General features: G+C 47.3%; 4 protein-coding genes across 5 annotated transcripts; 1 reads left to right on the top strand and 3 right to left on the bottom strand.

Moving 5' to 3' along the window:
- The first annotated feature begins 109,264 nt into the window (after positions 1-109,264).
- NTF3 (neurotrophin 3) lies at positions 109,265-170,743 on the top strand. Of its 2 annotated transcripts, none has more exons than XM_012783113.2 (2): positions 109,265-109,496; positions 169,538-170,743. In XM_012783113.2, the coding sequence occupies exons 1-2, from the start codon at positions 109,479-109,481 to the stop codon at positions 170,330-170,332; spliced, it is 813 nt and encodes a 270-aa protein (XP_012638567.1). In that variant the 5' UTR covers positions 109,265-109,478; the 3' UTR covers positions 170,333-170,743. The 2 variants fall into 2 exon arrangements, with proteins under 2 accessions (XP_012638567.1, XP_075862968.1); XM_076006853.1 differs by lacking the exon at positions 109,265-109,496 and adding an exon at positions 110,470-110,565.
- A 57,740-nt stretch (positions 170,744-228,483) lies between these two features.
- On the bottom strand, positions 228,484-286,016 carry LOC142873424 (anoctamin-2). The gene is made up of 7 exons (XM_076007746.1): positions 285,920-286,016; positions 269,611-269,756; positions 245,283-245,435; positions 244,883-244,935; positions 241,334-241,515; positions 231,236-231,341; positions 228,484-229,326 (listed from the first exon to the last, which is right to left on the bottom strand). The coding sequence occupies exons 1-7, from the start codon at positions 285,997-285,999 to the stop codon at positions 229,057-229,059; spliced, it is 990 nt and encodes a 329-aa protein (XP_075863861.1). The 5' UTR covers positions 286,000-286,016; the 3' UTR covers positions 228,484-229,056.
- Positions 286,017-286,109: 93 nt separating this feature from the next.
- On the bottom strand, positions 286,110-470,463 carry LOC105881437 (anoctamin-2). The gene is made up of 14 exons (XM_076007860.1): positions 470,443-470,463; positions 468,662-468,731; positions 464,986-465,087; positions 464,278-464,333; positions 463,123-463,164; positions 456,378-456,442; positions 406,057-406,191; positions 401,657-401,817; positions 397,132-397,214; positions 390,882-390,992; positions 317,869-317,943; positions 304,827-305,022; positions 288,471-288,582; positions 286,110-286,235 (listed from the first exon to the last, which is right to left on the bottom strand). The coding sequence occupies exons 1-14, from the start codon at positions 470,461-470,463 to the stop codon at positions 286,148-286,150; spliced, it is 1,317 nt and encodes a 438-aa protein (XP_075863975.1). The 3' UTR covers positions 286,110-286,147.
- A 4,214-nt stretch (positions 470,464-474,677) lies between these two features.
- LOC142873452 (anoctamin-2-like) lies at positions 474,678-567,862 on the bottom strand. Its single transcript, XM_076007859.1, has 7 exons — positions 567,842-567,862; positions 566,977-567,441; positions 500,509-500,607; positions 480,850-481,001; positions 479,082-479,136; positions 476,604-476,831; positions 474,678-474,821 (listed from the first exon to the last, which is right to left on the bottom strand). Exons 1-7 carry the CDS (start codon positions 567,860-567,862, stop codon positions 474,678-474,680), a joined length of 1,164 nt encoding a protein of 387 aa, XP_075863974.1.
- Positions 567,863-576,716: the final 8,854 nt, after the last annotated feature.

Genomic DNA, 576,716 nt, shown 5'->3' with positions numbered 1-576,716 from the left:
TCTCACCTTGACTTTGTTGCTCTCGCTCTTCTTCCCTGCAGGGGCATTGCCTGTAGACAGATTGGAAAAGTGTGCCACTGCCAGAGTTTTCCTATTTTGGACTGTCTATCAACAACAAGAAATTATTATTTCATTCTCTCTCTTAGACAATGGGCTGCTCTGCCCAGCATGAAGTTTTGGTAACACAAAGTATGTAACTAGTAGTTCACACAGAGTACACAAAATACAATTTCCCTGGAATACACATCTGCTCTTCATTGGTGTACGCAAGCTCTATCCCAAGTAAGAACTGGGTTAAGGGAGAAAAGGATCCAACCATTGTGCACATTCACATAAAAGGTTTTGAGAAATCCTACTCTAAAGAAACCTATTCAACTTTGCTTAATCTGACAGCTCATAAACCTGGGTGATCACTTGTAACTATTTTATTTTTGCCTAACAGAGTGCTTACTCAACCTGGGCCATACTGCCTGCTTACTTGTGTCTGAAACTCCGTAGGAGCATTTTGGTCACAATGTCTGGAGGCTCTAGAGGCATTTAGAAGATGGGAACCAGGGATGCTAAACATCATGTGACATGAGGACCAGTCCTTCCACATAACGAAAAATTATCCCACCCAAAATGCCGGTAGTGCACTTGTTGGGTACACATTAATTTCCACTTTAAGAATTCTAATCTATGCCAACTCCCTCATTGAACAGATGGAGAAACAGGCCCAGATAGAGGAAGTGGCAGGTGTAAGTCTCACCGCTGTGTCCATGGTCCAAGTCAGGACTGGAACTGGCTGTCCTTTTCCTGTATTCCATGTTCGCCCTTAAGCACCAGGGTGTCTCTATTATGCTTATAACAGCACACTTGAGAAAAGAACAAAAACTAAGTTATTCAAGAGCATTAAAGAGAAACCTCCTTAGACCCTCGAGAGTACCCAAAGGCTTGTGGAAATATTGACTGATGAATGAATGAAAAAATGAAGCAATGCGGGAGGAAAAACTCAGAACTAGCTTTTACTTGGCAAAGTAAAAAAGCTTTTACTATATTATATGCCAGACCCTTTGCGCATACTGGCTCTTTTATTTCCCATAACAATTGTATAACATAAAGATTATTAACTCTATTTTTCAGATGAAGAAACTGAGTCTTGGAGAACCTAGATACGATTCTCAAGGACACAGACAGTGACCTTCTATTACTCATAGAAAGTAATGCAGCTGAGACTCAGCCTGGGTTTTGTCTGACTTCAGAGCCTGAGTACTGTCCTTCCGGCCACACTGCCTCCCAGCCTCCAGCCTGGGCGCTTGCTCTCAGAAATGGGGAGCACAATGAAGAAGAAAAGGGGAAAGGAGGACTTTTTTTAAAAAAATAAAACTATTTCTGTATTAGTTACATTCCTACTATTAAAAAATAACAGAAATCAATTCAAGTATGATTAAGCAAAGATGAGTATTTTTGGAAGAGTTCTGGAGCTTGTGAAACCTGCGTCTAACAATCCAGCTGCACAGCGTGCAAGGCCACAGAGGTGTGTGGACTCAGCCCCCAGGGCCGCGCTGCTGAGGCTGACTTGCCCCTAACCCCCAGGAGCCGTCTCTGGAGTCAACTCTTGAGAGAGAGAGTAGCTCTGATGCAGCTTCAATCAGATAGCCACCCCCGCTCCAACCAGCTGTGGCTGCAGGGCCACCATCACAGGGCAGCCGCACCGCTGCCCGTGGGCCACTTCGCGAACACAGTGAGGATCCTCAGTAGCTGCCCACGGTCAGTCCTTAATCACATTGTGAGGCAGCTGAAGTCTCTTTTGTACACTTCATATCTGTATCCCCCTCACAAGAGGGAAGTATATAGCAATAAATCCTTACACCAAAAAATTAAAAGGATTTCAAATGTACAACCTAACGATGCACCTCAAGGAACTAGAAAATCAAGAATTAGTAGAAGGAAAGAAAAAAGAAAGATCAGAGTGGAAATTATCAAAATAGAGACTATAAAAATACAAAATATCAATAAAACAAAAAGTTGGCTTTTTGAAAAGCTAAACAAAATCGACAAAACCATTAGCTAGACTCTAAAAAAAGAGAGAAGACTCACATAAATAAAAACAGAAACAAAAAAGGAGACTTTACAACTGATACCATAGAAATACAAAGGATCATTAGAGACTACTATGAACAGCTACACACTAACATTGGAAAACCTAGAGGAAACATAAATTCCTGGATATATACAATCTACTAAAATTGAACTAGGAAGGAATAGAAATGCTGAATAGACCAATAATGAGTAATGACATTGAAGCTGTAATGAAAAATCTCCCAACAAAGAAAAGCCCAGGCCTGGATGGCTTTGCTGCTGAACTTTACCAAACATTTAAAGAACTAATACCAATTCCCCTCAAACTATTCCAGAAAATTAAATGAGAGGGAATTCTTCCAAATTCATTTAATGAGGTCAGCATTACTCTGATATCAAAACCAGACAAGGACACAACAAACAAAGAACACTACAGACCAATATCCCTAATAACATTGATTTAAAAATCCTCAAAAAAATACTAGCAAATTGAATCTGACAGCATATCAAACAGATTATGCACCACGATCAAATGGCATTTATCCCAGGAATACAAGGATGGTTCAATATATTCAAATCAATATATGTGATACATACATCACATCAACAGAATGAAAGATGGTATACAAATGGCCAAAAAGAATATGAAAACATGCTCAATATAACTAATCATCAGGGAAATGCAAATCAAAACCACAATGAGATGGCATCTCACTTCAGCTAGAATGACTTTTATCAAAAATATAAACAATAACAAATGCTGGCAACGATGTGGAGAAAAGGGAACTCATGGACACTGTTGGTGTGGTGTAAGTTAGTACAACCATTATGGAAAACAATATGGAGATTCCTCAAAAACTAAAAATAGAACTAGCATATGATCCAGCAATGCCACTACTGGATATATATCTGGAGGAAAGGCAATCAGTATGGTGAAGGGCTGCCTGCACCCCATGCTTGTTGCAGCACTGTTCACAATAGCCAAGATATAGACTCAACCAAGGGTCCATGAACAGATAAATGGATAAAGAAAATGTGGTATATATACCCAATTGAATGCTATTCAGTCATAAAAAATAATGCAATCCCATCATTTGTGGCAACATGACTGAGCCTGGAGGACATTATGTTCAATGAAATAAGCCATGCACAAAAAGATTAGTACTGCACATTCTCATTCATATGTGGAAGCTAAATAAGCTGATCTCATAGAATTAGCAGTAGAATAGTGGTTACCAGAGGCTAGGGAAGGGAGGTGAGAAGGGGATAGGAAAAGGTTGGTTAATGGTTACAAAATTATAGCTGGGTAGAAGGAATAAGTTCTCATGTTCTAAAGCAGCAGACCCCAACCAACCTTTTTGCACCAGGGACCAGTTTCATGGAAGACAATTTTTTCACAGATGGCTGGAGGGTGGGGTGGAGCGCAGGCAGCAGTGAGCGATGGGGAGGGGCTGTAGATACAGATGAATCTTCCCTTGCTGGCCGCTCCTCCTGCTGTGCACCATCCCTCCCCCTCAGACCCCTGCAAAGTTTCATGAAAGACAATATTTTCCATGAATGGGGCATGGGCGGTGTAGGTCTGTGGACTGGCAGTGGTCCATGGCCCAGCGGTTGGGGACCACAGTTCTATAGCACTGTAGGGTGACTCTAGTTAGCAGCAATTTACTCTGTATTTTCAAATAGTTAGAATATTTTGAATGTTCCCAGCATTAAGAAATGATCATTGTTAAGGTGATGGATATGCTAATTGCCCTGATTTAATTATTACACTTTGTATACAAGTATTGAAATACACTGTAATCCATAAATATGCACAATTATTGTGTCAATAAGCATATACCTTTCCATTGCTTCAGTGTTTGACTTCTTCAAAACATTATCTACCATCTCTGTAACCTTTCCCTCACACCACTCTTCCCTTGGAAGAGAATTCTCCATACTCATTATAATACACATCTGACCAGTAAGGTTTATCCCTGCACTCCTCCAAGAGACTTTGCATTTTAATAAAAATAATGCAATGTCATCCAACAAATATTGATAGAGCCCACTTGCATGTGAGAAGCCCTAAGTCCCACCCTTCTTTAAAGGGGTTCAAAGATAGACAAGGCTCAGTTCTTGCCCTCTAGACACATATAATGTGCAGGCCTCAGTCAAATAAATGAGGCTATAACTATAAGAAGGGAAATTTGGGGAAAAGAAATGGCCTTGAAGAAAGAGCCCCTCAAATCACACCAAGAGGTGTCTGACTGTCTTACCTGTCAGATTGTCAGTAGGTTTCCCATGGGACAGAAAGTACAAGGCTCACGTTGCCACAACAAACTCAGTAGATCATCTTATGCCTAAGGGAAGGGATACGGCAGAGCAAGGACATCTGATCAGACCCTGGGAAACAAAGGAATGTCATCCAACAAAATAAATCTTCCAGCCAGTACCCCTTAAGAAAATATTCCCTCTGGAACCACTGGGTCCACGTCATGGAACATTCCATAGTAAAGGCCTTGCTGCCCGTGGGGTGCCTGCCAGCATACGTCTCGGTCATTCGGATCCCCGGGGCGGCAGAGAAAATGAGGGAGTAAATCTGCACTCTGATCAGACCTGCGACGATACCTGCAGTGGGGGCAGGAAGCAGTTTTCTGGGACTCGTGGTCTTGCCCTTCCATCACACAGGTGGCCCTAAGAAAATCATACATAGGCCTGGCTCCGTAGCTTCTTCCTGCACTGCGCCCAGATGTTGGCCCTCTTCCTCTTTCTTTCCTCCTACTAATGCTCACCACCATGAGCTTCCTCGGGGTACGTGCAGAAGCGCCCCATCCAGGTTGCTCTACTTACACAGGACCATAATCCAGGCACTTTGATTTTTTCTCATGCTCTCCATAAAAAAATGCATTGGAACTTTAATTTCCAATTAAAGTTGGAAATTAAAGTTTCCAACTCAACAAAAATGAGTTGTTTACCTCTGATGAAGTGGTTTACTATAAAATGTTTATGGCTGATGTTCACAACTCTTTTGGGATTTAAGTATTTTACAACGACATTTCTCAAGAAAATTTCTCAAGAAAACCACAACTTTAGCGGTGGTCACCATGACAGGAGGGAGGGAGATATTTGGAGGCAGAAGCTTTTCACTGGACATTGCAGAGCACACCACTGCCTACCTTGCTTCTGTGACAGGGGACTTCTGGATCCCGGGGTAGTGACTGGAGAAGTCTTGAAAGGGTCTGTGGCCTTGAAGGAGTCAAAAAGACTGAGCCAACTGGCCATGCTTTGTGCCATCTTAACAGTTAGTCAAGAAGACACAGCTGAGTTCCACACTTTTGATGACTCCAAGCAAATTTATTTCTGGATTCTCCCACCTACCCCTCTAATACATCTATAATTACCCTTTTCAAAATGCTTACAAGCTACTTTACAGTTTAATTGTGGTTGAAATTATGCTTTGTATGATTTTAACTCTGTTACATGTATTGAGACTTATTTTTATCGCCCAGAATATAATTTATTCTGGTGAATGTTCAATGTGCACTGAATCTGCATCCTGCTGTTGCTGCATAGAGTGTGCTGTAAATGTCAATTAGGCCAAGGTGGTTGAGAGTGTTATTTAAGTTTTCAATGGACTTTTTGTCTGCTTGTTCTACTAATTACTGAGAGAAGTGTTGCAATGTCTCACTATAATTTCTTATTTTTCTATTTCTCCTTTAAATTCTATCACTTTTTGCTTCATGTATTTTGAAATATTGTTTTTAGATACATTCACATTTAGGACTCTTATGATTTATTGAGGAATTGCTCATTTATTATTATTAAATTCTTTTGTCCTTCCTTGTATTCTTTTTTCTAAATTCTACTTTTATATTACTGTAGTCACTCTAGTTTTCTTATGATTGGTGTTTGCATGACATATATTTTTCATACTTTTATTTTAACTTATCTGTGTCTTTAAATTTAAATTGGGGTTCTTACAGAATGTATTTACATGAGTCTTGCTTTCTTTTCTAATATGACGATCTCTGCTTTTTAATTGGAGTGTTTATACCATTTATATTTAATGTATTTAATGTTAGGGTCTAAGTTGATCATCTTTCTGTTTCTTTTCTCTTTGTTGCATCTATTCTTTTTTTCCATTTCGCTCATTGTTTTGCTCTTTTAATTGAACATGTTTATGATTCTATTTCATATACAATATTGGCTTATTAACTTTACCTCTTTGTTTTAATTTTTAAGAGGTACTCTAGAGTTGACAATAACCTTCTTTAAACTATTAGAGCCCATCTTTAAAATATATACCATTACATATATAGTCTATGAACCTTTTCACAGTATACTTCAATTCTCCACCTCCCCTATCCATTTGTGCTCTTGTTGTCATTAATTTTATTTCTATATTATATACACAATAAATTATCAGTTTTTATTTAAAAGTCCATTTTCTTTTAAAGAATAAATCTATATTTTAATGTAAAATTTCTCAGTTTAAAATGTTAGCCACTGATTCAGAAAAATTAAAGATGAAGTGCAGGGCTCATTCTGTGCATGTCAACAGCCCGTGTCTGTGGTTATAGATATAATGTTAAAAATATTATTCTACAAATGGCTTATTTGACTCACTCATATAACCTGTAGATTTTTACACATCAGCACCATCTCGTTAGCTGTGGCATGGTGCTCCTTGGATAGCCATAGCATGGCTTGCTCAAGCTTTTCCATGCTGATGGGCATTTAAGTGTTTCCAGCCTTGTGCTATCATTATACAAATAGGTCTACAATGGCCATGCTCATTCCAGTCTTTCCACCATGTGTGTACATTTCTGTAGGGTAGATATTGGGTAATGAAATAGCAGGTCAGGAGTCAGATTATTTTAAATTTTAGTGGGTATAGTCAAATCAGTCTTCAAAGTGGTTCTAATTAGTTCCTTCTCTACCAATTAGGACTAAGGATATCTCTGGGCTGTTCAAGGGGCTTTTGAGGCTGGTGCCAAGACTGTCACAGCTTTCTACCTTAAAGTACTGCTGCAGCAATGTATGGAGCATTGAATATTTCCCATGGACAGATGAGAATTTCATTTTTAAAAAATCCTATAGCTACTATTGCTAAAAAATAAAAATGTCCATTTGCAGAAAAAATTATTCAGCTACCTTCTAAGATATACCATCAGAGTCTGAGACAGGGGAATGAATAAGTGACTTTTCAAGCATATCTTAGAATTTTTGTTTTGCAAAGATCCCAAAGAGTCTAATTTCACCTAAGTAATAATAATTTCTCTAATTCAGTTATTTTTGTAATTTTAAAAATATAATAAATAGGATATTCCCTCTAGGAACGACCTTAGATGTCATGTAATTCATCCTTCTCATTTTCCAAATTAAAGAAAAAAACCCCTGAAGCCCAGAGAGAAGTGACCTGCCTATCTAGTTCCTCCTAAACCATATGGAAATCCAGGTCTCCGGATCTCCAGTCCAGGGCTTTTTTCTGGAGGAAGGACTAGCCCAAAGATAGAACCTTTGAGTTGGAAACAGCTGTAGAAAGGACCTAGAAGTCATATTCATCTTAATATAGACTCCTAAACCATATAGAAATCATCTTGATAAAATATCTGATGTTTCTTACAGTTTGGGTTTAAGTGTTTTCTTTGAAAGACAGTTCATTAATTTGTGAGAAATATACACCATCATCAGGCAGTTTCGGTGATTAGAAAATATTCCTTTTACTGTGCCCAAATCTGCTTTCTTTTACTTTTTACCTCTTGAAATCTCCCACTTTTTGGAGCATAGATGAGTCAGATTCCAGGCTGTTCACCGTTTCAGCTTCTGCCCTCTGCACACTCTCCTATTTGTCACTGTCTCTCTTAGAATGTGGCTAGCAGAAGAGGACAAGGCAATCAGATCATCCAGCTGTGGGCCACCCTGCGCAGAGTGCAGTGGGGCCATCCTCTCCTTTGATCTGTGCTCTCTGCTTCTATTAATAGAGCCCCAACGTGTTGGGCTTTCTTGGCAGCTGCATTCCTGAGCTTATGGTCAATGGGAACATCAAGTCTTTTGTTTGTTTGTTTAATTGACGACTATAAAGCCAGGTCTCCTTCCTCTTCTGTTCATGTAATTGATTGTAGGAATTTATGTGTTAAAAGTGCATCTTTTAGCTTTTAGTTAAACATTCCTATGTTTTGAGAATGCGTGAATCCTCACTTTATTGCTTTCCTTCCTAATATACCTTACACAAATTTGATAAATAACCCTTCTATGCTTTATAGAAATCACAGAAGAAGAGACAAACAGGGTTTCTTGGCTAAGGGCACAAATGAGCTTTTCCGAGTTGATTATTACTGTGAATCCATAGGCAATACTCAAATACAATCCCATTTCTTTGGGTTTTTTGATCGTTTGTTTAACTATGGCTATCATGACAGGCTATTAAATGCCTTTCTGAAATGAAGACACTCTATATAGCTATGGCATCCTTCCAATTGACTGCCTGGTAACCATTTTAAAAGAGGGAAATGGGGTTAGTTCCACATGGCCAGTTCTCAGTGAACCCATACAGACTTTTAGTGATCATCTCTCTATAAATATTAACTTACAGATCTCCTGAAGGCAAATAGCTAGGGCACCCAATGCCAAAAATATAATGCCAAAGCCAGAGGAAAAAAATAACTTTTTTGGAAGCAGAAGGAACCAATGTTCTTCCAGAAACTTGCTGTTTAAGTCTCTGTTGATAGAGGGTGACACACAGAACTATGTTTAGGGGAGAGAAGATGGGCAGATTGTATAAGTCAAAGGCGTATGAAGGTCTTGAGCGCAGAGAGTTAGTGAAGTCTTTGTGAATGGTGCCGGCGCCATCCATTAGAGCCCAGGGCCTGCTGGGACGTGCACCAACTCTCCTGCCCAAAGCACCAAGCTCTCCCTCCCTCTCACTTGTCACCATTCCGCCTGCAGCTCTTGGAGTCAACTCTAGCCTTTTTAATAAGACGGTTTGGAAGAGAGACAAGCCTTTTCAGTCTGAGAGATAAAAATAAAAATGTCAGTGATCAGAATTTCCACATATGGTCTCAAATGATAGATGAAATTTAAAGCTGGCAATTGTCCTGAGCTGGAAGGACGTAAGCAACAAAGGCTGGAAGGAGGTTTAGGGTTTGGTTTGGTTCTTTGTTTTTCCCAAGTGATAATAGACTGTCCCAAAACACAGCAAGTTCTTTCCTTTTTAAGGGCAGCGAAGGTTGCCAGGACTTGCACATTCGCAGCCAACCTGCTCAGAGACATTTTGCATCTCCTCCCCCACCTCTGTGAATAGGTTTTCCCAAAATTCCAGGAGGGAGTCCTCTACAGACTGCCCATCTGTTCTCAGGCATGCAGGGAATCTGGGTAACAATTACATTTGGGAATCACCTGTTGGAGCTCCGGAAGATACCATACTTCTGTATCAAGCCCTTGGCGATTTCTTTTTCTACAAGATAGTTCTGCTTTGGGGTGTGGTTAGAGATTAGGAGGAAAGATTAGAAGAGGGAGGGAGAGATATGTATCTCAACTGAGATGGATCAAAGGCCAAGAAAGGTTGGCTTGTGCCCTGATACAGGCAAATAAACACATTTCCAAGGCCAAAGCTCTTGGGGACACTATGATCTATACTCATTATGACCTAAACTCTAGAGCTCTGAATGTAAATCCATGCAATCTAGATTTTGCTAGGATTGTACTTTACATTTGGACAAATTGTTTCAGCCTTGATTTATTCACCTGAAAAATGAAGAGGGTGACAATATGATCTCCAAAAAGACTTCCTGTTGGACAATTCCATTCTATATTTTAATATGAAGAATTTTGAGACTAAAATATAGTCTTGGCCAGTGGTTTTCAAACTTGAACGTGAATCAGAAACATCTAGAGAGTTTGTTTAAGCACTAATTTGGGGCCCCCACCACCAGTTTCTGACTCATTGGTGAATGGTGGGAATCTGCGTTTCAAACTGGTTCTTTGGTAATGCTGATGCTGCTACTCAGGGACCATACTTTAAGAACCTCCGGTCTAGACCACAAAACATTCAAACAAACTCCCACCAGGTTAACAGTCACGCTTGGGAAATACAAGTTGAGCATCCCTAATCCCAAAATCAGAAAACAGAAATACTCCAAACTCCGAAAATTTTGAGCACTGACATGGCACTACAAGTGGAAAATTCAACACCTTACCTCACATGACCAGTAGCAGTCAGAACCCGAGCACACGGTGCACCGTCCATTCAACCTCCCAAGGGAAAAAAGAGCCCCGAGGCCTGTTCGGCTGTGCTACACCTTTTCCACACACAACCAGATTCCCCTACACCAGCATACCCACAAAGGGTAATAAAATAAAAACTTTGTTTCATGCTCAAAATTATTAAATATGTTGTATAAAATCACTTTTATCCTGTGTGTATATGAATTATGTATATGTGTGTATATGAATTATCCTGTACCAGGATATATGAAATATCCTGTACCCTGAATCCTGTATCCCGTGTGTATGTGAATTATCTCATTATGCATAAGTAAATGTTCTAAAATCTGAAAACATCCAAAATCTGGAACACTTCTGGTCCCAACCATTTCAAATAAGGGATAATCAACCTGTGGTTATCCATAGGCCTGACTTAAGGACCTGTTTAGCAAGAGATGACTTCAGAGACCGCACCCAGACTCAAACGTGATCAATGAAGTGGGGGTGGGGGAATTGGAAAGAGGAGCCCTCAGGGTCGCAATCTGCATCCTGAAAGATGCTATTGGAATTTAAGAAAATCCCACAGATGCTAGCAGCAGTCGATAATGTCTATGACCCAGTCTTGGCCTTACATACACATTATTCCCAGGAAAACCTGGCAGAGAAAGACCATGAGCCCATAGAGGCCCAGCCCAGCAGCTGAGAAAACACCTCCCAGGACATGCCCTGTTAAGAACAGGTCAGTATCGTCTTCCCTCTCCACAGACGACAGCTCATGGTGTGCCTTTTCTTGTTAAAGGGCTTACACAGTCATGCCCTTAACTCCTTCAAACAGGCCATGACACAGGGCAGCTCCCAGGTCCACGTGGGAGCTGGGCGGGGAAGCACTTGCCTTTGTTGACCCAGCAAAGGCAGGACCTAGGAGCTGTATCGCCAGCAAGCAAAATGGGTGTATGTGGATGCTTGCAGAGGCTCTTTCTAGAGGCCTTGTGTAACCAGTAAATCGATGAGATTCAAGACACAGTCTGTGCTCCTGTTCCACTTAGTTCTGACCATGGCCTCAATAGCATTGCAGTGTAAGTTGCTGAGCTAACTGTGTCACAAGAAGTGTCAGTATGTCAGCAGGGGTCATAGGGCCCTTAGATTCTTGAATTGGGATTAACAGCTGGATCCCCCAAAGGAATTAGTAGTAGCCAGGAAGCACAAACCTTTAGAGAACTTGTACTTTCAGACCGCTCTGTCTCCTGGTTTCAATAGTATTAAGTCCAAGTTACTACACTCTAGGAAGAAAAATAAGATCAACCACAAAGTAGGGGGAGAAGAGTAAATTCTGGTTTGTTGAGAAAGATCTTAACAAGTATCTTCTGAGCAATCGTTATTTGCCAGGCACTGGGGATACACTGTTAAATAAGGCAGGTATAATCATTGCCCTGATGGAGCTTACAGAATAGAGAAGGAGATGTATTTTAAACAAGTCAGCCCACAAATCTATTAATTACATCTGTGATAAGTCACAGTTGAGAACGAGGAATCAGCAACAAAGGACATATTATCATTTTCAAAGCCAACTTGATTATGGGTTAGAGAAATAGAAATCATGGCTTCGGTCTTTATCTTGCATAATACATCATATGGGGCCTGGCCCAGTGCAGGATCCTAGGCAAGAAGCAGCACAGTGACCCAGTGTGGAGGGCTCGTATTCATTTTTAGAAATGGAAACAGTGGCAATCCTTCACTCCCTCTGCCCTAGACAGATCTATGTCAAAGCCTTGGCCCCATGACCTTTAGGGAGAATTTGAAGTAAGGTCAGAAAGGACCTTGGAGAGGTCAAAAGAGTTGGGAAAAGGAGTAAGGAAACTTAAGATAGCTCAAGAAGTTGAGTCAACTGACTTGCTCTTTCAAAATATGTTCCCTCATTAGAAGACAGTGGCTTCCCCGCTCCAGCTGAACACACGAATATGAGCAGAGGGCCCCGGTCTGTGAGGATGGGAGATTTCAAGAATTAAAACAACAACAACAATACACACACTTCTAATGTGTGGTTGTTTCTTGGGGACCTTAATTCAATTGGAAGGAAATGCTGAATCTTGAAGAAAGAGGGTAAGATTCATGCTTTGGGTATGGAGGGACCAGCACATGTCTAAAAACGTGACATAAGATTGAGCTGTCATATGGGAAGGGCACTGAGGAGCTCACCTGGCTGACTGACCAGCTCCGGGCCGGGCCACCCTGACATTCCAGGCAGGGAGATGACACCACCCTGCCACCCAATACGCTGGGAGGACTTCCAAGGGAGCAGTGGTTTTAGGACGTTCTCCACCCCAAATTAGCTGCTCAGCATGCCATGAAGGGAACCACAGGTTATTCCTTTGGTTTAGAGTTTTGCCTAAAGTGTGAGGGTCGCTGGCAGTTATGACATTCTGTTACAACAACAGCAGGAAGCGCTTTATTAGACCTTTTCCAATCAGAGCTAGTGGAGAGCAGAAGAGAAAGGCCACAGACCTTAGAAAATGTAAGAAAATGTACCGTGGGAAAGAGAAGAAGAAGCCTTGGCAGGCAGCACAGAGGAGCAGGCGCCTGGGGGAGAGAGAGGGTCAGCGGTGTGCTGTCTTAAAGCATTTGCTGACTTCCATGGTGTACATACTCTTACCATGGGGGTTGCAAGCTGCCAGTCTGAAGTCAACCAGCTCACACAATTCCTGGAAATTAGCAACTGGCTCATTTGCTTCTGGGTAAGTGCTGGCTCCAGCACACTGCTGGGGGCTCCACCAGTGGGCAGAGAGGTCCTGGAAGGGGATGGGAAGCCCCTACATACTGTAGGCCTGGCCCTCAGCGCTGCTCTGAGGTTCTCATAGGCTGTGCTGAAATTCTCCTGTGTGGAGGGCAGGTGTAGTGCGGCTGGGTGGCCCAGGTAAACACGGGTGGGACTGGAACCACCGGCAGGAGAACATTTGGTGGGCCCCTAATTAGACTGAGTCTCCCATCTGCCTTTTGTAACCATCACGTAGACAGACAATCCCAGCAACAATAGCATTAAAGAAATTATAAAATGATTACTGTTCACATCCCCAAAGCACGCATCTTAGCATGGGGACACCCATTCAAAAACAATGCCCTGGAATCACAGCGGGGAAAGTGACAATGCGGAGAAGGGAGGGTGAGGCCAGCTGTTCGCCTTTGTGGGGGAGGCAGGGACAGGCAGGGTTATTAAAAGCTCCATGACATACTTCGGCTTTGGCAGTGAGGTTATGTCTCAGCCTGTGGGATCACTCCCCTCGCAGCAGCTCGGGAAGACATCAGTGCCGGCCCGGTGGAGTTATTCGTGTCCGTGGGGCCTAATCCTGCTACATGTGTTCTCTCTTTGATAAGGCCCTGCCTTCTGTCTCCAAGAGTGACTTTTCAGGGTTCTCCAGCACCAGTGCAGAATTGTGGAGTGGGCAAATGCTGGGCTCTTTCTCCCCCTTCTCCCTTGCAAGAAGACATTTCTCCAGGCAACCTGAGGCCAGCACCCCCCATAGGGCCCAGGGCTCCCCACTCCAGACCCAGGTCCCCAGCCGTGGCACAGGACACCTCTGTCCTTCCAGCTAATGCTTTTGTGCTGTTTCCTGTAGCCTCATAGTTCTTTCTTTTCTAACTCCTCTGAGCCACTTCACATGAAGGGGTCTATGACTGCCTTTGACCTAAGGAGTCACCCTCTCCCAGTGTTTGTAGGTGTACAAAGCTCTGACACTAAGGAAGGATTGTAGTATGCTGGAACTTCTGCGCTCACAGTAGGTAAATGACAAGGTGGTCTGGGCAAGGTCTTTAGTGCTCCCTCAAAGCAGCCCTGCGAGTGGACGTGTGACCCACCCAGGTCAGGCCAGCCCTGATGTGGAGTGGCATCCGGTCGCTTATCAGCAGGTCCACATGGGTGCATCAGGCACAGGCTGTGCTGACTCCTTCAGTGGGGATGGAGCAAGGCCCCCAGAATGGTTCAGCTCTTCCATTGAGTCCAAAGACCAAGAAGAGACCGAGAGAGGCAGTAAGAGAGAGAGGGAATGTGTGTATGTGACTGCTGAATCATTTCCGGTGCCCGCGTCCCACTGCGCAGAATGCGCAGCAGGGTTTGCCCAGGACGTGAGCATCCCATGTGCCTCTGGCCTGTGACTTGTCTTTGCCAGAGGTTCTCCAACTGAGACACGCCTGTGATGCTGCAATTTTTTAAGGATACACAGACTCCTCCTAACCCACATACACAGGCCTACCACCTCCCCTCTGCTCAGCACAAGCCCCATTTCAAGACAGAACCTCTTGGGCAGGGCTGAGCAGGGAATGATATTCCAGAATGCTTGGTGTGATAATAATAATTACAATGCTTACTCTGCCCAGCTGCTGTGCACAGGCTTTATATACGTGTGATCTCATTTAAGCCCCGCAACTACCCACTCAGTTTCCATTACTATTATTTTGAGTTGGCAGATGAGGAAACTGAGAGTCAGGCTAAATAACTTTCCCAAGGGCACACAGCTCATAAGTGGCACAGAGAGGGTGGAACCCAGCATACTATGAATCTAAAACACTTGGTTTTCTCCTAACTCCATACTCGGGGAGCTAGTTTTACTTTTCCATCTCAGCTGAGCTGGGCCACCACCAGTGCTCCCAGGGACTCAGTCTATGTGGCCATAGGGATCTGCAACCAGATTCACAGTAGAACCAGATAGGTCCCAAATCCAAAAAAGAAATGAAAACCAGCAGATGATTTTGCTAGGCTTCATCTTAATAGATGTCCCCACATCTGGAGGCAGCTGCATTTGAAATATTTGGCTCCCCTCTCACCTAAAGTTTTATTTTCACAGGATATAAGAAGACCATCAACGCAGACATGATGGAGAATCTAAATCCTGCCTGAAGGGTTCTAAAGAGCTCTGAAGTCCTTTGGGCACAAATATTCTGGACAGTGGCTGCCCTCTCCATCACATACTTGGCATCTTCATGAAGGTGCCTCAGCAGATGCTAGCAGAAACAGGAGCACTTCACTCCTATTTTAATGTAAATCTTTATTCCCTTCCTGACTTCTTATTGACTATGCCTGATTTCTATTGGAGATTTGAACGCTTGGAACTGTAGATAGTTACCTACCAGACACACAGCATAGATGTGTACAACCATAACAAGAGAAGCAGTTTCTAGAGGGGGTTGGTTTTGTCTCTACCTTCTCTTCCAAGAGCCCACCCGCTGACTTCAACACTCAGCAAAGCCTTGGGATGAAGAGCTAAGAATGAAAGACATGTGGCTCAAGCAGAAGTCTAGAACCAGAAATGATGTTAATATTCCACCTGGCCCACTTAATAAATCCTTATGAAGAACCTGACACTCAGCACAGTGCACTGGGCTCTGGGTGAATGCTAAAACAAGCCGGACACAGTCCTTATCTTCCAGGAGCTACTGCCCTGTTGAAAAGACAAAAATTTTAAATCAAATGATATAAACATTGGCAATGCCAAGTAACTAAACTGATGCAAGGTCCATACAAGCATAATGAAAGTGCGTCAGGATTCCAAGAGTTCTAGTACTGGGAGGGATTTCACAGAGAGCAGGCCTGAGCAGGAGCCAGGGTAGAGGAAGTGCTGGCGCAGAGGAGCTTGCGGGCAAAAGCAACCGAGCTCATTTCCCCAGCCAGCCGAGCTGATTCCACGCCTTTTGGCTTACACTGTAGCCTCTCCTGAAATACCTGCCTCCTTCCTTCCTGTTTTCCTCTCTCTTCCAATCTTTCTGTCATTTGAGTTACTGAAACCTTTTCCATACTGCCTTACTTTAGCTCAAGTCCAAACTTGTTCTTGAAGCCTTTCTCAATAACCCCAGACTAGGCTGAATTTTCCACTCACTGTTTTCTTACAATAGGCAGATGTGTACCACACCTTGGGAAAATTAATTATATGCTGCCTTGTATTGTTTGCTAATGATTTTGTTCTATGTCCCTAATGATACTTTAAGCTTCTTATGGGCAGGGTTGTATATGGCATTTCTTGTGTATCCAGCATGTTGTTAGATGCGTAACAAATGCCCAGAGAACATCGGTCGAGTGTCTCACCACCTAGCGTCATTGGTCAGTTGGCCTCATTTGAAGTTCTGCAGGGGCAGAAGTTCAGATATTCGATAATCTAGGGAGTGGCTTTTATGCCCTTCCATAATTTGTCCTTCTTTAGTTAAAACAACTGACCTATACTTTTCATAAAACACTTGGAAATACTGTCCTTGGAAATACTGCTTTTCCTCTCATGGCTGTACTTCTCTTTGGATTCTCTTGTCTGTTCTTTAAGACCCTGGGATACCTTAAAACTTCAGTGTTTTTTCAGTGACTGTTGAATAGTTTAAAACAATGGATTGAATATGTCTTGGCCTCGATTTCCATATTTGTTAAGATCATGAGCCTAACTGTGGCTCTGTCCTTAGATTCTTTAGAATGGGAGGGCTGCTTCAAGTAAGAGAGACCACATCGATTTAGTGTAAGCAAAACAAGTGAGAGAACAAATTATCAAAATATGGGGTGTGCCCCGTGGAACTCAAGAACAGGAACGTAGCCAAGGCCAAGCAGACATTTCCACAAGTCACCCACTGTCATCTCCCTCTCTCTCCATCACTTCATCTTTTCTCACCTGCTTTGTTATTTCTGCCCACTCCCCTTCCCTGTCACTCGCTGAAACCTCTCGTTTGGCCCAGATGATCATTATATGACTCCGCACAGGATCTGAGGAGGCCGTGACATCCTAGGAAACAACTGTCCTAGAGCAGAGGGAGCCCGGGCTCACTGCTGGTGGCTCTGGGGTTAGACGTGCGGACGCTGACTTCCCAACAGAAGGTCTCAAAAGCAGAACTGGTGTCTGTTCTGCCCTGCTCCATTCTGCTGATGGAGCTCATGAAGAAAAGAGCACGTGGGTTTTCCGGATTGTAATAAGAATGTGAGTAACCTGCGAATATGGTTGCCAAGAAAACAGACGCAAACTCATACTAAATCATAACAATTTACTTTCCAGAGCAACAAAAGTGAAACTCCACTCTTTTCTGCTTGTAGTACCCAGAGAGGCAGGCAGTCTGGCGTGTGCTCAGAGAGTGCCCAGGGTGGCACAGAACTTCACGTCGTGCTACCCGAGCAGTTGCTAGAAGCGGAAGGGTCTGGCCTGGGGAAGGCTGGTGTCAGCGGTGCTGGAACCGGGTCTGCAGACTTCTGCCATGTAAAAGGTGTCATCAAAGCACCAAAGCATCCCAGCTAAGACTTGCAAGCAGATACACAGATATTCAGCCTAATATCTTGTAGACCTTTTAGGACTGGACGACTTATGTAGAGAATGGCCCATCATTTGTCACAACTATTGGGGGTGGATGGGAATGAGAGTGAAATCCAAGAGGTTAGGGCTTGAGACAGGCTGTGCTAGATGATTTCTAACAACTGACTACAACATTCAAGCAGGAAAGGAATCATTACTCCCATTTCATAGCTGAGGAAATCAAGGTCCTCGGTGATTAGGTGACCAGTCCAAGGGCACACAGGTGGCCAAATGCTGACCTGAGGGGTGGCTGGTGATTGCTGGCCGGGGGTGCCCTGTACACCAGAGCTCCTGGCTGCTTGCTAATCTTCTCCATGACGAGTATCTCCTCGCTGGATTCCAGAATAGTCTCTTAATCCCCAAAGCATTCGGCAGAGTGGAATCAGTGACTTCACTGAGGAGTCAGAGACCTAGATTCCCATTGCATAGCCTCCCTCTGTCACCCTGCCCCAGCCCTGGAGGAGCAGACAAAGAAACCAATCTCACCCTCAACCTGCAGCCGGAGAATGCCTGGCATCAGCTCCTGGCACTGGCCCACTGGCCCGGCGTGTGCCAGAGGGACTCAGCGCCAGCGTCCTGCCCGCTTGGCGGACAGGTGGTGGTGTGGAGAGAAAGGCTCCACCAAGGCCTGAACAGGCTGGCTTCAGACTTCTATCTGGCAGAAGGGCCTGCGGAAGCTCACGTTAGCCGTGGCTCTGAGGGCTGGTCTTGGTTTTAGAAACCATGTTTTTGAAATGCAACATGACAGAATACATGGGCATACATTCATTCACACTGAAGTAAGTGAGGCATTTGTTTTACGATGGATTTGTGGTCTGGTTCCTTAAATCGGCTGCTGTCCTCCTCATGTGTGTGCACGTGCACACGTGTTTTACCTGGGATGGCTTCTTTTGAAACAGCAGCTTTACTGAGATGGAATTCATACACCATAAAATGCACCTCTGTGAAGTGTACAACCCAGTGGGTTTTAGTGTCTTCACCGGGTCACAGAGCCATCACCACTGTCTAATTCCAGAACATCCTGACCACCTCAAAAGGAGGCCCTGGGCCCAGGCGCAGTCCCTCCCCCTCGGCCCGCCCAGCGCGGGCGCCGCACACCTGCTTTCTGTCCTGGAACCGCCTGGTCCGGTCATCTCGTGCAAGTGGAGTCCTGCACTGTGTGGTCTTCTGTGACAGACCTCCTTCACTCAGAATAACGTTTTCAAGATTAATTTGTGTTGTAGTATGTGTCAGTATTTCATTCCTTTTATAACCAAATAATATTCCATTTATGGATAGACTACATTTTGTTTATCCATTCGTCAGTTGATGGGCATTTGGGTTCTTTCTATTTTTTGGCTATTATGAATAATACTGCTACAAACATTTGCATACACATTTTTGTGTAAATACAGTTTTCATTTCTCTGTGTATTACCTAGGGGTGGGATTGACAGGCTATACGGCAACTCTATGTTTAACCTTTTGAGATACTGCCAAACTCAACTGTCTGCACCATTTGACAATCCTTCCAGCAATGCATGGGTGTTCCAGTTTCTCCACATCCTTGCCAGCACTTGCTATTTTCTATTTTTTTGATTATAGCGATCTTAGTGGTACGAAGTGGGAGTCTTTGTGCTTTCGATTCACATTTCCATAACGGCCAATGATGCTGAGCATCTTTTCATGTGCCATTGGCCATTTGCACATTTTCTCTGAAGAAACATCTAATCAAATCCTTTGCCAAATTTTTAATTGCACTGTCTGTCTCTTTATTCACCCTGTGCTGTTGAAATCAAACTCAGGTGACATCACCCTTTTCAGGAATGGGTCCACTGTGATGATAACACTAGTCTCTGATCCAATCACTGGGCACACAGTGGCCTGGAGATGGGGAAATGGACTGGAGTCGACTGTTCAAGAGACTCTTCAGTCCAAAGAGGCCATGAAAGAGGGTTTGTTTGCCTTAAGAGACACATAGGTAGTTGCGGAGAGGAAGCAGAGTAAGTCCAAGAGGAAAGGAAGACCAGGAACTGTGGCCCGTGAGTGGGATCGCTCAGGACCCCCTGGGCCTTCAGTGTGAACTCGGTGTTTCAGGCGAGCTCCTCACGTGCCACATTCCTGCCTGCAGGGCGGAGACTTGAGGAGGGGACAGCCCTCCACTCTGCTCCGCCTCTGCAAGGCCTTGCTGAGTGAGTCACATCACTTTCTCTTTGTGGGTCCCAGCTTCTTTATCAACAAGGTCACCTCCAGTGCCATGGACCTCTCTGCAGGGGCAAGAATATTTTCTCTCTCTGAGCTCCTAAAGCAGGGCAGCTGAGCAGCCTGCAAACTCCTCCTCTAGAGCTCTTGAAGAAAGCCAGGGGATTGGTCTTTCTGGCATGGCTAATCCTCAGCTAGCCCTGAAGACAGCCTCTGCAGGTCATGTTCTAGACTCAGGATGCTTCGAATGTGCATGTCCTGCAGCGGGTCCCCGGAAAGCCTGGTCTCTCCCCCGGGCAAATGTCCACACTAATGGGTTGCACATTTGTTTTAAAGTTTCCAGCATGCAAGCACATCCTGCTTCCCATTATATGCTGACCAACATGGAGCTGCACATGCCAGAAGGGGAAGAAGGGAACCAAAAAACAAAAACAAAAATAAATAACTTGACCACAGTAAACTGGCCTGAGATAAAAACAGTCCTCTCCCCAGCCAGTGTCATAGGTACAAGTAGAAAAGAAATCCATGGCTTGCAAATGAGTTCTCATCAGGTCTGCACATTCCTCCCAACCCTAAGCCCCATCCTGTGGGCATTAGTGGGGTATGTGTGTTTGAAGTGGGCGTATGGTGGGAAATCTTTCCTGTGGTTTTCCCTGCAATTACAGTATTAGAGAAGGAGATAGAATCCAAGGCTCAGGCATGTGCACTCCAGGCGGCCAGGCTGAAGGAGGGCAGCTCTGGAGCTGGAGAAGAGAAGGAAAGTCTGCCTAGAGCCACAAGTCGGTCTAAACATTGAAGTCATTGAAGGCCGTGCCTGCAGCTGCTCAGGCAGGGAACTGGGAGGGCATCTGCTCAGCTCCTGGGTCAAGACAAAGGCCAAGAGGAGCGTGAGGTCAGATCCTCAGGTGTGTGTGCATAGAGAACAGTGGGTTTGAAAACCAACACAGAAGGTTGTTTGTCAGTAGTGGTGGGCCAAACCAATACCTCCTTCTAAAGACAAAGGGTCTTTCATCCTGAGATAAACAGTCCTCCTAGAGAGGACTGGTAAAGCCTTTCTCTCTGGAGCCCTGGGGATAGAGGAGGAAGCAGGCTGGGGGAAGGTCTCAATGACGAGGGGGTTATAATGCCAGGGTGGGCGGTAGCAGAAGCTCCCAGTCCCAGACTCACTGTGTGGCCTTCTTCTTCCTGGTTCCTGATCTTTAAAAGAAGGAGGTAAATTTTAAAGGTTTCAAAGATCCCTGCCAGCAGTGCGATGCTAGTATTATTTTATGAAATCTATTATACAGGATTACTTCCGTTTCCCCTCACTTGTGGGACAGAGAGAAAGGAAAAATGTGAATGGCCAAGGGAGGGATTAAAGTTAAACCCAAGGAAGAACTTTCTAACATTTAGAGTCATGAATGACAAAGGCAGAGCTCTGGGAAAAGCTGTAGAATCCATTTCCCTGATATGTTCAATAATACAATCTACCTACCTCAGGTGGAACGTGTTTGAGCAGGCTGGGGGCAAGAGCCTCAGGTGCAGAGACATGGCCTTCATCTTTGGGCACACTCCTTCCTCCCCAGGCAGCCCCTCCATGGCTTTTTCTGCCTGCAACTGTCTCTCCCTTTCCCTTCAGACCAACTCAAATCAACTTCTAGCACCTTCCTTCCACCATGCCACTTTTTGCTAACGGTATTTCCACAACTACTTGTCCCTTTTAGCATCACATTCAAGTTCCTCCATCTCACTTCTAACTCCCCAAAATATGCCTCTGCTACTTACGCTCCTCCACTCCTGCAAACGCTTTTCACCAGAACTGATATGTCCAGGAAATATACCTGGAATCCTAGTCCTAGGCCATGCCTCGTTCTGCGGTTTTGTTCACTTTTGCACACGTTCTGCATGAGCTTCATCTCTAGGAATCCCATCTACCCTCTGAGGCTCCGTGGAACTGCTGCCTCCTCCCAGAAGCCGCCTCTGACCCATCCCGCCACTCCTGAACTCTCCCACGCACAGTTCATCACAGCTGAGCCTTAAAGGTTGGTGCGCTTAACTTAGCTTTTAATCTCTTCTTTACAAACTAAGTTGAAACCTGGCGTTAGGCACACAGTAGCCTTCAACGAAGGCTTGATGGGTTGGAATACACTCAGGCCATCGCTCTTCTGTGACTAGCCTTCAGGACTTACTGAGCTTGGGATGGGTCGTCAGAGCAGTTGCCTGGCCGGCTGGCTGCTCTGTATTTACCTGTCTGTATAATGCCTGGGTTTATAGTGATAATTCTGGATAGCTCCACCAAGAAAGGATCATGTATCGATCTCCTGATTGCTGGATGGGAGGATGCTAGTAAATGGAGGTCTCTCCTATGTAGGACAGTGTTTATTACAAGTAGGTCCGCGTTAGGAAAACAACCTGGGTATGGCTTGAGTTCAGCAGTCGAATTTCAAACCATTCTGGGTCATAAAAATTAATTCCAACTGCCTGACTGAAAAAGAAAGTTCTGATCCAAAGTATGGGTCTACTTTGTACCTCAGAGGGATCAAATCTTTCATCGCTCAAGCAGGCAGTGTCACCTATGTAAAGTGGAAGAACACTGGGCTGAACGTCAGAGGATCTGGATTCTGGTTAGCTTTGCCACTAGTTCATGAACTTGTTAGTTTTCTAGGAAAAACCACAACCCTCTCAGGGCCTTAGTTTCCATACATGTAAATAAGGAGTTTGCATAAGATGGTCACCAAAGTCCTATAAGCTGTGACATGATATGAATCCATGAAAGCTGTAAGAATTGTGCTGTCCATTTTTTTGACAAGAAATGTAGAGGAAAGAGCAATTTCATGTTATAGGAGTAAGATGGGGAGCCAGAGCAAAAGTCCCAGGTCCTGTCCACACATCCATTCAGCAAGTATTGATAAGCATCTACTATGTGGCAAGTTCTGTTCTAAGTACCAGGGACACAGTAAGCAGCAACAATGACAAAAAGATCTTCAGAACAGAGCTTTGATTCTAGTGGTGACAATGAATAAATCAAGCAATATGCACCTAATATGTCAACTAAAGGCGAGCTACCGCCTGTGGCTCACAGGCTACACACTGCACATGCCCAGGCGGTGCCTCCGCAGAGGCTGTGACCACGCTGGGTGGCGATGAGTGCTGCGAGGGAAAGGAAGCAGGTTGGGAGACGAGAGTATGCTAGAAAAATGCGACTAAAATCGGAGTGGAGTGGGCCCTATCACATGTACCTTAGGAAGTCCCTTTGTCACTTAGCCTCAGCTCTCACATGAACAGCAGTTTTGAGTGAGGAGCCATAACAGTCTCTGCCTTTGGTTTCGCCACAGGGAACTTTTGCTTTCCGTTTTATAAAATGCTGCGTTCACTTCTATAAGACATAGTTCAGGGTGAGAGTGGTGAGGCAGTTTAAAATGGGGAATGGCTCAACCAACAATAAATTAGTCAATACGTGGGTTACCAGGCCCTGGGGGAGAGATGAGAAGGCTGGGGCCCTTTCCCCAGGTAGGAAGACTAGGCACGCACAGAGATATTTTCAGTAAAAGTGGAATGTAATAAATGCCACAAGACCGGGGCTGCAAGAACATGCTGAAGGAATTGAGGAGAAGGAAATCACTGTGGTCTGAAGCAATTAGGAAATTCTCCAGCAAACCTGGGGCTTAAAGATGGGCAGGGTTTCGCCAAATAGAGTTTCCAAGATGAAAGGATGGGATGAGACAGACTGACGAGCAAGCCCACGGCAAGTGCAAGGGACTGGAGGAGGAGCAGGGAGTCACACGGTGTGAGGACGGGGGAGGGCGACTGCGGCCAGAATGCCCATCTAAGGAGTTTAGTGCTCCCATTAGGCCTGGGGAAGTTCCAGCCACAGTATTTAGAAGTTCTTCTTGGGCAAAGGTGGGATGCCACCCTCTCCTCCCTCACTGTCAACTCCAGTAGCCCCATTCGAGGGTTTGCTGTCAGCATCTCTCACAATAGCAGCAGCAGCAGCAGCAGCAGCAGTGCCTCACATTGCATAGCCCTCTGCGAACGGCGGAGTGCTGCACTTGAGTCTCCACAAAGGCAGGGGCCAATTTTTCTCCATTCAACTCCTTGAACTTGGCACAGTGCTGCCCACTATGGCAGATACTTAGTAAATTCTACTCAATTAATGATAAAATATGAGAGTGGATTAATAAAATGTGGCATATGTATACTATGGAGTTCTATTCAACCACAGAAAACAATGGTGATTTAGTACCTCTTGTATTATCCTGGATGGAGCTGGAGCCCATTCTACTACGTGAAGTATCCCAAGAATGGAGAAACAAGCACCACATGTACTCACCAGCAAATTGGTATTAACTGATCAATACTTAAGTGCACATATAGTAATAACATTCATCGGGTGTCGGGCAGGTGGGACAGGGGAGGAGGGGCTGGGTGTGGTGAGCACTGTCTGGACATGCTTGAAGCTCTGACTTGGGTGGGACAAAGGCAATATACGTGAACTAAACATTTGTACCCCTGGAATACACTGAAATAAAAAAAGAGAGAATCAATTGCATCTTCTTATTTGAGTTTCATAATAACCCTTTGGGGCAGGAAGGACAAATATTCTTATCCCAGTTTAACATATGAAAGAAGTAAAAACTATAATAGGCATATGGTTTGTCCACGTTTTCTGAAGAATTGTATCGTAGAGTTTGTATTAACAATTGCACTGAGCTGGGAACCAGAAGGCGAGGAACCCGTGAACTGAGAACTTCACTTTGTCATTGAACTTCTCTGGACCTTGGTTTTTCTCACCTGTTAAGCAGGCATAGAACCAAATTTCACTGATTCCAAGACATTCTTATCACATTTTAACGTATTTGTGTGCCATGCTTTAATTTGTAGCATTTTATAATAGATTTTGTGAAATGTGGCACTCCCTGCCCTCCCTGCCTGCTGAAATTCAACTGTGAAAGTGCTTTGTAAACTGGGAAGTGCTGTACAAATAAGCAAGGACTAGTAAAACAGAGGCTGGCACCGGCCTCCCTCCGCGCCTAGCCGCACAATTCTGACTGCTCCAGAACAGCCAGCCTCCAAGTGATTTCTGCCTCATCCCTGAGCAGGCCCTGAGAGAGGAGATTAAGAGGCATTAACCCAGCAAGCAAACGCTGGCATTTCTGAGACACCTGGTACAAATCTTTCCTATTGATTAAAGGAATTAGTGGTCTGAGAATCTATGAATAGACAAAAAGAAAGGAAATGCAATCCTTTTCCACAAGCCCAGACACAGACCAGACATTCACTGATTTCTTTTTTCCCTGTTTGCGCATACCTGTGGTTCCACGGGGCTGAATTCCCGGAAGGAGCCCCTTTGACACAGAGATCCTGCTCTAGCAGGCGACTCCCTCCCCAGCAGAACTCCCACTCGATGCAATTCCACATCTTCCTTCGACTGCACCAGCCACTACCAGGCAGACAATGCACAAGGAACTGATAAGAGCCGACAGACAATCGCTGCCCTGAGTCTGCTGTGTGCACATTGCAATCTACAGCCACTAAACTGCCTAACTGTCTGCATTCGGCCTCCACCACCGACATTTGTGAAAAACAAACAAAAAAGTATGAGCATTTGGAGAAGGGATGGAGAAGGATGAAATGAGTAACAGTGCTCAGACTAGAGTGAGGCAAGTTAGGTGCCTTGGGAGTAAAATTTAAAGAGGAACACATTATCACTGCAGAACACGTGAGTAGCTTTCTAATACTCCAGACTTTTCACTCATCCCTACTAAATCTTGGACAAATCTCTGAATATACCTGAGCTCTAATACCTCCAAACATAAGTGATAAGGCTGCCAATCAGTTTCATGTTAAATTATACAATGTTTTGCAGCACTTAGTTATACTACAACTAGGAGTTTATTTTTATAATTAAATTATATTGTGCTGTAAACAATGGATCTGAAGCTAAGGGAGTAACTTGGTTAAGCAGCTAGAGACTGGAAAGCAACAGGATGCTACTACCTAAAAATCAGTTATTGTAAAAATTTAGTTTTTGTTTTTATTCTTATTACTCATCTTGGTGCACAAAGCTTTAAAATAAAGATGACACTCTTGTCTTACTACCTTGGTCTTGGAATGATAGCAATGACAGTGTGAAAAGCTAACCAGGAATTGCATGTGTCCATCCTGAGGTCTATGGATTTAAGAAGTATGCTTCAGTTAAGTTAAGATGGACCTTTTGCTAACAGGAAAAGGGTGTCCTACCATGGGAAAGAAAAACAAAGGAGATGGTCTGCCATTACATCACAGTCAGTTGGGAAAGAGGAGGGACTGGTTTGAAAACAGTTATATTTGATGGGATGGTCAGTTGCCAGTGTCTGTAGATATCCAGATAGCAAAATTACAAGACCCACCATGACCTTTTGCAAACAAGGGGTGAGCTCTGGACTGGCAGAGTAAAGATCTCTGAAAATATGCACCTTCATAAAAGTAAGGAGAACACTTTAAAAATTGTAAAAATTCATTTTTTAAACTCTGTAAATTAGTCAAAGGCTTGCAACAACCCAAGGAGCATTTATTCAGGAATAATGGCTGAATCTCAGTAACAACAGTGAGATTTGTGGTGTTTATATTTGCCCTATTTTCTTCCCCCTGTCTCCAGCACTATGGTAGTCTTGAAAAACAACAGCTTCCCAGTCATAGGAGCTGTGAAAATCAGCAAGCTAGCAGCCAATGCTAAAAAACACAGTGATCTTGGAGCTGCTCCAAAAGCCCTGTCCTCACACAATGGCCACTATCTGAGCTGTCTGGCAGCTTCCTGAAAAAGCCCCATTCATAGGATTTGATTTTATTATATTTGACTCAGAGATAATAGCCCTATCCCCAGAGTGTTTGTTGAAAAAAAAATCAGTGGAAAAGGTTTAACATTGCAGCTGCTTGGGGTGGCAATATAAGGTGAGGCAAATAAGAAGTTTACAAAAAAACTTCAAATTCTGGAACATGAGATGTCCATAGGGGGCATTGAAAAACTTTGATATATTCCTAGGAATTTATCATTCATGCACACAACTGTGTGTATGCTCAGGAAAGACCTCAGAAGTCCTGATTTTTCACCTCTGGCTGACATGATGCTTCTGTTTAAGCAGGAAGTGAAAGCTAAGACAGAGTTGTAAAGTACCTACGCTCAGAATCCATACCCCAACATACAATGAAAGCTGGGAAATTTGTTGGTTAAAGGTATATTTAAGGATAACTATGACTAATTATTGGCTGACTACTCAGCCAGTAGGACACACAAAGATCTGGACTTTACAGAAATAGTCCAAGAGAGACACTAAGCAAACAAAACAACAAAAAAGAGAAAGAACAACATAATTTGGACAGGATGAGATTCTGATTTCCAAAGTTACCACATTCTATTATTTGAAATATCCAGTTTTCAACACAAATTATGAGACACTCAAAGAAACAAAAAAGTATGATTCATGTACAGGGAAAAAGTAGCCAATAGAAGTTATCCCAGAGGAAGCCCAGGTTGGACTAGTAAACAAAGGCTGTAAATCAGCTATTATGGGTATGTTTAAAGAACTAAGGGAAAACATGTCTAAAGAGCTAAAGCAAAGTATGAGAATAGTGTCTTACCCAATAGAGAATACCAATAAGAAATAGAAGATTTTTTTAAATACACACCACACATATACACACACATACACACAACTAAATAGATCCTGGAGTTGAAAAGTATAATAAGTGAAATAAAAAAAATCATTACAGGAGCTAAAGTGGAAGTTGGCAAAAGAAAGAATCCGTTAACTTGAATATAGGTCAATTGAGATTATCTGGTATAAAAAAATAGGAAAAAAGTGAAAAACAATTAACAAAACCTCAAAGACTTGGGGGACACCATCAACACACACAGTGGGTATACCAGAAGGAGATGAGAGAAAGAAAAGAGCAAGAATATTTAAGGGAATAAAAAATTTCCCAAATTTTATGAAAAAAATTAATCTATATACCTAAGAATCTCAAAGAGATCCATATCTATACCTGCCATACTCAAACCATTAAAAGACAAGTCAAAGAATCTTGAAAAAATTAATAGAAAAGTATCTTCTCATGTACAATAGATCCTCCGTAAGATTATGAGCTCATCAGAAGCCATGGGAGCCAGAAGGCAGTGATATATTCAAAATGTTGAAAGAAAATTATGTGAACGAATATTTCTATATCCAGCAAGAACAATCCTTCAAAAATGATGGAGCAACTAAAACAATCCCAGATAAACAAAAAAGAGTGAATTCATTGCTAGCAGATGCGCCATAAGAAATACTAAAGGAGTTGTTAATACTGAAATAAAAGAACATTAGAAAGTGACTAAGGTCCAGATAAAGATATAAAGAACATAAGTAAAGGTGGTTTTATAGGTAAATATAAGACAATGTATAAATGTATTTTTGTATACATTTGTAAAATACATGCAAAAAAACTTTTTTCTACCATCTGATTTTTTAAAACCATATAAAACAATAATTATAAATCTGTATTCATAGACACATACATACATACATAAAGATGTCATTGTGATACTAACAACATAAGGGGGAGGATGTAACTATAAAGGAAAATATGTTTTGTATATTATTAAAATTAAGATGACATTAATATATTCTATATTTTTATAAATTAATTGTAAATCCTCAGAGCAACTGCTAAGAAAATAACTCACAAATATATACTAAGTCTATACAACAAGGGGATTAAAATGGTACAATAGAAAATACTTAACACAAAAGAAAGCAATAATGGAGAAATAAAGAAGCAAAATTACACAAGACATATATAATACAAATAGCAAAATGACAGGTATAAACCGTACCTTAACAGTGATTATGTTGCATGTAAATACTCCTATCAAAAGAAAGAAGCTGGCAAAATGTATTTTTAAAAATATTCTCTAACAATATGTGTATATGTTGCTTACAGGGACACACTTTACATTCAAAGACACAAATATGTTAAAAGTAATAGGGTAGAAAAAGATATGCCAGACAATCAGTAAGCAAAACAGAATTAGAGTGGCTATACTTACATCACAAAAATAGACTTTAAGACAAAAATTTCTAGTAGAGGCAATGAAAGATATTTTATAATGATAGAATGGTCAATTTACCAGGAAGAAATAATAATTATAAACATATATACATCTAACAACAGAGCCCCAAAATGCATGGAACAAAATCTGTCAGAAATGAAGGGAGAAATTGGCAACTCAATGACAATAAGTACAAAGTTCAATACCCCACTTTCAGTAATGGATAGAGCAGCTAGGCAGAAAACAATGAAGGAAATATGACACTCAACAGTATAAACCAATCAATCTAAGAGGCAACTATAAAACACCCCACTAAAAATGGCATAATACACATTCTTCCAAAGTGCATATGAAACATTCTCCAGGATAAACCATACATTAGACCACAAAACAAGCCTCCATAATTTAAAAGTGTTCAGAAAAAGACAGAAATTTCAGAAAGTCACAAATATGTGGAAATTAAATAACACACTTTCAAATAACAAACGGGTTTCTTATAGACTGAATTCTGTCCCCAAAGTTTCATATGTTGCAGCTCCAACCCCCAATGTAACTGTATTTGAATAAATAGTCTTTAAGGAGGTAATTAAAATTAATTAAAGTCATTAAGGGTGGGACCCTAATCTTATAGAACTGGTATCTTTATAAAAGGAAAAGGAGACACCAGAAATCCCTTTTTCTCCATGTGAGCACAGAAGAAAGGCCATGTCTGCAAGCCAGAAAGAGATTCCTTCACCAGAAACCAACCCTGACAGCACCTTGATCTTGGACTTCTGGCTTCCATAACTATGAGAAAGTAAAATTCTGTTTTTCAAGCCACCCAATATATACTATTTTGTTGTGGCTGCCCTAGAAGACTAATAAAATGCCAAAAATTAAATACCAAGGACATTTAAAAATTAAAGTGAATGAAAAGAGAAACACAACATACCAAAATTTATGGAATGTAGCTACAGCAATGTTTATGGGACAATTTATAGCTGTAAATGCCTTCTTTAAAAAGAAGATTTTAAATCAATATCCTAATGTTCCACCTTAAAAAAATAGAAAAGGAAGAATGAATTAAGCAAAATAAGAAAAGGAAGGAAATAATAAAAATTAGAGAAGTGCATGAAATAGAAAATAGAAAAATAATAAAGAAAATAAACAAAATGAAAAAGATCCCAGATATCCAAAACAATCTTAAGCAAAAGGAATAAACATGGAGGCATCATGTTATCAGTTTTCAAATTATACTATGAGGTTATAGTAACCAAAACACCATTGTACTGGCATAAAAGTAGAAACATAGACCATGGAACAGAATAGAGAACCCAGATATAAAACCATCTATCTACAATCAACTGATCTTCAACAAAGCAGACAACAGTATACACTGGGGGAAACAAGTTCTATTCAATAAATAGTGCTGAGAAAAGTGGATAGCCACATGCAGAAGAACGAAAAAGGACCATTAGCTCTCAAAAATAAATTCAAGATGGATAAAAGACTTAAATGTAAGGCAGGAAACCATAAAAATTCTAGAAGAATATGTAAGCAAAGAATTCATGACTAAGACCCCAAAGGCAAATACAGCAACAAAAAAATAAATATTGGACTTTATTAAATTAAAAAGTTTCTGCACAACAAAGGAAATAAGCAACAGATTAAATAGACAACCTACACAACAGGAGAAAATATTTGCCAACTATATGTCTGATAAAGGGCTAATATCCAGAATCTACAAAAATTGTTTCTTTGGAAAGATTTTAAAAATTGACAAACTTTTAGCTAGACTTAACAAAATAAAAATGGAAAACAAAAAAAGCAAGGCAGAGAGGAGAGATCACTCAAATTACAAAAATTAGTAATATAAATGAAAGAATGGACATCACTTCCAACCTAACAGAAATAAAAAATACTATAATATTATCAACAGTATGACCCAAAATAAGATAATCTAGATGAAATGGACAAATTTCTAGAAAGACACAAACTACCAAAACTGACTCAAAAAGAAATAGAAAATCTGAATAGACCTACAACAAGTAAATATATTAATCATTTTTAAAATCCCATAAAAAAAAAAAAAAACCCAGGCCTAAATGGCTTTACTGGTGAATTTTAATAAACATTTAAAGGTAAATTAAAATCAATCCCTCACAAACTAAAAAAAATAGAGGATGAGAAAACAGTCCCTAATGTATCCTATGGGGCTAATATTATCCTGATACCAAATCCAGACAAAGACATCACACAAAAAAAGTAAAAGTTCCATTTCCTTTATTAATATAAGTGAAAAGAATCCTCAATAAAAAACAAGCAAATTGAATATAGCAATATATAAAAAAAAAAAACACCATGCACAATGACTAAATAACATTTATCCCAGGAATGCAAGGTTGGTTTAATGTGTGAAAAATCCATCAATGTAATATATAATATTAATCTATTAAAAGACAAAACCACATGATCATACCAAAGGATGCATAAAAAAGCATTTGGGCATATCTCACATTCTTTTATGATAAAACACTCAACAAATCTGGAATAAAGGGAACTTTCTTAACCTGATAAAGAGCTTTTACAAAAATCCCACAGCTAACATTATACTTAGTGAAAAAATATAAAATATTTTTCGTCATATTAGGAACAAGAGAAAGATTCTCATGTCACCACTTACATTCAGCATTGTAGTGGAGGTTCTGGTCAGAGAAGTTAGGCAATAATAATAAATATTAATAAAAATACATTTAGATTGGAAAAAGTAAAATTATCTCTATTTTCAGATCACACAATCTTGAATATAGAAAAAAGCACAAGGAATTCACATGAAACTATGATAACTACTAAATGAGTTCTGTAAGGTTTTAGGATACAAGATCAATATACAAAAATCAATTGGATTTCTACACATTGGCAATGAATAATTGAAAAATGAAATCAAGAAAACAATCCCACTTATAATAGCATCAAAAATGATAAAAGTAATTAGAAATATATTTAACAAAATATGTGTAAGACTAAGACTTGTTCACTAAAAACTATAAAACGCTGTTGAAAGAAATTAATGAAAACCTAAATAAATGAAAAGACATCCCATGTTCATGGATCAGAAAACTTGATGTTAAGATGGCAATATGGCCCAAATTACTCTATAGATTCAACCCAATCCAAGTAGAAATTCCATTTGCCTTTTTTTTTGCAGAAACTGTCAAACTTATTTCTAAAATATCTATAAAAATTCAAGGTACATTAAATAGCTAAAACAATCTTAAAAAGAATAAAGTTGGTGGACTTGCACCACCCAATTTCAATACTTACCTCAAAGCAGCAGTAATCAAGACAATATAATACTAGCATAAGGATAAACATATAAATCAACAGAATAGAATTGAGAGCCCAGAAATATACCTGTATGTCTATGGTAAATTTATCTTTAACAAAAGTGCCAAGACAATTCAATAGAGAAATAATAGTCTTTTCTACAAATGGTGCTGGGATAACCAGGTATCCACATGCAAATAATGAACTTGAGCCCCTTCCTTGTACCATACTCAATGTATACCATAGATATAAATGTAAGAGCTGAAGCATTAAAACTCTTGGAAGAAAACAGAAAAGTATATCTTCATGACCTTGAATTAGGCCTTGAATGGTTTCTTAGATATGACACCAAAAGCATAAGAATAACAACAACAAAAACAAAATTGGTCTTTATCAAGATTAAAAATTTTGTGCTTGAAAGGGCACCACCAAAAAAGTGAACAACCTACAAATTGAAAGAAAATCTTTACCAATCACCCATCTATAAAAGGACTTACACCCAGAATATAAAAGGAACTCTTGTAAATCAACAATAAAAGCATAAATAATTTTTTAAATGGGCAACAGCAAAAGATTTAAATAGATATTTCTCCAAAGAAGATACACAAATAGCCAAAAAGGGCATGGAAAGATGGTCAACGTCTTTAGCCATTAGGGAAATGCAACTCACCACACTAAGAGTCACACACTCTTGCATGGCTATAATAAAAAAGACATACGCTAACAATTGTTTGGTGAGGATGGAGAGAAACTAGAACCCTCATACATTTCTGGCAGAATTGTAGAATGGTGCATCCAGTTTTAAAAAGTGTTTGGCATATCTTCAAAATGTTAAATATAGTTACCATATGACTTAGAAATTCCACTCCTAGATATATACTCAAGAGAAATGAAAATGTATGTCCACACAAAAACTTATATACAAATGTTCATAGCAGTATTATTCACAATAGCCAAAAAGTAAAAACAATTTCAATGTCCATCAACTTAGTAAACAAAATATAGTGTATCCATATAGTGGAATGTTTTTCAGTACATTTATATTATGGTGATGATTTCTTTCATTAAACTTCACGAACCAACCTCTGCTAGCTCCAACCTCTGCCAGCCTCTGTAGTACTGGTACAATGATGCATAGAAGAAACTTGAAGGTATTATGCTAAGTGAAAGAAGCCAAACACAAAAGGCTAAACATTGTATGATTCTATGTATATGAAGAGTCCCAAGTAGGCAAATCCATAGAGATAGAAAGTGGATTATTGGTCACCAGGGTCTGGTGGGAGAGACTAGGGGAGGGTGACAGTTAATGAATACAGGCTTTATTTGGGGATGATGAAAATGTAATGAAATTAAAGAATAGTGATTGTTGCACAACTCTGTGAACACACCAAAAACCACTCAATTATACAAATTTACTCTTAAAGTACCTAAAGTATTTAGTGTACTTCGGTTCTATTTTAATAGAATGGTGTATCAAGGAGGACTCTTTTGGTTGCAAGTAACAGAAAATCCAATGTCAACTTGCTTCAGCAGTAAAAGGAAATGTATAGACTCATTTACCAAAGGGTATATCTCAAAGTGACTTATCCCAGAGGCTCAATATTGTCAGGTGTTGTTCTGCTCCTCACTGTGTTAACTTCAGCCTCAGATCATCCCAGGTTCAAATTTAGAGGAGAAATTTCCCTGCCTCTGTCAGAAATTCTAGCAAAAATCTCGTTCACTGTGATGGGGTCATACGTCCATCCCTGAACCAATCACTTTGGCTAAGGAAGGTCTATGTCATGTGTTTGACCCACGTAGCAGGGCAAGAGAATCACCAGAGATTTAGGAACTAAGAGAAGAAATTCAATAGTGTTACCAAATGGAGGAAAACACATGAAATTGATACCAAGGAGCCATACAACAACAAATATTCTCTATTAACAGTAAAAATTTGCCAAAGTAGGAAATCAGTCCAGGGGAAGCTTATAATCTTGGTACAGTGAGTGGTCCAAAATATAAACCTTCTCTCAATTTTAGTTATTTGTTCTTTGAATCCAAATCATATTTGAGTTATAATTCACATTCAACACTTTTACAGATTCCCGACCATCACAATGTCCTAATATCATGATAAAGTCAGTCATGCAAATGTTTTGGTTTTCTAGTGCAAATAAAAGTTATGTTTGCATAACTTAATTCAGTCACATCTCCAGGCTCCAATTCTAATTCTAATTCTCTTGTCATTTGTGTCACATCTGTGTTTACTTCTTTCACTGAAGTCTTGAACCCCCAAAATTATCCATGAGGGTTGAAATCAACTTCTTCCAGACTCCTGGTAATGCTGATATTTTTTTTTTACCTCCTCCCATGAATCACAAGTGTTCTTATAGCATCTAGAATGGTGGATCCTTTCTGGAAGGTTTTCAATTTACTTTGCCTAAATCCATCCAAGAAATCATTACCTGTGGCAGCTAAAGCCTTACAAAATGTACTTCATAAATAATAAGACTTGAGAGGTGAAATGACTCCTTGATTTATGGGTTGTAGAATGCACGTTGTGTTAGCAGGCATGAAAACTAACGAATCTCCTTGTATACCTTCATCATAGCTCCTGGGCGACCAGGTGCATTGTCAATGAGCAGAAATATTTTGAAAGGAATCTTTTTTTCTGAGCTGTCGGTCTCAACACTGGGTTTGAACGATTTGGTAAAGCATGCTGTAAACGGATGTGCTATCATCCAAGCTTTGTTGTTCCATTTATAGAGCACAGGCAGAGTAGATACATCGTCATTTTTAAGAGTCCTAGGACTTGGGGAATGGTAAATGAGTATTGATTCAACTTAAAATCACCAGTTGTATTAGCCCCCAACAAGAGAGTCAACTTGTCCTTTAAAGTTTTGAAACCAGGCACTGACTTCTCTTCTCTAGCATTAAATTCCTAGATGGCATCTTCTTCCAGTGCAAGGCTGTTTTGTCTACATTGAAAATCTGTTTTTTATTGTAGCCACCTTCCTCGATGGTCTTAGCTAGATCTTCTAGAAAACTTGCTGCAGCTTCTCCTACAGTACTGGCTGCTTCACCTTGCACTTTTATGTTATGGACATGACTTCTTTCCTTCAGCCTAATGAAACAACTTCTGTTAGCTTCCTTATTTCCTTTTTTTGGCAGATTCTTCGCCTCTCTCAGCCTTCATAGAATTGAATAGAATTAGGGCTTTGATCTGGATTAGGCTTTGGCATAAGGGAATACTGTAGCTGGTTTGATCTTCTATTTAGACCACTAAAACTTTCTCCATATCAGCAATAAGGCTGTTTCACTTTCTTCTCATTCATATGTCCACTGGAGTAACACTTTAAATTTTCTTCAAGAACTTTGCATTCATAACTTTTCCTTTTAGTGCAAGAGACCTAGCTTTCAGCCTATCTCAGCTTTCAACATGCCTTCCTCACTAAGCTTAATCATTTGTAGCTTTTGATTTAAAAGAAGAGCTATGTGACTGTTCCTTTTACTTGAATACTTAGAAGTCATTGTAGGATTACTACTTGGCCTACTTTCAATATTATTATGTCTCTGGGAATTGGGAGGCCTGAGGACAGGGAGAAGGATGGGAAACCCACTGGTCTGTGGAGCAGTAAGAACACACCCGAGATTTATTGATCAAGTTTGCCATCTTATAAGGGCATGGTGCATCATGCCCCAAAACAATCACAATAGTAATAGCAAAGATCAATGATCAAGATCACCATAACAGATATAATAATAACAAAGTTTGAAATATTGTGAGAATTACCAAAATGTGACATAGAGACATGAAATGAGCACAAGCTGTTGGGAAAATGGTGCCAACAGACTTGCTGGACATGGGGCTGCCAGAAACCTTCAATTTATAAAGCAATGCAATATCTGTGAAGTACAATAAAGTGAAGCACAATAAAACAAGGTATGCCTGTTTTCATTTTTTAAAATAGAAAGGTTAATCTTTCTCCACAATGTTTTATTAGCCCACCCTTGTGCAAATAGATTGAATGGTGGCCGCTAAAATGTTATGTGCACATTATAATACCTGGGCTCTGGGAATTTTACCTTAAAAGAAAAAAATGTCTTTGTAGATATAATTAAGTCAAAGACCTTGACATGAGACCATCCAGGGCTACCCAAGTGGGCCTAACCCAATGGCAAGTGTCCTTGTATAAGACATGTCAGGAGAAGGCGTGGAGGAGAGTGTCAGGGGAAGACAGAGGCAGAAGTGGGAGTGGTGTGGCCACAGTGAATGCCCACGGTCTGCAGAAAGGGGAAAAGGCAAGGGCTAGATTGTATCCTCCAATGTCCAGTGTGCATGCCACCCTGCTAACACCTTGATTTCATATTTTACATTCCGGAACTGTGAAATTATAAATTTCTGTTGTTTTAGACCACCAAGTTTATGGTCATTTGTCATGGCAGCCCTAGGAAACCAATACACTCTGATCTTGATACAGACAGCAGAGTTTGAGAGGATTGGGTCTATTTCACAAACTTTGATATTTTTAGACATTTGAATAGACCTCAAGAATGTTTTTAATCAGATATCATACAGGTGACTCTACAAGAGCAGGTAGATTAAAAATCCTGTTTCTTTACTCTTCTCATCTCTAAAACAAAATAAAGCACAATGGCAACTAAAAGGCTTTGGGGGAAAAACCTCCCAAACTTGGATTACTGTAAAGTCGAAGGAGGAAAATACACATTAATCTTTCAAGAAGTTTAAATGAGAAGAGAAGAAAGATTGGTAGATACAGAGTACTAAGGATCAAAAGGCAGTTTTATTTTATTTTTGCTTAGAGAATTGGCAGGAATCAAGCATGTTTTGGACTTGACCAAGGAGAATGAACCGTTAGAGAGGGGATGTAGTTACAGTTTGATTATCTGTCACCCAAAATGCTTGGGACCAGAAGTGTTTCAGATTCCAGATTTTTTTTTTATTTTGGAGTATTTGCATATACATAACGATATATATTGGGGATGAGAGCTAAGTCTAAAGACAAAATTTATTTATGTTTCATATATACCTTATACACATAGGTAATTTTATATTATACAATATTTTAAATAAGTTTGTGAAGCAAATTTTGTGTTAAGTTCGTATTTGTGGAATTTTTGTCTTTGGCATCATGTCAGCACTCAAAAAGTTTAGGATTTTGGAGCATTTTGGATTTGGGATTTTTGGATTAGGGATGCTCAACCTGCACGGGGGTTGGGGGGGACTGATACGGGCAGGTTAGTAAGGAGACTGGAGGGAGGGGTTACCGGCAGGGAGCCATAGACATTTTTAATCAAAAGATGGAGAGAGACTCTGAATGTGGAGAGACTTTAGAAAAAGGGTAAAAGGATGAAGACAATCACACCTAAGGAGATGTCTTATGTTTTTCTCTATTTCTTAGCATATTGCCTGAGGCTGAGGACTGAGGGGCGAATGAGATGCTTGGGGTTAATGAGGGCACTTTAACTTCACCAAGGATGATGTCAGTGGGAGCCCACCTGGGACAGGTACAGACTTGGAAGAACTTATCAGGCTGGGAGTCCAGCTGAGCCCGGGTGGGGCCCCTGACTGTTTGGTGGCGGCATTTTGGTTTGGGGATTGCATCCGGAAGGTGAAATAAGATCAGAAGAGGGATTTAGAGCACTGCCTTAGTTGGGCTCCCAGGTGTGTGCAGTAGAAAGATGTGGTGTTGACAAGGGGTGGTTCTCTTGCCCAGAGTTGGCAGCCAGTTGGGCTAGAGAAGGAATTGAAGTGCAGACGTCCCCCTGGGATTATAGGACAGGTGCAGTGAGGGTCAGTGCAGGTCGGAAGGTGACTGCTCAGAGTGAGAGGCAGGGCTAAAGGTCTCTGAATCTGCTAGGAAATCTGAATAAAGTCTGTAGTTTAGTTGATAGTATTTTCCTAAGGTCAGTTTTGATAAATGTAGCATTATTATACACGATGCTAATATTAGAAGAAGCTGCGTAAAGAATAGGCAAGAACTCTTTGCAACTCTGGTAAATCTAAAGTCATTTCATGATAAAAAGTTTAGAAATTCAAAAGCAACTGTCCCCAGCCTGGGCAACCACGCTCACTGAACATAAGAGGATAGGCGTCCTTGAGGAGCACGCTGTCCCGGCTGACACAGTCTGTCTCTCCAGCTCCAGTTCCGTTGCTGGGCTCGCACCATCTGGAAGAACAGAGCTGTTCTTCCCAGTACTCTCCCACGGCGGCCGCGCGACGCATCTGCATACTTGAATGATGGGCCAGTCCATTAAGACTTAAATATTGCCCAGTGTATATTAAATGTCTGGATATGACCAATAAACAAAAACAGCAGATTGATTTCTAAATTTCAATAGCATCTACAACCCCAGGATGAGAATCTGGTGTTTACATTCTTTTGCAGTTGGACGAACACATATTTTTATGTAAACATTTTAAATTTTTTTATAGAAAATATTAAACCAAACTAAAAACAATAGTCTTATAAATTCTTATTTTAAGATTTTGAGATAGAGCATCTGAGTTAGATTAAATTCCCTCTGGCTAGTTTTCCTTTCTGACAACCCTATTCTCAAATCTGTATATCAATAGTGTAGAATTTTAAAATTCAAAGAATCCTATATGCTAAGGCTTCAGGATAATTTTCTTTGCTCTAAAAAACACTCTTTGCTGACAATATGAGACAGAGTGGTTCCAGGCCATGACGGGACACTGGGTGTGGCCTGGGCATGCAAGGCTGAAGCGGACTGCAGACTGGAGCCACAGCTCTGCAGAGGGCCCAGGAAGTTTTACAACTGGGCGATAGGATGGCATGTTCTTTTGTTTTATTTTTCATAGCATAAATTTAAGGGCACAAGATCAGAGCTGGACTTCCAGGGTTGAAATCCTAGCCCTGCCATTTGGGAGCTGTGTGATCTTAAGTACTTAACATCTTTGTACCTCTTTTCCCTCTTTTGTCAAATGGGGATGATAATAGCACTAACCTCATGAGGTCGTTTGAAGGACTAACAAGTTAATATTCGTAAAGTCTTGTAACAGTGCCTTGCATTTCATGAGCACCATATTAAGTAAGGTTTTGTAAAACAATAGAATGGTTGACTTTATATCTTCAGAATCAACTTTAATCAGAAGACTTTATGCGTGATCTTAATTTGCTCATGGGTTTTTGTTTTGTGAGGTTTCTTAAATTTTTTTATTTGTTTTGTTTTGTTATTTTGTTAACCACACCAAACTCATAGAGAAAGGTCATGGTCAATATTCTTCTTTCCATTTTACAGATAATTTTTTTTTTAACTGCATGTACTGGCTGTAAGGACTTGCCCTGTAAAATTCAGTCAGTCTGTATCGCAACAGAGAAAAGAACCCAGAGACTCGACCCCCACCTGACACTGTAGCTGACCTGCTCCAGCACCCCTTCTTCCCAGCCAGGGTGCCCAGCCCACCCTTCGCTGGGGGTCTCCATTTGTCCTGAGGCCTGGCATTTTCAGAAGGTGCTGAAAGATGGCAAAAGAGCAATATCTCTGCAAGGCAGGATTCCGGTGGCCCCAGGTCAGAGGCTCTGGGGTACCACAGGGGAAAGGGCAGGGGAAAGCTCCGGGTTGTTCTAGGCGGGATCAGGGAGACTGTGCTCAGGCATCCCCCTTTGGGACCCTCACCTGCCACTAATTCCTGTTCCAGGTTCAAGCATGTGGATTCCACTAGTCACAAGACGATAAAACCTTGTGGTCTCAACCCATTACAGCTAAGGGAAGACAGGTTCAGTTCTTCTCCCAGCTCTCAGACCTATCTTCTCTGGTGCAGTCTCATAGTCAGTGTCAATAAAATAGGGAATCACACTGAAGGGAATGTGCTCCAAAGTCACTGGTGCAGTTTTTAGTCCCCTGCCTTGTGTGGGGAATTGGCAGTCGGCCCTTTCCCTTGGTTGACTGGCTGCTTTGTCCTGGGTACTGATTTTTGTGACAAAACTTAATCTTCTTGGCCAGGTATTACCCTATAAAGCAGGTATTACTTTATTGTACCTATTTTATAGACGAAGAAACTGAAATGCAGAGAATGTAGGCATATGCCCAAGGTTAAAGAGCTGGTATTTGGAAGAACAAAAGAAGAGCACTTAGCGCGCTTGCGGGGCCAGCCTCCTAAGGACTCCCTCTCCAGCTGATGGGGTCCCTGGGGCCAGTGTGCTTGTCTCCCCCAGGTGACCATCCTGGTCCACTCACACACCCATCCTTCACGACTGGGTGTTTAAGGCTTGCAACAACAAACTCAGGGAAGTATTTTCTTCTGGCAATTGCCCGGCAGTAAATGCCAGTGAGCAGGCAGGAGCTCAGTGTCAGCATCAACATCACAGATCCATGGAAAGAACTCCACTCCCGATTTTAAAACATATAGGTCTGTGGACACTAAATAACACGCTTAAGATTATGCTGGTAAGCTGTGCAGAGCTGGTCCGAGAGCCCAGGGCTGTCTGCTTCCTACTCTGGTGATTTCCGGTGACACCAGGTGCTGCTTACTCATGGTTCGGTATCTTCTGATGGGGCAAAGAAGTGAGCTTCAAGCAGCATTGCAGGAACTACAAACAAAAGTAAAAGTCTACCTCTCCTACGTCCAGAGTGCTGGGGGCTAGAATGAACGAGTGATTGAATGAAGAGTAGTGGACAAATGAATGAATCTGGATTCTAGGTTCTGGGACTCAGAATTGCTGCATCTCTGAGGACCCACCACAATGTGTGATCAGGGCCATTGAGTATCACTGATCAATTGCACACCCTCTGGATAATATAAGGACTGATTCTCAATGTGCCCCAAATGGACTCCAGCAAAGACCAATAATTTGGAGATCAGGAGGCCTGGGTTCTAGTCCCAGCCCTGCCACAATCTTCCTGAGCGATGTATCCCTTTATCACTGTAGCCCTGAGTTTCTTCAGCAGCAAGGTAAGTGGACTTGGCCAGGTGATTGCTTCCCCACCCTTGTAAGCCACCCACCTCTCCACAGTGTGGGAGACCTCAAGGTGCAAGGAGTATTGCAGAAGGAAACATCAAGGTGGGGAAGGGAACCTAGGACCTTGTCAGAAGTAAAGGTCAGCCAAGTCCTGCCTCCACTGGGCTCTCCCATTTTCACTTTCTCTGATATCATTCCACTTAAGGAGAGCCCATGACCAAAGCAGAGTTCTGCCATTACCTGCTCTATTCTTTGTTCTCAGCCTGGACCCCCTGGAGTTCAATGTCAGTTGCGCCCTAGGCTGGAAAGCGTAGGCTAAAATCCGGAAGTGGCTTTACTCAAAGCCAGATGCAGGGCAATGCAGTCAAAATAATTGAACACATGTATGAGCAGCTTTGCTGACAAACAAAATAAGATGCTGTCTCTCCTTCCAAGCAGCTGGAAAAATATGCAACAAGAAGCATACAAAATAGGTGGCTAAGGGTCCTTCCTGGGGTAGTTTGAAGACCTGGGAGGAGTTTTACAAGAAACAACCTGCCCAGCCCACAGGAGGGCCCCAGGGTTTGAGGCTTGTTCTGACAGACTGAGTGACCACAGCCAAGTCACTGTCACATTCTGAGCACTCCTCCCAGTAACCCCAGTGGGAGGCTGGGCACATTTTCCAAGATTATCGAAAGGCATTTCTGCGAAAGAAATGAAAAAAGAACTGGACAACTATGAGAAGTTTTCTAATGAGCAGGAAGAGAACACGGATGTCCACGCCCACCTGAGAGTGGCCGCCAGCTCCCCCCTCCCTCCCCTTGTCCATCCTGCACCAAGGCACCTGTGAGAGATTACCCAGAGGACCCAGCTTAGAGCCCAGAGAGATTCGGGCAGAATTGATGCAATTCTTGCAAACCTGTTCTCTGAAGCAGGGTAATTTGCATGAGCCTGAATAAATCCTTCCAGTGACAATGAGTAATTTTTATGGTTTTTCTGCAGTCATCTAACTAATTGAACATCTCACATTTTATACTTTTTCCTCCCCCATCAGTACAAGAATAGTGGTTAGCAATGACCTTGGCCTCTTTTCCCTCAGGACCCGTTCAAAGTGGTTAGAAGGAGGAAATATACCTGGCTGGGGTCTGTGCGGTGCATTTACCCTCTTCCCTCTGTCTCCTGCCTGTGGGGGACCAGCCAGTGGTGCTTCAGAGGTCCGTGTGCTCCGAAGGGATGCGGTGCTATTCGGAGCACGGTTAGCCCTTTCCCCTCTACCTCCACTTGCCCTTTTTACAATTTAATTCAGCAAATCCTGTCAGTGGGCTGGGTCTGAAGGATGAGACACGCACAGAACGGGGAGCAGAAGGGAAAGACAGCACACAAACAAATGGGCGCCCACCAGTGAGATGAAGGCATGCCTCAGCTAGACTGCGGACTCCGTGGGGACCCAAAGAGGGAAGTCCTTACCCTGTCAGTAGTCAGGGAGGTGACATTTGAGTTAAATCTTGAAACTTGAATAGGAATTCTCCAGGGAAGAGTTCCAAGGAAGTGCAGCAATATGGGCAAAGGTTTGCAGCAGCTCTGCACATTTGGAGAACCGCAGGTATTGCAAACCCTGATGCTGGCGTGCATCGGGGGTGGGGTGGGTGGGTGGGGTGGGTGCACAGCAAGGTTCCTGGAGGGCCTGCAGGCCACCTGGGAGGTTGAAACTTTGGCCTGAAGGCCATGGGAGAACTTCAAAGGTTTTTTCGGATGATGAAGCAACGTGGAATTTGGAAGACAGCTACCTGGAGTGTGGAACATGGCAAACCAGAGGCAGGGAGACCAATCACGGAGATGTTTCGCGGACAGAGGCATGACGGATGGACAAGAGGAACAAACCTAGAAGAAACACAAATGGGAGAATCCACAGAGCTTAGCGACTGGTTCGTCTGGGTGGTGAGTGTCCGGAGGTACGATGGTACCGATCATCAAGATAAAAGAATAAGGAGGCTTGGAGAGGGAGACAGTCAGCACAGTTTAAACATATGGAGTTGGAGATGCTCGCAAGACTTCTTGCTTAATAAAAAACTTTTCACTGATAATGCCAAATGTGTGCAAGGATGTGGAGCAACAGAAACTCTCATCCGTTGCTGGTGGGGAGGTAAAATGGTACAAACACTTCGGAAGACAGTTTGGCAGTTTCTCACAAAACTAAACATACTCTTGCTATATGATCAGCTTTACAGTCTTGGTGTTCACCCAAATGAGTTGAGAACTTATGTTCACGCAAAAAACATGAATATTTACGGCAGCTTTATTCATAATTGCCAAAACTTGGAAGACACCAAGATATCCTTAAGTATGTTGATAAATAAATAAACTGTGGTACATACAGATAATGGAATATTATTCGGCAATAAAAAGGCATGAACTATCAAGCCACGAAAAGACACAGGAACTTTTAAATGCATATTGCAAAGTGAAAGAATTTATTCTTTCACTACATACTGTATGCACACTTTACTTCTACTGTATGTACTTTCACTACATTCTTTCAGCTACATACTGTCTGATTCCAACTATATGACATTCTGGAAAAGGCAAGGCTATGGAGATAGTAAGAACATCAGTGGTTTCTGGGGCTTTGAGGGGAGGTAGGGAGAGATGAGTAGGCAGATCACAGGGGATTTTAGGGCAGTGAAACTATTCTGCATGATATCGCTGTAGATCAATGGCATTGTATTTAATGCATTTGTCAAAGCCCGTACATGAACAACACAAAGAGTGAACAGTAATGTGAACTATGGACTTTAGTTAATCATAATACCATATCAAATTGCCTTATCCATTGTAACAAATGTGCCACAGTAGTTTAGGTGTTAATAACTGGGGAAACTGGAGAAGTGTGTGTGTGGGGGGTACATGGGAACTCTGTACTTTCTCCTTATTTTTTCTATAAACTGAAAAAACTACTCAAAAAATAAAGTGTATGAGTTTTAAGGAACACTCAGAAATTGTCTTTGGCTTCCAGACATGGTTTCTGGCCCTATTAAGTTATAGCAGAGTGGAGGAGAGAAGAGTCACGCAGAGAGAATCAGCACGTGACAGCTGGAAAGGACTTTGTACCCATTGCTCCTGCTTAAAAATAGATGCCTTGAGTCCCAGAGAGAAAAGCGATTAGCCCAGTGTCACATAGCTCATTTTTAAAAATCCATCCGTCCAGTATGTATTGTGTTGGGGTTGGAAACAGATGGATGAGAAGCAGTGATCAACATCGAGGTGCTTATAGTCCAGTGGAGCAAACTATCAGTGACCAGAAAGTGCCAAAGCCATGTCATAACTGCTACAGTGGGGTGCACGGAGGGTGCAAGGAGAGGAAACGCAGCCCACTGGTCTCTGTGGTTAGCGTCCAGGCTGTGAGTGGGGCCCACGGCAATCTCTTCCCAAGGCCAGGTCAGACCGGCCTTTCCCCCTTTCTTCCTCCTCCTCTTGAGCATGAAGAGACAGGGCAGCACTTGCCAGGAGGCTTGTTGGCGAGCCAGACCGGTCACTCGGGAGCTCTGAAGATAACCAGGGCGGACTACTGGACCTCGGTTTTCTACTCGTCAAGCTGACGTTGAGGCGGTATTTCGATGTAGCAAATGAAAGCATCCCTGCCACGCGTTCACAGCAGGCCATGTGCTACCTGTAGCCACGAGGCTTTAGGTGGGTTTTCTCAAGGGTTTCCATAGCTTTCTTCTTCCCAGAGACAAGAATCTTCCACGAGACGCTGCAGCCTTTCCTGCTATGAAAGCGGATTTGCCCGCCTGCCGCTGGTCCAGCCTCACCTTCCGGCCGTGTCCACTTGGCGCAACGCCACCGAGGAGGCTGTGTCCTCTCTAAGCCCCACAGACACACTTCCATTTCAACTTGGGAGAGAAAGCCGTTCTGCCTACTTTTCTGCATGGCTTCAAAGCATCTCGAAAATCAGATATTTTATATCAAGTGACAGGCAACTACTAGAAATTTGAAACCTACTAAAAAAGTCCTTCTTTTGATGGAAAATCTCTTCCGTATGTTTGGAAACCAAGTTGCTGTCATATTAATTGAATACACTGAATACACACAAAACAAAACAATTTCTTAAGATCTTCCTTTTACCACCCTAGGTTCAAAAGTTTTGGATTCCAACATGTTTCTGACGAGGCCTTGACTGTTAGACCTGCTGTGTGCTCCCAGCTCAAGCTGGCTCAGCATTTCCAGCCAGCCGACCCAAGTCACGGACGCCCCTTTCCATTTCCAAGGCCTTCCACATGGTGCAGAGAACTACGGAGTCCCCAGGAGGGTGAGTGATTTGTGGCTAAGACTTAGAAATTAAGATGGTATCACAGGTGTGTGCCCACAGGTGTAGTGGGCAGATACCCAAACAGAAAGTCGGAATAACTGGATCTTTCTTGGCTGGTCAATTTTGTGACTCTGATAGATATAAAATACCTGATTTTCAAGATTCTTTTAAGTTTTTACCACTTGGTGCCATCTCTGTCCGCTGCTTGTATAATGAGGAGAGAAGGTTTTGTGTCCCATCGTCTGGAATAAAAGAGACCAAAGGAATTGAAATATTGGAGGGAAAAAATCCACAAACAACTTGTGTGCTTTTTTGGACACCAAACCAATGCCAATGACCCAAAAAGTGCTCAGCGGGGAGGGTACTCTTCTCCTCTGGCTCTCTCCACGGCCTGCACCGCAGACAAATGAGTCAGCGTTACACCGGTGAAAATTAAGATTTATCTTCATGAATAGTAAATATTTTGAAAATATACACCCATGAAAAATCAAGAAGCAATTCCACAGTGAAGTGAGTGGTGATGACTATGAATACTTCCCCCTTTGTTTCTAGCCTTCCCCACCATGGACCCTGTCCCCAGCCACACCGAGAGCACAAGTCTTTGTACGTGTTCTTCCAAGTGAGTGGCATGTCCATCCTCACCCACTCTCCTGACACATTCCTGTCATCCTTCTGGATTCAACTTAAAATCATCTCCTATGTGGAGCCTTCCTGATTACCATCATGAATTAGTGCCCCCTCTCCCTGGGCTTCTGGAATCCTCAATTCTCTATTTATGCGTCTACTATAGCACAAACCTGTGGTCATCCCCGCTGGATTGTGAGATCTTTAAAGGCAAGGACGGGATTATCCAGTGCTTTATCTGCAGGGCCTCGCGTGATGCCTGGCACTTAACAGTTCGCTAAGTATCAGAGTCAGACAGTGATGGGATTGCACCAACTTGTACTGACATTGGCACTGGCTTGCAAGAAATGATTGTTAGATTTCCAGGAATTTTGTCAGCTGATATTAAAAATTGCATTATGTACAATTAAACTTACAATTAAATAAATTATATTTAAAACAAAAGTTATAGGTACCCAAAACTCATCACTTCCTAATTGTATTACAACATTTTTCTATTATCGATGTACTTGTTTATGTCTGTCGTACCTGTGTGGTGGGAATGCTGTGTGAACATGCCACTGCATGTTCCTTTCCAAGCACACATTTAGTAACCTCACATTGGCAGCTTGCAATCAGCCATAGTTGGACTATTTATATCACAGAAATTGGCAAAGGCTATAAATCAGAGCTTGATTTATTGTTTTGTTGATTGTCTAGACTTAAAGTGACAAAAAAGTTAACGCATACTAAATTTAGAACATCTGTAATCACGACTATGTGAATAACACACGCACATGTGCATGCGTCCACACACGTATGTGCAAAAACCCCAAGCCCAGTTCAGCAAAGAAGCCTCTCCTGTCATTGACAAACAAGTGAAATTGTGACATATGTCTTTGTTGTTTCACTTTCATTTTATTCATTAAAGTATCAACCAACATGCATGTTAGAATAATATTTGTTTGTCAATTGCAATCATAGGTTGGCTACAGATACAAGAGTTTGGCAAACATGGATGAAAACATTCTGTGAAAATCAATTGGCTACATAGCACTTCCAATAAAGAATATTCGTATTTTATTCTTACTTGTAAGTTGTGCACCACGTATCTTGTGTGTCAGTAACATTTACAATAAACTAAGGTATGCATGCGAATGCACATATTTCCCTCCCCGGGGAGCTCACTGTTACAGATCTACCAGCACATCACAGGGTCAGAGCAGAGAGACAACAGAGAGGACTGGAGCGGTTGGGGACGGCTGCAGTTACACAGAGGGTGACCCTCGGCATGGGCCCTGAGGGTCAGAGAAGGAGACGCAGTGGAGGAAGCCGCACGATATTCCCATCGGAAAGAGCAGCACAGAAGCAGGAAGAGCTCGGTCAGCGCAGGAGCAGCGAGAAAGGAGCCTGGGCTGCTGGAACAGAGGTGGCTGTGGGAGCGGTGGGAGACCGAGCCGGACAGGCCGGGAGGAACTGAGCTCCGGAATTCGGTGCAAGTGAGGCGGAGAAGTGGGATTTGATTTAGCGGGCGATAGGGAGCCTCCTCTGATTCTTGAGGAGGGGAGTGATGAGAAGTGAGCAGTGATTTAGGAGGACTAATAGGGCCGTCGCGTTCAGGATAGATTGGAAGAGGGAGAGGCCAGCTCCAGTCCCCGCGGTAAGCAAACTGAGATTCGGAAGCGATTCAGAACCACAGGGATGAGGTAATGCGGCCTCTCCTCTGTCCCCTACCCACCGCCTGTCTTTTCCCGCCGCCAGGCTCAGCACGTCCCTCCCCCACGCCTCCCCTCCAGCAGCCCTTTTCTCTGGGGTCTGTGATTAATTCTCTCTTAAAGTATCTGGTGAGAGATCTAATGGGCATTTCATAAATTCTGTCATTATGAGAAGCCTAGTTTAAAAAGTTCCTTTTGTCTAGATCAATTATGAAATAATGAAATGTGACCTGAACCCAGGCCTGCATCTATTTTTTTTTCTCTGAGAAAGAGATTTAGCAATGATCAGAAAAGTCTAAGTATAAGGGAATTTGACTCCATAGCTACAGGAGCTGGAGAAGTAAGTAGCTAAATCAGCATTATCGAGTGTTCTTCAAAATTGATTGCATAAATTCGTTCTCCAGTCATTCTCAGTATTTGTGCGTCCTGCCCTCACATGCACATGCTCCTACATACACAAGAATCGGATGGCTGCTGTCATTTACAATCTTGCCAAGGATTCTGGTGACTTTTAGTGTTATTGCCTGGCACCCAAACCATGGTCTGCTTCAGGAATTATATTTGCCTTTGTATGTTTAAATGGTCCAACCCCATCCATCACATCATCTCAGGTGAGAACAACATCTGGCTTGTAATTCTACGGCCCCAGCACAGGGCCACATTTGAGCAAGCATTGATTTAATGGCCTTCGGGTCACGAGGTTGGGGTGGTGCAGGTGTTAGTAAGGCAAACATAGTTGCTTTGACTCGACTGTCTGCTATCTCAACGTTAGCCCACCCTGTGTGCTCTGGGACGTGGTCAGGCAGGTACAGAAAAGATGCTCTCAGTGCTGAAAAATAAAATAAATATACAAAGTGAGTAATGGCTTCATGACTGTTCCTTCAAAAATATGATCTATTACAAAAACAAAGTATGCCTGGATTTTTTTTTTTGTTCCTTACCGCATTTTCTCATCTTTCTAGAAGCTGCCAGAATAGACCCTTAAACACTTTCTTACACACACAGTGTTCTAGTCTGCCTTCAAAATGCCAGCCCTGCGAACATGTCTGCCCACGTTCCTCAGACGTCTCTAACTGTTGCTTTCCTCCTCGTTCCCTGCCGGCTCCATAATTTTTCTCCCTACCAAGGACAAAAATAAAAAGTCATAAATGCCAGAAATTTCTAGGGGCTAAGTCAGCTCCCTCTCATGGGTGACTTTTATGCTGGGCTCTGGCAGGCGTGTGACAGTCACTCACGTGGTATGTCTCAGGCATGCTGGTGCCCACACCTGGCCGGTGAAAATGTGTCCGTCGGTGGCAATGAGTGAGCCCTCCTCCTTTGCATGGAGTTACGCACTTGCGCGATGCAAAGGGTATACGATGTGTTTCCTGCTTTCACAGGGAAAGAAACTAATACGTGCAAAACTGAGAATACTTCAGTGCTAAATCGGGTGGCGCGGACCAGAGGAGACAGTGCAGTGCTGTTGACGAGCGCTAGATTCAGAGTCAGAAGTGAGGGTTCTTGCCATCCTCCCCGTGTCCCATGGCACACCGACCCGCAGATACTTTCTCAGCCATTTCCGTGTCTATCCAGTTCACTCCTGGGCCCATTCTAGGATTTCCTGAATTGGGTATTCAGTAAGATTCGACACTGCTATGGGGACAAAGATGCTGGACTTGCACTTCACACGTGAGGGAACACATGCTCTTCTGGGTTTACTGACTCACACCCCACCTATGAGGGTGCGCCTTTACTCTCCAGCGCGAGCAAGCTAAGTCCGCAGGACGCCGGCCCGCACAGGCCCCAGACCGAAGCGTGGGGCTTTGGCTGGGCTGTCATGTTGTGGGTTGAGTGGTTGGTTGGTTTGTTTTAATCTACTCTAAAGTCTTTGCTTCTTTTCATTTGTGATGCAAACACTTTTTGAAATATCCATCTCTCTGCAGTTCTTTAATTTTTAAGATTTTCATTAATGAATTTCTGGAGAACAAAGACTCCATGAGGTTAGAAAGTCAGTTTATTTCTTCTTCCTCAAGACCCAATCTATTTTCTCTTTAAAAAGAAGAGAGCTTACAATTTCTTTTAAATATCTTTTACAGTCTGTCATTGTCCAGTGCTGAGAAGTTGTCCTTTGTTATTCATTTATATTTTGCTTACTATAGATTGAGCTCATTTTCTCTTAATATATTTTTTAAAAATGATCTGTTCACCCATTCACATCCACTCAATAAACGCGTATGATGCCAGCTCCGTGCCAGTGCGGGGCCGCGCTTCTCTGCAGGCACAATGCCGCGTATAACCCAACAGACTATACTGCGTCCCTTCTGGAGTCCTGGTACCAGAGACAAAATGAAGAGGAGATGACAGGCCTCACCCTCCCCAAAGTAAGCACCATGATCGCAACTTAAAGGGAATGGCGGGGCGGCCCCTTCACTCCGTGTGTGTGTGTGTGTGTGTGTGTGTGTGTGTGTGTGTGTGTGTGTGGTTTGAGTGTACACGCATCGCAACGGCTCTGCCGCTAACTGGTAAATGGACACAACTGTAAGAAAGTAACGTTAACAGATTCCATCCACCAGGCTCCCACTTCTTGCCAAGGAATACGCCATGCACTCTGCAAACATCATTTAACCCTAGCAACAAAACCACGAGTTAGGCGCTGTCACTGTCCCCTCCTGACAGACGAGGCAGCCGGCGCTCAGGGAGGCGCAGAGGCAGGTGTGCCCATGCAGAGGCGCTGCGCCCTTCTGCCCGGTGCTCTCACCCTGCGTTTCTCTGCGTGACTGTGGCAGGCCTGATGCAGTGGCAGCCTCGGGGTATTTTAGGATGTGATTTTTCACATCTGATATTTAATGAGGTGGCACACACTTCCCACGGAGGCCTTTGACCCTCACCCCACGCAGAGGTCCCCTTTGCTCCCGCCATCCTGCAGACACTCTGCGTTAGTTGGAGGAGAACCCAGCGAGAGCCTGCCAATGAATCAGGACAACGCCACGCGCCGGCCTCGCCACGGCCAGGCCTGGTTTGAGTGTTAGGGGTAGCTTGTATCCCGAAAGTCTCGCTGCCTACCCCAACTGTGGTGGAGAGCGTTGTGAGTAGAAAAATCCATGGGTCTTGTTGTTGTTGCTGTTTGTTTGTTTGTTTGTTTTTCCTGCAGGAGGTATCTTAGCCACACCAAGAATGGCAAGATATGGCTCCTCTGCCTTAGGTTACAGTTCTCCCCAGGGCCATTTGTGAACTTCATAAAAGGAAATGTGGAGAAAAGAAACATGGTGAACCAAGAGAATTCCCTGACAGAGACATCTAGTCCTAAGACAGACCTTTAGAGAGGACGAGCAAATCGCAGGGCCAGGCTGCTGTGAGGGCCCAGACGGCATTCCACCCCCAGACAGCTGCCGGCTCCACGCGCTGAGGAGGGATTCCATGAACAACACGGGAAACCCACGGGCCAGAGATGGTCACCCTCGTGTCCACGCTGCTTCCCTGGGGCTGCCCACTCTGCACGGTTGGGCACTACCTACCCCACTGCAGCCACCACTGTGAGCGTCGGGGCTGGCGAGCCCCACACAGCGTCTCTGATCTGCTCCACACCGCAGTCCTGCAGGGCAAGTGCGACTGTCCCACAGTCAGAGAATAACTGAACCTCAGAGGGATGCGGGGTCTCTGGCAGGCCTGACAGGCTGTAGAGCCTTTGTTCTTTTGGTGGCTTCATGCTGTCTCCGGTGAGGTCTGCCTTACTTAGACCTGGGAAGATAAGCACACAAACACTAAAATTCTGCAAACATGTTCTACCGCTGTCAAACAGGGAAAGAGACAACCTCAAGCTAAAAACTTCAAAAGGTGGAGCTGACGGAGAGAAACCGAATTCTTGGCATTCCCTCACTTTTCAAACAGAGCTAGGGAACTGACAAAATAAGAAAAATCTTATTAGAACTTTTGAACTTAGGAGAAGTGGATGAACTGGGTATCATTATCTTTCCCTACCTCTAGCTGGCTGGGAGCAGACAGGGCTATGGGGGAGACAAGAGCGGAACAGGAAAAAAACAGCATAAGCTGATTTTCTCCATTAGGAAGTTAAATGCCTGGAATCTACTCTGAATCCAGGGGGATTTCCCCAGGATAGAATAATACCTACACCAGGAAGGGAGGGAATTTTGATGGGACAAGAAACAAAGTGGGCAAAGCCTGCAACAACTCCTGCTCATGCTTGGTGTTAGTGGTTTATCCAGACCTTCTAATTGTTCTGACCAAGTCAAAACTACCTGCTGGTGTCAGAAGAGTTATCAGGGCTAGAAAAGCCACTCACATCAAGCATGAGCAAGATGAAAAAAAAAAAAAATGGTGATCATGTGCAATTTACAAACACCACCAACCAAAAGAATGCAGAATTCAGAAGAAAATCTCAGCATGGAAGAAATGTAATCCAAGGAACAGAATCAAAGTTCTTGTGCTTCACACTATAGAAAAATTTGATAAGAGCTAGAACTAAATTTAAAAAAATAGCTGAAAGATCAGATGATAAAACAATAAAATGAGATGTTTGCCAATTCAAGGGAAAGTTTTGAGGTAGAAATAAATAGTACTACCATCAAACAAAAAATAAATAAATAAGAAACAAAAAATAAATAAATAATAAATTTCTCCCTTTCCTGAGGAAAGGAGAAATTTTAGCCAAAATCAAAGTACTAACATAGAGAAAAAGCTCAAAAGAATCCTAGCAAATACAGAAGAAAATACAAGGTTAGAAAATCAATTGGAATATAATAGGCAAAGGAGAGTGGAAAGGCAATTTAACATATGACTAATTCATATAATTGATTTTCCTGAGTAGAGAATTCAACAAAGAGGCTAGAAAAAGATTACATATATAATAGAGGAAAATGTCCCTAAAATGAAAGAAATGAATAGCTGATTGATTTGAAACTTTCATGGAACCTGGTGCAGTGCGTTAAGTATGGAAAATGGCCGTGGGTGCTGGGTGGAGTTTGTGAGAAGAGGCTGCGGCGTCAGGGGACCAGTGCGGCCCAGGCTGTGCCCCAGCGTCCCCCAAACTCACAGCCGTCTCCGCCTGAGGCTGCGTGTGCCGTGGGGCTGGCACAGCCGGGCTGGGGGACACGAAACACAGCTTAGACTTGACGCTGGGTCGGAGTGCAGAGGAGAAAGGAAAACACCAGCTCTGGCTCCCAAGACCCTCATAGATAGTGGAATCTCATCACTTCTTTCAGTTGCAAGTGACAGTAAAACCCACCCCAGATTGGCTTAAGTAAAAGCACAAATTTATTGGCTCGTGGAACTAAGTGCCAGGCGAGGTGTCGGCTCCGGGGACTCCAGCAATGTCTGTCTCTCCCGTCAGCCCCGCTTTCCCCTGCCCAGGCTCCACTCCCAGACACGTCTCCATCGGTGGACGGAGCTAAGAAGTTTGCCCGCCGGCAGCGCAGGCTGACATCCCCACCATTCTACGTCGGGCAGCGAGATAAGGTCTCTGCGCCCAGTGGGTATATCCAGAATTCTGGAATTGAGCCTTTCCGGATACAATTGGGTCATGTGCCCATGGCTAGAAGGGGTTAATGCTCAAACTAGCCAGGCCTGAGTCACAGCCTGAGGCTGACAGGGTCGGCCCTGCTGTGGGATACAATGCCGGAGTGGGGAGGGGTGTTGCCTAAAGAATATTGAGGCATTAAAAGAAGAAGAGGAAATCGATGTTGTGAAAGCAAAAATAATACAGGTCTGCTACATTGAAGAATAGGACACACACATACACTCACACTCCTGGTTACACGCTTTCTCATACCCGTAAAATTATAACATATAAAGAACTGCACATTAATATAATGCCAACCAGTGACCCAAGGCTTAAGAGAATGGGTAAGAAAGGAAGCATCTTTTAAGTGGAAAAGATTCTGACACCTAAGGTTTCCATATGCCGACCACCACCACTGCCATCATCTCTACTAATAGAACAAGTCAAACCTCCTTTGCCACTAACATGTTGCAACAGACACCATGCTAATAGAATGAACTAGAGGCAGTTTTCTCCCTTTAAAGGCTCACCGCATAAAATGAGCGGAGCATGGGCGATAGATATCGACAAGTGGAGAGGAGATATAATGGTGTGGTGCTACCGTGAGAATGGACACGCACAGGCTCCTAGAACACTGATCTATTGCCTGTGCAGGTGTCCATGTTGCACCTACTAAGTTCTGGGCAGCACTACGTGCCCTGAAGATACAGTCCCTGCCCTTAGGGAGCTAAAGGGCAATTTTTCCAAAACTACATCTAACAGAAGAGGAAACTGTAGCCCAGAAAGGAAACGTAACATAAGCAAACTCACAGCAGGATGAGGGGCACCTGAGTGTCTGCACTCTGGGGTTGTGAAATGAACCTGAACTCATGGGTCCGCAGACCTGGGTTCCAGACCTGGCTCTGTCAACAACGGGCTGTAAGAAGCCCGCCCACCTCCGCCGTCGCTAGAGCACACGCTTTATGGTTGCCTCCGTAGAGTGAGCCAGGTGAGCGGCGCGGCCTCTGCTGACGTCTGCTCTGTGAGCTGGGGAGCATTTCGCGGAGACGTTTCCCCCGACAGGTTTACGGCTGGTCTTGGCTCGGTGCCTTGAGAATACACATCATGTGATGGAACGAGAATGTCACCGTGTGAACGATCAATACACCACACGCATTCCCACCCCCACCCGGCACCACTCCACCCACACAATTTCCCTCCCGTTCAGCCCACCCCTCCCCACATCCCAAGACATCCAGACCATCTCATTAGGAAGTGACATCCAACAGGATTCATTGCTCGGATCAGAAGAGTGGCCAGGCCTGTCTGTTGCTTGCAGATACTTTTGTCTTTTGTGTGAAAAGCTTTGAGTTAGAAAACGAACAACAGCCATGCCTAAAGGGAAACCTTAGAGCATGTTTGAGTCCAGGCTACAAGACCACTAAGTGGCCATCAGAGCATCATGACAGCTCCTAGACCAAGGAGATCTCAGTTCTTGCCTGAAGAAGCTTAAAGCAGACTGGAAAGAGGCCTGCCCTGTGGATCCCATCCCGTGATTCACGCTGGGCTTTCCTCCCCTGGGGCTGGAGTGGGTTTTCCTAAGGAAATTGCACGGGGGCCTCCATTTCTAGAGCGCAAGGTAAAATGGGTGCCACTACGCCAAGTCCTAACCACGGCCCCAGGCAAGTGCTGGGAAGGAACGAAAAGGCTTGGTGAAGACCTCGAGAGTGCATCAGAGCACTTTCCTGCACCTCTGTAATAAAAGTGACATCACCTTATTCCCACCGACCTGCCCGTTCTCCTTGTACAGGACACAGGCGCTGATGTTTTGTACCCAGGTCATTTCCAAGGGATGGAGAGAAATATGGCTCCCAGAGAAGAAGGAAAAGACATAAAGAGGTAACGCACACTCACGCCTAGGAAGGAAAAAAATGCAACAATGTCCTGGGGGGGCCAGTGAAAACCAAGTTGGGGGCAAATATTGACAATGATGAAGCCGGGAGATGCCAAGGTCATGAAACCACCAACACTGTTCTGGATGAAGACTGTTCTTATGCCACATTCTCTTCCAACCAAGAAAACTGGGTATATGTCCTTCCTGACTCATCCTAAAAAAAAAAAAAAGCTGACATAAAGGCAGAGTGGTGTGAAAAAGACTCTGAATCAAGAGTTGAGAGGGGAGGGCTCAACTCGCAGCTGCCTCAACATCCTTACTTCCCCTGGGACCCTAGACAACTGACTTTATTTATTTCTCAGTAAGTTGATCTGAAGTTGGGGATAATAATACAACTGCTTATGTCTACTGTCCAAAGCAAATAAAATGATAGATTTGAGAGAATGCTTTGTTAATTACAAAAACTGCAGAAATTTCAGCCCTTGTTATTTCTGTCCATTTCTCATCTCTTTGCATCCTGCTGATATAACTATGTAGCTCTGGTCTGTCTTTCATTTAGATTGTAAGACTTTTGCGGGAGGGACTTGGGTTTACTTTTGTATAATTGGTGCTCAATTTTTGAATGAACAAGTGGAGGAGTGACGGGCTGTCACAGAGTCCTGTGGCCCACCTGCTGTGCCCCAGGACCTGGGAGCACTGGTCCATGTGTCTGTGTCAGCTCAGCCCCAAGGCACCAATTGGGCAGGGCCATGCCAGGATGCAGGCCAGCAGAGTGTCTTAGCCCTGACTGCCCACCTGTTCTGTGACTGAAGCCAGCACTAAACTTAGCCATGGTGACTCATGGACACAGGGCTGCCTGGGGCCTCACAGGTCATCCCAAGAACCCACCTGGCTGTAGCCGACATCTTCCTCCTTCCCTCCCTTTTCCCCCATCATCCTGGGCCAAGCCTGCAGGACAGTCCCTGGGATGCAGTGCAGAACGGCAGAGCTCACAGGGAGCAGCCTGCGTGGAGACTCTTCTTCCAATTCGTGCTGCTCACAGCAGACATTCTCACAAAAGTCATGGAGCAAGAGCTCTGTGGCTCCGGCAGGCAATCGCTTCTCATGGGAATGGAGGTGATGACTCAGTCGCAGGGAGACCAGGGGGAGGGGGTGCATCTGGGGCATGACAGAAGGGCTTAATCCGGTGTTTCCGGTCTGCATTCACTGCATCTCCTCGGTGCTCCTCTGCACCTGCCCAGGAACTGAACCGCCTCTCAGACACAGAGAGGCTGACTCCCACAGTCAGCAACCAGGGGGTCTGACTGCCTTTTCTTCTGGTTTAAGTTCTTGCTAAGTGAATTGAGGCTTCAGCACTTCACGCACTGAGGGGCAGCCCCATGGTCTGCCCTGGGTGCTAGCAATGAGGGATGCATCAGCAGCAGAGAGTCTTAAAGCAATAACAACATGGGTTTAAAGTTGGCCTTCATTTTAGTATCATTATGGGCTAAAAATCCTAAAAATGCTGGTGATAAAATGATCCTTCCCTTTGGGCTGGAGGGCTCCCCGGGCTTCTCACCCCACCTTGTCATGCCACTGAACCATGCTTTCCATTAATTCACTCTTTAACTAATGCATTCAGCTAGTCAGTTATTAAAACAACAAACATTTTGGGAGCATTTAACATAAGAAAGAATCGTGCTTCACGCTAGAGAAACAGGAATGGCCTGTTCTCTCTGGCCGCCCATGGCGGCTGGACCTCACTTCTCTGGGCTGCAGCCCCTCCCTCCCGCTCACTGCTTTGCCCTGAATTCCCCACGCTAGAATGACTCTGGGCTGTTGCAACTCATGTATCTCGAGGGTGGGGGAGAGTGTGAGAGAATTTACTCACAGAAGAGGAAAACCAAACTTTGGTATCTGTGACAACAGCATCTTGCTCATATCAGCCACACTCCTTCCAGGGGGCCCCACCAGGTGGCATAGCCCTCCTCCCTGCCCTCACCTCCTGGGCCCTGGACCCAACCCCCTCCTCTATGGCATGGCAGTGAACGCAAAAGCATAGTAATTTCTGCCTCTCTGGAAAACCTATGCTATACAATTCCATCGCTCATGGTCATTGCCTTTCCAGTCCAGGACACTATTAGAGCTTTATCCTCTTTTTTGTAACCAAAGATGCTATTAAAGAGTTTTTCTCAATAGCATCACAGTCTGCCTAGGCCTTCCCCAGACCTCTGCTGCAGGAATCTTGCTATGGCCAGAGAGTAAAAATTCTTAAAATTTATTTGTGCTATGAACCCTGATAGCAGTCTGGTGAAGTCTATGAACTCAGAAAGGTCTTTTTTAAGTGCATAAAATAAAAGAAATGAGATTAAAAAGGATAGCAGTTTTATTTAGATGCAGTTGTCAAAATAATAAAAAGTCAATTTGTGATACAATAATAATTGTGTTTTTTTATAACACATTAAATAACACACTCTACAGGCAGGTCTAATAATTACTGCAATTTTGAAGTACGGAAGAATGTAAAGTATACTTCCAGATACCTGCAAAATCTGTAATATACATAAAAATATCTTATTGATTAAAACGTCACAGTTAACTGCTAATTCCACCTTGGCTTTTTGCCTATTTCATACTTGAATGAAATGCTAAGTTTCAGTTAGAGTTTAGTGAAAACTAAGATGTTGTTTTTACTAACCCAAGCCCACTGATCCCCCGAATTATGTCAGAAAAGGTTATAAACTTCTACCCTGGAGCAGTGGGTACGAACATCAGCAGCTTTGAAGATGCCATTTTTAGTGGAAACTCCTCCACGAGTGACCACAAGGACAAACAAAGCTCCTAGGTGCACTGGCCAGCCTCTGTTTGCCCCCCAGACCCGCTGTCTGCCCGTCTCTTCCCTGCAGCTCCCCGACTCTCTTGCCACCAGCTTCCGATCGAGCTTAGGCAATGGAGGCCTTAGAGGAGAGAGCTTGGAGGATTCCTTACCCACCAGCCAGTCTCTGCAGGGTTAGGTGGGCTCGCTGGGCTCCAGTAGCACCATCCACCAGAATCAGCCCACAGATTTGGAGGTGCAGCTCCAGCTGTGACACCTAGTGACTCTGTGAACTGGATAGGCGGCTCCAACTCTAAGTCTCAAGTTCCTCATCTAGAAAATGGCTATGACAACCTCTGGCCCCCTTATTTGCAGGGCTGTTGTGAGGCTCAGTTTGGACAGTATAAATTCTGCACAAATACACACATTACTGTAAAGAAGTTCAACAAATGCAGGAGGCAAAGGCAAGGGAGAGTGCCAGCCCTTGTGCTGCACAGGGGCCAAGAGAGGCTCAGAGAGCGGGGAAGGACACAGCATATGTAGACCAGCCTTCCCACACCCACCTTGTCCCACGGAGCTGCAGATACAGTGGAGAAACTGAGCACAGTGACAGGCTGTCCTCCGTGCTGGCATTGGCAGCTGCTCCTGCAGAACGTGCCTGCCTGGCCATCTGAGAGCTGATGGGGAGACAGCTGAACCCACCACCTCTGAGAACTCATCCCGCAGCATTCTGGAAGGAGAAGCAATGCCAGACTCCTGGAGGAACCAAGGGAAGGCTACACCAGTTAGTCAGCCTTACCATTGACCAAGCAGTGGAGAGGGCACAAGAGTGATGGGAACAGAAGGACAATGTCTCTTGCTCAGGTCCAGGGGTCAGGGGCCCAGCCACCAAGCAGAAAGGAACTCAACCTATTGAAATAACTGCTTAGGTAAATTTCTGGGTTCACTGCATCCTCACTGCCATCCATTCTACAGTCCAGATTAATCTTCCCTAAAACCCCTCCCAGCAAGCCACTGAGCTGCCCAATGTGCCTCCTTCTGATGTCCCATCAGCAGATGTCTAGCTCAATCTCATCTCTTTTGCAGAAGGAGAAGCTGAGGTCTGGAGAAAGGACAAGATGTGTCCAAGCTAGTGTGGTCCTTTAACTATTTTTGCCTTACCCATCCAACATGAGCAACATATTCCAGGTAGGCCACCCTTTACCATCTCATTTGTAACACAGTGTTGTCATCCTGCAGGTCTTCCATTTTCATCCCCTTATAGAGTGGTGAGCTGAGTTAAAGTGCATCTCCCTGAGCAGACATTTTTACAATAGGAATAGAGGAAGCAGTAGCCATTGCCACCACTAGAAATGGTCTGTCCAGCCCCTTGGTGTCATGGAAGCGTCTCACCATATTTTGTGGATGGATGATATTAGGGAGGAATTCAAAATGACCCTTAGGGAAGAAAATGTCAAAAGAAGGAAAAAAATGCAGCTGACCAAAAACCATAGGAAATCATTTGGTAACAGCCAACAACAGGTGTAGGAACAAATATTTCCTTTCTGAGCCAAAGAAAACTTTTTACGGGGTATCCGGGTTTAATAACAATGGCGTGTTTCAGCATGATGGTGTTGGGGTTTTTTATTTTCTTAATGTTCTCCAGATGTTAGACACACACACGCACGCACACGCACACGCGCACACACGCGCACACACACACACAAACACACTTGCTTGGCTAACCAAAGCAATAGTTATGGTTCAGGGTCGAGCCTTGGACGCTAATGCGGGTCTGCAAGTCCACAGTAATTATGCAACAGCAGGGGGTTCTGAATGGTCAAGGTGTTGCTCTCTGTGAGCATCGGCTGCCATCATCACAGTTTACAGAGCCCGTTGCTCGCAATAGAAGAGGAGAAGAGTTTCTGTCATACAGAGAATTTGCCCCTAAGCTTGAGAAACCTCAAATCTAGAACAGCAGCCACCTAGCAGAGTGAAATGCTGGCTCTTATCTCCCCCAGAAAGAATTGACCCTTGTGCCCCGCGGTGGCCCACACCCATCAGTCTGGATGGCACATATTCCTCCCGCTTCCCTCGTTACAGTGGCGTGCACTCCCTTAGAGGAGACGCCAGTGCCACCCGTCTTTATCCCTCACGCTTAGTGCCATGCCTGATGTCATAGGTCCTTCACACATGCTGCTTGAATGAATGAATGAATGAATGAATGAATGAATAAGAATAAATCCCAGTTACTCCCTGGCTGATTATCTGATCAGAAGATTGTCTGGAACTATTTTCTTGCAGACCTCAATTTTCTAACAGTCTTTGGGATCATCATTTGTCTCCTTGTAGGGGAAATTATGAACCACGAAAAATTACACTCAGTCTACTCTCTCTGTTCACAGATCTTCCTGAGAGTTGTGAGGGGAAGGAAGTGCCCATGGGTATATCACCCACCCTACAGTTAGGAGATTGTTGGAGCTTTAGGTTTACAATTTGCCTCCTATCTTCCTCTGTTAGTAACAGACAATTGTGCGTTTTCCATTTGAACACTGCCTGTGACCAGATATTCACACAGGCTGGGAACTCATTTAGGTCAAAAATTCAGATAAATAGAATGATCACATAACCAGATTTTGCCTAGTCCTGTAAAACAAGAAGCAACATTCAGAAGAAAATCATTTGTTAATAATTAAGACCTTTTCTAAATCATCAAAGAAATTGTTAACCATTTTAATGTAATTATAATATTAAGAATTTTTATTTGCTCCTGTGGCTCCTTAACTAAACCATCTGTGTGTGCCTGATATGGCATATTAATAATTGTTCTGCAAATGATTATTGAAACAAACTGGGATAGATGGCAGTATTTAAACCTATTGATTGGTGGTTCTCATTTCGGCAAGCGTCAGAGTCCCCAGGAGGGCCTGTTAGAGCCCCAACTGCCAGCTCTCACTCCCAGGGCTCCTCATGCATTAAGCCCAAGTTGGGGCCCAAGATCTTGCATTTCTAACAAGTTCCCAGGGGACGTTGGAGCCGCTGGTTTGGTGACCATACTTTAAAAGCACTGCTATTGCCTCTTTCCTGTATGAAACGCTTTTCACCTTTGATTTCTTGGTAGAGACTGCTGCTGATTACCTATCTAACATCGATTTCCCCTTTTTGTTACTAACAGACTCTGATTTTATTCTGAGCAGCAATGCAAATACTACATTTACCAGCCTCATTGCTGCAAAATGCAACCGATTATCCAGATGCAGAAGTCCTTTGATAGGACTTATAAGAGAGTCCCTTAATACAGTGCAAAAAAATGACACACGTACTTTTGGTCTTTCCCCCTTTTTTCTATTTATTATAATGTGGACATGATGGTTGGGGCCCCAGCAGCCACCTTGGACAGTGAGGCCAACTGTGGAAAGGAAGCCACGTACACAAGGTCACAGAGCAGAAGCATGAACGAGCCCAGATCCTTCATGGCAGCACGAGCAGGCTTGCCAGCCCACAGACTGGTCACCTCCAATGTCTCCTATGTGACAGGAAAACAAATCCATACAATTTCAACCACTGTTACTTTGTGTTTCCATTTTATACAGAAAACCCAATCATATCTGATTTAGTTTCCAATAGATGATAGTGTTCGTTTTGTCCTCCAGCTTCTCAAATTACTCCTGAGTGGTCCTTCCCATCGTCCTCCTCTTCCTCTTCACTCTCCTCCTCCTTCCTTCCTTCTTCTCCTTTTGTTTCTCTTCTTTTTAACCTTCATTCTTTTTTCTGCCTTTTAAATCACAGCTTTTCCAAGGATCTGACCTCACTGATCTTCTTTATTCCCTACTCTGTTATCTCCTCTTCTTTTTCCAAACTTGCTCTCCACATCCCAGCAGCTTCAAAGCTCCAGCTATAGCCTCTATTCTGAGGGCTCCCGATTCCAAAACTGAATTTCTGATCTTCCCTACAAAATCAACTATTTTTCTTCCCCCCACCTCTTTCAATAGTTCACCTTAATTTCTACTTCACAACCTAAAAACCTCCCAGTTGACTTGAACTTTACCTTCTCCCTTGGCTTGATAAATGATCAATTACAAACTCCACAAATATCTGCAATTAATCACCCAGCCAAACTCGCCTCTCTGTCCCAGCTCCTATTCTTGCAGTGCAGGTCCTCATCATCTTCCTTTTGGGCCACTGCAATGGCCTTATCACTGTTCTTTCCGTCTCAGTGCCATCACTTCATGTGTCTGGCTGTGAGTGTGTGTGGGTGAAATCCCGCTCTGCTCACACTCCCCCCGTGTGGCCGTGGAATCCACTAAATGCGGCCACTGTCCGTTACTGACACAGCTCTCCTCCCAAAAATAGTTTCCTCTGCTCCCGTCATACGCTTCATCTGATCTACATTAGATTAGATGTACATCCTATCTACATGATTTACTACTTTTTAGTATTTAACCCATACTTCCCTGTTGCAAAGCTGTTTAATGCAGGCTCCTGGGCCAGTAACCCCTGTTGTCCCCCACTCCCTCATGCCTGAACCCTACCTATTCTTTAAGCCCAACAAAAATGCCATCTCTAGGCTCCACAAAGCCTATCATGAGCTCTTGAGCTGAGAGTTGCCTGTCCATCCTTTCAAATCTTACCTCATCGAATCTGTATAGTTGATGGAACTAGCTTTCCCCTTCCTACTGTGGTAATCAGGACACGCACTTGACCCTGGGAATTAGATCTGTCTTGTTCATCTTGTGTGTCCTTCAGAGTGCCAACCAACAGGCACTCAGTAAATATATGTTGAGTGAATAAGCAATATTTTTAGCTTTTGAGAGCATGAATAAATATATATGTTAAATGTTTGAGTGTTACTTATAAGCTATCCTCTCTTCACTTCCATACCCACCTTCCCACCTCCACTACTTTGGACAAAATCAGCAAAGAAAAGTGAGGAAAAGAAGATGTCAGTGAAACTAAGGCTTCTGTCTTCTTGAAAAGTAAGTGAAATGGTAAGGAAGAGGTTAAGTTTAAATTGAGCTTTGATGGATAAGAAGGAGAGGCTTGTGAACATTTTTTGTTGCAGGAAAGATATTTTTGCTCCTTCAAAAATATTAAGGATCTCTCTGAAAGGGGTCAAGGGTACCTTATTCCACTGGTATCAGACAATAGGGACTTTCTATTCGCAGCACATTTCAACTTATTCCATTGCAGCCGAACTGTCCTTCAGCGAAGCAACGTGCCCTGCTAAAATGATCAATGCCTTTGGAAGACTCTCATGAGGCTTTTTTGAGAGCAAAGCCTCTCTCGGTTCCACTGTACCTCTGAGGGGAGAAGTTAAGTGAAACGAATCCCATGCTGGGATTCATCAACATCACGTGCCGCACAGAGCGGGACATCGCGCCCTGCCCTCGGCTGTGTGGACGGATGGCTGCGTCCCCTGCCTGACACCTCCAGCCCGGAGACCACGCAGGTGGGGCCTGACTGTCCTCACAGAGGCACAGAGACAGCCAGACGTGGGGGAAGTGCACACTGCTTGCCGTCGGGGTTCTTGGACATCTACTGAGCCAGCAACGTGCTATCCATTTTATCAAGATGCGAGGAATGCACGCCTTTGGTCCCCTTCCCTTTGTTTTCTTACCTGAATATAACCTGCACAAAGGATCCTTCTTTTCTGTCCCACAGAGTGTGATGAAAATTAACAGAATTTTACTTACCTTTCTCCAGCTGGGTCACAGTCTGAGAGCAGATACTCATACCACCCAGCAATCCACGAAGAGGAGTGGCTCGTGCCCCTCAGAGGACAGGAGCACGGGCTGAGGGTTGTGTTGGGATATTCCCTTTTTCTTCTCCAGAAATATGCTCTCGCCTTCTTCCAGCTGAGTGTGCTCTGGATCCAGGGAAGCAGCTCCGTGCTGAAAGGGGCAGGGCGAGGCCCTCGGGGACTGGCGGGAAACAGAAATCAGGCATCAGCGCCCTGGCCTCACCACAGGGTCCTCTCGGCACCTCACAAGAGGTGAGGCCTCACTGCCCGTCTCCCCTTACCCTTCCTCTGACTTACTGCAGCTCTGCTCCTTTAAGACCTTCTCCCTCCCCCTGCCCAGGTGTGCCATCCTCCCACTAGAGTGAGGAAGCCCATCTCTCAGCCGTCCGTCCGTGTCGGAAGCATCCACTTAATCCCGGTGCCTTTTTCTAACAGCCCATCTCTGTCGCTTTGGTAAAAGGGAGGGACACGCCAGGGCCCTCAGCGCTGATCAGCTCCCAAGGGTGGGAGGGGTGGGTGGGGAGGGAGCGCTGGACTCCGCGTGGGGGCGCAGGAGGAGAAGCGAGAGCAAAGCGAGCTTTACTCTGGACTGAGTCTGTTTTTCCCTGGGAAGGATCCGAAACCAGCAGGTTGTACCATCACGAGGATCAATGTCGTTCTGAAGACACTTGTCTGGTCTTCATGAGAAATTTGTATTCCTTTTATTTTAATTTTTTTTTCTTGCAAGGTAATAATCCTCACCCTGTATTTTACTGTGCAGTTTCATCACTCGGCCGCACGGACAGTGCCTCGCCCAAATCTGCCTCCGGGCAGGGCAGGCAGGGAGAGGCATCCGAGCTGTGACTTCGTTTCCCTGATGTTACCGAGAGCCTCAGCACAGGCACATTTCTCTCTCCTCGGCTCTTGGTCCTGAGACACCGTGGTGGGTGCTTTCTCAGCTTTAGAGCGTGGAGAAGAGGCAGCCCGGCCAGGACAATGGGAACACTGGCTGCAAGTCCGCCCAAAGCCGAGGCCCTGGCTCTGCCACCAGCCAGCGTCACTGCTGGGCCACGTCTCTTGACCTCTCTGAGCCGCTGCTGTAACCAATGTGCCTCTGCTCCTTCAACACATATCAAGAGTGAGTGAAACCCAAGGACCATTCAGTTCCCAAGATTTTTCCCTGAGGCATCCTCTCCCAAACTCACCACTGCAGACTGGTCTCTGGGGCTGGACAGTCCTTTGTGGTGCCCAGAGGTCCACTGCCTTGGGGAACGCAGCTGAGCATCTACCTACCAGATGTCAGGGGCAACCTCCCCTCCAAGTTCCTGACAAAGTCTCCAGGTATTGCCAAACATCCCCTGGAGGACAACATCACCCCCAGGTGAGAACCGTCGTCCTAGGCTACCAAAAGGAAGACAGTGGAGCCGTCGTGAGGTGTCTGCAGCAGCACTGCGTGAAAACACTCGGCACCAGCAGTAGGAGGGTTAATAGAATTACGGTGCATTCGTCTGATGGCATATTCTGTAGTCATTAAAGATAAAAATGTGAAATTATATATAAACAAAACACCCCTATGAAATTGTATTCGATGTAAAAGCAGAAACATTAAATCAATGCAGCGGTGTAAAAATACTCTGGATTATAAAATAGGAGGATTGAGGAGAACCTTAAAATGTCACCTGGCCAGACAACCCACTTTCCCGATCCCTTTGGGGACGTCTTTACTAAGGGGGTGTATATCCCCTGCTGGAAAACCTTTGTGCCAGTGTCCCGTGCCACAAGAAATCACCCCAAACTTGGCAGCTTAAAACATCAGATACTGTTTTTCTTCATGGTCCTGGAGGCCAGAAGTCTCAGAGGTCACACTCCCACCGACGGCTTCAGGAGACAGTCCTTCCTTGGGTCTTCCAGCGCCTGGTGGCTCGTGGCAGTGCAACTGCACCTCTGCCCCCACCCCACGTGGCTTTCGTCCCTGCCTCTGTCTCAGATTTCTCCCTCCTTGTTCTTGCAAGGACAATAGTCATTGGAGCTAGAGCTCTCCCTAAACCCAGGGTGATTTTATGTCCTGATCCTGGACTTCATTAAGTCTGCCAACACCTTATTTCCAAATAAGGTCGTGTTCGCAGGTGCCGGGGGTTAGGATGTGGACATATCTTTTGGGTGGGAGGGAGCCCCAGTTCAATCCACAGCATTCACTATTGGTGACTGACTGATTTTCCGAGGCTGGTCTTCCACTCTTGGATAGCTATGAAGCAGAAAGTTCTTCTTCACGTTGTGTAATCACCTTCCATATGCATAATTATTAGACACCCTGAAGAAATGTAAGTAGGTTGCAGTGGTTGGGTGGTAAGACTGAAGGATTTTTCTTTAGACATACATTTTTTCCAACTAAAAATGAAAGCTTTATTTATCTTTCCTGCCAGGATCAAGTCACATAGTGTCTGAAATGGCTTTGTAAATTGTGGTCTACCAAAAAATACAGGGAATGGCACCGATGAGTTTACCTTTCTTTTTCAGGTGTTTATCTGTTCTGTGGGGATCACCTGGCAAGCCTCGCCTTAAGCCCACACTCGGAGCGTTAGCAGAAAAGGGTGATCAAAAACATTTATTGTTTGGAAGGAGATCATATTGGCTATTTTCAAAATATACTTAAATAATATTTGCTATTTTTAAAAAGTCATCTTAAAAAATCAAAGCTGGGGTGATTTTGCTTTTAATTATTATTATTATTGGAATAACACAACTTTCCACCAAACATTTTTCAGTGTATAAGGCTTCAAAGAGCCCTCTTCCCATCAGTGGGATGCAGTGATCAAAAGCTGTCTTTCCTAATGAACAAATCAATCAAGAGTCACCTCAGCTTCCCATCACATAAGGACCAGGAACTGTTTCCCTCTCCATTCATTCCCTCCCTTTGTCTATCTTTCTCTGTCTTTCTCCAGTCCTTATTCCCCTATCATTTTCTCTTTCACCCTCTTCTTCCCCTTCCTCCCCCCTCCCCTCCTCCCCTCTTCCCTCCCCTTCCCTGCTCCATTCCCCCCCTCCCCATTTCCCAGCAAGGACATGTCAGACATCTGGGCTGAGCACAGGAAAGCATCTTCTCAAAGTTCTGACGGGTGGGCTGGCTCAACACCTCGCCGGGCTGCTGCAGGGCCGCAGGAATACTCCCCAAATGCCCCTCCTGACATAACACACACTCACACTGAAGCGCCTCCTCGTCCACTCCCCCGGGCTCTCGGGGTACCTCCCACCCCGTGGCAGAGCGGAGAGCAGCACTGGAGCCTGGGGATCGGGCCCGCGAGTGTCGGTCACGTGTGTAAGACATCAGCCACCCTGGAGAGAGCCAGCGAGCCCTGAAGGTGGCCGGCCAGGCAGAGTCCGGCTTCAGCAGCTCAGTGTCCACAGCCATGGCACCAGCCGGCCAGGAACACCCGGGTGGGAGGGGGCTGCCCCCTTAGCTCTCTTAAAGCCAGTGACCCAAGTCTTCTTACTGGCCGAGGTTATTAAGACTTTCTTGTTCGCTTGCAGACACACGACTATAGCCATCTACTAAGGGTTTTTCAGCTAAGGGTCCCTTAGCACTGGGCACAGGGTCAAATCGTGGTGACAAGAAATTGATCTTGCCAGTCAGGGGAAAAGGTGCTACTGTGCTTTCAGAGTCTGCAGCCAGGAGCTGTTTCAGATGTTAAGGAAATAGTCCCCTTCTCTCGCTTGCCCCACAGCAGCTGACTGGGGACCCACAGGGTGCCGCTTCAGGTTTGGGGTCTCACCTTCCCAATACAGGACAAGCACCGCCCCTGCCTCCTCCTCCCCTTGGCAACAGACCGTGAGAGGACAGGAAGCTGTGAGAAGACCCAGGGCGGTGGTGGCAGAGCACCAGAAGACGCGTAGAGCTCCGTGAGTGAAGGGAGGGAGCGGGGCCCACGGTCCCCGGTTTCCAGACTCTTCTCGACACGCTCACTGAAGCTGAACGGTGGCCACCTACAAGAGGTGTGAACTCAGTCCCTGTGAATGTGACCTTCTCTAGAAAAGGGTCCTCACAGTATAAAAGGGTCAGGATCTGAGGGTGAGATCATCCTGGATTAGGATGGGCAGTGATTCCACTGACACGTTCTCATGAGCGAAGAGAGGAGCAGAGACGCGGAGAACGGTCACGTGAAGAAGGAGGCAGAGACTGGAGTTCTGCTGCCATGAGTCATGGAATTCCTGGAGCCACCAGAAGCCAGAAAAGACAATGAAGGATTACCCCACGGAGGCTTTAAAGGGAACCTTCATTTCAGACTTGGGGCCTCCAGAAATGTAAGAGAATAACCTTCTGTTGTTCGCAGCCACTGAGTCTGTGGTCATTCATTATGGAAGCCACCGGAAACCAATACACTCATTAAAAGCACATGGCATGTTGTTAGAGAAGTTTGGTGTGACTAAAACACCCAACATGTTGTCACAGAAAGACCCAGGTTTGGGAGTCAAACGGACCGGAATATCAGCTCTCCCACTTTTCAACAGAATGTTCTTGGCAGGTTGTATAGTCTCTCAGTCACAGTTCCTCACCCAAAGAAAAGCCCACTCTTTCCAGGGTGTTATGGAGGGCAGAGGAGTACGGCCCAGGGTCCAGTATACAGCAGGCACTGAAGAAATGCTGGCTTTATCCACCATTTCAACTCCCTCTTTTCTTCTCTTTGCTCAGAAAGCTCTCATGATTCTTCCTGGTGATCTATAAAATCACTTCCAAACTCCAAGATGAATGTTGAAGACCTTTCCATGTTGCCCACCACCCAGCCACCTTCCATTTGAATTGATTTCCATCAATTTCCCCCTAAGAACCTGTGCTCAAGGCACTTCCTTCTCCCTGAACATATCTCTCCCTAAATCCCTCCCCCTGCTCCTCCAGCCAGTTCCATCCCACCTCACACCCCTCCCTAGCTGCCTTCCCACACCACATCCTCAGTGTTTCTGTGTCAGGGCACTAGGATTGGGATGACAGGGAACACTGAACAGATCTGTTTCCCAAGTCCTCAACCCCATCGCTCCTCTGCATGGCCACCCTTCATACCCATTGACTTGCTTCTCCCCAGTGTGAACTTGCTCCTAACACCCTCCCTCCCCCCACATAGTCCATTCACACTCTGGTGTACGACAATGACAACAGTCTAAAATGTTGCCTCCCACAGAGGATTCAAAATCCTAAACCTAAATAATGAACCTCATCCATCATCAAACGTGGAGATGCGGGGTGTGAAGGGGAGAAGGAAGGCCTTTACAATCACACCCGGCTACCCCTGCCCTCTAGGTGTGCTCGCCTTTAGGAGCCTGAGCCTGCAGCCCCCACACCCACCCATGCATCCCAACCTTTGCTGCCTGGCCTATCTGCCTTCCTCTGAGATTTGGACACCACTGGGTCTTATCCTCCTGAATCCTTTTCTCTTACCCCACTCAGCCTTCTTCCTACTCCTTCTTCCTGCTACTTCATGTTCTAATTGCTCTCTGGGGTGGGGGCGGGGGGGGGGGAGGTCATCCGTCTTGCTCACTAGGTATTCAATTAGAGCCAACTCAGCACCCATCTTCCTCCCTCCACCCTCCTTCCCCAGATGTCACCCTTCAGGAAGCAATATATAACACCCTCTCCGACAGCAGTCTACTGGCCACCTGCCATTCCCACCCTGAGTCCCCATTAACTACGCCAAGGCGAAGGAATAAATAAATCTCTAAGGTGGAAAGAAAGAGGAGGAAGTGCTGGTTCAGAGCTAATGAAGGTCACCTCCCAGCCAGGCCTGCCTCTCCCCCTTCTATGAAATGGGGCCCAGGACTGGGAGGCAGCGTCCCACTCAGACACGGGTCCCGCCTGTGTCTGTTTGCCCATGCTCGTGCGCCCTGGGTCCATTCCTAGAGCACAGCATACTATCGTGGCCATGCTGTGGACTGCTTAGCTGGATTTGGTCTGCACACATGGTGACAGCTTAGGAGCAGAAAGGCACAGTGTCCTTGTTGAGATACACAACATCTACTCAGATGGTCGGTCAAACGACAGGCCGTGTTGACAAGGCACCATGAAGCCAGTGGGCCGCTGGACATTGGTAGGCGGGAAAGTGTTGCCATCATGTCAGGGATGGAAATCATCTTGCCAAGGTTGGAGATGATGGTGGAGCTAGATCTACTCATTCCTATTTGAATTTTCATTTATTGACAATATTTCTCAGAAAGGGGGACAAACACCCCTGGGAATGCCGGGATTTATGCCAGGAGATACATGAAACCATAGTGTAAATGAGACACTTCTTCCTGGATGGTCAATTTTACCTGAATATAAGTAATTTGAGATAATTTAGTATGAATATTAGTAATATTATTACATTATATGTTATGTAATATATTCATACACATACATATATTATGGAATGAAAATATTCACATTAGCTTTTATGATAAATCAGAGGACATCAAAGTAATTTTGTTTGTTGTTGGTTTTTTGAGACAGAGTCCCACTCTGTCACCTGAGCTAGAGTTCTGTAGTGTCAGCCTAGCTCACAGCAACCTCAAAAGCCTGGGCTCAAGCGAACCTTCTGCCTCAGCCTTCCAAGTAGCTAGCACTGCAAGCATGTGCCACCATGCTCAGCTAATTTTTTCTATTTTTAGGAGAGATGAGGTCTCACTCTTGCTCAGGCTGGTCTTGAACTCCTGAGCTCAAGTGATCCTCCTGCCTCGGCCTCCCAGAGTGCTAGGATTACAGGCATGAGCCACCGTGCCCGGTAGATATGGAAGTAATTTCTAGCTTGCTTTCTCTATAGCACTACTTCCCCAGGGGTACACTATCACCCTCCCCTACTTAGGGATGAGCTTTGACAAGTACATTTTGAGGTGCTCTGCCCACAGCATCCCTAGGTTGACCTGGTAAACTAAATCTAACCTCCAAAGGGCCCCCTTATTTAGGGATCATGAATGGGCATGTGCAACATGCATGTAGAATGTCCACCCAGAGCAGGCCTGGCCTAATTTTATTGTCCCTTAGCAACTATACTGAATATTCAAAATATTCACTAAGCCCATTTTGCTTATCACTTTGATTCATCGCCTTAAACTGGTCCCTGTCCCTAGTCCAAGCCACCATCATTTCTTACCTGAACAACTGCAATAGATGCCTAGCTTCCTTTTGCACTCTTGCTTCTCCCCAATCCATTTTCCATACATCAACAAGAGAGATCTTACTAAAATATAAATTGATAATTTAACCCCATTTGTGTAAGATAAAGCCAAATTTCTTAACACAGCCTCCAAAGCCCTCCCTGGCCTGACCTGGGCTGGCAGACCATGCTCAGCGCTCGTGGCTCGTTCTTCACTCACCAGGCTCCAGCCCAGCCGGTCTCGTGCCTGGAACATGCCAAGTGCCTTCTGACTCAAGGCTTCTGCACGGGCTGTTCCCCCTCGGTGGCGACTCAGCCCCAACACTCTTGCCATGCCTTCTCTTCATATTTCACAGCGCTGCTGAGATGCTACTTCTTTTAAAAATATTTTTTGGAAATTTTAGTAGCATTACTTCCAACTCACTGAGGAGAAATATAGTCTGTACTAGTTGTGACACCTAAATTATACACGAATTTTAGTAATGAAGACTTAAAAATATTTAGTTTACAAAAATAGCTCAAAAATAGTGGTTTCGCAACTTTGTTCCCTGGAGCCCGCCTTCTTCCGATGAGTCTTCCTGGGTCCCTGCATTTAAAGTGCTCGCCTCCTCCCAGTGCTTCCTGGCATGGCCTTCTCCGAGGGCGCCTACCGCAGTTCGGAGCTGGAGAGTTGTTGGCAGTCGTAGTAGCAGTTGCTGTTGCTGTCGCGTAGTTAATGCCCTTCTCCCCCTCTAGTTTATAAGCTCCTTGAAGACGAAGGCCATGTCTGTTTTTTTCAGCACTGAATAAGCAATGATTAGCCTGGAACCTGCCACCTAGAAGGTGCTCACTATTTTTTTGCTTTACGAATGAATGAATGCAAGAGTGAATGGACTGGCTATGCACATCTCGGGTTGCACGGGTTTGTTACTGAAGCAGCAGTTCCGATACCACTTCTACATCAAGCATAATTAACAGGGGAAGACGAGCAGTAAATGGATATTTTTCTTGTTTGACTGAGTTTTGTTGAGGTTGCCTGAACCCTCCTGTCAAACAGGAATTACCAGTTTTGAATTCAAATTTTAAGAAATAAGGAAATGTTGCATAGAAATCAAAATATTGAGCTATGGAATGAGCTTGATTGGAGTACCAGGCCTAGCTCTGTCACTTTCTATCTGTGCTATTCAAGCCTCAGTTTTCCTATACACAGAGCAGAAATAATAATAGTACAGAGTTATTCTGAGCATTAAATGGATAATATACTTAAACCACTTAGGCCAGTCTTTGTCCTTCAAGACACAGTCAGCTAAGGTGAAATATTCTTACTTTTTACTATTAGTATGGCTCAGAGGAGCACTTGGTTTTTCAACCACCTTGATAGAGACTGATAACTGCTGCCCAGGAGCTATGTTTCCTTCTTTCTTTTAATAATAGGACCAACACTACCACCCCCCAGAAACACACACAAAATTAGCTGGACACATTCCCACCCAGTTACAGAATATATTTCTCAGGATTTTGCAAACAGAAGGAGCCTATGACTTAAATTATTGCCAGTGGAATATAAAAAGTGACATGGGTAATTTCCATGTCACTTGGTTAAAGGCAATTGCTTGCCTTCACTTCCTTTTTGGAACAAAGACTTGGTCAAGACCCAGCTTCTATCACAGAGGACAGCACCCTAGGGAACAGCAGAGCCACAACACAGAAGAAACCCAGACCCCTGTAAGACCTTGAGAGGCAAAGCCACCCTGCTAGGCTGAGACACTCCCTCTGGGCTGTTAAGGGAGTAGAGAAAACACTTCTATCTTCTGTAAGAGACTATACTTTCAGGCTGCCTTGTTGTAGCAAATACATGACATGTATGGCCTTTGACTAGGAGTCTTAGGAGGAAAACTTAAGTATCTGTATTGAGACTCATAATTCTAGCACCCTCCTGAACTGAGGTTCCAAGGAATGTGTGGTGGAGGTATTGGTTATTCTCCTTGATGTCAGCCTTGGAGATGAAAGATGTCCATAAACTTCAACAGCCTCTCCTAAATCTGTCATCCAGACACCAGTCTGCACCCTATCATAGTGACTGCAAGCCCTTAGCCAAGTCACTCGAACTTCTGAGCCTCAATTTCCACATCTTTAAGAACAGGTGTTATATTACCAACCTCACAGATTCAGATTCATGAGCATCACGTCAGAGAACAGGAAACTGGAACGTCCCACACATCAAGGTCCACTGATGATGCCTTCCACGTCCTTCCCTGGCCCCAGTCCTCAGAGACCCTAAGGGAGTCCACCCTTACCATGTGCCCTGGCTGGGCCGAGGCAGTCCCTCTTTCTAGCTCTCAGTGTAGGGGATTATATGTGTTTTGCACACTTGCCACTCTCCTAATGAGCATGCCACCCTGGAGCACATCTTACTGTGAGCTTGGGAAGAGAGTCCTGGAACACGTAGGAGGCAGGGTAGATGTTTCCTGGGTAGGGCACCACAACAGGGAGAAGAGAGTCGTAGAAGAAACCTAGTCCCTGGATCAAGACTCATAAAACCTATAAGCCAGCCCCCCCCCCCCCCCCCGCCCTAACACTGAGCCATCCTGCGACCATGGACAGGGACTTGCTCTCTCCAAATCCCATTCTGGAAAGTGTCTGAGTTAGATCTCGTAATCTAGATGTTTCCTTTTTAGCTCTAAAAATCTGCGATTCTAGGTGCAGTGAAAAAATAGACACAAGGAAGTAAGGGTAAAGAAGATGGAGCAGAACTGCAATAGGTGGGGATTCATTCATTCATTTGCTCCTGTGTTCATTCTTCCTCTCTTTCTTTTAGCAAGATGCCCTTGAGCCCCTACTAAATGGGAGGCACCATAAGGCTGAGAGAGAAGGGACTGCCCCTCTTGTGGAGGCTGCAAGGGAGGACCGCTACCTGTTGACACCCAGTGAAGTGGACAGTTGTCCATTGTGGAGTTAATTCAGGCCAGTGTGGGAGCCAGACAGCAGAAAGAGAGCTGGATTCATCATCAGTCCCTTTCACTCAGCCTTATCTTTCCTTTTTTCATTTTTTCTTTTTCTTTTTTTAGGTTTTTTTTTTTTTTTGAAACAAGTTCTTTCTCTATTGCTGGAGCTAGAATGTAGTGGTGTGATCATAGCTCACTGCAACTTTGACCTCCTGGGCTCAAGCAATCCTCCTGCTTCAGCCTTCCAAGTAGCTAGGGCTACAGTAGCACACCACCACACCCAGATAGTTTTTTGTATTTTTTGTAGAGATGGGATCTCGCCATGTTGCTCAGGCTGGTCTTGAACTTCTGGCCTCAAGAAATCCTCCCACTATGCCTTCCAAAGTGTTAGGATTGCTGGCATGAGCCACCATGCCTACAGCGCTATCTTTCAATGTGACCCTGAAGCAGCAGTGGCTGAAATGGGAATAATAAGGAAAATCATCAATGTTTAAAAATAAATAATGAATACAAACCTCAGCATATTGGATTCCAAAGACCACAGAATTGCCATGCCAGAACCAAAATGATAAGGCAGTTACAAGCAGAAAATAGAGCTTGAGCTAGAAATCTGGGCTGTTGCCCATGATCTGTCACCAACCGCAGTATCTATGTAGCTCTGACCAAGGCACTTCCCAACTCCGAGTCTTAGTTTCCTGTTCTTTAAAGTCTGAGGTTGAACTGGATTGTGTCCAAGGCCTCTTTCAGGTCTGATGTCACATGAGCTGTCTCTGATGTGGCTCCATAAGGTGGTGTTCCCTTCCAATAAGAGCAAAATGAAAACTCGCCAAAGCCAAATGCAACACCTCTGTTTCCTTTGCATGGCTGATTAAATTAGTGAAAACCAAGCAGGCCCCCACCGGAGAGTCTAGGAAATAGCTGGATACTACTGAGATTGCCGAGGTTAGTGCACAGTTGCCTGGGCTAGGATACGCAGTCCTTCCGAGTTTCCTTTGGATTTTGATTAAGTGGAGAAGTTCAGCTATGTAGCGCACAGGCCTGAGTCTTCCCTTAACAGAAACTGCTTCACAACTAAGGGCTCTTCTGTCTTGGATGCAAGGGAGGAGTGTTTCTTCTTTGACTTATTTTTTTTTTATCTCCACAACAATTTTTTGTAATTATATAAGGCCAGGGAAGCAAATCTGAAAAACAACTTGAGGTTCAATTGACATTTATCAGGCACTCAAGGTGTCCTAAAAACCCCATAGAAGCATTGGCAATGCCCTTTGGATCACATTCCAGGGTGAGTGAGTATATGTGTGCCCTCATATACACATACATGTGCTCACACATGTGCACAGAGGACTTGAGGTGAGAAACCCTTCTCTGAAGTGCTCTTAGGTGAGATGAACATGATTAGTGGACCACAGGACAGGCACTAGAGACCCCAGCATCCTGACTTAATTTCCCCTTAGGTCCATGTAGAAGCAAGAAGAAGCTTCAAAACCAAAGGGGAGGGCATGATGCAAAGACAGAGGAATTTGGGTTAATTCATGTCTCAGGATTGAAACTGGGAAAACTCAGGGGTTTACAGTTCCTGGAAACTTAACACATCTGGCATAACATGATGAGTACTTCATAGGTATTTTTTTCCTTTTTATCCAAAATATGTGTATGCACATACATCCATTCACAGCCCTTTGAGAGCAGTGCAATTATCTCATTTCATAGATGTGGAAAAGAGAGCTTAGAGGTAATTTGCCCAAACTAGAAAATTAAAACCCTGATCTCACTGATTCTGAAGCCTGGGCTTTTCCACGAAATTAATGGTTCCCAGATAATTGTTCTACAACTAATGCTTGGGACACATATGAATTTGGAGGAAGCTTGGGAATCACTGTATTAGCCATGCAAAAAAATAACAGGGCTTTCTGGTCCCATGTAAGAAAATGACAAGAAATAAAGGTGGGCAATAATACCTATGCTATACCACATATGGCATGCTCTGACCTAGGAAAACTAAAATTGGGAGCCTAGCTGTTAGTTTTGCTTCTTCAGGCACTTATTTCTGAGAATAACAAATTTTGACTTTTCTATATTTCAAAGGAGATGTCAGAGTCTCCTTGAGAAAATCAAAACAAAGATGCTTTGTGAGTAAATATATGCTGAATAAATGAACCGCCATAAGTCACCCACCCTATGTTCATCCAGCAGCTGCACTGTCCAACTTGCTTCAGAAGACCGGCTGTCATCAACTCCAGAAGGCTTAGGAAGGAGAAGTGGGGGCACAGTCTTGCTCTCTTGAAGAACTGCACGCTAAGAAATCAGGAACCAGGATCTAAATGAGATATTGACGGAATGCAAAATGATCGGGTTGATCCATATTTAAATGTTGGAACTGCATAGATCCAGAAGAGCATATGTTTTCCAAAGTAGATGAGATGTTCCCTTTACCATGTAAAAGACAGAAGTCTAATCAGTCTTCTCTGCAAACTCTTACCAAGGTGGAAATTCTGCAGCAGGCTGTCTGTGGCTCAATGTGTCCAGCCGAGGCAACTCAAAATATAGGAAACACTTGTGGTGTATTCTGACAAAGCCCCTTCCCCTTAAAAGAATCTCTTCCCCACTGGCCTCTGGCAATACTTGGCATGCCACCATTCATTTCTTGAGCTGATATATTTTTTTCTGTAATAGAGGCAACTGACATGACAAGAACTGAGATGGCACAGTTCTGATAGGACTGACAAAAGATTAGCAGTCCAGAGCATGAGACTTTGTTTAAAGGCCAATGTGAATGAAGACACCCTGTCAGGAAAGTGAAAGTTTGACAGCGCATTGAGCTTGGTGAGCTATCAAAGAAAGATTATAGAATGGAGAATTATAGTGTGCATGTACGCATGTGTGCATGTGTGTGTGTGTCTGTGCATGTGTATGTGTGCAGGGGAAAAGACTATTTGAAAGAAGTTCCCCAGCCAGGCTGCCCAAAAGAGCTTGTATGAGGGTCAGTAATTGCTGCTGTCTTCCTTCGGTCTACTGCACCTCTATATTTCCTCTTTCCCCCACTGCATGTAGAACTTAACGAAAGTGTATTAGATAGATCTTAGAATCACTGAGCAAGCTAGTAAACTAGCCTTCCAAAACAGGCAGCTACAAATGATGACTGGGCAGCCAGAGCACAGAACAGCATTGGAAATCAAGAGACCTTGTTTTCATTTCACCTCTGCTCGTGGTAGGTGAGTGGCCTTAGTTCCTTTGCAATTCTACTGTTCAGTGTTTGACTCTCTAAGTTGCCGGGAGCACCTCAATTCGCTGTTTTCCCTCATGTCTTGCAGTTGCATGTCAAACCAGGTCAGCATGCTCATCAGCCACGGGCAGCAGCCAGTCAAGCAAGGATGAATACAGAAAGCTAGTTATGCTGTGTGTGTGTGTGTGTGTGTGTGTGTGTGTGTGTGTGTGTGTGTTTATGCATAGGATGAGGTAGGGAAGACAAGCTTACTTTTATTCTTTCATTCATTCAGTAAACAAGCTTTTGTAGAACCTATAAGGCATCATCAGACAATGAGCTAGATAGTTGTACCTTAAAACAACAACTGGAACTTGTTTTAAACAAAAGTATTAACAGTAGTTTTAGAGGAGCTTACAAGACTAAACAAGAGAACGCAGGATAAACATATAGGCAGAGCATTGCAATAGGCAGGGTGAAAGTTAATCCCAGAAGACGATCTGGAAATGTTGGAGTTGGAGGAAAAAGAGAGGATAAAGGTCATTCTGGGCATAATTTGGCCCCAACATCAATTTCTCCTCCAGTAGAAACTGGCTAAGGAAAAAGCAGAGTCCTCACTCTCCCCTTCGAAAGAGACTGGGTCTCTCCCCAAAGCACGATTATGCATGTGGACACTTCTTGCTATATTTACATGGGAAGAAAGCAAACAACTCACAGCCTCCCACTCTTTTCCTCGCTGCTCTCCATTTGTCTTGTTGCTGGCGTGTTGTTTCACGAGAGAGGAATGTCCTATTTTTAAGGAGTGGAAGGCAGTATGTGGGGTGGAGGTTATACTAATAAATTTTGACATGGAAAAAAGAAGCCTTCTCTAATTTCCTTATGATAAAGAAAAAACAAAGCCAAGAATCCTGAAACTCACTGTCATCCCAAAGTGACAGGAAAGCTTCGGAAGGGAAGAGAGGCCTTCGGAGGGTCGCTGAGCCAGGCCAGGGTAGCCAGCAGTGCCTTGAGTCACTGCCACTTTATTCGCACCCTATACTCCAGGAATTCCCTACATCTCCTAGGCAGCTGGATAACCCCTTTTCCCCAGAATGTGGTACCTGCAGCCACCTCCCCTTGGATCATGCCAATCTCAGATTCCCTGTGTCATTTGATACACATTTATTGATTATCTTCTATGTTCCAAGAAGCTCTGAGTACTAAAAATTTAAAGAATTCAAAGATGAATAAGAATATTTTCCCTCTTGCAAGTATATCAGTTTGCTGGGGCTGCCATAACAAAATGCCGTAGACTGGGTGGCTTAGACAGTACACATTTATTGCTCACAGTTCTGGAGGGTAGAAGTCAGAGATCAAGGGGTTGACAAGTTTGGTTTCTTCTGAGGCCTCTCGCTGGCCGCAGATAGCCACCTCTTGCTGTGTCCTCACGTGGCCTTTCTTTGCGGTGTGTGTATCCCTCATGTCTGAGTTCAAATTTCCGATTGGATTAGGGCTCATGCTAAGGGCCTCACTTGAACTTAATCACTTCTTTAAAGGCCCTTTCTCCAAATACAGTCACATTCTGAACTTCTAGGGGTTGGGATTTCAACAGATGAATTTAGGGGAGTTCTGGGGTGCACAATTCGGCCCGTAACAGCAAGGCAGCTCCCTAGACTCGTAATAAAACAGGCAGCTTGAGCCAACTCACACGAAAATAAAAGCCTCAGTTTTTGCAAAGCTCCAACAGATGGAATGCATCTTCTCAGTAGGCGCTTCGTGCAAGTTTGATGATTCGATCTCCTCTAAGGTGTGTGGGAAAATCCCCATGATTCTAGGCTGTGTTTCTTATTCCAGTGGAGATTTAATATGCAAAGAGAATTCCAGGCAGAGGGAACAGACGGTGCAAAAGCACAATCACAGAGAAGCCTAGTGAAAAAGCTGTGTGTGTAGGGTGTTGTCTCATGGGAGGGTTAGAGGGTTAAAGGCCAGGCATGTGTGCTAAGGATCCATATTTTATCCTATGGGCACAAAAGTAGCAAATGGACCTTTGTTGTTTTAGGCAGATTACTGTGAGTGGCAGTGTGAAGAATTAACCCGAGTGGGCAGAGACGCAGACAGGAATCCCACTTAGGAAGTGCCTGTGGTGGTTCAGGCCATTTTGGACAGTGAGGAAGCCACACGGTGGGGGTAGGGGCTGCCTTGCTGCAAAGGTGTGCGGTATCCCGAAAAGACTCTGGGCAATGTCCGTTTAATCCCTCAGAGCAGACAAGCGCCAATCAGGTCGTTTGGGGGAAGGTCATTGGCCAGAGAAGATAGAAAGAAGGTAAGGAACTTTTTCGCAAACGCCAGCACAATGTCATTGGTTTCCCTTGTGCTTGAACTAAAACCATCCTAAGAAGAAAGGAACGAGATCAGAGGCCCATAGAAGCTATCTGAGGAATCTCTGTGGTCAAGTTAGCAGTTGGATAATTAAAACACTTCTTGCAAAAGTGAGCTCTATAGCTCCTCTTTCTCATCACAGTATTCTTGAAAGAGAGCGGTGTGCCTTCTGCTAGCTGTCTGATGTGTCTGATTCTAAAACATCAAGGCCGAGCCCTGCAAATAGGTGCTGCGGACCGTCTGGAGGTGATTCAAAGTGAGTCTCACCCCGGATCAGAAGGGGCTTCTCTACCGCAAACAGCAAAAACCTGTCTCCTGTGGATGCCGGAGCAGAGAACCTGTTTCCAGAAAGCTGTATAATGTGAACTTTTTCTTATAGCTTTTTATTCCTCCACTCAGCACTTAACAAACACCTTGTCTGTGTCAAGCCTAATTAATGATGACACTGGTGGCACAAAGACGGATGTGACCCAGTCTAGCGAAGTCTCTAGCCACCTTCTAGGGACCGAGCCACACCTGAGTGCTTGCTGTTCTCAGGCAGAGGATGCCACATTGTATGTGGTATGAAGATCTACCAAGATCTCTGGGCCAAATATGTGGCCCATTGACCTGTACCGGTACCTGGAACTTCAGCTCAATCCCTGAAAATAAATAAGCACACACTCACAAAATATGAAAAGGCCCATCTGACACTCCATTCATCACTCAAATACCTATTAACTATTATGTAAAATTTGTTAGATTTGATTTTTTTAGGGTACAAATCACTTCTATTTATTTATTTAATTTGTTGGTGAGGTCACTTTTTTAAAATTTCAAAATATTATATTATTATATTTTAAAATTTCAACAAAGTTTTTGGTTTCGTGGGTCTCTTTTGTAATGCTTGAGTCAGGGCCATAAGTGTGCCCATCTCCCAGATAATGCTCATTGCACCCTAAGTAGGTTTTCACCCATCCCCTCCTCCGCCTCCCCGCGGCTAGATTTGAGTGCCGTCCATACAGAGTGAGTGACAAGAAGAGAGAAAGCAGAGTAAGGAAGTTAGAATCACTGACTGCCAGGCCTTATGTTGGGTATCTGACGTATTATCTAATTCTTGGAGGAAGGCATCACTGTCTCCATGGTGTGGGCCCAGACGCTGGGGCGACATGAGTGCTCAGCTTCACACAGGCAGCAAGGGGCAAGCCACTGCCATCCCAAAGCCCAGGTCCAGTTCTTCACGCCTTGGCACTCTGGCAAAAGTCCTGGGAGTACGTTTTATAAGGGAAGAAAGAGATGAGGGCAGAGCCCTGGCAGGACGTGAAGCAAGAGCCTGGACATCCGAGCGGGAGGCGATGCCCCCGCAGAACCCGCTCTGCCTGACCGGCCCCGTGGGGGCAGAGCGCGCCCCACCGTGTGTAAGCGCACACGTGTGTGCCCAAACTGCCGCGTGCGTAGGCTACGGGGTCGGCACCGAGGGCAGCTGTAGACGCACGTGTTTTGTATATTCACGTGCTACTACTTTAAAGGCGGACGCACATGTTAGGATTATTAAACACTCATTTAAAAGAACTACTGCATTTTCATCTTTCTGTCATCATGAACATTCTCAGTTAATGGATGTTGGAAGGCCAGCCACTGTTCAGGGTAGGGTGTGACGACGTCTTTGGTTTCTGGCATCAACCCAGGGAACTCACTGTGGAAAAGGCGATGGGTCAAAGGACTAGAGAAATTGTATGGCTGCCTGTGGTTAATACCCACCGAGCTCATTCAAAGGGCCACACGCTATGGTAAGAACTTTGCACCTTGTCTTACTTTAGCTTCACAGCAACTCTGTAAATAGGTAATATTGATCATCTTCGTTTTACAGATAAGAAAACCAAAGTTCAGAGAGATCAAGTGTCTAGCTCAAGGTCACACAGCTGTTTCTAAGCACTGTAATGTATTAAATGTGCTAAATGTTAGCTCATTTAATACTCATAATGCCTCTATGAGGTATGTACTATTACTGTCATCATTCTCTCCATTTTACAGACAAGAAAACAGAGCACGGAAAACCCTGAGGCCACACAGCTGGGAAGCCTGCGAGCTCTTATTGGCCGGGTGCTGGATTTGACCTACAGAGCCCAGTCCTTAACCCAATGGCCTCCCCCGCCCATTTGATCAGCCACGATTCTGCCCTTCTCCTTGACACTCCCCCACACCCCAGACACTGACTTCCTGCCAGAATCCAGCTTCATCCTTTGGGCACGAAAAGGACCCTCGAGCATATCCTCTGAGTAATAAAGCACCTTGCTTCCAAAGCTTTTTACAGCCGCTGCTAAAATGCTTTTAAAAGGAACTACTCAATAAATCGGGCAAATTTCAGTGGCGTTTATTTATCATTCTAATGGGTTGGTGCTCTGGATATAATCACGCACAAGATAAACTATCCAGTGGAGAGAAGAGGAAATTCCTTGCACTCAGAGCCAGAAGGCAGCAAGAAGAAATCTGCGCGAGTCTCACAGAGACCCTTTCATTGACTGAGAGGGACCGCAGGCCCTGAGGATCTCCGCCAACTGGACCTCACCCACCCCCAACATGTCTGACCAGCTCGGCTCCCTGGGATTAGCGTTCTCTAACTGCAGTCGCGAGTTCTTTCTGTGCAGCCTCGGTTGCATTTGCTTCTGAACAGAAACACCCCCGGCCCGGCGGCCTCGGTCCCTGTCCACGGGGCCTCTGCTGGCGCCCCCACGGCCGCTCACCGGCGGGTCAGGCCGCTGCACAGCCTGGCAGCGCCGCCCTTTGAATCTAAACGCAGGACTTAGAGTGTTTGTCTTTTTCTTTCATTTTTAATTTGGTATTGCTAGTTATTACCCAGCATTTCAAATCTCAGAATTCTTTTGTCTGCTACTAATATTTCTATCATTCATTATATGAATAAATGTTTTCCAGAATAGAGTCATCCACAAATTTGGAAAGCATGAACTCTTGTCTCCCTCCAAGTTGTTGATGAAAAGTGTGGAACACAGACAAGCTCTCTCTGTAGATGTGTCTTGGGACCTGACTACAGGTTGGTCTCAGCCCACTGAGACAGCCCAATTCCCTGGGGACCAGTCCAGCTTCTATGACATGTTTTCAGTGAACATTCCTAGATGCTAGAGACCATCAAATGTCAGTCTAAGAACTCAGAACCATTGATTTAATCATCTATTTTATAATATAGATACAAATTCATAGAATTTGTGTATTTTTCTCATTATGAATATTCTCAGAATATTTAATATTTTCTAGAATATTTAATTTTTTCTAGACTATAGATACAAATTAATAGAATTTGTATCTTCTCATTATGAATATTCTCAGAATATTTAATTTTTTCTAGAATATTCATTTTTTCTGGAATATCTAATAATATTCTAGGATATATAATAATTTTTAATATAAAACTCTAGAAAATTCGATTTAATTTATGGTGTCCCAAAGTCATATTTCTCTGTTGTTTTGAAAATAAAAACATTTGCTCATTTCTAGTATCTACTCCATTTTCCATGATATTTCGAGGGTCATAAACAATTGCCTAAGATCATAAATGCTATTCGGTTAATATGTGGTTTAGTGGAGCCAGGAGACCTGAATTTAGAGAGTGGCTGGGTGTCCTCTTGTCTCTTTGCCTATTCTTTGAGGCTGCACGTAGACAGATTTGGGATCTCTCTATTGTCCCATAGACACCCCCATGAAAACCTGCTCTTTATCTGTTTGTTGAGGAGAACAGAAAGCCCTAGATATGGCTCCAAGACCACAGGGTGAGGAATGGGAAAGATGTCTCCTGAGGTCAGCTGGCAACATTGTGTAGTCACGGCATGTCCCTGGCACATTCGTCATCTCTGAACCTGACACCCATTGGCAAGTTAAAAAGGATTGTAAAATTTTAGAACCTGAAGGAATTTAGAGATGACCTAGTACAGCCCCTCATCTTGCAGACAAAGAAGTGAATCTCACAGGGGGAAAGTGGCTTAATGAGGATCACATGGTGTATCCACAGTGTAGACAGGTTTGAAACTCCTGTCTTCTGACCCCTGGTCCCATGGTCTTGCCGTTTCCCAGGATTACTGTCCAAACCCCAAGGAGCGTATCAGAGGAAACAGTCATCGACAGTGCAACTGATTTGGGCTGAACGGTAACAAAATTTTAAACAATTTTGTTCAAGAGCTCTGATTCTGAAATAGAAGCAAACACGGCTCTTATAGATGCTGAGAATTGTCCTTATGCCCTCCTCCCTGCGGTCCCCGCCACCCACTCCAGCGCCTCGTAATGGTAATAACTGCAATTCATGAAGCACTTCCTTTGAAGCAGGTGCTGTTTCTAAGTACTATGTTAATTCTAATACTCACAATACCCTTAGGAAGCAGGTACTATTTTATCAGCGTCATCTCCATTTTAAAGATGCTGAAACCAAGGCACAGAAAAGTTCAGTAATCGTTCTAAAGTTGCGTAGCTGCTAATGGGATTTGAACTGGAAAGTTCATGGCTCCAGAATTTGTGTTCTTACCTATTTTATTAGGCAAAACTATCTCTTCTGCTCACATATGGCCCCAGGGATACATCACCCAGACTGTCCTCCCAGATAGGGGTGACTACCTCTTTCCAACAGAGTGTACCTTCCTTTCCTGGTCCAGCTGGTCTGTTAACTGACATGTGCCAATGGGCACATTGATATCATTTTCACAGGGGGCTACTGGAGACAATGTCTTCACATGAACTTGACAAACATTTTCAAGCACAGGCCCCATGAAGAACATATTAAAGATTTTCTCAAGAGAGTTAGCCTTGCCCTTCCCTCACATGATCATGCCATCTGCCTGGTGTGTGACGAATAACAACATCCTGTGCCCGGGACGCACAATGCCTTGACTTCGCTTCTTCCCTCTTAATCCCTCTACTGAAGCAATTAAATGCTAAGACAATGCGGAACCCATAACTTCGTGGTGCCTATATTCTAGGTACAATACCAAGGACCTCACACAGGTTATCCTCTTGACTCATCATAGCAATTTATTTAACAGATGAGGAAACATCAGCTCAGAGAAGCAATTACATGCTATTAAAGATCTTCCCCTGGTTCTCCAGCTAGAAGGTGGCTTTTATTTTTTTTTTTTTTTTTTTTTTTTTTTTGAGACAGAGTCTCACTTTGTTGTCCAGGCTAGAGTGAGTGCCGTGGCGTCAGCCTAGCTCACAGCAACCTCAAACTCCTGGGCTTGAGTGATCCTTCTGCCTCAGCCTCCCGAGTAGCTGGGACTACAGGCATGTGCCACCATGCCCGGCTAATTTTTTATATATATATCAGTTGGCCAATTAATTTCTTTCTATTTATAGTAGAGACGGGGTCTCACTCTTGCTCAGGCTGGTTTTGAACTCCTGACCTTGAGCAATCCGCCCGCCTCGGCCTCCCAAGAGCTAGGATTACAGGCGTGAGCCACAGCGCCCGGCCCAGAAGGTGGCTTTTAAAAAGTTGGGATGCAAAACCAGTTTGTTTGGTTCTGTAGCCCTTGCGTTGTTTCTTTTCTTTCTTTCTTTTTAAATTATCCTATGTTCTCACACATCTATTAGCCCATTTTAAAATAGAGGTCATCCAAGAGGGAATGCTGAAGGTATTTGGGGGGAGCAGGATACAGGTATATGTTAAATTCTCCACGCTTTATTGGAGGTGGACTGGAATGAAGGCTAGACTTGGACGCTGGAGACTTCTTACATCATTTGAAACTTCCCCTGTTACTTAGTACCTTGGCTTGTAAAATTAGAGGGATTGGACAAGATGCTTTCTAAAATGTGATATGACCCTAAGAGGGAAAAACGGTGAGGGGAAGGAAATAACTAAAATCAGGACAGACTCTCTTTGTCACAATTCTAACTGGACACCAAAAAGATGCAGAACAAATATGGGAAACGCAGAACATAAGTTACTACAAGTTCCATATTTCCCAAACTTCTGTATTCTGTGAACCACATAATGATTTTCCCAGATATGTGTATCTCTTGAACTATTACAGACTTATTAATAATATTCTTCCTAAAACTGATTGATTTGTTTTACTTAATTAAAGAAATGTTTTGTCTTTTTACAGATTATTTAAGTATAATTATCATGCAGAGAAGTTCTCCAATCATAAATAAATAGATAAATCTTCAAAAAGTATACATTCCTATGTAACCATCCTCCAAATCAAGAAATAAACACCAATACCCAAGAAGCCCTCATTCTATGCACTACTCTTTTCCTCAAAGGCAATCACTATCCTACTTTAAAAACCGTAGACTAGTGTGGCTTCTTTTAGAAATTTATTAAAAATGAAATTATATATGTGTATATGTATACATACACATACATCTTTAAAGAAACAGGGTGCAGCGTCTATGCACAAGCATGACTGTAGTGAGCTGCAGCCTCCAACTCCTGGCCTGAGGTGATCCCCCCCACTTCAGCCCCCTGAGTAGCTGGGACTACACCCATGGGCCACCATGCTCAGCTTTTTGAAATTAAATGGTATGTAATTTTTTGTGCCTGGCTTTTTTGTTTCAACATATTGGTAGTCATATTTATCTATGTTTTGTTGCATGCAACAATCATTCATTAATTTTCATTTGCTGTATTCCATTGTATGAATACACTATATTTTATTTATTCATTCTACACTTGAGGCATTCACTCTCTAAATAGATTACCAGGAGTTTTTTCGAAAGTTATGTATATACAATAATACTATCCATGAATGATAAGTTTATTTCTTCTTTTTCAACCAATTTATCTTATTTTATTATTTTTATTTTATTTCATTTTGTTTATTTTGACTTTTCATCCTTACTAAGATCTCCAGGTTAGCAGATGTCCTTATCTTATTCTCAAGACAAAAGCTTTCAATATTTTATTATTAAATATGATGTTTGCCATAAGTTTGTAGGGATGATAAGCGTGTGTGTTTCTAGATACCCTTTATCATATTTAGGAGTTTTCCTTCAATTTTTAATTTGCTAAGTGATCTAGTTTTATCATGAATGGGAGTTGAATTTTATCCAATTTCTGCATTTATTAAGATAATCATATTTTTTTTCTCTTTTGCTCTCTTTGTGTGCTAAATTGCACTGACTGATTTTTCCCATGTTAAACCAATTTAGTATTTCTGGGATAAACACAAATTGGACATTATTTTATGTTTTTATATATCCTGAATTTCATACACTAATATGTTAAGATTTTTGTGTATGTATTCCTAGGAGAAACTAGTCTGCAATTTTCTCTTCATGTAGTATCTTTGTCAGTTTTCAGCCTCATAAAGTAATTTGGAACATGTGCCCTCATTTTTTTTTCCTGACAGGCTGTGTGTAAGACTGATGCTATTTCTTCATTAAATACGTACAAGAATTCATTGGGAAAGCTATGTAGGCCAGGAAATTCATTTCAAGAAGGTTTTAATTACAGATTCAGTTTCTTTAAAAGACATAAGAATGTTCATAGTTTCTATTTCTTCTTGTGTCATTTTTGGGAATTCATGCTTTTTCTAGGAATTTGTGCACTTTATATAAATTTTGATATAATTTTATTCACAATGCCCTTTTAAATATCTTTATTTAAATTCTTTAGAATCTTAAATCTCCCTTTTTATTCCTGATGTTAATTTTTGCCTTCTATGTTTTTACTGATTAGCTTTGCTAACACAACTATATCTAATCTCAATTATATTAGTCATTTAGAAAGACATTTGAAAAAGCAATTTTAAACTTTGCTAATTCCTCTATAGTAGGTTTGTTTTCTCTTTCATTAATTTCCACTCTTATGCACATTGTTTTCTTACTTCTGTTTTCTTTGCATTCAGTAAGTTCTTCATTTGCTAACTTTTTGAGATGGTATTTAAATGATTCTTAGCTTTTATTCTTTTATTTTTTATGTGTGTATATGTCAAAGTGATACATATGTAGTGGAAATCATTCGATTTCCAAAACAACCATTCTGTTTTTTACTTCCAGTACAGTAGTCAATAAATTACATGAGCTATTAATCACAATATTTTAAAATGGTCTTTGTGTTAGATAATTTTGCCCAAGTGTAGGCTAATGTAAGCTCCCTGAGCATGTTTAAGGTAAGCTGGGCTATGCTGTGATCTTCTGTAGGTAAGGTGTATTAAAGCATTTTTGACTTAATGATATTTTCAACTCATGATGGGTTTATGGGACGTAACTCCAATATAAGTGGAGGAGAATATATTTTTATATATTATATATTTTTTCACTTCATATTAGCTATAAATCTTTTTTTATTTCATTCAAGGCTATGTATCTTTCTTTACTGATTTAGCTGTATCTCACAAATTTTGTTATATCACATTTTATTATCATTCAGTTTGAAATATTTTATTAACCTTGTAGTTTTCTAAATTATGAGTTACATAAAAAGTGTTTTACTTGATATCCAAACATTTGGACATTTTCTCAGTGTTTGTTATTGATTTCTTGGCTTGACTATGGTCAAAGAAAATACTCTTTATGATCTTAAAATATAGACCTTTTGAGACTTGTTTTATGAGCCAATATATGGTCAATTCTATTAATTGCCACTTGTGCATTTAAAAATAAGTGTTGGGTGCTATATTCGTCAGCTCAGGCTGCCATAAGAAAATACCACAGGCTGGTGGCTTAAACAACAGATATGTATTGTCTCACAGTTCTGAAGGCTGGAAATATGAAATCAGGGTGCCAGCATGGTCAGGTTCTGGTGAAAGCTCTTTTCCTGGTTTACAGATGGCTACCTTCTACTTATGTTCTCATACAGCAGAGACATAGAGAAGGAAAGCGCTCTAATGTCTCTTCTTATAAAGATACTAATCCCATCATGAGGGCCCCACCCTCATAACATCAACTAAACCTAGTGTCTTAGTCCATTTTCTGTTGCTATAACAGAATACCACAGACTGGGGAAATTTATAAAGAAAATTTGGAAGCTCAGAAGCCCAAGGGCATGAGCTGGCATGAGGTGAGGGTCATCCCATGGCAGAAGGGAAACACATGAGGAGCAAGCCAAACTCATCCTTTTACCAGGAACCTATTCCTGTGATAACTAATCCACTCCTGAGATAACAGCATCAATCCATTCATGAGGGAAGAGGCTCCATGACCTGATCTCCTCTTAAAGGCCCTACTTCCAAATACTGTTACAATGGCAGTTATATTTCAACATGAGTTGTGTCAGGGGCATTCAAACCATAGCACCTCATCACCTTTCAAAGGCCCCATCTCCAAATACTATCGTATTAGGGGTTAGGACTTTGACATATGAATTTGGGGGCACCTCAGTTCAGTCCACAACAGTTGTGATATTTTAAATATTTGTTACCAGTAAGTTCAACTTTATTTATCATGTTGTGCAAATCTTTCATAATATTATTGATTTTTTTTGTCTACTTGATCTATCAGTTACAGGAAACATATGCATTAAAATCTCCCATCATGATTTTAGATTTGTCTATTTCTTGTGTGTGTGTGTGTGCACATATGTGTGTATTATTATACTATATTTATATGTACATATAATATATACATGTTAATACATGCATGAATATTTAGATTTTAAGTATATTGAAACTCATTGTTATAAAATATCCCTCTTCATTTCTAGTAGTGAGCCTTGCCTTACTATCTATTTTATCTGATATTAGTACAGTTGCACTGGCTTTCTTTTGATTAATCTTTTTATGGTATGTATTTTACAGAACTCTTGCTTTCAACTTTTCTTTATGTAATTGCCATGTTGTATTTTGCAATCCAGTTAGTCTTCTTTAATTGAGTCCTGAGATCACCTCAGTTCATTATTTTCCTTCATTAATGTATAAATAACTAATATATTTGGGTTTAATTCTCTACTATATCACTAGTAATTTTGTATCTGTTTCATCTGCATCTTGGTCCTTTTTCTCTCTTTTCTGTCCCTCTTGGGAATTAATTTTTATTTTTCCTACCCCAACATTAACATCTTAAATAAACATTGTATAACTATTCATTTTGTGGCAATCATAGATACTGCAACATGCAACCTTGAATTAGTAAAGTCTAATACATGTTAATATTTATATCACTTTCCAAAGAATGCAAAACACCTTAGAATCCTTCATCCATTCACAACTTACTGCTTTTTGAGCTATTGTTATTCACTAATTTTATTCTACAAGATATTCTATGGTTTCATAAACTTAGTATTCATGCGCATTTGACACATATTAACCATTATGTTGCTTTCTGTTACTTTATTTTCCATTTCCATACTTTTATATGAAATCATTTCTTTTACATAGGAAAAACTCCCTTTAATATTTCCTTTAGTACGCATCTTAAAATTATACAGTATCTCAAATTTTAATAATCTGAAAATAACTTTCTTTCTGATTTTTTGAAGGATATTTTTACTGGATAAAGAGTTCAAAGTTGATAGTTACTTTCTTTTGTACTTTGAGGCTCTCTTGTCTTCTGACTTCCATAGTCTGTGTTAAAAAGTCTGGGTCACCTTGATAACTGACTCCTCCATGCAAATTACAATCAACAACAGAGAGAGTAATCCCATAGCTTAACACAGCGCTTTCCATCTCAAGTTACCATAGGGCAGTGGAGCCATACATACAAGTGCAATCCACCATGTAGGAACTTAAGCTGGGGGACCAAACTCACTCATCTCCATTGGCAAGAGGTGAAGACAATAGGTCAGAGGTAACCCAACTTGCTAAAATAACTCTAAGGCAATACAGAACCAGCACGCCTCTCCCCAGCACTGTCAAGAAACAACCCTTGGGGACTTGGAGATAGGGCCATAAACCAGTCCTAGCACCCCCAGTTCCCAACTAAGTAGGCTGATGAAAAAGAATTGCTAAAAGAATGCAAGAAACATGAAAGATCAGAAAGAAAAGTCACCCTCAAAAGAAATTATTAGATCCTCAACAACAGATACCAACTTAAACAAAATAATTAAAATGACAGAGGAAGAATTCTGAATATGGATTGTAAGAAAACTCAATGGAATTGAAAAGAAAACAGAAACCCAACACGAAGAAGCCACAGAAACAATACAGGAAATGAATGAAATATTCTCTAAAGAAATTGAAATATTATGAAAGAACCAAACAGAAATACTAGAAATGAAAGAGGCATTCAAGGAACTAAAAAGTACAGTGGAAAGCCTTAAGAATAGGATGGATTACACAGAGGAAAGACTCTCAGAGCTTGAAGATAATGCCTATGTGCTAAACAAATCAGACGAAAAAAAGAAACACAGAAGCAACAACTACATAACATGTGGGATTATGTAAATAAATGAAATATAAGAAGTATAGGCATCCCAGAGAGAGAAGAAGAAAATACACAAGGGCTGGAAAATCTATTCCTTGAAATATTGTAGGAAAATCTGCCTGGGCTGGCCAGAAATCTAGATATCCAGGTATAAGAAGAACACAGAACTCCTGGGAGAATCAATGTGAAAAGTCAATCACCACATCACACAGTTATTAGGCTGGCCAAAGTAAACATAAAAAAGGTAATCCTTCGAGCAGCAAGATGAACAGCAGATAACCTACAAATGAAAATGTATCAGACTAATTGCAGACTTCTCAGCTGAAACTTTGGAAGCCAGAAGAAACTGGGGACACATCCTCAATCTTCTAAAACAGAATAATGGCCAACCTAGAATTCTTTACCTGGCAAAACTAAGCTTCATCTATGAGGGAAAAATAAAAACTTTCCCAGACAAGCAATCGCTGATGGAATTTACAAAGACCAGAACCAGGAAGTACTCAGTCTGCATTATACACTGAATGGCACAATAGACACCCACCAAAGTCAAATCACTCAGGAGTTAAAGTCTAGAACCTGGATTCTATAATGGCACAAGAGGTAAAACAAAACAATAAGAATTTATCCAACAATAACAGAAATATACCCCAAATATCAATTCTCTCAACAAATGTGAATGGCTTGAATTGTCCACTGAAGAGACAAAGACTGGATGAGCAGATAAAAAATCAAAAACCAAATATCTGCTGTCTCCAGGAAACACATCTAACCCAGAAATATGCTTTCAGACTCAAGTTCAAGGGTTGGAAAACAAATTCCAAGCAAATGGAAGCCAAAAGAAAGTGGGGGTAGCTATTCTTATATCAGATAACATAAACTTTAAAATAGCAAAAGTAAAGAAAAACAATGATGGTCACTATATAATGGTGAAAGGAAAAATCCAACAAGAAAACTTAACAATTCTTAATATTTATGCACTGAATACAGGAGCACCCTGTTTGATCTAAATAACATGATAAACAGTAATGCCATAGTAGCTGGGATTTCAACACCCCACTGACTGAAATGGACAGATCCTCTGAGCAGAAAATAAGCAAAATAAACAAACAAACTAACAACAACAACAACAAAAAAAAAAACACAAGGACTTAAACAGATCTCTAGAACAATGGGTCTAACAGACATCTACAGAACATTCCACCCAAATTAAGCCAAATATACATTCCTGTTCTCAGCTCATGGAACTTTCTCTAAAATCAATCATATCCTAGACCACAAGTCAGATCTCAACAAATTTTTAAAAAATAGAAATTATACCATGTATCTTCCCAGATTACAGTGGAATAAAATTAGACATCAATTCCAACAGAAACTCTTACCATTTCACAAAGTCATGGAAATTAAACAATCTATCACTGAATGACTATTGAGTCAAGGAGGAGATTCAGATGGAAATCAAAATATTCTTTGAGTTAAATGATAACAGGGACATAAATTATCAAAATTTGTGGGATACAGCAAAAGCATTCCTGAGAGGAAAACTAATAGCATTAAATGCTCACATCCAAAAGACAGAAAGCTCACAAATCAACAAACTAATAAACCATCTCATAGAACTGGAAAAAGAAGAGCAAATTAATTCTAAACCTAGCAGAAGAAAAGAAATAACTAAGATCAGAGCATAACTAAATGAATTTGATAATTGATAATAAAAGAACTATACAGAAGATTAATAAAATTAAATTGTTTTTTCTATAAGATAAACAAAATTGACAGGCCTCTTGCTAGATTGATAAGAACTAAAAAGGAAAGGACTCTAATAAACTTAACTACAAATAAAAAAGGAGAGGTCACAATAGACATCATACAAATACAAAACATTATCTTTGAATACTATATAAGCCTATATGCCCCCAAACTACAAAACATGGAGAAATTGGAAAAATACTTAGAAACACACAATATTCCTAGGCCCAATCAGGAAGAAACAGAATTCCTGAACAGACCAATATCAAGCACAGAAATAGAAGGAGCAATTAAAAATCTTCCAACAAAAAAAAAAGTCCCAGACCAGATGGATTCACACCTGAATTTTACCAAATTTACAAAGAAGGACTCATACCTATACTGCAGAAATTATTCCACAATACTGTGAAGGATGGTATCCTCCCCAACTCATTCCACAAAGCCAATATCACCTTGGTACCAAAGCCAGGAAAGGACACAACAACAAAAAAAGAAAACTACGAATCAGTATCTTTCATGAATATAGATGCAAAAATTCTCAACAATATTTTAGCAAACTGAATCCAACAGCACATCAAATAAATAATTCATCATGATCAGGTAGGCTTTATCCCAAAGATGCAAGGTTGGTTCAACATAACTGAATCTATAAATGCAGTTCACAACATAAATAAAAGCAAGAACAAAGAAAGACCATATGATTCTCTCAAAACATGGAGAAAAATAATTCAACAAAATCCAGTACACTTTTATGATAAAAACTCTTAACAAAATAGGCATAGATGGGACATACCTTAAAATTATTAAAGCCAAATATGATAAACCCACAGCCAATACCATCCTGAATGGGGAAACATTGAAAGGCTCCCCACTTAGAACTAGAACCAGACAAGGTTGCCCACTATCTCTACTTCTATTCAACATAGTGCTGGAAGTCCTTGCAAGAACAATCAGACAAGAGAAAGGAATTAAGGGTGTCCAAATGGAGGCCGAAGAGGTAAAACCTATACTCTTTGGTGATGATATGATATTATATCTAGAAAATGCCAAGGATTCAACCAAGAGACTCCTGGAATCGATAAATGAATTCAGTAAAGTCTCAGGATATAAAATTAATGCACACAAATCAGTGGCATTCATATACACCAATAATAGTTAAGCCAAAAATCAAATCAAAGATGCAACTTTTCACAATAGTATCAAAGAAAATTAAATATTTAGGAATATATTTAACAAAGGAGGTGAGAGGCATATATAGGAAGAACAATGAAATACTGAGAAAGAAATTGTAGAAGATGTAAACAGATGGAAAGTCCTACCAAGCTCATGGAATGGCAGAATCAGTGTTGTTAAAATGTCCATACTATCTAAAATGATGTACAGAATGAATGCAATCCCTATCAAAGTACCATCATCATTCTTACAGATCTAGAAAAATAATTCTACGCTTCACCTGGAACCAGAGAACACATCGTATAGCCAAAGTAATCTTAAGCAAAAAGAACAAATTGGGAGGCATCAGTCTACCAGACTTCAAGCTATACTACAAGGCTATAGTAACCAAAATATCATGGTACTAGCACAAGAACAGAGATACAGACTTTTGAAACAGGACCAAGAACCCAGATATAAAACCATCCTCATATTGTGATCTAATCTTCCACAAAGCTGACAAAAATATACATTGGGGGAAAGAATCCCTATTCAATAAATGGTGCTGGGAAAACTGGATAACCACATGCAGAAGATTGAAACAGGATCCCCACCTCTCACCTCTTACAAAAAATCAACTCACAGTGGATAACAGACTTAAACCTAAGGCATGAAACCTTAAGAATTCTAGTAGAAAATGTTGGGAAAACTCTTGTGGACATTGGTCTAGGAAAAGAATTTATGAAGAAGACCCCCAAAGCAATCACAGCAGCAACAAAAATAAATAAACGGGACCTAATCAAATTAAAAAGCTTCTGCACAGGCAAGAAAATTATCGTTAGAGTGAATAGACAACCTACAGAATGGGAGAAAATATTTGCATGCTATACATGTGTTAAAGGGCTGATAACAAGAATCCATATAGAACTTAAGAAAATTAACAAGGAAAAATCAAACAACTCCATTAAAAATGACCAAAGACATGAAAAGAAACTTTTCGGAAGAAGACAGAATGATGGTGGCAAACATACAAAAAAGTTCTCAACATCTCTAACCATTAGGGAAATGCAAATCAAAACAACAATGAGATATCACTTAACTCCAATGAGAATGGCCTCTATCAAAAAGTCCCAAAACAACAAATCCTGGAGAGGATATGAAGAGATTGGAATACTCTTACACTGCTGGTGGGACTGCAAATTAGTACAACCCCTGTTGAAAGTATTTTGGAGATATCTCAAAGAGCTAAAAATAGAAATACCATTTGATCCCACTATGCAATCCCACTATGAGGCACCTACCCAAAGGAAAAAAAGATGTTCTAAAATAAAGACATCTGCACTTGAATGTTTATGGGAGCACAAGTCACAATTGCAAAGATCTGGAAACAACCCAAGTACTCATCAATACATGAGTGGATTAATAAAATGTAGTATATGTATACCATGGAATGGACTCAACTACAAAAAAGAAAATGTGAACTAGCACTTCTTATATTATTCTGGATAGAGCTTGAGCCCATCCTTCAAAGTGAGGTATCACAAGAATGGATAAACAAGCACCACACGTCCTTGCCATCAAATTGGTACTAATTGATCAACACTAAGGTGCTCACATGGTAGTAATATTCATTGGGTGCAGGTGGGAAAGGGGTAGTGGGGGTGGGTAAACTCACAACTAACTCACTCCACTGGAAGTTAAGTACACTGTATGGAGGAAGGGGCATGCTTGTAGTCCTGGCAAAGGCATTATATGTAACCAAAATGTTTGTACCCCCATAATATTCTGAAATTAAAAAGTCATTGATCAGTCTTGTTGCAATTGACAGCAACTTCTTTTGGTACTTTTATTTTTTCTTTTTGTCTATGTTTTCAGAAGATTGATTTTGATTCAGATTTAGTGTGGTTTTCTATTCATCTCATTCTAGATATGTTGAACTTCATCAATTTTTAAAAATTGTTGACATTGTCTCTTCAGATATCACTACTCACCATACTCTATTTTCTTTTTTTCTGGAACACCAATTATACATGTATTGGATCTTTTTTCTGTGTATCATGTATCTCATATTCTTTTATGAATTTTTTATTAAGTATTAGTTTTTCACTCTATGTTTCTGCATAGATACTTTTTTACTGACTTAAGTTCTGGCCATTAATCATCTGTCTCTTCAGTTGCATTTAACTTGCATTCTTCATCTTCATTGTAGGTTTTCAGTTCTAGGATTTACATTTCACTCTTTTAAATATATTCCTATGCTCTCATGAAATTCTTCATCTTGCTATGTATATTTTGAACATAATAATTGGAGTTATTTTAAATCAGTGTCTAATAACATCAATATATGATATCCTTGGGTTTTTTTCTATTTGATTTTTTTCTTTTGGTTCTTAATCATTTCAACACATTTCCTGGTAATTTATAATTGAATGATGGAGTTAATATATGGAGTGCTGTATAAATAATTTGAATCATGGTGTACTCTTTCTCCAGAAAGCATTTTCTTTTGCTCCTATCACAAAGTTAGGCTAAGGAAAAATCATCTTAATTCTACTTTGGATAAAGCTGATTGAAAACTGAGTGTTTTTTTCATTGCAAAAATGGTTCTATTTTTTGGTTCCCTCTTACTAGTAACAAGTAGCCTTTAAACAATCAAAATTGAGAGCCCTTCTCCCTAGTCAATTTTGAACTTAGTTTTTGTCTCTGGAGCCTGGAGAGAATACTAAAAAGTTCACCTTAGTTTGTTATCCTTTCAGCTGCCACTCACACCTCAGTATGTGCCTGAGAGAATAGAGCCGAAGGTGAGCCTCACCCCCCTGCCCTTCCCTTTCTCGTGGATCTCGCCCCTCATATTCATGCTGCCACAGTGGCTCTCCAATTACTTCAAAAATATCTTTTTCCTTTTTACTCAACATTTTATTATGGGAATTTTCAGATGCAAACAAGATTAAATTATGTTACAGTGAACAGCCAGATACTCACAGACCAGATTCTATAATTTAAATTTTATCATGATTTACTTATTATACCTCTCTCCTTCTTATTTTTGATGAATTTCAAAATACATTAAAGACATCAAGACGCTTCCCTTTAAATATTTCAGGCTGCATTTCATTAAGTAGAGTTCAATATTGTTTTACAAATATTTTTATCAGATAAATATGAACACAAAAATAATTGTACAAATCTCAGGTGAGCATAGGCGGGGTTTTGGCAAGTGTATATACAGTGTAATTCAAACCTCTGTCACTCCAATCCCCTGGGGCCCCTTGACAGTCATTTCTTACTCCCTCACCGCTACAGAGGCAACTGCTCTTAAAATTTTTTCACAGTAGATTAGGTTTGCCTGTTGTAAAAATACATAAAAGTGGAATCACATAAAATATATGATTTTGTTTAAATCTTCTTTAATTCAACATAATATTTTTGAAGTTCATCTATATGACTATGTGTACCCATAGATTTTTCTTATTTATTGCTAAGGAATGTTCTACTATATGAACATGCAACCACTTGTTTACTCATTCTTCTTTTGAGGGATACCTGAGATAGATATTTGTATCCTTTGCCCCATTCTTTTTTTTTTTTTTTTTTTTTTGAGACAGAGTCTTGCTTTGTTGCCTAGGCTAGAGTGAGTGCCATGGCGTCAGCCTAGCTCACAGCAACCTCAAACTCCTGGGCTCAAGCGATCCTTCTGTCTCAGCCTCCCAAGTAGCTGGGACTACAGGCATGAGCCACCATGCCCGGCTAATTTTTTCTATATATATTAGTTGGCCAATTAGTTTCTTTCTATTTATAGTAGAGACGGGTTCTCGCTCTTGCTCAGGCTGGTTTCGAACTCCCGACCTTGAGCGATCCGCCCGCCTCGGCCTCCCATCATTCTTGATCTTAAAGAGAATGTATTTAACATTATACTAGCAAATATGACAATTTTGGTATTTTGTAGATTCCCCATACCAGATTGTGGAAGTTCCCTTTGATTTCCTTTAGTTTGCTCTGTGTGTGTGTGTGTGTGTGTGTGTGTGTGTGTGTGTGTGTGTGTGTGTGCATATAACATAAAAAGGTGTTGAATACTGCTGAATGCTTTTTCTGAACCTATTGAAAAGATCCCATAATTTTTCTCCTTTATCCTATCCATAGGGTAAATTAAATTGATTGGTTTTCAGATGTTAATTGTCCTTGCATTGCTGGGATAAACCCTACTTGGTCCTAAAGAATATTATTTTTATATATTTCTAGATTCTATTTGTGAAATCTTTTTAAGAATTTTTGCATCTATATTTATATAAGATATTGGTCAGAATTTTTTATTTTATTTCTTTCATTCTTTTGGGGGGTATGGGAAATGTCAGGTTTTGGTATTTAGAGTACACTGGCCACACATAACATGGGCGGTATTTGAAGACTGATGATATTGCTTCCTTAAATTTTTGATAGAATTCATCAGTGAATCCATCTTTTTCTATTGTTTTATTAATGGGAAGGTTTTTGGTAAAAAAAATTCATTTTTCTATTGTATAAAAGCTATTCAGATTTTGTTTGATTATGTATAAGCTTTGATAAGTTCTGTTTTTCAAAGTTTGCCCATTTCATCTAAGTTGTCTAATTTATTGCATGGTATTTTTTATGACAGTCCAGTTTTCCTTTTAACACCTGTAGGATGTGAGTGACAACCCCACTTTCATTTCTGATATTGCTAATGTTTTTCTCTTTCATTTTTCTAGACCAAGCTCATTAGTAGACTATCAATATTGTTGATCTTTCCAAAGAACAAATTTTGATTCTGTTATTTTCTATTTCATTGATTTCTTCTCTTACCTTCATTATTTTCTTCTTTCTACTTGCTTTTGGTTTACTTTGCTCTATTCTTTCTAGATTTCTAAGGTGAAACCTTAGGTCACTGATTTTTAGCCTTGAAAGCTACAACTTTCCCTCTAAGCTCTGCTTTAGCTTGAACCCACAGATTTTGATATGTTGCATTTTTACCATAGATATTAGAATGTTTTCTAATTTCCCATGTGAATTCTTCTTTCACCTATGGAATACCTAAAAGTGTGTTGTTTAATTTCCAGTTACTTTAGGGTTTCCAGATCTCCTATTGTTACTAATTTCTAGCTTAACTTCATTTTAGTCAGAGAACATACTTTGTGTGATTTCATTCTTTACATTTATTGGGGCCTGTTTTACAGCCCAGCACATGGGGCAGTCTATCTTGGATGAAATACCATGTGACCTTGATAAGAATGTGTATTCTGCATTTATCAGGTGTTGTATTCTACAAATTAAGTCAAGGTGGTCGATAGTGTCATCTTTGTCCTTACTAGTATTTTGATTATTTTTTCCACTAACTTCCTAAATAAGGGTATTAAAATCTCAAGCTTGACTGGAAATTGTCTATTTCTCCTTCTATATCTGTAGGTTTTTGGTATTTCATGCGGTATGAACTGTGGCCTGCCCTCAAGCTAAAAACTATAAAAAAACAAAAACAAAATTACCTCCATACTCTTCTCTTCTTTGGAATGTCAATTTCCCTCCAGAATCTGCTTGTATTTGCTCCCTCTCTCATCCCCAGAGTATAGTTTATATCTGTAGGACAGGTGGTCTGGAAAAGCTTATTCAATCATACCATACTGTAGCCTTCAGATGGTTTTTAAAAATATTGTTTTCCAGCTTTCCTAGGTATTTTTGATGGAAGAATTAGTATATTACAAATTGGCCTGCATAACCAGAGTGAAAGTCCCCAATAAATGTATTCTTAAAGAAAGTTTTATATTTCCATAAATAGATTTGATACATTAAAACAAATTAAATACAACTATTACAATTGTATTTTAACAGTCTATTCATGTACCACCAAAAATAATTTTACATAATATCAGTGGTACAAATGTTACACTTTGGGAAAGTACATACTTTCCAAAGTGACCAGATTCAGATCACTGATATATGGTATCGCATGTTTGAAAGGAATATTGCCTGTTCTACCACCCATCCAAATCTGAGTCCTACACAACATTGTGTCATGGTGGTATCATGCCTGGGCTCACCCAGTAACAGAGCAACCCACTAGCTATGGAGGCGAATTCATAGTTTTGGAAACTGTGTGTCAGAACCATCACCTTTGTCTTGACTTGAAATCGGCACTTCTATAAATTCCACCCACAAACCTAGTTCTACTCTTTGGAGTCGTGTCTATTAGTCATGTTTTTCATTTACAGCAAAACCCTCTAGATATCTGGGTCTTTTCTACTTCTATTTATTAGATGCTCCTAGGCTCCAGAGATCCATATGCTAATGACAGATATTGGGATCAGTTCTTTATAAGGAGTTAGGAGGTTGATCAGAAAACTAAGAATTTACTCTAGGCTTTATTGATAGCTTTATTGCAAGAAAAAATAAAAGTTCTACGAAAGAAACATTTTCTTAGCAAAATAGATCCTTTTGCCATCTTTCATACAAAGGAAAGAAGATGAAAAAAGAAAAAATATGTGGGAGAAAAAGATTTATTCAGATGGAAATCTTATAAAGTCATCTATAATAGCATTATTGGAAAAGAGAGTTCATCTATATAATCCTCTCTCTTCAGAAAAGAACAACCCTATGTCATCAAAAGTAAGAAAGTGGCCATTTTACTTTTAAAGTTGTCAATTTTAACCTTATCTGTGAATTAACATTCTTTTCTAGTTCCTACTAAAACCTTGCCTTTTGCGTGTTAATTTTCTCTTGTTTGGCCAGTAGTTCACAGTGGGAACAAAATAAAGGAAATATTAAAATAAACTGAAATAAGTAAAAAAAGAGAGAGAGAGGAAATATTAATAGTAGGGAAAGATTGGAGGGCAACGAAACATTTCTAGAAGGAAAGCAGATGTGTCCAGCGCTTAGGGGCTGTGGGCAAAGCAGACAAAGGGCAGCACCCTGGAGTTAGGAGTGCGGGCTCTGTACCGTCACTGATGATTCTATCTGTGTGGCCTCTGGCAGGTCCCTTCATTTTCCTGGGTTTTAATGACTTCCTCTGTAAAATGGGGACTTGACTAGGGAAATCTCAGGCACCTTCCAACTCTGCAAGAACGCAAGTCATTTATTCATTGATTCTACGTGGCAACAGGTATGTTCTCTAATTTGAGCTATGGGGTGTGGGCCACTGTTCACACCGTGAATCTGCTGCCAGTTATTCTGCCATTCTCATCTTAAGCACATACCCTCTGCTAACCCTAGGCAAAATACGTGGGTTTTGGTTTATTAATCTCTGTGTCTAGGAGGCTATTTCCACCCGAGGCGCTGGTTCCTTCCTGTAGGGTATGACTGTATAACTGTTCATGGCAGCCTTGGATACAAGAGCGCCCACAAGCAGGCTAGACAATGCCACTTAGTGTCAGCTCATACCTCTTTTATTTGCTTTATTTTTAAGCTATCTATGCAGTCAGTTGGAGGAGATGAATACAGGTGGCAAAATAATCACTGTTATTCATAAAGTCAATTTTCTCTATTCACTCCAAAGGAGCTAATTTCTAACTTTTGGGTTCACTGTTGAAAACTTTTGGTGAAAGACCTTTTAGGTGGTGGGAGAAGGACCAGTGAAATTGTCTTACCTTTGTCTAGAGGCAGAGAGACAGACACAGAGGAGCAGTGAGATGCAAATCCCATGCTTGTGGATATTATCTTGGCAACAGCTCCAGACTTTAAAGCTCATTCACAGGCAGGTTTTAAATGCTGGCTTGCCTTCCGAGTCTGGGCTCTAAGTGACATTTAAGTCTATGTCTGTGCTAGAGGAAGAGACATTTGTATGAGTGGACATGTGTGCCTGGATGGGATTCAAATGAAACATATGTAAGAAAACCTCAATTGCCCATAATGTTCTAATCCAACATTCTATTCTTCTGAGTGGGCATTTAGGGAGCCATTACTTATTAGAGACTCAGGCTCAATGTTTTTCCTTCTTGATTAGAAGTCTTTTAATCTTTTGAGCAAAGCCAATGGCCTGCCCACTTGGACAAATTTCTTAGTAACTTGGCACTGAGCATCTAGCCTGCTGTGGGAGCTCTCATACCCAAGGCTGCCACAAAAAGTTCTACATGCTGTGCCCTCAGGAAGGAACCCGCTCCTCAGATGGGTGGGTGCTGAAATCAGTCCTTCTTCCATGTGCCAAGTCAGTGTCCTGGTATGAGCTACATTCATGCAGAAAGGGCTCCTTTTCCAGGGCACACAAAAGGCCACAGATAAACCTGACCCTACCCTACATACAGTCTCTATTTCCTTCCTTGTGTCATGCCGGGACAACCTGGGGTCCAGGAGAACAGGCTCTATGGATATTGCAACCCTCCTACTGCACTGGGCTAAGAGACAGAAGACTTGGCTCACGTCTGAGCTCCTCTGTGTGATCTTAGCTGACTTGACTGTCCCCTCCTAGGCCTGTTTCTTCATATCCATAAAGAAAAAACCACCACCCTCTCAAGCTTAGATGGTGCAGAGGTGATGGATAGTTGGGGTTCAAAGCCCTGTTTGTCACTTGTTCACTCTGTTTATATAACTCACCAAAGGTGAGTTATATAAACACTTCATGCCTCAATTTTCTTACTCTTTAAAGTAGAGATAATAATAGTACTCACCGTATACATCATTAGCCCTTACAAAAACCCTACAAGGTAAGAACTATTAATATTTCTGCTTTGCATATTTAAAACATTGAAGCCTGGGTTCAATTCAACCAGGTTTCTGTCTCCTACTCTAAGACCAGTGTGTGTATGTGTATGTGTGTGTATGCTTGTATAGATATAGATAGATATGTGTGTGTGCTGGTATGGATGACAGGGATATAGGTACAAGTATAGGTCTATGTAGATATATGTGTGTAGTAGGCTGATATATGTGTACTGATTTATATATATGTATGTATGTATGTCTATGTATGTATACACACATATATATACATATGTGCAGTACTTAAGACAATGCCTGGCATGTAATGCTAAGATTATTAAATACCTGATGCTCAGTGAGTACTCAGTAAATGTTACCTATTATTATTATCTGTAAAGAAAGTTTCTACTCTGTAGCATCCCCCGTGCTGAAAGTTTATGGTTACAAGAGATGAGATTCCAGTGCGTGCATGCTTTGCTGCCTGAGATTATTTGCATTCTGAACTGGGGCCTGCGGACAGCCTTCTCACAAGGTGGAAACAGAGGCAGAACTGTCAGTGGGTTGACTAGTAAATACAGCAAACCATCAGATGGGCTGGCTGCGCAGGTGTGTCTGTCTGTGTGTCTGGAGAGAGTAGTGGTACGGAAGCTTATCTTAACTGGAACTCAGATTTTCTGGCCCCCAAGAACTAGTACCTCTTTTTAGTGTTTTGTGGAAACTCTGGACACAGAGTGTTCGAAGTAGAAGACTCAATTGTTAATTCTTTTTCTTATTTTTCTGGACCACTGGAGTGGAGCAGGGAATATTTTAAAGAAGACATAGAGCAGAAGGACCTTCCTTGCCCCCCCCAGCCCACCCCACATACTTTGTACCTGACATGAGGGCAGGACGATGGATGAAGTGACATTTGCAGGGTCGCTGTAGCCTTGGATTCTGAGGAGGGGTGTGTAGGGCGTGAGTACTCCTATGGCATTTTCTCTTGTGCTGCTCTCATATGCATGGCTAGCCCGGACGGGCTCCTAATTAGAAAGAAGGAGACTTGGGTTCCCACCCTGCTTTGTCTTAAAACCTTGAGAGGGCTGCACCTTCAGACTGCTAAGCATTTACTTCCCAGACAGTCCTCGCCCCTTACTCCCAGTAAAGGTAGTAAATGGAAGGTATGGCCAGAAGGTTTTTCTAATCCCTAATGCCACTCCAAGTCCCCTAACAAAGGCAAATCCTCAAATGACTTCAATATCCAATGGAAGAAACTGTGTGATGGAAACAGGGCTCTATATTGACTGCCCTGGCAGTGATGGGTGGGAACACAGCAGCTGTGGGACCGGCAGGGGAACTGGCCATGCTTTGCATAGAGGAGTCACCTGGCTGTGTCTTGTAATCAGCTGGAGATTTCACTCACAGATGTCACTTTGGGGCCACTGAAAGGAGAGGGGAGCAGATAATACAGAACTTCCAATGGTATACAAATTAGTGTGCTCTTTTTTTTTTTATTTATATTGCCTGTCATAAAAGAAAATGACGTCAAGTCCCTTTACACACACTAAACCCAAGGAACTGAAAGGGTCAGCTCCTTGCCCTAGCTCACAAAGCAGTTAGGAGGCTGGCTCTCCACTCTCCACCTCCCAGCCTGCAGCCCAGAGATAGTTCTCTGGACTGCATTGCCTGTCAGAATTTCTGTCTTCTTAGAGCATAAATTTAAGCCTTAAGCTCCACCTACAACCTTCCTTTTTCCTCCTAAGCATTCAAGGTGCTCTTTAGAACCCAGACACTCCCCAAATGAAGGAAGCAATGGAAAGACCACTGGGTTGGGAGTTTGCAAACCAAACCTTGACTTCCACTGGTTCAGTCCTCAGGCACCAGCCTTCTACTGAGGCTAACAGACTCATTCCAAGGTTCTTAGGGCCTAGAGTGGTCAAAAGCATCTGTATATTTCGAAAAGTGCAAATTGACCCTGCTTTTCACCTTCATCTCAAAGTTTGGTGACATCCAAATACAACGGAGGACTCCAGAGTCAGCTGACTGGCGAGTGGACACAGCTCGGCAGATGACAGAAGGGTCGGATCCCTCTCAACATCTGTAAAACTGGATCTGAAAGAGGAAGTGCTGGCATATGTGATGAGAGGGGTAGCCTACAGAGTATTTTATTGTCCAGAGATGGAATTAATGGCAATGCCATATCTATGTCAAACCCAGGTAATAAAATTTTATGGGCTCCTCTCCATGAAATATTTTGTTTATGTCACATGGGTCTAATCTAATGATATTTTTTTTTCTTCAATTCCCCTTCCCCACCCTTTTCCCTGCCCTCTTTTTCTCCTGAGGCCTTTTCCCTTTGGAAATGCATTAGTTACCTAGGAAACCTTAATGCCATTTTTTTATGAGTAGAGTTTGGTGCAGCATAAAGTTAATTTATAGGGTGGTTAGGAATTCATGTCATGACTGGTGAAATAGGAGACTTTGTTATGATTTCTATATCCACCTGTGTGGTAGGAATACATGCCTTCCCTCTATCATTATAGGTAATTTGGTCAAACATAATTATGAATATGTATGCTGTTTCATAAAATGAGTTGATTCATTGTTGTTCAGTGTAATTCGTGATATTGTTCAATGTTAAGTCTTGGAACATAATTAGCAATAACAACAAACCAATAATATACCCGGCAATCTGTTAAGAATTGAAGGATATGGTGGAGTTTCCTTTTAAATGATGAAGTGGTTCTGCCTGAGAGGCAGGGAATGAATAAGAGGAGATTTTGAAATCCTTCAACTACGCCTTTCAAGCTCTTTGAGGTTCCCCTTAGGAAGCTTTATAAATTCTAAGTATACTCACTACCTCACTCTGCTAATTTCTTGCCATCTTTGTCCAAAAGGGAAAATATACGTTCATGAAATTTCATTAATGAAATGTGTATGGATGGTAAACAAGTAACAAACAGAGTCAAACTTCTATCTAAAGACTGGGCTCAGCCACCAGTCGGGTGGCCGTATTTTCGGTGTAAGGACTATGAGATTGGGAGTTGGAACTTACATTGTGCCAGACACTGGGCTGAGTGTTTTGAATTGTTTGGTCTTCATACTACTCCTATGAGATTGACATTGTTTTGACCAATTCCAGATGGATCTCGAAAAGTTAAAAAACCTGTCCAAAAACACATAGATAGTAGGTAGTGAAGACAGCATGGAACCCACCTTTGTCTGACTCCAAAATCCACTCTTTCAGTGAATTTTACTTTCTGATCTGTTACTATGTTGTTGTTTTTTTCTGTTACCCTGGGATTCTTCAATTATTAAATGCAGCATGGGGACACTGGCTGATAGAATTTGATCTCTGGTATCTCTGCTCTGTTTAGGGTGATTGATGCTGGCCCTTGGAGCAAAGCCATACTTTCTTAAGATGACAGAAATTTTAGGGAAGACCTATGCTTGCTGAATAAACATAGATAAGTCACTCACTTTATGTGGGCAACTGCACCCACTATGAAAGAAAAAAATACAGTCTCATACACAGACACCATGACGTTTGGGAAGAGTGGCTGTTTGGCATGATAGCCTGTGTGAGTGAGCCTGTTGACCATGCTATAGTTGGTATGTATGTAGGATATTGGGCAGCCAGGAATCTTCTGAGTGTCAGGGAGCCAAGGTAGCAGAAAGCTATCTTTCCTGACCCTTAGGTTCCCAGTCCCCATGCAAACACCTTTTTGTATTCACTTTAATTGTTTCAGAAAGAGCAGACTTCTTGGCTCCACCAGCTCTAGCAGCTGTGTGGGTGAGTGGGGGTGGGGATGGATAGGGTAGGGCAAAACCTCTCCACAGCAGCCTCCAGCAGCAAATGAAACCTGCAAATATTCTAGGATTGGCAAGGTGTCGAGTATATTTTAGTAATCTCAAAGGAGAGAAAAAGGAAAGCAAGGGAAGAGGGCAAACATTCAAGGCTAACTACATGATCATGGAGGAAAATAACTAAGCTTGTCTTTGCCACTTATGGTCATAGAAGAAAGGCTACTTGGAGGCCATTCGATCTAATTTTCTCATTTCCTGGGTCAACATGTCACAATGAATTAACCACATGCTGCAACTGCACAAGACCCCCTCCATCGCCACATGCTGAGCCCCCTCCCCACACACACACAGTCCACTGAACTCAAACAGAGTAGATAAATGCTGTTTTTCACAAGGTAAGGGCATAATTCCTTCGAACATTTCCGTTTTGTTTCTGTTCAGTGCTCCAACCACAGAGTGGTGCTATTGTAAAAGATAAAGGGTGAGCAGACGGCAAGCTCTGGAAATTTGCTTTAGGAGAAAATTTTAAAGGTGGCTTTCAAAAACAAGATCTGGTTCTTGCTTCCAGAAACCACTTTCAGGAGTCAGGGCCTTACACTCAGATGCAGCAGGAGGAAAAAGAAAGTTCAACAACCTAAAAATACAGTCAACAGATGGGCAGCCAAGGCGGTGACCACAGGTCAACTTGGAGAGGGGCAATTACCTAGCTCATCAGAAAGACCTCAATCCGGATGGGCTTCCTAACCCAGGCTCCCTGTGGGGCACGAACTCACCAGGTCACAGCCAAGTCCTGCTCTTTGTTTTAGCTATCCATACCACTATGAGTTTTTCTATAAAAAAGAAAAACCTCTATTTAGAAACATGGATTTACTTAGAAGTCACAATGTTCTGCAGTTCCAAAATGTCTCTACATTTTATATATAATAATCTTTTCTTCTGTCTTTTAAAAAATACGCCTTTCTTCTTCTTTTTTTCTTCCCCATCCTCCTCATTTAGCACCTTGCCACTCTCTTGAAAGTCAAAAGCAAGGTCTGGGGTCAGTCCATGGTCTTTTTGAGAGGGCAGAAGAGATAACGATTAGCTCTGAAGTCAAAAGAAAAACAGTAAAGGCAAAGGCAGGTGGCCTGCTCAAGGGAGAGTGTCTGAAAGAGGTCTTCCACCAAGAAAGGGGCTAAAGCTCTCCATCTGGGAAACCAAGCCTCTGAGGAAAGTGCACCTTTCACCTTCTTAGTCTCTCCCTCTTCCTCTCTCCTTCCCTCCCTCCCTCCCACTCCTCCCCCAAAGACACCGCACATATTTGGCAAGATTAAGGTGTCACCTCTCATATTACAAGGCCTGTTGATTGCACGCAAAGACCGACCCACCAGCTCAGAGCAACCCCCCACCCCCACCCCAGAGTTGGGAAACAATACAAACTCTCCCAGATCGCCTGTCTCTGTCCCGGCAAAGCGAGCAGGCCAGCCAGTGCAAGGCATCCTGCAGAACAAATCGGAGTCTTAAAATCACTGCTGCCTTTTCTTCTTCTTCTTCTTTTCTTCTGATTTTTCAAATTTAAGCTTGCCCCCCTCCCTTCCTCCCTCCAGACTGCCAGGGGACCTAGGAGCTGCAGGCGGATCAGCCCGCACATGCATTTAACCCGTTCCTCGCTGCAGCAGGAGCCAACCACCTTCTTCCCTGCAATCTTCGGGTTTCCAAGAGGACCTGGAGCTTGAGAGAAAAGCCCCCGGTGGATCTGAAACTGGGGCCTGAATCCCGCCTTTGACCACTGCGAGAAGAGAAGCCGGAGGGAGGGGGTGCAATTGCGGGGAGTGGGGGAGGGCAGGGAGGCGGGCCAGATGCGAGAGAGAAAACCAGAACCCTACAGAGCACGCCCAATCCAAACCTTCCTGGTGCTGTGTGGCCGGGCAGAGGGGAAAACTCGGCAGCCTAGTCTGGCCGGGAGAAGGACGTCGATATTTGGCACGAAGGGAGCCACTGAAGGAGGACCCTATCCTTCCGAGGGACCGTGGGAGGCGACGCCCCTGGGCCTCGTGGGCGCTGCTGGCCGTTTCGATGTGGCAACCCCCATCAGCCAGGATAATGATGAGGCAGGTACAACCTATCTGGTTCGCAGCCCCGGCCCGCGCCGCCCCGCCCCAGAGCTCTCTGCGTCCGTTTCGGCGTGAACTGTCCTAGTGCTTCTTAGTGCTTGACCGAATTCTCCAACAATTACAAGGCATTTGGATTTTTTGAACCTGAACCCTATCTGAAACATAGCGTGGGGTGCTTATTAGACACCTTGAACCACAAGGCAGGGCGGAAACGGGATATCACTCCCCTTCCCCAACGGCACGCGAGTCGAAAGGTCCCGCGTGAGGAGCTCAGGAGTGGCAGAGACGGCGGGGAAGCGAGGGGCTTGGGGACGAGGCCACCGCGCGCCGGGTCGGGGAGGAGCCGGGTCGGGGAGGAGCGCAGGAGAGGGGCAAGGGCTCAAAACTCCGTCCCTAGGCTCCTTGAGCCCTAAGTGATATTTTTTCCCCACGTTTCTCTATGTCAAATGGTCGAAAGCAGAATGCCTTAACAAGGTAAATTTAGAGAGAACGAGCTCGGAGCAAATGAGGTCTCAGGGGCAGCTAAAATTATCTACAAATACGATATTTTGCCCGCTCCCCGATCCTTTCCTCGAATGAATGCACCGCTGGGGACGTGAGCCTCTCTACTTTCGAGGCGCCCTGAAGAGGTGGCTTGTGGCTTGGCTTTTCTGCTTCCCGGGCTGTCCCTGCGTGCAGCCCGGTGGGGTGCTCGGTCGCAGGGCCCGACCCTAGTTTGGAAGGAAGGGGCTTGGGAGAAGTTGGAAGCTGGGTGGCTTGGAGGCTCTGCTCCATTCCCCTCTCCCCGCCAAGCACACGCGCGCAGCCGCCCCTCCCTTGGTCCCCCTGCCCCCCGCCCCCATACCTCTGTGCTGCGACCTCCCCAGACCGCCGGCACTGCGCCTGGGTGCCGGCCCGCCCGCGCCAGCGGCGAGCTCGCCGGGGAGCAATTGTCCCTGGGTGTGTGCGCGGTGTGGGGTGGGGGGAGGAGTGGCGGTGGGCTTGGTAGGGGGTGGGGAGAGATCTGGAGCTGAAAGGGTCTAAGGTTTGGAGGAGGAGTTTATGCTCCAGACCCGATCCGCCTGAGGACTGGGGAAAGAAAGGCCTTTCCGCTTTGTAAAGAAAATCTTAAAGAAAAAAGAAGAGCAAAAAGAAAAATTTCAAGAAGAACAAATAAGAAAGGCTGAAGACATTAATTAACATGTAAAAGGTTATGATACATTGAATAGTTGGTTTTTTCCTGGATCTCTAAAAGGGAAACCAAGGGGGGGGTTACTGAAGAATACTACTGATTTGGAAGTTTTTCTTTTCTTTCTTTCTTTTTTTTTTTTTTGAGAGGCCAGGAAAAAATGACCCCGTCCCCACAGTGGCCCCCAGAGCGCAGTCTGCGTCTGCGGGCTGGGGCGCGGGCCCGCGCGGCGCGGGGGCGGGCGGCGCGGCGCCGAAGGGGTTAAGGCGCTGAGCGCGGAGCCATCTGGCCGGGTTGGCTGGTTATAACCGCGCAGATTATGTTCACGGGACTCAGAGTGGAAGGCTCCGCTCCCTACCGAACAGCTCCGCGCACCGCCCGCGACACAGCCCCGCGCAACTACTTTCTTCCTTTTTCTTCCTTTCTTCCTCTCGTTTTTCCCCTGCTGGGTAGTGGCTGCAGCGGGGTGGGGGAGACTTTGAATGACCGAGCTCGCGTCCACCTTTCTCTTCATGTCGACGTCCCTGGAAACAGTCACACGGATGCCATGGTTACTTCTGCCACGGTAAGGGGAGACATTGGGCACGTTGGGTGGGCAGGTCCGGGGCTGGGGGGGCCACGTGGGGGGGATTTTTCAGTGGACCAGCGCGGTGGGGGCCCAACACCGCACTCCACCCCACCCCCATCACAACGCACTCACTTTCCCGGGCTCCTGCCTTTCCCAAAGTTTGCACTGGGATCTGCCCAGGCCGAGGCGCAACCTCAGCCAACCCCCTACACACATGCACACACACACGCGCGCGCGCGCGGACATCCCTCCCCACCTCCTCATCATCATCCCTCCGCTGCCCAAGAAAACCGCCCTCAATCTGGAAAAGTGATCAGGTTTTAAGGGACCTGGATTGGGGGTGCAGGGCGAAGTGGGGGGCGAAGGCTAGGGAAATGGGGACAACGGAAGGGCAGCAAAGGGACTCAACAGAATCACCCCCCTCATCCCCGTCCCACCCGTCTGCTCCTCGGAGAAGTCTCCCCGCGCGCATCCTGTAACAAAAGGGGGCAGCGGACAGACCCGGGACGGGGAAGAGGCGAGGGTGCCACCGCAGCTCCAGGCTAGCGTCCCGTACCCTGGCAGCCACCGCGCCTGGTTCCCCCCTCGCCCCAGCACTAGCCCAGCCAGGGCGTGTGCTGGGGGAGGGGACGCGGAGCTCAGGACCTGGACGGTCGCTTCCCAGTTTGGGGAGTTGGGACTCTCAGCCCCGCGCCATATACCTGCGTTGGAGTCCCCCAAAAGCTTTGTCAGAAATGACCCAGGGTTGTCTTGGCCAGGGCTCACCCGGTGTCTACCCCACCCTAGCTCTTTGCACAGATGTTGCACCCCGCGCGAGGCCCATACATCTGAGACTGCGCCAGAGAGCGGCGGGCACCGGGCCGGGCCGTCCCTGGGGATTTCCTCGCGGGTTTTCTGCGGCGGTTCTAGGAGCCTGAGCGGGGGTGTTGGAAGGCTAGGCCACCGGGGACCCGCGGAGTCGGTCAGAGTTGAAAGGACCCACGACGGACCGAACTGCGCCATTGCCCCAAAGCTCCACTCAGTGGTGGATGCTCCCGATGAAATTTGGGACGCTTGGGAGTGGAAGGTCGGGAAAGGAGGGGCGGGTGGCCGGGGGCTGCGGGGGGAGGTGGGGGAGGAGGACTCCGTCGCTCCCGCGGCGCGGCGGGCGGGCGCTTCTCCCCGGCGAGAGTTGGGCTGCTGTGTTCTCCGTGCGCGCCTCGGATGCGCCGCGCCGAGGCCCCTGCGCCCAGCCGTGCGGAGGCTGCGGACTACCGAGGACCCCTCTTTCTGGAATCCCGGCTCCGGTGGGATTCCAGGTGGGGAAACAGAACAGACCTCCTGGCCTCGACCTCTGGCGGCGGCGGCAGGTTCAGAGCCGGAGCGGAGGCTCGGACGGAGCGGGAGAGCCGGGGACACTGTGCGCCTGCGGACTTGTTTATGTGGGGGGCGGTGGGGGCGGGGGCTGGCGGGGGAGGGGAGCGTCGGACGGGTAGGTGTTTCTGCTGGAGTCGGATGTTTCTAACCCAGCCGATTACAGAATGTGCTGCGCGACGCCCTATTTTAATAAAGGGATACCCTCTCCCACCCCGCGGAAACGGCGAACGAGGAAAACATCCCAGCGCTCCGGTCTAAATGTCAGGGTGGGAGAAAGTTGTAGCAGAGAGGGGACTTTCCCGCGGATTCTGTTTTCACAGCGCTCAGAAATTCTGCGGCGTGCTCAGCCTCCCCGCTCCCGCCCTCGGTTCCTTCCTGAATGTGGCACAAAGAAAGTTGAGCGGTAGAATTCAGAGGATAAAACGCTACCGCCTCTGTCTTAGGCTCCGACACGCAGGCTTGGGTATGGCGCTGGGTTGGGAGAGGACGAGAAAGCAGGCTCCAGCGAACGGGTTGAAGGGAAGGAGGGAGTCTCGGGCGCTGGCCCTGGAGAGGGCGTGAGGTGTGTGTTGGTGAGGACTGACTGCATCGTGCGGCTGGCTTCAGAGGGTTTGGTTCAGTGTGAAGGGGTTTGCTTTCCTGTGGAGGGAGACTGTGACCCTTGCACCTAGGGCAGGAGGGGAGGCGTTTCCCAAGTCTCCGAGTGTGAGAGCAGGGGGTGGCTGAAGAGCAGGCGACCTCTCCTGCTTTGCCTGCCTGGGCGGCGTGCGATTCCGGGGAGGCCGTGGGATGGGCATCTGTGTGCACAGCGGGAGGCGAGAGCTTGTGGGAACATAGGTGTAGCTAATGCGAAATCTGTGCCTACGAAGGGTGTCAGAGCAGGAGGAGAGGTGCAGTGTGCTGAAGACAGATGGCTTGTGCATGCCTGCACAGACACACGGAGTGGGTGTGGTGTGGGGGGTGGCCGTGTGTGTGAGCGGAAGGTGGATGCGTGTGGAAGGTTGGGCGCCTGAGGATTACCAAGGGGATGTGTGCGTGGGGCAGGGAAAGATCATCTGAGGAGAGCTGAGTGTGAACTTTATGCGTGTGTGCTAGGAAACGTGGCTGCAATGGCATTGGGGCAAGTTGGGTGACAGAAAAGTGTGAGCTCAGACACTCTTTCTGGAGAGACAAGGTCATTTGCAGAGAAGGTTCTGGGTCAGGGTTTGCCTTTTCCCCTCGCTACCTCCCTGGAGAGGAGGGAACTGGAGAAGCTTAGAATGAAGGATGTACATTTAAGAGGAAAAGTCCTGTGTTGGCCCTGGGTGGGAATAGGAAGGGACGTGTGCATAAGATTGGAGTGAGTGCAGGAATCTGTTTTGCATGCTCAGCGGCAAGGATGCATGTTGTGTAATGTTGTATAATGGGTTTCTTATTTAATAGGGGAATTCACTATCACCAATTAATATTGATAATCAATTAAAATTAATGGAATATGTATTGGATTCTCAGCCCATTGCTTGGTACTGGGGCATGGCACACTGCCCTGAAAAAATTCCTTCTCAGGGCTCAGCTGACTGCTGCAGTTTTGCCAGGAATGGAGAGAGCTCAATGCTTGTTGAGGTTTCTTCAAGGTCCATAATTCAGTTTCTGGAGATGTTTATGGATCTTGGAGGCCAAAGGGAAGATGACTTGGAACATATCTGTGGCTTTGTAGAAAGAGGGCGTAAGGATAGGGCTGCGGTATACTTCCGTGTGTTAGGGAAGGAGCTGGAGGGTGACACTGTTCCTTGTAGGGGGTGTGGCTGGGAAGGGAGGATGCTGAGCTCCAAGTCGGAATGCAGGGCCCCATCCATCCAGGACTGAGTTTCCGAGAGTGCTGTGCCCCTGTCCTCGCGGGAGCCAGACTCACTAGGTCTAGTGAAGTGGTGATCAGGAGAGATGTGGGCCAGGAATGCTTTGATATTTTCTGGGCTGTGAGTGTAAAGCTAGAGAGAGAGAGAGAGAGAGAGAGAGAGAACACGCGCGCACTGAGGGTTGGAGTAAATTAACTGGAGGAAAACGAGGGGAGAGGACAGGAAGGGCGTGTATGTGGCTCTTGTGGGGGCTGCAGTGTGTTTTTGCAGGAATTCTGCGTGTCTGGGGAAGGGTAAAAATGGTCTTGGGCGTCAGACGTGTATCTGAAGTGAAAAGGGGAGTAGATAGAAGATGGGCCGTGGTCTTTGGGGAGTGAGGGAAAAAGGTGACGTTGATTGGGTTCACACCCTTAGGTAACGGGTCAGATCAGGGTGTGCCTTTGGGAAGCACAGATCCCCTGCCTGGACCAGGTGGCAGAGAACCTCATTTAGTCAGTGTCTGATCCTGGAATGCCAATTATTTGGGGAGACTTTGGACTTTATTTGACTCAGGATATTTTTAAATTCAAATTATAGCCATTCCATTTTAAGTTTCTACCTTATTTTTTTAGGGGAAATTCATCTATGCAAGAGACAGTTGACATAGGGCTTGACCCCTGCTCAGCAGGTGTGGTGGCAGATAGTCTGAGGGCAGCGTGGGGAAGTAGGAGGCTCCCGATTGGGGATGCCCTGATTCTAGCCCAGTGCTGTCACTTTGGAAAGTGTGACTTTGAGATAATTTTCTAGTCTCTCTACCTCTCCATTTCTCTGTTAAATCGCAGTGTCTGTAATGACTCAATGAGGAGGAATGTTTACTTCTCTTTCCCCCATCAAAACTTGGTGTGTTTCTTTGTACCAAGATGAAATCTAAGTGAACACAGGTGCTAGCATGACTATAGGTCATTGTGACAATGAGACTGGACCTGCTACTCTTTACAGTGCAAGTTGGTGACTGTCTGGATGCCCACCGTATCTTCACTGCTCACCTGCTGTGTAAACGAGACTTTCAGTAGCTGCCCTCAGTTTACTCATTTTTAAGGTGGAGGTAGCCACACCTAGATTATAGGTGATGGAAATCTGTAAGGTCTTTGAACTATGCAGAAGAAAGGAAATCTGAGAATCAATGTTATTAATTATCAGAGATGGACATTTTTCTAATTTTTTAGTATCTGTTCTACAGACCACAAAGCCAAAAAAATATGATTTTTGAGAACAGGGAAAATAGTAATCGTTCTTGGCATAGCCACCATTTGGATAAAACAGGAGCAAAGTCCAGCCATTCTCTGTTAGGGATATGTCTAGGTCTGTTTCTCGAGACCGTGAGCCCTTGTCAGACAGAAGCCTGCTGGGGAGAGGAGAGCTGGCTTCCGTCTGTGAGCTGCTGTGTGCTCGGGCAGCAACTTGGGCACGGCCACTTTCTCCAGAGATGCAGATGGAGGCACAGAGGGGCGAGGAAACCCACTGAAACCTCTGAGTCCTCCCAGAAGTCAGCACATGCTGTCAACTCCTGGCTCGGAGTCAGGATCCCATCCTTGAGTTCAGTGGCCATAAATAGTCAGGAGCTAAGCTATTTCCATGAGGCACTAAACCAATTCTGTTGCTTTTCTTGGCGAGATTGGGCCAATTAAGTTGATTGGAAGAGGTCACTGCTGATGGAGCTCACATTCCCCAGGCGGGACAGGCCGGCAGAGTTTAATTACATAACATTTCCCATCTCTGCAGTTCCACTCCCAGATGTATCAGATGGTCAGGCCTCTCCCCTTCCCCTCCATTCAGGACGCCTAATTGAGCAGGCGGCTTCTGCTGCACGCTCCTCCAGACCTTCTCCAGCACTCCCAGCCCGCTGGAGGGAATGCAGATCTGTGTGTTGGCTGGAAGTGAGAGAGGGGATTCCAGCCGACACGGAAGATCTTTGAAACCCACCACCCTGCTTCAAGCCTCACCAGCTGCTGTTTTACTCTTTAATGAAGCAGGCAGTTTCTGGAGTTGGGGATGTTGAACTAATGACCGTTGCTAGGGTTTTAGATTTAGTTTTATTTAAAATTGAGTTTGTTGGAAAAGGACCAAATCTTCTACTGGAGACAAGCCTAAGCCCCGGGTGGTGCTGCCGATAAGGTCCGTGGATGTACTTTGTGCATGGACAAGCATGTGTGCAGTGAGAGGAGACCATGGGATGTGTGTGTGTGTGCATGCTGGGGGCACGTGAGCACAGGAACTGCCCTGGGTGGACAAGGGGCGTCGGTAGAGCTTATGTTATGGGTGGCAGGTATCTGAGTACCTGGCTCAGATTGGATTGTCATCAGGTTGCCTCTTGCAGGTGGGCCAGCTCAAGGAAAAAATTGGGGGGAGTTACTTTCAAATCATTTGCGTTTGTGGGTGTGGGAGCTTTTAAGTACAAGGCCAGTATAGATGCTGTCTCCTCCTTGCCTGGGTGGATTTCTAGCAAGCCCAAGACTAGGCAAAGCCTTTTAGAGGACTCACTTTAGAAGCTGTGAGAGCACATATAGATGGCCCAACAACTTTTAAAGTATTTTTTGTTGTTGATAGTTTTTCATAGCTCAGCCTTTCATTTTATCTAAAATATCGAGGGACTGTGCATGACAGGGTGCATATGCCTGCACCCCCACGTGTCAGAAAGCATCTGATGTTCCTGTCCTCATCTGTGTCATTGTCCTTCTCAAACAGTATTAATTGGGAACCACTGAGGGCTGGCTGTGGCTCTGGGTGTCCTCACACGACAAAGCTCTGACTGTGGTTGGGTTGGAAAAGGCAGATTTTGAAGTGAAATTTGTGTGGTCTGTTGTGATTGCTCACTTTTTAGCAGCATCACCAGAGCAGACAGTTGCTGAGCCCCAAATGTTTTACAGATTTGTTAAGTTAGGGATTTTTTGAAAGAATTAAGATTCTCAAACTTTCAAGGCCAGAGTTGTGAGACTGAATGATAATTTACAAATCTCAAAAGACCCCAGGCCAAGGTAACCTTAAGCAGCATGAGGTGGCAGGCAGGTGGCCTGCTGCCTTGGAGGTGGGGACCAGGCTCAGTGACTGAGCTCTGTCGCTAATGAGCTGTTGTGTGTGACCCTGGGCATTCTCCACAGGTCCTGATCTTCTCATCTCTAAATAAAGGGCTTGAATTAGAAGACCTCAAAGTCCCATTCCAGTTCTGCTATCCTAGGATTCTATAGTGGCCCCATCCTCCTACCTAATCAGTGCGAATATGCCTCACTTGAAGTGTATTTTGGCACACCTGTCATGAGCTCCTGTTTTTATCTTTGGGGAATGGATGAGTCAAAGGCAGAAAGGCATGCAAAGAATTTGCCAGAGTGCTTCGTTTTGGCCAAGAACACTGTAGACTTTGACTTAGCCTGCACAGGGTGTGCAGAGCTGAAAGGAGTTGGGTTTGGCTTTTTGGTAGGCCTGGTGCTAATCATTCAGCTTCCACCTGAATATCTTCAGTGCCTAAGACAAGCTCCCTCTTTTAAGATGATAGATGATGATAATGATAGTTAATATTTGAGTTCTTACTGGATGCCAGGCAGCATTACAAATATTACATGGCATTATCTCAGTGCCCCAAATAACCCCATTTACATATGGGGTGTTAAGGTTAGTTGAGGTTACTGGAAGTGCTCATGGTCACACACTGGGTGTTGATGTTCTGACTTTTCAGCCTGAGGCCTGTGGCGTCCCTGGTCCATCACTTATTTGCCAGTCAGATTCTCTTTTCTGCGTATTGTGATGTCATCCACATGGGAGCTGGTTCCTTAGTGTCTTGCAAATTTGGTCACCCCACTGGGTAACCTGCTCCACTGGAAGGGTCCTTTTCATGTGTAAGACAAATGTTTAGGTTTGTTAGCCACCTGCTGGCAAGCATGTGTCTGATCTGTCTCAGCTTCCTTCTCCCTCCCCCTTTATATCCCATTCTGTTGACAAGGGAATCTGCCCTTACAGAATGCAGGTATTGATTTAAGCCACAATTGCCTGCTTGTAAACTCTATATAACATTGGAGCTGGACATCTGGTTTTGATCCACACGCCCACGAGAGGTGGTAGGTCTCAGCATTCCTGAGTTCTGGAATTGCACAAAATTGAAGTAAAAGAGAGTATGAATGGAGAACATGAGGTCTTTTCAGAATTTGGGAAATGTCTTTCCTTGATAGGCTAGGGAACTTGCACCACTCAGACTGGGGCCAAGGTTAAGGTTTATTTCTTGCTGGGAGGTTGGGGGTGGGGTTGCTGCTGGGACTGGGGTCCCGGGGCTGTGTTTGCTGCAGAGCAGAGCAGCTGTAGAGGCCCCTAGCCCCAGCACTTGCCTCTGCGCGCCATTCTCTGGGCAGTGCCAGAGTAAGAAAGCCCAGGGGTTCTCAGGACAAATGTTCCCCGCTTTGAAGGCTGTGACTCAAGGCTCTTGTTCTTTCTCCCTCCACTGGTTTCCCACATAAACATTTTTAAGGCAATTAAGGAGAGATGACTTGGTTCTCTTGCTTAAAGGCATTTCCAATATGCAAATAAATGTAGTACACTAACCTAATGCCTGTTTGTCGGAGGTCAAAAACATGTGTTTACTTGTTTAAAACAACTTTTTATGTGTGGTGGTGATACTTTTTTCCTTCATATAGAGGCTATAGCCTCTTTTTTTTAGGGATAGCCAGGTTCTTGCTATTTACGACCTTCTTTCCCTGTTTCTAGGTCTAAGTCCTCAGCATTTAAAAATATCCTCCGCCTCTGGCTCCATATTATCCCTCAGGGACTATGTTTCAAGTTCTCAGTCTGGGATTCATTCCATCCTGTGCCTAGTAGACCTGCTCCTGATGCTTCATAAGGTACTTCCACTGGGTTCAAGGGAAGATGCAGCTCTAACAATCACCCGATCTCCCAACAGGTGTGTCCCATAGTGGGGAACAGCCCCTGATACCCAGCTGGCCACCTTGAACCGCTTGCCACGTTCTTCCTGCAAAGGACCCAGACTAGCTGTGTGACTTTGAGCAAATCACTTTCCCTCCATTAGCCTGTCTTTCCTGTCCTGGAAAAGGAGGGGGTTGGACTCATTAGAGCTATGCTCCCAACCCCGGGGCTGTGGGCTGGTACTGGTCCCTGGCCTGTTAGGGACTAAGCTACAGAGCTCTGCCCCATCCTTGGAAAATTTTCCACCCATCCTTGGAAAAATTGTCTTCCATGAAACCGGTACCTGGAACCAAAAAGGTTGAGGACTGCTGCATTACAGGTCAGAAATACCCTAACAGAGGGACAGTTCAGATATTCCATGATTCAGCTGCTCCCAGCCTCACTGTGGCCCATGCTTGGGATTTCCAGGTGTCCCCTCTGGCCCGGAGGACTTACGTAGAGAAATGTGGGGGGGGTGGAGGAGGAAATTAAGTTATGTGATGCCAGATAAGTCATTGAACATATGGATGAGTGCATGTTTATAAAGCGCTGAAGAAGCAAGCTTGCCAGATTTGTGGCAGTTCTTGGATTGGAAGTTAGGAGTATAAGGAGAGGTTTATGTGGGATGAAATTGTCTGTGGGTAGCTGAATTCAGTAAGCTAAATCAGAGAGCTCTCAAACTATGAGCAGGGAGACCAAACTCCGCCTCTAACTCCTCCAGAGACTAACTGCAATTTTGGGAAGTCCCTGAACCACACCAGGTCTCACTTCCCTCATCTGTTAAATAAATAGGAGAGTTAAGGGCTACTGGCTTAGATGATCTATAAAGTTTTTCCCACCTTGTCATTAAATTGTGAGAATTGGGGGATAGCATAAAAATCTGGAAGAATGGATGGAGGGAGCGAGGGAGGGAGAAGGACATACCCTCAAATGGCTTCAATGTAGAGGGAAATGTTCCAATTGTGAAATGATATGAGTGGCAGAAATGTATGTCTATGCTTGAGTTGGAGATGACATTGGAGGATATATTCTGTGTGCATATTGTGTTTCAAATGCTCACTGCCCCACCATCACCAGTGATATTAAAATCATATTTTAGCTTAACCATTGCCTCCTCCGAGAAGCCTCCCTGCATTTTGGAAGCCTCCCTGGAACCCTAGAGGGCCTGGAGTTTCCTTCCCAGCCTCCCTGTGCTACACCACTTGGCAGCCTGTTTAAGTTGCATTCCTATCTTCTGCCTAGAATATGAGCCTCATGAAGAAAATGGTCTGTTGTTTTCACCTCTGTGTCCGCCACACCTTGAATGGTGCCTGCCACAGAAACATGTTGGGCGAATGAATGCATGGTGGTCGTAGGTGAGTTCAGATCGTGCAGCAGCCATAGGACAGTGCCAGGAACCGCGCCCAGAGAGGTGGAGTCTGAGACCTGGCCGAGGGTCCAGAGCCGTGTCTCTGTGTCTCCCGTTTGGCCTGTCCCGAGGCTGAGGTCACTAATGCCCACCAGGTCACCGCCTACCCACCAGGAAAGGCTGTTCTTGCTCTCTCATCCCCATGTCTTCACCTGCAAATTTGGTTCATCTGCACATTTGGGCTCTTGGTCATGGGAAATTGGGTGTCATTGCACATGGAATAGGGCAGCCCTTCTTTAGACACTCGTCTAGAGAGACAGTAGCTCAAAACACATGTGTAAAGATTATTCAGTAAGCGTCCTGTTGGTGCCCCTGTGCTAGACATGGAAGAGAATGTAGACGTGAATTACATGGCCCTGGCCACGGGGTCTGGAACCTGCTGAGGGAGGCAGACAGGTTACAGTCCCTGTGCTCCAGGGAGGAAAAGGTGAACAGGGAAGATGGATGCGGGGTTCCCACTTCAGGTGTTGTTTTTCATCTGGATGATGACAGAGAATCCTCTTGGTTCAGGAGCAGGCTGGGGGGGAGGTTGTACGGGTGTTGGCGCTTGGCGGATGAGTAGGTGTGCATGCTCACGGGCACCTTTCAGAAGTGCCCCTGCTGTGGCTGCAGCCGGTACAGGCAGGGGAGGAGTCCACCACAGACCCTTTAGCTCCGCTTCTCCCTCCTGCTCAGCGGCACAGTGTGCGTGTCTGTGACCACTTCTGACACAGGGACAGACTGCCATCTACTGTCCACTTCTGTCGTCTGAGTCCATCCTGCTCAGGGAGCTCCTTGGCATTTTTTTTTTTTTTTCACATCCTGCTTTTAATGGGTCCAGACACCAGAAGAAATAGACATCGGGTCCTTATTTAGTAATTTCTTTAGAATTTCGAAGAGAGCCTTAAAAAAATATAATGCATCTGTTGATGGTTTTCTCATCTGCTTACCAAAAGCGTTATTTTAAGAGGACCACCCTGCCACTAGTGAATCGTCTTAACCACTGTTCTGATATCATGTGGAATACCAAGAGGTAAAAGACAAGGGCTTACCTTCAGCAGCCTTGCAATCTAGTTGGAAGTAAAGGCTGGACTTGCAGTGAAACAGGCAGTAGAATGTGGCAGCGTGTATTTGGGAGGAGACAGATGGGTGGCAGGGACTGCAGCAGCTCTGGGAGTTTGGAGGAAGGAGGAGTCCTTGTAGGCTGCAGTATTAGAAAGACAACTGTGGGCAGCTTGACCAGGTCTACTCTTAGCAAGCCTAGTGCTTAAGAAGAGACCCCTGAGAGCTGAGTGATTTCATGGGACAGGTGTGAACTGGGGGTGTGGGGTCCTGCAGAGCTTGAGTTCTAGTCCTGCTTCTGTCGATGGATCTTGGCCTGTGACCCAGAGCCTCAGGCTCCTAATGCCCAAGTGAGATTATTGGTCTTTATGTGGTCTCGGGGCCCTCCCTGCCCTGGTCCTGACCAGGTACCAGCCGTGCACGCAGTGGGAGGTGGTTTCGTGGTTTCCAGCCTGTCAAGGAACAGCAGAGCCTCTTGGATCCTGTGCATGGAGGGCACTTGGGTGTGGCGCCCTCAGATGACAACCCCGCACATAGTGGGAGAGGAAGAATTTCCTCCAGGGGAATTTCAGGTGGTGTGCAAGTACACGAGGGTGGGGGGGACGTTCCATGCAGCCTCTGCGTGCTACTTCTCCCCAGAGCTTTCCTAGACTTTCCTTCCAAAAATATATCTGCATGATGCTTGAATCAAAGATAGCTCCCCCAAAAGAAATTGCATTAGTATGTTAGCATTGATCATAGCTCAAGTCTGATTTCTTCACACTAAAATTCATTCTACTATTATTTTTGTGGGTTTTTTAAAGTATCTGAGACTTTTTGATGGCTGTGGATTAAAATGGGGCAGAGGTTGTGGTCGTTTTCCATAACTTATTCTCCCTTTTTTTAAGCATTTAAATTATCACCAAGTAAATATTCAGTGTGTTTATTGCATGTTCATGTCTTTCCGCGTGTGCACGTGTGTGTGTGTGTGTGTGTGTGTGTGTGTGTGTGTGTGTGAGAGAGAGAGAGAGAGAACATGAGAGAGTGATACTTCAGACTGTGGTCTATTAGCGAGTCTAGGAAATCAAGTTGCATTCGGGTTGGGTTACTGGTTGAGAGACCTCAGCTCGTCACTGTAATCCTCTGACATTTCCCTTTTACTGTTTGGCTCTTGTATGAATCAGAAACACATCTTCCCAGTCTCCCCTTCAGTGTTTACATCTCCTTTTGGGGCAGCTGTATAAAGTTACTGTCTACAGCAAGTCCCCTGAGTTCCTCGGGGGACGGCCCCACAGAGGCCCAGTCAGGGATGGAGCCATGAGGGAAGGTCAGCTTTTAGACCAAGGGCACAAAATGTTAGGGGGTTGGAGAAGGATTCCAGTTGCCCGTCATGTGTGTTCCTGTGGCGTGCTGATGTCCGGGACTGTTGTCCACAGGGAGAGGGTGAGCAGGGACTACGTAGAGAGAAAGGGAAATTCTCCCCAAACCCACCGATGTTTAGGGACATAATCAGTTTCCAACAATAGACATGGAACCAAACAAGCCCAGGAAGTAAATGGGAAACTTCCTGATGGCTTGTGATGTGATCTGCAGTTTGGGATGAAAGCAGAAGGAGACGGGGAGCAGAGAGCTCCCGGTAGAGGAAGCCACATGGGAAGACGCCCCGAGGTGAGAAAAAGCAGGGACCTAAGGAACGGCATGAAGGAAGTCCAGGTAGGTGGCGCGCAGACAGCAGTGCGCAGGCGGCTGGGAGCCGACTCGTGGTCCCAGGGCAGAGGGGAGTTAAGGAAGACTCGGAGGGCACAGTCAGGCTTTTGTTTTTAGACAGGTAGCTCTGGCTATAATGTGGAAGGTGGCTCTTAATAGTGTTCAATGAGAGAAAGAAGACTGATAATTGGATCAGGGGAAGAATGAATGAATGAGTGAACAAACGAATGAGATGCAGAGGGAGAGTTGCAAACCTGGTTTGATCTCTAGTCACTTTGACCAGTGGTAGCTCCAGGGACGGTTATCCTAGCCTGGGAAGACAGCAGGCAATATGTTGATTAGAGAGGCGCTGGGTGTGTGCAAACAGGGATTAAACAGTAACTCTTCATGCTGAGAGTTTAGGGTGGTTGGTAGTAGAGAGATTCTCCTAACCTTTTTCCTTCTTCTATGCATTTCCATCCTAATTTGATTTCATTCAGGATCGAAAAAGAAGATGACTTTTGGAGTTACACCCCTGAACATTTTGAAGCCGTAGCTGTGACTTGCTCCGGAGGGGAGTGCTTGTGTTGCACACCTTTTCATAGGCTCCCAGTGGAATAGGGACAGACGCTGAGGTTTCCTGTGGCATTTGAAGGGGTGTCAGATTCCTGGGCTTCAGATCCACCCATAGATGATTTCTACAGATTAAAGTGTGTATCAATGTTTAGAGTTTCAAAGTCTCCTGAAAATGATCAATTTTCATAGAACCTCCTTCTGCCAGTAGTGGATCTATATAGAGAATTTCTTACAAGGTCACATTGCTTAGCATAAGTAAGAAAGGTGTGTGGCAGCAACCTAGACGGACACCTGACATCCCATCCAGCAGAGAGGCGGGAACACAAGAACTTTCCTTGGTAAGACCAAAGGGACCCTAAGGAGGGTCTCTCTGGCATCATCTCAGGTCTTTGCTCCCATGCGCTCACTATTGCAGTCTGACCTTCCACTTTGAGATCTTTTAACTTTGGCTGACAGTGGTTGCTCAGGAACTTATTCAGGCCAATTACATTTGAATGTCTAGGGTTGAGACAGAGGCATCTGTAGTTTTTAAAGCTCACCTGGTGATTTCAAAGTACAGCCAAGGTTGAAGACTGCCAGCAAACAGTGCTAACCTTCCCTGCCCCATCTCTGCCTCTCAGCAGCTTTGCCATGACAACTGTCCACTCTCACCCTCGGTGTACTTATGAGAATTTCTCACTTAGTTAGAGATGTTCAGCTAATTTGTACTGAGTCCTCGTACTCCCTACATATCTTGTGTTTGCCCCAGAAATTGGAGGCGAGAAGGACAGGTCCTCAGAAGATTCTGAAATGTCTACCATCTCTCATTTACCAGAGGGGGTATTGAGGTTGAATGGTGGGGAGCAGGGGAGAGAAAGGGGACTAGACCAGCATTCATGAGGCATTAACGATGTACAGGCACTTTTATGTGTCATCTCATTAGTTTCCCCAACAACCCTCACAGGCAGATATCATACCGGGCTGGAGTGCACAGTTTGTGTGATGCCATCAAATGCAAAATGGTTTGTGATCTCTCAATGATCAGATTTCCTACACTGGAAAATTCTCCCTGGGAATTTGCATACCAGCCAGATGCTCTTCTCTAGGGCTAGCTGTGGATCAAGCTGCTGATTTCTAGCACTAGTGGCTCCGTGGGAAAGGAAACACCTGTCCCCTGTCCATGTTGTGTGGGATCCGGCCCCAAACGCCAGTCTTGAGCTGGTCTTTCAAAGAGGCCCATGCTGAGGACGTGCTTTAACCAACATGCCTCTGTGTTGAGAATGTTGTCCTCTTCCTTGCCATTTTCCTGTTTGGAAACCAGGGCTTCTAGGAGGACTGGGGAGTAGAGGTTCAGGGAAGGAAGCTAAAAAAAAAAAAAAAAAAGACCTGAAAAAGTTAACTTTCCAGCCATATATTCCAAAATGGTAAAGTGGACCATATGGAATCATTGCAATCCCTGGGTTTCTCATTTACAACTCTTGCAAAAGATATTACCGTGTATGCTGTCCAGCCTGCAGGAGCCGGATGTCTAGCACCCATAGCTAAGTGCGTGCTTCTGTAAGAATTTTGGACTTCAGATTCTCTGGACTGCTAAGTGTAGTTCAGGAACTGTGATGTGGTGGGAGGACCCACGCTGACTGATGGGAGGACTGGATGGTGGTCCGAGAGATCGGGCCAGGTGGTGTGCAGCCATGACCTGCTGTGGTGGACAGGGAGGCGGGGACAGGCTCCTTCTGTACCAGGGACTACTAGGTGAACTGCACATCACAAACAAGAGACACGCCCTGCAAAGAGCAGTGGGAACAGAAAAACACAGGCCTAGCTCTGTGTGTATCATGTAGATGGAACTGAGGTCATTCTTGGCTATGTGTACCTGCCACCACCACCACCGCCCCCTACCCCAAACACACGGCAGCTACTTTCAGCAGTGGCTTAAAAAAAAAAAAAAAAGGATGGTAATTTTCAAGGAGTGGGGAGAGATATGACCAGAAGCATTTATTTATGGACTCTAGGCAATTTATTTTGTTTTCCAGAGTCTAATCTAGAACATCTTCATAAAGGACCATGAACTGAGTAAGAAGTTGCCTATAGTATTGAGGAATATTAGGTACAATATCTGTAAGAGGAGTTAAGAGTGGCCCTCCCATAATTCACCTATAGGATCATGCACAGGAATTTAAGAGAAAAATATGTTCTCCAGGCCGTGTCTGCCTTAGAGCTAAACGTCATTACAGTGAAATAGAGAGAGAAGAAACAGTTAAGCCTGAGGACCCAGATTCTGTGTTTCTGTCAATCATAGTCACAGCCTCTCAAAACCTCACTTTCCTCTTTTGTAAAGTGGGATGGTAAGCGTTACCTACTTGACGCCATTAGCGGGGGCTCAGATGAGAGCATGCATAGGGAAGTGCTTGGCAGCTGTAAATTACAAATATATGTGGTGGTTTAAGCTGAAACACCTTCTTGCGAATCGCACATCGCTGTGTTTGGGAGCTGGCTCTTCTCCAGGCCCGGCTGGGGTGATGTTCCCTGACAGGACATCCCAGTACTTAGGTGCTCCGGAGACACCCGGTATCTCTAGGAGCCTTCAGGTGGCACCGTAAGAAATGAGAAGAAACGTTACGGCCGTGGCTTGAGAGAATAACAACATGCTACTCTGCCTCGTTCTGATGACATCATCTGGGATGTGACACGCAGGGTCCCGCCATTTGTGTGGGTGTGGGCTGGGCAGTACAAATGGTGTCCAGGGGGTCGTGGTTTATGTCAGCATGGGCTGCCCCCCACTCCTGCGAAGCCGTCGGCTGGAGAGCTGTTCTTGCCGGGCCTGCTCACGCTCCCGTCCCTGTCTGTTTCGCAGAGCTTCCCTCCTGTGACGGAGCCTCTGGTGGCCTGTCTAATGGATGCGCTTCCCTGCTGCAGTGGCTCCTGCCTTTCTTGTTTACTTCATTTATGAAAGTCCCCTTCTCATTTTGCGGATAATTGTGGATACAGAACTTTAGGTCTTTGAGATTCTGAAACACTCACGTTCCTTTCTGTTGGCTCTTTTAGCTGCCTCCTTGGGTGGAAGTTTTACTGATGACGAGCTGAGCTTGCTGTTTCCTCTTGTGGTGCCCTGTCCTGGGACGGTGGTGCCTACTCCTACTGCCAGCTGACCTTCTGTGGCAAATTGTCCCACGTGCCTTGGCTGTGGCTTCTGTGCTTGGCCTCAGCTTTTTAAATGGCCGATGCCTTTCTGAATGTTCCCCTTTTTTGGGAAGGTGTTTCTCAGAGTTTCTGGCCAATGGAAGTTGCCTTTCTTCTTGTCAATCCTAGGCAGTTACGCATTTTAATGTATTTTCTGCTACATCGTTTCGGAAGTCAGGGCTGGAAGGATGCACTGACGGACGAGTGGCAGAGCGTGAGGGACGGAAAGAAGTGACGGGAGAACAGCGCCAAAGCCGGGGAGGGAGAAAGACCGTGGCTCCTATCACATGCCTGAGGCCACCAGCAAGAGCGACTTGCTTTACACTTCCTGAGAACTGTGTGTGCCGTTACCAGGAGCAGACGAGAGAGAAAAATAGTCAGAATGTTCAGTATGCTTCATTTATCTCATTTGAAAAGCGAGTTCTGTCCAGTGACCTAATGGGCATAAACTCTGTTTCTAAAAAAGTCACTGATGCAGCAGCGAACTTCCGAGTTCTTGGTATGGTAAGGTCTTGTGCTCATACTGGTGAGGGTACAAAAACGCATGCTTCCTCCCATCCAAGACCTCATAGAACACGCAGGCAAATGAGACTTCCCCAGCTCAGCGACACTCAGGGTGAACTGCTAGGCCATGGAATGTTGTACATGGAGGGCAGGATTTCCGAAAACTTCTGATGGGTGATTGAGGAGCACCTGGGTTGGACGAGAGACTTCTAGGGGTAAGAATGGCACTGACAGAGACACGGAGGTGGGAGAGAGCATGGAGTGTTCGGAGCTTGGCGAGTAGGCCTGGCAGGGAGAGAGTTTGTGCTGAGGAGCTAAGTCTCAGGGTAGCTGCCCCCACCTCTGCCAGGGCATTGTGGTTTTGAGGGAAAGGCTTGTTGCACCCCCTCATGAGTTTTCTCTGCTTTTTCTGGTTTTGGTTTGCATTACTTCCCCCTACGAGTGTTCTTTGAACTCTTCAGAAACTCGTCTTGGGGTCTTTTCATCTGTTCCTGGTTTGACACTGTGCTCCATCCATGGGGTCCTGCTTGGCAGGGTGTCGTGTGGGAGAGCCAGTCTTCCTGAAGCCTTTCTCTGAACTTAGCATTTGGTATGCGTTTTGCTGTTTTGCTGCCATTTCAGTGCCAGGAAAGAGAGGACTTACCTGGAGTGTAGGCAGGGTTTCAGAGGAAGCCCCAACACCACCGATCCCGAGTTTACAGGGCTCTGCCCATCTTGGCCTTGCAGGGCCGGGGAGAAGTGCTAACAAGCTGTCCTCTTTGGTGTCGAGGGCACACAAACCATTAGCTCCTCTGAGGTCAGCCAGCAGTAAGCTACTGGCTTGTGAAACACCAGGATGATCCATTTTGATTTAAGCCCTGCATTTAGTCAGTGAAACATTCTTACACACACCTCTGCAGGTGCGTACACATACAGACATGCACGTGTGTCTCTCTGTGCCCATTCCTACCCTCTGATGATTGCTTCCGCTCCAGGAGGCTGCAATCCAAGACTAATAAAATATGGCTTCTGGGAAGATTTTTCTTCTTCCTAGAGAGGGTTGTCTTTTTTTTCCCTTCTTCCCCTAGAGAAACATTGGTCGTTGGCCCAATCTTTGGGGCAAGGATCAGAAACACCCTTACATTCTGGGGGTTTGTCCATAAAGGCTGGGTGGGAATCTGCTTTGGGGTCTGTAGTTTGGTTCCACCAGGCTTTGGGAGAACTTTAACCGATCTCATGAATCTTAGATGGCCACAGAATGTGTGGACTTGGAGGAGCAATACATGGTCTTTTTTGTGAGCCTCGACAGGAGCACAGTTTGGTATCTAGCCCCCCTTAGAGAGACAGCAGAGGGGATTGTGGTGCAGCAGCGTGGAAGCAGGTGAACCCCAACCTCCATCCTTTTGTTAAATTTCATCTTGGAGTGGATATAGCAGGCCACATGCAGCCCGCCAAGGACATTTATCCGACCCGCTGGCTGTTTCTGCCTCTGCTGCCTGTCCTGCTTAGCAGCCGACTCGTCCCGGGCCCACAGTGCGCATGTGTGGAATGTGCGCCACTCTCTCCAACGGCCCTCCAACGGTCTAAGGGACAGCGAACTGGCCCCCTGTTTAAAAAATTTGAGGACCCCCGCTGTGTTACCTTTATCAAATGACAGGTGTGATCAGGGATTCCTCTAACTTCTTGTGGGGTTGGATAAAACCCAGAGTGAAGAGAATTTTGCCCTTTGTTTCATCCAGTAGGACACTCAGACCCTGCTACAATGTTGTCACCTCGATCTTTCCTCATCGCTTTGCCCTGGCAGTTCCTGGATGGTTACAGCCATTTCTTATAAGTTTTTCTGTATTGTCCCTCAAACAAGAAATAGGCTTGGGCCTTTTAATCTCAAAATAATGGTTATGGTTTAAAAGTTATTGAACAGGGCGCTGTGCTCAGGCCCCTCTCTGTGAGATCTCCTGAATCTTCACAATGCTCAGTTAAATAGCAATCTTATTATCCTGTCCCATTTTGCAGACAAGGCAACTGAGGCCTCCACGGATTTTTCTACATTGCATCTAGGTTTATCTGAGAAACTCTACTTTACTTGTTTTTCTGATATATGCTCCCTTCTCCCCATTACAATGTAAATCCTGTGAGGGCGGGGCTTTTTTGTATCCTTGCCTCTCTGCTGTGTCTCCAGCAACTGCAATGTGCATGTAGTAGCTGCTCAGTGAATATTTGTTAAAGAAACTAATAACCTGTCCAGGGTTAAATGGCTAGAAAGTGCTGGCACCAAGCTTAGAATGACTCTTCTCTCATTCCACAGTCCAGATTGTCTTAACCACCCTCTCACATTGCCGTCTTGACTATTTAGAAATAATTTCCCTTTTCCTCTTCTACCCTTCTCCAGTGCCTGTTGCCTTTGTGCTATGATTTGAAGCACAGCTGCAGTGAGCTACAAATACCCCTCTGCCTGGAGGCCTCACCCTGCTCTGCCTCCTAAATGTGGTCCTTAAGTCAGCAGGTATAGTTCTCTTGGTCTAATCAGAAGCGCAAAACATTTGCCTCTTTATTTCAAGATTTTTGGCTTTTTCTAGTTTAAGCTTAAAGCCAAAGAACTACAGTAGAACTGACTGGGGCTGCTTAAAGTTCCCTCTTTCTTACACCCATTCAGTAGGAGGTAGGAAAGATGACAGCCAAAGCTACAGGTCCTTCCCGCGGTAGTTACAACATACAGCATTGTTTCTGATTATGAAATAAATATGTCTTCTAATACGTGTCCAACATAAAGAGTTAGGAAAATGTTAAAATGAATAAAGAGCAAAACAGCAACCAGAAATCCCATCAATAGCCTTTGAAGTTCTTTCTGTGTGTGTGTGTGTGTGTGTGTGTGTGTGTGTGTTTGCATGTCTTTCTTTCGGTGTCTGCGTATATGTATTTCCTTTTTTTAATGAAAGGCTCATCATACTACATAAACAACTTTTACCTGGCATTTTCCCCTTACTATTGCATTATTTGTATTTCCCACAACTTTGAGTGTTCTTGTATGAGGTTGTTTTCACTGCCCACAGTTCTCATGCACCACGCTGTACCTGTCTTGGTACTGGGGCACATTTGCATTTTGGTCACAGTTTGTGTGCTCTAGTTTTCATTCTTTCACGTAAGTTTGTATACATCTATCCAGTTATTCTCCCAGAATAGATTTCTAGAAGTTGCCTTTCTGGGCTTAAAGATGTTAGCATTTTAAAGAAAGATGGGAGAAAGAGCAAGATCCTATCTCTACTAAAAAATAGAAAAAGAAAAAAATTAGCCAGTCAATTACAAATGGAAACAAACAAACAAAAAAAATTACCCAGGCACATGCCTGTAGTCCCAGCTACTTGGGAGGCTGAGGCAGGAGGATCACTTGAGCCCAGGAGTTTGAGGTTGCTGTGAGCTAGGCTGATGCCATGGCACTCCAGCCTGGGCAACAGAGTGAGACTCTGTCTCAAAAAAAAAAAAAAAGAAAGAAAGGCGGGGACTCTTGAAAGCTCTGATAGTTCTGAGTGGGGAGCCAGAGCGGGACCACCACAGGCAGCAGGATGACTCGCAGGGCAGCCACAGAACCCACGTGCTCCTGCACACCTGGGAGAACCCCTGGCAGCGGGCACCGAGGATTAGGAGAAGGACTGTCACCTCCTCTTACTCCATTAGCTTGGTCTGCTGGGCACATGTGCTTTCTTGATTCAGTTTTTGGATTGTTCTCCTGTTTTCTCTCTCCATTTCCTACCCTCCACTTTCGTCTAAGCGTACCTCTTACACAGCGCAGAGGAAAAGAACTTGGGGCAAGAGCTGGGCTGGCTTGACTGCACCACTGACTAGCCGGGTGACTACGATGCATTACACATGTGTCAGCCCCAATTTTCTCATCTGTAAAACGGGGATGTAACCACCTTGTGAGGATTAAATGATTGAATGCATGCTTAGAACAGTGCCTGGCACATGTGAAACATTTAATTAACAGTGGTTTCTTAAATTAATTTTTAAAGGAGCAAATTAATAACACCGAATATTATTAATGTCTATATTCATGTTGATTTGACTTCCAGAGCCTATTGCAGGTGTATGGAGCGTTATGATGTGTGTAACCTACTGACAAGACTTCTTCTTCGGTTCCTGATGCCAGCTCTCCCTTCCCTTCTGGCGTTCCCTGTCCTTCTCTCCCTTCTCTAGGAAGCTTGCCGTGCGACAGAGCGTGGGCTTTCTCTGGCTTCCAGATCTGCCCACGTGCGCACACTTCTCTCTTGGACTCTGTCAGTTTGTTTGTTCCCCGAAGGAAGAACTGGAGCCTGGTCGGCAGCTTTTCCAGTTGGCTTTATCCGTGTGCTGTGTTGTAAAACTGTTCTCTGTTACTTAGAACTCTCTTTGATCCATGTTTAGCTGTTTGTTCTCCCAACAGATGTTTGGGGCAGTTAGAGGATTTTCTCCTCCCATGTGCCCAGCCCCGTGCCCCTGCGCACTCCCCGCTTCTCAGGCTCTTCCTCCAGCTGGCCACAGACCGCCATCTGCCGCGAAGGCCTCCTGGCCCAGCCGCTGAGACTGGCCGAGGGCCTTGGTTGGGGGAGGAGGGAGGAAGGTGTTGGGGAACTGTGCAGGGTAGTCTGAGTTTCCTAGACACATTCCAGGAGCTCTTTTGATCCACGGTATACGTGATTTAGCTTGTACTCTGTGGCCCGTTAACAGAATCCCAACCATACATCGTGTCTTGCGGACAGCGGAGGGGGCGCCGGGGTACTGCCGGAGGCGTAGGAAGACCACCACGAGTGAGGGACTGTATGAGTTTCCTGGCGCTGCCGTAACAAACTACCACAAACGGCGTGGCTTCAAACAGCAGGACTTTATTCTCTCACAGTTCTGGAAGCCAGAAGTTCCAAATCAAGGTTGCGGGCAGGGCTGGCTCCATCTGAAGACCCAAGGAGGCAGCCACCCCGCACCTCTGCCCACCCTCTGCTCGCCTCTCTTTCTCGGCTGTAGCTTGTCCCTCAGTCTTCATCTTTCCATGGGATTCTCCCTGTGTCTCGTGTGGTCTTCCTCTGTACATGTCTGTGTACCAGTGTCCCTTTTTTGTGAGGACACCGGTCATATTAGATTAGGGCCCCCTTTAATGGCCTCATTTTAACTTTATTGCCTCTGTAAAGACCCTATTTCCAGATAAGGTCACATTCTCCAGTACTGGGGGGTTAGGACTTCAACATGCCATTTTGGGGGGCACAGTTCAACCCATAACAGGAAGGAAAAACGTTGAGGACCTGTAACTTCTCCACCCACCAGCAGAGTGCTGGGCGAGCGGCGTGGAAACATGCAGCCCGCTCTCTGCAGGTGAGGACCTGCGGGGCAGGACCTGTTCGCGGGGTCTCTGTCCACTGCAGCAACAGAGGCAGCCGCGGAGGAAGGTGTCCTGCCCGCCTTGGGTTGATTCAGCTTTTACATTCCCAGCATGTAATGCGCACCTCCACCTTTCTGCACTCGGGGGTCTGTGAGAGCACAGAGGTCGGCTGGTGAGAAATAGAGGAGGGGTGATGGAGGGTCTCAGAAGCAGAGGGTGGATGGTGAAGAGGTGGGGAAGGCACAGTGAGTGGAGCAGACTGGCGGCAGGTGCAGAAGGCAGCTCAGGAGGCATGGGTTCTCTTCCCGGTCCTGCCACGGGCTGTGTACCGTGGCTTGGGCATTTACCTTCTCTGGACCTCGCTTTCTCTGTTGGCAAGACTGGGAGGTACATGCATGCTCTCTAAGGGCCCATCCTGGCCAGAACAGATTCTCAACTGGAGCTTAATGTGTGGAGCAAATGGGAGCTCTGGCCTGGCCCCCTGCAGAGAGCACAGCCGCTCTTCCTGGGGAGACATCTTCCAGCGGGCCGCCCTGCGCAGGGTCACCCAGCACGCAGCCAGTGCCTGCCCAGCCCCCTCCTCCCCTCCCATGCCTAGTCCTCTCCATATGTAAGCGTGCCACTCCTTTTTGTGTCCCTATCGTTCTTTGATGGCACACATCTGTCATCTGTCGTCCTCGGCTCTGGGAGGCTGTGCCAGGCTTCTTGAACACAGCCACGGCCCCCGGCCCACTGCCTGGGGTCGGGACTGCAACTTAGCCAGGAGGCGCGAGGAAGATGCCTGCAAGTCAGGGCTGGGAGCAGGAGTGCCTGGGCCTGGCTTCCTCCCAGGCTTTAGGAGTGCCGCCCTGGCAGAGCACGAGGGTTTTGGCCACAGCCACCCACCCACCTGGTCTAAGCACCAAACATGCGCAGCCCCTGTGTTCAGAGAAGCCCCAAGCCCTGTCTGTGTCCCCAGCACAGCCTACGTGCACTGTTGGTGGTGAGAGCCCAAGGTTTGTGCCCTGCTTAGATGGGTGACGGGGCAAGCGGGAATGGGTGTGGCTCAGAGACGTTACTGTCTTTCTCAGGGCACTCAGCAGCGACCCAGGAGCAAGGCCCTGACCCAGAGATGCTGACTCTGTCCATCATTTGACTGAGCCCCTTTGTGAGGGACAGGGATGGTGACGGATGAGCAGGGAGGAGGGCCAGTGCTTAGCATCAGGCACTCCAGAGAGTCTGGAAAAGCAGGACAGACCCCAGCCGGCAGGGTCAAGATTGCCCACACCGCCTAGACAAACCTCAGGGCTGTGTGGCCAGGGCGTGGTGCGCTGCAGGGGGCAAGTGTTTGCTTATTGGCGACTTCGTCCTCCAAGAGTGCTGGGAATCCCGCAGTCAGTGGGGGGCTACCAGTGGTCGTCACAGGAATTGAGTTTTCCTTAGCAGGGACCCCGGTCATTTGGAATGGGACAGTTCTTAGTGGTGCAGGATGCACCCCAAGCTTTACACACCATTGCCATCATCCCCTCACCCCCTCTGGTCACTGTGACAAACACACACACCTCCACACATTTCCAAATGCCCTTTAGTAAGTAGGGCGGCACCAGCCCTTTTGAGAATCACGTAGAGTAGTGAGTGAAAACTGAACGGACGGTAGCCTGCTCTTGTGATTTCGTGGCATCCTTTAGCTTCCTCTTCTCACCCTAGAAATCGCTGGAGCTGGGTATGCTTTGGCCCCAGCTGGAACCTCGCCAGGCTGCCTGACCCTCCCCGGCTTCCCTGACCCTCTGCACCCAACCGCCTCAGGCAGGGCTAACACCGGCTCTTCAGAAAGCTCCGGGGCAGGAGGCAGAGGGGTCTGCATGGTGTTTGCATCCCTGGCTGTGAGCTGTGGGGCCACCCCACCCCACTCCGCCTTGGAGCGGTCACCCGGGTCGGAGCTCTGCGCAGCGTCTGGCTCCCGGTAGGCAGGTCCGTGGAGACTCCCGGCCAGCCGCGCCGTGCAGATGGGATGATGAGGACCAGATCCAGTTTCTGGGCTCCAATTTTTGCCAAGACTTTTACCAGGCTTCCTGGAACAGACAGGGAAACAGAGCAAGCTCCCTCAGGTCAAGTGATGGGGCCTGAGTTGACTGCAGTCCCTGATGACTGCTGAGCTGCTCCTGGCGGTGTGCAGAGCAGCCGAGCCCTCCCCGTCTCCGCCCCCTGCGCGTGGCTCCCGGCCGGCACTCTGTGCCTGGGTCTGCCCACCTGCACGAGGAAGAACATAACCAACTCGCCCCTTTTGCTGTGCAGGGGTAGAATGAGAACTAAGCGGCAACATGAAGGCTTTTGAATTCCAAAAATAATAGGAACTTTACAAATTCATGGCATTTTAGGATTTAAGGTAGGCGTGAAGTCTGACCTCATCTTATCATTGGCAGCAAGTCCTGTGAACTGGTGGCCGCTGATGTTCCTGTGTCCCTGCGTTCCAGCTCCTAGCTTGACTCTCCTGCTTTTCACAGCCGGACTTCTTCAACAGAGACGCCTTTTCCCCATTTCCCGTTCGGTGCTGAAACCCCCCGCAACCTGGCTTCTGCCACAGATGCACCAAGACCCTCCTCTGGCTTCATCTTGTTTGGCCTGTCCGTCATGTCTTCTTTCTTGAAATTCTCCCTTTCCTTGATACGATGCCACACTGTCCTGGGTGTTGTCATACCTCCGAGGCTGTCTGCCCCCCTTGTCTTAGCTGCCTTTCTGTCCACTGCTGTCCTGGGCTCTCCTTTCCCCACAGCCAGTGGGCTCTGGCCTCTGTGTGAGGCTGCCTGGCAGGTACCAGGTGTCCTCCAGGTACTGAACACTCTCTGTTCCAAGCGCAACAGGGCTCCTTCTGTGCCCCAGACCTGCCCTGCCTGCCGCGAATCATCTCCATTGTTTCGCATCTTAATCAGTGAGACCACCTGCCAATTCAGGGACTGTGGGGTCGCCCTCAGCACGTCTCGCCTCACCCCTCACTCCCCGTGATCATGCAGCCCCCACGTCCTCGTCACCTCTGAACCGTCTCTGCGGTTTGCCCAGGTCTCCTCACCTCCACTGCCGCTGCCCTGATCAAAACTCTGTTCATCTCTTGCCATTCTGCACACTTTGCAAAGGTCAGGGCGTCACTTCCACTCGAAATGTTATAATGGCTCTCCGGTGCCTCTGCGGGCCTCGTGCGTCCGGACTGTTCTTGTTCTTTCTCCCCCCTCCTTCCCTGTCTCCCTCCCTCTCCCTCATTCTTTACGTTCGGCCACTCCGGGTTTCGTGGCCACCGTTTCCCAGGCTGCACAGTGCACCTTCTCACCCCGTGGGCCGCAGCGCCGAGGTCTTTGTTCTCGCTGCCTAGGACGCCCTGTTTGGCCCCAGCGCGCTCCCTCTGGGAGCTTGTCCCTCGTCCTCTGGCTGACGCTGGGGCTCCTGCCACGTGCTCCGCAGCGTGCTGTGATCTCCCAGCGCCCAGCGCTTCTTACTGTAACCCCTCCTTCGACCTCACTAGACTCTAGGCTTCCCGAGGGCGGGACAGCTCCTCTTTCCCGCGGCCGCGTTCCCTGCACGCCTAACGCAGAGCCCGCCCTCAGCCCGAGTCAGTGAGTAGCTGTTGGATGAATGAATGAGTGAGAACGAAGGGCGTCTGCCCGGCGGAAACCTGGCGTGAGAGCAAAGATCCGAGCGAGGATTAAGGACAAGCCTTCCTCAGGGTGGCATGGAGAATCCTCAGAACAGGTGACTAACCCTCCTTCCGTTTGGCAAATGTTTACTCCAGGCCACACAGCCGGGCGAAAAGTTGAGTGAGGTTTAATCCTTTCCCACAGGAGCTCATTCTCTCTTTGAAGGCCCTTTAACTAAGCTCTGAAATGCTGCTGGCAGGTAAACGGGTCCTCACTTCTCTGTGACCAGCGTTGTAGGAAAGGGAGCACGCGCACGCATGCACACACACGCACACACGCATGTTGACAGACGTCCGAGCTCGCACCATGGACGTGCCCAGACCCTTCCTCAGTTTTACAAAGTGGTAACGCACTCTTCAGCTTGGATCCTTGAGGTGCCGTGGAAAATCCCTCTGGCCTGGGATCTGGGGAGGCAGGTTTGACTGCGGGTGAAGTCCGGGGCGCACCCTTTGCTGACGGGGTGTCCACAAGTCTCCGCGTCTCACTCGGGGAGCCCGCTGTGGTGCTCTCCTTCCTCCCGAAGTCAGCACCTGGTTTGGCTCGCTAGAAACGGCTCTTCCTGTGCTTAGAACTCATCTCCTCTTCCTCTTCTGGGTTCGTACAGGGGATGAAGTCAGAGGATGGAGGTCGACCACGCCCTTCCTCCTGGACCCCGATTAAATTTCTTGGAAACCATGTCACGTCTCCCCGGCCCATGGTATCACTATATCCAGAGACAGCAGATTTTTGCCGGTGGAGGAACATCTGAGAAGAGACCTTGGGAAGCTCAAGGCTCAGGGCCTGTCCCCAGGCCCCTCGGTGAAGGACACACCTCTCCTTCACTGTCAGAGATGCTGCAATTGCTCCCTGCTAGGGTGACACACTGCGCTGCCTCCTTCCTTTCACAAGCCAGCAAGACGCTGTTTCCTGGAGGTCCTATAAGCAATTTCATTTTCTCTTTTGCTGTTTCCTTATTTCAATTATCTTCAGGGAGGAGCACACATATTGGACCGGTGCCTGGCTGTGAAATTTCCTTTCCATTTCTTTACACCTACAGCTGCAATAAGAGGGAGAAGAGAGCGGAGCTTAGCCTGTGTCCCAGCCCTGGGTTATCCAGGTGATTTGGCTCTTGTTTCCCAGGAGGGCCTTGGAGGGCTGTGTTTCTTCAACTGCTTTCTGCTTCGGGCCTCTGGCCTCCGATCCTTCCTTCTCAGGCCTGTGAGCTCTGTGCACTGGGTTCATGCCTTTCAGTCTGACATGGAAAAACTATCCGACTGGCCTTTCCAGATGCTCATTCTGCTTCGCACTTTGTCCTGGAGGGCAGCTTATTATCCTCTTGCCTTTTCTTTTTTCCTGACCTCACCTCATCAACCTCTCACTGGGACCTCACAGAGGCAAAACTAGTCTAATTTTTAAAAAAAATTGGTAGCTTTTCATTTTTAGAAGAGTTGTAGGTTCACAGAAGAGTTGAGCAGAGAGTACAGAGTTGCCATATAACTCCTCCCGCCCGTCTCTTCCACTCTTGACATACTGCGTTAGTGCAGCACGTCGGTTACAGGTACTGAAGCAATACTGACAGATCGTCATTAACCGAAGTCTGCAGTTCATATGCAGGCTTGTTCTTGGTGTTGCACAGCTCTGTGGGTTTTGACAAAGGCATAATGACATGTACCAGCCACCACAGCATCATACAGAACAGAGTCAGCGCCTAAAATCCCTGTGCAGCATCTGTCCATGCGTCCTCCCTCCCCGGCCTTCACCCCTGGCAACCACTGACCCTTTTACTGCCTATAGTTGTGCCTTTTCCAGGGCATCGTATTAGTAGGAATCATACAGTATGTAGCCATTTCGGACTGCCCCCTTTCACTTAGCAGTATGCATTTTAAGTTGCTTCCATGGAAACTTTTTTCATTCTTTATCACTACAAGGCCAGTCATCTAAGGCTGCAGTCCCTAACCCCTGGCCAGCAGAGCTCTGCCATCCCCCACCTGCCCACCCCCCACCCCCTGTGTGTGGGAGGATTTTATTCCATGACACTCAGGAAGGGGGTGTGCAGAGCAGGAGGTGAGCTGCAACCATGAGTGAAGCTTCATCTGTATTTATAGAGTTTACAGCCGCTCCCCGTTGCTCACATCTCCCCCATCAGTGGAAAAATTGTCTTCCATGAAACCAGTCCCTGGTGCCAAAAAGGTTGGGGACCACTGATCTAAGGGATTTCTCTGTCTGTTCCTTTCCAGTTCAGCGTATTCCATCACTTGGCACAGAGTAGGTGCCCATTTAATGATCACTTCCTTTTACAACCTGAAACACCTTCCCAGCACCAAAGACGGGCTAGGTCAAGAGCAGAGCCCCCCACCCCAGATTCAACTTTGTTCTCCTTTTTTTCCACAATAATTGGATCAGAACCAGCAGCTCTGTAAGAGTGCATTTCTTTGCCTCTATACCAGGCCCCAGAGAGCATTTGATTCCTTGGCAGAGAGGTGCAGGCTTAATTAATTTTTCTCTTTCCTGCTTTGAACCTCTTGGAACACACACACGTACTCACATTCATGCACAATTGGGTGTGTAAGAATTTTAATGGCAGGTGGTGTTAGCAGTTCTTTTCCTCCTGATACAGACCGGCGTTTTTCCATCTGGACTTTCTAGCAGGACCTAAGAATATTGACTTTCTAACCATTTGGATCTGGGTGGAGTGAGCAGACTGGGAGTGGGGGAGAGGGTTCAAGGGGGAAATGTGCTTATGTATAAATCACATGTGAAGGGAGTTTTGAAGTCGTTATTGCTTCAGGATGTGTGAACTATAATTATTTTTTAAGGTCTTGATTTGCCCAATGAGCGTTTCCCAGGGTTGCTGCTCCAGGCATGACGTCTGTGCTGTCAGGGGGTCCCGCCTGGTCTGATACGCGTCTAATCGCTTTAAAGAGGGCCCAGGGTGGGATCTGGTTTCTCCAGGTTCTCAGCTGTGGTCAGTTCTGCGTGCAGCACGATGTCCAGATGACTTAGGTGACTGAGACAATGGAGTTAAAACGAAGAAGAGATATTTCCCCCTCTCTTTTCTGTGTATTATTACTGTTAAGTGGTTGGCTGCACGGGGCAGCTTGTTCTTTGTGCTCTCTTCACCTCCCTGCTCAAAAAAGGCAGCGCTCGCTCGTTTGCCTCGGCTCTACTTTCTGCCATCCCCCGCCCTCCCTCCCTGTCCTCACACACCCGACTGTCCTGGACTCCATTCTTCATGCTCCACCGGCGGCAGCCCTCGTCAGTAATGATCATCCCAGGGAATCGTTTTCAAGGGTCATATAAAGCATGCTCCCTCTGTGTTTTGAGGATGTTTTTTATCCCCGAAGGGGCTCTCTGGATAATGAGAAAGGTCAGATCGGGCAGCCTACAGGAAGAAGCCCTTAGAAGGGAAACCTGTGGCCCTAAGCCACGCTGATTCCAATACTTACAATTTGGGCTAGCTATTTAAAGAGAAATGTGAAGAACTTGGAAGACTTGGGAAAAGAAAATCGAGAACGTTGAACATGTCTGATGGGTGCGTGTATGGGGAAATTTTAAAGGGATGTGATGGAAAATTGGACTTGTGGTAAAACTTTGTAACTGGGCGAGCTATTCTTTCGTTTAAGCATGGCTCAGTGTAGGGTGATAAATATGTGCAGCACATGAGCTGCCATTCTCACTTCTTTGTCCATAGCAGACATCACTAATCAATTACAGCACTCTCTCCACTGTCACTCCTTTGCCCACAGCAGGCATCACTCACGGATCACAACACTCTTTCCCACTGAGCTTCAAAAGTTCTTTTAATCCTCAATACAGGCCTCTAGGTAGCCATATACCAGTCAGTTGCATTTGGAAGTTGCACTGAAACCCATTTGCCACCTCTGGTTTAATGGAAAGAACATTAAGCTTAGAGGTGGAATACCTGAATTCAAGTCACTGACCTACTACTTAGTAATAATTAATTTTATATAATAATGATCCTGTAACCAAGTTTCTTCCTGTATAATAAGACAATAACATTTGTCACAGAGGCCCAAGGTAAGGATTAAGCAAGATAATATATGACATCTAAGACAGCCTATGTGACAGTGCCTAGAACGGTGCCCGGCACATCGTAAGTACTCAACAAATGACAGCCGAGCATGAACTGATGCACGCGCGCATCATGCCACTCCCCGCCACATGTGGGACAACAGACACTGCTGCCTTCAGCCGCGCTGCTTTTCCCGTCCTCGCTCAAGGCAGATGGAGAACAGCTGGGCCTCTAATGCTACCTCACTTTAACTTCACATTCTTAAAACTCCTATTAAATCTCTCTTTCCTGAACTAATATAATGCTCCCTTGTTACCCTAGCAGGGCAGAGCTAACACCCACGTGTCATGACGTGATCGATGTTCCGTAAGTGCACGCTGCACACACAGCCGCATGCCAGCGCCAGGCCTTCCTGAGCACCCCGGGCTTCCAGGCCAGCTTCTCTGTGACCGAGCAGAGCCAGGGAAGAGATCTCTCTTGGTAGAGATCTCTGCACAACTCATTTTCAGAATGTTTCCCACTGGTGGAGACACAGAGAGGCGAGGTGATTCACAGACAGAGGGCAGGCTTCTTTGGAAGGGAGTTTGCTGCGGGTCGCCTCAGTCCAAGATCGGAAGACTGGAGCGTGGTCTGCAGGGCACCCGAGGATGCCTTCTCCAAGGCGACCCCAGGCTGCCTTTGGAGCCGGCCTCCAGACTGGGAAGGGGTTATTTTCAGTGCAGCAGCCTCAGGGAATATTCTTTGAGCAAATCAGATCCTTAAAATCATAAATTCACACATCCTGAGATAACAACTGCAAAATGACTTTCTCAAGTTATAGATACAGTGCTCTTTGAATCAACTCTCTTCCTTCTGTCCTACTGATCTGCTCTGAAAAGGGCAAGCTGCATAGACCTCTACCACGTGGCTCCACATTCTGAGTTTTGCCTTATTTATCCTTCAATTCAAATGTGGACACTTTATACCAAAGGTTAGCCAGGGCTATTATCTCCTTTCCCCTGGAATGAAAGAGGCAGGACCTAGACAGTTGCATCAGCTCAAGATTCAGGTTAATTAAACCAATGCATGTCGGTCACCGAAGTGTGTTTTAGACAATGCAGGGGATATTGATAGGTATAAACTCAGTCCCTGCCCTCACACAGCTTAGAAACTGTCATGAAGGATAAACAGATGCGCACGGGAGAAGGCAAAACAGAAGAGCTACAACAGGGATCATCAAAATGCCATGGGAGTTTGAAGGAGTCAGATCCCAGGAGGCTTTGTGCAGGAGGTGGCATTTGGGGGCAGTCTGGCAGCAGAGTTGCAGATGGATAGGCAGGAGGGTGGGGGGCGGGGCGGTAGGGTGACAGGCAGAAGGACCCACTAGAGTGAGGATGTGGAGACAAAGAGCCCTGAAGGATGCAAACTGTTATGAGGATGGCTTTATATAAGGAACATGGCCTAAGAGAAAGGACTGTTCTCGGTGCTGAGTTGGATTTTAGGGGCGGAAGTCTGGTACTCACCATCGCACACTGGTGCTGAAAAGGGTCCAGAGTGGTGACCTGGCAGGTCTGCCGAATGTGTGGATACCTGCATGGGTGGTTCAGTCTTCTCTCCATTCTTCCTCACTACTGGGGTGTCAGCTTGCTGTGTGCCTTAGTCCCGCCTCTGCTCTCTGTGGACCTCAGTTTTCATATCTGTAAAATCAGGAGATTGAATTATGATTTTGAGATAATAATGAGAAGGTGATAGGAGAATAATTTGGTTATTTATATGTATTAATCATGCCTCATTGAAATGGGGGGGGGACAGTGATATTCATTTCCACGTGAAAATAGGAGTCAGGGCCCATTCTGGGCTTGGCTGGGGCTGTGCTTTGCCTGATTTTCTGCACGGGCACAGGATTCTTTACCCCGGTGTAACTGCCTGGGAGGGGCACAGGCAGACAGCATGACTGCTCCTTCCCATTTGGGAGGCCCCAACAGACTCTCCACTGCAGGGCCACTGACTCAGACCTTCAGCCGGGTGCAGCAGATGCTTTTGGCAGGTGCAGCAGATGCTTTTTGCCATGCTGGGCATCGTGCTGGGCTGTGTGCGGCAGAGACCTGCCAACCGCAGGCCTGGCAAGCAGACATGGGAGGAGCCATGGCTTCCAGACCTGTGTTTGTTAGCGTCACTGTGGAAGGGTTTTCTTTAGCATACAGACAGCCCTTGGGTTCATGATGGTTCCACTTTCAAATTTTCGACTTTGCAATGGTGTGAAAGCGGTGTGCGTTCAGGATGCTCCTTGGCTTGTGACGGGATTACTTACGATAGGCCTGTCATAAGTTGAAGACAGTGTAAATGAAAAATGCACTTCTGATGTACGACATTCTCAACTGAGGTGGGTCCCGGTTGAGCATCTGTACAGATTCCTGAGCCCCATCCCCTGATGACGATGACCCGCCGAGCCCGGGCGGGACCTGAGAATCTGTGCTGTCGGCCACTGCAGCTGAGTGTGTCCAGGGAGCTGGGGTCTAGAGAAGGTTGTCTGTCGTCAGTGCTCGGAATGACCGTGTCCTCTCTACTTGCATGTATATGAATTCATTGTGAGTAAATTGCTGTTATGTGGACTTACTGGGCACCCCGTGTGCTTGTTACAGGTGTTTTCGTGCCAGGGTGGGGGGTGGAGATGAAGGACATAGCCGGGTTATGTCAGGGTCTTCACTCCGGAGCACCTGAGCAACTGAAGCCCCAGCAGGAAGGAAGGCTGTTCACATGTGAAATGAGGTCGTCGTTACCATCTTCAGTGTTCTCTTCAACATTCACTAAAGACTCACATTGCGCCACTTGGGACTGAAAAGAGCCCCTAAGGCAGACGGGTCAGGCGTGGAGACTGAGGCTCAGAGGCATAGTCCTGTGTCCGAGCTCACATCCTCAGCTCTCTGTTCAGGGCTGCTGCCAGCTCCTGCTGGGGGAAGGGTGTCCCTTCCGCTAGAGCGGTGGACTCTGGAGCTGGGAGAGGCCAGTGTGGGCTGGGCATGTCGGGGACAGCTTCATGGAGAGCTCTCACAAGGCGGGGAAGAACTCTGGCTGCAGCCTGTTGCCAGGAACGGAGCAGCCGACACAGCTCTGATCTGGAATGATTCCTGCTTTTATATCTGGATTCTAAGGAAGTGACACCATGACAACATGTGTTTATGTCGTTCCATCTGCACACATTCATGTGAGGCAGGGAGAAGGCAATTTATTCCCCAGAATTTTACCAGTGGGAAAATCGAGGTCAAAGGTGGGACCTTTCCTAAATGAAGGGAACTGCTATTTATTGAAGGCCTACTGTGTGCCAGGCAGTGTGCACACCAGGCATGTATCGTGAAACGCCTCGTTTATTCCTCATAACTGTAGCCTTGTTTAATAGTTGGGAGAGCTGAGGCTTACAGAGATTATGGCATTGACTCATGGTCAGACTGCTGGCTGGTGGCCACGCAAGGCTTCGAGCGTGCCTGACTTCCCAGCCCCCCGGTCTCCACCACGCCATGCTGCCGGGTTCACCTGCACCAGGTAGAACTGGCCCGTCCGAGTGCAGGCCAGAGACCACTCAGCTGCTCCATCAGGGCAGGTGCAGCAGGAGCTGCTCCAGCAAGAATGAGCGTTTATCTCACACCAGCGTCCATGCGTGTGCAGCAGAACCACGCACCAGGAGGAGCTACCCAAGAAACATTTTCAGAAGAAACTTTTCTTTTTAGTTCCCTGGTGAGGCTTCAGAGAGCTGACTGAGCTGACTGAATTGCTCAAGACCACCCAACTTGTTAGTGGCAGAGCTGGGGCTAAAAGGCAGGTCCCCAACTCTCAGTCAGCAGCATGCCCAACATGCCTCAGCCTCTCTGAGGACGTCCCAGCCACGGTGCAGGGGTATGTGGGTATCACGTGGCCCATGCCACAGTCTCCAGGCTGAGCTGCCTCCAGCCTGTCCCAGGCACAGCGGGCCCAGTGCTTTCAAATCTATCCTTTGGAGGCAAGCTCCTTGACCTTTCACTATCACGTTTGGGACGTTCTTCCTGAGTGGCTAGCCGGGTCTGTCCCGCTGTGCCCCGTGGTGAGGTGCAGCGTGGGGAGAGCAGCTCTTGGCCCTCGTGAGTGCTGTTCCCGGAGTATAAACTAAGCGGAGGTGGAGCGAGGGCCTGCCCTGTTCTGTGCAGTTGAGTTCTAAAACCAGCCTGCAAGGGTAATGCTGCAAGAATGTCCTGCCAGCCCCAGGGGTGTCTTTTACAACAAGTTCTTGTTCCCTCATAATTCTTCTGACAAATTCTCCTTTTGATCCAGACTTTCCTAGGCATCGTTTCATTCCAGAAGTGGCATGTGTGTGCACACACGCTGGAGGGGAGACGAGCAAAGGGGATTGGGGAGTCTGCTCAAATGTGGCGAAGGAATATATACATCCAGAAACTACTGCCTACTCACCGAAACACTATTTGCTTTTTTTGTTGTTTCTTTCCTGGGTAGAGTTTCCTGTTCAAACTTGAAAATGAAAATTCCTCCACTTCAAAATGAACAGACAAGAAATGCTGTAGGCTGGGTTTTCCCGGGGAGCCCGACAGCCATCTGCCCTGGGACTGAGCGTGCATAGAGCCTGAGCTCCCGGTGCTGGTTAGTGCAGTTCAGGTGAGGCATGGGGGAAGCGAGGGGCGGCAGGGACCTTCCGCCCCTAGAAATTCTCCTCCTCCATGTCCTTGAAGAGCAGGGGCTTGCCAAGCTCCCTTCTGGGGGCATTAGGAAGGAAATTGTAAGAGCTGGGCCTAGGATTTGCTTTCTGTGATCTTTATTAGACCTTTTCCTCTACCCTGCCCACATCTCGGTGACGGCAGTGACAGCATCACATTAAAGGCGAGTGATCCCCCGAATGTAGACGCCTCAGTGCTGGAGGAAGACGTCTTTCGCATGCGGGGTTTTCCTCCCCCTGTTTGACTTACCTGTTCTTAGGCATACTCCCTTGGAGTCTCCTGTTATTTAGTTGACCAACTGAGGGTTACAAAGTTGTTAATATAAATGTAGCATAAAATTTGAAAGAAGAAACAACGGGCAGAAACTCTGATTCACTGGGACGCAGAGCCCCCAGCCTGAGCCCCATCCTGGCTGTGTCCCCTTAATCAGCTCACTGTGGCTTTGGGGGCCATGGTTTCTTCAGCTGTAAGATGAAGGTTCAGGGTTTCTCTGAGTGCTAAAATCTTGCTGGTTTTAAATGCCACCGTCATTTCAAAGCACGTACCCGGGGAGGTTCCCCCAGGCACACACGACCTCGTGCTGGATCTGAGAGGCTGTGTCATTTGGTCAGATGGAGCTGCCTACAGCTGCTAGTGGCTGCGACCAGCTCAGAAGGGTGGAATCCAGTTTGCCGTTTTCTTCTCCGAGGGATTGGCCAAATGCCAGGTACTCCCACGTTGCCCGCCCCCGACCCCTCCTTGCACGCTGTGTGTGCATGGAGAGATTCTCTGCACGCACCCTGCTAGACCTGCCCGCTAATCGTGCGTCTTCCAAACCCACACAAGGTGATCGTCCGCCCTCGAATTCCGACAGTGAGGGATGAGGTATGTTCACGGACTGAATCGGAGGGAGTTTGTTTCCCAGCACAGCAGCAGGGACAGACAGGCTGCTTCTCCTTCCTCCCCGCCTCCCTAGACATCTCTGTCCCACCAGCGTCACCACGGGGGCTGCCCTGGAAATGGAGAGCGAGTACTTCTCATTCCCCTTCCCAAGCTCTGCCACAAAGGCCTGGGCCGTCCCACTCCTCACCTCCCTGCTGCGCTGGCCGCTCCGCCCCCCACATCTCTCCTCTGATGAGATTTCCTCTCTCAGGGAGTAGTTTGGTCCTGTTCAAATTCCCCTGGTCCTTTAAATCTGGTTCCAATCAACATAATCACAGTGTGTGCAGTGATATCCACTCTGCCTTGATTTGCTCGTGTAATTCACGCTGTGTCCTCCACTTCCCGGGCTGTTTTATATACACACACTCCAATGCAGATACGTGTGTATATATTACATACGATGCAGGCTTATTACAGATGGAAAGGGAGGCACATTTCCATCGTGGCTGCAATCACTTTTCATCTTTCTCCAAATCAGCATCTTAATGCATATCACTTCAACTGGACTTCTAGATGCCTAGGGGCTCTTTTTACTTTTTAAGAACAGCTGTCTAATTCTAGGTCAGAAACTAGCTACAGTTGGAGAGCAGACTTCTTTTATCTCCATCACAAACCTCATCCAAGTGATGGACTTGTGTCCGGGCAAGTGTGGGATTTGCCTTGCCACATGATACACAACTTGCCGGTTTGGCAGTGTTTTCTCTTCTGTCCTCATGCCTGTGCTGTGACAAGTCCTTCCTCTTATGTGGGAGGAAAGATATGAGGTGGCCCAGGGGAAGAAGCTCTGATGCATGAAGGCCATGGAGGTCGGTATGGATAGGAACTCAAAAAAGGCTGCTTCGTGATAGAACCACAGCATACGTAGCACACAGTGAGGTCTACCGGCCTGGCTCCCCTGCTGCCCGGGTCACGCTGGGACAAAGTGAAGCAGGTGCTACTCTGAGCATTAGAGAGCAAGTCCCCCAGCTAGGCGGGTCCTCACCTCAGAGGGGACGGTGGATACCACCCAGAACAGAGAAGCCAATGGACTTGCTGAATCCATCTTGTAAATCTGTAACAACAAATTCTGGCAAGTCATGGCTTTTAATTGCCAGAGCCGGGGACTTAGAAAGAAATGTTTTCTTGTGAATTCCAAATATTTAACTTTACTCATTAAAAGCCAAAGTCTGGAGGAGGCAGAGCATAATGACATAAGAGCTGTTTTCCCAAACAGTGGGCTAGAAGGGGGAGGCTTTGGAGGGGGTGACATCAGAACTTGGACATGCTCCGTGAAGGGGGAGCACCGGGGGTGGGGTGGCCCATGTAGAGTCCTGTGAGCAAGAACAAGAGCCACACTGGGAGGCAGCTTCAGAAGCCCAGGTCCCCGTGCTGGGGCCAGTGGACATTCCCTAGGGCATGGCGATTGTTGTGCAGTGCACAGCAGAATGAGGACATCCGCACACCTTCACTTACCTACAGGTCACGTATCAACGTAGGAGTTTATATGTAGTAAGTAACCCTAGAAGTAATCCTGACCAGTAAGGTAAGATAGAGAAACAGTGGCAAACCTTCCTCGAAGGTCACAGGTCTTGTGGAAGATGTCTCTCTCACATTTTAAAAGAACATAAAAATAATTTTTGAGCCATGCACTTTTTTCATATTTAACTTTTGATTTTGAGATCATTTTAGCTTCACGGTATCCATTTTTTTTTCTAATGACCCATGTCTTTTATTTAGTGAGATTCCCTACATTAAAACAAAGCAAAAGAAGGACAGAGACCCCCCACTTCCCCTTTGCACGATCACCTGTTCATGAGCTCGTTTTCAGAGAGACTTCTGGCGTGGAGGTTCTGATGAGGAGAAATGATAAAGTTGAGTGTCTTGCCCTTCTCTGCTGTGGGCACGGGACTCCTGACCTCCACTGTGGGCAGGAAGCCGGATTAGCTGCCACAGGCCCCAGGAGGGCGTGTCCATGCAGGTTTTGCAGCAGGAAAACAGCCCTCCCCACGAAGTTGCATTCCTGACTCCTCTGTCCTGACGTGGACACTGAGGCAGAGGTGGGGACATCTGTGTTCCTGGGGCATTCCGCTTGGAGTCCTCACTGTAACCTGAGTGAGCCGACTGTGTGGTTCCTGTTGCTAAATCCCCCCTGCCACCCTCTCTTCCCATGGTGACAGGGCAGGGCCATGCCCTCCTCTTCATTTCCTGTCCCTGAGTGCATGTGCCCCTGCCTTCTCCCAGGCCTCTGGGGGTCAGGGTGGCTCTGCGTGGCATCCAACACTGTCTCTCCTGTCCTCCGCCTCTGCCTTCCCAGCAGAGCTGTGGGACCAGAAGACAGAGACTGCCTCACCTGTGATGTCCGGACGCACGTGCCGAGCACGCCGCGCAGCCTGGCGCCTTCTCTACGTGAAACCCTGCTTGCACCGCCAGCGTGTGGCCCAGATGATTTCTGATCAAGTCTATCGTTTTGAAATGCAAAATGTATATCTCTCAACCACTGACAGTCACAGAAGCTGCACGTGTTGTCAGCACCCGCTTTGCGCTTCCTCCCTTCCCCACTCTTCTTCCTTTCGGCAATTCGAGTTTCCATTTATTTCCTTCCTTACTGTTGTTCTCTCTTCTCCCCTATCACTAGATCTCGCAATAAACATTCGACATAGTTTATTTGTCCATGTGATTTGTGTGGAGGAACATGGGCTCACTGACGTTTAGGTCTTTTCTGGCATGAGGAATTCCTCTGGCTTTTATGGACTGTTTCATGGGCTGTTCCTGTAGAGAGGCGGCCTTTGGAAACAGCGATCCCCTAAGCACTGGGACACCTGATTCATCTTTCCCTTTGTGTCATCAGCCAGTGAGTGACCTTAGAAGTGTCATTTGTCTCTTTAGGCCTCAGTTTCCTCAGTTCTGCCACACAGAGGCACTGTGAGTTTGGGACGCTGTAATGTACTCCTATATTGAAATGTATAAAGTAACATTAAATTGCCACCATTGCAGCAGGAAGACGCTGGGTGAGCAGCAGGGGACGCAGGTGTGCGGGGCGGGTAGGGACCCTGGTGCTCCCCAGGGCCTCCCCGCGGGCCAGCAGCGCTGGTGTGGGCTGTTGATCACGCGGTCCTCTCTGTGGCCCGGCTTTCGGGAGCTGTTTTACAGAGGCAGAGAGGGGTCTGGATGCGGGTCGTGGCGAACAGCGAGAACTTTACGTGAAGAGGTTTGGATAGAGGACAGGACGTCTGGACAGAGGCTCAACTTTGTTCACAGTGGACCGATTTCTGGACCTCTGGAATTCAGGGACAGCTTTCCTGGGGAGAAGGCTGTGCTTCCTGTGGGCAGTAAAGGTGGGCTTCAGGCATCCCAGAGCTTCTCTGTCGGGCTCAGTGATAAAGGGCTGGGGACAGACAGGAGAACCGACCCTCCCACACGCCGCGCCATCCCTGTGAGTTGGATGCAGAGATGTCTTAGGGACCAGAAAGGAAACAGGCCTGGTGGCCCTGAGACCTTTGTCTCCACACTGTCCATTTTTACCTGGCTTTGTTTTGATAAATGCGATGTTTGAGGTTCTGGTCAAGAAAGCACTACCTGGCAGGCAGTGTATTTGGCTAATGGCAAGGCTGCCTTCTCTATATACAGGCTCTGAGAAAGGTTTGGTCCCTTTAAACTTCGTTAGTGGGAAGAATTTGAAATTCCCACACTCAGGCCTTACCCTTCTGAAAAGATGAGAATCCAGGACCTGCTGGGTGACAAGGGTGGGGTCAGCGTGGGGAGGGGGGCATCGGGGGCCGCTTGGAGTGGAGGTGGACACTAGGAGAAAGGACAAGAGTCGGAGGTGGCAGTTCTAGGCCTGGCTCTGTCACCTACGGCCTGTTTGTCATTGGACACATTATTTAACCTTGAGACTCCATTTTCTTATGTTGGAAATGAAAATATTTATCATCATATTTCATTGGACTACTATCATGACAAACTCAAAAATGTACAGAACAGTGTGCGTGTCAGGAGTTATTAATGTGCCTCTCAGGACTGCCACTGCCACCACCACCCCCAGTGGTCCCCTACTCTCTGTCCCTACCCCTGGATCTCTTCTGCCACCCCAAGTTGGACCTGCCTGGGAGTGGGGAAGGGGTTGGTCTCCCTCGATGGCTTTTCTGCCACTGCTGGGCTTCTCTCTCTAGCGCCGTCTTTTCCCGCCCCCAGGCTCAGTCTTACTGGGAGGGTGATGCCAAGGGAGAAAGCTGTGGCAGAGGGAACGGCGGGCCAGGGACCGCTGGCTGCCAGGAGTTGGGCTTGGAGCCAGCCTCTGCCGTCCACGCCAGAGAACCAGTGACTGCAGATTCCTGGCTGATGCCTATGCTGACTATCCCCGGCGCAGTTATACGGTGAATTTCCTAAATGCAAAAAAAATTTCTCAAGCTTTAGTTTTCTTTGGGCCAGGAGAGCACTCTCTCAGAGTCTCGCTTGCAAGCTGTATGGATTCCTGGAAGGCTCCAGCAGTAGAATTCAAAAACGGCTCCTCGCCTGGTCTGAGTGGTCTTGCTAAAAACATCTGAGGGCCCTAGCCCTGAACTTAAGCCTCAGACTGATGCCCTCTCTTGTGTCACTGTGAGGGAACTAAGCCTTTTTGCACACTCAGCTCTTCCCAGATCCTCCTTTACCTCCCAGGGGGTAAATTCTGTCCAGTCCACACACACGATTGTGCCCTTGTGTTGTGCCGGGTGCTGTGTTAGACACTGGGGCTGAGGAACATGACCTGACCTCGGGAACCCAAAGGCCAGTAGTCACATCACAGCCGCACGCAGTCTGGGGCCTGGTGGGAGTCCCCTCTGCACTGCCTAGCCTTGGCCTTCGTAGCCTGACATAGGGGCATGTCGGCCCCGCCCCAGGCTTCACTAGTCCCCTTGGGTGTTGGTTCCCACTGTCTTTATTTGCAAGTTCTCCAGTCTTGTCCGCGTTCTCCTATCCCTAGGAATTTCCAATCTAATTCCAATCCTATGCCAGAGCTGTAGGGCCAGGAAGCATTGTTGGAGGAGTCATGGTTTAGCAGGTGCAGTGTGAGCGAGGGGAGACTTGGGTCCAGAGGAGCTTCTGGGGTCTGTGCAAGTCTCTGCCCATCTTAGGGCCGGGGTCCTGCTCGGGGCAGTGGGCTGGGGCTGCTGGACCTGAGATTTTTATTTTTCTCTTTGGCGCCTGAATCCTCCCTTTCGGTTGCCGTCGTGCAGTTCTGTGTGAGAGACTGCCCGTGTCACCTGTCCTCTTCAGCACACCCAGCGGCTCCTCCTACCTCTCACCCCACACAGGCACCCTCAACCTGGTCCCTTTCTGCCTCACTCTTGCCACCACATTGCGTTGATTTTGAATAAATATATTTAAAGGCTTCAGGTGTCCCTATCAAGGCCTTCAGAGAAGAGTGAGTATGAACTTCATGATCCAGAGTAAAGCGGGACACCCTTGAGAGTGAAGGGCCGGCTGGCTCACGGTGATCGCGCCAGGGCAAGAGTGTAGGTGGTCAGGCCTCTTAAGAGCCTCAGCCCTTTGATCCAGCAACTTTGTTTCTGGGACTCTTGTATTGAGCTAACAGCCAGGCAGCATTGTAGGTGCTAGGGGTCTCAAAACACAGCAGAGGAGAGCTTGCGGTTCAGGGCGGGAGACGGACAGATGAAAGGGCGACCTGCGGGAGCGGTGGGCGCTAGCGGAGTCCTCCTCAGGAGGGCGCTGTGCGAGCAGGGTCCCGTGGACAGCCAAGAGCCAGGCAGGCAGGGAGGGGACGGTCGTCCTGCCATAGGGAGTAGTCGGGGAGTTCTTGCGGAGGGGAGAGCTGGCGCACCTTGTGGGGGTCCGAGCTCCAGGGTGGCAGGTGTGTGCAGGGAGCGGGAGCTGGTGAGAGGGGGCCCGGGAGCCAGGCCACGACGGCCCTGTTCCACGCTGAGGAAGTGTAGCTTTATCTTGAAGATTACGGGGAAGAACAGAAGTTCCTTCAGCTGGAAAGTGACCCAGTTCCACTCTGCCGTGGACAAGAAATGGCATGGAGGCTGGGAGAGGCCAAAGGAGGGTCCCGGAAGCCGCGTGAGCGTCTGCCGAAGCCGTCGGGCGCGGGAGGCAGCGCGGCTGCAGAGGGAAGGGCGGACCGGGAGAGGTGGGGGCGTCCCCCTGGGACAGACGGCCGTTTGGTGTGGGGCAGGGCAGAGAGGACTGCGGCGTGACCTCTGGCGGGGCCCTTCACGAGAGAGAAGACGCGGAGGCCAGAGGAGGAGCAGGGTTGGGGGGAAGGTTGACCAACACTTTGGATACCTTGCCCTTGAGTTGCCTCTGAAGGTCAAGTGGAATGTCCCGTAGGCCGTGGGGTCCACGGGCTTGGAGTTAGGGTGGAGGTCTGTCCTGGAGATGGGCTGTGGGCGCTGCCCACGCATAGGCCTGGAGAGTGGCAGCGCGGTCACAGCCGCAGACGGGAAGAGGAAGGCGGAGTGCCGGGAAAGAATATAGGAGGAGGGCAAGGCGCCTGCAGGTGGAGGGACAAGGAAAACCGGGAGAGGTGCTGCCACAGCAGCTGGGGGAGGGTCAGCGTGTCCAGCGACTCAGAGAGGGTGAGGAAGGAAGGGCTGCGGCGCACCTGCCTGAGTTCGAAACCAGGAGCGTGGCGGTATTCTGAGGGCCTGTTCCTTCCGGGACCTGGTGCCGATGGTGCTGGAAGGAGAGCGCGCTGCCTCTTGGCGGGGTGACGGTGATGTATGCAGTGCTCTGCTCTGAGGGGGCTGGGCTCGGGTGGCTGTAATGAAGAGGACAACTCGTTGTATTTTTTGCCTGATATTGGCAACACCGGAACATCCTGTACTGAGGCAGGGAAACCCATAGGGGGTGGGTGAAGATACGACTGAGGATGCTAAGGAAATGGGGGGCCGTGGGGCCCAGAGCAGGGGTAGGGCCTGCTAGAGAGGGGGTGTGGCAAGGACGACTCTGCCCCTCCAAGGAAATTATGATTATAGACAGGGCGTCCTAGTTGCCTCAGGGAAGCTCCACTGTGTCATGATGACTGTTACCCCAAGAAAATTATGAGTAGCACCCCTTTTCGCTTTCAGAAAAGCACTGGTTTGAGTGATAAAGTATTTGGTCACCTTGACGGTATGCACTTAGTTAGGTTTGGAGGTAGGTTAGAAACTTGCGGGAGTTCCTACCCGAAGGACTGTTCTTTGTTGTTGTTGAATTTTCTGTGCAGTAGCAGGCAAGGTTTCTATATTCTGTTAGAAGAGGCTGGAGGAATGGAAGAAAGACCTGCATGGGAACAGCAACAAGTACTGCTCTACAGCAGGGCCGAGCCGAGCCTGAGCACAGAAATTCGCCTGGCAGCAAGCGGTGCGTGGCCACGTTTCCTCTCTCCGCAGCCTGGGTGTGGCGGGAGAAGAGACGCCTGGGTGGATCGGAGGCTGGGGCTGTGCTGCGCAGATGTGGCCAGTGCGTACGAGACCAGCTGAAGGGACGGAGCCTGAGAATAACCCACACCAGTAACAAGCCGTGTACACGGAGATATTTATTGCAGCATTATGTATGAGAGGATTAGAAATAATAATTGTCCAAAAAGGGGGTTGCGTCCAGTAAATTAGGGCACCTTGATATGAGGGAATATTATATAGACATCAAAAATTTTGTTTAGGTAGAGTTTTGGGATGATGGGAGACTGCCTAGATGGTAACATCAAGTTAAATAAGAAAGTTACAGAAAGATGTATATTAAGCAATCACAGCTACGTAATGCATAGAAAAACTTTGTACATGTTTAAAAATGGCTGAGCACAGATATTCCATAATGATACTTGTGGGAGTTGATAGATTATACATATTTTTGTATTTTTAAATTTTTCTTCAATATGTTTCACACTACTTTTATGATAAGGAAAAATAATCTCTCTAGGAAAATGTATTTAAGGAAAAAATTCTTTAAACATAAAAAGGAAGTTTGCAATCATAGTTTAATTTGGCCTCCTCAGAAAGCCATTGCAGGGAGTTTTGATTTTCTCAGTCCCAGGTGGGGAACATGAACAGCAAGGCCTGGTGTTTGAGACCACAGGTTTTGTTATCTGACACACCTGGGTTTGAATCCCAGTTCTGCTACTTATCTGGGCTGTAGTATGGCCATGGTGCGATCTCAGGCAAGCTGCTTCTCTTGGGCTTAGGTCCTTATTTAGGAAGTAGAATAATGCACATCCCCAGTCTCTTCTTTACAATTCCAAAACCCAAAGAGCTCTGAAAACCCACAGTCATTTCTTAAGGTGACACCAAATTTATTTGGCTGCAAAACCTGACCTCAATTGATGTAATCTTTATTTCATTTGAATGAATATTTACAGTTGTGCAGCAGAAATATTAACATGTTTAATCACGGGATGCTGCCCCCACCCCCAGAGAGGGTGTTAGGCAATATGCATTGTTCAGACATAAGATTGTGGACTGTAGGACCTGCCACTGAGGGTTATTGTAGAATCAAATTGAGCTGTGATTGCAGAGATCTCAGAACAGTTCTTGGGAGAGAGGAAGCACTCACTGGTGTCAGCTGCCATCACTATTATGCCAGAGCTTTCGCTGAGTGTGGAGTGCTTGATCCTGCCTGCCCCCCTTGCTCCTTTGCTCGTCAGGATGCTTGAGAAGACTGAAGTGTCATATACCATGGGAATTTAAGATGGCCTTGTTTAGGACACAGGATTGCAAAACAGGAACTTCTAGTAGGGAGATTCTCCCTCCTCTTTCCTTCTTCCAGATTTCTAGCCTTTTGGGGAATTAGCCATAGGGAATAATGCACATTAACAGGGCACCCAGATAATCAGAGTGAGTCTTACTCTCATGGGGAAGACTTTAGTCTCAAAGCATAACTTGGTATTGTAATATATTTACAGCACAGTAACTCCACATTTAAAGGTGTACTGTGCTTTAAACTAAAACTAGTCCGATATATAAATTTTTGTTTTGTTTTGTTTCAGCATATTATGGGGGTACAGATTTTAAGGTTTCAATAAATGCCCTTCCCCCCTTTCCCCCCACAAGTCTGAGTTTCCAGCATGACCATCCCCCAGGTGGTGCACATCTCACTCATTATGTATGTATATACCCGCCCCTCCCACCTGCCCAATACCCTATTACTGTAGTACCTATGTGTCCGCTTAGGTGCTGCTCAGTTAATACCAGTTTGCTGGTGAGTATATGTGGTGCTTGTTTTCCCATTCTTGGGATACTTCACTTAGTAGTATGGGTTCCAACTATAACCAGGAAAATATAAGATGTGCTATGTCACCGTTGTTTCTTAGAGCTGAATAGTACTCCATGGTATACATATACCACATTTTATTAATCCATTCTTGGATTGATGGGCACTTGGGCTGTTTCCACATCCCTGCAATTATGAATTGGGCTGCTATAAACATTCAAGTGCAGGTGTCTTTTTTGTAGAGTGTCATTGGATCTTTTGGGTAGATGCCCAGCAATGGCATTGCTGGATCAAATGGTAGATTCACTTGTATCGCTTTGTTAATTGAAGAATGGTTATTTACTGCTTTCCATAGGAATTCACACTAAGAATTTTTCATTTTGAATCCTCTCAGTATCTTTAAAATATAATTCAGTTCATCCAGCCCTCTCAGAAGCATATGTAGGGCACACACTGAGGTCCACCTCTGTGACCACAGTCATTACTTCTTCCTTTTCTTGGAAGAGTCCATATTTCATAGTCCTGTTAGTGTGGCATTAGCCGACTACATTATTAACTTCACCAAGAGGAGTTAAAACCTATTGTGTTATAGGATCAAAAGTTCCACATTCTGAACCAGTGCCAGTCTAGAAAGAATTCCTGGACCCTTCGGGATGACCACAGCTTGTAGTGACCCTCGCCTGCAGCCACATGACTCGCTTTGCCTTGGGTGCGTCACTCATGGCTCTTACAGACCTGTGGCCCAGGAGGCTTCCCTAGCAGGCAGCATTTGGACTTCACAACATCAACTTAAAATCACAGACCCTCAGGTCTAGAGGGAACTTGGTGAAGTTTCCTCTGTTAAATCCACTTAATCTGGAAACACACTACAACATTTTTAATAGGAAACCAAAATAGACCTCCCTGAGCTCAATGGCTCTAACATTTTGCACATTGTTCCAGTGGCAGGAGAGCTGGTTGTGGGTCAGAAAGGCCCTCTTAGGAGGACCCTACCTTTTCTACTTCGGTTCATCAAGTCCTTGTTGGCCCCTACTGTGTGTGCCCAGCACAGAGTCAGAGCACTTTTCTGCACCTTCATGGGTTCCAACTTATCCTCCGTGTTAATCTATTCATTAGCACCAAATCGCAGTGTTCCGCACCAAGCCTATCAGCATAATTGGAGCTTCTGAAGTCAGATTCCCCAATTGCATCAGTTCATTGTCTCATTAGCCCCTGTTGTGGCACCCAAACCCATTGTCAAGCATGTTTTCTATCATGATTGTTGTCATTTTCTTAATACAGGTATTGTTGAAAAGGATTGTTTTCAACACACTTTTGCTTAACTTGTTTGATCTCCAGAACACAATAAATCTACAGACTAAATAGAGCCATGATTGGGGGCAGGAGAGAGGTAGGGTAGAGAGGGTGAGGCCAGTGAGGCTTCCCTCTGGTTAGAATGAGAGAGAAGTGGGTGCAGAATTTGGGCCAATCACAGGCCCTGTCCTCCCTGGACAGGAGAGCATTTTTGCAGCCAGAGGTGGTCCAGCTTTGGAAATGATCCACTTTGTGTAAACTGGTGCATCACAGGTACTGTTAGAATAGAGCACAGTGTGGTCTGCATCTTGGAGATGCAGGGGCTCTCGTCTGAGCTCACAGCTGGATGGAAGACGCCACTTACGTGGGGGTTGCAGGTGCACGGTCTGCCCTGCTGGGCACCAGGGCTTTGGTAATGAGAAGTTATCTTTTAGGAATAGTGTTGGCTCAGGAGGTGGGAAGCAGAGATTCCAGATGTAGCTCTACCTGTAGCTGTGACAACTTTTAGCCCATCCCTCACCTGCTCTATGCTCTGGACTTCTGGCTTTAAAATAGCAGTATCCTTTTTTTTATAGTTTTCCTAACTCCATCTTTCCCCAAAAAGCTAGAGATAATGGGATATAAATTTTAAATGACAGTCCTTGGTACACACTAGGCGCTCAATCTGTCATCCTCCTTTCAAGAAAGTCGATGGTTTAGTCACATACATCCCAGACAGGTCTCCCCCGACTGAGACCTGTGTCTGTCTGGAAACCTTGACCCCCCCCCCCACCTCATGCTTGCCCCTCTTGCCCCCTGTCAGTCCAGGGGTTGCCTCGCTGCCTGTATCCGGGCGGCCTGCTCTTGATCCCTGGAGCGTCCCTGGGAGTCTCAAACCTTCAAGGACCCGTATGCTTTCAAAGAAGAGCAACCACAGGCCGTTCTCAGGCTCCCTGACCAATTCAAAGCCATCTTCAGCATGGCCAGTGCGGCCCCCGTGGAACTCTTGAAGCCCACCTCTGTCTTTTGGGAAACTCACAAAATCTGGCATGGGGTTGTGTCCTGCACGGTGTTTTCCAGCATCAAACTTAATCATCAAAAGATGTATCAGGAAGGCAGGGATGGGGGGCCTGGGGTGGGAGTTATGCCGGGAGGGCTGGAGTGTCTGTTTGCATTTGCAAAGGCAGCGTTGAACGTTGTGTTGGAAAAATCTCCTCGGCCTTTATTTACCACGATGGGTAGCCTGGGGAGGAGGGGGAGCTGGGTGGGAAAGGAAGACAATAGAATGCTGTGTTGCCTTCTGTGAAAGCATGTTCTAAGCAAATAACATGGCAAGCTCAGTCAGAGCCCTGCTCAGGCAGCCCTGGTGCTTAAGGGAGGGTCTCCCTGCAGCTGTTGGCGGTGGAGGGGGAGCAAAGGCAGGCTCGGGAACCTGTAGGAATCCCGCCTGGGAGCTGACCCAGCAGGGAGGGAGAGCAAAGCACCCTCCAACGGGGATCCAGTCCCCAGTCTGCGCTAGTGAACACAGGGCCCCAGAGGGGGTCAGAGGGGCTGTTCTGGGGAGAGGTGCTGTGGGGAGACCACAGAGGAGGTGACCAGAAAACTGAGTGCACAGCTTCATGCCGAGAGTGACCGACATCTGGAACGTGTTATCCGGAAGGGTTACAGGCTGGAGGAGCTCCTAGGGCTTTTCAGGGGGTGGGGTGGGGGAGGGGGAAGCCTTCAGAAACTCAAGGAGGTTTCTAAACAAAAGGAATTTGAGAAGGGTTGGAGAAATAATGAGAAATGCAAACTTGACCCAGAGTTTCTTTCTATCGCAAGGCTTCTTCCCTGCCTGTCCTTGCATGTTTCCAGTTCACGGGGACCCAGGAGGGCCCTGTGCTCTATCCAGTGCGCAGCACTGGCAGTGTGGTGGCCGGGAGCGGAGGACCCGAGAGCTCAAGGGGGTTGCAGGGAGCAGAGCCCTGCCTGGCTGTTGAGGCCTGAGGATAGGCAGGCCGCCAGGGGTAAGATGCTCTTAGGGTGACTGCCGGGTCCCCTCCCCTTACAGAACAGTAAACTGATGCCTGCCTGGGGGGTGGAAAAAGGACCTGCCCGAGAACTCAGGTGGGGAGCTGGGAGTAAGCCAGGCTCTGGACCCCTCCTGCTGCTTGGTTTCCTCCCCTTCTTAGAATCCTTCGTCCAACACCAGACATGCGCTTGCACGCGCACGCACATGCACACACAGATGTGCACACAGCACACGGACACACACCACATGCACAGGCAGACGTACACATGCCACATAGTCACACACACCATGCAGACATCCCACACACAGACACATAGACACAAACACAGATATACACACTGTACACTCACATGCACACACAGGCTTACACACATAGGCATGCATACCACACATGGACACACTCACAGATACACACCACACACATGCAGACATACACATACTGCACAGACACACACAGAGACACATATGCAAATATACACACCACACACACACATGCATATGCAGACATACACACACCACATAGACTCACATACCATATACATGTCACATATACACACACAAACACATATGGGTACACACAAACCACACGCACAGAGACACACTCACGTGCACAGACATACTACATTCATGCACCTGTGTACTGCAAGCATACACAGGTGCCCCCCACACACGCGCGCTTACACACGCACTGCCTGACCATTTCCCAGCAGCACAGGAATGGTTTGGGTCCCTCGTCATCCCGGCCTCTGGTGGCAGTGCTGCCAGCATTGCCCTGGCCACTCTCAGGACAGATGGCCTGTGCCATCCCAGCCTGTCCCATGGGCCCCTGCGGCACTGCCAGCAAGTGCTGTGCGCAGCCAGGAACTCTGCCCTCGTCTTCCCGTAGTACCTGGTCTGTGGCCACCTGCCACCTCTACAGCACCTGCCTGTTGGTTTCCCTGGCGGGCGGGAAGGAAACGTCAGTTAGTGCAGGGCTGTACCCCAGGGCGTGGTGGCCGGGTGGGGAAGTCTCTTACGTGGACTTGCCGGCCCTGGGGGCCATCCTCTTCCGGCCCTCCCGTGTTCCCACTGCCCAGGGCCTGTGGCTCAGCTGAAGGCCCCTGCTCATGAAGGACTCCCCCACACACACACACTCTCTCTCCCCTGCTTGCTCCCTGTCACACTCTCCTCCTTGCTCTGCCTCCCTCTCTGTCCCTCTCTCTCTTTTTCTTTCTGTCTCTTTCCTCACTCTCTCTGTCTCTCCCTCCCTCTCTCTCAGTCGCTCTCACACTCACCCACTCCCCCTAAAGTCTCAGTGAGCAGAGCTGCCTTTATCTCTCTGCGTGGCCGCTTTGCAGTTGGCGGGCGAGGGACCCTCCCGTGGCTCCCGACCGCGCCAGGGTGCGTCCGTGTCCCAGGGTCCCAGCCCACAGGGTGAGCCGTGCACCAGTGGTCACCCCGAGATCCCTTGTAAACTCCTCGCCCGGAACTCACTCGGGCCCTTCGGAGCAAATGCAGTGAAATGTCCTCACTGACTCTACAAGATGACACCGCCAATCCCCTGTAGGTTTCCAGCTGTGGCATTTATCTTTTGCTGTGTAGCCACCCCCCACCCCCCACCGATAGAAAACCGTAGCAGCTTAAGACAACCACTGTTTTATCGTTTCTCTTGATTGTGTGGGCCAAGGACTTGGGTAGACCTGGGCTGGGTGGTTCTTCTGGGCCAGGTGGCCTTGACAGGGGTCACTTGGGGGTATGCAGCTGGCAGAAGAGCTGGTCTGGGTCATCCAAGGCAGCTTCCCCCCAAGACCAGCGCCTTAACAGGGACCGCAGGAGCTGGACGTGGCTGGACCTGTCCAGGGGACCCCCCCCCCCGGCATGGTGGCTTCTGCATAAGCAGACGGCCCACTCGGCAGCCCAGGGACCCACGAACAAAGCCGAGGCCACATGCCTGTCGTGACCCAGCCTAGGAAGCAGCGTAGTGCTGCCTCCCCTGTACTGAACTGGTCACAGCAGTCACAAGCCCACCAAGATACGAAGGGAAAGGACACAGATACCAGACTGACGTGGGAGGAGTGTCAGAAACCAGCAGTCATGTGTTAAACTAGCCACATGCATGTGCACAGGATCCGGCCCCGGTGTGTCTTCTGGCGAGGCCTTCTGAAGAGTTCACCCACCTTTGCTGTCTGCCATGCCAGGAACGCCCCTGTGCTCAGGCATCGCTTCTCAGCTCCCAGGTGTGCCCTGAGGCCCCCTCTGTGGCTGCGCTACCCCCTCCGCCGCCGTGTCTGGAGAGACTGTGCAGCCGCTGTCTGTGCTCCGAGTCCCTGTGGTCCTCATGGCCGTTGGCTGGGACGGAGAGAAGCCCTTTGGAAACAGGTGCGTTTTTAAACATCGTGGCGAACACTGGTCTTGAGGACGTGGAGGAACAGGAGACCAAAGGGATGCAAAAGCCATCAGGTTGGAGGTGACATCATCCAGAGTGATGGCAGGTTTATGGATGGAAAGGAAATGCACCAATTCCCAATGCCCACGAGGAAGGTGGATGCCAACAGATGATGCTACACAAATACTTGTGAAAAGAAGGAGAAGGGAAGGATTCTACCTCCATGGGCTGCCTCTTGGGCTGAGTAGGGCTGCTAGGGCCCCAGCCCTCTCACATACAGTGTGAAACCCGTCATGTTGGTCAGGTTCACATGGGACCCCTGCACCTCCTCAAGGAAGCCCGCTGCCAGGTGCGGGCAGGCTTCCTTCCACGTGTCCTCAGATACACTGTTCTGTGTGGCTCCAGCAGAACGGCACAGGCTGGCCATCTGGGGAGCTGGGTTCTAGTTCTGCCTCTTCCACTGGTTGATTGTTTCATTTGGGGCAAGTCACTGACGCCCCTGTAACCTTCGCGTTGTACGAGAATCCTGGTAGAGTAGGATGCCTGTTCCTGGCACCATGGCTTCCAAGGGGCAGGAAGAAAGAGGGAGGACCAGAAAAGGAGCCTGATAATAAGGAGCACTTGGCCTGGAGAAGAAACGACCCAGGCTGGCACAGGGTGGCAGAAGTACAGGGTGTTCCAGCTGGAAAGAGCCTTGAAAGTCTTCAGCTTGAGAATTCTAAACCTAGGTCTGGGGGCGCTAGGTTGGGCTTTCTGGAGTCTGTGAACCACCTTGAAATATTTTGTAAATTTTTTCTTCTATGGGCACATGTGTATTTTTTAGCGGACGCATTCTTTAGCTCTGATCACATTCTAAAAGGTGCCAAGGATCCGAAAACAATGTAGTCCACCAGCGTCATGTTATGTAATTCTTAACCGGGGGCGATAGCTCTCCCTAGATGGTATTTACAAAAGTGTGTGTCTTTTTTTTTTGGTTGTCACCATTGATATTTAGCATGTGGGGGCCTGAGTTGAGTGGGGGGGGACAAAAGTGAACAATGATGAACCGCTCTGCCCGAAGTACCGGTAGCACCCCTGTGGAGAGACACGGCTAGGAAATGAGAACCCGCAGGGTGGGCAATGATTGCCCTGTAACCACAAAGCGAGTTAGTGGCAGACTTGGTTTTTATTAACAAATCAAAGCAGGAGATGTGCCCAGAGTCCACATGATTTTGTTTCTCCTCGTCAACCACAGATGTGCTGCAGTCTGTGAAAACCAAAGCATCAGAAATTTCTCCTACCTTCAAAAATCCAGCCAAGCTTTGAAATGAATCCCTGGGTCCATGGCTTTCTTGACCCTCAAATAAGGAAAGAGGAAAGGAATATTTTACATTTCGGGGAACTAAGCATAAATGAATGAGCCGCCAGCCCCATGTTGAATAGATATGTTTTTCAGCTACTGTGAATCCGCGAGTCCAGCCTTAGACTGGCAATGTCCTCTTTGTGTTGCAGGGGGCCTGTCTTGAATGTCGCTTTCTCTAAAAAAGCAAAGGAAGCATTAATATACCAGGATGGTGCCCGCTGCCTAGTTCACTGCAAGGAAGCGGCATGTGTCTTTAGAATGAATTGGGAGGTATTACGCAATATTAGCTAAAAGTTAGGCCGGCGGAGCCACGCAGACAGGGCTGTGCATCCCGGCTCCACCTCTCCATTGATGTGTGATCTTGGGCAACATTACTAATCCTTCTTAGCCTCAGTTTCCATAGCTGAAAAGTGGGGATAATAATCGTATCTGCAAGGATTAATTGAGATAATCCACATAAAGTGTTCCGCACAGCCTAGCATATGGTGAGGCTCAGTAAACGTTAGCTGTTATTACAAGCGATTATTATGACTTGTGTCCGTGATTAGAGACAGCTTTGGGTTCATAGCACTTGTGCCAAAATTGCTTTCAGGGGACATGCTCTGGGCTGGTTTTTAGTCTTGCCCAGCTGCCCAGGAAGAATCACTGGAGTGCCTGGGGTTGGAGTCATAAGGTTTATCAAGTGGCGGCCGCACACTCCGGTTTGGATGGAAGATTCGTTTTCTTCCCGTGTGCACATCCCAGCATCCCTCCGTGAGTGGGTGAGAAGAGACTCGGAAGCTCACCAGGCAGATGTTTCTTCTGCCTCAGTTTCCTAGTCTGTAAAAGTGTTCATGTGAAGGGTGGTGGCCACACCGAGCAGGGGAGAGAGACCCAGCAGAGTGAAAGACAGCCGCGGCCCTCAGAGTCTTCAGACGGTGCGCATTCCTGGAGAGGGGACCCAGACCCGAGGCCGCCAGACCGTTTGTCAGCACCTAGTGCTCCCGAAAGGAGGCTGGCTGTGTGGCAAGGGGCAGGCATGAGCAGCTGTGTTGGCGCAGGCCTGATCACTGAGCCTAGAGGAGAAAGCCTGCCGTCCGACCACGCTTCCTGCGACCACATCTTCTTGGGGCCAAACCAGGATGGTTTGGGTGGATCCCAGTCTTGCTGCTGCTGCTGCTATGGTTGATGCACAGAAAAAGGTTTGGGTGTTGCCAAGCCAGCTGTGGTCTTGGTTTGGAAGAAGCAACCGGAGTATAAATTGAATGAAATCATGCTTTGGGATTTCCCTCCGCTGCTAACACTCAGGACAGAGCCAACTTCTTTATTCTGCCATTTTGAGGCTCATGCTTGGCTGGGTAGACAAGGTAGATACTTTATCATCATCATTGTTGTCATCATTATTTATTATAATTATAAAAATTACTCAACAGCCCTGCCTTGTCTTGGTACTATTTACAGTTGTACAGCATTTTGCAGGCAGTGTGTACAATTGACACATAAACCCAACTCACGCATGAGACAGACAGGTTGACTGGAGGCAGTTAATCCGAGGCCAAAGCTATTCTTGGGTGCGAGCTGTCTCCAACTCTCTGTACCTGAAGCACTTTCCCTTGTGTGTTTTCACGCTTAGAAAATGGCACAAATGCAGAAACAGAAAATGATACCCAAACACAATGTTTTAGAACATTAAATGATACAATAATTTGAAAATAGCTCGAGGATAGCTCATCTTCATCGTGGGGGTTACGGTGTGTGTGTGCGTGTGTGTGTGTGTGTGTGTGTGTGTGTGTGTACAGGCCCACACATGCATGCCTGTGTGCACAGTAGTGGTTGAGTGTGAATGCCCTGAAACAAAACAAACAAAACTACGTTTACTAGACAATGCCATTATGGCCAGTAGCTGGATGGACGCAGATCTGCTCTGCATGTCCTCCCAGTATACGCTCTGGCCGTGAAGTGGGAGTTGCGGTATGCAAAGGGTGAAGTAAACCTGAGCTTCCCAGGGCCTGTGCCGGCATACCAAGCTCCTTTCAGATCTCTTTGCCAAGACGGCTAAGCCAGAGGGTTCCTTGCCCTGGGGAACAACTGTCCTACCTTCCTCCCTGGAGCTGCGGGTGCACATTGTTTTGACATGTGCCATACCTTCCATCTCTCACTGCCTCGGGGCCGGGGAGGGTGTGCTTTGCACAGTGTAAATTCCTCTCCCAACAGCTGTGCAGGGCCTCCGCACAGCTTTCCACCTCCATCTTGGTGCACTTAGCTTTCTTCTGGGTAAAGGCTCCTTTTCTGTTCAGGGGTCCTTATTCCTCACTTTCTGGCCTCTGGGAAGGACCAGTTTCAGCATTTCCCTTCCAAGGAATGTGAGGCAACCTTCTGAGGTTCTCAGTGTTATTTCATTTCATCCTAGAACATGCCTTCTCTGCTGGCTTTGTGCCTTATTTCCCCTGGGAAGCCACCATCCCCTGAGAATTGAGGACCTTGTCCTATTTCAGATCTTGGGCCAAGGACTGACTGCAAGTGTCAGTCGTCTCAGGACCCTGAGTTTTAAGTGTTAAGTTTTAACAAGAGGAGCCACAGAAGAATTTGAAGTTTTAAGCACCAGAACAGGGGGCCGCTTCCCTGCCTCTGCTCTCACCTGGCTTGAGGCTAGGCAGGTTGACACCTGGGCACAGTTCGGGGATTCGCAGAGGAGTTCTCCACCAGATACAGGGGCAGAGAGAGTGGCCCCCTCCCCTCTGGATCACCCATGCCGTCTGGTTTCCTGTGAGTTCAGAGCACACCACCGGCCTGCACTCTGATCTTGGCTCTGTTCCTTGCCCTGTATGGGCTCAGTTTGTGTCTTTTCTGCGGTTCCTGAGGCAGGGAGTGTCGTGGACGCCACCTCTCTGGAGGTGTGCTCAAGGCAAGTGAGGCGGACATCGCAGGGCTCGCAGGGAAGGTGCCGTGGAAGCCCGCGCGGCGTTGTTCCTGTGAGCTCATTTCTCATCTGTTCCTGTAGCAATTCCAAGTCGCCCCCTCCCACCATCCCTTTACAAGCGTTTCCCTCCCGTGTTGGTTTTGGATTTATCTTGCCCCCAGTGAGTTAGCCTACGTGTTTCCAGTTTGAGTCTGATCGTGCTCTTTCCAGATTGCCAGGCCCCATGGGTGCTCCAGCCTAATTGGTCTGTCCTCACTGGTGTCTGCAGCACCTTTCCTTTGAGCGTCATCTGTGCGTTTTAATTAATCTGCCATTTTTTCCTCTTTCCTGCTTCCAGATCATTAATAAAGAGATTAACCAAAACCAGACCAGTCCCCAGCGGAGGCTCCGCCAGGACAGGACCTCTCTCTCAGCTCCCAGCCTCGCCAGGGGTCGGAGCATCTTCTCGTGGCCCCATTGACTGATGTTGAGGCCTTGGGACCTGTGTTCAGAACAAAGCCAACGAGAATTAATTTTGCAGTTAAGATTTGGGGCACAGGCTTAGCCAGGCTTCTATGTATGGCCCTAGTTTAATATTTCCACCACATTCCTTTCCCTTTTGTCATTCTACTTTAAATCTATCACTCTCCCACCTCTCTCCCTCCGCGCTCCCTGAACAAGACATCACTGTTATCTGGCAGGATGTGGTCTTTTGAGCCCATAGCATTAGTCAGAGACCATGTCACAGCCGCAGAAATTCTCTGAAGAATCAGGCCCTTCTGGACACAGCTGGACAGTGTCCTCTTTAACCCCAGCCAGAAAAAACATTTGCTTCCAGAGGGTATGGCTGCACCAGAAATAATGAAATCTCTTCAATTTGCATGTTACAAATTTGGCAAATTAAAAACTACTTTTACCTTTGCTCTCATCGCTCTGAGGAAAGCTAAAACAGAACCTTTTTTTTTTTGAGACAGGGTCTTACTCTGTTGCCCAGGCTAGAGTGCAGTGGCATCGTCATAACTCATTGCAGCCTCTAACCCCTTGACTCAAGCCATCCTTCTGCCTCAGCCTCCCAAGTAGTTGGGACCGTAGGGGCACGCCACCACGCCTGGATAATTTTTCTAGTTTTTATAGAGATGGGGCCGTTGCCCAGACTGGTCTCAAACTCCTGACCTTGAGTGATCTTCCCACCTTGGCCTCCCAAAGTGCTAAGATTACAGGGGTGAGCCACTTTGTCCAGTGTAAAGCAGAACATTCCTGCCTTCTTTGTCAGTCACCAGATTTCCAGGGCTGGTCTGAAGCCCAGGTTGAGAGATGGCACGCGCGTGCTCTGTTCACCCAACAACAACCTCTGCAGGAACAGGCAGCCTGCAGAGGGACAGCTTTGGAGGCATCAGGCCCAGGAGGGACAGGGTAAATTGGCTTTTGTTGACTTTTATGGGGAATCCGGGCAGGAAAGAACAGAAGTGGTGGCCCCAAATCTCTGGAAACTCTGCTTAGACCTGAGGCTTCTTGGGGACATGCACAACCTGCTGATGGCAGCCGTCCTGTCTCCAGGCTTGGAACTTGAGCTTCCCCTGGAAGCAAAGTCTCTAGAACGTTTGAGAGCAGGCGCAGACAGAGAGGCAGCACAGTGTACTTACTAGTAACATGAACTCCAGAGCCAGACTCTGTGCAAATCCTAGCTCTGCTGCTTGTTAGCTAGTTATGGAACCTACCCTGTGCCTCAGTTTCCCCATCCAAAATGGCAAATCTAATAGTACCTTTCTCAGTGGAGTTGTTATCAGGATTAAAAATGCCAGTACTTAGCACATTGCATTTTTATTCTCGATGATCTCACTCTAACCAAGCTAAAATTTACTCCATAGCGTGCAGCAAGAGGGGTCTTTAGGTAAGCAGTCAGGACGCGGAGGTGCTCCTGTGTAGGGCAGCTGGTCCTGGGGAGGTGAATGGGACCCCAAAGGGTGCAGCCTGCCTGTTTGCGTGTAACAGGGCAGGCACAGGTTGTGCCACTCTCTGCCTGGCTTCCTCTCTGTTCCAGCCACTTCGCAAATACCCCCAAACCCTCTGTGTGTATTGTAAACTCAGCCAAAAAGGAGGAATCAGAAATTGCTCTCTTTTGAGTATTTTGAGGGCTGGTGAAACCTTGTAGGAATGTTGCTCCAGGGACTGAGAAAACACCATATGTGGGAAAGCATTTCTAAGTGAGGAAAATCGCACATGCACGTTGGTCAGGCTCTTGGAAAACTCCGAGCCGGGAAGCGGGCACTGGGGAGAGCAGGAAGGGGCTTTACTGGGGTCTTTAACAGGTCTTTTTCTAATCATAGCCCAGAGGAGCCTGGGGACCATGGCCGACTTCAGAGCCGGGGCCTGTATTTTCTTTGGGAAAAGAAAGCAGGGTTGACAGGCTTCCAAAGCCAGGCTTGGCAGAAGCCCCTGCAGGGTCTCGGCCAGCCAGCGGCGCCCTGCGTAGGTGCTGACCGCAGCTGGCTCGCCCAGCACACAGACACGGCACCTGCGCTGGGCATCAGGGATGTGTGAGTGAAAAGGTCACGGTCCCCTCGGCGTGGAGGAGACATGCTGACAGTGACGACACAGTGATTGCTTGAACAAGCTCTCTGCAGATGACAGTGACTCTAGAGAAAGAGCACAGAAGTCCCCAAACAGAAAAACTCACCGGTGGGCCTCGCCTGGGCCGCGCAGGCTCTGCCCTCCTGTCTCCACTCCACACTAGGGGACCAGTCCTTGGGGACCTCCCGCCCTGGAGAGGGGGTGGGGACCGAAAGCACCGATGACCAAAAAGAGACCAGAGATCAGACTCCATCTCTTCTCGCCCCCAGCACATTCAGAAATGCGCACTTTCTCGTGCTGTCTTTCTTAATTTTCCTGCTCTCTGGGCTTCCAGTTCACAATATTCTTTTCTCCTCCCACAACCGATGTGGCTGGTCTGAGCCCCAAGCACTGGGGAGCCGTGGAATCCGGGGAGAAGCCTTGTGGAGACCGTGCTGGGCAGACTGCTGGCCAGACGGGGAGAAGGCGGCTCCGGCGCGGCCTCGTGTGTGCGTCAGGAGCAGGCGCGGCGTCAGGAGCAGGCGCGGCGTCACCTGTTGTCGAGGAAGGTCCAGTTCACGTTCGGCTGACGTGGCTGGCGCTCCCCGTGTGCCAGTGCTGTGCTAAGTGCTTTCACGTGGACATCGTTGGCCACCCCTCTCAGTAACCTTGGTGACGCACAATCCCTGTGGTCCTCCTTGGGCCTAGACACCAAGTGTCCCCTCTCATTCTCTGCTGTTGTTTAGCAGCCTGGCCTGAGAAAGCTCATTTCACCACCACTCCAGGCCTCAGTTTCCTTGTCTGCAAAAAGAGGGAGGTTTCCTGGGGTCTTTCCTGCGTCAAATCTCTGTGTTTGGGGAAGTTCTGTTAGCTACGTTCTTGGGCTTGATCTCTGTCCAAAAAAATAAATGCAGATGATGGAAATGGAGTCCACAGTTCAGCCTTCATCCCAAGCTGTTTGGAAATGCTCGGCAGCCTGCAGATGACTTACCCACCACTTATCCCCAAGTGAGCGAGAACTGGGCAGCTGCTGGGAGGACAGCCCCGGATTGCGGGGGACGGAGCCCCGGGGCCTGGGGGAACGCCACAGAACAGTCTGCCTGTGAACCAGGCACTGTGGAATGGGTGCGATTCCAGCAGGAGGGGTCATGGAAGTGAGCAGGGGCAATGCTAGCACATGGGTCATAAAGCTATTCAGGCAGCAGTGAGCAGTGGATGAGGTTGGCACAGGTGTGGGACGGGGGGAAGGGAGGATGGGGAAGGGAGGTTAGGCTGGAGCACAAGGAACCCCTCTTGCTTCCCTGAGTGTCTCTCCTTCTTTAATCAGCAGTGTCAGTTTTCCTTGTCTATAAAATAATGGGAAAGGGAGTTGGATTAGACGGTCTCTTTATATATGGCTTTTCTACGTCTGATAGCCTTGGTTCCGTATTCAGGCCACCACCCACAAAGACTCTTCTCCCTCCTCCCCAATCCATCGGCACCACCCAGCGCCCTCCCTGTCCACTCACCCTGGTGACCGCCTCACTCATCCCTACATCAGCTCTTTCTCTACCTGGGACCTCCCCCTGCTAACTATGTTGGATTTACTTCCCTAGGAGCAGATATCTTGCGTATTCTTAGCTTACAGTGGCTGGGCTTTTGGGAGATTTAACAAATTGTTTTTTGATAGACTGTCAGTCCCAAATGATTTTATTGCAGCTGTATTCTTTTTTTAGAGGAGGGTGTGTAATTCTAGTTGCATGTATGCCATACTTTTTGTGGTGTTCGAGTTTCATTTTGTTGGGCCTGCAAGATGGAAGGAAACGTCCCTTATGTGCAGAGTGGGAGGGAGATTAGTTATCCTGTGGGAACCATTTTCCCCGGATAATACAACTCCTAGAGCAGTCTCCAGGGGTGAGCAGCAGGGCTAGGATGTCTCTCAGCTTTGACCTTGGAGGAGCCGGTTGTCCAGAGGAATGGTTCCCAGGGAGGGAAGACGGGCCTTATCACAGAGTCAGGACAGGAGCCAGGAGGAGGAAGTCGGAGCAAAGCGCCTGCAGTACTGTTGGCTTTGGGGACAAACGAGCCAGCAGTGCTTAGACGAGATGGGGAACAGGCTGAGCCTGAGTCTTGGGGCGAGTTGGCGCTGGCAGGCTCACGCGGGACCTGTAGGCAGGACTGCTTTTCTATTTCTAGTGTCGCCTTTGTTTACTTCCTCTCTGTTTTCCCCCTGGATTTAGTAAAGTCTTTCTGAAAATACCAAAGGTGAACCAAGGGAAGGGCTTTTATTTTCCGTGTTCAGACAGAACTTTCAAGAGGAAATGGCGTACCCCCGGGGGCCTGCGAGTTGGTAGTGATGGCAGCTAAGGAATGAATACCTCGCTGGGGGTGGGGGGCAGGATGTCTTGCTCGGTGCCTCTGCACCTGGAGAGGCTCCTTCCTGGCGCAGGGAGAGGCTGGGCTCCGCTGCAGGGAGGGAGCGGCTAGCAGTGAAGGTATCAGAGGATCAGCGCGAGATCCCACAGGGACTCCACGGAAGCCCTGTGTTGAGCCTCTGCCATGGCGACAGCGTGAGAGCGTAGATGGGTTAAAATGCCCTTCACACAAGGAGATAGTAGAATTAGAAATAAAACCACTGAAAGGATTATTTTGTAATGGAAACTGAAAAAATCCAAAGGAGGAAAAATGAATCAACAATGACTGTTGCTATTCAGGACAGCCCACCCAGTTCGAGGAGGCTCTTGCGGCATCTCCATCTTCTTGCAAGTAGCATTTCTGCAGGGCTGCGTTTTGTGAAGAGGGTCTCTGGGGACTGGTCAGACCTATGAGGCGTCCTGGTGATGCAGGCCATCAGAGAGCTCGGCAGGGCACCTGGAGGGCAGGAGAGCAGACTCCACCAGGGTGTCCTGGCCAGGATGAGCCCACCCCTGACACCAAAGTGTAGGGGCCGCTGCCCCATCCTCAGCCTCGGTGCGTTCCTTTGAGAGACCCCAGGGGCTGCACAGAGCTGTGTTTCGGGAGAGTTACAAGGCTGCTGCCGCCGACAGAGAAATGTAACTCCCCGTCTGTAACTCCCAGGTTACAGCCTTCCTAGTGCACCAGGGTAGAGCGAGCGAGGCCTTTCCAGGCCCGAGGGACGTTTCAAGAAGGGGGGCCGCCTTCCACGCACAGCCGACGGCTGCAGGAGGAAGCAGGCGCTGCAGTCTAGGAAGGACGCGGCGCTGGGGGCCTGGGGGGCTAGCGTCCCCTGGCGCGTCCCGGGGTGGGGAGAGCTGTCCGGAGAGGAGAGCTGCTGCCGACCTAGGGGCTGTGCCCTCTCGAGACACTTGCAGGGACCCCCAGGTGGCCGGTGCCAGAGTGGCGTGGACTCAGCTGCCGTGGCCTGCTATTAACACCTGTGTTTCCTTTTCAGCTCTTACAGGTGAACAAGGTGATGTCCATCTTGTTTTATGTGATATTTCTCACTTATCTCCGTGGCATCCAAGGTAACAACATGGATCAAAGGAGTTTGCCAAAAGACTCGCTCAATTCCCTGATCATCAAGCTGATCCAGGCAGATATCTTGAAAAACAAGCTCTCCAAGCAGGTGGTGGACGTTAAGGGAAGTTTCCAGAGCACCCTGCCGAAAGCAGAGGCCCCGCGGGAGCCGGAGCGGGGCGAGCGCGCCAAGTCGGAATTCCAGCCCGTGATCGCGATGGACACGGACCTGCTGCGACAGCAGAGACGCTACAGCTCGCCTCGGGTCCTGCTGAGTGACAGCACCCCTTTGGAGCCCCCTCCCTTGTACCTCATGGAGGATTACGTGGGCAACCCCGTGGCGGCGAACAGAACGTCACGGCGGAAACGGTACGCAGAGCATAAGAGTCACCGAGGGGAGTACTCGGTGTGTGACAGTGAGAGTCTGTGGGTGACAGACAAGTCGTCGGCCATCGACATTCGGGGACACCAGGTCACGGTGCTGGGGGAGATCAAAACCGGCAACTCTCCCGTCAAACAATATTTTTATGAGACGAGATGTAAAGAAGCCAGGCCAGTCAAAAACGGTTGCAGGGGCATCGATGACAAACACTGGAACTCTCAGTGCAAAACGTCCCAGACCTATGTCCGAGCACTGACTTCAGAAAACAACAAACTGGTGGGCTGGCGGTGGATACGGATAGACACCTCCTGCGTGTGTGCCTTGTCGAGAAAAATCGGAAGAACATGAATCAGCATCTCTCCCCGCATATAAATTATTACTTTAAATTATATGATATGCATGTAGCATATAAATGTTTATATTGTTTTTATATATTATAAGTTGACCTTTATTTATTAAACTTCAGCAACCCTACAGTATATAAGCTTTTTTCTCAATAAAATCGTGTGCTTGCCTCCCCTTGGGCCTCTCCCATCTGTTGAACCTTGTTTTGTGATCCGGCTCTCGGGAGCCGCTCTGTAAAATCTGTGTACACCAGTATTTTGCATTCAGTATTGTCAAGGCCATGGCTGTCGTTATAGTAAACTTGTTAAAATCAGATGATGTCAGAGTTGTGTATAAACACAGTTTTATCCCCCTTCTGGTATATTTAATGTTCCATGAATTAATTAAAAGAACTGTTATGGCCTCCGCTCAAAATGATACCCTGTAGCCTAGTTCTGGCCAGCAAGCCTGATCCCAGACACCCACTCGCCTTGCTCTGCTGTTAGTTCCGCAAATGAGAATTGAGACCGCTCCAATGTTATGGTCCTGGAACAGGAACAACGAACCTGGCAATTTTAGTTTTGGACATTTCTTTTCCGCACATTTGTTGTTTTGGGGTTTGGGGTTGTTTAAGGCTTGGGTTTTTTTTGTTTTTTGTTTTTCTTCCTTGGCTTTGGTTTTTGTTTTGCTTTCTTGTGAGCCGTTATCACCCTTTTAGGCGCCTAGAACATTTTTTCTGACTATTTGTAACAGAATAACGGTATGGCTACCCAAAAGCAACCTGAAATGGACTGAGACATCTCAACATAGAAGATACATCTACTCATGCAGACTCAACCTGTGACCACCCCCTCCTGGAGCAGCCTGAGGAGTTGGAAAGAGCTCGGGCTGTGGGGTCAGACCCAGGATCGAGTTCCAGCTCCTCCCCTGTACCCTTGTCCAGGTTTTGAGGGCTCTCTGAGCCTCGGTTTCCTGGGGTCAGAGCCAGGTGGGGATTCCTGCCCACCTCCGGGGGTCCTGTGGAGTCAGGGAACCGCTGCACACCGTCAATGAGCAGGCACTGGAGAATGCTCGTTCCTCCCCTCCCCTTCCTCGTCTTTCTAGGGTATTATGTTCCTCTGTGTCATTTGTTGGTTGGTCTGACACCTGAGATGTAAAAGGCCCAAATGGAAGGAACCTCTTTCTGAATCCCAGCAGGAATCCAGGACAAGCAGGGGGTCACCATGGTGATGGCCTCACCTGCCATGCCAGACAAGACTGAGGAGGACACTAGCGATGTCCCCAAGGAGCTTGCTGACGCCCTTTGCCCATTGGCGAGCAGCTCATCCTCTCGGGGCTGGGGTGTGAGGACGCCCATCTCCCATCTTGGAGGGGTGAGGTGTCCACTAGCCCAATACTGCCCTGAAACCGTGTCCTCTGCCCGACTTGGGTTTCCCTGCCTCATTTAAGGCCTGTGTGTGCTGTCTCTGTCTCTACGCCCTGAGATCTCCCTGCCACACACCCGCATAGAATATGTGTCCTTTATGTGACATGAACCTTTGAAACAGGCCCGGCAAATAGCAGCGGCCTAGGTTAAGAGCACCAGTACAGTGCACTTGATTCTGCACGCCTGCAACATGGGGCAGGAGATGAGGAACTGACCCGCGTCCACCCCGGGCAGGGCGCGTTCACACCCCGCCTCCATGAATGGTCCCAGGTCCTCTGAGGGGCCTCGTCATCTCTAGTGTACAGGGGAGGAAACTCCAACTGGTAGACTCGGCCTGCCCCGGGCATGGGCAGGCGAGTGGCAGAGTGAAGACTGGAATCCACGTTGGAATGACACAGTCTTGATCCCTCTTCACGAGGAGCCTCCTCTCCCTCTCCCTTCCGCGTGCCGCGTTGCATTTCAGAGCGGAAACTGCCATCCTAGAGTCGGGAAACAGTTCTCCAGGTGGGGACCTTTCGTAGCTATTGTTTCACTGAGCCTCCGTCAAGAACAGATAAACCAATGGTAAGACAGCGGGAGTCTTATGACTGGCCCAAACCTGGTTTTTGGGAGTGTGTCATTCCAGCATGACCTTCACCCCAAAACGCAGGCTGAGGGACGCTGCAGCTGGGAGTGTCTAGAGAGCTCAGTGTGGGCTGTTCAGCCAGCACTGCAGGAGCAAGACAAGTGGTCTGGGGACAAGGACCTAGAGAAAGAGTTTAACAGTGTATCTCAGAAGGTGGGAGACAAGCTGTTGAGGAATTGCCAGAGGCTGCATAACCCTCTGCCTATCTCAGGGCCTGGAGCTGAGGAGCCCTGTGGAACCTTCTAGAACTTCTGTTCTGAATGAGTAGAGGGCAGTGTGACTGACTGGGGAGGCAGATTCAGGTGACACAGGCCTCAGACCCCAGCCTTGCAAGACACTGACCCTAAACAGCAGAGCTGTGTCCTGGGCCCTGCCAGGAGTGCCGGGGTCTGCCGCACGTCCGAGCCGGCGAGCTGGAGCAGTGCTGCTGGGCCAGGGCAGCCTTGAGAAGGTGGACCGGGGCGTGGGACAGAAACATTCCTGCGAGGAGCTCTGGATACAGGCTGTCTGAAGGCTCAGCCGCTCTCGTTCTAGGTGGCAGGGTAATGCGACATGACCCGGGTCCGTTTCAGTAACTTTACGGGCATAAGAGGATGTTCAGGTGCTGCGAGAGTCAACACGTGAGGCTTTGGGCCCAGGACAGCACCTTCTCGAAGTGGATGGGAGGCCTGTTTCTGTGCAATGCACACACTTGCCAGTAGGACAGGCCGAAGATCAAACCCACCTCTGAGGTAGGAGGCTCCTGGGAAACCGCGCTCTCTGTGCCCCGTGGCATGTTGCAGTGCGGAAACCTGGCTGGGTAGGGGAAGGTGGGTTCCGGGCCAGCTGTTGCCAATAGCTGCATGACCTTGGATAACTCCCTCGTCCTAACTGGCTTTTGGAGTTTCTGTTGCAGAGAGGAGCACAGTCCGGATGGACAGTCCTCACTTCCGTAAGGACTGTGGCGGTGAGAAGCTGTCCCGGCCACTGGTGGGGCTTCTTTCTGCCTCTCATGAGTCTCAGAGTCTCCCCACCGACAGCCCGTGTGAACCTGAGCACGTCGATCCTCTGAGCCTTGTTGGCCTTCTGTCAAAATGGGGCTAGTGCCTGCTTGTGAGATTGGCGCTGTGACGCAATCACCTATTTCCCGCCACAGAAGAGGCTCCTGTGTTACGGGTGCTGGCGATGATGATGATGATGAACTTGTCAGGGGTTTACAGGAGCCCTCACCCTGGAGTTCTGGTAGGAATTTCCAAGCTCCATGGTGAAGGGTTGGTCCTAATTTAAAATGTGTTAATCACCTACCTCACCTTCCGGAGCATTTGCCCTTTTCCCTTCTGTGGGTCTCTTTGACGAAACCGCTGGCCCTGCACTGCCGACAGGCCTCCAACCCTTCCCAGTCGACACACCAGGGAAGATAGTTCTGACCCTTCCCAGCAGTGAAACTTAATATTTTGCTAGCAGTTCTGCCTACGTGCTTCTCTAAAGTGTGTATGTGTGTGTGTATATGTGTGTGTGTTGTTTGCTTCTTGCAAATTTATGGGACAGCTTTGTTCTTATGTTTTCTCTCTGTCTCTTTCTCTCCGGTGTTCAGCAATAATTTCTGTATGTCATGGTGATGTTTTAGGGTTTGGCATTTTTGAGCATTTTTCTGCCATTGTTCCCTTTCCATGTGTGTGAGTGCGTGTGTGTTTATGTGTACTTTATAGTTCATTTAGTCAATGTAAAACCCCTTCACTGAGGCTTGGAGAAACCATCTGCATTTATTTTATCACTTTGAACATGTGTTCAGGAATGAAGGCTGTGTAGTCAGTTTATGGCTACCTGGAGATTTGTCTGGCTTCACCAGGAAGATGCACCCCCTCTGGCTTCAAACTCTGATGGCCCTGGGTATGCGAAGCCACTGCCAGGCCGTCAGTTAGGCCCAGCTGTGCCGCGCCGAGCTCCAGCTCTGCTCAGCCACAGCACAGCTGTGCCCCAGCGAGGGTGCTCTGCCGCGTGGTCACAGCCGGCTGTCCACTACACCACCACCCCCCCACCAACCCTGGCCCCAGGGCCTCGCACGTGCTCTGTTCTGCAAACCGAGCAACAGCCGCAGTCACTAAAGACTGATTCAACTGGAACCTTCTCTGGTCTAACCTTGTTCCTCAAAGTCCCCACCCCCAAATCTAAGGAGACCCAAACTCCTTACCCATGCCTTTCTCAAGTTACAGTGGGCGAGTGGGCTTCTCAGAAAGCGCACTCACAGCAAGTGGAAGTACACCCGCTTCTGTGTTGGCTCAGCCCCCTGGGTTTGGTTTGGTTCCGATGGCGATCGGCCCAGCTGTACAGAGCAGAACCACAGAGCAGGTCAGAAGCACTCTGAAGGACCATGGATTTGTTTCCTTCCACCCCTGGCCTGCATTTCGTTCCAGGGTATGGAAGACCAATGAAACAAGCACAGATGTGCCTGAGACGGGGGCCAGCGTGGGGCGGAGCGAGGGGGAGGAGGGGGAGGAGCAGGAGGAGGAGGGGAAAGGTCCAAAACTATCAAAAACCTTTTCTGGGAGGAATTGGTTACCACCGATGAGTTGGGCTGGGTTGAATTGTTGCAGAGTTCAGTAATGACATTGCCAGTTAAATTGCAGAAGTCTCTGTGGCAAGAAGACATAAAAGTTTATTGGGAAATGGTGAAGCACACAGCCTAATGAGTTAGATGGCTTTTCGCATGAGATGTATGAATGGGTGGGCGTGCACGCGTGTGCGTGTGTGTGGCTGCTTTGATATCTGCACCAGGGATGCGTTGCATTTTTTTAAGGAAAGATAATGCTTACAAAAGAACGCTCCCGAACACAAGCTTACCCTTTAGGAGACTGAAGTGGGAGCCAGCTGGGGAGCATATGGAAAGTGCACATTCTTGGGGCTGGAAAACAGACTGATGGGGTGGAGGATTTATAGACAGAAAAGGCCTCAAGCAGCCTCCACCAGCCAAAACAGAAGGAGCTGGGGTCGTGGGCCTTCTGATTTGGTCGGAAAGCATTAGAAGCTGGGGCTGGGATTAGCAGCGGGGAGAGGAGATCAGACCAAATCAACCAATGGTTGATCAGACCAACATTATTATTAAATAGTAATAATGTTGTTTGCACACATATTCTCCATGGACTCTTATGGCAGCCCTTGTAGTTTTAACCTTTTTGTTCAGTGGGGGACGTTGGTTAAGAGAAGTAACTGGCCCAAGGTCACACAGCCGGTAAGGGAGAATACCTAGATAGAGACCCAACAGGTCTGCAGGGCTTGGACGCACGTGCTCTTAATGCTCTTAACTCTGTGAGCGAGATGGTGGTGGAGGGATGAGATGGTGGTGGAGAGGGTGAGATGGTGGTGGAGAGGACGAGATGGTGGTGGAGAGGGTGAGATGGTGGTGGAGAGGGTGAGATGGTGGTGGAGAGGGTGAGATGGTGGTGGAGAGGGTGAGATGGTGGTGGAGAGGGTGAGATGGTGGTGGAGAGGGTGAGATGGTGGTGGAGAGGGTGAGATGGTGGTGGAGAGGACGAGATGGTGGTGGAGAGGGTGAGATGGTGGTGGAGAGGGTGAGATGGTGGTGGAGAGGGTGAGATGGTGGTGGAGAGGGTGAGATGGTGGTGGAGAGGGTGAGATGGTGGTGGAGAGGACGAGATGGTGGTGGAGAGGGTGAGATGGTGGTGGAGAGGACGAGATGGTGGTGGAGAGGACGAGATGGTGGTGGAGAGGGTGAGATGGTGGTGGATAGGACGAGATGGTGGTGGAGAGGGTGAGATGGTGGTGGAGAGGGTGAGATGGTGGTGGAGAGGGTGAGATGGTGGTGGAGAGGGTGAGATGGTGGTGGAGAGGACGAGATGGTGGTGGAGAGGGTGAGATGGTGGTGGAGAGGGTGAGATGGTGGTGGATAGGACGAGATGGTGGTGGAGAGGGTGAGATGGTGGTGGAGAGGGTGAGATGGTGGTGGAGAGGGTGAGATGGTGGTGGAGAGGGTGAGATGGTGGTGGAGAGGACGAGATGGTGGTGGAGAGGGTGAGATGGTGGTGGAGAGGACGAGATGGTGGTGGAGAGGACGAGATGGTGGTGGAGAGGGTGAGATGGTGGTGGATAGGACGAGATGGTGGTGGAGAGGGTGAGATGGTGGTGGAGAGGGTGAGATGGTGGTGGAGAGGGTGAGATGGTGGTGGAGAGGGTGAGATGGTGGTGGAGAGGACGAGATGGTGGTGGAGAGGGTGAGATGGTGGTGGAGAGGGTGAGATGGTGGTGGATAGGACGAGATGGTGGTGGAGAGGGTGAGATGGTGGTGGAGAGGGTGAGATGGTGGTGGAGAGGGTGAGATGGTGGTGGAGAGGGTGAGATGGTGGTGGAGAGGGTGAGATGGTGGTGGAGAGGGTGAGATGGTGGTGGAGAGGGTGAGATGGTGGTGGAGAGGGTGAGATGGTGGTGGAGAGGGTGAGATGGTGGTGGAGAGGGTGAGATGGTGGTGGAGAGGGTGAGATGGTGGTGGAGAGGGTGAGATGGTGGTGGAGAGGACGAGATGGTGGTGGAGAGGGTGAGATGGTGGTGGAGAGGGTGAGATGGTGGTGGAGAGGACGAGATGGTGGTGGAGAGGGTGAGATGGTGGTGGAGAGGGTGAGATGGTGGTGGAGAGGGTGAGATGGTGGTGGAGAGGACGAGATGGTGGTGGAGAGGGTGAGATGGTGGTGGAGAGGGTGAGATGGTGGTGGAGAGGACGAGATGGTGGTGGAGAGGACGAGATGGTGGTGGAGAGGACGAGATGGTGGTGGAGAGGACGAGATGGTGGTGGAGAGGGTGAGATGGTGGTGGAGAGGGTGAGATGGTGGTGGAGAGGGTGAGATGGTGGTGGAGAGGGTGAGATGGTGGTGGAGAGGGTGAGATGGTGGTGGAGAGGGTGAGATGGTGGTGGAGAGGGTGAGATGGTGGTGGAGAGGGTGAGATGGTGGTGGAGAGGGTGAGATGGTGGTGGAGAGGGTGAGATGGTGGTGGAGAGGGTGAGATGGTGGTGGAGAGGGTGAGATGGTGGTGGAGAGGGTGAGATGGTGGTGGAGAGGGTGAGATGGTGGTGGAGAGGGTGAGATGGTGGTGGAGAGGACGAGATGGTGGTGGAGAGGACGAGATGGTGGTGGAGAGGGTGAGATGGTGGTGGAGAGGGCGAGATGGTGGTGGAGAGGGTGAGATGGTGGTGGAGAGGGTGAGATGGTGGTGGAGAGGACGAGATGGTGGTGGAGAGGACGAGATGGTGGTGGAGAGGACGAGATGGTGGTGGAGAGGGTGAGATGGTGGTGGAGAGGACGAGATGGTGGTGGAGAGGGTGAGATGGTGGTGGAGAGGACGAGATGGTGGTGGAGAGGGTGAGATGGTGGTGGAGAGGGTGAGATGGTGGTGGAGAGGGTGAGATGGTGGTGGAGAGGGTGAGATGGTGGTGGAGAGGACGAGATGGTGGTGGAGAGGACGCCAGGTGCTTCGGGGCCCTGACCGCTGGGTTGCAATGGGGGAGGGGGAGTGAGGAGGGCCGAGTGCCAAGTGGCACACAGGGAGAGACCATAGGGTCAGGGCAGCAGGGATGCCAGCAGTCCTTCTGAGGGAAATGCTAGCCTCATCAGCAACTGGGGGCTGCAGCAGAAATTGTCAGTAGGTTGGGGAAGAGGAGTGGACCTCCCACGCCACACCCTCCATCCCCCACCCAACAACTCAAGCATCACTATATTACGGGGAAGGCAGTTGTTGCTTCTGCTTGAAGGATAAATATCAGCACTTCTGTCATATCCCGTTGGGGCCTTTGCAAAGAAATAGAAGGCAGGAATTTCAGTTTGGACAAGATCGTTGAGATCCAGTAATCCATCCTCCCTTACAAGACAGAAATCAATTTTTATTTATTTGATACTTTAAAAAAAATTGTGGAATGCCTACTAGGTGTCAGGCACTCTGCTCAAGTTGTGGGCTGAGCACAAGAGGCGTCACCCCTGCCTGAGGAGCAGTGGGTACAAGGGATGGGACCTTAAGGTCTGCCCACTCCTTGACAATTTCCACAGCCTCTTGCTGATCACCTCCTCGCCAGATAGCTGGCTCTACTTTGAAACAGCTGTTACTATGGGATAGAAAGCCCCTGCCTAGTTAAAGCCAGATCCTCAGATAAGCAGCCATAACTAGGTTGTCAATAAAAGGGCTGCAGAACCACAGAAAGGGAGCAAGTAAATGCTGCCCGGGCAGTCAGGAAACACGTCCTTGAGGGAGTGACCTATTGATGCATGAGGAGGAGTTTGACGGGGAAGAAGGCCAGGAAGAATATTCTGGACAGGAGCAGCCTGCAAAAGTGCAGAATGAGGAAAGAGTCTAACATGTAGAGAACACTATAAGGTTTGGGGTAATGAGAGCTTTAGGACTGTGGAAAGCTGGAGAGAGAAGTCAGGACCAAATAATTCAAGGCCAGGTGGGAACGGATACGAAGTTTGGATTTGACTGTCTGGAAACTCCTAACTTTAGCTTGCAGCAGAGTCACCTGGAGGGCTTGTTCAAACCGATTGCTGGGCACAATCACCAGAGTTCCAGATTCGTTAGGTCTGGGATGCAGACAGAGAATTTGCATTTCTAAGTTCCCAGGTGATGCTGTCGCTGCTGCACACTTTGAGAATCACTGATTATTAACGAATGAGGCATTAACAAGGGTTTTTTCTGCATTTTTTAAAGAAGATAATTTTGGTGGCAGTGTAATTGATGGATGGGCTGAGGGCAGATTGATTAGAAGTAACACAAGTGGAGTCCTAGACTAAGGTGAAGGCAACAGGAATAGGGAGATGTATCAGGTTAGAGAAGCATTTTTAAGATGCAGTCCACAGTGGTAACTAATCAGATGTGGAAGGTGAGAGGAAGGCATGAGGAAGATGACCACTCCATTTTTCAAGGCATAATGGTTCTAAATCAAATTCAGGAAGACAGAAAGACAAGTAGAGCTGGAGGGGGGAACCACAGACAGTGGGTTTAAGGTGCACGCATGACATCATGGTAAGGATATCCAACAGTCAATTGATTACCAGGATAGGAGTATGCTTAAATGTACAAAAGAACAGCTCTTTTTATTTTGAAATGATCCAGTATAGATGAGCCTCTCCATTTACAAATGGCTCTAGCCTAAACTTCAGGGAAGCTAAAATCATAAGCTCATCAGCAGATCAGGGTGTGGGGGTCTGCTCCCCTTGCAGGGGTCTATGGTCCAGGCCTCTGCTTCAGAAGGGCTGTGTGCCCACCTAGGTCATCTTGGAAGCTGGACAAAAATGCTGCGGAGGAGGAAGTGAATATGCTGAAGGCCCAGGACATCTGCATCTTCAGGCAAGTGTCACTTGGAAGTTACCTTTGCACACCACCATCAGAGACATTTCAGTTGTATCAAAGTTAAAAGCCAGCTATTGCTGAGATCTGAGGGTTCTGGCAAAAATAGAACTGATTGTGTGTGGTTCTATTTTCTGGGCTGGGACTTTTCTCAGTTAACTGCTTGAAAGCCTCTTGGTCAATTAGGAAAATAAAAGATTCCTCTTTCTTAGGAAAATTCTGGAAGTAGGCAACACCTTTCTGCTGCAGGGCTTTCAGGCACGAGTTCCCTCTGCCTTGAACGCTCTTCCTTTAACCTGCCCTCATCTGATTCATACCTACTCGGCCCTCACATGTCAGTTTATAAGTCCCTGTTCCTCGGGGGACCTTTTCTGACACCTCCTCTTGAGTCATTTATGGTCAACCTTCCGCACCATTTGATATTCTCATAGGACACGGCATTTTATTTCATATCACATAATAGAACTGAAATTATAGCCGTATGATTATTTATGTAATTACTTGTTTGCTGTGTTGCCCCATCTGGCTACAATCTGCATGAGTCACTAAGTCAGAACTTTATCCCAAATGCTGATACAGCGCCCACGCCATCAGTAGCCACGCACTAATGTTAATATTTGTGTACAGACGAGTGAATGAATCCCCTTCGTGAACTGGGGTTACTACACGAAGAAGGATTTGGGTCACACCTCAGAGAGAATGGATTAGTGAAGAGGGCTGTGTTTCTCTTCAGTTATTTAGACATATCTCTGACGAGTCAGGGGACAAGAGGCTCAACAGGATAGAATCAAAATGCCTTTTCTAGTCCAAAGATTTGAGACTCCACTATTCCATTGGCAAAACATTGGAAAAAGGACTCGATTAGAAGAAAACTTTTAGATATGGTTAAGGGAAACAAAACACAAGGTCATGAACCAGGGCTATGCTTGCACTTCTTAGAGAATATCGTGTGCTGATTTAGCAGTCACCCATCCATCCACTGTGCCTTCATTCCGCCTATTTGTATTGAGACCTCCTACGTTCCAGCCCTCTTCCTATGTATTGATCAGTACAGCGACAAACTTGAGCAGGTGAGGCTCATGCTTCAATGGAGCTTGCCTTCTAGGAAGGCATAGCAGGAAAAAAAAAATAGAGAAACAAGCAAATATGTAGATTCAATAATTTCAAGTGGTAGTAACTGCCAAGAAGAAATACAAGACGGTAAAAGAGGGCCGGCGAGGAGCCGCTGGGGGAGGGTGGTGGTGTTGCATGCGGTATGTCTTCGTGGTTAAAATGCGTGCTGCTATGAAATTCCAGATATGAAATGTCAGTATGCCTACGGGAAGTCGAACACATTTTCGTGCACTCTTAGCAATTAATGGCACTAATTAAAGCAGAGGATCTTTAACCAAAAATCAAAAGCCAAGCTTTGGCAAGAGAAGTGCAAACAGGGCCCAATTCACAGATCACCTCTCTGTTCTTCAGTGCTGGGTGATGCTTTCTATCGGAGAATTTAGACACACATTCTCCCATCACAGAGGTGGACATTATACATAGTGCTGCTTCTGCCCCTTGGAGGGGCTTTTTACCCTGTCGAACCTGTTCTGTTCCAGAGGAACAAGATGCAGCCCCTGTCTCCTGCTGTCAGGGTGGGCCCTCTGGTCTCCCTCCAGATGCTGAGAGACCTAGGGTTAGGGGGGAGCAGGGGTGGCAGGACCACTCCCTCTGAATTCCTGTGCCTCTGGCTCCTGCTGGCAGCTCCCCAAACATGGGAGGTGGGGAGGTTGGCTCAACTCGGGCGTGGGTTTCTGCCTCGGACTCCCCAAAGGAACTTTCTTTTAATCTAAAGCATTCATCAAGAAAACTACCCTTGGGACTTTTCTTGGGACTGTAGTTGAGTCATTTGTACTCCGTAATCCTCCAGTTTCCTTCCTAATTCAATAAAAAGTATTGTGGGCACTAACCCAGCCTATCTTAAGAATGAGTGTTAGAGACGAGAGCTTCGAACTTGTACAGAAGGGGAGTCAAGCTGGGTGGGCTCTGAGAAGCTCCGAAAGGCCTTAGGACTACCAGGCCAGCCAGCTAGACTCCAGAGAGGCCACAGCCAAGGCCACAAGCCGATATGTAGGGCAGAGCTGGATGAGAACCACATCTTCTGTCCTACAGCTCAGAACACCCTCCATCAGTCCACACTGCCTTGCGAGGCACCTTCTTAGCCAAATTACAGGAGTGAGTGACATGAGGGCTTTAGACACCTGAACTGTACCAGCAGGAGCGCTTCTGCCCGTGCCCTGCAGACCTCTCCTGCACCCGCTCCACCAGCACGTGCCTCTGCAATGCCAGGGCTGCTCAGAGACCTGGATCACCCGTATGGAACCTTTACTCCTTGCTGCCAGACCCCCCCCCCAGAAGTCGTCCCTCTGGTTCGTATTGTGCTGCAGTGACCAAAGTCAAGCAGACCTAGGCTTGAGCCCTAATCCCACCACTCATAACCATGTGACCTGGAGCAAGTGCCCTGATTTCACTCATTCTCAAGTTTCCTATAAAATGGGAATAATGATAGCACCTACCTCCGGGGGTCCCTAGAACAGGTGCTATGGACACTAGTGGACAGCTGCGGGTGCGGTGGGGTCCTGGGGCCTCCTCTGGGTCTTCACTGAGTGTGGGATGCTCAGGAATTCCCAAGGACCCCAGGGGAAGGGCCAGGGCAACCTGGGTAGTGGGAGATCACCTCTGGGCTTGGGACAATTATTACTAACTGGCATAGCAATTGTTGGGTCTTTCAACAACTGGCCCAGTTGTATGGACACCTCCCAGCCTGACATCCAGTCTTACGATCACAGGGATGTTGTCAGGGTAGAAGACAAATGCATAAGGCACTTGGCCCGCTGCTTGGCATCCAGGAAGCACTCAGTAACTTGGGCCCTGCAGGAGGAAATGCAATGGCAGGTGGTCGCACCACACAGGCACACTCAATACCTTGTTGCTCCCAACACCTTCACATTTAGGAAGAGTTCCTTTTTCTTGCCTAAATCCTTCACACTCTAGCCCAAGTCAGTTCTTCTAGCGCTTGCGATTTTTAAGTCCTCACTAAATCTAGAAGCTTTCTTAAACCTTTGCAAAAATACCCTCTGCTCCCAAAGCTCAGCCCAGCCTGGCTGGGAAAGGAGGTGTGAAGCAGAGGGCTCCCGATTTCCAGGAGTTTCCTTTGCAGCATCTACCTTTTGTCCTCGGGCGCTCTGGCAGACAGTGGCTCCAGCAGGGCACAGGCCTGCCCCTGCCGCCGGGTGGGGCACAGCCCCCATTCTTATCTTTCAGCCCAGCTTCCCAGTGCAAGATGCACCACGGCCCCGCTCCGTGCCGGCCCCTGCTTAAGACTGGGTAAGCTGATTGCCACTGTATTCTTGTCATTTGCTGACTGCTCACACACCCCATGAGCCACCACGACAAGATAGCAAGTGCTGGGAGAGATGTAGCATAGGCAGGCAGGAGCCCAGTGTGCCCAGCGACACGGATGTGAATCCCAGGACCCTGGTCCCACCACACAATGTCACATGAGTCACATCCATTCCCTCCCCCCTCAGCAGGGCTCTGTGTCAGAACCACCCTCCCTCCCCTTGGGGATAGAGATTGAAGCCCAGTCTCTTGGAGAGCGGGACACAAAGAGTTGCAGTGCAGTGTGGTCCATGTTTCAACCGCTCCCATGAAGGCTTGCTGTTCGGGCACAGATAAGGAGTTCTTTGCTTCGCCTAAGGGGGCAGGGGAGGGGAAGGCTTCCTGGAGCAGATGACACCTGAAGGGAAACAAAAGAAGGACATTCCAGATCCTGCAAAGTGTACAAGGGGGGCGACAAATAGGTTTGTGTTGGTGGAAGTTGAAGAATGAGGACGGCAAGAGCCGGGACACAGGCTCATGTGCGTGTTAGAAAGCCTGCACTTCGTCCTGCAGGAGACGGGCAGCCTCTGAGAGGGGCAGGAGCTATGCAGGTGAATGGCCTTTAGCAAATAGGCCACCAGGGGCCCCTGGGCCTTGTCTGTTGAGAAGGGGTCCAAGCTGCACTTGCCGCTTGGCTGTGGCCATAGAGATCCAGGTCTGCCTGAAGCCAGATGAACAGATGTGGCCAGCCATGTGGCGGCCCCAGCATAGACCCTGGATTCCCTATTGCAGCCTGCTGGAGAATGCTCGTGTTCAACCAAGGTGGAGGGAAAGACCGGGACAGGCATCCCGCTGGGTTGGAAGCCAGGTTTGGAGAAGGTGGATGTAGGACACAGGACCTGGCAGGGCTGCTCCATCGCTCCTCCCCTCACCGGGTTTGACCCACTGCTCAGGACCACGCTGAGTATTCACAGGTCCCCGTACCCCAGTGGGAGTGGCTACTCCGGTCCCTGCCCTGTCTGGCCTCACACAGCTGGACGTGCAGGTGCTGGTCTTGATCCTGGGCTGAGAGGGCTGTCCGCATCGCTTCCTTGCCCTCTCGTCCTACCGTGCTTCCGCTTGAACTTCTGACGGGCCCCTGCTTCACGTCAGTGTGACTGTGCACCCCAGTGAGGGCGGCATCCTCAGCGTGGGTCTTGCAGCCTCTCCCAGCCTCCGAGACCCCTACTTCCCTTCTCGCCTCAAGACTGCTGTTCCCGAGGAGGCTGGGAGCCAGAGGGCACAGGGCCGGTGGCCTCAGGAGAACGAGGCGTCACGTGCCTCTCGCTGCCGACCAAGGGGACAGGTCTCGCCCCTCCTGCAGGAGCCCCAGCACAGCTGGTTCCTCCTCCCCAAGCTGGCTTTCCACGGGAGCCGAGCAGAGTACCCCCAGACAGATGCCAGGCGCCACCCAAACCCTTCTAGGAGTCGGTCCCTGTCGACATCCAAGTTCCCCGGCTGCGTGTTCGGGGTCGTTGACTGGGTAGCTCCAGCCTCTTTTCTCTCTCGAGCATTAAGCACAGCCCCACTGGTTTTCTCCCTATTTTTCACACTGTACGTGCACGTCCCCACTTCCAAGCCTCGGTGCAGCCACTCCCCACCCCCGTGCCCCTCGTTCCGACCACAGCCGTCATCGCACACTCTGACTCAGAAGTGATGCCAGGAAAAGGAGGTGGCACATCCATGAAATCTTGATTCTTGAATGTACAGATGAGGGTGAGTCAGTGACTTGCCCGTAGTCACAGCTGGTAAAGGAGAGAGCCGGCACTCCAATCCCCGCGCTCTGACTGCAGAGAGCAAGCCCCGGATGCCCTCATGAGCAATCCTTTCCTTTTGCTCTGGTGGGGAGAGAGAATTCTGGATGACACATCACCAGGCTCCCTGACCCCTGCCTGCAGGTCTCGGCGCACACTGGTCCTTCCTCCTGTAGCCCCTGTCCTTCACCATGTCCCCAGGGGAAACCTTCCAGGGCTTGCTCAGGCTGTGAACAGAGGCTGGATCAGTTCCTCTCCTCAGAACCAGCTAAACAATTTGCAGGGCCCAGTGCAACGTGCAAACACAAGGGCCCGTGTTCATAAATGATGGAGAATTTCAAAATGGTGACAGCAAACCATTAAACCCCAAGCACAGGGTCCTTCTACTCTCCAACCCTATGTGGCTGCCCAAGTCACACAGCCATGAAGTGGCTCTCCCTGGGGGTCCTCGCCTCCCCTCACCCCAGTGAGGCACTGCGAGGCACACAGCAGGACTTCAATAACGCTTGTTGCATTGGAGGGACTGCTTGTGTGCAAGACGTTATAAACTTCACAGTGGGTAATTTTATGAACAAGAAGGAGACCCTTGTGTTTAGGTCCAGATTTTGTGGTGCTTGAAACTTTGAAAAAAAAATATGGATCCGTCTTTTTTAAAAAATACAATATCAGGTACTGTTACGGGCTGAATTGTGTCCCTGCACAATGCGTGTGTAGAAGCCCCACCTCAGAATATATTTGGAGACAGGGTCTTTAAAGAGGTAATTAAGTGAAAATGAGGACCTTAGGGTGGGCTGCACTCTAATATGGGGTGTGTTTTTATAAGGAAGGAGCTTAGCACACAAACCCACACAGAAGGAGACAGTCTGAAGCCACAGGGAGAAGACGGCCATCAAGCCGAGGAGGGAGGCGACAGCAAGCAGATCCCCCTCACCGCCCTGGGGGAAGCCAGCCTGCCAAGCCCTTGCTCTCAGACGCTCGCTCGGCCCCAGAACTGGGAGACAGCGAACTCCTGTGATTTGAGCCAGCCAGTCTGTGGTGCTTTGTGAAGGCAGCCCTAGCAAACCAGTGCAAATACTTAAAGGGAAGAAATAAATTACCACCAATTACAAACATTAAAAACTGATAGAAATCACAAAAATTCAGAACATATAGAAAAATAGTATGATATTCCTAGTCGCATTAACTGCCTGGCATACTTCTGTAAAACTCTACTTCCCATATCGTTTAGGCTGTGTATTCTTCATATGTGACAAGCATTTGATATTATCTTCTGTAGAGAGAATAAAAAGGTAATTTATTCTTTATAAAAGATATAATAAAAGATAATTTATTACACATTCTCTTGTAATGTGATTGATCAAACTTAGTGTTTCTAATATTGAAAAGTTTGAGGTTCACAGTTTATCATTGGAAACGTTGTGCACATTTTCAGAATCGTCACAAAATGTAAGAAAACCTCTATGGAGTTTCTTTCATGGATCAGCTGACAAGCATAGGGACATTTCCATTGACTTCTAACGCAGTGATACATCTTGCGTGCTCTTTGAATTGGCATCCCTCATTAGCCACGGTTCATCATCAATGTCCCCACGTAGTATTACGTCATCTTTGTCGATATTAGGATTTTATGTTGAATCAGCAAAAGAAGGAAAATCAATTTTTCTTCCCAATGTGAACCTATAATTCATTCCTTTCCTTTAATTGAATTATATAACAATCCAAGAACCTATTTGTTACTTCTATTGGAAATGTATCATTTCTATTAGAAATTTATCTCTTCCTTTTTATGAATTAATATTTTTAGTGTGGTCTAGATTTTGGGGGGCTTACAATTTGTTTCTTGATATCAGGACAATTTTAGTCTTACTTTCACAAAATTGTCAAAACCTTATACCACGCGAAGTGCCTCCCAGCCTCTGGAAGCGCTGGGCCAAGTGAGGGCCTGAGGTTGGAGCTGCATTAGCTTTGTGGTTCCTCACGCTGGTCCAGGTTAGAGGTGGGGCACAGAAGAGCTGAACCAACACACACCTCCAGCCGAACACGCTACTTGCCCCAGCCAGGGACATCCACTTTTCAGATGCTTGGTCTCAGGCTGCAGCAAAGTTCTGTGAGGATCGGATGAAATTATGCACATTTTCTGTGCTTGTGTGGAGAGAGAGGGAGAAACAATTTCCTAAACCCAAGATGATGTTGGCTCTGGGTCACTGTCTGCTCTAGTCATCTGGTTTGCCAAAACAAGATGTTCTCTGACCTTGCTTTTGTTTGTGTTTTCCACAGTTGAGTCTTAAGGGGTTTGTTTTTTGTTATCGGTTCCCCACGGAGCCTCTGCATTCCCGCAGGGTGAGAGGGGGCTAGACGTGGGTGGGAGGAGTCCCACTGGGGCCCGGCAAGGCCTGCGGTGGCTAAGAGGGCAGACTCTGGAGCCAGGCAGCCGGGCTCTGACACTAACTCCACCCTGTGCTAGTCCTGCAACCTGGGACGCACCAAGTCCGCCATCCTTGCCTTTCCTTGCCTGTGAAATGGAGAACAGGAGCCTAACCACGCGGGGTAGCTGTGAGAACTGTGGGCGGCCGCTTCAGGCCCCAGGGCCAGCACCTGCTAGTGCGCACCACAGGAAAGTTAGCGTGTTCACGGCAGGCCTGATGCAGAGTCAGGGGAAATTGGTAGGGGGAGGGCTCTGTCCTTGTGCCAGGGTCTCCTCCTTTCCCCTTCCCTCAAGGCCTCATGGGAGCTGTGCCCCTGCTCCCCTGGCCTGGGGACAGCCTGTGTCTTGCCTCTTGTCTCCCATTGGAGAGGGGCTCTTCCCAGGGACACTCACGGCTCCAGCTCCTTCCCGGCTGCACGTAGGAGGTGGCTTTACCTGCCTCGCACTTATCCCGACAGACCCCGCCTGCAATTTCCAGGTCTTCCCTGCTAAATCCAGCCCAGGGTGTGCCAAATGTCAACCCCAAGAAGGGCAGGCAGGTCACACTGCTTCCTGTCAGTGTGTGATCTAGTGAACCTGGGCCATTCACTTCCTCCAAGAAGCCTCCCCACATTTTGCTTTCCTGCCTTGAACTCTGCCCAAACCCTGTGTCTCCTCTAACTCTGGCCTCAGCGTGTTCAGAAGCTGCTCCTACTACCATGTAGGGTGTGTTTCTGAAATTGTGCGTCAAAATCACATGTTCGGAAGCATAATTGTAGACTTATATGGCATAGGGGTGTATTTTCCCAGAGATCTAAAATAAAGTCATAAAATCATAATTATTAATATATCCACTTTTATGCACCATTCCTGCAATATACTGTCCATATTTTGAGCATATTTATTCATTTATCTCTGCTATACCTGAATATTTATTCACTTAACAGGCGTCGGTTGAGCACCTCCTAGGTAGCAGGCACCATTCCAGGTGTTTGGGGTGTGTCCTTCCCGGAGCGTGCAGTCTGACAGTGGAGGGAGATGGCACCGAAACAGTTTCCGTGATAAATAAATGTGTTGGATGGTGCTGGGCGTCGTGGGAGGAACAAAAGCAGCGCCGGGCGGAGAGGACGCAGAGTGCAGGTGGGGGTAGAGTGCGGGTTTCCATGTAAGACGGGAGGGTCAGGTAAAGCCGCACGGAGAGGCTGCGATCTGAGCAGCGACTTGAAAAGGAGGCGAGGGCGAGCGTGCTGAGCTGAGCGGTGTGGAAATCCGGGGAGGGGCTTTCAATCCGCTCAATTCCGGTGAGCGTCCGACTGCGCTTCTTCGGTCTTCCTGGGGCGTGGCTAAGGACGTGGGCCTGTCTCTATCTCCTTGGTGTTATGTTTACGAGTTCCGTGCTTTCTCCTCCGGCTTTCTACTCTTCTTAATAAAGCAATAAAGACAAAATTAAGTGCTAGGTATAAAATTATTGCAGAACCCCTGTGCTCCAGGCAAAGGGGGACTGCTGACACTGAACTGTTGACTGGCAGGCTGCGCCCCCACGTGGAAGCTTGCCTGGCTTGGCCCCTGGGCACGGACGTTCCAATCTGGCCCTTGGAAAGAAAAAGTCCAGGGTTAACAGGCTCAATGTCCAAATATGCACACGGTGCAGAAGGGACGCTTGCGAAGTCGAGGCTTCCGTGCTGAGTTGGTGAAGCTCCCAGGGGGAGGGGTGCAGGGCTGATGGGGATGTGGACCACACCCGCCTGCTTCCCTCCCTGGGCCATGGAAGACTTTCCTGACCTTGAACGAGGGGGTGGACAGTTCACCGAGGAAGCTGTGTGGGTGGGGCAGGGTGCTGGGTGCCCCGGAGGGTGCCCTGCCGGATGGCCCTCTGCACGAGCATGCACTTGTGCCGTCTTGGCAAAGGCCCTCCTGTGCACCGGGTGTGCATGTCCTTTTGCTCCACGACCACTTTCCGGGTGAGGACCCAGGCTGCGGTTCCAGAGGCTTAAGGACAGGCTGTGGGACATGTGGGCGTCTGGGCTGGCCAGCCTGGGAATCGGGGAGGGGGCGTCTGTGCAGAGAAGCCGGCCCACCCCGGTCATAAATGCCATACTCTTAGGGACACGCAGCAGTATTTTATTGTTTCATTGAAAACTGAGCCCCCCGTGCAGCTGTTCTGCCCATGAATTCCAGGGCAGGGACGGTATGGGCGGGAGAACGAGGGGAGGCCAGAGGGAGGTGGGGAGAGGCCCGCCTGTCAAGCCCGTGAGATCTTGTTACTGGGGTTTGGGGGAAATTGGATGCGGTTCCAGGGTTCAAATCTTCCTTGCCCCACACACCAGGGCGCGGCTCCACTTAAAGCGATGGAGCCACAGGGGCCCACGTGTTTATTCTCCTGTCAGCCCAGCAAATGCTTTCTGAGCCAATTCTGACAGAGTCTGTTTTCAGAAAGGAAATATTTGTACAAAGCTCCTCGTCTGGAGAGCAGAACCTGCTCTGTGTGAGAGGGGACAGGTTGGCCGTGCTGCAGGCAGGGCCTGCCCCTCTGGTGCCTTCGGGAGGCTCTTGCCCGGGCTGGTCTGTCCGCCTAGAATGTTTCTCCTTGGACTGCCACCGGGCCATGTCCCCCTGTCTTTCAGAATGCGTCTTTAAGGGTCACCTCCCCACAGACGCCTTCCCTGACCCCCAGCTCCCTGTCGCTGTCCCGCCGTATGCGATCCCTTCCCAGCAGTCTCTGCCTGACCGTGCGCGCTCGTCAAGGGGCCATCCCTCCCCTGAGAACGCAAGGCGCCCTGAGGGCCGGCACCGGGCCTGCCCTTCTGGCTGCACGGCTAGGGGCGCTTGGAAGAGCCACCAACACATAGTGCCGTTCAGTAAGTGTATTTCCTGTCGAATGCATAAATGGTGTTTAAGCCGCGGTTTGTACGTTTTCTGTGATGAAGCACTGGAGAAAATATACCCCGGTGGAGCAGAGGGGAGATTGGGGAGAATGATTTAAGTGAGTAAAGAAAAATAATGCCATTTTGTCTTTCCTCAAGGACAACTTACCTATGGACAAGTGGCTTGAGAGCGGGCTCCACCGTGGTTGCTGCCGGGCGTCCTGGACACACTGGGAGTCTCTCAACTTCCCTCACCTCGGTCTTTGATTCCTTTGTGAGCCACGTCCTCACCTCCTCCACTCCTGAAATCCTTTTCTCATTTCTAAAATGTTTTTCTACAACGTAATGACTTTGACTTTCTCCTTCACCTTTGGAAAGGGTTGTCATTTTACATTTTAAAAGTTGAAAAGACATACTTCCTGTCCCCCAAATGTCTCTAGTTTCTCCTGGTGCCAACAGCAGCTGTGCAACCTGGAGCAGGTCACTTCCCTTCTCTGGGCTCCTGTTTTCTGTACAAGGAGGCAACAGTGCTGCCTGCTGTCAAGGCCCCGCCAGCACTAGAAAGCTGTGAGCCTCTGTGCCCACTCCCAGGTGACATCCGCAAAGGGGGCTGCATTCCTGAGAATCACAGGAAGCAGAGGTCCTTCTTCTCAGTGCCAGGCCCCTGTCTGCTTGTCCCCTGGGACTGTCCCTCCCTGGAAATACCCACTACAATACACCATGAAGACCTTATGTGGCAAGAGAGGGAAAGCAGAGTGGTTTTGCAGAGCAGGCCAGCTACGAAAATGGCCTGTTTCTCCACTCCACCCTGCATCCTACCCTCTGCAGTTTGAGTTCACGCCCCTCTCACCAAGAGCTGGGGCCTCTCCCCCAACTCCTGAAATGTGGATTGGCTTTGTGGCTGCTTTGGCCAAAAGAATGTGCTAAAGCTGTTGATGTGTAAGCTTGGAGCCCAGGTTTCAAGAGGACTTACACAACCCTCTTTCCTTCCTGCACCCCCTATAACTGCCATGAAGGTATACCTAGGCTAGCCTGTGGGAGGATGGGACCCCTGGAACAGCACCCACCAGCCCAGCCAAGGCCATTTAGAGCCACAGACATATGAGTGAGCCCCAGCCAGGACCAGCCATGGTCAACCAAGCCTGGCTCAGACCAGCAGGAGTGTGCAGCTGACCCACACACCTGTGAGTAATAATAAATGATTTTTTGTTTGTTTGTTTCTTTTTTGAGACAGGGTCTCTTTGTCACTCCAGCTAGAGTACAGTGACTTCATCATAGCTCACGGCCACCTCAAACTCCTGGGCTCAAGCAATCCTGTCTCAGCCTCCTGAGTAGCTAGGACTACAGGTATACACGACCATGCCTGGCTAATTTTTTCTGGTTTTTGATAAAGATGCGGTCTCACTTTCATTCAGGTTGGTCTCAAACTCCCGATCTTAAGCAATCCTCCCACCTCAATCTCCCAGAGTGCTAGGATTACAGGCGTGAGCCACTGCACCCAACCAATACATTATTATTTTAGGGTGGCTGGTTATGCAGCAGTAGCTAATTGGCAATACACCATGACATCCCAACCCTCTCATACTCTGTCCTCTTGAACATCTTTGCACATGGTTGGCCCTTCCTGCCTTTGCACTGCCTGATTTATTTCTTAAAAATACAACCTCCCTCCTGTAAGCTCAGCCCTGTGTATAAAGGTGCACAGGCAATTTACACCTACATGATGGCATATTATATTTCAGGGTCTCTTAAAAACTGGATGGCATAAAGTACCAGCTACTCAGGCCAGCCATGGTATCAAAACTGTGGCCCAAAGACACAGTCTTGTGGATTGCAACACACACTGTACACATCATATAGACACACATATCCCATCTCCTGTCTCAGTGGCACAGTAGGTGAAGTAGAAATCTGATGCAAGGATGGTCCTTTTAGGGTTGGGAAGGGACCCCTGTGGGGGTGCAGACCTGGCAGAGTGCTTCAGCAGACCTGTGTGAGGTCACTGGAACTAAGCAGCAGAGGAAGCAGGAGCCCTAAGGCACACCCACACCTTACAGCTTTGCGGAGGATTGACCCTGTTTTCCTGTGCAAGCACTCCATTTCCCTCTAATAAATTAACATTTATTAGAAGTCTATTGTAAATCAGGCAGGCACTGGCTAAGCCCAGGAAATGACAAAGATAAATAATGAGTCCCTGCCCTGGAGGAACTTACTAGTTCATCATCCCAAAGGTGCAGAAAACTACTGGGACCACATGCCAATAAATCATTAGATTCGGATTTAGTTATTTCTTCTAAAAGTCTGGAGAAAAAGCCAGATTAACCAATTATCAACAATTAGAAAGGCTAATTAGGAAGATATTTGTATTACTTATTTATATTACTTTATATGTATGAGTGTATAGTTCTTCAAGTTTTACTCCAATTGCATTTCTCTGTGCAAATACTATTGCTATTCAAAGCCAAACTCTTGACTTCAGCCCTCTCCCCAACTCCATCCTTCCACAGTTTTACCCAGCTCTATAAATGATACCTTCACTCACCTAGTTTTACACTATACCTTATCTATGGCAAATCCAGTAACTCTAACCGCATAACATATACAGACCTTGACTAATTCTCACCACCTCCACCAACAACTAGGTGCAAGCGTCAGCTCCTCTCGTCTACACTTTTGCAGAATTCTCATCACTGTTCTTCCTGCTTCCATCCTTCTCCCCGCCTTCTGTTCTAACCAGCAGGCAGAAAAATCCTGCTCAAACACAAGTCAGATTAGGATAATCTTTGATTCAAAGCCCTGCCACTTACAATCCAGAGGCCCGGATGGCCTGGCCCAGATCATCTCTCTAACCGTGCTCACATAGCACAGGCAGTATTGCTTTTCCTTACATCCACCAGGCATTCCTACCTCAGGGCCTTTGCACTTGCCATTCCCTCTGCCTGTGATCCTCCTGACCCAGATCTCCTTACGGATCATTGTTCACGATATTCCAATCTTTGCTAACATTTCACCTCTTTAGATAGAACTTCTTTGGCCACCATACCTGCAATAGCCAGCATCACCATCACCCCATCCCCTCCCTGCAACACCCTTCACTCCCCCTTTGTCCTGCTAAAGTTTTCTTCCTAGCGCTCCCCACTTCCCTATATTATACTATACATTTGTTTATGCACTTACTGTTTGCTGTTATGAGCTCCCTAAATGCAGAAGCCTTGGCTGTCCTGTGTGCTAGCCTACGTCAAGCACTTTGAACGGTACCTTGCTCCTCCTATCTGTGTGATTAATGTTTGTGGAATGAATGCCTAAGTAGTCACCTTAATTCTCCCAATATTTGTCACTTTCTTATTCTGTAAAATAATCATTAAGTGAATGAGCAAGTCTATCGTATAGCTCAAACATTGTTTCTCTTGGAATTTAGAAAGTGTACATTGAATCCCATTGCTTCTCTTTGAAAAATACAATAATTTGACCTTGGACAAGTCACTTATCTTCTCTGAGCACTTCCTTTTCCTCCTTCAAAATAGCTAAAACCAGCCCTCCTCCCCTCCCAACCCAAGAGGTAGGCACTAAGGTTACTTTCATTTTACCAAGGAGGAAACAGAGCCTCCGAAAAGATAAGTCAATCCTTGCTGCCTCACCAAGAGGTGTGGCCTCGAGGACGTGAACTCTGCCCAGGAATTACGGAGAGCGAGAGTCCCCCTGCAGATCTCATTTGAAGCAAAATCCCAGCACTTGGTGTTCTCACCTCCTATGGCAGGGAGAAAAGTACCCTGTCCCCAGCCTGTCCTCTGCTCAGCCCACGCCTCCCCTGGCGGGACAGAGTGGACTTGCTTCTGTCTGGGAGCAGGCCCTGTGCGCGTGGCTCTCTGGTTTACTAGGAACACTTCCAGTCTTCGGGAGCCCCAAGGCCTGCACTCTCCAGCGCCTTCTTGTCAGGCGCAAATAAACAGTTGTTAATGCCTTCCTGCCTTGTGCGCTTGAGGTCATCACAACGAGCATCTCTGGGATTGGCACAGGCTGGGGTGCAGACACCCGAAGCCTCCAGGCTGACAGCTGCATGGAGTCATTTTCAATTAGAGAATGACTTAGAAAAGAAAAAAAAATAAAATCCAGCATCAAAGACTATCCCAGAGCCTGCTTGCCCAAGGCCTGAGGACTCCCAGGTGGAGCTAGGCCCTGTCACTCTTCCTCTTGCTGGGAAACAGCCCGCAGTGTGCCCAGCCAAGGGGGCAGTTTGTAGAATCCTGCCCTGGCGGAGGCTCTACTTCTAGACAGAAGAAAGCACAGGTGCCTCCATAGGCTAGCGGACTGCGGGAGAGGCTCGCTTTCTGCTGGTTCTCACACAGCACAGAGGAGCGGGCAAGAACTTTAGACTCTTGCAGAATTGGATTTGAGCACTGGTCTTGCTGCATGCTAGTGGTGCGATCTTAAGGCATGGGCACAAGGGCAGTGCAGTACCCCAGGACTAGGAACGACAGACACCTTTGCCCAGGGCTGGCACTAGCGTGAGACAAGCAAGGCTTTTGCCTTGGGTATGAATTTAAGGGAACACCAAAAAACACAGCAATCAGATAAAAACATACTTTAAGGAAATATTTTTTGAGTTAAAATTTATGTAAAAAAAATCCATGATGAACAAAATATCAAATTCTTAAATAAAAACAGGCTCTGACTACGCTATTCCAAGCCATATTGGAGCCTGAGGGAAAAGGAAAACCTGTACACACACACACACACACACACACACACACACACATATGTATTTGTGCATTTTCAATGGTTAATTTTCCCAGAACATTAAAGGAGTTTAAAAAATATCGAAAAGAAAGTATTACTATTTTAATACTTATTATTTTAAACTTACATATTTTATTTATATCAAAACCAAAATATAGAATAATTTTACTTTCCTTGCTTAAAATAGAAACAAACTCATCAATATTATTTGCAAATCTGCTTATTTGTTTATGTCATTTTCAGTTAAAAGAAATTCTATGTTTGAAATTTCTCTTAACCCAATGACTGTCTTAAATAATTAACTTCAGCTCATCAAAATTTCTTTTGCAGGACAACACTGCAATTGGTATTGTCAAAAAAAGAGAATTCTCAAGGATACTTCCAAATTTAAATAATAGTGCACTAAGCAAAATTCATGAATCTGAGAAGATCCAAACACTGATTTTATATTATAAATTATTGATATTGCATGTTAGTGAAAACTACTTCAGATTAAATTTCAACAGGACTTAAATCATCAGAATAGTTAAAAGCCAAGTTACTGGCTGCTTTTTGTCAATCAGATGTATTCATGGAAACCTTTCTACGGTTTTCTAACTTTTCTGCTGTTAAAAATTCAAAATTTGAAAATACTTTATTTAATTTCATATCTCTATTTCAAATGTGAACATAAGACATTAAAAATCTTAATTTCTACTTGACATAAACTGGTTTCACTGTAATTAGTACACTTAACCACGATTCATATACTTCCAGTTTCCTTTTTATTTCATTTATTTCCATATTTGGGAAGTACATGTCCACCTCATGCTAAACTTTTACATTCATCATATATTTTTAAAGTTATTTCCTCTCACTTGTAACACACAACTCTCACTTGAAAAAAGTTAAGCAAAGAAGTAGATTTTGAAAGTATGGTTGATGAATTTGCTTCCATTAAAGCAAAGAAAACAAAATTATAATAAATTCAGTTTGGAATAAAATAAACTATTTAAGCTTAAAACAGCAGTTCCTAACCTTTTTGGCACCAGGGACCAGTATCATGGAAGATAATTTTTTCCGTGAACAGGGGTTGATGGGGATAGTTTTAGGAGTGCTTAAGACATTACATTTGTTGTGCAAACCTCTCTGCTAATGATAATCTGCATTTGCAGCCGCTCCCCAGAGCTAGCATCACCACCTCAGCTCCACCTCAGACCGTCAGGCATTAGATTCTCATAAGGAAAAGGCAACCTAGATCTTGCACAGGCGCAGTTTCCAGTAGGATTCCGGCTCCTGTGAGAATCTTATGCCCCCTGATTTGACAGGAGGCGGAGCTTATGCCAGTGATGGGGAGTGGCTGTAAACACAGACGAAGCTTCGCTGGCTGGTGCGGCAATACTGGTCCGTGGCAGGGGTGGGGGTTGTGGGGACTGCAGGCGTAAAGTAATACCGTAAGTTTTGATACATCTACTTCCCAGGTGATCAATATTTTTTCAACTAATATTCTGGAAAAGAATAACCATTATACAAACATGTATACAGGCACACTCAGTTTTCCTGCTGCCTGAGGCTCCAATGTGGCCCTGCAGGACACTACTGTTCTCGCCCCCTGTTTTGAAAGGGGGGTGCTTACTGGAACTGCAGACTGGGGGGAGCATTAAGGGGCCAATTGGCAGGAGCTGGGACCTCTGCAGGGAGGGGAGGAGCCGGGGAAGCACCCTGGCCTCACCCTCATCCCTCCCTGCATCTTGTGCTGGTGGCTCACGGGCTAGACCCAACTGCAGGCCAGGGGGCATAGAAGCCCACTGCAGTGGCCTGAGTGGGTCAGCCTGGCAGCTCTGAGCAGGTGGAGAAGGGTGGAGAGTAGATCTGGAAGAGCAATTGGAAGCTCTAATATGCTCAGTCTCAGTGTACTGACTCAAAAATGGAAGAGAATAACCACCTTGTAAGGTTTTTGTATAAGGGAAAAATAGGGCAATGTATGTAAATTGCCTCAAATAGTTTGGCACCTCCCACATTGGAGCCAATATTACAACTGAAGTGCGGGAAGTAACTGCTGCTGGTATCAGAGGGAAAGCAAAGAACTTACTGACTGGGGAGCAAAGGAAGGGATGGGATGGGGTCCCAAGGCCACATGGGGCCACCTAGGCAGCCTGACCCCAGGTGGCCCAGCTCTACCTTCGGAGAAACAGCGGTGTGATGGAAGGCACTTCAACTCCTGGAGCCCGGGTTTCTTCATCTCATAGAAGGAGTCTGATAGTTAGAGAACGCATGCCTGTCTCGCAGGATTTTGAGGGCTAAGAGGAGATAATGCCTGTGAAAGTATTTTTAAAACTATGAGCATGTTAATTTTGTACTTGGGGTGGGAGGGCTGGTGCTTGTTTCATCTTCAAAACAGGAAACCACATAAAAGCTATGGGGACATATTTTCTTCTTTACTATGAAATCAGATGCAGAAAATATTTTCCTACTTTAGGATGCTGTGTGGCTTGTCCTTGTGTGACAGGCTATTAACGATACAGAAGTAAGGAATTAAGAGATCCTAATACCAAGTCTGTCCCTGTTTCACTGAAATACTTTAAATCCGTGTCCTCCCTTTGTCTCTCAACTTGGATTCAAAATACGGACTGTGACGCCTGGGAGAGTGCTTTAAGCCTTGCAGGAGATGAAGGTCGACACTACGGCAATTCAAGATTTTGTCAGCCGAAGTGACCTGTCTCAAGAGAAATCTGTACTCTGTGGCAGGCTCAGAAATGAAGAATGCAGCCACGTCTAAAAAGTTTCAAAAATGGAATGGCCCATGGAATTATTTTCCATAGCCTGCTCTCCTGGAGGCAAAATAGTTGGAAAGATCCCATGCTCGGATCCCATTGGCAGAGCCCAACACAAGGCCCCCTGGGCAGAGCCAGGGCAAGTGGAAACTGTATGGCTGCCCACAGTTTGCAGACGAACGATGACAGGACTTAGAAGCGCTGTGTGATCTCCAAGCCCAGTACCGGTGGCTGCAAGCACGCCTGTGCACAGAAATAATCTGGCAAACCGAGGACAAATGCTCTGCAGGGCAACGGAGACCGGATCGTGTGGCAGCAAGGGGAGCTGGGGGACCTCCCATGGGTCTGTCCAGTCCTGCCGTGCTTAGCCCTGGCCCTGAGCCAGACACCCCAACCTGCGGCCTCCACGCCTCACCTGATGGTGAGGGGACTGGGCGAGACGAGGGGTTCCATAGTCTGGGTGCTTGGGGAACGACCTGGCCACCTGCTAAACAGGCAGTTTCCTGGGCTTCTTACCCGGGAGATTCAGAGTCAGTGGTCATGGAGCACAACCTGGAATCTGCACATTTTATAAATACAGATGATTTTAGGGTGATCCTGATGAGCAGTTGTGCTTGGGCCCCACAAGCCCAAGTGGTCTCCAGGGTCCTGCCAGCCCTGGCACTGGTACCTTCTTACTCTGTGGGTGAAAACTCTGTAGGCAGCAGGTAGGAGCAGCATTTCAGTGGGAGGGTGGGGAGGGGATAGTTTCTCTGGTACAGGATGGTGCCGCTGGGGTAGGGGCAATGACTGAATTTTTTTCCTATTTACCTATTCCTTGAGTCCTGATTGGTATCTATTGCTGACACCATGTGAGATCGCTACACTGTCTTGACTGTTCCCATATTTCAAATATGATAATTTTTCACCTAACTCCAGTAAAATCCAACTTACATTGATCTAAATAGCTGGTGATAATATCGACACTCAAAATACCGTCTGCACCCTCCCAGTCTGCTGAGAATTTCACTGTGGCCTGAAAACAACGTGTAAAGTCCCGTGCCAGCTCTAGGTGCTTCCTCAGCTGCTGTCCCACAGACAAGCAGGCGTCCCCGAGAGCTGTGTCTTCACATGAGCAGTGGTCAGTCGGCCAAGGGGGACTGCAAGACTGAGGGGGCCCGGGGTGACAAAACAGAAGCCTGGACAAAGTAACAGCACAGCAGGAGGATGCAGAGGCCCAGGGCCCAGGTCTGGACGCTGGGAGCACAGTGCGGCCCCCTGGCCAGGTCAGAAGGCTGCACTGCAGCCCGGAAGCCAGGCCGGGACTGGTGGGGCAGGGAATGGCCTGCAGAAGCACCAGGTGTCAGCACCAGGCCTGAGGCACAGGTGAGTTGGGGTACGTCCTGGAGAGAGGCCGGAGCACAGGGCCTCCAGGCCGCAGGCAGTGCTCGGTGTCATTGCCCTAGGCTGGGGCTGGACACCAGGGTCTAGGAGCAGTGCGGCCCAGGCCCTAGGTCAGTGGCCTTCTCGAGGGAGCCCGGTAAAGGCAGCTCCCCTTGGCCAGTCCTCTGTGTGCCCAGTCCTGCTGCGCCCCCTTACCCTTCACAGCAGCACTCAGGAGTAAGGTGACGCCCATCTCGTGGGGGAAGAACTGAGGTTGGAGAGGTTCCAGGACAGGGTGGGTGGCAGAGCTGATGTTGAGGCCGGGTGGACGTGACTGCAGAGCCTATGCTCTGTGCAGGAGGCTAATCCAATGCCAGGGCGGGAGGCTGGGCAGAAACCAGGCCGCAGCCTGTGCCGAGCCTGGAGTTGATGGTGGGCAGTTGGTGAGGGCGACAGAGGCCCCCGGGGGTCTCCCCAGCCTCTCGGGCTCTGAGTGGTGTTGGTTATGCAGAAGCTGGGGTGATTGGGGTGAGGGGGCGGAGCTGACACTGGCTTGGCGCCCCAGGCTGGGTGGGAAGAGGAGGGAGGAGCGGGCAGGGGAGGGCAGGAGCAGTGAGGAGGGCAGGGCCACACGTGTGTCCAGCCGCCTGCTCTGCTGATGAGAAACTGCAGCCCAGGCCCCGCCTGAGACCCCGTCAGCCCACATTAGCGCAGTGTCTGCGGGGAAACATCTCGGTGAAGAAGAGCTTGGTCTGGTGGGACCTAGGAGTAAGGAGGCCGGAGCAGAGTGGTTGCTCTGCTGGGAGGGTGATGCTGGCAGAGCTGGTCATGACCTAACTGGATCTCTGGTCCTTTAGCTGCAAAGACAGAAGGAATGCAAACTCCTTAGGGGTCTCGTTTGGAGGAATCAGACAGAGCACACCTGTAAGAGCCCCTGGCTTGTGCTGGGGCTCCGGAAGCAGAGGGTACTATCTATCAGGTAATTGCTGATGGAGCTGAGACTCCCGCTGGCCAGGGCGAAAGGAGAGAAGGCACAGGGATGCCAGAGGGACGTTGATGATAGGTTGTCCCCAGCCCAGGGGAGCCATAAGCTACATCACAAAGGAGGCGTGCGGGGCTGCCCCACACCGAGCAAGAGGGGAGCAGAGCAAGGGCTTGCAGCCAGCTCTCGAGGGTGGGCTTGCAAGGCCCAGAGGACGGGGCCAGCCAGCTCTCGAGGGTGGGCTTGCAAGGCCCGGAGGACGGGGCTCACAGCGCTGCCTGGGCTATGGCTCCTTCCCACTGAGGGTTGGGATCCCCACCTGCCTAGGCTCCTTGGACAGCTTCCAGAATGCCAGACAGCCAGACGTGAGGTCATGTGTTTACCGTAGGAGCCGTGCAGCTGGGTGGAGATGAGGGCCGGGGGCAGGGGCTGGGCGCCCCAGCGTGCTCCAGAGGGGCCTGAGCGGAGGCCCGCAAGCACAGTGCGCATGCGCGCAGGGCCGGCCCTCTGGCTTCTGAATGAGCGTTGACTGTCGGTGCAGACACAGCTGACAGGTCCGACAAGCCCCGCCTGAGCACAAGGCTGCCCCGCACCTGGGCAACTGAAACTGCCCGGGAAGGGGCTCTGTGTGGGAAGGAGGACGTGGCCCCCACCCTAGACACAGCCACAGGACGCTCCTTTGTCCCGTGTGAGTGGTGGGAGAGCCGGCAAGACAGGATGTCAGCAGGGCCCAGCACCCCAGCTTCCTGCTGCTGACCGGGTGTTCGTGCTGTCTGAACACAGTCGGGGCATTTGCAGTTGAAGCCGCTCCCGAGTGGCACAGCCTTTGGAGCGTCTCTTTCGGCATCTCCCTGTGGCCCCGGGGGAACTCCTAGCATTGATGGAGAGAAGCTGTTTGGAGAAATCATTGCTCAAGCTGCTTAGCTGTTCCTCCCCCGGCCCAGTGGTCCGGAGGATTCTTGCTTGTGCTGAGCTGGACGGGTCAGAGGCCTGCACCGCAGGAGTTGCTAAAGCTCAAGGGAACAGGCAGTGCACATGGCACTCCTGAGGAAAAACGCCCCAGTGGGTCAGGCTCGGCGTATCCGAAAGAATGGCGAGGTGGACGCAGAAGATGTGCCACCAAACCTGCCTCCACAGCGCAGAGCTGTGCGGCCTTGGTCGGGCGCCCATGCACCAGAAAGGGCCATTGTGTGCTGCACAGGTGCAAACGGTCCCTCGCTGCGTGCGTTTTCCTAAGGCTCTGCCCGCCCCGTCCAGTCTGCCCGACAGCGAGTGAGAGAGCTGCGGCCACAAGGAGCGCCTGACTCAGGGCCAGCGCCTCTCACCACTGACAAACAGCAGAGCGGACATTGTCCTAGGGCACGCCACACACACACACCCCTCCGCCAAGGCACTGGGGGTGGGACGGCCTTGTCCCTTGAGAGCTATCAGTCTAGCAGGGGACACTAAATGCATACACAGGAAGTGGCCGTATTAGAAAGCAACACCTTTGAAAGTGCTAAGTGACACAGCCCAGACAGAAGGTGGAAACACTCAAAGCCCACACAGCTAGCACAGGGGCAGGCCGACCGAGCCAGAGCGCACGGCACTCGCCCCAGTGCTGACCCTGTGACCGTCGAGCTCCAAGGCCAGGCCTGTGCATGAGCCAGGAGATGCGAACAGCGCCTGGGGTCGGGGAGAAGCGTCTCTTACCCTGCTTGGGGCAAAGAGCAGGAAAGGCACCCCCGCGAGTTGCTGGGGTGGCAAAGGAAAAAGGAGGTTCCGGGTTGGTGACATTGCAGTCCCCGAGCAGTGAAACTGGGGACCATGCCATGGGAGGACGCAGCTGAACTTAGCACTAGGAGGTGGGATGGGGTCGGGCAGGGGCTTGGTGAGGAGGAGCGTGCTCCCCTGAAGCTCCGTGCGGGGGGCTGAGCTCTGCGTCAGCTCCGGCCTCTGTGGAGTCCGAGCCCCCACCAGGTAAAGGTCTAGGCTATGCCTGAGGTCTCACGTTCCAGGGGTTCAGGTAGCAAAGGAAGCCGTGGCCTCTGAGTTCTGGCCCCAGCAATCGGGCAGAAACCACGGGGCTGGCCCTTACAGGCAGGTGGCTGCTAGAGACTTGGCCTGCTGACCTTGAGGGTGGGGGAGTGGAACTTTAAGGATAGAAGTTAATCATATTCCTCAGATTGTGGCAAGCTGTGCTCGAGCTAAAGCTCTTATTGGTTTTATTTATTAATCTTTGTCTTCTTCATCCTGAACCCCCAGTCCTTTCCCCCATTCCCAGTATGTTTGGCATAGATCTTTGAATAGGATCGAGCTTTCTAAAATACGTTTCGATGCAGCGTATGTGTGCTTGTGTTTGTGTGTGTCTGTGTGTGTGATGTGTGTAAATGGCATCATGCTATGGGCTGTTTCTTCTTCTTTTTTAACTTAGCACCGTGTCTGTGAGACCTACCCATGCTGCGGTGAGCCTTGGCTTTGACAGCCGCTGCCTGGCGTTGCACGGTCCACTCAGCCGCTTCTGGCCTCCCGCGGCCCTGGGGCGTGCGCCGGGTCTGCATCCGGCTCCTCGTTCACGTCCCTGGTTCACGTCCCAGGCCTGGGGTTCAAAGCGTGCTCAGTTATACTCAACGCTCCCGGACTGACCTCCAGAACACCTACCTGCAGCCGTCTGAATTCTCTCAGCGGCGCCCGGAGCTTTCTGTTTCCCTCGTCCTTGCCAACGCCTTGGCAGTCTGAGAGGCGTCAAATTGTGGCTTCTGTGGTAGCTACCAGTAGGGGTTCCTTCCAATCCTCACTCCATCATTTAGCAGCCGTGTGACCACAGAGAAGCAGATAAACCACATCTCTGGCCCTCAGTTTTTGCATCTATGAAATGGAAATAGTAAGATACTTACCTTAGGGGGTTGTTATGAGGATTAAATAAATTAATGAAAAGCATGGTATTTGTAAGTGTTCAGTAATTACCAGTAATAGTACAGGTAGTACTAGCTGCTGCTACTACTGTTATTACCACTTTTAATGAGTTTACCCCTCTTACATACTTGTTAACAACTTAGGTTTTCCCTACCCAGAATTGCCTAGTCGTATTCTCTTCCCCTTATGCCACTGGTTCCATGTTTTTGTTGCTGATTTAAAAGTGTTTTGAACATTGTCGATACTAATCTCTTGCTTATTTTTTGTTGTTGAAAATACCTTGTCTTAGGCTGTAACTGATGTGTAAACATTGACAGTGGTTTCTTTTATTGAACAAATTTCTGATAAAGTCAAATCTATCTTTTCTTATTTCCTTGTTGTTTGTACTTTTGGAGTGTTATTTAGTAAATCTTTTTCCATACCACAGTGACAAATATATTATCTATTTCTATTATTAATGTTCTAATTTTACCTTTCATGTACAAGTAATCTATCAAAAATCAACTTTTTTATAATGTAAGTATACAATTTTATTTTATTCAGCATTATTCTTCTTCATGATTTGCTAGTGATTAATATGTGTGAATTTCAGAAATAAATATATAATATGAATATAATTAGTCTTTTTAGCACTCAATTCTATTGCATTGATCTCTATCACATTGCTTTTGTTACTTCACTACTATGGATTTGTTTTTATAATTTCCTATTTCATAAGATGACCTGTCCTAATGTGCTTTTCTTTTACAAAATTTAATTAGCTATAATTAGCTAAATGTGGATCTATTAATATATTCTTTGATATACATTTTGGCATAAATTTGTTATATTCCTCAAAAAATCCATATGAGATGTTAATTGAAATTGTAATCAATTTACAGATTACTTTGGGGAGAGCTGGATATCTTTACAATGTCAGCTTATCCATTCATGAACAAAATACATTTTTTCCTTTGTTTCAATTCTTTCGTATTTACTTTGAGTTTTTAACAGATCTACATGAAGATCTTACACATTGTTTATTTTAAAGCTAATTCTAGTTTGTATTGCTATTTTAATTGTCTCATTTATTTTTATGTATTTTGAATTGAGTTTTGTAGAAATACTGACATGTTTACTGACTTTTTATGAATTGACCTTGCATTTGTAAGTGTTTGTGAACACTGGCTAGTTCCAGCAGTTGGGCTGATGATGGTTTTGTTGGTTGGTTTCTCGGTGAGGATGATTCTATCATCTGCCAGTATTACATTTTTGTCTCTTCCCTTTTTGTCATTGTTTCTCACACTTTTCTCCTTTTCTTTGTTGCATTGGCCAGTGATCCCAGTGCTGCATTAAAACGCAGTGACAATGACGAGCATCCCCTGGGCTGAGGCTCAGCATTAGCAGATGTGTCTCAGGTTTCTCTCCTGAGAATAACGTTTGCTGTGGGGTTTGGGTACATATTCTTAATCAAGTAAAGAGATTTCTATTTCTAGTTTTCTGAGAATTATTACTATTTTTACCTTTATTCTACAAAAGGTGCTGAGATTTATTTAATGCTTTTTCTTCATCTATCAAGATAATCATATTATTTAGTTCTCCTTTCGTCTGTTAATTTTGTGGATTACTTTGAAAGAGTTTTTATATTGTTACTTTTTCCTGGAAATATTCACTTTGATCATGATGTATTTTTTAAATACACAGTTGGATTCAGTTAACAAATACTTTCTTTGGTGGAGAGTAGTCATATGTATGTTCAGAAATGAAATGAATCTTTTGAACTATCATTTGCTGACTTTGGAATCAAGTTTACCTCATAAAAAGTTGGGCAGCTTTCTCTCCTTTTTTCTCCTGGAACAACTTGCATGAGATAGATCATTCATACATTGTTTGAAGTTTAATAACACCCTCCTATAAAACTTTTTGACTTTCAGGCTTTGTTGAAACATGTGTGAATTTGAGGGAGCATTTACTTTTCAATTTTTAAAATAATGATTTATTTAATTTTTTCTTTGGAGAGTTTTGCTTTATTTATCAGAATTTTATTCACCATACCCAAGTTTTCAAATATTTTTCTATAATAGTCTATGATAATCTTTTTATTGTTTTCAAAACACTTTTATGTCTTCAGGGTTTTTTCATTCATTTTGTATTTTTTCATTTGTATCTTCTTTCCTTTTATTAAAATTTGAATGGCTTGCCAGAGACTTATCAGATGTATAACTATTTTCATTAAACCAACTTTTAGTTTTGTTACATTTTCTACTTTTCTTAGTTCTTTATTTGTTCTTGGCTGTCCTCATTTATATTTTCTCTTTTTTCTCAGTTCTTTGGGTGTACACAACTGCTCTTTTTCTAACTTCTTAAGTTGAAAGCTTAGCTCATTTGTTTTTGTTCTTTCTTGATTTGTGATAAATGTATTTAAAGCTCTAAATTTCTCTCAAAGAAGTAATTTAGTTGTGTTCCACAAATTTAATTTGTGATTTCCTTTTTAACTACAGGGTTATTCATTAGTATGCTTTTTAGTTTCCAGGCATATGGGATTTTTAAAAGCTATCTTTTTGTTACCAACTGCCAGTTTTATAGCGTTATGGTCAGAGATGTGTGGTGATGTTGGTTCTTTGGAATTTATTGAGGCTTCCTTTGTCACCCAAGTTAAATGTTGACTTTTATGAATGTTCCATGTGTTCTTTAAAAGAATATACATTCTATATTTATTAGGTGTGGAATATATGTGTATTAGTTCAAACTTATTAGTGTGTAATTCAAATCTACCCATTTTTTCTTTTCTTTTCTTTTTGTTGATTTAATTGATTAGTTTCATAGAGGAATGTGTTAAAATCAACGACCATAACAGATGATTTGTCTACTTATTCTAAAAGTTATTTCTCATTTTCTTTAATTTACAGATTTCAAGGCTTTATTATTGTGTGCATATGTTAGTGACCATTGCATTGTCTTTATCTGTTATTTATTTTATTGGTATATAGTATCTCTCTTAGTTCTTTTTGATGATGTTCACCTTAAAATCCATTTAGTCTAATAAAATTGACAGCTTTGCTATGTTTTGGGTATGCATTTGCTTGATATGTATTTTCCATACATTTATTTTTATATATTAAGTATACATAAAGATATTATATTTATAACATAATGTGGAGGATATAAAAATTGAGGGTTGAACTCTGATCTTTTTCTTTTGCCCGAATTCCTTTCTAAGGGGCCTGGTGAGTCACACTTATAAATGACAAAATCTCACTAAACAGGTTTGTTAACTTGATATAATGTTGTGTACTTCCCAACCTGACTCTGGTATAGCATCCTCTGAAAGATGGAAGAGTCCCTTATCTTAATTCAAGAGATCCTCCTGTCTGGACCTCACAGAGTACTTAGGCCCTTATCTTAGCATAAGCATTTCCTTTCTGGTCTTTTAGACAAAGCCTAACTCTTTCAGCCAATTGTCAGCTAAAGAATCCCTAAATCCACCTATGAGTATATGTCCCCACTTGGAGATGTCCTGCCTTTTTGGGCCAAACCTCTGTATGCCTTCCATATATTGGTTTATGACTTTACCTGTAATTCCCATCTCCCTGGAGTGTATAAAACCTAACTGTAACCCAGAAGGCTTCATGGGTATGGCTCAGGGCCATAGTCCTCAAATTTGGCTCAGAATGAACCTCTTTAAATTATTTTAGAGTTTAGATTTTCCATCCGCAAAATCAATAAAATATGCTCACAAAGCCCCTACGCAGCTGAAGCAGTAGAACATCAGCCCCTGTGTGCTACTCCCCATCCCATCACTCTCCCTCAGCCCCCAAAGGTCACCTGAATTTTCATCTATCATTGCTTCATTTTTCCTCGTGTTTTTCACATATTCATATATTCCTAAATAGTAAATCATTCAACTTTTTTATGCTTTTGAACTTCGCATGAATGAAAAAATATTTTATAAATCTTTCTGTGACTTGCATTTTTAATGTTGTTCAGCATCATTTTAATGGCTCTTCTACATTTCTGTGTATGACAGTGGTTCATTAACGTTCACTTCTGGACAGTACTTCACAACTGCAATATGATTTATATATATAATATATACATATAAAGTATGCATCACAATTTATCTATCTGTTTTCCTATTGCTTTCCAGTTCTTGTTTTCTTTTGCTATTTCAGCATTGCTGTCATGAGTATTCTTGTCTCTCTCTCTCCTAATGCACATGTCTAAGAGTTCTGTTACCTTGGTTTGGAATTTTGAACTAGGGTTCGGGCTCTAATTTCTGGGTATGCATTTCCTCAAAGCTATGTACATTTTCAGAAAACAGGTTGAGTATTCTTTATCTGAAATGCTTCAGACCAGAAGTGTTTTGGATTTCGAATTTTTTCAGTATTTGGAATGTTTGCATTATTACCAGTTTAACATCCCTAATCCTAAAATCTTCAGTCTGAAATGCTCTGCTGAGCATTTCCTGTGAGTATAATGTCAGTGCTCAAAAAGTAGCAGATTGAAGCTTTTTAGATTTCAGATATTTGATTAGAGATACTCAACCTGTAATATAAATATTATAATTTCTCACTCCATGTATTTTGACCTATCTTTCCTAAATTGTTTTTGTCTCTCTATGCTTCATTTTAGAAAATTTCTTCAAATCTATCTTCTGAATCACTAGTTTTCTCTTTAGCTGTCTACTTTGTTATTTCATCTACCCATTGAGTTTTAATTTTAATGATTATATTTTTCAGTTTCTAGAAGTACCATTTGATTCACTTTTAAAATATAGTTGGCTTCTTTTATAATCTTTGGTTTTGCTAATTTATTTTAAGTCTCATTTTTATTTCTTTAAGCATATAAAGTATGTTTTTTTTTACATTCTTTATATGATATTTCCAATATCCAAAGCATTTTCAGGTGTGAGTTTGATGGATTTTTTTCTGAGGTTGGAGATTAATACAGAGGGAAGCAGCAGTTTTCTGTGCAAGATCGTATCAAGGAAGTAGCATATTTCCATAGGTTCTAGTCGTGTTGAGGGGCCAATCCCAGGAACTAGGCTTGAGAAGAAGCTCTAAGGCCCTGAGCCAGGGCTTTCTGTCTTTTTCTCGTCCTTTATGATATCTACGCTGAAAAGCATAAAATTGGCAAGTCATTGATCTCTTAGGCCGCTGAGCCTTGGTCCTCTGATCCCCTGAGAAGAAATCATTCCTCTGAGCCTGAAAATGCTCCCCGATTTGCCTCTTTACTGAAGAACCCAGAATAAATGAAATTTGTACATTCTGGAATTAATTTCATTTACATTTGCAGAGTTACACGTGGAAGAAGTGTGTCATTTTCATGCTGGCTGTATCTTTCCAGTACCCTTACAACTGTGACAGAGAAATATCACATTCCCCACCTCTGTTAGCCAGGCAGCAGAAAGAATCAGGGCCGGGAGAAAAGGTGGAAGCTTTAGGAAGAACCGATTCTCAGTGGGAATTGTGCGTGAAGCTTGTTTATTACTGACCCGACATCGTTTCACCTTGATGCTGTTCAGTTATCCACCTTCAGAGGACTTGTTCTTCAGCAGAGACCATGATGGTTTCTTCGTTCTTACCAAGAGACACAAGAAAGAGCTTGCCTCTGTTCTTCCACTGGACATTGGCATCTCTGGATGAGATGGCTGGAGCTACTGCAGCCAACTTCTGACCATGAGAGGAATCAGCTTGAAGACGAAGCCAACCAGTGGAAGAGCACAAAGCAAGAAGAACCAAGGGCCGGGGAGCTGGGTCCTGACACACCAAGCTGGCTCTGCCTGTGACTCCTCACGTCAGAAAATGAATCCCCTATTGTTTAAAACTCTTGAGTCAGTATTGTCTGGAACTTGTAACCAAAACATCTGAAAAGATCCAGAGGTAGGAGGGAATCACAGAGCCAGAGAGCAGAAGAGAGCTAAGAGACTGTACAATTCCCTGTAGACTTTCCACACACGGAATCTGAGACGGTCTGTGACTATTTCCTGTCACCACCAGTAGTACTGGATTTGACCATGTTGGCTGTTTTGGCCACTGGAAGTCACTATAAGCCTTTGACCCATGCAAGCTGAAGTGATATATGCTGCCACCAAGTAGGAGCTTGAAGAACAAATGCACCGTTTCACAAATGCTTTCCTCCTCTTCCACAAGAAAGTGGCTATTCTGTCAACCTGGTCTATAAATGACGACCAATAGGAGACAGAGAGCCGCAGCCTTCTTGTCCTACGAAGGACATGCAACATGAATAGGAAATGAACCTTTATAAATGTAATATACCAAGATTTGGAAGAGAGTGGTTTGTTACTGTAGCAAAATCCAGTGAAAGCTAACTAATACATTAAAGTTAATTAATAAGTCAATAAATTATTTTTTCCTTGAGCTAGTTTGAATTAAACTCCTATCATTTGCAACTAAAAAGGTTACCCCTAATACACTGCCTTATATTGTTCCTTTTCGTTTGTTTACGTCTCGCAAAGCTCCCCCCAGAGTTTGGAGACATCGTCTTGCTCATCGCTGCATCCCACGGCCAGGGGGGTACGAGCCCGTTCCTGTGGGTGTCCCCGTTGCTGTTCTCTGCCTCTACAGCCACGCCATTCAGGATGGGCGCAGGGGAGAGATCTTTCTGGCCTTCAGTGGCTCCAAACTAGAGGTGTTCCTGGTCGTTTCCGAGCATTCTGCTCTGCCATCTTTGTCTCTTGTCACGACTGACCCAACCTGTCTGAAATGAATACACTGCAAAGGTGGCTTCTCAAGTGGCTTCCGACTGAGACATTCTGCCAGTGTGGCCAGAGAAGCAGGGGTGAGCAGGGACAACCTGGAGACAGAAGTCAGCAAAACTTCCTGGGCTCTTCTGAAGCTCCCATTTCTTTATATGAGGACCTAACAATTTACTAATTTTCCACTCGGCCTGCTGTATTCTGTTGTTTGAAGTGGAGTGAAGTTCTTGGGTCTAAAAACAAGCTCAGACTTTCTGTAACAGATGGGGAGAGATGGAAAGCTCAGGAGGAGATCAGTGTCAGTGTGGTCCTGGTGAGTGCACGGTGACGGCACTGGGGACCGGGCCCAGGGAGGACTACTCCACCGGCCTGGCCAGGCACCAGGAGAGGAGGTGGCTCAGGTGATGTCACTGCGGTCTGGGCACACTAGGGCAAAATAGGCAGCAGAGCTCTCCACCAGGCCTGCTGACGGCAAGCAACCTGCCCTTGTGGCAGGAAGAACGGATCAAAGTCTGACCTGGAGGAAAGTGTTCCTGAAGTTAGATTGCAGGTTTACTTCTGGAACACACACACCTGTGCGCGCTTACTGCACACACGCCATGCAGCATGCATGGGTCTCTTTGAGATGGTTTCGAGAACGGCTTTGAGCCACGGATCTCTCTGGCAGTCTGTTGAAGCCCATAGACCCCTCTTGGAATAATGTTTTTAAAATATGTAGAATATAATCAAACACATAAGATTAAAAATGAAACCAATGACATCAAAACACAGTTATCAAAATATGACAACAAGATATGATACAAGTTTCTTTAGAAATGCCTTAGATAACAAGATAATGCAATGCTTCTAAAAACTACCATCATATCAAAGTAGTAATCAGTATGAGTGATATTTTGTGACATCAGCAACAACTAGAATATGATATGAAGTATCTGTGAACTCCACCAGTGACAAAGTTACAAGTACCACAAAACATGATGTGATTTGTTGCCTATGTTCAAACTAGAAGGACATGCAATACTTTAGTTAGAGGTTAGTAAAAATAAAGATTTTATTTTCCCATCCAAGTTCTTGGGCCCCCTGAATTCTATCCTAAGATGCCTAGAGAGTCTTTGACTTTTGAATAAAAGTCTGGGTTTAGAGATAGTATTTAAAAAAGAGAAAGATGTAATATCTTCCTGGGGTCCCATCCTGCCCTATCAATTTCGACCTAAAAGACCCAGTTACACAGAGTTTGACTGGAGGAGGCAAGCTGTTACCTGCTTTGTTGTTCTGGCCCATTGTGCCAGGGAACCAGACCGGGCTTTGAATATGCATGATCTGGGTTAGCGCTTGTCACTTCTCCCAGAGCATCGCAGAAGGCCTGGTGGCACAGATGGGGCCTGCTCTGTGCCCTCCAACTCAGCAGGCCTGGGAGCCATCCCAGCAGGAGCAAAGCCACCAATCCCTGCCCCCACCCCATCTCCAGCCCCGCCTGCATCTACGTCCCCCACCTACGCTTGAGACCTTGGTGTGGATGTCCATCTGATGACCACCACAGCCCTGCAGGGAAGACAGAAGGTGCAGGGAGGAAGCCATTACTTACTAAGCACCTAGTGTGTGCTGGGCATCAGGACAGCACTTTGCCTACGCTGTCACCACACCCTGTGACATAGGTGACACTACACACGTTACACGTGAGAGCTCACAGGCCATGGTTAAGTATGTTGTGTAAGGTGGATCCCAGGTTGGTGGAGCCCAATTCGCCAACACAATGCCCAGATCCCCAAATTGAGAGCACACAAGCTCTTTGAAACAGCTGATTCCATCTTTGGGTAGCTCTGACTCTCCAGAAGTTCTTCTTTATTCTGAGCTTTGGCCTAGGAGAGGGATGGTTGGCACTAATTATTAGCTTTACTTGATGACAGAGTGCTCATTTATTCGTAGTTCACTCATTAATGTCATCAAGTGTCTATTAAGTGCAGGCATTGGAGATGCAGAAGAGAGAAAAACAAAGCCCTTTACCTCTTGAAATTTACACTAGTAGGGGAAGACATGGAACAGAAAATAAACTAGTGAAAATGTGGTGCGTCAGGTTGCAGATAGAGCTCTGCAGAGTGGTACTGATAAGGAAGGTGCTGGTGCTGGGGACGATCTCGCAGTCACGGTGGGCTTCTCTGGGGGAAGTGACATCTGAGCAGAGCGCCACAGGATGAAGAGGAGCCTCCCACACAGAGGGAACCAGAGCGAAGGCAGGGACGCTTGTCACTTGGCAGTAAGGAGGCCGCGGGGCAGGAGCAGAGAGAGCAAGAAGGAAACCGGCGTTCAGCCAGCGTGCTTCCGACAGACCTTCACGCGACTGGTAGGCAGCCACTCTCTGAGCACTCGAGTGCACCATCGCCACTCCCTGGCCACACGGCTCTCCATTCCTGCTGAGAGCTCCTCACGCCCAGCAACTACAGGGTGTGAGATCATGGAATTTATACTGGGTCTTCCATTTCGTTTCCTGGCATACAGCTCCTAGGATCTCCGAAATCATGTCTTTCTGTATGCTCATGAGTTAACTGGTGGCTGGGCGTCCCTGGGCAGCTCCAGGATGGGGGCTACTCACCTGGACCAAGGCAGGATTGGAGGCTCAGCCCCACCCCCAGTCCGGGAGGGGAGAGAAGCTGAAAGTTGAGCTGCTCACCAGTGTTGAACCAATCGTGCCTGTGTAACGAAGGCTCCATGAGAGGCCCAAGAAGACTGGGTTCAGAGAGCTTCCAGACAGCTGAGCGCGTGGGGTTCCTGGTGGTGCACCTGGGAAGGGCACCACAGCTCTGCACCCCTTCCCCCCATACCTCACCGTATGCACCTCTTCATCTGTGTCCTTTGTAATATCCTTGTAATAAGCTGGTCAACATAAGTAAGTGTTTCCCTAAGTTCTGTGAGCCACTCTAGCAAATTACTCAAGCCTAAAGAGACAATGCCTCAAGGGAACCCCATCTTGCATCTGGTCAGTCTAAAGTTCTAGGGGTTTGGACTGGAGACTGGTGTCTGGGGTGGGGGCAGTAGTGTGGGGTTGAGACCTCAGCCTGTGGGATCTGACGCTGTCACCAGGTGGATAGTGTGGGAATTGAATTGAACTAGGTGACACCCAGCTGGTGTCGCTGCAGAACTGATTGCTCGCTTGTCGTGTGGGGAAAAGCTCCTACACGTGTGCTCACAGGGGCCTGCGGTATTGGCTGTTGTGTGAGAGCAGAGGAAAAGCAGTCTGTGTTTGTCCCACACTCACGCGGGAGCAAGCCTGGCAGCGCTGGGGACCTTCAGGACCTTCCTCCAGCCCTATAGTGGGCACCGATCTCGAATCGGTCCACGATTTTGTGCTGTTTAACATTTCAAATATCACTCTACGTAGCAGATGAAGTCAGAGAGGGAGCTGGGATCCAGGGCAGGGGGTGAGGATGTTGCTCCTCCCTCTGAACAAGCAGGGAAGCCCCTCGGTAGCTTTGAACAGAAGCGCGCCACGGGGCTTCCACGTTGCAATGGGCGCTCTGGCTGCCAGGTGGAGAACGTGGGCGATGGTCTTTGAGGAAGCAAGGACCGCAGCAGGGCGGGGACCAGGCATCTGACGTCCTGCAGGGATGGCCACAGAAAGGTACGGAGTGATCAGATTCTGGACCTATTTTGAAAGTAGAGCTGACAGTATTTTGCTGGAGACACAAATGCAGAGAATAAAGAAAGAGGAGATAAGGATGATGCCAAAGTTTTGATCTGAGCTACTGGATGGACGGTGTGTCCTTCCACAGAGACAGGGAAGACTGGGGCTGGCCTTTGTGTGGCTGGCAACTGGAAGACAACGCCTGGCCTTTGGACTGAGTACGGCTCTGGAGGGTTGAGACAATGAAAGAGTTTAGAGCTCAGCAATTGCAAATCAGAGCTGCTACTTACCGGGATGGGAATCCTGCAGGAGGAATCTGGTTTGGGGCATGTTACATTTGAGATGAAATTAGATATTCACAGACTGTCCAGTAGGCAGGTAGACGCACACCTCTGGAGATTGTGTCTAAAACCCTGAAACTGGATGAGAAATAAAGGCGTGAGAGTAGGGAGAGAGGAGATTCAAGGAATAAGCTCCGGAGCAGCGTAGGGACAACTAGGAAAGGAGATGGCGAAGGAGCAGTCGGTGAGGACGGGAAGACTCAGGAGAGGGGTGCCATGGCAGCCAGAGGAAGAAAGTGAACCAAGGAGGGAGAAAAAAGTGCAACTGACCATGCCCGAGGCTGCTGGCTGTAACCAAGATGGAGACTGAGAACAACCCTTAGATGGAGCGGTGCTTTGGTAACCGTGACAACAGCTGCTAAGAAGAAGGTGTGGGGACAGGGCCTGATGGGTGAGAGTTCAAGAGGACATTGGAGAAAATTCTTCCCAGTGCAGACTGTTTAGGAGAACTTTACTCTAAAGGGGAGCAGATAAATGGGGCAATATTTGGAGGGAGATGTACTTTTTCTGTTTTTATTTTGATATGGGAGATGTTATAGCTCATCTGTGTGGCAGTGGGGATGGCCCAAGGGACAAGGGAAGCGGTGCTGCAGGAGGAGAGGCCGGCGCCCAGCTGGGAAGACAGGGTGGGGTCTGGGGAGGGTCCGGCGGCTCTAGGGTGGGGGCAGGGGAGGTGGAGGCCGTGCTCCAGTGGCTCCTGCTTTCTAGTGAAAAGGAGACTCAGGATGACGGAGCAGATGCTGAAGGTTTGAAGGAACAAGAGAGACAGTGAAATATTACCCAGGACAGTGGGAGCATGAACGGACCAGGGACACTCCGGGCAATCAGCACAGCCACCCTCTGCAGGACAGAGCCCGGGTCACCCCCGTCTGGGGAGCAGAAGTTCTAATTCTCTTCCTTTGGAGATGCTGGTCAGTTCTCCAGCAGGGGAGTGGAGGAGATAGCAGAGAGCTACCTACAGAACGTCGAAGGCTCCTGAATTTGCTGCTGGGATATCCGCCTTCTTCCGCCTTGGACATTGGCGCTCCCGTTCTGGGGCCTTTGGACTCAGATGGGGACTTATGTCATTGTAAGGACTTCAGTTTTGGACCGAATGACACCACCAGCTTTCCTAGGCCTCCAGATTACCGGCAGACGACTGTGGGGCTTCTTGGCCTCCAAGGTTGTGTGGGCCAATAAATCTCTCAATACATCCAAATGTCCTGTTGGTTCTGTTTTTCCGGAGAAGCTGCCTACTGCAGAAGGGCTCACAAAAGCAGGTGGCCCAGACTTTACTCAGTGCAGGGAGCTGGGCCTTCCTATCCCTCCCCCTCATCAACCCCAGCATCCCTAGAACTCTTCCCACAGGACGCTTCCAACCTGATTTCCTGGCTCCATGGACTGCTGCCAATGGGAGGAACACGAGGGCTGCAGCGAGGAACACGGGAAAGAAGAGGGTACGGAGGCAGGAAGGGCAGGGCCGTGGTGGAGCAGGGGAGAGGCCCGAAGGGCGCTGGGCTGTGGACCCCGGCCTTCGCACGGTGGGCCAGAGGCTGTTGCAGGGAACGTGAGAGTGTGGGCTTTGGAATCAGGTGCAGACAGCAAGAAAGACAGCCCCACCACTTAGAGCCCTCGGCAAGACACTGGACAGCCTTGATTTGTTCATCTGTAGAGTGAAAACCATAAAACCCACCTCATGCCTTTGTCATTAGGAATAAACGAAACCGTGTACAATTGACCCTTGAACAACACTGGCTTGAGCTGTACATGACTTTCCTTCCGCCTCCACCACCCCTGAGACAGCAAGACCCACCCCTCCTCTTCCTCCTCCTCCTAGCCTGCTCAGCACCAAGACGAGGACGAAGGCCTTTATGAAGACGCACTTCCACTCAGTGAACAGTACATATATTTTCTCTTCCTTGTGATTTTCTTAATAACATTTTCTTTTCTCTAGCTCTATGGTAAGACTACAGCATATAATGCACATAACATACAAAATACATGCTTATCAACTGCTTGCGTTATCAGTGAGGCTTCTGGCCAACCGCAGGCTATTGGCAGTTAAGTTTTGGGGGAGTCAAAAGTTGTACATGAGTTTTCAGCTGTGCAGGGGGGTCAGTCCCTCTATGCCACGCTGTTCAAGGGTCAACTGTTTATAAAAGTCATTGATGTCATGAGCTACCTGAGGCCTCACGAGCTGAGCCTGGAGTGTCTCTGTGACTCCCAGCGTGGCATCCAGGCCTGGGGTGACCTGCCTTCTCCTGGGTTAGCAGCCTTGGGGCCCCCTGCCGTCTGTCTCACTTATCCTCAGCTTTAAGAGCAACCTTTTCCTCTCTTACGTAAAGGCCCAGGAAAACATGTGGAGGGAAGGGGGCAGAGACTACTAGTTGCCTTTGCAAATCTGTTTTCCTCTTTCCCCCACCAATGGAACCCTGGCTTTCTTGGGAGATGGGGCAATATGCCCAGCAGAGAAAACTACTATTCCTGGTCTCCTTTGCAGACAGGGGTAGCCATGTCACTAAGCCCTGGACAATAATATGGAATCAGAAGTTACAGGGCAGGGCTTCCAGAAAGCTCCCAGGAGAAGGAGGCTCACTCAGCTGGCTGTCTCCTAAGTTACTTTCCCCTGGGATAAAGGGCAGGCTGGAGCAGAGGCCACCTGACAACCCTGATGTGGCCTTGAGGAGCAGACCCAGCACTGGCACCACCTCCTGACCCCTGCCAGGGAGCCCTGCGTTTGTGCCTGCCGCCCTCCAGCCATGCCCCCACAGCGAGCAGTACCCCGTCTACACCTCTTTGCATGTGCAGGACCCCGGAGTTTCCTGACTGCATGGCCCAAGCCCACGTCTAGGGCTGCGTGTTCCTCGCCCCCGGTCCGTCCTCCCGAGACGTGTGCATCTCCGGCGTGTGCACCCCTGAGCCCAGGGTGTGCCCGGGGACACGTGCATCTCCGGCGTGTGCACCCTTGAGGCCCAGGATATGCCCGGGAACTCAGCGCGGGAAGGCCTCCCTGAGGAAGTAATATCTGACCCCCAGTAAAGCGAAGGAATAAGCAAAGCTCCTCACGCAGGGCCCCTCGGTGGAGAGGCCGGCTATCTGAGGGGCTGCGCACCTGCCCCTCAGGGCTTCACCTTGGCTGTCAGCTCAGAACTGTCCCCTGACCTGCCCAGGCCAGCCCACACTGCAGACACGCTTCCCAGTGGCTGTGGAATTCCACTTCCTAACAACAATTTCGAATTGGCTCGATTCTGAATTCAAGTTCTAAATAACTACAGTAATGGGGTATTGGGCAGGGGGGAGGGGGGAGGGGGCGGGTATATACATACATAATGAGTGAGATGTGCACCATCTGGGGGATGGTCATGCTGGAAACTCAGACTTATGGGGGGAGTGGGGAAAGGGCATTTATTGAAACCTTAAAATCTGTACTCCCATAATATGCCAAAAAAAAAAAAAAAGTTCTAAATAACTAGTCCTTCGCCCCTTCTCAAATATTCTCACCCGTTCTCACCCTTACCAGTGCCCTAACGATACTGGCCTCGAGGCTGGGGCAGGTGGGTGTCGGAAGGCTGGTGTGTGTTGTCCGTCTCGTTGCCATTCTCTCTTACTCGGAATACGGTTTCCTTTCTGCTTGGACTCATCTGCTCCAGGCCCTGGGCTCGTTTGCCCCTTTGGTCTCTGGTGTACCAGTCTGGGACGAGCTCCATGTGGTTCCTGGCCTGGAGGCAGGAGGACAAATGAGATGACCTCTAGAGGAATCCACAAGTCACTGGAATTGTCAGTGTGTCTCTGAGCCATGTCACCACCAACCAGGCCTGAGTTTGGCACATTTCAGCATCTCTGGGTTTTTCTCTCGGCAGGAGGGAAAGAAGGGTTGAAAATGAATTAAGTGCAGGCAGGGGAAGCACTGTGAGTGCCGTCGTCCCGCCCCTGGGGAAGATTTATTGCAAGGAGGAGATAGCAGGTGTTCATTAAAGTGGGCTCCTTGGCACTGACAACCTTGATGTAGTGCTGGGAAAACATAAGTTGCCTTCAGTGCAGATGCATCTTAGCCACTTAGTTGCTTTTGGAAAAGACCCCGATTGGCTCAGAGTCAATTCGCCAGAGCACGATAAAGGCAGAGGATCTCCAGGGCTCAGAGGATGTGATCATAGAAGTCTGGCTGCGATTAATACATTTCTAGAGGAGCAGATTAGAAACGATAATTGCCGATTCCTTCGGGAAGGGACTGGGATTTGGGGAGGGAGGACGGGGAGGGAACACGAGGAACTGTACACACACAATTCTTTGTCTTTGCTATGGTCTTGTCAGGAAATCTGGAAGGTTCAAAATTTTTTGATAAGATTTCCACAGAGAAGCCAATTTGACAGACGCCAAAGGTTTTCCCATCTTGGATCTCATTTATGTTCTGGAATCAGAGCAAAGGTAGGCAGCTACCCTGCTTGTTTCCTTTGGAATGAACTCGGGCGCATTCCTCACGGGTTTGTTTATGTTGGCTGCCTGCAGGGACTTAAGAGCCTTGAGCCAAGAGGGGGCAACTGTCCAATGACTCGAAGCTACTGAAGGGGAGTTTTGGGATGGGGCGGGGTGGGGTGGGGTGGGTGGAGGGCAAGTGGCAATTGATGGGACTTCCAGGATTAGGCATCTAGGAATTGGTGGCTTTTGATGCAGAACTATTTTAACATCTTGCACTGGGTACAGCCTGGACACCTGTCGATTACAGAGTGCCCTGCGGTGACAAGCATCACTCCTTTATCTACTTGTAGGGTTGCAGGGAGGAGTGGGAGTGGGCTGGGATGCACCGGGCACTCTCTTGGAGAACTTGGGGGCAATGGCTATCTACAATCCAGCACTGGCTATCTACAACCCAGCACAGAACTGTTCCAGTATTTTAGTCTCTGGTAGGACCTCGCTGGTGTGCCAATCAGATGTCAGCTCTGGCTCTCTGTGGTGCAGCGATGAGGAGTCAGCACCAGGGTGAGGGAGGAGGCAGAGGGTGGCCAGTCGCCACTGCTTTCTGATGAGAGCCTCATCACCGGCCACCTCCGAATTATCCCAGCAGGCGCGCAGGCCCAAGATTCCTTTTCCCTCCCTCCCTCCATTCCCGCCCTCCTTTCTCGGAGCAGCCAACCTTTACTGAGCACCAAGTATGCGACTACTCAGGCTCTGCGTCAGGCTTTGGCTCCTAATGGCAACGGGCACCGGCCACTCCCTTCAGGGAAGTCGAGCAGCCGAGCGAGCCGTGTGCACCTTCGCACAGGTGAGGGCTCCGCTCCGGCGCTGCTGCCGGGCTTTGCGGGGAGAAGACTGAAGAGCTGGGGGTGGGGGAGAGGACTGCGGCCGAGTCTGTGAAATGCAGCATACAGGGAAGAGCCAGCAGGACGAGAAGGGAGGAGCTTGAGTGGGAACCAAAGGCCAGTGTCACACCAGGGCCACGGCCTGGCAGCAAACCAGCAATGAGCATTCCAGGTGCGGCTGAGGCACAGGGAGGCGCAGGCAAGGAACACGGCAGCAGGTGGGTCTGGCCACAGCAGAGGGCTTAGATAGTTAAATAATGGAAGACAGGGTGGGGGAGAAAACTGGTGGCAGGCTGGCACTGAGGAAGTAGCATGCCCTGTGAGACGGACGCCGGCTTCACTTCTGGCTCTCAAATGTATCAGCCGCCTGTGCTTGGGTGAGTTGGAGAATGTCTCAGAGCATGAGTTTTCATCCATAAACGGGGTTAATATTCAACTCATAGGTTGTTGCAAAGATTAGAAATAATGCCTGTGATGTGCCCGGTACGCAGGCAGTCCCCATGAATGGTTGTTACAGACATGCATGTCCCTCACTCTCTTCCACTCCACACCCCTCCCAACGCCATGCCCACAGCTCTCACAGAGCTTCCCTTGCAGCACGAAGGAAGTGATGGGGAAGGAGCTCGGGGAAGGCGCTGGTGAAGCCCCAAGCCTGGGCCGCGCGGGCACGACCGCGGCGGATCTGGAGTCTCCTCTGCAGTCTAAGGAGCGCCAGGGAAGGGCACGCCCACGCAGGGCCCAGGCTGCTGTAAGCTTGCAGGAGCCCTGGGTGTGAAACTGAGGGAAGGGCACAGATCTCGGCGGAGTGGGCACAGTGCAGGTGAGCAGGGGGCAGGTTAGGGCTGGGCTCTGCATGAAAGCACGGGCAGTGGGGGGCGGGGGGCCAGCAGCAGCCACAGCCAGGCTGGCGGGACGCCAGTCCTGCTCACACAACAGGGAGCAGGTCCTCGAGGGGTCCAGCTGGATACTCAGCGAGCAGCGCGGCCTCTGTTGTTCTAGTGAATTCAGGGTATTGATAATCCTGTTGGCAACGACCTGACATACTCTGTGTATGGTCTCTGAGCTCTCTCTCTTTCAGTTCATCCTGTTCACTCTAGTAGCAACTTCAAATCTCTTTTCAAAGTGGGTGATATATAAAGAAACAGTATCTTCTGTTTTTAAAAATCTCTTTACCAGTGAGATATGCTTTTACCTGACCCCTTGCTTCCCAAACCACATCCGACCTCCTTCATCTCCTACCAGCGAGGGGCAGAGAAATGCCTGCAGAACACTTTCCAAATATAAATGATCTGAATCGGTGTTGTCAATGTGCCTCGGATTCTTCCTGTCTTCCTTACTGGGAACAGACCTGAGACAGTGGCCCGTCAGTGAGAGATGGAAGACACTCTGTCAGAAACCCAAGTCGCTTTTTCTCCATTGCCTGTTCTCTGAAGGTCCTTTGGCATTTTCTGCCTAAGTAGCGCTGGAATGTAACGGCATCAGTGTACCTCTAACAACGGGCGGCATGTCTAGAATCCCCCTCGGATGCTCGCTGTGTCATGACACTAAGGAGAAATCAGCCCAAGAGCAGCAGAAGCGCCCATTTTCTTCCGAGAGGGTTTCGGTCTTGATGACGAAGCATTTCAATCCAGAAGTCCGCCCTCTCCCACAATGAGCTCCCTTCTCTTTGGTCAACATTCGTAAGGAGCCACTCAAGGACACCACAAAAACCATGAAAAATTAGTTTACATTAATGCATTTTCTGAAAATCATGGTCTAGTGACTGAAACTTATACTTGGGCATCACTTGATATGTTTTTAATGGAGTCAGTGCACTGTTTTCAAAAAACCACTACATACTTATTCAACGTCAGAGCAAGACATTTGTTTTAAAACCCAAGGCATGCTAACCAGAGTGGGGGGAAAGGCAGTAATTACTTAGTGGGTCCTGGGCAGTGGCACTGCATTTGAGGTCTTCCTCAATTGTTTACTCATCTGGAAACCCAGTCCCAGAGTGCAGTTTAGCCGACACAGCGATGTCAAGAGTACTAACCAGGCAGTGTCACGGCCTCTGCAGATATCGTTCCAGCTCACAAACACTCCATTTCCTGGCACACATGCCACCCTGCTGGGATGGACCCACCTGGACGTTAGGTTTATTCTCGGCCACAGTAAACCAATGGATCTTACACCACAGACATAAACTTCTTTTAGTTAGTGATGATCATGGCCATCTTCTCAGATGTGTGTGTTAATTACAACGTCACTCCCTGATATTGGTCTATAGCGCTGTGGCTTACCAAAAACTGAGAAGGGGGCAGGGAAGGGGTTTCCATGGTCCAGATGGGAAAAGCAGCCAGAGAAGTTACGGGGTTTGCCTCAAAGTGGAAAGCCGCGGACTAGAACCCAAGTTCAGCTCTATGGTGGAGCACGTTTTCCACCAGAGAACACTTCCTCATCACCAGAGGAAAGACTGTCCCCACACTTATCTACACAGAGACAGCCTTAGAAATGCACTTCTCCCTTTTTCCCAACAAGTGGTAGGGAGCACAGATTTGGAGAAAGGCAGAGTGAGATTCGACTCCGGCTCTGCCACTTACTCTCCTTGATCGTGAGCAGAAGCAGAGCTGCTCTGAGCCTCCGTTTCCTCACCTGTGTTAGAATCCTCCGCCCTCACCCCGCACACCGCCTCTGCCCAGTCAGATGGGAGGCTGTGGGCTTGGTGAGGGCTAGTGTAGGAGGTTTTCTTTTATGTACATGTGGGGAAAATACACGGCCCTGAATGCAGGGAGAGTGGGAGCTTCTACAGTTTGAGAGCGGCAACCACTTAGAATCATCCTGGTTTGGAGAGCTGCTCGCTGGGAGGGAACTAGACTAATTCTCCGGGGCACTCTGAGACCCAGGTGATCAGCCTCAGAGGGGCTGTCCTAGCATGGAAGGAGAGTCTAGACTGGAAAACCCTGCTCCATACAAAGACTGGGGGGTTCCTAGGGAAGACCCGGATTTGGTACCGTATGTGGTGAGGCCGAGAGCCCTCCAGGACCCAGCCCTTCTGGCACAGTGGGGTGATAATCTTGGAGCCTTGGGGGTCATGACTTTGCTGTGAAGAGAAATCTGCTCAGCGGGGGCATCGATGGGGAGAGGGCGAGGGCTCTAGCAGTGCCCCATGGAGCCTTTGCCAAAGGGGACTGAGTACTGTCCTGGTGTTTCTTGAGAAGGGGTCTCTAACAGCCTCCTTTGACTGAAATGAGCCCTGGGGAACCTGGACGACTCTAAGGCAGGAGGCCGCAACAGGAAACATAGATGACCTCGTGGTCTACCTTCGTTAAAAACTACGTGGGCGTGCAAGTGATTACCAGGGAAAGAGGGACGTGCAATCCAAGTCGATGGCGTGGCTCACACTGGGCAAGTGTAAAATGAGGAATAAAAACTCTTCACAGGAGCTTAGAAGACTGCACAAGGTGATAAACATAGTTCTGCGCACAGAAAGTGGCCCTAGTAAGCACTCCACAGTGGTGATGGCATTGCTGTCATTACCCCCGTCCACCGGCATTTCCCCAAGGGCCTCCGGGGGCTGGGGTCTGGACCCAGGAGGAAGCCCTTGCAACCGCGTCACTTGGACAGGTTGCTTAACCTCTCCCGCCCTCAGTGCAGTGACTGTAGCACAGGTTTACTAGTGGCAGGTAAATTGCAGAGAAGCTCGGTAGAGTTTCAGCTTCAAGGCCCGTTTCAGGTGTGCCCAGTGCTGTAAGGATGTGTGGATGGTGGGTGAGAACCAACTTTCAAGATAGATGGAAAAATCTTTTCAATTTTAGAGCTTATATAGGAGAAAAACTTTATAGAGGTTTCCCCAAATTTGATAATAACCTTAAGATTCACATGAAATTACCAATAATAATGAGTGGAGGAGCCGAAAGAAACTTTTCTAAGTTTATATTTTCTGTCAGAAATACAAAGCAAATGTTGCTCAAACTTGCTAAAGGAAAGACTGAATCACCCTCTTTTCTCCTTATTGAAAACACTGGTATGGAAAGGAATCAAAGTGCATGTAGCCAAAGATGTGGAGGGGAAAATACTAAAATATTATAAAAGGTGTGTGTCATTTAGTAAAAAATGAAGTTATCTGTGTTTTGTGATGGTTGTGATATTAACCTAAAATTCGAATTTTGTTAAGATGTCTATTTTCACACTACGTAAATATTCACCTTTATTTGATCATTGTGGCTGCTTTTTCTTATAGAGGGTTCCTAAAATTGCAGGAACTTCTGTTCCCACAAAACCAGGATCTGCCCACGTTAGAAATGCTGCCTACTTTTGACATAACGTACATGGAAAAGTGCTTACGTATGCTGCCCATGTACACAGAGAGGCGCTTCAGAGGGAAGTGGAGAAGGCAGATGAAATCTGGAAGGAGACCAGGGGTGCAGAGAAGACAGATAAAATCAAGGCGAGGAAAAAGGAATCAAAAGAGACAGGTGGATATAGCGAAGCCTGGAGTAGGCAGTTGAGAAAACCAAGTTTGCAACTGATAGGGCAGGATGAGAGAAGTTCCCCAGCTAGTAGGAAAGGGATGGGGAGGCCTTTGTCAGGGGCCTCATCTGTTTCCAGACGAGCAGCCTCACTCAGACCAAGCAGATGTGGTTCTTGATAGAACCTGACACATACTCTCTGAAGAATTAGACACGCAGGCCAACCAGAGCCCACCATGCCGGGAGAAAACTAGAAGCAGGTTAGGGCATGGGACCCATGTCAAGAGAATGCCTGTCCCGTTTAGGGCCCGCGGCTCTGCTCCCCTAATTGAGGAAGACACCTTGGCTCAGATACCTCGGTCCTTGGCTCCTCTCTCTGTTAAGCCGACGGGAAGGAGGGAAAGGTGGGCAATAAAACACAAGGAGTCCTGAACTCCTGTGCAGAGCTGTCTTTCAGAGTTCCCATCTGGCAGCTGAGCCTGAGGGTGGGCCCCGCTCCCTAGCGCCCCCTGCTGCAGCAGAGCAGATCCGATGCTGCCATGGGCCCCGGCTGGAGCGGAAATCGTGGGCAATGCTTGCCTTGGCCCATTTGGGTTAGGGTGTCTGGGACACAGATTCCCAGGCCTGGGCTGCAGAATATGAGTAGAATGGTGATGTGGAAGGTGAGACTGAGTCATGGGCTATGATCTGTACTCTTCACTTTCGCCAGGCTGTGGGGAAGTGGGGAACCCATAGAATTAATTGTACGTGTCACAACAGGAGAGGATGTTAGAGCTTAGCCAGCCCAGCCTCTTGATTGACTAGCCCAGGAATATGCCTTGAAAAACACACACTGCAGGGAAAGGTCAGAGCATCATGGACACAGGGTGTGCAGGGGAGCAGGGCTGTGGGTTAGGGGACCCATCACCTCTCTTCTAGGCAACCCGTGAAAGCTTCAGATGACTGAGGGCTTAGCTGCAGCTTGAATAATTCATTGGAGGTTGTGAGGGACTGATTCAAGGGGCGGGCGACGAGGAAAAGAGTATCGTGGTATCCTGGGAAGAGCACGCTCCTGAGGTACAGGGGAATGGGAAGAGGACATAAAATGTCTAGAGAGAAGATGGCGAGCTGCAGATTCAAAACTGGAGAACTGATCTAAAATTTCAGTGTTTTTCTGAAGTAACCAAAACAGTTGGACTGGACGTGCTGGAATCCAGCCCTGTACAGGAAGAACATTTTCAGAGATTAAAAAGAAGTGACTCTGCAGACTGAATGTGACTATCACATTTTAGGCACATTGAATAAATTTCAAAATTGTACATGCACCAATAGCAAGAGAAAAACAAAACCTTACAAATGAATATCGATCCGGCTTATTCCTGAGGCTCCTCCTCTGAAACCCTGGAGGAGCGCGGATGAATCCATGAATCGCCATAGCCAAGTGATTTGAAAGGAAGGACGGTGACCTGAGAATGGTAAGTCCAGCCAAGTGATCGTTCCGACATAGAGGCAGTTTTGGAAATGCATATGATCGGGGAATATACCAGCCAAATGCCCCGTGTCTTAGGTTAAGCTCCCTGGAAAGCAGGTTCAGAGCCAAGACCAGGAGGCTCGCTGGAGCGTGCTTGCTGAGGAAAGCGAACTGCGCAGGGGGAGAGGCTGAGCTGCGACAAGTCGCCATGGAGAACTCAGCCAGCCCCACGGGGAGTTCTGGGCTGCAGCAGCCCCTAGAGTTGCATTAGCCCAAATCGAGGCTGGGTGGCCTTAGCCCCCTGCAGGGACGGGTCACTGGATGTGGCTGCCCCGGAGCGTGCCACAGCTCCCTTCCACTCAGGGCAGGGACTCTGCTGTGACCATCAGCAGCTGGGGCAATGAGCCACCTAAATCCTGAAGGAACTCTGATGACACCTTTAGCACCACCTTGTTAGGTTTTCTTTTCTTTTTTTTTTAAATCTGAAAGTGTGCTCTGGCCGACTAAGGGATGAATATGACAGTATAAAAGGACTGAAGAGTTTTCCTAATTCATGTTTAACACCAAACCCTGCGTGTTTATATATTGCAAGGAAGACACGGGCAGAGATTGGTTCCTCAGTTTCCATATCTCCTTCTTGTCCTTGCTCCCGGAAATGCCTTCCACAGCGTAGTGGAATCTCCTACTACCATGTATGACCCTTCGGAAGGCCAACTGGTACGTCCCCTTTCTAGTTTCCTTAACGATGGCAAATCTGCTTACAAGGTTAGAATATTGTGCTGGAGGATCAGCAAAACAAATGATTTCTATTTCTCTTACGGAAAAGCAAAATTAGGTATAGCGAAATCACGGCCATCTTTTTGGGCAGGAATTCAGTGATGATTTGACAATTTTCTGCTTCTTTTAAGCCTTCTTGAGAATAGCGTAAATCCACTGTCTGCAGATTTATACGAGACTGTGCCCATCTGGAAGGTCTGGGAACCGGGCACGTGAGGGAAAGACTCACCTCTTATCTCACACCCTTCTTTATAACAAAGAGCACAGGAAGAAAGTACCCTCAAGATCATTCAGTTACCTCAACCATCAAGTCGATTCCATTATTTTCGTTCTTCGAAAGGGGAGGTGGATGGACCACTCGGCGGTGGGTGCTGTGTGCCCCAAGCTTCACGATAATTTCCGCCTCGGGCCTGTGGATGTTTTCCTCTCAGCTGAGAGCAAAAGAGAGTGTGTGCAGAGGGGTCGAGACTGTACGTGGAAATCAGTGGATAGCAAAAGACCGATTCTAAATTATCTCTTAGAGGTAAAATTTCAGGTCATTTAAACGTTTTTATTGACATTTTACCTTTTTGCATTTTCTAAATCTTCTTCCATGAGCACATACCATTTTTATAATTACACAAAATAAATGCTCTTACAGGTCAATGTGTGTGATTGTATATATACCATAAGAACACAAATAAACTCAAAACAAACCAACATATTAAACACTGTTATTTCCACACTAGAAATAGTCTTGTGTACTAGAATACCTCCCCGAGGGAGGGCAGTCTGTGGGACCATCTCCAGGCAGCCAGTGGCAGAACTGAATCCAACTGGAGGACACCCAGCTGGTGTCTGCTGCAGGATTGACTGGCTGTTGGTGCAGACAAGACCCACACGCTTCTTGGTGACCAGAGGTCACAAAGCCCTGTGAGTTGATTGTTGTGGTGTGAAAGCAGAGGGAAGACAGTATGTGCTTTCTACTCATGGTCAGATTAGACTTTCCTTCCTCATGCCGCCTAGACCGCACCAGGTAGCTCAGGCCGACCTGGTCCCGAGGGTGCACGCTTTGGCCACCACAAGCATGCACAGCCAGTTGGCAGGATGGGCGGGGGTGGGGCAAGATTAGAACAAAGCCAAAGGCCCATGTACATAATGGGAATGAAATGGAGCCTCCATCCCCACTACCGCCCACACTTACTTTGCTCTTTTTCTTTTTTCCATAGCACTGATCCCCTTCTAGCGCTGTGTAGTTTATTCCCACTGTTTACCTGTCTCTCGACCCACCCACAGAGCTAAGCATATCCCTAGTGCCTAGCAGAGAGCCTGGCACATCAGACGGGCTTGGTATATACTTCTGAATCTGTATTTATCGGGGTAAAAGGATTGATAAGATACATGAAGTGAGCAAAATTACAAGACAGCATATATAGCATAATTGTAATTAAAAAAACAAATGTGTGTGAGGGAACGAGAGTCCAGAAGATATAGTAGTTGTCAATGATGATTATAGACTTGGGGGTTGTGGGTTACTTTATTTTTTTCATTGTTATTTGGACTGTCTGAATCTTCCTTGGTGTATAAGTTTAACTTTTATGATCATGTAAAAATGTTTCTTTTAATTTAAAAGAGACAAAGAAGGGGCCAGGCGTGACTGTAATCCCGGAATTCTGGGAGGCTGAGGCAGGAGAATGGCTTGAGCCCAGGGATTGGAGGCTGCCATGAGCTATGATGGTGCCACTGCACTCCAGCTTGGGCAACAGAACAAGACTCTATCTCTAAGAAACAAACAAACAAAGAAAAAGACAAAGACAAAGAGGTGGGTTCCTGAACCAGCCATGGACAGCCAATGGGCTTGGGCGTGGGCATGGCTCAGTTGGTGCCAGGTGGTCCAGCTAGTGGAGGGGCAGTCCCTGACTCTGCAGCATCACTGCTTCCTGGAAACATCACCACCACCCACACTGGTAGAGTTCCTGGGGATGCCCTCCTTTCGATGGGCCTGGAATCTCCATGTCATGATGCTCTTCGGTGAAGTCTTCCTCCCACTGGTCACCTCACTCTCCCCAAATTAGGTGAAGCCTGTTGTGAGACAATGCGGCATTTTTATGCTGCTGTCGTTTGAATCTAGGCTTAAATGGTAAGTTCGCATATTAGGATGCGTTATAATTAAAATTGACCGTAGGATCATGTGCACATGAGCTGTCTAGAACACGGCTGCCTGCTGCTCTCACTAAGACCTGTGTCTGTGCCCTGTTATCCCACAAAAGAAGGGGCTGCTTTCCAGAGCAAGGCTTGGCAGTCAGTGCCCCACTGCTTGTGCCCAGGCAGAAACCCGAAACTATGGGGGACAGCAGCGGTGACCAGACCAGCACATACAGGCCCTCACACTACCAGGTGTGCTAAATGTCAGAACAAGGGCTCTCACTGCCCCTCTGGAGTGTGACTCCCCCTGCCCCACCTGCTTACAGCCTCCATTCAGGCATTAAGTTGGACTCTAGTCAGACTGACCTGCAAGGAACTGGTGACAGGTCTGGATGAAGTGACCATGCAACTGGCTTCTGGGCAGCAGGTGGGGTGGAGGTGTGTGAACAGCAATGATGAGTGATGCATGGCCTTTCCTTCCAACTATACATGAAAATCTGCTCACCATAAGCTCTGGGGAGGTGCTACCAATTGATCATTATTATTGCAAGATGTGACCTCTTCACCATCTTAGGCTTGTCATTAATCTGTATATAAAATGATAACGCTTCACCTCCTGTGTCCTCACACTTCCTGCCTACTTGTCCTACCTTATTTTTCTCCATCACACTTGTCACTATCTAAAACGCTACACATTCAGTAGCTCACTGTCCGTCCTCAGAGTGCAAGCTCCACAAGGCATGGACTTTGTCTACGTTGTCCTCTGCTCCATCTCCAGTCTGAGAACAATGGCTGGTGCACAGTAGGAGCTCGATAGATATTTGAAAGAGAATAAAGGAAAGAGAAAAACAGAAAAGGAAAGACAGAAGGAGGGAAGAGAGAGGGACAAGGCACCAAACACAAGAGATGCATGTTTATAAAGAATGTTTCCATTTATTTTATTATTTTAAATCCAAACTTGCATAAAATAATGGTTAACTGCATTTAGCTCCGAGCGTCCTTGTGATATGAACTGGAGACAAGCCCAGGTCTGGACCTTTGCTCCTCACCATCGGGTCCAGTGGCCGCAGCAATCAGCCCTGTAACGCAGTCTGCATCTGTGGAGGCTGTGACAACCCTGCTGCCAGTGACTCGGTCACCCCTGGTGTCAGCAGGAGGGGACGGGGATCCAGAGTGCACTCGTCTCACAGCCCGAGGTCGTGGGAAAAGAGCGGAGCACGGAGAGGGAACGGAGGCAGGCTCCTGGTGCCTGGGAGAGCACTCTGGGGCGGGAGAGCCCGGTGGGGTTCCAATCTCCCAAAGGGATTTAGCTTAAAAGAGGACCTACAGGAAACTTAAGCCGGTTTCAGAGCAGCAGCGTCAGTTCTCTTCCTTCCCACACTGTGCTGTCTCTGTCTGTCTGTCTGTCTGTCTGTCTGTCTGCTGTCGCACACACTCCCCTGCCACTGCAGCAGGCCGGGCAGACGGGCAGCACCCCGTGGGTAGGAAGCGGCGCTGCTCACACGTTGGTGTGCTGGGAGCCCGAGGACGCCGCGCTGCCCGGCTGGCTTCTGCCCGAGGGCGCCGAGCTGGGGGCGCGGCTCCTGGCGCGCTCGCCCACGCCCGGGCTCCTCGCGGCCAGCCCGTCGGTCAGCTTGAGCTTCTCGTGCTCCTCCTTGAGGAAGAAGTCCACCAACAGGCTCTTCTCTTTCTTGATCTGGTCGCTGATGTCCGTGGGGATGTCTGGGATCATCCAGTCCACGAGGACGCTCAGGAACATCACGAGGTTCTGCCGAAAGCAAGGGACAGTGAGGAGGGCTGGGCGGGGAGGCCTGGCCTGGTGGTGCTCGCCCCGGGGCAGAGCGCCTGTGTCAACTGTGGCTCTGCCACTTACGAGCCGGGTGACCTGGACCAGTGAGCATACCTGGACTTCAGCGTCCTCATCCACACAGCGTAGGAGGAACAGCGCCAGCCCCGCGAGGCTGTGAGTGGTCACAGCACGTAAACACCCGCGGCAGTGCCTGGCACCAAGCGAGGCTCCGGCAGTGCCGGCCTCCCTCCCGCAGGACTGCGGGGCCCCACCTCACAGTGTGCCCCGAGTCCTGTCTTGCTCCCCGGCCGCTAAGCCTCCAGCTCTCCCTGCTCCAGAGCCCCCTGGGAAGTGGCCATGAAGCCCAGTGTCCTCTCCTGGGCTGCCCCTGTGCCCTTGCTCCTCTCTTCCCTCCACCTGGCTCTCTGTGTGGCCTCTGGTCTTCGCGGTGACGTCTGGCCTCTGCCAAGCCCACCCGCAGCGCACATGCATGTGCACAGCTCTGGTTCACTGCGGCCACCGCAGCTCACCTGGCCTGGGGACCCCACGCCCGCTCGCCTCCATCAGTCCGGGCTTTGTGCACACTTGCAGCGGGCATCTTCCTTTCCAGCCGTGCCCCTTCCCAGTGCACACAGTAGCGACTCCCTTCTCCTGAGAGCTCTTTGAGGGGATGGCCATGTGACAAGGGTGCCTGGCACGGCCCAGTGAATGCAGCCGTTCTTAGAATCTGATTCTCATTCGTTCCCCCAAGCCACCCTGCTCCCGTCGCTGCCCTGCACACCCCACAATTGTCATATTCCTCTCCAGCCGCCAGTGACACGCCCAAGTGCCTTCTCCCCTCTGGGATCCTGAGGACAGTGACTGCTCCTGGGGACTCAGGGGAAGATTCAGGGACCAGCGGCTGCTTCCAGAGGCTGTGGCACCTCAGGGTGCTGCACCTGGGTGCTTGGGAGCTGCGTCATCGAGTCATGCACTCTGCCTCTGAGCCCACTCCTCATTGTGAGTGACAGGTGACACGGGAAGCGGGGCGGCTCGTGTGGGTGGGGCAGCAGGGGGTGCCTGCGGATCTCTCAAACATATCGCCCCATCTCTCCAGAGGAAGAATGGCTGTCTTCTCAGGTGAAAGACTAGCCGATGGGCTTCTGCACTTCCTGGGCAGGGGTCGGGGGCAGGATACTTTAGAGCCCCCCAGAGATCTGCCTTCAGGGAGTACAAAGGCCTGAGGGAGCCGGAGAGAAAAGGATCTGGGCTTATGCTCCGGGCCCTGCTTGGAGCCCAGCAGGGCCCAGAGTAGGAACTGGGGGCCCTGGAGCTCAGAGAATCTCAGCGACGCAATTGGAGCCGTGGCTATTGTCCGAGATAGGAATCGCAGGCTCGAGTTTGCTATTCATTCAGGGATGGCTCGATGGCTCTGGGGCCCTTCCCACCAGATGTCTCGGTGCTTACACAGTACCAACAAAGGAGGGAGCTGAGAGCGCAAGAAGAAAGGTTCAGAACTCGAGCCCTTTCTCCGCTGCAGAGACGAGACGGGGCTGTTTGTTGGCGTCGGGGCCGAGACTCTGGTTTCAATTGCTCTTCCCACTTTCCTTTCTTCATCTTAGGTTTGAAAGGGAATCTATCTCCACCGGCAACTTACTCCACATCTGTCTTGTAACCTTACTCTCTGTTTTATTCTCTTTCTGCAAACTCCATCCATTAAAGGAAGCCCTCCTGAGAGCCCGCCTGCTTTGCCGGGGAGGGAGCACTCACTTGTGCCTGCCACCCTGGAAGGCTGCGTGTGTCACAGAGCACCAGGGGAAGCTGGCGGTGGGGGCAGGCAGGGAGTCACGACTGTCACCACTCCTGCAGCCTGGATGCCAATGGGCTGTTCCCTACCTGGACAACTCACCTGGAAGATGATGACAAAAGCCAGACGGGCAGACAGCACAGACCAGTACTGTTTGGAAAACTCATATGGGTTCGGGGACCAAGGTGGCTCTCGATAGTCCTTAAACCTGCCCAAAGAGAAATGCAGCGTTCAGATTGGGAGGCGGTGGAAAGCAGGGTGGTAATTCTCTGGGTGAGACCTCCAGGGCTGGGGAGGCAGGAGAGCCCTTGGCTCTGACCTTGAAAATAATGGGAGGTGGGAGGAATCCATGGCCAAAGCTGCAGATGTCTGTGGAATAAAAGGACTAAACTCCCAAAAAGCCAACATCAGCCTAGAAACGTCTTTTTCCTATTCTCTACAACATCCTCCAAAGCTTCCTCTGCTGGCAGGATTCTATGGCCAGAGGAGCCCAGGGGTCATGATAGTAACCCAGGCTAGTGAGACCAGACCATGTTGGCTCCCCACCAGGCTGTGGGCCCTGCGAGTGCAGGGGAGACCCCCAGACACCTCCCACAGTGCTCTGCCGCCTGCAGGCTCTGTGAAGATTCAGGCAGCAGCTGGCAATTCTGAGCTTCTACTCTGGGCTTCAGGGCCGTGGCCACCAGAGGTGCTGGCCTTGCGGTGTGGCTGCATTCCTGCACCAAAGGAAGGCTGGTCCAGACCGAGCTGGACGCTGGTGAATTCGGGGTGGGAGAGTCAGTAATATTCATAGTCGGTCAGGGTTCTGTTTTGCTAACCATCGTCCTGATTTGTCCGCGTGATTTAAAAAACAAAAGGTCAATGCCTGCCATGACCTCCTGCCTATTTCTCAGACCCATGGAGAAGCCTTGGGTTTCCCTCATTCTTCTTGCCTTTTCACCCCATTTCAGAATGATTCATGTTAAAACTAGCTCATTTTCTCAGACTCACATTTTTCTAAGCCTAGAAAAATGACAAGGGCTGGTATCAGAACTATAACTCCTCATGGAACGGTTTTCTCTCTGGAATTCAACAAATCTTTGATGCTCAGTAAAAGCAAAATGAGTCGTGGGCTGCAGGAAGAGGTGAGTGGTGTCAGGCCACCAAGCAGCGTGTGCGGCTGCTGAGGAAGGCGGGGACCCACCCAGGGAGAAACTGGGAAGCTACTGTATACTGAACATGTAATATGCGTCAATCCCCTCCCTTCTGGAAGGTTTTGCATTTAGTTTTCACACCAACGTCTGCAAGCAAGCATCACCACCCCGAGTAACCCAGGAGGAGCCCGAGGCTCACGGCCGTAGGAGGCGGAGTCAAGGTGAGAAGGCGAGTCTGGCCTGTAACCCCAGAGCACCCCGTCAATAGCTGCAGTTTTGGGGGGACTCAGAGGTGGGTGCTCTTCGGTCCTCCCCCTGCTCTGAACGAACCAGCTTCCCTAGGAGCTCCATGTGAAAGCATGGTGGCTTCCAGTTGTCCAAGGAGAGATGGGAGAAGAGTAAAGAAAAAGAAGAAGAGGAGAAGAGATGCACACAGAAAGATAGACAAGGCACAGTGACAGTCAGTGACAGAAGGAGACAATCTGAGAAGTGGACACAAAGCATTCGGCTAGGTTTTGGCGACTTGCCAGGAGCTGCCCCTCCCCGCCCGACTCCCCCTCTCCCAGCAGCTGATCACAGCTGTCGCGAGCCCGTCTGACATCCGGATGAAAAGGCAGAGCTATCTGCAGCCCAGCAGAGCAGCGCGGGGGTCACCACACCCACCCGTGGCCGAGGACAGAAACGCGGCCAGCGGCGGGCTCTCCGTGCCGGGCAGAGAGGGACAGTGTGGCCAAACACATAGGGACGTCTTGGGGTGGGAAAAACCGAGACTCACCTATCCTCCTGCTGCCCCCAGAAAGGACCCTATGGCAGAAAGCAGGTTATCCCATTCCTCCCAAGACCGCCAGAGGAGGCTCACACACACACACACACACACACACACACACACACACACACACGCGTGCACACACAGACACGCACACGCTCTTCACCATGACATGCACAGACAGGCGCACGCGCACATGCTCCTCACCATGGGGAAATCCTTCCCCAGGTTCACCCCAATCCCTCCTGCCGCAGTGAAAGTGCATTTCTCTTATTCTCTAGCTCCGTCTAGGAAGGAACAGCTGCTCACCGACCTCGGCACGAAAGCCATTGCTCACCCTTCTTTTTTCCAGTCTGAAAAGAATCCATAAATAATCTAATTCTGGTTCCACCTCTGCTACTAACTCACCCCAGCCTTTGGAAATGTCACTTTGCCCTCCGTGAGTGTCCAAAACATGTTTTGAATCTAACAGGCACATCTATCTAGTAGGGGATCTGGGGAAAGATTAACACAGAGATCTGTCCAGAAAACTCCACTTGAAAATATGTCTACACAGACAGGCTAAGAGCAGCTCTGTTAGGAACTTAAGGGCGAGCTGAGCCATAGAAAAGAACAATGAGCAATTTAATGAATTATGCATCTGTTCACATTTCTCTTTCCAAAGCTAACTTTTAAAAACTATGACTTACAGTGAGAAATATATTTTGCATGGATGCACATATACATATATATTACTGAAATAAAGAGTACACAAAACATACTTATCCTTGCTGTGTGCAATGCACTGATATTTTTCTATTCTTTTCCATTCTTATCCTACCCCATCCTATTCTTTACAATGCTGATCATGACTCACTAAAGTGATTTTATAATTCACTAATGAACTGTAATTCACAGTTTGAAAAAAATTGATTCCGGTAAGCCTCTGCTACCAGGCAAATGATTAGTTGTTTACAATCTGACATAAGTTCAGATTTCATAATTGTTTTTCAACTTCACCCTAAGAAGTCAGGCTTGTCAAATGTTTTTGCTAAGTAGCTAAGACACTAATTAAAGAGATAAATTGCTTTAAGAATAGAAATGTTCACAAGAGAGTGGCAGATGGACTTAATCATTCCCACCACTGTGCTAACGTTGTGGTTTGTTCCTAAGCCCAGAGCTTAGCATTGATACAAGTTTGTGCGTGAGAGTCAGCAGGTGAGGGTTTGAATGCCACCTCCACCCCTGTAGTTCTTCCTCCTGCAAGTTACCTCAGGCTCTGATGCCCAATGTCCTCATCTACAAAACAGGCCTGAACTTCCCATCTCACAGAGTGGTTCTGAAGATGTGGCATCAACACAAAGTACTCAGCACACTAGCTGGGACATCAGAGGAACCCAATACATAGGAGCTATTCTTTCTCACTTTACTGAGGGTTACTTGTGAAATACACTCCTTCTGTTAAGAGGGCCAGAGCACATACACCACTGCTCCCAGTTCCTCCTGGCTTTCCAGGAGGATTTTTGAACACTCAAGCACTAAGTGCTCCAAGTTTTCCGTAATGCTGATGCAGATCAAAGAGTCAACGGATGATACAACTGCACGGGGCTTCTCTCGGGACCCACGTTCAGGTAACTAGCATGAGACTGCAAGCTGCAGGCTGGTGAGTGGAGGCCCTGCAACCTCGGCAGTAGAACTTCGGGTCCATTTCTGGGCTCCATACCAGACTTGCTCCCCTGGCTTGGGGAGTCCTGGACCCCCAAAGTCCCACTGAGTGGTCACAGTGCTGGGTGCACCCACACACCAGGGCAGCTTCCTGCATTTGCTGGCTGTGGCTCCCAGAGGAAAGCAGGGATTTAGCCTCAGGGATGCCATTTTAGGGGCATGCCTAGATGTCACCCTCACCCCTCTAGTCCTTCTTCATTTTCCTTGAGGCTTAACATTAGTTTTCAGAGTTCCCCTGTGTCTTCTAATAAAGAAAGACTTTCAGTAATGAGACAACCAGAATGTCAAAAAGCAAGTCTGCACTTTGAGGGGCTGTGCTGCTTACTAACTGCCCAGAGTAAGTTATTTCACATTTCTGAACCTCGGCATCCTGACCCATAAAGTGGAACTACCAAAACGTGTAGCCCAGGGCTCAGTGTATAAAATCCCTCAGCCAGGAATAGATGAATAGGTGTATTCGTGTGTGTGTGTGTGTGTGTGTGCACTGAATGTTAAAGGAAGACATAGAGAGACTTAAACAAGACGATACATGTGAATATGATTTCTGGAGGCTTCCACAGAAAATGAACACATGGTTTCCTCTGGGAGCGAATGGCTGGGGGTTGGGGCTGAGAGGAGAGACTTTTCTTTTCCTTTTATATTCACATGCAGCATGTGTCTATGAAATCACTGTTATAATAAAGAAGTTCATGATTTAAAATAAGAATATAATTAATGGCAATATTCAGTTAATCCAAATACATTTTTATACTAAGCTTTCAAACAAAATTACATAATTTCAAACAAAGTGTTAACTTGGAAAGACTCATATAACAAATGAAACTGGTATAAAAATCAACACTATATTTTAGCTTTAAAATTATATTAATATTTTATCTAGGTTGTTCTAACTTTGCAAAAAATCTCATTGACTGAATTGAATTTATATGTTACTTAAATAAGGTTCCCGTTAGCTCAGAATGTATTTCATTATTATAAAACAAACCCATGAAACAATACCTTAAAGTACAAGTTCATACTATGTTAACAAATAGACAAATGTCTAAAAAGATTCCCACATAAGTACCACATGTTCTGCAGGGAAGATGCCTAAGATTGGGCAGGGGTTGGGGTGGCGGAAGAACAGAGCTAGAGTGGTTACCTGGCATGTCTAAAATTTGTGTCAGAATAGACTAATATATTACATATGTCATTAAATATGTATGAATTTTTTTAAAAACAAAAAAGAATCTTTGAAGATTCTTTATTCTAAATCTCCCATTTTTACAGATAGGGAAACTAAGGTCTAGAGAGGGAAGAGAGAAACTCCTGGCTCAGATGTCCCCATCCTGTCCTCACTTTCAGGGTGACCAGTGCTGGTGACATCTGCCACAACTCATCACAATACAAAATCACTGTGGGCTAAAGCAACCCACTGAGCGATTGGTCATCAACTATCGGTAGTGGCTTTTTAATGAGCTTTGGTTATACAGTGAATCAGTTAGTAAATACATTTCTCAACTCCAAACAGTGGCACATAAAAAAATCTTTTTAAAATAGCCCTAGTAGAAATTAAGGTCATATTAATGTGGACACAATTACATACAATATTTTCACACCATCTGAGCTACTTAAAACTGCCTTCTCAAACTGGCCTTTCATAAAGGAGAGCAGTACCGGCGGCAATCAGGAACTAATGAGGACCATGCCAAGGCAGCAGTTGACAAAGATCAGACAAACGCCACCTGGAAAAGCCACTCTCCCTCTGGTTTCAGCAGGGAGAAGACAGGAGCAGCCACGGCTGCAAAGGAGCTCACCTCTTGAGACTCCTCCCAGGACTTGGATCTGGACGCGCTCAGGCCCTGCAGGGAAGCCTGGTGGGAGCCAGGCACAGTTGCTGCTCTGCATGCTGCACACCTCCGGCCAGACCCCGGTCACCGCGCCCAGGTGGGCTCCTCCAGCTCTGGGACCAGGCCTCTCCACTCCCTTCCAGCTGAGCCAGGAGGCCAAGCCCACGTCTGTCCTCCAGGACGCAGTGGCCCCTCGACCCCGTCAGATGGCCACTAATCATGCCGGCAGACTGACGTCACAGGACTGTTTATGCAGTGGCCCTGCCAGAGCAGTCAGATCGCTGAGGCAAACGGCACTCCAAAAATGCTGGGAACACATCTCAAATGGGCAGCCGGAGACTTGTCCTAACTTTTATTGCTATTTTTAAGATACCTCTATCCCTGGCCAGGCCGGGTTGGAGCGCGAGACCTCAGTTTTATTTGACCACATTTATCTCCAGCGGTCACTGGAAGCCAAGAATAAGAAGGTCATCGAGTTCCCAACACTATTTGCCAGAAAATCAGGGCAGACTTCATTTCCCACCACGGAAGCAGTTTTAAACACGGGCTCTGGGGCTAGCTGAAGAGTTATCTCTGTTTCTCACAATACTTGTCTATCACTGTCATTCCTCCCCCTTTTCCTCCTCCTGCTCCTCCCACCCCCCTCTCTCTCGTATCTCAAGTGTCTTAGCTCCTGGCTTAGAAAGACATCCACAGGCCTTATCCTTCACTTTCTAAATCTCCAGAGAACAGACCCAGACAAGTGACGCGGCATGAAGTGGCTAGGACCCACATAAGGTGGAGATTCCTATCAACGACTCTTATGGATGTAGCCCCCTAAGCAGACCCCTTTGGTGTATCTAGATCACAGGCAGACCCGCCTCTCCAACATCTGCCCACACTTCAGAGGAAGGCACGTCTTTGTTTTAAACATAACCCTCAGTGTAACCTAACAGTCTTCACACTGTTGTCAAAGCTTGGTGTCATCGCCGTCCTCCAAGAGCCCCTCAGTGGTACCCTGTTGCCCTAAGAGAGATCCCACATACCTCAGTAGACTGGATGCTCTCCTTGACCTGGCCTTCATTTCTCCTTCCAGGCTCTTCTCCATAGCCTATCCCGCTGGCCCCATCCTGCCTCCCTGGCTGCAGCGTTCTCCCAGGACCTCCATCATCACCTGACGCCCCTGCTTGCTGCCACCCTGCCCTCCACCCTCCCGACCTGCTTCCCAGCCATACCAGCATGGCCACATGAGTGAGGAGTTTTAACGAGCTGATCTCTATGGCCACTCTTGCATTACTCATCCTGCAGGCTTCGTCTCCCTTGAAACTTCCCTGAACATTATGTCCTGGTTAGCTAGGTGCAGGGACTCCCTTCTCAGGGCTCCGGTGGCAGTGACCTCTGTAAATTATTCAAGCTGTATTATAATTGCTTGTTTACTTACTCATCTGCTCCATTTAGGCCATTTAGAGTTCTGGGGGGAGGCACTGTGTCTTGTTCACTATTACATGGCCAATGCCAAACTTATAGTAGGGTCTCAAAAATATCTGCATAATGAGCCTATGATCCTCACAGGCACCGAGAGTGGGGAAACTGACAGATGCTCCAAAAGTCATTTCAGCTTGATCTTCAGATGATTTATTTTCTGCAGATACATTTTCTTGGCAGAAACATAGAATTAAAGTATACTTCCTACACCGGTACCCACTGATAATTCTGCCACTTAGTGGCAGAATGTTTTCTAAAATGGGCCAAAGGCAGTCATAATCCTATCTACGTATATAGAAACAGTGGGGGAGGCTGCCAGAGCCGTACAGCGGATGGAGATACAGTGAGGATGAAGGCAGTTACAAGAAAGCCCAATCAGATCCATGTGTACTCATGACCCTAGCGTCCTGGGCCACTGAGTGGTGCTCATTCACCCTGGTTTCTCACTAGGGCTGCCGGCAGTCATGCGGAGTTTGTAGACACAGTCCACATTGACCGAAGTAGAGTTGGGAGATGAACAAAGATTGGATTTGGGCAGACTCGATTAAACAAAAACTTGCCTACCTTTAGACCTACCTTTAGCTTGCGCTATGGGGGCCATTAAAGTCCCTTCTTGTTTAAGCCAGTTAAACCACTGACATATCTGGAAAGCGTATTCATAAGTGTTAGTGGAAGAGTGGATGGTCGGGGGAAGGGGCAAGATCAGACTCTTGGTGCTCGGTGATAGACAAGTACTTCTAGGTGACTAAGGACACAGGTGGCGAGAGCCTTGCTTCCCCACACAGCAAGTCACGTGGAGGTGGAGACCTGCATCCTCCCACAGATGTGGGCTGCAGCTCGGGGTCTGTCACTAGAAACCTCTATAATCTTAGAGAGCTCTTCCAATTTCTAAGCCTGTTTGCTTCTATGTAGAAAGAGATATTACAACAAGATGATTTCTATGATCCCAGGTATAAAAATGATTTTGTAATTTTCACTTTTCAGTGCCTGTTTGTTTAATGCAAACATGTCGACTGACTTCATGGACCCTCATAAAGCAGACCTAGATGCTACTGGAAAAGGCCTAGGGCAGGCCCAGACTCTCTGTACCATGGAACTACATCTTTCAGGTCTGCAGACCAAACTCCACACCATGGACAGTCTAACATGCCAGCCATACACTGAGCCCCTGGGCAGGGCGTGGTCTGGGAGCAAACCTGCCTGCGATATGACTTCAGTACAGGAGTCAAACTCCTGTAGCCCCAGATGTGGAAACCCTGCAACATCTAGTCTGATATAAGTCAATATCTATGGTAAATTTATTCATCCATTCTTGGGTCTGGTCCCTGGTTTTCCATCTTTCATTGGTTGGCTACAGTTGAACCCTGAAGTTATTGTTCCTGGAGCCAGAGTACCCTTCTATTTAAACCATAGGTTTAAAGGTTGTTTTGCTCCACCATCGGAGCTGGGAATCCCACTGAGCTCTCTCTCGTCAGTGGTCTCATAAGCAGCTGTCTCACGAATGGCTGAGCCGGGCACCAAGGTGTCCCCGGTGGGAGAGCAGGGCAGTCACACCCGGGTCGTCCCTGCTGTAAACACTACCGGAACACCGCCTCTTCCGTGGAGACCGCAGCGGCTTTCACGGCAGACATTACTGGGATGTTCCGAGAAAGCCCTGCGCTGGTCCCACGATACCTCCTTCTAGGTTTTGTTATTGCTGTCATTGTTCTGTTTTGTTAATATACGAGGTATGTGAGCTTTATTGGCAGTGCCATTTAATCAGGGTACAAAGGGTTAAATAAATGATTCCCCTCTGCTCTTCTTCTCTTTATTTGCCCTCTTGGGTGAATAGCAGCAGAGAGTTTTCCGTTTCTTGGCTTCAGTGACCCTGTGGTGACCTTCAGTCATGACGCTGAGTTGGGCCACTCTAGCATCCCAGTTTCCTGTGTCTAGGAGTTAGGTGAAAATTGTTTCTTGGATTTCCTAACACCATTTTAAATATGACGCGATTACAATTATTAATAAATTCATCATATTTACCATAAAATCAGAATCTCTTAGCCTTAGCATCTTCCCTCTCCCTGTCAGTGGGACCACAATTTCCCAGTCCTCTGACTTCAGTCCAAGCTTTGGAGACATTCTTACCTTGGCCTTTCCATGTCTATTGTCACCAACTTTCAACACATTACATGAAAAGGCTCATCTTCTCCCTTCCTCTTAGTTCCTTCCACCACCCTGGTCTATACCCAAAAGGCTCCTGTCTACATAATGCAGCGGCCCAGAGGCCTCCCTGACTATCCCAACTCTACCCATTCTTCCTTTCTGAGAGCAGATCAATTTTCCCAAACCTACCTTTTATCTTAGCATTCCCTGACACTAAACAGGCCAATATCTACCTACTGCACACATTAAAATTACTGTCAGATTTCAGGACTTCCCATTATGTACTGCCTCCTGTCTATTCAAATTCAACAACATTTTGGCCTGTACTACCCTCAGAGTTTCTGCACGTGTGGTATTTCCTGTACCAGTCCCCATTAGTGTCTTCCAAGCACACTCCTTGCTAACTACATTGCCAACATTCCGCCTTTGCCCCACCTATGACTTGCCCGTGCTGACCCCCATCTAGAATGCTCTCCCTGTCGTCCTCCAACTCCAGCAGCCCCTTAAGGAAGCCCAGCCTTTCCATTCTAGTCCCCAGCGGTCCCCCCTCCTCTGAACACCCACGGTACCCATATGATCACGGAATAATATGCTCTTTCCTATCTGTTCTGCTTCTTTCTTCCCAACCAGATCATAAACCCCTTGATGGTGAGGACAAGGCTGTACAGTTCTTTGTCTGTTCCTTAGTCTAACAAGAGGCACTCAACAAATACTTGTTGATTCACTGAAATTGATTTATAATGACGGGGGAGCAGGAGACAGAAGAAAAGGAGAATGGCGTACAGTCATGCGCCACTTAACAACAGGGCATGTTCTGAGAAATGCTTGCAGGCCCTTTTGTCATTGTGTGAGCATCACAGAATGCAGTTCCACACACCTACATGGCATAGCTTACTACACACCTAGGTATAAGGTCTAGCCTACTGCTCCTAGGCTACAAACTTGTACAGCATGTGACTGCCCTGAATACTGCGGGCAACTGGAACACCATGGTAAGATTTTGTGTTTCCAAACATAGAAAAAGTACAGTAGAAATACGGCGTAATCTCACAGGACCACTGTTGTATGAGTGGTTCATCATTGACGGAAATGTCGCTATGTGGCTCACGTAATTCTAGGTCATTCAGATAATTACAGGGATCTAGCCTGAAGGTTACTTTACCTGCAGAATTGAACTTCCTGGTCAAACTGTGAGTTCTCTGGCTGCGTTCCCTCCTTCAGCTGGCTGATGTTGAAAAAGGAGAGGGTGTGGTTGACAAAGCCATGCAGAGTCCCGTTGTGACTGTAGGAGTACTGGTACACGAGGCGGGGGATAAAGTCGGAGGTGATGGCGATGACAAAAGCCTGAGGGACATAACCACCAGCACTGAGAGTAGTCAGGACACACGGTGTCCAGAAGCCACAGGGTCCACTTGGCTGCAGGACTGTCCACTCTTGGGCCCTCAATCAGGAGGAGCTGCTCTGACTGACACAGGGGCACATGCAGCACTGTCAGGTCCCTGTCCCTGAGCCTGTGCTGCTGGGTTTTCTGGCTTTTCCTCCTTTTATACATATAAGTAAATCCAGACAGTGGCTGTCAAGAAATTGCAACCCCCGCAGCACAGAACACTAAGCCAGTTTGGACCGTTTGGTGTTGGAGGGATTAATCCACCTCTAGGACATTTGAATTGGCAATGGTGTTGGCCAAGCCCAAACAGAGCGCATGATTTCCTAAGAAAATTACCTGCCATGTTGAGTGTGCTTCTTAAGGGCAACGGACAAGGAAATTGAGTGGTCGTGTGCATCTGCCCCTGGGTGACACCAGAAAGCCAGCACTACCAAGAGGACAGTCCCACAGTTCTTTCAGTTTGACCATTATCTCTCAACACTGTTTAGCACATATGAAATGGGAGTTGTTCCTTTATCCATTTTACTTAAGACAGTGAGACACAGAGGGGAAGGGCATCGGTCCTGCTCGGCGGGGCGGCTCGCACCCCACACAGAGTCCGGAGTGCCTGAGTGCTCCATAAATGTCTCCAGAGCACACCAAATGGCAGATGAATGATTGTGTGTTTGAACATGGAGGAACTTTCTGCAAAGAAAATCTTAAATCTTTTTGGCAGGTGTTTATGCTGTATTCTGCACCCACAATTAAAGCCCTTTACAAAAATGTGGTTTAGATATTGTTTTCTAAACGTATATGTGAGTGTGGACGGCCATAACCATAACCGTATTTGAGAAGGAATAACACACTGACAACAATCACAGCTACAACTTACTGAGCACTGGTTATATGTCCTTTCATCATTCCACTTAATTCCCAGAATGCCCCTATTTGGTGGGTACTATTTTACAGATAAATAAATGGTATCTCCCATTTTACAGATAAATAAGCAAGCTTTAGAGAGGCCAGGGAAGTAACGCTTTGTGTCACTCTTTTCTGTAGATGGAAAGTGGTTAATGCTCAGAGCCTGTTTTCTAGTAGACAAAGCTCAGAGCAGCTGCTGATGTGTTTTCCAAACAGCACTTGATTTCTAAGCCTCAACGTGTGCACTTCCCGCATCAAAACATCCAGAATGCAGCGGCTGATTTCCTCCGCCTATCCTCACACCTCTCCAGCCATCTCCTGTGTTCTTAGTAGGAAATGAGGTTAGTGTCCAATCAGCATTTCTCTCCCGAGGGAAAGTGGGCTGTGGCTTTCTGGATGTGCCCGGAGGGGAACGATCCTGTCCTGGGAGGTGGGGCAGGAGGCCCTGCCAGGCCACCGTCCATCCTGAGCGCGACAGAAAAGCAAACGCTGGCTGGTGCCCGGCAGGATTTCCTCTGCGCTGTGGACATGTCTGGCAAGGCAGTTAAGGGGTCACAGCAGGTAGGACCCCTCTTCTTCCACGTCCTACCTTAAACTACGCAGTGCCACGGGGATAATTAAGACTTTGGCTCGACAACTTGGAGGGACCATAATTAGGACTTGTGGCCTGGGCAAGGCTCCAGGTATTGTTTAACTCAGGAGTAGGATAAGAAAGGAAAGAGATGAATAGATACGTGGCATTCTTTCCCCATTATTCTTGGCTCTGAGGAAAGATCTGATTTGACTGTTACGCTAAGGTATGCATTCTGATAGATAATTACCCTTCTTTCTCTCAGTGAAATTAAAAATAAAGTTGCCAGCTCTGGGGATAGCATGATGAGTTACCAGGCATGTGTGCACCAGGGGCTGTCTCAAAGTAAAACTCCAAATGGAAAAGGCTGGGGGTGACTGGGCTGGGCTCCTGCTCTGAAGACCTTGTCTCTCTGGAAGCACTTCCTCCAGAGCCAGGGTGTCAGGAAGCACTTCCTCCAGAGCCAGGGTGTCAGGAAGCACTTCCTACAGAGCCGGGGTGTCAGGAAGCACTTCCTCCAGAGCCAGGTGTCAGGAAGCACTTCCTACAGAGCTGGGGTGTCAGGAAGCACTTCCTACAGAGCTGGGATGTCAGGAAGCACTTCCTACAGAGCCGGGGTGTCAGGAAGCGCTTCCTACAGAGCTGGGTGTCAGGAAGCACTTCCTACAGAGCCGGGGTGTCAGGAAGCGCTTCCTACAGAGCTGGGTGTCAGGAAGCACTTACTACACTACAGAGCCGGTCTGTCAGGAAGCACTTCCTACAGAGCTGGGTGTCAGGAAGCACTTACTACACTACAGAGCTGGGTGTCAGGAAGCACTTCCTACAGAGCCGGGAAGTCAGGAAGCATTTCCTCCTGAGCCAGGGTGTCAGGAAGCACTTCCTACAGAGCCAGGGTGTCAGGAAGCACTTCCTCCAGAGCCAGGGTGTCAGGAAGCACTTCCTCCAGAGCCAGGGTGTCAGGAAGCACTTCCTCCAGAGCCAGGGTGTCAGGAAGCACTTCCTCCAGAGCCAGGGTGTCAGGAAGCACTTCCTACAGAGCCGGGGTGTCAGGAAGCACTTCCTCCAGAGCCAGGTGTCAGGAAGCACTTCCTACAGAGCTGGGGTGTCAGGAAGCACTTCCTACAGAGCTGGGATGTCAGGAAGCACTTCCTACAGAGCCGGGGTGTCAGGAAGCGCTTCCTACAGAGCTGGGTGTCAGGAAGCACTTCCTACAGAGCCGGGGTGTCAGGAAGCGCTTCCTACAGAGCTGGGTGTCAGGAAGCACTTACTACACTACAGAGCCGGGCTGTCAGGAAGCGCTTCCTACAGAGCTGGGTGTCAGGAAGCACTTACTACACTACAGAGCCGGGCTGTCAGGAAGCACTTCCTACAGAGCTGGGTGTCAGGAAGCACTTACTACACTACAGAGCCGGGCTGTCAGGAAGCACTTCCTACAGAGCTGGGTGTCAGGAAGCACTTCCTACAGAGCCGGGGTGTCAGGAAGCACTTCCTCCAGAGCCAGGTGTCAGGAAGCACTTCCTACAGAGCCGGGGTGTCAGGAAGCACTTCCTCCAGAGCCAGGGTGTCAGGAAGCACTTCCTACAGAGCCGGGGTGTCAGGAAGCACTTCCTCCAGAGCCAGGTGTCAGGAAGCACTTCCTACAGAGCTGGGGTGTCAGGAAGCACTTCCTACAGAGCTGGGTGTCAGGAAGCACTTCCTACAGAGCTGGGTGTCAGGAAGCACTTACTACACTACAGAGCTGGGTGTCAGGAAGCACTTCCTACAGAGCCGGGAAGTCAGGAAGCATTTCCTCCTGAGCCAGGGTGTCAGGAAGCACTTCCTACAGAGCCGGGTGTCAGGAGTTAAGCACTTACATTGCTGATAACAGAGAACTTGCCGATTCCAGACAGAATGTCAAACCAGATTCCTGTGAGACAGATAAAAGGGCGTCAGGGTCACTCCCGCTCTTGGCCCAGCGATGAGATGCTGCAGCTCCAGGGGACCTTTTGCAGGCAAGTTCCCCGGGGCTGCTGGCTGGGCTCCTCAGAACGGGCTTGTCTGGAGAGGCTGAGGTGCCCATTGTCTGGAAGCGTGGGGCAGGCTGAGGTGCCCCGCACCCCCCCCCCCAACGTGGCTCCGGAGACCTCCCCCCACTGAGGACGTGGCGGTGGGGAACTCAAGGGGTGACGAGGCAAGGGCTTTCCTGACATCGTGTGACAGTGGCTGAGGGTCAGAATGGTGGGGGGTATGGTGGCCTCCGAGTTGGGGACACACCGATGTCTTTGGTTCTCACGGCGTCGGGCCGCCGCAGCTCCGTGACAAACTTCTTGGCATCAAGCCGCACTTCGATGACATTGTTGAGGAGGGCAAAGACAGGTGCCAGCGGGAAGGAGGCCACGAAGAGGGTGACGAAACCGAACTGGATGACTGGGAGAGAGAAGGCAGGGGAGGCGTCAGCAGGCAACGGGGCTCACACCCCCGCCCTGCCACGCAGCCATACCGGCATTCTCAGTCCGCCTGCTCCTCGCGCCACACACACGCATTTCCCTCTCGGGACCCGCAGGCCTGCCGGTCACTGCCGTCCCTGGGAGCAAAGCTCTGGATGGGGCGTGGTGGAGACAGGAGAAAGGGAACGCCGTAACTATGGCCGTCCCCCTCCGCCTCCATTCGTGAACCCATCCACGTCACCCGGAGGTTGGCAGACCGCAGTAAAGGGCCAGAGAGTGAATGTTTTTGGATTTACAGGCCATATGGTCTTGTCACAACCACTCGACTCTGCCCTTGCAGAGGGAAGGCAGCCAGGGGCGGCACATAAACAAATGGGCACACTGAATTCCAGTAAAATCTTTATTTACAAAAGCAGTAAATAAAGCAGGTTGGCTTTGGCCCGCGGGCCATAGTCTGCCAACCCTTGATGTAACTTTAAAAACCACCTCCCAAATTTGTACTCTTCTCTGATGTCTACAGTCACTGCCTTTGTTTAGAAACTTTGTTCGCCCACCGCACATCTATCGCGAGCTGGCGCGGTGTCCGGCGCTGGCCAAGTGTCTGAGGAGACAAAGGTCTGGGCCTGCCTTCGAGGAGGCAGGTTTGGAGAAGGGGGTGAATGCAGACAGCGACGCGCAGCAGAACAAGGGACGTGCAGTGGCCTTGGGGACCCGCAGCGGGGAGAGCTCGAGTCTGTTCAAGGCAGGGACGGAGGGAAGTCCCCACACGGAACACCTGAGAGCGGTCTTGAAAGACCGGCCTGCCGATTCTGGGAAGACTGAATCAGAGATACCCCAAGCCCGGGGAGCAGCCTGCGCAAAGGTGTGCTGGCAGCCTGTGCCTCAGCAGCTGAATCAGTCGGCCCGCCAGATCACTGCAACAGCCTCCTGACTGGCTTCCTTGTCACCTGTCTGCCAGGCTGCTAGAGTCCAGCCAGCACACAGCCCCTGTAATCTGATCTTGTTACCTGCTTGCTCCTAAAATTTCCTATGGGCTCCCCTCGGTTCACTGAATAGGGTGCAAATCCCCAGCTTGCATACAGGCACTTCACACACTGCTGCCAACACACCTCAGCTCCCAACATCTGCCCCACAGGCATCATGCTCCTGCCTTCTCAGCCTTTGAACTGCTCATTCTCTTGATTTTCCTGCCACACTGAGTCCTCCCATTCATCTGCTCACAAGCACCCTCTCTCCAGCTGGAAACCTTCTACGCATCCCGACACCACCCAATGCCACCTCCTCGGTGAAGCCTGTGACCCCTCCTGTGAAGCACCCCCCCTCCCCCCGTGCTCAGGCCTCTGTGGCGGCATCGCTGTACACCGCTGAGCCGGACTTACTCACGCAGCTGTGTCCACTGGAAAGGCTAGGGTGCCGTCCACTCTGGGGGCTCAGTGCATATTTGCTGACGGAAACACAGTCCTGCGTCCCAAGAAATTCAGTCTAATAGGACTTCCCTACATGCTAATGGCAAGTTATTAAACTTCTCTGAGCCTCAGGTACTTCAACTGTAAATTGGGAAAAATAATAATACCCACCTAATAGGGTTTCCATAGGGGTAAATGATATTACATACACAATGTGCTTAGAACACATAGCAACTGTTCAATAAATGTGACCTATGATGTGTAATTTTATTCTAACTGGAATAAATGTCAACATGTACAGATGGATATTTATATGCTAAAACTATATAAACTTAAGGTTTAAACACCGATGGAGTCAGGAGACCCGACTTTCAGCTGTGGACATCACTAACTAGCTTTCGGACTGTGGCCAAGCCTGTCATTTCAATGGGCATCGCCGTCCTCACTGCCAAACTGAAGGAACTGGTTTAACTTCCCTCAGGTCTGATGTGCTGCAATGCTATGATCCTCATTCTCTTAGATAAGCTTTGAGATTGTAGGCTGTTCAAATAAACAAGGAAAATCCAGGACCCAAACTGAAAAAAAAATTATATTTTATGGAGGGTTAAGCCTTCTTTGCACTAGAAGTTTCAGGAAAGACAACAAGCACAGAACTTTACCTAGCCCAGCTGCTTGTAATTTGGCAGGTTGCTCGACCCCCAGTTGTGGGTCACTGCTCTTGCAGATACAACCCTGTCTACTACCATCGACCTCGATGCCCAGTAAGTTCTCAGCAGGGTCCAGGAGACTGGCAGGCACCAGTCAGCGCCAGGGCACTTGCACTTGGAAGGGACAGGTTTTCCAAGGTCGGGCCCTCAGAATGACGACCTGGTGAGCTGGCTGGCCAACAGGGACTGAGAAGCGGTGAAGAAATCTCAAGCAAGCTCTGGGAGCCAGTTCAAAATGCAGGGTCTATCGCATCTCTTAAATGAGGCTTTGCTGAGGAATTCACTTTGGAGTCAGGGGTAGGGGGAGAGCAGGGAGGTGGAAGGGGACAGAATTAACAAGGAAAGCAAAACAGATGTTAGACTAGTTTTCTAAAACCTGTAAAATGCATGTCTGTATTTAAGTATATATGTATGGATGTATCCTTATTTATGGAGTTCTAAGTCAGTCTTCTTGATTCTAATGGGCTCAGTTCAACAGGGCAAACGTTCTTATCATAAGCGACTTCCTCCAGCAGAACTGTGTAAACTCCACAAAGCCTCAGCAAGGGTTTGGCGAGGAGACTGATGGGGAGGAGGAAGGACAGTTTACTCGAGAATGATTGCAAATGTATACAGCATGCCCTCGCCACACTCACACAGGCAGTGCTTAGAAAGCCAACATCCTTCCAGCACGATAGGGAGAGTGGGACCCTCCACTTAGCACTCTTCTCTCTTCACGTGAACTCCAGAGACGGACATCACGCTGTCCTCGAGGGCTGTCCTGACCTTCCAGACACAGGCTCCGTTGTTCCTCTCTTCTCAACACGAACATCGTCCAGTGCTGGCTTCATGCTCTTTAGTAGCTCCTATTAGTTACCCCATAACAGAGTGTCTCATCTCACGTTAACTCCACGTGCTCAGCACTGGACCACCTCAACAGATCCCCTACCTGCACCATTACTCCAGGGCGTCCCGGCCGGGAACACCCCTCTCTGCAAGTGTCCCACAGCTGCAAGCGTTGCCTGCTCACACTGGGCACGCTGGGATTCAATCCAAAGAGGCGAAAACAAATAGGAAGCTTTGTTTTATCTTGGGGAGAAAAAATATAAAACCATACCCTCCAGCATGCAAATTCCAAACGCAAGACTTGCTCTGCTCAGTCAAAGGCCTAAAACATTGCATGGGATGGAAGTCCTTCTGGGTTCACCTCGAGGACACGGCGATACCAGCCTTCACCAACACCAAGATTTGTTTCTAAAAACAGCGAGCCTCCACTAGGATAAGGGTAATGCCGGAAATCCTCCGCGTGCTGCGTAATAGAAGCCAGCTTGGCCTGACCAAGAACAGATTAAACCTGGCCGAGCCAATTAGGAAGAAATCTTTCAGTTGATTTTCAACCAAATCTTTCCAAAGCCAGTTATAAAGTGCTCCAGAAATGCTGAGTTGGAAGCACAAAGAGTGGAAATACCCCTAGGTATAAACTCCGTTGCTTTTTCTCTTCTCGCACTGCGGCAGCCAGGGATCTTTAGAATAACCACCAGCCCGTGTTGCCTGGTGCTGGAGACAATTAAATCACCGGCGATTTCCTGGGCTTAGCTTAAAATAACAAGGAGAAGTGGGTTAAAGTAAACAAGACAACATCCTGCAAGGACATTTCAGGACAATCTGCTCAGAGAAGACAGACAGTATAATAGGTAGAGTAGGATAGACTGGCCAGGCTTGGTGGAAAAGATCTCAATGAAACACAGCTCTGATTTTTCATTCATTTATTTAAAATTCTTCAGTGAAAATATCCACCTTCCCACGAAAAAGTTCAGACATTTGGCCTGGCATTCAAGGCCCTTTGTGATCTTACTTTAACTTATATTTTCCAAACTCACTTCCTCCCTGCCCATGTTCTGTTCTCCAGGCAAATATTTAGCTGGTATGTTGGAAGTCAACTGTGCCTGCTTTCCAACCATTCCAAAACCATTTGGACTTCCCAAAACTCACCATGTTTGGTACACACCACTACTGTCTCTGATTTTCCTTCTCTTCCGGCCTGCTGAGTGCAGCTCTGTTCATCTTTCAGGCTCAACTCAACCTTCTCTGGGAAGACTCCTCCACCCTTGCTTCCCTCCCGCTCGCCCAGGTGGAATTAGGTGCCATGGGCTTCACTCCTGCTCCATAATGACTTGCACAGGCCCCTCTGTTCACCTGACCTGCCCCCAGATGGGGGCTCCTTGAGGCCAGGGACCACACCGGCCTCTCTTCTGAGTCCTCACCCACCATCTTTCGTGGTGCCTGTCACATTACAGATGCCTATACTTTCACCAGCTGTGAAACACATACACAAACGGCAAAAAACAGAAATGTGCGAGCTGAAAGCATCGTACTTGACGACAGTGAGAAGAGAGGGAGATGAAGTATTTGCATTTCCCGCCGTAATTGCTGTAACCTCCACAGAAGACTTTGAAGAAAGTTGGAGTAAAAGCAGTCAGTGAGGAGAGTCTAATCTAATGAAAATAATTATAATTTTTAAAAATTTTCTATTGTTTAATAAAAGCAACACAGTCTGCTTAAAGGGATTGAAAACTGAGGGCTTAAGAATTCCCTTTTGCTGGGCATGGTGGTGCACGCCTGTAGTCCCAGCTACTCGGGAGGCTGAGGCAGGAGGACCGCTTGAGCCCAGGAGTTGGATGCTGTAGTGTGCTAGGATCGTGCCTGTGGGTGGCCACTGCACTTCAGCCTGGGCAACATAGTGAGACCCTGTCTTTAAAATAATAATAATAATGATGATGATGATGATGATGATGATAATCCTCTTTTTTTGTGATCCACTAATGAGCAATGCAATGTTCTAATTGAGGGACACACTCATATGAGTTTGTCTTCTCATTCAGGAGGCAGTTACTGAAAGATTCAGCTAGAAACAGCCCATTAAAATAAACACTTATGCAAAAGCACAGCAGGGAAGGTCATCACTGTTTATTTCATCAGCCCATATTTCAAAGCTGTACCCAATGATCCCTTTCTCCTAAGGGTAAGGGAAGCCAACTATGTTCTGCACTGACAGCATCTGGTGTAAAAAGAATTGCAAGTGTTGATCGACCACGTAAATAGAAAGAGACAGTGAGGAGAGAAACCATGAGTTAGATCCTCAATATGGGCCTCTGTTGTTTAGGAAAATAGTGGAAGGCTTGACAGAAATATATGAGAATTCTCAATGTCCATCATTCACCATCCACCCACTCATTCATTCATTCAACAAGCATTTACTGAGCACATTCTATATACTGGGCACCATGGTCATTGCTACAAAACAAAGATGAGTAGATTACTGTAGCATCCTTCCAAGGGCTCAGAGTCTGCAGTGGGGAAGATGGACGTGTAGGCAAACCTGGAGTTACAGCAAGAAGGGCAGCATTGTCGGGAGTAACTCCCTCTCATCAGCAGGCCCTGGGGGCTTCAGAGAACTGCGATTACTCTACTTGAAGAACAAGTAAAGGAGGGATACGAAGGTTTGCTGGATGGTTGGTAGTTAAGATCCTCCCTGCAAATCCACTGATGGAAATTCACAAACAACTTAGGAAATAAAGACAATAAGTGGAATTCCCTTTCAATCTGCATGGAGTCACGTGGGGTTTACACAATGGATCGGGCTTGATTCAGAAACCTGGAGAAGTCATAACAGGAAGGGACAGGCTTAAAGTAACAGCGTAAGTATTAGGAGCTTATAGCGTGCAAAGCAATGCAACACTGGGACAGATCCATGGGGCACATTTGGTTCTGACTTTTCTTCATTCCTTTGTGCTTAAAGGAAACTCAGTGACCCCCTTTTGCCTAGCCCCACATCAAAAGCAGGGAGAACTGAGTTGGTGAGACCTCCCAAGTCACTTTCTAGAGAACAGACTGGTGAATTTCCAGAAAATGTTTACTGGAAGGACAAACGAATGGTCTGACCTTCTCACGACTGTTTGCTTTATCCACCTGCCAGACGGGAGTGTGAGGGACAGTGATTCGCTCATCCTCCCTCATACCCTCCACCCTCCCGTCCACTGCTGCCCTGTGCTGATCAGGGCATGCGTAGAGGGCCAGTGATTGGAAGGAAGTTTCCAAGCAACAAAGGAGTACTGAAGACCTTTGTTTGCTTTTTTTCTTTTCTGCTACTTCTTCCCAAATAGCTGTGCAAAAGTCGAAATGAAACAAAACGAAAATATGGTTGGGTTTATGAGATTTTAGAAAAAGGGAAACAAGGGCACAGAAAAGAGAGCAAAACAAATATGCAAAGTCTGGGGACCATAATATCCCTAGGTTTGAACAACAAAGTTCACTCTGAGCTTCCTGGTTGTTAGAGCAAGAAGAGAAATGGGAAAGCAGTACAGTTCTTTGCAGGTTTAGACTAAAATACTGCCTTCCCTCCCGCTTCCCCCTCCTTCCCTCCTCTCCTTCCTAGGCACCTTTCGCATGGCAGAAGCCTTCTGCACTACACAGGCAGGTGCGGTATCCAGATAGACTCTTCTTTTGTTCTTAAAGCTGCCTGCCCTAGTGCAGGCAATGCCAACAATATGTACCTCAGAAGTCAAAGGAAGGCAGTGACCTGGGAGTCACCCTACTTCCCAGAAATGCTGGAACAGGACCCTGCCTGGATGCTACCTCAACTGTGTTGACATGCCATTTGGAGAAGATGGCAGGAGGCTGATTATCAATTGGAATGACTCAGTTTGTATAAACACGATGGCTCAGGGAAAGGAATTTCCTGGTTCTTTGAGCCATTGGCTTATAGCGCACACACTTGGAGTTCTCTGTGGCAGAATATGTGGGCTTCAGTGCTGATGATTTTGCAGATATTCTAGAATATCTCATCATTTACATCTAGCCTCTGTTATAAGTTTCAAAATTACACAGTGTGGTCCTTACCTTCCATGAACCAAGAATATCAGAGTTTAAAGGAATCTTGGATGTCACTTAAGTCCTCCCTCCACCTAAAGCCTCAGTCCATTCTACTTTTTCTTTAATAAGTGGCCACTGTCACCTGATCATGGACAGGGTGGGGTACGTAGTAATCTCTGGAAACAGCAATCTCCATTGTTCTTGATCCTCTATCTCAGCTCTAAGCCACCAAGACTTTGGGGCAGTAATTACTGTGGCAGCAGTTAGCTGTCTAATACATGGGTATTTTACCTGAACTACCCGGATAATTTTATAAGTTCTTCAGTTTATATTGCCCTAGGAGACCTGCTCTTAAAGGGACAACATCCCCTAATGGCAAGCACTTCAGAGTAAGGAGTCTTCACACCTAAAGAGATGGGACGGGCTGTCCCAACTAAACCCATACAGCAAGGAGTCTGAGAGCTCTGAAGAAAGCAACTTCTGCAGAGTCCAACTGTCACTTTGTCTTCAAGGTCCTCACTATAGGATCACCTCATTCATTCTTCTTCCTTCTTCAGCAACTGAATGTTGAGCAACTACTATACGCCACACCCTGTGCTTAGGTGCTATGAATAAGACACGAATCTCTTACCCTCTAGAAGCTTCCATCACGATTTAGTGAACATCATGAACCTAGGCCATTGGTCTTCAGGTGGGAAAAACTGACAATGACATCATTTATTTATCTCGATAAAATGGTGGTTAAAGTTTTATCAAAAGATTCTTTTGGAACTTGTCCCTAAACTCCTCTTATAGGATTAAATTTGAGCTACACATTTCTGCCCAGCCCTGCTCTGCAAGAAAAGTCAAACTCTGCAAGTGTCCAGAGCATTTAAGCTTGCAGCTCTTAATGCAGCCGAAGAATTTCCTCTCCTTGGGCCCTGCAGAAAACCCCATGACTGGGCTGTGAGGGGCCTGTGGCAAAGGCGTTTTTAAGCCCCATTTTGGGGTCCGGGACAGTGATGATTAATGTCACAGCGGCGCGGCTCCGGGGCCAGCATTCTTTCCTCCCCTCAGAGATGGGGGAGCGGGAGACTGGCCTTGAAGTCCGTCTTAGTAAGCTCTCCAGGAAAGGGTTTGATATTGGAGATTCCCTCGAACACTCCCTGCCCCCCTTGCAGGTTTGTGCAGCTTAATCCCCCCTCTCAGGTTTCTCTTTGTCTGGAGCCAGCCCATCCCCACACTACCCCTGCCCAGAGGTGGCTGCCACCCGCCCTGCTCGCTGACTCCAGCCTCCCCAACTCCCAGCTGCCCCTTCACCTCGCAGCCCGCCCCCGGGCCTGCTGGCTCCAGCTCCACTTAGAACAGTGTGAACAGAATACACCTCTCCCTGCTGCCTCCCTGACTGATGGCCACCCTGCCACTGCAACTGACAGGCCCGGAGTGGGCCCAGTGCACTTCCTGTCTGCATGGGTGGTCCCAGGGCTCTTGGGAAGGAAGCTGACAGCTGAGAGCAGGGCCGGGATCACCATGTCAGGCACACCAGAGGCGGTGGGCAGCTTTGGTTTCACTGCTCTCTTTTTTGTTCAAAGTCCAAGATAAGGGCCCTCTGGAATTGGGGAGGCCTAGTCAGTTGGGAAGGAAGAAGGAAGCCTCACTCCACCCCATCCCTCCACTAAAGCCCAACTCCTATAGGCCCTGATGAAATTCTCTGATGGAATGATCTGGAAAGGGGCTCTAGCCTAAATTCCACTAATGAACCACTGGGGCAACTTTAGGCAACTCACGTCACCCCTGGGCCTCTTGGCTTCAAGGTGCATTGGTCAGCTGGTATGTATAGCCAGGAGGTCAGCAGGGAAAGGACCCTGCACCTGGTCCCATAGTCTGAAACTCTTTATTCTTGTCAAGACACTTAATGAAAAATGATGACGTGCATCGCTCACTTCCGTTTGTGCATGCTGAAATGTCCCTGCTCTCTCACTCAAAGAAAGATCTAGGAATCTGAGAAAGTGAGGGAGACACTGACTCTGTTTTATCTTATGTTTCTAAAACATTGGTAGCAGTAACTCATTAACACTTGTGACACATCGCACGATCGGTTCCACCCACAGCTCAGTGGGTGCATCGCTGCAGGGACAAACTCATTCTCTAGTTCTAATTCCCTGTAATGTCAAGGAAGAAATGAAGCCCAGAGAGAGGATATGATGTCATGCCCAAGGCCGTACTGCTAGGTAGATAAAGGTAGAGTTGGATTCGCACCCGAGTCTCAACTGACACCCTGGGAGCAGGGGAAGGGGAGATGCTGCTCACTCTGCCCTACAGCAGTCACCTAAAGATTTAGGTGGCAGATGTGAAGGGCTTTTATTTCAAAGACAAGGGTGCAGAGAAACCGGAAAGTAGTAGCATGGTGACTATCACCAAGTCTCAGTCATCCATGAGGACAGCAGAAACTATTGCCACCAAGAAGGCTTTGACATCTGCTGTGGACTTCAGACTTCTCTTCCACCAAGCGTTTCCCAGAGCTGCTATCTTCGAGCAGCACAGATGGGTTCATGTTATGCCTTCTCTTATTTCCCTGGCTCCTCGCTGGAAAGGAGCACATAGCAGGCCTGGAAGAGGGGTGGCCAGAGGAAGAAAGGGGTGGAGGGAGGGGACCTGGAAGGAGAAGGAGGAGGCAGAGAAAGGGAAACAAGGATAACCACCTCTCTTGATAATCCACGCACCGGATTATCAGCCCATAAATAAGTAAGAAGTGACCGCAGCCTTCCTAGAACGTGAGATTCCATCCGCCTAGATAAGAGAGAGCTGAAGACAGATGAACTGATGCCCCCGTTTATTCAGTAAGTCCTTCGCAAGTTCCTCCCACGTGTCTTTGGTGTCCACACTGTGGGGGGCGCTGGGCGAGGCCCCGCCATTGGAGGAACCTGCCTTCTGGAAATGAATGACCAAGAGGCAGCTCTGCCTTAGGAGACAGCGTGTCTGAAACCCTGTGAGGCGGGGGCTGGGTTCTGAGGAAGGAAGGACAGGAGACGGGCAGACAGAGCCTTACAAGAAAGGGCCTGTAATTAACTGCCCGCTCACCGACCGCGCTCGGGTCCGTGCTTTACCAGAAGGTGACGGGAGCGGAGGGGCTGGAGGAGCTGGCCGGTGAACCGTGAACCTGAAGGAGAGGAGCGGAGGGGCTGGAGGAGCTGGCCGGTGAACCGTGAACCTGAAGGAGAGGAGCGGAGGGGCTGGAGGAGCTGGCCGGTGAACCGTGAACCTGAAGGAGAGGAGCGGAGGAGCCAGGGCGGCGGCAAAAGACAGGGACGTGGGTGTGGCTGAACGCAGAGAGTGGGCGGCGTGGGGTTAAGTAAGCGAAAGGTTCTCCACGAGGCCTCCCTGGGGAGGGACGCCACCACGCCACACCTCAGAAAGAGTGACTCGCAGAGACACTGCGGTGCGAGTGGCTGTGCTGAGGGGGAAGCGGAAGCGGCTCGGGCGGCAGGCGGAGCCTGCGGGCAGGAGGGCCGCTCCCAGAGCGCCCAGGGACGGACACGACACTGCAGGCCGCCCGCCCCGTGGGGGCGCGGGGAGAGCAGGGGATGTGCGGTGACCTCGAGGCCCCTCAGCAGGGGCCCGGAGGACGTGGGCCGCGAGTGTGGCAGAGAACTCGGAAACAGTGACGGGAACTAAGCGCCCAGCCGGACGGCCTAGAAACGTTTCCTCCGAGGGGACGCTCTTCCCGGCCTCTCCCGCAGGCCTTCCCTGAGGCGGGAACCGGGACGAGCCCCCCACGTCCGGGCCGGAGGTTGCTCTGCCTCAGTGGGTGTCTCTGCGACCCAAGGGTGTTGGGTGAGTGGGCAGCTAATTCCCGGCTGACCGGAGGAGGGAAGGGCAGTTCTCCCCAGCACAGCCCCCGGGTCGCAGGGGCCCGCAAAGACCCAGCGCTCGGAAACACGCCGGGCGGGCCAGCCTGTTTCTAGGCCGCCGAGGCCCTTCCGGGTCTGTCTGCCCGTCTCTCTCCTCCGCCAGGCCCGGAAACCCTGGCGGGCACAGGCCGGGTCTGCGTGTGTGCCCAGTGCCTGGCGCCTCCCGACACTAGAGCGCCCCCCAGGGGCGGGTGGGGCGCTGCAGAGGGGAGGCCGCGGCGTGGGAGTTGCCCAGGGTGGAGAGAGCGTTCCACTCCGTCCTCTCCCACAAACGGCTTGTCCCGGAAGGGAGAGGAGCAAATTAGAAACAGAAGTGACTTTTCTTTGAGGGAAACCCTGGTAATAAACATGTTCACCTTGGTCTTGAGAGATGAAAATTGCTGCCTATAAAGAAAGGAGAGAGACCCGCATATGATGCGCCACAGAGAAGCGAGGCTCTCTTTCTCTGCCGCCGGAGGAAGGGAAGTCACAGAGCCGTCCATTCAAGAAATATGTCACTGAGCACTTACTAGGTTCCAGAAACTGTGCTGAGCAGTGTGGCTCATGAGGCATAAGTTCCTGTCCCCAAAGCACTGACCTGTTTGAAAGGGCTCAGGTACAAGGAGGAGAGCACCTGAGGATGGGCGGATCAGGAAGCGCTTCCAGGGGCAGCAGTGTCTGGCCGTGAAACCTGCCTGGGTAAGGCAGGCAGGCAGGCTGCACGGGCACAGTTGGACATGTGCGATGACCGGATCTGCACACGCCGGCTGTGACAGGACCCACAGCAAGAGCCAGCTCAGGGACGCCCTGGTTGGCTGCACTGGGGTGTGAGCTTTATCTTAAAAGAAGTCAGTAGCATTGACAGATTTTAAGTGGAAAAAAAAGAATATGCATTTTTAAAAAGCCATTCTAAAAAGCGAGAAGGAAAGAAGGGAGGAGTGTAAAGGAAGCAAGGCAACAAATCAGGATGCATTTGCAGTAACTCCAAGGAGAAAGGATGAGGGCTTAAATCGGAATCCAAAATTCTTAGTCGAGGCAAAGTCAGCGAGCTAAGGATCCATGAATAAAAAGGCTCAGGATCTCTGGGCACAGGGCTCTCCCCAGCCAGAGTGGACATAGAGTCAGAGGGAAGCCGTGGAGAGTAAGACAGGGTCTAAACCAATTCATGGATGTTCCTCCTGAACCCACGAGTTCAAACTTGCAATTTCACGAGAAAAGGCAGATGTGGCTACAAGGGCTTTGATGTCCGGCCTCTAAAGGGGACATTCCTGTGCATTTCCCTCAGCTCGTCAGTCTTTCAGGCCCTGGTGGACATTTCCAGAGAGCAGGACAGACTGCGGGTCCTTGGCCCTTAAAATAACTACCTGGCTTTTACTCCAAAAGAATGAATAAGGAAATATGCAATCACTGATGCACTTCCCTTCCTACTAGGGTTAATGGGGTATAAGCTCATGACTAAGAAAAATGAGATTTCCTCTAATAACTGTGTGAATGACAGAAGAAATTCATCTCATCACCCACAATCATAGCTAAAGGGCCTGGAAGTTTGGGTTGCATTTTAGAAGCTGGGTAAAGGCTCTAAGGGGGATAATTGAATTCCTGAGGCAGGAAGACAATAGGGTTATTTTTTGGATGACTAAAGGAACTAAAGCTTGTGGGTTTTAGATAAACAGATGACAAAAAGAACCCATTTAAAATTCCAAACTTGTCAAGTCGAGCCTCAAGGGCTTAGAGTTCTCTGAAAGGACAAACATCTTAGAGTGTTTATAGCTCAAGCTTCTGAATATGATTTTTAGAATTGTCTTAGAGTTTGATACCCTTATTCTCTCTCTCTCTCTTTTTAAAGACAAGGTCTCACTCTGTTACCCAGGCTGAAGTGCATGGTGTGATCACAGCTCACTGCAGCCTCCGGCCCCTGGACTCCAGTGATCCTCCCATCTTAGCCAGCCTCCCCCGAGTAGCTGGGACTACAGGTGCACACCACCATGCCTGGCAAATATTTTAAAATTTTTTTGTAGAGACTGGGTCTTGCTATGTTGCCTAGGCTAGTCTTGAACTCCTGGCCTCAAACAATCCTCCCACGTAGGCCCCCCAAAGAGCTGGCATGAGCCTCTGGGCCCAGCAGATATCCTCATTCGTTAAGTATGCCTGAACAGCCCTACACCCAGGGGTGGGAAGCATCTCCAGAGCTCACTGCATTCAGGGGCTCCAGACTGTTTTTAATCACAAAATATCTACATTTATGAGAAATTGGACTCTGGACAATAACAATGGTGGCTAATGTTCATGAAGAGTCTATGTGTGCAAGCACTGGTTTTTACCTACTGTATACTCATCACCCACTTCTCAGAACACTCCTGTGAGCTAGGTGTTATCGTCATCAAACCTACTTTTAAATGGAAACATTGGGCCTGGCTGACTTTGAGCACCAAGCCCAGAGTCCAGTGTGCAGCAGGGTTAGGACCGGACTCAGTGGTCTGACATCAGACCCACTCCTTAACCACACTTAGCCTATGTTGCTCAGGGAAGTTTGGTGGCGCTTATTCTGCAACCTAGTCTTTGACTGATTGTACCTGAGGAAAAAATACTCCCTTCAAAGGTGAGGAGGATAGTCCAGAGATAAAAGGAATGAAAGAAACCTAATCCAGAAAACATTGTCCTCACACTAAATAAAATAGAAAACAAAATAGTCATGTCTCTGAAATACGTCTCTAAGATTAAAAGTCTAGCAAAATGGCCTGAAGAACTCTGTGAGCAAGTTTCCGTGGAATCCAGCCTGGAAAACCCATGTGATCCTGGTTTCCCCTTGCAGACAAGACTGCATCAGTATCAGCTGAATTGTGGACTGAATCAATATCAATAGAAACCCGGATTGTTGAAGAACGGTCCTAGTCTCCAGACTTGTTCCTCCCTCTAGGTGCTTAATAAATGTTTGATGAATGAATGAAGATGTGAATGAGTCCACTGTGTTTCCTTAGCCTTATGATCTCCTTTCTGCACTTGCTGCCCATGTACCCAAGGGAAACAGAGTTCACATGGCCCAGGACTTTGCAACTGCTCCCAATGGCCTGATGAGAAATACAAACTCTTCTGGTCTCCAGGTTTCACCACTAACCCCAGGTCTATATCTGAACCCTCCCTACCCAAACACTACCATTTGCTTTTCTTTGTCAACAGTTACTCATGAGACTTTTTGTAATTGCTAGTCCTTTTCCTTGGAATGCTATTCCTTGCTCTTGTCACTGATACGTAGATCTTCAGAACCAGAAGGGACCTCGGGCTTTGTTAAGATAACCTCCTACCTAAAGCTGGAAATCTCAGGACATCCCTGATCCACCATCGACCAAGCTCGGCTTTGAAAATGACCCTTCATTTGCCTCATAAAGTTGTTATTACAAACTTATCTCTGCTAAGAAACTTTCCCTCATTAATTAATAGGTGCATCCATCCATTCATTCACTTATCCTTGTTCATCAGACACACTGAGTGCCTGTTATATGCCAGGAAATGTGCTAGACTCTGGAGGATATGAAAAGATGAATAAGCCATGGCCCCCACTCACTGCTCTTTAGACTCTAGTAGACGGGGTCTGCCGAGGAACAGATGTGTGAGCAATTTTCCCACAGTCCAGTAAGATGTCCCAGTGTGTGTACCAAACACATACTGTCTTCTGTCTTCTAGGACAGAAGAGCAAATACGTAATGATTCCTCCCAGCAGGAACTGGGGCTTGGCATGGGAAGACGTCACTAAGGATGAGTCTGGAATATTTGGGTCGACAAAGTAGAATTGTGTGGCTCAAGGGTGATAATTCTTTCACAACACATGACTTCAGGATACTGAATAATTTGTGCTCAGTAGAGGGTAGTGCAGGATACATTGCCCACAGCTGAGTGAATTGGTCTAATCCTTTCAATTAGCAATTTGGGAAAACGAATCAAGAGCCATGCAATAACCATACCTTAGTTCAACTAATCATACCTGTGCGACTCAAGCTTGATGAAATAATAATAAATGTGGAAAACATTATGTACACAAAGACAGTGTGTAATAGAGCACTAGAACCGGGGGAGATACTATGGCGCACTATTAGGATTATCATACTGCTATTCATTGTGAATATTGTGTGAGAACTTAGAAATAATTACTTAATGCTAAAGGAAAAAAGAAATAAGTGGGAGGGGCTACATGACAGCTGACTAGGAGCATCTGGTACTTGGCTCCTCCACAGAGAGCCAAGACAGTGAGGAGATAATCACACTTAAATAGATCATCTAACACAGAAAACTGGCATTCAACAGAGAAACAGCAGGAAACACCCCAGGCAAGGAAGGACGGGGAAGCTAGGATGCCTGCTCAGCCAGGATGAGGTGGGAGCCTGGAGTGGTGCCCCAGTGTGGGGAAGGGAAGTGCAAGTCACCTAGTGATCCACACTACTACTGTGGACTCCTGCAAGCCTAGTCTCAGGAGAGCCACCAGAGCCCTGCAGGCCCCCAGACTAACATCGGGAGCTGCCTGGAGACCACAGGATGTCACTGTTCCAGAGAGGAAGCTCACGCTGACTCCCTCCACCCCAGCCCTAAGCAGCTGCAGTGTGGTGCCATTTTGAGAGCCCAGCCCCCACCAGACTACATCCTGCCCTGGGGCCCAACAGCCCCTGCATCTCCACATCCCTGGAGTCCCACTGACATCCCTATAGCCACCTATAGCCACCACTGTGGTTGGCTACTGCCATCAGGGCTAACGTATGAGCCATTGGCAAAGCTGTCAGACACTTGTACATGCCCTGAAAACAAAGGCCTTGACTCATAGCTGCTGCCACTGTGGGCTACTGCTGCTGAGACCAACGCACAAGCAAAGCATGTGCTCCCTGGCCGCCTGCATGTGGAGGCTGCCACTGAAGGCAACATTGCCCTCCCCAGCAGTAGAACTGCAGCACAGCCACTGCCATCTCCACCTGAGCATTCCATGGGCATTCTAGGGACCATCCTGCCCCCACCTACCACAGCAAGCACGCACATGCACCATGGGAGGCTGGAGGACAGGTATGCCTGCCCCAGCTCTACGTGTCCCATTACTTAACCACTCTTCCCAGGGTCCTGAGGTTGGGCCCACCCACTCTGCTGCTACCATCACAGCTGAAACACACACATACACACACCACAGCTGCAGACCTGAGGACTTGCTCCTCAAACTCATTGCAGCCACTGCCAACATCGGTGTGGACCACTTGGGATCCTGAGGGTTGTCTGGTCACCACTACTGCCATCACCCCCATCACACTCACTGCTCAGAGTCCCAAGAACCTTCCTACCTTCCTGGCCCACTGCTGCCACTACCAGCACCAAAGCAAGCCACATGGAGGCCCAAGAATTGGCCCCTCGGACCCACTAACACCAGTGCCAATGTATGCCACCCTGGGGCCCAAGGATAGGCCCATCTGGCATCCTCAACCTCAGCAAAATTTCCCCACAGCTTCCACTAACAATTGCACCCTAAGGCACTGAGGAACTCACAAATAGTGGTGTCTGTGATTTCCCATCTTTTATAGCCAAAGAAATCAGAGACTACACTACTACATGCACCCAGAATCAAAGCCAAAGTGCCCTACTCAATCAACCCATAGATATATCTTCAGGAAAGTCTTCCCCTACAAAAGCAAATTCAAAATATTGGAAGAAGCGGTATTACACTGATGCTCAGATATCAATGTAAGGGCACAAGAAACATGAAAAAGCAAAGATATAGGACATGTCCAAAGGAACACAATGATTCTCCAGCAACAGATTCCAATAAAAGATATTTATGAAATACCAGAAAAATTATTCAAAGTAATGATATTAAAGAAGGTCAGTGGGATACAAGAGAATACAGGAAAACAATATAAAGAAATCAGAAAGACACTTCAGGACATAAATGAGAAATTTACCAAAGAAATAGATATCATTAAAAAGAACCAAACAGAAATTCTGGAACTGAAGAATTCATTCAATGAAATACAAAATACATTTGATAGTTTCAAAAATAGATCAAACAGAAGAAAGAATTTCAAAACTTGAAGACAGGTCTTCTGAAATAACCAGTCAGACAAAAACAAAGAATAAAGATTTAAAAGAATGAACAAAGCCTACATGACACATAGGACACTATAAAGTAACCAAGTATTTGAATTTTGGCAAAGAGAAAATGAAAGGAATAGAAAACCTATTTAACAAAATAATAGCTAACAACTTTCCAAGTCTAGTAAGAGATTTAGACATCCAGAAACAGGAACCTCAGAGATTCCAAAATAGATATAATTCAAAAATATCTTCTCCATGACATATTATAGTCAAACTGTTTAAAGTCAAAGGTGAAGAGAATTCTCAAAACAGCAAGAGAAAAGTATCTAGTCACTTGTAAGAGATCCCCCACCCCATAAGAATAACAGCAGATTTCTTAGAGGAAATTCTTTAAAAGCCAGGAGAAAATGGGATTATTCAAAGTGCTGACAAAAAAAAAAAAAATGTCATGCAAGGACATTATACCCAACATTATCCTTCATAAATTAAGGAGAAAAAAAATCTTTTTCACAAAAGCAAAAGCTGAGGGAATATATCACCCCTAGATGAGCCATGCAAGGAGTGTTTAAGGGAGACCTATAGCTGGAAGCTAAAAGGATGATACCTATCATCATGTTAACACACAAAAGAATAAAACCCACTGGTAGAACAAATATTCGCATAAGGAAGAAAAAGGACTAAAATGTTACTGCTACAGAAAACCACCAAACCACAATCATACACAATAAAAGAGAAAGAAAAGAAAAAAGAATACACAAAACAACTAGAAATCAGTTAATAAAATGACAGGAATAAGCCCTCACATATCATTAATAACTTTCAATGTCAACAGATTAAACTTTCAACTTAAAAAATATAGGCTTTCTGAATGAATAAAAAAACATTAACCAACTATATGCTGCCTACAAGAAACTCATGTCATCTGTAAAGACATGCAGGTTGAAAGTAAAGGGATGGAAAAAGATATTTCATGCTAACAGAAACCCAAAGGGAGAAAGAGTAGCTATACGTAGATAAAATAGGCTTTAATTTAAAAACAGTAAAAAGAGACAAAAAAAGGTTATTATATAATGATAATGAGATCAATTCAGCAAGAGAATATAAGAATTCTAAGCATATATGCACCACATATATATAGCACAAAATACACTGGAGCACCCACATATATATAGCAAATATTATTGGAGATATAGCAAATATTAAGAGAGATAGACTCCAGTACAATCATAGTTGGGAACATCAACAGCCCACTCTCAGCATTAGATAATTTAGACAGAAATCTGACAAAGAAATATTCCACTTAAACTGCACATTAGACCAAATGGACTTAACAGACATTTACAGAACATTTCATCTAACAGAATACATATTCTCAGAATACATATTCTCTCATCAGCACATGAAACATTCTCCAGGATAGACCATATGTTAGGGCACAAGCCAAGTCTCAACAAATTTTTAAAAATTGAAATCATATCAAGTATCTTTGCAGACCACAATGGGATAAAACTAGAAATCAATAAGAAGAGGAACTTTGGAAACTGTACAAACACATGGAAATTAAACAATGGGCTTCTTAATGATTACTAGGCCAAGGAAGAAATTAAGTAGGAAATTTTTAAAAATACTTAAAACAAATAAAAATTGAAAAACAACATACCAAAACCTATGGGATATAATAAAAGCAATGCTAGGAGAGAAGTTTATAGCAATAAACACCTACATCAAAAAATTAGAAAAATGTCAAATAAACAATCTATTAATGCACCTTAAGAAACTAGAAAAGTAAGAAGAAACCAAACCCCAAATTAGTAGAAAGAAAGAAATAATAAAGATCAGAGCATAACTAAACAAAATAGAGATTAAAAAATACAAAGGATCAACAAAACAAAAAGTTGGTTTTTTGAAGAGATAAATGAAATCAACAAACCACTATCTGTGGACTAACAAAATAAAAAATAAAGAAGACCCTAATAAACAAAATCAGAACAGAAAAAGGAGACATTACAACTGATACCACAGAAATACAAAAGATCATCAGAGACTACTATGAACAACTATACACTAACAAACTAGAAAACCTGGAGGACATGGATAAATTCCTATATACATACAATCTACCAAAATTGAATCAAGAAGAAATAGAAAACCTGAACAGGCCAAAAAAGAGTAATGAGATTGAATCATTAATAAAAAGTCTCTTGGCAAGAAAAAGTCCAGGACTGTATGGCTTCGCTGCTGAATTCTACCAAACTTTCAAAAAAGAATTAACATCAATTCTCTTCAAACTATTCCAAAATGTTGAAGAGGAGGCAATTATTCCTCATTCTACGAGGCCAGCCTTACCCTGATATCAAAACCATACAAGGATGCAACAAAAAAAGAAAACAATATACCTGATGAACTTAGGTATATACCAATATACCTGATGAACTTAGACACGGAAATCCTCAACAAAATACTAGCAAACTGAATCCAACAGCACATCAAAAGGATTATATGCCATAATCAAATAGGATTTATCCCAGGGATGTAAGGATAGTTCCACATAAACAAATCAATAAATGTGATATATCAAATTAACAGAATAAAGGACAAAAACCATATGATCATCTCAATATACACAGAAACAGCATTGATAAAATTCAACAACCCTTCATGATAAAAACTCTCGACAAATTAGGAATATAAGAAACATACTTCAGCTTAATAAAGGTTATACATGATAAATCAAAGCTAATATCATACTGAATGGGGAAAAGCTGAAAGCCTCTAAGAATTGGAATAAGACAAGTATACCCACTTTCACCACACCTATTCAACATAGTACTAGAAGTCCTAGCCAAAGCAATCAGGCAGGAGAAGGAAATCAGAGACATCCAAATTGGGAAAGAGAAAGTCAAATTGTCCTTCCTTGCTGACAATAATGATCTTATATTTATAAGATCTTATATATATATATATATATATATATATATATATATATATATAATCTTATCTAATTTAGAAAAATCTAAATACTCCACCAAAAATCTCCTAGATCTGATAAATTCAGTGAAGTTATAGGATACAAAATCAACATACAAAAATCAGTAGTGTTTTTATACACCAATGATAAACTAGCTGAGAAAGAAATCAAGAAGGCAATCCCATTTACAATAGCTACAAAAAAAAAAAAAAAAGTAGGGATTAACTTAACCAAGGAAATGAAAGACCTCTGCAAGGAAAACTATAAAACTGATGAAGAAACTATAAAACTTTCTTCTGATGAAAGAAATTGAAGAGGACACAAAAAAATGGAATAACATCCTATGCTCATGGATCACAAGAATTAATATTGTTAAAATGACCATCCTGCCCAAAGTAATCTGAAGATTCAATGCAATCCCAATCAAAATACCAATGTCACTTTTCATAGAAATAGAAAAAAATCCTAAAAGTCATATGGAACCAAAAAGCCAGAATAAATAACCAAAGTAATTCTCAGCAAAAAGGGCAAAGCTGGAGGCATCACACTACTTGACTTCAAAATATATTACAAGGCTATAGAAACCAAACGAGCATGATATTGGTATAAAAACAGACACATAGACCAATGGAACGGAGTAGAGAACCCAGAAATAAAGCCACATATTTACACCCAACTCAATTTTGACAGAAGCATTAGGAATATACATTAAGGAAAGGACACCCTGTTCAATAAATGGAGCTAGGAAAATTGGATATCCATATGCAGAAGAATGGACCCATGTCTCTCACCACAGATAAAAATCAACTCAAGATGGATGAATTAAACACTTTAATGTAAGACCTGAAACTATAAACATACTAGAAGAAAACCTAGGAAAAACTCTTCTGGACTTTCATCTAGTCAAAGATTTTATGGGTGAGGCCTCAAAAGTACAGGGAACAAAAACAAAAATAGACAAATGAGACTATATTAAACTAAAAGACTTCTACACGGCAAATGAAACAATCAACAGAGAGAAGAGATAACCTGTTGAATGAGAGTAGATATTCTCAAACTATTCATCTGACAAGGGACTAATATTCTGAATGTGTAAGGAACCCAAACAACTCAGCATTAAATAAAAACAATTCCATTAAAAGGCGGGCAAAGGACACAAATAACATTTCTCAAAAGAAGACAAACAAATGGCCAACAGTTATATGAAAAAAATGCTCAACATTACTAATCATCAGGAAAATGTAAACCAAAACCACAGAGAGATATCATCTTACCCCAGTTAGAATGGCAATTATCAAAAAGACAAAAAATAACAAATGCTGGTGAGGATACAGAGAAAAAGGAACTCCTATATACTGTTGGTGGGAATGTAAATTACTACAGCCATTATGGATAACAGTACAGATATTTCTCAAAAACCTACAAACAGAACTACCATGTGATCCAGCAATTCCACTACTTGGTATTTATCCAAAGGAAAAGAAATATATATATATCAGAGGAATACTTTCACTTGCATGTTTATTAAAGCACTAGTCACAATAGCAAAGGTATGAAATCAACCTAGTGTCCACCAATGGATGAATGAATGAAGAAAATGTGATACCTATACATAATGGAATACTATTTGGCCACAAAAAATAATGAAATCATGTCATTTTCAGCAAGATGGATGGAACTGGAGGTCATTATATTAAGTAAAATAAGTCAGGCATGGAAAGACAAATATCACATGTTCTCACATGTATGTTGGAGCTGAAAAAGTTGCTCCCATGGAGGTAGAGGGTAGAATGACAGATAATGGAGCTTGGGAAGGGTATGTGTGTGTGGGTGGGGGTGAAGAGAGGTTGGTTACTGGTCAGAAACATATAGTTAGATAGGAGGAATATGTTTTACTGTTCAATAGCAGTATAGGGTGACTATAGTTACCAATAACATATTGTATGTTTCAAAATAGCTAGAAGAGAGGACTTGAAATGTTCTCAACACATAGAAATGATAAGTACTACAGGTGACAGACACCCCAAATAAACTGACTTGATCATCAGTCTATGAAGTAACAAAATATGACATATAACCCATAAATAGGTAAAACTATTATGCATCAATTAAAAAAACAAAAAAGAGAAACATGATCACGACTTTATTTTTAAATTCATATACATAGAAAAGGGTCTAAGAAATAGCACCAAAATGATAAAGAAAGTAGAACTTGAATGAGAGAAGTTCTAGAAGGCAGATTCCCATCTTTTCTCTGTTTTCAAACTTTCTGGTATATGGTTATTTTATTCATTGTAAGTAGTTAGGTTTTTCATTTGTGTTTGGTTTTGTTTTTTATATTGCAGAGATCATCAAGTCTTCTAGTTCTTTATTTTTTTCCTCTTCTCATTACTTTGTAAGTTCTCAAGTTTAAACACATAGTGGATGTTATATTCAATGACACAGTGGCTAATAAAGTAGAGCATATTTCTCCATACTCTGCCTTCCTCCGGCCTCAGGACCATTAAGAGAAACAATACTTGACACTTAATATGTGCTTTTGTGTGCTAGATACTCTTGTAAGCACTTCAGAGATATCAATTCATTAATTGCTCACAAGAATTCCATGAGGTAGGTGTTATTGTCTTTTTTTTATAGCAAAGCAAATCAAGACACATAAAGATTAGCTTCTTATCCAAGGTTATCCAGTTAGTCAGTCACAGAGCTGGGATTTGAACCCAAGGAGTATGGCTCAAGAGTCTCTGCTCTTAGTCACTCAAAAGAGGGAGCTTTGAAAGAGCCAGCTAGCTGGACAGATAGGTTGGCAGGCATGTAAAACCCAGTGGTGGGGGGCACTGTGGTTGGAGGGTATAGGTAGAGAGACAGAGCTCACAGATTCCTAATGTAAGCCCCTGCCCAAAAGGAAGCCTCAATCCCTGGCAGCAATTTCTCTCTTTCTGAATGAGAGAATGGCAGATGTAGAATGGTATCTGAAATATGAGTGATCACCTCTGTGTAAATATCTGGTTCAGCGTTAGGGATTAGAAGTAGCACTTAGCTCAACATGAAAAGCATAAGTGAGCTGTGTGCTTCCATAAACTGTGTCTCAGTTTTTTCTTTGCCTATTGTTCCTAAAGCAGACATAATGTTTGCTTCTCCTAAGGTGAATTGATTTAGATTACAAAGCTCTGGCTTTGCCTAGAATTTTAGACACCCCAAGGCTAGAACAGAATTTTCATGGCCGTCTAATCTAGACCCTGCCCATTCTTCCACCCCTAACATGCATACACAAATTCTTATAACAAAATAGGATAAATATCCATTAGAAATAATGAGTGAAGGACCAGGTGCACAGAAAGGCATTGATACCCCCCTATTAAAAGTGACTAACCAAAGGGAGCAGGAGCCATTATGTAAACACAATGATGGGTATGATGATATTAAGTATTGAATTAAATATCAAGTGATTCTTTCACTTGATATTTAATTTGATTGATGTTTCTCAAAGATCTGTATCTTAAGTAAATGTTTAGAGGCTATATCTGGGCTCTTGATCTCTGGTATCCCATGCTTTTAATTCATTAGTTCCAAGTCTAGGAAAGAGGCTTCTCAACCATCCATCCCAATAGAAGTCAGGATTATTCTCAAGTAGCCAAGAATTCAAAGGCAGCTAGTCTAAGATACTTCTTATAATGGAAACTCAGACTTCTAAGGAACTTCTGAAATGACTGTGTTCTATCAGCCTGTACTGATATGCATTCCTGCCTTCAAGCCTTACTCAAAAGAATCAGAGGCTCTGCAACTAGAAATCTGCCTCTCACCCTCTATACAAAACATCTCCAACTTTTTTGCTGAAAAGCTGACATCTTATCCAGCCCTACTTGATCAGAGTGGGGGAGTCACCTATATTCTCCAGGTAAAAGATGTATATATCCTTGACTCAACGGTCATAGGACTACTTTACTCTTCTTTCATGGAAACTATTCTTAAATTTCATATTTCACCATTTCCCTTTCACCTTTGTCAATGATAGAAACCATGGGAAAAGACATGGGAGACCAAACTGATGAAAAGAGGAAACCCAAGGAGAAGAGGACATCATCCATCAAATTGGTGACAGAGCTACCTATGGTTCTCATTCCAGGGCTCCTTCTGCTCCACTTTTCTCAATTTTCGTGTGGTACAGAAGGGGACATTGAGTAGCCATGAAGCTCACAAAGGAGCCCTAGTCTTTTTCCCAATGTTCTCCCTGCCCCACCTCCCCACAGGCACCTTGTCTGCACCCACCACCAGGGTAAAGATCATGGGTTCTTACTCATTTCCATGTATTCTGGAGTCAGTCCAGTGTATGGTTCCAAGCTGTAGTCTAGGTCCCACTGCTCTGGATGTTTTGAATGGGCAGAGTCTGTTTCTCCAGGTTCTGTCTCATCTTTCAGCTTCCGAAATAGTTTCTTCAGCTTCCTAGAAAAGAAGTGAAGCAGGCATCAAAAATTTCTGAAGAACAGGGTTAGTTTTGCAGACAGAAAGGAGAAAAAAATAAAGTTTTGATACTAAAGCCATCTCTGATCCAAGAACAAGTAGAGAGACACTACGGATACTATTTTTCTCCCAAAGATAACCAAAGGAGGTCCTTTATCAAGATAATAAAAGATTCACCCCACAAAGGATCAGGTTTCTGTTGTTGGAGTATAGGAATGCTACTGATGTCTGTACATTGATTTTGTAACCTGAGACTTTGCTGAATTTGTTTATCAATTCCAGTGGTCTCATGGCAGAATCTTTGTCATTTTCTAGATATAAGGTCATATTGTCAGCAAAGAGTGATAGTTTGACCTCTTGTGCCCCCATTTGATGCCCTTGATTTCCTTGTCTTGTCTGATTGCTCTGGCTAGGACTTCCAGTACTATGTTGAATAGAAGTGGTAACAGAGGGAAATCTTGTCTGGTTCTAGATCTAAGTGGGAATTCTTTCAATTTTTCCCCATTCAGTATGACATTGGCTGTGGGTTTGTCAGATATGGTTTCTATAATTTTTAGGCAAGTCCCATCTATGCCTATTTTGTTAAGTGTTCTTATCATAAAAGGCTGCTGAATTTTGTTGAATGCTTTTTCTGAGTCTATCAAGGGGATAATATGGTCTTTGTTTTTGCTTCTATTTATGTGGTGAATTACATTTATAGATTTGTTGAACCATCTATAAATGTCGAACCATCCCTGCATCTCTGGAATGAAGCCCACTTGGTCATGATGGATTATTTTTTGATAAGTACCTGAATTCAGTTTGATAGGATTTTATTGAGAATTTTTGCATCTATATTCATAAGGGATATTGGTCTGTAGTTTTCTTTTTTTGTTGTGTCCTTTCCTGGTTTTGGTATCAGGGTGATGTTGGCTTCATAAAATGCATTGGGAGGATTCCTTCCTTCTCGATGTTGTGGAAAATTTCTGCAGAATAGGCACCAATTCTTCTTTGTAGGACTGGTAAAAGTTAGGTATGAAACCATCTGGTCTGGGACTTTTTTCTTTTAGGAAAGTTTTTTCTTGCTGCTTCAATTTCAGTACTTGATATTTGTCAGTTCAGGAATTCTATTTCTTCCTGATAGAGACTAGGGAGGCTGTGTGTTTCTAATAATTTGTCCATTTCCTCCACCTTTTCAAGTCAAACTGAGAACCAAGTCAAAGACTCAATACCCTTCACAATAGCAACAAAGAAAATAAAATAGCTAGGAATATAATTAAGGAAGTAAAAGACCTCTACAGGGAAAATTACAAAACATTGAGGAAGGAAATAGGAGAGGACATAAACAGGTGGAAAACCATACCATGCTCATGGGTTGGCAGAATCAACATTGTTAAAATGTCTGTGCTACTCAAAGTGATCTACAGATTCAATACAATCCCTAGAAATAATAATTCTACACTTCGTATGGAACCAGAGAAGACCTCATATAGCAAAATCAATCTTAAACAAAAAGAACAAATTGGGAGGCATCAATTTACCAGACTTCAAGCTATGCTATAAGGCTATAGTAACTAAAACAACGTGGTATTTGCACAAGAACAGAGATACAGACCAATGGAACAGAACTGAGAATCCAGATATAAAATCATCCTCATGTAGCCATCTAATCTTTGAAAAAGCAGACAAAAATATACACTGGTGAAAAGAATCGTTATTCAATAAATGGTGCTGGGAAAATTGGATAGCCACATGTAGAGAACTGAAACAGGATCTGTACCTATCACCTCTCACAAAAATCAACTCATGGCGGATAACAGACTTAAACCTAAGGCATGAAACTATAAGAATTCTAGAAGAAAATGTTGGAAAAACTCTCATAGACATTGGCCTAGGGAAAGAATTTACGAAGAAGACCACATAGGTAATCACAGCAAACAAATAAATAAATGGGACCTGATCAAATTTAAAAGCTTCTGCAGATCCAAGGAAACTATCATTAGAGCAAAAAGGCAACCTACAGATGGGAGAAAATATTCACTTGCTATACATCCACTATAGGGCTGATAACTAGAATCTATATAGAACTTAAGAAAATCAACAAGAAAAAAATCAAACAATCCTATCAAAAAGTGGGCACAGGATATGAACAAAAACTTTTGAAAAGAAGATAGACTAATGGTCAACAACATATGAAAAAATGCTCAACATCTCTAATTGTCAGGGAAATGGAAATAAAAACCACAATGAGATATCACCTAGCTCCAGTGAGAATGGCCTGTATCATAAAGTCCCAAAACAATAAATGTTGGCATGGATGTGGAGAGATAGAAACACTCATGCACTGCTGGTGAGACTGCAAACTAGTACAACCTCTACAGAAAGTAATATGGAGATATCTCAAAAAGCTACAAGTAGAACTACCATTTGACCCAGCAATTCCATTACTGGGCATCTACCCAAAGGAACAGAAGACATTCTATAAAAAAGACATCTGCACTAGAACGTTTATAGCAGCATAATTCGCAATTGCAAAGATGTGGAAACCTAAGTGCCCATCAATACATTATTGGATTAATAAAATGTGGTATATGTATATCATGGAGTTCTACTCAGCCACAAAAAACAATAGTGATCTAGTACCTCTTGTATCCTCTTGTATCTATCCTGGATAGAGCTGGAGCCCAGTCTACTAAGTGAAGTCTCACAAGAATGGAAAAACAAGCACCATATATACTCACCATCAAATTGGTATTAACTGATTTAATTGACCAACACCTAAGTACACATATATAGTAGTAACGTTCATCAAGTGTTTGGTAGGTGGGAGGGGGAGAAGAGGATGGGTATATTCACACCTAATGGGTTCAGTGTGCACCATCTGGGGGATGGACACACTTGAAGCTCTGCTTTGACTCAGGTGGGGCAAAGGCAATATATGTAATCTAAACATTTGTATCTCCGTACTATGCTGAAATAAAAAAAATTTTAAATATTTTTTAAAAAGGATCAGGTTTCTTTAAATCCAAAAAAACCCCATTAATTCTTCTTGCTGTTTGAAAAGCAACAACAGAGTTGACTTTTTCTGTCAAAGGCTGAGACGGAGCCAGGCTTATTGTCCAACAGGTGATCTATCCACCCTCTTCATGGAAAGCAAAGGGATGGGTGTCCGGAAAGTAGTAGAAAGATTCTCTTCTCCCGGGCCAAACATTCTTTGGGTCTCAATAACATCAATAGCATCATCTTGCCATTAAAGCCAAGCTAATCATTGCTCATCACTACTATGGACTGAATTGTGACTGTATTTGGAGATAGGACTTATAGGAATTAATTAAGATTAAATGAAATCAAAAGGGTAGAGTCCTATTCCAATAGGATTGGTGACCTTACAGCAAGAGGGAGAGGGAGAGGGAGAGGGAGAGGGAGAGGGAGAGGGAGAGGGAGAGGGAGAGGGAGAGGGAGAGGGAGAGGGAGAGGGAGAGGGAGAGGGAGAGGAGGAGACAAGGAGAGGGGGGAAAGAGGGAGAGACAGAGAAATATCTAACCACCAAATGAGGACACAGAGAGAAGGCAGCTACCTATAAGCCAGGAAAAGAGCCTTCGCCAGAAACTCAACTCTGTTAGACCTTGATCTAGAACTTTCCAGCCTCTAGAACTATGAAAAAATAAACTTCTATTGATAAAGTCACCCAATCTTTGGTATTTTGTTATGGGAGCTTGAGTAGACTAAGACAACTACAGTCAGGATTTTTTATCTAGAATAAGATGATAATGGTCCAAGTTCTCAAGGTTGATATCAGGATTAAGTGAATCAATGTTTATAAGGTCCTCAGCACAATATCTAGACATACTGAGCATTGAATCATTGAATGATAGGTATTATTATTTTTAATATTAAATGATAAAATATGCCTGAGGTGTAGTCTTTTCAAATTTCATTGATACACTATGTACAGAGAATGAAAATAGGTGAAGGAGCAAGGTGCCAATTTCACTAACCTATCTAAGAGAATGTTTCTAGGAGATAGTTGGGAGAAGTGACAGCAGAACAGTCAGAATCATAGACTTGAAGATAAGATTTTAAAGGGGATTTTGAAATCCATGTTTCATCCACATGCAGGAATCAATTCTCCTCCCTACAACATTCTTCACCCAAGACCATGCAACGCCTGGGTAAGAATTTCCAGAGGATCACCCTTGATATAATTGGCCAACTCATTCTATCATTTGAAAGTGTTTTTAACAGTTAGAAAAAATCTAATGGTTCAAAATAACACTGTGATCAGTGTCTGGTCTGATCATTTGCCATCAGGAGGATGTAGAATAGTGTAGTAGTTAAAAATCTAATCTTTGGTGTCAGGAAATGGTTATGTAAAACCAAGTTTTATAATTCACCAACTACATTTTCTGGGGCAAGTTATTAAAACTCTGTAAGATTTAGTTTTCTTATCTTTAAAATGAAGAAATAAATATTAACTTTATCATAGTATCCATTAAAAGAGATAATCTAACTAACATGCTTAATTTAGGGCTTGGTACATGCCAAGAGCTCAAGCATTCCCACTTAGACTTGGGAGCAGACAAGGTTGCCCACTATTTCCACTTCTATTCAACATAGTGCTGGAAATCCTTGCCAGAGCAATCAAACAAGATGGGGGAATGAAGGGTATCCAAAGGGCAGCAGAAGAGGTCAAATTTTCACTCTTCACTGATGATATGATATTATATCTAGAAAACTCTGAAGATCTTGCCAAGACACTCCTGGAATTGATAATGAATTTAGCAAAGTCTCATGATAAAAAATCAATGCACACAAATCAGTAGCTTTCATATATACCAATAACAGTCAAGACAAAATTCAAATAAAAGACACAACACCTTTCACAATAGCATCAAAGAAAATTAAATATTTAAGAATATATTTAACTAAGGAGGTGAGAGACCTATAGAGGGAGAACTATGAAACACTGAGAAAAGAAACTGCAGAGGATCTAATCACATGGAAAACCCCACCATGCTCATGGATTGGCAGAATCAATATTGTTAACATTTCTATGCTACCTAAAGTGACCTATAGAAGCAATTTAATCCCTATCAAAATACCGACATCATTTTTTGCAGATTTAGAAAAAATAACTCTATGCTTCATATGGAAGAACCCCAATAGCCTAAGCAACCTTAAGCAAAAAGAACAAATTGGGATGCATCGATCCACCAGCCTTCAAGCTATATTACAAGGTTATAACAAACAAAACAGCGTGGTGTTGGCACAAGAACAGAGATATAGACCATTGGAAGAGGACTGAGAACCCAGATATAAAACCATCCTCATATTGTCATCTGATCTTTGACAAGGCAGACAAAAATATATGCTGGAGTAAAGAATCCCTATTCATTAAATGGTACTGGGAAAATTGGATAGCCACAGCGGAAGAATGAAACTGGATCTGCACCTCTCACCACACACAAAAACTAACTCACAATGGATAAGAGATTTAAACCTAAAAGATGAAACCATAAGAATTCTAGAAAAAATGTTGGGAAAACTCATAGACATCAGCCAAGGCAAAGAATTTATGAAGAAGATCCCCAAAGCAATCACAGTAGCAACAAAAATAAATAAATGGGACCTGATCAAACTAAAAAGCTTCTTCACAGCCAAGGAAAGTATCATTAGAGTGAATAGACAACCTACATAATGGGAGAAAATATTTTGCATGCTAAACATGATAAAAGGCTGATAACTAGAATCTATATAGAACTTAGGAAAATGAGCAGAAAAAAAATCAAACAACCCCATTAAAAATTGGGCAAAGGACATGAAAAAAAACTTTTCAAAAGAAGACAGACTAATGGCCAATAAACATAACGAAAAAATGCTCAACATCTCCATCAGGAAAATATAAATCAAAACCACAATGAGATATCACGTAATTCCAGTGAGAATGGCCTTTATCCAAAAGTCCCAAAACAGCAAATGTTGGTGTGAATCCTGAGACATAGAAACACTCACACAGTTCTGGTGGGACTGCAAATTAATGCAACATCTATGGAAAGTAACATGGAGATACCTCAAAGAACTAAAAATAGAACTACCATTTGATCCAGCAATCCCACTACTGGGCATCTACCGAAAGGAAAAAAAGTCATTCTATAATAAAGACATCTGCACTTAAATGTTTATAGCAGCACAATTCACAATTGCAAAGATGTGGAAACAACCCAAGTGCCCATCAATACATGAGTGGATTAATAAAATGTGGTATATGTATACCATGGAGTACTACTCAGCCACAAAAACAATGGTGATTTAGCACCTCTTGTATTATCCTAGATGGAGCTAGAGCCCGTTCTTTGAAGTGAAGTATCATAAGAATGGAAAAACAAGCACCATGTGTACTCACCATCAAATTGGTACTAAATGATCGACACTTAGGTGCAAATATGGAAGTAATATTCACTGGGTACTGGGCAGGTGGGAAGGGGTGGGGAGGATAGGTAAATTCACAACTAAAGGATGCAGAGTGCACTGTCTGGGTGATAGACATGCTTGTAGCTCTGGTTTGGATGGTTCAAAGGCAATATATGCAACCAAAATGTTTGTACCCCCATAATATTCTGAAATTTTTTTAAAAAAAGCAAAAATACCCCAAAAAATAAATAAAAAGAATTCATTAAGGACATACAGAACTAATTATTATGTAATAAATTATTTTGTTTGACAGTTATACCAATGGTATATTTACAACGCTCTGTTCTATCCTGGCGGGTCAATTAGCTTTGTTGGGGTCTGAACAGCTATGAATTTTCTATTCTAATGGATAGTTCAATATGTGATTTCTGCAGAACTAATAGTGTAAAGGGATTCTTCAAATATCCAGGTGTTATTGCCCACTTGTAACAAATAAAACTTGTACCAAAGTAAAAAAAAAACCCAAAAAACAAAAAACTATGCTATTAAGAAATAGAGAAAAACTAGATGGAACCTAAAGATTCTGAAGCCAAATAGTGTGTTCCAGTTGAGGCCCTGCCTGTGAGTCAGCACAGAAGGAGAGGATGAAGGAAAAAAACAAAAGACAGAAAAGAACAGAAGGAAGGAAATAAGGGAGAGTGAAGAGGTCCAGACCCAGAAATCCAATTGAGACTTTTCCTCCAGCTACAGAAATCAGAAAACTTGGGAAAATCCTAAGTAAAGAACAATTAGTGGCTTTGATTATACATGAAAAATTGAACACAAGCATACATCACTATCCACTTCCAAAATGCCACTAAAATAACAGTGAATGAAAAACAAAATGTATAAATCCACAGGTTAATAAAAATAGTCATGAATATAGTGGTATGTGAGGCAGGATAATGAATATCTTGGAAGACGGACAGTGTATGGCAGAATTAGCAAAGCTGTGGCAGTTGAATAGCAAGTGTCCACAGTGAAAGGTGGCATTGAGAAGCAAGACAACTTACTCTGCAAAATCTCAGACAGGCTCAGGAGTTGGAGGCACCAGACATCCTAACAGGGGGTAGTGATCGGTCAAAGTTCTACTTAGGGAACAATAGACCCTAATGTCTTTGCGCCCACAATGCCCAAGTGACTAGCACTTTCCAATACCAACAGGAGCAGGAAGTTTATCCTGAAGAGAAAATGACTGAAGGAAATTCTAGGTCTGACATAAATTCAATAGAATGATAGAAGATAAAAATCAATAAATTCTCTCAGGAAAAAATTAGAACAAAAGACAAAAAAATGGACAATAGGAAAGAAAAGATAAAAAAATTGATCTAGGAACTCTAACATTTAATCAGAAAAGGAAGAAAGAGAAAATGGGGAGGAAGAAAATACAAAATAAATATAAGGAAACATCCCAGAGGTGAAGATCATGTATTTTCTGATTGGAAGAACCCACTCAGCATAGTGATGAAAAAAAGACCTCCATCAAAGCACACATCATGAGATTTCAGAACCCTAGGGATAATGAAAAGTATTCTAAGATCTGCACACATCTTCCAGGTCCAGAGGGACAAACATAGATCCTCCTCCACTCATTGAAAATCAAAAATATATTACAATTTTTAACATGAGCCCTTGATACTAGAAGACTCTGGGGAAATGTATTTAACCACTTCAGTATGAGCATTGACTACAGTTGATAGCCACAGATGAAGGTGCACAGCCGAGCATCAACTTTAGCCAACAGCCATGATATGACTTTTCTAATTTTTCATTTATCAAATAAAATTGTGAACATTTAAAAATAATGTAATAAGAATATATATGTATATGTTATCTATTCTGACTTACATTACAAGTAAAGCTGTCTGTAAAGTAAAACAAGCTTTCAGTGCTTTAAAGCCTTCCTTGTCACACAAGAGCAAAATGGATTCGTCATCAATGCACAGCACAGACTGTCGTGCAGACTATGAGTGCTGGCTGTGGGCAAGGTTTCGTGGCCGGTGAGTGCTGTACCGAAGTGGCTAACATCCAGAAGGCAAATAACTTTCAGCATGGGATTTTATACCCAGCCAAACTATAATGAAGTGCAAAGGCAGAATAAAGGCATTTTTTAAACACACAGTTTTTCAAAAAAAGTTAACATTGCATGCATCCCTTCTTACAAAGTTCCTTGAGGATGAATTTCACCAACCAAGGGTATAAAGCAAGGAAGAAAACAAACAGAATCCAGAAAACAGAGACTCCATCAGCAAAAGAAGGTATTGGGGCTAATTCAGATTGATAGCTCTATGGAAGTTTTAGTGAACAAACAGTTCTGATTTGAGCAGGAAAATGGAAGGTTCCTAGAAGATGGTCTCTAAGAAAAAAATAAATATAACTAATAAGACATCTGATGTGTTTGATTAGGAATTCTAGTTGGAAAAAGGGGCATTTAAATGAGTGTTGCCAATAATGTGATGAGTATTATGAAGGGAGAAGTTTAAGTGAGGATGAGAACATGAAATATAGAATCCTAACCTGGCTGAGACATGGAAGTCCTCCCTGAGGAAGAGATGTGTAAACCAGGACTAACCAGCAAAAGATGATAGAAGAAGAGTGAGAAAGATGGAGAGTGGTATGAGGAGTGAAAGTGTTATTCTAGACAGAGGGAATTATGTATGCAGCCATAGGCAAGTGTGAGAATGGCTCATAGAAAGCAGAGTTCAAAATGCCTGGCGCAGAGAGTACAAGACAGAAAGTGATGAAGGATAAGACTTGGAAGGTCATGTAAGCTCATGGCATTGAAGGCCTCGCACACCATTTTATGCAGTGGTTCAGGTGAGCTCACGGTAGCAGAGGCTAGGGTTATAGGAGATGTGAAGAGAAGTAGATATATTGGAGACGTGCTTAGGAGGTAGAATTAAAAAGATGGTGTGGGCTTGTCCATGAAAGGGGAAGGAGAATGAGGAATCAAGGATGATTCTCCTTGGTACTAGCACACTTTGCTCAGATAGGGTACACTACAAAAGAGGCAGTTTTGATGATGATAAGGAGGAGGAGGAAGAGGAGGAGGAGAAGAGGTTGTTCTGGGCACATTGAGATGGAGGAACCACGAGACAACCAAGCAGAGGTGTCTAGCAGGCCGTCGTGTGTATGTGCCCAGAGCCCTGCAAACAGCCTGGGCTGGGGAGGGCAGCTGAAGCCCCAGCCATGGACGTCAGCTGTGGATAGAGCAGAGCGGCAGGAGAAGCAACAGTGAGGAGATGCAGTAGAGCAGGAAGGGCCTTCAAAGGACAAGGAAGGGCAACTGCGAGGCTGTGTGGCAGAGAAGGCAAGGGCAGAAGCGGGACCTTGACTTTGTGTCAAGGACCGGCCAAGTGTGAGTAGGTCCAAAAAGATAAGGGAGAAAAATCCACAAATAGTTCTTATGAACTCATCATTCCCAGAAGTTTCCCCCTGGATATCTCAGTGACCATTAAAAAGATTAATAAAGAAAGTTCCTCCAGAGCGGAATCTAACAGGAACCCTGCAAGTTGTATAACATACAGATGGGCTTTTGGAAAATTTCAGATTATGATTCCAACCGTGTGATGCACTCACTCGTTAAAATAACTCCTTTGATGTTATCCCCTTGTTTTTTTCACTTGCTATTTTCCCGTCCCTTTTTAATGTCAAGTCTTAGAAACTGTCCGGAAGGCTCAGTGCTTTTCCTCGGCCTGAGCCTCTCGGGCTCACCCAGGACCGTGGTGATTGTCTGTCACACCTGGGCCTCCCTGCAGCAGGAGTCTGGCCCCTGGCAGTTCCCTACAGACCTTTAGCCTCGTTAAAGAAGGCAGACCTAGCCCTAAACGGGCCAAAGATGAGGAACACATCGACCTCTGAGCCGTGTGTTCCTTTTCCTGACACCTGACGAGTTTCAAATTTGTTCCTTAAACTTTCGCTTCGTGGCCAGATCCCACTGTATTTGGGTAGAACACAGACCTCCTGTGATGGCTTTGCAGAGAGACTGTTTTACATCTTGAAATCTTGAAATGTAACATTTATCACATTTACCAAAAGAAAGCAGAAAGTTTATGAAACCTTACTAGCTATGTCCAGGGGTATATTTAACAGCTATTCTGGGGTATGATCTGGTGCTTTTAAGCAAGGATAGGAACAGAGAGGGATTTTGGCATGGATGCATCTGTCTGTCTGCTGTCTGCTCTGTCCATCCCAAAGCATGCCCTGGAGACAATCTGGCACATGAGAAAGGTGGTAATCACCCTTTCAAAACAAAGTCCATCTCTCTGAACAAGAGGAGGCCCATTTCCAGTTGTTCTTCAATGTACACTGGAGCTGAATTTGAGACGGAATCAAAGTGAGGGTTTGGGTTGTCGTGTGGCACGTTGCAGGAGCACCGGGCAGTTGGATCCCAAGTCCACTTTGCACAAACACACATGGGAAAGGCCAGGTGTGGGGGGATGAGGGAAATTCCCAGCCACGGACGCAGATAATAAACAGCACGAGATCAGATTCTGCCACGCTGCGCATCACGCCTGAAGCTGTCTCAGAAGGACACGCCTATGAGCATATTCCGGGGCCTGTCATGTTTGAAACCAGCCGGCTCCTCTCTGGAAAGCATCTGTCACAACTGTGCCAGTCCCCGAGAGCGCAGGGCTCTGTGGGTGGGGAGCGTCCGAGGCCGGATCACGCAACCAAGTTTTATCTATTATCATGGCATTAGTCGCGGAGCTGCCTCTGGAGTGCAGATACCCCAGTTTTACTGCCTCCCTTTGTAGCATTTTGTTTTCCATCTCCAGGTCTCTGGGGAGCAAAGGCGGGCGGAGTTGCTGCCTGGGGGAGGTGCGTGGACTCAGCAGGGCTTTCACGGTGGCCCCACCTGGGGCAGAGGTAGAGGCAGCAGAGCACAGGACACTCCCGGAAGGTCTCCACCCTTGGCCCTACCTCTCATTGGAGCACCTGGGGAAAGAGTTATTTCCTTTTCTGCCCTCATTTCGTCCCCCTGGTCACAGTGGAGGAGAAAACCCCAGCCCGCCACTGGTGTGCCTTTGACAACCGAGGCCAGCTCGCCTTCCTTTCTCACAAAGAGGACGCAGATCTTAGGCTAAGAGCCCTGGGCAGGATACAATGTCACTGCTTGTTTTGTTCTGTTTTTGTTGTATTTCTTTTCACTATCATTTGCTAAGTATTGTAACTGATGGTGTTAGTTTTCCAATTTCAGAAATGTTAAGGATTTAAGTTAAAAAAGTGAACTAGTTCAGAGAAAACTAATATGCAAAGAGCTGTCTGGGTAGATATGTCGGGGAAATTTCAGAGTTGGTTCATGCATGACTGAAAATTGGGAAACAATTTCTTATTTAAGAAGCCTGCTGGACTGTAAGGTTCTTAAGGCCGTCGAAATTGTGTTATTTTTTCAATACACATACACACACACACACACACACACACACACACAGAATCTCATGAGAATGCTGTACCCTTAGGGAGAGAAAGAAATGATACCTGACTACCTGGCCTACTGATAAAGGTCAATTACATAGTCTTAAACATTAACAATTTTTCTTCGGAAGAATATTGGAAAATTGCTTTCAGAGGTAGAGGATGAACCAAAGATGATGAATCTTATAACTGTGCATCGTTATCATATAGTTTACCCCAAATATTCTTATCCAACACCATCACCTGCCTAACTTTCCAGACTTGCTTCTGTTTAGAAAAATCAAATATGACCTTTAAGATGAATACTTATCTCCCTTGGGGAAAGAATTCATTATAAGCTCTGAGGTATACAAGAGCTGTGCTGCGAACCAAAAGCCATTGAGCCAGGAACAGAAGAGAAAAATACCATTCCTGAGTTGGTCTCTCCGGGTCACTCCTTGGGATTGACACTTTCAGAGCCTTCCCCCTAAACATAAAAGCCGATGCCACATGGAAAAAATTGGTTTTTCCACGTTGGATGGAAATCTTTCTAGATCACACAGTGAGTATATTGTAAAGCTTAGGTTTGAAACCAGATCTGTTGGACCATCAACTCTCTGCCCTACAGGGATATGTTAAAGACCACTGGGTCTAATTTTTATAGTTTACATGACTCCTTCCTCACTGTAAGACTCAACTGTCATTTCTCTTTTGACTGTGAAAGAATTTTTTTTTCTTATTTTGCATTTCTCGCCTGTGTCATACATAAGACTAATGGAGGGATCTAATTTATTGAAGCCCACTCTAATTTATTGAGAGTGGGCTCCGAGTAGGGAGCAGAAGATTTAATAATCATAATCATAGTGATTTCATGCAGCCAAACTCAAAATAGAACTTTGGAGATGGAGGATCGTGGCATTTGGTAGAAGTTTTGCTCCATGGCCCTGAATCCAACTACATAATTATGTTGTCTGTGTCTTTTAGCAGAATAGAAACGGGAATGAGGAAACATCTTTTGAAACTGGAGTGACTTATATTTGGAATTGGCAGGGACCAGCTTCATTCGCTGGAGGAGAGGGTCATGGGGTGTCAGAGCTGAAAGGCACCTTAGAGATGATGTTAGTGCATCAGGTCCATCAAGCGATGAAGACAATAAGACTTAAAGAAGGGGCTTGTCCACAGGTCTATGAGTTACTCTGCAATTGCCATTGATTAAAGTGTGGCACAGTTTTAAACATACACGGTATTAAATGCACATCAATCATAAACAAGAAAATTTAGCCTTCAAAGCAAATAACCATGTGTTATTTTCATCTGTTATGGAGTGGATGAAGTTGGTGGGTGGGGAACATGCCAATGTGCTGCCCAAACATATGCCTGGGTTCTTGTTTCTCTTACACTCAATGAAAGGCTTCTGGGTCCAGATAGAATGGGCAAAGTGGTAGAGCAGATGTCCAGGGGCAAAAATATGGGCATCTCGTGCCCATTAGTTGTAAACAATTTTATCCCCAACAGAATCATAATGTTCTGGAAGGGCAGGTGTCTTCCCCAGATGTTTGAAGGGGATGAAGACTTGCCTTTGTAGCAGTTGAGGAGGGGCTGGCCTTGTGGCTTCAAAGGGGCCAGATGTGGCTTTGGCACCATCTGTACATTCTCCGGATGTTTGTCCATAATAAATGTGGTCCCTGCGATGGTAAGCTCCCAGAGAACAAGAACCATCAGCTTCCCTAGGTCTGCCTGACCACCAGTGAGTGGCCTGCAGTCCGGAGGCAGGAAGGTGGGGTGAGGCACCCGGACACCAATGCTCCCCCCAGTCCTGCTCCAAGAAAAGCGCTCACCCAGGTGCCCCCTGAGGTTGTGCCGGCACATGCGCAGAAACCCCCATGTGTTCTGCCTACAGGGCAGCCTGTGGGGAGGCCTCTCCGAGCACGGGGAGCACAGCGCTGCACGCAGCATTGAGAATCTCATTCCTTCAAGCAGCGCCCTCATTAAACAGGGTGTTCTTGCCAAGCAAGTTAAATTTTCCCCATCATAATTTTAGCTCTATAAATGTATTTCTGAGGAAAACTAAAGAACAGCTTTCTCTGGGGACCTTTTAGATGTTCCAACACCCCCTGGAAGTGGTGGCTCTGGTATAATTTTACATGGAAAAGGGGGTTGGACCATACAATTCTCTAATGGTTCCATTGAGCCCAAGGAACCTAAGACTCCACAATCCTTAAATAGATTTAGAGGGATTCTGGGCTCTTGCCCTTGCCATGTCCCAAGACCCTGCTCAGGGAACTGCCATCTCATTGAGCCTTAGCTCACCAACTATGGCACCACCTAGGTCTTGAGGTGTTTGTGATAAGACCAGAGTCAGTCTGTTTTGTGTAGAAAAACAAATATATGCACACACACACATACACACACACATATATATATACACATATTATATATATATATATACATATTAGGTATATATATATATACCTAAGAGAACTTGTTTCTTTAAAGAACACAATGGGGCCAGGCGAGGTGGCTCATGCCTGTAATCCTAGCACTCTGGGAGGCTGAGGAAGGTCAATTGCTCAAGGTCAGGAGTTCAAGACCAGCCTGAGCAAGAGCGAGACCCCGTCTCTACTATAAATAGAAAGAAATTACTTGGCCAACTAAAAATATATAGAGAAAAAATTAGCCGGGCATGGTGGTGATGCCTGTAATCCCAGCTACTCGGGAGGCTTAGGCAGGAGGATTGCTTGAGCCCAGGAGTTTGAGGTTGCTATGAGCTAGGCTGATGCCATGGCACTCTAACCTGGGCAACAGAGTGAGACTCTGTCTCAAAAAAATAAAAAATAAAAATAATGAACACAATGACAGACCATCTTATAACATATGCTGGTGACAGTCTTCTTTTAAGACACAGCCTGAAAGAAACTCCTCTGTTTCTGAAGCCTTCCTTGACTGCCTCCAAACTCCTGACCTTTACTTATTCTGAATTTGGATAGTTTTCGCCACAGTAGAGAGCACCCAGTTACATGCAGTCTATTTTGTGTCCCAAACTAAAAATCTAAGCTCTGAGCAGACACTGGCCATTTCATATATATCTTTCTTTGAATGCCTTACCCATAAGAACGACAAGGTAAAGGCCATGGTATTCCCTGCAAGTCCTCCTGCAGTGTAGACAGTGTTGTTCCTGGTTATGTAGCTTGGAGCCCGGCTCTCTGGCCCTTAAAGAATACTACTCTGTCAGCTGCTTTATTCTTAAATAAATTCCTTTACTGCTTAAACTAGCCAGAGTGAATCCCAATGGCTGCAACTAAGAGCCTTGGGCAAACATGAAGAAATACAGCTGGAAAGAAAGAGGTTAAATGAGTGTCTTTATTGGAGGACTTTTCAGAACCACCAATGTAATGTGCCTAGTAAATATCTCAGAAAGTGTGTCACAGAATCTTCGACTAACCTTATGAGGACTGTCTGATGATTACACCCAGGATGGCCAATCTTTAAAGTGGTTTGCAAAGACCCTGGGCCTGGAACAGATTGTCCGTTTCGTCCTCCTACAGAGAACGGACGAGGCCTATCCGAGTTACCCCGCGCACCTCTGTTCCCCAGCGCTCTGCTGCTGGGCTGGCTGAAAGCAGCCCCTGAAACTGAGCCTTTTTTAAAACCACAAAGCAATAGAAAGGAAAAGCAGAAGGTTACATTTTTCTTTGACCTGCAAGTTGATTTTAGCTTATCCTTTTCTTTAGGTCTGGTACCTGTGAGTCAGTGTTTATTTCACGGCTATCTCCATGCGAAGCCTGCCTGACTGAAAAGAGCCCTCTGAAATGTGCAGGGAGCCCTGGGGGCGGGGCGGGAGAATCCACAGGGGAGCGACCCCTTCCGTGTTTCACCGACTATTCATCCTGCCCCTCCTACGATTATATATTACACACTTTCTTTTCAGAGATCTTCCTAAATAATTCCATGATGTTTCAAACCTTCATATTCATCTATCCACCATAATGAAAGTCTCTTTTACTCATTCACTGGGAGGACAAATAGCATTAAAAATATTGCACACTCTGGGGTCCAAGAGATCTAACTCTTAGCTCTGTCATTTATTAGTTATGTGTATTCAAGCAAAGAATAAATCATCCTGAGCCCCAAATATCCCAAACGAGGTTAGCAAATAAGGCCAGTGGCAGGTGGAGGGGTTGCCCCATGGAGAAAGCTATTGGAAATAGAGGAATAAATAACCAAGCTACCTAAGAAGAGGTGAGGCCATGGAAATCCTGCTGCAAGTCTGGGCAAGCCCCTGGCAGGGAGGGGAGAGGCGAGGAGAGTCCGTTACTTACGGGACTCCAATCTCAAAGATGTTGTTCTGGATCAGCTGCTTCCCCAACATGATGATGCTGAGCTGGATGCAGAGCTCCATGAGGCAGCCCCCTGGAGCACACTGCGGGCAGGAGAAGATAAAAACGGGCCAGTTAGACTGAGTGGAGCTCGCAGAAGCAAGGGCATGCGTGCAGCCATGCTGTGACAGGGACAAGAGTGGGGCTGGGGCTGCACCTACAAACCACTAGTCAGGCGCGAAACCCAGTGGCTGTACTTGCCTCTTCCATGCGGTAACCATCGAACACATAGACATAGCTTCCAGGCCTGCCCACAAACCTGAAATCAGACAGTGTGGGAAGAGTTAGGGGGACAGAGCATGCAGGGCTGCCTGGGGACCCGTCTTCTGGGGGAAACAGCCGCTAGGAATGTCCTCCTTGAACCACTGGCCAGTGGGTGCTAGCTCACTCAGGAACAGGAGCTTGTGGGCTAGCAACCACCTATACCACCCATGGTTCCCTTCTTAACTCAGTCAAATTCCAGGGGATGGGGGTGAGCTGGGCAGGGGCTGAGGCTGGGCCTGGTGTGGGGCTGTGTGTGTGTGTGTATGTGTGTGTGTGTGTGTGTGTGTGTGTGTGTGAGATAACTTCTGATTTAAGCACAGTGAAGTCTAGATTATCTCTAAGTGTATTGTCTGTGCGCCTTCTTCCTCAATTCGTGTGAAGAACTGGGTTCTGGTTGCAGCTCCTTAGTGATGGCTTCTGATTCCCAGGAAAGGAAGGATGAGAAGGACTAAAGTTGTAAGTAGAGATTCCTGGGATCAGAAAACAAAAAATCCTGACTTTTTACTGCAAATATTCAAAGGAATGGAGGAGACCTGCATTATTCCTCTTCTAAATGGAGTCTATTTTATTAGGGGACAATAAGACCAAGCAGGTGGGCAAAGCAGAGAGGTAAAAGCCAACCATGGTGCCAGACAATCAGAAGAATCCTGCTCACATGCAACGGCATCCCCTCCACACCTGCTGAAACCCTACACGGCCACTTAAGCCTCAGCATTAATCTTTCCTTCTATGAGGTCTTCTTGCTGTTTCTGTTCATAATCGTTCCCCCAACACTTCCTTATACCTCTTATCGCAGCACTTACTGCACATTTAGTGCGCTGTTGCTAAGACTATGTCTTCCAATATTCTATGGTGCAGGTACGGGTCAGGATCTGCCCTCCTGTTTTGCCTAGACTATCACATGTATGTAATTTGCTGTTGCTATTAAGTTTAGATAGAACGTGTCAATGAAGTAGACATTCATTAACGTGGGCAGTCTCCCTGCTACTATAATTCTTGACAGCCAAGGGCAGAAGCATTCAGACGGGGTCAAAAGCACCCCTATAAGAAACTGCCAAATGTGAATGAGCCAGTTCTCTCTATCAATGCCTGCTTAATGAGCTTTTAGTTCTAGGAAGCATTCTTGATATCGTTGGTAGATGTCTATTGGGAAATCTCCTTGTAGGTAGCCAACCGGCCTGACCACAAAACACAATTTATAAGTGATTTTTACATCCAGAACTATTGTATAATGAAGAATTTTATTCGCCCCTGTTCATGGTTCCTGAGTGGAGCCTCTAAATCCTTGGACTTTCCAGAGTGACAGGAATGTCTTTGTTATCCAGGGCAGGCCCTAGGACTATACCTAAATTTATGCTAATGAGATTACTCAAGAAGGGGCAAGTCATGCCAGAAAGATCAACCACTTTGCTTGGGCTTCGAGCCATGTAATTGCAGCCTGACCTCAGGGCACTAGAGATTGAGTCCAGTTATAAAGCAAATGATCTAATCAATCATGCCTAAGCAATGGAACTCCAGTAAAAACTCTGGGCACTGCTGCATGAGTGTGCTCCCTGGGTGGTGACACACATGGATGTGCTGAGGACGTGGAAACTTCATGATCAAGACCCCCCCCCAAACCTTCACCTACATGCCATTTCTATTTGCTAGTTTAGATTTATACCCCTTTACTACTATACAACTTTAGTTGTAAGTGTAGCACATTTCAGAGTTCTGTGAGTTATTCTAGTGAATTATCAAACCTGGTGGGGTAGTAGGAACCCCAGAATTTATAGCCAGTGGGTCCACTGCCCACTGGGAATGGGAACCCCAGAGCATGCGACTAGTGTCTGAAGTGAGGGCAGTCTTGTGGAGAACTGTGCCCTTAACCCATTAACTCCTGGCAGTTAGCATCAGAATTGAACTGCAAGACCTAAGAGCCACTGGCTAGACATGAAATTCCCTCCCGCCTTATCCTCAAAGTTGGGAGACACCAATTCTCCTAAGATTCTCCCTTTAGGGTCCAGAACCAAATCCCTATAAAGTTTCCCTGGTTATCAGGATCTGAAGATGCTAATTCAAAGTTATACAGAGCTAACATTCCTGCTTCGTGAGCAGCCAGGTGGAAATGGGGTGGAGAATGGGACTAAGGGTGTGACAATGGGGACGGGCTGACCCTACTTGTCCTGACAGTGGAGGACTCGGTCTCAGTGACAAATTGCCTTTCCATGTGTGACACCATTATACTCACCTCCCCTTGAAAAAGGCCACATAGAAGATGGGGGAGTAGGCATTGACAAACTTTAGCAAGAAAGCTTTGAGTATCAAGCGCTCTTCAAAACTCTGTTCTGTTTTCGGAACCTCTGCAAGAGAAGAGCAAAGTTGATGAGACTGAGGTGAGATTTCTTACCTCTCCAGAGTTTTGACCTTGACCTGAAGTACTGTCTCTCATTTGACTCCTTCATAGTAGAAACCAAGAGATCCAATCTCTTGGCATATTAGAACTGAATTCTTCTGGGAAGCCCCAGGTGGTTTTCCAGGTAATGTGAGGCTACAGAAGGCAAAAGGCCCATGGGGTCACCACCTTTCTCCTTCCACCTGTCTCTTCTTGTCCACTCAAGCAGTGGTTTCACACTGTGCCCTGCAAAGAGGGGCCTGAGCAGGCAGAGCTTCGACAACTGCCCTTACTTCCTTCATCAAGGGGAACTCAGCTTCACCTAAATAATTTCCACTTCACAAGAGTTTGCTTGAACAAAGATCCCTAAATAAAAAGGCTTGTTAGCCAGTGAACTAGAATTAAGAGGGCACCATGGCACTGTTGCTCTTTCTCCCTTCCTTCATTTTCAGCAGGAAGGCATTCATCCACCCATCCTCTGGGGAGCTGAAACATCTGTCTGCTCACTCAAACGATGAAGGCCCATCAGATAAGGTCAGTGAAACAAGCACAGCCTGAGCCTAATGTCCCAGACTCACAGGCCACAGCCCCAGTGTGTTCCACCAGGTCCAAGCAGAAGAGTCAGCTGACATGCTTAGAAGGACCCTGAGACCCTCTGAGCAGGAGCCTCACAGGTCCCTTCAGAAGACTCGAGCCACAGGGGAAGCGCCAGGGTCAACTGTGCAGGAGGCGTGGGAGGGGCTCACAGACCTTGACAAGTGGCTTGATAACCAAGGTAAGAGGTTACGGGGTGCTCTTATTCCATTTGGGCTGCTATAATAAAATACCACAAACTGAGCAGCCCATAAAACCACAAGTTTCTTTATCACAATTCTGGAGGCTTAGGAGTCCACGACCAAGGTAGACTTGGTGTCTGGCGAGGGCCTGCTTTCTGGTTCCTGGATGGCATCTTCTCACGGTGTCCTCCATGGTGGAAGGGGCGGGGCATCCCCCTCGGGTCTCTTACAATCCCACTTACGAAAGCGCCGCCCTCTGACCTAACCAGCTCCCGAAGGCCCCACCTCCTAATAAACATCGCCTTGTGGGTTAGAATTTCAACATAGGAATTTTGGGGGACACGCACATGAGGCTCATGGCATAGAACCGCACTCTTCAGAAGCAGGAAAGCGCCGCCCCTGTGTCACATGGACTGAGAAGCACAGCCTGAGCGTGTGCTGAGCACAGGAGCACGATGCTGCGGCCGGCCGGCCGGGGAGCTCTGTGTCCAGATGAGGCCGGTGTGTGAAGCCGTCTGATGTATGTACACACAGCTTTTGTAGGACCACTGAGGAAATGGATATGAAAACCTGTTCTCTCCCCTAAAATGCACTTCCCTGACCCATCTCCTCAAGTGAAGACCCTTCACACCCTTCTCCAAGTCAAATCTCCTTCCTGAAGCTTTCCCAGATGCTTCAGCTGGCAGCAATTCTTTTCTGGTTTCTTCCATAGTAATTTATATCTCCCTGATGACCTACACCCACGCGCTTTGAAAATTAACAATAACAGTAGCTATCACTGATTGCCTATGTCCATCTGTTGGGATCCCTCTAAGTCAGGATTCCCCTAAGTAAGGATTTAGGAGTAAGTAGTTAACTTGGGAGGTGCCCCCAGGAAACTTGGGGGGAGCTGGGATGGTGACGCAGAGAAGTAGGGACCCAAGACGAATGTGCTCACGAGCAGGTTAGTGCTGCAGTCAGCCGGGGCTCCATCCCACTGGGTCCTCCTCAGGGACCATGCGACACACATCCCAGAGTCAGCACCCTGAGCGGGGAGCAAGCAGGAGCCCCTCATTGGCTGAAGGTCACTGTCAGGTCCACTCCCTGGCACTTGCAGCCTGCCCTGTGTACGGGCTGAGCCTGCTCCCACGGCCAGAGGACGCCCGCAGGCAGTGTGCTGCAGGAAGCCACTGGTGTGGGCAGGAACTATCTGAAGGTGACCGCCAGGCGGGCAAGGGGATGGGTGTGCAGCGCGAGAGCACCAGGTCCCACCTGCTCTACAGAGGCCACTGTGCACAGGCGTGCAGCTCTGTCATCTCACTGCAGCCTCGCTGCCCTGTGCAAGGAAAGTGTGATGTTTCACTTTATAGATGACAGGAACTGAGGCCCAGAGAGGTTACAGCCTTGCCCAAGATCGCATAGCAAGTAAGTAACAGAGGTATGATTTGAACCCTGATCTGCCTGCCTCTAGAGACAGTTTTGCTACACCGCACTTTGAGATCAGGGTGTTCGATCCATCATGGTTTGTGTCACACACACTCTTTCACCTCCTTACCCTCCACCCCCAACTTAACCCGATGCACCTACGAAATATTTTTCACTTTCAGTTCCCGTTCACTGGGCATTGGCCATGTGCCAGCCGCCACGGCAAGATGAATAAAGACTTCCCCTCTCCTCCAAGGAGCGCCACAGAGCACCTTCTCTCTGCAGAGCCTTTTGCTCACTGCTGAGTCTCCTCCAGACGGACCGTGAGCAGCAGACTGCCATCTCCTCTCTCACGGCAGGGGTCAAGGAGGAGGCGGCTGCATTGCCATGATCTAGTCTGCAGCTCAGCACGGCAAGCCCTTAATTCACTGTCAGCCCTAGAGCACAGCTTTGAGAACTAGGAGACACCACCACTCAGCGACGGCTCCTCCTCCTGGCGCTCCACCCGCCACCTCCCGCACGTGCAAAGACCACCCTTGTGGGGAGGACCAAAGCCCCTCGGCCTCCCCTGAGCCTTGGAGAGCCTCTAACGCGCCCCTGGCCTCTGGAGACGCAGGCTTGAAGATCGGCAAGACACAAAGTCCCTGTGTGGGGACTAGGGTGCCGGCCAAGCTCAGCGGGACAGAACCACAGTGGACAGGAGTACTTTGTTAGGCATCTTCAACTGCACGAGGCATTGCTCAGGAAACACTGCATCTGGTAAAAATGTTAAATAGATTTGATACATACATATGTAGACACATACAGATTTTAATATTAAAAATGAATCTAAAGCAAGGGTTATGGCAGGGAGAAGAATCCTGGAACCCAAGAGCAGACCCCCAAGAGCTTGGCCTGCGCAAGGCCTCCCAGGTGAGAAGGTGAGGCACGGGCTGGCCAGGCTCTGAAAGGCTCGCCCTCCTGCTGGAGACGGGCTAGCCGGGGCAAGCGGAGCGAGCTGGGAGCAGCGTCACGCCCTCAGCCTCTGCTGCGCGCTCCCTGCTCTCTCTGTCTCTCTCTCCTCACCTCCCGGGGAAGACGGCAAGGCCCCAGAGGATGGTGGCACTGCCAGAAGGAGGAAGCCAGACCCCTGATCGCCAGGTGGAACACTGTCCTCCAAACACCCGGCTGAATGCGCCAGGGACAAGAACTAAACGTTGCCGGTTTATCACATTTCTGCGGGACGCGTTTGCACAGCTAAGGTGCTTAAAGAGACCACTGTGGGAGGTGAAGGGGCCTCTGGGAGAGACAGGTCCCGAGATACCAGCCATGATATCCCTAAACGAAGACCCCGCCCTTGGGAAGTGGGGACAGTGTTTCAGAGAAGGCCCAGTGGCCACGGAGGATGGCAAGGCCTGCACACCTGCTGAGCCAGCGGTCACTTGTCGGTGGGGAGAAATGGATCAAAAGGCAGTGTTGAGTGGGACACTCTGACACTTTCTAGTAAAAAAATCACTGGGAATGGATTCGGACATCCTCTGATTAGCACATCCTCCAAAGCTGAGAGAGGCAGACAACATTTTGGAGGTCTAAGAAAGGCCTGCAAAAATTCAGAGAGGAACCTTCGAAGCTGAGTTGCCGTAGTAAAACAGTAGTCTTGGAGAACGGTAGCAGAGCGAGGGAGGGGCCTCCAACATAAACCCAGCAGCATCTGCAATGGCCCAAGCCCAGCAGAGGCTGCTAGGGAGACAGCCGCAGGCAGAAGTGCACCCGGACCCCCGGCCCTGGGAGGGGACTTGGGAGAGGGAAAGCAGAGAGACCCTATGCAGCTACTTCGCCAGTGCCACTGCCTGCCAGGGAATCTGGAGACAGCAGTGTAATTCCGTGGGAGATGAAACTGGAAAATTCTACCATTCTGCTGGGAGACAGTTTAGCAGCCCCATGAGATAAAAGACCCGGGCAGTCCCACACTGTTTCATCCCATAATCATTTGGATAATGACCTGTACTTACCATGTACACCAACACCGCTGCTTCCATTATTTCTCCTTTGGTTTATGCATGTTAGCAAACACTTTGTAAGATCTTGAAACTCTAAGCCCTTCCCCTCCCTGCTGCAAATCCTGCCCCGACACAGGGGCCAGCGCCTCCCTGTTTGACTTACACGCATCAGGTCCTCACGGGCTGAAGATTCCACAGCCCCTTCACTGTCCCAATTCTGTCTCCCTTTGACCATAGGAGACAATTGGAGGCCCAGGTGGAAATGTCTGCCATTGATTTCCAAGGTCACTTTCAATCTTAAGACCTCATAACTCTGAATCCTCATGTGGCTTTTAACCCTATCACCCCCCAACCCCTGCTCCCTCCCCAACCCCTCCATGCAGTTTGGATGGTTTTCTACAATGAGCAAGACTAGAGCAGGACTCCTGGACAGACTACAGTTGTTGCCAGATGTACTCTACCATGCAAATTTATTCAATGGATGGATGAGGGAATGAATGGCAGGAAAACAATTATTTGGAAGAGTGAAAAAATATCTGTCCTACACTAAAAATCCCCTGTCATATTGCACGGAGGACAAATCCTACGCAGGGAATTCTTGCTGAGCAGGATGACAGGTGAACCCACATGAGAGAGGAACAGCCCAAAGAGAGTTAACTCGAAACAAGAGCCGGGGTGCCGGCGCTGGATGCAGGACCAGGAAGGGGAGGGTCGGTGCGATGGGAGGGGAAGGGCAGAGGGAGACCATGCGAGCTGTGCCTGGTCTCATGCAAGTGACAGGGGAGGCAGAGAGCCCTGTGGGAACGGCCATTAACTGCTGCTGCTGCGTGGCTTGGAGTGTGGCGGCCTCCCTGCCTCTCACAGAATCTTTGGTAAAGACTCATTAAAAGTACCCTGGATTTGCCCTTGGGGGACGTGCTGGAAGACCTAGTCCTGCTTCAAGATGGGCACGGAGGCAGGGACTGCACCTGCCCACAGGGCGCTGCGGGGTCTGGGTACAGATAAGACAGACTGGGGAGGAGAGACAGATGCAGTGGCGGGGGTGGGGGAGAGGGCGACAAAGAAATAGGAAGAGAATGGGGAAGGAAGGAGGCAGAGGAAAAGTGAAGGAGGGAAGGAAAGAAGGAAGGAGAAGGAAAAAGGGAAAAACTGTTTAACAGAATTTAAAATTTTTTTTCCGATGGAAATTTGAGCCTCTTTCCAGCATGCCGGAGGCATCCAATTCAACAGCAACGTCACCGCATCCCATCTCTTTTAAATATTTTTGGGATAAGAAAATTAAAGCCAATGCCCCCTAAAAAACCAAGTAAACAGGTCTGAGGGTCTAAAAGTTTGAAAAACTTATCTTGTAATCATGTGTAGAAGGGGACTGGGATGAGGCATGGGCTGACACGTGTCTTCAATTTCCTTTTATAATCCCCTTTGAACTGTGTGCGCTCAGATCGCCCAGTCCCTACAGGAATTTGCTCCAAGGTCTCTGAATCTGGTCCTTTCAGATGTCTTTGCTCCAACTGGAAATGAGTGGCTCCCTTCCTCCATACTGATAAATCACAGGCCTGGCTATTATTTATTAGCTTTATTTCTAAAAACAGCCCGTGCCTGTGCTTTAGGGCCATGAGCCACCATAAATAATGGGCATTTCCAATAAACAACCCGGATCCACTTGATAGGCCACTAAATCAGCTGGGTGCCCAGCCCAGAGAAGCTCTGGCCATGCTGCGTGCCTGCGAGGCTGCTGGGGAGGGGTCTCAGGGAGCACCTGGCCATGGGGGGAGAGCACCTGGCGGGAGCACCTGGCGAGGGGGCGCCAAGCCTGGAGCTCGTTTGACGTCTGGGTCCCTTTCAACAGCCAACCCAGGGAGCCTTGCCTGCCCGTGACAGACTACGCGGCTGAGGAGACGGAACGAGCAGCCCCGTGGTCCACTTGGGAGCCCGCCGACCTGACACCTGCAGGTCAGGAAGGGCAGTCTGCATTTCAGGCCACTGGGCAGGACACCCTCACAAGACACAGGTCTCTGGAGAGCACACGGCCCAGCCTGTGCCTCATGCAGCTCCAGATAAGGTGCCTTTAGCCTCCCTCGCTCTGTGGGCGTAAGCCGGGAGAGTGAGGTGGAGAGAGCATGGGAAGGTGGACAGAGAACCCCTCCCCATCCTTCCTGTGCCCCTGACACCCCGCCTCCCCCAGGAAGCACCCCATGCTGATTCGAGGCCATCTGGAGGTTTCACCTGATCCCCACCCATGGGAGTAGATTCCCAGCAGAGGGCAGAGTCCATGTGGGGCCAGAAAGGACAGCCAGGGAGCAGAGCCCTTGCCACCTCCACCCCTTCCTTCTAAGTGTTAACCTCTGTGGCATCCTGTCATGAAAAAATACGAGTGCAAATGACGCAGCTGTAAACTGCCTTGGAAAATAATTAGTATGAAAGCCCAGCTTTGTCCCACGGGGCCAGCTTAGGGCTCAGAGTCCTGGGAGTTCCATCCTAATCATATGGAAGCCGCACGAGGATGCCAGCTGCAGAATCTGGATTTTGGAAAACCAGCTCCTCCCGACTGGTGTCCCCAACAGCCCAGCTGGCAAGTGCATAACGCTGGCAGCCAGACAGAATGAGGACATGCCCCAGTGGATGTCTCCACCAGTGCCAGCCCTGGCACCGCCTTGGGCAGAAGCCGGAAGCTGTGTGGCTGCGTCCAGGAGCAAAGATGCCTGCTCCTCCTCTTGCCTCTCCCCAAGGCAGATCAAGCCTTTGCAAATAGCAGTGTTTTCTGACAGCCCAACTGTCTGGTCTTCCCTCCATCTGTGCATGGGGAGGGCTGTGCAGGGACCGTCTGAGCCCCCAGTGAGGTGCTGTTGCCTTGGCTATGCCATGGGGCTATGCCATGGTGAAGGGAGCTGAGAGCACCTGAGCTGGAGACTTGGGATGGTGTGCGTGGCACACCCCTGTGCCCGGAGAGCTGCTTGGCATGGAGGGGTCTCTCCCTTAGAGTTAGGAAGGTAACTTGTCCCCAGACAAAGGAATAGGAGACCTACTATGCTGGCTAGCAGCCTAGCCCAATGTGACAATGTCCCTAGGGCATCTCCTTTTAAGGAAAAGGGGACCTAAACAGGAAGGGTGCACCTGTAGAGAGATGAGAGAGAGAACACACCAGGATGACACTCAAATTGAGGCGTGAGCATTTGGGTGGCTGTTTGAAAGAATGGGTGAAAGGAAACAGGTTTGGAGGGAAAATTAAGAGCTCACAGCCGGGCACACTGAGTGCTTGGGCTCCTGTGCTTCTGTGCTCTGAGTCACAGCCCAAGACAGGGGAGCATTATGTGAATCGAGACTTGGGGTGGAATCCCCTGGAGTCACCGAGAGTCACCTCCTTCCAAAGCGAGGTGAGACAGAGTCTCATCAGATCTGTTGTGTTTTGAAGGTGTGAGAAGACAAGCTCTCCGCTCCCAGGGTGGGTTTCCTGGGAGGGGAGGGTGCCCCGGCTCTGTGTGTTGGAGAGCATCCTGCGGATCCAAGTGGAGGTGCATCTACGTCCTGCAGGTAGGGGCCCTAATACTGCAGCTCCACCACGGAGCCCCTCGAAGAAGAGTGTCCTCCCCTGACAAGCTCGTGCTGTCCAGGCCTGCAGCAGGGAAGGGCCAGCTCGGCAGTGCTCTGGCTCTCTTGGGTGGGACGGGGCTGGTGTCCTACGACAGTGCGGTGTAGCAGGGAGACTCCAGGGCGTGAGGGGCTGGTCCTACCCCTGTTTCAGTGTGGAAGTTGGCCCCAACCCCGCTGCTACTCAGGACCGCCGCAGGAAACGGGACTGCCCTCAGCTGGCTCAAAGGAACCTAAGGAAGACCGCACTGACAGCAACACAGGGACAAGGAGAGCGAATGGCACATCTGAGGCCCACCAAGGACCCACGAGGAGGACTCACCCTGCAGGAGCTGTGGCTATGAAGGGCCGTGTTTGCCCAGACGGGGAACAGGGAAGGGACACCCCAAGCCCCCAGTCAGGCGGAGAAGGCGTCTGGGGAGAGGAGGTGCAACGGAGACTCCAACTCAACCCCCTCCTCACTCCCCTGACTGTGTAAGTCCCTGATCCTTAGAGAAGTCCGAGGGAAGGGGCACGGCACCCATGGGACTCCTTGCTGACGGCAGGGACGAGTGCTCCAGCGATTCAGTGGGGAGACGAAAGCGACGTGTTCGAGGCAATAGCTCCTGTTTGGAAGGCATTCTTACCAGTTACACGGAACTGTAAAAAGTACAATAGCAGTGTTCCTGACAATAGTGCGGTATAACCGGTAGGGACTCTCCACACTTGGGCTCTAACCTAATCACATCTCTTTATTAATAGTAACAGCCCCGCCATCCTCTCCTTCCCAGACGACATTCAGAATAATCTAAGCCAACAGCGGGGAGGGGCCTCCCACAGGGCGGAGTCGCTCTGCCCACACCCTTCCCAGGCCTGCACCGGGCAGCGGGGGCCACCCAGTGCGTCAGGGGCTGGGGGCGAGGCGAGGCGGGAGGGAACACACCCAGCAGACCCCACTCTCTGGCCGGATTTCAGCTCACCAGCGCTGTGGGCTCCCCCCAGGAAGGCGAAGGCCCGCCCCCCTCTGCAGCCCGTGCCTGGCCTGGCCTGGCCTGGCCGTGTGTCCGGGCTCTGGAGGCCCGTCCCTGAGCAGGCGGTGCTGCCCTGAGCAGACGCCCCAGCCCAGGGCACTGAGCCCAGCGAAGCCCACACTTTCACCCTGCACTCTAAACACACACTGTCCACATTTAGAAAATGAGCTCCATCTGTATACATCCCAAATGTTCTCCTTGAAAGAAAGTTTGGTAAAGATCCCCCTTTCCCATTCTTCCTGCCCTTCCCTCCTTAGCAGTGACACCGCCCTTGGCGGATGGCAGCCTGGAGTAGGTGTGGACCGAAGGCGTCCTGGTGGCATTTACATTTTTAAAAATTTCTTTCTTATTTTAAAACTTAATAAAGCATGCAGGACCCCGAAGCCTGAGAATCTTTGATGGCTGTGGGCCTGTGAAACAGGTGACTGTCCTCGGAGCCTGCTCCTCTGCGTCCGACCCGCTGGGCTGTCCCTGTCCCCAGAGACCCCCCCTTGTCATTCTCATGTCTGGCGCTCTGCATTCTAAACTTTCTGGAGCCTTGGGTATGTTTTGTTTTGCTTTCCCAACAAATTTAGACTTTCCTGGGGAACAAGGACGGGTCCATATTACAAGGCAGTAGAGCATCGGTCTCGGCAAGGACACAGGCCAGACTCACTTCTTCCCAGCTCTACGGCCATAGGCCTGTTATTTACCCCTCTGTGCCTCAGTCTCCTCATCTCTAAAATGGGCATGTTAAGATTACTTACCCGCTGGGGCTGTTTTGAGGATTACATACACTGACACATGTAAAGTGCTTAGATGTAAAGTGTGTGGCACAGGGTGAGCAGTGTGTGTGTGTGCACGCGTGTGTGGTATGGTATAGACTAAGCAGTGTGTGTGCACATGTGTGTGGTATGGCACAGGCTAAACAGTGTGTGTGCACGTGTGTATGACACAGAGTGAGCAGTGTGCATGCGTGTGCACATGTGTGTGGTGTGGTACAGGCTAAGCAGTGCGTGTGCTCGCATGTATGGCGCAGAGTGAGCAGTGCGTGTGTGTGCATGCGTGTGTGGTGTGGTACAGGCTAAGCAGTGCGTGTGCTCGCATGTATGGCACAGAGTGAGCAGTGTGTGTGTGCATGCGTGTGTGGTGTGGTACAGGCTAAGCAGTGCGTGTTCTCGAGTGTATAGCACAGAGTGAGCAGTGTGTGTGTGCATGCGTGTGTGGTATGGTACAGGCTAAGCAGTGCGTGTTCTCACATGTATGGCGCAGAGTGAGCAGTGTGTGTGTGTGCATGCGTGTGTGGTATGGTACAGGCTAAGCAGTGCGTGTGCTCGCATGTATGGCACAGAGTGAGCAGTGCGTGTGTGTGCATGCGTGTGTGGTATGGTACAGGCTAAGCAGTGCGTGTGCCCGCGTGTGTGGTGCAGGGCGAGCAGGCGTGCACGCACACACACTCACACCGTCTATTCTCTGTATGCCCTGGTCAGGTTTCCAAAGCTCTTCAGCCTTCTCCTAAGTAAAATGAAGGAAAAGACCAATTCCTAGAGTCACTGGGAAAACCACGTGGGAAAAGTATGCCACCCACGGCCTGGTACGTGGCGGGCACCCAGTAAAGCTCGGGCCCTTTTCCCCACCCCTCCGTCCTCGGCCTGTCCCACCGCAGGAGCATCGGGCAGGGACGCTCAGGAGCGAGCTGTCGGCCATGTCGAAGCAGCGTGCAAGCACAGCCGTTCTCACGAGCTTTGGGACTTTGCTTTGACTCAGAGAGGTTTCTCAGTACCTGCGAGGAGCCCGGCCGTGACTTGGAGAGCGCCCAGGTGAGGAGGAATGAAGTGCGCAGCTCCGCTCCCCCCCGGCACTCTGCACAGAGTGTTGAAAGGGAGGACAGGAAGGAAGAGGAGGAGGCAGAGCTGGCGCTGGAGAGCAGGCCCAACAAGGCAGGCCCATGGCATCTGATTACTCAGCCTGGAGGCCTGCGGTCAGGCCCACCTCCGACCAGAGGAATCCCCAAAGCCGGAGTACGGATGGGCCCCTTTCCAGGCCAAGCCTGGCCCACGTCTGTGTCAGTTATAAGAGCCTGCAGCTTTCAGCAGCACCAGGCATCCCACTCCCAGCGTGCGGGCTCAGGGCACGGCACGCGTCGAGGAGGAAGCACGCCTCGAGCAGGTCAGCTCAGTTCCCTGTCTCCTCTTCCCCGAGCTTCCCACCCGCCTCAGCCCTGTCCTGTTTGCTGGGTGTCAGGGTCCCAGTGACCTGCCCAGCTTTTGCTTCTTTCTCCCCCAGGACCTGGAACACACCCTGTAACCCCTCCTAGAATGAACAGATTGCTGGGGACTAAGACAGACCTCATCTCACCCGTTCACCGGGACCCTCACCCCTGTGACACACACCACAGTTACCGATGCTCGCTGCACCTGCTGCACACCTGCGTACTGGGCCTTGGCTGGCCAGGCCCCCCTCAGCCAAGGCTCCAAAGTTCCACCCACTTCCCTAGAAACCCCACCAGCCCAGGGCTCAGCCCGGTCCTGCTTCACCAGTGCCGTGTCGCTTCCAGATTCCAGCATGTCCTGCACCCACGCCCACTACTGTGACTGCTATGGCAGTCAGGGAGACAGTCGCTGTTTTTATCTGCTGCTGCTGAGCTGGTCACTCTCAAGGCACTTAACGAACGCTGCCTTTTGTCATAAATGTTTATAGTTAAGAATGGACTTCAGATAGGCCTGGCATCTAGGCCTAGTGAGGAAGACCTAGGAAATTGGTCTCCAATCACCCAGCCTTGCAGGGAACACTTGGGGACGTGTTGGGGTTATTAACACCAGCTGTTTGCACCTGGTGAGCCAAGCACATAGTCACAGCCCCCTCAACTATGGAGCGATCTGGGGCAGGAAGCCAGACGGGTATTAAACCCAGCGTGAGAATAGCGAAGGAAGCCCCTGAGCCTGGCAGACTTCTCATTCCGTTAGGTGGCTTTATCCATGCTTTGTGTCCCTGTGGAGGCCTGGCAGAGCCCCGAAACCATGCCTCTGCCATGGGTCTACTGGTGCCCTCCCACTCTGCAGGGCCATCTCTGCTAGTGTGGGCATTCTCTGCCATTAAGGATCTTCAAGTCTCTGATATCCTTCTTGCATTTTTAGTCACTATATGCTATCATGACAACTTTGCTTTTGCCTTATTTATCTCACTATTTCCTCAAATCCTTTTGTAGGCAGGCAGAGTTGAAAGAATGAACACGTAAATGCTCACTGTAGCCTCTTCTATGGCTTAAAGGATGTCTAGTCTATGCCCACTCCTTGAAACATTTGTTTTTGAATGCATGAATGGAGAGAGAGATGTATTTCACCAATACTTGCATCAACAAATATGTGCTAAGATCTACCACAGGCCAGGTGCTGTGTAGGAGATCAAAATAAATGAAAGACAGAGTCCCCGCTCTCAGGGGCCTTGCAGCCTGGCTGGACCTTTCCTGCTCCTGGAATGCCATGTGCTTCCACATATTTTCCAAGTTCTTCATAATCAGGCTGGTTCTGGCCAGCAAGCTGTGAGCAGAAGGGATAAACACACTTCCAGACCGAAGCATTTGATAGCCCCTATTGATCCTCAACTCCCTCTCCTCGACACAGTGTCCATGACGGCCTCTCTCAGTCTGTGTCCTTGAGCAACTGTGCGCAGCAGAGACCCTGCCTGGTCACACTAGATATGTGGCCTGAGCAAGAGCACACAGACACCTTTATGTTATGCAACCGAGACTTTAAGATGCATTGATTACATTGATTTGCAGAGCCCAGTCTATTCTAATATCGGGAGCACACACACATACAAGTGCCAGCGCTCAGATCCACAGCACATGACCAACACGCAATGAGCAGTATAGACAATATGCTCCCAGCTTACGCTTTGCCTGTAGCCTTTGCCTTTGCTGTCCCGTCTCCCTAGAGCTCCCCCTGCAGACCTTTGTGTGGCTGCTCTCTCCGGCCACTCACGTCTCAGCTGTAAGGTCATTGTCTCTGTAGGCCTTTCTGGATCCAAAGTGCACAGCCCCAAACCAGTCTCTATCCCATCACATCTGCCTCGTGCCCTCGCTCACTGTCCCTCTTTCCCTTACAACGAGAGCAGGGACCTTGTCGCTTGTTACTGCTGCATTCATGGAACTGTGCTTGGCACAGAGTGGGAAGTCCGTACCTAGCTGGTGTGTGACCCAGTGAATGAAGGATCTGTGCCGGATGAGTTCAGAAGTAAGAGGAAAATCTCTGAGAGCCGAGAGGCCAGAAAGGATCCGCAGAGGAGGCAGGGCGCAAGAGGGCTGCTGAGGGCCATGATGACAGTTACAGCAGCACGAGCAAGGCACAGGGTGGGGACACACGGGGCAGCCTGGGGTGACTGTGAGCTGAGGGGCCAGCTGCGGTGGAGGAGCACTGGGGGAAGAAGGTGGCTGAGAGTCTCGACGGCTAGTCTACGGCTGGCCCAGGGCAGAGGGGAGCTCCTGGGGGGGCTGGTGGGCGTCAGGCCTGCAAACCCGCTGCTGGAGAAAGGTTGGCTGGATGGGCATTTCCAACACAGAGGGCCCTAGAAAGTGGCTGAGGACAACAGCACAGCCTCAGGCTGTGGAAACAGCCCAGATGGGGGTGGGCACTGTGGAAAGGCCCCTGCTGCCCAGTGCCACCTGCCGGGGAGTGGCAGAGAGAAGGAGCCAGGTCTAGAACTCGGAGGTTCTCAAATGCAGCGGTGCTTCCAGCACCCACGAGCACTCTGTGAGCCCTGGGCAATACCCAGTCTGAGACACACGGGAGCGACAACCCAGGAGGAAGCCCGCGTGTGCTCCTGACGGAGACCCCAAACAACGTGTCAAGACAGACCATAAGGAACTTACTTCAAAGTAGCACAAAATACATCCACCTTTTACAGGTAGAATCTGAATGTGAATCTTCATAAAACGAGGATATAATACTTCCCTTGCTGGCCACACATAGTTTTTGTGAAGACAAGATGTGATTAAAAATTTTTTTCAGTTAAACAACACTTTATGAGTATCAATATCACAGGGAACAAAATGTACTTGCTAGAATGTTCTCTCCTTCCCAGGACACCAACTTTCTCCTGAGGCCTGGGCACGGTCTCCCCCGGAGTGGCGGGTTGCTTGGGTGAGGGGGCAGCTGCTAGAACAGCACATCACCCTGTTCCCAGCTCCCCCTGCGGAAACCGTTTCATGGCGCATTTTGTTCATGGCCTTGGCAGAGAGTTTAAGGCCCCGCCGTGCACGGGGGAAGCACTGGCTAAATATGAGTTTTTGATCGTGGGCCACTCTACTTATCTTCCATCCACACTATCTGAAGCTGCATGAAAAAAGTGAAATACAGTAAAATAAAGTAACATAAACGGGCAGCACGAATAAATTTCTGCATCATCACTGACTTCTGTTCCTCTTTTCCCTACTTGCTGCCTTCCTGCCCACACTCTCAGTAATGCCCTTCACACGAGGGTCTGTCCGCCTCTCCCCATTCCATGCGTCCTATTTCCCTGAGTAAGTCTGCAAGTGCGCAGCTCCCCTCCTGCCACACCCTTCACAAAACCCTCTGTGGTGTCAGGGAGGGGACATCCGTTTCCACTCCCGGTTCCTCCATCCCACCTCACGCATCTCTCCTCTTCGCTAAAAGAAGGGCAAGTAGCTTATCTCATGGGCCAGTCTGTAAAAGGACATGGCAACCCTCGCCCACTCCTTCCTCTGCCCTTCCTGGGGGAGCAGTGGCCGCAGCAGGCGGGTGGTCTGTGCCCGTCTGAGTCCCAAGGCCAACGCCGCCTGCAGGGCATGTCTGCTGGGCTCTCCTGCTAAGTCGCTTCCTCCAGTGTAGCCGTTTTCCACTTTGTAGCTGACATCTTGGCTTTTGCCCACTCTGCCTTTGTCTCATCGCTCAGCTGGCTCAGGAGGCAGGCCAGGAAGGTGGTTTCCCACCGCACTGTGCCCTGGGCCATGGAGCCGCCACCACGCCGGGCTCCTCTGGCATCTTGGACATGCTTCGTGCTTTCTTCCTCCCATATGCCCAGCTTCTGCTGCACTGCCATCTAAACTCACCAAAATTCTGCCCACTGATCACAGTGGTTCATGTGCCACTTCTCTGCGTGTCTTTTCTGCCCCCAAGGGGTCCAATGTCACCCATCAGTGCCATACTTCTCCTTTGGTGTCCTTTGCCAGGAAACTCTCCACCCTGCCCACTCCCTCCTCCCTCCACCGTGCCTGTCTACTGCCACTCGTCTCGGAGCTCTCCAAGTAGGTGGCACTACCTACTGCCACCAAAGCCGCCCCTGTGTCCCCAGAAGTGTTGGGTGCTCCTCCCAAGTGCTTCCATAGACTCGTGGATATCATTAAATACACTGGATTAACACTCTCAGCTCATTTTCCTCAAGAAGAATATGAAGAAATACAGACGACGCTTATGCGCGTGGCTAGGAGAGCAGAACTGTCTCTCTAATGGTGGGCCGCCCACGGACACGGAGCCAAAGGCACTCGAGTGCCCACCACGCACAGTGCCAGAGCAGAGGCCGCTCTGGGGAAAGGAACGGACAGTGTAAGTTTCTGGAGTTCTCCAGTTCTCATGGGAAGGCCCTGGCGAGGAGGTGGTCATCCTGCCAAGGGTCTGGCTGCTGATCCGTCAGGGAGGCAAAGGCACCACACACACCGTCAGTTCAGCTCCCACGTGAGAAGGGGACTGGGACTCCCAGTCCCTGGAGTCGTAGGGGGAGCTCCCTAAATTCAAAGGGCGAGGGGACGCATCCAGGCCACCCAGGATAAACACAGTGGGGACAGGGTCTCAGCTCTCAGCCCTCCCCCACCTACCAAGCGCGGCTGCTGAATGCCAGAATGTGGCGCTCAGACAACAGCAGGCTGTGGCTCAAATGACACGTCTGAATATTGAGGCCACTGCATTTTTCTCACTGGCTTGAGGCTTGGGAAGTCTGATATGCCTCTTTGAAGTCTGCTCAGTGCCTGGGGAATGTGTGGATTTTCTGGGGCCTCTGACAATACAGGGATAGATAAGACCCTCCTGGGCTCAAGTATCAAGGGGCTTTCTTCAACTCTCTAAAGGCTGCTGGGAAAATGAGGAGAGCTAAAGCCCTGCAATTTTCAACAGGAAGCGTTGAGTCTGCCTTGCCTCTAGATTAGGCTAAAAAGAATAGACCCATGGGCATCCCTAGGGGACGGTGCGTTCCTGTCACATGAGGCAATGGCATGGGTCAGAGGCTGTGGTGCACAGTGGCACAGGAAGGACCCCTGCCTCTGGGGGGGGGGCACGCTGGCAGGCCCCGCGGGTGCACAGGCCTTGCACGTCCTCATTCCTCCAGCTGAAACGCACTGCACAACGCACCCTGCTCCTGCCTCTTTTGTTCATTTTGGGCCATTATCACCAAAAACCTTGCGCACACCGAGCTGGCCATGTTTAAGGGGCCCTAGGACGACCACAGGAGTCCAGGGCACGGTACCGATTTTGGTGAGCCAGTTGGCCACGGCGCCGTAGATCTCATCCAGGATGAGGATGACCACGAGGTTGATGATGACCGCGGTTGCTGTCACCGTGACCCGGACGTTGGAGCGCGTGGCCTTGTTGAGAGACAGAGCAGCTGCGGTTGTGATCCGATACACAATCACCCCAAAGACGATCGAGAATGTCAGGGCAATCTGTTCAGGGAAAACAGAGAGAAGGACACGTCAGTGGGCAAATATAGAGCACCTACTATTTGCTCAGCCAACAGTACTATTTGCTATTATCAGATATTATTAATCTGAATTTTTTTGGTGGGCAAGAAGGAAACTGCAAATCCACCAAATGTAGGCAGAATTCCGAGTACGGGTACATTTTCTAGGGGATCGTGTCTTTAGTTTTCATCAGATTTCAAGCGGTTTAACACACACACACACACACACACACGGATGAGAACGCTGGACACTGGAGTGCACAACACACACGACATGACTTCTTTCACTAGAGAGCTTTCGATCCGCTATGGAGGTAAGATGAACTCCTTTCAAGCCACAGTAAAGAGTACCCGAGGAGGCGTTAAGTGCTAAGCGAGAAGAGTAACTGCGAGGGAACTGAGAGTGCAGAGGAGCAAGCCAGTCCCGGAGGTCGGGGAACAGTCTGGGGAGGAGGCGGGATTTAAACTGCACCTTCTGCGAGAGGACATGGGAGCCACCGAAGGTGTTGGAGCTGGGACGCGATGGGTGGAGGCTTGATGGGTGGAGGCAGAAAGGTTGTCCAAAGGAAAACATGGAAGTAAATCAGGAGCAAGATGTTCAGACCCTTAGTCCTCAGGGTGAACAAAACATCACTACAAGATTTCTCTACCAGGCGATTTTACATGGAGGACCCAGGCTTCTCATCTGGTGCAGAAATCTCCCGCTGCTGTGCTCCCAGAGACAGTTTACCGGCCACTTGACTTCTAGGGGTCCCCCATTTCCTCTGTCTAGATCCTAAGAATAACAAAGGACTCTCCTGGACCCAGCTCTGCCCCACGGCGCCACTCCTCCATGTCCCCACCTCCCCTCCGCTCCCCATCACAGCCACGGGACGGCCGTGCCCAGGAAGCACAAGGATGCTATGGGAAGACGGCGCGAGTGCGCCCAGAGAGCGCAGCGGGGGAGAGGCAACTGCTCAGAGCAAATTCCAGTTTGCTTCAGTCAAGTGAAGTTTTCTTTCTTAGGTCCCTCTCTGCAAAGGAGACTGTTTAGGTTCGATTTTCTCTAGGGGACAGGGGACAGGGGTGCTGGCTATGAAGGACTAAATGCAGAATATGAGGAGAGAAAAGGGCAGGTGGAAGGCTCTCCTGAACACGTGAACTGCAGTGAACCACACACTCCGGAGTGCAGGGAAGGAGGGGAGAGGGAAGGGGAGGAGAGGAGAAGGGTCGCAAGCAGTGTGAATGACACTCAGGTGGGCTGCCAATGGGTTGCAGATGTGTCTGGGTTTGGATGTCTTCAGACCTCCGCCGGGTGCGCCAGTGGCAGACTCAGCCCTTATCCCGCGTGCTTCAGAAGTGCCAGCACTTGCCCCATGGGCTGCGGTGTGACTGGGAAGGCAGGAAGGTGGCATTCTCTGGCTGGAGGGAGGGTATGTGGCGGGGGTGGGTGAAGGAGAGGTTAGATGGGAAAAGCACTCTGCGGGAGGCCCCTCTTCTGCTGCAGGGTGGAGGTGGGAGAGGCAGAAACACCAGCGTGCAGGACTAACGAGGGGCGGGCAGATGGCTACCATGTAAGTGGGAAACCTGGACATGACATCAGCCCCTCCAGCAATGTAGACATTTTCACTTCCCGTTCCTCTGGGATTGTCACCGCCAGACAGTAAGGGCCTGGAAAATGTGGTGTGAGATTCTTTTCCCCCAAAATCACTTTTGCAGTGAAGACCAGTGATGGAAGTATTGATGAGGTGGAGGGGGCAGGGCATTGGGGGGTGTTTGTGTGTGTGTGTGTGTGTGCACGTGTGTGTGTGTGTGCATGTGTGTGTTTAGCATTGGGGTTAGGGAAACAACTAGGGCAAAAAAAAAACAGTGGCAAAAATATCTTTTGAAAAATAAATAAATAAAATAAATAAAAACAAAAATATCTTTCGCTTCAAGGTCTTGGGGGAGGGGCACAGAAGAAGTTGGAAGAAGATCAACTTATGTCCTTCTCTAAGAGGCGCAGCTGCCAAACTGGGGAAGGAGGAGCACCCTTCCTTGCTACCCAAAGTGTGGTCCATAGACTGGTTGCATCAGCTGGAGCTTGATGGAAATGCAGGTTCCCACGCACAACTCCAGACCTCCCAGGTTCCTGTTCAAAGCCAGAAGCACTGCTCTCCTCACGTGAAGCGCTCCTTCCACCCTCCCTTCCTCGTCAGCCCACCCGGTATGCCCTGCTGTAGCCCTCGATTCTGGTCTTCATGGGCTTATATTCCCTGGTTCTGAGTTTCTAACCCACTCCGGAAATCGGGTTCTGAGCCTCTCCTTTGGTGCTTCCCACGGCATCTCAAAAGTCACCGAGCTTCCGAGCTGCAAGAGCCCGATAGAACCAACCCAACTGTGTGGTTATTTCGCAGACAAAGAAACAGGCATGGAAAAGTGAGGCGATTTGCTCCAGCCCGCAGGACTACACCCTTGTGGATTGCAACCTTCGTCTCTTGGATCATGGTAAGAATTAAAGAATTTTAGTATTTGGAAACCATCCACAGACAGACTTTGGTCTCATATATAAGGAAACTGAGGCCCACGAGGCAACAATCCGATTGGCCCAAGGTCTGGAGGGAGCATGGCAGAGCTGAGACGTTAATGGGGGTAACATCCACAGCAGCCGACCCACCCACGCCTTCTCCACGTCGTCATTCAACGTGTGTCTTCACCAGCACGAGTCCTTCTCTACAACCACTACGACATGCCTTTTATAGATGAGACTGAGTGATGATCCAGGGCGTGAAGCCTGCTCTGTGTTTCAATGTCTAGTCACATTCTGACATTAGAACCCTGGTCTTCTGGCACTGAATCCAGTACTATTTCCACCACCTGTGGCTGCATTATTGATTTCCTTATGAAGCTTGACAAATATCTTCTGGCCACTTACTATGCAAACCACCAAACCGGGTATATTCTACGTTTGTGATCAGTTCCCTCAGCTAGACCAAAGGGGGATTGGTCTTGTGCCACTGTCTATAACTCATGCCGCTTCATAGAGGTACTCAAGTGTGGGGCCCATTTGGCAAAGATTTGCTGGCCCACAGCTCCAGGGGCTCGAGCTGCCCTGCTCACAGTCACCTATCATAATTCCTGTTGCTTTTGGTGTTTTAATCCCATAACTTTACTTCTGGTGCATAAGCAGATTCAATGCAAGCAGGGCTACAGAGTCCAGAGTCCCATCTGACACTAGAAGAGAGACGGGAAGGAGAGGTGGCCTGTTCCCCACCCTCCACGACGTGCATGCTATGGCAGAGCTGAGACAAGCATGGCATGTGGACAACAAGGGTACGAGGAGCCTCGTCTCGGCTGGACGGAATCACAGGCCTTGGCTCACAAGCTTCTAACACGCTCTGAGCAGAGGGCAGGGAGGTTACTCAGGAAAAGCCTTTGGAGCAAAGAAAAAGGAGAAGGAAGCATTTTCCAGGAAAGGAAGGAGGAACAAGTAGAAATGTGCAAAGCAGAGTGATCGGGTGGGGACGTGATTGGGTGGGGCAGTGATCGGGTGGGGCAGGGATCGGGTGAGGCAGTGATCGGGTGAGGCAGTGATCGGGTGGGGCAGTGATCGGGTGGGGCAGTGATCGGGTGGGGCAGTGATCGGGTGGGGCAGAGATCGGGTGGGGCAGTGATCGGGTGGGGCAGTGATCGGGTGGGGCCGTGATCGGGTGGGGCAGTGATCGGGTGGGGCAGAGATCGGGTGGGGCAGTGATCGGGTGGGGCAGAGATCGGGTGAGGCAGTGATCGGGTGGGGCAGTGATCGGGTGGGGCAGTGATCGGGTGGGGCAGTGATCGGGTGGGGCAGTGATCGGGTGGGGCCGTGATCGGGTGGGGCAGTGATCGGGTGGGGCAGAGATCGGGTGGGGCAGTGATCGGGTGGGGCAGAGATCGGGTGAGGCAGTGATCGGGTGGGGCAGTGATCGGGTGGGGCAGTGATCGGGTGGGGCAGTGATCGGGTGGGGCAGTGATCGGGTGGGGCAGTGATCGGGTGAGGCAGTGATCGGGTGGGGCAGTGATCGGGTGGGGCAGTGATCGGGTGGGGCAGAGATCGGGTGGGGCAGAGATCGGGTGGGGCAGTGATCGGGTGGGGCAGAGATCGGGTGGGGCAGAGATCGGGTGAGGCAGTGATCGGGTGGGGCAGGGATCGGGTGAGGCAGTGATCGGGTGGGGCCGTGATCGGGTGGGGCAGTGATCGGGTGGGGCAGTGATCGGGTGGGGCAGTGATCGGGTGGGGCAGTGATCGGGTGAGGCCGTGATCGGGTGAGGCAGTGATCGGGTGGGGCCGTGATCGGGTGGGGCAGTGATCGGGTGGGGCAGAGATCGGGTGGGGCAGAGATCGGGTGGGGCAGTGATCGGGTGGGGCAGAGATCGGGTGAGGCAGTGATCGGGTGGGGCAGAGATCGGGTGAGGCAGTGATCGGGTGGGGCAGTGATCGGGTGGGGCAGAGATCGGGTGGGGCAGAGATCGGGTGGGGCAGTGATCGGGTGGGGCAGAGATCGGGTGAGGCAGTGATCGGGTGGGGCAGGGATCAGGTGGGGCAGTGATCGGGTGGGGCAGTGATCGGGTGAGGCAGTGATCGGGTGGGGCAGGGATCAGGTGGGGCAGTGATCGGGTGGGGCAGAGATCGGGTGAGGCAGTGATCGGGTGGGGCAGGGATCAGGTGGGGCAGTGATCGGGTGGGGCAGTGATCGGGTGGGGCAGGGATCGGGTGGGGCAGAGATCGGGTGGGGCAGGGATCGGGTGGGGCAGTGATCGGGTGGGGCAGTGATCGGGTGAGGCAGTGATCGGGTGGGGCAGTGATCGGGTGGGGCAGTGATCGGGTGGGGCAGTGATCGGGTGGGGCAGTGATCGGGTGGGGCAGTGATCGGGTGGGGCAGGGATCGGGTGGGGCAGTGATCGGGTGGGGCAGTGATCGGGTGGGGCAGTGATCGGGTGAGGCAGTGATCGGGTGGGGCAGTGATCGGGTGGGGCAGTGATCGGGTGGGGCAGTGATCGGGTGGGGCAGTGATCGGGTGGGGCAGTGATCGGGTGGGGCAGTGATCGGGTGGGGCAGTGATCGGGTGGGGCAGTGATCGGGTGGGGCAGTGATCGGGTGGGGCAGTGATCGGGTGAGGCAGTGATCGGGTGGGGCAGTGATCGGGTGGGGCAGTGATCGGGTGGGGCAGAGATCGGGTGGGGCAGTGATCGGGTGAGGCAGTGATCGGGTGGGGCAGAGATCGGGTGGGGCAGTGATCGGGTGGGGCAGTGATCGGGTGGGGCAGTGATCGGGTGAGGCAGTGATCGGGTGGGGCAGTGATCGGGTGGGGCAGTGATCGGGTGGGGCAGAGATCGGGTGGGGCAGTGATCGGGTGAGGCAGTGATCGGGTGGGGCAGGGATCGGGTGAGGCAGTGATCGGGTGGGGCAGTGATCGGGTGGGGCAGTGATCGGGTGGGGTAGTGATCGGGTGGGGCCGTGATCGGGTGAGGCAGTGATCGGGTGGGGCAGTGATCGGGTGAGGCAGTGATCGGGTGGGGCAGTGATCGGGTGGGGCAGTGATCGGGTGAGGCAGTGATCGGGTGGGGCAGTGATCGGGTGGGGCAGTGATCGGGTGGGGCAGTGATCGGGTGGGGCAGTGATCGGGTGGGGCAGTGATCGGGTGGGGCAGTGATCGGGTGAGGCAGTGATCGGGTGGGGCAGTGATCGGGTGGGGCAGTGATCGGGTGAGGCAGTGATCGGGTGGGGCAGAGATCGGGTGGGGCAGTGATCGGGTGGGGCAGTGATCGGGTGGGGCAGAGATCGGGTGGGGCAGTGATCGGGTGAGGCAGTGATCGGGTGGGGCAGTGATCGGGTGGGACAGTGATCGGGTGGGGCCGTGATCGGGTGGGGCAGTGATCGGGTGGGGCAGAGATCGGGTGGGGCAGAGATCGGGTGAGGCAGTGATCGGGTGGGGTAGTGATCGGGTGGGGCCGTGATCGGGTGAGGCAGTGATCGGGTGGGGCAGTGATCGGGTGGGGCAGTGATCGGGTGGGGCAGTGATCGGGTGGGGCAGGGATCGGGTGGGGCAGGGATCGGGTGGGGCAGGGATCGGGTGGGGCAGTGATCGGGTGGGGCAGAGATCGGGTGGGGCAGAGATCGGGTGGGGCAGTGATCGGGTGGGGCAGGGATCAGGTGGGGCTGTGATCTGGTAGGGTAGTGATCGGGTGGGGCTGTGATCGGGTGGGGCCGTGCCCAGCCTACGGCCTGGCACGCACTAGTAGTTTAAGTATAAAAATACACACACCACACACATACATACAGACACACTAAGGACTTCATCCTTGACATAATATGCTGTCGCTGGCATCCGCTTAATTCATTCACTCGTTCAGTCATTCACCAAACGTGCCTTGGTCACGTCCTTTGTGCCAGTCACAGTTCCAGGTGTCGGGGATATGGCAGTGAGAAAACTGCCTTCTGAAGCCGATCTTGCGGTGGGAAAAGACAGATAACACACTGCTAAAGAGGTCAATGCACGGCATCTCTGGTGTGATGCCAGAGATGACAAGTAAAGCAGAACAGGTGTAGGGGTCAGACGCAATTTCAATAGGCGGTCAGGAAAGAAACAGACAAGAAGGTGACCTTCGGCAAGGACCTGGGGGCACCTGGGGGAAGGCGCTTCGGGAGGAGGTGAGCAAGGGGAGTGGTGGGGCGGGAGTCGGCCGAGCAGGAGAGGAGCGTTGTCACGTAAGGATACGGGCTACTACGCCTCGGGAGCTAGGAAGCATGAGGGAGTTTTGAGCAGAGGAGTGATGAGATGTGATGTAGGATTTAAAAACCAACGAGCTGAAGATCTGCTGGCGGCAGTGTGCGAGCAGGGGGACCGTGAGGAGGCGAGATCCGGGCTGCGGGGCAGGGTTTCTGGCCGCCGGCTCCCAGCGCGCAAGCAGACGCCCGCCTCAGGCACCAGATGGAAGCTCAGGCACCTAGATCTACAGGAACCATGTCGCCTCCCCAAAGCCCCTCTCGTATAAACAGAAAGCAAGAGGGTTAATTCACAGAGGAAAGAGACTCGAGCTCAACACCTGGGTTGGAGAAGAGAGAGAAAATTCATCTTTGTCCACGCTCCCCTCTAACATGTTGGAGCAGATAAAATAACACTTTGTTCTCATCACCCCGTGAAAAATATCCCCAACTGGATAGGGGATATTAGTGGACTGGCATCCCTAACACCCTTCCCATGGCCACGGTCCTGGCATCTGCTGCCTCGGTTCAGTGGCAGGGGGTGGAGGAACGAATGACATGAGAGATGCAGTGGGTGTCTTTGGCTTACTCCAATTTCATGACAAAAAATTACTTTCTCAGAAGCACCACACTGAGCCCTTCATCTCATGCTCACTCTTGGTTCTAGGGTAACGCCAAGCAGCCCCTTGCCTTTAGAAGACAGGGCTTTTTTGAAAAGTGAAAAAAAAAAATGGGGAAAAGTTAGTATTAAATAGGGATTTTTAAAAAATCTAATAGGCAGAGAACCATATAATCTGTTGTCCAACCTGGAATCCTTGGAGAGGAAAAAAGAGGTGCTATTAAGCAATCTTCTCATCTCATGTAGAATGAGCCCTGTCCTTGCTGTGGCGAAGGTCCTGCTGAGGGGCTCCCTCCTGCTCTGGCCACACCCCCTGCGTGCCCTCCCCTGGCGGCTGCGAGCCGCTGAGCTGCTGCTGCCCGCTCCTCTGCACACTGGGGCCTTTTCCCTTGCTGTTCTCTCTGCCTGGAATGTTCCCCCTAGAATTCCAGTGTGGCTGGCTCCTTGCTAAAATATCATCTTCTTAATGAGGACTTTCCTGACCACCCTAGTGAACACATGCACTTTGTGTATTTTTTATTTTAGCGTGAACATATAGACAAATCCATTTTACACACAAACACACACACACACACACACAATTTAATGAACGAAGCAAGCACCAGTACAACCCAGACTAGCACCACCAGCAGCTCTGAATGCCCTTCTCCCTAGCACAACACAACCTCCCACCCTGCTCCTCCTTTGGATCCAACCACTGTGCTGAATTTTGTGCTAATCATTCCCTTGCTTATTTTTCCAGTTTTATCACTTAGGTATGCATCCTTAAACAATATAGTTTAGTTTTTCTGAACCTTATATGAGTAGAATTGAACTGTATATATTCTTTTGTCCTATTTTCTAACCTATGTTTTTGTTTATAGTTATTAGTTTGCTCATTTTCATGTCTATGTAGCATTTAACTGTATAAATGTGTCTCAATTCATTTATCTATTCTAGCAGTGCTGGGCATTTGGATTGTTTCCAGTTTGTGTTATTATAGACAGTGACACAGACATACTGATACATGTATTTTGTTGTGCATGCACATAAGTTTCTGCAGGGCATATACCCAGGAGTGGACTTTCTGGGCTGCATGCTATACATATTTTCAGTTCTAACTAGATAATGCCAAACTATGACCAAAGTGGTTTCTTTCCAATTTATACTCCAACCAGCATTGTATAAAAGTTTCTTCTAATGCATATCTTTTCCAACACTTGTTATGGACAGACTTTTTTTATTATAGGCTCTTGTTGGGTATATATGGCATTAATATTTCCTTGTGGTTTAAATTAAAATTCCCAGGATTACTAATGAGATTGGGTACTCTTGTATAGGTTTGTTAGCCATTTGGATTTCTTCTTTTGTGAAGTATCTGTTTAAGACTTTCCCCATTTTTTATTGAATTGCCTATCTTTTTCCATTGGTTTGTATTTCTTCCTATGTTTTGAGAATAATTCTTTGTGAGTTACAGTTGTTGCAAATGTATTCCCCCACTCTGATGACCTGCCTTCTCAGATTCTTTATCAGATCTTCCTATGAACTTAAAATCTTCATTTTAATATAGTCGAAATTACCAACGTTTTATTTATGGTTGTGCTTTTTGTATTTTGTTTAAGAAATTCTTCCCTACCCCAAGGTCATGAAAATATTTTTCCTATATATTTAAAAACTTCATTGTTTTACCTTTCACATTTTATCTTTAAAATATACCTAGAATTGATGTTTTTGAATGGTTAGAAGGTCCAGTTTTATTTTCTTCTGTATGGACACCCCACAGTTCCAGCGCATTTACTGAGAAATTCACCCTTTTCCCCACTTACACGCAATGCCACTTACGTTAATCTGATTGTTGCTTTTCTATTTTGTTCCATTGGTCTAATTATCCTTTCCCATAAGAATACCCACATGATCTTACTTATTATAGTTTTCTGATAAGTTTATGTTTGACAGAGCAACATATGCTTCCCTCAGGAATGTCTTGATGGCCGGGCACGGTGGCTCACGCCTGTAATCCTAGCTCTCTGGGAGGCCGAGGCGGGCGGATTGCTCAAGGTCAGGAGTTCAAAACCAGCCTGAGCAAGAGCGAGACCCCATCTCTACTCTAAATAGAAAGAAATTAATTGGCCAACTGATATATATATAAAAAATCAGCCGGGCATGGTGGCGCATGCCTGTAGTCCCAGCTACTTGGGAGGCTGAGGCAGGAGGATCGCTTGAGCCCAGGAGTTTGAGGTTGCTGTGAGCTAGGCTGACGCCACGGCACTCACTCTAGCCTGGACAACAAAGCGAGACTCTGTCTCAAAAAAAAAAAAAAAAAAAAAGAATGTCTTGAGTATTCTTAGCCTTTGTGTTTCCATATAAATTTTAAAATCAGCTTATCAACTGGGCAATATAAGACCTTAGAACATAATTGTTCCATTTATTGCCCACCTGACATATAGATTATTGTTGCACATATTTTAATTCTGTCTTTTTTTAACCTTATGATACATTATCATTATTATTTTCACAGTGAATGTTCACATAGGTTTTCCCCGCATATTTCCCACCTTAATAGCTCTTCATTCCTTCCTAAAACTATGGTCTTCCATATGGGATCATATCTGAGGTACATTCTTAGAATTTCCGCTAGTGAGAAATTCAATTGGTAGCAAACTCTTAGTTTTTGTTTGCCTGTAAATATCTTTATTTTATTCTCATTTCTACAGGGTATTTTTCTTGGGTATAGAATTTTGGGTTATAAACTGTTTTATTTTCAGCACATGAATATAGCATTTCACTATATTTTGATTTTCATTGTGCTATGAAGAATCAGTGGTCAGTCTCAGTGTCTCTCCATTGAAGATAAGTTGTCTTTTGATTTCTGGCTGCTTCTGAGATTTTTCTTGTGTCTTATATAGTCAATGATTTCACTGGGGTGAATCTAGAGGTAGATTTCTTTTTACTTTTTCTGCTTAGGTTTCATTGGGACTCTTCAGATTATGGACTGGTATTCTGCAGCAGATAGTGAAATCATCAGTCTTTATATTTCATTCATTACCTATTCTCTTTCTTGTTTTACTGATAGTCCAACTAAACACATGTTAAATCTTCTCACTCTATTTCCATATCTCTTAACCTCTCTTCTGAATTTCCTATATATTATCTTTTTGTGCTGCATTATGGGTAATTTCTTCTAGCTTGTATTACAGTTTGCAAATTCTCTTTTTAGCTGTGTCTAATTTGTTAAACCTACCCATGGTTACATATATATTTTTTCATTTCTAGCGGATTTTTTGGTTAGTTTTCAAATGTGCTAGGTAATTTTTAAAATAGTTTCTTATTCCTTAAGGTTTGTATTTTAACCTGAGACTAATATTTTCAACATTTTTAGTCTTTCTTGTCTATTCTTACTGGATCTTTCACATGGTGCTTTAACCCTTTGCAGTCGGATGTCGAGTGTGGATAATGTCGAGTGGATAATGAGAAAAAAGCAAGCGAGTGCAAAGGGTTAACTTCTTTAGTAATTGGTTGTATTCAATGGTGTTCTCTTCATTGCTCCTGAGAATATCTTTTGGGAGATCCTGGCATGAATATGCTTTCCTACAGAAGGAGCTTGTGTTTGCCTCTGGCAGGCAGCTGGGAGCACTACTGGTCTTGGCCAAGTTCACAGCCTGAGGCTCTCTGGTCCTCTCCCGTGGTGGCCCTCAAAGCTACAGTGGGGACTGCCCGTTGTCATTTCCTAGGGACGGGGCCTTGTTTCCCCTTTGTCTCTTTTCTGCTTAGAACCACAATAATTTTCTCTGAAGTCCTGTAATGGGGAAAGGTGAATAAAGTTCTGTTTCATCTTTTCTCTGACAGTATAAGAGTGCTGATTTAGTAATAGTTCTGACTTAATTTGGTGAAGACTTCCGGTTAGAAACCCCACTTTGAGCCAGCCCCAGTCCCTGATTTCACTCCTCCTTGCTCCCATGAAAACCACCAAAACCAAAGCTAAGTTTCCTGGATGAGAAAATGTCCTAAAGGTAAAGCAGCACCAGTACCCAGGTATTTGATTCCTTGGTTCCCGTTTTCCTTTAGATGTTAGCCTAATATTACTTACCATCCTGCCAGCCCTTTGAGAAGGTTGAAAACTATATTCATCCAATATTTTTTTGTTAATTTTGGCAAAATGGGATACTACAAATATCCTAACCTACCACTACTGGAGATAGAAGTCTATTTTACTTATTTATTTTCTTATTTGTTTATATATTTATTGTCTATAAATTTTTCGAGAAGGATTATTTTGTTTGTTTTCTGTAGTATGCTCATTGCCTAAGAATAGTGTCAAGTACATAGTTTCACTCATTAAATAGTTCTTGAATGAATGGAATAAACACTTAGACAATAATATGCATATTGTGAGATATTTTGAAGGGCTAAATTAAACTTTATATCATTACAGCTTAACAAACTGCAACTCACTATATAACCTTGAATAAATTCTACATGCCTTGCACTTGCACTTGTTCAGCAATGAGAAGAAAACAAATTTAGAATTCTAAGCTTTGGCAAAACACCCATCAGCTTTGCACGTCTTCTGCAAAAGGAAGAGTTGAATTAGATGGTGTCTAAGTTTCCTTCACCTTTTAATATTCTGAAACAAGGACATTATTCCTGTCCCCAGGGATAACAATGGCAATAATGATGGCAGTAGTAACTTTAGCTCAGGATCAGAGTTACTGCTGGCCAGTAGGTCCAGCAGATTATGATGATTTCTGTTCCAATTTTTGAAATAAATAATCCCTCTTCCATCCTGCCATTAATGCATAGTCCTGCTTAGATGTGCTCTGAGCTGTAAGTATACACTCTCCTTTATAAAAGAGGACTCCAATCTCACATACTGCAAGGAATATTTCCATAAAGTGAGACAGATGTGTTAGTGACCCTAATTCAGTCCTCTGATTTTCACCTTCCTTCCAGCTTCAGCTACTATGGTTTCAGCCATCCTGGCTCCCAAGAATGACCTGCTACCATCTTACTGATCTGACTCAAATACGAATCACAGGCTCTGCCTTCAGTTTTTCCTGATGCAGCTGAGACCATCTGGGTCTTACAAAAAGGCTCTACCAAACTTTAACGTAGAGCATAGGGAGACGAACACAGCAGCTACAGGGAAGCCACAGAATCAGACTTACAGAGCCAAGCTGGCTCTCTTCTGTGGCTTCCAGACTGTTCTGTTCCACAAACCATAAGACAGAGAGCCATTCCATGGCTCCAACAAGTGCCCCAACCCAGCAATCATCTTACCCCGATTCCTTCTCCAAGTTTTCGGTCGGTCTTCGGTTGGAAGGTACAACCCACTCCCTAGAAGTTCCAACTTCGCACGTGTGTGGTCAGTGCCTCGCTATTGGGTAGGGCCCTGCCCCTCTGTACAGGACTCTGGCTTCATCTTCCCCAGACTCTCATCATTCCCACAGCATCACAGAATAACATTCGCACAGCACTCACGCAACAGCATCTACATGCACAAGTCACAGGCAGGGGTCCCTCCAGGAAATTACCATGAACAAGATGGACGCAAAGTTCATCAAGTAGCCTGGGAAACGATCCCTCCATGTCAGTTTATCTTCGTCATCCTGGGGAGAAACAGGAAAGTAGAGACAGTCAGAAGGCACAAATAACAAATATTAATGTGCTCTCAATTTGCATAAATTTACAGATCATTGATCATCTGTCTTTCCACACAGATATTTTCCTAGTCACTGATGCCTTACCCTCCATATCAACAATGACTCTCCTACTTTTGTAAGTTGTGGATAAGCTGACACAACTTGGAAAAGCTTCAGTGAAAAGAGGACAAGATTTTATTTCCGCTTCACACTGGCCTGAAGTTCAAGTTCAACCACATGATGTTGCACATGTATCTTAACAATTCTGACTCTCTCTTTTTTCACCTGTAAAATGGGTATAGTAGTGACAGTAGTACAGTAGTGACATCCTGCAAAGGATGGACTTATTTGGTTTGTTTAATGAGAAACGTGAACACGGTAAAGCAAGGGACAAATGATAGATATAACCCCACCGCGACAGGACAGCATCCTACAAATAGAGCATCCTTTAAATGAAACATCAACTACTGACCTTAGATCCTAATAACTGTACAAATTACCCACCATTTTGTTCTTGAAAGAGCCTGTATGTGTTATCATTTATTTCCTCCAAAATGACTGTGTTCCTGACACCACTCAAACAGACATTTTGAGGCACGGGTTAAGCTGTCCCATTCAATCGGTTTGGCTGAGAACCCTATAGTTTTCCCTTGCAGTGAGTCCAGTCCACCCAGGCGCTGTCCTGGGACAACCACATCACCGACCACAGCCCCCCTTCAGCACATTCTGAGGAGGAGAGGCCAACAGGTATGAACAGTAAAAAGTTCTGCAACTACTTGCTGTGTACTGTTAGTCCAGGCACTTGATTTCTCTGAGCTGCCATTCTATAAAATTGGGATTGACACAGCTGTCCTGTTTACCACACAAGGCTCTTGGGAAGACCATCTGAAGTCGTATTTGTGAAGGTGCCAAGGAAGTGACAGAGCGCACTGTACCAGTAGGTAGGAGCCCCCAACACACACCCGCTCTTCTGCAAAGAGTCTGAGTCAGACTCAGCAAGTGAGTGCTCCAGGACCCGCACCCCATCTTCTCTTCCCTCCTCACCACTGGTATTTCAGGACACACCTGCTTTGGCTCTAGCAACAGTGCCATCTAGCCTTTGAAAGCTCGTACTGTAAGCAAAGGACGTTTTTGGCATAACAGACTAAAATGTTTCGTGCATCCACCGTGTGTTCACCTTGGTGCCAGGCACAGTGGGGAGACCGAGGAAAGTGGATCCCGAGGGGCTCACAGGTTAATGAAACACCCATGCACCGAAAGGTTTAAAAATCACTGTTAGTTTGGGAGCGAAGGTTACCCTGGGTGTGAGCCTATGGGAACCTGGAAAAAGGAGCAATTCTCGTTGCATGTTTTGAACTGAGCAGAGTTGAGCTGGATTAATGTTAATAAACAGTGGTAGAAATGAGTGCTATGGCTGAAGCCATTTTGTAATTAGCACTTTCATTTATAGATGATGCAAATAAGTGTTATACTCAGGGTTGTATAGACTTAGTGACACGATTAAGTTTCTGGACTTCTAGTCCGGCAGACGCACAGTGAGGACGCAGTAACCCAGGTTGTGACATTCTGAAAAAAATGGCAGCATATAAACCTCTTTCTAATAGGACTAGTACAGAACTATTCATATTCTTCTCAATTAGGCCAAACATCCAGAACTAGAATTTCTTTCATTTCCCTCCAGTATTCATTCCCAGTTTTACTCACACACTACTGTTTTCCTTTAGGATTTCTTTATGGCATTTTTCCTTAAGATGCTGACAAGGAAAACTGAGGATGGGCTGGCAGGTGACAACAGTCAGTCAGGGATCTGAAGAGAAACACGGGGGGATGGAAGGGGTTCTTGCTGAGGCCTCCCTAATTATGCTTAAGGTTTTGAGGACTAAGTCTCGGTTCAGGTCCACTCAACACACACGGTCTGAGCAGCTTCCCTGGGCCACCCTCTGTGCTAGATACCGAGGACTCGGTGAGGACTCGGTGAGGACAAGGCTCAGCCCTGCCCAGGGGGAGCTCAGACACCACCAAGGAAACGAGAAAAAGGACTTCAGAGCTAGACCTGATTAGGAAGGGGACATTACTCCTCGCCTAAAAAGCAACTGAATTGGATGTTCTCTCGAAATGACTATCTTAAAGAAAAAAAAATAATTTTAATGTAGATGTTCTAGTGTCTGTTGAAAAATCACCCTTTCTCATTTTACACTGATGAGCTCTTTTTTTTTCTGGAAGTTATAGCGTTCAACACACACACAGCTCTCATCCGCTCAGACACTGTGCAAACAGGAGAAGGCGAGAGAAACAAAGATTTCAGACTTCTTCCAGGCTCCCAGAGTCACTAGCAAGGACGACAGTGAGTACAGTAGTCTTTACTTATAATAATCTGGCTCTAATAATGGAAGTCACTTAGAACTCTCTACTCACTAGTACATTAAAGATGTGAAGATTTGTAGCAAAATATCGTTAACTTTAACACACTCTGCATAAAAGTCACACAACCAGCATATGAGACAGTAGAAAGAGAAGTTGACTCGGAACCGGAACATCTCAGTTCTGAACTGTTGGCTCTCTAGTCCTTATTAGGCGAGCCACCTTGGGAAATTCCCAGAACCTCAGTTTCCTTCTCTGTAAAATAATTACACTCCTTATTTGTAAAATATGTAACACAGTGATATCTCTCACTCCAAATTACCATGAATTTTGAACTAGCCCACCTAGGAGAGGCCAAGGGAGTACAGAGGGAAGTGCGAACTCTTAGCGCGTCCATCTTCCTTTCAAAATGAAGAGGACAGCGTCTTCCCCACCTCGGTGGCTGAGGCTTTGTGTGGGTCACATGAGTGCATGCACGTGAGGGAGCTCTGCAAACTGTAAGGCACCATACAGAAGATCTAATCAGCTTCATGATTATATCAAAGGCAAGAGATTATAAAGTGCTTAGCTAATGTCGTCATTGTTAAGACACGATCCTAGCTTTTGTCTGTGCCTGTTTCTTTGTCTCCGCTGTCTGTGTCTGTCCCCAGGCTATGGATCCCAAGTCTGAGTCTGCAAACAGCAAGTGGCACAGTGATATTCACACAACACCACGCAAGTGCCCTGTTGGCAAACCAAGCATTTGGAAATGAAATCTCTGAAAGGGCAATAGGTGAGAGTATTACTTAAAAAAATCACTTGGAGGCCGGGCGTGGTGGCTCACGCCTGTAATCCTAGCACTTTGGGAGGCCCAGGTGGGCGGATTGCTCAAGGTCAGGAGTTCGAAACTAGCCTGAGCGAGACCCCGTCTCTACCAAAAAAATAGAAATAAATTAATTGACCAACTAAAAATATATATACAAAAAATTAGCCGGGCATGGTGGCGCATGCCTGTAGTCCCAGCTACTCGGGAGGCTGAGGCAGTAGGATCGCTGAGCCCCGGAGATTGAGGTTGCTGTGAGCCAGGCTAATGCCACGGCACTCACTCTAGCCTGGGCAACAAAGTGAGACTCTGTCTCAAAAAAAAAAAAAAAAAAAATCACTTGGAGAGTAATTTTGAAAAGTGGCCATCATCCTTGAGTTGGTTAGCTTTCTATGTTTAATTAAGGTCTAATTTACATGTAGGAAAATTCACCTTTATTTGTGTGCAGTTCTATGAGTTTTGATGAACATATACATTCATATAACCACAACCAAGACAGAGAATAATCCCATCACTTCTCAATATTCCCCCATGTCCCTTCGTAGTCTTTCTCCTCCCCGGTCCCCAGAACCTGGCAAGATCTGGTTTATCTCCCTCTAGTTTTACCTTTTCCAACATGTCACGTAAGTGCATTCATACAGTATGCAGGCTTGTGGGTCTCACCTCCGCAACTCAGTGCTGTGCATTTGAGATTCATTCACTTTGTTGCATGTCTCAGTAGTTTGTTCCTTTTTCTTGCTGAGCAGTATTCCATTGTATGGATGCAGCACACTCCATTTATTCACTCACTAGTTGAGGGATGTTTGGATTGTTTCCAGTTTTTGACTATTCTGAATAAAGCTACCATAAGCATTTGTGCACTGGTTTTGATGTGAACATGGGTTTTCATTTCACTTAGATAAATACCAAGTAGTGGAATTGCTGGGTCATAAGGTAAGTATATGTCTAACTTTATGAGAAACCAGAAGGCTGTTTCGTTTCGCATTTCCATCAATAACATATGATAGTTCCTTCCTCTCTTTCTTTAAACAGATTTTCATCTTAGAATAATTTTAGAATTACAGAAAAAGCTTCATAGATAATTCAGAGAGTTCTATATGCCCTGCCTCCAGTTTCCCCTGTTATATTAGTATTATTACATTGTTCACAACCAATGGCCCAACGCTGTACATTATTATTAACTAACGTTCATCCTTCCTTTATAGTTCTTAGTTTTTACCTAATGTTCATTGTCTGTTCCAGGGTCCCCTCTAAGATACCACATTCTATTTACTCATCCCGTCCCTTCAGCTTCCTCCAGACTGTGACAGTCCCCGAGACTTTCCTGCTGATGACCTTGGCAGTCTCGAGGTGTGCCGGTCGAGCATTTTGTGGGACATCTCTCAGCATGGGCTTGTCTGAAGCTTTTCTCATGATGAGACTGAAGTTACGGGTGTGGGGGAGGAAGACCACAGAGGTAAGGGGCCATTTTCATCACATCCTATCAAGGTCACAGGCTATAATATGACCTATCACTGAAGATAAATGCCTTGGTCACCTGGTAGAGGTGGCATCTGCCAGATTTCTCTATTGTAAAGTTTTTCTTTTTCTTCTTTCCATACTTTACTCTCAGAAGGAGGTCACAATGCCACATGTAAGGGGCAGGGAGTTATACTCCAGCTCTGTGAGGGACAGCATATATATATTCGCCTAGGTTTTTAATCTAGATTTTTATACTGTGAATTTACTTAAAGCAGTGCTGTAAAGAAGAGATGTCCAAGGCTAAGCCAGTGCGGATTACAAAAGAATGAAGGTGGTAAATGCCAGTGATCAGTAAGCATCAGCCTGGGGTGGAACTGGGTTTGGGCTTCAAAGGAAGCAGGGTCTGGTCCTCTTTCTCTGGGGACGCCTCCAAAGGGAAGGAGGCCAAGCTTCGTCATCAGCTCTTGCGGTTTCATCATCATCATCTGCTTCACTGCTTCCAGATAATAACAAAAGGGTCAGGAGTAGGGTCAGGCTGGTTTCTATTAAAATGTTCGCACACTGACTCTATGTTCTTGCAAATATTTTGGGGGCAGTGTCTAAGAGAAGAAAAAAACAACGGAAAATTCTAAGTTCTGTATAATTATGGGTTGTATTGCTCCTGTTTCTGTATAGGAAACATTCACTGCACATCAAGCATGCACCAAGCATTGAGCTAGCACCAGGCACTAGGCATGTAGAGAAGGACAGATTTCATGCTTTGCCCGTAAGGAACGCTCTAACGAGCAGAAGAGACTGGGAAAGATGAACACACATGACAACATGATATGACACATGCAAAATGTCATAAAAACATAGAGGAGGGATTGACTACCAGCCCAGAGGAATAAGTTGGGGGGGGGGGTACTTAAAGATGAGGCATTTTATTTGTGGTTAAAGAATGATAAGAGTTTTCCAGGGATGAAAAAGAGGGAGGACAGTATTCCAGAGACAACATCATGTGCAAAAGCACTGAGATAGCACAATACATAGTGCGGTGAAATGGTTGTGTTACAAGAGGGTAGGATGTGTACATGGCAGCAGGGTTTCAGGTGAAGAAGAAGGCTAACTCGAATCCCCGACTAACTGGTGGCCTACAGTGCCTCTCCCTACGACATGAAGAGCCAACACCGGAACAGCAGGACGCTTTGAGCCGGCAGACAGCGGGGGATCGAGTGCTGGGCTGGCAGGCGGCTCAGAGAACAAACGATCCAGGCCTTCATGTTTCGGGTCAGTCCCGAGGGACGGGGAGAAGTGATGCTCCGTGGTTAGCCACCCGCTGAGTTTGAGAGAAGACCAGAGGGGACAGGACCTCTGAGCTTGCTGCTCAGCTGTCGGGAAGGCTGAGGCTGCTGACTCCTTCATAATGAATAGTTGCTTCTAGGTTTTTAATTCTAAATAATATTTAGAGGCCTTTAAAACACGAATCATGTTTAGCGCCATCATTGATTTATTCTGAGGGTCGTAAATATTGAAAGCAGCTGCTTACTTGCCTTCGGGCCCATGTGCTGTTAGAGGAGAGAATCCACGTGCTACCTATTACTCCAAGCCTGCGCCCTTCTGTCTGTAAAACCCTCTCCTTTGAGGGGCACACCATTCAGCCCACGGCCTGCTACGCCTCTTTGTGGTCCCTATCTGCATCGCCATCTTCCTAGCCAACCCCAATCTTGCTGCCGTCACAAGCAACTCAGACCCAGAAATCTACTTTCTCTTCAATGTCCTTACTGTCAACCCGCTTCACTTGGGCGGCCGCCCTGCACCAAACTCTAGGTGATGCTGTTACCCCGAACGCTTCACTTCCTACTCTTCCGCCACTCTCATCCTCGCATTTCCAGGCCCTTAACAGCTCCTTTCTTCCCAAGCAATCAGTTCTCTTCGGGTTGTGTCCTGCTCTACGCACAGATGCCTGGCCTGCCACTGCAGTCACACTCAGCATCTCACGCGTGCTTCTGTGCCGGAGTTCTCCCAATGGATCCACACCACAGCGCCTTGTGTTGGATCGGAACAGTCTTCCCACTTCTCTGTAAATGATAAGGGGCTCTGAGCACCGCTGGAAACATCACACAACTGCCGGGATCGGTGCCCCTGAGCACTCACAACCAGCACCCTCAGCTGCCTGGCACTGGCTGGCCATGCTGCTTCTTATTTTGCACCCGTGCTCCCACCAGCTGCTTCCGAGTTGCCCTTCTCTGCAAGCCCCACTCTGCTACCCCTTCCTCACACTCACTGTATTTACTGAGACAAAAAAAATCAAGATTATCATGTGAGAATCTCAGCTTCTCCCTTTGTCCTCGCGCACGCATTTTTATATCTCTCACTGAACTTCCTGTCTCGCTTGGAGGTTTGTCCCTCCCTCCTGCTGACCGCCACCTGCCCGCCTTTCCTCTGAGTCCCGTCCTCTCCTCAGGGACAGGCCGCTCTCCTTCATCCCACACCGGTGCTTGCAGACTTTAGCAGGCACCTACAAAATCGCCGGCAAAGACTTGTTACCCAAAGATTCTGATTCGGCCCCTTTCTTCGGGCCGTTACCATTCAGCCTACAAACACGGCAAACCGTACCAGAACCCCCTTCCCAGTGGCTTATGATGTGACTGACAATCAACTAAGTGTCTTACATCCCATTTCATTCTTAAAATACTCTTGGCAGTTGCAATGATTATCCCCATTATAGCAGAAGGTTCCAGAAGGTTGTGGAACTTGCTCACAAGCTGATAAGTTGCAGCTCTGGAATCCAAGGTGTCTGTGTCCAGCGCCCTGAACCCTGCAGCGTCTCATGTGACGCTGCCTGTGCAGAGCTCTGTCATGGACAAGTACATGGTGCAAGGAGGAGCCACAATGCAGGAAGGAAACCGTAAGAGATCAGCGCGACCAAAGCTTAGGGAAGGAAATTTTAAGAAGGGACACGAGTCTTCTTGTCGGGGATCAAGGAAGTTAAAAGCAGCAAAGTCCATTAGCATTTGCCGTTAAGATCATCTGTGAGCCATGCAAGGAAGTCTCAAGGCAATGGCGGTAGCAAAGCCAGACACCAGACAGTGGGTGGCAGGTGAGGGGAAAGGTCGCCGCAGTCTGCTTTCTTAAGAAGTCGGAGGCCACAAAGGTTGAAGCTGAGTTTAATACTAGCAATTTCCCTGTTATATGATTTTCTTGGCTAAAATCATGGCTTTATTGACCACTCCCCATTGAAGACTCTCAAATCCTTATCATCAGCCCAGACCTCTCTGCTAAGCTCCAAACTCACTGGTCCAACTATCTAGTGAACATCTTCAGTGGAATGCCTGTCCTAAGCACAAATGTCCCAGAAGGAAAAATCACCTTGTCCCTCACGCCTTCTTTCATACCCTGTCTCAGTGAACTGAACCACGACACTCTAGCAGCCGGAGCCCAAAGCGGAGGCATTCCCTCGGCCGTTTCCTTGCACACGCTCACCTTCAGTCAGCCCGAGTGCTGCGGGGCCCACCTCCTTGCACCTGCTCCCGTGTGGCCCCTCCCCGTCCCCTCGCAGGAGCCTGCACATCTCCAGCTCATCACCCTGCACTGTCACCGGGAGTGTCACGTCTGTGATCTTCACGGACTCCCAGCTCCAGTGGAGCAGAGGCCTTGTTCCACTCACATCCACACAGCGGTGTGGAGCATGGTGTCAGCTTTGTGTGAGGGCTCCACGAATATCTGTCCATGCAGTGTGTCTCCTGTCAGGTTAATGGGCCCAACTCTGCAAACAATCTTGGTAACGCTCACCAGCCTTACCTAGGCCCCTCTGTGTGCACGGAGGCAAGCAGGGCGCGGCCGAGACCCTGTTGGGATTCACTGAGGCCAGTGGTGGGGAGGAACAAAATGGCCAGTCCGTCTGCCTTGATGTCCTGGGACAGGCGATCCAACCACTGCAGCGGGTGGAGGTCTTTCCGGATCGGGAGGCGGCTGGAGCCAAACCCCTCTGGTCAGGGACAATGTCTGGGGAACTGGGTGGGTTTTGTGAGAGAAATCACGTGGAGATCTGCCTGTTTCCCAAAATGACCTTGGTAAGCCAAGGCTGGTTACATTGCATGGCAGATGGGAACTGGGCCGAGAAGAGGCCCCATGATGGCGCGGGACTGGGAGACCGACTCAGAGCGGGGAGGCGAGGTAGAGGAGGAAAAGCAAGTCCTGTCCCAGATTCCACTGCGTCTGAGAAAGGCTCAGACAGCAACGGCTTGCTCCAACGACCTGGAGAGGAACAACACAGGCTCCGGAAGTCGGGCAGTGGTGCTCCTGAGGGCCTGGCCTCCGTGGCGCGGCATGACTGGGCAAGGCTGGCCGGAGGAGACACGGACACGTGGAAGGCTTGAAGGAGGGTGAGTGGGGAGGGGAGGAAACGCGAAGCGAGAGGGGCAGTGTGAAGAAGTGCAAGATACCTTTCCATTTGAGGCTCCTTGAGACACCGTCAGAGACAAGAGCCAGGAAAACCCAGGTGCTCCCGTGCTCCGGGAGGAGGGTCAGGGTGACAGCCTGGTCTCACGTGGCCGCAGGGTTAGTGAGCTTTATGCATTTTGATGAGCCAGCCATCATGTGCGCCAATCGCCCTGGGTATGGGGGACACCTCAACACAATTTCAGGGGAGATTAACAATTCAGGCGGCCAATGTCACCAAGTCAGCCACACATGGGACGGCACACGCTAGGGGACAGAGACATGATCCACACCACCTTCTCTAAACAAATGAAAGCTATAAACTGATAGGATTTACGCCGTGGTCTCCCAGCTTGTGACTTCAGGCCACCTCAGCCCTGCACATATATGTTTGAGGGAAATGAAGGAGAAAGAGAAAGAGGAGGCTCAGGGCTGACCCAGCACATCTATGAAATGGGACCATAAAGTTACAGTTGAGAAAAAACATTCTTTGCTCATTTATCTTTGTCTCCTTTTCCTTGTCCCCTTCATTTTCTTCTTTGCTCGAGCTGGGCACCCCATCAGCCTGGAAGGGGGAGCCAGTGGTGCCCAGGAATACTGTGCCTGGGTTTGAGTTCCAGCTCACACGGTCAGTGGCCATGTGACCTCAAGCATGTCACCAACTTCTCTACACCTCCATTTCCTTGTCCACAAAAAAGGGATTGAACATTGCGCCAACAGTGCAAGATTGCTACTGTGAAGATGAAATGAGGCCATGCATGGAATGTGCGTAGAACTGAGCCTGACACACAGTTAGAGCCCAGTATTTGTTCCCTAATATCATCATCATCCTTGCTTCATCCATCAGGAACCCTGGTCCGACTAGGATGCATTAGGCGAAGGTCCCTGTCAAAGGGACAAAGAAACTCAAGTTCGATGTGGGCAATGCTTCCTCCAGCACAGACCCAGAGGATGCTCTTCCTGCTCCCAAGCCACGCACCATCCTGTGTGACCTCACCTGGTCCCACTCTCCCTCAGACACAGCCGCTCGGAGCTCTCTTTGCTGGGGGAGCCTTCGAGACTGCTTACAAAATAGCCCCTACTCTAGCAGGAGAGTGTCCCACAACTTCATCATATTCTCTCTCTCTCTCTCTCTCTGTCTCTCTCTCTCTCTCTGTCTCTCTCTCTCTCTCTCTCTCTCGTGTTTAGGTCTCCCTCCTAAAAGACCTCCTCCTGCAGGAAGCCTTCCTGGCCTGACCAGAGGAGTGAGGTAAACATCTCTCCCTTCACCTACGGTGAACCTCCCATGTCCCCTGCTGCCATGTCAGCAGAATGGCCTTGGCCCAGAGCTGCACACCACCTCTCTGGAGCTGAGCCTCTAGGTCCTGCCCCTCAGCCCTGTGACTGACCCTCAGAACCTTCCAGAGATAGAGGAAGACCTTTAGGACAGGGCCACAGGCCAGGAGGGGATCTTGGCCAAGGGGCATAAGGCAGTCACGTGGCACAGCACTGATGCCTAAAGCCCGGGACAGAATGCAGTGTAATTTGTGGCTAAAATGGAAAACATTCTTTTATTCCTCCCACTGCTCGGCTTTCCTAGCAGACACAAGAAAACACTCTGGCTCCCTCTGCCCTCCTGGGGTCCAGCCCGCTCACTCTGTCTGCCCCTCTGGCTCCCCAGAGAGCTGCTTCACCGTCTCTGTTTCTCAGCGGCTGCCTTGTCCCCCGGGTTCCAGCACTGGGCTGAGCTTCTGTCTGTCCAGCCCCCAGTGCCTGCCGTTCTACTGCGTGCCCTGCCTGGCTGGCACTGGGGGCAGCCCCTCGCCACTGGCTCTCTAAGGGAGGCCCTTCTACATCGTGGTAGGCGACATTCCTGCTGAGTGCGAGAGCCTGGGGCAGGCAGGTCCTCGCCCTTCTCCAGCCTCTTGTCTGTGAGAGGAGGCTGGGCTGACGCCACCAGCACCCGCCAGTCGTGCTGCAGAAGGTCTCTGGCTTAGGATGCTACGATTTTTCACTTTACGAAGGGTTTACCATGGTGCTAAATGCATTTTCAGAACTTACAATATTTTCAACTTACCATGAGTTTACTGGGACAGAAGCCCCTCAGGAGTCAAGGAACACCTATATATGTGTGAAGCCTTGATATATAAACTTATCTAGAACATCACACGAACACCGTAAGCCAAATGACTACGGACTTCGGATGCATCTAAACTCGTGTGCCCCAATGCTTAACATCATCTGTGCTGCAGCTCCTCTTGAACCTCGCTCCTTGCTCACCCCATTCCTGCCACACTGGCTTCTGTCCTGCTCCTTGCACACGCCAAGCCAGCTTCTGCATGAAGATCTTTGCATGACTCCCAGCCCCTGCCCCGGCACGCCCACAGCCCACGCTGCAGCTCTGTCGATTGCAGCCCCACCCCTCCAACGAGGATGTTGCCAGCCCCCCGGCCCAACCCTGGCCCTTGTCATGCTATCACACTTCTCACTCTACAGTGATCTTGTTTATTCATCTCCCATCTGTCTGCTTTGGGAAAAGTCAGTCTGTGAGGGCAGGGAGGCCCCAAGTCTCATCAACATGGATGCGTGCATAGGTCACCCTGGCCGTGGCCTCGTTGGCATGGAGGCGGCAGGGAGTGGGTATCAGTTGGGAAACAACAGCCTCACTCATTTTGGTAGTGCCCGGTGCCCGTAAGGTGGGGATTGGGTACTTAGTCACTGGGTGGGTCAGATCTAGTTTTACCCAGGAACGGCCCATGAAGCAACCTGGGGCCCTACCTTGGGTCACACCGGAGTGTCAACCTCTCACAGATGCGAGGGACACGCAAGGGGAATATGCGAAAGCTTCTTGGCAACCTCCTACCACCTTAAGCAAAGTAGTCAGTCGTGCGCCCCACAGACACGTGCTGATAAGGACAGCTTTCCCACGCGTGCTGCAGAGTCTCAGCCACGTGCCACACCTGCGAGATCTCACCTGCCCTCTGTCTGTGGGCGTGTGGGCTGTGAGCCACCCACGCTGACTGAGGGCCTCGGCCACCGAGCTCCCCTGGCCACCCCGTCAGCTCCTCCTGCTGCTGCTTGTCCCTCCAGGTCACCGTCGCGCTCAGCCTAATCCACAGGCCTCCTGCTCCCGTGGGTCCCTTTCCTGATGGAGAGCGGCTCTGCAGAGCGTTTATTCACAGACCGAAGCTCTTCCTGAAGTCCTCTCTTATTCTTGTTTTCTGCGGGCTCAATTCTCCTAGTTCCTATGACTAGTTTTCCTACTAAATAGATGTGCAAGGAAATCTCTGGGAGGCTCTGTTTTCTGGTCCAAACCCCCTCTGTATCTTGGCGATGCTCTATGGGGTGTCCCCGCCTCCTGGTGCCGGCGCGGGTGGGGAGCTGGAAGAGCTGCCGCCAGCCCTGGAGGAGAGAAGAGGAGAGCTGGGGCCCAGGCCCCAGAGAGGACAGGCCGCCGCCACCGTGAGGCTGGCACTGGACTCCGGGCCAGCGCCACTGGGTCCCACATCAGCCAGTCATCCGAGTCACAGAGGGGCTTTGGGAAACACACCAATTCCCAAACCTCCCCACATCCCCCAGCTCAGAATCTGGGCTGTGAAAGTTTGAAAACGCCCCACGAGCTGTGCTGAGGACCAGCCCGCACTGGGAAATGCCTTTCTCCAAGCCTCGCGCCCCTGCGTGTGTGCCCGGGGCCTGATTCCTGTGGCTTGCCCCCCATGAACAGATTCTCCGCGGAGCTCACAGGGTGGAAACAAGATGGAGACACTTCCCTCGTGCACAGAGTGTCCACGTGGGATCCGCCATGCCAGCGGCACTGCGGCCAAGGTGACGGCCACTGGCTCCCTCCACACTCCTCGCCCACTCTCGGGCTGGCCACAGGCTGCAGCAGACGCTCATTACACCCGTTTGGGGCGAGCGTCAGACCCACTGTCTCGGCAGCTCGTGGGGTACGAAGGATGAGGATGGAAGGCGGGAGCACTGCCTGGCCCATGGCCACCCGGGACCCAGTGGCCAAAGCCTGGTTTGACTTCCCAGCCATTGGCCCGACACGCTAGAGAGGACCCAGACCGACGCAGTCACCTCACATTTCCTGAATTTGCTGGGTCTTAGGATTCCCCGCTACATGCAAAGCACTTTAACAGGTGCCTTTAGAGCCTACATCCTAAGGGACCGTCACTGGCCTCTGTTCAAAAGCAGAGGTGGCAGGCTTCTCAGTGCAGAAAAAAATGACATTTTGAAATGTGTTGGTAATTTTTATTTAAAGATTGTGTGCTTTGAAATTGATTTCACATGTATAGGAATAAATAATGAGTGTTGCCAACGCCCATGTGTTCTGGTCAGAAAAGTAAAGGAACATTGTTCATTGTTTTGCTAACGACATCAATCAGTCCTGGCCTCAACCCACAGACAGAGTCTTCACTGTCATACCAGGCTCAGACCGCATACATCCAAAATAGTGTTTGTTTTTGACTAGGATTGCAGAAGAAACAATGTTCAGCAACTTGCAACAATAGTAAACTGGCAAAAAAAAAAAAGATTAGCCTTCACGGTGGTGTCTGGCAATGCTGAACTCCCCTGGCACACAATGTTTGCTGGTTTGGTTTCAGGTTTGGTAAACTAATAGAGAATGGTGGTTAGCTGCCCTTCTTCATTAAAAACAAGGGGTTACAACAAATGGGATGGGACCCCAACAAGGAAAGGTGGGTAAAACATGAGGAAGCACTTTCAAGATCTCCCCCAAACCTGGGACTCCCTTGAAGGGGGCAGTCCTCCACTAGGTTTCAGGAGAAGAAAATAATTTCGAAGGCTGGGCTCTGCGCTTCCTGTAGACACACCCAGGGCTACGACAGCACACCCTGCTCAGCACACAGCTCTGAGATGAGTACGTGAAATGACCCATTAAAAGGACCCCCACTTCCCACGTGGGCCGCAGGCGAGGTGAAACCGCGCCCCACACACGCCTGCCTGTTCTTTGGGCTTGGTGCTCTCTGTGACCAGGAGTCCGCTCTGTCCCGCAGGCGGAGGGCATCCTGGACAACCACGGGACAGAGCAGAGGTCTGGGCACTTGGCATGCCCAGCTTCAGCCAGACATGGGCCTTGCCTCAATAAGCCCTGGCACAGAGAGGAAAGTGGAGCCAAAGAGAGGAAGGAAAACCCACAAAAGGGAGGAAATGGAGGAGGAAGGGAGAAGACGTTCAATCCGTGGGTGACTGAGCAGGTGGAGTCTCTGCCCAGCAGCCTCCTTTCTCCTCGGGGCCCAGGACGAGGCTCTGCACACAGAGGACTGCTGAGTAGAGGAGTCTGTGCCGGTCCCGGGCGGACTGGGCAGACTCCGTGAATCCAACTCGGACCCACGGCAGCTTCTGCGTGTGACTACCCACCATCCCATGTGGCAAGCAAGGGAAGGACCTGGGACCCAAGCCCAGGAGTCCAAACCCTACCTGCAGTGCCCGACCACAGGGCCCAGAGCTCATCTCATCCTACTCCAGACACCAGCCTTGTTATCAGCCCCTCCGGTCCCCTAGTCAGTGCCGGGTTCAGAGGAGCTTTGACCCTTAAGAGGGGTTAAGACCCCTGATAGGCTGGTCAGGTCAGGCCTCTCAGACGCCACTGGTGTAGTCGCCCCACCTGCCCAGACACTGGAAAAGAGGCCCCGACAAGCCATTTGCAGTGATTTGACAAGCATCTACTGTGTTCCAGGGACTGTGCTGTGGCCTTTGTGCCCCCAGACTCTTAGTGTCATGAGAGAGACAGATGAGTAACAAAACAGTTATAGTGCGATGGAGTGCATGCCAGGACATTTTGGAAGCATGGTGGAAGAAGCCCAGACTTTTATGTCTTTGGAAAACATCCAAGAAAACTCATGCATGAGTATTTGCATGCCCTGTGCTCATGTGTGCACATGTATGTGTGTGCACGAATGCACACTCATGCTTGGTGGTCTGAGTGTACCCCAGAACAATGACTCTGCCTCCCTAAGGTCATGGTCCAAGACTGAGAGCTCCATCTGCCCACCCACGCATCCCTCTACCATGCATCCGTGCATCATTTATTACGTGCTTACTCGTAACGGGCACTTTCCAGGATGCTTGACATATCTGATCTCATTTATTCCTCACAATAGCTTTATGAGATGGGAATTATCAGTCTCATTGCATACATAAGGAAATTACGACCCAAGAAGGTTAGTTGCTTGACCACGGCTACACTAGTACGTTAGTAAATAGCTGAGCAGGGATTTTAAAACAGATCTGAATAATTCCAACCCTATGATTTTTTATCTTGTTTGCATTTCCTATACTGTGTTCTTCAGAAAACTGGATTTTCTAGGTATTAACAGACATTCCATACACATCAATCTCTTTCTCTTTTAAGAAATTTATTTACTTATTTTTAACTCTTTTTTTATTTTTTAATAATAAACTCATTCAGAAATGAAAAAGGAGAGGTCACTACAGACATCACAGAAAAACAAAACATTATCTTTGAATACTATAAAAATCTATACGCCCAACAACTACAAAATGGGGAGGAAATGGACAGATTCTTGGAAACACACAACCTCCCTAAGCTCAATCTGGAAGAAATAGAACTCCTGAATAGACCAATAACAAGTGCAGAAATTGGAGCAGCAATAAAAAATCTTCCAAAAAAAAAGTCCCAGACCAGAGGGGTTCACACCTGAATTTTACCAAACCTACAAAGAAGAACGCATACCTTTACTGCAGAAAATATTCCAAAGCATTGAGAAGGATGGTATCCTCCCCAACTCATTCTATGAAGCCAATATCACCTTGATACCAAAGCCAGGAAAGGACGCAACAAAGAAAGAAAACTACAGACCAATATTCCTCATGAATATAGATGCAAAAATCCTCAACAAAATCTTAGCAAACCAAATCCAACAGCACATCAAAAAAATAATTCACCAAGACCAGTGGGCTTCATCCAGAGATGCAAGGTTGGTTCAACATACACAAATCTATAAATGCAATTCACCACTTAAATAAAAGCAAGGACAAAGACCATATGATTCTCTCAATAGACGTAGAAAAAGCATTTGGCAATATTCAGCACACTTTTATGATAAAAATTCTTAACAAAATAGGCATAGATGGGACATTCTAAGAAACTCAATGTACCAATTCATAGTCCTATAAAGGCTCTGAGAAGTCCTGTAGTATTCTCAGTGTAATGCAGCCTTCACCGACTATCATGAAACGATGGCAAACTATCCAGTTCTGTGGCAGTTTGAGAAAAGTTGTTTTATCCCCTCATCTGACCTAAGCCCAGAACCAGGACTTTTGCCCCTCAGCAAGATTTTTCTTGCTTCATGCAATAATAAATGATTTGACTGTAAGCCAACCAGTAACCCGTCCCCTTGCATCTCAGGGAGGTTCTTCCAGGCCCTTCGCTTGTGCTCTTTCCCTGAACTGCAGCATGTCTCTGCGAAGCACTGCGGGTACAAGGCTATTAGACCTCTAACAAGTGACAACTTTGGTCGACAAGTTACAGCTTAAGAGGTGGCCGCTGCCCTCCCTTGCTCCCAGTGCTGGGACCTTCTCATTCTGTCCCACAGCTCTGCATCTTAAACTGCCACGGGCCCAGGGCAAGGACCCATACTCACAGGTATTCTAGTTTCATGCCACCGACCCCAGACTCTGCTGTTGGACCGCCAGGACAATGGCTGTGCTTTCTACACTCCGTCTCTGTGTCCCCAGCTTCTGCACCAGGGAGGACATCCATCTCTATTTGTTTCTCCCGCACTCTCACAGTTCTCTTCCTAAAAACAGAAACAGACTGGCGGAACCACCCAGAGATGAGTACCCCTGTGCCCAGAGAGTTTTGATTTGCTGCCCCAGAAAGAGACGTGGGCCCCGCCTCTCCCCACGTGCAGCCAGGCACCAGGAGGCCAGGATGACGGAGTGGTGGGCTCGCCTGGGAACTTCTCCACTCTGCAGCCACCCCCACCCAGGGAGCCAGCACATCATGTCCTTGTGCTCTGGGCCCTGACTCACTGCGTGGCTGGGGAGTGACACCAGGGAATCTGCAGCCTCAGCTGCTCCCGCCAGGCTCCTGCTCCATACCACAGGGTACAGAGCCACCTCCCTATGTCGCCAGTGGGGGATTTTTTCCCAATGAGCTCAAGTCATCTCAATGCTTAACTCCCAGAAGTGGCTGCAGTTAGCCTGCATAATATGCACAGGGCAAGCCCTCACTCAGTGAACAAAGTGCACAGCTTAATGCAAGAGCTCGCCCTCCCCTTGGCCTCATCCCCACCCGCCCATCTCTGGGCCCCGGGCAAGGAGCAGCAGGGCTCCCTGGGATCCCACCAGCCAGGTCAGAGTTTATGGGCAATGTGTTGCTTGCAGATTGTCTTCTGATGTAGAAATAGAACGGTGCAGGTTGAGGCTGAGGAAGAGAATGGAAACCTGTTCCCTGAAAAGAGTACAAAGCCTAGGCCGGGCGCGGTGGCTCACGCCTGTAATCCTAGCACTCTGGGAGGCCGAGGCGGGCGGATTGCTAGAGTTCAGGAGTTCGAAACCAGCCTGAGCAAGAGCGAGACCCCATCTCTACTAAAAATAGAAAGAAATTAATTAGCCAACTAATATATATAAAAAAAATTAGCCGGGCATGGTGGTGCATGCCTATAGTCCCAGCTACTCGGGAGGCTGAGGCAGCAGGATCGCTTGAGCCCAGGAGTTTGAGGTTGCTGTGAGCTAGGCTGATGCCACAGCACTCACTCTAGCCTGGGCATTAAAGCGAGACTCTGTCTCTAGAAAAAAAAAAAAAAAGCCTGGAAAAAAGTGACCAGGACAACAAATGCCTCACAGAGACAATGGGACTCCCTTTCTCTCCCTTTCCTGTGCCCTCATTCACCACGCACTGTCAATCAATACCAGTGGGAGGGAAGGGGAGAAGACAGAAGGGAAGGAACGAGAGCCTCAAATTCTGCAGTCTCCAAAGGGGGCAGCCTCACTGCCCTTCTTGAGTCTGGGGAGGACACCCTCAGGCAGGTGCCCCAGGGCATCTCGAGAGCTGGGCTCACTGTGGCCACCAGAAGCTCTCTCGAGATGGGGCTCCAGCCTGAGCTCTGCGATTCACCTGCTCTGCAACCTTTCACGAACCCAAAGGAAAACAAATTGTTTAAAGTCCTCGTTACTATGCCCACCTTACTTCTTCCCCAGGGTCTCCGGAAGCTGGCCAAGGATATATGTTTGCATGAAGACTCTTCAGTGGCTGTGTAGGGAAGAATTAACCTTAACCAAAGAGCAGCTCCCCAGTCGCTGGCCTCTGCTCTCGGCTACGGAGAAGTGATCTCCGGGCCACAGCATGTCCTGCCCGATGGGAGTGTCATTGTTCACCTGGGAGCTTTGGCCACTGGATAATCTACCAGCACTGTTTAGACGGGGGCCGTGAGCCACACGGTATCAGTTCAACCCTAAAAGGGCTGTTGATTAAAGGTCGACCACGTGGGGGTTATGTGACCGAGCTCCAGTGAGCGTTCCGGGCACCAAGGTGCAGGTGAGGTCCCCTGGCTGGCAAGACTCTGAGCTCACTGTCACACACTGATGCTGGGAAGCCAACGCCACCCTGACTCCACAGGGAGAGGACAACCGGAGCCTTGCACTTCTTCCCTTGGCCAAAGAAGGAACCTGTATCCCTTCCCCGTAACAAGCCATAACCTTGAGCATGACAGATTTCAGTGAATTCTCTGAGTCCTTCTAGCAAATCACTGGGACGCTGAACTTGCATTTGGTGTCAGAAGTGAGAGTGGTCTTCTGTGGACCAGGCCCCTTACTTCACAGCTGGCTACCTCTTCATAGCTGCCCTAAACTTTCACAGCATTAATACTAATTAATAGGTTAGTAGACGGCACTGCTGCTGGGGTAGCCATTCGTAATCTAGTCATCTGCTATATTGCCTTAATGAGGACTCCTAGTTCACGAAAAGATTACATAGCTATCCTTAAACCTAGTAGTTGGCTTTTAGGCTTTAGGGTTGTGTAAATGCAAGCACAAATTGCCACAGTGCTGGGGCCACAGCTTTTGGAAACAGCAATAATCCTTAACGGAGACAGCAGCTAGGGGTTAAGCAACGTCTCCCAGGCACCCTCAGCACTTGGTCCACGCGGGCCACCCTCATCACCTTCGGCTCTGTCAGGTTATTTGTGTGTCCTGGTGCTTGTGACTCTGAGCTGTCTGAGAGCAGCGAGCTCACTCATCTTCCACGTTCCGGTCATCAGAGCAGAAAGCAGCGCACTGAGTGTTGATGAGTTGAGCGGGATTCGCTGACCCCTCCCAGACATAAGCGGTTGTGTCCACGAATGCATGGTTGTTACAGCCCCATAAACAGGTTCTCTTTAAACTGTGAGCCCACATAAAATTTTACAAGTCTCCTGTTGCTCCCTGAGAAGATATCCAAAAGGAAAAATCAACACAGAGGCAGCAGAGCATAGAGCCAAGAGCACACGTGTGGGAATTGGGAGACATGGTCTGGGGATAGTCCCAAACTCTTAGTGGCTGCGTGATCGTAGACAAGTCGCTTGACCTCATCCGTGAGGCAGCGAGAAGTGCTCTGCCATCTGGCCACCCCACAGATGTGCCAGGAGGTCATAAACATGCGTCCACACACATGGCTTAAGCACGTGCCATGGTTAGCTGCTCTGGAGGGCACTGCCAGGCCACTGCCTCATCCACGGAGTCCTCATAGTGGACGTTGACAGGTGGTAATGGGGAGAGGCTCGGGGTGGGCCAACAAGGACACAAGACTGGCCGGGAGCTGATAATTATTGAAGTTTTAGTGAGAGAACATGAAGCTTCACTGTACTATTTTCCCTATTTTTGTGCACATTCAAATGTTCCATAAAGAAACACATATTTTGTATACCATGGAGTACTATTCAGCTCTAAGAAACAACGGTGATATAGCACATCTTATATTTTCCTGGTTAGAGCTGGAACCCATACTACTAAGTGAAGTATCCCAAGAATGGAAAAACAAGCACCAGATATATTCTCCAGCAAACTGGTATTAACTGAGTAGCACCTAAGTGGACACATAGGTACTACAGTAATAGGGTATTGGGCAGGGGGGAGGGGGGAGGGGGTGGGTATATACATACATAAGGAGTGAGATGTGCACCATCTGGGGGATGGTCATGCTGGAAACTCAGACTTGGGGGGGGGCATTTATTGAAACCTTAAAATCTGTTCCCCCATAATATGCCGAAATAAAAAAAAAAAGAAACACATATTTTAAACAATCTTTGTGGCAACTATGGGAGGTTGGTGGCCCCAGTCGCACTTTACCCATGGGAAACCGAGGTTTTCGTGGACTGTCAGAGGCAGAGCTGAGTCTAGAAGCCAGGTTCCCTCCCTCTGTGCACGTGCACTCCGCAGCTCCCCAGACTACGGCGAGCGGCGGGCACCCGCCCACCCGCCCACCCAGCACCGCAGCAAGGGGCTCTGCAAAGGCCTGGGCCCGTGTTCACAGGAGGAGGAGCACTGCGAGAACGTAAAGCGGTGAGGGGAAATAGCTCTCCACCTCCCTTTCCTGTGCCAGGGACCCCTTTCTATATACAGCACGATGAAAACTTCAAGAAATACAGCTTCCTCAGAATCACCATGATCAGCTGCAAACGCCTGCTGGGTCCCCAAAGCACGCAGCCGGCATTGCTAGAGGACACAAAAGTCTGTCTAACACACAGGGCTCCCCTCAGCAACTGCCTCAAACCCACTTGCGACAATAATTTTTACATTTACTAGCAACCTGTGCAAAGAGAGAGAAGGGTCATCACAACAGTCTTTGTCCTCAAAAGGAATTGCTCTACAGTAGAGAGAGGTTTTCCCATCTCTTCTACAGAGGAAGCAACTCAATGTGTGTGCATGTGTGTGCATGTGTGTGCGTGTGTGTGCATGTGTGTGTGTGTGTGTGTGTGTGTGTATGTGTGAGGTCAGAGGGGACGGATGGAGCTGAGCAAAGAGAGAGCCACACTTCTCTAAGGGCACCCTGGGGACATGCCCATCTGCAGCTCTGGGGCCAGCAGCAGCTTTATTTGTTTGAAAGTTCAACCCTGGGATGTATACAGTTTTCCCCAAATAACCCCTGCCATGGGAAAAATAAGAAAGTCCACGTGACCCCACAATACTCGAAAGCCTGGAGATACGTCCAGCCATCTTCTTTATTATGACATATTTTGCCAAAGCCTGTGTCCTGGAAGTCTCTCCCCGTCTATTAGGGTAAAGTCACCAAATGCATTGCGTTTTCTCTTCCCATGTGTTAACTTTTCCTTGAGCTCTGCAGCCACACATTGGTTGGCCAAACCAGAATACACCAGGGAGCTTGGAAAACATTGCCCAGGCCCTCTGCAACCTCAGAAATTCTCACTGCGGCCTGTGGCGTCATGTGCCACATCCACACACACTGTGTGTACAGCACTCCCGAGCGTCTCATCCTGGCTAGGGGATGGGAGACACATCCCCTCAAGTTTCATCCAGGTTTCTACCTTGACTTCTCTCCTAGTCTCTAAGCCACGCGTGGGTTCCCCACTGCACCAAATTCCTCACCGCACTTCCGAGCTAAACCCATGACCGTGCCCTCGCCCCTCCAATCCTGGGAAATGTAAAAATACATCAACTTTAAGGCACTGGAAACACAGTCAAACCCGAGCTCCATAACTGCGGCCCATTTACCAGGCGTGCCGTGCCGTCAGCGCGTTCGGGAGGGCGACTGTGCTCCTGGCAGCAGAGGCTTGCAGCGCTCTGCAGACGGGGCCTTCTGAACGCTCTTGGTTGGAAAAGCAAAGATCTTGGGTTGAAGAATCAAGTTTAAACGCTTCCTTAGGCTCCTTTTCTTTCAGGTTAAGAGTGAGGTGCACACACGTTTTCAGCAGTAAAGACGTAGAAAAAGCAGAAGAGACCCAATCCCTCAAAAACCTCTGCCCAGTAACCTGGCTCCGAGGAATAATCATCCACCTTGAGCAAGACTCTAGAAAGGAACAATTTAAAAATAGTTTGGGAACACTCAGAAAGAAAATTGATAATCAAAAAGAGCCAATGTTGGTATATTAGAACAGGTAATGATAACATAACTTCCTTTTTTCTGGAATTTCTACAAAGTATTATGCCTGGATTTCAGGAAGCCCTTTTTATGAATTTAATTTTTAAAAAGGCAACATGTTCCAATGGTTCAAAAAAACCCCAATATATCCATGGCGAGGAGTCTTCCACTTGCCTTTGCCCCACCTGCCCAGTTCTCACTCCTATCCCCCCTCTCCCCGTAGGTGACCACTATTATTAATTTCTTGAATAAGCTTATAGAATGTCTTTATGAATATGAAAGCAAATATAAATGTGTGTTCACATTTTTCTTATTTTCTCCCTTTTTTACACAAAAAGGGGCACACTACCCACTTTGTACAGCAAGGCTGTGCGGCGGCTCCTGCTAGCTCTGTGGACAGGGTGGGGATGGGAAGTAGACCACACCGTGCAATGGCAGGGACGTGGCCGGTCCAGTGCACAGCCAGAGGTGGACTCCAGTCCTGTTGACTTTGTGTCCTGGGTCCTTCCCACTGCATGGCCGCATCTCCTCGGTCAGTGTTTACCTCGCACCCCCCCCCCCCAAGGGAGTACTTACAAAGCACTGGGAGGCTTCTGGGAAGCAGTTTGTCTTGCTAAGGAGTTTGGAGCCTCTGCTGGCAATCTTACACATGGCGCTCATTTGCTTGGTAAACCTTTTCCTCATAGATCATGCAAAGGCAAACTTTGAGCCCTCTGTTCTTTAAATGACTAAATAACCTAATTGTATGAAAGCCCTGGCCCAGGGCTTGGCTCATAGTAGCTACTCCATGAAAAAAACATTAGTTGAATCTGAATGATCACTACATTCCAATTTAATGGCGCTTGGAGTACAGAGATTAATCATAAAGAGACAAGGAACTGGCCCACGTCAGAGTCAGCCCAGCGACGGTTTACTTTGGTAGCATAAGCCTTTTCCAAGCCAGTGGTCACTTGCTCCTCTCTGCCAGAGGAGCAAAAATAACAGCTTTCTTTGTACTCAGTGTTTGTCTGCAGATCACTCGGGTTCTAATGGTCACTTGCAGGCAATACTCAGCCCAGTCCCCCGACAAAGCCAACTAGAAGAACAGGAGTCAGTGGGGTGAGAGGCCCAGCTATGTTGGGGAAGGAATGCAAAGTCACTCCCCTCCCCGGGCTGCCTCTCCTGCTCCTCCTCCCTTTTCATCCCGGGGGCATGCTACCAACAGGGCACCTCTGGCCTGTGATCAGATGCATCTCAGGGAAGTCACATGTCCTAAGCTTTGCCTCTGGCACGTGCCAAAGGGGGTGATCCCATGGAGGAAAAACTGGTTTTTTAGCTAAGATTACAAAAGTGAAGGAGAACTCCCTGGGAATTTGTTGTTTTGGATGTAGACTATGACCACTCTCCAGTGTAGATAATTTTATAAGTTTGCAGTCACTAAAGAGCCAAGGAAAGAAGAGTAAAGTAAAATTTAGGATGTAAAGTAAAATTTACCATAGGATGGTAACCTCCAATGTTAATCTGCAAGGTATACATCCTTTCCAGGCCACCAGAGAGTCTCAACTCAAGTCCCCAAACAGTGAACTGGGCTCTCATCCTAATCCTTCCTTAGGGAGCCAACACAGTCATCACCTCCGCATAAACATGTCAATCCTCCCCACACAACCCTGGGAAATCTCTTGCAGCCAGCCAGAAGAGAAGGAACTAACAGCTTCTGGCACGCAGCACCGTCTCACATAAAGAAATGGCTGGCACGAGGCTCTTCCCAAGTCACGGCCTTCTGTTGGCTGCGGTGGCCACCTCTTCCTAGAAGCAGCTCTCCCCAGGAAAGGTACAGGGCTCTGCTGAGACAGGGAGCTGCCCCATCCACCAGTTCCAGCCCTGCCCCCCACACTTGAGGTGGGCCACCTGCAGTGTGGCTCTGGGCTCTCTCACCTGATTCTGGGTCATCCTTTCAATTCTCTAAGCCTTAGCTTTCTCCTCTGTAAGCCCCTGTCTCCTGGGGAATTTACGAAGAGTGAAGGAAATGATTCTTGCAAAATGCTTAGCAGGGTATCTGTAGGTTGTTAGTGCTGGATAGATATGACTTATTTGATCTTTGTCATTACGGCTCTTAGGCAGCCACAGCCTGGGAGAGGGAGGCAGTGCTCCCGCTCTATAACTAAGGACGTGAGGCTGAGCTGCCCAAGGCCACTCTGCTGTGCCAGAATGTGAGCTCCATGAGAATGTGTTAGTTGGATGAATGCATGGGCAGATGGATGAATAAAAGCAATTGAGAAGCTGGAATTTGAGCCTAGATCAGATGCTACCCTCTTCTTGCTACCTTCCCCCTCCCCCCGACACACACACATCTCCTATCTGTCCTTGTAAAACCAGCTTCTTCCAAAGGTGTTCTGCCAGCTGCAGCTCATTACACTCATCTTTTCCCATTGTGCTTCCATAACATGCAAAGTCTCCACCACACAATACAGAGCAATTATTAGGTCTTAAACTCTCTGAGGACAGAGACCACTCCTTAGCCACCGAACTTCCTAGTCTCAGCCTCAGTTTAGATCTGGCATGTAAGAAAAGCTCTCTGGTTGACTGCTTTCTCTGGAGAGAAGGAAAGCCAGCCATCAGCTCCTCTAGGCTCCCGTACCCCCACACCCTAGCCTTCCTTAGAGGAATGAGAAAGTGAACCGAACTTGACACCTGACGTTTTTCAGGGAGGAGCCACACTTGCCCTGGGCCATCCGGGTCTCTGCTCCTCACCAGGGACCAGACTTGTGGATCTTCCCAGTCACAGAATCAAGAGAGGACACAAGGGAAGTGGGGTGGCTAGCAAGAGTCACTAATGGCTGCTCCTGGAGTGGAAGATGGTCTCTGAGAACCAGAAACCTCAGTAAGAAATATGCCTTAAAAAGGCATCAAGCCTTAGAGAGAAGATCTTGTGGATGTATGAAGAGAAATGGAAAGCTCACTCAGTCATGGCTTAGCCAAGAGGCTGAGCTGGGCAGTTGTCTTGGAAAGAGAGGAGATGAACAAGAGAAGGATGCCACTCTCTTTGGTTTTAGAAGCACTGTGCCAAAAGGCAAGGTTAAGTGTGGCTCCCTGTTCACAATAATTACTAGGTGAAAAACTCAGGTCACAAAATGTACAGTACATCCCATTTTATTTACAACCACAGCCACGCATATGCACACAGATTAGAAGAAACTATACCAAAATGTTAACAGTGATCAAGTTAGAAATAATTATTCTTTGATTTTTCTAAGAAAACTTATCTGTCATTTCAATTTTTTCTGCAGTAAACAAGGATTTTTTTATATAGATAAAAATCTAGAAAATGGCAAGTTATTTTTAAATACCCCTTGTCCTAAGTTTTTGAAAATAGAAATGGTAAAAATGAAAGGTTTATCCCTCGACAAATGTACTGCAAAGATGATGCCAAATCGAGAAGAAGGAAAGATGGGAGCTGTAGGTACAAAGAAGAGGCAGGGGGATCTCAGGATCAAGGGGCAGATGAGGCAGGAAAGGGAAGAGGCCCCACAGTTCACTGAGGCAACAGCAGGATGGTGCTGGGAAGACGGAAAGAGCCGGGCAGGGAGGACTAACCGCTTCCATGCAGGAGTCAGACCTGCAGGAAACAACCACAAAATGCTCACCAGTATGCCCCCTGAGCAACAGGGAAGGCCAAAAAGATAAGGTGATCCTATCTCAAACGTCTGGAGATTCAAAAAGGTACAGAGGTGCTACTACCCAAAGTGATCCACAAAGTCATTGTAATCCCTATTAAAATACCAAGATCATTTTTTACAGATCTAGAAAAAATAATTCTGCACTTCATATGGAACCAGAAAAGATCCTGTATAGCTAAAGCCACCTTATGTGAAAAGAACAAATTGGGAGGCATCAATCTACCAGATTTTAAGCTTTACTACAAGGCTATAGTAACTGAAACATCATGGTATTAGCACAAGAACAGAGACATAGACCAATGGAACAGGATTGAGAATCTAGATATAAAACCATCCTCATATGGTTATTTGATCTTTGATAAAGCAGACAAAAACATACACTGGGGAAAAGAATCCTATTCAAAAAATGGTGCTGGGAAAATTGGATAGTCACATAGAAGACTGAAACAGGATTTGCACCTATCACCTCTCACCAAAATCAATTCATAGTGGATAACAGACTTAAACCTAAGGCATGAAACCATAGGAATACTAGAAGAAAATGTTGGAAAAACTCTTATAGACATTGGCCTAGGCAAAGAATTTATAAAGAAGACCCCAAAGGCAATCACAGCAACAATAAACATAAATAAATGGGACCTGATCAAATTAAAAAGCTTTTGCAGAGCCAAGAAAACTATCATGAGAGCAAACCGCCAACCTACAGAGTGGGAGAAAATATTTGCATGCTACACATCCGATAAAGGGATGATAACTAGAATCTATACAGAACTCAGAAAAACCAACAAGAAAAAAACCAAACAACCCAATTAAGAAGTGGGTAAAGGGCATGAACAGAAACTTTTGAAAAGAAAATTGACAGATGGCCAACAAACATATGAAAAATTGCTCAATATCTCTAATCATCAGTGAAATGTAAATCAAAACCACAATGAGTTCTCATTTAACTCTAGTGAGGCTGGCCTTTATCAAAAAGTCCCAAAACAATAAATGTTGGTATGGATGCAGAGAGAGAGGAACACTCCTACACTACTGGTGGGACTGCAAACTAGTACAACCTCTACGGAAAGTAATATGGAGACACCTCAAAGAACTAAACGTAGAACAACCATTTGGTTTAGCAATCCCACTATTAGGCATCTACACAAAGGAAAAAAATAATTCTATAATAAAGACATCTGCACTTGAATGTGCTTATAGCAGCACAATTCACAATTGCAAAGATGTGGAAACAATCCAAGTGCCCATCAATCCATGAGTGGATTAATAAAATATGGGATATGTATACCATGGAGTTCTACTCAGCCACAAAAACCAATGGTGAACTAGCACCTCTTGTATTATCCTAGATAGAGCTGCAGCCCATTCTACTAGGTGAAGTATCCCAAGAATGGAAACACAAGCGCCACATGTACTCACTATCAAATCAGCACTAATTGATCCACACATGTGTGCACATATGGAAGTAACATTCACTGGGGGGCGGGGAAGGGGAGGGAGGAGAGGATGGGTAAACTCACACCTAACAAGTGTGGTGCACACTGTCTGGAGGTTGGGCTCGCTTGTAGTTCTGTCTCAGGTGAGGAGGGCAAAGGCAATATATGTAACCTAAGCATTTGTACCCCCATAATACTCCAAAATTAAAAAAGAAGAAGGTGCTACAATCCACGTGGAGCTGATGTCCTCCTCTGAGGAATAGGAACGCTCACCCCTCCCCTTCTTTTCCCTCAGCAAGAGGCGACTCCGTAGGGACGGGACCCTCGTTAGGTGCCCCCGGGTGAGCTGGGGAGGTTCTTTATGCTGATCCCTCCTCTGTTGAACGGAGGCCATGAGAGTCCCAGCCCCCTTCCTCCCACCCCACACACCACCCGACACCCACACGCCCCCCTAGGGGCCCTGCCCTGGGGGCAGGGAGGGCTCGCCCTACCAAAGGCAATGAGCACCTGTGAGGATTCACACCTTTCAAAGGTGCTGCATTCCTGGGAAAGAGAAAAGGAGCACTTGTCCCAGCCCTTCTTCAATGGCAGGCAGGGCCTCTTCCCTGGCGCTCCCCACCCCAGCATGGCAGCCATGTCCCCAGACGGCTCCCGCTTCTCCCACAGTCCACACCTTCTTGGCGTCTTGGGAAGGGGTGAATGTTATGGAAAGTGGAGTGGCATTTCAGTGAGTGAGAGGTGAAAGCAAACCCACAGAGTGTGGACAAGATAAGCAGGAGGAAGATCAGAGAGGTGGGGGGAAACCCACCCCAGGGAAGGATTGAGAAGGTGCACACCCTGCTCCCCTCCCGTAAGCCATCTAACCCTTCGGGCCTGGGGGGACTTGGCTCCTTTCTGAGAAGCTCCACTTTTCAGTCCTGGCTCAAGGGTGGTGGCCCCTGCAAAACTGACACTGTTGGATTTTGACTCCTAGTTTCTGGGGGTGGCTTTGAAGATGTCGTGATGCTAATTTAGAAAGACTCAGTCTGGAAAGCAGGCTGCAGAGTTTGATCTCTACACCTCTACCCTCCACCAGATGTGACAGATCATTTATGCTCGGAATTCTGAAGGGCTGCCCAACCGGAGCTCTGGACTAGTGCCTGGGAGTTGGCTGCAGGCCTGCCCATGCTCCAGCCGAAATTCTCAGGGCACCAAGTGGGTGGCAGGGACAATCTCTGGGCTCTAGCTTAGGAAGCCAAATCATCAGCCCCCTCTCTGCCAGAGGAAAGACTGACATATGTGGGGCCACAGTTTCTATGTAAAATGACATACAAAGGCAAAGATTGGGGACTGAGTTTAAAATTCTCCAAAGGATTTACTGGAATCCATTTCTGAGTTGTACTTGACACCATCCTCTGTACTACATGGAATTAAACCGACTTGTAGTTGGGTGAATAAATATCCCTAAGGTATATTGATTAATGAAATAATGAAAGGAGATCCTTGCTAGGGTGCAAGTGCCTTTTGCCTGGTATGTGTGTGTGTGTGTGTGTGTGTATATATATATATATATATATAGAGAGAGAGAGAGAGAGAGAGAGAGAGAGAGAGATGGGGTCTTGCTCTGTTGCCCAGGCTGGAGGACAGTGGCATCATCACAGCTCACTGCAACCTCAAACTATTGAGCTCAAGAGATTCTCCCACCTCAACCTCCAGAGTAGTTAGGACTACAGGTTCATGCCATCATACCCAGCTAATTTTTTTAAAAAATTTGAAGAGATAGAGTCTCGCTATGATGCCCAGCAGGTCTCAAACTCCTAGCCTCAAGCAATCCTCCTACCTCATCCTCCCAAAGCACTGGGATTATAGGTGTGAGCCACCATGCCCAGCCCTGGTTAACATTTGTATTAGTGATTTGGATAAAGAAAAGGCAAGCTTAAAAATTTCAGATATCACTAGGTTTGAAAGAGTTGACAAAACACTGGTTGGCAATAGATAGGAATATCAATGAAGATCTCTGTTGCCCAGCAAGGCTGGCTGAAATTAACAAGGTGGGTTCAGATGGGATCACTGTGAGGACCCACAGCTAGGTTCAGAGAAGCACGTGAGTGGGCATAGCCCACACCAATGACAGCCCCTGTGAACAAGACTCAGGGGAGTCTATTGATTCTGAGCTCAGCATATGCCAAAAGTGTAATGTGGCCCCTAAAACTTAAGCATTGGCAGATGTGTAATATTTGGAACAAATAAAGTAAAAGACCACCTGCACCCATTTGTGGAGTTTTTAGTTTTGGAGTTTTTTATCCTTCTTATGAAGAGGGATACTGACTAAAAGGAAAGGGTGGCCAGAACAGGAGAGGATCTGAAAACACTATCAGGTAAGGAATGGGTGGAATAAATGGAGATGCGTTGGTAGAAACGGAAAACTCCAGTGAGGCAGGACCGCTGCCTTCACACATCCAAAGACCTGCCTTGTAGAGATGGCTCTGCCTCCTCTGTGTGGGCTCAGAGCACAGCACTGGGGCCCACTAGCGGAAATTGTGGGATCCCTGATAAAAGGAGGAATAAGCTTCTTTATAAAGTAGAGAATTCGCCATCCCTAGAAGCATTCAGACAGGTTAAATGAGCACTGACCAGTGATACGGTAGAAACATTATTGGAACCTAAATGTCTCTTCCAACCCTGACACTCTAAATTCAGGGCCATGAAAGGATAAAACAAAAGATCCCAGGGAATGATAAGAAGCAGACAGGGGAAGAGTGGTGGCTAGCCACCTGCCAGAGTTCTAGTCCTCAGTGGATTAATGGGAGGTGACTCACACTGCTCTTAGAGTATAGGAGGAAGACAAGGTTAATCTAGGCACTAGCCTCTGAAGGACAGTCATGCTCTGCAGGGAGGAGCAGAGGGCTTTTTGCCCCAGGGTCAAGGTGAGGCGAACCAGAACAAAGGAGGATGTGCATTACTTATCCAAGGCCCTAGTGACAGCAGTCTCCTTTCTTATCCCTGCCCTTGGTAGCTGCACAGAACCTGCACAAAGAGCTCTGCACCAGCACACCACCTTGTGCTCCACATGGGAAGTGATTGCTAAGCAGGGAAGAGACCTCAGGTAAACCCAGAATAACAGGCAGCAACCCAGAAAAAGGCCTGGACAGAGTCAGCCCGCCAGCCCTCTGCCGTCGAGGAAGTCGCTGCCCGGGTCTGGCCCGGGTGCTCTGTCTGTAAAGGGAGGGGAGGGCTGGTGATATGTAAGTGTGGCCCCTATCACTTTTGTATGAATTGTATGGATGTTGTAACTTTTGCTTCAGGGACACAAGGTCACTGGACAGAAGGGTGAGGGTGAGGCACAGTGCCCAAGGCATAGTCATTTCCCACCAGGATGAGGCCAAAGCAAGGTGTCCTCGGAGAAAAGGGCCTTCAGGACAGTTTTTGGAGTTGGAGCCAGGCAAGGAGCAGACCTGATGCTGGAGAAGCCCAACCCATCCGTTTCCCACTCACATCTTGGGATAATGCTGGAAGCACGAGTCCCGCTGAAAGTTAATGTGCAAATTCCCCACTGCTCTCTAAGTCACTTCCACCCGAGCGGAAACTGACTCTCCTCCTCTAACCTTTTCCTTCCATATTCCATCTCATGTCCTCTTCGTATCCCCTGGAGCCCACTGCCACTTACAGGCCCCGTGGTTATTTTCTGAGTCAACAGGCTATTTATTAAGCTCTTCCAAGAGATCCCCTTGACAGCCCTACTTTTCTCTCATTTCCCTGTTGGCCCAATAACCTATACTCCCTTTGACTAAGCCCCCAAGAAAGCAGAAGGGTCAGTCCTCAAAGGGTCCATCGTGGGCCCAGAGGATAAGAATAGACCAGGCTGGAAAACAGAGGCGTGGAAGGCATAATTGGAGAAAGTTATGGAAAAAGAGGTCCATTGCTTTACTTTACTTACTAGCTTATTTTAAAAATGGTACCAGTCCCTTCTTTTTAATCAAATTTCTTTTTATCCAAGGAAAAAGTGAAGAAACAGATGCATAGAGATACGTTTAGATCAATGGTTCTAGAATTCTTTATCCTAAGACCTGTGCCTCTTGCTCTAGACTTCTATCCCACAGTTTGGGACTGTTAAATTTTCCCAACTCCTGTATCCAACAAAAACAAAAAGTGAGCTGGGAATTGCGGTCTTTTGAGATTTTTAAGAGATAAATGAGTATTTCTGCTACATTGAATCATGGGCTTTTGGTTAGTTGTGAGCTATATTCTCTGATCTCTCTTTCTCTCTCACCACCCCTCCTGCCATCATCTCTGGAGATGTGAAAGGTCATGGTGACAAGGGGGGCTGGAAGACGGGAGGAATGTAAAAGGTCAGTGGTGACAAGAGGGGCTGGAGGCCTGCGCCGGATGGGTTGGAGGTGAAGAGAACCGTGCTATGGTAGCCATGGGCACAGGTAAGGCTCAGAGCGCCTGCAGTTCATACTGTTCAGTTCTGGTGTCCTGGCAACTTTGTCCTCAGCTCAGGTCACATCCTGCAAGTCAAGAAACTAGAAACACTGTGTTGGGCACTGGAAGAGCCCTGTGTTTGTAAAGGCAGCCAGACACAGGAGCAGGTGGCAGAGAAGGACTTGGCCACGTCTTTCCCCGTGTATTAGGGATTTACTGAGCTGCTACTTATGTCTACGTCCATGCCAGCTAACGTGGGACACAAAATGAGACTCTCGAGTTGATGTCATCTCCGAGCACCCAAAGAAGACACTCATTTGAGTGGAAGGGGTGAAGTTTGCCCTTATTTGGAGGCAGATGGAGGGACAAGAAGACACTGAGTTGTCCTTTCCCCACTCAGGAGGACGCAGAAAGGAATGTGACCTGCAGGCCCTGTGAGCCTGGGGCTGTGACCATGTCACGCTACCCCAAGGCCACATGCTCTGCCATGCTCATGACCCTGTGCACGGTCTCTACCTGTGCACCCTGAAGCCTGTCCCCATCCTGGACTGCGAGACACCCTGTCTGTCTCAGGCTCTGCGCCCTATTGTCATTATAAGCCTTCTCAGTCCTTCTCTCTACTTAACTCCACAATGAAAGACAGGAAACAGACCTCAGGCAAAATCCTAAATTATCTCATTTTGGAGAAAAACACGAAGAAACAGGAAAAATTCATGTCTCTCTCCCACCATCAAATGCATGGATGAACTGGCAGAGATCTTTTAGAGATTCAAAAATATTTATTTCTTTTTTGTTTGTTTTTTGTTTTTTTGAGACAGAGACTCACTTTGTCTCCTGGGCTAGAGTGCGGTGGCATCAGCCTAGCCCACAGCAACCTCAACTCCCGGGCTCAAGTGATCCTCCTGCCTCACCCTCCCCAGTAGCTGGGACTACAGGCATGCACCGCCATGCCCGGCTAATTTTTCTATTTTTAGTAGAGACGGGGTCTTGCTCTTGCTCAGGCTGGTCTTGAACTCCCGACCTCAAGCGATCCTCCCACCTCAGGCTCCCAGAGTGCTAGAAGTACAGGCATGAGCCACCGAGCCTGGCCGGGAGATTCAAAAATATTAAGGAAATGTGACAAACACCCTTGATATACAAACAGTCCCCATAGGATTTTAATCCAGATGCGGAGAAAGGGCCTAGACAAGTGAGTTTCAAAGCAGACAAATAACACATTTAAATAGGCAAGTCAGACATTGGAGGAGGCCGTAGATAGAGGCATCTCTGTGTCGCCCACATGTCCTAATCTTCAGTTCAGAAAATAGAATTGGCATAATTATACATCAAAGGGTCAGACAAGGGAACTTCAGGGGAGGGAAGAGGGCGGGCTCAGTGAGGGCAGGGAAGTCAGAGAGGGCTTCCCGAAGGAGGCATGACAAGACTCTGCGGACGGGGGCCGTGAGCACGTCAGCCTGCCCCGTGGTCTAGCTCTTCCAAGGCTCAGCCTCCTCTCCTCCTTCCATCCCTCTCTCCGGTCTGCTGCGTTTGGGCACTCTCTCTTGCCCTGCGTGGCACAGCGTCCCCAAATCCATAATTCACGACAGACGCGTGCAGGCCAGGAGGGAGCGGTGGCAGGATCGTACTCAGCGCCCTCCCCCAGCCCTCCATCACACGCAAGGTACGGCAGGCCCGGCACTTGCCCTGGGGCCCCCGCGGCAGGTGTCTCTGCCACACCTCCACCGGCTCTCGAGACCTGGCAGCAAGCAGCGCCGCCGGAAGTGCCAGCTGCTGCCGGTCTCCGGCAGGCTGGGTGGCTGTTCCTCAGAGGCATGGGGGCACCAGCCCAGCAAGTATTCGCCGAGTTCCTGCCATGGGCGAGACACAGGCCACCCAGTGACGAACCGGAGAATGTCTTCGCCGTGGAGAAGCTGACAGCGCAGCCGGGACTCAAATGAGTGACAAGAAGCCAGTGTGTGGAGCGGACGCGGCAGGGCTGCCCGTCCCCGGGCCCCAGGAGGACTGCTGCTCCTGGCGAAAGTGTGCCAGCTGCCTGCCTGCGACCGTCACTCCCCACAGAGCACAGCGTCTTCCCGACAACTCTGCTTGCCTTTGAGCCTCAGTCTGGCTCAGAAACATCACTTCTGGAAAAACCCATCCCGACCAACCATACTCCACCCTAAACCTCGACGTCCCTCTGAGCATGTAAGACACGGCAGGCCACGCCCACCGCAGATATTTTCGGTTTCCCGCGCTGACCGTTGCTCGCTGGAGAACGAGGCCCAGCGTGTTTACCTGTGTCGTCCTCCCTGGGGAGCCCCTCGGGGAGCTGGTGCCGAGCACGGCTTCAGAGCACAGGCTTGGAGTCAGGGGCCCTGGGCGTGAACTCCGGCTCTACTCTCCTCAGCCTAGGACATCCAGGCACGTTACCTGCCTTGGTGAGCTGCCATTTCCCCCTCTACTCGATCTATGTAACCCATCCACTGTCATTACCTACCACAGGCAAGAGATGCAGGTCTGAGCCAGGTGCACAGTAGGTTCTCAAGTCAGTGATCTGTAGGTGCCAGACATGGCAAACACTCACACGACCTGGCCACTTGCTGTGCCTACCTCCGCTTGGTTATGAGGACTAAGAAGCCCTGTCCACTCCTGGCGTGGCAGGTGGCAGGAGAGGCAAAGAAAGAGCTTGCAGAGCCACCTGGACAGGGTCTGGCCCTTGGGGTAGTCAGGCTTAAGGGGCTATTTTTGAACTTGGCCATGGGCAGAGGACTGGGGAAGAGCGGCAGTCAGGAAGCTGGGGGCTCACAGCATTGGGACAAGACTCTGAGTGTGGCCCCAAGGGTCTCTGGGGAAGGGCAAGGTCCAGCAACAGCCCAGCCCTCCAGGCAGGCGGGTCCTTTGCGTCACTCCCAGCTCCTCCCCCACCCACCTCACCTAACTGGGAAGGAGAAGAGAGGCTGAGGACTGGGCAGGAGTGGCCATGCAGCCTTTCCTCGCCAGCCCGGCTTCTGGAAATAGCTGCTCTGCCCACAGAGGAGCTGGCCGTGTCCCCCAGCCCTTCCACTGGAGCAGCACTCCCCTCAAGTGGCAGGAGAGATAATTCCATCGACTGGCTCCTTCCCCTCCGGAAAAGGGACAGCTTTAGCTCCAGGCAAGGGGGACTGCTGTACCTGACAAGCAGGTAGGCAGACTCCCGCAGATGGGCCCGCTGCCCCCCCTTGCAGAGCCTTCCCCACCTCCTGGCTGCACCCCCGAGAAATGACAAGCATGCTTGTGCTCTACAGCCTGGCGGCCACACCTGTTGACCCCACAAGACTGATGCCTACATCAGTCTTGTAGAAGACTGCGTCGTCTACATCTGTCTTAACCCCTTATCTCCTCGTGTGATACAAGAATTTCCAGAGCTCCCCTTATGTGGACTCTATATACAAAATTGCCATATTTCCCTTTTCCACCCCAGTATTTATGAAGCACTATGTGCTAGATTAACGGAGAGGCAAAGACAATCAGGCATGAGTCCCTCCCTCAAGAAGAAGAAACAGACTCACATCATTGAACGAACTGTAGCCAACTGTCATTAGTAATAAAATAGGAGGACTCTTAAGTATTATGGAAGCACAAAGAGGGAGCAACTAATAATCCCATCACTTATGTCCTGTCTAGAGACCTCTTAAGTGAAGGCTGGGGGCCTCTCCCTTACTCGGGCCCCTGGGAAGTTGGCATGTGGCACCAAAGCCTGGCAGAAGCGGCCACCAGAGGATGCCAACTGCTCTGACTCCCACAGGCTGAGTCACCAGCAGTGATGGGAACACAGTTTTCCTGAGGGTTGGTGATCCCAGTTCCATAAACACCCTTCAGTTCCTTCCTTACACAGACAATGGAAACACAATGAGCCCACCTTGTCACCCTGGCCTCACGTACGTGCACCACGTCCCGTTCAGTGTTTCTGGAAACTTGGGTGTTTGCAAAGATGTTCTCGACAGCAAAGGTGACAGATCCCAATGCGAGCAGAGGGAGCTCGGGGGACGTGAACGTGTGTGTGCACACACCCTCACACGATGGAGGGAGGCAAAGGTGATGGAGGACGAAGCAGAAAATGAGGAAGAAGAGGGAGCCCACCTGGGGAAAATCGAAAATCATTTCAAGCAACTCAGTGAAGCACTTGGTTCATCTTGGACTGAGAATATTTGAGAAACACTGTTTTAAGCAATCGAGTTAAGCTAGGTTACCAAATGATTCGACAAGGGTCTGTCTCCCCTATTAGAATTATGCACACTTCCTGCTCCACTCTCTCTAATTATTTGCCTTTCCACCAGACCCTCAGCTCCGTAAGGAGCTGCCCTGTTCACCACCTCGTCCTGTACCTCATAAGAAGGGCTGCTAAATAAATACAATGAACAACCTTCCGTTCTTTCACGTCATTGGACTCGGAACAGAAGGGAGTGAGCTTTAGTGCAGCTCGGCTCTGGGAAGACCTCCCTGCAGGGAGGATTCCTGAAACCCTGGATACACTTCCGCTGAAGCATGTGCAATTTCCTTGCTTAAGAAACTCTGTGGACAGAGTTGGCATCCTTCAATCTGGGCTGGTCAGCTGGGGTCCTACATGGGGGCCAGGGGACACCCAGTCCCCCTTGCATGTTATGGATGTTTTGGCCCTGGGCCAAATGCTAGCAGCATGCAAGGTGTCCTCTGCACGAGGCCCTGTTTTCCAAGGACTTGGAGTGCTGCACAAATACCCAACATCTGTGAATGTCCACAGTGCCTTTCTCCAAGGAATTCAGCACACTTACAGACATGATCTCATTCATCCTCTCATTCCCTCTGAGGCGGGGAGGGGACAAGCATGATTACCTCTGTTCAACACGTGGGGGAACAAGGCACAGAGACACAGAGAAACTTTCTTGAGGTTACACAGCAAATACAGGACAGCTGGAAAGGATACTAGGAGGTCTGGCCCAGTGCCCCACACTGGTTTCCTCTCCTGATCTTGTCTTGACATTGCACTGAGAATTAAAAGCATTAATAGAAGGGACATGTTATAAGGACTATTGTATTATCATCGTAAGTGTCCTGTAAAATCTGATAAGACCATTAAAAATGGTATTAATCACCACTCTAGGCTCTCTTCTTCCAGGTTCCTACTTCAATCATTTGGGCCTTGTGGGCTCACAGAACCGAAGAATGAAATGAAACCCAGGAACAACAACTGTGGGGTGGAAGATGCCAAAATTCTACCCAGAATCGGGCTGAGCAGTGGGGCTGGGGGTGGGGACTGCTCTGGAATGTTCTGTGCTCCCAGAAACCAGCAAAGGTGGGGAGTCTGCCCTGTGCTGGAGCCCGAGAGGCAAAGCCCGGCTGAGCGCTACAACAACACGTCACAAGGAGGACTCATCCCCCTTCTCCACTCTGATTGGAGCCCTCTTAGTTAATCCAGGCCCTTGGCTATGACCCTCACAAGGGATTTTCTTCCAGGCAATGCTTAAAGCCCAGTTGTCTCCACACAAAGGTTTGACTCCGGTACTCCCTAGGTAGGGAGGCTTAAAATATTGACTAATCCTCTCTGCATCTACTCAAATCCTTGACAACCTGGGTATGAACGGCTGAGACCCAAAAGGTGAACATCTCAATGAGCCATGCTGCTCTGCCTGCACGCGGTCTGAGGCGCGCACTGGTCATGCTGAGCCACACTGCCCATGCCCCTGCCCCTGCCCATGCCCATGCCCATGCCCCTGCCCCTGCCTATGCCCATGCCCCTGCCCCTGCCCCTGCCCATGCCCATGCCCATGCCATGCCCATGCCCCTGCCCCTGCCCCTGCCCATGCCCCTGCCATGCCCCTGCCCCTGCCCCTGCCCATGCCATGCCCATGCCCCTGCCCCTGCCCCTGCCCCTGCCCATGCCCCTGCCCCTGCCCCTGCCCCTGCCCCTGCCCATGCCCATGCCCCTGCCCCTGCCCATGCCCATGCCCATGCCCATGCCCCTGCCCATGCCCATGCCCATGCCGGGCGGGCGCTGCAGCCGTCCACCACAGCTCCGCCTCTCACGTGAGAAATGTTTTAGCTGCCTTGCTTCGGGAAAAGTTGTTTCCCAGTAGAAAACATAAAGAAGAGAAGATGGATGCAAAATAGGCCACGTCTAACGAGTATTTCTCGAGTGCTTACTATGTGGTCGATTCTGCAGCTACTCGAGCAGACTTCTGCTCCGGGAATCAACCGGCTGTCTGCCCTTACTGACCAAGTCACTCCTCAAGACAGGCGTCCTCAACAGGACTGACGGGGTTGACGGAGACACTGGCACACTGAGGGAAGGTGACACAGGTCTCAAAACCACTCTGAATGTAGTCCCCAAGTCAGCATCAAAACCCACGGCTTTGGGATTGCCCACCTCTGAGCCTCACTGTTTTCTCCCTCAGGATTTCCCTGAAGCGACATACTCTTAATAAAACAAAGCCAAATAGGAGTGCATGCTCGAAATTAGAAAATCCACACTTGCAACTGAGTTGGGATCTTCAGGAGGAAAACGAGGCACCCAAAGCCCTTGGCCAGCCCCACGTTAGCATAGCTTGGCTGGCTCTGTGGGTTCCTGAAAGGCTGCATCTTTGGCACAGAGAACGTCTCCACTCTGTGGCTGGTGCAGGCTGGGGCCCCAGCCAAGTCGCTCTGGGGCAAGAGTTCTACAGAGTGATTTTTCCAAGGTCTCCTCCCACTAAGCATCTCCAATATCACCCCATCCCATGGCATGGGTTGGCAGGAAATGTAGGCTGGGGTGCAGGTAGGGTGCACCTGTGACTCCTACCTTGGGAAAGAAGGTCCCTCGCTCTAAGTCTCAACTGATTCTTGGGCTCAGGAAGAATCACCTCCTTTCATTATACTTAGAACAAGTCACCCCATCCTGAGCATAAAAGTAAACACCAATGAAAATCAGAAACCTAAACAAAATCAGAAACCTAATGAAAATCAGAAAGCAGGCCTAAAATAATTTTTTAATTTCAGATAGTCAGCAGGCATTTATTGAACACCTAACTAAATACTATGCACTGCTCCAGTCTGGGAGCATATGACAATGACAAGTCTAACAGAGTCACCATTTTGTAGGAGATGTCTGAGAGAAGACAGTCAGCAAAGAAACATGCACACAAATAAGACCCCCTCAGATCCCGACAGGCAGAACACACGAGTCTGTGGGCAAGTCACACAGACCAAGGCAGGATGACACCACAGCTGGTTGGCAAAGATGCCTGAGAGGGACAGCCTGCGAGCAGACAGGAGCAGGAAGACAAAGGGAACACTGACAAAGAAGCTCCCAGAAGCAAGAACAGCAAGTCAAAGCCCCTTGGTGGATTTGAACCGGTACAGCTGAGGAACAGGAAGAAGAATGAACGCAGCTCAAGGTGGAGGATAAGATGAAGGCTGAGAAGAAAGAGAGAAGCGGGCCAGATCCTGGGGTCCTCACGGCTGCAGTAGAGGGCGTCTCTGGCGGGTTTTACATGGGTGCATTACATGGGCTGATTTCCACTCCAGAAAGCTCACCCCAGCCGACGTGTGGAGGTGAGACTACGGGGAACAAGGCCACCAGGCAGAGCAGCAGGCAGTTCTTGCCATAAGGAAGGCAAGGAGTGACAGGGATTTGGACCAGGTTTGCAGCAGTGGACAGAGTGAAAGGTGTTTAGATTAGGTATGTATTTTAGTCATAGAGGCAAATGTACTTATTGGAGATTAACTGTGGGGTATGGTGGCGGGGAGGGGGGAAGATCAAGGATGATTCCTGCATTTTTTGTCCTTCTTCTTTTCTTTCTTTTTGTTTTTGTTTTGTTTTGTTTTGTTTTGTTTTGTTTTTGAGACAGTCTTGCTTTGTTGCTCAGGCTAGAGTGAGTGCCGTGGCATCAGCCTAGCTCACAGCAACCTCAAACTCCTGGGCTCAAGCGATCCTCCTGCCTCAGCCTCCTGAGTAGCTGGGACTACAGGCATGCACCACCATGCCCGGCTAATTTTTTCTATATATATTAGTTGGCCAATTAATTTTTTTCTATTTATAGTAGAGACGGGGTCTCACTCTTGCTCAGGCTGGTTTCAAACTCCTGACCTCGAGCAATCCACCCACCGCAGCCTCCCAGAGTGCTAGGATTACAGGCGTGAGCCACCACGCCTGGCCTCTTCTTATTTTCTTCATGTAAAGTATTCAAGGAGGATATATGTTTAAGCTAGAGTCTTATAAGGTTAGGTAAGACGCTTAAGTTCTTTAGCCATTAACTTGTTAGTTGGTTGATGTCAAGAATGCTAAATTCACATGTGTGTACTCCTGAGTTTCTGTTGCAGCAAATTCCTGAGCTCACTTAAGCACCTCCCCTATGGCCATAGGCTCAAAGGTCCTACGTCCAGGCCAGGTTCAGGCTCAGATAACTGCTAGAGTCCAAGTCCAGATCCTGGCAGTGCTCAGAGTACGCAAGTGCAGGAAGCCGTGTTTCTGCTGTGCAGCTTTCCTGGGAAACCCTAGCATGGAGAGCCAGCCTGCTTTTTTAGTGAGGTGTAGTAGCCTTGGAGGTCTGGGGTGATGACAAGAGTCCATCCCCTGTGCCCCATTCCCAGGCCTGAGGTCATGATGCAGACAGTGTCAGGGACCAGCTCAGCCAGGCAAAGGAGAAGGCAGACTGAGAAAGAAAGAGACTGGAAACTGACATTTCTGAGCACCGAACACCCTGGCTACTAGCAACAATGGATGCTGTTAGTAACTCCCTCCTTCTTGAGGCACCTTCCTCATTTCATCCCCCTGGGACTTCACTTTTTCTTGGTTTTCTTCCTACCTCATTGGCCACTGGTTCTCAGCTACTTTGGCGGGTGCATCATCATCTCAGTCTCTAACCGTTAGGCCGGCCCAGGCTCCAGTTTTGGACACCTCTCTCCTCTATCTACCTTTACCCACTCGGTGAGCTCCAAGAGTCTCGTGGCTGAAAAATCATCTCAATGCTAGCCACTCTCCGGCGGGGACATTCCCTCGAACACATCCAAGTGTCTTCTCTTTATCGTTGCATGGATGTGTCAAAGCTGTCACAAATGTAACGTGGTCAAACTCGGCACTTGATTTCCTCACTCACCAATATTCTTTAATCGCTCATGACAAAAATCTCAGAGCCATCCTTGACTTCTTTCTTTCTCTCATGTCTCACACTCACTCCATCAGCAGTGCTGAGGATTCGCCTTAGAAATACAGCCACGATCTGAGAGTGCCTCACTGTTCCGTGGCTCCTACCCCAGCTCAGGGCACCGTTACCACTTTGGACCACGACAACAGCCTCCACTCGCTCCCATCTTCCTTCCCTGGGCCCCCAGAGTCTCGTCTCCACCAAGCAGCCAGGGTGAACATCAGAAATGTCAGTGGAATCACGTCGTCCTCTGCACAAAGCCTCCACTGACTCCTCATCTCTTTCCGGTAGATCCAGAGTCCTCGGAAGTTCCATGCCTGGCCCGGGCCCCCTTCCTCCCTCCTCTCCAGCCACTGCCCTCTCGGCTCTGCCTGCACTCCAGCTCTCTTCAGAGAAATTGGGATAATAATGCTAATCTGTCAAGGCCTGGTAAGAAGATTAAGTGAGTGGCCACTTGTACAGCCACCCTGAACGGTGGCTGGTGCACACTTAATTGCTACAGAAGTGTCTGTTGAATAGGTCCTCAAGCAGCTTTGCTGCTGCTGGCTGTGGACGACTTCTAACAGATTTTGTTTTATATCCATGATTCTCTGCCCCACTGCTCCCTAGAATACAAAAAAGTAACAGTCCCCATTAAATTCCTGTGTGAGAGAACACTCCAAACACCACTCCTGACTCACTATTGAATCAGCCTCAACAGGAATTAGGCCCTTTTAACTACGACTTTGAACAACATGCCAGATCAGGCAGGGTTATTTGACACTGACATGGAACTATGGAATTGCCAAGTTGAAAAGAATCTCAAGACCATTGGTCAGCATTCTTTTCAAGCACACATGGAACTTTTACAAAAAATAACACATTCCAGGTCACAAAAACAAATCTCAAAAGTACCCCCCCCAAATCAATATCATACATGCCACATTCTCTAAACAAAATGCAAGTAAATTAGAAATGGCTGATATACAAACCTCCCCACCTCCACATCAATGGAAATGTAAAACATACTTCCAAATAATTCACAGAATAAAGAACTCATAATAGAATATTTAAAATATGAGGACAGGGTTTTTTGATCACTAATGAATTCATGGAACCTAAAACAGTGCCTGGCATATAAATATATGTTGAATTAAGGAAAAAATAAGTAATTGAACATGCTAAATGATAAGAAGTTGATACGCTTTTATTAGAAAAGAAATGTCTGGAAATCAATGAATTAAACATCTGACAACAAAGAACAACAGAGTAATCCCAAAGAAGGAAGGAAGGAAGGAAGGAAGGAAGGAAGGAAGGAAGGAAGGAAGGAAGGAAGGAAGGAAGGAAGGAAGGAAGGAAGGAAGGAAGGAATAGAAGAGCCTAAATGAATGAAAATAGAAGACAAATAATAGAAAGGATAAATGAAACCAAAACCTGTTTTTACTGAAAAAGATAATAAAATAGGTAAAAATCTGACACATTGATCAGATTTTAAAAAAGAAAGAAGACACAAACAATACTGAAATCACAAAGGCAATATGATTGCAGATGTACCAAAAATTAGTAACTTTAAAAGACAATTCTGTGAAAAATTTCATACCAATAAATTAGAAATATGAAATGGACAATTTCCCAGGAAAATATAAGTTAACAATATGGAATCAATAAGAAAATGAAAAGTTGAATAGAACAAAACCACTGAAAAAAAATCTGAAATTAAATATCTACCCACAAAACCCAGCAGGTGGCCCACACATTTTTAAAATGAGTTTTGTCAAACTCTAAGGAAACAAATAATGCTGCCTTTCTGTAGTGTATTCCAGTGAACAGATGACAAAGGAGTGCCCCACGCTCACACAGTGTGGCTTGTACAATGTTGGCACCAAACCAGACAACAAAGAAAAACTCCAGGTCAAGCTCATTCATAAATGTAGATGCAACAATTCTAAATAAAATATAAGCAAACCAAATATAGCAATATATCAAATTAGGTACATGATGACCAAGCTGGTTCTTGGCAGGAATACATGTATAGCTTAAGATCGTCATTATGAAGCTCAGTACACTCAAAAGTTAAAGGAGAAAAGCCACGTGATTATTTAAATTTATGCAGAAAAATGATAATTTAATGTAATTTAAACTATGCTAGCAAAATAAGAACAGATAGAAACGTCCTTTAATCTGATAAATGGTATCAACAAAAACACTGCAACAAACATTCTATTTATTGGCAAAAACATTAAATGCATTCCATTTGAAAGCAGGAATAAAATAAAGATACCTACCACATACATTTTTATTCAACACTTTGTTAAAGACACTAACCATACACTAGGATAAGAAAAAGAAATAAAATATAAGAATTGGAAAGAAAAAAAACAGTACTGTTATTATTTACAGAAAATGTGACTGTCTACACAGAAAAGATAGGAGACACTTCCATTTCTGGCTATATGGCAAACTAGACGTGGAAAAAACCCCTTCTCAGTGCAGAAAACATATATATGCTTGTTAAATATATTAAACAACATTTTCTTTAAGGATGGCTGAACTGGTGGTGCCACAAAGAACTAATTCTCAATGTACCAATCGACCAGTTCTAAATGAATAGACAAGTAATAACAATCAAAATTATTAGAACTAGGAGAAATTAAAAATTCAATATTGAACTGTCATCATTAAATTCCAATTATTTTCCCATTTCTTTTTTGATTCATGAGTGTTTTAAAAGACATCTTTTTAATTTCAAACATATGATGGTAATTTTGGTAATCTTTAAAAACATATTTCTAAATTAATCACATTGTGGGCAGAGAATGTGATTTTTATAACGCAAATTCTGTGAAACATGTTCAGACCCGCTTCCTGGCTTGCTGTTTCGTCAATTTTCATAAATATTCCATCATAGGGGAGATTTCAGCACAAAACATTTAGTAATTAATCATGCAAGAAGACAAAAATTTAGCACATATATGGGAGATTTGAAAACGACAATTAACAAACTTGATCTAATAACCAAATCTACGTAACTGCTGCAGAATACCTATCAGGTCCACATTTTACAGGCAAATTCTATCAAAAAACCAAAACAATACCAATAGTCATCATAGGATATCATAATCATAAAGACAAGCCACAGACTAGGCAGAGGAAGATATGTGCAATGCATATGACTAACAACATGGACAGTATCCCTAATATATAAAGAACACCTATAAACCAATAGCCAAACAATCCAACAGAAAAATGAGGAAATAGGAGAACAAACAATTCACATGGACAATAAACATAGGAAAAGCTGCTCATTCTCACAAGTAACCCAGAAAATGCAAAATGAAGCCATCATACAGAAAACAATGAAATTGATTCCCACTGCATTCCATGCACAAAATAAAACACCAGGTAATTCCAACATTCATGCGAAAAAGTAATCCTTTAAATATTTCATAAAAAAAATAGAATAGCTTTGTGATTTTTGTGGGATAGAGAGGAATTTCTTTTTTTTTTTTTTTACTCTAGAATCTATGGTTTTAGGAATTTCTTAAATAAGACACAAAAAAGTACAAAGCAGAAAGAAAAAATATATTTGACTACATTTAAATTAACAACCATAATGATATATCATTTCATAAGCATCAATTGGCAACAATTAAAGTCTGCAATCAGCAAGAGCTGGTAGGGATGTAGAATAATAGGAATTTTCATACAGTGCTGGTGAGAGTATAAACTGGTTCAATCATTTTAGAGAACAACTTGATTATATCCTGTACTGATACACACAGTAAATAATTCCATTCCTAGAGAAACTCTAACATAAATGCTCCCAAACATATGTATAAGAGGATTCATAACTGCATTGTTGGTAATAGAAAATAAGGAATCAACCTCAATATCCTTAAATAGAAAACTGGATAAATAAATGATGGCATATTAATCTATGGAATATGATCATTCAGTTGAAATGAATGCACTAGAACTACATGCATCAAAATGGATATATCTAAAAAAACCAATGTTGATAAAAAGAGCAAGCCACTAAATAATACATATAGTATCATAGAATTTATATAAGGTTTACAAACCCACAAAAATATTATATAGTAGCTATGTGCATGTCAGCACAGTATAAGCACAAAAATACCGTGAATATAATAAACACAATGTTCAGAACAGTGGTAACATCTAATAAGGGAAGGAACAGGGCAAGAAAGCAAGGGCTACACATACTCCTTAATCATATTTGCAATGACATTTTTCTTGAAAAAAAAAGACCTGAAGCAAATAGAAAAAAAGTGCTTTATGGCAAAGCTATGACGTGGTTACATGTGTATTTATTAACTTGTTCTTTAGAATTTCCTGTATATATAAAATATTACCAACTTAAAAAAAATATATATATATATATATATAATCGATCTCCTCTAAACACCCCCCCCCTCCATGCAGAGAAATCCCTCATTTGATGTTTCTGGCAATATCCATTCATCTTTTTAACAAATAGTGATCGATCTATCTGATCACTTCCAGATTGGAGAGCCCATTACAATAAAAGATGACTCTTTCAGATAATCCAGGACCTGACTTGAAAAGGGTAGGTGCTATTTTTGGAGTTTTTCAGTCCTAGATACAAAAGAGCAAAAAGACTGGGGACAGGGATGGAGAAGAGGAACTCTTTAGCATATAATACATTTGCAGATTTGTAATTAAAATATCTCAGAGCATTAGCTACTTTCCAAAATGCTAAAGACCCCTCACGACTCCTGCATTATCAAGCTTGCCATAATCACGTTACAGCCTGTACCCAGCCCCGTCCAGGGTGTTCCTGGGACAACACCAGCCAATTACTCACAGCTCAGCAGGTCACTCATTCACGATGTGCCATGTGCCATGGTGACAGCAACTCGTGCTTTACTTTTATAATACCATGGTTTTTAAATGGGTGGGCATAAAAGAATGCTCTTTTTATAACAATCCTGTCATTGGAAGCTTCTGGTATTTACAAAGTCTGGGGGGTGGGGGTGGCAGGAAACAGCCTTTTACTGAACTTTGTGTTGCAGCCAATTCTGTTGGTGGGCAGATTTGACAGTTAAAAAAGTTCTTTCCCAAGGAATCTGACATCTGTCTTCCTGAAATTTCCACAATTTGGACCTGATTCTGCTCTTGGAAGCCCCCAAAGTGAACTTCTCTGCTAAGAGTAAGTGCATGCGGTGTGTGTGTGTGTGTGTGTGTGTGTGTGCATCTATCTACCTAACTATCCACAATACACACATCCTATACATACTTCTAATTATGCCTCATGTTTTCTGGGCTTTTAGGAAAAATGTTTTAATTTCTGAGTCTCCCAAGATTCAGATATTAAGGCATTATAGGCAAAGAAACCATAGATGATAACAAGAATTATTTGAAAAATACATAGACATAAAGAGGGTTGGTTTTAAAACTTACCTACTTAAAGTTATTAAAATTGATACATCAATTTTCTGTCACTTCTGGGGAAATTGTACCTTAGGGTGAGAAACGTAATTTCACTAACAGATTGTACATCATATGGTTTTCTACAGCTGGAATCCAACAAGGGTTCATTGAAAAAAATTATGACATTTTATTTTCTTAAGAGCCGATAATGTATGAAGACCGCTTAGTAGGCATGTAGGCTATATTTTACTGGGAATGGGGGTTCCATGATGATATGCCTTTTAGGAGGTACGCTCCGGGTGTGTGATTTGTGGGTAAGTTATCTTACGAACAATTATTCATTTAATAGACAGCAAATTAAACATTGGCTGATGTCTTCTGCTCATGGCAAGAGAGGAGAAAATAGAAGGGAAAAAATGGAAAGAGAAAGAGTGGAAAGAGGAGGGCAGAGAGAAAAGGGAGGAAGAGCAGGAATTCAACCATCTTAAACAAACAGCAAAGATGCAAGAGCCCCGGAGCTCTGTCCCTGGGATCACCAGCCAGGAACCGCAGTTTGGCTTCCCCTCTTCACCCACAGAAATCATGAGCCTGTCCGCACACAGAGACAGCCAGGCTGCGCCCTCGGCCAGACATACACATTGACAGGAGCTGGCCCTCCAGAGGGGTGTGCGATACAAGGTCACTTCTGGGCACCCCAACTCATGCACTATTAGATCTCCTTAATCCATGTCTAATGCTATATAAACAACCATGAACTCCTATGAGCCCTGACTCTATTGCTTTTGGCCATTCTGTGGCTTCCTAACTAGATATTAATGGAGTTCTCCAAAGTGTAGCATAATTGTTGATTTTTCCTCTTAAGCCCTGATGTTTTAGCTTGCCGAGTCCAGCCTGAGCAGAAAAGATCTGTGTTTAATTTATGACAATCTCTACTGTCCAGGCTCCAACTGCCCCAGACTGTTCCAGCTCCTTTCTTTCTACCCATTTAAGATCACGAGCTCCTATAGTTCCTTCCAAATGCCAAATGCTGCCAGGTCAATGAGGCTCACAAAGCTCTGTGGCTTGGGAAGGAGGAAGTGTCTTTGACCTTGCTTAAGGTTTCAATCTATTTCCAGATTGACATTGGGCCTTTTGGTGGGAGAAGCAGGATGCTGTGGAAAGAGTAGTGACCTGAGGGTCAGAGACGGTGCATTCCCTTCTGGCTGTGCCTGGCCAGTGATATGACCCTGGGAATATTCTCTAACCTAACTTCGTTCACAAAGGTATTTCATATACATTACTTTATTTACTCTTCATAAAATTCTACCAATTCTATGAATAGGACAAGTATAATCACTTGTGTCTCTGTTTAAAACCCTGAAGTAGCAGCTGCCCCTCTCACTCAGAATAAAATACAAAATTCTCATTCCCTGCCTCCTCTCTTTTGCTCTTTCTGTTCCTGTCACACTGGCCTTCTGACTGTTTCTGAAACACATCAAGAAGATTCCTTCCCCAGGACCTTTGCACTTACTGTTCTCTCTGCCTATATTTCTTTCCCCATATAGCCATACTATTTGCTTTCTTGCTTCATATCAGTGCCGGCTCAAACATGACCTTATCAGAGAGATCTTTCCTGTCCACCCTATTAACAACTGGGGTCTTTCCCTCCACCCCTTGCCCCATTTCTTATTGTCCCCTTTCTATGTAATCTTTCCTCAGAGCACCTATCACCCTCTGATATATAATATATTTATCTCTTTAGTTCTGTCTTTGACCTCCAATCACCAGAACACGAGCCCCTGGGGAACAGGCACTTTGCTTTTTGCTCACTGCTTTAATCCCACGGTCTAGAACGGCACCTGTTACATGGGAAACATTCAAGAAATCTTTGACATTTGAGTTAATGTTGTTATCTCCTAAGTTACAGGTGAGGAAGTAGAACTGCCAGGGCAAGGAGAGTCAGTGAGGTTAAGTAACTTGCCGGGGTCGTGGAGCTAGGAACTCATAGCCACGCTCACGCTTTTTACAGAAGCTGCAGGGCCGCAGTCCTTCTCCCAACTCCTGCACCCACCACCCAGGCAACCCCGGGAAAGCCAAGTATCTACTTGGATCTTGAATTTTATTTAACAATATAGCTTTTCAAATTTGCATAGCTTTACAATTTACATAATTCATTTAGGTCGCATCTCAGTTACTGCCACTCTGTGGGTGTCCGCGTGCCTTTATGCGATGAGAAGCTCAGCGCAGCCACGATGAGCCCTCGCGGAAGCGGCAGAAGCAACTCCTCTCCAGACCGAATGTGTTCCTAGCCTTTTCCCCCCAGAGGAAACAACTTTCGAGAACATCAACTCAATTACCCAAATTCCACGTATCTTCAGGGCTCATCTTTGAGCCGTTTCCAACACTTCCAGCCTTCCCAGCTTTCCCCTGGTCTCTCCTCCCTCTGAACAGATGGCAGACATGGAATTTACACCACTCTATTTGATGCTAGTAAACTGTCTTGTGTTCACTTTATTCTAAATGATACATCCTAAACGGTATTTGTTGACAGACAAGACATCCCAATTTTGTCCACTCTCATGTTTTCAATATTAAATGAATGCCAAATTTATGTCTCTGGCCCAGACTTCTCTTCTGAGCTCTGGACCCAATTGCATAAATGACTTCTCCATGTGAATGTATTATAAATGCCTCAATTCAACACATCCCATGGAACCCATGGTCTCTCCCCCAAGCTGCTTCCTTTCCGTCTTCCCCTTCTTAGTAAGTAAAGTCACTACGACCAGCTGTTCAAACTGGACACCTGCACATGGCTCCTTTCCCTGTCCTTAACCAAACTCAGGGAACACCTCCTAAGTGTCGAGCTGTATCTACTGCTACTTTCTTGTCCTGGAAGATACTGTCATCACCTGCCAAAGGACTCCCCACTGATGTCTCTGAACATGGTGTTCCACGCCTCCAACACTCTCCAGAGAGCATTTTAAAATGCAAATCTGATCATGTAGTGACCCAGTTTTGAAAATCCTTCAGTAACTTTCCATTGGATTTAAGAAAAGTATCAAATCGTTACATAGCCTACAAAGCTCTGCATGATCTGCCTCCTCCTTGGCCTTCAGCCTCATCTAGAGAACTCTCCCAACTCCACACGCATTCTCTCACCGCCGGGCTGCTGACTGCACTCCCTGCGCGGAGTGACAGGGAATATGTCCTGCCTATGTGCCAAGCCAGGCTCCACCACCTAACACCCTGCGACCTTACAGATATCACTTAATCAATTTCCTTATCTGCAAGATGGGGACAATAAAGGGACTCACCTTACAAGGCTGCAGGATTACAAGTGCTGCAAACAGAGCCCAGCACCCGGTGGGGCGCGCAGGCCACATCAGCTCCACATCGCTCTCATGGCCAACTTCTACTCTGCCTTCCAGTCTTGGTTAAACATAACTCATCAGCAAGGCCTTCCCCAACTCTTTAGACTACGCTAGTTTCTCCTGTTACATAGTCCCACACCATTTGTCTCACTGAATAAAATTACCATATACATAATTATGTCCTTAACATCAGTCTTTATAGTTACTGCCACTCTGTGGGTGTCCGCATGACTATGAGCTTCTTGTCCCGTAGACTATGCGCTTCATGAGGGCAGAGAACAAGTCTGTCGCTCACTTTTGCACCCACAGCTCCCTAGCACAGCGTCTGGCACATGACAGGTGCTCAGTAAATGCTTATTAAATAGATTGTTCAATAAAATATCACTTAGGAGCATTTGCATTTCCCCTTCAGCTTAGCTTTTCTGAAAGCCCCCACTTAGGTGCTGGACTTAGTACATGATGAACTAAATCTATGAAAGGTATTGCCCCCCACAAAGCTTGCTGGCTGCTCCCCAGTTTCCATTTTCCTCTCTCATGGTGTTAGAGCCCTGGCTTTAGCAGGGTCCTAGGTGTCCAGACTCTACTACCCCAGCCTCCACTTCTGTTAGGAGTGGCCAGTGCCTAAGTTCTGGGTCACGGGATGCAAGTGGAAGTTAGACGTGCAATTTCTGGATCATGCCTTTATGAGGAAGAAGGGTGCCCTGCCCTTCAATGTCCTCCCTTCTCCTCGGTGTATTTTTTTCCAAAATATTTTTAACTTCAACTCCTTCCAAGTATCTAAACCTCCTCACTACTACAACCATAAAGGGATCAGACACTGGGCTGGACTCAGGTTCCATTTAGCCCAGGGTCTGGCCCCCAGGCAGGGGCCTTCCAGGTGAGCCGTGCAGGACATGAAGCCCCCCCCCCCCCCGCACCCCCCACCACTAGGCTTGCTCCAGCTTTGACTCAGCATCCCTGGCCCTGCATTCATTCACAATCCGGCCAATCCCTCTGAGAATCTGCTTGTGTTTTCTGCAAGCAATACTTCGAGGCCAAAGGAGTGAATGCACTAGCATCCCTTCCATACCCTCCCCTCACCAGCCGTGTGAGCTGATGGTGAGAAATCCTGGGCAAGGCCAGACCTCAGTGGAGAGGTGGGGGTGCCTTTGGCTGTGCCAGAACTCATGCCCTAGCCCGGCTGTTCCGTGAGGACAGAGCATCTTGGGCCGTGGATGAAGCTGTATAAGGAGACGGATGAGGGTGGGGGGAGGGTCCCGGGACCCCAGAAAGTGATGGGAAATAGAAAAGTTATAAAATGAGAGTGAGAACGGAGCTAAAGGGCAGGGCCCTGAACACCCATCGACAGGAGAGGAGAAGTAACAGGCGGGGGCTGGAGAGTGAAGAAAGGTGCTAGGAAGGGACAGGGAGCCGACAGTGAGATGAGTGTAGTCACAAGGTTTCTCTGCAGACAGAAGGCTGCTGTGAAAGCCAGAGAGTGCAGAGACTGCACTTCCAGAAAGCCAGGCCGGTTGGAAAGAGGGGGCAGGACCTGGGGGCTGTACCGCTGCTCAGAGACACTACCGGTGCACTCACCCTACAAAGAGGACGAGCCTGACACCCGGTTTCTTCTCTGCCAGCGGTGCAGGGCAGAGGCGACCAGCATTAAGAATTAGTTTGCCCTCCCCTCACACCTTGGCCAAAATTCAATTTGACTTTATACATCATTCTACATAAATAGGCTCGTTAGTGCGGGTCAGGATGAGGGACCTCAGAGCGGAGGCAGAGGTTGAACAGGAGCTGGAAGTCTCTTGCCAAATTCTTTTCACATTTGCTATCTGTAACCAAAGGTTGAAACCCTCCGAACCATGTAAACTCGATGTTCCACAATACTGACATCCTCAAAGGACGGCTTTACTCCTGGCGTGTGGACGAGCGGATAGCACTGAGTAGGCCACGTTAACCGTTTGGAGCCTGACTGGTTCGTGGGAGTTCTGACTCTGCAGCAAATGCCAGCCACAAGGAGACAGAGGAAATCAAGGACACGGGATTCATGTCCTTATCAATTCTGTTTAAAGAAAAAAAATTAAACTGCAGCCCAGAGAATAAAAGCTGCAGGTGTCATAAATGTAAGGCACTTTAATTTACTGACCAGTTCCCCAAGACCTCTCCTAACTGAAAACCAGGCTCTCATTTGAAATATGGGGACTCCAGGCAGTGCCAGTACATGCTCAGAAATGTTAAACTGCTCCCTTTTGGCCATCTGGGAACTTTAGAAAAATGTGCACACCATCATCGTATATTAGACAGCACACATTAGAATGTGGATTTACTAGTTTGGGCTCTTCTCTATGATTAGTAATATTCCAAGGCCTTCCTTTAGCTATTCCTTGAAACCACTTAGCCTAAAAAATGTACTTCTGAACTGAACAAAACTGCAGAAGCAGGTTCCTAGACCAAATGGGCTTTATGGAGGTCATGGCGTCCAAACCCGGATTCCAAGCATGCCTTGGTATTGGGCCAAGCTAAAGATAAGGACCTACTGACAGCCCTTGGGTCATTATTTCTTACATTTAATGTAAATGTCATGCTGAAATGCAGCTAGGCCCTATAGCAGAAGCCAAAGATACCAGGTCCAACAGAAGCCCTCAGAGGGATTTCTTCTTGAGGGAAAAAGGTAGGACTATCGATGCTTTTAAACATCTATGGAAACCTTCTTCTTAACAGGAATATACAGGTTGCAATAGGGTACTGAGTTGAATTAGGGCCCCAAAATGACCTGTCCAAGTCCTAATCCCAGGAACCTGTGAATGTGACCTTACTTGGGAAAAAAGGTCTTTGCAACTATAACTAAGTTAAGGATCATGAGATCATGGCTTTAGGGTAGACCCTAAATGCAATGCCCAGTATCCTTTTATGAGGCAGAATAGAGAAGACACAGGCATAGGGGAGAAGGCCGCACGAAGACTGGGGCAGGACTGGAGTTCCGCTGCCACAAGCTCAGGATTGCCTGGAGCCCCAGAAGCGGAAGCAGCAAGGATAGATTCCCTCCTGCAGCCTTCAGAGACAGCACAGCCCGGATGACACCTTGACTTTGGACGCCTGGTGTCTGGAAGTGTGACAGCATACATTCCTGTTGCTTTAAGGCCCCCAGTTTGCATTAATTCCTTGCAGCAGCCCTAGGGAACGAGTGTAAGAGCCAACAGCTAAGCCTGCCTGAAGAGTGAGATATGGCCGCCCAGAAGAGAGGACATCAGCCCTAAGTTTTCTAGGACAAGAAGGAGTTTGCCGGATAGGAAGGGAGAAAGCAAATTCCAAGCAAATGGACTTGCATGTACAAAGCCACTGAGGCGTGGCACAGCAAGATACACTCAGAGGGCGGCAGGGAGTTTGGAAGCGTTTGGCTGACGCGGCTCATGTCATGGGTGGGAAGGGAAGTTGGAAGGTGGGTCACGTTCAGCCTGTGGGTAAAGCCAAGAGATTTGACAATGATCCCCCAAGCCCTGGGGAGCATTTGAGGCCTGCGAGCAAGGGGATACCACAGTCAGGTTTGCATCCTGGACGGACCCCTCCGATGGGGTGCGGAGAACGGGCTGGAAGGAGGCCTGCAGAGGCGCAGAGACTTCGGGTCCCTGGGTCCCTGGCACAGTCCAGGCGAGCAGAGACAGGGCCTGGACTCAGGGGGCGGGGAGGAAGGGACCCACGTGAGCGACGGTAAGTGGACAGACCCGACAGACGTGGGGTTCACCATGGGTGGGGGGTGACAGCACAGGAGCAATTCGGGCCTTTCAAAGGTGGTGTCACTTAACAAGGGTGAAGCACAAGCATTTCTTCTCATGTTACTTCTTTTACATATTTTTTTACCCCAAGCATGTAGATCAGAGATAAACTTTAGTGTTTTAAGGTCTCTCTGGATCTGAGAGTACTTTAAATATTTCCTTCCAGAAAGCGGAAGGTTAAGCGGTGGTTCCTGCTTGGGGAAATTCTGGCAGGCGGCTAAGGGCAACGCTAAATCCCTCTACCCTGGGTGCCAACGTCACCACGAGCACTGTGACGACACGTGACTAGCCACGAGGGCCAGTGCGGAGAGGGAAGGTTACGGCCCTCCCTGGGAGGAAGCTGGAGGATGACACATGGTGGGCTCTGGGGAACTGGGAACTGCTGGCTTGCTCATGGAACTGTTGTCACCAAGTCCCCACAGCGTGACTCAAATGGCAACCCATCCACCTTCCACATTTCAAGTCACCAAAGTCCTTTGCTGGATCCCAAACGAGGGAACTGGACAGAACCTTGAATCCTTCTTCCACCGTCCAGGATAACAGCCCAACACAGACCGGGGAAAGGGGTGTTCCCATCCCCACCCTTCCCCACAGGGCTCGGCTGGCCCAAAGACATCTCATTTTCTTGGTGACCCACCTCAAGCCGTCCCTTATCTGCCAGCTCCCCAGTTCTGCCAGAGAAAGGAGACAGAGGAGGGATGTTAAAACTGGAAGAAACAAAATCCAATATCAGGGTCTGGCCCGGAGCCTGTGACGCTGAGTAACCTCCCTGCTTCTCTTACGCCTGCCTATGTTCTCTTAGTGCTGCCAATTGTTTAAAGTCCTGGCCCATTCTTTCCACTCTCCCACAACGGGATGACCTGCCACTCTACCAGATCACTCCGGAGTGACTTTTGTTCGGCCTGTTTGACAAAGGCTCAAAGGACACAGAATCATTTTAGCCAAATTCACATGAGTCCCCAGTCTCTGCTTACGTGTCTCAGTCTCTGAGTGGAAAGGAAGGTCAAAAAGGAACCTCAGATGAAGACTCAGTCCCGTTCCTGTCGTCCAAATGTGGATTAAGCCAGGACAGAAAAGGCAGGGAGGCCAGCCCAGGGCCTCTGGCTGGAGCCAAGACCATGGCGGATCACAGGCCAAACCTGAGGACACCAGCCGAGCTCCAGCAGTAGCAGGCTTGGTGCTACTGCCACCTCTGTGTCCTGCCTGGGTCTCCAGACAGCTAGAAATAGCCTGGAACACTCCACTTATGGGATAAGGCTAAAAACCTTCAAGCATGGGGTTTAATATGGTGATCATTGTGACCCATGAGGGGTAGCAGTTCCTGCTGTTCCTGCTGCTCCTCTTCCTCCTACTCTTCTTCCTCTTTATTCTTCTCTCCCTTCTTCTTCCTCTTCCTCCTCTTCTTCTTTTTTAATGAGATCTACTTATTTTAACCCTGATTAAGAATTTACATTTTCAGAGTTTCAAAGGTGCCTAGTTCAGAATCACGGCATGAAATAGTTAAGAACCACTACCCTGAACGCTATGTGGCTGGGAAAGCAAGGACAGGGAAAAGCATAAACCGCACTCCACATTCAAAGGGCCCTAATATAACAGATTAGTTCTGGGGTGAATACTGCATTTTCACGACTCGGCAAAAGGGTGTGAGGCGCACCCTGAGCACTATGGGGAGATAAAGTGACTCTCTGCTATGGCAAGTTCACTGTCAAATGAAAAATGGTACTGAAGTAAAGAACATCATATGAAACCGTTTATCAAGCACTCTTCTGCGGATTAATAATGTTTTCCATAGGTCAACACTGTTTGTGTATACATGTTGTGAAGCTGAAAAAAAAATCGGCATCTGAACAACAAGAAAACTTTCCCTTTCTCAGAAGTCAGACTGACCCTACTTGCCCTCTAAATTGTTTCCAGAAGTTAAAGTTATCAAAAGGAGCTTCATACTTTTTTGGTTGATCATTTACCAACCGGGACACATTTCCTCTTGGAGCTAAAACCACAGCTCACAATTTGTCCCACCGACTCCCCTGCCAAAACCTGGCCCCAGTTCAACTGATGAGATACCTTCATTGGAGGAGAACTCACGATCTATGCATTGTCCCAGAATTATTTTTCCACATTAGCAATGGGATCGGAAGATGTGGGCAGTTCCAGGATTTAATGCAAGGGACCCACTCGTTCCCAGGATGAGAGAAATGGCTCCCTGGCCAGAACTGGGCCCCAATACCTAAGAGAATGACCCACCTATGCTGCGGAACATCTGCTGTCCCCTCGAAGCACGCAAGAAGAGCAAAGGCCTCCTGCTCTCTGAGAGGGGCACCTGTCGGTGGGAGAGCTCCAGGACACGAATTAAGTGACCTGACCCACCTTCACTCACAGTGAATGATTGAGCACTGGCAAAAGACACAATTACATGAAAGCCGCCTCTGTGTACCTGTGACGTGTCACGGGTCATATCTACGTGGTTCCTTCACTGAGGACAAGAGCATGTGCAGTGAGAAACCCAGTAGCTGAATAAAGACCTTGAGCTTCCAGGAATCTCTCCTACTGATATAATCCTCCTGAAATTGCCTAAAATCCAGGCAAAAATCATAGTCCAAGGGTGTTCATCACATGTTCAACTACGGGGCAAGGGCTAAGAAAACCACAAGATATCTGTATGATAAAATGTTATGCAATTATTGAAATAATGTTCATAAATGGTATTTAAGAAGATTGGGAACTTCTTATGTTCTAAGATTAAGTGAAAAAATCACAATATGAAATTAAGTATATAATATGATTTTTCAACAATGTGACAATTTACATTAAAAAGGGGCTTATAATGGTTTTTCTAGGACATGAAATAGAGATGATTTACTTTTCTTCTCTATGCTTTACTTCCGTTTTTAGCACATATTACTTTTATACTCTAAAAAAGTGGAAATTTTTTAGTTTGACTAAGCCATGGTTTTGGGGCTGGCAGTGGATACATGGAAGGAGGACATGCTGAGCCAGATGGCAGCCAGATTCCCAGGGTTATTGTGCTAGTCCTTAATCCTGACACTAAAGCGCCGCAGGTGGAAGAGTCTGCAGTGGTCCCCGGCTCCGTCCGTACTGCGGCCCAAACTCTCTGGTTGTGAGCATGCTCTTTCCTGACCCACCACGGCCCTTGGGCTGGCCACACCCCCCAAAATAATCCAACTGGCAAAGAGCACCCCGCAGTGCTGGGGGTTAATCCATTCGTGTTTACAGACAGGCGCTCAGAGTCTTGGACGGGAGTCGTCCCATGCTACGGAGTACAAGTATTCGGCTGAGTACATTTCCAGGGCAAATTTCCTGCCACAAATTCTCTAAACTCGATGCAGATGCCCAAATTCAGGATAAAATTTATGTAAGTTGGCTGGTAGATGGTGCACCATTATAATAAAAATGAATTGGATGTCAAATGCCTACAGGCAGCTGAACACCACCACGTCAGGCCTTCCTAGGGATCGGGAAGCTGTGTCCAGCAGGCCCAGAGGGGGACAAATGCCGGGCCACTGAGGGGCACGACTGCTTGGGCCTGGGAGGCAGCAATTCTTCCAAGCTTATGCATCTCTCCCACCATAGTCCATAGTCGCATAAATGGCCCAAAGGTACCACGGAAATCAGTATGGGCCCACTAGCCCCGGACCAAGAGCACACGAAATCATGATATAGAAAACCATGGAGGTGGCATTAGAATGCCAGGAAAGCGTGAGAAGTGTTTTCCAAGAAAAGCAGCAGCACCAGCTCCCCGATGAGGAAATGACTTTGGACACTCCCTGGATGAACACTGACTGGTGACTCGCACGGCCCCCGTGCAACGGCCCACGCCCAGTGCAGGCTGCGCCGCGGCCAGCTGCTGACAGTGGGAACCGCAGGCCTGAGGAGTTGGGCAGAGGCGTTGGGCACCGATCCGCCTGGGTGCTGGCTTTCCTTGCCCCGTCTCCCAGAGGTTGGAGGACAAGCCAGTGCTCATTTGTCAGAGGAAATGGAATGCCCAATTCACCCAGCAGATAGGGAACTGCATGTCAGAGGCAATGCAGCTGAAAGCCAAGATGACAGAAATAAGAAAGGTCCCAGTGGAGCTGGTTTTGGACGTTTTCTTTCAAAGAGGTTGGATTTAAACAGATTACAGATGTAAATGCCTAGTTAAATCACAGATAGCCTCTCTGCCTGCAGGGAGGCCCTACTCCAGTCCCCAGTCCCCTGCCTGCAGGGAGGCCCTACTCCAGTCCCCAGTCCCCTGCCTGCAGGGAGGCCCTACTCCAGTCCCCAGTCCCCTGCCTGCAGGGAGGCCCTACTCCAGTCCCCAGTCCCCTGCCTGCAGGGAGGCCCTACTCCAGTCCCCAGTCCCCTGCCTGCAGGGAGGCCCTACTCCAGTCCCCAGTCCCCTGCCTGCAGGGAGGCCCTACTCCAGTCCCCAGTCCCCTGCCTGCAGGGAGGCTCTACTCTAGTCCCCAGTCCCCTGCCTGCAGGGAGGCCCTACTCCAGTCCCCAGTCCCCTGCCTGCAGGGAGGCTCTACTCTAGTCCCCAGTCCCCTGCCTGCAGGGAGGCCCTACTCCAGTCCCCAGTCCCCTGCCTGCAGGGAGGCTCTACTCTAGTCCCCAGTCCCCTGCCTGCAGGGAGGCCCTACTCCAGTCCCCAGTCCCCTGCCTGCAGGGAGGCCCTACTCCAGTCCCCAGTCCCCTGCCTGCAGGGAGGCCCTACTCCAGTCCCCAGTCCCCTGCCTGCAGGGAGGCCCTACTCCAGTCCCCAGTCCCCTGCCTGCAGGGAGGCCCTACTCCAGTCCCCAGTCCCCTGCCTGCAGGGAGGCCCTACTCCAGTCCCCAGTCCCCTGCCTGCAGGGAGGCCCTACTCCAGTCCCCAGTCCCCTGCCTGCAGGGAGGCCCTACTCCAGTCCCCAGTCCCCTGCCTGCAGGGAGGCCCTACTCCAGTCCCCAGTCCCCTGCCTGCAGGGAGGCCCTACTCCAGTCCCCAGTCCCCTGCCTGCAGGGAGGCCCTACTCCAGTCCCCAGTCCCCTGCCTGCAGGGAGGCCCTACTCCAGTCCCCAGTCCCCTGCCTGCAGGGAGGCTCTACTCCAGTCCCCAGTCCCCTGCCTGCAGGGAGGCCCTACTCCAGTCGCCAGTCCCCTGCCTGCAGGGAGGCCCTACTCCAGTCCCCAGTCCCCTGCCTGCAGGGAGGCTCCACTCCAGTCCCCAGTCCCCTGCCTGCAGGGAGGCCCTACTCTAGTCCCCAGTCCCCTGCCTGCAGGGAGGCCCTACTCCAGTCCCCAGTCCCCTGCCTGCAGGGAGGCCCTACTCCAGTCCCCAGTCCCCTGCCTGCAGGGAGGCCCTACTCCAGTCCCCAGTCCCCTGCCTGCAGGGAGGCCCTACTTTAGTCCCCAGTCCCCTGCCTGCAGGGAGGCCCTACTCCAGTCCCCAGTCCCCTGCCTGCAGGGAGGCCCTACTCCAGTCCCCAGACCTGGAAGACTGCAAAGACACGTATGTAACTCACCACCTTCTGCTTCCCTCTCCCACAAAGGGAGCTACTTCCTCTTGCCTCATTCTCAGTGTGTATTTCACCTGGAACTCCAGATCTGGCCTGCTTGGCATAGCAGTCTGTAATTCTCACAGCAGGTGGTAGCCTAGAAACATGAAATTCCTTCCTTAATCTGACCTTGGACATTAAAAAGAAGGAAATATGGATTATGTGCTCTTGGGCATGTTATGGATTAAGTCAGCCACTAAACGGACCCAACTCTAAAGAGGTAACCCAGGGAACTGATGACCAACATCAGCCACTAACATGTGACTTTACACACAATTTGTCATGACCATCTCACCTGGGCTGCCCCATCTGAAAGAACTACATGGACATACTTCTCTCCAAAGGTTGGGAGAATAAATGAGGAAACCACTGAATGCATGGGGAATTCAGGTTTGGGGAGCAGAAGGTTAGCACAGATTCAGATCACTATTTCTTGTCATGTTGGCATTTGGGTTTATGGCATAAATAAAAAGTTGACATGTCTAAATGGCAATAACTTGAAAGAGAGAGAAATAACACAAACATGCCCCAGGTTCCGAAACATATTATTCAAAATGTAAGGAAATCTAGCTCACTGAATGAAACAGCAAAAACATCAAATTTCGGCAAGCCTAAGCAAGGGGAGACAGTCAAATGGTGGACGTGAGATGTGATGCTTCCTCAGAGACCCCAAACCATCAATGCAGGCAGCTGAGCAGAAGAGTACAAGGCACACACACAGCCCATAGGTACTGCAGGACAAAGGTGAACAAGGGTGTGGAGTATGTCTCCAGTCTGTCAACCATCCCTTCCAAAAATGTAGTCCACTCAAAGCCCGTAGAAATTCTTGGAGTCTGCTTAGGAGACGACAAACCCAACAGAGTCATGTAGTAGAAAGAGCAGAGGAGCTGGGGTGGAAGGCACGTGTTCACACTTGGCTTCCCCAGCTGCCTGCTGGTGCTGTCTCTGGGTGGCTTCACCATCTTTGTTTAGCTTGTCAGCCCTTCTGACACTTTCCTAGCTGGCTCTCCATCTTAAATTTCCTCTACTGAACTGGATTTCTGGTTTTCTAACTAGATCTCAGATCACTTCAGGACTCAGAAGACCCTGATGCCATCAGTGCCCATCCCAAATCCCCTCAAGCCTTACCAGGATAAGTTAGAGTCCAACTTCTAACTGCCAGATCTTCATTTCTTTGCCTGAAGGCTTTTATTGGTAGCCTGAGCCTTCTCTGCCCATGTGCCTATTCAAGGCAGACCAGAAGTGTGCACACACAAACACACACACACACACACACACACTCACTCTTGGAGCTGCCCCCAACACTGACCGATACACCAGCTCTCCCACTGGGTTCTTCGAATACACATGTCCCTCTGAAACCCACACGCTGGAGCTTAACCCCCAAGGTGGTGGCATTCAGAGGCAGGGCCTCATGAGTGCACCGGTGCTCTGACGAAGGAGACTGCAGGGAGCACCCTAGTGCCATTTGCCCCTGTGCCCTCCACCATGTGAGGGTGCAGCAACACGGTGCCATCTGGGAAGCAGAGAGCAGACTTTGCCAGACACCGAAGCTGCCAGTGCCTTGCTCTTGGACTTCCCAGCCTCCAAAGCTGTGAGAAAGAAATTCCTGTTGTTTAGAAATTACCCAGTCTAAGATATTTTGTTACACAGCAGAAACAGATGAACACACTAGCCCCTCAGGCAATAAAACTCTAACATGCATGATCTAGATCAGCTCCCAGAATTTCCCAGCACAACTAAGCTCCAGTTGTCCACAGCGAAAACCGGATGGACCAGCACCCTTTATGGGCTGCCTTCCCTTCTCTCTCTCACTTCCTCACTCCACAACGGGGGTTCCACCTCCCCAAAACATTTTTACTAGAGTCATTGGCTCAGGATCTGCATCTGGGAAAGTCTAAACTAAAGTAAGGACCCCCTTTCCTTTTCTTGCTAGTTCTTTATCCTTTATAAAAATTAAAGTAATACTTAGAAAGAACACAGGGTAGATGGCGGGCCATCCTCTGGGCAGTAAGTCCCTTCTCAGCAGCTACGGCGTGAGTGAGCAGGCCACGGTGGTGGGCAGAGAGGGAGGTTTCTGCACCCCCCAGCGTGGGCAGTGATTGTCACAGGGGCACGATCTTGAGGCCTCTGTTTCCCTGCCCACGAAAGGGCAATCCCATCAGTTTTCCTTGAAAGCTCCTTTTGACCATCATGTCAAAAGAATCGCAGGGAGCCCAAACACCTTTTGACCTCAGAGGAATGTTTGAAGCCAGCACTTTTGAGTTTCTGGCACATTAAGGGAGAAAGAGCAAAGGAACCTGAAGGGCATGTGTGTGCTTCCAGTGAATTCTAGGGAAGTGAAATAATGACCTTGGCCCAGACAGCAAAAGGCAAATTTAATTTACATGCTTCTGGCCATATATGGAAAAATCATTTAAACCGAAAAAAGAAAAGTCCAAACTGCAAGTCAATCGTGGCTAACATCACACACTCCAATGGTATGTGCTGGCCTCTCCTCGCAACTGCACCGTTCCAACATTTCCGATCATTGCACATATTTGGGCCTTGTGTTTTCCAAGACGCCATGCGGGTCTGGTCCAAACACCATCCTGAATCCGCTCGGCCCCTGCGCGGGCTGCAACTGCTGCCCTCCTCCCCCGCCGCGTTCGCCTCACAGGCTCCCTCCTCCTGCTGCGCCTCCATAACCCGGCCTCGGGCTCTCCTTATTTGTAACTTCTTTATTTAGCCCCAGGGCAGCAGAAATGTATACAGTGAGCAGAGGAGAAGGTCTTATTTTAGCCAGAACTCCTGACGCTGGGAACAGGCTGTCGGGTGAAGAGGGCCAGAGCCCCGCGTCTGACGGCCTGGGCCACCCGAGCAGTCTGCACTTGGGGTGAATAATTCACATGCTCCGTGCAGGGGATGTTTATGGACACATTCTATGCTTCTCTGGTACGCTTCTCCATGAAGCTCAAACCACCCTGGAGACTGTAAGTAAAGCAACGTCCTCTGGATTAGAAGTTGTGAAGTTTATTTTTAAATCCCAAAGACTTAAAAGGATGTTCATGATGAGAACCTCTCGGTGGCCTCCTACACGCGCACACACACGCACGTATACACACACGTGCAGAGGGATGGCGGCGAGAGAGAGGGAGAATATATACATACTGGGGCAGATGCACTCTAAGGCCCAAGAGAGAAGTCGGTGGGAGGCCCAAGAGCAAGTGTGGAAGAGGCCAGCCCACCTGGCACTTTCCTAGTCCACAGTTTGCCAAGGACTGTTGCCATCCCCAAATAAACCCTGCAATTTTGAAACTCACTGTCTTTCTAAGCTTTCTGCTCTCAGCTGTCTGCTTTACTCTTAAATCTCTAAAGAAAGTAGGAACTTCTTCCCACAGCCATTCTCAAACATGGTTCACAGGATCCTTAATGTCTCAGTGATTTTTATATAGTGCTCCTAGGTTAAAAGAAATACCTAGCAGTTCCATTTATTAACTAGTTAAGTCCAAATAATAAGCATTTATTTCCTACCAAATTAATAGCCATTGGGGAGAAGGATGTCTACATTAAAATAAACAACATTTTATTTCATTCTTAACCCGATTACTAATAGGATATATGCACCTGTTGGACACTCTCCAAGTTTTCCAAGCTTGCTATCAGACTGGACACCTCCACTCATGCCTCTGGTTGCACAATGACTTTGTGCAGTTCTTTCTGCTGCAGTCACTGCAAACGCAGCTTCTCTAAGATACGATGACAATGAAAAGCACACAGCACCATGTAACATTGGCACTGCTGAGGCACTGTCGTGTGGTGTCTGACAGATGCCAAGCATTACTGGGCTTCCCTAAGAAGCATGGTCTGGAAGTATATAAACCAAACTGGCAACTATGGCTATTTCTAGGAAGACAGAGGACACTGGGACCAGATGAGGTCCAGGGAGACTTTTATTTTATCTTATTGTCAGAATTGCTCTGCAGGAGAATGTTTTCATGTATAATTACAGACAAAAAAAATTGTAAGGCACCCATACACAAATACCTTGCCATGTAAGTGCAAAATTCTGTTCAGAAAGGGTCAGTCCCAAACTCCAACGAAGGGGACTTATTTACCGAAGTAGCCGACTGGGGCACTATGGGGACACCATGGATGAACGCTTCTCAACCCCTGAAATGCCTTTTGTTGACATTTGTTTTCAAGAACCTTCCTTTCTCATTTTACTACAGCAACTCTCTGGCGGTGGTCGCCAGCCTTTTCCAAACTAACCCCTCCTCCCGCCTGCCCAGAGCCCCACTGCCCACACCCCGCTCAGCCCCACGTGCCGCTGCGGCAGGGAAGGCAACTGTCCCTTGGCTAGTTTGGGGCCGTTGCTTGATGGCTGCCAGGCAAGGACGCTATCCCAGCCTTCCTCTCATCTAGTGGGGCCGTGACTGGATCCCACCAAAGAAGGAAAGGGAGGCAGAATCCAGGTCGAAATTTCAGTCCTTAACTGCTCCTAAGCACTCAAGCAGGACCCAACCCCAGATTCCCTCGCTACGTCCATTTCTCTGCTCCTTCGCTCACCCATTTGTCTGGCTGGAGTCCTGGGGTGTGGGGGAGTGGGGACCAGAGGTGAGACATGGAAGCCACTCTGTGAGAGACAACAGAGAGCGAGGAGCCAGAGCCAGGAACAATGAATACAAAATTTAAAATTAAAGTAAAATAAAATATAAAAATAAATAGCACACACAATTGTCAGGGGGCAGCCTTCAGTAACAATTCCACTTTATAAGACAGGTTTCAGCCAGGGAGCTACGCTTCCCCTGAAACACAGCGACCTGTTTTGTTGGCCTTATCCCCAAAGATGAGCAATTCACGGGGTGCAGGTACAAACGCCTCAGGACTACAGGGTGTCGGAGCTGAACCAACCCTACCTCAGACGGTCCTGGAACCCAGGGGCCCGCTTCCCGAATGCCCTCAGGGTTGGAGCGGAACCCAGCCCCCTTTCCTGCCAGGCATTCCTCAGTTCTTGCAGGAGTGTGGAGAGAACAAAGGCTCAGAGTGTCCCCAACAGTTCAGAACTGGCCCTGAGATAGGCAATAAGGATGCCTGGACCCTCGGGCACCAGCGCATAAAACGATTCCAGAAACAGAACAGGGCTGGAGTCTCCTCTCAGCTTCTCATTTACAGGAGAGCTCCGGTGAGCTGGGTCCCTTCCCGTGTCTCCCAGTGCCAACGAGAAACCTCCTGAACCCCTGAGAAGAGTCTCGAGAATGTACTTGGGTTCTTTATACTTTCGACCCTCAAATGGTTGTTAAGTCATTTAGTGCCTTCATGAAGGGGCCCACGGAACTTCACTCTGCTCCAGAGAACTTCCTGATAAAGCGCCCGCCCGGCTGGCGTGGAAAGCCTGGACCGCGTCCCCTGCGGCCCCGTGTGGGACGGGCCCCTCCGTCCGTCTCCGGGCCTCCCTTCTCCCTGCACCCAGATAATCCCCGGCCTCTTGTCGCTGCTGTCTTTGCAGTACGATCATGCATAATTTATTCCACATGTTTGTTTGTTGCGCCTGCCAGAGGCATCTGTCATAAATGTTTCAGAGCTTTATCTTTAGATGAGTTTTCTTTGGAAATAATTGTCCCCGGGGTGGTGCGCTGAACAGTAAATTAACACCCCTCCATCCACAGCCTCCCCAGCTCACGCTCCCTTCTGACTTCAGTGCTCCCCATAAAACGTTCATTAGACTCAGCCCGAGGCTGGAGCGCTGGGCCCGCACGGCCCGGCTGGAGCAATATGTTGTGGGTGACAACGAGGAAACTCCACGAGGAAACTCCCAGGACTGTGAAACAAATGCTATAGTTCTTTGAGTAACATGTTTTACAGGACAGGATTCCTTTAAGACCCACCTTTGTCACCACCCCACACCCTGCTTGCTTCCTTCTCCTCCCATCTTGCCACAAAAATATGTTTCCTCTTCAAAGCCTTCATTATCTGTCTCACCTGTGTCACTCTAAGGACGCCTCACATGTGCCCACTCTCTCTCTCTCTGTAACACACTCTCTCACTCACACACTCTCACTCACACACTCTCACTCACACACTCTCACACCCTCTCACACCCCTCACTCACACCCCCTCACTCACATTCTCTCACTCACATACTCTCACTCACACCCCTCACTCACTTCTCTCACTCACACACTCTCACTCACACTCTCTCACTCACACCCCTCACTCACATTCTCTCACTCACACACTCTCACACTCTCTCACACACTCTCACTCACACCCTCTCACACCCTCTCACACCCTCACTCACACCCCCTCACTCACATTCTCTCACTCACACTCTCTCACTCACACTCTCTCACTCACACCCCCTCACTCACTTCTCTCACTCACACACTCTCACTCACACTCTCTCACTCACACCCCCTCACACCCCTCACTCACACCCCCTCACTCACATTCTCTCACTCACACTCTCTCACTCACACTCTCACTCACACCCCCTCACTCACTTCTCTCACTCACACACTCTCACTCACACTCTCTCACTCACACCCCTCACTCACATTCTCTCACTCACACACTCTCACACTCTCTCACACACTCTCACTCACACCCTCTCACACCCTCTCACACCCTCACTCACACCCCCTCACTCACATTCTCTCACTCACACTCTCTCACTCACACCCCCTCACTCACTTCTCTCACTCACACACTCTCACTCACACTCTCTCACTCACACCCCCTCACTCACATTCTCTCACTCACACACTCTCACACTCTCTCACACACTCTCACTCACACTCTCTCACTCACACCCTCTCACTCACACCCTCTCACTCAGACTCTCACACACACCTTCTCACACCCTCTCACACACACCTTCTCACTTACACACTCTCACTCATACCCTCTCACACACACCCTCTCACTCACACACACACTCTCACTCACACCCCCTCACTCACATTCTCTCACTCATACTCTCTCACTCACACTCTCACACACACCTTCTCACTTACACACTCTCACACCGAACTCACACCTTCTAACACACACACTCTCACACACACCTTCTCACTCACACCCTCTCACACACACACACACTCACACACACTCACTCACACCCTCTTACACACACACATTCACACACTCTCACTCACCCTCTCACACACACTCTCACACACACCTTCTCACTCACACACTCTCACACACACACCCTCACTCACACCCTCTCACTCACACCCTCTCACACACACATTCTCACTCACACCCTCTCATACACACACACTCACACACACCTTTTCACTCACACCCTCACACACACACACACTCACACACACCCTCTCACACACCCTCTCACTCACACACTCTCAACAGTCCAAGAATGGTCTGAACAACTGACCATTCATGTATTCAGCCATTATGCCAGGGGTGAGCATTCTTGTGCTTTTTGCCAAATTTTTATCTGGATTCTCAACTAGATTCTCGCCTCTCAACTCTCCAAACCGAGGGGACCTGGCTAGCAAGTGTTCTGTGGCTAGTGGGTTCCAAAGTTACACTGACATATTGACTCCAATCCACTCTCGCCATTCCTCTCCTCTGCTCTCTGCTGCAGGGTCCTGACCCCTGAGAACTCTGTTCCCTGAATGAATCTTCAACTGACTTCTGGTCTGAGCTGGCCAATGGAGGTGTCAGTGGGGGCCTGGCAGGCAGGAGGGAGAGATTCAGGGCATTTCTCCCCCATCTTTCTATCTGCTTCAGAAGTGGCCGTGCCTCCTCCAGGGTTCCAGCTCCACTGGGTGGCCCTGACTCCTGGGCTCTGGTGAGGCTGCCTCCCTGCCATCCTCCCAGGCCTGAGAGTGGAACCCGCTTCCCGCTGTGTTAGTCTCGCATTGCCTCAACACCCGGTTTGCCTCAACACCCCTTCTTCTAACACCTCACATTATTTCCCTCTATTGAACTACACAGCGTGAGCTTGGTTCACTGACTAGGCTCTAGTACAAGGTTTACTGAAAGCAAATGAGGCATGAGCCGGAAGTGGAAGGAGCTGAGTGAGGAGTCAGAGGGACGAAACGCAAACACCAGCACCCCAGCACTCCACCCACCGCCTCTAGCACCCGCCATCTGCACTCAACTAAGAGCTTTATTGTCTTGTAGGAACAGAACACAACCTTGCCCTGGAGGGAAACTTGACAAAACTTCCAATTCTCTCCAGGACAGACTATTCGCCCCAAAATTCAAACTGACTCAGGAAAAAAAAAAATCCAGCCTATTCTTTTATTAAAAGTTCCAGATTCCAGATTCTTTCTTGGAAACAGAATATATATTTATGTTTATATTCCTGAATTCTCCCTACTTTCTATTGAACTTCTTGCTGTAAACTGAGCTAATTCTACCCACTGTTGTCCTCAGTGGAAACAGAGCATCACCCTACCGAAATCTACACAAAACCACTAACATGGGGTAGCAAGTTTGTCTATTACCAATGTTTCCAATGAACACCACAGTCCTTCTTGCCTTTAGTTTAGGAAAAAGAACGAAACATGACTTTTTAGGAGTGTTTGAGGATTTGTTGAAGGAAAACATTCGAGACACACAGGAGCGAGAGGTTAAGAATGTAGCTTTTAAGCAGACGGCCCGGCTCATATTCTGGGTCTGCCACATGTTAGCACTGAGTAAATTAATTCTCTCTCTAAACCTCCGTTTTCTCAGCTGTGAATTTAGGATTGTGGGACACGAGCTAACTGCCATTTTGGCCCCTGTACCTTGGTTTTTGTATATTACTTGCTTGCTTGCCACTTGGCCTGACTGGAGCCATGACAGGCTTCTGCAGAGTAAATTAAAAAAACAAACAAGACCCCAGGACCCCAGGGGAGAAGCTGCAAGGCGCTACCTGATAAGGTGCTGGGAAGTCCCTGGAACCTAGCCAACCGATCAGAATCCACGGCCAGCATGATCAGTGCATGAACAGCTTGTGTGGGGTATGTGGGTGCCGGTGAGCTCCGGATATCACTTGTAACCAGTAACCTGAGTTGCACAACAACTAAAAGTACCAAACCTGTGCTGAAACCTTGCCAGAGGTCCTTGTCCGTTGAGAGGCCCCTGCGTTGGTGCTGCTCTGGGACCTGGACCCTAGCTCAAGCTAGTCCCAATAAACTCCCTATTATAACCTAAGTTATTGCGTGACCGGCTCTCTGTTCTGGGGTCTCGGGATCCGGACGTAACAGGATCATAATGATTTTGAGACTTAAATGAAATAATTGAGCGCTCCACAAATGTTACTTAAACTTTTATCAGTGTTAATACTCCTCATACCCACACCCTTGAAAATCAATGTGTAGACATAAGAACCAAATTACTCCCATATATGATAAAGGACAGTCCAACATCCAAAGTGATGGGCTGATGATCAGCATCATCTCTGCACATCAGCAAAGAAAACCATCAACTCTGAGAACTGCAGAGGCTCTGTAATCCAACCCCATGTGACAGCTGAGGCGGAAGAGACCCAGAAAGGGGCTCAGCTACCTGGTGAAAGCAAGTGATTACTTTCTCAGGGCTCTGACCCCTAGCCTGCCAACCTTGGGGCCTTAGCACATTGCCTATCCCCGATGTGGACATATAGTTATCACCCCATTACAGTACAGAACGTTTTATTTCAGATCAGCATCGTGTTCATGTGATGTGAATTGTTCTCAGGGAGGCCTTATAGAGAGAGTTAAAAATAGGAAAAAAGCAATGTCCCATCATTCTTAACGGTGAAAGCTAACATTATACTCAATTGATGAAAAAGTACATTTTTCTCCTAAGATCAAAAACAAGACAAAGAAGTCCATTCTCACCACTTCTATTCAGCATTATACAGGAGATTCAAATCAGGGCAACTAAGGAGAGAGACAGCATCCAGATTGGAAAAGAAGAAGTAAAACTATATCATAGATGACATGATCTTGAAGATAGAAAATCCTAAGGAATCCATTGAAAACTATTAGAACCAATAAATGAGTTCAGAAAAGGGGTGGAATATAAGATCAATATGCAAAAATTCAATCATATTTCTACATACTAGCAATGAACAATCCAAAAATAAAATTTTAAAAGAATTACATTTGTAATAGCATCCAAAAGAATAAAATAATTTTTTTTAATTTTTATTGTTTGTTTGTTTTTTCTTTTTTATTTCAGCATATTATGAGGGTACGAATATTCAGGTTATGTATATTGCCCTTGCCCCACCCGAGTCAGAGCTTCAAGCATGTCCAATAATTTTAACGAAATATGTGTAAAATGTGTAAATGGAAAGCTATAAAACACTGCTGAAAAAAATAAAGAAGATCTAAATAAATGGAAAGATATCCCATGTTCACAGATTAAAAGACTTACTACCATTAAGATGGTAATACTTCCCAAATTAATCTACAAATTCAACCCAACCCTTATCAAAATCCCAGCTTGCTTTTATTGTAGAAATTGACAAGCTGGTCATAAAATTAATATGGAAATGCATCCCGATTTGTCAAAACAATTTTGAAAAAGAAAAGTATAAATTCAAAGGATTCATACTTCCCAATTTCAAAATTTACTGCACAGACACAGTAATCAAGACAGTGTGGTTCAGCATAAGAACAGACAAACAGATCAACAGAATAGAACTGATGTCCAGAAATAGACTCTTATATTTATGGTCAATTCATTTTTGATAAGGGTGTCAGGATAATCTTTTCAACAAATGGTGCTGGGACAAGTGAATGTCCACATATATAAAAATAAATTTGGACCCCCTTCCTTACATAACAAAGTTTAACTCTGAATGGCTCAGAGATCTAACTGTGTTAAAATTTTAAATAATTAGAAGAAAACCTAGAAGTAAATCTTAATGACATTGGATTAGGCAATGATTTCTTAGATATGACACAAAAGCAAAAAGGACAAGAGAAAACTAGATAAATTCAACGATTTCAAAATTTAAAACTTTTGTGCTTCAAATGATATCAATAAGGTGAAAAGACAATCTGCAGAATTGGAGAAGATATTTATAGGTCATATTATCTGATAAGAGATTAGTATCCAAAAAATATAAAGAACTCTTACAATCTGATAATAAAAAGCCAATTAACCCAATTTTTAAAGTGGGCAAATGATTTTAATAAACATTTTTTTCAAAGAAGACCTACAATTGGCTAATAAGCACATGAAAAGATGCTCAACATCATTAGCTTTTAGAAAAGTGCAAATGAAAACCACAGTGAAATGCCATCTCACACCACAGGATGGATAAAATGAAAAAGACAGATAATAAGTGTTGGTAAGGATGGATAGAATGTGAAATTATTCGGCCATTATGGAAAATAGTACAGGGAAGTTCTTTACATGTTAAACAGAGTTACCATGTGACCCAGCATTCTACACCCAAGAATAGTATATACCCAAAGAAACAAAAACATACAGCAAAAAAACCACACCTGTACACAAATTTTCACAGCAGCATTATTCATAATAGTCAAAAATTGGAGACTGCCCAAATGTACATAGACTGATACATGGATAAATAAAATGAGCAAGATCCTTAAAATAGAATATTACTTGGCAATAAAAAGTACGGCTATGTGCTACAACACAGATGAATCTTGAGAAGATGTTGCTAAGTGAAAGAAGCTAAAGACCACACGTTAGACACACGACTCCACTTACATGAAAGTCCACAACAGGCCAGTCTATAGAGACAGGAAGTGGCAACTACTGGGTACAGGATTTCTTTTAGAGATAATAAGAATGTTTTAAACTTAAATTGTGGGGAAAATTGCAGATATCTGTGAATACACAAAAAGCCACTGAATTATATACTTTAAATGGATGAAATTTAGAGTAGGAAATTAAATGTTTTAAATTAAATGTTTTAAAATTAAATTAAATTAAATGTTTTAAAAATAGTAAAAATGCTTTAAAAATAAATGAACTTGGTACCTCTAAAATTTAAAAATAAAATGGGCCTTGAGGATTACTGAGAGCCAGATTTAATTATCAGTTCCCCCACAACTAGCTCTGCGGTCTTAGGCAAATTCCTGTGCCACTCGGGGCTTCAATAAATGCTAACTTTTTATCATTCAACAGGAAGGAAAGTAAGGAGAGGTAGGGATGTGCAGCCTCAGGGTTACGGTGAAGGCAGATGCAAGGTGATCCTCTGGAGCGAAAGATGCACATCAAGACCACCAGCTAGACTTGGATTCTTAGTCTCTGTCTATTCCCCAGAAGAAGGTGCCTTTCCTAAATATCACACACACAATGGTGCCCCTGGAAACATGTTGGGCAGCGGGTGCTGACCACGACCCTCCCATCAGACAGCAACATGTGACCATCCTTATCTCCCACCTATGGCTAGATTTGCAGCAAGAACAGAAGTATTGACAATATTAATGGAACTGAGGGAACACAAGCAAGGATCCCGATGATCAAATCCTAGGCCATTTTCATCTTGCACTGCTCCTCGGGAGGGCCGTTTCTCCCTAGTGCTCGTAAGGCATTAGATGCTTTGAGCTTTGCATTCTCAACAGTGTAATGAAAATAGATGTTGAATGCTAAAACATAAACATATGTATCATTTATAATGCATTCAGATGTTTTTTAATTATTTGTGGTTCCCGAAAGTTATTTGACCTATCATGCATATATATCCAAGCAATCTTTATATTAGAACCACAGCCTCAATGTACGCAATTCCAGCTCCTTGGCATTCCCGTCTACAGAATTAAAATTAAATGAGTCAGTGGTCAATAAAAGTTACATGTGATTTCCATAAAATTATCCATTGTATATTGCTCTGGGGTGGAGAAAGAAGTTTGCATGGCATTGCTGAAGCTGACAGAACACAGAATTCTTGCTTTCTGATGAGGGTGGCAGCAATGATTAGTCTTTGCTAAGAATGAATGCATTATTTCCCTGAATAACTGGTGGTCTTGGACTTGCTCTTCGTCTAAAAAAAAAATTACTCACAGGGCCACCCTCTCTCTCTTCAGTTTAATTCCTATTTTCTTTAAGAAAAAAAAAAACAGTATTCTGAGCTCAAAAACACCACATTCTTCTGTTTTGATGCTTGCATAAATTTGCATGTTAACATGAATGGTTCCAACTTAAAGAATGTAAAATGAAATGAAATTTGAATTCAAATCCAAGATGGAGAAAAGATACATGTAAAAGCAACAGATTTTCAATCTTGTTGATTTTTTTTTCAGGAACCAGATTAGGAAAGACATAAACACACACACACACACACAGAGTCTTCTAGTTTCAAAGAGGGGTGGCACTCAGAACAGGTACCCCCGCAGAGCACCCCCCATACACACACGCTAGGAGTATGCATAGATCACAGCGAAAATTATGAAGCTCTGTTTTAATAACTGGATGCCGCCATCTAACTCAGAAACACGACTCAGAGGACATGCTCACTATCACGTTTCTACTTTTGGAGGCCCACCCAGATGAAATGAAATGTAAGGAGCATTGTGTGAGTAGCTCGAGCAGACAAAGGCATGAACGTGCCTCTGCCGGCCCCGAGAGCCACTTCTCACTCCACACTCTGATGTCCCCACTGCACCTGGAAGGCAGCACGGCACAGTGGTTAGGGTCAGTGCGCAGGCTGGGATGGACAGACCCACACTGGAATCCCAGATCCGCCACCATGCGTGGCAGTGTGACCCTTGGAAGATGACTTACTCTGTGGAAATAACTCTTCAGTGAGTTTTCCCTAGAGTAGTACCGGCCTCATAGATTTTTTTATGAGAATAAAATGAGACAATATAGCGCATTTCAAACAGTGTCTGCACGGAGCGAGCGCTCGATGAGCAAGGTCGCTGCGGGGTGGCTGGTGTGGCGGTGGTCACCGTCACCATGCAGTGTTTAGCTGGTGTCTCCGGAGCCACCAGGCCTGGAACTGTCAACGTGTCTTCCTTCCTCAACCTGCGGCCCATGCTGTGCACGCGGCACCACCCAGCAGAGACACACAGAGGGAGCCGCCGTGGGCGGGGCCGCTGCCGTGAGCTGCGACTGCAGGACAGGCAGAGATGTGGCGCTCTCCTCTGTCCCTGCGCACACAGCCCTCCTCGCGGCCACGTCTCCCCTCACTCAGGCGTCCAAACACACTGACAGCAGGGTCCCAACAAATAAAGGGAGGACGAGCAACGAGCACCCACATCTTACCTCGCCGTCACCCGCAGCCGCGCTTGTCTCCAATTTCTGGACAGCCGACCTGCTGCTCTCCTTGAGCATTTTCTCTCGGACTTTGCTTTCGTACTCTGGCCGGGAATGTTCCTAAACCAAAGCGCCAGAGACTGGTTAGTAAACGGGTGGGAGAGCAAGCTTGGCCTGCGTACACTGAAGTCGGGGTTCGGGACTGGACACTACGGTTGGGAACCGGCACACCACACGCGTCACAAGGAGTCGAGACATCGAGACGTAACATCCTAACGTAAGAACACAACGTGGGGGAGAGAAAAGGGAGACACGACACTTGTCATCACACTGAAGCCAAACCTTGGCACGCTCCTGGGGACAGCGCCGGTGTTGAGAAAGAAGAGAGGAAATGTTAATGGACAGCGGCACAGAAAGGAGCCACGTGCTTCGCATAGCAGTGTGACCCAAGGCAGAGGGACACATCTGGTCATCCCAACAGTCCTCATACCTCTAACTTTCAGTGAGCCAAATCTCAGCTGGAGAAACAGATGTGCCCCACAGCTGGGAGTTAGGGTGACGGCAAAACGCATTCCCCGCTCTGTCACTCTGTGAGCCACAATGGCGACCAACAAACATCAAAGTCAAAGGCAGCCATGGGGAATCTTAAACCTCACGCGCCTGGGCCTGTTTCCTGTGCAGCCTAGATGAGTAACTCATTGGCAAGCACACCAGTGCTCAGGAGACATCACTGGGCCAGTCGGCGGTAGGAGCCTGCCTGTGAGTCACCAGGCATGGGAAAGAACCCCTCACTAATCCGGGGGACCTTACAGCAATGCAGATGCTGGGGCCGGAGGAGGCGTGACTCACTTCAAAGAGAATTTAACTGTGTACACCTGGCTTCGCTGGCAGGCCTTCCCCTCAGCTTCCAGCTCAAGGACAAATACCTACAGGTGTGAGGACTTCATGTTCCTATGTCATTTACTGATCACTCCTAGGGAGGGATTCAGGTGGGGTTCACAGTGGGCTCTGCTGTTCAGAGAACAAACATTTTCTTGTCACTGCCCCATGTCAAGAGTTCAAAGGCCAACAAGCCAAGCTCCTGAACTGTCTCTGGCCTTCCCATGCCATGCCGTGACACGGGAGAGAACCATGCACCAAACGTGCACAACCAGTACAACAGCAGGAGATGCCAGCCATGTGTTGTGAAGGCCTTCCATCGTCACCCAGTCTCCGTGGGGACATAGCCCCACCTCTTCCAGGAGGCTTTCTCTGACTGTTCCAATGTACTTACCAGATGGAGTCTCCTTCCTCCCCCAACTCCTGCAGTTTTATATCTCATACCACACATGGTAGCTCTTGCCTATGTGTTTTTCTGTGACTATCTCCTCGCTGCTTTGCATGTGAGCGTCTCCTACCGCGACACAGCACTGGCTACCTGCTCCGCACCACCTGTGCCGCTCCCAGCGGCCGGCAGCACGCAGAGCTCACAGCAATCTCTAAATGCTGCGAAGGGCGTTTGACTCTATGTCTTACCTTCATTAGCTCTCCAACACACCATTTCCTGAGCTGTGCACCAAGAGATTTTCAGCTAAAAGAGGATTCCAGAGTCTAGAAGTTTGGAAAACACTGCACAATGTTTCACCTTCCTGAGGGCCACAATCAGCATCTTAAAAGCTCTGAGAAGTACCTCTGTGAGGCACTTGGTTAACTTCCTTCAGCCGGCCATCCCCCCCGACCCCCAGCAGCTTTTGCCTGGAGCAATTAATGCCCTGCAGGGATACTTGGAGAGCTGTGATTTCAAGTTCTCCTCCACTGCCCCTGAAAGTGGCTTGCTTTTCTTCTACATTGTTCCAGTAGAAATTTTTAATTTAAAACGGAACAGTATCTTTTGGTGAGCACAGGAATACGGGTTCTAGCCTCTTTGAGCCAGAGGAGCGTCTCCCTGTTCATGCCCCGCAAAGGGGCCGAGGAAGGGCCTCCTAACAGACTAGCAGGAGGTTCCCCACGGCCTCTGGCTTTCTCAGACAGGCTGCGACACACACAGAGGGGTTTGCTTGTGTCCCTCTAGGTGTGGCTGTGGCCCACTTGCCCCATGCTGGGCTCAGTTCAGATCCCCTCCTCTTTTCAGAACAAGCCCAGCTTTTTCGGCACACGGACGGGAGTCTGAAACTCACATCAGAGTCAGGCTGCTCTGCGCTTCGGCTGAAGCAAGTCTGACAAGGGTCTCCCTGTCTGCAGCCAGGTAGGCTGGCTGAGGTTACAGAATCCCTCCAAAAGTGGACAACTGAGCATCTGCCCAGAGCAGAATCTAGACCCCGAGAAGGCTGCCTTGACACCCCCAGCCATGGGCAGATCTGCACTGTTCCCCACGTTCTCCAAACACGACCCCCCTGGATGGGCGATCTGATGCCAAAGTGGCACAAACGCATGGCCCCTCTCACCAAGACCCTGGGAACTGTCTCCCTCCGGTCCGTCTCCCCAGGAGCAGGCAGAGAGGAAGAACCTAGGCCTGCTCAGGACCACCTTGGCTGATCCAAAGAGGTAAATCCAGAAATAGGTGCAACAAATGTCTTCCACCAAGAGCCGGCAAGCACCCGCTATGCTCTGAGCTCTTTTCTAAGCACTGAGGCCCCAAGAGGAGGAAGGCAACGGTGAGTGAACCAACCCGCAAGCAGGAAACTACCCGATGAGGATAAGAGCCATAGAAGAAATAAAGCGGGGTGGCTGCTTCAGACTGGGGAGTCAGGGAGGGCCAATGTGAAGACGGTAACACTTTCACAGGGACAGAAAAGTCAGGAAAGAGCAGACCACACGGAGACTGGGGAAAGGCACTCCGTGCAGCGGGAACAGCCAATGCAAGGACCGGAACGAAGTCGGGAAGAAGGAAGCAGTGGCTGGAAGGTTGTGCAGGGATAGACACAAGCTGAGGCCAGAGAGGCAGGCGGGGGACTGGTTTGCCATGTGGCGGGAAGCTGCTGAGGACATCCAAAGCTTGCCGTGCTGGGAGAGGGTGGGCGAGAGAGGGAGGGCAGGACACCTGTGTTCAAATAAGCCACCCCAGACTGTGACAGAAGCTAACTAGGCAAAGGCCCTTGAGCTGAAGGTCACCACACTTCAGAGAAAATGACCCTGGAGGTCTGGCCTCCCTGCTACAAGGACAGACAGGATCCAGCAGAATCCTTCAGTAAGCCCCTTGGTGGTGTCCACAGGGCCACCCGTAGGCAAGGGCCGCCCTGGCCCGGTGGGCTGGCTGTCGGGTTTGTGGCTCGCTTCTCCCTGCCCGCATAACATGCAGTCTCCAGCCTTCTCCTGCTTCCCCTGGCTCACAAGCTGGACTTGAGCCCCTGCGCATTCCACCCCTCCTGGGGAGGCCCACGTGTTGGAGTGTGTGTGAGCGGGCACCCTCCCTCCCCCAGCGGGCAAGTGTTTGCTAGTGAAGACCACAGTGAAGAACAACGTCTGGAGGTTACCGAACAGCTAGCTAGCCTGGCAAGCACTCCTGACACTGGGAGAAGGTGTCTGGTCAAACCAGAAAAAAACCTCCAACCATGGCCTGCACGGCCCCTGCCTCCCTCTTGCTCTTCATGTGAATTCGGGTTAAACTTGCTTCAATGCACAACACTTCGTGGCAGTCCCAGGACCCTTGTTCAAGTCACAGAGACCTTACTGTCCTGCCCCTCCATGTCTCCCATGGCCTAGCAGACGTGGATTAGCAGTAGGGACCCGCCCTGGCCGGCCCCACACTGTCCCTGCATCCTTGTCCCCGCTGCCTCCCAGACCCAGTCGCCTGCAGCCAACTTGGCTTTGCAGACATCTTGCTGCTTCTCACCCACAGCCGTGCCTTCCCAGGTCCAGACGTCTGTGGCTGTTTGCTCCTTGTGGGTGTCCCTTCTTCCCTTTGCTGCCCATTAAAAGTCAACCGCTCTTCAAAACCCTGCTTTTCTTTTTCAGTACTTCCCTTTCCTACATTAGCTAGAGGAATGTCTCCCACACACGCTCCGCGCTATTCTAAATACTAACGCCCAGGCGTCACCCTGCTGGATGCAACCTTTGGAGATCGAACACCATACCTGAGGTTGCTGCATGCTCCACACCAAACCCAGCACACGGTGTGTGCTTAATGACTGTGTCCAGAATGTGTGCCAGCCCAAGACAGAAATATGCTAAGAGAAAAGACACACTGTCCTCCCTCTCACTCGTGCCTGGCCCTGGGCCGTGCACATGTGGGCACAACAGCCGTGCCACGGAACCAGCCAGCCCGCAGCAACCTCGCACGAGATCCCAGCAGGCCTGTCTTCTGATGCCCGGGCTCGCGGTCTCGGCCAGGCCGCTCTCAGCCGGCACACGAGCCCCTCAAATCATGTACCTCCCAGGAAGTTACCACGGCTCATTGGGTGAAACAGATAAACAGGAAACCTGGCTACAGAAAGAAAAATGGATTATAACCTCACTCCTGCCAGGCGCTCGTTACAGAGATTTCAAGGGTATTGAGTTATAACTCATGCTTTTCTGTGTGAGAGAATGTGTTTACACTTCCTCTCGAACAGAGAGATTTGAGGGCGTCCTCGACCCTGCTCGGCAGACACACTTGGCTTATCTCTGGCCCCACAAAGGCTTGGATGCCAGGATGGCTCTTCTTCTCTTCTTCGGAGACATCCTAGCCCCTGCTTTCATCAGGAGAGTAGGAACTGCACCCCACCCACCTCCCCAACCACAACTCTCTCTCTCTCTCTCTCTCTCTCTCTCTCTCTCACACACACACACACACACACACACACACACACGAGATATATTTCAGCTGAAGCAAATAGGACCAACAGTACAAAGACATCCTAACTAGATCACCCACAGTCTAACTTCTATAGCTCTTTCTATTGGAAGCACCAGTTTAGACATTTTCCTCCAGGAAATACAATTATCTTTATTATCCTCTGTTGCTTTTGTTTCTAGATAATTTGAATCCTGTCTGAAGGCAGAATCCATATGTACATTCTCTTGCCATAGAATCCACGGTGCTGTTAGCCTCAGGGCACATGCGTGACGCCTAGGGCTGAAGCAGAGTGGGTGCACATCCCAGTGCATGGTACTAGGGCGGGGCGGGGTGGAGGGGGGCAGGGATGGGATGCAATCAAGTGAAGACCCACAGCAGGTGAGAAAAGCTCCATCGCCACCTCTCCTCCCAGCGCCTTTAGGCGGCTCAACCTGGATTGGCAGGTTCCATTCCATGCAGCTGCTCTGGGGTTCCTGCCACTCCTCAGCCACCTGCTCAAAGGTAAGTTGACTAACTAGAGCATTAAGGAGAAGAAATGATGGCACGCCACAGACATGGGGACACAAGGCTTGCAAACAAACTGGATTGGTGATTTCACTTCTTGCTCATAAAATGTCAGGGCCACAAAGCCAGAGGTCCTAAGCCCAGGGCAAAGCCCATCGGTCGCTGCAGGGGAGTCTGTGGCAGCCTGTGCTCGTGGGCACTCAGGCCACAGAAAGTGCCTCCCGTCACCCACGGCATCCCAGTGGCAGGCACTCCTATCTGACACCCACGCTCAGCCCGTGGTGGCAGGTGATGTCAGTAGGCCTTGAAGGCGCTAATGGTCAGAACAGCGGGGACTCTCTGAGCTTGAAGGAGGAAGAGGAGGGGAGGGGGGCTGAGCGCCGGGCGCTGCTGTTTAGAGAAGCAGGAGTTATGGTGGGAATAGATAACGTGAGTAACCGCCACACGCTGTCATACACGCACAGTCACGGAGACCGGGGTGCTGATTTGTTTACCCCCTTAGACAGCATCTGCACAGAAAGCTAGACCCTAGGAGGACCTACCCTGTCCCTCAGCGCGCCCTCCAGGTTCACGCGCAGTGTGCTGGCTTACACCGTAGAGGCCGCGTGGTTCTTTCGTTTTCCACAGGCACCAAAGGCAACAAGCACCTGGCGCCCCCGCCGTTTCCTGGCCCCATAGGCTGACAGAGGCATTCTGACACAGCCCGCTGTCTGGCTTCATGCTCTCAGGGATACCCTTGCCTCTTTCCCTTGCGTCTTGTGCCATCTCTTTTCCCAGAGCAGGGCACCGGGACGCCTGGCTACCCATAGACCCGACGCCTCCCAGCTCGAGGGAGGAAGGGGACACCTGGCCTCTCGGCCTCGGCGTGCATCAACCCCGGCTCGGCCCGCGCAGCCACGCAAAGCGAGCAGCGGCGGCAGACACGCGAGGCTCTCGCTCAGGATAGCCGTTCCCAGGGTCAAAGCAAAGCCAGGCCCCACGGAAATACGCAGCAGAACTCACTTCTTCCTCCTCTATGCCAGTCAGGTCCCAGAAGTAGCCCAGTCGCATCTGTAGTCTCTTCCAGTTCTCCAGAAACATAGTGGCTTAAAAAGAAAAAAAACTCGATTATTTTTGAAGGGTGGATTCCGAGTACCCTTTGAGTTCGCCAGTGCAGGCGGGAGAAACGTACAGATTTCAAATTTAAGAGCTCTCTTTAAAGCATTCGGCCCCTTTTTCCTACTTCTACCTGGAACAGCTTGAAAGACTCCACATCCCTGAGAGCCAAGAGATCCGTCAGCGACAAACACACACGCACGCTCCTTTCCCATCTCCAGGCTCTGAGGAAAGGGCGAACACGGGTCCCAAGAAATGAAGGAAGAGCGGAGGGATGAAGAAAGTGGAAGCGGAGGGGTCTGTGGTCTGGTGACCAGCCTCGCCTCGCCTGCGCACATCCCTTCCTCCCGCACCGCCGGCAGCACTCCACCTTCCTCCCACTTCTTTCTTTCTGTCCCCAGCACCACTTCCCTTTCTGGGCCCTGATCATCCCGTGCTGAGGTTTCACAGCAGTCCTGCCCGACCCCAGGCGCTCAGCCTTGCAACCCTCCTTTGCGCAGCGGACACGACAGTCTCTGTGAGGCAGCTTGCGCTGTCTGCCATCGCTCAGCGAGTATTTGCAGACTGGCCACCACGCCACACAGCCCTCGTCTGCCTGGGCCACCCACGGCCCCTTGAAGGGCAAGGCCAGCGTGCTCTAGGGACAAGCCCGGCCCCCTCCCCACCCACTACACCAGCGCTGGACTCCTGCCCCAGGGCCTGCCGATGGACCAGTCGGGTTCTCTCTTTAGGAGATTAAAGCTGAGCGACGCGAAGAGAAGAGGCGCGAGAGACCAGCAGCCCCTGAAAGGAGGAGGCTGCGGCATCTGACAGTTCTCAGCCCGCGCCCGGGGGCCAGGCCACACTTCACCCGCCACCCCCGGGAGCTTGCCTCTTCCTTTCTCACAACCAGTCTCTTGCTTTTGAGTGATGTGAGTGAATTTCTAATCCTGCAAAAGCACCAGCCCTGTCTAAGGTATCTGCCTTGTACGAAACACCCTCCCAGACCTCGTGGGGAGACGAGGCGAATCCGATCAGATTTTGCTCTCGGATTGTTCACAGCCTCGGAGGAGAGAAGGTGAATAACTGCACTACGAGACGTGAGGGGGCCGGGGCCTCGAGGGCCGCACGGTCGGCGGCTGTGGGCCTGCGGGAGAGGCGTGGGGCGCCGGCGGGGGCACTGCGCGAGTCCTGCAGAGCAGGGCCCGGGCGGCGCGGGCGGAGCAGGCAGAGGGGGACGGTGCCGCCCGCCTCTGGCCAGTGGATCTTTGTGCTCTACGATTATGTCCTCTACCTGCCAGGACCGTGTGTGTCTGGCCCGAACCACCTGCCAGTCTCGTCCCACGGTTTGCCAACACTCACACCTGCGTTGCTGCTGGGTCACCTCCTCACCGTCCTCTCCACCCCGCTGTGCAAACAGTCCCCTTCACCTACCTTACTATCCTCTAGTTTCCACCCTCGTCCCCTCCCGACCCGGCTCGAGTCCCCCTCTTCCAGAACGTCAGTCCCCACGGTGCCGCAGCCCCCTGCTGCCCTGTGGTCATGGCGCCTGGAAAGGGGAGAGATGTCACTCCCTGAGGCCGCCCTGCAGCTCCACCCCGCCCTGGCAAGAGCCACACCGCCCTTCGCCACACGCCGTGCCTGACCACTGGCTGGGCTCGCGTCTGCGCTGTGGAAACAGACTGCCAGCGCCTCCCGGGCTCTCGGCTGCCCATGCCTACTTTGGGCACAACACAGAACTGAGCACGGCAAACACCTACGCGCTGGTCGAATACCCAGTTATTAAAGTTCGATTTGCTTTACTTGCAGCTCCATTGTGGTGCACTGATCTGTGTGTTTTTCTCCGCGGGATTTGAGGCTGTGTTCACATGAGGGTACTCGGACCCCCAACACTGGCGTTGCCCTGGGGATGCCCTGAGACAAGGGCAGGTCCCTGCTCCTGCCATGCTCCCTCCCACCCCCAGGAGCCTGCACCCTGCAGGAACAGATGGAGGCAGAGGGGTAGCTGAGTCACAGGGGCAGGGAGGCCTTCACATGCGGGAGGAGCGACCGCCAGTTCCTGGGTGCGCATCTACGCCACGTGCTTTGTGCACACACCTCATTCTCTGTCGCTGTGCCGTGTGCCCAAGGTAGCATGGCGCCTTGGCAACGAGTATATGGCTTTAGTGCCTCATTTACTCGCTATGGGATCCCCAGCTGGTAAGGAGCTAAGACACACAGCTAGCACGGCCTGACCCTAAGTCGCTGTCCTTAACCTCTGCTCAGAAGCCCTGGCCCATTACTTCCCTTTTCAGCGGGGCTTTGCTCTCTCTCCCAACGTTCCCTGGAGTTTGAAGCCAGAACCGCAGGGGAGCGGGGTCTGAGACTCCGACAGACCCTGGTCCTGCTGACTGGGACCCTCCACGATCCCCTGGCTCTGTGGCCACCACGTCTACTGCCACCAACAGCCCGTCTCTCTCTGCATACAACCGCTTCTTCCCAGCCTCATTCCGGGCAGGCCTGGGCCTGGCCCACCCAGCACAACACCACTAATCATAATCATCATGGTAATGAGAGGCATTACTAGTATTTTTAATTGTAATTTGTAGGCAATCATGCCTAAGGGCTTTTGGCTGCTGTGACCAAGTACACAATCACACAAAATATAGCCAGACCATTTAAAAAACAAAACAAAACCCTACCCTGTGCCAGGAAGCTCTGGCACCATGACACCCTCCCATCTCGTAACGCTTTCCCTGCCCCGTGATGTGCGAGGAGAGGAGCAGGGGCAGGGCAGGGAGTGATCCGGGGCTCTCAGCGTGGCGGGAAGGTGTCTGCTCACTGTAGCTGCCGAGGGAAGAGAAGAGGTCGTTTTGGGGACTTGAAACTGGGAAGTACGACTGAAAGCAAAGTTTCTCTACACAAGGGATTTCGTGTCCCATGAAAGTTCTTGAAGGATCAAAGACCTGGAATTATTAAGCTTCACATACTCAATGGTGGTATTAATAATATCTGCAAGACAAATTATGAAAATAAGGGCTGTAATATATAAAAAATGAATATGGATTCTGAGTTCCAAATCAGCTCAGACGGATCTTGGGGTCATAACAAGACACTGGACAAGCAGACACAGAGCCGCCTATGACTTCTCAGGCAACAAGCCCCAACTTCAGCTCATCCTACTGACCCTTCCTGTGAATGATTCCGGAGCTCTATGGTTGCAAATCCCGTGTCCTCCTTCTCCTGCTCTGGCATTTGAGGTGCTGCCCACTGCCCCTGTGTCCCTGAAGAGCAGCTGCTCTCTCTAGCAGTAGAGAACAGAGGGTCCCATGGAAACTTTTCTTGGTGGACCAGTCATGCGGGAATTTTTCCAGTCCAGTTCTGTCTCTGCCCAAGTAGAAGACCACACAGTGCTGGAGGAAGGCTGTGTTCCAGTCCTCCTGGCACCACTGAGAACAGATCTCTCCCTCCTTCCTCCTTCTCCTCGTACTCTCGGGACTGTATCACTCAGAGTCCACCCTGGTCTGTCCCCAGGCTCAGTGGAGTCAGAGATAGACCCAGCAGCTCTGCAGCAGGGCTGTGGTCCTGCTCCACTGCAGTTCCAGGGGAAAGCGAAGGGCACATTTGGTGGTGAACAAAAAGCAGGTGGCTGGCTACTCAGGTGGGCTGTCACATGTTGACTCGGTCCCTAATATACATGGGTGTGTCTTCTTAGAAATGTTCAGTTGCCATGGGGTGGTCATTCCACCTTATTCCAGTTTGTGAGAATAGGAGAGAGACAGAGAGAGAGAGAGAGAGAGAGAGAGTGTGTGTGTGTGTGTGTGTGGTCAGATGCTACTACAGCATGGGGCAAATTTATTGTGCTGACATTACACTGATACTCTAGGGGCAAGGAAAGAGGAGGAAAATGAAGGAACTATCTGTTCTTTCCTTCACAGATCCCTTTGGTGGAAATATTGAAAACACTACTCTGGCTCTAAATAAAACCTCCACAGTCAGCACTCACGATGTCCTAAAAATATCAAGAGCACTGAACCTGGAGTCGGGAAACCAGACTTCAGCCCACTTTTACCACTAGCTGACTCTGTGACCACGGCAGTCTGTCTGCCACTCGGTTATACCACATGGCATAGAGGGTCTTACATAACTAAGTGAACGTATCTGGAAGTATCTTTTGGGTTTGCCAGGGGAGTTCAAAACATGCATTGGTTCAAATTTTGCATAAATGATACGCAAGACTAGTACAGGGTTAACACGACTATATCTAGGAGAAAACAGATAAAGCCATGAAGGACATTCCTATTTCTATTCACACATATGAGTAAAGAAGAGAAAGGTACTGTCCCTAACATACATCTTAGGATATAAAGAAAAAAATGCCAAAGTAAACTGAAGGGTATGAGCATTAGGGCTGAGTCACTGCCCCCACTTGAAGGCACCACCCCTACAAGCAAGCCTCAGGCTGACCACTTACCCCACAGAGCCATGAAGATGGAGAAGAAGACGGTGGCAGGGTTGTCAAACAGGTGGCTGGCCCGCGCGGTTCCACAGGCCGAGCTGAGGTTCCAGTAGTCGCAGGATTTGTCACACAGCGGACACATGGTGAAGGCGTTCTGCTGGTCACACATCTCTCTACTGCGACAGACAGAAGCTCCAGGTCAGACAGACCTGGAGCAGGGCCCAGTGCCAGCAAATCACCCCAAAACAGCTCCCATTTCCAAATCCATGCTTGGGTTTGCCAACTCCGCAAGGAAGGAATGTTTAAGAAGTTGGGATTGGATTCTCCACCTAGAGAGTGTGACTCTTACATTTTGTCCAAAACAAACAAACAAACAAAAAACGGATGGGCCCTCTTCTGAGGTATGGAGTTTCCTGTCACTACAAGTGTCCCAGAAAGTTGGTGACCATCTGTCAGAGATATTATGCATTGAATTGTGCCTTATGAAGTCCCTTCAAAATGTTCAAAGTCTGTGAGATTGGTGAGATGCAGCAACAGTTGTGAATAAGTCACCAGCCTGAAGTTGGATGTCATCATCCATCCTTCACTCACAGCCTGTCTTCCTAAACCCTACTGTCTGTCCCACAGGGGGTGGAACTGGCCACAGGGGCAGACAAACATGAGGGTCTGGCTGGGCCTGTCACCTCTGGAAGCAGCAGCCAGGTGAGGAAGCACAGATCTGGGTAGGAAGCCATTTTCTGGGAGCATCGGCTGTCTGGCCATGTGAAGAATGGAGATTAGTGAACTCAATCTCATAAGAATGGTTATAACCATAAAATGGCATACGGGGAATAAAAGCACAAGGTAAACTCTTCCAAGGTCTAGATTCTCCAACACTCGGAGAGAGAAGCCTGCACTAAATAGTCTCTCCTGGCCTGTACCCTAAGCTATTCCTAGCACGACACATTTCTATCTGGCAGACAGATACATACATGTGAAATTCCATTCATTCGCTAGGCGACTAGCTGGATCACAGGGACACTTGCAAATGAAAACCGAAGAATCGCCAGCCTGCCTGGCCTCCCCAACAACCTTTCATACCACATATGAAAATGGCAGGAAAATGCACAAACTCATCACTCTGGCACGTATTATTTCTCCAGGGAAATGGGTGGATGGCTACGCTCATGGTTCAGGGGGGACAGGATGGAGAACTCAAGAGTTCATGAAAATGCAGCATCTGCTGTTCTCACAGAGCAGAAGGGTGGGGACGCAGAGGTCCCGCACGGAAAACCACAGCCGGGTCTTCCACTGACAGGCAGTAGAGGGCGCTACACGGCACGGTTGACAGGCGGGGGCGCTTCCCCGGTGAGCCCCCTGGTGCCCTGTGCGCTGGAGCAAGTGCTCACGTGGAACCTGTGACATCAGAGGAAGGCACAGGTGTGTTTCTGTCAAGTCCTAGTCTCCAGCCTTCTGTTTGCAGTGAGCGACTAGGTCCCGCGCAGGGAGGGGCTTCTGTGTGAGGATGGGAACTCAGGTCTCTGAGGACAAGGCCCAGGTCCCCGCTGACTTGCGCTGAGCTCTCCATCGGCACACGTCAATGCAAATGACTCAGTCGCATAGAGAGTATTAAATAGTCACGTGTTAATCATACGGCCAGCTGTACTAGTTTCACCTGGGCATGCTCTTACTAGCAACTAGAGAGCACAGTTTGTGTCAAATCTTCTGGGTCATTCTGGATAAGTGTTCGCTCTGTAGTTGAGGAGGAATTGCTACTTTCAGAGAAGAGAGTACCCTCTTAGAAAATAGATTGACACAGAAAATTGTTTATCTGCATAAATTCTAGTAAAGAGCTGTGCTTTTCAGCCATGACTAAGAATGTAGGCAGGTGTCCCTCAGGGCTACCCTTCCACTCTGTGTGTTAGGGACCTCACTGCCTTCAGGATTTTTTAAAGCATGGACTAGGGAGAGAGATACTCCTAGTTGACTGAATTTTAGTTAAATCTAGTCAATGCTAAAAGGTCAGAAATGAGAAAAGTATGAGCAGCCAACTTGGTGCAAAGCACTTTGATACGTAAGTGCTGTATAAATGATTCGTCTTTAAATTAGAGTGCGGGCAGCTATCAGTCGCTTGTGCAAAAGGGCAGCCATTCTCTGTCACATGAATTCTCCTCAAATCTCTTAAATTTAAAGCCAGAATGTTTTTAATATATTAGGGTTTTTAACACAATTTGAACAGAATTCTGGAAGCATTCTGACCATGAATGACATTAAATGACTCTGTATTTCCTCTCGACAAGCTGACAGATGAGGGAAGCCCACCTAGAACTGAAATCACGACTGGGTTACTCTAGCTGCACAACCCACAGATTTCCAGTGGGAAGTAACTGTGGCTGTAGATCTAATGGCGCATTTCTTCAAGCTGTTGTTTTCTTGGGAAGGCATAAGAAGGTTGGTAAATGGCCTGACAATCAGCTGGACCGAGACCCCAAAGTGAACAGTGACCTTCAGCGTGAACCAGCGCTCACCCATCAGGCTAGGTGACACTGGGCTGTGCTAGCACAAAGGGAGACGGAACAAAGAGGCAATTAACCAGGAAATTCAGACAAAAGAGCTGCTTTGAAGGTCTCAGACCTAAAGCACCCATTTTTTTTTACAATGTGGTTTAGATTAATCAGTTTTTTTTAAATGTCTCAATCTTCTTTACCCGTGGAAGTAAGGGCTTCACAAATGAAACCAATCCCCTGGTAAACAGAGGACAGTTCTATAAATGTATCATGCACACATGCTCATATCTCATATATCAAAGTTAGTTGGAATAAAAGGCACCATTTAAAGTCCCCCATAATCAATATCAATGTTCCAGTTTTGCTATTATACTACAGTTAGACAAGGCTTAACCCCTGGAGGTAACGAGATGAAGGGTACACTGGGGCCCACTGTATTATCTTTGCAAATTCCTGAGAATCTATAAATTTTTCAAAACAAAAAGTTTTTTTTAAAGTGATAGTACATTTCAGGCTTGATGTCAAAATTAGTAATCTCTAAAGTAATCCCAGAAATAATGCAAATTTTTAATCACACTTAGGAGTGGATGAGAGACACAGGCTCTTACGGAGCATGAATTTGTTCAAAGTCAATACTGGGATTTAGGGAATATTCCTTTGTTGAGGAGGAGTGGTATTTTGTGAGTTTCCATCAGGCCCATAGAACTTGGACTTTTGATGAATATACAATTATGTTTAAAGAATAGTTCTTTTTTTAAAAATCTACATAAAATGTTTACTTTTTTCTATTGCTTACACCTTCCTGATTTGCGATACCCTATCCTGAGTATGAAAATACAACAACCAAAACTTCAATTTTGTAGCAGTCGATTTCAAACTGTTTTATCTCTGGTCTATAATTTGGAAGAATTTTATTCCATCAGATTCCAGTATGCAAATATATACACACCCTCCCCCTCACAGACACACTTACATAGCTGAAATAAAATCTCATGAAACAACACTTACCATCCTTCTTGTAACAAATACTAATATCTTTTTTCATCCTATCCTATTCAGTACTCTTACTTTATTTCATTTAAAAAATAACCCATTGACTTGATTCCATAACCCACCAATGGGTTGCTATCCACAGGCTGTAGAACACTGTACACCCTGACAGGCAATACGAAAACTGCAATAATAATTGCATCTTACATATGTACATCACTGCACACGTATAAGCGTGTGAGTGTGGAGTGTGCGTGCCTGTGTGTACATAGCTATCTCTGCAGCATGTGCAGGCCACGACATTTCCAGCTGTAGTGGTTGTTGCCATGTGTATTCCCACGTGAGGAAGCAAGCATAAGTTCTAATTCCTGACATAAACCAGCACCCTGATGCCCACTCACTGCTTGCCTATGCATGGTACCAGGTTTCCCAGTTTTGATCAAGCTGAAGCCAGATCTCCAGGGATCACAACTGGGAAGGGAAACCCAAGAGCCATGTTTGCTGAGAACATACCCAGGCAAGCCTAGGTGAAGCTACTGAGCTGTCAAAGAGGACATGAGCCCTCTGGAAGACTTCACTGCTTACAAGAAAAAGCAGAGACTTTGGAGCAGGAAGCAACAGAGTTCAATTCCCAGCCCTGACAATTAGCATTTTGGGAGGCTGAGGCAGGAGGATTGCATTGAGGCAAAGAAAGCATTTCTCTGGCATGAGTTTTTTCCACCTACCCACATCAGACCTTGGCCCCAATGCCATTCCCAGAATCTTCAGCTCCTAGATCTGTCTCCTAGATCTGGAGAAAAGTTATATACATCATAGGGAAAGAAAAGGATAGAGGATGAGGACTTTGGAAGGAAGCGTGTGAAATGTGCTTGCAACTGGGATGAAACTCCAAATTATTAACACATGGGAATTGAGGCTTTCTCTTAAAAACTGACTTACCTGGGAATATCTTCTTCAATTGTTGCACATCCATAAAGAAAAACGATCACCCCGATTACAGAAGATGGGATGAGGAATGATGTATATAATCCCAGCCAGGCAAAATACAGTCCGATTTTTTCTCCAAAATATTTCCTGGGAAAGAAAGAAAGAAAAGAAAATGAAACACATCAAAATTATATACTCTCCTTATTTCTGTTTGTTATATGCCTAAGGATGGGTCAGCATAGATATTCATTCTTCTTGTAATGAATGCAAAGGGATAGGAGTCACAAGGGGAAGGGGAGAGCCTTAGCCCAAGGAATCAGCAATGGGCCTTTTCTAAAATGAAGTGCATTCCATTGGCATCGCATATACACACCTGCCTCAGATACTCATGTGACAAAGATAGCTGCAAAAAGGAATCCAGCCCTAACAGCAAACTAAAAATATGTCATAAATTTTGGCATCTTTACCAAAAACAAACAACACATCATCACTTCGCAAGTGCCATAGTACTCAACCCACAGGAAAACATACTCTTTTGCAACTGGCTTATTTACACAAATCATGTATTTAGGCATGTATACTTAGATATGCAGACCTACATACATACACACACTCACTGAAAAATGGTTAGAAGAAATCCAATAAAATATTAGTAATGGCTTCTTGGAATAATGGGATTATGGGTGGTTTTTACTTCTTTATTTTTTAGACCACTTTATTGAGGTATGATTGACATACAAAGAGTTATGCATATTGAACATACACAACTTGATGAGTTTGGAGGTAAGTATACACCCATGAGATCATCACCACACTCAGGCCACAAACTTATCTATTACCTGCAAGTTTCCTTTTTCCCCCACCCCTGTTTGTTTAATTAAAAATTTTTTTCTCTTGTGTTAAGAGCAATTATCATAAGATCTATCCTCTTAGCAAATTTTTAACCATACAATATTATTAACTATTGGCTTTTCATTGTACAATAGATCTCCAGAGGTTATTCATCTTGCCTAACTGAAACTTTATAGCTTTTGATCAACATCTCCTCCTTTTTCCCTTTCTGTAGCCCCCTGGTAACCATTATTCTACCCATTGGTTCTAGAGTTTGACTATTTTAGATTCCTCACAGAGGTGGGATCATGCAGTATTTGTTTTCTGTATGTCTGGCTTATTTCACTTAGCATAATGTGCTAGGATCCAGCTACCTTGTCACAAATGTCAGGATTTCCTTCTTTTTTAAGGCTGAATAATATGCTATTGTATGTATATACCTCATTTTGTTTATCCATGCATGCATTGATGGACACATAGGGTGCTTCCACCCTTTGGCAATTGTGAATAATGTTGCTATGAATATGGGAGTGCCAATATTTCTTGGGAATCCTGACTTCAATTCCTTTAAATGTATATCCAAAAGTGGGATTGTTGGAGCAAATAATTTGTTGAGGAACCTCCATACTGTTTTCCATAGTGGCTGCACCAATGTACCTTCCCACCAGCAGTAAAGAAGGGATCCCTTTTCTCCACATTTTTGACAATACTTGTCATATTTTGTTTTTTCACAATAGCCATAAACAGGCGTGACATGATATCTCACTATGGTCTTGATTTGCACTTCCTTGATGATTAGCGATGCTAAACACCTTTTCACGTATCTGTTGGCCATATGTCTTCTCTGATAAAATATCTAATTAGGGCCTTTGCCCATTTTTTCAGTCGGGTTATATTTTCTGTGGGTTTTGTTTTTGTTTTGTTTTTGATTTGCTATTGAGTTGTAGGAGTTCCTTGTATTTTTTGGATATTAACTCCTTACTAAATATATAGCTTGAAAATATTTTCTCTCATTCTGTAGATTGCCTTTTCACTTTGTTGATTGTTTGCTGTGTAGAGCTTTTTGGTTTGATACAGATATATCTATTTTTGTTTTTGTTTCCTGTGTTTTTGGTGCCATATCCAAGAAATCATTGCCAAGTCCAATATCTAGAAGAGTTTTCCCTGTTTTCTTCTAAGAGTTCTATTGTTTCAGGTTTTACATGTAAGTCTTTAATCCATTTCAAGTGCTTTGTTTTGGTATGGTATAAGATAGGGGTCCAACCTCATCTTTTGCATGTGGTCATCCAGTTTTCTTAAAATCATTTATTGAATAGTAGGTAGTATGGACATTTTAACAATATTAATTCCTATGATTCATAAACATGATATATTCTTTCATTTGTTTGTATCCTCTTTAACTTATTTCATCAATGTTTTATAGTTTTCAGTGTGTAAATTTTATGTTCTTGGTTAAGTTTATTCTTAGGTACTTTACTCTTTTTTATTCTATTATAACTGGGATTACTTTCTTAATTTTCTTTTCAGATAGGTTAGTGCATAGAAATGTAACTGAATTTTGTACATTGGTTTTATATTCTGCAACTTTACTGAATTTATTAGTTCTAAAGTTTTTTGTAGATGTTTTAGGGTTTTATATAATGTATACAATGTCATGTCATCTGGAAACTGAGACAATTTTACTTCTTCTTTTCCAATTTGGATGCTTTTTATTTCTCTTTCTTTTCTAATTGCTCTGGCTAGTACAGCTATATCAAATAGGAGAGGTGAGAATGGGCATCTTGCCTCGTTCTAGATCTTAGAAAAACAACTTTTTTTTCACCATTAAATATGATGTTAACTATGAGTTTTTCATAAATGACTTTCACTGTGTTGAAGTAATGTCCTTCTATATCTAATTTGTTGAGAGCTTTTACAGTGAAACAATGCTGAATTTTGTCAAAATTTCTTTGTGTCTATTAAGATGTTCATGTAATTTTTATCTTCATTCTATTAATGCAGTGTATCATGTTGATTGTTTTGCATATGTTGAACCATCTTTGCATCCCAAGGATAAATCCTACTTGGTCGTGGTGTATGATTTTCTTAATGTGCTGTTGAATTTGATGTACTAGTATTTTGTTGAGAATTTTTGCATTTATGTTCATTAGGGATACTGTCTTATAGTTTTCTTTTCTTATAGTGCCTTTGGCTGGCTTTGGGATCAAAGTGGTATGGGCCTAGGAATGAGTTTGGAAGTTTTCCCTCTATCTAGTTTTTGGAGGAGTTTAAGAAGTATCAGTATTAATTCATCCTTGAATGTCTGGAAAAATTCACCCATAAAACCATCTGTTCCTGAGTTTTTCTTTATTGGGAGTATTTTTATTACCACTTTAGTTTCCATATTTGTTATTGGTCTGTTCAGGTTTTCTATTTCTTCTTGATTCAGTCTTGTTAGGTTGCATGTTTCCAGGCATTTATCCATTTCTTCTAGGTTATCCAATTTGTTGATGTATAATTGTTCATGATAATCTTTTAGAATCTTTTTATTTCTGTGGCATCATTTGCAAAGTCTCCTCTTTCATTTCTGATTTTATTTGAGTTTTCTGTTTTTAATTAGTCAGTCTAGGTAAGGTTTTATAAATTTTGTTTATCTTTTCAAAAAACAAACTCTTAGTTTCACTGTTTTTTATTGTTTTTTTCTATTCTCCTTTTTATTTATTTTGGCCCTAATCTTTATTATTTCCTTCCTTCTGCTAATTTTGGGCTTAGTTTTTTCTTCTCTTTGTAGTTTGTTGAGATATAAAGTTAGGTTGTTTATTTAAGATCTTTCTTCTTTTTTAATATAGGCATTTGTCACTATAAACTTCCTCTTACTATGGCTTTTACTGCATCTTATAAGTTTGATGTGTTCTGTTTTCGTTTTTGTTTGTCTTAAGATATTTTCTAATTTAATTTTTGATTTATTCTTTGACCTAGGTATAGTATTTTTGGTTGGCAGTTTTTTCTTTTAGTACTTTGAATACATAATCCCACTCTCTCCTGGCCTGTAAAATTTCTGCTAAGAAATCTTCTGGTAGTCTTATATGGGTCACTTTGTATATAACAAGTTGCTTTTCTCTTGCTGCTTTCAAAACTTTCCCATTTATTTTGGAGAATGTAATTTTAAGGTGGTGTTAACCCCTTTGGATTCAACTTATTTGGGTACCTTGAGACTTCATGAATCTGGACGTTCATTTCTCTATATATATTTGGGAAATTTTTAGCCATTGTGTCATTGATTACACTTGTTTTCTCTTTCTCTCTCTTTTCCTTTTGAATCTCCCATAATTCATATATTGGTTCACTTGATGGTGTTCCACAAGTCTCCTAGGCTTTCTCCACTCTTTCACTTTTCTTTTTTCTATCCCTTGGATAATTTCAAGTGACTTGTCTTTAACTGTAGTGATTCTTTCTTCTGATTGTCTGCTGTTGAATCTCTCTATTAAATGTTTCAGTTTAGTCATTGTATTCTTCAGTTCCAGGAGTTCAGTTTGGTTCTTTTTTACAATTTCTATTTTTTCATTGAACTTCTCATTTTGTTCACATATTATATTCCTGATTTTGTTTAGTTGTCTACCTATCTTCTCCTGTAGCTTATTGAGCCTGTTTAAGATGATTATCTTTAATTCTTCGTCAAGCAGATGTGGATCTCACTTTCTTCATGGTAAGTTACTAGAGCTTTATTATATTCCATTACATAGTGTCATGTTTGCTGATTCTTTGTGATCCTTATAGAATTGACTTGTTGTCTGTGCATTTGAGAGGTAGTCACCTCTTCCAGTTCTTACTGACTGGTTTCAGTAGGTAAAGACCTTCACCGGTCATGCTGGTCAAAGATTATATGTAGGTCAACTGCCAGGGTCTATAGGCACGCCAGTTGGCAGTGTCTGTGGGAAGACCTAAGCCAGAGTCTGAGGTGTATCTGCTGCCATCCTCCACAGATGGGCCTGCTGCAAGAATCTGGGGGTGATAGGTCTTTGGGAAGGTCTGCTGCCAGGGCCCATGAGTGAACTGGGCTTATTGTGCACAGATAGCCAGTGCTGCTGTTGGGACCCACATGCAGGAAGGGCTGCATTCAGATTCCATGGGTGGGCAGAGCTGCTGCTGGGTCTGTGGGAGAGTGGGTGAATCTGTCAACAGGTCCCCTGGTCTGTGTCAGTGGTCATGCCACTGGGAACACTAATGAGCAGGGATCTGTACATGGGCAGGGTTACTTCTGGACATGTGATTGAATAGGCAGAGCTGTCACTAGTCTTCAGGTGAGTGATGCTTCTTGCAAATCCATGGTTGCTGGGTCTGCTACTGGAGGACACTGCCTTTTAATGCAGCTTTTCTCCATCTGGGCTCCACTAGGTTTCTGCAACCTCTTATATGAAACCGAGAGCTCTCACAAGGCATATTTTGTATGTGGATGGTTATTAAATAGTGTTTCTATAGGAGAATGAGGACTGGGGACCTTTTATTTTACCATCTTGCTGACATCACTTTATTTTTCTTATTTCTATCTTTCTAAATTTTAAAATTCTCTACTTTGTTAATCAACTACATTTATAATAAACAGATTTTTTTTTAGAGACAGAGTCTCACTCGGATGCCCATGCTGGAGTGCAGTGGCATGATCATAGCTCATTTCAGCTCCTTGGCTCAAGTGATCCTCCTGACTCAGCTTCTTGAGTAGCTAGGCTTACAGGTAAAGTGATTTCTCTTAAAAAGATAATTCATAATTCATATCTTTTTATTCCAGTTTATAAAGTTAATAAATTACCACATTAAGCTTCACAAAAGCACTCCCCTTAGATAAATATTGATTATGGATGCCTGATGAGAAAAATACAGTTCACCAAGGAGTGACATATTTCATTTTTCAGAAATCTGTGACATAAAACACAGGAAGGAAATGAGAGTGCTGCACTGCACACCTTTTGTTGTTGTTGTTGTTGAAAGGTCTCACTCTATTGCCTGAGGTAGGGTACAGTGATGTCATCATAGCTCACTGCAACCTCAAACCCTTGGGCTCAAGCAATCCTCCTACCACAGCCTCTGAGTATCTGGGACTATAGGTGTGAGACACCATGCCCAACATTCCCACACTTTGATGAAAGGACTAGAGGGTAAGAAGAACAGTGAATAGAATCTATTCACTAATACAAAAGGTTATGCTTCCTAAGATGCAGACGATTGCAAGAGACTGTATCTTCCATCCTAACAACAAGGGAAACATGGATAATCTGTGAAATCATAACTTTTCTTGAGCCCATTGAAGAGCTGAATTTGTAAGATAACTAGATGAATTTTTTAAAAAATGACAAGCCCATGTAAGGAAAGATGGAATGCACGAACAGTTTTACATTTGACAGAGCACAGGAGACAGAGACAGTCACTACTACAAAGCTTCTGCACAGCCAAAGAAATAGTCATGAAAGTAAACAGACAACCTACAGAATGGGAGAAAATTTTTGCATCCTATACATCCAATAAGGGACTGATAACTAGAATATACTTAGAACTCACAAAAATCAGGAAGAAAAAATCAAATAACCCCATTAAAAAGTGGGCAAAGTGGCCGGGCGCGGTGGCTCACGCCTGTAATCCTAGCACTTTGGGAGGCCGAGGCGGGTGGATTGCTCAAGGTCAGGAGTTCGAAACCAGCCTGAGCGAGACCCCGTCTCTACCAAAAATAAAAATAAATTAATTGACCAACTAAAAATATATATACAAAAAATTAGCCGGGCATGGTGGCGCATGCCTGTAGTCCCAGCTACTCGGGAGGCTGAGGCAGTAGGATCGCTGAGCCCCGGAGATTGAGGTTGCTGTGAGCCAGGCTGACGCCACGGCACTCACTCTAGCCTGGGCAACAAAGTGAGACTCTGTCTCAAAAAAAAAAAAAAAAAAAAAAAAAAAAAAGTGGGCAAAGGACTTGAACATAAACTTTTCTAAAGAAGACAGAAAAATGGCCAACAAACATATGAAAAAATGCTCAACATCTCTAATCATCAGGGAAATGCAAATCAAAACTACAATGAGATATCACTTAACCCCAGTGAGAATGGCCTTTATCAAAAAATCTCCAAACAATAAATGCTGGCGTGGTTGCGGAGAGAGAGGAACACTCCTACACTGCTGGTGGGACTGCAAACTAGTTCAACCTCTGTGGAAAGCAATATGGAGATACCTTAAAGCGATACAAGTGAATCTACCATTTGATCCAGCAATCCCATTGCTGGGCATCTACCCAAATGATCCAATGACACTCTACAAAAAAGACACCTGCACTCGAATGTTTATAGCAGCACAATTCATAATTGCAAGGCTGTGGAAACAGCCCAGCCTTGGATTTTATTAGTCCAAGAATGGACTAATAAAATGTGGTATTGTATACCATGGAGTACTATTCAGCTCTAAGAAACAACAGTGATATAGCACATCTTATATTTTCCTGGTTAGAGCTGGAACCCATACTACTAAGTGAAGTATCCCAAGAATGGAAAAACAAGCACCAGATATATTCTCCAGCAAACTGGTATTAACTGAGTAGCACCTAAGTGGTCACATAGGTACTACAGTAATAGGGTATTGGGCAGGGGGGAGGGGGGAGGGGGGCGGGTATATACATACATAATGAGTGAGATGTGCACCATCTGGGGGATGGTCATGATGGAGACTCAGACTTGTGGGGGGAGGGGGGAAATGGGCATTTGTTGAAACCTTAAAATCTGTACCCCCATAATATGCTGAAATAAAAAAAAAAAGAGGAAATAGCTAAAATTTTTTAAATTCTGAAAGACTAAGGATAAGTCGATATGAGAGTAGAATAACTGAAAGCCCCAAACACAAGAGCAGTTTGCACTCATGTATAAGATCGTTTCAGTAGACCTCCACCTGGTACTTATAGGAAAATAACAGGCAAGATAGGAGACCAGAGAGAGTCCCCTTAGTGGTACACAGGCATGAAAGGCCACACACATCCCAGGATCATCCTTCATTCAAATAAAAAGCCTTAGACAACTGGGGGAAGGCACCTGGCTCTAGGACCTCGGCAAAGAGCCACTGCTTCTGAAATGAGAGGAGAGGTTGCATGTAGGGCCAATTGTTCTTAGTGGAAAAGTCAGAAACTCTGTTGAGTCCAGGATCCTGCAAAATTACAAATTAGAAGTCAGTTACCACTGAGGAAGGCAGCAAACTCTCTTCCACCCAAGAATCCCCAGAGGTAAAAGTCGGAGTTTGACTGTGAGGCGTGGAGGGGAGACACGACTGCCGAGAAAGCCTCATTTCTGAGGCTCTAGTGCACAGAACCTGCCTAAGACTGAGCATGGGCCGGAGAACCAAACCCCTCCCCTTCGTGCCCCCATCTTGAAGTTACCACTGAGTCACAAGAATCACCAGGCTGCTGCTGGGCTTGGGGAATGTAGAGAGACCCCTCTGTGGTACATTCATGCAAGAACTGCTAAAAGCTGAGGGTGGAAGGGAAACAAGGAGGAAAAACTGTCAGCACTCCAGGGCCCACGCAAAGCATAAAGTGACAGCATGCTCCCACCGCAGGAACTGGAAGTTCGTACTACACTGAAGGTAACTCCAGCAACAACAAAACCCAAACCCAGATGAACTCTGACTAGAGTGACTCAACTCCCCTCACTAAGGGCCTGATGGAAGAAGCATGCCTATTTCCAGGTATAAATACTATTTACCTCAGTTTCTACTATCCTTTAATGCCCAATGTCTGGCATTCAGTGAACAATTCTAAGATACAAATTAGATAAAATAAAATCCCATTGTCAATAAATAAGGCAATCAACAAACCTAGTGCAGACTTGAATGTCAGAATGAGCAAATAGGGACTTTTAAAAACTATAATTAACATGTTAAAGAAAAATCTACTACAAAAGAAGGACCAAACTAAAACTGAAAGAGAAAAAAAAAGTGAGAAAAAATATATAGCAATCAAGAGCTATGGAACAGTAGCAAAGGATCTATCACTATGTAATGGAGTCCCAGAAGGATAAAAGAGTATGGAAGAAACATTTAAATATACTGTGGCTAAGAATTTTCCAAAAGCAATGAAAAACAACAAAACACAGATCAAAGAAGCTCAGAGGCAGAATAGACACAAAAACAAACAAACAAAAAATCCTACATATCTAGACACATAATGATCAAATTTCTGAAAACCAAAGATAGAAATAGACAATCTTTAATTAAGCTGAGTGGGGAGGATATTAGATACAGAGGAACAGAGGTTTTGTAGAGGATTTATAGCCTATCTCTTGCTGGAAATTATGCAAGCCAGAAGATAATAAAGTGACATTAAAGTATGGAAAAAAATAAAAACTTGTTAACTCAGAATACTATATGTAAGGAAAATATCTTTTAAAAATGAAGTCAAAACAAAGATTATTTCAGGAAGTAAAAGCTGAGAGAATTCATGCCAGAAAATCTGCATTATAAGAAACGTTAAAGGAAGTTCTTTGGGCAAAAGGAATACGATCCCAGTAGAAACTTGAACCTACACTATGAAATAGAGAGTACCAAAAATAGTGCAAAAAAAAAAAAAAAAAAGACAAAAAATATGTTTCTTATTAATCCCTTTAAAAGATAACTCACTACCTAAAGAATGCTTTTTCAATAGGGGCAATATTACCCCAGGGAAGTTAAAATTAGTTCTTTGAAAACCAAAAAATCTTAGTTATTACAGTGACTTTTTAGCTTCCAAAGGGCCACAGTACAAAAACAGTTATATAGTATATCTATGATATTAAAATTTCATGGGAAAATAGGGTACAGTTAAGAAAAAGACTAAAAAATACCTGATGGAAGCAATAATTGAAAAAAGGTTGAGAAACACTAGTCTAAAAAAAATATAGAAACAATGTATCGCAGGATTTATATCACATATATAATGAAATAACAAAAGATAGGAGGGAGGAAATTAAAGTATACTGTTGTAAGTGTAAGGTTCTTAACCTAGATGTGAAGTGATGTATTATTTGAAAACAATATGTGATAAGTTAAAGATACCTTTTGTAATCACTAAAATAATTTTAAAATTGATATAACTAATAGGCCAATATTGGAGATAAAATGGAATAATAAAATATGCTTAATTTTTAAAAAAGCAGAAAAATAGGAACAAAGAACAGATGGGACAAATAGAAAACAAATAGTAAGACAATAGATTTAAAATACAAATACATTAGTTATGGCATTAAATGTAAATGGTCTAAATGTTCCAATTAAAAGGCAGAGTTTGTGAGATTGGAAAAGTAAAACCCAACCATATGCTTTGTATAAGAAACCCACTTTAAATATAAAGACATAAATATAATAAAAGTTAAAAATTGGTGAAATATATACCATGCAAACATGAATCAAATGAAAGCTGAGACAGACAAAGTAGACTTCAGAAAAAGAACATTATCCAGCATAAAGGAATATATTACAAAGTAGTCATTCATCAAGAAAACCTAATAATACTACATGTGTATATATATTTTCAAAATATGTATAATAAAAACTGATAGAACTGAGAGGACAAATAGACAAATCCTCAAGTACATATTAGAGATTAGATATGTCAAATTAGATACATTAGATTAGATACATATTTTCTCAATAATTGAGAAAATAAGTAGACATAAAATTAATAAGAATGTAGAAGGTACTATAAGCCAACTCACCCTAATTGACATTTATAGAACATTCCACCAAACAATAGCAGAAGGCACATTCTTTTCAATACACATTCACCACAGTAGACTATATTCTGAGCCCTAAAATAAATTTAACATATTTGAAAGGATTAAAATAATATTTTATTCCCTGACTACAAATAATTAAATCAGTGAAGGAAACCAGAATATGTTACCCCCAAAGACATAAATATTCTTAAACTAAAGGCAATTAAAAAGCAGCAAACAGAGGAAGAGCTCTTTCTATCCTCCTCCTTTTTCCATCTAAAGACAGGGTATAAATTCTTCTTTACTGGCAACAACTCCTATCATCTCAGATATGGCACCAAAGGAATCTACAAACAAAACTTACTCCATTAGTTTATACCCATATATTTACCTGCCCACAGTTTCCCACCTCTTGAAGCCTAAAACTGATTTCTTTCTCTTGTCATTTCTCTAAAATTTATTATTCTTTTTAGACGATGCTATATAAGCCAGAGTTCTAAGCCACTGTGTTATCTTTCACTGAGGTTTCTTATGTGTGATGTACAGTGCACATGTTAATAAAATGGCTTTTTTGATGTTAATCTCTCTTTTGTTATAGGAACCTGTTCCAACTACAAACTTATGTAGGTTGATAAGAAATTACATTTCCTCCCTAACCGTTTCTGGTGAGCTAGCCAGGAGATCCTTGGATACTCCACTTGCTCCAAAGGCTGCAGATGGGATCCTGGGAGAACGGGCAGATGCCAGCATAATAAAGGTAAGAATTCTGAGCAAAGCCAACTCTCCCAGATCTCTATCTGTAGTACCTGGTTGACAAAGGAAGGTAAAATTTGTCTTTGTTCCTTCCTTTATAAATTCATATTGGCAAAAAAAGATTTTTGTAATAATTAGTTCTTTGAATTTGTGACACCTATGAATTTGGTTTTGGGTGCCTACTGGTTATTGATCCTTAGCCTCCTAGAGAAGGTCTTTTTAAATCTTTTTCATTTATGTAGTTTGTCATAAAGAAGAGAACAATAGGACAGGACACAGCCATAAGTCCTATGAGTCTGTTTATGTTGGCCTCACAGTCTGGTGAGTTCACAGTTCGCACCAGACTGGCATCTGTGTAGACAAACTTTGCTGTGGGTTCACCATCAAAAAAAATCTAGATGATGTCCTCCTTCATCTTGTTTTATGTCCTGAGAGCTTGGCTTTGTGACTAGTGAGAATTCTCCCTCTGGTCTCTGTCAGCTGGGAGGTGGAGGGGCGTAAGTGTTGGCTGATGTCAGGCAGCCAGTAGAACAGACTGCAAACCTGAGACACAAGGTGACAAGCAGCATTCTCTCTGTCCCACCATGTCAGCTCTCAGGGAATTTTGTCTTAATTAGAGGTCCCTGTCCATAAGGACCTTTGTTGTCTCAATTTCTTTGCTTCATTAGTGTTAGAAAACTCATCCCAGAATCACCTTCCCAGTGTCAAGGATTAATGGGTTTGTGATTGAAGGTGTCCCACATTTCATGAAAGATCAGAAACATCATTTTCACAAACACTGGATGTGGCAATGAATGCTTTTGCTTTCTTAGGCTATGTTTGACAGAAACTTTAGATCTTGAGAAAGAATGCATCTCTTGCATCCTCTTTGGGACATAATTCTTGCATCTATGGTTAAACTATGTCTTAATCCATTTGCATTGCTCTACAGGAAATACCTGAGGCTGGGTACTTTATAAAGAAAAGAGATTGGCTTGGCTCCTGATTCTGCAGCCTGCACAAGAAGCACGGAGCTGGCATTTGCTACTGGTGAGGGCCCCAGGAAGCTTCCATTCACTGCAGAAGGCAAAGGGAGCCAGCACATCACGTGGCAAGAGAAGCAGCAAGAAAAAGGAGGAGGTCTCAGGAACATTCTCACAATCAGATCTTGCAGAAACTAATAGAGCAAGAACTTGCTCATTGCCATGAGGAGGACACCAACCCACTTATGAAGGGTATGCCCTCATTACCCAAACACCTCCCACCAGGCCCCACCTTGAACACTGGGGATACAATTTCACATGAGATTTGGAGGGAGAAAATATCCAAACTATATGAAATCATAAAAGGCTTATTGATTTTAAGCCACAAAAGGAATATTGGTCTAGAGTCACATTAAAGTGGGTGTACCTTCAAAGATTTGGACTTTTACTTCTAATAAACTTTTCTAGAGAGCTCTCATCATGAACAATTGTCCTAATTGTACCTATGAGAAGAGCAAACTGTAAAGAGGACACAGAATAGTGTAACAGCTAGCTTGAGGGATTCCTTAAAAAGATTAAAAAACAGAAATTAGACTGAGAACAAAAGTCAAGGTCCACAACCACTATAAATCCTACTTCTCTACCCACTTATATCCCCTTTATCTCCAACTCCCTGTCCCTGACCCTCCAGAAGATCCTGTGGATCTCTGGGCCCCCAGCTTAAACCCCTCTCCTCACAATCTGGTCTCATCCCCTCAAAAAATTCCATTAACTTCTAAAACTCCTCCAGCTTTCCCAGAAAATCCTTTAAACACTCAACTGCCTGCTTTAACTTCCCTGCAAGATTTACAAAAAGCACTCCAGCCTGATCTCCAGGCAAGGGATATACAGGTTATTTGTATAAATGTTGACAGCTAGGAAATAAATCTGACACAGGGAACTCACAGGCTGCATGGCTTTGCTCTACCTTACAACTCCTCTTACTTCCCTGGGGCTCTGAAATAAAACTTTGTCAGCTCCAGGCCTTCCCATATTTTTGGTCCTCCCCACAAAAAAATTGCTTAGACTGTCCTACTTAAGGGAAAAAACAACTTTAAAATGTTACACTAGATCTCTGGTAATAAGCAAATGTGTACCTAAAACTCCTTCTTGGAGAAAAACTACATCCTGTCTCAGTCCCTTGGAATTATAAATCTTACCATGTCTCTGAAATGTAAACATCCAAGGACTTAACTAAAACAACCTCTGCACCCATTCGAGATAGAGAAAAGTGAAAAAAAAAGAAGAGGATTTTTATTTTAAAACCAAACTGCTATAAAAACTTCTATACCTAAAATTTAGTTCATACTCTATATAAGATTACCTATCAAATAAAAAATCTAAAAGGTCTTCTCCACAAATATTGGTAAAAAGTTTGACCATCTGAACAGGTAATCTTAACTTGTCTTATTTGGAAAATTATGATTTGGATCCAACTGTCCTTTTATAAACTAGTCAGTTTCATACTGTACCTATATCATGTCTAATATTTTTAAATGAAAGATATGATTTGTGTGTGTCTCTCCATATTTTTATGCAGGTATACATGTATGTTCATATGTTATGCCTACTACACAATATAAAAGCTCTTTAAAAAGTTCTATTCAAATTGGCATGGAGATAAATGAGTGTGCATATAAATTAAATGCTCCTAAATATAGGAACTATAGAAATATAGGAACTAACAAAAATGTGTTTCAGGTTCACATGATTTGGGTAATCTTTGGTAAATAAGACTAGTTTAATATGGTTAATTTAATAAAAACAGCTTTACTTTCTGAGTTATCAGAAAGATAATAATAATACATATTTACAAACACTATGTTTTTAACTTTAGGTTCTTTTAATGCATGTGCTGCAAACATCGTCAAGGAAATAACTTGACATGATGGCTAGCTTTGTCTAATCTTCCATGAAATGTTCATGAGTAATCCCAGCATAATTGTTGAGAACAAGTAAATTAAATAGATGTCAGTGGAATAAAAGTTTATAAATGTATATTTTAAATAAGAATTGTGTTTTATAATATATTTACTTTAAAAATGGCCCAAATCTCTTTGATAACTACATCCTTAGAGTTTTGCTGAGTTAAACTAAATGATAGCTTTTCACTGAATATCTAGGTCACTTCCAAGTAAAGTAAAATACTGCAATATTAGCATAACAGAACATAAGGTTTAAGTTTACCTACTTTTGGCTTCTTATTGCAAAGGAATTAAAATATTTGGGTCCTTTGATACTTATATCCTGTTTGACATTCAAAAGTTGTTCTAAAAGAAGTATATGTTTCTAGAAATCATGAAATCTGTATTTATAAAATGTTATATAAAAGATAATTCAAAATTATTTACTTCCTAGGTTTTTACTAGAAACTATGTTTACTAGGAGTTTTAAAAAATCTAATTACAATATAAAATAATAAGGGAAGTAATTATATGCAAAATGTAAAAGGAAAGTAAGATATTATATCATATAAGAATGTGGGGGGGTTGCTGTTGTTAAGGAAAAGGATAATTTTGGCTAGTTTAGAGGTTATTTAAAGGTTGTTTCAGAATGAAGGAACAATATAGACAAAAATAAATATCAAAAGTTGGTAAGAGAAAGAGAGTGAGAGAAAATCTTTTGTGCTCAAACTGACTAAAAGTGAATGAATTTATTATAAGTGTTTTAAAAATGAGCCTTAATATCAAAAGTACACTGATGCAAAACTAGAATTTGATCTTCTCTTTAAAAATGACAAGATTTTCTTAGAGTATCAGTGAGAGATATTGAAAGATTTTTATTCACCTTTTAAATGAAACAAAGATTTGTGTCTTATCAAAATAATTTTTATGCTTCATGTTGTCATTTATTAGGTTTTTATTTTTAAAAACCGAGTTTTCTCAATATTGAAAAGCCTTAGGTTTTTTATGCAACTATGTAACTTTCTGCATTTTCCTTGAAATCTTTTAATTGTCACCCTGATTAAATGAATGATATAGTAACCTCTGCTCCTATTAATGGTTTTAAACCTGTGATATTTTGACAAAAACTTCCCAAAATCAAATTTCAAATTAAGTCTTTTTTGAACTTGAACTAACTTTGAAACATTCCAAAGGGTCCTAGAATATCTCAAAGGATCTATAGAAAAGAAATATTAAATTAGGTTTATTTAATATATTAAATTATATGGGAAGTATTGTCAAATAAGAAATTATGTTTAACCCTTTTGAATTAATGGGTATATTATTAATACATGATCCAAAAGTTTTATAGAATTTCTAAAAAGGTAATAGTGATCAGTCATAATTTTGGTTATTATGTTAAAATGTTTTGCCACAGAAACAACCAAACTTTCTTGAAAATTGTGTCTTATCTTTCTCTTATTAATATGTCTTTTTTTGCAGGGGTCTGTCTCAACTACAAATTCATGAGGGTTGAGAAGAAATTATTTTTCCCCCTGATGCTAGTAATCAATAGCAGAAAAAATCTGGAAAAATACCCAAATACTTGAAAATTAAACAACATCCTGCTAAATAACCTGTAGGTCAAAAAAGAACTCACAGAGGAAATTAGAAAATATTTTCAGCTGAGTAAAAATAAAAACACAGCATATCAAAATTTGTGAGATATCACTGAGGCCATGCATACGGAGAAATTTACAGCATTGAATACTTGTATTAAAGAAAATAAAGTTTCGGTTCAGTAATGTTAGCATGTATGTTAGGTAAGATGAATAATGAAGGAAAGAAATAATGAAGATAAGACCATAAATTGATGAAATTAAAAACAGAAAAACAATAGAGAAAAATCAGTGAAATTAAAAGCTTGTTATTTGAAAGTATCAATAAAACTGATCAAGAAAACAAAAGAGAAGACAGAAATGCTAATATTGGAAATGAAAGAAAGGATGCCACTACAGTTCTTATTTATTCATTACCATATGACAATATTAGTTATCTTTTCATGGGTGCTCATCTTACCTTCTCTGCCAGTCCACATTATCTATCTCTGGAAGAACAGAGAGGATGGAAGGAGGCAGGAGAGAGATAAGATGTAATAAACATAAGTTGCCCTAGTGCTTTCATCTCGATTGTCTTGTTCAATCTCACTTTTAAGTCTCACAATATCTTTTCCAGGTAAGAAAACTGAAGCTCCCTGGATAAACAGATTTGTTAAAAGTCACATGGCCAGTATACAGCAGAGCAAGAATTTTATCTCTTTTGATCTGACCCCTCCATGTGTGGTGCTCTTGTCAGTATCACAGCAGCAGCAAAAGTAACTGGCATTTACTGCAGGCTACTTGCCCAGCTCTAAGATTACAAATATTATCTTAATTTTTAGGCCTCACAACTCTGTGAGGTAGTATTTATTATCCTCATATTATAGACGAGGAAACTGGCATACGAAAAGATTAACCCAAGGTTGCACAGCTAGTAAGATGCAGAGATAAGATTCCAATTTGACTCCTGGTGGGGATTTAGAGAAGAAAAAGAAAAGGCTGGGCACTGGACATGCACCTGACAAACCTGCTAATTTGGACAAGGACCACGAGTAGCTTACCCGCCCATGACCAGCCCCCTACCACCTACCGTTCATCTGCTGTGCCCTGTTCTCAGGCTTTTTCTCTAGCTCTGTGTCTGTACCACTGTAGCCTCATCTGAGGCTTTCAGTTGTTCAGACAAAAGATTTCCCTAACAGCTCTCTCCACCCACACAATTCACAAAGTTTTTCTCCCACTGTTTCCTAAGCTTATGCTTAAGGAGCCATCAGATAAATGACACCCTGCTAGAGCACTTTGTCACCTCTTCTAGGAAAACCTTTGCATTCCAGCAAGAGCTTTACAGACAGGCAAGGCCTTCACTCCCTGAAGGAAGAGGTCAAATACTTTGAGGGCCTCTTCCAACTACCCACACAAACAGTTGGCTACCTGTCTACCCGCAGAAACGCTGTTGGCCAGAGAGGTGGATGGGGCCCTTAGCACAGTCCCTAGATACCTGAGAAAATGAAGCAGACAGGGAAGAAACCATTAACGTAAGAATGAATGAAACAAAGAAAGAAAAAGAATCAGTTATGGCATGTAAGGGGAACTGTAGCAGAGTTGGAAATTCTAATGCCCATGGAAGCCAGGCAGGCAACAAAATGATTGATTCGGGCTGGGCATAATCAGCCGTCGGTAGCACCTCTCCAGCAGAAAACCAGAACTCAAGTACACCTAGGGAGGACAGCAGCTACTCAGCTCCAGCAGCCCAGGGTGACATGTGGGAAAACAGGGCCAGTATTGCCAGACCCTACAATTTTCCAATAGTTGGAAATCTGTATTTTTCCTAATTTTTAAGCATTGGCAACTGATTTGATTGGAAAAAATTGTACAAGTCAAACAAAAAGACATTTGAGAACTGGATATTGACTACAGGATATTGGCTAGTACCTTCTGGGATAGAACAGAGATGACAGGACACGGGCTCTGGAGTGGGAGGAGTGGGGCATGACTCTTGCCTCTGCCGTTTCCTAACGTGGAGAACTCTCTCAACTCCTCTCAGCTTTATTTTTCCCATTTAAAGCTATGTTTATGTGAAAAATAAGCAAAGCATGTGAGGACACGGTGAGCAAGTAATAAATATTAACTGTTATTGATGATATTATTCTGAAAATTCATTAAAACACTAGCCCTGTGAGTAAAAAACAGGCTACATAATGGGAAAAGATATTTTCATACCTATATTCAAAAAAGGATTTGTGTCCAGAATACATAAAAAATTTCTACATATCAATAAGAGATAGGCAAATAACCTAATAGAAAAATGGGCAAAAGACTTGAATATTTACTTCATAAAAAAAAGGACAGCCAAGTGATCAATAAATATAAAAGGTGCTCAGTGACCTTAATTATCAGGGAAATGCAAACTCAACTGTAAAGCAATACCCATACACATCCATCAAAATGACAAAAATGAAAAAGATGGAAAATGCCAAGTGTTGGCCCAAATGTGGAGAAACCAGAACTCCCACATGGTGCTGGCAGGAGGTAGACAGGTGCAGGTGCTTTGGAAAAACTACTTGGCAATATCTACGAGAGCTGAGCATAGGTTTCCCCTATGCTCCAGCAACTCTAATGCATGTATGTACAAGAAAAGACACATACAAGAATGATCATACAGCACTATTTATAATAGCCCCAAACTGGAAGTTGCCCAAGTCTATAAGCAATAGAATGGATAAATGCATTTCCCAATGAAATATTATATAGCAATGACAATGGAAAAACTACAGCTATACACCATATGGGCAAATTCCACAAACATAATGTTGAAAAAAGAAGCCAGACATCAGAGAACATGGACTGTATTATCCCATTTATATTATTAAGCTTGGAAACAAGTAAAATAACTGCTGTGTTAGGAGTCTGGGTCGTGGCTAACTTCAGAGAGGTAGTGACCAGTGAGGACCTCTGAGGTCTGATCATGCTTTTCCTGCATCTAGGTATTGGCTGCACGGGGCTGTTCCATTTGCCAAAAGGCAGCAAGCTGAATATTTATGGTACACACATCTTTCTACATATCTATTATAATTTGATTTTCAAATGTTTTTAAAGAGCTGCCACAGATCCTGTGCTCTGTAGGCCAGCAAATTCCTCTGAGGTGTCTTGTCCGTCTCCCTGTCCTCCAGCCAGACTGCATCCAACCTGGCTCAAGCACACATGCTCTTTGGCTTCAGTCTGAGACTGACCCGAGAGGGGTGTTTTCACCTGAAGTCAGCACAGAAGGCCAGGCTAACAAAAGACAAGGCTTACAGGAATGAGGTGGCCAGCCCTGAAAAGCAAGGCCAGCATGTGGCAGGGCAGCCCTAGGCAGGGACGAGGGCCTAACGATGGCACACCTTTCTCAGGAGGCCAGCAGTAGAGCAGGAGATGCCTACCTATAGCGGCTGCCCGCAGGGCACGTTTCTGGGGACCCAGCCTTGCGGGCCGGGGAGGCAGCTTCTGCTCTCAATCCAGCCCGGCAGCGTGGCAGGCACAGCCCCTTCCTCCCTGCACTTGCAGAAAGATGTCAGGGCTTCACCGCCCCTCAGGAGACAGGTGGAAGCTGAATAGATTTGAGTGTTCCTAGCGGTGTTGTGGGCAGGTGCAGAGACGCTGGAGAGAAAGTTCACAGTGGCCGGTTCTCTGGACAACAGCCTGCAAACTGCCGGCAGAAGCGGCCAGGCTGGCAAGAGCATCTCCTTGGCGAAACTAAGAAACGGGGCAACGTGGTTTTTGCATCAGAATCACAAATGCCCGGTTCCTCTACACTCAGCCTCTGAGACAGTATCATCGGGCTGCAGTGCGTGAGGAGTCAGCGTTGGAAAGAAAGGGAGGAAATGAAACAATCACTCAGCATGTGCCAGTGCCACATGCCACGCCCTGGGCAAAGTGCTTTGTTTGCTCAGTCCCATTTAATGCTTCCCACACCTTGGGCAAGTTCAAAGTTTGTGTTTGCATTAGGTTGGCCTTAGATGTGCAAAACAGTTAAAGGTACCTTGGTCTTTTCAGTTTTTCAGAAACAATCTCCTTGGGATAAATATTTAGTCAATTCAAGCTCCTGTCATTGTGGGCTCCACCAGGTAGCATCTAGGTGCAGGGGCAAGCGAGATTTCACCCCTGTGGTGGAAGAGAGATGGAGTTTCCTTGTCTAGACCTTGGAGCCCATGCCTGGCTCTGCTGCTTGAAGGCTGAGCTGGGCTGCCTCCTCCTCGTCCTGCCCCAGCCCCTTCGGGCTGCAAGAACCTCAGGATCCTCCAGGCCCCACATGTGGGCTGGGGGCGGGGGACTACACCAGGTCCACCTGCCTGGACCTCTCCCTCAGCCTTCCTAATCCACTGCCTGGCACTCTGGGCCTCTCTGCTCTAAGCCTGCACTCCTGCAAACCGTGTGCACTGGGATTTAGCTAAGTGTTCCCACTCCCCTCACTTCCACTCCGGTGTGGTTTGACCCCAAGGGCCAGGATAATTGCCCTCAACTCCCACCCTTCTCTTCCTCTCCTTCCGACATTTTCCCTCATTGGAAAGGTTTATCCTCTCTGCCTGACTAGCGGGGACTTCCCAGGTCTGAGCCCCTTCACCCCACTCCTAGGGACTATTTGCCTTCCCTTTCTTACCCTGGGACAGAAAAAAATGATAGTGCCAATCAGTCTTTTTTCTCAAGACCCACCACCGAGGACTCCAGGACACCTGGCCCTCCTCTGCAGTGAGCACGGGCATGCCGAGAAGGACCCGGGGCCACACCTGGAGGGACCCAGGGCCATGCGCCTCAGAGCCCTCCCCTTCCAGCCACCGCCCAGCCCTCGCCTTCTGCTCATCAGCCTGGCAGTCGGGGCCTGAACCCGCTCCTGTGCCGCGGATCTCCCGACTGCTTGGGCGACAACAACAGCTGGACTCTCACCCCTCTGCCAAATCCGACAGCAGGAACCCGCTGCCTCCCCCTCGCTGGGCACGGGCCAGCAGTCACAGTAGCCAGCTTCTCGGATCAGCGCGGGCTACGGAGCTCTTAAGAACTAGGAATTCTTGAGAACTCGAAAGAGCTCTGAGACCTTGGTCCTCCCAGGAAGGCAGAGAGAGGGCCTCCTTCCAAAAAGAACATTTTGCTACTGTGGAGCCAGTTCAGACACTACAGTAAAGAAAGTGGGTAGGCTCGGGGCGGCAGGGCTTCGAGGATCGGGCTTAGCTCAAGTCCTGGCAGCGGGACACAGCACAGATGCCACCAAATGGGACGGGAACTGCTCAGAAGCTCCAGAGAGAAAAGAGCATGATTCAGAGTCAGGGAACCCTAGTCTACGGCACTTTTCTGCACCTCTTCTGTCAAGTGGCTCCCTGTCCCCAACCATGTCTTTATTTTAAGAAGGTTTCCAAATTAACAACCACTGTACGGAGCAAGGGAGGCTGCAGGGCCAGGCTGGCGAGGAGCATGGTGGGACAGGAACCCGCGACCAGCACTGGCTGGCCTGGCGTGACACCTCACAGGCCCTGCAAGCACAGATGTGCTCAGAGGGGCAGACAGGACCAAAGGCGAGGAGGGCCAGGGCCAGAGGAGCAAGACACAGAGTCCCGGCTCAGCCAGAGAGGGAGGTGCGAGCCACTCTTAGGTGAGTGAGGCACACGAGAGTTCAGAGCTAGGAACGCAAGGTAAAGCAAGGAAACAGGGCAGAAAGAAACCGAGTTCTCAGAAGCCAGAGCCTTGGCAGAATCCTCATCTGAGTCCAGAAGAAACTCTAAAGGCAAGTTCTGATGCTAGGTCTTCCTCCCCGCGCGTATGTTCCCTTCGGTGGAGCGTGGCCGTGCTACAGCCACACTCCCCACCCGGAAGGGCAGACAGATCTCAAACTCAGGTGAAACCACTCCATTCGGAGCACGCACTTCACGGCAGGTACTCGGCTGAACCTTGGGTGCGTCATCACACGTGATCCTCCCGAGAGGCCTCTAAGGGAGTGGCACGCAGTGTCCCTGTGCGGATGAGAGGCTTCCTTCTCCTGGGTACACACGGCCCCACATGAGGGCACACAGCTTGGAGAGTAGAATGTGACCTTGTGCCTACCTCCACCTTCCCTCAGCCAGCACGTATGGGTGAGGCCCAGAGCCCACCAGCCTGTGTGTCGGCCCTGGAAGTAGTGACCATGTGCCCATTTGATAGATGAGGGAATGGAAGTTGCACAGTTAAATGCCTTGGCCAAAGCTGATGACGCCGCAGGTTGCAGAGCCAGTCTTCAAACTCTAATCTGCTGAGGACAAAAGCTCCTGCTGTTGACTGCTCCACCGTCGCACAGACTCAGACGGGAGCTCACAGGCACGGCGGGACAGTCCCAGTGACACTCAAATAGTCAAGGAGCTTCATTTCCCAGTTATGTGATCTTCCCCACCCAGGTCATGGGATGGAACCACAGAAAAGCAAAGTATTTCATGTTCTTCCAGCGTGTTGATTTCCAAGCTCATGGCTCCACGAGCCTACTCAACGCTGCCCCACGGGCGGCTGCTGAGAGTCTCCAGGCTGACAAGTCCACAGAGGGGCTCCTGCTGTCTCCGCCACACGGAAACTGCTCCAACCCTGGTCTTCCCTATTTCAGGACACAGAACCACAGCCCGGGTGCTCAGGACGAAGCCATGGAAGTGATAGCCTTTGACTCTTTTTATCCAATTGCACTTCCAATGCCTCAGCAAATCCTGCAGGCTCGACTTTCCAAAACACCGAATCCAGCCACGCCTCACCGTCTCTACCACTAGCACCCGGCCCCACCAGGTTGCTGCAAAGGCCTGCCGGCTCTCCCTGCTTCCCACCTCGCCCCTGCAGTCTCTTCACCACACGTCCTCAGATTCGCTGTTCCTCTGCTCCAGATGATTTCCTGACTTTATGTCACACATGGAATAAAGCCCAAAGATTTTCTCATGACCTACCAGGTCCCATTTGATCTGGCCCCGTCTCTGGCTCGGCTCGAGTGGCATTGGGCCTCCTCCCTCCCTCCAGCACGCCCATCTGCTCCCACCTCGGGCCTTGGCCACAGTGTGCCCTCTGCCTGGAGCACCCTCCTGGGACCTCCCTCACGCCCTCAGTCTGCTCTGACGTCCCTCCTCAGACAGGCCTTCTGCTGTCACCCCGTCCCAGTGGCCTGACCTTTCACCCCGCCTTGTTTTTCCTTGTGACATTTCTCATTGCCTAACATGACTCTCTAGATGCATCTGTGTTTTGTGCATCTCCGCTGTTAGAATACGAGCTCCAGGAGAGCAGAGACCCCTCCGGGCCTGTTCACTGTCGTATCCTTAGTGCCCAGAATGTGCCCGGCACATAGCAGTGGCTTAGTCAGTGTGTGTTTAATAGACAATTAAATCCTCACAAAACCCCCATAAGGTGATTACTAGGCCTCTTCCTGCTTCTGTGCAGAGCAACCAAATGCCTTGTGTAAGGTCACGCAGCCGACAAGAGAAGAATTCAGACTCCAACTCAAAGCTGTCTAATTTCAACCGAGACTTACCCATGCACAACAGGTGTCTTTTAGGTAATAGTGTAAATGCGAATGTAGATTTGAGCCTCCCTGCTTAAAAAGTATTTTTTTTATTATACATTTTTATTGCTTTTTTTTCTGTTTTTTTTTTTTATTTCAGCATATTATGGGGGTAAAAATTTTAAGGTTTCAAAAAATGCCTTTTCCCTCCCTCGCCCCACAAGTCTGAGTTTCCAGTGTGACCATCCCCCAGATGGTGCACATCTCACTCATTATGTATGTATATACCCGCCCCCCTCCCCCTCCCACCTGCCCAATACCCTATTACTATAATACCTATGTGTCCACTTAGGTGCTGCTTAAAAAGTATTATCATTTATTTTCTACTTTAATAAAAAGCTGGAAGTTACCCCAAGAGAATTATCCACTGAATGGCTTATAAGACCCTGTGACCTCCAAAAGGGGATTCACATCAGAAAAGACAATGATGGTATCTGCTCCAATGTCTGTTTGTAAAAATGTAATAAATAAAATGATTAAACTTTTTATGTTTATTAATGAGTAGCATGAAAACTTCCAAGTACATGTCAAATGGTGATTGGAGACACATGCCCATGCTTGGCCAGTTCTGCAATCACTTATAGCCTTGTGGTTTGGGCCATTTTGTATTGTTTATATTCTCATTCTTAAATATTGTTTACCTTCTGCCCACAACAGATCTTTTAATGAAGATGAAAACATGAAGGGCACTGACAGTGAAATCCAGCATGTTAATGCAGAGTATAATTTGGTAAGAAAGAAATCAATAAATTTTGCCTCTAGATGACGTTCACACAGATCCATAAATTGCATACAACTGTTCAAAATTATTATATGACATATAAAGATATCCCTATTACCAAAATCAATGTTAAAAGGGAAGGGAGCTATTATATAACTTATATCCAATTGGCTTTTCATTTCGATATAATAGCTAGAGATTGTCCCCACCTGCCGAGTGTAATCTACAGAGACATCCTCGAATTAGTAGCCTAAACCTTGTCTTTTAGCTCATCATTTGGGAATGAACGATAAATATTAGATAATAAACCAGTTAAATGTTTAACTCAAAGGGCAAACATATCAAATTTCAGGTTATAAAAATTTGAGGCTGTAATACGATGATAAATTTTAATCTAAGTTTTTATATACATCATTACCCAAACCAAAGATGATATACTCTGCTATTTAAAAATGTATTTGTTGGAACATCTTGTTTTTTTCTTACATAATTTAATGTGACAGCATAAACAGCATGTGCCACACTTGTTAAAAAGGAAAAGGATAAACTCGTCTTTATGTATAGTGAGTAACATAAAAGATTGTATGTAGGGAACTTTATAGTACAATATCCCCTAATACATGTATCTAAATTCAAATATTTTCACTTACAATCGTTTGTCCACCATCTATCCCATAATATGGACTTAACAACCGTTTGCGAGGGAGTGCAGGAGATTCAGCACGTGCTGTTGTGAAGGTGGTTTGTGTGGGGCTGCAGACCCTTTCTCTGCCCTGCACTGGTCCCAGGAGCTGCCATCCATGGATGGCAAGAGCCAGGCTCCCTGGCTCCCTGGGATGGCCCGTGGGAGGCACAAGCAGACGTCAGACGGTAAGAGAATCAAGACAGGGTGGCACCGAGCTCCCCAGCTCTCTGGCTACGAAGCCCTGTTGGCAGTGAGCGGCACAGCGCCTGTCAGAGGCCCTCTCCCACCAGACAGCTCCAGCACAGCTCTCTGTGGGTCCCGCAGTCACTCCTGCCTCTCGCCCCTGCAGGCCCAGAGGCGCTAACCATCCCCCCTGTTGCTGGCCTCGCAACACTCACAAAAGATGCTTCCCCATCTCTTGCTGATTTCCAGTAGTCCTTAGCGACCCATTTGAATGTGTCCCCTCCTCCCTGCCAGGACTCTAAACAACACAAGGTTCAAAAGCCAATATAACGGGGAGTTAGAAGTTACTGGTCTGTTATGTCCTCTTATTTTACAGATCAGGAAACTTTGGCTAAGGGCAATTATAAGACTTGTCCAAAATCACCACCAATGACAAGGCAGAGCCACAGTTAGAAACCAGATCTTAGACTGCTAGAAATTTGAGGATTAATATATATTAAGTGCTGGAAACAGCACGTGGCACATAATAAATACTCAGAAATGTTAGTTATCACCATCATCATCACATCATCGTCATTGTTATTATCATGTGCTAATTCCTAATTCCGATGAGAAAAAAAAGGGGGGAAATGGTCTAAAAATATTCACACTCCTTCTAGTATAAAGATTCAGAAATTAATCCCATTTGGTAGATGAAGAAACCGAAGCCCAATAAGGTTCTGTCCGAGGCAGAGCCACTGCCCCACGGTCCGAATGAGAAAGAGGCACCAAGGCTCACAACTTGGCTAGTGAGCATGGGATGGGTTCAAGCCCCCTTACACCCATTTCATCTGGTGCCTTGTTCAGTGAACAACCTGCACAACTGTCACACAAAGGCTCTGGTTCAGGTCCCCCAGCAAGTTGGTGTCACTGTTAAATGAACATGACTTTATCTCATTAAACTGTTGCAAATATTCGCTGAGAAAGCACACGAAAAGTGCTTTAAAAACTCTACAGCAAGCCGGGCGCGGTGGCTCACGCCTGTAATCCTAGCACTTTGGGAGGCTGAGGCGGGCGGATTGCTCAAGGTCAGGAGTTCGAAACCAGCCTGAGCGAGACTCCGTCTCTACCAAAAATAGAAAGAAATTAATTGACCAACTAAAAATATATATATACAAAAAAATTAGCCGGGCATGGTAGCACATGCCTGTAGTCCCAGCTACTCGGGAGGCTGAGGCAGCAGGATAGCTGAGCCCAGGAGATTGAGGTTGCTGTGAGCCAGGCTAACGCCATGGTACTCACTCTAGCCTGGGGAACAAAGTGAGACTCTGCCTCAAAAAAAAAAAAAAAAACCTCTACAGCAGAAGACTCCAACATGAATTACTGCGGCCTCCTTACTCCACATTCTCCCCAGAAGAAAGCAGGCCGGAGACTAGAATGAGAAGAAGGTGAAGAACTGTTTTGACTTTGCTATTCCTTAATATATGAGGACGGCAGAATAAAAAAATAAACCTTTTTCCCCTTATGACAAAAAGTTGTTTTCGGTGTTCTGAAGGGGAAAGAAAGAAAGAACAGCGCTATGATGTGTAACCATCGTGCCAAGGAAAGAGTTATATTTTATGTGAAAAGGTGGTGGGAAACGCCTTGCTAAAGCACATCCTTTACTAAAAGCTCAGGGCAGTGTCCGTGTTGATGTTTTCACAGAACACCTGTGCCTTGCTGGAACCTCTAAGAGAGCTGAGTCAGAACCTGGCTCTCCCAAATACAGGAGGACACCCTTTGCCAAGACGTGGGCTGTGCCCGTCCTGAGCTTCGACGGCCCAGCTCCCTCCCCCAGGCTCTCCACATGAGATCTCAACTGAGCCCTGGTGTCTTTCTTTCAATTCAAGGTGCATTTCTCACCTTAAACATAACCCCTTCAGTTCTGCGTCTGGGCATCACACCTCTTCTTGAGGACTTTCCGTTTTCCAAATTTGCTCCCCCCTCCTCTACCAAACAAGGAAAGAAACAGAGCATTTGTTGAGCGCCTACACTTCTTGTTATACACAGAGAGTTTAATCCCCACCCCAGGAGTTAGAAATCATTCCCTCAATTTGTAGATAAGGAAAATAATTTTCAAAGAAGCTAAATCCTTGCCCAAGTTCACACATGCAGTGAGCTACACATCTGGATCTCCAACCCAGGCCTATTTTGAGAGTCTTTGATCTCTTCCACTGCCCTACTGTTTTGCCAATTCCAGACTTTTTCTTTCCACTGCTAACTTTGCCTGCCTTCTCTACCACTAGAATATCATTAATGGATAAGAGAATAGGAATCATTCTGTGCACACACACACCCCAGAGAAAAGGAAACCCTACAAAACAGCAATAATCTCCCGTGTCTCATCTGAACCCAGAAGGTCACACATGTCTACGAGTCACGTTGAAAAGTACAGAAGAATAAATATGAAACACTTCCACATTGTTTTTCTAAATATTAAGATGCATTATCCTGTGCACCATAAATCTTTTCTTGGGGAGTTTGTCAGAATAGTTTTCTCCTTCAAATCTCTCCACGGCGGCCTCATTTGCTCTGCACTGTGCACGTCCTCACCGCACCAGCCCTGCCCATCCAAGGCCTGGCCGGTCTTTGGTGCGCTGACGGGGCATGGCAGTGCCAAACAAAGGAGCCTGGGCTGACACTTTGGCATAAAAGCAGCTTTAAAAGCTTCTGACACTAGCTAAGCCCCGTCCTTGCCTGTCTCCAACCCTACCAGCCCTTCCTCAGACCACACGCCAGCAGTGGGAGCCCTGTTAATGAACAACTGTCACTTCCACTGCATCGTGCCACTGCTTCACTATTACTATCCACAATATTGAAAATCTGCACAGCACTTTACAGTTTATAAAGTACCTTCACACACCCTATCACACGCCATCTTCCCAGCCACTCTTTGGAAAGTAAGTGAAGGCCATAGATGTTCGACATCTGGCCCAAAGCCAAACCCCCAGCTGATGGGGGCACCTAGGACACCCATCATCCTTGGCCTCCTTAGCATCCTTGGCCTCCATGCCGAGCTCTTTCACCTCTGCCGCTCTCGCTATGTAGGGGGCTGTGTCCTGACTCCGTGGCCTGACTGCAGTTGTCTCAAGCGTTCATACGTCTTTTTCTCCCCACGGGCATTGTACGACATTCTGTCCTTTCCAAGCACTGGACAAATCCCTGCCGAAGGCGTGAACGGATGAATGTGTGGAGTGAGCACTTTCTGTGTGTCGAGTAATGGCAAGTGAAGGAAACCTTCCGCTGACTCACAAGAGAGACATTTGGGAATAAGAGCCATTCAGGGGCAGTGCCAGTTTTGTCACCAGGCTCCTGATTATCTGGTAGAATCAAAATGTGGGTAACTTTGCGCCCCCGTGACTTTCTCCCGGCATTTTTAACTTAAGGACTAGAGGATGAGAAGCTCCTTTGATTTTAGATACAATCTTGGTCCCACTGCCGCCTGCTCGTTGGTGTCCAAAAGTAGAATTTCAGCAGAACTTGAGGGCTAAGTCAAAGGTGATGTACTTTCCGATCCTTGGCCTGGCTCCGAGGGGTCCGGGGACAGACAATGCCATGCCTGGGGGGCCACTCACAGCCTGAGGAGAGGAGCTCCTGAACCCGGCAGCCCCCAAAGAACTCAGCTTCCTGATCTTAGGGAAGGTCAGGACTCCCTCATCCAAACCTCCCCAAAGTTCCTTCAGGACCCAAGACATACGGCACAGTGTGTGCAAATGCATGAAGAGTCAACATCTCTTCAAAGATATAGAAAAAGAGTTGAGGGGTAAGAAAAGTAATGGGCTTTAAAAAAATCAAGTGTGGCAACTGACAAGAGCTTGGAGGAAGTTTTTTAAAGCCACTTTTTGTAATAGTCAGGGAGTTCACAGGGGCCAACTAGCTGTAGCTGAGGCACCGGCATGAACCAGGAGTCCTCAGCACTGCAGGTGATAAAGAGAAATGGTCTTTAGATAACGTAGTGAGGCCACGGGGTGGCAATAATCAGCTGTGGCCCCACTGAGGCCCAGGGAACACTGAAGATTCAGTCATTTGTCCTGCACCTCTTGTTGAGGATACAGAGAAGAAGACAGGTCACTGGGGACAAAAGTGGCAACAAACAGGATAAAAGAAGACAGCAGTGTCCCCAGTGAACCTGACCCCTCAAAGGCTGGCGGGGGGCAGCGTGGCTGAGGGGATGACGAGGCCATTGCAGGCCCGTACAAGTGGCTCCTCAGACACCCAAAGGTTCCCTCCCCACGGTGCTGTCTGATCACTGCAGGGCAAATGGGTCGCCAACATATGGATTTGATTCCACCTCCCCACGCCCATCTTCCCCTCCTTATGCTGGAAAAACACATACAGATTTCAAAATGAAAAGGAAAAAAATAAAAACAAAAGAAGGGCCAGGGACCGGAATGTGCAGTATGGTTTAAGCGAGCTTGGAACTTGCTAGGAAAATCACTGTAGCTGGTCAACAGATCCAAATGGCAGTGGCACCCAGCCCCGCCATGAACGTTCACAGCCAGGAAAGTGAGTGCGAGTGGGTGGGGGCAGACGCCCGCTCTGCCCGGAGGGACTAAGAAGAAATGGCCCCCAAATGTCAAGCGCTGGACGGGTAAGGTGACTCATGTGTAAGGGTGACCCCGCCTTGTCCTCAGACTTTATCAAAGAGATGGTGTCCAGCTGTTTCCCATCTCCATTGGAAATGGAACAAAACGGCTTCCATTACGCAGAAGGGAATGCAATCTAGACATCAAAAGGAATGCCCGGTTGTAATACACTCTTACAATGAAGCACATTATTAAATAATTGCGTGCGTACACGCCAATCTATTCATGAATGTTTATTGAGTACCTACTCTAATAAGATTGGTATTAGGCATCAGACATCAATCTAGATAATTTTCAAATATTATTTCCAATCTTCATAACAGCATTATAAGTTGGCCATCATTAATCCTATTTTATGGATGAGGACTGAGAAACAGAGAAGTTTCATAAAGCTTGGAAATGGTGGAACTAGGATTCAACTCAAGTATGTCTAATTCCCATTGTTGTTTTCTTTAGTATTTTTATTTGAGCTAAATGCTAGAGGAGATTCTTTGTACCTCCCCGCAGAAACTGGCACATAAGTTTATATCTGAATGAATTAATGAATGAATAAGTACAGATGATGGGTCCTGCCACTAATGTTCTTTCACCATATTTCATCAATATTTAAAAATATTTTTATTTTTTTTAGAGATGGGGGTCTCACTCTTTTGTCCAGGCTGGAGTACAGTGGTGCAGTCATAGCTCACTGCAGCCTTGAACTCCTGGTCTCAAGCAAACTTCCGCTTCAGCCTTCCAAGTAGCTGGGACTACAGGTGCACACCACCACATCTGGCTATTTTGTGGGAGTGTGGGCAGAGATGGGAGCTGGCTATGTTGCCCAGTCTGGTCTCGAACTCCTAGCCTCACACAATCCATTCTCCTGGGCCTCCCAAAGTGTTGGGATTATAGGCGTGAGCCACTGTGTCGGGCCTCATCAATTTAAACATGCACTTTTCCTCACACTTTAGCATCTTTGAAATCAGAGTACAATTACAACAGATAGCATGGCATAATGTAATTGGCAACACTCTTTCTTTTTTGTAGTATTACATGAAACAAATGTGTATCGTACAACCAGCAGACTCTTAGAATCAATGAAACACGGCCATCTCAAACCAAGACCAGTTCACGAAAGTTCAATGGACAATATGGGCAGTGAATGTTAAGTGCCAAACAAGGTGCATGCCATATGAGATGAAACAAGAGGAAAAATATTTAGGGCCCAGAGCATCCCCAAAACAGTGGGATCAATTTTAAATTTAAAGCCTGCTGGAATTTTGATGAGGATGGGAAATGGTTATTTGAGGCATCTCTCTCAGAAGAGTAAAAGTTTCTTAAAGGTAAGAACCTTGTCTGACTTTATTTTTTGGTTCCCAAGTCCCCAGTTCTGCATTATTCAAGAGAGAATGGTGGCATCTCCCCTCTGAAAGTACTGAAAAGGAAAGCCCAATCCACCTGACATTCCTGGTGATTCCTGCCCAACGGCAGAGGGTTGAATCAGATAACCTCTGGACAATTCTTCCAGATCTTGGATTCTATACCTAAAATATGTAACCTGACCGGTTGCTAATCTGATTCATTATGAAAACTTAGTGTGCATTGACAGTATTCAGTCATGAGCTCACTCAATATGGAGATTTTTCTTTTTTTTTTTTTTTTACTTTGGTCAAGCTTCTTTCTTCTATTTCTACATTTATATTCACTTCTGCTCCTCTACCCCCAACACACACAAACACATGTCATTTAAAGGTAAATTAATCTTCCTTCTCTAATCTAAAATGCCTACTTTCCTCAGGAGTACTCCACGGTTTCGGGAAACAGGGATAAACAATTTTTAATAAGGAGTTCCTCAAATCCCTTTTCCTTCAAAATGCTCTCCAATAGATACAATAATCCAAAAAGAATTCCTGCATGCTGAAAGTAATGGGTGAAAATCTGATAAGGAACCGGATAGTCACACAGTCTCAAAGACTTTCCTCACAAATTATTTAATAATTACGAAGAAAAACCAGTAGCCTCACAGTGGAGGGATCTGGCAGACACCACCATAATCCCATGATCACAGCTAATGTCACCACAAAGAGGGACACACCAACAGTTGAACGTGAAATAAACGTGTATCTTGCAATCAGCAGATTCTTAGAATCAATGAAATAAAATCTTGCATCGTATTTGGTCATCTCGCACCCAGACCAGTTCTTCATGAAAGCGCAATGAACGTGTGGGCAGTGAGTGCGCCTGCCATTGGGCCGCATCAGAAAGGAGGTCACACGAGTCCCCTGTGTAAGGTTCCTGCACCGTCCGAACCCTCACCGCCATGAGGAAGCATCAGGTAAGTCTAAACTGAAAGACCTTCCGTAAAATGATCCTTTATTCTTCATAAACATTAACATCATGAGAGACAAAAAAAAGGATTCTAGGTTAAAGGAGACTACAAAGATGCACCAACTAAATGCAATATGTAATCCTAAATTGGATCTTGGACTGAAAAAAAAAAGTTTTAATACAGGACATTATTGGGGCAATTGAAATTTCAATATGGATTATAGAATCGATAATGATATTGCATCAATTTGTTAAATTTCCTGATTTTGAAAATCACACTGTAAGAAAAAAATACTTGTTTTTAGAAAATATATACTGAATTATTTAGAGGTAATAGGGTATGATGTCTGCTACATACTCTTAAATGGTTCAATAATAATAATATGCCCATTTTGTTATCATATACATCTATGCTTATGTTCCTAAAGATTCATATACATTTATATATAATATTCATAATATTCACATATAGTCATATGGTCAGAAGAGTAAATACGCCAAATGTGAACAACTGACGGATCTGAGTGCTGACAATAGAGAGCTCCTCTGTATTATTTTTGAGATATATCTGCAATTTTGAAATTACTTCAAATTAAAAAGTAAAAAAATAAAAATGAAAACAATTTCTCCTCATGTTGCAGAGGCATTAGACCCATGCCCTGGCTTCTAAGCAGCAATGTCTGTTTTCTTAGGCTCTAAAATCCTTTACAGAAGAAAACAGAAGAGCTTCCATTAGTATGTCCTAGATTTTAACACATTCAGTCCTCCTTTGATGTCAGTAGAGACTGCAAGCAAACAAAGTGATAGTTGGAAACAATTATCTGAGCATAAAACAATTAACGCGACAACCACAGACAGAGAGTTAGCAGCCGCCATGTACTTGGCTGCAGGAGGATCCTTCGCTTGTAAACACACCAACTGGGAAACTCCGCCAAACCCACCCTCTGCCCTCAGGAACTGAGAGTCTTAAATCAAAGTTAAAGGAAGGCTCTAAAAACAAGAATAAATTTGTCCCTGGAAACAGTTTTGGAAAGGGAAAAAGGAAAGCCTGATGCCTCTGTGAGATATTGGGATGGGTTGCAACGAGGCCAACGGGCGTCCTTCCCTGGACATCTATAAAAGGGGGGAAACCATCTAGGAAAATGTTACAGTGTGTAGAATTTTCTTTCAAATACTTCATCGTATAAAATGTGATCGTACTGTCTTGCTGAACTGAAGCTGTGGGGCAGGTGGCACTCAAGGAGGCCCGGGCCAGTGTTCAGAAAGGCCAGCTCAAAGGAGGCTGCTATCATCACTTCTGCCCTTGGTGATCACTATTAATGGCCAGAACCTGGTTAATTAGCATGCAGGGGTGTCAGAAATGGATTTTCATTGGTGAAAATAACAGCCCGTTGACGGGCATAATGAACGTAAGAAAAGGGCTCTCATCTGGTGAAATGAGGTATTTGGATAATATGGATTGGCCAGACATATTTCAGACATACTCCTCACCCTTGTTTATAAATACCCATGGAGGCCTGTGTCCTTTGTCCTCAGGAATGATGCCTTAGGACAACATCCAAAGTGGCTCTGTGTCTAGCTGAGTAAATGCGGCAAATGGGAACAACTGGTAAATCTGAGTGCTGACAATAAGGAGTTCTTGATATTATTTTTGAAATATATCTGTAAGTTTGAAATTAAAAGTAAAAAAATAAGTAAAAACAATTTCTCCTCATTTTACAGAGTCATTTGACCCATGCTTGGATTCTATTTTTCTGACACTAGTTAAGAGTGACAAAGTTCTGTCTCTAGAATTGAGGTGCAAGGAGATGGTCAGAGAACATAAAAGAACAGTAAGTTGGGGCATCCTGAACAGCTCATATGAACTGCTTCTGTTTTCATGCTTACTAATAAATGTTTAGTCATTAATTGTCATTTATTTCAAAACTTCTTCAGAGGCCACCATTGTCAGGCAGAAAAGAATTGTGCATGACTGAATTGGCTTAGGTCAGCTTGTAACAGAAGAATGAGGTGTGGTTGGTCCTGCATAAATGCAGGGCAGTAGCCAAGATGATCTTTGGATAGGTCACTAGGTTAATTATATCTAATTTGATTCCATTGTGGTCAGAGGATATATACTATATGATCTGAATTCTTTAAAAATCATTGGAATTTTTTTTATGGGCTAGAATATAATCTACCTCAGTAAGTGGTCCATACCACATGTGAAAATAGTGTGTTTGCTGCAGTCCGGGTGTAGTGTTCTATAAATATCAATAAGGACAAATTTGTTCATAATGTTTTTCAAGTATACAATATCCTAACTTATTGTCTATTTGTTCTATCAATTACCAAAAAGCTTGACATCACCAAATAAAATTGATTTGTATATTTCTTTTTGCTTTGTCAATTTTTGCTCAATTTATTTTGAAGCTCTATTATTAGGTAACACACATTTAGGATTGTTATGTCTTCTCAAAGAATTGAGCCCTTTATCAATATAAACATTATCCATATCTCTGATAATATTCTTATTCTGAACCCTACTTTGTCTGATATTAACATAGCCACTTCAGCTTTCTTGTAATTAGTGTTTACATGGTATAACTTATGTCATCCTTTTGCTTTCAACATATCTGTGCCTTTATAGTTAAAGTGGGTTTCTAGTAGACAGAATATAATTGGGTGTTGCATTTTTATTAAATCTGACAAGTTCTACCTCTTAATTTTAATGTTTAGGCTATTTATACTTAATGTAATTATCAATGTGGCTGGGTTTAAATCTACCATTTTGCTATTTCATTTTTTATTTGTTCAGAGTCACCGTAAACCTAACCTTGTTCTTTTAGGGATTATCTGCCTATTCTGTAATGACTGAAAACAGTTATTACATATATTTAAACTAGGTTTCTAGTTGTTTATAGCAGAAAAGTCCTCTACCTGTACTGTATCATGACCAGATGTGGAAATAGGGAATCTACATTTTTAAGGTTTCTCAGGTGATTCTGGTGTGTTACAAAAGTTGAGAACTCTTGATTTAACCCAAGGGTCACAAATTTAAGTGAAATAGTAGAATGTCAACCCCTGGACATAAGATAATAGGAAACTAAGATAATAATTCTCCAGGGAACTAGAGAACATGAGCTCTAACTGAAAATATTCACATTTAATGTTTTTACATCTTTTGAATCAAATTTTTAAAAATGTCTATTGGCTGAAATGTCCTCCCTGAGCTCACCAACTTATAACATCTGTGAATCGTCTCTAGTGCCAATCTAGTACTTAAAATGGGATGCCCAGAACTGAACACCATTCTTCATGGAGGTGGATGGCACAAGGGTGGCAACACCATAATAACCTACAATTTGTATTCCATGAGTTCCCTGCTTCAGTGTAAGACAAGTTGATGTTTCGGCCATACATTGGGCGCTCACATTCATTGGTGCTCAATTCACCACCACCCCCATCTCTCTTACACAAATGCCTGCCAAACCAGGTCTCTCCACCCCGTATTCTATTAACTGGCTTTACATTTACCACTATTTCATTTCAGCTTGTTGGTTTTGGCTCAGGGTTTCATCCTGTCAAGAACATTTTGAATCTTGATTCTGTTATCTTTCAAGGTAACTACTTTACCCAGATGTGCATCAATTGAAAATCTGATAAACCTGCCTCCCATTCTCAAGGGCCCAGAGCTAGTGACTAGATTTCAGGATACAGCCCCCTTAACTGACTGCTGGCCAATCCTTCTGCCTTCGTTCTTTATAATCTCCACCCCAGGGGAACAGGGAACAGAAGAAGATGAAATAGAAACAAGCAAGCATAGTTCTTAGAAAGTATCGTTGCAAAATTCCAGGAGGGTGGTGAATTTGTAGTCTGCACCTGTATGCTGTGAATACTTCTGCCCCATTTCCACAGGTAACAGGTCATGTTGAAAGTGAAGAAGACAGGGCCACCCTTGAGCAAGGCTACAAGCTCATAATTTCTCTTTGGCTTTTACCCAGAAGACCCAGCCCTGGCACTTAGCAGCTTGTGGCCTTGGGCTACAAGTTTTCTTTCTTGAGCCTCCATTTCCTCATCTGAGGTTTCCCTCTCACGAAGCTATAATTCTTTGCTCACTCTAGCACCCTTCTCCCACTAGAGGTCCAACCTATGCCCCTTCCACAAGGCCTTGCTTTGCAGTGGCTGTAACCTAATTCTGAGAAAAGTAACTAGGCGAAATTTTTCTATCCCTCAAATAACATCCTTAAAGTTTCATCTTACCAATTTCCTACTTAAAATCCTTCCACATCACTGTAGCTAATGACAAGGCTGGCATCATGATCTAACCCTGCCTACTCTTCCCGCCTCACCTCCCAACCCCACGCACACTCTGCGTTCTAGCCACACCCTACTTTTTCACCCCTTCATACCTTAATCCACGCTGTCCACCCCCATCTCCCACACCCAACTCATATCACTCATTATTCAAAACTCAGCCCAGCCATTGCCTCTTCCCGGAGGCTTCTTGATGGATGCAAAAGCCCCTCTTTTGTAACTCTGAGATGTACCCTGTCTCAGCATTTATCATGCATCTGCAGGTGTTAGCTGACTTACCTTTTTATTCAACTTGACTACAAGCTTTTTGAAGGCCAGGATTTTTTGTTACCATTATTGGAGCTATCTCCTGCCACAGTGTAGGTATGTAATGAATCACTGAGTAGACTGAATGATCAGTCAATTAATGAATGAGCCAGTCACACCACAGTGGTGGCCACCTATTTCCCCCACCGGAGGGGGCCAGGCCAGGCAAGCTGGAGCCCTCATTGCAGCATCCTATGCTTAGGCGCAACCCCTGGTGCTCTGCCTTAAGGCAGAAATATAAATGTCAGAGACTTCCCTGATGTGACTCCCCAGACCTTTCACTCAGCCCTCTACCCTCTTCCCAAATCCCCTTCCTAAGTAGGACAAATTAAATGGAAGGACTAGGAAATCTCTCCTTTCTCCCCTCACTGCTTCGCAACCAGGAAGCCACACTCTCAGATGTGCTGCCCAAGAGAGGTGCTCTGGCCCTTGGAATCCAAGAAGGCAGGGAAGCCTCTTGGGAAAACATCAGTTGGAAAAATCCATCGCCAGTCAGCCCTGTACCAGGCCTCTCCCCTGCTGAGTTTGCTCGTTGCTTGAAGTCTACAACTCACCAGTTGTTTATGTTCCTAACCCTGAGTTCAGGGGCATTTGCAATTTAATTTGAGCCATGGATAGACAGGGCTGTTCTCTGTTGGAGTTGCAATAGCGTAAACAATCTTCTGGGCTGAACTCTCCATGGCAGTCCCCAGCCCCACCCCTACCCTGGACCTATAAATACCTTCCATCACTTTCCAAGATCACCTCCAGCAGGCTCAAATGGTAGTAACTTCTCCCCAAGGCTGGACGATGTCGCCCGGAGTAAATGGAAACAGTGGCTCAGACGGCTTGGTAAGGAGAGAGGATGGGAGGAACAAGGGATAAAGGCTGGGGTTGTCGGAGGAGGGAGGAGGAGAAGGTTCAAAGGGACAAGAAAGAGGTTTGAGGGGGGACATACTCAGCTGTGAAGCCTGAGATAAACACTTCAGGCCCTGTGGGGTGCAGGCAGGGCTACCCAGGACAAGGAGGAACAAAACAAACACAAGCAAGCGTGGCCTCAGTCCTCCAGGATCACCCTCCCAGAGCCTGTCTGCTTCCATACCGCCACCCTTCCTGCCCAAAGCATCTTCACCTGCACAGAATTACCGAGACCCTGTCTAACCTGCCCAGACCCGGGGACTCTGAGGATGTCAGGCCCACGCTGGGGGAGGGGACTGGAAGGGACACAGGGGTGGGCAGGCTCCAGCTCATTCGCTGTGGGAAGCCCACTCTGCATCTCCTGCATCCTCCCTGCCACTGGTCCTGCTGCCCTCACCTCTCAGAGACAGAGAACCCCACATTACTTTCACCCACTGTCCACCTGTAGGTGAGATACCACTGGTTTATGTCACTGGATATGCAGATAAGAGCCCCAGTTACCATGAAGAACAAATCCTTGAAGATAGCCTCCCATGGCAACAAGGTGGAGGGGCCCTTCCAGTCCTCTTGCACATGCACACACATACACACACACACACACACTCCCCGTGCACCACCCCCACCTGACAACTCCAACCCATATGCAGCAGCAGTCCCCAGGCTGGGCCTCTGGGCCTTCCCAGAAAGTCCCTGGTCCTCACGCCAGGTCCCCCTGCATGCAGCTGCCATCCACCCTCCAGCCAGCAGCCCCTGGGATGCCACGCAGACTTTTCCACTCGTTGTCCAGAGCTTCTTAAGTGCCTCTGATATACACCATGTGTCCCAACAGGAAAACACACACTCATCAACTACAAAATGCTCCAGATGTGATCAAAGCCGGAGAGGCAAAAGAAAACAGAGATGGGGGTATTCAGGAAGGGGGAGGGGTTCGAGGAGAGGAAGAGAGAAATCCAAGGACATAGGGTGGGAGGTGCCCTGGTAGTGGTGATCCAAGGGATGAAGTCCAGAGCTGGGGTCCAGACTCCTGGGTTGCAATCCCTAGTTCAACTTGGCCTCCCCTTGAGGCCCTGGCCTTGTACCCACACCAGCTTCAGGACTGAGATTCTGTCTCTGCAGAACGTTAGAACATTTGCCGTGGAAGGGATGCTGCAGGTCACCTGGCCTCCCCATAGTCTGCAGGTGAGGAAGGTGGCGTGTAAGTCAACCTGCCTGGGGAGTAATTCACCACCTTGGAGCCTACAAAGGCTTCTTCCTCCCGGATCACCACCATCTGTACCAAATGTCAGCTGGTTACAGGGGCACAGAGTAGAGACCACTCATTTGGAACTCCCTCCTGAGTTCTGTGAGAGGACTTGAACATGAAGGATGAGTCCGGATGGCTCTTAAGACCCTCCCGGATCTAAATTCCTAAGCCCCGAGATCTGTGGCAACCCCAGCTTAAGGAACCAGGTCTGTTTTGCTCTAAAAGCTCCCAGAGACCTTTTGCCATCACACCTGAATGTCCAACCACACTCTCCACTCCCCCGACCCCCGGCAGCTGCAAGGCCTCTTCGCAGGAGCTGTGGGGGAGCCTCCCTGAGGCTGGAGCAAAGCAGCTGAGATGATGGGCCTTATCCCACACTGCCTGGGATGTGGGGCAAGGACTCACGTGTCCACTCTGTGCCGCAGTGTCCACATCTTGAAAGCAGAGACAATGATAGAGCCAAGTCTGCAAGTTACCGGGCCGACTCAGTTGGATCACGCACATGGGCATGGTGAGCCGGCCCCCAGCGGGGTGGGAGTGACACTGGCCCAGCAGGGAGCATCCCCACAGCACGACCCGCGGCTGGACAGGGAGAGAAGCTTCACACCCACCCTCACAGCCTGCGCCGGGGGCTAGGGAGGAGGGGGTGCTGAGGAAGAGGACGAAAGAGGCTCAGAGTCACAGTGTCCACACCGTCCCCAAGTCCTCTCCGAAAGACAGAGGACCTGTAGGGGGAGAAGTCGCTCTTCTCCCCATGCCTTCCAGCCCACCTCTCCATCCTGTCAGACACAGAAACACAATCCAGCTCCGTTTCAGTGCCCCAGCAGAAGAGCCCCCGATCCTTCAAAAGTAAAAGCAACCTGATCGTGTCGGCACCACCCACATGTTGCACCAAACGCTTCGATGGCATACCCTTTCCCCGCGGGTCCAGACCAAGCTTCTCACCCAGCCCACAGGCTCCTCCTCGCCCACCCCATCACCGCCCCCACTGCACAGTCCGGCGCCCGGCTCGCTCCGCCGGCACTGGGCCGACGGGGGGCTCCACTCCTACCGCTTACTGGCTCGCTGTGTGACCTGGGGACACTTGCCAACCTCTGTGCTTCAGTTTCCTCTTCAGTGAAACGCGGACAATGGTGTCTGTCTGGAAGGGCCGCGAGTTGGCGAATGGAAGGCCTCCGCAGAGCCTGCCACACGGCAGCGCCGTGCAGCTGTTAGCCGTCGTCAGTTTCCCTCGTCTGTGCCTGGCCCGTCTTTGCTTTGCCTCCCCCCCTAAATCTTAGTGTGGCCATCTCTCTCTCAGGGAGGTCTTCTCCAGCTAGGCAGGTTGCCTGCATCAGTATTCCCATCACAGCCCTGCTCTCTGCAGCAGCCCGTGCCGCCCTCCCGACTGGCCAGGCGTTGTCGTCTTCCTGCGACATCACAAGCTCCGTGCGGTCAGAGCCAGACGGACCACAGGTGCAGATTCGCCCGAGACAGTCCTAGTTTACACCTGTCGTCACAGTGTGGGACGTTGGATTGGTGTTCAGTATATATTAATGTTAACTTCCCTACACTTAAGAAAGAGGGCACCTGACTTCCTAGCGCTATGGATCCGTGCATGGCCACATGGCTGGCTTTGGCCGAAGGAATGCTGGCAAATGCGGCATCAGCAGCTGCCTTGAGGGGTTCTGCAGGTCTCACCCTCCAGAGGGGGCGTGGCCCAGGCAGCGGCCGACCCAAGCAGGATGTGCAGACCTGGCTGGCTGTCGGGCCATCAGGGACTTAACCTTCTAAATCCACAGGGACCAAACCCCAGCCAAGAGTGGCATACCCAAACGGGACATGGTCCCGCAGGCCTGGACAGAGGAACTAGACCGTGCTGGGCAGGGCACCCCACTGAAGAGAAGTGAAAAGGGCTGAGCCACAGCAAGAGAGACTGCCGCGAGGCACCTGCTGGGGTTTTCAGGACACCTTGGAATACGGCTGCTTTTCTACCCCCAGCGGGGCGGCTTGCCTCCCAGAGGGCCGAGGATGGGCAGAAGGGCAGCGCTTTGTCAGAACCGATCGCAGCTGCAACTCATGCACTGCCCTCCTCTGGACTAAATGCTCAAACGAACAGTTCAAAATTCGAGCCCTGCAGTCCCCTCTCTGTCTCTCTTGACTATTCAGTTGAACATGGATTCTACGAAGGAAACCAGGGAGGCCCAGGCAGCAACTCTGAGGCCTGAGCCCCAGGAGGGACCCCCGTCCCGCTGCAGGCTGAGCAACCCAGGCCGAGCTCCACAAACTCCTCACGTCTGAGCCGGCCACTTGCTGGGGCACACAGCGCTCCCTGGCAGTCACCCAGCTGCCAACGACACCTTGAATCCCTCGAGATAATCCCGAGAGGCAGCAGTCTCTCAGGCAGAGATCTTGAAGGGCTTGGTGTGTTTTTTCTTTCTTATGTTTGTGACTTCCAGACCCACAAAATGCTGTGGTTTTCCGTTTCTAAAACAGAGGCATGTGCCCATATGAAAAGCCTGGGCGTGCCAGGCTAATTAAATTTAGCTATCTTGTGGTGGTTGTTGTAACGTGTGTTCCGCGGATGTTATTCGATGTGTTAAGACGTTTTCTGTTTATGTTGGTTACATACCCATGTGGTGTGGGTGGAGAACATCACTCCAGGGAACATCATTAGCAGGAGTGGGGAGCTCAGGGGTTCCAGGGAGACACGTGGCCAAACAGTGGCTCACGGGATCAAACAGTTGGGCCGTGTCCATGGTAACCCATCCCAGGGCCAATCCCCTCACTGCTTGCAGGGGAAGAGAAGTCCCTGAGATCTACCTGAGACCTTGACTCCCACAGACAAAACTGCACCTGCCAAGAGGCTTTGTGGCGGAGATGCAACCACCAGGAAACTTCAGTAGGTCCACAGGGGCCGAGTGGTCCACAGGGGCCAGAGTTTCCCCAGGTGCAAGGGTGCATCAAGAACTGAACTTCCACGTGCCCACCCTCAGCTGTCTGGCCATGCATACAAGGAGTCCTGAGGCCCTTCTGGACCTCTGTCTCCCACCTGCCTGAATTCCAGAGGAGCCACTCAACAGCATCTCCTGCCATTCCCGCTGCCACCATCCCTGTATCTCACAGTCTTCCCTCGTGTCTCAGATGTCTCCTCCAACCCCTTCCCTCAGCCCTGAGCCTTCTTCTCAGCCCTCTGCGCTAGCCCACGCTTGAGTCCCTCCTTTCAACACCTCCTGACCAAGAATGCCTAAGTCCCAATCTTGTAAATTTCCCAACCATATTTTTCTCCTTCAAATCTCTACTTTCCACTTAAAACTCACTTGTCCCGTAAGTCTCATTTTTCCCTAATTAACCACACCAGAGCCAGTTACTAAGCCCTTCAAAACCTTTCACCACCTTGCCCAGCACTGCTCTGCACAGCTTTGAACATTAGTTCCCAGTTGTTGCTACTTGACAGCTCTGTGACCTACATCAGGCATTTTCTGTCGTGAGTACCTTGTCCCATCATTATACGTCAAGCTCCCTGATTTCCCTCTTCTTTGAGGCCACAAGACCAAACCCAGCACAAAGCTCTGCATCCAGTAGACCCTCGATGCACTGACTCGCATCCTATTTTAAGAAAAAGTCTTTGCTAGGCTGGGTTTCTTGTGACCTCCCCAAACAAACCATAAGGAAAAATGCAGCTCTTCCCAGTGAGAGCACCCGGTTGTGTCATCCTCACTCTGGTCCCATCTCTGAGGCCCCCGGAGCTTCAGAAACATCATTTCACCATCACTGGGAAACAAGAGGACATCTGCACTACAAAGGCAGACCCTCTGCAATCTCCCGCACGCAACGGAAGCCAGACTCCAGGTCGGGCGTGGAAGCATCTTACTTTGTGCTCAGTACTAACTTGCTTGGGTGTCTGGTTACTGAAGCTGCAACTGAGACAAAGCAGCCAATTAGAGTCAGGAACAGAAGCTACTCGGTTGACAAAAGCAAGAAGTGACAGCTGACAATCTGACAACATGGAAGGAGTCAAAAAAAAAAAACCATAAAAAAATAGAAATGAGAAATAAAAAGCGTGGCATTCTGGGGTTGCTGAACAGAGGCCCTGAGCGTGAGACACACGCCTGCTAAGAACAGAGAAGGGTGTTCATGAAGACGACCCCATCGTAAAACAGAGGTCAGCTGTGGTCGGCGCGCTGCGCTCACCAGCAGGCCGCCCCATGGCTTTCCCTAGGAGATGGGGGAGCGAAGGGATTGACACTAGATGGCTGGAAACCCAGCTGGCCTGGCAGGCTGAACGGAGCTCCGAGGCACCTTAGGGCTCAGGGTGCAATGGGGGAAAGTTTCTAGAGCCGGCCTGGGTTTGAATTCCAGATGGGCCGGCTCTGTGGCTTTGGGAAGCCCTTACCTCACTGCACTCAGTATCCTCACCTGTAAAACGGAGGTAATAATGGTCACCTTGCAGGGTGACTGTGGCATCGTGGTCACACATATAAAGTGCACGATTACAGCGCACTGATTTACAACAAAAACCGTAATCTTAATGAGTTTACAATAGTTGTTGAAACTCTTGAGCTAAAGAACCATATAAAATTCTGCCACTTTAATGAATATTATAATTTCCCCAGAGAGAGCAGATAAATAACAGCTTAACCCTCACAGTGACACTGCAGCAGGTAGCACAGGTGCTACTATCCCCATTCTACAGCTGAAGAGACTGAGGCTCAAAAGAGAATGTCCTCCCCAAATATTACACCAACTGGAAACAAAACTAGAGCCAAAACTGAGCTCTTTTCATGCCTAAACCTTGCGCCCGGCATAAGAAACGTCCCCAGGCAAGTACTTTGGGGACTGACGGACATGCCATGGTCACGCTGTCCATCTTTTAATTTCTGAAGCCCCCGCCTCACTCATTCTCCATTTTCTTCCTAGAGGAAGGAGCTCCTACTTGTGTGAGTCTATCTTCATGTGGCCACCTCTCCCGATCTTTGACCACGTGACTTTTCCTTCTGTGGAATATTTCCAGCCTGGCTGAATTCTCTTTAGGCGTGACGGCCTATGCTGGACACACCTGAGGCTTTGCTGTGATGCGGCAGATCCCCAGGGGAGTGAGCCTCGCTTGGTTTCTAAAATGTTTTCTGAGAGTTTCAAGGGTCTGCGGTGTTACAGCACATCACATGGATGTTTCCAGAAAACTACAGTCACACACACACACACACACACACACACCCGCCAAAACTCTCTGCCTGAGGCCTGGCGGACTCCCTGAGCCCACCATCACAGATGACTAGTCTGGGAGTCAGTTTCCCCCCAGAATGTCTTTCCACAGCCTCATCCATGTTTGCAAGTTCTCTGCATCGGTTTGCCCCTTCATTTCCCAGAGTAGCCAGCAGTCATCTCCGAGTGTGGAGATTTCACCTTGAACTTACACCTCTGGAGAGTGGGGCCACCCGTAATTCATCCCCACAGGCCGGCGCGGGCGTGGGCGTCCGACAGGCAGAGTAAGCACGGGCTCAGCTCCACCGGGGAGGTGTGTGGGCCGCCCCCTCTCAGCGCCCCGCCAGCCCCCAGCAGGGTGGCGGTGACATTGAGGCTGTCCGAGGAGCCCCCGTCACACGAGGAAGTGCAGAAAGGCGGGGGGGGGGGTGTTCGGGGTGGAGGAAATAAAGTTCGGGTGTATGGGAACTGTTAGGAACACAAGAGCTGTTCTCAAATACTTAAAGGGCTGACCCGCACCCGCACGACAGGGTACTCTCGCTCTGTGCAGCTCCAGGAAGGGGAACTAAAGCCAAAGCAGGGAAATGCATGGGGTTCTCCCTCTGGCTCCATGACCGCTAGAAGCGTCCAACAGAGAAACGAGCTGCCCCTGAGGTAAGGGGCTCCCTATCACCGGAAAAGTCGGCGCAGAGGCTGGGCATCTGCTAGGTGGGTGTGCGTGACAGTTCTTCCTCCCTTCCTTCCAGGGCACGGTCTGGTCTCCAAGCTTCTTCCCACCTTGTGATACCATGGTTTGTCCCAGGAGTCTGAATAGCTAAGAGTTTAGTGCACACAAGGCTAAGAGGGCTTGTCATATGTTTTCAGACCAACACCAGCTTTTCTCCCTCCCTGTGCAGCAGGACGTGACGCAGGGCTCAAGGAGCCAGCCAGCGCCTTCCTTCCCCAGCTCTGCCTGGGACTCTGGGTGGCCACAGGGAACAACGGGGAGTCCCTTGGTGCCTCGGGATCCACCATCTGTACCATGCGGCTGGTGCTGCAGGAAGGGAGATAAAAATGCGACCTAAAGCAGAGCCACCATCTGTGGAAGGCTGCTGTGAGGCTGCGGAGGCCACCCTCGGGAGGCAGAGACAGTCGTCGGCTGTGATCTTGAACTGGAGCAGAGAGCAGTGTACTGCAGCTCCTTTCCGACGGCCGGCCCCCGCACCAGCAGCCTGCCCTGCGAAGTGCACCTGGCGTAGAGTGGCAGTCGGCGGAGGACTGCGAGAAGGAGCCTGGGGCAGAGCCCTTCACAGCTAGACTGGATTGGCAGCCTGGTGTATAGAATGTGCCACATAATCCGGTTTCTCCCTCGCCTCAGCGGTTGCTGCCTGCTTGTCCCTCTCTGCTCTGCTCACACCCTCAGAGGAAAAAGAACAGTCTTCAGGCCCACAGGCATTATTTCTTTCCAGACTGCAAAACGTTTCCCTGCTAACCCCACCCCCCAAGTGCTCAGCCCTGTGCACATGCGGAGGTGCTGGCCCCGCTCTGCCCGCGTCTTAGTGTCCAGCGGACCCAGCCTGGCTTCCTCCCAAGCCTGGCTTCCCCGCTAGCTCACCGGCAGAGCAAGGGACACGGGCCAGGTGGGCAGAAAATCCCCAGAGATGACGGCCCGCTCCCAGTCAACAGGGAGGAAGGACTCAGGTTTGGGTCTGTGTGATTAATATCAGGCTGAACAATAAATGCATACCCTGGGCAGTCCACGCCGGTGATTAAATACACATTCTTTAACCTCAGTCCTTCAGAAAGCAACATTTCTGATTCAAGTGTCACCTCCTCCAGGAAGTCTTTCCTGATTCTGCTAGTAGCAATTACTCTTCACCTGTTGTCCCATACCATTATGTCTGTGTGTCATTACAGTCCTGAAAGCCCTCGCTGCATCCTGTCTTGCCCACATCTGTCTCCCTAGGTAACTGCTAGATCCTGAAGGCCATAAACTCCGCCTCATCAGCGCTGCCTTTCCCCTGTCGCTAAGCAAAGAGACTCACTCATCATAAGCCTTGGTAAATGTTTACTGCGTTGAGCTTAATTGCCTTTCTAAGCCCCAAGGAAAGATCAAGGAGGAGGCAGCAAGCCTAAGGAAATAATTAATCAAGAGTTGATAAACATTTTTCTCTCTCCATTCCCTCCCCCAAGCCAGCTGCGGCCGGACCTTCCCAAGCCTGGCCTGCGGAGAAGCAGCCTACGAAAGAGTGTGGCCTCCTCCTCTCCCTCCTGGAGCAAGGAGGGTGGAAGAGGGGCCTAGAAACCGCGAGAGACGAGTCCAATCACACTGCCTGCTGGTGGCAGTTGTCCTGGGGGACACGGCAAGCACGATGACCTGTGCCTTGCAGTGGGAGGAGGGAGACTCGTTCCTGGGACGCTGGGGTTCTGGGCAGGCTCCCCGCAGGTGGGGCTGGAGAGGGCTGGGATTGTTGATGGTCCGGGTGTGAAGCAAGGTGGGGACACAGTACCACCCAAAGCTCTTGACATGGTGCCCCATGGAGATTACTCTCAGATCCTTGTGGAAGCTGCTCTGTATCTCAAGGCTTCAAGCTGGGACATTTCTTGGGTTTTGTTGTTATTATTATTGTTGTTGCCCGTGCTGGAGTGCAGTGGTCTGATCAAAGCTCACTGCAACCTCCAACTCCTGAGCTTAAGCGATCCTCTTGCCTCAGCCTCCTGAGTAGCTGGGACTATAGGTGAATACCACCATGCCTGGATATTTTTTCTATTTTTTTTGTAGAGATGTGGTCTCACTTTTGCTCAGGCTGATCTCAAACTCCTAGGCTCAAGCGATCCTCCTGCCTTGGCCTTCCAAAGTGCTAGGATTATAGGTGTGAGCCACCGTGCCTGACCCAAGCTGGGAGATTTTTAAGAGAACTCCAGAGCTGCCACATGGATGAGCTTTCATGCCTGGGGCCTGATTTTCAGTTCAGGAAGCCCCACTGGTGAAGCGAGCATCACTGAAAGACAGGAATGAGCAAGGACCAACCCCTCTCTGTACTGCAGTCTTGGTGTGGTATAGCGAATGTTCCCAACCCCCTTGGGGTAACCCCCTTGGGATAATGCATGGGACTTCTAGAACCCTCTGTTTCTCATGCTGTCACAAGCAGACAGTGGCAAATGCTTTAAAAAAAGTGTTTTGGACATCAGTTTCAGCACAGTATAGTCAGGAGCTAAACTCAGAAGGTGCTTAAAGCCCATCATTTTGTCTCACCTACAGCAAAACTTCCGCGCTAAGAAAATCAGCCTAGGGGAAGATATTAATTGTAGTGAAAAGACAAGTCATGGCCCCAAGTAGTATTGGATCAGACCGGTACCAATCCAAAAAGCCCCAGGTCCTCCAGCTCCCTCAGAAAATAAAGGCAGTTTCCTCCCGGGTCCGTGCGGCATTGCCCAGCGCAGAGCAGGTGGACCCTCCCTGGCTGTGGGGGCCCTTGCGGCTCCCTCAGGGGGCAGAGCAATTTCGCCCCAGTTCAGGCATCATCTCCCATTTTGTTAGTCACAGACCAGGGCACGAGTGCTGCTGGCTGGAAGTTCCCAGAGAAATCTGGGTTCGGTTGTTCTCGTTTACCTGGGTTCCTGTGGGTGCCTCCCTAGGGAACTGTCAAGGCAGCTATTACACACACGCAGGCACACACATGCACGCACACACGCATGCACGTACACGCACACACACAGGCAGCTCAGGCCTGCAGGGCCCAGGGTTTCCAGAGCACAGGTGGGATCAGGGTGGAGAGCGTGGCTGGGAGAGACCGTGACCGTGAGCAGTGTCACAGTGCAGCCTGCTGGGCAGGGATGACGGTGCAGCGGTGGAGGCAGGGGCAAGGGCTGCAGGGAAGGGCATCCTGCCTCCCCGCTCTCAACCTTCAATGTCCAGGAAGGGAGCCTCAAACCCCAAGACGCAAATTAGGCTTGCAGGCCTGCCGACTGGGAAGGACAGCTAGTCCCTGCGTTTCAACACGGACAGATCTCCCGCCACACTGAGCTGTCAACTGATCATACAGGGTTTCAGAGTGTTCCAAACGACTGGCGTGGGGAACGCAGAGGAGGAACAAAGGCTCCGTGCTAAAAGCAAGGAACTGTGCGCCCAGGGAAATGCCTTGGCCGTGCCTTTGCGTGAATTATCACATTCAACTCGCATCAGGACACCCCTGCTCCCGCTGTCCCTCAACCCCAACCACGCGTGTGCACCTTCTCCACAAGGCACACAGAGGGCACCCTGCACGTTAGTAAGTGGTCACGGGAACAACTGTCACAACGGGGGTGGCCGTGGCTCAGGGCAGGGAGCACAGGCAGGGCTCTGTGGGTCAAAAGCCCCTACTCGAGGTGACGGGAGGGAGGTAGGGGACATGGCAGAAGGGAGAAATGGCACTAGAGGGGCAGGCCCAAGCCTTGGAGTCGGACTAGGGTGTGGGAAGGAAGAGAGGGGGTCCCAAGGCTGTGTGAGGATGAAGAGGAGGAAGGAGAGGCCTTTGACAGAACCAGAGAAAGCAAGCCAGGGCCATCTGGTGGGGGTGAGATGAGGAGTTTGGTGCGGAGCTTGCTGAGTGTGGGTAGCTTCCCCAACGTGCTGCACCCCAGAACTCTCTTTTCCAGCCCTCCCAGCACCTTTGCGTGGCTTCTCTGTCTCTGTCCACCCATCTCTGCCCCTAGTTCCCCCTGGCCTGGCCCCACATGCCTTATCTGTCCAGCAGCTCCTGAGGTTGGAGAGTTCCTGGTTCCTGACGGCCCTGGGCAGACAACAGCAGCCACTTGCCCCAGTGCCTCACCCAGGCACGCACTGTCCCATTGGGTCCCACGTGTCTTCCCATCCCCCCAGCCAGGGTCTGAGGGATGCCTGAGGCTCAGCGCGCCAGGCAGGGGCTGCGGGAGCGCCCGAGTCATTCCATCTGCCCGAGCTGTGCACGGCTCCGCTGGAGCGCACCGTGCCCGTCTAGACAGATCCACGCTCTCCATCCTCAGGAACTGCCAGGCCCCAGAGCAGGGCTGCGCTCCAAAGGCAATTCTTCCCCTGCAGGTGAGGCTGCTTTGGTGGCCAAAGCCAAGTGCATATTGGAGCCATTTCCCACTTAGCTGGCGGTCAGTCGCCTGAAGTCTCTGGAGAAAGGAGATAGGGCTCTCTGGTAGGCAGAGTTTTTATATTTTCATCATACTTTTAAAAAACAAACGGGTAGTTGGAGAAAACAGGCGACAGAGTGGGTGGCCACTTGAGACCAGAGAGAAAGATCAAAGCCCACCAAGAAAGGAGTGAGAAGCCTTGGTGTGGCCTAGGGCACAGTCTAGGTGGCCCAAGCTGCATGAAAGGCAGCCAGGGGACAGGAGATGCCGGGCAAGGGTGCCACAGTCGCAGGTACCTCATACCCCCGCTCCCCCACCCACTGAGCACCCCAGTTAACAGTCTTCAGCTGTAACACCTGCTTTCAAGAGACATTCAACCAAGCCCTAGTTCCCCAGGAGGGCCACCGCATCTCTATGTAGGAGGTGAGCCTGCCCGAACTCTGGTCTCCACGCTGCATTCTGTTTCCAAGAAGAAGCTGGAATTCCTCCCTCTAGACTCAATTGTTCTGGCTGCTGCCCCTCTCACGATCCCAACCCAGGGCGGCCAGCCAGGAGCACTCTCTGTTCTCAGGCTGAGTGTCTCGTTAGGAGAGCCACACATGATTGCAGGGCAGGGAGTCCATCAGGTCGGGCTTAGGGCCTCCTCCTACAGGCTCCAGCCCCCCATCTTTGGTAATGAGCATGTTCTACCAAATGACCTCCCAGGTCCCTTAGCTCAGCCTCCCAGTTTAGGATGACCAGCACCCACAGGACCAAAGAGGGAATGGGGCTTGTCCAGAGAAACAGCAGCACTCAGTGGCCAGGCCCGGACCCGGGACCCCATCTCCAGACACTCAGCCTGAGCTGCCCCACTTCACAGCACTGGCACACAACGCTCCCGCCAGGAGGCTGGGCGCTGAGAGTCTGGTTCCCGGAGCCCTCGACCCACTGGAGACTAGTGAGGCCCACCGCATTCTAGTGTGGTCTTTCAAAGGACTTTTCACTGATGTTCTACAGAAGCTGGGGGGATTTCCAAGGTGCTAGGCAACAGGACATCATTCTGGGGGTGGCACCACAGGGAGGAATTCCAGGACCCAGGCTCCCTTCCCTTCTAATTTGGAAAAGCCATAGAAAACCAACATTCCCTGTTGGGCCAGCCAGTGTATTGCCCATGCGATCTGCCAGATTGTCCCTTCCCTTGGTCAACACTGTGGCCACCTGGGCTTAACCCCAGAATCAGCTTCAGCCAGGTCCTTCCTTAGGACAAGATTAGGGAAAAGAATAAGAGAGACAGATCCTCCCTTCCCTCTTCCCAAAGATCAGTTAGGGAACAAAAACACAGTGCTGAAAACCTCAGGATGCAGTCATGGTAAAACAATCTACGTGGGCTTTTTCCCCGTCCCCAGCTGCCTCCCCACCCACGAGACACGGAGCAGGGGCTCACACAAGCTAGAAAGGATGGTCCCTCTGCTTAACAATAGACTGCCAGTGGTCAAAAAGGCCAATGCCATAGCGTTCAGGTTTGCATCTCTGGGACCCTACCAAAAGTCCCCTTCCACATCTTACCTGATGAGGTCAATAGGTTGAAACTTGTAAAATACTCCATACCGTGCCCATTCCTGATACAGCAGCTAAACAAGAAGAATGAGAAAACAGGTTAGGGGCAGAGATGGGAAACTGTTCACCTTATTTTGTGCATCCCAGCAAGTCAAAACGTTACCGCCAAAGCCCAGATTCTAGGAAATTGTCATGAGACATCCACAGGGGGATGTCCAAAGGCAGGATGCTATAGAAACTGGCTTCTCCTTCCCCAAACAGAGGGGACCTTTATGCCAGGCCAAGGCAACTCTGTGCCTGCTAAGCATAACCCTCCTTCTTTATTCCCTTGTCTTGCCTAGTCCAGCAAAACGGGCCCTGGCACTCATCGTTCACTCATTTGACAAGTATTTATGAAGCATCTCCTATGTGCCAGCACTGTCCCCACACTGGACACAGCCTAAACCAAAGTCACTGCTTATACTCTGGTGTGGGGAGACACATAAACACATAAACATACAAGATCACTTACAAATGCCATGAAGAAAAGTAAACCGAGGCAAGGGAGTAGAATGCGAAGGAGGGAAGCGGGGTATCGCTAGTTTAGATAGGATGACCAGGGAAGGCCTCTCTGAGGAGAGGACATTTGAGCTGAGACCTGGAGGAAGTGGGGAAGTATCCAGACTAAAGGACCCTCTTCTTGTGCAAAGGCCCTGACGCAAGTGCACAAGGCACATCCTGGGAAGAAGAGGGAAGCAGTGCAGCTGGTGCAGAGTGGAGGGCAATAGGATGGCCAGATCACTCGGGCCACGTGAAAATCTTTGAACTTTAAAGGAAGCCAAAGTCCTCTGCACTAATGGAAAGAGTTTCTGCAGGGAGATTTGCAGCAGAGGGCAGAACGATCTGACTTAGGTTGTAGAAGGCTCATGCTGGCTGCTGTGCAGAGAACAGACCAAGGCTGAGCAGAGGCCGAGGGAAGCTACTGGAATGGTCCGGCAAGGGATGATGGCAGCTTGAACCATGGGGCAGTGTGAGACCTAGTGAGAAGAGGCTGATTCTGCTTAGATTTTAAAGGTGGAGCCATAAGATTTACTGTTAGATTGGATGTGGGGTGATAAAAAATGAGAACTTGGCCTGAACCATTGAGTGATGGTGATAGCTTTTACTGCAAGAGGAGAGTCTGTGGGAAGAGCAGGTTAGGAGGGGCCAAGAGCTCACTTTGGGATGCACCGATGTGAGACGCTCTCTAGGCATTCCTGGCGCATGCTGAGTGAGAGCGGCTGGAAATAAAAATCTGGAGTTCATAAGAGAGTTCAGTAAATTTGGGGGTTACTAAAGAAGAGATGATTTGTAAAATTATTAAATAGTTGGTGTTGTCACCAAGGAAGAGAGATTAGGTCCAGAAGAGGCCTGGGGGGTGGGGGGGCGGGGCCCTGGGCGCTCCACCCTGCAGAGGCCGAGGGGACGCTGATGAGCCGGCAGCGAGCACGGAGCGAGCAGCTGGTGAGCGAAGGAGAACCGGGAGTGCGGGTGTCCTGGAGGCCCAGGGAAGAAAGGGTTTCGAAGAAAGGAAAGGAACAAGCTGCGTCAAACCCTGCTGAGGGCCGGGTCACATGAGAGTGCGGTGAATTCAGTGACTTGGAGCTCACTGATCACCTTGGCAAGAGTGGCTCCAGGGAAGGAAGGGGCGATGGAAAGCCCGAGTGGAGCATGTGCGAGAGGCTGGGGGAGGAAGTGATGCCACAGGGGACATTTCTGCAGCAACGTTGGCGGAACGGCCATGGCCAGCAAGCTCTGCTGACCATCGACCCGTAAATAAAGTGATTCAGTAATGGGCCATCCTCAGACCTCCTCTATTAATAGAGGTCCACGCTGAATAGATAAATAGATACCGGCACTTAATCAAATTCAACGTCAAGAATGAACAGGCCTATGATACAGCTGCTACTTTATCATGTTCTTTCTGCTCCTGATGCATCACACGGAACATGCAAGGAAACCTGTCCAGGTGAACCTACTCTGACAGGTATTGTGGACAGCCATTTGGACGTTAGCCCCACAGAAAGCAGTCCTGCTCACCTAAGAATTCTTAAAGACAAAATATGAAAAGTGAAAGGAGAGCTGGCATTCCTACTTGATGGCGATAGGTTTTTATTGTCATAGTTATCTCCCGGCAACTGCAAAACAGAAACAGAAATTACACAGGCCCTGGAGGGGCAAACTGCACCGCAGTTACTACCATTTGCAGAGGAAGAAGCCCAGATACAAAAACAGGTTTCATGGTGCAGGAAGGGCAGAGGAAGATCTGGATTCGTGAGCACTGATGCTCTTCATTCCAGGCTGGTGGCCCCTAACCTGACCTCGTTGTCAGTACCTCTCCTCTGACTCATCCTGGGTGCTTCTTCTGCCCTGACTCTTGGCTCCCTCCCCTGGGCGCAGGCCCTGGGCTCTTCCAGCACTCAGTTGTCACAGTGGCATCATTCAGGGCCCACAGGGAGACCGGTTTGCGTCAGGGATATAGTCAGGGACCCCCTCGAGGGCTATGGTACGTCACTGTTTGCCTCATAGGCTCTGACCTCCAAAGCAAATTGTTCCCCAAAACCCGAGCCTGAGAATACCTATCTGCCACTGCTCTGGAAGGAGAAACATAAATGTTCAGAGAAGATAGTACAGCCCAGTCAGTTGCAGCTCAAGCTGACAGCCAGCCCCAGAAGCCTAAGCCCTGGCTGGATCCCAGACCTGCTGGAAGAGACATCCACAGAGTCCCTTTCTCAATGCAGTCTCCTCTAAGCACAAGCTACACCCATGGCTTGTGGATATAGAGAAAGAGGAGCCATGAAAGTTGTCTGAGCTTGGTACAGGACAGAAGGAAACAGGAGATGATGATTAGGCAGCCCCTGAGCCAGACAGCTGGAGCTACAGAGCACAGTGCCAGAGGGCAACGCAGCAGGTACGCCTGGATGGCCAGGCCAGCTCACACACCTTCCATCACTGGCAGGGGAGGCAGAGAGGGAGCTGGAGAGTGCTGTAGGTCCTTCCTGATCTCTGAGAAAGTTTAATCACACATAGTTAAGACCAAGTGGATCATGCTACACTCCATGTCCCAGCATCCCAGAACGGACCAGCACCCAGGGTGGAGGGAGGCATGCCCTGGAGTCTCTGTCCCATGACAATTAACACGGTGCAACAAGCAGGAGGATCACCCTCAATAACTCATAATTGTCCCTTTAAATTTGCAGAGTCTAGAACCTTCTAACACAGCTCTTAGCAAATCCACTTCCTCCTCAGAGATACACCATGTCCTCTCCTCACCAGGTGGTCAAACCAGCAAATAAACTAGGGTGGGGCTGCAGTTCCAAGAAGGACATGTCTTATTCCAGAGGTGCTGGATGTAATTCCAGGCACGTCTGTCTGACCCCAAGCCTTAACAGCGGGAAACAACAACCCCCAGGACTCAGAGCACACAAGCAGCAAGTTCAGCTCCCTGGGGATCACATTCAACAGTGGGTCATCGACTGAAGTATTTCATAAGACTATAAAGCAACTCAAGGATTAAAACCCTTTGCAACAACCCTTTGCAATGCCAGAGAACAGCAAGGTGTTTGCGGCCCTTTCTGAGGCTACAAGCTCCTCACACAGCAGCTAGACCTGTGACAGGCAAGAAGATGCTGTGGCCACCTGGCCACAGCCGGAGGCATTCATGAGACAGGGTGGGACTGAGTGGAGGAGACCTGGTTTCTGTTCCCAGGTCCTACGCAGACTTATTTGATCATTTGGCAAGTAATTTCAACTCTCTAGGTCTCAATTTCTCCATGCAGTAACATGAAAGTTGGGCAGCATGGCAAAACTAATGCTCAAGTGAAACCAAGAAGAAAAGCACTGTTCTTGTCAGGAAGTCAGGTTTTTAAATGCACGACTGACTCTCTGCACACCCTTTCGAATGGGTCACTTTACTGTCCACTGGAAAAGACAGCCACCTGCAAATGCTGGAAAATCCAGGACTATGGGTTTTAAAAATGCTAAAGAAAATCACATTCCAGTGTCGTGCCTTGGGTTCTCCCCTGTAAGTGGGTGAAGACGCCATGGGGAGCCAGCAGAAACCAGGCAGCCCTCGGAACATGGTAACAGTCACTTCCCCGAGAACCTCTGGGAAAGTAGGCAGCTCCTGGAAGCCAGGACCGACCCATCTACCCCCAGGCTGCTCCCTCTCCCCACCGCCCTGACTTCTAGGAGGGCAGGAAACCCTGCTCTCCAGAGGGAGGAAGCCTCTGCCTAATTACCTTCAGGAGTGGAGAGACACAGAGACTTCCAGCCCCCACCGACCTCAGGCTGAGTCATCGAGGCTGCACCACAGCACCAGGGCAAGCTGCAGGGGAATGAGGCGGGCATCCTCCAGGGCTTCTGCGCTTGCCTGGAGTCTGCCTGAAATGAGCCTGGACCTCGAGAATATCATGGAAGCAGCCACAAATTGCAAGGAAGTGTAAAGCAGAGCATCCGGGCGGTGGCAGGCTTGGCAGCTCGGGATACTATTGCAAGTCATCCCAGAAGGCCTCCAGAGAGGCCAACCCATACTGCTGTTCCCAAGCCTTCTCCCTGTCCTCCAGCTCCAAATGCAGGGAGTCTTCCCTTGCATTTAATCAGAATCCTCCCTGCAGCCATCTCAAAGAACACTTGGCGGTTATAATGTAATGGAAACAAATAAATGTGCTGTGCACGTTCAAAGGTCCTTGCTCTTTCTTCTTTAGGATACATTGCAGCCACCACCCACATGCCACTGAAGCTATAGAACAAATCCAGCTGGTGGCGAGAATTCCTCTGGCTGCACAGAAGAAGCTGTGTCAACACAGCTGAAGAGCACTGGCTGGGATTTGGACACCAGGGTTTTAGTCCTGACTTCACAGTCACTCATGGACATTGAAACTCGTCTCCTGTCCTTGCTGGCTACCGGTTTCCCAACTCGGATGGACAGTAAAGGGCTTGTGTCCTCCCTGGTGGCTTCTCTCACACCCCATCATGGCAAGGCTCACTTCCCCAAGCAAGACCTTGGCAGAGGACACCAGGTGAGGACACCAGGACTGGCCAGTAAACCCAAGGAAGAGCCACAAGAAAGGTCCTCTTGTCTTTCAAAGACTTGCTTGCCTTTGTGGAACACCCTCTGACATTCACTCTGGGAGCTACCCCCAAGATGCAGCTCTGTCCTGGCTGGTGTCTCCCCGCCTCCCAGCCTCGGCCTGTCTACCAGCTGGCGTGTGCACTGACACCAGCCTATCGACCAAAGCAACACATTTTCCAGTGGGAAAACGTTTTGTTAAAAGGTGTTATTGTTGTTCAGAATAACTTAATACCTTTCAAAAGACAAATACATATATATTTTAGATAGTCTGTAATTTACTTCTTCCATTAGTGCAGATCACAGAAGGCTGACTGATTTCTCACATGAGTCGCTGTGTGTTCCTGCTCTGGGCAATATTCCTAGACAGGCTGGGGTCACCCCCACCCAGCCGGAGCTTTCTTAGGCAGGCAGCGGATGGCGATCACCATTTAAAGGGGAGGAACAAGAAATTAGAAGAATGGGAGGACAGAAAATGGTTGGGTGAGAGAGGTGAAACGCGGGGAGAACTGCTTCCTCCTTTTCCTTTAAATCTGATGCGGGACTTTTCAGGAAATTAAACACCGAGACTATTAGCATCAGATAGAAAACAGATGAGGTTAAGACATCACAATACTACAGTAGATTCCCTGGGCAGGCAGAGAGGGGACATGTGTAAGCAATCACAGCAGTATTTCTGGAAAAGACCTTTTATGTTTTTAATACTTAACACTTCATAACAGGGACTAATAGGCAGGATAAAAAGAAGGCAGCTCACAAGGCAACTTGGGGGATGAATGATTTTCCAGACAACAGAGCTGGGGGAGGGAAACGTCTTGAGCTTCAGTTCCTCCTCCCTCCCACCCTCGCCCACCCTCCTCTGCTCATTAGAGGGCTGGGAGAAGCCGGGTGGGAGGATGGCATGGGAGGTCATGGTCTGTCCCCAGGACAGAGGCGGTGGCAGGAGAGGGGCACGGCCATGATCCCAGAGCATCAGCAGACAAGACAGACAGATCTGGCGGAGGGCTGGGAGGCTGCACAGCCAGGAGCTGGGACTGGCACTGAGGGATCTTCCAATGGCACCTTCTCCTTCCCCTGACTGCAACCTCTAATTCCCAGCTTTTTGGGACATGTAGCACACGTTTCCCGTCTCTGATTTGGGAGCAGTACACGCCACCTGCCTGCCTAGGGGAAAAGAAGAATAACTAAAGGTGATTCCTGGTGGTGCAGAGCATCAAACATTTTAAGCAGGATTTTTGAGAGCCAAGGGCATCCCAAGCCCCACCTGTGTTTAACTGTGGCTGCGTGACCCTGGGCAAGGTGCTCTGTGCCTCAGGTTCTGCATCTGTCGGTTAAGGAACGTGGGTGACCAGTGTTTCTCAGTTGGAACGCTCTCATTGGAGGGTGGGGTGGGACTTGTGTGGGCCTGCTGCATAGACAGTGAACATGGTTGGGACAGTCAGCATGCCGGTCCCCCAGGCGCTAAGCGCCAGTAGCAACCACAGGCACAGTCACTGTGCTGACCAGAAGCGGTCCCCACATTTCCAAATGCCTGGGGGTGGTGAAGAGGATTATGGAAAAACTGCTGAAAAATAGAGAAGCGAGTAAATAGAACATCTAGCACACTCCAGCCGGTTCCACACGCTCCGCACCCAGCACACTCGCCGAGGCGCCAGGCGGGCTTACCTTTCTGTCGTTCATGTCGTCCCCTGGACTGTCATATTCTCCCTGTGGGACGAAAGGGATGCTGGGTAAAGCCAATGGAATTACCAAGAACAGATGTCAAATGAGAAAGGATTTTTATTTTCTAGTGTCATCCCTTTCTTTCATTCCCATTCAAGGAAGGCCAACAGCATGGCGCAGTTAGGGGCCGATACGCCACTTTCTAGGGCATCGACACTTGCCACACGAAGGTGCCCCTTCACACGCTTCAGAGGTCGCGGTGTCTCCTTGCGGCCGGCGTGGTGGCACAGCTCGGGCCTGTGACGGGCAGCACACCCCGTGGGAATCACGCCGTGCCGGCCACGCGCACCCTTGTGCAGAACTGGCAGGACTTGTGGCGCAGGTGCCACACAAACGTGGCAGGAAGGAGAAGCGTTCCTGCCAGAGTCCCGTGTGGCACCGCAGCGTGACACACGCTCAAGATGTGACCCCCTCAGATAAGCAGTGAGGCCGTGGAGGCACCTGGTTCAAAGACCAGTTAGGTTCTTCACAAATTGTCCCGAAGAATATTTTTGCATAGTGTCATGGATGTTCCTAACGTTACTTCCAGTCATTCAAAAAACTTTAATTATTGATCATTCTGTTTTCTTTACTTAACCAAACAATTGTATAAGGAATTTTGAGAGATTTCCTTTAAAAATGTTAAAATAAAAAAAATACTCATCTCACACTAATATGTACCTGCATGTTAAGGAGGAATTTCACATCTGCACGGAACTATCATGGTCAAAATCTCTCTCTCAGCCAGCGGAAGGTGTGAAGGTTGTATATTACCCAGGCCTTTGAGCTTCCTCCACCACCTGCCACCCCCAAATCTGCTTCCTCATCACCTGCATGCTGCATCCATACGGTCGCACTTTCCCCAGAAACAAAGGCGGGGGGGTGGGGAGAGCTCAAGTATTAACAAAACCCAGGTCATGTTGCCATCTGGGGAAATCACTGGAGGGACATTTTGAGATGATTGGCAAAAATCGACCTGGGGATTATTGTCAGCAAGGAGTGGTGTTTTAATGTCAGGAGTCACTTCCATCTTGCCCGGCACGTTTTCACCCACTGCACTGACACTGAAAACCATGGTTTGCAACTTACACAGAGCTCGCCAGAGAAAACGGTACTTACATCGTGCAGAGGGTAGGCGGCCTCATAGACATTGTTTGCTATCAGAGAGTTAATGCCTGCAGAAGAAAGAAGATGAAAATGGTGACTCTGGAGCAGGGGTTTTTCAATTTAACTCTTGGTTCTTGATAGACATTAAACCCTCACCCACCTCCCAGCTGAGATCACTGCATCCTCTTCTATATCCTTCCAGGCTAGAACTTTTTGTCAAGCTATATTTCTCAGTATAAGAATAATACTTTTCCACTTCCCGAATGCAAAGTTATATTTTAATATCAGATATGCCCTCCCAAACTTCACGTCCCACCTGGCTTCAAAGGTCCAGGTCTCTCCAGTCCAATAACCCCCCACTGCCACCCCCACCATGGCCACAACTGTCACTTGAGAATCTCTGTGTTCAGTGACAGCATAGGGATGGGCATATGGATGATTTTAATTATGATCAATAAAAGTATGGCCAACAAAAGGGTCCCACCACAGTGTATCTGAACTCACTTCCAGCACCGTCCTGCGCCTTCCCAAGGCAGTGCTGACGGCCTGTCTGTCCCTGCGCAGCCCGGCTGGAGCGCAGCAGCTCGGAGAGGTAGGCAGGACAACAGGACCACAGCTCCCAAATGTGGTCTGGGGAGCCCTGGGAGTCCCCATGACCTCTCCATGGGGTTCATGGGGTCAGCGCTATTTTTACAATATAAGACACTGCTGGCTTTTCACTCTTCTCCCACGAGTGCGCAGCGGGCTCTGCGGCGTGCGCGGCATCGTCCCTGGCGCCATGGCACCTGCGCATGCGCATCCTGGCGCGCACAGTGCCGCAGCCTGCCGGTCAGCGAGAGCCTGCACCTGTGCGCAGTGAGTTCCGCAGGTAGAACATGGCTAGAAGCACACCAAGTAAATAGAAAAGGAAGATGAGGGCTGAAAAGAGAAAGAAGAATGCCCCAAGGAAGCTCAGCAGACTTAAAAGTAGTCTTAGAGTGCACAGCGCTATTTAATGAAAGATGTTCTAGAGATGCCACCAGTGGTGATTCCCAAATATCACCAAGAGAAAGCTCAGTGTGTGGCGAGTGATGAAAAAGATGACATGAAAACGGACACTGCTATTAGGAGAAACAAAAAGAGTCTTCTAGACTGGCATGGGCAGTGCCCAGTATGGATGACCCAGAGGCAAAGGGAGACGCAAAGCCAGGGCAGCGACAGCCGCGCAGGGTTGGCCTGGCAGACTGCAAACCCAGAAAACGCCAGAGGGAACAGGTGCTTGATGAGAATGTGAACCTTCATTTCAGCACCCACCAAATGAAAACTATTTGTTTTCATATTTTAACTTGGACTTTTTTCTTCGATTCAAACCCAACATAATTCCTCAAGTGTGCTTTGGCACTGTGAATAGAATGTTCTCTTTGTTCTCTTTGCTGTGTCAAAGCCACACTGATACTTTTTTGGATGCTGTCCACTGTCCAGGCACTATCAGGCACCAAAATGCTGTCAGGTATCAATGAGGTTGTGATCGCTTATCCTTACGACACCAGAGTCCTTGGCAACCAGAGTCAGTAAAGATAAAACAAATGATACAATGTCATATCAAACGTGAGAGGACTCAGATTTAAAGAAAGCTACTACGTCATTGTGTCATTTAAAAATATCATGATAGTGGATCTTATAAACAGTACTTATTTGGAGTTTTGATTTTGCATAATTCAGAATAAGAGATGTTCTGTATGTAAAAAAAATATTTCTCAGCTTTTACCCTTTCATACATTATAGATCAATTTAGTCACCTAAACAAAAGCCCCTTGGGTACTCCCAATTATTTTTAAAAGTGTTAAAGTACCCTGAGACCAAAAAGTTTAAAAATTATACAAGGGATTTATTTTTTAATTCCAGCAGTGTATGGCACTACTTACATGTAGCAGACCCTGCTAAACAAATGTTAAATGAACAAATGCCTCTGTGCCCCCTAACTTCAGGATACTCACAACAGAGAACCTTCTGCCCAGCATAAAGTCATTGTTATTTACTTGTTTCGTTCTTGGTTTTATTCAGAGACTATAAAGTGGTCTGTTCTGTTCTGTCTGCGTCGGATGGTCTGTCCTGGGTCGCTGGCTTCCAGATGGGAGGGATTATATCTCCCAACTCTTAGTACCAAGGATCCTGCCATATGAGGATCCACATTTAATCACAGAGAGGGAGGAGGCGGGGGCAGTTTCTGGTACACAATGATTTCCCTTGTCTCGCACTTACTTTCTGCCCCAAACCATTCTTTCCAGAGAGACTGTAGACAGTAGTCAGATGAGGAGATAATTGGTTTTGGAGGGAAAGATGTACGATGTCCAAATGCTAAGAAATCTGCATTTGCATGGCTCTGAATAAACGCCGAGGTTGGATAACAAATCTAGACAACATTTACTCATTAAAATTCATGGTTTTCCACCTCCCGTTCCTCCCCAGTGCCCCACCCACATGCTCAGAGACCGCAGAGGATCCCAAACAATCCTCCCCCTCCATCAGCCTCCTCTTCCTCAGACCTCGCCCCATCCGCTGCAGTTCTGGGACGCAGGATGCCAGAAAGCCCTCTCCCTGGGCGCCACGTGGGTGCGAGGCCCCCAGTGGGCTGTGGGGGGCGCTCGGTGAAGTGGACACTCTTCCAGTGAGTTGAAAGCGGAGTGTTTTGGTGCTGCTCTGTCACCAAACGGCCAGTCCCTTCCTGATTTTGAGTTTCCTCCTTGGCATGCACATAGCACATGAGAAATAACTTTGGGGGTTGAGAGGAGCCGAGGGTGGGTAAAGGGAGTGCAGATGGGGGCTTGCCCGGGAGGTTCTATGAGCTGCAGATTTGTCTTACTCACAAGACTACAATTTCACTCTGAGCATCATTAATCAATTCAAGAGCCATAACCACAGCAATGTGAAGCCACCCTACAATAATCAGCAAGAGGCGTCCCAAGTCGGAAGGGGGTTTGGGGGTTAGTTCAAAGCAACAAAAGCGCTGTCGACACGGATGGAGGCTGAAGCATGGCAGGCGGGTAGGGCCCGGCTAGACTGCACCCCAGGAATCACCACACCCAGTCCCTGCTCTCACAGCCCATAGTTGCCACGGCAGCTGCATATACCCTGAAGACAGTCCCCAAAGCACCTTGAAAAAGTCAAACAGGTGTTTCACCTACTTAGCTCTTCTGCTAATTCTCAGCTTGGCTTTGCACAGTAGCTGAGTGTCTAGAAGCATTAAACCAACAACCCAAACTCCTGGTCCTGGCTGCCAGATCTTCAGAAAGATCTCAAATTATTGGGGCTGTAAAGCTATGCATCCTCTCCCCACCTCAAATAAAGCCTCCTGCGTGTGCACAACCTGCCGCACTTCTAGGATGGCGCTTGCTCATTGTTTTCTGTTCCCCAGGGGCCTGTCCGGTACTCCGGTTGGTCCGAGTGACGCCTCTCACTTGTGTCTCCCACTTAGTCGTGGCTGGGAACACAAAGGGATAATAGTCCTGGAGTCCCCGGCCCTGTGGCTACAGTTCCCTCAGTTTCTCTTCTTGTTAATCACAGGCACTCCCCTCCCTCCTACTCCCTGGGCACCCTATGCTGGTGAAGACATTTACACCCTGGTTGATTAGTCTGCCTCCTAGACAGGAGGCCCAGGCACAAGGTCCTCTGCCTTGGAGCAAAGATTCAGAAATGAAATCTGAGTCATCCCGATTCAGATATCCAGAGCCTTCAAATGCTGTAATTGAGTGTTTCTCTGTCGCCAGTGGCTCTCTCTTACTTTTCAGATGGTGGCTCGGGAGGGATCCGCAGTGGCTGGGGGAGGAGGAGAGAGTGCAGGAGAGGAGGAACGGGGGAGGCAGCTGCAACGGGACTACTCTTCCACAACTGTGCCGACAACGGGGACCGTGTTGGCCTCTTGGTTCACCCACAGACTTCAGAAACCAAGATTCTACCCCCAAACAAGCATGGAAATCAGTTTGAAAGAAGAAGAAAATAATCAAACGTTTTTTAAAGAGTCCCTGCTTTGAAAATTGAAATTCTGATTTTTTTCTTTCTTTTCAGCAAAAATGGGCTAATTGGTTCCATCATGCACCATCCATCTGGCCATAATGGCAAAGCTTTCTTCTTTGGGTTTACAACTATATTCTTTCCTCTCTGCTCTAGACCCAGGGAGAGAGACCCAACCTTTTGTCCTATTACTCCTGGAATGTGGGCCAGGGAGGAAGAGAAAGCACCAAGGACGTTTTCCTTTCCCCGTTGCCCTAAAGAGAAGCAGTGTCTCAATCCGATGGCGTATAGCCCCGAGCAGCCCTCACTGACTCCGGTCTCCATGCCCATCTCTCCTTCAAATCACCAGGGACTTCCTGTTGCTTAGAACAATAAGCCCCAATGGGAAAGGCTCGTGCTTCCTCACTGCCCAGCAAGGACCACACCTCTGTGCAGCCTGACGCAACCAGGCCTAGCAGCGTGGTCCCTCTGGGTCCCTAGGGGACAGGACAGGGGTCAGGGCCAAGAAACATGACCAGGGCAGGCTCAGACTCCGGCACTGGTGCCTGAAAACACACACGCGTCATACAAAGCCTGAGGCCTAGCACTGGGCTTCAGAGATATCCCTGGTTTCCTGGACACAAAGAAACAACCAGAAACAACCCAAGCATGAGAGTTTATGGTCTGCCTCCCAAAGAGAGCCTCATTAAATCTGCAAGTACTGCCGGGTGACAGGGACGACAGCGCTATTCCCTCCAGGGCAAACTCAAAGGAAACTTTTATCAACTGGGACAGGTACTTAGAGGAATGGTGCTATGCTCCTAAAAACCCATTTGGTTTTGATTCCCCCCAGAACAGGGCCCAGTCCGCCCGGCATTGCGCTTTCATCCTTGCACTCCAGCCGGACGTAAATCTAAAACAGAGCCCCCAGACGGTGCATTTAACAGAGACTATATTTACCCATCACCAAATTGTCTTGACGTGTGCTTAATTACTTAAATGCCTTTAATCCCAAGCCTTTTCTTCTAACAAAATATAAACCAGTTCAGCTGGATGAATGATAAACCAGATGTTTACAACACACAACATGGTCTGGCTTCGGTCAAAATAATTAAGACGTCGTCTCCTGAGTGGGGAGGGGAGATGCCCAAAGCATACATTTGTTTAAATGCTCTGACACCAAAATGGCCATGACAATGTCGCTCCATCAATCTGTAATTTTCTGTCCCTGAAACAGCAATAATAACTTCCATATGAAGGGGCAAGAAAGGTGTTTGTCCTCCTCTAGTATGGTCAAGGAGGCTTGAGTTTCTTTCCACAGTGAAGTGCACTTTAAATCACTCGGGCGGAGTGAACTTCCAGGGCCCTGACGGCTGACCTTAGGAAACATGACATGATTAGGAGGCAACACGGCTGAACCAAGTTTACGGTCACTCACAGGCTTGCACCACCATGCACAACCCAAACTCGAGAGTATTTTCAGTCTCTGAACATTGTGGACAGTAGTTCCTAGTCCCCTACGTCCAGGGGTAAATGGGAGGAAACAGCTGAGTTGTCCCTCCTGAAGTTTACAGAAGAATCCTAAAAAGTTAGAAGTTAGACCGTCACCAAATGCCAGTCCACCTGCACTTTTTCAAGGTCAGATCTTCTTGCTTTGTCTTTTTATACTAATTTTAAATACCCTCAAAAGAAGGAGGGAGAGAGGGAGAAAAGGAAGGAGGGAGGGAGGCAAGGAGGGAGGAAGGAAGGAAAAGCTACTGGCTAGGCATTAAAAGGGACTGAATGCTGAATGTCCATATAACAATGTTAGAAAAATAACAAAAATTCGGCCTTTCACAGATAGACATGGTTATCCTTGGGTACTTCGAAACACCAGTGGGCAAACCCCCAGGGGCAGGGCACTCTGCACTACTCTTTACCTTTCCAAGTGTAAGTAGATGGAAAGGCCCACCCTGTCTTTATTTTTATCACAATCTTTTTCTGTAGCTCACTTCAGAGTTGCTAAGAATGACTTGGGTAGCTTGTTAGAAATGCAGATCCAGGACCCTGTCCCTGCAGAGTCTGATCCAGCACATCCGGCGTGGGAGCCAGGCAAGCGCACCAGGTGATTCTGGGGCCAACAGAGGACAACCACACCTGAGCAGAGTTGCCCGTGGTCATGAGCAAAGGATTGATTTAGGGACACAAACTTCTTCCGACCATCCTCACCAAGTGCTCTGCATCCTCCATGCTGTCGTCTTCCTGTTCACTGCGACTGTCCACTCCCATACTCTCTGAGGTCCACGGACGTCCTGCAGCCCCAGTCCAGGCCATAGCCCTGGTACCTGCTCTCTGAGAACCTTAGGAAAGCTCATCCCCTTCCTGGGCCTCGTTGGCTCATATGGAAAGGAAACCACGTGGCTCCTTTGAGTCACAGAGTCTGGGAAACGTTAGAGCTGGAAAGGATCTTCAGGAGCATTTAGAGGCCCCATTTGTTTTATGGGGGGAGAAACAGGCCCAGAGAGGGAGCACGACTTGACCCAGGTTTTACAACGTGTTCATCCCAGAGCTGCAACTGGCACCCCCGTCTCCAGCCTCACCAGGTGTTGCCTATCCTCCATCTTCCCCTTCCAGATGTGCTCTCTACCCTCCTCTTCGGACACGAACAGGCTCCCGTGCTCTCAGCCTCCCCCACATCCAGCAATATTTAGACCCCTGGCCTCCAGCCTAAACGGTCACTTGCACGAGGCTACTTCCTCCACCCAATTCTGTCCTCCCGTGTTCCAGCGGCCTCTCCCTGTCCTTGCAGGTCTCGGATGGGAAGAGCTCTACTCTTGTCAACTCCAGGTCACTACACCACCCGGCAGCCCCCAGCTCCCTGCCGACCCCTTTGTGAACAATCTGTCTCTGTTTATAAGCCTGCCTTGAATTGCCCTAATTTGAGTGTGCCATTTGCTCCTGCCTGCTAGGACCCTAACTGACCCTCTGGAATTGCTGCCATCATGTCTTCTGTGTTCCCTGCTTCCCTTGCATGTACCTGTCTTCCTAGACAGACACGCAGCTCACTCCCTCTTCTCAACTGTGACCTCAGCAGGAGGCCTTTTCTGACTGCCCTACTACTAGCCTCTCCTTGCTATACTTTTTTCCTTCTGACACTTATCCCTACCTGACACACTCTCCATTTTACTTATTTCTTGGTTTATTTTCTGCCTTTTGTCACTAGGACATAAGCCCCGTGTTACGGGGCAGGGATTTGTGTTGGTTTGATTCCCTGCTCTATTCCCCAGTTCTAGAATGTGAACCGCACATGGTAGGTGCTCAGGAAATAGTTGTTGAATGAATGAATGGCTGTTACATTGGGAAGAGCTCAGCTTCGACCTCTCTGGGAAACCTTTCCCAACAACTTCATCCATTTATGAATTGATTGATTTAAAAGCAATGAAAAAGAGCCACAAAACCTAGGTTATAAATCTGGTTATAAATGGAAAGTTCTCACTGTGGGCGTGTCAGTTCATCTCTCTGCTGTGAAATCCGTGACTACATGTTGAAGCTACTTTGAATTCTAGTGCAAAGGATCAAATGAGATAATGTGTATGAAAGCATTTTGAAAAGCATACAACTATAGACATGCAAAGGGTCCTTATTGTTTGGGTCACAGTAACACCTTATTTGTAGAGGGACCTCTTGTCTGGTAATCTCAGCTCTCACAACAGAAAACTTGAAAGAGAGAAAAAATATCTAGACCACCAGAACCCGCGACCTGCTAAAGTAGACCTCGTAACAGCCGCTCCTCAATGCACCGCGCCTCATCCACGGCAGAACCCTCGGACCCGCCTTCAATGCATCGTCTCGCTCTCCTCACCCAGAACTCCAGCGAGCTTGTTTTCCTGTCTCCCAAACTGCAGAGCAAAACTGAAAGAGTGAAACTCAGGGAGGGAGGTTACCAGGGTCAAAAACTCAAGGAATCAGAGCGGCACGGGGAAAGCAATCCTAATAATATTTTGACAATCCTTGAGAGAACATGAAAAACCTTGTGTTCGTAATAATGAGCTTGAGACATCCAGAAAAAAATTTACACATACATCTACATGGAGAGCATAGGTAGATACGTTCTATATAAGCAAGCAGGGGACTGTGTGATAGAGTTTAGAAAGATACCTACACAAAAAGCAGTGGCTGCAGACGGCCAGAGCCACCCCACTGACCGTATTCCCCTTTCACTTTGGGTCAAAGTTAAATTTGCAGCTCAACTGTGGAAACTAGAGGACCGTCTGGTTTGGATATTTGTATTCTATTTTTCCCTCCTCGTTTTGACATTCTATTTTAATTTTTGTTTTTCCTGGTTCTTATTTTTTTAATTTATTATTTATATTACACTGTTTTATTGTTTTTCTTGTAAGCCACCTCAGAAGTTTTGTAGAGCAAGGCAGGAATACAAATAAATCAATACATACCACTTGTACGTAGGTTAATGTTTTTGCAAAAGTAGGCATTCAATAAAAATGTATTGTCTACAAAGAAAAAGTGATAATACTAGATAAACAGGCATATTTCTAGACTGCTATTATCTGTATTATCTTTCCAATTTTCTAATTTTCGAATTGGGTGCAATGAGAAAGGGAACAAAGCTTTCTAAGTTGGTCACAAAAGTCATGACCACATAGAATAGGTGGTTCTTAGGGTTATGAAGGATCAATGAAAAGACCTGTAACTCTACGTATGATCCTGTCCTCCCTTTTTCTCCTCTTTTTAGGAAGCAGCGATCCTCTGGGGGAACCTCAGCCAATTCTAGCCATTTGCACTCCCCTCCGCCCCTTATAAATCCAGGGAAAGGGCAATAAAATCTAAATTTACCCAGTGGCTCCAAGGTCTGCATTATCTGGAGGCCTCGCAGAGTTAGCACATTCCTGTTTCTTTTTGATCTTCCAAATAAGATGGGTGCGTTGGCCAAAGAGCTTAAGGGGTAACTGATTTTCATGGGCTGACGTGAAACCACGAGAAAACTGGCCTTTGGGGTTCTCCTCTGCGGAGAAGCCGAGAAGTGCAGCTACGTGTCCCTTGCTACAAAGCTAGAAAGTCCCCAGCAGCTACAACGCATGTCACGGACGCCCAGAGTCAGGTACTCACTGGCGAGGCTGCGGGGCCAACAGAGTTTAAAGGCTCAGCCTAACCCTGCTTCTAGTTGGTAGCGTCCCGAAGGTAGTGGAAATAGGATTGGATCAGAGTAGCCACGTTCTGGACCCAGTCCTGACACTTCCGAGTCAATATGTGACCCTGCACAAGTCGCTTGCTCTCTTTATAACTGGATATGGTCATCCCTGACATACCTAAAGTCCCTGGGGGCTATGAAATGAGTATTAGATAATTTATATCAACACTTACAAGTGTTCGTGGACATGAATTGCCCCTCCTCTGCGTTCCCACTGCACTAGGGGAGGGGAGGGGAGGGGAGGGGAGGGGAGGGGAGGGGAGGGGAGGGGAGGGGAGGGGAGGGGATCTACTCTGCTATAGTAGAGCACCCACGCATCACCTCAAATCATCTTTCACAGGCCTGTCTGCCTGGCTAAACTAAGACCCCTCAAGGGTAGAAATTAGGCTCAATTCATCTTGCCGTCCCTCAGTTTCCCTAACAGCATTTGACACACAGCAGGCACTCAATATATGTTTTTTGAAGTCAAAAAGGAAAGAAAAATTTCTGAACTGTTCAACAACAAAATCCCAGTGATATTTGACTTCGAGACATCACCAAAAAAAAAAAAAAAAAAATCCTCAGATCCTCACAGGGAAAAACCTTTTGATGAAAAAACAAAAATCAAAACAACACAAAACCTTCACTGTTAAAGCAACCTGGAGATTGTCCCCCAAAATAAACTTTAGTTTTTAAGGACATGCCACTTTACAAAACAAACTAATAGCTGCCTACTTAATCTTTACAAAAACTCTGCAAGATAGATATTATTATCCCCATTTTACATGAAAGGAAAGTGAGATGCAGAGACGTGAAGCCATTTGTCACAGACACTCGTGGTCAGGACCTCACTGGCAACTGCCGTGGGCGAGCAGCCTGGGCATTTCTACAGTATTCTCTGAACCAATCCCCTGGGTAGAACGTGCAGGGCAGGCAGCTGGGTGCACTGGGGCATCAAACACGATGCGGCCCCGCATGGAGAGGACTCCCTGTCTTGGGAGCCTAAGCCTTGGGCACAGGTAGTAGGCAATGACGACACTGAGTTTGACAGGAGCTCCAAGGAGAGGGAGTCAAGGGAGAACCGGGGGGACAGTGACGTTTGATCTGGGGATGGCACACGTGAGACGGGGGAAGGATCCAGGCAGGGCATGTGGGCAAAGGGAACGGTGTGAGCAAAAACGGAGAGGACGGCGGTCACAGGCACAGGAAAAGCAGTCGGAGAGCATGAGAGAGGAGAGAGAAGTGGACACACTGATGCTGAGGTCCTGGTGCACATCTAAGTGGTGGCGTCCGTCCAGCAGTTGGGGACGCTGGGCTGGAATCGAGAATATCGGGAATGAAAACAGACGGTTGCCAGTCGTCTGTACGGAGGGATGGAGAGCACGAAGGCCCAGGGGACTGGGAGAAGATAACCCCCAAACTGTGGAAGAAGGAAGAAGAGTCGCAGGGAAGGTGGTCCAGGACCTGGAAACGGAGGACAGCCATCTAGCAGAGCGACAGCACCTCCCTGATGTCAGCCGCCAGGAGACAGAGAGTCAGGAAGGAGGGCGGGAAGGATGTAGAAGTGAAGGAAGAGGAACACCGAGGAAAGGGCTGCTGAAATGTGGGAAGTAAGAAGTCACTCGTGACACTGGAGGGAGCAATTCTGGTCAAAGTGGGGAGAGTGTGAGACAGCGAAAATCAGATTAATGGAATTGAGAAGTGGGGTGGGCAAGAAGTGAGGATAAACTCAAGAAATTTGATGAAGGCTCGGAGAAAATAAAAACACATACTAAAATCTCCTGACTCCTTGGAGAGGGCTGCGTCTGCGGGGCGGACTGAGCTGGGGCGAGACGCCCTGGCCTGTCCGTGCCCCGCAGGCCCACGCTCCAGACAAGAAACACAGCACGGACGATTCGGGCTTTGAAACTTGGAGTGTTCACTCTGGGAGGCCGAGGCGGGCGGATTGCTCGAGGTCAGGAGTTCAAAACCAGCCTGAGCAAGAGCGAGACCCCATCTCTCCTATAAATAGGAAGAAATTAATTGGCCAACTAATATATATAGAAAAAATTAGCCAGGCATGGTGGCGCATGCCTGTAGTCCCAGCTACTTGGGAGGCTGAGGCAGGAGGATCTCTTGAGCCCAGGAATGTGAGGTTGCTGTGAGCTAAGCTGACACCAGGCACTCACTCTAGCCTAGACAACAAAGCGAGACTCTGTCTCAGAAAAAGAACAAACACTTGGAGTGTTGTCTGGAACTTTGCGGCAAGATGAGCACATCAAAGCAAAGGTAAGCGTAGCCGGTGCCCCGGGAGGGCTGGGCACTACCCTACCAGACCGCCCTGCCACGCGGCCTGCCCCGACTGTGCCCTCGCTGGGAGGCGCCCGTGAGCCCCCCAATCAGTGCCAGTTCCTCTCGAGTATCCACGACTGTCGCCGTCCCCTTCGTTATTATTCCTCGGCCTGGCTGCCTCCCCGTCCACTAGACTTGACTCGACACCTCTCTGGACTCTTTTCAACTCAAACTGCCGCAGGAGCCAGAGACCTGGCGTCACGGAGTGTGCTCTGAAGGTGGCTCTCCCAAAGGCTTCAAAAGCCGCTTTGCGATGGCAGCACCTCGGGAACGAGAGTCCGACCCAGCAGAGCGGACCCTGTGCCGAGAGGGGCTCGTGGCCTGCGCTTGGACACATTTCTCCAAGCAGCAGCCTCGCGGGGTTCTGAGCACAGCGCCTGCTCTCACCTCCGCCACACGCGTGTCTTCTACGCAGTGCGCCAGTGTCCGGCCTGCCCGCCTCGCTCCGCAAACTGCCACGGGCCGAGCCCCTGCTTGAAAGACAGTGACCCTCCTACTGAAGAAAGAAACCACAAGGCAAAGAGATTCGGCCAGAGATGGTGATAAGAGCTGAACTTAAGAGAGGTACATTCAGACGCTAACATCGCTTGCTGTGTGGCCTTAGACAAGTCATCCACCCTCTCTGGGGGTCCGTTTCTTCACGTGGGAGGATGGACTAAAGGAAGTCTAACATGCTTTTCTTCTTAAAAAAAAAAGATAATAAAACCTTGCACGTTTTCAGTGATTATTAAAAACTACTGGAGATGGTGAAAAAGAGCAGCGGCAGAATTGCCAGGACAAAGTGGACGGTTCAGGGAAAGGAGAGGGAAGACCAGAGACCTGGGGGAGGGTTGGGAGCAGTGACAGCAGCCGGGAACCAGCCCCAGCCCACCGAGAAACGGAGCGTCCGCTGCTCCTGGAGGCTGAGCCAGTTTCCCAGCCTCCTGGGTGGGGGACGCTCATTCGTTTCCTTCTTTGCTGCCACCACGGAGCTGTTGACAGGGCGGCTCTGCCCCCCCCACCGCCTTGTCAGCCCTCGGCCATGCCGGGAAGGGGAAGGGTCCTTACCCATCGTGTTGTTGGCCCGGGAGCAGGCTGTGCGCTTCAGGATCTCGTGCACCTGAAAGGGGGAGACGGCAGAGCTGAGAGGGCTTGGGCAGGCGCCGGGCGGGGGTCAGCAGCGTTTGAGAGAGGGGATGCCAAGCACGCGCCACGCCAAGCACACGGAGCGCATGTCAACCCCGCTCAGACTGGAGGGCTTTGAGGAAACAAAGGACCTGACCCCCTCACACACATCCCGCCCCCTCGCCCCACCCTACAGAAATGAACAACGGCTCCGAACTGCCGTGGCTGCAGGAGGTAGGATGCAGGCGGCCAGCCTGGGCGGCCATCTTGAGGGCCAGGAGGAAGCGCCAGGTCTGGCCGGCAGGGGCGGAGTGCCTGCCTCCCTCCCATGTCGGGGATGTCAGGGAGGACGGGGTTCTCCCTGGCGGGGCCTGGGGCACGTGAGGGGGTGTGCCTCCTCCACCAGCTGCAGCACGTGCTGACCAGGACAGCAGGGGTGGCGGGGGTGACAGCACAGGCTGTGGGGTCAGACCTGGGGGCCTTGAGCAAGCTCCAGGCCTGCCACTGCCCTGCGACAGACCCGGTGCACACAGCTGCATGGAGGGGCCAATAAGACAGTGCACGGGACAGTGCTTTGTCAACAGGAAAAGGGCTACTGATACGCTGGTCATCGGTGTTGTTATTCCTCTGGTGTTTTCCTTTTCCCGAGTCCTCTTCATGCCTCCCTAACCAGAGCATGCCACACGCTTCCTCCGAGACTGTCTCAGAGCACCGCATGCAGGGCCGCCTGCCCGTGGCTTCTCATGCCTCAGGTCCCTGGGCTGCGGGGCTGGCAGGGGACCCTGTCTCTCTCATGGGGGAGAGGGGGCTCCCCGTGGAAAAATCAGGGACCTGAGTGGGTCAGTGTGAACCCACTGGCTAGCTGGTGACCTCCTAGTGGGGCCCAAGCCTGTGCCAGGCTATGCAGACACGCCCAGCAACAAAGTCTGCTTCGGGACCAACAGCTGTGCTGCGCAGACGCCAACAAAGTGGGCACAGGCATCTGCAGGTGTGGGTGAGGTCTTCCGACAAAAGTCCAGAGCAGAGTAGACCCCAGGACAAAACTCAAGGCTCTTTTTCCCCGCTTCTCACAGTGTGGGGTGGACTGAGGAAATGGAAGGAGGGGAAGGAAGAAGCTTCCAGAAGGAGAGATGAATGCTAGAAGATGTTACTCCTTGACTATTTATACTCCCCTATTCCAACCACAGACCTAGAGAGAGTGGTAAATAAATAACTTCCAGCAGAATGGGGCCCAAGAGTGTTTAATTCTGCTCATAATACAGTGCAGTAATTCGACAGCAATAATAATTAGGAACAGCATTTATATGGCATTGTATTATTTTACAAGCACTTTGCAATTATCGGGTAATCTCTAAAACACCCTATAACTCCCCCACAGTTGTGGGACCCAAGCCACAGTGAGATTTAATTAGCTTGTAATAGCAGCAACCAAGAAAATGAGAAGTTTACGCCTTTTTCCATAGGGGGAAAAATCATATGCCCGTTTTAAACCTTCCTAAAGCAGGCTAAGGGACCTGAGACGTGTTCTTGCCCCTCCTGCAAGCAAGAGTTAAGGCCATGTTTTCAGGTGCTCTGCAGCTCAGGCTGGGGCCACAGGGACACAGGCCATAGAGAGATTTTTATTAGAATCCATCACCCCACACAATTCAACACTTGGCATAAAAGGCAAAACAACCGTAGAAGAAGGGCTATGGTCGTGAATGCTGGCCTTCTATTGAACGGGCCGCTGATTTTATTCTTGGACAAACTGGCTAACTCCAGCATACGCTGTGAGACAAATTCACATGACCCCTTGTCATCGGGGTTGAAAGAAAGAAAAACGCCTAGAAACACATGGTCCTGCAATCAGAAGGACAGGTTCTCATCCTTGTTCTGACACCAACAATCTATGTGATTGTTTTTCAATGTGTTGCTCCTCAGAACTTCAGTTTCCTCACCTGTAAACCAAAGGCTCACCTAACTAGTTTAAAGTCCCCACCAGCTCCGACATTCCCTGTTTTTGTGGTTCTAAAGACTTCAGTGGAGAGCCCATACAGAGAAGACGCTGCTCTGGTGTTGTAAGCAGGGCAGTTGTTTGCTATTTCTTTTGCTACTGGGATGGGGACACTCTTGGGTACTCCTCTCAGTTGCTAGGCAACTCCAAGCACATAGTGATGTAAGGTTGCAGGCAGGGTACGAGAAGGCCCCGCCATCTAGGTACCCAGCCTCCCTCCCAGCCCCTGTCTTAATGCAGCACGTTACTCACAATGCGGCTTCGGGTGGCATTGTCAAAGAAGGTGTCCTTGTCCTGGATGTTGTACCTGCAGACACCAAGAAAGCAGACAGTAAACTCACGGCAGTACCCCAGCCCTGAGACCACTGCCGCCCAGGCCGCGGCCCGCCTTCAGAGAGCAGCATGGCAAGGTGTGAGGGGCGGGCGCTCACTAACAGCGCTTGCGCTCTTTGTGACCCGGTCATGCTGAAAACTCTTCACAGAAACTTATCCCTAAGATAAAATTCAACAGAAGAAAAAAGTGACATAAACGTAAGTGTTCACTACAAAGTTATTTATGCTAAAAATTATGGACATGAGGTCCAATTTCAAAATTGATAGACTAGACTATCATGTAGACATTAAAAAATCACAATTATGAAAATTTTGTATAAGGCAAAGATTACCATGAAAGAAAACTAGTATAAGTTTTCAAATCAAAAATATATCATAGACAAAGACAGTAAAAAATACAAAAAAAAAAAAAAAAAAGAGGATAGTTTCAGGGTCTTGGGATTATAATTCTTTTTGTTTTCCAAAATTTTATTTAATGTTATCACTGTCTTCTCATCCATCAGATACCAAGCTTCTAATTGCACCAGGATGCACAGATGGAGACACACTCCAGCTCCCCGGGAGTCCTAGTTCCCGAGCGGGGGGTGTCCAGGTAACTGATGCAGAGTGGAACGTGGCCACGGGCAGACCACTGCCGTGAAAGCTCAGGGCGTGAGAGCATGCTTCTGGCAGGGAAGCACAGAATGCTCTGCGGAAGGAAGGTGTCGCAGAGCTGGTGCTGAAGGACAGCACGGTGCAATGAGTGGGGACACCTGGGAGGTGGCCGTGCAGACGCCAGCGGGCCATGATCGAAGGCCCAGGCAGGGGCGCAAGGAAGCAGCACGGGCTGCAGAGGAGCAGCAGCCACAGGCCAACTTGCCAGGCCCTGCTCAGCCACACAGGGCTGCGCGGCCTTGGACAGACCTGGACCTGGCTTCCCTCTGCCTCACGAAGGGGAGGGTGGGGACCAGTGATGGGAGGGGTGCGTGCGTGCGCCATTACTCTCTAACCTGGCAAGCACGGGCCGAGGTGCTCTCCAGTGAACGGCAGAAACGCTGCCCCGCGACATCCACTCCTGGAAAGGGGTGCTCCTCCTGTCTCCTCTGCTTTCCTACTCCTCCAATCTCTCCAGCTCAGCTGTCTCCTAGCAGTCGTCACGGTTACTGCCTTTCTCATTAGCTCCTAGAGTGGGACTAAGCTCGGCTGCTGCATCTGCCACTTCCTGGTGTGGCCGCCCTTCCTGGGCTGGGGCTGGGGCAGGTCTCCTCACAGTCAGTGGCTGCGTGAGTAGGCAGCTGGGGTGCAGATACCCACACCTCGCCGCCATCTCTCTGGCTTGTCACACCCTGCTGAGGCCCTACCAGACAGGGAAATGGGCAGATTTGCCCACAGAAGACAAACAGGTGTCTGACCACTTTCTCACAGAGTCCCAAAGTTTATAGTTGGCTCCTCCTGGTCACGGAAAATGGCCTAATGGCAGGTTCCCCCACTGGACAAATACCCAGGGCTACAGGGGGTCATCTCACTTGGGCGGGGTTCGCAGAGCAGGGCCAGGGCCTGCTTCACCACAACAGCACACTTCCCCTCCCTCCCAGCATCCGGCACTCATCGCGTGAGCCCAGGGCTGGGGCACAGAACGGAAGAGACGGTGCTCAACTTTCCTTCCCATCCCCTTTCACAGCCCTGACCCAGCAGCGTCCATACTCACAGGTACATCTTCTCCCTAGAGAAAGGGTACGAGAGGTTCTTCATCCTGTTGTTGCTATGCTCTGGAACTCTGGGCTGCAGAGGCGAGCTCAGCTTCTGCAGAACCGCGTTGAACTTCTTCGCAATGCTGCCTCCCGCTTTGATCTCGTACATCTAGGACAGGGAAAGCCACAGGTCCGACAAGGGGGCCACATGCAGCCCTCAGAGAGGAATGGCTTCACGGCAGCGCTGCACAGGGCATGCAGCCCTGGAGGAGAGGGGAGGAGACTTGGAGAAACAAGGCGGCCCATCCCTCGCCCCCAGTGCTGTCACAAGGACGTGGGCTCTGAAGCCCCTCTCGATTATTTGTGTGCATGGAGGCGACCAGTGTAGAGAAACAAGTGTGGAATTTGAACTTTCGATATGACTTGGTTACATAGTCTTAAGAGAAGCTGCAGGCCTACTATGTGACAGCCACCACACTAGGTGCTTGGCACAAATCCGCTAGGTAGGTGATATTATTCCCTTATTGTGATGAGGAAATTAAGGCTCAGATAAGTGAGATGAACCAACAAAGGCCACACAGGTATTAACTGATGACAGAGCTTAGATTTAACGCATGTCAACCTAACCCAAAGTCTATACTCCACCACTATAGCATGCTTCTATGTGATCACCTGGTATCACTTTCTTTGTGTGTGTCTCTTAGGAAATATCTGTGTTTAAATGAGTTTGCTTTCAAAGCACTAAACACTCAATGAGTACCTGCCCTGAGTAAGGCATAGATTTACTACCAACATAATTGTTAATATTTATAGTATGTATAACTTTTAACAAAGCACAGCGTGTTTTTGCATGCATTATAGTTTTTTGTCTTTCTAATTTACAAACATTGTCATTGAGACATGGAGTTTGAACTTCTCATGGCAAAGTTGTCATAAATTGATGATGTCCACAAATTTTTATTCAAATTATTTTAAGAAGTAGCATCTCTCTTCCGACCCCCCTTGAATCTGGGTGGGTTCAGTGGCCACTTGGCCAATAGAATACAGTGGAAGTGACATTCTGCCAGCTCCATCCTTTAGGAAGATGGGCAGCTTCAGCCTTGGTCTGCCTTGGTCCCTTGAAGCCCCGAGCCACGCTGTGCAAAGCCTGCGCAGGAGTCCTGGGAGTACTCAGGGAAAGACACCTGGCTGCCCCCAGCCTGCCAGCTGCCTGGCCACACAGCAGGCATGCACCTGAAGCCTCTGGGACCCTCCTGTCCAGCCCACCCCCAAGCTAAACACCAAGTGTCCCCAGTCGTGGAGCAGAATTGTCATCCATTCCAGTTCTGCTTAAGTTCCTGACCAAAAAATCATGAGATATAATACAATGACTTGTTTCAAGCTAGTAAGTTTGGGCTAATTTGTCATGCTGTATTAGATAAGCAGAACAAGAGCCAATGTCCAGGTCTCTGACTTGAAAGTCTCTTCTGCTCTATCATGATAGCCTCGCGTTGCTTAAATCCAGGGGAGCAGTCACACAGGTATGATTATGTGTCTTAATACTTGACACTCCGGCTGGTCCAAAGGTAGTGAGTTATCCCACTTGATTGTTCACAGTCAGTTACAGATTGAACCCCTTGCTCTACTACTTTCTCCCCTTCTCACTACTGCACTTGACTAGTCTTTAAAGAAAACTCAAATACTTGCAATACTCATTAAGATGGAGTGAGAAATTCCACAAAAGATACACAAAGTGCTGTGAGGGTTCAAAGAAAGAGGCAGCACTTCCAATAGAGAAATCAGACAAATGTTTCATGTAGGGAGTAGCATTTCAGTTGGATTTGACAGAAGGGCAATCTTTTTTGTTATCATTTTGTTCTTTAATAAAGTAAGGATAAGTAGGGGCAGAGGAGACTCCCCCCAATCTAACAACTGAAATATAGCCACAGTTTATTTATTCCTCTAGTAGGTACTTTTCTTGGGCATTTTAATTTCAATTACAAAATTAACACAATTCAGGTAAACAACCAAAACCATAAAAGCATATTTGTCAGATGTTAAAAGTTTCCTGTCACTTCTAAGCCAATCTCACCCTCCTCTCCAAAGAAAACCTCTTTTAATAGTTTGGCGTATATTTTATCCCAACTCTTTATACATTTAGAATTGGATCCCTTTCTAAACAACGGTGCTCATACTTTACATGTTGCTCTACAATTTTCTTTTTTCATTTAATAATATATCATAGATATTTTCCCAGGTGAGTTCATATAGAGCTACCTTAATGGATGCATAGTCTTACACAGTAGATGTGAATGCTAATTTGTTTAGCCATCTCCCCAGTGATGGGCGTTTATTTCATTTTCTGTGGATGCTTTATTTTGTTTTGATCACATTTCTATTAACATCACCTTATAAGTAATTTTGATGAATAAGGCAGAGATATGGGCAAAGAAATTCCAGGCAAACAAAAAAGCAGAAAAGTTCAAGCAGGGTTCAAGGAGGGTTAAACAGGCCGGTGTGTTAGGAGCAAGGGGTTCTAATGGGGAATGGTGACAGGGTGGCAGAGGGGCAAACAGAGACCAGTGCTTGGAGACCCTGCTGCACAAAGCAATGGGAGTCAGCAAAGGGTGTGAACAATGACAAGACCAGAGCTGCGAAATCGAGAAGGTATTGAGTGAGGCTGTGTAAGAATAGCAAGTCTACTTTCTGAAACAAGGGGATTGTTACTTTCTAGTGGCATACACCAGTTGTGAAGCGTCTCCTACGTGCTAGCTCTCGATGTATGTTAGTGGTAACCTTAAAGATATGCTGCAAAGCCAAAAGAGTTAAGTTTTTCAGCCAAGATCACACAGTGTAGACAAGCTAATAATTGATGGGATGTTTTAACCCACGGTAAAGCCTGTCTTTTTGACTGCTTTACTCTACTGCCTCATCTGCTAAAATAGGAGTTATTGTGGGAGAAAACAGTATGCAGCTTCCGACACTATCTCTTTTGTCATGAAGGCCTTGACCATTCTGCCATTCAGTCTGTCATTGCAAGGCAAAGAGCTCACCCCTCAGGCAACTTTGGATCTGGAGGGACGGGGACAGAAAGGAGACACCCTCACACTGTCACAGCACACCCCTTATGGGCCATTCGGGGCATGTTCTGAGCAGAACGTGCCATGCCCTAAGACTGCAGTGTTGATTCTACCCAAAGCCATGTATCTTTAAACGGTGTGTGCAGGAAAATTAAAGTTTCAGAGCAGGAGGGAAGCTGATGGGCTCCACCTTCCAGATGCCTTTGAAAGCAGATTTGGACTGACCAAGGCTATTCCTTCTCTGTCTACTCCTCTCCACGTCCACCTCTGGTATCCCTAGCCTAAGAAACCTTCATTAGGTTACAACAACAACTGGTCTATAACTGGTCTCCTCACATCCCCTCTCGCTAAGGGTTACCAGATTTAACAAACAAACATACAGAAGGTCAAGTTAAATATGAATTTTAGATAAACAGTGAGTCATTTTTAGTATAAGTAGATCCCATGCAATATTTGGGGCCTACTTATATTAAAAAACCATGCAATTAAAACAATTGTTAGCATAAGTAAGTTCCATCCTGTATCCAAAAAAGTATTCATTGTTTATCTGAAATTCCAATGTAACTGGCATCCTGCACTCTGTCTGGCAGCCTTACCCCGGCCCACCGCCTGTTCCGTGTCCGCTGGAGCCAGAGTGAGTCTTCTGAAGCAGAAATCTGGTCATGTTTCCTCCCTGTTCAAAAGCCTTCAACGGTCACCCATTGCTCTTAGGATAAAGACCAAAATTCTCAATGCAGCCCACGGGGCCCCACAGAAGTCCCCACATTCACCTTGTCCACGGTCCCCGGCTCAGTGCACGCATCGGCTGGCCCCGTTTTCAGTTATTCTAACTCGCTGAGCCTCTGCACTCCTGCCCCTCCCTCGGGCCTCACCACCTCTGCTCACACTGAGTTCTCACTCTACTGTCGCCTCCTGGGAAAACCCTTTCTTGCTTCCAAACAAGGTCAAGTCCCACCTTTGCAGTATTTCAGGGGTCCAAACTCCTCCCCTTCATAGCGCTTATCACAGTTGTAATTTTACATTTCCCTGAGTGATTTTTGATGGATGTCCAGCTATCCACCAAACCATAACCTCCATGAGGGCAGGGACTGTCCAAAATGTTCCCTGTCTTTGAATGGCTGGGTGATAAATCTCTGGAGAGCCAGCATTGGCGACAGCAGTTGCTGCCACTGGAGGAGCCCAGGCTGGGTTTGTAGAAATAAAACAGTCTGGGGAATGAAGCCAGAAGCCTAAGGCCTCTGGCTGGCTAAGCGGCTTCCCTGCCTGTCCCCACCGAGTGCAAAGGCACTCAGGGGCCCAGCTGCGGCAGAGGCTAGGAATGCCTGCGGCTGGCTGGTGGGGTCACAGCCCCGTGGCTGTCTCAGTCTAGCTGAGAGCCTCCTGGCAGTGCCGCAGCCTCATCATGGCCATGGCTATGGTAGGGCTCACTTAGAAAAGTGGGCTACGGGAGTGGGCCCCGTGCTACGTTTTCAGCATGGCCAGGACTGGAACTGGGATACAGGTTGACCATTTCTTGTCAGCAGATGCTCCAGCTCCAAGTCTCTGGAAGTAATGTCGTCGCACCTGCCTTCAGGACAGTGGCAAGGGTGTGGGAGGCCACAGCCCCGCCAGAGAACTCACGGTAACATCTACTCCACAGCCCCGAACAAGACCCTGCACAAATGTTCCCAGGCTGAGCCACCACTGCAGACTTGCACGGGACAGAGGTTTCCCAGACTGCACGGCCTCTCTGCGGCACGGAGCAGGCACATATAAAACATGTGTGGCTATCCCCACAGTACTGTACCACGCACACTGGGCTTGAGGGCAAGGGACCTGCTTCCTACGCCCACGCCTTTCCACGTGTCACCTGTTCCTGGGACTTCCTCCCTCCTTTGTCGCCTGCATAACTCCTGCCTCTCCTCACTACAAGGCTCAACTTCCTGTCATGCGTCCTTAGTACCCTGTGAATGAAAACCAGCATCACAGAACGTGTCAGGGCTCGCTTGTCTGGGTTTACATATCTGTCTCTAGTTCTTGGTTTGCTTGTCTGGCTCCCCAACAGACTGTGGACTTCTGGACAGCAGAGACCCACCCTGTGTGCCTGGCATGCAGTAGGGACAGGACAGCGTCTGCTGGGGGAATGACCTGAGTCCTGGTCCTTGTGACACTCACTAGATGTGCGGCTTTGGACAAGCCGCTCTCTCCCTCTCAGTTTCTTCATGTCTGAGAAGCCAGGGAACCTCAACTTCCTGCCACAATGGAGTAACTGAGAGCGATTTACCCTCCCGCCTGAAACGCCCAGAAGACATATGTGACACTGGACACAGGGCAGCAAAGGGCAGCGAGCCCTGAGGGAGGAGACAGGCGAGGCGAGCCCTGTGCTGCTCCAGCTCGCTGCCCTGAGAGAGGAAGGGAGACAGGTGGGGGCCAGAAAACTCCCTGAGTCGAGGAGATGGAGCTGTAAGTCTGGGGAGACCGAGGCAGCTAGCGTCCACAGGACAGACTGCCTGAGAGGGGAGAGCTGCATGGAGAGCCCAGGGGTCTGCAGAAGGCCCCCTTGGCAGCACGGTTGTGGGGAAGCTGCCCAAGGCTGGAGGAAGGGCTGGGAATAGCACCTGCGTCCACCAGGAAAATCCCCTATGCACGGAGTGCTGGGTAGAGTTCTCAGATCGACTCGGTAGTGGCGGATAATTAGCCGTAGACTGGGCCCCGCTCCAGACCCACTTAACAAATCATAAAAGCAAGACCTGAACCAAGTGGCTTTTAAAGTATTGCCCAAGTCTAACATTCTATGGCTTTAAACATTTGAGGAAAAAGAAACATTCCTCCATGGCACAAGCATTTCTAGGCACCTCCTGGATGCAGGTCCTGAGCGTGGTGGGCCTGCGGCAAGTGCTGGAGAGGAGCAGGACGACAAGGGCTCCTTCCACGTGCAGATGCTTTGCGGTGCAGCCCGCGCTGCCTACGGATTCACTGGGCAGGGCCGCGAGAACTCTGCAAGGCGTGCCTGCCTGGTGGGCTTAGCATCTCTATTTTACAGATGAGAAACTAAGGCTCAGAGGGGCAGGGACTGGCCAGAGTCGGTGGTAAAATCGTGCCTGGAACCAGGTTTCCCAGCTGCCCCATCCAGGGCTGTTTCTGCCAACCTAACGTCCCTGGCGGCCCAGGCTCTGCTCGTGCCTTCAGCGGGGCCCAAGAAAGGCACCTGACCGTCTTTATTATTATTAATACAACCAGCAGTGGCATCGTTATTACTGTTATTCTTGGACATCAGAGAACTTGAACATCCTCAGAAACGGCGAGACACATGTTCGCCAGCTGTTCCCCATTATGCCCTCCCCGGGTACATGATACGCCTTTCATGTGCTTAAAATCATAAATAATTTTTAAAGTATGTTGCTCTTATTTTTTATTCCAGGGCTCAAACGTGGTTCTCATAAAAGCTCGCTCTGGCCTCGCTGACACAGTATAAGGGGGTTACTGAGATTCCTTCTTTTCTTCCTTCTTTCTTCCTCCTTGTCTCCCTCACCCTCTCCCCTCCAGAGGGGCACAGCAGTGTGGTCTGAGGGCTGATGCGTTTCCTTTCTGCATTAAAACCGTGTGCTTTCCCAGGCCACAGGGAACAGGCTGCATGTCTTGGACAGTGTACAAGCCACTGTCTCCATTTTACAGATAAAGAAACCGAGGCAGGGAAAGTTTTGCTAACATGCCCAACATCACACAAACATTAGGAGATCCAATGACCCCAAAAGTCAAGGAAAAGGTGTAATAGTATAAAACAGAAACAGTATGACTCGATGATCTGTGAGTCGCTCTATCTGCAGAGGCCGAGAGCCTCTCCCAGCCACGGGCAGGAAGAACACAGACCAGGCACAAAGAGCGTGCCCCAGCTGACCACGTGTTGACAGAAATTAATCAGATCATCTGCCTCATTTCAATATTTGCGCTTTCCTCTGCTCCTCCTGCGGTCTCAGGATCATGGAGGTTCGACAGTCACTGTGCGCAGCATCGCCCTCATCTCGAGAGGCAAGGCAGGGCTGAAGACGGCCATCTCTCCTTTCCACTCGGCCTTCACGGGAGGCCCAGACACCCAGAGAAGTCGAGCAGTGTGGCAGGGACGCGCAAGACACTGGCTGGACAAGGATGGAAGTCTCCGGAGCTGAAGAAGCGAGGAGCAAGAGAGGCCAAAGATGCTGAGGGATCCGTGCCCTGTCCCCAGCTGTGCTGAGCGGCACATGCACGTGCTGAGCCTGGACCCAGGGGCTCCACGCTGCTGCCCATAGCACATTTACCCACCAAAATGCAAACAACGGCAAGAGCTGCTAAGATGAGCTGCACCCTGGAGCCCAGAGGGAGACGCCTGGGTGCACACCAGGAAAAGGGCTGGCCGTCCCTTTGTCCCCACCTGCGCCTGCAGGCAGGTTCCCCTCAGCAGCAAAGCTGAATGTGGATGGTGATGTACTTACAAAATGCACGTTCTCTATTGTCTAACTCTGTATTTGTTTATGGCTTTTAATTCTGTCGTCACTATGTCCTCTACACGTGAAAGATGCTTGCTGACTTTTAGGACTGGTGATTACATCCACAGTTTTAAAATCACATGGCCCACGAGGCTGTGGGGGGCCTCCTGCCTCAGCTGTCTGCCCGTTCTCCGTGCTGCACCCACACCGGCTCCCCCAGGCCGGTCTTCCTACCTCGGTGCCTGAGGACATGTCCTCCCATCTTCCCGGAAGGTTCTCACCTGCCCCCCCACCTGGCAAACCCCTACCCAGCACTCCAGCCTCAGCTCAATGGCGCCTCCCCTCCCCTGCCCCCAGCTAAATGAGGCTCCTCTGGTTGGGTCTCTCCTCATACACACACCCCCGCTTTCCTTCCGCGGGTGCCTCCCAACTCGTACCTAGCCACGTGACGTCTGAAGCCTCCCCTCACCAAAGCTACGTGGGGCCCAGGGCCAGTGGCAGTGACCACCGTATCACCACGCTCAGCAGAGTCTCTGGTGCATAATGACGTTCAGTGAATATTCACTGGATGGAGGAATGGATGGATGGAGGGAGGGTGGGAGGGAGGGAGGGAGGGATGCAGGGATGAATGGAGGGAAGGAAGGAGGGAGGGAGGGGTGGATGGATGGAGGGATGGATGGATGGATGGATGCAGGGATGGATGGATGGATGGATGGATGGAGGGATGGATGGATGGACGGATGGAAAATGTAGCCTTCCAAAGGGCTCGGACCTCTTATACACAACCTAGCCATATCCAGGTACAACTGGACGCTTATGTTATTTGGTCACGGGAAGTGGCTACTGGGGACTCAGATCAGGGCAGCCACTAATGGCGCATGCACCACAACACTGCCCTACCCTTGCAGACATCCCTCGGGGACCACGCGGCCCTCCCTGTGGCCCTGGAGGCAGCCTCTGAGCCTGCCTCACACCCTGCTCCAGCAAGCCCCACCACGGGTGGATCTGGCCTGTGTGGCTCAAGCCCTCGCTCGTCACCAGCATCTATTCGTGCGTGCTCTGTACCGAGCACTGTTCCGGGTGCTGCTGACGTAGCAGAGCAAAATCTCTGCCCCCCTGAAGCTTCCAGTGTAGCAAGGACACAGGCTCCAAACAAAGAAACAACCTGGTGCCAGGCAGTGCTAAGTTTGGGGAAGGAAAGACAGATGCAGGGGTGGAGAGTGGGGCGGGGGAGCTCACTTCACACCGGATGGTCCGGGAGGCCTGACCGAGGGTGGAGCGAGGGAGTGAGTTCTCGGGGTCTCTGGAGAGGGTCTCCGGGCAGAGGGAACGGCGAGCACAAAGGCGCTGGGAGAGAAGCAGGCCGGCGCGTGCTGGGGCAGCTGGGAGCCCGCGCGGCTGTAGCAGAGTGGGCAGGGGCGCAGGAAATGAACTTCTGCACTGGACAGCAGGCATTGCATTCCTGGTCCCTGGCCGAGCAGTAGCCCTTTCACACCCAGGGCAGGACTCCCATAACCCCCTCAGCCTCAACCCTGCCCACCCCTGGAACAGATCTAGCCACCGGCCCCACTGTGGCTCTGCACCCAGTTCCCAGTCTCCCAGTCTCGGGGCTCTTCTCGGTGGCGTGCTGGTGCACATTTCACCACCCCCTGAGGGCGGGGATGGCGTAGGGGTGGGGGCTGCTGATCTGTAAAGTTTGCTGGCTTCCTGGTATAAATGCTCCCACCATAGCCAATTCCAAGCTACCAGTGGTGCACTGACCAGCTTGCCAAATTCCCGAAGACCTAGCGACCAGCTCTCAGGAGCCGTCATGAGCCAGCGCATCACGAAGGAGCTCTCGCTGGGTGAGAGTCCTGCCCGCAGGCTCGACTGCCGGGATCTGGCTGCCCCTGACAGCTTCTCCGCCTCTCCCCACGCCGCCCCCTCTCCCACAGCTACAGGGGCAGCCGGCCCCACTGGGCTGCTGCTCTCAGGTCACCTACTGGGGGAGTGACTGCACGTCCCAGTTGCTTAGGACAGTCCTGGTTTGCTACTCTTGTCCTGGCCTAATTACCACTAACGGCTCTTCCACTCTCACAAGTGCCCCACTCAGGTTCCTCACCGGAGCCACAGCACGTAGGTACCTCCACTTTGTTTTCTAATGTATTATGATGAGAAACATTACAGAAAACAAAAGGAATAAAAAGGCAAAGCATTCTACACTCTTTCCAGCTTATTTCAATAGCAATCCATGCAGTCAAAGAGCATGCACCAAAAAGCCCATAAAGATATCAAATATTATACAAACCCTACCCTCTCCGCTGCGCCTCTATTAAAAACAAATGTTTGAGAACAGGCAGTGACAACAAGAGGAAGTCCCCACCTACAGCCAGTCAACCCTATGTAAACAGCAACAGTTCTAGCTCATTTAAAAGTTATGGACGATAATAATAAAAATAATCTGTCCAGAAAGTCATCGTGAAGGCTGAGTAAACAGGGCCCCTTCCCCCGTGACCAAGGGTCTACGAGTTCTCCATCCTCAACACAACTCACGGAGTTTCTCCTGCCTTTTACTTTCTGGATTTACCGAACTATCGAAATAGTTCCAAAGAGTAAAAATCGCCACCTGACGAAGGAAGAGCTAGACGGGGTGAGGAGGGAATTTTGCATGTACTATTCGCAGCTGAGGGGCTCTGCCAAGGATCACGAGCAAAGGGAGACCCAGGGGCTGGAGAACAAGAATTACTGGGCATCAATGGGCCAATCCACCTAGTATTTAGTGAGTATTTAACTGATATTTAAGGAACATCATGCTAGTATTTTCAGGGAATACGTAAGAAACATGAACTACAGTTCCTGCTTTCAGGTGACTTACGGTACATCTAGAGACACAAGAGGAAGGCACCGCAGGTAAGATAAGGACTAGCTGTAGGTTGACTCAGGGTCCCTGCAGGGTGGGATCCTTTCAGGCTAAAGAAATAAAGGAGGGTCCACGAGGGAAGTGCGATTTGGGCTGGGATTCAAAGGATGGGTAGAATTTGTTTATTCAGGGAAGAGTGGGGAGATCATTCCAGGACCAGGGACAAACATTTAAAGCCAATGGCAAGGCTCCAGCCCGCAGAAGGAGGAGTACAGGGTTCTACATGAGGGGGCTCCACGCAGGCCCCGCAGAGAGGCGCGGTTTGGAGAAGAGCAGTGCAGCCCAGAGGGGACTCAGACAAAACCCAGCGCGCCGCGGGCTCAGGGGTGCAGCCAAGCCCCAGATGCGGGGCAGACACCGTGGGCTGAGGGCACTGCCCATTCACAGCACAGGTGAAGAGGTAGCAGGTGTGGTACATTTTTACTCCTAGATATCTGCACACAATCAGAGTGTGAATGACCCCAAACGGTATCTGTCCTCAGGCCCCTCAGCTAACATCAAGAACAGGAGGAAAAAATAACAAATCCACAAATTCCCATTTGGTTTACCAGGACCACAGCCTTTCAGAGCTATGACAGAGAATTTAGGGTCCACCCTCTTCCTTCACAGGTGAGAGAGCTGTCACACCCAGGAATGTCAAGTAACTCACTGAGCTAGTCCAGAACAATGGGAAAATGAAAACTCAAACCTGTTGCCTCCCGGAGCCCATGATGACTCAATCTGGTATATTCTGTACAAAGTCAGTTTCCCAGGATACTCAGAGATGTTCAGTGAAAAAAGGGGTGTACAAAACTGAACCATTCTTTTTAAATGCAAAGCTCCTCAGAACTTTTAATTGGTCAGATAAATTGTAACAATTAGTGTCTCTTCAGTGGGTTCGGCCATGGAAACTTTTTTTCTTTTCTTTAATAAAACCAAAGACTGTCATTCTACAGGATACACTCTGAGAAGTGCCCTCCACGCCATTCCCTGCCTCAGTTCCACTTTCGGGTTTTTGAGAACAGAGAGCGGGTGGGAGCCTGGCTGTGCGGTCAGGCTGGCGTGGGGTCCCTGGATTGGCACCTTCAAGACGTGTGACCTTGGACAGGTTGATTAAACCTCTCTTAGCTTCAGTTTCCTCATCTATAAAATGAGGCTAAAGCTCGTACCTCCCTCATATGGTTGTTGTGAGGATAAAAAGAAAATAATCGGCGTAAGACTCTTAGCAAACTGCTTAGCACATAGGAAGCATTAACTATATTAAAGCTCAATTAATTTAATCATCTCTTTATCAACTTATACCTCTGGCTACAAGTCTTTTGATTTTAAGATATTTCGTTCTGATTGGCATTGTCCAGAGTGGTTTTATGAACCTTTTCTTTCAAAGTCTAATGTAAGAATTATAAAATGTGGACAAGCTTTAAAGCACGCTAATAGCCTTCTTTGCAGATCCCTCTTACCAAGGCAAAAGAAGCTTTTACTTAATCAAACCAGTGCTTTTCTTTGGAATTGGAAGTATAAATGGGAAGATAATTGTTGAATTGAATAAGCAGATCTTCTTGACATTAGCTACACTGGATTTCCTTCACCATTCAAGCCAAGGGGAACCTCTCCCAGACCCTCCTATGTCACCAAAGCAGGAATGGATGTGAAGAAGTAGTCGTGGACATGCCAAGGTCAGGCAGGGAGATCCATGCCCAGACACTCCTCCGTGCAACCTCAAAGCTCAATGGCTGGGCCAGGCGCGGTGGATCATGCCTGTAATTCTAGCACTCTGGGAGGCGGAGGCAGGAGGATCGTTTGAGCTCAGGAGTTCAAGACCAGCCTTCGCCGAGAGCGAGACCTCATCTCTACTAAAAATAGAAAACTTAGCTGGGTGTTATGGTGCGCACCTGTCGTACCAGCTGCTTGGGAGGCTGAGGCAGGAGAAACCCTCGAGCCCAGGTGTTTGAGGTTGCTGTGAGCTACGAAGAGGCTACTGCACTCTAGCCTGAGCAACAGGATGAGATCCTGTCTCAAAAAAACAAAGAACAAAAGCCTCAGTGGTAATGAATGAACAAAGCTACTCCAAGCCATCTTAGAAGCTGCAAAGTGGATTCTCACAATGCAGAGCAAGCCAACCAGCCTACCAGAGACCCAGGTCTTGAATCATCTGTTCACAGCTTCCTGCCTGGAGGAAGAGTGGTAGTTTTCTAAGGCTGCATGACAAATTATCACAAAGAAAGTGGCTTGAAACAACAGAAATTTATTGCCTCACAGTTGTGAAGGCCACAAGTCTGAAATCGAGGTGCCAGTGGGGACACACTGCCTCGGAAAGCTCTGGGGAAATCCTGCCTTGCCTACTCCAGCTTCCCACGGCCCCAGGCACTCCTCGGCTTGGGGCTGTATAACTCCAGTCTCTGCCTCCTCCTCCTCCTCTGTGTCTCTATGTCTCAAATCTTTTCCTGACTCTCTCTTATAAGGACACTTGTCATTGGATTTAGGGTCTATCCTAAATCCAGGATAATCTCATCTTGAGATTGTTAACTAATTACATCTGCAAAGACCTTTTTTCCAAATAAACTCATAGTCACAGGTCTCAGGGATAGGACGTGGACACATCTTTTTTAATGCAACTACTCATACCATTACAAAGAGGATTACTGACTTCAAAAACACAAGCCTTGTGATGGTTCGCTTTATGTGTCAATGTGACTGGGCCATGGGGAGTACCAAGATATTTGGTCAAACATTATTCTGGGTGGATCTGTGAGAGTGTTTGAGGATGAGATTAACATTTGAATCAGTAAACTGAGTAAAGCGGATTGCCCTCCCTAATGTGGGTGGGCCTCATCTAATCAGTCGAAGGCCTGAATAGAACAAAAAGGCTGTCCCTCCCCTGATCAAGAGGGAACTCCCTCGGCCTGACTGCTTGAGCTACTGGGACTTCGGTCTTTTCCTGCCTTCAGACTAGAACGGAAACATCAGTTCTGCTTCGTTCTAGAGGCTGCTGGCTTTCAGACTAGAACTTACACTGTTGGCGCGCCTGGTTTTCAGGACTTTGAAGTTGGACTGGAACTACACTATCAGTTCCCATGGGTCTCCAGCTCAAGGACTGCAGATCTTGGGACGTCTTAGCCCCATAAATGCATAAACCAATTCCTTATAGTCTCTCTCTTTCTGTTTCTCTCTACCACCTCTCTCCCTCTCTCCTCTCTCCCCACCCACTCCTGTGTGTGTGCATGTGTGTGCATGTGTGTGCATATGTGTGCCTGTGTGTGCATGTGTGTCCGTGTGTGTACATCTGTGTGCTTGTGTGTGCATGTGTATTCATGTGCGTGCATGTGTGTGTGTGCATGTATGTGTGCATGTGTGTGTGTCCTGGCCAAGCAGACTCCCTGAGGCAGGGTGGGTACCATGAGCCGGGATAGTTTTTCCTGTGAAGTTTGTGCAAAAGCCATGGCTACCAACTCAGAATCTCTAGAGGGGCAGTAACAGGTATCTGAGAACAATTTCAAATCATTTACAAAGTTTAATGAAATAAGTATTTTTCTCTCAAAGAGTCATTCAAGGTAATTAAAATGTCAAGTTTATTTGCTTTTTAACTGGAATTATTAATATATTCAGCTCAGTGTGGAAACAATCATTTTTTTCACACTGACCAGAAAATTCTTACTGGCAGTTATATATGTTTCTGTTAATGAAAAAAAGAAGATAAATTATTCTTTAATATATGCAGTTTAGTAGTCATAAATATTTCAAAACATGGGTTTCATGGGAAAGGAGTAAGGTAATAATTGCATTTCTGCTCTGTCCATCATCCTTGAATCAAGTTAGCTCATCAGAAATTTGAAGACATGACTTTGTAGTAAACCCTCCCTAAACCACAGTTTAACATTACATACCTAGTTTCTATCCAGAGCCTGTTTAAGCAAAAACATTCTAATGCCTTATGTGAGCTCATTACTGAAAACATAATCCCTTACATTGTTCATGTTCTTTACAGAACAATTATGCTTAGCAACAGGAAAGAGCGCCTCCTCTGACAAAATAGATGCCGATTTCTATAGATAATGTGAACCACAGATCTTTCTGCCTTGGCTACCAGGAAGCTCAAAATGAAATTTTGTCTCACTTACATGGATCACTTTTATTTTGAATTTCTACTATCATTATTTCCTCTGTACTTTCCTACTCCCCCCCCATTAATGTGATTCTTTTTTTATTTGTCTTTTTTTAAAATGATCCATTTCTATCCATTCTTTCGGGTGTAGCCCATCTCAAGTCCCATTTTGGGAAACAGACTAAGATATGAATCAAATAACCCCATGGGTTCATGGGGGCAGAGCCAACAGCAGGACTCTAGCTCTCCACTTGTGACACCTGCCGTCGCGCCCTTGAATCGGGTGCCTTCAAGCTGTCCGTCCTGCACAGACGGGCCCGAGCAGTCTTCCTGCTGGCTTTCCCGGTGGCTGCACCGCAGACCCCGCACAGAGACATCCTGTTAAAGGACGCCCCAAGGACCCATGCTCAAGGAAACAGAAATCCCCCAGCACACAATCCAAAGGCCATCTGTTCCTTCCTCTCCACAGACCCCGAGTCTGGACTTCTGGCTGCCTTAGCAGAGTTATGGGACGGGGCCCATTTCCCCCAGCGCTGCAGACGCTGGCTGCGAAGGGACAGGAAAGGGAAGAGCAGGAAGGGACAGCCCCAGTGTGGCGCCGACTGCTGCCCTACATGCATGGCTGTGAACAGCAGCAGCAACAGCAGTAGCAGTGGTTGTAGTGTATCGCATGGGCCTCTTTGCAAGGCATCCTACATACCTCATCGCCACTCCTTACAAGAGCCCCCGGCAACATGTCTTGCTCCTGCTTTGGAGATATGTGGAGCTCTGAGCCTGCTTTCCTAAAAAGGTATGACTTGATGGAAGTTAACAGTGTCGACTTGCATGCAAAGGACTCATAAGCTGAAGTCCTTACAGACTCCTAAAGACAGCAAACGAGACCCCTGCAGTATCAGTCATTCTATTAAATATAGCTACAAAAGCTCTGAAAATTTGGACAAGAATGACTTTTACCCATCCTAAGCATGTCACTTCTTGCCAATCTAAAGGGCTTTGGATGGATTGACATGATTTCATTGACAAGAAAGTCCTCCCTATAGCCTCAGATAGCAACTCCTCAACCACTCCCAGCTTGGTCACGGGAAGTAAGTGGCTGCAAGGGGTGTGGAAAAGGCTGTTCATTCACACATACCAAAGAGTAAATGAGAAACAAACACTGATGTCAACCCCAGTCTAGAAGAGCCACCTTGGTAACGAGCCGACGTGAGAAAGCACCTGCCCCCAAACACCCAAGTCAACCCTCTCGGGCTGCTGGGGCCAAAGGCCAGGCCTCCCCACCCTCTCCTGTGCACGGATGTTGAGTGTCCCTCACAAAATGCTGGCTCTTCTGTTGTTGTTTCTGGAAAACAAATGCTTCCTTCCAAGATTCCTCTTCCCAGTTAATATCTGTGCTCAGGACTCCTAGTCCCCGGACGCATTACGATGGATTTGTCCAGGTTTGAGATCTCGATTTCGTGATTTCCTCCCCATCTTCCTGGTCTCCCCGGACCCTGCTGAGTTATGATCCAAGCCTCCACTGGCCTGAAGGACACTTAACTGATCCCACGCCATGTGTCCTTCTTCCTCCACGCTCTCCCGCCACAGGATGTGGCTCTCTGCAAATGTGGTTTTTTTCGTATTTTAGTCACTTCCCAAATCCATTTAAAAAGAGAGAAATGCCACCAAGCCTGACACTAGCCCTCCACAGACTGCCTGCATTGTCCTTCGCTCTGCACACTGCTCTCTCACCCGCAGCCCTGCCCCCAGGATCAGAGTGGCAGACTAATTTTTACAAACACATGCATCCTACACAGCATGCCAAATTATACCCGCCTCGCCTGCGTGCAACACCTGGGAGAGGTCAGCCACGAGCCACTGCATTCTCTGAATATAGGGAGGACACAGGGCTGAAGCCACAGAAAGATGCCAGGACAGTCCACCTGAGTGGAGTCTGGGAACCAGAAACTTCGGGAAGAAAGTTCTTCCTGTTGTATTTGCAGACTTGTAGGATCAGTCACATGGCTTTGTCTCCCCCGACTTCCTAATCCCCGATGCTGACACACACAATCCACGCTGCGCTAACCAGTCAGCACCCAGCCACTGCTATGGTGTCTGGGGATGTGCACTGCTCTGGTCCTGGCCGGGACTGCCAGCTCCCTGAGGGCGTGGGCTGTCTGTGCACCCTCCGTGTCTCTCCCGAGTCCTTCCTGCAGTGGAGCTCCATCCGTGCGGGCTGCCGATTTAGCCAGGAAGTTGATTGGGGGACCAAGAATTGAGACCACACGTAAAAATATTTAAATTCTTAACCACAACACTGGTTAGGAATTGGATTCTTACAACAGCCCTCTATCAAAAATGGGCAGGTATCATTATGCCCATATCATAGATGAGGAAACTGAGGCTCTGAAAGATGGAGTGACATCCCAAATCACACAGCAAGTGCAGAACCAAGGCTACAAGGCTGTGCTGCTGAGGATTCGTCCAGTAGTTCTACTGCCCTGTGCGGCCCACGTGGAAAGGGAGGAAACCAGAGCCGGCTGCTTTAGGGCATGCCCTCGCCCTGGTGGGCGCACCTGCTAACGCGAGTGCAGGTGTACCTCAGCTACAGATGGTGAGTTCCAAAGAGCTAATGGCCAGGGACACTGCACCTCTGAGGGCACATATGTCATTATGCAAAATTATGCTGTAAATTTATGAGTCTGTGAAAAAAGCAGAGACCAGAGGGAGCAGAGGCAGAGGATGAGTCTGGGAATGAGGAGGGGAAGGTGGCAGAGAAATGAGAGATGGAGGCGTGGCAGGGTGTGCAAAGGACAGACAGGGAAGCTCGCACAAGGCACCGGGAGAGAGAAGAGAAGGAAAAGCCTGGGAGAGAAAGGAGAAAGGGAAGCAGAGCACAGAAGATTGGCAGGTGAGGGAGGGTGGAAGGAAGACACACAGGTTTCTCACTAAAAGGACCATCCCTCGGGACTGAAACACCAGCGTGGGCATTAGAGTTTTGCTCACCTCCTTCCCAAGGATCAGCAGCAAAGATTAAAACATAGAAAACAAGATACAAATAGAATGAGGTTACAAGAATGTTGGATACTCAGATAACCCAGAGAGAAAAGAGAAGAAAGTGTTGGAGTGAGAAGGAGCACAGAGGAAAGAGAGGGAAAGGGTTGGCCAGGTCAGGACCCCACCAGTAGAAGCTGAAGCCTCCACCCAAAACTGAGACTTGGGCCCTGTTGCCAGGAGACCTGGAGAACATCAGCAGGGGACGAGGAGGGCCTGCACCTGAGGGTGGCAGTACCAAGCATGTGAGGACTACAGTAGTAGACAGGACACAGCGGCACAACTGAACGGGGAAGATCACAGTGTGGGCCCTGTGAAACCAGGGGCTTCAGGCATGGGCTCCCCCAAAGCCACCTTTCATTGGTAAAGCATCTGTAAGTAATATTTTTTTTTTTTTTTTTTTTTTTTTTTTTTGGAGACAGAGTCTCGCTTTGTTGCCCATGCTAGAGTGAGTGCCGTGGCGTCAGCCTAGCTCACAGCAACCTCAAACTCCTGGGCTCGAGTGATCCTTCTGCCTCAGCCTCCCGGGTAGCTGGGACTACAGGCATGTGCCACCATGCCCGGCTAATTTTTTCTATATATATCAGTTGGCCAATTAATTTCTTTCTATTTATAGTAGAGACGGGGTCTCGCTCTTGCTCAGGCTGGTTTTGAACTCCTGACCTTGAGCAATCCGCCCGCCTCGGCCTCCCAAGAGCTAGGATTACAGGCGTGAGCCACAGCGCCCGGCCTGTAAGTAATATTTATATCTGTGTTTGTTCGTTGTTCAATAAGGCTTTGTCCACCTGCCATAGAGTTACTGTCCATCTTAATATTAATAAATCTGCGAGAACAGAGCCCATAGACTCTATTCTTCTTGAGTGAGGGAGTCATGATGGCACCACTCACATGCTGGTATCTGAGGAGTGATTTTTGATAGGTCTGTTGGTAGTGAAGATGGTGTCAGCACAGCCAGCAACATAAGCCAAAACGGTCTTGCTGACTGTGGCGATGCTACCGCCAGCGGGTGTGGTGATGAGAAGACAGGAGAAGACAGCTGATAACAGTGGTAGCACAGAAGGCAAGGGATACGGGGTAATGGTGGGGAGGGCGGAAATTATGATAAGGTACTTGCAATGATCAAGATTGATCTCTGAAAAGGTAGGTCACTGCTTGCACAACTACACCATGGATGTGTGTGTGCTCATGTATGGGGGAGAGAGAGAGAGAGACACAGGCAGAGACAGAGAGAGAGACAGAGAGAGAGAGATCACCCACAGATAACCCATGTTTAAACTAGAATACTGTCTGCCCCAGGACCCTCCCTACAAGACATCTCAGATGGTCAAAGTCAATAACCACTCCTTTCCCCTAAAATACCTAATAAGGATGGGGAATCTGTGAGCACATGCCTCTTTTTTATTTGGAGCTACTTGCTAGATTTTATTATGCAAAGAGACATGTCACCTAGGAATTCCCTAGGTAGATTTTTAAATTATATAGAGACTATCTTGAATGAAAACTGCCTCAATATCATCTAAACTGTGTGGTTATCAACTCAGATGTGCATCAGAACTTCCCCGGGATCTTTTTTTTTTTCACAACACGGTTGTAGAATCTCATTTCATAGCAACCAATCCAATCAAAATCCCAGAGGTGGGAAACTAGCATGAACATTTTGAAAATACTTCCCAGATTATTTTAACCAACTCACATGATTAAAACCTTCTATTTTACAGAAGAGATCAGTGAACCCCACCATGGCACAATATTTAGTGGTGGAATAGGTATCTTCATAGGAAGTTTGGTCTATTTTCCCCATAAGCAACTGACGCAATCGGCATAGCTTACTGCCAGCTCACATTGTTATATTCATTCTAAAGAAATGCCTGGCAATATTAGGACCTCAAGAAGAGGGAGAAAGGGGGTGTAACAGAAAAATGAAGATACCAGATGGACTCTGCTTGGGTTCTCAGGGAGCACAATTCAGGTGGTGCTCAGAGGAGGAAGGCTCTCTCTCCCCGCCCACTCCAGCTCTTCCCTGCCCCACCCACATCATGGGTCCCTGGGGAGGCCAGTGTGATTTCAATCCCGTGGAACCCACATCCCACCTGGCCCTATTCCCAAACTGTTTGCATGCATCCAGCCCTCAGGAGGCCCAGAACCCAGGAGAAACATGCTCATACTTTCTTGGTGGGAACTTTGATCTTCAAGAATTCTGCCTCTCGGGCCAGCACCTGCCATGGGGCATGTATCCGGACGAAGATGGAGCCCTGGCTTTTATTCTGCAAGGCACAAAGAAAGAAAAAATGGAAACACTTGTGAGGACATAGCTTAAATTCCTGGCTCCCCAGCTCTCCCAGACTAGAAGCCTGGACCTTCAGTTTCCGGATTTTGTTCTCTTTAAACTTCACCAGGGACCAGGCCACTGCCACTCATAGCCAGTTCATTACCTCTCTTCCAGAAATGCCCTCACCAAAAACCGTAGGGCAGTTGTTCCCAAAGTGTGGTCCCTTAGAAGTTTGGTATGGCTTCACAGAAAAAAAAAAAAGAGTTAAAATAATTTTGTTCACAGATTTCAAATGTAATCACTATGATGCTCACAGAAATCCTATTACATTCAATCACAGTTGGTCAGCGTTCTTCTGCTAGCATGCCATGAGTAGCCTGCAACTTGTGTCCATTCACATGTTTTCATCATTTATTGTTCAAGTTTGCATTCTACTACTGTGCTGTGTTATAGACCCCCATCACAAAAGTGGCGCACCTAAGCCTAAAAGTAATGACATAATAGTGCAAACAATACAACACAAAATAATATCATAAACATAAATCATGAACGGGGCTCCAGTGTGAATATAGAACATGAATCTATGTCCCAGGACAAGTGACTGTGTTGCATGTTGATTTCACCCAAAAATGAAAAGTAATCATGAGTATTTGAAAATTAGCTTTTATCAACTCAGCGACTCATTTGGCCCTGGTGACCATTATAAATATTTGTCAGATTATGAAAGGGAGCCAGCCTCATCTCCAAATAAAAGCTCCCTTTTTTTTTTTGTCAGAGCAAGCACACACAGGGAAGAAAAACACTTTCTGATATTAATTTAATTGATTTAATTAATTCAATTTGATTTTTCATTGAAAAATGAAAGAGGACCAAAACGAAGTAGGAAAAACTGATGAAAGTCCCACTATTGCCAAGACACTTCTAAAACTACCTGCAAAATTAATCACAACCATTGTGTTTAAACCTCTTCACTGTGTTCAAAAAGAAAGTGGGACAAGCTGATAGCACAATACTTCATCAAATATTCCCTCTCATTTGGTTCCGTGTTGAAGACACCAGTGAAAACCATCAACTCACAGCCTGGCCAGGGAGCCGGCAGAGAAATGGATGGCAAGTGGAGAACATTTTCCCCACTGAAGGTGCTCACATGTGTCTTTGAAATGATGAATTTTGAAAAGATATTTTATGGTGCTCACAATGCAAATGAAGACTATTTCTATGATTTTTCAATGGCAGCTTTACAATATCTTCAGTAATTCACACGTCCAGAACCTAACCCCACTTTGGGGATGAAAGCTCATGATTTTTAAGGTGGAAGAAGGAAGAATAAACCAGGATTTCATAAGAATATTGAACTGGGGTACAAAAGGCTTGGATAGGCTAGAGTTTTCAAATACCTAAAAATAATAAAAATAACCACAATGCATATCTATTGAATGTGTATTATGTGCCAGAACTGAGCTAGGTAGTCACATGCTCACACAATATTCACAACTGCGCTTTAAGGTGGGTTCTATCTGTCTCTATTCTACAATCGAGGAAACTAAGGCAGGGGAAATTTAAATGATTTTTCCCAAAGTTACACAGAGTGTGATAAAAACCGTTTTCAAATCCAGACAGTTTTTGTTCCACCTGATAGCTTTCCCGTCTCGTGGGAGACAGATGTGACCTGTCACTGGGCATAGTTAAGAACCACAGGGCTTAACAGAACACAAAAGACATGTTTTTTAGGCTAAAATCAAGTCCCAGGGTCAATAAGGAATCTATGTGGCAGCCCTAAGGTGCGACACTCAACCTTCCATCTTCCCAGTGCGGCACGGTTCTGGTAAAACACTGCAAGTGGCCTTCGGTGGGAAACCGGGGGCCCAATTTCCACACCCACCTTTGGCTGCAATATCCAGGACTACCAGACAGGGTCATCGATCACTTGCTGCTGCTGTTACTGTAATTTAAGCTTTTCCAATTTAGTGAAAATGAAGGGTAAGGAAAGAAACCATCTGTGGAAGCTGGCCTGCGAGCCCGGGTCTCCCCACTGCCCGGAAATGACGTTTCTGGTGAAAGATGGCGCACGGTATCATCCCCCTCACTAAGATGAGGTCGTGACTGTTACCAATGTTAACATGTCATCCTTTGTGTGTGTTTTTCAATCGCGATGGATGTCTTTTTAACTTTCTCTAGAGTTGGTGGCTCGAGTGTGTACCAAATGTCAGTTAAGTGGGTGCAGATGTTCTAAGTTTGAGGAAGGGTTGGAGGGCAAAGGTCAAATTCCAAGGCCTCGGTGGCAGACTGCTAGCTGTCCCCTGACAGCCATTCTCATGCTCTTCATTTTTAACTAGGCACATGGCCATCCAGAATCAAGACCACATCTCCTTTGCAGTGAGGCATTTCCACAGTGGGAATTTCTGGCCAATGTCCCAGTGTCTGGTAACCTTCTCCAAACACAGCAAGCAGGTGTCCTTTGTCCCTTCGTTTTCTTCCGTCTCCCTAATCTGCTGCCTGGAACATGGATACAAGCATTTTAGACCTTGAGGTCAAAGTCCAAACCAGAAACAGCCATGAGTCCACACAGAAGCTGGGACTGACTGTGGGATGTCATAGCAGCCCTAGGCTGCCTCTTGGATTTTTATGAGAAAGATAAAATTCTACCTTGTGTAACTATTGTGATTTTAGAGGCTCCATCAATTGCAGCCTACCTTATACTAACTAATGCAAAATTGTTTCCCAATACGGGGACATTAATTTTTTCCAGCAAAGCATGCTGCTTCTCCATTTCCTCCTCAAATGGAACTTGTTTTGAATGAAAATAAAAGCAGGAATGCAGTTTTGTGGTAGTAACATCAAGCCATCATGTTCCTTTCATCCCAGGCAATACTGTTACCTTCTCATAAAAAGAAAAACGTATCAGCTTATGTGAAATATTAGCTGGTGTGACTAGTTATGTCTCCCAAAGAAAAAAGAAATCGTTGACAAGCCCTGAGCAAACCATTACCAAATGCAGAAGCTCTTTTTACTAAACTAGGAATCTAATGTTGGAGGTTAACATGTATCGAGTTTAACATGTACTGAGGGCTAGGATTACAGGCAGGTGCAGTGGCTCACTTTGGGAGGCAGAGGTGGAAGGATGGCTTGGGGCCAGGAGTTTGAGACCAGCCTGAGCAACATAACAAGACCCTTTACAAAAAATAGAAAAATTATCCAGTAGGAGTGGCGTATGCATGTAGTCTCAGCTACTAGGGAGGCTAAAGCAGGAGGATCACTTGAGCTCAGGAGTTCAAGGTTACAGTGAGCTATGACAATGCCACTACACTCCAGCCCAGGCAAGAGAGCAAAAACTTATTAAAAAAAAAAAAAAATTTCCTTTTCCTCTATTTCCATTCGGCATCCATTCAGCCCTGCATTTGTATTTGGATTATTTCAGGCATAGTAACAGAATGGAAAAGAGCTTGGGCCTTCCCAGTCAAAAAATTTAAGATTTGAATCCTGAGTTATTTATTATGAGTACTGCTGCAATAGAAACGGGGATGCAGGTGTCCCTTTTGATATGGTTTGGATGTTTGGTGTCTCCAAATCTCATGTTGAAATTTGATCCCCGGTGTTGGAGGGGAGTTCTGGTGGGAAACGTTTGGGTCCTGGAAGCAGATCCCTCAGGAACGGCGTGGTGTCCTCCCCACCAGAGTGAGTGAGTTCTCCTTTACTAGTTCATTGAGAGCTGGTTTTTAAAGGCGCTGAGTACCACCTCCTCTCTCTCTATTCCTTCTCTCACCATGTACCACACCTGCTCTTCCTCTGCTATCCACCTCGACTGGAAGCTTCCTGAAACCCCCACAGAAGTGGATGCTGGCACCATGTTTCTTGTACAGTCTACACAACCATGAGTCAAATAAAACTCTTTTCTTTATAAATTACCTAGCCTCAGGTATTTCCTTTACAGCAATGTAAAACAGACTAATACACCTTTGATATGCTGATTTCCTTTCCTTTGGATAAATACTCAGTAGTGGGATTGCTGAATCATATGGTAGTTCTATTTTTAGTTTTTTAAGAACCTCCATTGTGTTTTCCAAAGTGGCTGTACTAGTTTATCATATATTCCCACCAACAGTGTACAAGAGTTCCTTTTTCCCTGCATCCTCATCAGCATGTTATTTTTTGTCTTTTTGATAATCATCATTCTAACCAGGGTAAGATGATATCTCACTGCAGTTTTGATCTGTATGTTTCTGATGATTAGCAATTTGAGCATTTTTTCATGTACCTGTTGGCCATTTGTATGTCTTCTTTTGAGAAATGTCTATTCAGATCCTGTGCCTACTTTTTAACTGGATTATTTGGATTTTTGCTGTTGAAGAGTCAACCTAAATGTCCACCAACAGATGAATGGACAAAGAAAGTACAGTCTACATACACAATGGAATAGTACTCAGCCATAAACAAAGAATGAAATCCTGTCATTCACAGCAACATGGATAAGCCTGGAAGACATGATGTTCAGTGAAATAAGCCAGGGACAGAAAGATCAGTACTACATGTTCTCCATGTTCTCACTCATATGTGAAAGCTGAAAAGAATCTGAGCTCATGGAAGTAGAGAGTAGGATTGTGGATATCAGAGGCCAGGAAGAATGGGAGGAAGGGTGGGGAGAGGCTGTTAACTGATACACACTCACAGCTAGAATGGGTTCTGGTTTCTGCAGCAATCTAGGGTGAATAAGGTTAACTACAATTTAGTGCATATTTTCGAACAGCTAAAAAGAGGATTTTGAAAGTTCACAACACAGAGTAATGATACACAGTTAAGGTGCTGGATATGCTAATTACCCTGATTGGATCATTGCACATTGTATACACATATCAAAATATCACACTGTATCCCATAAATATGTACATTATCTGTCAACTAAAAATAAATGGGAAAAACATTAATGACAGCATCTGATAATAGCAAAATACTGAAAACAACCAAAATAGATTATGGAATATGATTAGAACAGGGAAAAATTATCTAGTTGTATAAATTGCCTCATAGTTTAGAGAGTCAAATAGAATCAGACTGCCACAGTGCCAGTCAACACCCCGTGCTGACAGCTCAAGGCAGAGCTGGCTTAGGGGTACAGGGGGATTTCAGAAGAGTGAATGGATTTGGCCGCACGACTCTGGAGCTGGAGAGACTGTGACCTCCAAGCACTCCTGTCTTTCTCCAGTAACCACTGAAGGCCTGGCGCCCAGGAGGCTGAGTCCCCTGGGTGTGGACATACAGCTCAGTAGTAGCAGAGCCAGGAATGGAACCCAGCTCTCCTGGCACCAGGGTCCGTCCCACACCCCCCACGAGGGACACCGCACTTCCCTGGGACTGCCAGCCCATCCCCAGCAACCCTGCAACCCCTCCCTCCACAGGAGAGTCGGTAAGTGGGGGATGGAGGAACGGGGCAGGGGCAGGGGTCTCTCCAGTGCTTCAGCCACTGCTGCCCGAGGCCCTCTGCAGGGACCGAAGGCCACACACTGGGTCAAATTATCCTTGTTGTTTATGTCTCCTTGTTCTTGTTATTGTGATCCAAAGATTGCATGTGGCTTCGCAAGGCCACGTCCTCCCTCTAGAGAGACAAGAAGGAATGGGAGGCAGTCCCGGCCAAACCGCAGAAACCGATACTTCTCAAGCCTCCTCCCCAAAGTCCTGCCAGGCCACCTCAGCGCGACCCGGAGGCCCGAGCGTGCTCTGGTCCCGGGCCCTGCTGTGAGCCGAGAACATCAGCTGCAGCACACCGTGGCCGGGAGTGGGGCTGCGAGGGAGGGCGGGGAGAGGAACGTGCAGGCGGTGGAGGGGCAGGGGACAGACTTCCTTAGACTCCCTGAAGATACCACCAGCCTTGGTCATCTCGCATCACCAAGGCCAAAGGCATGTGGTCCCACAGTGAGGGTGAGAGAGGGCCCTGGGGAGCCCACACTCTCAGACCATCATGGTTGATACCCACACGGCTGGAGGAGATCGTCCAGGGCATGCGGAGATGGTGGCCAGGGCAGCCATTGTCACAGACTAAGGAGTGTGGCGAGTACCCTTGAGACAGAGGGCTTTGGAAATGAGAGCAGGGGTTCTTCTGAGACCGGCCTCCCGACTGCTCCGTCTGAGGAACCCAGGGTCTCCCTGTGTCGTCATTAAGATCAGAGCCTCAAGTTCACTTTGGCTTTCGGGAACTTCCAACCCATGGTCAGGGAGCAGGCTCTGCCCGCCCACCCCCCCAGACACTGTGACTTGGAGCACAGGGAGGAACTTCCTGAGTAGAGAAGAAAGATGGAAACTTGCTCTCCTAGGAGCCCTGGATGAGAGCAAGGGAACCTCCTCTCCAGCCCTGTCCTCTGCAGCCGAGGGGAGGATGGCCAATGGTCAGCAGAGGCAGAGGGCAGGACCAGTGCCCAGTGAGCCTGTCCCAGAGACCCGCAGCGTGGCCCTTCTCATGGAGGCTTCACCTAAGCCCCAACCAAAGGCTGGGGACGACCCAGCCAGGCTGCTATGGAAATGAACACTCAACCACTCTTGTCATATTTCCAGGTGCCAACTCGGGCAGGCACCCAAAGAGATGACCTCCGGACCCATCAGCACAGTCGCTGATCTGTGTATGGTGCGTCTCTGCACTCCAGACAGGGCCCGGGGACCACTGCCCAAAGCCAGGGGAAGGTGAAGCAGTGAGAGGAACCCAGGCAGACGCCCCAACACACCAAAGGTGAGAGAATTTCCTCCCTGTCCGATCTCTGAGCTGCAGAGGCCCCCAAGAGCAGCACAGCAGCGTCAAAGGACCGGCACGTGGAGAGTCAGCAACAGAGCGCCACTAAGTCTTCCCTCAGCTTCATGCTGCTGCAAAAACCCCACAACTGGAAGAAATAAGGACTAATCTTCACCATGTAGGACAGGTCATGGGAGGCCGTGGGTACCAGGGTCTCAGGACCTGGCCTGGGGCACCATTCCTGACAAGCCACCGAAGCTCTCTGAGACTAGGACGCAATGCTGAAATAACTGTAATAATAATAATACCACTTGGAGGAGAGAAAGACAGACTTTACAGAAGGGCCCAGGGAAATGTTTGGGGCTGTAGACGTGTTCATTACCTTGGTTACGGTGATGGCTTCACAGGTGCATGCATATGTCAGAACTCAACAGACTAGGGACTTTAAATACATGCAGTTTATTATACATCAACCATACCACAATAAAGCTGGGGGAAAAGATATGCAAAAAAGTAAAACAATGCCACACTTTCTTGTAACACTTTTTGTTTTCAAAAATATCATTATTTTTCATTAAAATGTGTTATTTAGTTAAATTTTTTTACTTAACAATATGTTGTATATTATTAGTTTTAATCAATAATTCAAAAATTGATAATAATTCCATAGTATCTCAGAATCAAATCGTAAACTATCCAGTATATACAAAAGGATTTTTTTTTAGAGACATGGTCACATTCTGTCACCCAGACTAGAGTGCAGTAGTGTCATCATAGCTCACTCCAGCCTCGAATTCCTAGGCTCAAGCAATCCTCCTGCTTCAACCTCCTAAGTAGCTAGACTATAAGTTTGTGCCACCACACCTGGCTAATTTTTACATTTTTTTGTAGAGACAGGGTCTTGCTATGTTGCCCAGGTTGGTCTGGAACTCCTGGCCTCAAGTGATCCCCCAACCTCAACCTCCCAAAGTGCTGAGATTATAGGCATAAGCCACCATGCCTGGCTGGAAGGGATTTTTTTTTTAAGAGCAAATTCAGGGGCAGCCACTTTCAAATTTCCACCTTGGTACTCACAGTGCAGGGCATGCCCATGCCCTGTGGACCACAGATCACATGCCTTCCCCTCCCGAAGCATGGAATCCCACCATGTTTCTCGGATACCACATGCGGGAAACCATAGCTGAGTCCAGGAGGCAGTAGCCCCTGGCATGTAACTGAACAACACCAAGTGAGGTTGAAAAGAACGTTTATTTTAGGAGTTTGCAATGCTGAAAGTTAACAGGCCATAAGTAGCCAGAGATAAAATTTCTACCAAAACAGAAGATGAAAATCCATAAGCTCTGAAGATGTTGACAGAAAAGACAGAGCCTCTCCCAAAACTAAGGAAGGCCAGTGGGCGGACACCGGCGTTTCAGACACACAGGACCAGCCCAAGCAGAAGAGACAAGATCATATATGAGTCCAGGCACCGTGGCTCACGCCTTTAATCCCAGCACTTTGGGAGGCTGAGGCCAGGAGTTAAAGACCAGCCTGAGCAAGAGCGAGACCTCGTCTCTAGTAAAAATAGAAAGAAATTAATTGGCCAACTAAATATATATAGAAAAAATTAGCCAGGCATGGTGGTGCATTCCTGTAGTCCCAGCTACTCAGGAGGCTGAGGCAGGAGGATTGCTTGCGCCCATGAGTTTGAGGCTGCTGTGAGCTATGATGACACCACTGCACTCCATCCCTGGTGACAGAGCAAGACCCTGTCTCAAAAACTAAGTAAATAAATAAATACACAAATAAAATTTTTAGAAGATCATAGATGAAGCAGAGGAAAGACCAGAGGAAAGTGCTGCCCTTTCCTATGTCACTGTAGGACTATCTGGACGGCCGCTGTCCTCCAAGCAGAACCGGATGCTGCAGGATCCTAACTCTCAGCAATGCATGAGGGAGCTTCCCACTCGCCCCTGCCAGGACGCTGAGCATTGCCATGCCCAAGGAACCAAAGGCAGATGGAGAGTGGTGGGCAAAGGGCCCCTAGTTGGTGGCTGGTAGATACTCAGACCACAGATGATCACTAGGTTCCGGCTGGCTTGGGACAGCTCCAGTTTATTTCTCCTGTCTCATCATCCTATCTAGGTGAGCACTTTGGCACTCTCAAAAATGTCCCAGAATAGATGATGGATCACCCTATGGATCAGCAAGGAGTACCACAAGATTCAACAGCCACCAAACCTCTGGGCAGGAACACCTGGTGTCTCTTTCCTGGCCTTCATTTCTTTGGTCCATGTGAAAATGCCCCACTCAGAAAGAAGCATTTCCAGGTATTGAAAAGCCCATCATATTACCTGTAAAAGTATTCCTATCTCTAATGTCCCTCCTAACTCAACACTTACATAATTCTTTGATTTTGCTGCTTTTAAACCCTCATGTTATCAGTAATTAACTCCCCCATGCAAAAGATGGGCCCCTGCCTTCCCTTAGCAGTGAGGTTGCTTCTCCCTAGAGGAATACCTCCACTATTTTCCTGTGGTTCAATCATCCCAACACATCTCAATCCAATAAGCATTTATTGGGCAACAATTGTGTGCTCGGCAATGTGCTCAGAGTTAAGGGCATACAAAAGAAATGTAAGCAGGTCTGGTGCTTATAAGACACCGTATTATCGCACCGTTTTCAGAGACCGGATAAATGAAATCTAATGTGCAAGACAGATGGATAACATCACGACTGGGGTGATTAATGCCCAAAGGAACAGGACAGCTAATGAATGGTCATTTGTCTGTTGTCTCCCCTTTCACCTATCAATAGTTGCCAGATTTCGCTCTGAGAAACACCCCTCCTGAATCTCAGCCATATGTTTTTAGTAGAATTGATCCAACCACCAACTCCAGGGACAGGCCCAATTGGCTGGAGCCAATCGCACATCCATCCCCCTGGCCACAGGATTGGCTCCAGAATCTGCCTGTGCTGTGATCAAAGCCAATGGGATGTGAGGAAACGCTGGCTGGGTTTCCGGGGAAAGCAGCTGTCTCTTCCCGTCGGATGCTGGGAAGGGCAGTGGCATCGCTCCACTCTGTAAAGGGAAGGCCTCGTGCGAGCAAGGGGTCACTGGGGAAGTAGAGGATGAAGGTTGAGCAGGAGATAGGAAGTTGGTTGTCCCTGGGACACGCGTGAGCTGCTGGTGGAGCCTCACCAGACCTGCTGTAGGCGGTCCGATTACACAGGCTCAGCAGTGCCCCTTGTTGCAGGCCAGCGCGAGGCGGGGTTGCTGGCAATGCAGCCACGAGCTCCCACCGACATAGGAACCACAGGAGAGGGGGGGCTGGGCTGGAGGGGCCACAGAGGACGTCACGGAGGAGAGGGAGCCTGGGCTCTGCTTTGAACACTGCAGGCTGGGACGGGCACGTGCACAAAGGCTGTGGGTGGTGCAGAAGAGAAGCGGTAGGATGGCAAAGGTGCCAGGAGGCGGAGACCAGCCTGCCTGAAGCAGAGTGGGCGCTGGGAGCCGGAGGGCTGCGAGGCCGCCTGTGCTGGCCAAGCGCCCATGAGCCTCATGACAGGGACCTTGATGGATCAACCCTGGGCTCTCGCCTGGATTCATCACATGTTCAACAAGATAAAGAAGGACGAGGGAGGCCCAGGCAACGAGCTCCTCAGGGAGCGGCCTCCTCCTTTCCCAGTGGAGCTCCAGTTGGGAACTTCTTCCCATTCATTCCCTAGTGAGACCAAAAAATGCGACAGATGGCAGGACACCTGCCCTGGGGTTGGGCTGCTGTGGCCTCCCATGTGCCTCAGACTCGGGCTGCGACCCGCTCCTGGCCAGAGGAGGCAGGTGTCGACGGACAAGGCTCGGCCTTCCCTCCCGGGGCATTAGTCCTAACAGAGATCTTACTCAGGGAGGCAGGGCAGGCTTAGAACATGTGCAAAGAAGCCATAAAACCCTCCACAGGCTTGGCTGATAAGCTGTCTTCAGTTAAAAATCCCTGTCTTCAAACCAAATATTGCAAGGGGCCCCTGGCTGTGCGTTGGCAGACCACAGCTCCCCGCCCGCTCAGACTCCCTGGGCCGAGAGGCCTCTGTGGCACCTGGTGCACACCCCAGGAGCTGGGCCGTCCCCCCTAGAAATGGGTGGGGCTTTTCACTGTCACAATGATGCGGGAACGCCACTTACATTCAGTGGATGGACGGCGGGATGCCAAACATGCTTTGATGTACTAGAAAGTCACAAACCAGAAAAAATTATCCCTCCTGAAATCTATAGCACTGGACTGAGACTCGCTGCCCTAGAGCTCAGGGAGCTGAAGTCAGAAACCCCTGCCCTGGCCTGCAGATCCGCCAGGCCTGGGGTAGAAGCCGGTATCAGTAATTATCACAAAAGTCCCTGCCCCTGCCCCTGCCAGACTTGGACTTGAGAGATATTGAGGCGGAGCTTAAAGACATTAGTTTATGAATAAAGGCTACCGAATTAGCCAATATCTAAATCTTGGATCTGATATTGATGAACTAATCAGGCACACTCAGAAAAAGACCTATCACTATGACTTTTTTAAAAAAATGGTTTTGATCACTCTGTGGGCTTCCAAAAATATCCAGACCAGCCCAAATGCCACGAGTGCTATGGAAATCGTCCATCGGCCTAGGTGGTCTGGAGGCTGGCAATGCAGTGGGTGGAGTCCCCGAGACGCAGGGCGCGTTAAAGAAATGCTCAGAGAGACCCAGCTGGAAAGCCCAGCTCTGCCCCTTCCTCCCCGCGTGACCTCAGACATGCAATAAATTTCTCCAAGACACATAGAAAAATAACAATCCGGAAGCAATAGTGACCTCACAGAGTGCTTGTGAAAATCAGGAATAACACCAGAAAGGCCCCCAGCACGATGTCTGGCATATAACCGTGCTCAATTCTAACAATCAGATTCTGCAGATGGTGTCTCCGGCCAGAGGAATTTGAATTGAGGGGCTTATGCAATCCAGTTTCCAGCATCCTCCCTTTTTTCCCAGAAAAAGCTGGCTCCTGGGCATTTCCTCCCCGCATGAGGCAAGAGCCCAGTTTGGAACGCGTCCCCTCTGCTCGGCCAGACAGGCTTTCCCACAGCCATGACCCTGCGCACACGCCGCCCTGGAGCTGGCCCGCCCGAGACCGCCGGTCTGGACGAGGAAAGGTCGTCAGCTGTGCTAATTAACTCTGCAGATGATAACAAACTGGGCGGCGCCGCAAACAGCACCAGAGAGGACGGAGAAATAAACGAGAAGGGACCTGGGGAGTTTAGAAAATATGGGACAGGAAATCACAAAATGAGATTCGATGCAGAAGAATGCAAGTAACTCCGACAGGGGGGAATAATCAGGAACATCGACACTGGAGGGGAGGGGGAGGGGGGAGGCTGGGAGATGAGGGCTCAGAGCGGGTGGACGACAGGTGGCAAAGGAGAGAACGGGTGCAGGAGGGCGCGGGAAGCAGGCGTCCCGAGGCCTGGGGGGCAGACCCGTCCAGCAGGGCCTTTCCCGTTCTCCCAGGCCCCTCCCAAAGGCCGTCCTCCACGACGGCACCAGCCCTAGGCGCCTTCTCCCAGGAGCCCGGCGGGACCCCACCCCAAGCTCTACCAGTCTCCCCCCTGTCACTCATCGGTGGCGCCCACTGTGCCGAGCTGGGCCATGGGCCTCCTTCCAGGCCTGACTCTCATCTCCAACCACACTCCCAGCTCCAGGGGACGAAGACCCAGCCCTGTAGCTCACCCTGTTCCTCCCAGCGTCCAACACAGCACGAAGCCCGGGGTAGGTCTTCCATAAAAGGGAGAGTTGACGTTGTCTCCGAACATGACAAAGAGAAGAATCTCTGTCCAAGCCCTGAGGCCTGCCTGTCATTATCTCTGGGCCCCGGATTCTGGCACAATGCCCAGGGCGTAGTGCCCTGAGTCAAAGACATGCATTTCACCCTTTTCAGGCCAGAACACAAACCAGGTAACTCAGGGTCCAGGGCAGGAGAAGGGGAACAACAAATGGGCGGAGAACGATGAGGCAGGTGCAGCCCTCATGTGGTGGTGACTCTTCCGGTGTAGCCACGACGCAGACGGTGGCTTCTCCAAGACTACAGTGGCCTCCCTCAGACTTTCAGCTGAAAACTTCATAGTCAATATTAACAATCAGGAGGATGAGGCGTGACTAACTCCTTCTGAGGAAACGTGGGTAAGGTTCACTGGCCTTAGGCAGAATCCAAGTGCTGCCTCGGGCCACCGTCACAGCAAGCTCTTCTGAGGCAAGGCGGGAGCCCTCCTGCATCCGAGAATGTCACGCCTCACGGAACTTGTGTGCCTTCGGGGACGAAGAGGGCAAATACCAAAGACTCGCTCTGAAGCTCAGCCTATGGTGGCACCAGGGACAGCAAGGAGGGAAAGTAAAACCAAAGGTGAGGAATAACCCGCCATGTGGGAGCCTGGGTGGAGGTGTCGTCAGAGGGCCTCTGTGCACTGCAGCTTCGTTCTGTCTCGAGGCAGCAGGCCTCTGCCCTGTTCTGAGGGGTCCCCGGAGAAAGCAAGCCCAGGGCGTTTCCTCCTCCTCTCGACCCACCGACTCCAGCCACTCGCTACCACCCCAGGGCACTGGGGCAGACAGGCCAGGTCCTGGTGCCAGCTCCACCTGCTTCTCACCTGTGGCACCTTAGGAATGTCACGGCTGAGCCTCCCTGGCGCCTGCTTTCTGCTACCTATAGAATGAAGGGCTGAACCCTGAAGGTCCCCTCCCACTGGAAGATTTCCTGACTTCATGCAGGGCAGGAATTTCCCTGCACCTTAGCCTGCACTGGCCTCTCATCCCTGCTACTGCAAACGCGCTCTGAGGGGCTGCAGAGCCCCAGCCTCCTGGGCGGACCCAGGAGTGAGGTACAGCGGAGTCACAGCGACGTTCACCATCGAGACAGAGCCGCATCTCTTCTTGTCTTCTTTCGCCCGGGGTTCCTTCCTCTTATCACATTCTACCACTTGAAAGGATCAGAGGTCCTCCTCAGGGAGAAGCGGCTCCCCGCTGAATGAGAAACGCAGCATATACCAGCTGCCAAATACCAGTATTTACTGAAGCCCGGTACTTGTTATCCTAACCAACGTGGCCACATGCTGGGCTTCAGGTCACGCGCTGCACAAAGGTGCTACGTAAAGGGGGCGCCAACCACAGAGAAGACATCTTATACCTATGAGTATGTTCACTTTGACAGTTTTCTGACAGATGGCAGGCAGTAAAGTGTCTTGATCTAACAAAATCAGCATATTAAGACAATTTTCAAAAAATGGATGCTATTCTTGAGGAAGAACGACCTTTCTCTAATTGGCACGAAGGCACCATGTGGTTTTATGTTGGCCCCAATCTCTGCCCTGGATCCTGACCCGCAGGAAAACCCGAGAGAGACGAGAAGAGCACACAGTGTCCTTTCTACTGCCCCCAAACAAAATCCATAGTCAAGAATATAATCTGAAAAAGTCATCTACATAGGTTGTGAATGACAAGTAGGCTCAAGCAGAACCCCTCCTGAGGATATTTATTTTTTAAAGAACAAATACAATAATTATTTCTTAAAGACTGGGTCCTCGGCTTGCTCATCACTAAATCCCAAGTACCTGGGCGCCTGGCGCAGTGCCTGGAGTAGGGTCAGCACTCGACACAGCTTGCTGGAGCAAACAGAGCCAATGCAGGCATTTTGGAAGCCTTCTGGTGGGCAGTGCAGCAATCTACGTCCCCTAACTCATAGCCCGGGACGGGGTGGGGCACCTAGGCCTGAAGTCCACATGCGGCCTTCTAGGTCCTTAAGTGCAGCCTTTTAATGCAATCCACATTTTACAGAACAAATCCTTTTATTTTTATTAATACATTTTTGTTTGTCTTTTATATTTTTATTTTATTTTTAAAATGAACATATTTAAAATACCAAAGAATAAAATGAGTTTCAATGAAATAATCCTCCCAAAACAACTAGAACATTAGTAAGCCATAAGGACTAAACTGACGGCTGCTACACTCATGATTTAGTTCTGACTTCCCCCGCCTGACTGGTGCCACTGCTGTCCGAGGTTGGAGAGCTTATGGGGTCGAGTACACCTGTCTGTTATCAGCCTTTGACGACGGCGCACTGTGTTCCTGTTTGAAGTGGAACTTGTGAATAGTTGCACAGCTCAACAGTATTTTTGAATTCTGTCTGCTTAACAGTCCATCATGTCAAAGAAGACCAAGAGAATGCTGAAGGAAGAAAACAGATTTTTTAATGAGGATTGGGAATTGAAATATTATCTTGTTTCTGCTAAATAGAAGATGACTCACTTGCTTTGTGATACTGCAATACCAACATTAAAGAAATTAATGCTCATCAGCATTATAACACTCATAAAGACCACAAATATTTTAAATTGGAGAGGCATGAAAGGTTGTATTGCAGAAATTATAAGATAAAAAGCAAAAGCAAAGACAATTCTTTCAAGCAGCAATAAGACCTAGAAATAATACCACTGAAGCAACTTATAAAGTAGCTTATATACTAGGGGGGAAAAGAAAGCCATTCAGTGATGTAGAACTTGTGTAAGAATCATCGTAGAAGTTGTAGGATGCTTAGACCCCGATAACGTTTCAAAGTACAAACAACTGCCTCTTTCAAGGAGAACCATAACTGATCAGCACCATGAATTAGCCTTCAACTTACTGGAATAACTTCAAGCAATACTTCAAAAGGAAAATACATATTATTCAGTTTCTCTGGATGAATCAACTGATACTACTAACTCAACACAGGTTTTATATTTCATTTGGGTCATAACAGAAGATTTTCTTTGCTATGAAGAGTCACTTGCTTTGGACACTCTTGGGAACAGAACACAGGGAATAGATATCTTCAGCAACTTTCAAGATAAATGTCATGAAGTTGGACTGAATTTGGTAAACTTAGTGAGTATGTATACAGATGGTGCACCTTCCATGACAGAAAAACATGAAGAGTTTATTGTACAGATTTTAAAAAAGTATTAACAGACCTAGATGCTCTCATTTCTTTTCATTGTATCTTGCATCAGCAAAATCTCTGCGCTAAAGCTACTATTTTTTTTTTTTTGAGACAGAGTCTCGCTTTGTTGCCCAGGCTAGAGTGAGTGCCGTGGCATCAGCCTAGCTCACAGCAACCTCAAACTCCTGGCTCAAGCAATCCTGCTGCCTCAGCCTCCCAAGTAGCTGGGACTACAGGCATTCGCCACCATGCCCGGCTAATTTTTTGTATATATATTAGTTGGCCAATTAATTTCTTTCTATTTATAGTAGAGACGGGGTCTCACTCTTGCTCAGGCTGGTTTCGAACTCCTGACCTCGAGCAATCCGCCCGCCTCAGCCTCCCAGAGAGCTAGGATTACAGGCGTGAGCCACCGCGCCCGGCCTAAAGCTACTATTTTAAATGACACTTTGCAACAATTTATAATTATTGTTAACTATAGTTGTGCAAATGCAACACCGCAAGGTTTCTCCGGGTTCATAACATGCTAAGTTGAAAGATGAGGTATTCATTGTGGATTTGCTGTATCATTGTAAAGTGTGTTGGCTATCACAGGGACATGTGCTAGCCAAAATTTTATCTCTGCAAGAACAGATAAATTTTATGAAGAACAGAATCAGCAATATGAATTATTGAAAGAAGATTTCAATAGGAATACAGCGTTTCTGTGTGGCATCACATCAAATCAAAACTACTTGAATATTTCTTTGCAAGGTACAACTAAGTCTGTATATGATAGGTAGCAAAAAAAAAGCATTTCTAAAAATGCCATCTATTTTCAAAACAGTTCTTCAAAAGGAAATTCAGAGAAACATTTTGCCTAGTTAGCAAAGGTCATTGATGAGCAGGATGATAATCCGAGTCATTTGAGGAATACGCAGCTGTTATAAACCTATTAATTGGAGAATACAATGAAGGTTCACTGACTTTGAGAATCATGACATCTTGCTCAAATTAGCATTTCAGCCTCACCTAGTTGATATCAACAAGGCACCTAAAGAACTACAGCTGGAATTGATTGAGCTCTCAGTAGATGACATTTTAAAGTCATTGTCTGATGCTAAGAAAGACCCAACTGAAATATGGAAAAATGCAGTGGATTAGCCACACCTTCAGCAACATGCCCCCAAAATGCTTTCTTGCTTTCCAACCATTCATTGCTGCAAATCTACATTCTCCTACCTAACCCCAAACAAGATGTCCTTAAGGTCACAAATGACTGATACTCATCTAGAGGATCAACTGAAACTTGTACCTCCACGCTGCCACCAAATGTTCAAATGCTTTCCAACAAAAAGCAGACACAGCAAAGTCAATGGAAGATTAATTAACTTTAAAATTAACAAATAGTTTTCGATTTTTGAAACTATTAAGTACATAGCAGTTGGATTTTTACAAAATAATGAACACTTTTAAGAATAACTAATTGAAGTTTCTTGAATGCAGCCTTATTTGATTACAGCTAAATTAATGAGCCTTCCAACAGGAAACAGTTCCCTGCCCTGCCCGGGAGGAGACCCACTGTGGTCTTGGTTGAAAAGTCCAACTCATCCTACTTAGAATCCTTCACAGGCCTTCCCACAGGACACACCCAGGAAAGCTGCATGGATGTTTCTAGACCAGGGATAGCTGGAAATGCGCAATCTCCTAAGCCCTTCGTATTCATCCTACAACCAACAGAATCAGAGAAGCCATTCAGAAACTAGTCCCAGGATGTTGGCCAGGGTTACTGTTTACTGGAGCCAGGTGATGAGACAGGAGCAAGACACATGTTCCACCATCCTATTCCTCCTCCTCGCGGCCCGCTGCTCTCCACAGGACACCCCCACCTGCCTCGAGCCTCACTCTGCTGGGTCTGTGTCCTGGGCAGTCCCTCCTCTGGACTTACCTGGCATCCCCCCACATCCTTCCCAGATAAGGAATTTCCTGGGATGTCAAGGAGCTCACTGTCCAACCCCAATTCCCTCACTTGGGAGCCACCAAATGGTTGTTTTTCTCGATCTGTGACGAGGCAATCCTTTTGAGGCATTAGAGACTGATGAAGATCTGACCCCACCCAGCTGTACTGTGACAGTGGCTTCAAAGGCTATACCCCAAACCAGTGACCCATGGCAGATATCAGGGTCCACTAGGAGGCAGCTGGGGGAAGGACAAAGGTCCAAGGGACTTTCTGAAGAGCCTCAAATCATGCCACATAAATGATAGTTGCACAACTTTGTGAATATACTAAAAACCACTGGATTGTGCATTTTAGAAGGGTGGATTTAATAGTATTACAAATTACATCTTTTAAAAAAAAATGTTACATGGACCTCCATTTCTGCCCACACAGAGGGCCACCCCTGTTAGGGCTGTGAGCAGGCTTCCTAAATAGTCCTTTTCCTAGAAGAAAGATGTGTCCACAATCTTGGCCACTGTGTAATGACAAGAAACAGGCTCTGGGACCTGTTAGCCCAGCAAGTTTCTATCTGTGTCGCCTTGGCCATTACTTAACTGCTCTAAGCTGTGGTCCACAGATGGGGACAACAACACCCTCCACGGGACCACCATGAGGATTCTCCATGCACAGGTGTGGGGACCACCATCCACCAGCAGGCGGTGGCAGGTGTACACGGACGCTAGTCTCCTGCACTCATAGGGGACTGTTTGCATTGGGGGCTTTATTTCTTCAGCATTTAGTAACCTGGCTACACAGTACTCCACCCTAATTTGCAAGGCTATTTAAATAACTAATTTCCATATTGCTGTACATAATACCAGATAAAGGGGATGAGGTTAGGTTGGGGGGCAGGGGGGACTCAGGCATTTATAGGCTCTGCCAGGGTCAGAACTATGTTATATTTGCCTGAAAGTACTTAAGACAGCTTTATCGCCCCCCCTCTCTCCCTCCCTCTCTCTCTTTCTGTCTCTCCACCTGGTGTCCCCAGGCCCTTGAACTTCGGCCTTATGTTGTTCTCTGGCTCTTTCACCAGGCAGACTAAGCCACTGACTCAGGACAACTTGTGAGTTGCTGTACAGATGACAAATGAATCTGGGACTCTGTGGGCAAACACTGTCCAACTCACTTCGCACCATATGCCCCACTGCATTCCATGACCTGTCCATGTCCCCGGTTTGTCCCTGCCTTGCTAGAGGAATTTGGGCTGGGGCCCGTCCAGCAGGCTGGGGGAAGCCAAGGAGAGTCTGCTAGAAGCTTGAAGGCGGCTGGGAGAAGCATGTCCCGGAGCTTAGGGCTGGGCTGGGCTGGGGCGTCCTCTCTGGCTGCTCTTCCAGCTGTTCCGTCAACACTCCGGAACAAATGAGGTGTTTCTGTCAATCAGGGAAGATGCATGGCATCCCGACTGAATCCTCCCGTGCTAATGGGCCTGCTTGGGAGACATTCAGCATTGAAAGAAGCTTTGTTCTGGGGTGGTGAAGCATTTTGCAGGAAAGCCTCAGCAGGTGGCCATAAAGTATGTGACAAACTGCATGGGGGAGCCGCAAAGCCCCTCCAGGCTAGTGGCAGCCTCACAGCCCTCCAGAGGGGCCTCTCAGCCTGCGACACCAGCCAGAGCTGTAAGCAGTAACATGAGGTGCCCCCACCCAACCAAGGGAGGCCCACAGAGGCCCAGCGCTCCCGTCTGCATGCGTGTGACCGGCCACAGGTCTCAGAGCTCAGTGCGTTCACACGCATCCTTGGCGCCCCGGGTATGAACAAGGAGGACTCACAGAGACGACCACAGACCCCGCGCTCCAGCAGGTTGTGGCTGGGGACCACAGGAGAGGCTGAAGGCTGCAGAAAATTGGCAACAGAGGGGGTGCTGGGGGTGGGGCTCGAGGTTCCCAGCCCTCTCCCCTAAGGAGCTAGGCCTCAGGGTCAGTGTCCCAGGGCTCAGCTCACAACCAGTGAAGGCGCCCTGGGTTGGGGTAGGACGGGACTTAGGCCTGGCCTGCCCAATTGGTTAGCTGGTGAGCTTGGATAAGTGCCCTCCCTTCCTTTCCCTTCTCCTCACTTACCGTCTGGGGACCTTTCCAACTCCAGAGTGCTTCTTCCATGGTTTATATTCAATCATCTTTGTCACCCCATCCTGGCCTCAAATCCACACCATCCCCTGTGTTGTCACAGCCTCCTACCCTTGCCTGACCCCCGGCCTGGGGCCCCCCTCTATGTGTCCCTGACGGTGCCCTTGTGGCCCCCACGTGCTCCAGGCCCTCGTGCCTTCCAACATCCTCCCTCCCAGGCAGAAAGCTCACAACCGCCTCCAGAGCTCTCCCCAGCCACGCCCTCCAGTTCACCTCTCTCCAAGTTCTGTGCATGAAGAATCTTGCAGATATCAAAATCCAGAAAGCCCCGGAAGATAGGGTCCATGTCTTCTATATGTGGAACTCTTACCTGACCTATTATTGAGGACAGGGTCAGCAAACTTCTTCTGTAAAACTGCAGACAGTAACTATTTTAGGTTTTGCATGCCATGTGGTTTCTGTCATATCTACTCAACTGTGACACTGAATCACAAAAGCAGTCATAGACAACGCATAAGTAAATGTGTGTAGCCGAATTCCAGTGAAATTTTATTTATAAAAGTAGGTGGTGGGCAGGATTTGGCCCACAGGCCACAGTTTGCCGGCTCTTGACCAAGGACAGGCCTTACTAATAGACACACCTACACCCGGCCCTTCTCTCGTCACTGTGACTGTCCACACGTCTGTCTGCTGCACTGCACTGTGAGCTTCTGACTCTGCCTTTTAAGGCTTGAACCCCACCGTCTATAACAGTCTGCCTTATACAGAATAGGTGTCCACTACATGCTTATCCTATGAATGCTCTGATCTGAGGGTACGTGTTTCATATTTTGCAATGTACGGAGATCACCACTAGGACAGACCATGAGGTACCAAGAGGCAGACCAGCCCAGACAGGAGGGCGGCCCTGGGCTGAGACCCAGCCACATAAGTTTGGGCCGTACCTGCCAGAAATTGTGGGGGAAGCAAGCTGGCCTGCTGGCCTCAGCACTGCTCTTGGAGAGAACTCCATTCTGCTACATCAAAGAGCACATCTCCTGATCAAAAGTTTGGACCAGACACTCTACCTCCTGGCTCCCTTCCCCTGTCCCCTCCCACACTAACTATCCTCACTGACAGCCCTCCAGGGACCGGGAGCAACCATAGAAGGGAGCCGTGGGAGCTTCCAGACCCTTCCGTCTGAACCTGTAGCAATGCCTGGTGTCTACGGCTAACACGCTCGCGATGCTGCGCAGGCATCGGAGACCGACCAAACGCACCAGGCCGTACAGCTCTCTCGATGCTCTTGTGGTTAAGTGCAACAACCTTCATTCCACAGAGGAGCGGACTGAGCTCAGAGAGGCTGCGCCTTGCTCAAAATCACTGCAGTGAGCAGCACAACATGGCCACTATGAAAAGCTGATGTGACCAAGGCCACATCTAGAATGACAGAAAGGAAGAGACCCCTGGTGCTTTCAAGAGGTCAGACAAATCAGGTGAGGAAGGAAAGGAACTCAAGGCCACACGCGATGAAAAATGAATGAAGGAACTTGAGTCATTTGACTTGTCAGAGAGAAGCCCGGGGCGGGGTGCGGGTGAAGAATGATGACATCTGGCTTCCGGCAGCCTCTGCAGACCAGGGTCAGACGCCATCCGTGCGGTGCCCAGGGGCAGGCCGGGCCGGCTAAGGGGAAGCGAGTGACTCCCTCAGTCCACTGTTCTGGCCATGGCCCAATCACCGTTTGGAATATGTCCCCAAATATGACCAGGTCCTTAGCGCATTATTTTAGTCACGTCACCTGCCTTTTTGGAGAAAGACAGTAAATAGACATCCCCTCATCAATTCCCATAGACATCAAATGTTTACTGTAGTGAGGGGAATAGTGTGGCCCCCCACAAAACATTCATGTCCACCAGAACTCAACGTTTTTGAGCCTCAATTTCTTCAGTAGAAAATGAGGAGTATTCTACTTACCTAACAGTGTCCTTGTAAGAATTAGAAAGAGAACACGTGAAACGCAATCTGGTCAGTGCAGAGCCTCACATTTAACAGACAGAGAGACAGTCAGAATGCGACTTTATTTGCGTGAGATTTTGCAGAAATAATTAGTTAAGGTGAGGACATCCTGGATTAGGGTGGGCCTAAATCCAACGGCTGGTGCCCTTATCCGTGGAGATAAGGGCACGCAGAGACACACAGAGAAGGAGGCGATGGAAAGGCAGAGGCAGAGATGGGGGGGTGCAGCTACAGGCCAAGGAACGCCAAAGAGGGTGGCAGCCCTGAGCAGCGAGGACACAGCTGTGGGACAGCCTCCCTCAGAGCCTCCTCTGACGCCAAGCACACTGATGCTCTGAGTTTGCACTTCTGATCTCCAGAGCTGGGAGAGAATAAGTTTTGATTGTTTTAAGCCAACAAGTTTGAGGTAGTTTGTCTTGCAGCCGTAGGAAACTAATGTATTAATAGAAACTCAGAAATAGTATTGGACTGAGCATTCCAAAAAGAGGCACAGTAATGTGGTGGTTAAGAAAATGTAACACGGGCCGGGCGGGTGGCTCACGCCTGTAATCCTAGCACTCTGGGAGGCCGAGGCAGGTGGATCACTCAAGGTCAGGAGTTCAAGACCAGCCTGAGCAAGAGCGAGACCCCGTCTCTACTAAAAATAGAAAGAAATTAATTGGCCAACTAAATATATATAGAAAAAATTAGCCGAGCATGGTGGCGCATGCCTGTAGTCCCAGCTGCTCAGGAGGCTGAGGCAGCAGGATTGCTTGAGCCCAGGAGTTTGAGGTTGCTGTGAGCTAGGCTGACGCCACGGCACTAGCCTGGGCAACAGAGTGAGAGGAAAGGAAAAGGAAAGGGAAAGGGAAAGGGAAAGGGAAAGGGAAAGGGAAAGGGAAAGGGAGAAAGAAAGAAAGAAAGAGAGAGAGAGAGAGAGAGAGAGAGAGAGAGAAAAGAAAAGAAAAGAAAAGAAAAGAAAAGAAAAGAAAAGAAAATGTAATATGAAAGAGACTGCATGGGTTCAAATCTCCAGCCAATCATTCACCAACTGAGTGACTTTAAGCAAGTTATTTAACTTTCCTGTGCCTCAGTTTCCCCTTATGCAAAATAATAGGAGTATCTACCTCCTACGATTGCTATTTGAAGTGTTAATACATGTAAACCACTGAGAACAGTGTGTGTATCAGGGAAGGTACGACTAGGCCACAGCCATTTATGTTCAGGAGCCAGACAGAAGAGCCTGCAGTACATGGGATAAGTGCAGGTTAAATAAGAGCATTTGAGAGTCACTATAGGGAGACTGTAACTTAGGCCATAAAAATGGGTGAAATTGCTCAGAAAGAGTGCGTGCGACAATGAGTAAAGAAAGGGAAAAGGGAGAGAAGAAAGTTGAAGACAGAACTCCGAGAACACTGATCTTTCAGTGGTAGAGAAGGAAGGAAAAAATGCAAAAGGAAATAAGGAGGCCACAGAAGCAGAGGACATCCAGGGAAGAATCACGGTTTCCTGAAAACCCAAGGAAAAGAAAACGCCAAGCAGGAAGAAGTAGTCAACCGTGTCAAATTCAATAGAAAAAAATCACATAAAACAAGGGTTGAAATGGTCTTCTATTCTCAACGAACAGAAATGCCACAGGAAATTAAATAATAGGGAGCAGATGAGCATGGTTCCTAGAATTAAGTAGGTATTTGGCACATGATGGGTGGATACACGGACGGACGGATGGACGGAAGCACATCCCTGTTGACCAGCCCAACTGGACCGCTGTCTGAGTCACGAATTGGATTCGTGATGGTTCTAACCAGAGCCAGAGAGACAGACAAAAGCGACCTCAGGGTATCCCTTCCAAATTTAAGTTATGTAGTATTTTACATATATCTACAGAAAAAAAGAAATGTGCAGTCCACAGAAAAGAAAAAAAACCTTTATTCTACCAAGAAGGGTCTTCCAAAGGTCATTCCACCTATCCCCCTGCCTCTGGCTGAATGTCAAGCACAATTTCTAGTGCTCACCCTCCAATCTAAAGACGCCCACATATGCACGCACGCAGATCAGACTTTCCAGAAAGAAGGGAGGAGTACGTGTGTCTACTCTACCACCTCTCGCCTCCTGGCGGGGGCAACGGAAAAACTCGTCATCCGCACAGCTGCCGCCTGGAGCCGGCGGCACAGCCCCACAGCCAAGTCTCTGTGGAATGCATCAGCTCAAACTCAGTGATCAATAATAAAATCAACAGCCTTCTCAAAGCCAAAGGGGTTGGAATTCAGAAGGGGCAATCCTGTCACTTCTCCCGGGCCATGCAGCACATTCATTTTTGTGGGATTTGCAGCTTTAACCAGTTCTCCGGATGCAGGCACAGCTTTGCAGCAGTCAAGCCTTTTGACTGGGGAAGGACGGGGCCAGGTGCGTGACGATATAACCATCGAAGGGGCGCGTGGCCCTCTAGGCGCCCCACTCCCGCCAGCTCTGCCAGGAGAAACCCAAACCCGTATGAGGGTTCACCAACAGCTCAGCTGGAAGAACAATCCTTTGTTAAACAAACAATGTGTCTGGAACACTTTGGGTCTCGTTGTTCCATTCCAGGCTGGAGACTGAAGCTGTAGAAATAAATTAGCGATTTCAATAATGCTCATCCTGGACTGCTCCTACCGGCAAATAAAACCTCCCTGGCAGGGGCTAGAAGACAGGATTAACTCCTTCAGGCCATGGCTGTACAGGAGGGGTGGGGTGGGTGGCTAGGAAAGGCAGAGGAAGAGAATTCGAAATGGAAATACTGAAAGAGAAAGACATGCTGAGTGGCGCTGATATAAACACGGAGTTATTTTCCTCCATGGTTTTAAGAATCGGAAGGAAAGGAAGACGCAAAACGTCTCTAGGCTCATACGGAGATTTTGTCTGACCTGTCTCGAGTCAGCCACTGAAGCCCATTGCCTTTCCTACCGTCTAGAGAAGCTGCGCCTTCCTCTGGCAGGTGCTCCCAGGGCCCGGGCGCACGGGAAGGGGAGGGTGCGGGACATTAGGCTTGTGGTCTTCACGCCACAAATGGGAAACTCAAGTGTGGAGTGGTTTTCTGCAATGAGACTGCACTCCTCCCGACTTGAGAGGCTTCTACTCTGCTCTCTCTTCTCCACCTCTTGGGGAAGGAATTTTGAGAGTCGTGGAACTTCACGGCACCTTCAAAGAGAAAGGCTGGGACCTGCACTCCTCCTCACGCAGGCATGGGGAGGGACGGTGCCAGCATCAGGCCCTGGCCTGCTGGCTCCACAAAGGACATTCACAGCTTGGTCAGACATCAGAGGGACTAGTGGCCAAAGGACTAGAGTCAGGTGACGAGTCTTCTTTTCTGAGGTTTGGAGGAAACATCAAAGATGGGAGAGGCGTTAGCTGGGTGGTCCGAGAGAGCAATCGGGGTGGTGGGGGGAGCGGGACGGAGGAAAGGACACAGCCAGGTCGCCCATATGCCGCAAACAGAGCTGTCTTTGTTTTCCTGATGCAAAGGCCACGGCAGCAGACCAAGGCCCCAAGAGAAACGGCGGAGACCTGGTCAAACTGGGGCCAGGAGGCAGAGCCTGGACCAGCCTGAGTCCTTGGGTCCACAGAGCGCCGCCCAGGGAGACGTGTTGGGCAGGGGGAACAGAGGAAGAGGAGGCCAGCGGGCAACCCTGAGTAGAATGAGGTTAGGAACTGGACGGGGAAACAGGAGAGCCAAGAAGACTGCAGTATGGACAGAGACGCTCCTTGCGGCTTTCCTGCTAGGTTTCCTACGGCTTTCCTGCTAGGCCCCTGTCGCTAGGGAATGCTCACCACCCACCACGTGTCCCATTGGAAACGCCCTGATGCCACTAACACGCACAGCTTGTGTCAGCCCGGAGTCTCATTAGTGGCTCCGTTTCCCCATCCAGGCTCCCTGTCAGTCCCCTCCTAGGGTGCGGAACACTGAGCGCAATGAAATAGCTAAGCCTCAAGTGCAGGGCTTGTAGCCACCCCAGCAGAACTGGGGCTCACCCAAGTAGAAGTCACACATGCCCCAGGGTAGGGCCACCTACTGTATTGCCGAACCAGACCTGGAGGGGCCTTCTGCCCCAAAGCTCACTCATGAATATACAAGCACTCGGTGTGAACACTCATGGAAATGCCACTGAGCTGTTTGTCTAACATGCATCCTGATAACTTCCTCCTGCTCAGTCATTTATGTCATTGATTGGAAATAGCACAAACACGGGTGGGCCATGCACATGTATGTGTTTGATGTCTGCTTGGCTGTCTGGGCCTCTGGACGCTCTGCACAACTCTCTGTGAGCATGGGGAGGCAGGTCCCGCGGGGCAGCAGCGTGCGGAGGGGCCTAGGCTGGGGACCTGAGCATGGCCCTGCTCCTCTGCTGCTGGGACCGGGGCTTGGCAAGACACACCGCCTCCCTAGACCTCAGTTTTTCCATCTATGAAATGAGAAGTTTGGATGACATGACTGCTCTCCTAGGGCATTCTAGCTCTGATATTTTCCAGTTTCCTTTCATGAACTTTAAACAGTGCTGTGTATTTATAATTAATCCTTATAGTAGTTAACATTTATTGCTTGAGCACTGGGTAGCAGATACTTCTCTAATTCCTTTCTGTGCATTATCTAGCTTAATCCCAACACCAGCCCTGTTAGGCATCTATTATTATAAAGTCTCCATTTTACCGACACAGAAACCAAGGCACAAAAAAGTCAGACGTGTAGTAAGCAATGGAGATGGAAACCTATGGAAAGGCACTCTCCCTCCAGACCCTGCGCACTTCACTATGACATTATATGCCCCTCTGGCAGTAAACAAAGGGAAAGTCATTTAGAATCTGGGCCCCTCACCAGTCAAGGTGAAAGGCAAAACTAGGTAATAGCCACTGTGGGCAGTGATTCTAGCTGCTGCCACAAGGACATTGTAAAATTCATGAGAGACGAGGATGAAATTACTAGCCTGTGTTTGGAGCACAAGGGCAGTCTCGGTTGCAGAGGCGTCATCCTACCCCCGTCCACCTGATCAGCCTGGCATGCAGGCTGATGTGAATGCCAAGTGCAGATTTGAAAGCCTGCCCCTTCGCCCCTGCCTCCCCAACTCCTTACCCCTGCTATACCTGAAAATAGCTCTTAATGAAAAGCAATCATTTCATGATGGCAAGGTGGCACCAGGGCCCAGGGGCCATCTTTGTGCTGGCCCAGGACAGCCCGCACTTTCTGCACCGTTCTAGAGGTGGTGAGCAGGTGATGGCAATGAAAGCACCAAGAAACCCTCCCTGGTGCCCAGGCGAAGCTGTCCAGCCTGCCCTGGGAAGATGGTTCCACTTGCCTAATAGTGTGCGTTGGAAGGAAACAACAAACACTGAGGTCCCTCTTTCCAACCCATGACCTAAGACAACACGCTGGACCTACAGATCAGTCAAGATCACCTGGACAGAAAACGGTCCAAACAAAAGTGAAAGGAAGCCAGCAGGCAAACCCACAAGCCTACTCTCTTCCCCCCGGTGAGGACGGGCACACACAGACCCAGGGCAGGGCTGCCAAGAGAGCAGAGGCACGCTGCGGCACGCACGGCCTTCCCACCCACCATCAGCAGAACCACATTCAAAAATCTGGTTCCGATTTGCACAGCCATCCATTCCTGACTCTACCAGAAAGCACTACATTTTTGCTCTACTATTTCATCTCCCTCTGGTCCAGCCGGCTCTGGCCTCATGTCAGATTAATATTCCTATTCTGTGGAAGCCAGACGAAATTTCCTTTGGTGGGGTTGACCTCTCCAGTTGGCCACGGCTGCCTGGAAGCTTACAAAGCCTGTGGTGGCCACCACCCCTTCCCCACCCCTGGGGTCCGGAAGTATAAACACTCAGGGTGGCCCCTGACTCATGTAGAAAGTTATTAGGAAGGAGTGAGGCTTTACAAGGTGTCAGAGCTTTCACCAAGCTTTCGGGTTGGGTGAGCTGATCTCAGGTTTTGCAGAAAGAGAGCAATTGAATGAAAAATACACCAAAGACACAGCCCAGGATATGTCTGATGTTCATGTTTACTGACTAATGACCAAGTCTGGGCAAAGGAAGGTGGCTGTAAGAATAAAAGCAGGTGATAATAATAGTAACTAATATTCAATGAGCAACTTGCCGTATGTTAAGCACTGTGTGAAGGGCTCTTAATGCATTATCTCATTTACTTCTCTCAACAACCTTGGCAAGTAGACACTATTCTTTTTCACACTTTACAAACAAAAAATGTACCTAAGAAAGGTTTGGTGACTTGCCCAGAGTATTAGTAAGTGGCAGAGCCAAGATTAGAACCCAGGCAGTCTAAATCCAGAGTTCAAGCCCTTAACCACCGTGCAACATTACCAGCCCTGAGTTCTTTAGAACACTCCTTAGAACCACACAGTCCTTAATGAGCTATGGTGGGGATGATTCTGAGGGCTGTCCATGGCTAATGAGGACTCCTGAGCCTTATATTCCTATCTACCTGGATTACAGACCCTGACCGTGAATCAACACATACTCAATAAAGGGGACATTAGTCTTCAGTAAAGGGGAGTTAGCCTTCTAACTCCATCTAAAGTCAAAGAAAATACTCCCTCATCTGTCTTTCTAGAAATCTCCACCTCTACTTCTCTCCATGAGCAGAAGCAACCAGAACTAACTGCATATTGTATTATCGCCAATGTTCAGGAGGTGTCTGAATGGGCCAAGTTCCTGGCCTGAAACTCAGGACCTGTGTTTTAGGAGAAGAGGCCCTGGACAGACACTCTCTGAGGCCCTTCCTAGGAAGCAAATCTAAGCTGTCATGACCCTACCAAGCAAGTTTAAAGGAAGAGAGGAAAAGTAGAGATTCAAATCGATATTTGCACACTCATGTTCATAGCAGCATTACTCACAACAGCCAAAAACTGGAAGCAAAGCAAGTGCCCATCGATGGATGGATGGGAATAAAAAGTGGTCTCTATAAACAACAGAATACTACTTGGCCTTAAAGGAAACCCTGTCATTTGTGACAACATAGATGAACCTAGAGGACATTATGCTAAGTGAAATAAACCAGTCACGGAAGGGCAAACACTGCATGATTTACTTACATGAAAGATTTATAAGAGTCAAACTCATAGAAGCAGAGAATACAAGTGGGTGCCAGGGGCTGAGGGCTGGAGGAAATGGCAAGTTGTTGTTCAAAAGGCATAAAGTTTTGGTTATGGTAGATAAGTTCTAGAGATCTGCTGCACGACATGGTGCTTATAGTTAACAATACTATGTTGTGCACATCAACATTTGTCAAGAAGATGGATCTCATGTTACGTGTTCTTACCACAAAAACAAACTTAAAAAAGTAAAACACAAAGAGACACAAGGAAACTTAGGGAGATGTTGGATATGTCTGTCATCTTGGCCGTGGCGATGGTATCGCAGATGTTTGCATATGTCCAAACTCATCAAACTGCACACATCGAATTCATATGTTTCTTTGTATATCAATTCTACCTCAATAAAGCTGTTTTTTAAACAAAAAAGAAATTCTGTTGCATGCTACAACATGAATTAAATTTAAAGACATCATGCTAAATGAAATAAAAGGACAAACATTGTATGATTCCACTTATATGAGGTTCCTAAAGTAGTCGAATTCATAGAGCCAGACAGTGGAATGGTGGTTTCCAGGGTCTGGGGCGGGGGCACCAGTGTGTAACGGGGACAGAGCTTCAGTTGAGGAAGACAAAGAGGTTCTGGAGACGGACGGTGGTGCTGGTGCACGACAATGTCAATGTATTTAATGCCACAGAACTGTACATTTTAAAATGGCTAAAATGGTAAATTTATGTCATGTCTATTTAATCACGATAAAAAGAAACACTTATAGTAAATATTATTTCTCTTGAATGTAATCATAATTAAAACTTAGGCTTGGATTTAAAAAAAAAAAAAAAGGCAGAGAGGAATAATAAATCAATAAAAATCCAAGGTGGAAAGGAGCCAAATTCACTAGCTTCAAACCTCAATGAAATATAATGATAAATTCACCGAAATATGGGGAAGTGAAAGTTAAATCTTCCGATATTAAATTATTGAATTAAGCACCCCCATCTGACACAGCAGCAGCCTCAGTAAAGATGCATGGTTTGAGATCTCTCAGGAAGGGGCCCCGAGCCAGCCGTGAGGACGCAGGGCTCCCGCGGGGGTTGCCCCCAGGGCCGCCTCATGCCCCGCTCTGCAGCGGAGCTGCGCCCACAGCGCCCAGGCAAATGAGGACCCACGACCCCGGGAGGCTCAGCCAGCCACACCGCTGGGTCGCAGTCTGTTCACAGTTTGTTCTCTCTTCAGTCATTTTCTTAGCCATTCAACTAATGGGTTTTTTGTTTGTTTTTTGTTTTTTTTGTTTTGAGATAGGGTCTCACTCTGTCACTAGGGCTAGACTGCAGTGGCATCATCACAGCTCACTGCAGCCTCAAACTCCTGGGCTCAAGCAATCCCAAGTAGCTCAGCCTCCCGAGTAGCTAGGACTACAGGTAGCACCACCATGCCCAGCTGATTTTTCTATTTTTAGTAGAGACGAGGTTTCGCTCTTGCTCAGGCTGGTCTCAAACTCCTGAGCTCAAGCAATCCTCCTGGTTTCAGCCTCCCAGAGTGCCAGGATTACAGGCGTGAGCCACCACGCACAGCCAGTCATTCAACTAATGTGTTTTGACACCAGTTGCTTTGGGGAACTGTGTGAGGCTCTGGAAATAAAGGAGGAATAGACAGAAGGATGGAAACTGTTTACAGGCACTGTCTTCTGTAAGTCCCCCAGCTCTGTGGGGTCGGTACTCCTGATATGTCCTTTGTTGTTATCATTTTAATGAACACACAAAGTCTTATGAAATAGATAAGGAAACCTTTGGATGGCTATGCAGGGATTTGAATTGAGGTTTGTCTGCCCACAAAGCAGGCGTGCTCAGCTGCCATCCTGCGTTGCTCCCACAGAGCAGCAGTGCAGAGGGGCAGAGATTAATTCCACGTGATCCCTACTCTTACAGAGCTCACCGGCTGCTGTAAAAGAGTTGGACAAATAAGCAAACACATTACAAAAAGACACTTGCTAAAATAATGGTCAGCGCAGTGAGTGCCCAGGAGCCCAGGTGGGAGAAATCAGGACAGCCACAAAGATGGAACTCACAAACAATAAATGCTTTATGGGTGTTTCTTCCTTCCTCCAGCTGTGGGGCTCTTGGGGGCCAGGGCCAGGCCTCCTGTGCCACAGAGACTGGTACGTGCTGGCCACCAGATAAGCCATCAACCCAGGAATGACAAAGTGTGGTTCCCAGAGAGAGGGCAAATGAAACCTGTTAGGTCAGTGTCTGCCTGAGAGGTAAATCCCTTCCTAAAAGAGGTACTAACTTTTACTTAGCGAAGTGACCCTTCCAAGGCTTTTTACCACCTCCCAATGGCCTGGAAGACTCACAGCAGTTGTGTGAACACTGCAGCCCGTGGGGCTCAGGAAGGGCAGACGATCAGGGACATGTGTCTGAGGACAAGCAAGAGCAGGTAACAGATGGAAAATAGAACTCATCAGGGCTTCTCTGGTTTGTGGCCCCCGGGGCTTAAAATTCCACTCCTTTTTTTTTTTTCTTTTTGGCCCAGACTTGCATCTTGGGGAAAGCATTTCTGCCCAGAAGTGATAATTCCCACCAGTATTGAGTCCTTGGCAGCACGGAAAATCTCCCCCCAGAGTCTGGGGAAGGTGGTGAGGCCTCTTGTGGCTACAAAGCTCATTCCTCTACTGTGAAAGCCACTCCAAGACTCAATGCCAACCCACAGACCAAGGCAAAACGTGCCTTCAAACTGTCACCTGGACAGCTTTGGACGCTGGACCAAGACCCTGTCTTAAGTGCCCTGGGACCCCGTCAGAGGAGGCCCTTCCATCACAGCTCAGGGCAGACGCGCACGCGTTGGAATATGTCAAGAGACTGCTTTGTCTTTATAAATACGCTAATCCAAAGTTACTCATTCTAAAGCAACTCTATCTTCTAGGGTTATCCTAAAGGCACACATCAAAATGTGAGATGTAAAGAAGTCAACGCAGCAATTACTTGCCAAGCCCTGTGTTAGGGACTTGGGGATTGGTGTGGAAAAAAGATGCAATCCCCATCCTCAAGGTAGAGACCAACAAGCAGTTTCGTTACAGTGCAATTCCGCGTGGCCCAGCTTAAAGGTCTGCATAGGAAACAGGGACATCCCTGAGGAGGCAGGAGGCGGAGAACTGACAAATGTACAGCATGTGAACTGGCAACAACAATTCACAGTTGCTGCTGGGTAAATATCTTGCATGGCCTCACACCAAACCCGACTCACGCCCCTTCTCCCAGTGGCTGCCTTCCTCTCCAGCACGGCAGAATATCCACTATTCACTCACAGCTTGGTCAGCTGCTGTCGCCCTCTGGCAGAGACACAGAAAACATTGTTTGCCTTTCCCATGTTTCACAAGCCACAGCTCACCCAGAACTTGGACCTTCCTCACTCTTCTGGAAGTGTTTGCCTTTTTACTTGCATTTGGGCCTCATCATATTTCCCTTTTCCTACTTTTGGGGTATGTCCATTTGTAATCCTGATAGGCTGTGCAGAGCTCACACATTTCTCTTCAAACATCTTCTCTTTCTATGCCACCTCAAGTTGACATTCTTACCCTGCAGCACCCCCAGCTTAGACTCAAGCAGTCAAAAACCCAGACATGAACATCAGCAGGGACAGAGAGAGCCCCAGGAGAAGCCCTTTATATCTGGCTTTAGAAATAAGAAAGGAGTTGGTTAACATTCAGAGAGATTAAAAGAAAGCCCTTATTTTTTTTCTTTTCTCCATTCTTTTGCATCCTTGCCCACAGGTCCCTAAAATCCTGAGGGATGGCGACCTTCCTCTGTGCTCCCAAAGGGTAGAGCATACCTCTTGCTTTATTTCTCCCTGTGTGTCCTCCCACCACTTGCCCTCGGAAACAGGTGCAGTAATAGGAAGTATGTGGCAGAGAGGGTAAGTAGAGTCCAAAGTTTCTGGATAGAGGATGGCAAAGCAGGTCCCAGGGAACTGGAGGATACTGGGAAGATCATGGAGAAGGAAGAACTCGGCAAAGTGGCCCAATAATCTGTTCATGAACTCCATGACTTACCCCTAAAGTGTACATGCATGAATCTGACCCTAAATAGCATGCTATGTATTTTAAGGACTGAACTATGTAACCTGCCACTCACCATGTCCCAAACTGGCCATTTGGTAGTATCTGCAGGACAGACACAAATAGCACAGGCTTTGGAAATGAAACTAATATTGAAACTATAGCCCGCAGAATCGTGGTCAGAACTTGCAACTTGAACTCAACCACATCAACTGCCTGCTAAAGTACAAATAGGATTTAAACAAGATGCAGGCTCTCACACTATAAAAATGTCCAGGATGCTATTTAGAATTACTGAGCATATAAAGAACCACAAAATTTCTTATGGGAAATGACAATCAACAGATGCCAATGCCAAGATGACAAAGATATTAGAATTATCTGAAAAATACTTTAAAGCAGCTATTATAAAAATGCCCCAAGGAAAGACAAACACTCTTAAAATAAATACAAAGACAGAAATTTCAGCCAAAAAAACCCCACAAAAAACAAAACATAAAAAGGAACCACATGGAAATTTTAGAATTGAAAAATACAACAACTGAAATAAAAAGCTCTTTGGATGGACTCAATAACAGAATAGACACAACAGACAAAAGAGTCAGAGTACTTGAAAAAATCAATAGAAATTATCTAATCTGAATAATACAGTGAAAAAGAGATTGAAAGGAATTAAAATAACCTCAGAGACTTATAAGTCCATACCCAAAACATCTAACATTCATATCTCTGAAGCTTCAGAAGGACAGAAGAATGAGTACAGTGCAGTAAAATAATTTGCAAATATAAAAGTTATAAACTTCCCAAATATGGTGAGAGATACAAACCATAAACAGATTCATGAAATTCAACAAACCCCAAACAGGATAAACCCAAAGAAATTCATACCTAGACACATCATAACCAAATTGTTGAAAACTAAAGACAAACAAAAAAAAAAATCTTGAAAGTCACTAGAGCTAAAAACAATGCATTACTTATAGGGAAATGATTTGAATAACCACAGATTTATAATCAGGAACCATGGAAACCAAAAGGTAGTGGAATAACATTTTGAAAATGGTAAAAGAAAAGAATGGTCAACCAAAAATTCTACATCCTGTGAAAATATCATTCTGGAATGGAATTAAAATAAAAAATTCTCAAAGGAAGGAAAACTAAAATAACTTTTTGCCAACAGACTTGCTCTAAAAGACTTACAAAAGCAATGCTTCAGACAGAAGGAAAAGGTGACAAAAGGAAACTTAGAGCACCAGGAATAAAGGGAAAACCACAAAAATGGTAAATATCTAAGCAAATGAAACATAATATGCACACTTTTTGATTTCTTTAAAATATATTTGATAGTTGAAAGCAAAAATTATAACATGTCCTGATAGAGTTGTCAATGTGTGTAACTGTATGCATAAGACAAAAACAAGACAAGTGGGAAGGGTAAAGGGACTTCTAAGATGGTAAGGTTTCTATACTCCACTCAAAGTGATAAAATATTTACTCTAAGTAGACTGTGGAAAAAAATAAGTATATTTATTGTAATCCCTAGGGCAATAACTAATAAAACCATACAGAGAGATATATTCATAAACCAGTTCTCCAGGTGATTCTGATAATGCTCAAATTTTAGAACCAGTGTACTACATGAAATAAGAACTTTAAATCTAATTGAAATCCTGAGAAGCATTGACTTATGACACTAAAACTCCAGCTGTAATAAGTACAGTAGATAATTTTGGCCTAGAAAGTGTCTAAAGTGATTATGATAAGAGTCAGGGGGAATCACAGGGCCTAAGCAATGAGTAGGTAAGTAGATCTGCTCCTCATGACCATAGCAGAGGGAAATGGCAGCACCTTCATTTCTCTTTTCCTTCCCTGGACTAGCAATCAAGGCTGTGGATTGGACTTGCACCTCTGGGTTTCTGAGGATCACTAATGTTTTTTGTGAAGGGACTTTGATGAAAGTGCAATAAACCCATTGAGGGTTTATTGCATAGGTCTGATCACTAGATGTTGTGGAATGAATTTACTTGGTATTTCTGTGCCTTCATTTCTCCCTACTTTTAAGCCCCACCATTCTAGATGGTCAGAATGAAGATGAAAACAGTAACACTAAAGATGATAGTTGCTTAATAGAAACATATGTGGGATGGGTGACTAACACTTTATAGGGATATTATCTGTCTCTAAAGACAACAAAGAAATTTACAGAAATAATTTAGGTAATTCTCTTAATTTCCTTGTGAAGGAGATAAAGAATTCCTTCTATTAATGATTATCGGCAACTGAATCTCAAAAAAATTAAATTCCTTAACCAGGAAAGACCCTGAATAGCCAAAGTAACCTTAAGCAAAAAGAATAAATCAGGAAGCATCAATTTATCAGGCTTCAGGCTATACTGCAAGGCTACAGAAACCAAAACAGCATGGTACTGGCACAAGAACAGAGACATAGACCAATGGACCAGAACAAAGAACCCAGATATAAAACCATTCTGACATTGCCATCTGATCTTTGACAAAATAGACAAAAACATACACTAGGGAAAAGAATCCCGATTGAATAAACAATGCTGGGAAAATTGTACAGCCACATGTAGAAGATTGAAACAAGATCCACACCTCCCACCACTCACAAAACTTAATTCACAATGAATAACAGGGCATGAGACTATAAGAATTCTAGAAGAAGAGGTTGGAAAACTCTTATAGATATTGGCCTAGACAAAGAATTTATGAAGAAGACCTCAAAGGCAATCACAGCAAATAAAAATAAACAAATGAGACCTGATTAAGTTTAAAAAGCTACTGCATAGCCAAGGAAACAATCAATAGAGTGAATAGATAGCCCACATAATGGGAGAAATTGTTTGCATGCTATACATCTGATAAAGGAATAATAACCAGAATCTACAAAGAACTCAAGCAAATCAACAAGAAAACATCAAACAACCCCATTTAAAAGTGGACAAAGACATGAACAGAAGCTTTTCAAAAGAAGATAAACTAATGGCCAATAAACATGAAACAATGTTCAACATCTCCAAACATCAGGGAAATGCAAATCAAAACCACAATGAGATATCACCTAACTCCAGTGAGAATGGCTTTTATCAAAAAGACTCAAAACAACAGATGCTGGCATGGATGTAGAGAGAAAGGAACACTTGTACACTGCTGGTGGGACTGCAACTAGTTCAACCTCTATGGAAAGTAATATGGAGATACCTCAAAGAACTAAAAGTAGAGCTTCCATTTGATCCAGCAATCCCACTACTGAGCATCTGCCCAAAGGAAAAAAAAGACATTCTATAATAAGACATATACACTTGAATGTTTATAGCAGCACAATTCACAATTGCAAAGATGTGGAAACAACCCAAGTGCCCATCAATAAATGAGTGGATTAATAAAATGTGGTCTATGTATACCATGAAGTACTACTCAGTCATAAAAAAAAATGATTAACTAATACCTTTTGTAACAACCTGATGGAACTGAAACCATCCTTTTAAGTGAAGCATCACAAGAATGGAAAAACAAACACCACATGTACTCACTACTAAATTGGAACTAATAGATCAACACTCATGTGAACATGCAGTAGTAAAATTCAGTGGAAATCAACCAGGTGAGAGGGGAGCAGAAGATGGGTAAATTCACATCTAAAGGTACAATGCACACTATCTGGGTGATAGACACACTTATAACTTTGGCTCAAACTGCACAAAAACAATTCATGAAACCCAAACATTTATGTCCCCATAATATTCTGAAATTTAAAAAAGTAAAATAAAATAAATTGAAACAACAACAAAAAAATGTAATTCCTTGTCTGAAGCCCTAACTGGTTGGGATTGAGTGCATAGAGAAGACGTAGAAAGGTGAAAAAAAAAAAAAAAAAAAAACAAAAACAAACAGAAAACTCTGGATTAAAAAGGTAATTCAACAAAAATGTTGAAAATAACATAAATCACCTTGAAAGTGACTGTAAAATGATAAAAGAAAGCCTAGCAATGAGCTTTGAAGAGTCCAACCTTTAAAAATCAGATGGAGTAGAACAACCCAGCCAAGAAGACTTAGAGGAAGCGACCAGAGAAGTAAGAGGGAAATCTGGACAGTTCAGCATCGGGGAAGACAGTGGTTCAACAGGAAGGAAAGGTCACCTGTGCTGAATGTTGCTAAAAGGCCAAGAAAGCTGAGAACCAAACAAATTCTGTTCAGCTTAGCGCCTACCGGCAGGCCTTGCTCACCTGCACAAGAGCATCTGGGGCACAGTGGTCAAGTAGAGGCAGGCGGGAGTAGGGTAAGTGGGAACAATAAGTAGAAATAACTTTTGAAAAAGTCTATGATATATATTACCTATTATAAAATGCAAGAATTAACGTAATAGGGTATTAGCACAAGGAGAGTCAAACAGACCAAGGGACTAAAATCGAGTCCAGAAGCACACTCACACACTTTATTTATGACACAGGTATCACTGCAGAGCAATGAAGAAGAATGACCCCTCAATAAATGGTGTTGGCCTAAGTGGACATATAGGAGTAACATTTATCGGGTGTTGGGAGGGTGGGAGGGGGAGGAGAGGATGGGTATATACAATGAAACGAGTAAGATGTGCAACATTTGGGGGATGGACACACTTGAAGCTCTTACTCGAGGGGGGAGGGGGACATGGGCAATATATGTAACCTTAACACTTATAGCCCCATAATACACTAAAATAAAAATAAATTAATTTAAAAATAAAATAAATAAATAAACTGTATTGGGTTAATTACATAGCCAAGTGGGGGAAAATTAATCTTGACTTATACTTCATGCCACATACACACCCTCTAAAAAATCAATTCTATATCGATTGCAGGTTTAAATGTGAAAAGTTAACCAATAAAGTTTCTGGAAGATAACATGAAAGACTATATTTAGTAGATATGTGATGATTTTTTAAATATGACCCAAAAACACTAATCATAAAGAAAAAGATTGATAAATTGAGCTATAATAAAATTAAGAACCTCTACTCATCCAAAGACACAAAGAGGGAAAAAAACACAGAGTGGAAAGATATTGCAAACATATATTCAGCAAAACACTTGTACCAAGAACATATAAAGAACTCCTTCAAATAAATAAAGACAACACATTTTTTAAAATGGTTAAAAGGCTCAAACAGGCACTTCACAAATGAGGATATCCAAATGGCTGAAAAAAAGCATATGAAAAAGTTTCCATTTCATTAGTCATTAGAGAATGCAAATTAAAACCACACTGAGATAGCACTACACATGTCCCAGAATGGCTAAAATTAATAGGACTGACAATACTAAGTGTTAACAGGATGTGGGGGAAATAGAACTCTCATACACTAACTACAAACAGGGAATATAAATAGCAGCAAACACACTGGAAACTGTTCAGTAGCGTCTGCAAAGCTGAACATATACTTACCATATAACCCAGCAATTCCACTCCTATGTAGATATATAATCTTCAGAAATACATTCACCAAAAGATATGTAAAAGAATAGCCATAGCAACACTATTCATAATAGCCTAAAAGAGGAAACAACCCTAATGTCCAAAAACAGTAGAATGGGTAAGTAAAATGTGGTTTGTTCAAATAATTAAATAATATATAGTAATGAATAAACCACTACTGCCCACAACAATATAGATGAATATCATACTCTTAATGTTGAAAAAAAGAAGCCCAACACCAAATATATACTGCATGATTCCACTTATACTAAGTTCAAAGATAGGCAAAATTCATCTATGATGCTAGAATTCAGGATGGTCAAGACCTTACAGGACTGAGAGAAGGCCCCAGGGAGGCTTCTGGAAGCCGAGAAATGTTCTATTTCTTCGTCTGGATGGCAGTCACACAAGCATGTCCGCTTAGTGATAACTCACCAAGTTGTACACTTACAGCTTATGGGCTTTTCTAATATATGCTATACTTCAGTAAAAAGCTTTTTTGTTTTGTTTTGTTTTTAAGCCTAGCTACAAACGAGAGAAAAGTGAGCAGGCCATAGCTGGAGGAGGTAATAGGGTTTGGGAAGAGGGGATTCTAAAGAAGAAAGTTGAGCCTGTAAAACTGAGTGGCAGCCCGAGAGGCTCGGGAGAGACGCCCCCTGCTGTCCGCCTGCGCTGGGCCCCGCAGCCCCGCCCAACACGCTGGCCACGCAGGGAAAGTGAATAGAAAACTCGCTCACTGAAACGATCCCCTCCCGACGATGCTTGCAGCTTAGAGGGTGGGCAAATGTCTCTTTAATAGTTATTGCTAATCACACCGCAGAGGACTCAAGACTTCATCTCATTAAGAATTCTAACAACTCAGCCAAATAGCCAAATTGCATGATTTCCATCTTCAAAGGGGAAACAGACACACTTAGTGGGTTAGCAGCTGTCTCCAATTCACGCGGCCCCACAGAGAGACCACAGGTCCTGAGGGCCTTGGTCAGGTAAGTCCCTGCCACACAGCACTAGGGCGGCAGCGGAGCGTGATGGAAAGTGCGTGGTTCTAAAGTGGAGCCCCCGCTTAAGTCTCCGAAAGTCTCCGCTTCTGTGAAATGGCAATCATAATTAACAATAACTGCTACTTCACAACAATTTTGTTAAGAAAATATATGTCTGCATCTACTCAGGTGACCAACAATATATGTCTGCCCCCTCTCTGCTCCCCTTCCCCTGGGGAAGTAGAAGGGTCTTAGAAGAGTGAAACAGATCTACCTTGCAAAGAGCTCTCTCTGCAAACCAGGGATGCAAAGGTCCCTCAGATTCCAAAGGAGTGTTCGCAGGACCATGCAGTCTCCTAGCACGGCACGGATTTCGCCAGTCTCTAGGATATCTAATCCCTTTTCCTTTGCACAGTGGTCGTTCCAATCATTCACACGGGTTTCTATGTTTCTACACAGTTTGGGGGTATGCACTTTTCCCAGATCAGGGAGGCAGGGTGGAGGTGGGAGGGGCACAGCAGCACAAGAGTTTGTGTTTGTGTTTCAAGCTGCAGCTGTTTATTCCCCCTGATGAATTTTAAAATCATCCAAATTCATCAGCATCTTCTGAGGAACCCTCCTAGCCAGCAACATATTTGATACTCAGAGCTGCAGGGGGTAGGAAGGAAGGGAGCTGGGAAAGGGAACAGGATAGGTGAAGTCAGTGTTGAAGCCAGTTTCCCTGCCACACAGGTCCCGAAGTTCTCTCAGTAGCAGCAGCCGGTTCACCCCTCATCACATCCCTGGGTTGCAATGTGATCATGGCCAGCCAGACCCTTGGGGGAATGGCAAGGTACCAGTACACCCAACTTTCCCTGCCAGCTGTGGTCCATGGGAAAGATGAGGAAAAATACAGGCGAGCAGAGACTTATTGCCCTGAAGACAGGGCTGTTTGGATCAGGCATCCGTTTCTGAGCTCCTCCTAATCATGAGAGATTTGGCTTTCCATACCTGATCCCAGCACCCATCCAGAGGGCAGAGGACAATTTAAAAGGCTTTTGTGAATTTGAGTAAGTAACTAAACTTCCATGGGCCTCCATCTGTAAAATGAGACGTGGATTAAAGGCTCTCAAAGGTCCCTTCCAACTCTGACTTTCTGAGTCATCAAGGGCTTACAATAAAATAAAATGGAAAAAAAAAGCTAAAATAAACTCTTCCTTTAAAAATAATGGGGGAGCATTCACTCTACCTCTGCATTAGTCTGTGGCCACTGCCATGCCGGCAGATAGGGCCTGGACAGGAAATGGCCAAGCACACACCGTCGCCCCAACCCCCTCATCTGGCGCTCGGTCACTTCATCTGCCGAGTATTTAATTAGAACTGGTGATGGCTGTTTGGAAAGAGCCAAGGCCAAGAGGGCAGGAAGGCGTCTCCTTGTTCCCGGCTCAGGAGACTCAGAGAAAGCCCAACAGCTGGGACAGGTCTCAGTCTAGGTCATTCCCCTGCCGCCAGCACTTTGATGGCTTTTGTGTTCATCAGTTCAGACGTTCTCCTGGGGAAGGCCTTGACTCAGATGGGGTGGGGCCCTCTCAACAGGGTAACAGGCTCTCCCCATCCCACTCCTGACATGGTTTGCTGTCTGAAGGCTGGAAATACACGATTCCAGGCCAACAAGGCTGCAGCAGTGGCTGCAAGAGGGAGCTGGAGATGTTAGCAAACCCAGGCAGGAAGTAACAACAAGCAGATTCAACCTGGAAAAATGTGGCCTTTGCATCTGGGGATAAATAATCAGAAACACAAATACTCAGGTGGGAGGGAGATGGCTGGAACAGGAAGCAGCCAGACAGCATTTGGACAGGAGCTTGCAATGTGATCTAGTGACAGAGAAATTGCTGGGGGATTCATGAGCTGGACGCAGGGAGGTGATACCCCAGCAAGAACAAGGAAGGAGCAGGGGCGAGGCCAAGCAGCTGTTCTTTGCCTCCCTGGAGCCCAGGACTAAGTGGACCAAGGGTTTGAGATGGTAGCAAGAGAGGTTTGGGTCAGACGCGAGCAAACGTAGGGAGATGTTATCTGAGGGGATGGAGAAGCCCCTGGAAAGATGATTGAAGGGCTGGGACAGGAGCAGCTTGCTCCAGAGCTGGAGGCATAGACTAGATGACACACATCTCGTGCACAGGAGTGTCTGATGCTGCAGAACACGGGAGCTGGCGAGCTGACCTGCTTGGTACATGCCACAGGATACAGGAGGTGGAGGAACACAAAGCAGCCGAAATCACTGAAATTTAAAACCTGGGGAAAGTCACATGACCTGTCCTGAGTTGGAGACAAAGCTGGGGAAAGAGCTCCGATGTGCAGCCAGCCAGACTCCTTCCTCCTCAGGCCCACGAGGAAGATATTTTCCAATCCTCCCATTGCTCCACTGCCTAGGGCATAGGAGCCTCACAGTGAGCCACCTGGGACAAGTCCCCACGTACGTTAGCCCAGCGGGGCCAATCAAGTGCATGCCATCGGACTTGTTCCTTTGCCAACATATGGCTGCTCTGCAGGGATTTTGGTTAGACTGTAAGAAGAACTTCCCTCCTGAGTTTTGAGATACTGCACAGGTGAGCCAAAGAGGCAGTTTATATTCTGTCTTCCTACAGTGGTTTTATAGGCTAGAGTGTGCTTAGCGTTGTATAAAGAGGAAATACCCTCTTTAACTGAAGCACAGTGAGAAAGTTACAGGTGCAGCCTCACTGCAAACACACTTGATATTTGAAAGTCTAGTTTTAAAAAGTAGACCAATTAAGTTGGTAAGTCACTTTTTAAAAGAGCTCACTGTGGCAAGCTACATTAATACACTTAAATTTGATGTGAATCTTAAGACCAGCGTTCAGTACAGCAAGCTAGACCACTAGCTCAGATCAGGCCACAAAGGTGGCTGAGCTATTCACAGGCCCGGGAAACAAAGGTTTCTGTGATTCCAGCAGAGTCTTCCTGGGGACCATCCAGCCTCTTGGTGAGGTACCAGATATGGAGTCTTAGCTCTTGAGAGAGTTTCCAGAGGCTCTAGAAAGAAGAAAGGACAAAAGCTGCTGTCTTTCTGAGGGGGATGCGCTACAGCATCTAGGCAATCAAGCAGTGTTGGAGTCTCGCCCTGGCCCATAAAGCCAGGCCAGAAGAGGAGTGGGGAAAAAATAGGATGGGAGATCACAGGTCTCCCAGCAGCCAGAAAAAGAAAGTGTGTGAGGGATCTTTGGATCTGAGATTAGGGAACTGGAATGGCAACCAATCCTGAGCCTCTGACACATGTCAGGCACTGCACTGGGCACTTTACAGTGTACCATTTAGTCATTTGTTTCTTTGTCAGTGATTAAGCACCCACAACATGCCAGTCTTCTGTAAAACAATTCAACCAGATTATTTTTAAACTGGGGAGATATGAGATATCATATGATTTGTCCATTGTTATATATCCCTTAGTGGCTGAGCTGGGATTCAGATTCAAGCCAGCATTCAAATGGGTGCTTTACACCCTAACTTTCTCCTTCATACAACCTTCCCAGCCCTGCCACTCTTAGTTCCAATCATTGACAGCATGTATAAACATGTATAGACATGTATATATATGTATGCAGACAGCAAGGTCTGTGCAATTTGCAATTACCCAAACCTGTAGAAGTGAGTGGCAGCAGAGATAAGCCACAGCCCTTTGGTCCTGGAGGGAATTGCACCTGCATTTAGAGGAGGAAGATTCCATCATATCTGTGTAATTCAGCTTAGCTTAGGCTAAGATTAACGACTGAATTGGCTCCCATTTCCTGAGCATCCCAGCAGCAGGAGGGAATGACCTGGAATGCAAGAGCCTGTGAGCAAATGAAGCACTCATCTTCCACACCTAGCCTCCCATATAGTGAACCGGTACAATGACATGGGCCATCTTGCATGGCCCAAGAATATCTGGCCTTCTGTTTCCTTCAGTAAACTCTGACCTCCCCAAATGTCCCGACTACCCAATCATCCTCCTCCTTCACCCCAGACCAGCATAGACCTCTGCATTTGAGGGGTGTTCCATCACAAATGCTGCCTGGTTGATGCGGCATTAGTCTCTAAGTTAAGTGCCTTATGAAAGATGGAGGAAAGGAAGGGAAGACTCCCATCTGGGCCATGGTCCTTGAAAAAGGAAAGAGCCAATATGGCGTGGTTTCCAGAGCCCTGCTCCACTGCTGGTGCCCAGAGATCACCATCAGCCTGGAGCTTTGATGTCTATGAAAGTGTACCTGCACAAAGCAGAATTCTACTGACGGGTCTGAATAAAAGCCCTGAGAGTGAATCTGAAGGAGGGAGAAGGAAGCCACAGAAGAGGAAGGTTGAGCCTGCTCAGAACAAAGGCCTCCTGGGCCCACCATGTCCTCTCCTGATGCCCATGGGCAGGACACACAACTGTGGAGCATCCAACACTGCTCCCAGGTGGAGCTGACATTCCATACTCCTCTCTGTGTAAGAGCACCCAGTGCTCCCTCAGTTCTTGCAGTGTCATCCCCAGCCCCACCCTCCTGGGAACCTTTGCTGCCTCTTTCCTCTGCCTGTTGGCTCCATATCCATACAGCTGTCTCGGGAGTAGTCCTGAGCAGACTGACTCTCTCCAAACCCAGCCCATGGGTAATTAAAAGGTATCTGCAGGGATCCAGCCATTCCCCAACCCACAACCTCCTACCTAGGCCAATAGGAGGGAAGACAGGGTCAGCAGAACAGAAAACAGTGAAGCCAGAAGCACCTTGATACCAAAGCTAGGAAAGGACACAACAAAAAAAGAAAACTACAGACCAATATTTTATGAATATTTTATGAACACTTTATGAATGTAGATGCAAAAATCCTCAATAAAATACTAGCAAACCGAATTCATTAACACATCAAAAAATAATGCACCAGGACCAAGTGGGCTTCATCCCAGGGATGCAAGGATGGTTCAACATACACAAATCAATATATATGATTCACCACACAAACGAAAGCAAAAACAAAGACCATCTGATGATCTCAATAGATGGAGAAAAAGCATTTGACAAAATCCAGCACCCTCAACAAACTAGGCATAGAAGGAACATATCTCAGAATTATAAAAGCCATAGATGACAAACCCTCAACTAACATCACACTGAAAAGTTGAAAACATTTCCCCTAAGAGTTGGAACAAGACAAGGATGCCCACTGTCACCACTTCTATTCAACATAGTACTGGAAAACCTAGCCAGGGTAAGCAGTCAAGAGAAGAATATTAAGGGTATCCAAACTGGAAAAGAGGAGGTCAAACTATTACTCTTCACTGACAATATGATCTTGTATCTAGAAAAACCCAAAGATTCCACCAAGAGTCTCCTAGAATTAATAAATAAATTTAGCAAAGTCTCAAGATACAAAATCAATGTACATAAATCAGTAGCATTTCTATATACTACTAACAGTCAAGAGTCAAATCAAAGATTCAATACCATTCACAATAGCTACAAAGAAAATAAAATATAGGAATATACTTAATCAAGGAGGTAAAAGATCTCTACAAGGAGAACTACAAAACTCTGAGGAAGGAAATTACAGATTATACAAACAAATGGAAAAACATATCATGCTCATGGATAGATAGAATCAACATTGTTAAAATGTCCATACTACCCAAAGCAATTTACAAATTCAACACAATCCCATCAAGTTACCAAAGTCATACTTCAGAGATCTAGAAAAAATAATTCTACACTTCGTTTGGGACCAGAAAAGAGCCTCAACAGCCAAAGCAATCTTAAGCAAAAAGAACAAATATGGAGGCATCATATTACCAGACTTCAAACTGTACTACGAGGCTATAGTAACCAAAACAACATGGTACTGTACAAAAATAGAGATAGATCAATGGAACAGAACAGAGAACCCAGATATAAAACCATCTATCTACAACCAGCTAATCTTTGACAAAGAAGACAACAACATACACTGGGGTAAAGAAGCCCTATTCAATAAATGTTGCCAAGAAAATTGGATAATCACATGCACAAGAATGAAGCAGGATCCCTATCTCTCACCACTCACAGAAATTAATTCAAGATGGATAAGAGATTTAGATCTATGGCATAAAACCATAAGAATCCTAGAGGAAAATACAGGAAAAACTCTTCTAGATATTGGCCTAGGCAAAGAATTTATGAAAAAACCCAAAAGACAATCATGGCAACAATGAAAATTAATAAATGGGATTTGATTAAACTAAAAAAGCTTCTGCACAGCTAAGGAAATAATCAACAGAACAACTAGACAACTTACGAAATGGGAGAAAGTATTCGCAAGCTACATATCCAATAAAGGGCTAGTAACCAGAATTTACAAAGAACTCAAGCAAATCAGCAAGAAAAAAAACAAACAACCCTATTAAAAACTAGGCAAAAGACATGAACAGATGCATCTCAAAAGAAGAAAGACAAATGGCCAAGAAACATATTAAAAAATGTTCAACATCATAATGGAAATGAAAATGAAAACCATAATGAGATATCACCTTACCCTAGTCAGAATGGCTTTTATTAAAAAGTGCAAAAACAATAGATGCTGGTGTGATACAGAGAGAAAGGAATGCTTATACACTGTTGATGGGACTGCAAATTAGTATAGCATCTGTAGAAAACAGTATGGAGATTCCTCAAAGAACTAAAAGAAGACCTTACCATTCAACCCAGCAATTCCACTACTGGGTATTTACCCAAAGGAAAAGAAGGCATTTTATCAAAAAGAGCCCTGCACTCAAATGTTTATTGCAGCACTATTCACAATTGCAAATTTGTGGAATCAATCCAAATGTCCATTAATTCATGAGTGGATTAATAAAATGTGGTATATGTATACCATGGAGTACTGTTCAGCCATAAGAAATGAATTAATACATTTTGCAACAATCTAGATGGAACTCGAGACCATTCTCCTGTCCTGAGAATGGAAAAACAAACACCACATGTAGTCACTATTAAATTGGATCTAACTGACTAGTACACAAATGCAGAGAGGGAAGTAAAACTCAGTGGGAAGCAATCGGGGGTGGGGGTGAGAGAAGGGAAGGAGGACAAACCTACCTAATGGGTACTATGAACATTATTGGGATGATGGGCACACCTATAGCCAGGACTCAAGTATTATAAAAACAATCCATGTAACCTAAAACATTTGTACCCCCTTAATATTTTGGGGGAAAAAGAAGTAAGTAGAGAATACTCCCAAGTTCAGAGGCTCTCTTCTTCTCTCCCAAAGCTTCCCAAGGGCTGACCATCAGAATGGTGGGAGCTTGGACTGCCCCTCCCCCATCCCAAGCTCCCACAGCAGGACCCTCACCCCTGAGAGGTGAGACATTGCAGCAACTAAGCGCTCAGCTGGGCCGGAATCCCTCACTGGCACTGGCTGCTCGACCAAGTTACGTAACCTCAGTTTTCTTATCTGAAAAATGGGGCAGCAATAGTACTTTGTGGGGTTGTTATAAAGGTTACATGAGTGACTTTATGAACCTAGCACAGTAGAAGCATCTGTTACTACTAACAACTTCAAAAGCAGCAGTACAGTGATCAGAGAGGGAAGGGGCTCAGATTCCTGAGGGCCCAGCTGCAGGAGGGAGAGACCTGGCACTCCTGGCAACCCTGGAAAGGAGGTTCTGGGGGCTGGGAGGACATAGGGTCCCACTGCTGGAGAGGCCCTCAGGACAAGTCATGTCCCGTGGACAGTTCCTGACATTCTGTCTCTGGGAAATTATGTCTGCATCTTTTTCCTGAAGGATTTTTTAATGACATCATAGAGACTAACTGACACGAACACGGACATCGCCAGGTTCGTGGAACAGTAATCATTATGGCCTGAGGAACTTGCCAACGGCACAGAGATAGCGGGTGCTGAAGGAAAGAAGAGAGGGAGAAAACTACAGAGGAAGGAAGGGTGGAAAGACAGAAAGAAGAAAAGACACTAACAACTCCCGAGCCCAAGCTCTTTCCCCAGCAGGTCACCAAATCCCCACAACACTGGCCCAGAGGGCAGCCGTTCAGGGCTGGGGTTTACCCCACACGTCTCCTGACCACTGCCCTCCTCCTCTCTCCCTCCCTCTCCCTCCCCACTCCCTCCTCTTTCTCCCTCCAACCCTCCTTCCCTCCTCTGCTTCTATATTTAGACAATAATTACACAAATTAACACAACAGAAAACAGCATCATTAATTTCTAGCTGGATACTTTGGCGACAGCAGGTCTGAGGCGGGGGCCTGCTCACTCTTTGCGAGGGGAAAGCTTGGGTAGCATCAGAGAGGCTAAAGATATATTGCTGTCAAACAGAGAGCTCATCTTTGCAGGATAATTGAAAAGGGACTAACTTTCCCATTATTTAAAAGTGGGGGAAAAGTGCTCTCCTCAGCACTCCGCTCAGGGTGGGTGGCTCTGAGCAGGCAGCAGGTTGCCATGGTGTTTTCATCCCTGTTTGAGGAGAGAGATGGAGAAGAGATGGGAGTATCGAAGGCAAAGCACTCTGGGAGGAGAAGGAGGGACTGGCGAGGACCTGGGTGGAGAGAGGGAGGGATGACAGAGACTCCAGGCCGCTGTAAGATGGGGCAGGGCTTGGAGGAGACGAGAGAGATCTCCCCCCCTTCAGGAAGCCTTCCTTGCCAACCCCAGCTCTTGGGCATCTCTCCCTTAAGACACATCCCTGCTCTTGAAGCCTTCAATTTGTCCAGGACACACATGGCTCTAGGGGCATGCCAAGTGTTTCGGTAATGTTGCTCAAGTACAGAATGGGGGCATTAGATTACAGTCATATACAACATAGCATCAAATAACATCTTTTAAATAATGAGAAAGTTAGTCCCTTTTCAATTATCCTGCAAAGATGAACTCTCTGTTTGAGACCAATATATCTTTAGTCTCTCTGATGCTTCCTAAGCTTTCCCCTCGCAAAGAGTGAGCAGGCCCCAGCCTCAGACCTGCTGTCGCCAAAGTATCCAGCCAGAAACTAATGATGTCTTTTTGTTTCTGTTGTGTTTATTTTTGTAATTATTATCTATTTCTTGGCCAATGACATTAATTCTTCATTTATAATGATACAATATATTCTTTTAAAATAAATTTAAATTTCAAAAGCAAGCCAATTAACAAAAATATTCAGCAAATAATGATCCAGATAGTAAGTGGCTATGCCTAAAATTATGAAACTAGTAAGCAGAGGCATTCAAAATCATGATCATGGCATTCAAATAATGAAATCTGTGAAACTTTTTGCTTAGGAAACAAAGAAACAATCAGCATATGTGAATTGTTAACTCTCTGTTCCTGTTTCTCTAATTCCCTAACGAGACAGTAATCTCCCTGCACCTGCCCGCTCTGGGGATGCTCTCATTAGGCAGTTTCATTCATTTAGAAAATGGGAAGGAAATTCAACTCAGCCCAGAGGATGGGCAAAAGAAGGAAAATTTAAGCACAAAAGAACCACCTTCAGCTTATTTTTTAACAGTCTACTATTCATGAAGTATTTCACCCGTGGAGGGTGTGGGCTACAGATCGCAGATGAGAACATAGACCCAGCACGGCTAAAAGTCTTGCAGAGACGCACATCAGTGAGCCCGGCCCTTTAACCTCGGCATCCAAAGCTCTTCCTAGTACGTCATGCTGCTGGGGAAGGCCAGGTGAGCAAGGGCAGACGACAGCCACCACAATAACCACTGATGCTCGGTGTTCAGCAAGCAGAGCTGGGGTGCCCAGACCCTGCTCGCAGGCCCGGCCTGAGTTGGTCCGAAGGCGTCCTCACCAACCCCACAGCGCACGGTGTGCAGGGAGCCAGCTGTGAAGCCACACCAACTCCAAGGGCCCCGGCTTCTTTTCTGAATGAAGCCTTTGGGGGTCCCTGCGTCTGCACAGAGCGGCATAGCCACCAAATTCCGCTCCTCGGACCTCCTGTTCCGGAAAAGGTGCTGCGACCCGCAGGCCCTCTCTGCAGCCTGAGACACCTCAACCCTGCAACGGCCTGCAGATGAGCGAAGTGTAAGCTCCCCAGGCTGGAAGGGCCCAGAAAGAAGGGAGAAACACAGTTTTGGCTAAAATAGCCTCAGCCAGAAATACTCCATCTCTCAACACCTGAGAATAATTGATGCCTGAGTGGAAACTCAACAAGGCAGTTACAAGCATACCAGCGGTCCCCTAGTCCAGGCCAAGACTACAACCCCCCAGACACCTCTCCCTCGTGCCGGCCACGGGGGAGAGGTATGCAGCAGGTGAAGCTCGCGAACCAGCGATGCTCATGGAAGGCGCATGTGCTGGGAGACATTAGCATGGACCCAGGGTTCTCTAGGAGACAAATGGCAATTTCTATGAATATTGCTGGAGTGACAAGCCCTCTGATGTTAGCTGAGCTCCTGGGCAAGCCAAGAGGGATGAGGGAGGTGGCATCTCCAAACTGCACCTGTCCTGTTCAGTAGACACAGCTAACAGCCCACCAACTGGCCTTCCTTTTACTGCCATCCCAACGGCCGGTTCGTTCTTCCTTATAATCATGGTGCGCAGAACAGGGAAGGCTGGGAATACGCTGAGGGTGCCATTGCTTTTGTTGGTTCTGGATGTAAAAAAGAGCATTATCTTCTCTGGAGAAAGGCTATCACCCTACACAGACTCGCCAATCCACTCACCCCTTTGTCCGCCCAGAACAAGAGTCGGCCTTCTGAGGAGAAGATAGTGCATTCGCGGAATGGCAGAGCAGGAAGGGGCCCTGGACACACGCAGGAGCTGTTAGAATGCCCACAGGTCACGGTGCTCTTTGAAAACTCTTTACAAAGGTCATCAGAATACCAACATGCTCTATTTAAACTGGGATCAGTCTAGTAAAAGAACCCATAAGGACAATATGCAGCAGAAAACCACAACCCAAACTAAGTTGAGAAATTAAACATGATTGGCCAATTCCACGTGTGTCCATTAATATTGTTTCGCTTCTCATGCACTCCTTTTGCCCTCTACAAGTATGTACTGGCAGACAAGGAGTATTAGCTTCCAAAGGTCTAATGAAAAGATATGTAAGAGCATTTGTAAATCGAGAAAATTATCTTTACTCGTGTAATTTTTTTAGTCAATTGGGAAAACATTATCAACTTTTAATTTTAGTATAGACTACCCCAGCCCAAGTCACGGGAAGCCAGTACTATCACATACACACGTGGAGAATCCTCGAATTTATGCCCAATCTCCTCCTCTTCCAGATGGAAAGTCAAGATCCAGAAAGAAGCCAGTTGGTAGCAGAACAGGACCTAGAACCAGGTCTTCTGCTGCTCAGCTCACTTCCTTCCTGCGTTCAGGCACTCTGTGGACTTAAACCACATGCTTCCAACGCACAGTGAGCCATGCATGCCTGGGCAGCAGCTAGAGCAGCAGCACTAGGAGCTCAGTGGTGCCCCTGCCCCGCAGAAGCCCTGCAGCAGGGCCCCTCAGGGGCCCTCTCCCAGCAGGTCAGTCCCCAGAGGGCCGCTGGTGGGTGTCCCCATCTGGTCTCCCTTCTCACAGCAGCCAAGCAGGAATGATACCCTCTGCCTGTGGTTTCTCCTAAGTTTGGGGAGATGGTATGTTCAAGGGTTTATACTCATTTTGGGGCTATGGAACCCTATGACAGTCAGAAGAAATCTATGGATCCCTTCTCAGAATGTTTTTAAAGTATAAAATAATTATACATGGCAACAAGGAGACTAAATGTATAGAAATAGAGTTGTCAAAATATTTAGACATAACTTTGTGATATAGTAATATAACTTGTTTCTTTATCAACACATGAAATGACAAGACCTAACAGCACATTTTAAAACTGGCATAATTTCAAAGTGGAAATGAGTGTATATGCTTTTGGAGATTTGTACACCAATGACACATATGTCATTTCTATTGTTGACAGTCACAGGAACTCATAGTAATGTAGGTTTTTGCCTATACCCTTAATTGAAGTAAATGCTAAATTTCAGTTAAGTGTTGGTGGAAAATAAAGATGTCATTTTCTATCACCCAAGTTTATAGAGTCTATCCCTGAATTCTATTCACAAGACCCCCAAGATTTTGGAACCCCTGACTTTCACAAGGCCCTAGGCGTCGTCAGATATAAGCATCCTAAGAAGCCGAGCAGGTGCAGTGGAAAGGTCCTGTCCACAGTGAAGGGATAGTTCAGGCTGAAATGGCCCCAGGGACCACCCTCACCATCCAGCAAGCACCAGATACAACCACTGTGCACATCTTCACACCTCTAAGGCCCAAAGACGTCATCGACCACATACAACACCTGCTTCAGCTAAACTTCTCAAACTTGCACAGTCTGCACTAGCATCTCAGCTTGCTGAGGGTGAGTCCTTCCTGGAGACGGGATAAGGGTAGGAAATGCAGCCCACTCACCTCTGCCGGGGCCCCAGCTTCTGGGGCAGGGAGGGGGAAAGTGACTTAGCCAAGAGCTTCAATGCAGAGTTAAGATTTCCCAGCCCATCAGACCACCAGTCACTCTCCCAGGACTCCTCTCACCTCTGTTACTACAGTTCTACTCCTCAGTGTGAGATTCCCCCAGCTCAGGTCTGCCTGCACTTGGGAGCAAGGCCATGTCTTTCTCACCTCTGCACCATGAGCTCCCAGCCCCAACAGGTGCCAGGTAGCTGTCTGCTAAATGAGAAGAAGAAGAGAGAGGCCAGAGACTGAGCCTGGCAGGTCCCCCCAGCAGCTGCTTCCCTCTCGGGCATCTTCACAGCAGCCTCAGACTGACAAAGACCTTGAACTTATCCAATGACAAAAGGAGGACCTTCCTCCTCAGTGTGTGTCTCGGAGCCGAAACATCTAGCAATGCCACGAAGAGGGACGATTAGCAGGATAGAGACCAACAATTCCCCGACTCTCTCTTCACTGAATACAGAGATGGATGTAAATGGCACAAATGGCAGGAGGAAGCAGGGGTGATACTCAAGGTATTTAACAGCCAGCACAGCACACTGTTAAGTTAGAACAGGCAAGCACAGCCACGAATGCCCGGCACAGTCACACCAAGAATGCTATCGGATGTCAGCCTCATGGGAAGAGAATACACTTAGCCAGAGGGAAGTTCGACTCCCTTGGCTTACCTGTTTGCATAGACTCTGTAACGTCAACATTTAGTCTGATTATGGCACTAACCTGCCGTGTGACCTTGTGCGAGTCACATCGTCTCTCTGGGGACTTCCGTTCCCACTCTCTGATGGAATTCAAAGAAATGATTTCAAGCCCTTACAACTCTAATCCTATGATCCCATTTGTCACACATCGCCCATGGCACCTGGTAACAAAGAAAGCCAGCAAAGCACACAGCAGCCAAGGAGAGCACAGGCCAGAAGCCCTTAACAAGGACAACTGTGTGTGACAGTCACTGATGCATGCCCTCCGGCACTGCAGGTGCGTAATGACAAATCAAGTCCCAGGAACCTCCTTCTAGCCCCTTTGGAGGAATCCTAGAGACCACCAGAGACACCGTGTGGATAGATAGAAGACACCAGACATAAACGACTTGAAAAAGAGCCACACCTGGCTCCCCTCCACTCTGTGGAAACCCATGCCCTGCTTCCCTGGGCCGCTGCCCCGTCTGGCTCCATGTTCAATTTCTGGACAGTGTCATCTCGTGGCTGGGAGAGCGCCTAGGCCAAAAGCCACCCTGGGGGTCCCATTAAGACTCCTAGTTTCAAAGCCCAGCCCTGCTGCCCCCCAGCTTGACGAGGCGCTCTGTGTTTCCTGGCCTGTGAGAGGGGCATCGGCTGCTCCAGCCACCTTGGTGGGGTTGCTAACCTGAGCGTCAGGCAAGAACACTGAATGTTCATTTTTTCCTCATAAAATCTTTGGAAAAGGAAATAGACATTTACCAGTGTGGAGCTGACCTCCCCCGGCTGGTGGGCACCCCCCACCCCCCTCCGTGCCTCTGCTCTCCTCAGCCAGGCGGTCCCAGGGGTAGGGGCTGCAGGGCGTCTGTGTCGTGTTCCCTGAAGATCCCTCAGGCCCGAAAGAGAGGCGGGTGAGAAGCCCAGGGCTCCAGCTTGCTGCTTCGGGGTGGGGCTGGTGGGGCAGGATCGCGCCCAACGCCAGGTGGAAATCATCGTGTCTCCCCCAGCCATTAGTGCGAGTCAACAGCAGTGTGACAGCTCCCACACTCAGGAGAGCACAGCGGCCACCACCGAGACGCAGCGTGGACTGGGGTGTCATTAAAACTCACACTCGGGGACAGGGAAATCAAGATGGCGGACGAGAAACACTGCCAGACAGAGTGTCTCTGCAGAAAAGACAGATTCTAGCAGCAATTAGAAGAAAGCAAGAAGATGAGCATACATGGGATGAGGGTCGGAAGGAGGGGTACCTGAGACCACAGGGGACTCCACGGGAGGAGGTTGTGGAGAAGAACTGGAAGCAGAGACCTCCAGAGCAGCCTGGAGACCAGCAGCAAGGGTGGGTGAAACGGTTAACTTTCCCCCCACTCGCATCCCGGACTGCTGGGGGCTCCCAAGCTGGTGAAGAGACCTACGGACACCAGCCCAGAGACGGCCACCGCCAGTGAGCGGTAAGCCTGTAGCGGACGAGCCACCAGGCTCCCAACTCCCGAGGGGCACTTCCCTGTGCACAGACCCGAGCCGTGCTGCAGGCGCCATATTGCCTTCTTCTCCCCTCCCCCAACCCTATCCACGGCTGCCGAGAGAGACAATATAGCCACCAGCAGGAGGCACCCTTTGGGGGCCCTACAGCCGACTGAGAGGAACTCAGACTGTGAGCTCCCTACCCACCAGCCCTCCCAGGTGCTGCTGGCACGGTGATCCCAGGAGAACGGGGCAGACCCTGAGGCTGAGAGACATAAACCCAGCTTGGGCTCCCCGTGGGCGAATTCAGATTGGCACTGCTCTCCCTGGTGGAGATATAGTTTGAACTCTGGGATCCAGAGGTCAGACCTGCAGACCAGATCCCGTGCACCGAGGTCTCGCATTGCCCAGGGCACAGAAGGGATATCCGTGAACAGCCTACTGAGGTGTGTGTGCCTTCAGGGGCAGATCAGCGTCCTAGAGGGCAACCCTCCTCCCAAAGGGAGGCCGTGCGCCCAGCCCAGGTGGCCGTTCCTGCACAGGGAACCTCCCGGCCGGCATCACAGACCGGGGAGGCCTGGTGGCGTGAGGTCTGGCCTGCTGGCAGAGGCCCAGGAGTAGCTGCGGAGTTGGAGAGGGTGGAAAGAGGCAAGGCCTGCCCCAGACGGCGGGTCTCAGACAGCCCCACCCCCACACCCAGACTCTCTGACTGAGCGGGGCCATTCCAGTCCCTCCCTGGCAACTTTTCCTGGAAGCAGAGAACAGAACTTTGACCCCTGCTAATGACATTGGTGGTGCCTGAGGGCAGGCTTACCCAACCCAGCTCTGCACAGACTCACTCCAGACCAGCCCTCACTGAGGGGGAGAAAAGGACACACCTGGAAGTCCCAGGGCCCCACCGACCACCTGAGGCACTAGAGTGCCTCTCTAGAGGAACAACAGCTGGTTACAGGACACAAAAACAACAGCGTAGCCTGTTCCTCCTGGCAAGCGCCACCTACTGACAGGGACGGCATCCTGCACACACTTTTCACGGCACCTAATAACTCATCATACAGGGAGTGGTCGAATCTCACCCACAGACACCACCTACCGGCTCAGAAACTAAACAAGGCGTGTGAACACCCAAACAAAAACCTAAAGGAAAGAAGCAACAACTGATCGACATGAGAAGAAATCAGTGAAGTAACTCCAGAAATATGAAGAACCAAACGGAAACCTCATCCCCAAAGAGGAGCACCAGCCCCTTAGAAACGGACACCAACCAAAATCAAGCAACAAAAATGACAGAAGAGGAATTTTGAATGTGGATCATAAGAAAATTCAATGACCTGCAAGAACAACTCGATAACCAACACAAAGAAACCACAAAAAGCCTCCAGGACCTAGAACAAAAATTCACTAAAGGAATCAATACAATGAAGACAAGTTTAACTGAACTCCTAGAAATGAAGAATCAATTCAGGGAACTACAAAATACAGTGGAAAGCCTCAAGAACAGGGTAGATCAAACAAAAGAAAGAATCTCAGAGATTGAAGATAACACCTTCCAATTAAATAAATCAGTCACAGAGATAGAGCAGAGAAATAAGAGAAAAGAGCAAAGCCTACAAGAGATGTGGGATTATGTGAAGAAACCTAATGTGAGGGTCATAGGGTTACCATAAGGGGGAGAAGAAAACACTCAAGGATTGGACAAGCTATTTGAAGATATAATAGAGGAAAATTTCCCAGGGCTTGCTAAAAATCTTAATATACAAGTTCAAGAAGCTCAGAGGACCCCTGGGAGATTCAATGCAAACAGGAAGACGTCACGACATGCAGTCATCAGACTGACCAAAATATCAACTAAAGGGGCCCTTCTAAGAGCTGTAAGACTAAAGAAGCAAGTAACATACAAGGGAAAGCCAATTCAAATAACACCAGACTTCTCTACTGAGACTTTACAAGCAAGGAAAGACTGGGACCCCATTCTCACTCTTCTGAAACAAAACGATGCCCAGCCTAGAATCTTATTCCCTGCAAAACTAAGTTTTGTATATGAAGGAGAAATCAAGACATTCTCAGAAAAGCAAAGACTGAGGGAATTCACCAAGACAAGATCAGCCCTTCAAGAAGTACTCAAAACACTGTTACCCATGGATCAGCACAATAAACACTCACGAATGTAAATCTACTCAAAGCTAAAGATCAAAGCCCAAGCTGGAACCCATACTACTAAGTGAAGTATCCCAAGAATGGAAAAACAAGCACCAGATATATTCTCCAGCAAACTGGTATTAACTGAGTAGCACCTAAGTGGACACATAGGTACTACAGTAATAGGGTATTGGGCAGGTGGGAGGGGGGCGGGTATATACATACATAATGAGTGAGATGTGCACCATCTAGGGGATGGTCATGATGGAGACTCAGACTTTTGGGGGGAGGGGGGGAAATGGGCATTTATTGAAACCTTAAAATCTGTAGCCCCATAATATGCCGAAATAAAAAAAAAAAAAAAAAAGATCAAAGCCCAGATACTACAATGGCTCAAAAGAGAAAACAAGGCAACAAAGTTCAACCCAACATAATGAACAGAAATCTGCCCCACCTATGAGTTATCTCAATAAATGTGAATGGCTTGAACTCCCCACTCAAGAGACATAGGCTGGCCGAATGGATAAAAAAACACAAGCCAAGTATCTGCTGCCCTCAGGAAACACATATAACCTTCAAGGATGCAATTAGACTAAAGGTAAAGGGGTGGAGAACAATATTTCAAGCAAATGGAAGCCAAAAGAAAGCTAGCGTGGCAGTGCTGATTACAGATAACTTAGTTTTAAATCAACAAAAGTAATAAAAGACAAAGAAGTCACTATATAATAGTGAAGGGTACAGTTCAACAAGAAGACATAACAATTCTAAATATATATGCACCCATCCTTGGTGCACCCAGATTCATAAATCAAACTCTACTGGATCTAAACAAATGGATAAACAACAACACCATAATAGTTGGAGACTTTAACACCCCACTGACAGCACAGGACAGATCCTCCAAACAGCAAATCAACAAAGAAATAATGGACTCAAACAGAACCCTAGAAAAAAGGGCCTGACTGACATTTATAGGACATTCTATCCCAAAACCACTGAATATACGTTCTTCCCATAAGCTCATGGGTCATTCTCTAAGATTGACCATATCCTAGGACAAAAAGCATGTCTCAAACAATTTTAAAAGATAGAAATTATACCATGTATCTTTTCAGGCCACAATGGAATAAAGGTAGAAATTGATCCTAACAGGAGTTCTCATTTCTACACAAAGTCATGGAAACTAAACAACCTTCTGCTGAATGATCACTTCATAAACGAGGAAATCAAGATGGAAATCAAAAGATTCTTTGAACTAAATGACAAAGGTGACACAGGTTACCAAAACCTGTGGGACACAGCTAAAGCAGTCCTGAGAGCAAAGTTTATTTCCATAAATGCCTATATCCAAAAGTAGAAAAGATCACAAATAGACAACCTAATGAATCATCTCAAAGAGCTGGAAAAAGAAGAACAGACCAACCGCAAAACCAGCAGAAGAGAAATCATTAAGATGAAATCAGAACTAAACGAAATTGACAACAGGGAAACTACACAGAAGATTAATAAAACAAAAAGTTGGTTCTTTGAAAAAATAAAATTGACACACCATTGACTAGACTAATGCAAAGCAGAAAAGAAAAATCTCTAATAAGCTCCATCAGGAACAATAAAAGAGAAATTACAACTGATGCCACAGAGACACAAGATATAATTTATGGATACTACAAAAACCTCTATGCACACAAACTGGAAAATGTGGAGGAAATGGACAATTCTTAGAAACACACAGTCTCCCTAGGCTCAACCAGGAAAAAATAGAATTCCTGAACAGACCAGTATCAAGTACTGAAATTGAAACAGCAATAAAAAACCTTCCAAAAAAGAAAAGTCCTGGACCAGATGGTTTCACACCCGAATTTTACCACACCTACGAAGAAGAACTGGTGTCCATCCTGCAGAAATTATTCCACAACATCGAGAAGCATGGAATTCTCCCCAATGCATTTTATGAAGCGAACATAACCCTGATACCAAAACCAGGAAAGGATGCAACAAAAAAAGAAAACTACAGACCAATATCCCTTATGAATATAGATGCAAAAATTCTCAACAAAATCCTAGCCAATCAAATCCAGGTGCTTGTCAAGAAAATAATTCATCACAACCAAGTGGGCTTCATCCCAGGGATGCAGGGATGGTACAACATATACAAATCTATAAATGTAATTCACCATATAAACAGAAGCAAAAACAAAGACCATATGATCCTCTCAATAGACACAGAGAAAGCATCTGACAAAATTCAACACCCTTTTATGATAAGAACGCTCAACAAAATAGGCATAGACGGGGCTTACGTAAAAATGATACAAGCCATATATGACATACCCACAGCCAACATCATACTGAATGGGGAAAAATTGAAAGCATTCCCTCTTAGAATGGGAACAAGACAGGGTTGCCCACTATCTCCACTTCTGTTCAACATAGTTCTGGAAGTCCTCGCTACAGCAATCAGACAAGAGAGCAGAATTAAGGGCATCCAAATGGGAGCAGAAGAGATCAAACTCTCACTCTTTGCTGATGACATGATATTATACCTAGAAAACCCTAAGGATTCATCCATGAGACTCCTTGATCTGATAAATGAATTTGGTAAAGTCTCAGGATACAAAATCAATACACAGAAATCAGAGGGATTCATATACGCCAACAACAGTAAAAGTGAGAACCAAATCAAAGACTCAATTCCCTTCAAAATAGCAACAAAGAAGATAAAGTACCTTGGACTATACTTAACTAAGGAGGTAAAAGACCTCTACAAGGATAACTATGAAACAATGAAGAAGGAAATAGCAGAGGACATAAACAGATGGAAGAATATACCATGCTCATGGGTCGGCAGAATCAACATTGTTAAAATGTCTATACTACCCAAAGTGACCTACAGAGTCAACACAATCCCTATCAAAATACCATCATCATTTTTCACAGATATAGAAAAAATAATTTTACACTTCGTATGGAACCAGAGAAGGCTCCATATAGCAAAATCAATCCTAAGCGATAAAAACAAAATGGAGGTATGAATTTACCAGACTTCAAACTATACTACAAGGCTATAGTAAATAAAACATCTTAGTATTGGCACAAGAACAGGGACATTGACCAGTGGAACAGAACAGAGAACCCAGATATAAAACCATCCTCATACAGCCAATTAATCTTCAACAAAGCAGACAAAAACATACACTGGGGAAAAGAATCCTTATTCAATAAATGGTGCTGGGAAAACTGGATAGCCACATGTAGAAGACTGAAACAGGACCCACACCTTTCACCTCTAACAAAAATCAACTCACGCTGGGTAACAGACTTGAATCTTAACTGTGAAACTATTAGAATTCTAGAAGAAAATGTTGGAAATACTCTTCTAGACATTGGCCTAGGCAAAGAATTTATGAAGAAGACCCCAAAGGCAATCACAACAGTAACAAAAATAAATAAATGGGACCTGATCAAATTAAAAAGCTTCTGCACAGCCAAAGAAACTGTCAAGAGTGCTCTCTTGACAGTGCTTTCTTGACAGACAACTCACAGAATGGGAGAAAATTTTTGCAAGCTACACATCTGATAAAGGGTTGATAACTAGAATCTATTTAGCACTCAGGAAAATCAGCAAGAAAAAAATCAAACAACCCTATCAAAAAATGGGCAAAGGACATGAACAGAAACTTTTCGAAAGAATACAGAATAATGGCCAACAAACATGAAAAAATGCTCAACATCTCTAATCATCAGGGAAATGCAAATCAAAACCACAATGAGATATCACTTAACTCCAGTGAGAATGGCCTTTATCAAAAAGTCCCCAAACAACAAATGCTGTCTTGGATGCAGAGAGAAAGGAACACTCCTACACTGCTGGTGGGACTGCAAACTAGTTCAACTTCTGTGGAAAGCAATATGGAGATACCTCAAAGCAATACAAGTAGACCTACCATTTGATCCAGCAATTCCACTACTGGGCATCTACCCAAAAGATCAAAAGTCACTTTATGAAAAAGACACCTACACTCGAATGTTCATAGCAGCACAATTCACAATCTCAAAACTGTGGAAACAACCCAAGTGCCCATCAATATATGAGTGCATCAATAAAATGTGGTATATGTAAGCCATGGAATACTACTCAGCTTTAAGAAACAATGGTGATATAGCGCCTCTTGTATATTCCTGGATACAGCTGGAACCCATTCTATTAAGTGAAGTATCTCAAGAATGGAAAAAACAGCACCACATGTACTCACCAGGAAATTAGTATTAACAGATCAACACCTAAGTGGACATATAGGAGTAACATCTATCGGGTGTCGCGAGGGTGGGAGGGGGGAGTAGGGGATGGATATATACAACCACAACGAGCAAGATGTGCAACATTTGGGGGATGGACATGCTTGAAGCTCTTACTCAAGGGGGGAGGGGGGCATGGACAATATATGTAACCTTAACACATGTACTCCCATAGTACGCTAAAATTTAAAAAAATTAAAATTTAAAAAAAAAAAAAAAACCTCACACTTGCATCTCCCTGCATTCACTGCAGTCCTTCCTAAAAACACAAACCTCATCCCACTCCTGAGGGGTAAACAGATTCATTTTATGATGGAGTCAACAAGGCCCTGGGGACCCCCATCCTACAGAAACCACCACTACGCTCCCCTGCGCCCAACAGCCTGCGTCTGCAGATGCCCGAGGCTGAGCAATGGGCAGGAAGACCTCCAGGGAACACCGTCACCCTAGAAGACAAAGCAGCAGGGTTTTCCTAAGGATTCTAAGGCCTAGTTTTCCCAGTAAAGCAAGATTTGAGAGTTATAAGAGGAGAAGCTGGTGCCACACAAGTTCTGTAAGGGTAAGAGGGAAAGAGCGGCAAGGCTGCGTGCTCACTCTGCGAGGCACCGCAGCGACACCACGTTCCAGGAAATGGTCTCCCAGGGCTGGCCTGGCGCTCCAGGGGCCAGAGCAGCCCCTGAGAGCAAACAGCCCAAAGTCTGGTGGGCTCACTGCTCTGACACCACATACTCCTTCTGGAAAGGGAGGATAAGATACTCCTCAAATGAGCCCCTTGGGATAGACCACTCCTGGCCCTTGCTGAGGACTCTGTGAATTCTGGGAGGGAGGAAGGTGCTAGGAAGTGCTTGACAGTTCTCCCTGGGATGACAAAGACTCCAGAAGAACAGGAGCTTAGATGAGGTTCAAATCCCAGCCGGGTCCCTTAGTAGCAACATTACCCTGGCCAAGTCACTTAGCCTCTCTGAGCCCGTCTCCTTAGAGACAGGACTTGCGGGCTGTGCATGAAGACTGAACAAGCGGGCACGGGTACAGGCAGGACCACCTGTAAGGCGCACTCAGAGGCACTCAGTAAAGCCCACTTCCTTCCTTAAAAGTAATCAAACTGTGAAGAAGAGGACTTTCTAAAAGCCGCCCCTACCCCCTCCAGAGGCCCTGGAGGACAGATGGTCCTGTCGGCTGTTTCGTCAACCGTAGAAAAGTCCTCCTGAAAAGCAGGGGAAAGGCAGAGGGTGACTGAGTCGAGAAACAGTGGCCACTGTCTTTGGGAGACCGAGGAGACATTCTGATTTCCTTAGCCCTCTCGACTACATGGACCCTATTGGGAGCCCATGATGTCACCCACCCAAGATGTCCACTGGCCTGGTCCTTTGACTCAGAGCAGAATTCTAGTTGAGGTCCAGATATCCAGGCGGTGCCAGGGACATCCTACGGCTTGGGGGGAGGTGGTCTCCTCTCTGCAGAGAGAGAAGGATTTTGGTCATTCCTGAATTTCCCATCTGACACCAAGTCAGAGAGGAGAGCTCTGCCTCATGAACAAGGCTATGGGCCTCCAGCTGGCACGTTGTCCCTTTCATGCCGGTCTCTGCCAACAACAGCCCGCAGACCCGCTGGAGACGCCAGGCCTTGCCGAATAAAGCCAGCTTCTGCCGTCAGGTCCCAGGTGCCCTGCTCCCAGGAAAGCTGGCCCGAGCAAGGGCACCCGGCCTCCCAGTAAATGCCTCTCCTCCACTCCCAGCCTCAAAGATCTGGCTGTCCACAAAGATGAAGTCTGGGGCCATGTGTGCTGCAATTTCGGGGCCTCCAGGGTGGGAAAGGCACTGCACTGTGCCTGGCTCTGGGCAACCCCTCCCCCAGGCGCCCCTGGTGACACCGGCGCATCTGAGGCTCTGCTATTGCCCTGCTGCCTCTTTGGGTCAAGGCAGAGGTTTGGGGGGAGGGGGGAGGAGATGGGCAGGTGGGGCCTGCCCAGAGCTGTGTCAGGAGGCCTGCTCAGCTCACGCACTCTACGCCCCCTCAGCAATGGAGGAAACGAACTCTGAAGTTCAGAGCTAGATCAGCCTCCAGAACTGCTGAAATCAGCCTCCCATGCGGAAGTGATCCCATCTCCAAGCTGGCAGCCCTCACTGACGTGAACTGATGGCGAAGGCACAGGTGTCTCTGTCACCTGTCAGCCTCCCTGGGGATGCCGTTCAATGCGATTCTAATCAAACACCAAACCTAAGAAAACATCCAGGCAAACGATGGCATAGTTGTCTGAGAATATACTGGATTGTCTTTAAAAAATGAACATGAGCAGGGTCAATACATGGAAATATGCATACAAAATGAGAAAACGAAACACCAAATGGAAGGTATGCATCAATTATGCTGTCTAAAGCATGCCCAGATATCAGCAAGAGTCAGAACTAAATTCTATGATATTCAACCACTTAGGGTTTGGTGGATGCAAAGTTCTTTTGATCTGTAAGGCTAAATGAATAATTTTTAATGGATCTCTGATAGCCTTAAAGTCAAAGTAAAATCAGCATGAAAGACAGCCCAGCCAAGAAGGGTGGGGCCAGCTGAGCAGGTGGGGCTGCTGCACCTGCTCCCAAATGCTGCCAGGTGCCGTCAAGCGGGGCCCCTCTCGTGTGAGGCCTCTGTTCCAAGCTGCCGCTCACCAAGGCTGAGCATGCTGACATGGAAGAGTTGTTCACAGCCTCACAGGCTCCAGCTGACGGATCTCCAAACAGTGTGTAGCACCAACACGGCACGGGCCGGGGAGGAGAGACCAAGAAGATCACAGGATGCTGGTCCTGAAGGAGGTGACCATTCTTCCTCAACCCTGTTTGGGATGGCACACAGTTGGAGGCAACCTAAGTGACCGAGGGCGTGACCAGGTACACTGCGGTGGCTGCAACTGCTCATCCATTGGAAATCATGGGTTAGACGCACATGCAGAATGTGAATGTTCTGGAAAATATAGTGCTGATAGGAAAAAGTCAGAAAAAGAGTGGGCTACAGAGGTGCTTTTCATGCAAATTGAAAATGCATACATTTCGGACAAACTGTCACCACCAAGAGGAGGCCAAGGAGACATGACAACTAAATGTAATGTGGTCCCCTGGATGGGATCCCGGGACAGGAAAAGGGCAGTTGGTAAAAACTAAGGAAATCTTCATAAATAGTACAGATTTTAGTTAATAATGAATCAATATTGATTCATAAATTATAACAAGTGTACCACATTAATGTAAGATGTTAATAATAAAGGAAATTGAATATAAAGTATATGGGAACTCTCTGTACTATCTTTCAAGTTTTCTGTCAATCTAAAACTGTTCTAAATAATAAAGTCTATTTTTAAAATTAAAAATAAATTGCATACAACAAACAACGCTATGTGTTTGCCAGAACCATGATGCCGTGGACTGCCTGCCTGTGAAGACGCAGGCCGTGCTGAGGCAAGGGGGTATTTCAAAAAACAGCAGGAGGTTCCTTGCACACACCAGTGCAAATAATGCAGCACAGCTGAGAAGTACAGTAAACCCAACCCTTCCTATGTGTGAGGTCCCAGCACTATTTGTAACCATTATTTTGGAGAAGAGAGAGACAACACTGCGGAACACCAGGTCACAATGGCTGCATGAGTGGTGGGAGTTCTGATGACAGAGGGGCTGGAGGGAGCTGCAGAGGCTTCATGAAGGAGAAGAGTTATGTGAGCCTTGGAGCCAGGGGTGGGGGCTGGGAGGGAAGCGATTTGGGCGGTCACACAACAGGGACAACAGTCCAGGACATAGTCCATACCCCTGTCTAACACCGATCAGTCCCAAGAGCTATCTCTGTGCCCTCTCAATTCCCAGCCAAAGCTGGAAATATCCAGCAAAAAACAAAATGAAACACAGTGGAGGGCAGCAAAGGTGGACAGTGACGTTAGCAGGAGTAGTAGGCGTGGCCAGGATGGGTACATTTTAATTTCAGATCAACAGTGAATAATTTCTTAGTGTAAATATTGCATGGGACATACTTATGCTAAAAAATTATTTAGTGTTAATCTGAAACTCAAATTTAAGTAGGTAAGCTGCATTTTAGTTTGCTAAACCTGGCAACTCTAAATAATAATAATAGTATAATAATAACACTTACTGTCACCGTTCTAGGTACTTAACTGAGTTATCTTGTTTCATCTTCATAACCACCCAGTGAAGAATGTCCTGTTATTCCCTTTTTACAATCAAGGAAACTTGGACTCAAAAGGACCAAGTAACCCGCCCGAGGCTGTGAGGCTAGAGGAAGTCAGGCCTGGGATGTGAACATATGTCCTTGGCCTTCAGAGTCCACCCTCTTGAGCATGGATATAGCGCTTCCCAACCGAGCAGCTGAGCAAAGCCCTGGCCTCCGCTTCCTGAGACCCAGCGGCAGACAGGGTGCAGACTGTAGCTCCCACAGTGGAAGCACCACAGGCTCCTGCTATGGCCCTCAGAACGCACCACTACCTTGGAAAGACCTTCTCAGCAGGCCCCAGTTGGAGCCACCAAGTGAGTTTTGGGTTTCAAAAAACGCAAATCAGCACTCCTACAGCAAGTGAGCCCAAAAGTAAACCTGAAAGATCACACCCTTACTACCCTGGTGGAAAGACTAACCCTGGAGGTTAGTGAAGCAGCATAGGTTAGCATTCCAGGGTGTGAGCCAGGCCACCCGCCATTCTGCCTGGGGACAGAGGAAGGGATGAATGGCCTCTGGGGTCCCTTCCAGTTTGAAGACAGCATTAACCTAAATCTTAAAAAACAGATTTCTGATGAGAATAGCATTTCAATCCTTAGTATGACACTTTTGAATTATAATGAGCATTTATTAAGTGCCTACTATGTACCAGACATTATGCTAAAGTTTTCACTCCCCCTTCTAATACAAGTACAATCTAACGAAAGCCCAATCCAGCAAGGCATCATTATTTTGCAGATAAGGGACCTGAGACTCAGGGAGGTCACTCATTTACTCAGCTAATACTTAGATACAAATAAAAGCCTTGCCTTTGTGGAGTTAGTGGGGGCACACAGAAAAAGGCAAATAAATCTATCATGGTATTTCATGTAATAGTGCTGAGTGTGATGAAAAGTAAAGCAAGATTGAGAGACAAAGAGTGACAGGTGTGGGGTAATTTTAGCTAGGAGGGTCAAGGACGACACCTGGAAGGAGATGACATTTGAGCAAGACCTGAAGTGAGAGAAGGGGCATGTACAGGTCTGGGGAAGAGTGCCTAAGGCAGAGGGGACAACCAGCACAAAGACCTGTGGTGAGGGTGACCACCCACCTCAGATAAGGCCAGTGACCTGGTGTAGGGTGCAGAGGGCAGGAGGGTTAGGGGATGAATGTGAAGGGGACAGCAAGGGTAGGTCATTTTTAAGGGATCACTGTGGTAGGAAGAAATGAATGGATAGGTGAATGAATAAATGGATGGATGGATGGATGGATGGATGGATGGATGGATGGATGGATGGATGGATGGATGGATGAATGGATATGCGGGTGAATGAATTTCCATGGATTTCTTTAGACTGTCTACTGACCAGAGGTGAGAGTATAAAAGTTTACAAATTGATAAAAATATGTCCAATGTATGTCTCAATTCAGTTCCCAAATATGTCCCAAATCAGCGCCTCAGGGACCCCCAGACAAACACATTCCTTAGTGAAGGAGATCCCTATAGAGGAATTTTGATCCAAAATTCCAAAGGCAAACCAGGTCTTCATCCCAAGGAGACCATTATAGTGAAGGCCACCAGATAAGACCTGAGAGAGTCAGGGGGAAAGGTCTTGTCTTCACTCCAACTAGGCAACTTACAGTTCCCATAGAACAGACTGCGGCATCACCACCACCCCACTACTACCTGGAACCCTCCCCAGCAGGGGTGCTAGCAAGACCTATGTTCTTCCTAAGTCCTTGGGCAAGATTTGGTGTCCCAACAGGAAAAACCATGCCACCTGCCAGACCCAAGCCTAGGCTCCTGCAGGGTGGCACTGACCACCAGGAGCCCCGCTCTGTGGTGCCATCCCTCCCCAAGACCTAGCCAACTGCCCAACTCACCTCCACGTCCTTCTCGAGCTCCAGCCCAGCTTCCATCAGATTGTGCTCAAACTCTTCCCGCTGCTCCTTCCTCTCCTCCTCCAGGGCATCAAGCGGCCCCAGCTCAATGTCACCTGGGCCCCCAGCCTGGGGCTCCTTGCCCATCTCCCCGTTGGAGACAATAGCCAGCGAGTGGCCAGGGGAGCCTTGGCCCAGGTGCGCCCCACGTTTCCGGTAGTGGTAGGCGAGCACATAGTCGACCTTCCTCTGGTTGTCATGGAAGTGCATGCGGCTCACACGGGCCTCCGACGACACGGGCTCATTGGCATCCAGATAGTTGTTGATGACCTGGCCAGAGAGAATAGGACAGGGATGGTGAGAGACACAGAAGGCTGACCTCTGGGCCCAGGGAGGTAGACAGGGAAGCAAGACCTTCAGGCCAGAGCCCCGACTGCCCCCGTGAAAGGACAGAGTGGCCAGGTTCACCTGTCACAGCAGCCCACACAGTCCTCCACTCACGTGTCTGCAGTCGGGGCATCAGTGCCATCACACACGCTCCAGCATCCATGCACATACATGTACTCACACACAGACTGTACCTACAGCAGCAAACCCTGCATGATGGCCCCGCCTGCCTGCACACACAGAAGCGATGCCACTCCGGCGTGTGCACACACACAAGCACCTGCAAATGACCACAGCCCACTTCACTCTCGTCTCCCTGCACCAGCAGTCCCGCACGCATGTGCATCTGCCTGAGTGTGCTCTAACACACACACACAGACCTCCACATGCAGTGACACGCCCGCACGGGCTCGCCTCCTTGCAGATCTGCACGTCTGCCTGCAAACACTCCAGGAAGCATTTACACACAGAGCATACTCACCGGCAGGCTCTCTGGATCCATCGGAACAAAGGCCAATTTCTAGTCACCTGGCCTATCCCTACCTTCCCACCCACGAGAATTCACTAGACACTGTTCAGAGCCCACATAGTCCTCCTCCTCCTCTCGGGCCACTGCGAGGACCCCGACAGAGACAGCAGCCGGGGAACTGCCTCCTGCTCTCTTCCACTCCAGAGGTGCGGAGGTGGGAAGAAGAGGAGAGGGACCAAGGCAGAGCAGGGCAGGGACCTGCCTCCCTCCCCCTGGGTGTTTCCCTGTTTATTACTGGTTGGAAACCCAGCTGCCTCTGCAGCCACCTGAGAGGTCACCTGGGCAACCAGATGAAGTGCCAGGCACAGGGGAGAGACTCGGAGCCACCACAGCACAGGAGAGATGGCTTCTCAGGCCTGCGGGAGGGGAGCCAGTGAGTCTGCGAACCAACAGGTGGTGTCACCTGGCTTCCATGCCACCTCCCTCCCCAGCCCTCCTCTGACCAAAAGAATTAGTGTTGCTGAGAAATTGTGCCGACTTGGAGGAGAGAAAAGGCCCCACCAAACCCCAGGCCTGCCGCACACACACATGCTCCCAGCTGCAGGTTCCCCGGTCGAGAGGCTCCCCAGGGACCTCCGCCAGGGCTGACCTGTCCCCTGCCCAGTACTCACAGAACTGCCGTGGGCCCGCCCTCCACGGGAACTGCCCCTCGGACCTGGGGCCCGGGGGCCTGGCACCTTGAGATGTTGCTGTCCACGTTTGGGGGCCTGGCCCCCTCTGGCCACTGTTCGAGGGCTCAGCCGGCGTGGGGAGCCAGGGAGCAGGGGGATATCTATGAGAGGGAAAGTAATGTCAGATGATGAGAAAACAGAGAAACTGAGGCACTGAAGAGAAAAACCTTGTGGCCCTAAGAAAATGGTCCACGTCTCCTCACAGCTCTCCCTGGTCAGTCCTAGTGCCTTAGTTAGCCCCCTTCATCTGGGCCACAGGAGAGGGGAGCACATAGGGTGAAGTGGTACGCCCCCCACCGGCACACCACACACACACACACACACACACACACACACACGTGCACCCGCACACGCACGGGGCCTGCAGCCACCGACAGCAGCTCCTTTGGATCATGGCCATCCTAATCTCCCATAATTCCCTGACGAGAGGACAGGGGTGGCATCGGCCAAGCCAGGGTGGGGCACTGCCTAGAGAGACACCTTGAATTGATGCCAAAGGCTCAGGCTCTACGGCCTCTCCCCTGGCAGCAAGACCCACAGCACTGTGGCCAGCCCCTGCCCTGGGGCAGAGAGCAAGGACAGACCACTGGGGGCCTGCAGGGGACAGGGGCACCCTCTGAACAGAGGGGCTGTCCTCCAGTGCCCTTGAGGGGTCCATGTGCTCCAAGGCCGAGAGAAAAGAGCCCCTTCCCATGCCCCCCTCCAGGGCAGCCCTTTAGCAAGCCAGGACAGCAGTGCACAGCTATTTCAGAAACTTCCCACATCGCCCTGGGGGCAAAGGTCCCTGGTAGAGATGGAACTGTAGATGTTAGAATGGGAGAGGACGGAGAAATTAAGCACGGTGACTCCACACAGAGGAGGCCTCTGAGCCCCAGACAGGGGCCATGAGTTGCCAGCGTCTCGGGGCTGGTCAGACTCCGCCTGTTCCCGCCTCCAAGAAACAGTCTGTCCAGACAAGCAGCACACTCTGTGCACCTGGGCTTAAGCCTCAGGCTGCCAGTTGCCAGCTCTGTGACCCCGTGGAGCCTATTTCAACAGCTATAAAAAGAGGAGAGTCCCAACCCTGCAGGAGTGAAGTGAGAATGAGAACGAGAGACAGCGCATGCAAAGCGCCTAGAGCGCTTCCCCGCCTATGGCATGTAATAAAATACGGTGATTATTATAATTGTTTAATAATAATCTATTATTATTATAATCGTTCTTATTATTTTCATTTTAACCTCTAGGAGGGCAAGAAATAACACCTTATACCTCCAGCTCAGCCCCAAGCACCTGCTGCATGAATGAATGAATGAATGAACAAAAGGCAACTCTTCCTGCTCTCTTGAAACAGAGCTTCTAGCCCATTACCAAGTTGTGGTGCTCAGCTCTCGGATGGACAGCGTCAGGGGACCTGGAACATTTGGTCCCTGCGTTTGAGAGACACAATTGCTCTTTGAAGAGAGGGCTAAATGCAGGAAACACAACTGTAACCAGCAGAGTGGAGCTTTCATAGTTTATTCCTATTCTGTGGTGTCTGGTCTACACTGTGGGGACCAGAAAGGCTAAGAAGTCAGATTGTTATAGGCTTGCAGAGGAACTGGGCCAGAGCTGGGTCCTGGAATGTGAGTAACTTCTGCAAGGCCAGGAGTCGGGAAAGGCTCTCCCAGGGTGAGGACGCAGATGGGCAGGAGTGGGCACACCTGCTGTCCCTGTGACGGGGCCACCGGCTCAGGACTGTAAGGCACAGGCTGCCTCCTGTGGGGCACAGGCTTGCCTTGTCCCTCTTCCCTCGTGCCTTTCCACACACCTGCCCCAGCTGGCCCAGGGCAGAACTTGGAACAGAAGGTGAAGGCCCCAGAGAAGGCACCCAAACCTCCAGATGCATGTTTAAGAAACCAAGACCATCCAGATGCGTCACTGGGGCAGGCGAAAAAGGCGAAGCTCACTCAGGACCACCCTTCCCTGGCAACTATGTTCAGATTTGAAGCTCAGGGCAGCTCAGATTCAGCAGAAACCCAAAGCTTTGCTCCAACTACTGTCCAGGAGCCACCATCCCCTGAGGCTGTCACCCGGAGCTTCAGGCTGGCCTCCAGGGTCCCACTAGCCATCACGGTGGCTCCCTTTGCTTGCTCCCTGGAGACTCTGCTTTCATCCCCTCCCTCCATGATTAGGGCACAGCACTTGGTCCAGCTGTGCCCACAGCAGAGAGGGACACCAGGCAATAAGGACACACCAATGCAGAAGGACGCGAGAGAGCCAGCTTCAGATGTGAGGGGAAGGGTGGGGCAGGTGCACGCCCTCCTCAGCACTCCCTAAGAAGCTTAGGAGCAGGGAAATGAGGTCAATGAGAAGTAAAGGCCATCGCACGCAGCCACAGAACACGGTAGCCCATTTGGAAATTACCTTTCCCCCATTCTTGGGAGCCTCGGCTCCTAGTGCACGCTGCCTCCCTCCAGAGACAGATCCCAGGTGTTCCCGACCACGCTGCCATGAGGGCAAGGGGCGTGACTACCCATCTCTGGATCAGTGAGATGGATTCTCCCAAGGCTTGGCCCTGGGCTTTTCTCCTCACTCTGGCCCTCTCCCTGGCACCCTCATCCACTCCTGAGCCCCTCACTGTCACCTGCTGCTGATGGTGCCCAAGTTTTACTTTGAACTCTCCTCTCCTGCAGGCACCAGGTCCACGAATGCCCCTTCCTGTGTGGATGTTTCAAAGCCTCCTCGAAGTCAACAAGCCCAAAACCGAACTTAGGACCTTCTTTCCACAAGAGAATTGTGCTTCAGTGCTGCCTGCCCCTGCGAATGCTCCCTACACTCAGTCCCAGGCCTTGCTAAAAAGCTAGATATCCAAGTAAGAAGCTCAAAGGACCCCTGGGAGATTCAATGCAAACAGGAAGACACCATGACATGCAGTCATCAGACTGACCAAAATATCAAATAAAGAGGCCCTTTTACAAGTTGTAAGGTGAAAGAAACAAGTAACATACAAAGGAAAGCAAATATGAATAACACCTTTTCAACTGAAACCTTACAAGCAAGGAAAGACTGAGCCCCCATTCTCACTCTTCTCAAACAGAATAATGCACAGCCTAGAATTTTGTACCCTGAAAAACTAAGTTTTGTATACGAAGGAAAAACAAAGACATTCTCAGATAAACAAAGACTAAGGGAATTCACAAAGATAAGATCAGCCCTCCAAAAAGTACTCAAAACAGTGTTACCCATGGATCAGCACAATAAACACTCACGAATGTAAAACCTAAAGCTAAAACTCAAAAGCTAAAGATCAAAGGCCAGATACCACAATGGCTTAAGAGAGAAAACAAAGCAACAAAGTTCAACCCAACAGAATGAACAGAAATCTGCCCCAACTATCAGTTATCTCAATAAATGTGAATGGCTTGAACTCCCCACTAAAGAGACACAGGCTGGCCAAATGGATAAAAACATACAAGGCAAGTATCTGCTGTCTTCAGGAAACACTTCTAATCTTCAAGGATGCATTTTAACTAAAAGTAAAGGTATGGAAAACGATATTTCAAGGAAACAGAAGCCAAAAGAAGGCTGGCGTGGTGGTTTTTACTTCAGATAACGTTTTTAAATCAACAAAAGTAATGAAAGACAAAGAAGGTCATTACATAATGGTGAAGGGTATAGTTCAACAAGAAAACATAACAATTCTAACTATATATGCACCCAACCTTGGAGCACCCAGATTCATAAATCAAACTCTACTGGATCTAAACAAATGAATAAACAACAACACCATAATAGTTGGAAACTTAAACACCCCACTGACAGCACAGGACAGATTCTCCAAACAGAAAATTAACCAAAAAGCAATGGACATAAACAGAACTCTAGAACAAATGGGCCTGACTGACGTTTACAGGACATTCTACCCAAAAACCACTGAATATACTTTCCTCTCATCAGCTCATAGAACATTCTCTAAGACTGACCATATCCTAGGACACAAAAATGTCTCAAAAATTTTAAAAATAGAAATTATGCCATGTATCTTTTCAGATCACAGTGGCATAAAAGTAGAAATCAACCCTAACAGAAACTCTCATTTCTACATAAAGTTATGGAAACTAAACAACCTTCTGCTAAATGATTACTTCATAAATGAAGAAATCAAGATAGAAATCAAAAGATTCTTTGAACTAAATGACAAAGGAGACACGAGTTATCAAAATCTGTGGGACACAGCTAAAGCAATCCTGAAAGGAAAGTTTATTTCCAGAAATGCCTATATCCAAAAGTCAGGAAGATCACCAATAGACAACCTAAGGAATCAACTCAAAGAGCTCAAAAAAGAAGAACAGACCAACCCAAAACCCAGCAGAAGAAGTGAAATCATTAGGATCAAATCAGAACTAAACAAAATTGACAACAGGAAAACTACACAGAAGATTAATAAAACAAAAAGTTGGTTCTTTGAAAAAATAAACAAATTTGACATGCCATTGGCTAGACTAATGAAAAGCAGAAAAGAGAAATCTCTAATAAGCTCCATCAGGAAAACTAAAGGAGAAATTACAACTGATGCCAAGGAGACACACGATATAATTTATGAATACTACAAACATTTATGCACAAAAACTGGAAAATGTGGAGGAAATGGACAATTCTTAGAAACACATAGCCTTCCTAGGCTCAACCAGGAAGAAATAGAATTCTTGAATAGAATTCAGCCCATACTGAAATTGGAACAGCAATAAAAAACCTTCCTAAAAAGAAAAGTCCCAGATCAGATCATTTCACACCCAAATTTTACCAAACCTACAAAGAAGAACTGGTTCCTATCCTGCAGAAATTATTCCACAACATCGAGAAGGATGGAATCTTCCCCAGCACATTTTATGAAGCCAACATAACCCTGATACCAAAACTAGGAAAGGATGCAACAAAAAAAGAAAACTATAGACCAATATCCCTTATGAATATAGATGCAAAAATTCTCATCAAAATCCTAGCTAACTGAATCCAGGTGCTTATCAAGAAAGTAATCCATCATGGCCAAGTGGGCTTCATCTCAGAGATGCAGGGATGGTTCAACATATGCAAATCTATAAATGCAATTCACCAAATAAAGAGAAGCAAAAACAAAGACCATATGATCCTCTCAATAGATGCAGAAAGAGCATGTGATAAAATTCAACACCCTTTTATGATAAGAATGCTTAACAAAATAGGCATAGATAGGGCTTACCTAAAAATGATACAAACCATATAAGACAAACCCACAGCTAACATCATACTGAATGGGGAAAAATTAAAAGCATTCCCACTTAGAACTGGAACAAGACAAGGTTTCCTACTATCTCCACTTCTATTCAACATAGTGCTAGAAGGCCTTACTATAGCAATCAGACAAGAGAGCAGAATTAAGGGTGTCCAAATGGGGGCAGAAGAGATCAAATTCTCACTCTTTGCTGATGATACAATATTATATCTAGAAAACCTCAAGGATTCAACCAAGAGACCCCTTGATAAATGAATTCAGTAAAGTCTCAGGGTACAAAATCAATACACACAAATCAGAGGCATTCATATATGCCAATAACAGTCAAACTGAGAACCAAATCAAAGACTCAATTCCTTTCACAATAGCAACAAAGAAAATAAAGTACCTATATATATAGGTACTTAGTTAAATATATATATTAACTATATATATAGTACCTATATATGTAGGTACTTAGTTAAATATATATATATTTAACTAAGGAGGTAAAAGACCTCTACAGGTAGAACTATGAAACACTGAAGAAGGAAATAACAAAGGATGTAAACAGGTGGAAGACCATACCATGCTCGTGGGTCGGCAGAATCAACATTGCTAAAATGTCTATATTACCCAAAGTTACCTACAGAGTCAACACAATCCCTATCAAAATACCACCATCATTTTTCACAGATATAGAAAAAATAGGCCGGGTGTGGTGGCTCATGCCTGTAATCCTAGTACTCTGGGAGGCCGAGATGGGCGTATTGCTCAAGGTGAGGAGTTCGAAACCAGCCTGAGCAAGAGCGAGTCGCCATCTCTACTATAAATAGAAAGAAATTAATTGGCCAACTAATATATATAGAAAAAAATAAAAAATAATTTTATGCTCTATATGGAACTAGAGAAGACCTCGTATGGCAAAAGCAATCCTAGGCAAAAATAAAATGGGAGGTATCGATTTACCAGACTTCAAACTATACTACAAGGCTATAGTAAATAAAACAGCTTGGGATTATCACAAGAACAGGGACATTGACCAGTGGAACAGAACAGAGAACCCAAATATAAAACCATCCTCATATAGCCATCTAATCTTTGACAAAGAAGACAAAAACATACACTGGGGAAAAGAATCCTTATTCAATAAATGGTGCTGGGAAAACTGGATAGCCACATGTAGAAGACTGAAACAGGACCCACACCTTTCACCTCTAACAAAAATCAACTCACGATGGGTAGCAGACTTAAACCTAAGGTGTGAAACTATTAGAATTCTAGAGGAAAACATTGGAAATACTCTTCTAGACATTGGCCTAGGCAAAGAATTTATGAACAAGACCCCAAAGGCAATCACAGCAACAACAAAAATAAACAAATGGGACCTGATCAAATTAAAAAGCTTCTGCACAGCCAAAGAAACTGTTATGAGAGCAAACAGACAACCTACAAAATAGGAGAAAATTTTCACAAGCTACACATCTGATAAAGGGCTGATAACTAGAATCTATTTAGAACTCAGGAAAATCAGCAAGAAAAAATCAAACAACCATATCAAAAAGTGAGCAAAGGACACGAACAGAAACTTTTCAAAAGGAGACAGAATAATGGCCAACAAACATGAAAAAATGCTCAACACCTCTAATCATCAGGGAAATGCAAATCAAAACCACAATGAGATATCACTTATCTCCAGTGAGAATGGCCTTTATCAAAAAGTTCCAAAACAATAAATGTTGGCATGGATGCAGAGAGATAGGAACACTCCTACACTGCTGGTGGGACTGCAAACTAGTACAACCTCTGTGAAAAGCAATATGGAGATACCTTAAAGAGATACAAGTAGATCTACCATTTAATCCAGCAATCCCACTACTGGGCATCTACCCAAAAGAACAAAAGACACTATAAAAAAGACACCTGCACTCAAATGTTTATAGCAGCACAATTCACAATTGCAAAGATGTGGAAACAACCCAAGTGCCCATCAATACATGAGTGGATTAATAAAATGTGGTCTATGTATACCATGGAGTTCTATTCAACTATAAGAAACTACGGTGATATAGCACCTCTTATATTTTCCTGGATAGAGCTAGAATCCATTCTACTAAATGAAGTATCCCAAGAATGGAAAAATAAGCACCATATGTACTCACCAGCAAAGTGGTTTCACTGATCAACACCTAAGTGGACATATAGGGATAATATTTATTGGGTGTCAAGCAGACGGGAGGGGGAGGAGGGCATGAGTATATACATACATAATGAGTGTGATGCGCACCATCTGGGGGATGGACACGCTTGAAGCTCTGACTCTGGGGGCAGAGAGGCAACACACATAACCTAAACATTTGTACTCCATAATATGCTGAAGTAAAAAAAAAAAAAACTGCAGATGGCCCACCCCTGCATGCTGCAGGGCATAGGTCATGGCCTGGAGGAGTCATCTCTCACACTGGGCTCTGGGACACAGGGGAGGGGGTGCAGGGCAGGGATGCTGAGAGGCAGAAGCTCCATCTGGGACCCCCAAATTGTGCCCCACCCCTCAGACAGCCTGGCAGGACTCCGCCAGGTCACCGCATAGGACCAGAGCCGGAAAGGCCTTTCTGAACTGGGGAGGGGCTGCACAGAACGTGGAGAACCAGTGAGTGTGAGAGCAGCTCCGGCGAAGCTGATGGTGCAAACACGAAGCCAAGGGGACCAGGAGACACAGGCAGGAGCGTGGTGGGACAGCCTGCAGAGACAGAGCAGGAGTGGGCTCACCAGGCAGGGAGGCCAGCGAGTCAGCCAGGCCCTAGGCGGTTCCCAGAGCCACGGCGAGAGCAGCAGGAGGAGGCGTTCTCCCGAGGGAGCGGGACTTCAGGCAGCAGGGCTTCCCCTCGACATTTCCCTCTTGGCATCGTTACTGGCTCATTACCAGCCGCTGGCGGGTGAAGAG

Source organism: Microcebus murinus, chromosome 10 (assembly GCF_040939455.1).
Source record: "Microcebus murinus isolate Inina chromosome 10, M.murinus_Inina_mat1.0, whole genome shotgun sequence".
NCBI classification, from domain to species: Eukaryota; Metazoa; Chordata; class Mammalia; order Primates; family Cheirogaleidae; genus Microcebus; species Microcebus murinus.
This window is presented reverse-complemented; position numbering and strand designations above follow the sequence as displayed.

What these genes read in the sequence shown, in the direction of transcription:
- LOC142873424 (XM_076007746.1), bottom strand. Translation starts at nt 285,999, where the DNA reads ATGGAGCTCTGCATCCAGCTCAGCATCATCATGTTGGGGAAGCAGCTG. An exon ending in AGTTCTCTGTTATCAGCAAT is followed by an intron (nt 241,516 to 244,882) that starts GTAAGTGCTTAA and finishes TATGTCCCTCAG; the next exon opens with GCTTTTGTCATCGCCATCAC. An exon ending in CAGGAAGTTCAATTCTGCAG is followed by an intron (nt 231,342 to 241,333) that starts GTAAAGTAACCT and finishes CTCTTTGGGCAG; the next exon opens with GTTTAAGGACTATCGAGAGC.
- LOC105881437 (XM_076007860.1), bottom strand. Translation starts at nt 470,463, where the DNA reads ATGGAGGATGCAGAGCACTTG. An exon ending in GGTGTGGTCCTTGCTGGGCA is followed by an intron (nt 465,088 to 468,661) that starts GTGAGGAAGCAC and finishes GCTGACCGGCAG; the next exon opens with GCTGCGGCACTGTGCGCGCC. An exon ending in CATCTTCATGGCTCTGTGGG is followed by an intron (nt 397,215 to 401,656) that starts GTAAGTGGTCAG and finishes TTTCTTTTTAAG; the next exon opens with CCACTATGTTTCTGGAGAAC.
- LOC142873452 (XM_076007859.1), bottom strand. Translation starts at nt 567,862, where the DNA reads ATGGATCCAGAGAGCCTGCCG. An exon ending in TCAAAGTTCCCACCAAGAAA is followed by an intron (nt 481,002 to 500,508) that starts GTATGAGCATGT and finishes TCCCTGTCCTAG; the next exon opens with ATGTACGAGATCAAAGCGGG. An exon ending in TCTAGGGAGAAGATGTACCT is followed by an intron (nt 479,137 to 480,849) that starts GTGAGTATGGAC and finishes TGGTGTCTGCAG; the next exon opens with GTACAACATCCAGGACAAGG.